General features: G+C 37.0%; 1 long non-coding RNA gene, 2 other non-coding genes and 1 pseudogene across 3 annotated transcripts; 2 read left to right on the top strand and 2 right to left on the bottom strand.

Annotated features, from left to right (window-relative positions):
• Positions 1–69,909: 69,909 nt before the first annotated feature.
• LOC115857336 (oxysterol-binding protein-related protein 9 pseudogene) lies at positions 69,910–71,627 on the bottom strand (annotated as a pseudogene).
• Positions 71,628–132,274: 60,647 nt separating this feature from the next.
• LOC115857364 (U6 spliceosomal RNA) lies at positions 132,275–132,381 on the top strand. The gene has a single exon (XR_004041232.1). It is a non-coding gene; the product is annotated as a U6 spliceosomal RNA (small nuclear RNA).
• Positions 132,382–194,083: 61,702 nt separating this feature from the next.
• Positions 194,084–564,164, top strand: LOC132597309 (uncharacterized). The gene is made up of 6 exons (XR_009563853.1): positions 194,084–194,119; positions 327,827–327,928; positions 554,011–554,076; positions 560,923–560,957; positions 563,308–563,431; positions 564,070–564,164. It is a non-coding gene; the product is annotated as an uncharacterized lncRNA (long non-coding RNA).
• LOC115857370 (U6 spliceosomal RNA) lies at positions 513,782–513,885 on the bottom strand. The gene has a single exon (XR_004041238.1). It is a non-coding gene; the product is annotated as a U6 spliceosomal RNA (small nuclear RNA).
• Positions 564,165–576,716: the final 12,552 nt, after the last annotated feature.

Raw genomic sequence — 576,716 nt, 5'->3', positions numbered from 1 at the left:
ACATTTGACACTGATTTAAAGCATATTGTATATATAGCTGTGCATGTTTTTTAACTTTACAGTATATTATGTGTATTTTTCCATTTAATTAAGTATATTCTGAAAACACATTGTTTAATGTCTGTTTAATAGTCCATCTTATTTAACCATCCCCTATTTGGGGCTATTTGGTTTGTGTCCAATTTTTTTTTTCTTTTTTTTTGGCTTGTTCTGCAATTTTAAATAATGCTTCTGTGAACATCCTGGTACATAATTCTTTGCCTGCATTTCTGATCATTTCCTTATGCTGTACTCCAGCCTCCAAATACTGTCCATTTCTTGTGCCCAGGGACTAACTAGATGGGCTGTTTTTCCAATCTATGTCCAGTGAATATATTTTTCACTCAATGACTTTTAGAACTTTTTTGATGACCAGATGGAGTGTTGCCCATCTGTGCCTCAAGATCTTCCACGGTCTATTCCAACATACACCCTTACAGCATGCTAGGACACTATAAGGACAGGAGAAGGAAGGTAAGGGCCTGTACACCCTGCTGGGTGATGATGATAAAGCAGATAAACTCTAGTCCTCTGTCTTGGAGCTGTGCCCATGTGCATGTCTCTGTGTGTGTATGGTGGGAGGAGAGATGGAGTGTTGCTGCTTGCTATAGACTAAATTGTGTCCCCCCCTACCATCCCAATTCGTATACTGAAGTCCTAACCCCCACAGTGTGATGGTATTTGGAGGTAGGACCTTTGGGAAGTAATTAGATTTAGATGAAGTCATGAGGGTGGGGCCCTCATGACGGGATTTGTGCCCTTATAAGAAGGGTCACCAGAAAGCCTGCTTTCCCCTTCTCTCTGCTATGCAAGGGCAGCAAGAAGGAGGCCATCTGCAAGCCAGGAAGAGAACTCTTACCAGGAATCCATTTGGCCCACACTTTGATCTTGGACTCCCCAGCCTTCAAAACTGTGAGAAAATCAGTTTCTGTTATTTAAGTCACCCAGTCTATGGAATCTTCTTATGGCAAATATACTGTTGAAGGCAACTAAGTTATGATTCCCTGTGAGCTGGAAAAATGGCAATACACAGATGTTTTAGACTGCCACTGAATATTAGCTTTAAAAAACCTGAAACCCCAAACTCAAAAGCGTAGCCAAATATAGCAAAATATTTTGTCTCACTTTTATTACTATTTCTTTAGTCTTGCTTCTTCTTTCTTGTTTCTTTTTTTTTCTTTATGTAGTAATTTACAGATGAGTAAACTATACATGCCATTTCAGCTTCAATCTTTCAGTTCATATAAGGAGAGAATTAACTGATAGTCATGTCAAACAGGGTCCTTTTTAAAGGCATATAACCAGTCATTTATATAGGTACTGCTTTCAGTCCTTGCTAACTAAAAAAAAAAAAAAAAAAAAAAAAATTGAATATGAAAATGTCCCTTTTAGTTCCTCTCTTTTGGTTGACTCTTCTTGTTATGATATTACAACTTTTCATTTTTATGAAATTTCTAGAAATTAATGTTTCAGCTTTTTTTTGCTTTGTGATCAAGGAGTAGTAAATTACTTATACTCATGTAGTCTCAGTGGATTGTATAGAGGAATTACTTATATTGAACCATTTTTCTGCCACTTTGTGACATGGGGTTTTCTTTGTTCATCTTGGCTGTTTTGCCTCATTAGGCATGCTGTTGTAAATGAATTGTTGGATCTAATCATACCAGGAAATATTTGTCTTATGTGGCCACTGTGTTGCCTGGGATGTGTGAGCTGAAAAACCTACTGGGCTGTAAGTTTTCCTTTGGAATGTTTGAAGAATCCTTAAGTGCTGTTGAACGTGAAGGATAGAACTGCTCTCAGGAAAACAAAGTTTTTTTTTTTTTCTTACTAAGTTCTGTCTTTATTTTATTTATTTATTTATTTTAACATCTTTATTGGGGTATAATTGCTTTACAATGGTGTGTTAGTTTCTGCTTTATAACAAAGTGAATCAGTCATACATATACATATGTTCCCATATCTCTTCCCTCTGGCGTCTCCCTCCCTCCCACCCTCCCTATCCCACCCCTCCAGGCAGTCACAAAGCACCAAGCTGATATCCCTGTGCCATGCGGCTGCTTCCCACTAGCTATCTACCTTACGTTTGTTAGTGTGTATATGTCCATGACTCTCTCTCGCCCTGTCACAGCTCACCCTTCCCCCTCCCCATATCCTCAAGTCCGTTCTCCAGTAGGTCTGTGTCTTTCTTCCTGTCTTACCCCTAGGTTCTTCATGACATTTTTTTTCTTAAATTCCATATATATGTGTTAGCATACGGTATTTGTATTTTTCTTTCTGACTTACTTCACTCTGTATGACAGACTCTAGGTCTATCCACCTCATTACAAATAGCTCAATTTTGTTTCTTTTTATGGCTCAGTAATATTCCATTGTATATATGTGCCACATCTTCTTTATCCATTCATCCGATGATGGGCACTTAGGTTGTTTCCATCTCCGGGCTATTGTGAATAGAGCTGCAATGAACATTTTGGTACATGACTCTTTTTGAATTATGGTTTTCTCAGGGTATATGCCCAGTAGTGGGATTGCTGGGTCATATAGTAGTTCTATTTGTAGTTTTTTAAGGAACCTCCATACTGTTCTCCATAGTGGCTGAACCAATTCACATTCCCACCAGCAGTGCAAGAGTGTTCCCTATTCTCCACACCCCCTCCAGCATTAATTGTTTCTAGATTTTTTTGATGATGGCCATTCTGACTGGTGTGAGATGATATCTCATTGTAGTTTTGATTTGCATTTCTCTAATGATTAATGATGTTGAGCATTCTTTCATGTGTTTGTTGGCAGTCTGTATATCTTCTTTGGAGAAATGTCTATTTAGGTTTTCTGCCCATTTTTGGATTGGGTTGTTTGTTTTTTTCTTATTGAGCTGCATGAGCTGCTTGTAAATTTTGGAGATTAATCCTTTGTCAGTTGCTTCATTTGCAAATATTTTCTCCCATTCTGAGGGTTGTCTTTTGGTCTTGTTTATGGTTTCCTTTGCTGTGCAAAAGCTTTGAAGTTTCATTAGGTCCCATTTGTTTATTTTTGTTTTTATTTCCATATCTCTGGGAGGTGGGTCAGAAAGGATCTTGCTGTGATTTATGTCATAGAGTGTTCTGCCTATGTTTTCCTCTAAGAGTTTGATAGTTTCTGGCCTTACATTTAGGTCTTTAATCCATTTTGAGCTTATTTTTGTGTATGGTGTTAGGGAGTGATCTAATCTCATACTTTTACATGTATCTGTCCAGTTCTCCCAGCACCACTTATTGAAGAGGCTGTCCTTTCTCCACTGTACATTCCTGCCACCTTTATCAAAGATAAGCTGTCCATATGTGCTTTGGTTTATCTCTGGGCTTTCTATCCTGTTCCATTGATCTGTACTTCTGTTTTTGTGCCAGTACCATACCGTGTTGATTACTGTAGCTTTGTAGTATAGTCTGAAGTAAGGGAGCCTGATTCCTCCAGCTCCTTTTTTCATTCTCAAGATTGCTTTGGCTATTCGGGGTCTTTTGTGTTTCCATACAAATTGTGAAATTTTTTGTTCTAGTTCTGTGAAAAATGCCAGTGGTAGTTTGATAGGGATTGCATTGAATCTATAGATTGCTTTGGGTAGTAGAGTCATTTTCACAATGTTGATTCTTCCAATCCAAGAACATGGTATATCTCTCCATCTATTTGTATCATCTTTAATTTCTTTCATCAGTGTCTTATAATTTTCTGCATACAGGTCTTTTGTCTCCTTAGGTAGGTTTATTCCTAGATATTTTATTCTTTTTGTTGCAATGGTAAATGGGAGTGTTTTCTTGATTTCACTTTCAGATTTTTCGTCATTAGTATATAGGAATGCCAGAGATTTCTGTGCATTAATTTTGTATCCTGCTACTTTACCAGATTCATTGATTAGCTCTAGTAGTTTTCTGGTAGCATCTTTAGGATTCTCTATGTATAGTATCATGTCATCTGCAAACAGTGACAGCTTTACTTCTTCTTTTCCGATTTGGATTCCTTTTATTTCCTTTTCTTCTCTGATTGCTGTGGCTAAAACTTCCAAAACTGTCTTGAATTAGAGTGGTGAGAGTGGGCAACCTTGTCTTGTTCCTGATCTTAGTGGAAATGCTTTTAGTTTTTCACCATTGAGGATGATGTTGGCTGTGGGCTTGTCATATATGACCTTTATTATGTTGAGGAAAGTTCCCTCTATGCCTACTTTCTGCAGGGTTTTTATCATAAATGGGTGGTGAGTTTTGTCAAAAGCTTTCTCTGCATCTATTGAGATGATCATATGGTTTTTCTCCTTCAATTTGTTAATATGGTTTATCACATTGATAGATTTGCGTATATTGAAGAATCCTTGCATTCCTGGAATAAACCCCACTTGATCATGGTGTAAGATCCTTTTAATGTGCTGTTGGATTCTGTTTGCTAGTATTTTGTTGAGGATTTTTGCATCTATGTTCATCAGTGAGATTGGCCTGTAGTTTTCTTTGTGACATCCTTGTCTGGTTTTGGTATCAAGGTGATGGTGGCCTTGTAGAAGGAATTTGGGAGTGTTCCTCCCTCTGCTATATTTTGGAAGAGTTTGAGAAGGATAGGTGTTAGCTCTTCTCTAAATGTTTGATAGAATTCGCCTGTGAAGCCATCTGGTCCTGGGCTTTTGTTTGTTGGAAGATTTTTAATCATAGTTTCAATTTCAGTGCTTGTGATTGGTCTGTTCATATTTTCTATTTCTTCCTGATTCAGTCTTGGCAGGTTGTGCATTTCTAAGAATTTGTCCATTTCTTCCAGATTGTCCATTTTATTGGCATAGAGTTGCTTGTAGTAATCTCTCATGATCTTTTTTATTTCTGCAGTGTCAGTTGTTACTTCTCCTTTTTCATTTCTAATTCTATTGATTTGAGTCTTCTCCCCTTTTTTCTTGATGAGTCTGGCTAGTGGTTTATCTATTTTGTTTATCTTCTCCAAGAACCAGCTTTTAGTTTTATTGATCTTTGCTATTCTTTCCTTCATTTCTTTTTCATTTATTTCTGATCTGATTTTTATGATTTCTTTCCTTCTGCTAGCTTTGGGGTTTTTTTGTTCTTCTTTCTCTAATTGCTTGAGGTGCAAGGTTATGTTGTTTATTCGAGATGTTTCCTGCTTCTTATGGTGGGCTTGTATTGCTATAAACTTCCCCCTTAGAACTGCTTTTGCTGCATCCCATAGGTTTTGGGTCGTTGTGTCTCCATTGTCATTTGTTTCTAGGTATTTTTTGATTTCCTCTTTGATTTCTTCAGTGATCAGTTCATTATTAAGTAGTGTATTGTTTAGCCTCCATGTGTTTGTATTTTTTACGGATCTTTTCCTGTAATTGATATCTAGTCTCATGGCGTTGTGGTCAGAAAAGATACTTGATACAATTTCAATTTTCTTAAATTTACCAAGGCTTGATTTGTGACCCAAGATATGATCTATCCTGGAGAATGTTCCATGAGCACTTGAGAAAAATGTGTATTCTGTTGTTTTTGGATGGAGTGTCCTATAAATATCAATTAAGTCCATCTTGTTTAATGTACCATTTAAAGCTTGTGTTTCCTTATTTATTTTCATTTTGGATGATCTGTCCATGGGTGAAAGTGGGGTGTTAAAGTCCCCTACTATGAATGTGTTACTGTCAATTTCCCCTTTTATGGCTGTTAGTATTTGCCTTATGTATTGAGGTGCTCCTATGTTGGGTGCATAAATTTTTACAATTGTTATATCTTCTTCTTGGATCGATCCCTTGATCATTATGTAGTGTCCTTCTTTGTCTCTTCTAATAGTCCTTATTTTAAAGTCTATTTTGTCTGATATGAGAATTGCTACTTCAGCTTTCTTTTGGTTTCCATTTGCATGGAATATCTTTTTCCATCCCCTTACTTTCAGTCTGTATGTGTCTCTAGGTCTGTAGTGGGTCTCTTGTAGACAGCATATATATGGGTCTTGTTTTTGTATCCTTTCAGCCAATCTGTGTCTTTTGGTGGGAGCATTTAGTCCATTTACATTTAAGGTAATTATCGATATGTATGTTCCTATTCCCATTTTCTAAATTGTTTTGGGTTCGTTATTATAGGTCTTTTCCTTCTCTTGTGTTTCTTGCCTAGAGAAGTTCCTTTAGCATTTGTTGTAAAGCTGGTTTGGTGGTGCTGAACTCTCTCAGTTTTGCTTGTCTGTAAAGGTTTTAATTTCTCCATCAAATCTGAATGAGATCCTTGCTGGGTAGAGTAGTCTTGGTTGCAGGTTTTTCTCCTTCATCACTTGCAGTATGTCCTGCCATTCCCTTCTGGCTTGTAGGGTTTCTGCTGAGAGATCAGGTGTTAACCTTATGGGGATTCCCTTGCGTGTTATTTGTTGTTTTTCCCTTGCTGCTTTTAATATGCTTTCTTTGTATTTAATTTTTGACAGTTTGATTAATATGTGTCTTGGCGTATTTCTCCTTGGATTTATCCTGTATGGGACCTTCTGTGCTTCCTGGACTTGATTAACTATTTCCTTTCCCATATTAGGGAAGTTTTCAACTATAATCTCTTCAAATATTTTCTCAGTCCCTTTCTTTTTCTCTTCTTCTTCTGGAACCCCTATAATTCGAATGTTGGTGCGTTTAATGTTGTCCCAGATGTCTCTGAGACTGTCCTCAGTTCTTTTCATTCTTTTTTCTTTATTCTGCTCTGCAGTAGTTATTTCCACTACTTTATCTTCCAGGTCACTTATCTGTTCTTCTGCCTCAGTTATTCTGCTACTGATCCCATCTAGAGTACTTTTAATTTCATTTATTGTGTTGTTCATCATTGCTTGTTTCATCTTTATTTCTTCTAGGTCCTTGTTAACTGTTTCTTGCATTTTGTCCATTCTATTTCCAAGATTTTGGATCATCCTTACTATCATTATTCTGAATTCTTTTTCAGGTAGACTGCCTATTTCCTCTTCATTTGTTAGGTCTGGTGCATTTTTATCTTGCTCCTTTATCTGCTGTGTGTTTTTCTGTCTTCTCATTTTGCTTTTCTTACTGTGTTTGGTGTCTCCTTTTTGCAGGCTGCAGGTTCGTAGTTCCCGCTGTTTTTGATGTCTGTCTTCAGTGGCTAAGGTTGGTTCAGTGGGTTGTGTAGGTTTCCTGGTGGAGGGGACTAGTGCCTGTGTTGTGGTGGATGAGGCTGGATCTTGTCTCTCTAGTGGGCAGGTTCACGTCTGGTGGTGTGTTTTGGGGTGTCTGTGGCCTTATTATGATTTTAGGCAGCCTCTCTGCTAATGGGTGGGGTTGTGGTCCTGTTTTGCTAGTTGTTTGGCATAGGTTGTCCAGCACTGTAGGTTGTTGGTTGTTGAGTGAAGCTGGGTGCTGGTGTTAAGATGGAGGTCTCTGGGAGATTTTTGCCGTTTGATATTATGTGGAGCTGGGAGGTCTCTTGTTGACCAGTGTCCTGAAGTTGGCTCTCCCACCTCACAGGCAGAGCCCTGACTCCTGGCTGGAGGACCAAGAGCCTTTCATCCACACGGCTCAAAATAAAAGGGAGAAAAAGTAGAGAGAATTAGTAGAAGTATGAAGAGAGAAAGAAAGAAAGAAAGAAAGAAAGAAAGAAAGAAAGAAAGAAAGAAAGAAAGAAAGGAAGGAAGGAAGGAAGGAAGGAGCAAAGAAGGAAAGAAGGCAAGAAGGAAAGAAAGGAGGGAGGGAGGAAGGAAGGAAGGAGGGAAGGAAGGAGGGAAGGAAGGAAAAAAGGTAGAAAGAAAGAAGATACAGTAAAATAAAATAAAGTATAATAAAGTTATTGAATTAAAAAAATAATTATTTAGAAAAAAAAGGGACGGATAGAACCTTAAGACAAATGTTGGAAGCAAAGGTATACAGACAAAATCTTACACAGAAGCATGCACATACACCCTTACAAAAAGAGGTAAAGGGGAAAAAAATCATAAATCTTGCTCTCAGAGACCACCTCCTCAATTTGGGATGATTCGTTGTCTAAAGGAGGGAAGGAAGGAAGGAAGGAAAGCAAGAAACCAAGAAAGCAAGCAAGCAAGAAAGAAAGAAAGAAAGAAGGAAAGAAAGAAAGTAAAGTAAAATAAAGTTATTAAAATTAAAAATAATTATTAAGAAAAAAATTAAAAAAAAAAACCATGGACGGATAGAACCCTAGGACAAATGGTGGAAGCAAAACTATACAGACAAGATCTCACACAGAAGCATACACATACACATTCACAAAAAGAGGAAAAGGGGAAAAAATCATAGATCTTGCTCTCGAAGCCCACCTCCTCAATTTGGGATGACTCGTTGTCTATTCATGTATTCCACAGATGCAGAGTACATCAAGTTGATTGTGGAGCTTTAATCCGCTGTTTCTGAGGCTGCAGGGAGAGATTTCCCTTTCTCTTCTTTGTTCTCACAGCTCCCAGGGGCTCAACTTTGGATTTGGCCCTGCCTCTGCGTGTAGGTCGCTGGAGGGCGTCTGTTTTTTGCTCAGACAGGACGGGGTTAAAGGAGCCGCTGATTCGGGGGCTCTGGCGCACTCAGGCCAGGAGGAGGGAGGGGCACTGCGTGCGGGGCGGGCCTGCGGCGGCAGAGGCCAGTGTGACTTGCACCAGCCTGAGGCGCGCCGTGCGTTCTCCCGGGGAAGTTGTCCCTGGATCCCGGGAACCTGGCAGTGGCGGGCTGCACAGGCTCCCCGGAAGAGGGGTGTGGATAGTGACCTGTGCTCGCACACAGGCCCCTTGGTGGCGGCAGCAGCAGCCTTAGCGTCTCCCGCCCGTCCCTGGGGTCCGCGCTTTTAGCCGCGGCTCGCGCCCGTCTCTGGGGCCCGCGCTTTTCGCCTTGGCTCGTGCCCGTCTCTGGGGTTCGTGCTGTTAGCCGTGGCTCTCGCCCGTCTCTGGAGCTCCTTTAAGCAGCGCTCTTAAACCCCTCTCCTCGCGCACCAGGAAACAAAGAGGGAAGAAAAAGTCTCTTGCCTCTTCGGCAGGTGCAGACTTTTCCCCTGACTCCCTCCCGGCTAGCCATGGTGCACTAACCCCTTCAGGCTATGTTCAAGCTGCCATTCCCAGTCCTCTCCCTGCGCTACGACCGAAACCCTAGCCTCAGCTCCCAGCCCCGCCCGCCCCGGCGGGTGAGCAGACAAGCCTCTCGGGCTGGTGAGTGCCGGTCGGCACCGATCCTCTGTGCGGGAATCTCCCCGCTTTGCCCTCCGCACCCCTGTTGCTGTGCACTCCTCCGCGTCCCCGAAGCTCCCCCCTCCGCCTCCCATAGTCTCCACCCGCGAAGGGGCTTCCTAGTGTGTGGAAACTTTTCCTCCTTCACAGCTCCCTCCCACTGGTACTGGTGCCGTCCCTATTCTTTTGTCTGTTTTTTCTTTTTTTTCTTTTGCCCTACCCAGGTATGTGGGGAGTTTCTTGCCTTTTGGGAGGTCTGAGGTCTTCTGCCAGCGTTCAGTAGGTGTTCTGTAGGAGTTGTTCCACGTGTAGATGTATTTCTGGTGTATCTGTGGGGAGGAAGGTGATCTCCGCGTCTTACTCTTCCGCCATCTTCTGTCCTGTCCCGAAAACAAAGGTTTTATTACGTTTTCTCAAGTAATTAGGCTGTCTAGATAAAATAAAAAAACAAAGCAGTAGAAGTCACACATGTAGTGCCATATGCCAATAAGAGAAAGGACTGACCAAACAGAAAAGTCCCCGGTGGGACCCTGCTACTTTACATTTATTTTCTCATGCAGTAGTGCATCTTTCAGAGGGAAAACCAAATGCCCTGACTCACACCGAACATATATCTGCTCCTGGACTTTTTGTGTCCCCCTGCTCCCCACCATGAATCCAGACTCTTTTCAAATACAGTAGGCTGTATAGGTAGGAAATGAAACCTTGACTGGCATCAGATGATGTCTCAGATGGTCAATAAAGCTACCTCATAGTCATTATTATCCTCATCTTATTTTACATTTAAAAAGTAGAAGCAACAATGGCCAAGTATCACTGGTGGTTAAGGCAATTATGTGAGATATATATCGATGTATCTATCTATGGAGAGATAGATAGATACAGCGATATATAGTTATTGATTCCAGGATTGATGACCAAAGCAGATGCTTCCAAATTCTTGGGTATTTTTATTGGGTGAAAAAGCCTGGTAGACTTATGATAAAGTACCATGCTACTATGATAGTCTGCTGCATCTATGTTCCTCTGGAATGGCAAACTGATGGAATTGTCAAGGATGGAACTGAAGAGGAGTTTTCGTTTCTATGTTTTCCAGAATATGGAGGCAGCAAGACTTCTTAAGATGCCAAGTTGAACATTTTGGATACATCTTAAATGCCTGAGGAAATAAAGGATAGGTTCAGGATTCTGCTCAATGGGCTCAATTAACTCAGCCCCATAAGTGACCTTTGAGTTTATATTAGTCTCCTTACTTCTAACTTGGATTAAGACTTATTTTTTTTTCCTTTCCATTCTACTAGAGAAATAGGGTACTTTGGAGACTCAACAAGCAGTCTAATCGGTGGTACGTGTACTTGTATTTGTACTAACTGGCTTCATAGCAAACACATTGAAGTAAGTGTGGATGAGATGGAAATTCTAAACTGATTTAACTGGCAACTCACCAAGTCCAACTTCTCAGTGTAAAAATGCAACTTGTGATTGCCATCAGAAAACACAACTTATTCTCCTACATACTTGATTGTTCTTTCTAAAAGAGTCTTCTTAACAAAATGCAATAAGAGGTATATTCTTTCCCTGCACTGTGGCTAAGACAGCAGAGTTTATGATATGTACATTTGTGTATTTAACTGAGTGGAATTCTCAGATTAGACCATAAGCTCACACATTTTCAGTAAAGTCTCAAGTTATGGAACCCCATCAGTTATTATTATGTATAGACTTGTCCCGCTTAGCTTAAGAAAGCACAACCTTGGGCTTCCCTGGTGGCGCAGTGGTTGAGAGTCCGCCTGCCGATGCAGGGAACACGGGTTCGTGCCCCGGTCCGGGAAGATCCCACATGCCGCGGAGCGGCTGGGCCTGTGAGCCATGGCCGCTGAACCTGCGCGTACGGAGCCTGTGCTCCACAAAAGGAGAGACCACAGTGAGAGGCCCGCGTAGCACAAAAAAAAAGCACAACCTTTAAGTTGTGAATTTCATCAACTGTTTCTAGAAGAGTGCTGTTCTTTTCCAGTGTCCTTTGTAAATTTGGTTGTTCTTTTTACGTGTAAATTCTGGAATGGTTCAGGTAGGAGAGCTCTTGGTCTCTCACTTGAGTCTCTCATTATGGCCTGTTATCTCTGAAGGCTGTGGGTCTCTGTCAGGATTAATATGCAGCAGAGCCAGGGTGAGGGGAGAGATATTTAAAGTCCCTTTCAGTGGCAGTCACTTTATATGTGAAGCCTAACCCAAAATGTCTTCAGTGGTCGCCAGCACCATGACACTTTCTGTGTAACAGCAGTAAACTGTCGGAAAGCAGCAATGATGGGCAGTGTTATTTCAGTGCTTGGTAACCATACCATACAAGCTATGTTAGTGTCCCTATTAGCTTTGTGAAGAAGACACTGGAATTTGCACAGCATTTGGGTACCCTTACTTAGGTAGAGGAAAATTGGAAAAATGACTGACAGAATTTTAGAAATAGAGTCTGTGGCCATTTATTGACAGTAAAAGGAGCAAGTGAGGAAGCTCACATTTCAAGATTCAGGAGACAGTTCGATAAGAGCAGCAAGAAGCCCTTACATATAGAAGCAGCATTATAGATTTTTTGTGTCAGGATCATGCTAAATGTGTTACCAGAAAGAGTAGCCTGGTAGCAGACAAGATTAAATACTAAGGAGGTAAGTGAAATCTGTATCAGGGAACAGAGTGGGCATCCATGTGTACTATTGTTAGGGGAACCACTGACCGAAACCACCAGCCCTGGCCAGGTAAGATAGTAACCACTTGTATGAGTTATCTTACTACAGCAGGTCCTGGTTAGGAACGTGGAACCAACAAGCTACCACCAACCGGCAGAATTCAGCAAAGGTCCAAAGGAGAGAGGAGACACCAGTCCACATGTCCTACCAACCTCCCAGAATCCTTCTCACTGGAATCCATCTTGGCTGAGTGATGTGCCTGCCACCAGGAAGGACCCTGAGTCAGAGTGATTGGCCAGAGACAACCCGGAAACTAACCCCATTACCATAAAACCGGGGCTGCGAGCCACGTGGCAGAGCAGTTCTCCTGGGTCCCCTTACTCTGCTGCTCTCTGCCCGGGCACCCCTTCCCAATAAAGTCTCTTGCTTTGTCAGCACCTGTGTCTCCTCAAACAATTCATTTTCGAGTATTAGACAAGAGCCCACTCTTGGGCCCTGGAAGGGGTCGCCCTGCCTGCACTTAGCCTGAGATGCAGGCTAAGTAGTCAACAGTGACTCTGAGAATCTTGTCAAAGGGTATACTACTTTACCAGTTGGGAAATGATGGGCGATGTCTCCACAGTGAGGAAAGCAGGACACTCACGTACAGTAGTCCCCCTTTATCTGCAGGGGTATTGAAGACCCCCAGTGCATGCTGAAACTTTGGATAGTTGGATAAATTGGATGTCCTAGATGACTTGGAGTTAGTAAGCAATATTTTTTTCTCAAGGCGATATACAAATTAATAATTTCATAATGAATAATATCACATTCATGGCTTAGCGATACAGAAAGTTCACTTTATTAATGTTTTTAATTTTATTTTTTTAACTTAATCTTTTTTCTAATTCTTCCATGTATCTTACCTTCTCACTATTTCTCTGAGGTAAAACTCTTAATAGGGAAGAGACCTATGTGCTTTTGAAAATTCACTTTAAAAAGAAATTTTTGATATGTGAGATTACAACTCGTAATTTTTCTTTTCCGTAAAATTTACAAATCTAGCTTGAAGAAAATATATGTCAAAATTGCATTATAAGTGATTGAATTATACATTTAAAATGGGTGAATTTCACTGTATATAATTTATACTTTAATAAAACTGATTAAAAATGCATTATCTGGAAAAATTGGTTGGAAGTTATTAGAGTAGAATAATGTAAGTTCCTGAAGCATAATTCAGAAATAGCCTATAACTGTGTGTTCATGATATTCATATATGAAAACCTTGATAACCAAGTTACTAAATATAAAATTTTCTCTTGCTTTGGGCCTGTACTAATCATTTATGTTTGCTATCCTTTATGTTTAGTTTCCCACTGATTTAACATTGAATCCTGGCACATTATGTTTAGAAACTGAGCAATCACTTTTTAAAATATATTTCCTGTGTTTGCCAGATGGATTTGGAAGTTCTCCCAGTAATGCTTTCATTTGTCATAACCCTGCCCCACAATGCTATCATGAAAGAGGTCATCAGGGTATGACATCATTTTCAGTACCTCCCCCTAGATTGCAAAATTAAAAAAAAAAATGCAGTAACCTTTTTTTTTTTTTTAAATGTTGAGCCTTCTTTTAATTAATTTATTTTTATTTTTGGTTGTGTTGGGTCTTCGTTTCTGTGCGAGGGCTTTCTCTAGTTGTGGCAAATGGGGGGCCACTCTTCATCGCGGTACGCGGGCCTCTCACTGTCGTGGCCTCTCTTGTTGGGGAGCACAGGCTCCAGACGCGCAGGCTCAGTAGTTGTGGCTCACAGGCCTAGTTGCTCCACGGCATGTGGTATCTTCCCAGACCAGGGCTCGAACCCGTGTCCCCTGCATTAGCAGGCAGATTCTCAACCACTGCACCACCAGGGAAGCCCTACAGTAACCTTTTAAAAAAAAATTTGTTTCTCTTACATAATTATATCTGAAGCAAGATATAGTTCCTAAATCACACACACACACACACACACACACACATGCATGCACACTCACACACACACACAAGCGTAATGCAACTTGAAATCATGCAGCTGGAGGAATTTCTAAGACATATTTGGTCGTGGGTGGTCATGAAGTGCTAAAGGTTCAGGAAATACTAAGGAATATTTAAGGTAAGCCAACAGGAACAGGCCACCAAGAGTGGGTAGATGAATTCAGAAGGGAAGTAAGAAAGCACTTAGGAGCTTTTCTTCCATTTTCCTCCTTCAGGAGACTATGTAGAAAGTTGCTGCTCTTTTTAAAATGAGGAATTTTGTAACAAAGTTTCAAAATAAAAATTCACATTTATTTATTCAGTCACACAGCCATATATTCAACAAATATTTATGATTCATATGTGATGTGTAATACATAGGATAACCATTGGATATACAGTTGTGAAGAAGTTAGATGTGGTCTTTGCCCTCGTGGAGATAAAATTTTAGCTGGAGAAACAATCACTCACTAACCAATTACAGAGATAATTTAAAATGTTCAAATATGGTCAGTGTTGGGAACAAGAAGCACATGTTTGTAGAAAAGTCTACATCAGAAGGTAAGAAACTAACCTAGAGGGTCATGAAACCCTTTCCTCGGCTTAGCTTTGTAAGATAATTAGGAATTAACCACACGAGGAAGCGTGGTATGTGGAGGAAAAAGCTCTAGGAAGGAGAACCTGATGTACAATGTCCCTGAGACAGAAAAGAACACCCTGTACTGGTAGCAAGCTGTCGGGACAGAACTCTGAAATTGAGAGGAAACAGCAGCTCTCTCTCGAAAACATTTTCTCTTACCAGAAAAACATTTGGATAAAAATATTTCCTCCTTTGAAATAGAACATCTTTTGAGAGGGTGAAATCAATTCCATCTTAAAGCAAATTCGTTTTGAAAAGTAAACAACATCAGTATATAATTAGGTTCTAAGGCAGTGGTTTGGGAGAGATGGGGATGAGGGCCACGACGGAGCTATGTTGCTTATAGGCTGAGAATCAGCAGATAGGCATTACGGTGGGGACCATTTAAAGATTCTATCCCGGTAATCTTGTTACTGAGCAAGGGCTAGCTGCCTGACCTACATAGAAGCTAGTACCATGGTACCAACTTTTGTGAAAAGGAAGAGCTTTATTGAGAGGTTGATGGGCAAAGAGGCGGAAGGCAAGGGTCTCAAATCTGTCTTTCTGGTCCAGGGTTTGGGGGGAAATTTAAGGGGTATGGGGAATTTCAAATTTGGAAGCTGATTGGCTAGTCTCAAATCAGTCCATATAAACTACTTGTGCTGCTGGAAGCCAAATTTTCCTTACTGAAGGACTCCTTAAAGGGCTCCAATGGCAGTATTTCTATTTTTGAGTTCTGGAGACTGACAATTCTTGGTTCTAGGGTATCCTGGAGACATTGATTCCTGTCTTGCACATGTGCAGTGCTGTCTCTGTAAGAAAACTGAAGGGTTAACTAATCGATCAGCCTATTTAAGGAGGCAAAACCAGTTTAAGCTGGTCAGTGTTTTATGTGCTATTTCAATCTGGTAATGTTAGATAATTTAACAGCATTCAAGAGATAGTAATAGAATGTCTGTTACATCCCAGCCACTGGCTGACCTCGAGGTGTTGGCATGTCTTATTGCAGTGCCCCTGTTGGTGATGAGAGTGATAGTCATAAAGACATGAATGAATAGGACTGACAAAATTATGACCCCGGAACTCCTTTCTGTTTCCTTCTGCGTGGCCCTAGTCTTCCAGGTGTGTGCCAGAGATTATTGCAAGTATGGTAATTACAGTTGTAGCTGCTCTGAGCTGGCTGATTGAGATAGGAGAATGGGAGGTTTTCTTGTGCAGAGAAATAACTTCCTAAACAGTTGCTACCAATGATAGAAATCTAAAACAAGACTCAATGCCATTTTTTAAAACAGAGGTTGTTTTGGAAGCCCCATAAATGATTTACTTTTCTGGGAAAGTGGCATGAGTGTAAAGTGTTGTTTTTACTGGGAATGTTTGCACCGTAGACCATCTGAAGAAATCACTAAACTATGCATTTGGTAGGTTGTATTTCTGCACACAGTTATACAGTGTACCCCTTCCTCATGATCAGTTTATATCTCCCAGCCCATTGCCGTGGGGCTTGCCTGCTTCCTGTTGTGGGGAGTATATATTTTCCCTCCCACCCCATTGATTTTGGATTTAACCATGAAATTTTCCCTGGTCGCTGGAATGTGAACAGATATGACTACACTCTATCCAGTTAGAAGCTTTAAATGAAATTCTAAGGATTGGCTCAGACGCCTGCTTTTCAAAATGTTATTTTGAAAGATGGCATGCTCCACATAAGGGCTTCAACACCAGCCTGAGTCTTCCAATAAGACCCACAGAGCCAAGCCAAGCGGAGCCACCCTAGCTGCCTCCATCCAATAACCGCCTATATGAAACGTTAACAAGAACAAGATGCTTGTTTTTATAAGCACATGAGATTTCACAGCTGTTACTCAGAAAAGTTGAAAAGTATAGAATTTGATAGTTAGAGGTGGAGTGTTACCATATAAAAACTTAAAATATGTGGCACTGATTCCAGGGGCAGGAGACCTAGCAGTGAGGAAACTTATTGGAGGCTGGAAAATTGGTGATACATTTTATTCAGTAGCAAAACTTTTGGTAAAACTGTTACCTGAGATAACTTGAAAGGCAAACGTGTATATAATGTACTTAGGGCTTTCCATAAAGAGGATTTGAAATGTTACTAATGTGAATTGGTTGTTAGAAGCTGTATTTGATAAGATAACACAAGAAGGAAAATGATCTCAAACATAAGTGACTTGTTTAACCTAAAGGATGAATAGGAAATTAAAGAGCGAGAAACTCCAGGATTTACAGGGTTAGAAAATCAAACTCTTTCTCATCTCTAACTGGTTAAAAGATAAACACTTTGAACCACAAAGGCTAATTAAGACTCAGATTAAGACTCACTTTAAGAACAAAGACCAAATTATTGGCATGGGCACAAAACCTTTTGATTGGATTAAGGTGTCCCTCAGTAAATCCTTTCAGTTGGACAAAATGGTTCAGGAAAAAGAAACCAAAGGAGTGATCTCATGAAGTCTGATAAACTCAAATATATGTACTTCAGTTTAGAGATTGGTAAAAGAATAGTGAGTGTATTTTTTAGTACATGGAGCAGAATAGATTAAATAAATATGAGAAAAGATAAAAAAATTTGAAAGAGTTTCAATGCAAAGAGTATTTCCAGCCTGAAATAGCAGATGTGTGGCTTTTTATATCTTAACATGACATGTGGGCCACCAACTTTCTCTGGGCAGGAAGCAGGCCAAAAGGGCTACTCAGCTCTAAGGAGGGCATATTTTCCAATTTTCTATTCTGATGTGGTCAAGGAACGGAAAGGAAAAGGAAGGAAGAGGTTGGAGCCAGTAACGCTGGAGAAAATTCTCTGAGGAGTTAATCCCAGACTCCTAATCAAAGACATTTCATTTTCCCTATCCCCAATGCCCTCCTGTTTGCCCAGTGGGATTTCAGAGCTTCTATGGACCAGTGAGTGCTCTGTGTTCTCCATTTTTTTCCACCTTCAAATGAGAGTGTTTATCTGTTTATCCTGCCTCTTTTGCACCATTTTATGTTGTGTGCATGTAGAGAAGATAATTTGTCTACTTAGCTCAAAATAAAAATTTTTTGTTCAAATCAAGAGGAGCTGTTTGGATTTGATATAGATAGGTTCATGGTCTTCAAGGCTGATGCTTTGGTTGGTTGAAACTTTTAGAATGTCTTCCTTGTAGGTGTGAGTGAATTTTGTGTGAAGAGGTATAGAAAGTGAGTATCTGTGACTGAGGAGGTGAACTGAGAAAGATTGTATTCACAGGTGCTCGCTTCTTCCTTCCAAGCAAGAGGATTATATAAAATGCCACTGCTGTGTCACTTGCTTGCTCCTTTGGGAGGAGTATATATCCCTTCCCCATGTTCTTTGGCCTTGGCCATGTGGCTTAATTTGTCCAGTGGAATATGGTATACGCCGCAGATAAACAGAAGCTTTAAATGCAATGGTGTTGCTTACGCTAGGCCACTTGAGTTTCTCTCCTGCAAGTTTTAGGAGATTGTCTCCTAAAGAGCTGCTTCTTTAGCCCGGGTGCGGAAATGAGGAGACACACGGGACAGAGACAGACAGGACCAAGTAGCCAACCCTCAGCCATCGAACTGTAATATGAGCAAGACACAAATGTTTATTTAGTAAGCCACTGAGAGTTTGGATTCTTTGTTGTGCAGCAAAACTGACTTCATACAGAACTGAAACAATTAAGGGAGTTTTCGATACTGATTTGTTTAGCCTCATGAATTTGATCTTGATTTATAAACCCAAAGCATTTCAAAGAGAATTGATGTAGACTTTCGTTGATGTCTCCTAAAAGCTTGCATAACTCTTATACTTACGGTTTTTTGAACACAAAGTGTAATTTGTACCATGTCAATGATAGTTTAGATTAACTTTCATTTACTTTAAAGTTCCACACTGTGATTTTGACATCACACTGTTCTGTATTTCATGACTGTATGTTAGAAGGTATTTGGGAAGGAAAAATAATTTATACTTTTTTCTGATTGTTACCTAGTGGGAAGCAGACACAAGTCATGTTAAAAATGTAAGGTTTATCACGAGCTTACTATGTCAATTATTGTGCTACATACTGCGTATTTGTTATCTTCCTTAACACTGAAAAATTCTTCATCACAAAATAGTTCTACTGTTATTTCCCTAATAAATATCAGAGAAATAGGTAATTTTTTCAAGGTCACACAGCTAGTGAGGTGGCATACCTGGAATTCGAATCCAGAACCCAGACTCTTAACCCATGCTGCCTCATTATTTTGGTCGGTGTTCAGTGATATATGAATGCCTCTAGGTACCAATTTCTTAGTAGCTGAATATTTCTAAGACTATAAATACTTTGGAAAGCCCAAAGGGTCTGTCTTCATTTATAGTAAGAAGATAGGATGTGTTTTTCAGGTTTCTTGGGTTATACATAAAGAGAACATGTATGAATAAAATAAATCTCTACATGCATATTATCTGTGATGTAAAATAACATATACATTTATATATATTTATATAGATCAATTAACAAAAACATATATTTACCAGTTTCTAAGCTTGATAATTATTTGTGGTTTCTAGATTTAAAAATTGATGTAATACATAATCAATGTGATGTATCAGGCTATTATTTTGCTATAGTATAGCAAAATAATAATTAGTGATATAATTTATTTTATAGGAGGAATAGAGCTGATTACTATGTAATAGAAATAATACAATGATCTTTTCAAAAAAGTGTTCCAAGGGTCACTACTTTTCCTAGATGTTAAATTATGCTATACTATAAAAGTGTTCAGTGGGAAATTTTAGATTCCTCCTCTTTTCTTTATTAAGGTTTCTTTTCCTGTAGGACTCATCAGTATCTTCGATATAGTAATGTGCATTGTAACTGTACAAAAGGCATATAAATATGCTTTATTTCTCAGATTTATTTGACAAGGACTACGTCGTCAGTCAAAATTTGGAAAACATTGATTTAATCGAAGGAAGTATTCAACTCACCCAGGAAAACACAGGGATAAATCAACCCACCATATTAAAAGGAGGGGATTATATGTTTGTGTATATATAAAGAACTTCTTATTAATTTAAAGTGAAGTTTATGATGAGTTAATAATTGGCAAATAACAGAGCTAATAATAGAGCAGATAGCATATTAGGACAGTTAAGGCATGTTGTGAGGGGACTTTAAGAGTTAAAAAAATGTTTTCCTGTGTTTTATGTATACACTTAAACTTATAAATCAGATGTCAATATTGATTTAAGACAGTTCAGTCATGTCTAATTTAAGTCATGATTATGGGATTTTAAAAGGCAGACATACAAAGACTAAGAAAATGCCGTAACTTCACTAGTAATGACACTAGTGATGACACTACTAATGACAGCCTATATACAGAACATTGTTTCTAAGGGTAAAATACAATCTTATGGTCAGATTGGCTGTCCTCAATGCTCTGGTTGATGTTAAATGTCAGAGTGTCTAAGGCTGTTTAACATCTCCAGGAGCCCTCATTGAGTTGTAGTGAGAGGTACAAGAATTCCATTTGACAGAATGTCATTGGTGAAATCCACCTAGAAACTCTGCAGCTTGCTTCTATTGTCTCTTTTTGCTTCCTTCAAAATCTCTGGGCTATATGCTCAGGAGATATACCAGAATAAAAAGATGCGAAGAAATGAATGTGGGATATAGCCATAGAGTGGATAGTCAATGAGCAATAAATAATATATTTATTTGGGGTCAGCAAAGAAAGAGATGACAGCTAATCACCTGTAATTTTAATCTTTTGCTTTGTTTTTCTGAAAACCAAGCTCCTTTTATTTTTATTTTCTTTCATATTTCTAAAGTATATTTTGTAATATCCATCAAGTTGCAACTTTGAGAAAACTTGTCAGATAATCTTGAAAATTCTTATTTGACTTCAGGTTAACTCTTCATTTGTGTTACACAATCAAACATAATATTTACTAAAGCAGATACATAATTCATAATGTGGATCTTTTTTAAAAAGAAAAACTAAACATTTCATTTGGAGAATAAAGCTTGTTTTATTCAGGAAAATGACACTATCATTCTAATATAGTACAGTACTATTATTATTGTACAGTTTTATAATAATAACAGATGTACGGATGACACTGTACATCTAATACATTTTAAATATTCAAGATGACTTGAAGTTGTTAGGAAAAAAATTATGAATTTGGGAAAACAAATACCATGTTTTCAGTGTTTCATAGGAGAAAATATTCCCATGGTCACAAAAATCTGTTTCTAAAAGGAAACTTTTATATATACATATACACACACACACACACACACACACATATATATATGTATATATATTTCCAAACACAATAAAAAGGCATCTATATTCAGAGGCAGTCTTTAGTGAAATTTTTACTATTCTGTCTTGAATGAAGATCTTTGTAATATTTGACCATATTCAAACTGAGAGGTTAAATGCTGAAGATGCTAATGCCAAAAAAGTTACCGCTTATATTTTGTTAGTCTGAGAGAAATATCTAGAGTTTGAAGTACTATTTTCTAGGAATTTGGGGGTCTTCTTAGAAATCTGTCTTTTTAGAATTATAGATGTGAAGCATTAGTGTGTGATTTCAATAGCGCATGACCTCATAAAAAGCCTTTTAGGAATCTTACATAACTTTGGTTCTTCTGGTATGGAGGTTAAACATTTTTGGCAGAGGGGAATCTTAGGAAAGAATTATGCTTACCTTTGATATTTACTTCACTCAAAATAAAGTATGTACATTATACTACATGCTCAATTCAAAAACGAAGAGGTTTAAAGTTTTCCAGAGACTTTTCAATTTCTCCTACAAAATTTTTCCATGAAACCACTTTACTGTTTCTTGTAGGCAAATATATTTTCTGGAATTGGCTTTGCTATGTTGAGCCTTTCTCAAATACAGTTGCTTCTTACCACTGGTACGTCTTCTCATGGTAAACCTAGCCACAAAAATCCAGAGGTCACTGTGGTTTCAATTATGTGCTATTCATGAATGGTGCTCTGTATGAATCTATATTTTGCAGAAAATTTCTAAAGATTTCCTGAAGCCTGTACAGAGATACAGCAGTTCTACAAGCATCCAAAATGGGCTGATACATTTCGGGTGTTTACAGTAGCTTTGGCTAATGAAAGATGGGGTTTGACTACTAGCTCTGTTATTTGCCAGCTCAGTGGCCTCAGGTAACTTTCTTAATTTCTCGAAACCTCAATTTCCTCATCTGAAAAAGAATAATAAAAATGTCTAATTTACAGCTCTGCTGGAAAGATTAAATAAAGTGTTGTACATAAAAGCACCTATGATGCCCAGTACATTGGTTGAAACTCAATAAATAGTAGGAATACTTTGTCTTCTTAGTTATATCCTTATGTCCCATTTGCTTGTTCAATGCTTGTGATTAATTGTTCAAAATCTTCGAAGAATAATTATGAACAGTTTACTTTTGATGACTAATTAGCATGCTGCCTATTAACACATATTCTATAGTATAAAATGTTAATAAACTGTGTGTATATCTTCTTTAGCTACAGGACAGACCTTCTTACGTTTGCTTGGCTGCCAGGGTTTTCTGCTCTTGTAACATGATTGTGTACCTGCTGACAACCTTAAACTATGAGAGAAGTGCTGGGCGGGAGCAGGTGCTGGGAACTTGCATTAGTGAGGGAAGTCAGCCTGGGAAAAGAGTTAGGGCGATAAGGAGCTTGGTGGTAACTCCAAAGGGAAGGAGCAGAGCCCACCCATCAAGGGACAGGGACACAAAGAATAAGGCTTATCCAGAGAAGAAAGGGATTGGGGGCACAAAGTAGTGAATAGGGGAAGAAGGTGGGGTCAGCTGCCAGGGGGAGGTAGACAGCTTGACAAAAGGTGTTCCTGTTGAAACAGATTAAATTCCCCCTGGTCAGATATCTCTGGTCCTGGAGTTAACCATTTTTACTGCTGTGCAAGACAATTTACTTATGAAAATTTTATTTAAAGTATGATACAAAGATCATGGAGTCAAGTATTTTATTTCCATTTTACAGAAGGATAAATACACTGCGTCACAAAGAGTTAGTAGCCTACTATGTTTTTATAACATAATAAAGTAGAATTCAATCTCAAAATTTAATGTTTTTATGATAATCTTTTCTGACTATAGATTTTTATCATTACTTTTTTAAAAATTAATTAATTAATTTAATTTTGGCTGCCTTTAGTCTTCATTGCTGCACAGGGGCTTTTCTCTGGTTGTGGTGAGCGGGGGCTACTCTTCGTTGCGGTGAGCGGGCTTCTCACTGCAGTGGCTTCTCTTGCTGTGGAGCACAGGCTCTAGGCATGCGGGCTTCAGTAGTTGTGGCACACGGGCTCAGTAGTTGTGGCTCTCAGGCTCTAGAGCACAGGCTCAGTAGTTGTGGCTCGTGGGCTCTAGAGCGCAGGCTCAGTAGTCGTGGTGCACGGGCTTAATTGCTCTGCAGCATGTGGGACCTTCCCGGACCAGGGCTTGAACCCATGTCCCCTGCATTGGCAAGTGGATTCTTAACCACTGAGCCACCAGGGAAGTCCCTCTGACTATAGATTTTTAACTAAAGCTCTTACCGTTAACCATGCTGCTTTCTCAACTTAGTAATCTAGAACTACAGTGTATCTCTAGACGTGTGCTTGCCTCCCAAAGGGAGGGCTACACAGTGGTTAACAACTTTATTCAACTATAAGGAGAATTTTTATAAAGAGAAAACCAACCAGCTTTTTTACCCTTTTTTCACTGAAAACAACATAAGAGGAATATGCAGTTCAAGGAACTCATGTAAAACCAAAGTGGTGTGTTTTGTTCCTCTGAGTTTGCAGGGGCCTGGGCCATTGCATGTACCTGATCATAGTAACTGGTCTTCAGAAATCCCATCAGACCTGAGTTTTTGGAAGCTGTGTGTATTAGTTTGTTAGGACTGCCATAATATAGTACCACAGACTGGATACATTTTTTTAAAAATATTTATTTATTTATTTGGTTGTGCCGGGTCTTAGTTATGGTTGGCGGGCTCCTTAGTTGTGGCACACGGCTCCTTAGTTGTGGCATGTGAACTCTTAGTTGTGGCATGCATGTGGGATCTAGTTCCCTGAGCAGGAATCAAACTCAGGCTCCCTGCATTGGGAGCGCAGAATCTTAACCACTGTGCCACCAGGGAAGTCCCCAGACTGGATAAATGAAACAACAGAAATTTATTTCCTCACAGTTCTGTAGGCTAGAAGTCTGAGGTCAAGGTGCCGGCAAGATTGATTTCTTCTGAGATCTCTCTCCTTGGCTGGTAGATGGCCGTCTTTTCCCAGCGTCTTTGCATATTGGATTAGTGTCCATCCGTATGACCTCATTTTACCTTAGTTACCCCCTTTAAGGCCTCTATCTCCAAATACAGTCAATTCTGTGATACTGAGGAGGGAGTAGGGCTTCAGCATATGAATTTGTTGGAGGGGGCACACAATTCAGCCCATAGAATTGTGCAACCGTCACTTGGGCTCAAGTTTTAATTATGCTTCCTAAAAAGTATTAAAATTATTTAGCACATTAAAAAGTTTAAGACATTTAAAAAGTCGTCCATGTCATTTGGCCCATAACTCATAATTGTAACTACATATCGCATGCCTATAATGTGCCAGGCACTCTATCTGCAGTAATTCTTTACATTCAATATCTCTTCATCAGCTCCATCAGTCCAAGATCAGAACTATACTAACAAGAGGAGCTGAAATTCAAAACGATCTGTCTGATTCCAATATTGAGGTTAGTTCCACTGTGCTGCTGAGATTGTAAGAAAATTAGATTCTTGGTTTGAGAAGAGTGTGTTGCAAATTTTACATTTTGGGGTGAGAAGCAGCTTACAAAATGTAAAATTATTTATGTAAACTTTTAAGATTAAACAGCTATCATTTTCTTGAAAAACTGTTAAATGTTAACCAAGATGGAAGTGGTAGGATTGTTAGCTCTGCCTCTGTCAGTTTCCATCAGCCTTTCCCAAATGTTGGGGGTTTAGGGAGTTTAGGAGATTTACTAACATCATTTTTTTTTGTTTGTTTGCGGTACGCGGGCCTCTCACTGTTGTGAGCACAGGCTCCGGACGCGCAGGCTCAGCGGCCATGGCTCACAGGCCTAGCCGCTTCGCGGCATGTGGGATCTTCCCGGACCGGGGCATGAACCCACGTCCCCTGCATCGGCAGGCAGACTCTCAACCACTGCGCCACCAGGGAAGCCCTAACATCTTTTTATTTAGCAAGTTATTTCATTTATTTCACTGAAATTAAAATTGATTGGGCGTGTTTTAATATTACTTTGCAGCAAAATATTAACCTATTATATATCAGCTTTATGACATGGAGTGGTGTCCTATTTTTAATCGTTGGTGCCGTTTCTCGTTATGTGTGATTCTCCCTCTACAGTCAACATGTCACAAGGCTTGGAGAGACATTCTAGTCACTCTGATCCACCAGAGCCTTCGGCATCGTAAAAAATCATAGTTGATCTTAGAAATTCCTTTGTGCTGTAGTACATTGTCTAATTACATTGTCTAATTTAATCCCTGTAACAACCCTAACAAGTGGGCACTGTTATTTCCACCATCCCATTGATAAGGAAACTGAAACTTGCATGGGTCACACAGCAAGAGGAGCCAGGGCTGGGATTATAAGGCATGCCTGTCTGGTAGAAGGCAAGTAGTCTGTGTTAAACCACTCGAGTATACTGACTCGTTTAACTAAAGGCTGGTTTCTCAGATATTTCTACTAACGATTATACAAGGAAGTAATCAAGAAAGGCCTCGATTGCTGTATACATTCACATAAATGGTTTGTTTTTTTTAATTAATTTTTTTTTATTGGAGTATAGTTGCTTTACAATATTGTGTTTGTACTGTACAGCAAAATGAATCAGGTATACATATACATATATCCCCTCTTTTTTGGATTTCCTTCTCATTTAGGTCACCACAGAGCACTGAGTAGAGTTCCCTGTGCTATACAGTAGGTTCTCATTAGTCATCTATTTTATACATAGTACCAGTAGTGTATATATGTCAATACCAATCTCCCAATTCATCCCACACCCCCCTTTACCCCTTGGTATCCATAGTTTGTTCTCTACATCTATGTCTGTATTTATGCTTTGTAAATATGATTGTCTATACCAATTTTTTCAGATTCCACATATATGTATTAATATACGATACTTGTTTTTCTCTTTCTGACTTACTTTACTCTGTATGTTAGTCTCTAGGTCCATCCATGTTTCTACAATTTATATGAAAAGGCCAGCCCCTCATACCCTCACTCATTCTTATATATGTGGTTGTCTGCTTTTCCAAACACACAAAATTACAAATAGCAAATTAGAAGAATACATTTTTAAAAAAATATTTATTTATTTATTTGGTTGTGCCGGGTCTTAGTTATGGTTGGTGGGCTCCTTAGTTGCGGCTGGAAGTGAGCACACAGAGATAGTAATAAACAGGACCAAGTGATACCTGAGGTGAGTGTGAAAGACAGAGATTCTACCAAAAAAAGGAAAGAAAAGGGAATGAAACAGAAGACCGGAGCACGTCCAGGACGGCAGGGATCCCGTCTGTCCTGTACACCACTGACACCCGGTACTCAGCATGGTGCCCGGTGTGCAGTAGGGGTTTAATATATCTTCGCTGACTAAACGAACAAGCAAAGGCACGTTTGCAAATACTCAGAGTGGGGAGGCCTTTTGGCATAAAGAAAATTATTTCTCGAAGCATGCCCCTTGAAACTGTGGTTCCAAAGATACTTGTAGGAAAAAAATAAAGACCACGTGGTTTAGTTTGTTAGGTAGGCATTTCACAGTCCGATCTATTTTTGCCACACAAATAGGTCAGTTAAGAAATCTGTTGAACTTTGTTTCATCCCATGTAGTCCCAAATTCAGTTCAGAAAACTTTTCTCATGTAACACCTGAAAATGTGCTTGTTAGTTGTGCTCTGAGGGACACAGGAGTGCACACTTTGTGGGCACAAGTGTCGGGTCAGCAGTTACACCCCTTTGTTGCTCCTGAGGGTGCTACTGTTTTAGAGCTAGTACAAAGATTTATTTATGGACTATGTCCTTTGTTTTAGAAGGCAAGAAAGTAAGACAGAAATTTTTTCTTTTTTTTTTTTTTTTTTGCGGTACTTGGGCCTCTCACTGTTGTGGCCTCTCCCGCTGTGGAGCACAGGCTCTGGACGCGCAGGCCCAGTGGCCATGGCTCATGGGCCCAGCCGCTCCGCACCATGTGGGATCTTCCCGGACCGGGGCACGAACCCGCGTCCCCTGCATCGGCAGGCAGACTCTCAACCACTGCGCCACCAGGGAAGCCCAGACAGAAATTTTAAGAAGATATTTGATAAGAAAGTTTTGGGACCTTAAATGTTAGTATTTTAGAAATCTGGAAAAATAAGTCAGCTAACCTTCTCCCCTGCTCCTTACCCCAGGAGGCTGACCTGTCCGGGCTTCCTCAGCAGACTCCCTGGACTTCTAGTTGCCAGTGAGGGGCCTGCTAGGGGGTCCCCAGGAGGAGGTGTGAGGCCAGGTGTCCACTCCTTTGCCTCCCTCCCTGCCCGGTCACTTTGGGTTAGCTGTGCCTTTTAACCCAATAATTTTCTCAACGAGGGCCTCCCTACATGACTTGCCCCTTCTGGGTTCCAGTCAAATTCCCTCCCTTTGTACTTTCCGATTTGCATCGTCCCACCATTTCTGACCGGAGACATTGTGCTCTCTCCTACAGTTTCCCTATGGCCAGCTCACTCTTTTGTAAATAGCTCTTTCACTTAAACCTTCCTTGAATTATCCTAATTGTGTACCATTTGTTTGCTGTATATTGTTTATCTCCTTGATCGATTGGATATTTTAAGTATGTCCATATAACTCTCTAATGTATTTTGTAGTCATCTTGAGATAATTTATTAAAATTGGAATAATATGTATATATATTTTAACTGCCTAAAAGGCATCTTTAAAATAAAAGTTTTGCCAGAGAGTTCAGAATCTAACTGTAGAACATAATGGTTAGATGCAGAAGCTCTGGAATGAAATAGTCTGGGTTTTTATTTTAATTCAGTCTCTATTAACTGTGTGACCTTCAGTCACTTAACCTCTCAGGTTCTCAGCGTCCTTATTAGTAAAAGAGGTGTAATAATAATAGGTGACCTAAGAATTGTTATGAAGATTTTAAAAGTTAATATTTACAAAGCATATAAAACAATGGCAGGCCTGTATTAAGTACTAAGTATTTGCATTATAGACATTATGATTTTATTGAGTGCCTGTTGTGTTCTAGGCAGTATGCCAAATCCTTTTTTTGTACTTTATTCCATTTAATCCTCAGGACAATCTTGTGAAGTAGACTTTATAATATAATTCATAATAGAAGAAATTGGAACTCAGAGTAATTAAGTAACTTGCCCCCATCCGCATAGTAAGCAGTGAAGTTGAGATTTGAAGGCAGATTGTAGAGTCTTTATTAAATTAAGTTATACACACACGTAGTATATATACATATACACACAGGTGTATCTTTACCTACTATATGTAGTGCTGAATAGAACAGTTGTACCTGGCACATCATAGATGCTCAGTATATGATTGTTGCTTCATCTCACTCCTGATTCCAGGTCACTTTCCACTTTACCATACTGCCTTCCATCTTACTTGTAAAGGAGTAAAATGAACTTTTTGGAAGTTCTGTGAGCATTAACTTGAGAGGAGAAGAATGTAATTTATCTCTACTGCTGAACCTCACCTTCCTCACCCACCCCAAGACAATAGAAACATTAAATTAACAATATACTTAACAATATACAAAATTTGGATTTTCCCAAATGTACTAAGCTGTTAACTTGGAAAACCGTGGAGGGCTGTGATTTCTGCAGTGGACGCATGTCAGATAAGGAGATCAAAGGTTATTAGGAGACTAGCCAGATGCCATGGTAAAGAGCTTTGCCTCTTTTTAAAATAACTGATGGATGATGTGAGAACTTGCATTGGAATGCTTTTGAATGTTCTATACGGATGTCATAAATATTAGAAATTTTATCAATGGGTCAAATGGCTTTGAGACAGCAAAACTTCGTTAAAGAACCATTACCTTAAAACATTATCTGACTTTACACAAACATAATTAGAAATTCAATCAGACATTATTGTAAGATTTATCCATACCATCATTATGCCAATCTTCCACATTGAATTTGAAAATATCTTTTGGGTTAAGGACTTTTTTTTAAATTCTAAAATAGTACCTTCTTGTGATAATTCCCAAAGGGTTTAACTGACTTGCAAATGCCATATAGTTAGTAAGTAGCAGAGAATCGATTTAGACAAAGATCCTTCTATCTCCCAAACCCATGTGCTTTCTTCTATACTATACTGCCTCCAACTTCAGACATGTGTATATATATGTGTGTGTACATATCATATTTAATTCTATTAGAATGACTAGCTCTCAAATCCATAAGTTTTGTGGTTGAACATCTGGAGTAGGTATTTATTAGACAAAAGTTGTAAATTTCAAATGCTGGAGAAGGTGTGGAGAAAAGGGAACCCTCCTACACTGTTGGTGGGAATGTAAGTTGATGTAGCCACTGTGGAAAACAGTATGGAGGTTTGTCAAAAACCTAAAAATAGATTTGCCATATGATCCAGCAGTCCCACTCCTGGGCGTATATGCAGACAAAACTATAATTTGAAAAGATACAGGCACCCCTGTGTTCATAGCAGCACTATTTACGATAGCCAAAACATGGAAACAGCCTAAATGTCCACTGACAGATGAATGGATAAAGACGATGTGGTACATACATACAATGGAATATAACTCAGCCATAAAAAGAATGAAATAATGCCATTTGCATCAACATGGATGGACCTAGAGATTATCATACTTAAGCAAAGTAAGTCAGAAAAAGACAGATACCATATGGTATCACTCATATGTGGAATCTAAAATATGACACAAATGAACCTATCTATGATACAGAAACAGACTTACAGACATAGAAAACAGACTTGTAGTTGCCAAGGGGAGGGGAATAGCGGAGTGTTGGATGGGCAGTTTTGGATTAGCAGATGCAAACTATTATATATAGAATGGATAAACAACAAGGTCCTACTGTATATCACAGGGAACTATATTCAATATCCTGTAATAAACCATAATGGAAAAGAATATATATATGTGTGTGAGTGTGTGTGTGTATAACTGAATCACTTTGCTGTACACCAGAAACTAACACAACATTGTAAATCAACTATATTTCAATAAAATAAAGTTATAAATTTCATTACTTACTTGCCACTTCCCCTTAGAATAGACTGTCCCTATCTATCTATCTATCTATCTATCTATCTATCTATCTATCTATCTATCAAGATTTGCCTTTAGTCTAAAGGCTTATAGATGATTTGGCAAGGTGATGCCCAGCTTTTTGTGATGTTAGATATTTATCTTAGTAAACAGGAAGAAAAAAGGTAAATTTTGTTTTCTAGCTTCTAAGTTATCTCATTGAAAAATGTCTTTGGAATCTACACTTTATTTTCAGTTTCTCAACGAAATATGTTTATTCTAACTTCTGGAACAGCAGTATTATTATAGTTGTGAAACTCCTATTCTTTGACTTCTGACTTTGTTTTAATTGGCTTTATTTTTCAACAAAAATCAACATGTATAATATTGAATTCTTTTTGTTCCATATGGTTATTATTGACACTATTCTTAATCTTCAGTGCAATCATGTAATCTTGCTATCTTACTGCACCTTTTTTTTTTGGGAACAGGGGCTGATTCAACTATGTTTCCAAAAGAGACCAATGATTGATTTCAGCTTCTGGCCCCGTAAGATACTTGAACAATGGATGAGAAAACTTCTTTTGTTCTCTTCCCAATTCTCTCCAGAAATGGTACATCTGACCTTGAGGCTGGAGCCTGCCTTCCTGGCCACCTTCAAGTCTAATTTCGAGTGCTGACAGAATTACGTAATAGTTGCCAAAACTATGTGAAATTATGGACTTAACAAGTCATTTGTCATAAATAGAGGATAAGTGGGAGCCTCAGTAACAAGTGGGAAGGCAGGAGCCCTTTGTCTTCTGAGCTGTGACCCAGACAGTGGTTGGATTGCTTACAATCATGAATATTGAAGAGTTTTTTACAGTGATCCGGGACCCTCTGCTCAGTTCCAAGTAGGCAGCATTATCCCTTTGAGGGATGAAAGCATTTGATAATTTCTCAGTGATAACCTTAGCATTTTATGGTGAGAAAGTGCAATTTTTTTTAGATTTATTATACATTGTTGTTTTAGAATGTTTTAATATATATTCTTTTTCTTTTAGGATCATTTGTGTCTTTCTCAGAGACCTTGTCTTACCTTGAGATATTTAGTTCATTTTTGGAAAGTCAGAAAGTACTCCTGAGGAACGATTTTATTAGAAAAGCAAACCATTTGATCATATCTCTAAAGATGTGGCAGAAAATGGATGTTTCTTCCAGGGAGAAGGACATTGTATAAATGAACCCATCCACATTAGACAGAACATTTCATATCATTACTTTTCAAATATTAAACTACTAATTGTTGGCAGATCTCTGTGTCAATGTATAAACAATTAGCCAAATATTAGAGTCCCAGACAGTAAAAGAAATTACCTGGATCAGAAAGAATTCAGACTGGGAGCATATAAAACTTTTAGTGACTGTGGCCCTCACGACAGTGGTTGCTTCAGGCACTAAATGGTGCTGCTTCCCATGCAAGCAGCAAGGCATAGTGTTGAAGTAGGTAGACTCAAGATCCCCGGTCACCTGGGTTCGAATCCTAGCCGTGTCACCTGAGACTATGTGTCCTTGGATAAGTTACTTATCCTCCTTGTAACTCAGTTTACCCATATTTAAATAAGGGGTAGTAATATTACTTACCTCAGGAGAATGTTTTTTTTTTTTTTTTTTTTGCGGTACGTGGGCCTCTCACTGTTGGGCCTCTCACTCTTGTGGAGCACAGGCTCCGGACGCGCAGGCTCAGCGGCCATGGCTCACGGGCCCAGCCGCTCCGTGGCATGTGGGATCTTCCCAGACTGGGGCACGAACCCGTGTCCCCTGCATCGGCAGGCGGACTCTCAACCACTGCACCACCGGGGAAGCCCTCAGGAGAATGTTTTAAAGATTAAATTGGTTATCATGAAGTGCTTAGGACTAAATTTTACACAAAATAAATGTTGTGTGAATGTTCAGTAGGTTCATACCATATCATCAATCTACTTACAATGGTTATAGGTCTACTATGTTCACAGATACTGTACTACAGGATGGTCCCTGCCTATAAGGGATGTTTTGTCAGGACAAATTGATGCCATTCAGTATAGAAAAGTTGAAGTTGGATATATGCTCTTGGAGGTAGTGATGTAAAAATTTAAACTTAATTTTAACTAGAAAATTTTAAATGGTCACTTTTTGTTGTAAACTCCCTAAGGGCATAGACTGCCCATTATGTATATACTTCACAGGGCATAACAGAGGGTTAGATATAATGGTAGGGAACAATTAATAGTTACTTTTAAAAATGAATTAAATTTTAGTCATAGAGATATCAAGCTACCTTATTTTGTTTTATAAGTAGAGTAAATATAGCCCCTGGAATGCACACATGACCCTTGAGTCTCACACGTTTCACTGTTGCTATAGAGCAGGTTATAGGGGACTCGTTAAAAACTAAAACCAAAATGCTACATGTACTCTGTCTAGAACTAGAATAAAATGTGAATAGTTTGTGCATGAGTCACATTTAAATAATCTATATTTATAAAATAATATCTTAAGAATTATGATTCTACCAAGTTTCAGTATAAGCAGCTGCATATTCACTTAACTAACAGCAGTAAAACAAAAATAAAATTTCGATTATTTTAAAAGATAGACAAAATAAATTTTAAATGGAAGCAATTTACTCTTAAGACTCAAACTTAAAAATTCTACTTTTGTAAAATGTTATCTGAGTTGTAATTCTCTCAAGCTTCCATTTGAGTAATGGTCTAATCACTTAACAGCAATGATGCTAAAAGATAGAGAAAGCAAACTTTCTTTAGAAAAGAAACAAAAAGAGTTTTGCTGTGGTACAGGATCTTCAGAAGTTGGCTTAATGGAGGATTATTCTACTTTCAGGATGTGGGGATGGGAAATATCTAGTCCTTGGTGTAGACATTTCTCATGGCTAATGGAAAATGTGCTAGGCTAGGGGCATCTCTTAATGATGAGTATTCTTCAGGATGTCCATACTCACCTTGCACAAACTGCCCCCTGGAGCTCTTCAACGTCTGACTAGAGGACGCGGTAGAGAAAGAAAGGCTGACCCTGAATCAGGTGTGCGTAAATGGCCAGGCTCCTCTTTAGTGTCATTTGTACTGGATTCCATTTTTGAGCATGTGTAATCCTATGGCATGTTAGCAAAAGAAGGCATAGTAAATTTTTAAGTTCTGCTGGTCCAGAGTGAGTCTGCCAAGTTAGACACAAGAGGATAAATTGCATATGGCTTTTGTAGAGAAATTATTGGAAAAGTACAACAAATTGATGGAGGGAACATTCTATGATTTTGATCCCATGGAGGTGACATTTGGTCCACAGAGGATACATTTAGATACTTGATCCCTCAGCCATTACAGCTTAATGCTCTTGCTTTCTTGGTGATCTGATAATCTAGTAGATAACTTGGTGGTCCTCTCAGACTTCTGACATATGCCCCACTTTAAACATTGTGGCATAACTGTAAGAAGCCCCTTTTCATCTAACAGATTAATTTTAAGATCTGCCTCATTGAGTGTTTTTCCTCTCTCATATGTATTTTTTTCCTTAATTTTTGAGTTTTCTCTTGGCCAATAGCGTTTTTGACCAATTATTATGAGCTTTGTTCCTCATGGGAAATCATTTGGCTTTAGAAAGAACAAATGCTTCTTTCTACTTTTTCTATAAGAATTTTTGCTTGTTTTCTGTAGGTGTGCAGCTGTTCACAGTTATGACTGATTGTTTCATCTACTTTGGACAGTTTCTCCTCTGTCGTTAGGGGTTGAATTCTCCATTAAATGAACATTCCAGTATATTTTATTTCATTTTCTCAATGGAGGTCAGAAATGACTAAGTTTTTGAAGGTTTCAAGTATCACTTTCAAGCTATGTATTTTCTGTCTTCAATGAAGTCAGTTCTCACTTTGGAGAATTTATTTTGATCTGTTAATTCCTTATATGTAATAGAAACATGTTTGTGGAGGTGAAAACTATAGAAGAAAATAGTTTCAGTAAATTCTGATATTTTCAAAGGGAAACTTTGGAACTTAGAGAGCCTTTCTAAATCAGCTTAATTTTTTTCAAGAAGACATTTTATATAAATATAGCTGAAGATACTTTCTCAAATGTAAACAAGACTTGGATAATTTTCCCAATGTCTGTTGTGTAAGTTTTTCCTTCCTATTTTGCAAAGCAGTTGATTGTTAGGAAATCAGTCTCAAATGATTTAAGTTTATATGCCTTTCTGAAATAGCTCTGTGCCTGAGTATGGCAAAAGGCTTTAATATCTTTGTTATCAATCTTACTGTCAATTGATCTGCTTTATTCAATTAAATAGTGGCAATCTCATTATCTATAGCTACATCTGCTGTGAAAACCCAAGTAGTATTGCTTATCGAAGCTTGGAATTGCCATAAGATTAACTTCTTGCTTCTCTTCAAATATGATGAAATATGGCAACAATAAAACACTCTTGTAAAATGATCGTTTTTTCTACTGTATTTCATTATGGAGAAGAAAAATTTTAAAGACATTTTTAAAAGCCTATAATATATTTCACCTAAATAAATCCCTCTATTCAGTTATGTATATACAGCATATGTATTTATGTATAAGCAGAGTTTTGTTTATGTCTGTGTATACAGTATCCTTACCTCTTTTCATTATAGGCTAGAATGCAAATCTAGGAAATTCTCTAAAGGAGATTATCTTTTAACATATTTGAGTCAATTTTAGGAAAATAAACCACAAAACTTGATTAAATTACCAACTTTATTTGGTTTTGTTTATTTTTAATGAATTCTTTTGTGATTTTTGTCTGGATAAAATTCAGGCTATATACTGTATCTTTTGGAACATACCCATCAACAAATTGCAAACTTCTGTAACTTCCACCATTTTGGAATTATCTTCTTTTGTTAAACTTTTTTAAAAAATTACAAAAAAATCAAGAAAATATCATCTAACATGGACTTCATATAACTTTCGTACTTCTATTTCTTAGTGCAAATAGATCTGGGAACAAATAGATTCCCAGTGTAAACCAAAGTATTTTTTATTAAAAACTTGTGTTTCTGTTAGTTTGAGGTCTTATCTGTTTACTCACTACTATTTTCCCAGACTCTGGAATAATGTATATGAGTAAAAGAATAAATACTAGATCCTTATAAAATTATAGTAATGGGTAGGCTTTTGAGTTGTCATTGCCATTGTCAGCATCCTCATAAGCATCTATTGTTGAATAGTATTTTATATTCACCATATGCCTTTGTGTACAAGATGGCCCTTATAAAAAACATATGAGATGTGGAAAAAAAAAACCACTCAGAATGTGTCTGTTATACTGATGATGATGCTAGTTAACAGATGGCATAATGAGGCCAGTACTTCTGAGCTGTGATTCACTACACTATTCATTATACTGCCTCTCAACAGATATCTGCTCTAGCAGTAATCATATGAAACATAACATCTAATATATTTCCAGGGGAGAGGTGTTGTTGACATTCTCTTTATGGTATATTCCAATATAAAACCATCCTCAGTGATCAACAATTTATAATTTAACCAAATTATTTGACTGAGACTGAAGTCCATTTCTCCATAAAAGAACTCATGCACTATGACAGAAAATGAATTATATTTTCCACATAATGTATTTTTTTAATTAATTTTATTTCTGGCTGCGTTGGGTCTTCGTTGCTGTGCGCAGGCTTTCTCTAGTTGGGGTGAGCAGAGGCTACTCTTCATTGCGGTGCGCTTGCGGTGGCTTTTCTTGTTGCAGAGCATGGGCTCTAGGCGCACAGGCTTCAGTAGTTGTGGCACGCAGGCTCAGTGGTTGTGGCTCGCAGGCTCTGGAGTGCAGGCTCAATAGTTGTGGCACACAGGCTTAGTTGCTCCAAGCATGTGGGATCTTCCCGGACTAGGGCTCGAGCCCATGTCCCCTGCATTGGCAGGTGAATTCTTAACCACTGTGCCAGCAGGGAAGGCCCAATAATCTTTTATATATATTTAAAACATTTAAAAATAATTTCTTAGCTTTTTCCTCTCCTTTGGTATTTAATATTCCTCTTTTCTTTAATACTTTTTATAGGACATCCATTTATTTCTTGCAGTAATTTTTATTCCATTCAATGAGCTACCTTTTGTTTTTCCATTTTATTCTATGTTCAGTATTTGTATCTCCAATTCATTATACACAATTTTTTTCACTGCATTTAGCACTATTTTATATTCAGAATCTTAATTGACTTTGTACAGCATGCAGAGAAACATAACTTATCCTGGTGTTAAAACCTTAAGTGATCTAATTAAACGTGACTAATTTTTTCTAAGGTCCATGGTATCTAGTCATTTGTAATTTTGTTGAAACATATATCTGTATTGCAAGAAATATTAGCTGGTGTGAATGTGAGAACAGCACCCAAAATGGTGCAGTTTTGTATCCACTATACCCAAGTGTACTGTGGAGGTTTTCAAATTTTAGGATCTCAGGACACCTTTACACTTTTAAAAATTATTGAGGCCCTCAAAAAAACTTCTGCTTAAGTGGGTTTTATCTATAGATATTTATTGTTGTAAAAATTAAAAATGAGAAGTTTTAAACTATTCATTTAAATTAACAACAATAAACCCATTCTATGTTAATATGAAATATACTTTCATGAAAAATAACAATTTTCTAAAAGAAAAATTAGTGAGAAGTGTGGCACTGTTTCACATACTTGCAAATCTCTTTAATGTTCTGCTTAATAGAAAATACAGCTGGATCATCATTTCCATTTCTGTATTTAGTTGTATAGCATTCAGCACATAGTCTTTGGAAAATTCTACTGCACACTTGTGAAAGAATGAGAGTGAAAAAGAAAAATATCTTCTGAATGTTATGATGATTATTGTTTTAATTTCGTAGTCCCTCCTGCAAGAGTCTCATACCCCCTGGAAGGTCTTGAGAACACACTTTAAGAAATGCTAGCACAGTAAAAGCTTAGGCTTTGAGGCCCTGTGCCTTTATGTACAGACAAACTTTACTTCTTAGTTTTGTGATCCTGGGTGAGTTATTAAACTTCTTATGTCTCAGTGTGCTCTTCTCTAAAATGGAATTAATAATAATATCTCTCTCGTAGAGTGTCTTGAGGATTAAATGAATTAACACTGTTGCAATTACAACCGTACCTAACACTGGGAATAGTCAACTCTGTGATGAGGGCAGTGCACTTTTCTGTGCTTGGGGGCTCCTTCCTCTATCCCTGGCTTTCAATGTCTTTTCTTATCCAGATTAATATTTCTTTGTTTTAAAGAGAGAAAAATATGGAGTATCTTTTCATTTCATCAAGTCTTTTGTCAGTGTTATCCTTTGATATTCATTTAAGTATATAGAAACTATCCATAGAGATTCCAGTGTGTATGTGAAAAAAATAAGAGCAAGTTCCAAACTTTTTTATTACCATATAAATTTTTATTCATTCTATTCATATGCACCAGTCTTCATTCATCACAAACCTACTGTGCATATGCCAGGCACTCTACTAAACTCTGCTATGTAATCTTGAAATCTAGTGGAAGAGGGCATACATTAAACCAGTAACAACAAACTTAAATGTATGAATAAAAAATGGGAGAAGATTTTGAAATACTTTTTCTCATGGCTTTTTATGCTTTGGATGTTATTATCATTATTTGTAATTGAGATAGAATAGGTATGTAACATTATATTAGCTTCAGATGTACAACTTAATGATTCAATATATCTGTATATTGTGACATGATCACCACACTAAGTCTAGTTAACATCGTCACCACACACAGTTACACACTTTTTCTTGTGATAAGAACTTTAACAATCTACTCTCCTAACAACTTTCAAATATACAATACAGTATTATTAACTATAGTCATCATGCTCTACATTACATCCCCAGGACTTATTTATTTTATAACTAGAAGTTGTCCCTTTTAACCACCTTCACCCATTTGCCCACCTCCCACTCCCTGCCTCTGGCAGTCACCAATCTGTTCTTTGTAGCTATGTCTTCTTCTTCTTCTCCTCCCCCTCCTCCTCCTCCTCCCCCTCCTCCTCCTCCTCTCCCTCCTCCTCCTCCTCCCCCTCTTCCTCTTCCTCCCCTCCCCCGCCCCTCCCCCTTCCCTCCCCCTCCCCCTCCTCCTCTTCCTCCTCCTTCTTCATTCCATGTGTAAGCGGGATCATATGGTATTTATCATTCTTATGTCTGACTCGTTTCACTTAGCATAGTGCCTTCAGGGTCCATTCATGTTGTTGGAGATGGCGGGATTTCTGCCTTTTATGGCTGCACAATATTCCGTTGTGTATCACATTTCCTTTTGGATATTATCTTTATCACATATTATATGCCTTCATTTTTATTAGTATTTTTTCCTTCACTTTGTTATCTGTATAATAATCAGTAAGAAATGATTGTGCATAAAGGAAATCATGAAAAGAGCACTAGTTGATCTGGGTTCTGGTTTCAGGTTTGGCGCTAATTAGCAATATTATTTAAATAAGATATTACAATTTTAGTCTCACGTTTCCCAGTTGCAAAATTAGGTAGTTGTCTAAATCCCAGAACTAATATTGTCTTTGCTGTTTTTGAGTAGGTAATCTTTACATCAATTTTCACATGAAAGATGGAATTATTCTATTACAGCATTTTAATTTTATTGCATTTGTTTATTTCAACCTATCAACCCATGAGAGTAGTTATTTTGAAGGCAGGTCCCTGAGTCCTTTACGTCTTGTGTTCCCAGAATACTCAGTGCATGCTTTGTTGAATGTTGAATATACTTTAAAACAGTATTTGTGATGGCAAATATTCCAAGATAACTTTTCATTGTATTTCCTGGCATGCCAAACTGAGACATAGGGCTGAAAGTATTTTTCAGGTACATTGAAAAGAATTATGAGTGTTTCTACAAAGATTAAATTTTAAAGGACAAGGTCTATACTTGTTTGGACTTTTCACATGTGGAACAGTTATCACGTCTTTAATTTTATTTGTGTCCAGAGGATGGCACCAGTAACTCAAATAAAACCCCTTCTGTGGCTAAATTTATTTACAAAGAGCCCACATTTAAAAATAAGCAGATGTCATAAAAATCCAAGAGAATATTACACAATTTTTCAGATCTATACAGTTAAATGCAAAATAAAATAGTTTAAGAAGTGTTTATCTTTCTAAAAATGTCTTCAAATTTTCAGTTTGTAATTCATTGCAATTAGTCTAGGAAAGTAAAGACTACATAGAAAAAAGAAACAAACACAAACTGGGGGATTATTTCAGCAGAAAAGCCTCCCCCAAGGTCAGGATGTGTTCCAAGATGATTTTTCAGATCTTCCCTGCAAAATTTCTAAAAACAATCACAAAAGGAATAAAGACCATTCAGTTTCTCCCTTTCCTAAGTTGTCCTTTGTCTTCCTTTAACTTTGGTAGCTCACTGATTGTTTACAACTATGAAAGAGATAGGCGTTAAGTATGGCTGAAAATTAGAAAAGGAAAGCAAGGGACAACCAATTCGTCCAAAATTTAACTTGAGGAAATTAATGTTGTTCAGAGTTTTCTTGGCATTGAAAGCTTTGATTCATTATCATAACATCCTCCTTCCTGAATATTGTTATGTTCTTTTTCCCAGTGGAGCGATCAACAGTTTTTCTTTTCTTTTAAATTTAAAAATGAACAAATGTTTACTCACAATTTCTCAAAATGTCATTTGTTTTTCTTTGATTTTTAAAAAAATCCCTTTACTGCCTTTCTTTATGCGAAACTAGACTATCTAAGATGTTAACTATTTATAACTTTAACTATTGTAGGTTTACCATTTCCTTTATTTGAAACTTTATTCTTTATCCAAACTTAATGGATTTTATTAGCTGATTAAAATTAACAACTCATGTAAAAGAAAGTAGGATTTCTTAATATGTTATGAGAGGTATGATAGTGTATTATATTAACATGTTATGGTAACTATTCTCACTTTATCTAATTTGATCAAATTAATGATTTGGGGGAAGCACATAAACATTATTGCCCTTAAATAGATCTTTAATACACACTACTTAACAGATTTAAGAAATACTCTGAGAAGCTATTTGTGTATAGAGATTTTATGGTTCTAGCATGCTTTTGATGAAATAAAGTAATTATTAAGGATTAACATCTAAAAGATACGACAGAATTTTGTTAATTTTTAAATTGTATAATTTAATAATGATGTTCAAAAAAAGGAATAATGTAGGGCTACCCTGGTGGCGCAGCGGTTGACTCCGCCTGCCGATGCAGGGGACACGGGTTCGTCCCCCGGTCCAGGAAGATCCCACATGCCGTGGAGCGGCTGGGCCCGTGAGCCGCGGCCGCTGAGCCTGCGCGTCTGGAGCCTGTGCTCCGCAACGGGAGAGGCCACAACAGTGAGAGGCCCGCATACCGCGAAAAAAAAAAAAAAAAAAAAAGGAATAGTGTAGCCTGTCATGACTTCCCTAAATTTCTGAGGAAAGCACTCTTTCTCCTTACCCACTCTGACTCAGTGACTCATCATTTTCACTTCCACCCCTGGTGTCATCATCCTAAGTAAAGAAAGAACGAAGGAAATGAAAATCAAGGAGAGTCTTAGCATAGAACTAGGAACAACATAATCTGATATTGAAAATTAAATCAAAATAGGCTGTGAGTCGATGCAGTCATCTGTATGACGTTCAGTTACAGACTGTTACGTTAATTATCTTGTCATCTGAAGAAGAATTTACTGACGATAGGTGCTTTAAAGCAGTTTGGTCTCTATTTTGATATCACGTGCTCTGTCATATTCATCCATACAGGCATATAAGCTTTATACTTGCTTTTTGAATCTTGGGTTTTTCTATTAACTTTTTTCAGCTTTGATTTGTTGTAAAAATAGACATAATCAGTGGGTCCAGTGCTTTAAAGGATCAGGATGGAGCTCGGAAAAAGAGGACCTTCCTTTACTCTGTCTTACACTCTCCTATGTGTGTTTAATGGTAAAGTGTGAAATGGGGATTCAGTGTGTCTGCTACATGCAAGCAGTTATCTAGAGGTGGAGCAGTTATAGAAAGAAGAGGGATGGTTGGCAGGAGCTGGAAATAGCATTGGGAAATGTGGGTAGAGCTGATACAAATTTTGCAGGCTAAATAGAATTCTGGTGGTTGAATGTTTTTTCAAACTATTTTAAAAGTTGATCTACATTGTTTCCTGGAGTAAATTCTACCCCCATTCCATCTCCTCCTTAGGTGTCTTAACAATTATTTGTCTTCCTTTCACTATTTGATCTGTTAAGAAGCAATAGTAAGGCTTTTCTGATTTTACTAACAATGTTTAGTCACGTGAACTAAAATTGTTTTACATTTCTCTTTTTTAAAAGCAAGTAAGTTATTTCAATACAGAGGACAGACCTTCAAATAATAATTGAAAAAAAAAAAACCTTACTGTCTGGGGTATGCTACATTTGCACCAAAAACCTTGGGCAGGAAGTAAAAATTGGGCCCATTTAAAAAGAGTCTTTGCTCAGAGGCACATCCCGTCCAATGGAGCTGTTTTACAGTCTACCTTGTATTTCACTGCTTGCGAACTCTGTGAGCAAACAGAATTTGTTCACAGGGTGAAACACATATTTATGGTCCTGAATAAACTGCTCAGATTCAGAAACTATTTGTGTGACAGTGCTAGACACAGGAATGCTGGAGCCAAATGGGATGTTTGTAGCCTATATTTGCATATCAATGCCCAGACTCCCCTTTAGGAATACTGCTGCTTCGTGACAATGCTGTTGTCTGAGGTCTGGGGCAAAGAAAACCCATAAAAGTTTGGACTCACTTTTCAATGCCCTCAATTCTTTTCTTGTGCTTTGGAAAACTGTGAAACAGGGTCACCAAGTTCCATTCTCCATAGCTTTATTATGTTTTCAATGAAGCGATTGAACCTGCACAGAACCCAGACAGACAGACATCACAAGGCCACTTTGTGGAAAGCAGCTTCTTTAGAACGTGGAGTGGACGCTGAAGCTGGTCTTGTGAGTTACATGGGTTTGGGGCCAGTGCACTGTTTAAAGAACCAAAGGGAACCAAACCCTTAAGCAAAATACTTAGAACCCTTTTGCCTGCAGAAAAAGTATAAAATAAAGGGTTCTTTTAGCCACTGAGAAGTCAACCTAAGAATGTAATAGCTATTTGGAAAGAAGGTCATGGACACTGAGGGGATTTTGTAAGGTGACGTCATTTTCTACCTGGCTGGCAACCTGGCTGTCATCAGTCCTTATCTTCGAAATGGAATCACACAGAACCCATTCATAGTTTTGCTGAGGTTTTACTTGGAGAAAGTTATTTATTTTTTTTGTCTGACAACACTTTGGACTTCCTGATGGGAATTTTAGTAAGTTTTACTTTTTATTTTAGAATGTAGTTGATTTGGTTAATTGCAAACTCCACAGAAGCAAGGATAAAAAGAAAGATATGTTTTCATATTACTGCCTTTACCTACTACTACGTATTTGAAAACATTTTGTGAGAGTGCTATGACTGGAAATGTCAGGTTCAGCAGGATTTCTTCTTCATGGTTTGACTTGTGATAAATTTTTCCACACAACTACACTGCATTGTGTTCTCAAACATTCTTTCTTGAGCCCAGTTCACTTTATCATACATATTGTTTTGTTTTTTGATTTTGTCGTTAATTTGCCTTTTCTATGTACTCCAGACCTGTTTCTCCTGAATATTCTTTTATAGCTATCTCAAGAATGACTTAACCCTCTAAAATTGTCTTGAATACAGAAAGTGCTGCTAACAATATTTCATTTGCTTTGTCCAGAGCTCTGAACCGTTTCCTGATTTACTTCCGTTACCTATCTTACTACTACTTCTCAGCTTCAAAGGAAGAAAGCCAAAAACCTCTTTGATAAAAGTAGCTCTTCTGCTTTCTAGTCACATCTTTATCTGGTACCAAAGAAATGTCAGCACCCTTGCAATGGCTTCACTATCCTCAATTTTTACATAAAATTTGCTATTGTAGACCCTTCTCTGTTTTCTTATTTTCCTTTCTGATATCACCCCTCTCTTCCACCTCTTCTCAAAATGTACATACAACCCTATTCCTTTCTTTCTAAATTTCATTTCTCAATGTTTTTAACTACTTTTAGGTCTTCGCCTACATCAACTATATGTAGGTAACTCCAAAAATGATCATTTTTGACCCATATTTTATTTTAATAAGTAAGCTGTTCATTTGGTATTTCCATTGGTTCTTATACTTATCACAAACTTGGTAGGTCGAAAACTAACTACTGTAGTTATTTTCCTGTGGTGGTTTTATTTTCCTATTTCCCCAAATCCGTTGACCCTCTTTTTTTCAAAAGAATGTGTGCTGATTTTAATAATCTCTTCTAATGAATAGAACGTGGCAGAAGTGACATGTGTGAGTTCTGAGGCTAGGTCATAAAAGACTTCTGCCTCGCTTCTCCTTATGTCACTCACTCTGGGAGGAACCAGCCACCTTATTGTAAGGACAGCCTTCACAATCCATGTGGAGAGGAGCAGAGGCCTTCCAGTCAAAGCTGCAGCCATGTGCCGGCCATGTGTGTGTGCGGGCTTGGAAGGGGCTCTTCCAGCTTCACTCAGACCTTTAGATGGCAGCCCCAGCTGACGTCTGTCCCACTGACTGCAACCACATGAGAGACCCCAAGCCAGAACCGCTAAGCTAAGTGGTTCCTGAGTTCCCAGTTCATAGGGACTGCCTGAGATTATAAATATTGCTATTTTATGTCACAGAGTTCGGGGTAATTGGTTATGCAGCTATTTCACCACTCTTCCAACATTCACTTATTTTCCTCTATCTGAAGAAACTTTAAGTCTCATGGATGGATTCTTACTTTGAAGTGATTTTTTTTAAAAATAAATTTATTTATTTATTTTTGGCTGTGTTGCGTCTTCGTTTCTGTGTGAGGGCTTTCTCCAGTTGCGGCGAGCGGGGGCCACTCTTCATCGCGGTGCGCGGGCCTCTCACTGTCGCAGCCTCTCTTGCTGCGGGGCACAGGCTCCAGATGCGCAGGCTCAGTAGTTGTGGCTCACGGGCCTAGCCGCTCCATGGCATGTGGGATCCTCCAGACCAGGGCTCGAACCCGTGTCCCCTGCATTGGCAGGCGGACTCTCAACCACTGCGCCACCAGGGAAGCCTGGCAGGTGGATTCTTAACCACTGCGCCACCAGGGAAGCCCCCCTGAAGTGATTTTGGTATCTGTCCCTTCTTTGAAATATGATTGTCATATCACCCCCAATTTAGCTCAAACTTTCACCTCCCAGATGGCTGAAATGTTTAGCCTTTAACCAGCCTCCCTGACTCCCTTCTTTCAATGTCTATAACACACCTATAGAAGAGTATTTGTCTCTTAAATACACGGATTCCATACATTTCCACTGCTCAAAAAAAACGTCATAGAGTTTTCCCATTTGTCTTCAAAATAAGACCTTGTATTGTTAGTGTAGCGTATTAGATTCTTGTTCAAAACTATTCACTCTTCAGCATCCCCCTTGATTTTTCTTTGATCTTATTTATTTATTTATTTATTTGCGGTACTCGGGCCTCTCACTGTTGTGGCCTCTCCCGTTGCGGAGCACAGGGTCCGGACGCGCAGGCTCAGTGGCCATGGCTCACGGGCCCAGCCGCTCCGCGGCATGTGGGATCTTCCCGGACCGGGGCACGAACCCGTGTCCCCTGCATCGGCAGGTGGACTCTCAACCACTGCACCACCGGGGAAGCCCTCTTTGATCTTATTTTGAGACTTGCTTTGACCTCCTGGCAGGCAGAATATACTTTCCACCCCTTGATTTGGAGCTTGGCCTCTGACCTCAGCTTCTTACCTCAATTCTGCATTACTTTTGTCATTAACTCTCTGAAGATAAGAACAATACCTTAGTATCCCCTGCCATATTTTATTTGTATAGTAGATCCTCCAATATTTCATAGGCTCACAGTGGGTTTAAAAGTGGAAGCAGGGCTTCCCTGGTGGCGCAGTGGTTGAGAGTCCGCCTGCCGATGCAGGGGACACGGGTTCGTGCCCCGGTCCGGGAAGATCCCACGTGCCGTGGAGCGGCTGGGCCCCTGAGCTATGGCTGCTGAGCCTGTGCATCTGGAGCCTGTGCTCCGCAACAGGAGAGGCCACAACAGTGATAGGACCGTATACTGCAAAAAAAAAAAAAAAAAAAAAAAAAAAGGAAGCAGTCTATGCTGTCAACTTATCTTCCCACTTTAAAGTGGAACCGCTCAGATCCAGAGGGGTCCAAAGTCTTAGCAAAGATGGCTCTGCAGTTAGTGAAGAGCAGAGCCTGGAATTCAGGACCTACTGCCAGCTTCTCAGATACAGTATTTCCATCACTTCACTGGGGGACGTGGCAATTGAATGTGTCACCCTCACTGCTATTACCATATCTTATTTTTAATAATGTTGTATGATGGAACTCAAATGCCACAGAAAGTGAATATTTGAAACTAGATTCTAATTAGAGTAAGAAAAATGGATACCACATGATATACCAAAAAAGAAATAGAAATCTAGGATTCCCAAGGAATGTGACAAAGCAAACATATTGAACAAACATGTTGTTTTGCTTCCTATTGATTAATTAAGTGAAAAAAGTTTAAATGTTATATTTTTGTGTGTGAGAGTAAAAAATGTGAACATATTTATGTGATTAATCTAATTGTACATACTGTGCTTGTCATTATTTTCCAGAAAGGAAACCCAAACTCAGGGGGCTCAAGGACATGTCCAAGGCACATACATCTGTTCGTCCATCTATCAAATCAGACTTAGCAGTGGTTTGCTGCTCTGTGGTAGGTACACAGTGTGTAAATGACTGGAGTTGGAATGGAAACCATTGAAACTACCCCTGTAAGAATGACAGGATCTTTTGCTATTATCAAGAGCTATTTTAAATGCTAAAGCAGAAGGATGCCAACTGGTGGCCTTGTTGCTAGTCTCAGTAGAGAAGGAAATGTTTAAATTTACATGAAGCTTCAAATCCATTTCCTCTTGGTAGAGAGATCTGAAATTGATCATCATGGTAACATGTGAAGACCTGCACAGCTGTAGTTGGTGGGGCTTTTGTTTAATGGATAAACAGCACTTACAAGTTGATAGTGCAGTTTCTCATTTTTACTCAGTTATGCATCCAAAATATAGACTAGTCAGCTAGAGAACAACATTTCAGGCTCTTTTTCTCTCTATTTCAAAAGTGAAGGTTGAATCATGTGGATGTGAAACCATCAAAAAACTCCACCTGGGACTTCCCTGGCGGTCCAGTGGTTAAGACTTCACCTTCCAATGCAGGGGTTGTGGGTTCAATCCCTTGTTGGGGAGCTAAGATCCCACGTGCCTCATAGCCAAAAATCCAAAACATAAAACGGAAGCAATATTGTAACAAATGCAATAAAGACTTTAAAAATGGTTTACATCAAAAGCAAAAAACAAACAACAACAAAAAAACCCACCTGCAGAAAGGCAGCATGACACTGAGAACAGGCTCCAGAAGGGGAAGCAGATCTCTGGGGTCCAGCCGAGATTCATCCCTTGTTGCATTCAGAGGCCCGTAAAGGGTCCCTAAGCCTCATGGAACCCATTTTTCTCATCTGTACGAGGTTCACGATGAAGTCCTTGCTTAACTGCAGACAGTGTGGTGAAAATCACATCTAATAATACCATTTACATTTGTAGGATTTTTTATAATTCACAAAATCCTTCTTGTTTTTTTTTTTTTTTTCTCATAAAAATGCAAAGAATTAAGAGAGGCAGTACTTTATTTTTCCCATTTCAGTGATAGAGAGACTCGGAGGTTTGAATGTGCTCAAGGTAAGGAATTGAGAGTAGAGAGGCCTCGTCCCTGTCATTCAATAGGGCTCTCTGGTTAAAAGTGCAAATGAGTACCATGTATGTGAGGGGGAAGCACTAGGCCATGACAGCTCTGATTTTTAAAGTTTGTTGATAATATCAATAATAACTTTGGGCTTCATTTAAAAGTATATAAATGGGCTTCCCTGGTGGCGCAGTGGTTGAGAGTCCGCCTGCCAATGCAGGGGACACGGGTTCGTGCCCCGGTCTGGGAAGATCCCATATGCCGTGGAGCGGCTGGGCCCGTGAGCCATGGCTGCTGAGCCTGCGCGTCCAGAGCCTGTGCTCCGCAACGGGGGAGGCCACAGCAGTGAGAGGCCCGCGCACCGCAAAAAAAAAAAAAAAAAAAAAAAGTATATAATATAATTTATTTTGTCACTTACCCCAGTTTTGCTATGGGTAGATTACAGAATTTATATACTTCCTTTTCCACGTCCATAAAATGGGGATAAAAGATATGCAATAAATGAGATGCCATGATAGTTAAATCATGTAAATGCTTAGAATTTAGCATATGGCAAGGATTCAATAAACATAAGCATTATTATTATTGAAATTGGATAAAGAAAAATTACATTTGTATAGGATGAGTTTTAACCCTGGGAAACCACTTGTAACCTAATTTTCATTTTCCGGTAGTTTCATAAAATTGCCTTTACAATCCTGTGGCTTTTCCTTGTTTGCTGTGAAGACAGCCTGATGTAGGGGATGGTAGTAGCTCACCAGACTAAGTGCCCAGAAGTTAAATTGCATTTTGTCACTGACTTTTTAACCTGTTCACCTTCCATAATATCCTTGAATTCTTTGTACACAAAATAAGAGCACTTGTATTTTTGTTCTTGTCTTATTTAAGATTTAGGCAATGATTCATTCAGTCACTAAACGAAGAGGCAATGTGTTAGGAGTTAAAGAAGTAAAGATTAAAAAGAGATAATTCTTGAACTCACAGGTTTTAAAATCTAGTAAGGAGAGTTCAATCTGTAAAGAAATGTTCATAAGAAAGTATTATATATACACAAGAATTGAGATGTGTATAAACCGTAGCAGTGATATGGAGGTGGGATTAATGACTCCTTTTCAGTAAAATGGTGTGGAGATAACATCAGAGTAGGTTTCTGAGAGAGATGACATTTGAATTGAGTCTTGAAGAACAAGGATAGAAGGAAGGGCTATATAGACAAAGGGACCAGCATGTACAACTTTAAAAAGACTTTAAAAATTCACCATTCAAGATCTACACTTCTGGAATTCTGCAGAGATGTATTTATAATGTTTTCTTAAAAATTCATCAAACCAATTCAGAAATTAAAAATAAATCGTGTCTTCACTGTAGTGTTATTCACAACAACCAAGACAAGGAAACAATCTGCCTGTCCACTGATGGATAAATGGATAAATAAACACACACATGCACAGACACACACATACACACACACACACACACACACACACACACACACACGGGAATATTATTCAGCCACAAAAAAGAAGGAAATCTTGCCATTTGAGACAACATGGATGGACCTTGAGGGCATTATGCTAAGTGAAATAAGTCAGAGAAAGAGAAATACCATATAATCTCATTATATGTGGAATCTTGAAAAAAGAAAACCCATAGAAACAGAGAGTGGACTTGTGGTTGTCAGGGGGAGAGGGGTGATGGAAATTGACAGATGTTGGTCACAGGATACAAATTTTCAGTTATGAGATGAATAAGTTCTAGGGACCTAATGTACAGCATGGTGAATATAGGTAACAATACTGTATTGTTACTTGAAAGTTGCTGTGAGGGTAGAGCTTTACTGTTCTCACTGTAACAACAACAAAACAGCAATTATGTGAGGGGAAGGATGTATGAACTAACCTTACTGTGGTACACACACAATGTATACATACATAAAATCATCACATCATACACCTTAAACTTACACAATGTTATATGTCAGTTATGTCTCAATAAAACAGGAAGAAAAAATAATAAGAAAAATAAATTCAGGCTAGGAGCTGGAGATGCTGCTTTTCTAACAAGCTCCCAGGTGATATCTGTGCTACAGATCCCAGAAACATGATATGAGTAGAAAAGGAAATGAAGACTGCCACTGGAAAGCTGCATCATGAGCTGCTTGGACCTCTAAAGTGTCCAATGGATTTTTAATTACATAAGCCTTGTGGCTGACAGGGTCTTGGTGCTCCGGCGGGGTGTCAGGCCTGAGCCTCTGAGGTGGGAGAGCCAAGTTCAGGATATTTGGCCACCAGAGACCTCCCAGCCCCATGTAATATCAAATGACCAAAGCTCTCCCAGATATCTCCATCTCAATGCTAAGACCCAGCTCCACTCAACAACCAGCAAGCTACAGTGCTGGACACCCTATGCCAAACAACTAGCAAGACAGGAGCACAACCCCACCAATTAGCAGAGAGGCTGCCTAAAATCATAATAAGTTCACAGACACCCCAAAAAACACCACCAGAAGTGGTCCTGCCACCAGAAAGACAAGATCCAGCCTCATCCACCAGAAAACAGGCACCAGTCCATTCCACCAGGAAGCCTACACAAGCCACTGAACCAACCTTACCCAATGGGGGCAGACATCAAAAACGAGAACTACAAACCTGAAGCCTGCGAAAAGGAGACCCCCAAACACAGTAAGTTAAGCAAAATGAAAAGACAGAGAAATACAGAGCAGATAAAGGAGTAAGGCAAAAACCCACCAGACCTAACAAATGAAGAGGAAACAGGCAGTCTACCTGAAAAAGAATTCAGAGTAATGATATTAAGGATTATCCAAAGTCTTGGAAATAGAATGGAGAAAATACAAGAAACATTTAACAAGGACCTAGAAGAACTAAAAAGCAAACAAACAATGATGAACAACACAATAAATGAAATTAAAAATTCTCTAGAAGGAATCAATAGCAGAATAACTGAGGCAGAAGAATGGACAAGTGACCTGGAAGATAAAATAGTGGAAATAACTACTGCAGAGCAAAATAAAGAAAAAAGAATGAAAAGAATTGAGGACAGTCTCAGAGACCTCTGGGACAATATTAAATGTACCAACATTCAAATATAGGGGTCGCAGAGGAAGAGAAAAAGAAGGGTCAGAGAAAATATTTGAAGACATTACAGTTTAAAACTTCCCTAACATGAGAAAGGAAATGGTCAATCAAGTTCAGGAAGCACAGAGAGTCCCATACAGGATAAATCCAAGGAGAAACACACCAAGACACACATTAATCAAACTATCAAAAATTAAATACAAAGAAAAAATATTAAAAGCAGCAAGGGAAAAGCAACAAAAAACATACAAGGGAATCCCCATAAGGTTAGCAGCTTATCTTTCAGCAGAAATTCTGCAGGCCAGAAGGGAGTGGCAGGACATATTTAAAGTGATGAAAGGAAAAACCTACAACCCAGATTACTGTACCCAGCAAGGATTTCATTCAGATTCGAGGGAGTAATTAAAACCTTTACAGACAAGCAAAAGCTAAGAGAACTCAGCACCACCAAACCAGCTTTACAACAAATGCTAAAGGAACTTCTCTAGACAGGAAACACAAGAGAAGGAAAAGACCTACAATAACAACCCCAAAACAATTAAGAAAATGATAATAGGAACATACATATCGATAATTACCTTAAACGTAAATGGATTAAATGCTCCAACCAAAAGACATAGACTGGCTGAATGGATACAAAAACAAGACCCGTATATATGCTGTCTACAAGAGACCCACTTCAGACCTAGGGACACACAGACTGAAAGTGAGGGGATGGAAAAAGATATTCCATGTGAATGGAAATCAAAAGAAAGCTGGAGTAGCAATTCTCATATCAGACAAAATAGACTTTAAAATAAAGACTATTACAAGAGGCAAAGAAGGGCACTACATAATGATCAAGGGATCAATCCAAGCAGAAGAGATAACAATTGTAAATACTTATGCAGCCAACATAGGAGCACCTCAATACATAAGGCAAATACTAACAGCCATAAAAGGGGAAATTGAAAGTAACACAATAATTGTAGGGGACTTTAACATGCCACTTTCACCAATGGGCAGATCATCCAAAATGAAAATAAATAAGGAAACACAAGCTTTAAATGATACATTAAACAAGATAGACTTAATTGATATTTATAGGACATTCCATCCAAAAACAACAGAATACACTTTCTTCTCAAGTGCTTATGGAACATTCTCCAGGATAGATCATATCTTGGGTCACAAATCAAGCCTTGATAAGTTTAAGAAAATTGAAATTGTGTCAAGTATCTTTCTGACCACAGTGCTATGAGACTAGATATCAATTATAGGAAAAATATCTGTAAAAAAATACAAACACATGGGAACTAAACAATACACTACTAAATAACCAAGAGATCACTGAAGAAATCAAAGAGGAAATAAAAAAATACCTAGAAACAAATGGCAATGAAAACACGATAATTCAAAACCTATGGGATGCAGTAAAAGCAGTTCTAAGAGGGAAGTTTATGGCAATACAATCCTAACTCAACAAACAAGAAACATCTCAAAGAAACAATCTAACCTTACAACTAAAGCAATTAGAGAAAGAAGAACAAAAAAAAAGAAAGCCCAAAGTTAGCAGAAGGAAAGAAATCATAAAGATCAGGTCAGAAATAAATGAAAAAGAAATGAAGGAAATGATAGCAAAGATCAATAAAACTAAAAGCTGGTTCTTTGAGAAGATAAACAAAATTGATAAACCATTAGCCAGACTCATCAAGAAAAAGACGGAGAAGACTCAAATCAATAGAATTAGAAATGAAAACGGAGAAGTAACAACTGACACTGCAGAAATACAAAGGATCATGAGAGATTACTACAAGCAACTATATGCTGATAAAATGGACAAGCTGGAAGAAATGGACAAATTCTTAGAAATGCACAACCTTCTGAGACTGAATCAGGAAGAAATAGAAAATATAAACAGACCAATCACAAGTGCTAAAACTGTGATTAAAACTCTTCCAACAGACAAAAGCCCAGGACCAAATGGCTTCACAGGTGAATTCTCTCAAACATTTAGAGAAGAGCTAATGCCTATCCTTCTCAAACTCTTCCAAAATATAGCAGAGGGAGGAACACTCCCAAACTCATTCTACGAGACCACCATCACCCTGATACCAAAACCAGACAAAGATCTCACAAAAAAAGAAAATTACAGGCCAGTATCACTGATGAACATAGATGCAAATATCCTCAACAAAATACTAGCAAACAGAGTCCAGCAGCACATTTACAGGATCACACACCATGATCAAGTGGGGTTTATCCCAGGAATGCAAGCCTTCCTCAATATGCACAAATCAATCAATGTGACACACCATATAAACAAACTGAAGGAGAAAAGCCATATGATCATCTCAATAAATGCAGAAAAAGCTTTTGACAAAATTGAACACTCATTTATGATAAAAACCCTCCAGAAAGTAATCATAGAGGGAACTTACCTCAACATAATAAAGGCCATATATGATAAATCTACAGCCAACATCATTCTCAATGGTGAAAAATTGAAACCATTACTATTAAGATTGGAACAAGACAAGGTTGCCCACTGTCACCACTATTATTCAACATAGCTTGGAAGTTTTAGCCAGAGCAATCAGAGAAGGAAAAGAAATTAAAAGAATCCAAATCAGAAAAGAAGTAAAACTGTCACTGTTTGCAGATGACATGATACTATATACAGAGAATTCTCAAGATGCTACCAGAAAACTACTGGAGCTAATCAATGAATTTTGTAGCAGGGTACAAAATTAATGCACAGAAATCTCTTGAATTCCTATACACTAATGATGAATATCTGAAAGAGAAATTAAGGAAACACTCCCATTTACCACTGCAACAAAAAGAATAAAATATCTAGGAATAAACCTACCTAGGGAGACAAAAGACCTGTATGCAGAAAACTATGACACTGATGAAAGAAATTAAAGATGATACAAACATATTGGGGGATATACCGTGTTCTTGGATTGGAAAAATCAACATTGTGAAAATGACTATACTTCCCAAAGCAGTCTACAGATTCAATGCAATCCCTATTAAAAAACCAATGGCATTTTTCACAGAACCGAAAAATTTCACAGTTTGTATGGAAACACAAAAGATCCCGAATAGCCAAAGCAATCTTGAGAAAGAAAAACGAAGCTGGAGGAATCAGGCCCCCCGGACTTCAGACTATACTACAAAGCTACAGTAATCAAGACAGTATGGTACTGGCACAAAAACAGAAATATAATCAATGGAACAGGATAGAAAGCCCAGAGATAAACCCACACACATATTGTCACCTTATCTTTGATAAAGGAGGCAAGAATATAAAATGGAGAAAAGAAAGCTTCTTCAATAAGTGGTGCTAAGAAAACTGGACAGCTACATATAAAAGAATGAGTTTAGAATTATCCCTAACACCATACACAAAAATAAACTGAAAATGCATTAAAGACCTAAATATGAGACCAGACACTATAAAACTCTTAGAGGAAAACATAGGCAGAACACTCTATGACATAAATCACAGCAAGATCCTTTTTGACTCACCTCCTAGAGAAATGGAAATAAAAACAAAAATAAACAAATGGGACCTAATGAAACTTCAAAGCTTTTGCACAGCAAAGGAAACCATAAATAAGAGGAAAAGACACCCCTCAGAATGGGAGAAAATATTTGCAAACGAAGCAACTGACAAAGGATTAATCTCCAAAATTTACAAGCAGCTCATGCAGCTCAATAACAAAAAAACAAACAAACCAATCCAAAAATGGACAGCGACCTAAACAGACATTTCTCCAAAGAAGATATACAGATTGCCAACAAACACATGAAAGGATGCTCAACATCACTAATAATGAGAGAAATGCAAATCAAAGCTACAATGAGGTATTACCTCACAGTGGTCAGAATGGCCATTATCAAAAAATCTACAAACAATAAATGCTAGAGAGGGTGTGGAGAAACGGGAATCCTCTTGCACTTTTAGACGCAATGTAAATTGATATAGCCACTGTGGAGAACAGTATGGAGGTTCCTTAAAAATCTCAAAATAGAATTACCATATGACCCAGCAATCCCACTACTGGGCATATACCCTGAGAAAACCATAATTCAAAAAGAGTCATGTACCACAATGTTCACTGCAGTTCTATTTACAATAGCCAGGACATAGAACCAACCTAAATGTCTATCGAGAGATGAATGGATGAAGAAGATGTGGCACATATATACCGTGGAATATTACTTAGCCATAAAAAGAAACAAAATTGAGCTATTTGTAGTGAGATGGATGGACCTAGAGACTCATACAGAGTGAAGTAAGTCAGAAAGAGAAAAACAAATACCATATGCTAACACATATATATGGAATCTAAAAAAAAAAAAAAAAATTGTTCTGAAGAACCTAGGGGCAGGACCAGAATAAAGACACAGTTGTAGAGAATAGACTTGAGGACATGGGGAGGGAGAATGGTAAGCTGGGACAACGTGAAAGAGTGGCATGTACATTTATACACTATCTAATGTAAGATAGCTAGTGGGAAGCAGCTGCATAGCCCAGGGAGATCAGCTCAGTCCTCTGTGTCCACCTAGAGGGGTGGGATACGGAGGGTGGGAAGGAGACGCAACAGGGAAGAGATATGGGGATTTATGTATATGTATAGCTGATTCACTTCGTTACAAAGCAGAAACTAACACACTATAGTAAATCAATTATACACCAATAAAGATGTTAAAAAAAAACCTAAAAAACAAAATGTATTTTTCCAGAGAATGTTAGTATACTGCCAGACCAAATACCGGCAACTTCTCCTAAATAAATAAATAAATAAATAAATAAATTCAGGAAATCAAAAGGAAGGAACAGGGAAGCTGAGAAGAGATAAAGTTCATGGTGATTATTTTACTTAATTATTTTTATTTATGTTATTTGAATTCTGTGTTGAAATGTCCATTGGATTCTGATATTTTTTCCTAAGATACATTTAAAACTATGATCATGACAATTAAAACTAAATAAAAAATGACCTATGTTAGGTGATATGTATACTTAAAAATTAGAGCAATATATTTTGTTGTATAGCAGTTTCCAGCCTGACTGCGGAGAGAAGATGTGTGCACTTGAGTACTCAAACCACACACGCACACATGAATTCTCTGAATACCAAATAACCATTAAAAATAACAGGTGCTTACTGAAGTTTGAAGAAGTAAAATGAGTAAAGGCATCTGGAAAGAGATGGGCTCTATGCTGGACATTGGAAGATATGATGCATTTCAGTTTCAGTAAAGGGAAAATAGCGGGGGAGAGCCATGCACAAACATACAGTGGTAGAGAAATGCAATGTGTAAAGTATGTTTGATTTATCAAAAAGTATGTTTTATAGAAGCAGTGGAAGAGTCTAGGCCATATTCTGTAGCAGTGGTCTTTAAGTGCTTCAGTGGTACTTATAAATAGTGAGAAATCTGGTTGCTTTTTGAGTAGATGAGCACATGAACTCACCAATGGTTAAGTTCTTTTTAAACATTAACTCTTGGTTGTACCTACGTGTGCATAAGGAACAGGCTATTATAAGTGAAACTTTTAAGAGCCCATTCACTGTTAATTCCAGAAAAATTGTCATATATTTAACTGTTACTGGTTACTAATTCACATGGACTTAATATTATCATATGGCTTTTATACTTTTTAAGGCCCAAGATTGGTGAAGTCAGCGTCCATTATGTGTTCTGCACTTATTCAGGGTGAAAACTTCGCAGCATAATTTTTTGGTGACATGGTCAAAATGAAATAAGACAGTCTACAAGTGAAATTATCAGAACTGTATAACCTTCCTTTAATCCTTCCTTCCAAGTATTCAGTGATTTACTCCTTAGTACCATCATTCAATATACATTCCTGAACTCCTTTTATAGTAGTTAGCTAACTATTTAATTAATTCATGAAAAACCTAGATTAAGTCAGGGACTCAGCTAGGTGCTGAGGATTCAGAGATGAATCAGGCTTGACCTCAAAAAGACAAGTACCTGGATAAAAGCATAGGACAGATGTACTGTGTTCATGGAAGAATGAATGAGGGAATGGCTGTTCTACCATGTTTTTGTGTCATGACTTCATTATGGGTGAGGTAATTGGTAGAGTCATCTCAGATGCCTTCCTAACCTCTAAAGTTACTTATCTGCAGTCTGAAGGGGCTACTTCATTCTGTCATCTCAGCGTGGCAAAATCATAGCCATTTCTCAGCAAACTATCCATTTGCGCTCACTCCAAGGATCTTTGCCATCAAATCTTTCCACTCCAAGGTGGTATCCTCCATTGGAGAGAGATGATAATAACTGCAGAAAAATTTAGGAGACTCCAAAACATAGAGGGAGAAGTTTTAAGATAATTTTCCCACTTCTTATTAGGAATCTTAGGAGGCAGCTCATTGGGTCTAAGCAGAGAGGGCTGGGTTAGTCCCAAGAGTCCAGAGTCCCCTTCACACATGGAGGGGTTATGAAAGATGCCTAAGGATGGGGATGATGTGGACAGTGAATGCAGCACTGATGAGAGAGAGACCATGGGGGAATTTTTGACATCCCAGCAAATGCCAATGAGTTGTGATGACCAAAAACCATGAAACTAAGCTGGTAACAATTTTTTTTTTTTGGTTATTTTTTTTTAATATGTGACTGAATATGAAGCTTGAAAACATAACTGATATATAGATCAAATGTCTCCTCCCTCAGCATTCTCTATTAAGAAATTATCTCTCTCTTTTTTATATCTACCCCTTGTTTAAATCTTTCTTGTGGCACTTTTTTGTGTGTGGGGGGAGTATACTAGAGTAACTATGCTACTTCTGCCTTTATGAGGTGCAATCTTATTATCCAGTTGTGTCACATTTTTATTGTTATATCCTCCTGTCTTACAGGACCGAACACAATGCCTTGTACTTCTCACATAGTAGGTACTTTGTATATAATATGTTCTGAAATTAACTGAATTGTAGAGAAAATACTGTTTAGTTTGTATTCTAGAAAAGAACCTTTTATACACCACACCATAAGACATGGTGGTATCACATTGTTCTTCTTTCTCATGTGTTTGAGTGGATTCTCACACAAGCATTTAACCAAAGGAACAGGAGTATTAGCAATATTCTGTTGGTTACGTGATGATAGTTGTACAGAGAGTTTACCCTGAGTTTTATAAAGCAGATGAGGCAGTCTTGTGGCTCCATATGGGTACTCATTATGTCTTCAGAATGCCATTTTTCTCATCCATCATTGTAGAAGTCTCTAATGGCAGGGCACTATTTTAAAGAATATGTAGACCTTCCATGAAGATTTAGATTTTCACTCACAAAAAATTATGTATGGAAAAACTCGGGCTATGATTCCTGACTAAACATTAAGAAAATGAACAGCGAAACTTTAGCACGGAGTCTATTATTCTAAGAATTTTCTTCTTTACCTGATCCTGGCTTCATTGCAGTAGTATTTTTCTTTCTTTTATGATTTTTTATTTTTTATTTCATTTTCATAAACTGACATTGTCTAATTTATTCATTCCTGTTATGAGACTTGAAAAATCAGTGAACGACTGATTTAAGCTTTCCTTATTTTGGTCACTAACATCTCCATGAGTCTGTATGATGCCCACACACTGGCTACCTCATACTGAAAAGATAAGATATTGATTCTTTCATACATATCACATAATGTTTAAATAGTTCTGTTTGTAATCAAAGGTAGTTATAACTATGGGGATATGATTACGAAATAGGTGTTGGAGAGTTTGAGAAAATAGAAACTACTCACCCTATTAAAAATAATTTTTATGTGTCTCAAATTGTGAACCATAATGACCATGAAATCCAAGTTGTATTTTTACAATAAATGTATTACTTTAAGAAGAAATATTTTTGTATCTAATTAAGGTATATGACAAACCAAATCTTTATAATCTGGAAATAAAAGTCTTAATATTTGACATTTTATATAAATTTATACATTTTATATTGTATACATTTATTGTATTTATATACATTTATTGTCTATATTTTGTATTTCTCCCTATATATACTTACATAGTTATTTTCAAAAGTATTTGCATTTTAGAACCACCTAATACTTTAGTGATAACGTATTAAAAGGGAAAAACAAACAAGTAGAGCAACAGCACAAAAAACTCTCCAGACTGAAAATGTATTGGCCATAAATTTACATAGTTATTTCAGACTCTTTTAACCTGTATCCCACAGCCTCAGGCTAAAGAAGACAAATACTTTGGATGGAAGCAAATGTCTTTGCAGTGTTCTTAAAAATTTATTAATACAGAAATTAATACAGAAATACTGGAAACAGAGTATATTTTAAATTTCTTTTAGGGTCACAGCTATATTTTCCTTCTCATAGTTAATATTAAGATTTAATCACTATTGGGAATTGAGGTCCACAAAGAAGGAGAAAAAAATAGTTCTTCAGTGACCAAATGTGACTTTCAGAAATCACACTTGGTGATTAATGTGATTAATCCTGCATTTAAATGGAGTCAGAAAAGAAGAAATAAGAACACATTACTTCTCCTTTTGAACTATATTTCACATTATAAATGCTAATATCAAACAAAGAGTAGAGAGTCATGTGAAAAAACTGTAAGGGGTAATTCAATACAGAAACTTACATGGAATTATTTTCCATTAACTAATCAAAATCTTCATTAATGTAAATGAAATCTATTTTAGCTTCAAGGAGTGTCGTTGATTCTTTAAGGGATCTGAAAGAGTAAAGAACGAATGTATAAGAATAGTAATACGATGGTAATGTATAATAATTATACACCGACCTAATTGCACAATATAGTACAAAGTGTAATCATTACTGTGAAGAGCAATTTAGTAATCACTAAAAATTCTTAGGTGTTCTTCATGGTCCAGTGACACAAAGAAAATGTATGTTTTATAGCAATGTCAGTCATCAGTTTTGAATTGATTTTAAGTTTTTCCTTATTGAGTAAAAAAAGTATCTGTTGTTGATTTCAAATAAATATGAAAGTGCTTTGATATTATATTACTTAGGATGTACTTAAATTCCATGCTTTAGCCTTCTACAACTCAACCTAATACTTTTTCCCCCCTTACATACAAACTGAAATGTCGTTTGAGTAAAATCCTTCCTGATATATCTCTTTTTGTTGGTATGTCCTAGGGGTATGCTAATTCCAGAAAAAAATAAGGAGACAAGAATCTTAATCTAAATCACAAAATCTTTTATAAATTGAGTTGAATAACCTCCAGGTACTATCTTCTTTAGCCTAGTAAATAAATGTAAATAAATTTTAGACAATATATTTTTTTCCCTTTGAAGAAGTCATTTTTACCTTTTTGAGGTTTACCGATAGCAAGCTAAATAAAATAATGAGCTTTTCTGTTTTTTTGTACTCTGGTAGGACTACAAATGAACAACAGCCTCTTTGCTAAGCCTGTCTATGTCTCTCCAGCTTTCTAGGCATATTTCATTCAAATGATTCCTTGTCCTCCAAGAACGTGCCCATTCATAGTCTCAGCGTGCGGTTGGGCCAGTGGCCACCTCTAATGTTGTGGTGTAGATTTGTGGGGGGGAGAAAACATTGTTCTGTTTGTCACCACTTCTCACACTTTCATGTGCATCAGCTGGGGATCTTGTTCAGCTGCAGTTTCCAAGTCAATAGGGCTAGGGCGGCACCAGAGAGTCCATATTTCTAGCTAGCCTCAGGTGAACTGAGGCTGCTGGTCCACTGGACCTCATTTTGTCTGCTAAGCAGCCCCTATGTGATGTATTTTCATCTTTTCTCTTAATTAAATGAAAGTTCTTGAGGAAAGAGACCTAACATATCCTTATGTTTTCCCAGCAGGGCCAAGCACAGCACTGGGCATATAGTGGGTGCTCGATAAATGTTCGTTGCTTATCAGAAAATAAGAATAGACCGATTGCCCTCTGGTGACCTAACTTTTGTTTCCTTTCACAATGTATGAACAATAAGTGGCCCTCTTCTCAAACTGTAAGTTGATAGGGTACAACTCTGAATACTGGTATTGCCTGAGAATAGAAAGTTGAATTTTAACGCTATACTGGAAGTCACAGAACCAGATAATGAATCTACAGCTAGTTCTTTTTGCCTATCCTCTGACCTCCCTGTCTGGGTAGAATATATTCTAGGATGGGTGCCCTCTTCAACTCATGGAAATAAAAGCACTGCATGGTACAAAGTACTGGGGTCATATGCCTCTTTAAGGGAAGGAAAGGTAAATAGGCTGAGGATAATGCCTTGAAAGTTCTTTCCAATTTGAAAGTGTCAATGGATATCCATGCAGAACTATGTGTGCGTTGCTTTGACCTATTTCTCCTCTTTCTAAGAAGTGAAATTGTTTGAGGCAATTTATCCATAGCATCACTCAGTTAAAATTGCTCCTAAGCATTTTTGAGTACTGAAAAGGTCAAAAGCGTGTGGCTGTTTTGTTTTGCTCTTAGATCACTAGGAGTCCATTTTCAAACGTGCGAAGTGAAGCCATCCCGTGGGTTGAACAGCTTGACTTCCCTGTGTGAGGGGTGGGTAACTACGCTTAGCATGTAGACAGTCTTTTACATGCTCTGTGCTTAAAAACCATTGTTGCTTTGATTTTTTCTAGTATTCCATGTAAGTAATGGCTTAGCTAAATGAGAAGAATGGTTGAAAGCATATTAACATCAAGTTCCAAATATAGAGAGATTAAATGACCTTCGTAAGGGCAACACACTAGTCATTGACAAATACGCACCAGATCTTATCTCAAATCCCCAAGTTACTTTACCAAGTTAGCTCATTCTTTCTTCCTAGACATCTTATTTCCAGGAAATTGTGAAGGTCTATACAACTTTTGAAAGTAAGAAATATGTCTTATTGTCAGACCTGAGACTAGAAAAGCAATGGTTATACTGTTAAAAACATTATAACTTATAGCAGAGTTTTAACTTGACTTTTGGCTATGTTTAGAACCCTTAGAAGATAGGGCAAGTCATTCCTCTTTAGAAATAATATCATCATTTATGGACAGAAAATAGTTTTCCATTCTAAGGAATAGTTCTCTGTAGGATTTGCTGAGTTTTCTATAGCTAGAGTTACTAAACAAAATAAATGATGTCCCAGAATATTCTGTTGTCTTTGGTTTTAAACAGTGTTATTTTATTATGTTTTTTTCATTCCTGGCTACCTAAGTGGCAGAGCGGAAACCTCTCTTCAGAATCTAGTGCCTAAAAACCAAATATTTATGGATCTTGAGGTCAGTGTAAATTCAGCGAACAAGATATCTTTTTTGCCTTCAAGGTACTTTCCCAATGCTTATCTTTATTAAACATGAATCATTTGAAAACATAAAGTTTCTGAGAAGGTTAATGTTGTGGGCCAAAAAGAATGGAATCACAAAACCTGAAACACATTTCTGTTAATGAAGCTCTTTCTCAGAAACTTGCTTTGTCTTCCCTGTTTCCCTTCTTTAACCATTGTACCCTGGCAAGACTAGTGCCAAGTGTTCTTTTCTTTATTGGTTTAAATGGGGAAAACAAAAGACAGAAAGCTTAATAAACTTGTCCTTTTAAAAAATTTTAGAAGCCATAGTTTAGAAAGCAATATGAACTATGAAGAAGACAAAATCGACTTTGATGTGTTATGCATTAATATGTTAAAAATACAGTATATTTAATGGCAGAATATTAGCAGGGTATATCTATAGATGGTGGATCATTAATGTTTTGATTTTATGTTTCTTTTATACATTTTCTTCAATCAACATTCATTACCTTTGTTATAAAAACAACAAAAATTGTTTGTAAAAGATTAAAATGCATGCATATTTTTAAATTAGCCATAATTATATAAGCAAACAGTGTTACATAAGTTTGGAGAGATACAAAGGAAAAGTCTTGAGAGGCAACCTGAGTAGAAAATTACCACTAACTTGTAGCTTTGACACAACCCCTGTAGTTTGGAGGGTAAATATCTCCTACTCTCCTCTTCACTTCCCTGTCCCAGCTCATCGCTAAATGCATCGGGGCTGTGTTGCTGGTCAGCAGCCTTAAGCCTAAGCAGGGTGGATCCTTTGCATTATTTCTCATTTCTCACAAGTCTCCTCCCTTCCAGTATCACCAGGCTGGCTCATTTCCTCAGCCTCCCCTCACAGTTACTGCCATGTCATACAAACTGACGTCTCTGCCTCCAGGCTCTCATCCCATCATCCCATCTCTGTTACATCACGACTAACCTTCTCCAAATATTTATTTACCATGTCGCACTTCTGTTAAGGAATCCCACAAAGCCTCTATTTCTTGTTTTCTATTGTCCCAAGTTTAAATTTTTTTCATGCTCTCTAGTTTATGCTATAATTAGTTACCAAACTATTTCTCTGAGTTCATATTCTACTATTCACCACGTCTCAATTTCTAGTTAAGTAACTCTCCTCTCACTCTCCCACATGAATCAGGCACAATTCCCTATCTCAACCCTTATTTGTTTGTTCTGCTGTGTAGGAATATCTTCCTCTTTTCAATCTACTCAAATACCAATGACCCTTTGATCTGGCCCAATTCCCATTTCCTCCACGAAGCCTTATGGACAAGTCAGCCTGGGGAGAGCTCTTTCGTACTGATTCTCACTTGCTCATGTAATTATGAAGATAAAAAATTATATGCAAAGCAAGAACTGACTACAACCACTTTTCATATACTAGACAAGTGGAATTTTCATATAAGGGGAGATGATTCTTTTTTTAGGGAAAAATAACCCAATAGACTCTTTAGGAATAGTGAAGCTTCCCTGTAACATGGATTATTGAAGGAGTGCCAGGTTCTTCAGATTAAAGAGCAGAAATATGGATTACCTGAGATTGTGTATGAGAGAGAGGAGGAAGCTTGGAAATAACTGGAGAAGAAGAGGTGACAGGGGAGCCTGAGAAAATATAGCTAAGGTAATATCTCTAGGGAAGCATGGACAATGGACAGTTACCCACGTCTAGGACAGGCTGAAGAATATAAGCATTTTGTTTTTCAATTAATGTCTGTCCTATGCTGAAAGCTGCACCTTCCACTATGCCAAATCTTAAATAAAACTCATCCTGTGTCAGTGGTATTCTGGAGGAGTGAAGGGATCAGAGCAATGGCCAGTGGGGAGCAAAGCTGTGCAGACCAAGGGCAGCAGCTACAGAGTGAGATGCCAAGTGTAAACTACTAAAGAATAGAATCAGAAAACTGAAGCAAGAGGACACTAGGGGAAATGCCTCACCACTAATTCTCAGCTATTGGAGTGGTTCCTGGGTTTTTCATAGCACATGAGAAAAAGCAAAGTTATTATACTTAAATATTAAAAGGGCACCTAGGTAGCTGTCTTTGAGGGGTGTCACTCAATTTCGAGCGAACTATAATTCATCTCTTAAGCCTGTGATAGTTTCAGATCTGTAAACATTATTTCCTCCACAGATTATAATCTGAGGGAGAAAATAAATCTTATAATCTTTTGCATCTCCACAATTGCTACCTTGAGGCAGGTGCTTAATAAATACTTGCTGGATTGCCGTTAAACTAAGTTGAAATAAGAGACTGGTTCTTCATATTTATGAGAAAGCTCATCAAATATTACTGCCAATGTAAAAATGTGTGTCCAGTCAAGCATTTTTATAGCATGTATACTAATTTTTCTAAAGGCTTTCAGAATACTTATATTGAAATTTATGTGGAAAGATAAATGAAACTGTAGTATCAGAATTCATACAAAATAGACTGGTCAGAAAGTATTTTTTCCCTGTACTGAATAGAGAATAATCACAAGGATTTGCATTTCTCGCTGTTAGGATTATGGTTCTTAGTATTTGAATAAATCATGAACTAGAACTCTTGTAATGTTGTCTTTCTCTGTAAGTTATACAACTAGATAAGTTATATAAGGAAGGGGGAAAGGTTATTTTATTCAACTTAGAGTCTATGTTTATTTTGGCTATAATAAATTAAGTCAAGATATATGTAAGTAGTATGGAGTCATTTAAGAGTTTGAAGGCTTATGATCCCTACTGTTAAAAAGTCAGCCTGTCATTTTTAAACTGCAGTTTAGGACAGGAAGCTAATATACATAATCTTATATAAAATATATAAATACTAGTAAAAACTACATAGTATAACTTTTATCTCACCCAAAAAGGCAGTGTCAATGAGTACACATCTGTTGGTGAAATCACTTTCAAACCTTCAGAAAGTGAAGTCAAAACTGAAAATAGGTGGGGGAAGCTTTATTCTTAGAGCCTGATGGAAGAAATGTCATGTTCTTTAAGTTTAAATTATTCTTTTCTTAGGGACTCTAAACTTCGTTTAATTGGCAAAGTGGAGACTTTCTGTAAAAACTAATTTGATGGGTGAATCTTGAGAAGTCAGGTGTGGTAGAGATAATAGACTTTAGACAGTTGTGCTTATAGTTGTTGAAGTGAGGCAGGATTATCATTCTAAGGTAATTCCCAAAGTAATGCTTCTCAGAAAATTCCACTTGAAGGTGATGTCTATGATATTTTGGACACAACCAATTTATTCCCTGGAACTTTATATAAAAACATTATATAATTTATATAAATGCTCAAAAATATTATCCACTTATTTATTTGTTATCTGAAAATAGACAATCATGTTGTGTTAAGGAGGACAAATTGTCAAAATACAAAAATATTAATTAGTAACTAAGCACCAAGAAAATTAATGCCCACTCGAATATCCCCCCTTTTGTAACAGCGGTATGGATGTCAGTCAGCATCTTGTCATATGATCAGTCAGTGCCTTGAAGATTATCACGTGCTTATGTTATCCAACAATACAATACAGTTTGATTGAAGAGTGAAAGTGCAAGAGTCAAGCTTTACAAAGTTACCTGGGAAAACTGCTTGACTCTCATACATACACGGCCAGTTAAATGTGAGTCTCAGATTAGAGAGAAGCAACGTGGTCTGTACATGATGGGCTTTCGATAGGGAATGATTTGAAAATCAAAAGATTAAGGGGCGGGCTTCCCTGTTGGCGCAGTGGTTGAGAGTCCGCCTGCCGATGCAGGGGACACGGGTTTGTGCCCTGGTCCGGGAAGATCCCACATGCCGTGGAGCGGCTGGGCCCGTGAGCCATGGCCGCTGAGCCTGCGCGTCCGGAGCCTGTGCTCCGCAACGGGAGAGGCCACAACAGTGAGAGGCCTGCGTACCACAAAAAAAAAAAAAAAAAAAAAGATTAAGGGGTGAATGTGGAAAACAAAAATAAGCCTCTTTGCATCTGTGATATGAAATTCAAATTTGAAGGGTAGAATGTGCCATAGCACAGTTTTCTTAGAAAAAATATTTCTTACACAAACCAGTGAACACTTGATTCATTGTTGATTTCTTCTAAAAATTAGTGCAAAATTGCAATTATAACGAGAACTGTAAAGATACAAATTAAATCAACTTATTTTCATGATTCATAGTTTCAGTTTTCAAGACTAAAAGATAATTGATCTCTTTTCATAATGTAATATAAAATTATTCATTTTCATTTTAGGTGGGCTCACTTAAAATGATCCTTTTTGGTAGCTCCAGTTATCCCTGAGTTCAATACTGCACTTTTCCTGTTTTAGCTTCTTTCTTAGACATTGTTAAGATAAATATTAAAGAGCATTTTTAAAGAGAAGTAAAAACAATTTCTTGTTTAAAATGATGGCATATTACATATTCTTTATAATTTCTCATTCAAAATAGAAAGCCACAATTATGTTTAATGTTTGAGCTATAAGTCAGAATACAAGAGTTTCAATCAAGTATTTTTATTTAGTTGGTTATTCTCTGGGTAAGTACTTACTGAACACCAGATACTTCTCAATGCTGGCCTTAAACCAGTGAACCAGCACAGTCCTACCTGGCTCTTCCTCTTCGTGTCCTTGGGCAAATTCCCTGGCGTCTCTAACACTATTCATCAGACAAATGAAAGGAATCTTTAGTTTCCTATTCAACTCTAACTTTCTCTTATTCTTAATTCTGAAATGGCACACCTTTAACTCTGATAGGAATCCTATTCTAAAGTATGAAGACTGTGAAAGTACAGTATGGCTTCCCATTCTCCCAGTGCTCTTTTCCTGGTTATTCCTAGCAGGTCATTATTAAGTATATTGCTCTTTATTTACTCCTCATCTAGTCGTAAGCAGTGTGGACCGATTACATGGGGGCATAAATATACTTGTGCCCCAACTGTCAAGTCAAGAAAGCGACTGTTTAAACAAGACAAGCAAAGCAGTTATCTGCTGTGTTTCGTAAAACCTGGTGAAGAGCCTGTCTTTTAATATCTGTAAAGATGTAATTCTTCTCTTTATATTGCAAATGATGCATGTTTAATAAGAAACAGCCTGTGACCTTTATAAATACTGTCTATGTCCCATTACATTTAGAAGGTAAAACAAACATGCTATCGGGATACGATAGGTAGGTTTTCCTTGCTCCCCAGTGAACTAGAGAAAGTCCCATCTGATGTGCCCTGTGTACCTTTAACCATATTAAAACAGCAAAAAACAAGATCAAGAACCAAAACTACAACGGTGCCTAGTTAAAATGCTTGATTTTCAAGGAAGACTTTCAAAATACATATACTTAGTCAGGCAAAAAGTCCTTTCTCTTTCCAAAGCTAGCTTTTCCTTTGATTCTCTTAATTCTATCCCCTTTTGCCTCTTTAGTGCCCATTCCATGAAATACCCCCCTGTTGTCTTTCATGTTCAGTAGCACCCACTTCATCCCATATATTTCATCTGTTATTTAATTAATTTATTCAAAAGACTTAAAAATGACTTTATGTGTTAAGAACTGCACAGGGCATTTATCAATGAAAATAAAATAATGACATATAATCCTAACAATCATTAACATTTCTTGGGCTTTTCACACATTACTTTGTATCATTCTCACACCAGCGGCTATGGTTGGCATTGCTTGTATTCCCCTTTTACAGATAGAGACACCCAGAGAGTAACTTGATAGGAAGGTATGGAGCTAGCATTTGAACCTAGACCTTGAGACTGCAGAGCAGTATCGCCTACGATGTCGAGGAGACACAACTAAGTATAAGGAGGCAGACACAAAAACAGGCAAATATAATGCATGATCGTTTAAATAACGGAAATATAAGAAGCAGTGATAACCCAGAGGAGCTGTGGGCAAGATATTACAGAAGTGACGCTTGAATTGAGTTTTGAAGGAAGACTAGGACTTTATTAGGACAACAGTTTTATTATTCCTCCCTCAAAACTTTGAAATCATTTTGAACTCCTGTAGCAGACTGATTGCATTAATGGCCCCAATTAATCGCCTCCCTTTATCGATATCCTTTGCCCTGTAACTTTGTGGTCCCCTCCCACTCTGAACATGGGCTTCATCCTGTGATTTTCTTTGGCCAGTGAGACCAATATGATGCAAATAGAGTCTTAAAACATACTTCACATTTCTGCTCACACTCTTGCTTCTTTGCCTTCACCTTGAGGACATGCCTGCGCCAGCCTGCTAGAGGATGAGACACTGAAAGAGCAATTCAGCCCTGTTGTCCCAGCTAGGGCCCCAGATGTATGAGAGCCTGGCCAAGGTCAGCAGATGCCTGAATCAGGACTTCTTCCCCTCCACCAGCCCAACTCAGATAGTGGGCCTATCCAGCCAACCCATAAACACATGAGCAAAAATAAAGTTTGTTGTTGTATGTCAGTAAGGTTTTGTTACATAGGATTATTGTGGCAAGAGAGAACAGATATAATTCTTGCCTGTACCTCATCTCCCAAGTCCAAGTTAGTAGTCCAGTGATAGCCATTGTACCTCTGTGATTCATTCATATTTCTTTTCCTTTCAGTTATCATTACAACTATCCTATTGACAGATCAATTCCTCATTGCCTGTATCCTAGGCTACTGTAATAGCCTGGTCTTCTTGCCTCCAAATCTTTCTCCTCTTCAACCTATCCTACAAAAAGTGAGTAGTTTTTTTTTTGTTTTGTTTTGTTTTGTAAACAGAGTCCTAGTGTTATCACTCACCTCCTCAAAGGCCTTCAATGGTTTATTTCCTTAAGAGCAAACTCCACAGTCTGGTATTCAAACCCTTCACACCCATCTAGTCCCAAATGTCCTTCTAGCTTACCTATTCAGGTCTCCTTTTCCTTCATCATCCTGTGCTTCTCCTCTTTGCTATCCAATATCCATGCAATTGAAGGTCTCTTATCTATCCCTTTGCTATCCAATATCTATGCAATTGAAGGCTTTATCTAGAAAGCTCTGCTCCCCCTTTCCAGATGTCCCAACCTTACTATTCCTACATATCTAGATCTTGTGTTTTTGCCCCAGGAGACTTTTCTTGATTTCCAATTCTGAGTCTTCTCACATTTTTATACCGCTTTTAGGATCCTGCACCCTCACTTTTTGCCATAGTCATTTGTGTATAGGACTTGTATATCCACGACATTAGTTTCCTAGGGCTGCCATAACAAAGTGCCACAAACCGGGTGCCTTAAAACTGCAGAAACTTATCCTTTCACAGATCTGGAGCCTAGAAGTCCAAAATCAAGGGCTCAGCAGGGTCATGCTCCCTGCAAAGCTTCTAGGGGAGGCTCCTTCCTTGCCTCTTCCAGCTCTTGGCAGCTCCAGGTGTGCCTTGGTTAGTGGCAGCGGAACTCCAATCTCTGCCTCTGTCTTCACGTGGTGTTCTCCCTGTGTGTGTGTCTAAACTTCCCTCTTCTCATAGGGACACCAGTCATATTGAATTAGTGTTCACCCTAATGACTTCATCTTATATTGATTACATCTGCAAAACCCCTACTTACAAATAGGATCACTTTCCCAGGTACCAGGGCTTAGGATATTAACATATCTTGGGGAGGGCACAATTCAACTCATATACTCAGTGCATTCGAGGGCAAGCACTGAGTCTTTACCTTAGTACCGTTCTGACTAGTAAAGCAGCCCCAGGACAGGGATGATACCTTCGTCATTTCGTGTCTGCTTAGCACATGACTTTGTTGTTAACTTTAGACTGAAATGAATCAAATTGTTTAAACATGTTTGGAAAGATCATTAAAAAGTTCTGAGGCAGCCAAGAAAGATTTATTAAGCAACAATTGTGTGGGGCATTATAAAGCCTCAAACATGGGGGTGGTTATTAATCAACACCTTAAAAAAAATCTCAGTTTGGCAGAGAGAAAAGTCCCTAACACACCACCAGAGACTGGCAAATTCAATTTGAGGCAGTATGTGTGAGGGAAGAAAATAATTATCAGTTGAATATACTCTCAGATGGGCTAATAAATTATCTAATTTAGAAAATTAGGTTGAAAGTATTATGTTATCTTCAGGTTTTAAATAATGAACTTTTGAAGACAATATTGAAGCCTATCATGCCCAGAATATACTTATTGGGGGTCATGAAAATCAAAATGTCCAGCAAAGAATAGGCAGCTTCCCTGTTAAAGTCAAGGGTGTGAGGGCTCACTAATCTTTTCAGTCAAGCTATCCTCTTGGAAAGAACAGCAGTCATGGCACCTTCCTGGTAAGCAAAGGTCAAGAAAATTGTGTCTGGATGTCACAAGACAAATCAGAAAGTGCATCTTTTTTGTTGTTGTTCTTGGAAAAATTACTTTATGAAGGCTTAAGAAGCTCTGAGTATAATTAAACTGTAGTCCAGAGTTAGACACAATTTAATAATAGTTCAATTCCAAAATAAAAGTTATTGTAGGTGAGACCATGAAATTTCCTAACACGTGATTTTAATATGTTGTGCTAAATTTTCTAACACAGCTCAGAGGAATCAATATTTACAGTAGATGGTGTATTTATGAAAAATCTGGCATCACCTATATTATATATATGTATATATAAAACCCAAGATTATGTGAACTAGGAAACAGATGTATATCTCAACAGCAATACTAGAGTGCAGAGTCTGAGACTGGGATTTACAACGTGGGATTTGGAAAAGGAGCAGTCATCTTGTTTTCAAAACCTGAAGTTTTTCTCAAGACCAAAGTCAACATTGGAACTGCAACAGAACAGGAAAAAGGGAAGCTTTTCCTGCTTCAATTGGTCATCTGCATCAGAAAGTCCAGTATTCCTGAGATAGGACACTGCAATAAGAAGGGAGTGAATAGGTTCTCCCAAAGGAAGACTGTTACTTCATTGTGCCTCTGCCCTGGTCACCAGGAGCAAACTTTGCATCTCCCAACCTAATGCTTGGCAGCACTGAGACATTTCAGTCATGGTTCATCATAAACCCTGCGTTCTCCATCTTCATGAAATAACCTCGTCTCCCATTGAATTTCCTTTCCCTTCCTTTCTCGGGCTTCTGCTCTTTGTCTTTCTTCAAGTCTATGCTTGGCTTCAGTTGCTGCATCAATGTCTCTGATTTTTAAGTTGAAAGTGACATCCTTCCAAAGGCAGCGGGATCCCTACTCATTCTCATCTTCCAACTTCCTCACTTTCTTCTTGATTATAGGCAACTTCTTGTTATCTATAAAAACCAGATATTTTCCCTTGTTGAGTATTTTGCATACATTACACCATTCTATTCCCCTTCAACTGAGCAGAAAGACTTCTTGTCATTTGGAGAAAAAATCTCAGCAGAAATTCCATTCTTCTTGCCCCCTTAGGAAGGTTTAGTGTGGGAGATGATATTGGCACTGTAGCCAGTTTTGGAACAATTAATATTGCATTCTCTGCCTAGTTCCACCCAGGGCACTGTGAGGATAGACCTTCCATAACCATTGGGAAATGTGAGAATGTAATGTTCATCATGGTCTAGACACAAGACACAGCCCTGTCCTATGTTGTACACCCCAGTTGACATCCCAAGGAATTTTGATTTGGTCTAGATATGAGCACTGAATTGTATCTTTTTGTTAAAACATTCAGCATAAAAGGTTGAAATGGGTGGATGATGGGAAACCTGCTCAGCCACGAATGTTACGCTATTCTTGGAAACCCAGGGAACTGGTCCTTCTGAAACTAGTTATCTTCAGTATCATTTTGGTAATGTCCAGTGACACTGAAGGTTCTTGCCCAAAATGGGGCTGTATGGCTTTTTGGCAACCGATACTTTCCTTCCTGCGTGAAAGGCTGAGAGGTACCATTTTACAACCTGAACCATTCGATCTCCGGCATCCTTCTGGTCACTAATGCTCACAAACAGGTCCAGATGTGCAAAAAGTCTGCACACATTTCTTAAAGAGATCTTCTTTCAAGAATAAATGTTGGAAGAACTACCTTAGTAAGATCCATTCCAAGCCTAACCTGTGACAACAGATGCACGATAACTCTCTTGTGCTCTTCCACCGACCCTGCCTCCCCTTCATCATCTATATCATCATGTGAATCGAAAGGTCAGCATCCCTTGTTCCATTGGACAAGGAAGAATTAAGTGATTCCGTGGTATCTGGGTGCTTTAGACTATTTCCTGAGCGGCTGTGTGTCAAGACTGAGGCAGATCCAGAGGAATCTATTAAGTGCTTTTGGAATGAGCCACTCTGATGGAATTCATCCACATCATAGAATTCATCTTCACTGCTAGAATAAGAGAACTCTGGGACTGTGTTTGGAGACACGTTGACATGGCTTGGAGAAGTTAGACTTCTACTAGGTAGGGAGTGCCCACTGCCTGTACTATTTGGTGTTGGAATCTGATGATGTCCCAAGGTAGCTAATACAAGGTCCAACTGGTAGAGAAGATGGACGCTGCTCTGACTTACACAACTGAGAAGGTTCTGGAGGTAAGACAGTCTGGGAAAGCATTGTGTTGATCACAGGTTCCAAGCGACTAGGTTGATATATTTCATCTACAGGATTAATAGTACTTATAATTCCATCTGCGTGCTTCTCCGCATTACACTGGTCTTTAGCGATCTGCAGCAACAGCGTTAATTGATTCTACCATGCTATTTGTTGTCTCTTTGAGAGTTTCAGTTTTCTTTCTCCATTCATCATCTTTGCAGTTTCAAAGTTTGTCATCAAAAAGCTTTAACTGTTCTATCAAGATTTGTAGGTAAGCATCAGCATCTGTAAGTTTCTTATCAAAGTCTTGGACACTAGGAACAAATCCTGAATCCATACCTCCGCAAGTAGCCGTCAAGAAAGACCTTCACCAAGACCCCCGCCCTCTGTGCCTCCAGGGGAGGGAGCCGAGGGCCGCTTCTGAGCACCCGCTCTTCTCCCGCCTCTGCTGGATCACCGGGCTGCTGTGCAGTCAGTCCAGTCAGGTTCAGCCAGTAAGTGATCTCTGCTGTATTCCAAACTGCCACTGCAGGAAGTCAATGGACACCCCCCAACTGCTGCTTCCCACAGGAGGCAATTAAGCGGTGCTGAAGAGGGCATGGCTGTGAATTTCCTTACCGCACAGGGTCTTGGCTCACAGAATTAAATTTGCTTCTGGTCACCAATTAGACTTCTAGCTCTCCTTAACTAGCTTGCTAATGGGAGTTTTTCTCGAAAGAAAACTAAGTAGAGGAGTGAATGATACACGAAGCTAGAAATTGTAAAGAAAAAGCCATACGGTTTAGAGGGGAGACCACAGATTTAGACTAGTACTCGGATCTGGGTCTGCCACTTATGAACCACAACGGTGAGCAAGTTCCTTCGTCTTTTTGAGCCCAAGTTTTCCATTTATAGACGGGGGATAGCACTACCTTGTAGGGATGTCATTAGAGTTAAGTGAAAATATGCATTTAAAATGCTTAACATTTGGAAGGCATGAAATAGATGCTAGCTACTGTTACTATTATTATTCTATTGGAAACAGTATTGGAACAGTAGTGACATCTTTTCATAATTTAGGTTCATATTTCAGAGTAAACAAGGCATGATGATTGACTTTTACTGGTTTGACTTGCAACATTTAGATGACTTTTTACTTTAACTGATAGCAAATTGAATAGAAACTTGGTTCTTCGAGTTTAAAAAATAAAATAATAGTATTGAAACCATAGAAGTAAATCCTAGCAGCAGCTAGAGGTACAGTTTCAAATTATGCGAGATCACAAATGAGAAGACTACCTATCACTTAGATGGTGTTTACCACGTGTCAGACTCTGCTCCTAAGACTTTTACATACAATAACTCACTCAAATTAAGCAACAGCTTGATTAATTTAATATCCAACTGCCAGGGAATCCTAGCAAACATATTTGATGAGTTGAGTTCTATTGACTGTTCAACCGGGGAGTTTGCTGCTAGATCTGGGGTTGTCAAACTTATTCTGTAAATGAATAGATGGCAAAGATACTGGGCTGTCAGGGTCATATGGTCTGTTGTAACTACTTAATTTTGCTATAGTAGTGCAAAAGCTACTTTACCCAAACAAATAGGTGTGGCTATTTTCCAATAAAATTTTATTTCCAGACATTGAAATTTGAATTTTATATGATTTTCTTTTGATTTGTTTACAACCATTTGAAAATATTAAAACAATTTTAATTGGCAAGCTTGACAAAATAGGCAGCTGGCAGGCTGGATTTGGTCCAGGAGCCATGGATTGCCAAGTCCTGTATCAGACAAGCAAATATTGATATGTTAAGTAACTATGGAAAAGACTACATTACAAGACTGGAAATAACATCGCTTCCTTCCTCAGGTGTCAGTCTTTCTTTCCCTCTGTAATCTTGAAACTTAGTGACTGCTTCCTGTATCTAGTTAGACAGCAGCTGATCTACTCAAGTTAGACTTTTATATGTGAAGTGAGTATGAGATGTTGGGCCACAAACGTGCAGAAATGACAATTTTAGTACAAATATATTCTCTATAATGGAACTTTCCTGGTCCTCAGAATCCTTTTTGTGGCCATTGGTCATTCAATCTTGAGCAGTTCAGAATTTTCCCCCTCCCCTTTCGCCCAGGTTGCATCTCAGTTCTGGAGGATTACCCAGCACTAAGGCAGAGTACCGTGGGTAGAGCCTGGCCCTCATGTGGCATCTATCCATGCTTGCATCTGTTGAAATGTCATGGTCTGTGGTCCAATGACAGTTCCTGGTCACTGTCAACCCTCCATGATGACATGCTGGACATCCCAGTTTCCTATCTTGTCTGTGGGTAATACCTGTGTTTATTTCTAGAATCCCATCATCTGTCATTTGAGGTCTCTTCAAGTTCACCAGATCTTTCTCATCTAAATTCCACCCTTTTGGGGGCTTATAAAATGTTGCCCTGTTCTACCACAGTACACTAGGACTGTGACCAACTAACTGTTTCTGTCTCCAGCACTGTCATCCACTTAGCCATCTCTCTGCTAAAGCTTGCACATTATGTTGTGGGGTGGGAGTCCTGCAAGGCTGCCATCTCCAGGGCTCATAATGGGAAGTAGGGTACAAGTCCCCCCTACTTTGGGACCCCAAACCTATAGGGGTTCTGTTGCTCCATGTTTACCTCTTCTCAGAGCCCACATCACCCTCTCATACTTGATGATTCTCAAATTCAGCTTCACCCCCATTTCAGAGGGATATTTTAAAATCACTGGAGCAACAGAAATTTGCTCTTATATCTTATGTATTCTTCCAAATATGTTCTTTTTGGCATTAACCTTATGCTTTGATTCCTTCAGCATCTGGCCTTTTGAGATATGAAAACTTTTTCTTTAAAGCTATTGCCTCCTATGTATTTCCAGAGTTAATTTTGAAACTCAGAAGCTGAAAATTGACTCCGTTTTTTCCCCATCTGCACACTGCTTTATTTTATTTTATTTTTTTATACAGCAGGTTCTTATTAGTTATCTATTTTATACATATTAGGGTATATATGCCAATCCCCATCTCCCAATTCACCCCACCACCACCACCACCACCACCCCCCCACCCCTGCTCTCCACCCTCGGTGTCCATACATTTGTTCCCTACATCTGTGTCTCTATTTCTGCCCTGCAAACCGGTTCATCTGTGCCATTTTTCTAGGTTCCACATATATGCATTAATATACGATATTTGTTTTTGTCTTTCTGACTTACTACACTCTGTATGACAGTCTCTAGATCCATCCATGTCTCTACAAATGACACAATTTTGTTTGCTTTTATAGCTGAGTAAAATTCCATTGTATATATGTACCACATCTTCTTTATCCATTCATATGTCAATGGGCATTTAGGTTGCTTCCATGACCTGGCTATTGTAAATAGTGCTGCAATGAACATTGGGGTGCATGTGTCTTTTTGAATTATGGTTTTCTCAGGGTATATGCCCTGTAGTGGGATTGCTGGGTCATATGGTAATTCTATTTTTATTTTTTTAAAAAACCTCCATACTGTTCTCCATAATGGCTGTATCAATTTACATTCCCACCAACAGTGCAAGAGGGTTCCCTTTTCTCCACACCCTCTCCAGCATTTGTTGTTTGTAGATTTTCTGATGATGCCCATTCTAACTGGTGTGAGGTGATACCTCATTGTAGTTTTGATTTACATTTCTCTAATAATTAGTGATGTTGAGCAGCTTTTCATGTGCCTCTTGGCCATCTGTATGTCTTCTTTGGAGAAATGTCTATTTAGGTCTTCTGCCCATTTTTGGATTGGAATTTATTTATTTATGGCTGCATTGGGTGTTTGTTGTTGCGTGCAGCCTTTCTCTTTTAGTTGCAGTGAGAGGGGGCTACTCTTTGTTGTGTTGTGTGGGCTTCTCATTGTGGTGGCTTCTCTTGTGGAGCATGGGCTCTAGGTGCGTGGGCTTCAGTAGTTGTGGCTCGTGGGCTCTAGAGTGCAGGCTCAGTAGTTGTGGCATGGGGGCTTAGTTGCTCCACAGCATGTGGGATCTTCCCGGACCAGGACTTGAACCTGGGTCCCCTGCATTGGCAGGTGGATTCTTACACACTGTGCCACCAGGGAAGCCGCGGGTTGTTTGTTTTTTCAATATTGAGCTGCATGAGTTGTTTATATATTTTGGAGATTAATCCTTTGTCTGTTGATTCGCTTGCAAATATTTTCTCCCATCCTGAGGGGTGTCTTTTTGTCTTGTTTATAGTTTCCTTTGCTGTGCAAAAGCTTTTAAGTTTCATTAGGTCCCATTTATTTATTTATTTATTTTTATTTCCATTACTCTAGGAGGTTGGTCCAAAAAGATCTTGCTGTGATTTATGTCAAACAGTGTTCTTCCTATGTTTTCCTCTAAGAGTTTTATAGTGTCCAGTCTTACATTTAGTTCTTTAATCCATTTTGAGTTTATTTTTGTGTAGGGTGTTAGGGAGTGTTCTAATTTCCTCTAAGAGTTTTATAGTGTGGGTCTTACACTTAGGTCTTTAATCCATTTTGAGTTTATTTCTGTGTAGGGTGTTAGGGAGTGTTCTAATTTCATTCTTTTACATGTAGCTGTCCAGTTTTCCCAGCACCACTTATTGAAGAGACTGTCTTTTCTCCATTGTATATCCTTGCCTCCTGTGTCATAGATTAGTTGACCATAGGTGTATGGGTTTATCTCTGGGCTTTCTATCCTGTTCCATTGATCTATATTTCTATTTCTGTGCCAGCACCATATTTTCTTGATTACTGTAGCTTTGTAGTATACTCTGAAGTCAGGGAGTCTGATTCCTCTGGCTCCATTTTTTTCCCTCAGGATTGCTTTGGATATTCAGGGTCTTTTGTGTTTCCATACAAAGTGTAAAATTTTTGGTTCTAATTCTGTGAAGAATGTCATTGGTAGTTTGATAGGGTTTGCACTGAATCTGTAGATTGCTTTGGGTAGTAGAGTCATTTCACAATATTGATTCTTCCAATCCAAGAACATGGTATATCTCTCCATCTGTTTGTGTCATCTTTGATTTCTTTCATCAGTGTCTTTTAGTTTTCTAAGTACAGGTCTTTTACCTCCTAGGTATTTTATTCTTTTTGTTGCAGTGGTGAACGGGATTGTTTCCTTAATTTCTCTTTCTGATCTTTTGTTGTTAGTGTATAGGAATGCAAGAGATTTCTGTGCATTAATTTTGTATCCTGCAACTTTACCAAATTCATTGGTTAGCTTTAGAAGTTTTCTGGTGGCATCTTTAGGATTATCTATGTATAGTATCATGTCATCTGCAAACAATGACAGTTTTACTTCTTCTTTTCCAGTTTTTATTCCTTTTATTTCTTTTTCTTTGCTGATTGCCATGGCTAGGACTTCCAAAACTTTGTTGAATAGTAGTGGTGAGAGTGGAATCCTTGTCTTATTCCTGATCTTAGAGGAAATGCTTTCAGTTTTTCACCATTGAGAATGATGTTTGATGTGGGTTTGTCATATATGGCCTTTATAATGTTGAGGTAGGTTCCCTCTATGCCCACTTTCTGGAGAGTTTTTTTAATCATAAATGGGTGTTGAATTTTGTCAAAAGCTTTTTCTGCATCTATTGAGATGATCATATGGTTTTTCTTCTTCAATTTGTTAATGTGGTGTATCATATTGATTGATTTGCATATATTGAAGAAGCCCTGCATCCCTGCGATAAATCCCACTTGATCATGGTGTATGATCCTTTTAATGTGTTGTTGGATTCTGTTTGCTAGTATTTTGTTGAGCATTTTTGCATCTATGTTCATCAGTGATATTGGTCTGTAATTTTCTTTTTTTATAGTACCTTTGTCTGGTTTTGGTATCAGGGTGATGGTGGCCTCGTAGAATGAGTTTAGGAGTGTTCCTTTCTGTGAAATTTTTGGAAGAGTTTGAGAAGGATGGGTGTTAGCTCTTCTCTAAATGTTTGATAGAACTCACCTGTGAAGCCATCTGGTCCTGGACTTTTGTTTGTTGGAAGATTTTTGATCACAGTTTCAATTTCATTCCTTGTGATTGGTCTGTTCATATTTTCTATTTCTTCCTAGTTCATTCTTGGAAGGTTATACCTTTCTAAGAATTTGTCCATTTCTTCCAGGTTGTCCATTTTATTGGCATAGAGTTGTTTGTAGTAGTCTCTTATGATGCTTTGTATTTCTGCAGTGTCTGTTGTTACTTCTCCTTTCTCATTTCTAATTTTAGTGATTTGAGTCTACTCCCTCTTTTTCTTGATGAGTCTGGCTAAACGTTTATCATTTTTGTTCACCTTATCAAAGAACCAGCTTTTAGCTTTATTGATCTATGCTATTGTTTTCTTTGTTTCTATTTCATTTATTTCTGCTCTGATCTTTATGATTTCTTTCCTTCTACTAACTTTGGGTTTTGTTTGTTCTTTCTCTGGCTCCTTTAGGTGTAAGGTTAGATTGTTTATTTGAGATTTTTCTTGTTTCTTGAGGTAGGATTGTATTGCAACAAACTTCCTTCTTAGAACTTCTTTTGCTACATCCCATAGGTTTTGGATCCATGTGCCCTTGAGAAGAAAGTGTAAACTGCTGTTTTTGGATAGAGTATCCTATAAATATCAGTTAAATCTATCTGGACTATTGTGTCATTTAAAGCGTTTGTTTCCTTATTGATTTTCTGTCTGGATGATCTGTCCATTGGTGTAAGTGAGGTGTTAAAGTCCCACACTGTTATTGTGTTACTGTCAATTTCCTCTCTTGTAGCTGTTAGCATTTGCCGTATATATTGATGTGCTCCTATGTTGGGTGCATATATATTTATAATTGTTAAATCTTCTTCTTGGATTGATCCCTTGATCATTATGTAGTGTCCTTCCTTGTTCTTTCAACATTCTTTATTTTAAAATCTATTTTATCTAATATGAGTATTGCTACTCCAGCTTTCTTTTGATTTCCATTTGCATGGAATACCTTTTTCCATCCCCTCACTTTCAGTCTGTATGTGTCCCTAGGTCTGAAGTGTTTCTCTTCTTGACAGCATATATATGGGTCTTGTTTTTGTATCCATTCAGCAAGCCTGTGTCTCTTGGTTGGAGCATTTAATCCATTCACATTTAAGATAATTATCGATATGTATTTTCCTGTTACCATTTTCTTAATTGTTTTGGGTTTGTTTTTGTAGGTCCTTTTCTTCTCTGTGTTTCCCACTTAGAGAAGTTCCTTTAGCATTTGTTGTAGAGCTGGTTTGGTGGTGCTGAATTCTCTCAGCTTTTGCTTCTCTGTAAAGCTTTTGATTTCTCCATCGAATCTGAATGAGATCCTTGCTAGGTAGAGTCATCTTGGTTGCAGGTTCTTCCCTTTCATCACTTTAAATATATCGTGCCACTCCCTTCTGGCTTGTACAGTTTCTGCTGCGAAATCAGCTGTTAACCTTATGGGAGTTCCCTTGTATGTTATTTGTCGTTTTCCCCTTGTTGCTTTTAATAATTTTTCTTTGTCTTTAATTTTTGTCAATTTGATTACTATGTGTCTCGGCATGTTTCTCCTTGGGTTTATCCTGCCTGGGACTCTTTGTGCTTCCTGGACTTGGGTGCCTATTTCCTTTCCCATGTTATGGAATTTTCAACTATGACCTCTTCAGATATTTTCTCAGGTCCTTTCTCTCTCTCTTCTCCTTCGGGGACCCGTATAATGTGAACGTTGGTACGTTTAATGTTATCCCAGAGGTCTCTTAGGCTGTCTTCATTTCTTTTCATTCTTTTTTCTTTATTCTGTTCCATGGCAGTGAATTCCAACATTCTTTCTTCCAGGTCACTTATCCATTCTTCTGCCTCAGTTATTCTGCTATTGATTCCTTCTAGTGTAATTTTCATTTCAGTTATTGTATTGCTCATCTCTGTTTGTTTCTTCTTTAATTATTCTAGGTGTTTGTTCTTTAATTCTCCTAGGTCTTTGTTAAACATTTCTTGCATCTTCTCGATCTTTGCCTCCATTCTTTTTCTGATGTCCTGGATCATTTCACTATCATTATTCTGAATTCTTTTTCTGGAAAGTTGCCTATCTCCACTTCAGTTAGTTGTTTTTCTGGGGTTTTATCTTGTTCCTTAATCTGGTACATTGTCCTCTGCCTTTTCATCTTCATCTATATTTCTGTGAATGTGGTTTTCATTCCAGAGGCTGAAAGATTGTAGTTCTTCTTGCTTCTGCTGTCTGCCCTCTGGTGGATTAGGCTATCTAAGAGGCTTGTGCAAGCTTCCTGATGGGAGGGACTGGTGGTGGGTAGAGCTGGGTGTTGCTCTGGTGGGCAGAGCTCGGTAAAACTTTTATCCACTTTCTACTGATGGGTGGAGATGAGTTCCCTCCCTGTTGGTTGTTTGGCCTAAGGCAACCCAGCACTGGAGCCTGCAGACCATTTGGTGGGGCTAATGGCAGTCTCCAGGGGGGCACACATCAAGGAGTACTTCCCAGAACTTCTGTTGCCAGTGTCCTTGTCCTGGCAGTGAGCCACAGCCACCCCCTGCCTTTGCAGGAGACCCTCCAACACTAGCAGGTAGGTCTGGTTCAGTCTCCTATGGAGTCACTGCTCCTTCCCCCTAGGTCCTGATGCGCACACTACTTTGTGTGTGCCCTCCAAGAGTGGAGTCTGTGTTTCCCCCAGTCCTGTCGAAGTCTTGCAATCAAATCCCACTAGCCTTCAAAGTCTGATTCTCTGGGAATTCCTCTTCCCATTATTGGACCTCCAGGTTGGGAAACCTGATGTGGGGCTCAGAACCTTCACTCCAGTGGGTGGACTTCTGTGGTATAATTGTTCTCCAGTTTGTGAGTCACCCACCCAGCGGTTACGGTATTTGATTTTATCGTGATTGCTCCCCTCCTACCATCTCATTGCGGCTTCTCCTTTGTCTTTGGATGTGGGTATCTTTTTTGGTGAGTTCCAGTGTCTTTCTGTTGGTGATTGTTCAGCAGTTAGTTGTGATTCCTGTGCTCTCACAAGAGGGAGTGAGAGCACATCCTTCTACTCTGCCATCTTGAGCCAATCTCCTGCACACTGCTTTAATGACCCTATCCTGAGGGCAGAGTACAGATTGAGCCCTCCCTTCTGTGTGAATGGAGGAAAAAGTACCAGGACCACAAATAATCCTTCAGCTAGAGCATGGCATTGCTAGCATAGTGCTGCTGTATCTGCCACTGAGCCCTGTTGAACTGTTTGTACACCCAACATATGGTGAGATGAAGCCCACACCAGAGTCCACAGAAACATTCCTTTGAAACATTTTACTTGAGAGCCCAGAATTTCAGTTTAAATCTTTGAATGAGAGAATATATTTGGAATGTGTTAGATTCCCTGCCACATCTTCCAAGGAGGGAGATAGCCAAACATTCTATGGCTTTTCTTCAATTTTTGTCTTTGGAAGTTAACATATCCTGTAACTGTGCTTAAGTTATATATTGCCAGCATCAATTTCTATTTTATCTTCTACATTAATTGGTTAGGTCCTTGGTTTTGAGAGCAAAAGCAAAAGAATGTTGTCCCATGTGTAGTATGCCTCTAATAAAATATTGTCAAAATTAAGAACAGAAAAACAGAAAACATTGTCTATTGAGCATGAAATGTCAAAGACATATGGTGTTTTTGTTCAGTTCTTTGAAGGTCGAAAACTTGTTTCATGTTTTAAGCCATGAAGGAAGAGCTGACATATGGTTCAAACAGAATTGTAATGTCAGCCTTCCTTGTAATCTGACCTTAAGGAGCAGTATCAAAAGCACTACACTTATTCTCATGTATTGTGAGTTGACCAAAATTGTGTAACTTCAGGCCACCATGTAGAGATCTCATATCTTTTTTCATGAGCTTCAGAATGTTTGTGGATACAAAAATTTGCTGATCTGCTTTTGGTTGTCAGATCAAAACTGAGCAACACACGTTATTGCCAGTCTCAAATAAGAGTGCTTAGCAATTGAAACAATTTTTTAAAATGTTTTTGAAGGATAATTTTTTAAATTGTTTAAAATGTTTTTGAAGGATAATTTTTATCCTTCAGAAATCCCTTTGGTTCCTGTATTCACTTTTGTCAGTCATTCTAAATGTGGGTGGTAAGTTTTTGTATAAATTTTACTCATAGCCTAAAAAAGTAAATCAAAGACAGCAGGTTCACAAACTTTTCCTATTATCTTAAATTAACAACTCCAGAAAGTCCTGCAGTTCATGGGGTTTGGTGAAAAGAGATTAGAGCTTTTCAAAGGTTTTTGCAAAATCGACTTATTTTTATGAAACTGCTTATAATTTAGAAAAATTATTTATCTCCTACTCAACATCTAAGTGCTCTGTCCAATTAACAAGACTTCGGCCACCCATGACAGAGTTTATCCACTGGTTATCTCACTTACAAAAGTGAATTCGATGGAATGTGTGATAAGCTCTCATTCCTTCAAGTTATATTCAATCTCTAGCCAATTCCAGAATAAAAGCTAAAAAAATACTCTGTGATCCCTAACAACTGATTGATTAGGGGTGACATTTCAAGCTTTGAGCTGGAGATTGCAGTGATCGGGTCTTGCCCTGGAGGTTTAAATTCTCATGTCCTTCGCTGAGCAGCAGTTAAAAATGTAACAAAGCTAGCTGCCTGGGTAGCTGACCTTAGCTCACTACTGTCCACAATTTGGGGCATTATACTTCACTCACCCATCATTTGGCAAGGATAGGCATAGCCAGGCTTGGTGTGTGAAGCCGTTGACAGATGAGCAGTCTTCCATGCTGTAGAAGCCAGAACAAAAAAGCTAATAATCGTCTGTGGCAGTGAGGATGAGGTAACCTGTCTTCCTTCCCAAATAAACAGATGGAAAGAGTTTGCACTTCATTTCTTTCCAAGGCAACAATTTATTTCATTTCTGTGTTACAATAATAGAACCAAAAGTTGTTCTTTTTGGGGAAATTTTATTTTTCTTTAATTATTCTACCCAAACAACAAGAGAGCTGAATCTTCTGGAGATGGATGCAGTGAAGTCAAAGTTAATTAGTTTTCTCACAGTGCACTGCATTTGGCTAAAATATCACTGCAGGGGCACACCAGCATTCAGATTACTTGATTAAGTGTTGTGCTCCTAGAAAGGCAGAATTTTATCAGAAAAATCTACGTAGAAATAATATTTCACCTTCCTTGAGAGTTGACAGCATTTGATACTCACCTTGGAGTTTTCCTTGGAGTAAGTTCTTTCACCTCCACTTTATCTTTCCTTTAAGGTGTCAGTCGGCAAGGGAAAATGATGGAGTGGCCTGCAAGTCCCTAGTGAACTCGAGAACCATGTTCCTATTAAACTACAACATAAAGCTCACAAATCAAACAGTTTATTTTTCTCTTATGATTGTTGAAGCTATAGAGCCTGCAGAATTTCAAGGCTAAACAAAGAAATCTACCTCAGGGATCTTTTGTCATTTCATAGGTGGGTGTTCAGGTCAGACAAAGAGCATTACACAAATACAACTGTGGCACAAAAATGAGCTCTCAAATTAAGTGTCTGTTCTTTTCTTATCTGATTGCAGGCTGATTACATGCAAACATGCCAAGTATATGATTTACATTATTAAAATATAAAGTTTCAGCATCGATAATATTTCAAGTGACCCTATTATTAATTTACTAAGCAAGTGTCCTGTAATGGGAAGGATTCTGCCTCATGAAAGAATAGCATTATCATGTACTGATGAAATCGGCAAAGTATAAACCTCAGACTTATACTTAAGACAAGTTACACATTGATATCTTGAATTCAGGCTCTAAGAAAGATTGCCCTGTAATTCAGGAAAGTTTCTGGAGATAATCGCCACAGGAATGTCTCTGTTAATTTAAAAAAATAAATTAGCAATTAAAAATACCTGGTAGGTAGCTAAAAATAGAGGCTTCCTTCAACAAGTTCACTTCTCTATTCATCTCATTTTTTTCCTTAGAAAATAACAGATATAAAACAGAAAATAAGAGTCCTTGCCACTTTTTCCCTTTCTGGGCTCTGTTTTATACAATCATTTCCAAAGTCTTTGCTGCAAGAAAATTACCTTCTTCAATGAGGAAATTTCAAACCTGAGGACTGCTTTTCTTTCTTGTCTGTATTTCTATCTATGTAAAGGAAAAGAAAAGGCTTTTCCACAAAATTATGGCCTCAAGCATCCAATGACTTTTCCTTAGAGTTCACCAACTTAAGTCATGGGTGGATCCCTAAAGGATGAGATGAGGAGAAAGTGTTTATACAAGGGTGAAGCAAGTGCCTAATGCTCATTTTCCTCACATAGCTGACAGTAGCAAAGACACAAAACCGTGAATTCAGTGCCACAGTTACATGTGCTTTCTTTATATATTTTCCCGAGTAAGGTCAGCTGATCATGATTCACTTTTTAATGCTATCATCAGCTCTTACCTTAATAAGGTTTCTTGTCATCAGTGCTTTTCACAAAATCTGATAGACAAAGTGTGAGATTGTTGACAGCCTGAAATCATGATATGAATTCTTATGATGATACACTGGGCCAAACTTGATTTCTGTTTCCCATTATGGAATAAAATAGTAAACACTGTATTTTTTTTTAACGTGAGAATTAATTCACTATTATGAAATACCTGACATGGCCATCCCAGGCCCTTTTTTTTTTTTTTTTTTGCGGTACGCGGGCCTCTCACTGCTGTGGCCTCTCCCGTTGCGGAGCACAGGCTCCGGACGCGCAGGCTCAGCGGCCATGGCTCATGGGCCCAGCCGCTGCGCCGCATGTGGGATCCTCCCGGACCAGGGCACGAACCCCGGCACGCGGACTCTCAACCACTGCACCACCAGGGAAGCCCTCCCAGACCCATATTTTGAACTCTCAGAAAACATTAGAATAACAAGCCTTTTATTAAGAAACCAATCCTGCAATGGTATATGGTAGTAGAAATGATAGAATTGAGCAATTCAGAAGATTTAGGGCTAGTTTTATTTGGTTGTTGGTTCCCACAAAAAGAACAAATATACTACTGGAGTTTTAAAACTTGTGCCTCCTTTGAATCAAATCTATGAAGAGTGAATGTCAAGAAAAAAAAAAAAAAACAGTCAGCGGTAACACTGTATAAAGCTACCAAATTCTCCTAAAGACCAAGGCTAAAGCAGGATGTGTAATCACTCTAGAAGCCAATAAACAATGTAAGGATTGAAAGGACAAAGATCTCTCTGCTCTGTAGGGACTTGCCTCCTGTCTTTTTCACAGTGCTTTGTGCTTGATTGCATTTATATTCATTTATTCATTCAGAAAATATTTATTGAGAACCTATATCATGCCAAGTACCGTGCTAAACTGTGGGCATACATTAATGACCTCATGGAGGTTAACATTTCTCTCTCTCATTAGTTGTAATGAAATATCTGCCCAGTCAAAAATCAACTACAGCCATGTTAGGTGTTGTCACACTTAAAAATAACAGTTCTGTGGGAGATAGGAGGAGTTTACCTAGTCTGGGAGGTCAGGGAAAGATATCCTGAGGAAGTGACATTGAAGTAGGGCTAAAAGCACATGCAGAAGGTCTTATGGCAAAAGAGAGCTTAGGTCATGTGAGATCCTGAAAAAAAAGGCCCCACTTAGCTGTAACAAACTGTGAGAGCTGAGACCAAAGAGGCAGGCTAGACAATGCAGGGCTGTTCTATTGTACGTGGAGAATTTTTGCCCTTATCCTAAAAGCAATGCAAAACCATTGAAGTATTTTAAGAGAGTAAGGAGTCTGCAACGTAATCATATTTGCAATTTTAAAAGATCATTCTGAATTCAGAGATGTGAATAAATGGGAAAACTCTTCCTTATAGTGAGACAAGGAAAAGAAGAAAAAATAAAAGTTTCCATATTAAAGTAGTCTGATTTTAGGTGAGCATGATGGAGAGACCTCAGTTGTTTAGATCGTCTATGATTCTCCCATTTAAATAACGTGAAGGGATAAAAGAAGTATAAACTCCTCAGGAATAAGAGAAGAACAAGAAGACAGAACCAACAGAAGAGTGAGTGGTAGCTGAGCAGCAGTGTAAAGTGGATAAACATGGAAGCTACCAGCCTGTGCACAGAGAACCAAATAGGCTCAGAATTTGGGGGCATAAACCTCACCAGACAGTGTGTTTGAGATGCTGGGCTGAAAATATGGGCATTGGTTTTAAAAACTGGTTTGGCATGTAGGAGACAGAAGATGCCACTGGTGAGTCATGTGGTTCTGTCCTCCATTCCCAACTCTCCCCCAACTTACGTGTTTTCCTTTGAGAAACTTATAGAGAGGGAGTTCAGATCCCATTGACTCATATAATCATTTGTTCATTTGATAGATACTTGTTAGCTACCTACTATGTACTAGGAAGTGAACAAAACAGATAAGATCTCAGGTTCCATTCTTTTTTTTTTTTTTTTTTTGCTGTACGCGGGCCTCTCACTGTTGTGGCCTCTCCCGTTGCGGAGCACAGGCTCCGGACGCACAGGCTCAGCGGCCATGGCTCACGGGCCTCGCCGCTCCGCGGCAGGTGGGATCTTCCCGGACCGGGGCACGAACCTGTGTCCCCTGCATCAGCAGGCGGACTCTCAACCACTGCGCCACAAGGGAAGCCCTCAGGTTCCATTCTTGAACGGGGTAGAGATAAAACAAAGAGACAAGTAAACAAGAAACATTTCAGGTAGTGACAAGAATTATGCAGAAGATCAAAACTAACATGATGTGAGAGTGACTATTGGCTGGTCAGGAAACGTTAGCCACAGTGTGACATCTTTAAAAATCGTAATTAAGGGGCTTCCCTGGTGGCGCAGTGGTTGAGAGTCCACCTGCCGATGCAGGGGACACGGGTTCGTGCCCCAGTCCAGGAAGATCCCACATGTCGCGGAGCGGCTAGGCCCGTGAGCCATGGCCGCTGAGCCTGCGCGTCCGGAGCCTGTGCTCCGCAACGGGAGAGGCCACAACAGTGAGAGGCCCGCGTACAGCAAAAAAAAAAAAAAAAAAAAAAAAAAAATCGTAATTAAGAGCCAATCTGCAAGGTGAAACACCAGCTCTTTTTCCTACTGTTCAAATTCTAGAATGTGAGCAGGCAGTAAGGTCTATGTCCCCAGTGGTAAAAGAAAGTAGGCTTCTTATCTGAATGGTCACAGAAAAACAACCTTTAGATACTGACATAGAAGGATCCATAAAGTAGAAAAAAAGGGGAAAATGGCCTGCCCCATGAGGACCTTATAGTGAAGCCCCAAATTAACAATCACCACCTCCAGACACAGGACAGCCAGTCAGCTTTTTGATGCTTTACTTTTAAATATGAATAGTCAGCCAAGGTTAACCATATAGTGTAAGGGTGCTTCAGTCAAGCCAGAAAGATCAAAAATAAATAGAAGGCTAGAATTGATGTAAAAAAAGGAAAAAGCAGGCAGTAGAAAAAAAATCTAAAAAAACTCGCTTGAATGAATATCCCAGACACACAAGAGAAGATATTTTATCCACAAATTAAGATCCAAATATATGAAAATGAAGTATTATAAGAAAAAATAAAAACTTTGGAAATTAAAAATATGAGTGCTAGAATTTTTGTATACTCTACTATCAGATATTTTCCCAGAAAGGTAAACAGTAAAGAAAAAGAGGTAGAAAAATAAAAGAGAGAATATAGAAAAATTAAAAGATCAGGCCAGGAAATCTAACAGTTGGGTAGAAATTTTAGTAAAGGGAGATCATAGGAAACAGAGAAGTTATCAAATAGAAAATAGGAGGGAATTCACTGGTGGTCCAGTGGTTAGGACTCAGTGCTTTCACTGCCGTGGCCCTGGGTTCAGTCCCTGGCTGGGGAACTAAGATTCCGAAGGCATGCAGCATGGCCAAAAAAAAAAAAAGGAAAACAATTTGAGACATGAAGGACTTGATGCTTCAGATTAAAGGGCCCTTGTAAAAGCTCATGTTGTGAAATAAATAACAATAACAAACCACACTGAGGAATATAATTGTGAAATTCTAGAACACAGAATAAAGTATGTCCTGAACGCTTGCAAAGTAAAAAAGTCAAGTAGCTTACAAAGAATAGAGAACCATAATGGCATGAGAGGTCTCAACAGCATCACCTAGAAGACAGAGAGAGTGGAGCTGTCACTTCATAATTTGGAGAGAAAGGTGATTTCATTTTGTAATTCTCTTCCTAGCCAAACTCTAAATCAAGTATATGAATAGAACAAACACAAGCAAGGACCCAACCTTTCTCATTGTATTTTAGCTGAGGAGGAAGCTATTGAAGGATGGACTCTAGCAAATGATTAAATCAAGAAGGCAGAAGGAGATATGGGACAAGAAAAGAGGAGACTCCAAACAGAAGATTGTTGGACTACAGACCAGAGTGATGACTGTAGGCAGTTCCAGAATGACAGATGAGCAATAGGCTCAGGAAATGTTTTGTCCAAACTGGAGCCGGAGGATAAGACTTTGGGGAGGATATCTCAGGGAAACAAACAAAAAACCGAACAATGATAGATCATTGATCTATGTGAGTATCCAGATAGCAGTATTGGTATTTGACAGATGTATTGGAGAAATTAATAAATCGGTAATAAATATTAGAATATGTGGAAAACTAAGAAAGTGAAAAATAATAATTTACTCCTGGAAAAATTAAAATATTTAGCAAAACAGGAAACACTGCTTGACTCTATAATAAACAATATTAAGATATTGCTAGTGTTAGCAGTGTTTACTGAGTTAATGAAAAATTTGACATCACTCAGTGGGAGGAAGATAGTAGGGGAAGTAGCTGATGGTGTAAGAGAATTAAACCCTCATCTAATTTAATGGAAGTTCATAAATACTAATGTCTAAAGTTGATAAATGAATACATTTCAGGATAATACTGTAATTATTTTAAACAAATTATCACTTTAATGAATTAAAATTAAATATGTCAGCCTTATAAAACTGGGACTAATTTGCTTTTGTTAAAATTAGTGTCCATTTAAAGGTAATGTAATCTGTGGGTATGTTTGACTTTCACACATCTTAGAAGATATTCAAAATAAGTTAATGTTTTCAAATGATGCCATTTTTTGTAAAAATGTGGGGTCTTGTTAACACATCCCTGTCTTTTAAAAAGAAGTGTGAGCAGAACACTAATTACTGATTGTACTGGTGGTTTTTCCTTCTGAAACCATTACTGTCATTGGGTTTTTAACCACAAACATGTAGAAAGAAGTGAAGTACATTTTCATTAGGGAGAAGATATATTATTTCTAGGTGATACTGTTTTGTTCATCCACTCAACATATATTGAACAGCTACTAGACAGCTCTCTTCTAGGAATAAGGAATACAGAAAGGGACAAAACAGACAAATAGCCTACCCTCATGAAATTTATATTCTAATAAGGCCAGAAACAAATACATAGATGTAAATATATAGTAAAATATATAAAATGTTAGTAGTAATAAGTGCTTTGGGGAAGAATAAAGCAGTGGTAGAGGGAATTTAGGGAAGTGTGTTTGCTATTTTAAATATGGTGGTTAGGGAAAACCTCACTAAGACAATATTTCAGTAAAGATCTGAGGGAACCAAGGGAGCTAGTGATAGGGATATCTGGGGGTAAAACACTCCAGGCTAAGAGAATGTCAAATATATAAGCTCTAAGGTGGGAAGATGGGCAAGCATGGTTATGGAACAGTAAGACGCCACTTTGACTTTTGTGCAGTGCGTGATGGGTAGGTGGTAGAATGAAAACTCTAAGATTGTTGAGCTGCATGATATTGTAAAGCCTCATAGACCATTGTAAGGACTTAAGATTTCATTCTGAACAGAGAAATATTATCTGACTTACAAATCCACTTTGGCTTCCGTGTTGAGAACAGCCTAAAGAAGAGCAAGGGTAACTGAGAGATTAATTGGAAACCTACATAAATAATCCAGTTGAGAGATCATGGTGACTTGGATATGAGTGGTGGTAGTGGGCTTGAAAGGAATTCATTGGACTCTAGATATATTTTGAAGGTAGAGCTAACTCAATTTGCTGATAAACTAGATGTAAAGAGGAAGAAGAGGAATTAAGGACTCTAAGATTTTTGTCCTGAGGAACTTGGAAGAATGTTGTTGCTGATAACTGAGATGGGAGAAGCAGGTCATTTCTGATGTTGTTCTTTGTTGGTGGTAGGGAGAATCTGGGCTCAGTTTTGAACATGCTAAATTTGAGATGTCTGTTATATATATACAAGCCTAGATATATGTATATAAATTTCAGGGCAAAGGTCCAAGCTAGAGACATGATTTTGGAAGAGAAAATGGTATGTTAAACCATGAGATTGGATGTAATTACCAGGTATAAATAAAGAAACCAAAGACTGAGAAGAGTTTCAAGGATATTTTATTATAAAGAGGTCAGGGAGCAGAAGGGGAACAAGTAGACGGAGAAAGAGGAGGACCATGGCTTCCAATGTTCCTGCCACCTTCTACACCATCCAGAATTCTGGGAAGTTGTGGCCCTTGCTGAAGGGCCAGTTGGGAGCTGACACTCCAGGAGGAAGAAGAGCTATTCTCAGGATGCGACCAAGAGTTGGAAGGAGGAGAGGTCCTGCTTGTGATCTCTCCCAGTGACCTACTTATGGGGAGTTTATGCTTCCATCTCTACTACTTCAGGCTCCGTGGGACTAGAAGTTCTTGTTCCCTAAGAGGAGGGCATACTTCTATCAGGAAACGAAATAACAGTCCCAATAAAGTTAAAGCTATGGCTGATGCCCTCTAAGTTTGGGTTCTTTGTGCCAGCAGATCAGCAGGTAAAGAAAGGACTCATTGTAACATCAGGCAGCTGGGAAACCAAGAGAGAGTGGCATTGTGATTCAGTTGAATGTAGTGGTTAAAACAAGCTTTACTCTGTAGTGTGTGTGTGTGTGTGTGTTTGATATTTATGCCCCAGCTAGGAAAACACTACAGGGCACACAGAATGACTCTGCTAATGACATATGGGAAGTTTCTGTACAGGTCTTCTTCCTGAACTTCAAGTAAACTGGATGGCTCTCAGGTATCACTATTTTCCACACTTTATTGTATTCAAGAAAGAAATGATGAGTTTGGTTTTGACCATAAGTAGAGTGAGGAGATGAAAATACTTTCAGTGTATAAATTTTAATACATTTCCTTTCTTTGAGAAAAAAAGAGATACATTTATTTCTCCTCTTCAACTCCTTCTCCGCCTGCCCCCCACAGAGTCATAACCAAAAACTTTACACTTTGCAAATGATTAGAGAATGTAGTGAGAGCAGTTTGCAAATTTTAACTCTTCCAGTTCATATACAGCAGTGGCGTGTGTGTGTGTGTGTGTGTGTATGTGTGTGTGTGTGTGTGTGCGTGTGTGTCTCTGTGTGTGTGAGAGAGATTCCCTTGTAGTCAACTAGAAGTAGAAGCCCAGGTGTAATCTGATGGAGGTAAACATTTGCTAAATACTAGCTTGCCCCTTAAACCCAGCTTTTTCCTTTAAATTAAAGCATTAATTACAGTAATCTACCCTGAAATTGAAAGAATGTTACAGCAGAAACCACCTAAGCAATTAATTCCTCCAACTTTAAGCATAAGATGATGTAACCAACAATATTTAAGTTTTTTTTAAAAAAACCTCTTCAAAACAATCTATTGTAGTTTTAAAAATGAAGGACTAAATTAAAAAATTTTAAATAGAATTACTTTGGGGGCTATTTTGTAGAAGACAGCATGATGTCATTTTTAATCATAGAAAAAAATATTTTCTCCTGCTGTTCATTTGAGTGAAGAAAAAATTAATTTATAATCCCTTTGATGGCCTTTGTTTTCATTAATTTAATTTCCACTACATGTTGAGATCAGAGATGCTGAAAGAGATGTCAGTGACATCATCTTTTAGTTGTAAAGCCAGCCCAGTGGGGGCTTTTTGTTAATTTAAGAAGGGTTGTTATAACAATTTCCCTAAACTAAATAGTACATTGCAGAAAATAAAACTTAGAAATAGCAAACTGGAGAAAAATTAAGCACACATCTTAGGATAAGTTTATTTTAGAAAAATGCGTTGAGCTGTGATATTGCTTTGTTATATGAATAGAAGTTGAAGAGTTCTTAGTGCTCAGCTGTGTGAGAATCACCTGTACTTTGGGGCAAAGTGGAGGTTCGCCAGTGGAGATTAGGATTTAATGGGTATGGAATGTGGCCCATGGAGCTCCAGTTTCACGAAGACTCCAGGTAATTCTCATTCAAATGATTTGTGGTTTGAGAAACACTTCTAAATTATAAACTTTTTGTATTTTTTTCGGTTCAGCCCAGCTAAGTGTGATAATGCTTACCTTCCTAGCCTGAGGCTGACGACAATTTTTTTGAAAGAAAGGTGAAGAGCAGGGACAAACAGTCCTTCATCTCTGTGAGATTAAAAGGCTCAAATGACAAGTGCTTGGCTCCTGAAACATCGTATTGTGAATGAAGTTGACTTCGTAAATGTCACGCCCTCAGGGATAAATTGATACTGGAAGGGCAGGAGAGAGTAAAAGAGCAAGAGGCCTTTAAAGTCCTCGCGGGCTGCAATACTTGGAAGGGAGGAAGGACACAGAAAGAGAAGCCTGGAAGCTAAGGAAACTTTCAAAGGCTTTATAACTTTGCATGAATTGTATATTAATATTCACTTGGGCAGGAGATAAGTAAAAGGTCTGCACTGAAATTTTTCTGGTCTTGTAGCTGCTACAGAAAAAGAGTTTTCAAGTTTTATGATTTGCTTGCTTGTTGTGGTTGTTACTGTATAACTTTACATGACTTCACAGAAAGTCTTTGTGCTTTTCATAAAGGAGTTTTGGTCCCAAGTAATTAATTTAGACCACTTTGGATATACAATATACAAATAAATAAGAATCTGCCTACAGATGTATTTCCTTCTGTTACTGACCCTTTCGAGTTGGGCCCCAACAAGGGTCCTTCTGCCCAGTGTCATTAGGGCCAGGAGAAAGGGACGGAGTTTGTTCAAAAGCAAAGGAAAACCTCACGCTCTGGTCACGGAATGATGAAGTGCGAGCAGCCGCTCTAGCCCACGAGCTCTTCCCAGCAGGCCCTGGGGCTGCTTTATAGGGTGCTCGCCCGAGGGAGGGGGCGGAGTTTTTGCTAGGTGGGCGCAGCTGTGTTGCTCACGCTCCAGCTTATAATGCCGGGCGCAGCGTTCCCTGCACGGTCCACCGCCATCTTGAGTGGAGGTGTGGAGGACTATGAGCTGCAGGGTCGGGGCGGCTGTTTGTCACTAGAAAGTCTGGTCTGAAGTGCTGGGGGCCAGGCCTCTTCGTGTGGCACCTTATGAACAAGTGAAACCAGATGAAGCACGGATGAAAAATTTTAAAAAAGGTTAGATTTTATTTTATTACCCAGATTCTATTTTTATTTCCCGGGGAATTTTTAATGGGCTTTGCGGGTGACCCTTCCTTCCTTCCTTCCTTCGTTCTCCCGCCCTCCCTCCCCTTCTCCTCCTCCTTTTCTCCTGCTTTAGAGGTATGTTTGATTAGGTAGTTTGCTTGTTTCTGGCTTAGTGGTGGAGATTGTCCTGTTCTAATCGTTGAGAGACACTGATTTTAGCATTTCTATATGGGGGAAAGATTTTGGATGTATCAAGGTTTCAGGAAAATATAAAATATATAAGTGGTTTAGAACAGGCAGAAGAGGAGTTTTGTTTTTACACATGTGGAAAAAAATAGAAAACAGAGGTTGGAAATCGAAAGGATATTGAATAGAGTGTTCCAACTTTGTCATAAAGGTGAGTTGGTTAAAAAATAGAGGGTTGTGTTCAATTTTCCCTTTCGCTGGTTTTATTTAGCGTCCCATCCGCCCTCAGCTTTCGGAGATTTAAACATCAACAAGTGGCTTTATGACTTAAGTTTGAGAATTGCTGGCAAGGGCTGATTTGGTGTATAAATCTTGCCAAAGCGTTCTGAGATACTCTCTTTTGACAGAAAGACCAATTGATACAGGAACCTGATCAAGTATAATTGAAATCAGGCTGCATTGTGATAGATGAGGTAGAAGTATTCTACAGATAAAGCACGATCCCTTCAATATGTGAATTTACAAGCAGTGTGGAACTTTTTCTAGCCTCTTAGTCTGGCTGAAGGTTTTTAATGTCCTACAAAGCAGAGTATCCAGTGTGTACTTCCTTACGCATCAAAGATAAACTAGCTTGCCGTGTAGGGAGGATTGTATTGCGTATTTAAAATACATTAAATATTCACTGAATGTAATACTATATCTTCACATCACTTTTCCAGAACTTTCATTTAGAATATCTTTTCTAAATTTTAAAATTTTAAGACATTTTCTAAAGAAAATGTCTTAAAAGTTGTTTATTACCTAATGATTATCGGGTTGGTTTTTTTCATCTTAAGTGAAATACCTGTGGTGCTCTGGTTTGGAGATTTTATCAACTAATGCTAGAAACTTCAATACATACTTATGAAATAAAGAAATGTAGCAAAAATAGTTGAATGATATCCTTACACGATTGCATACATATATCAATATGTTTTGATCAATATATATTTGCAATAGTAATATCAGACACCTGGAAATAACTGGAAAAGTGACCCTTAACCAAGCAAGGTTCATCTGGAATTTGAATCTAAAATTATGTCATATGATGTGTAAGTTACCTATCAATGAAAACTACGTTTTGCCTGGCTTATTTAATATTTTTGATAGTTTTTTCACATCCATCTCTATCCATCATAAAATTGTTCCTGTTCTCTTTGTTGCTTCCTTTTAAAAGATTTGTCAGAGAGCAGGCTTAGGTTAATACACTTACAGAAAAGACACAATTTCCAAATCAAAAAAGCTAAAAAAAATCAAATTTTCCATTTCACATCCGAATACTTTATTTTTATATGAATGCTGTTTATTTCGTGAAATATGATACTGTATAACGATAATTCTTTTCTTTTTTGTTTTTTGGAAATAATAAATATGCCATGCATTGAGTCACATGAAATTGACTTTTATTCAGGTCAAAATAGTCAAATATCAACAATACCAAGATATTCAACCTCTATGTGTACCAGAGATTCATTTTTTGTTCTTTTATCTACCTCCATTGGGTAGTGGTTTGGGGGTGCTGGGAAATCTCTGTTTCTTCGGCTCATGATATTGTTTCTTATGCTCAGTGTTTTATAAATTTAGGTTTATGTGTGGCTAAGACCGTTTATCCATTCTCTGGTTATACTTGTACCTTATAGGTATTTGCATTATATAATCAATTGTTATGGTTTTGTTATAATTTTTTTTTTCTGAGTTTCCTCAAAGGAGGTATTTATTGAAATGTAGGAAAGGAAAAGATAATTTGAAATTTAGGGAAATCTCATAAAACAAGAAAAAAAAAGATTCATTTGATAATGTAGTAAGGTATGAATTTATGGATTTTACTAGTTCCCCAAACAAAAATCTATTTCTGTTGCATGCTAGATTATGTTTCCTTAAAAAGAGCAATTTTTCTGTTTTAAACAACGCTTAGGATCAATCATAGACATTATGAATGGAAGGCAGATGTAGAGGTCACCATTTAAGCAAGTTCTCCTTGACCTGTTCCAAACAATCTGTCTCTATCCTATTTCTAATAATCTCCAGGGATGGATATTTCAGAACCTCTTTCACTAAAATGTTTCAATGCTTATGAACTATGAGTATTGAACAATTTGTTTAGTTATTTTATTTTCATATGATTATAAAAGTAATAAATGTTCATTTGATATTTTGAAAACTACAAAAATTAATAAACAGTGGACACACCCCACTTCCATAATCTTACTGGTAAATTCTATATACCTAAATAATTCTTCTTGATATTATATTCTTTAGTTTGATATGTGGTTGGAAAAAGGAAATATCTAGGCATATTTCTCCATTTTATTATTATCATTTTTAGAGTTTCCTTCTTCATCCCAGGTTTTAATTTCTTGTCTTCTGGTATTATGACTCTGTTTTGTACTCTTTCTAACTTCTTCATATCTCTATTACGTTGTGAAACCCAACTGGATAAAATATTGTATTGGCTCTTTTTGTTAATACTGATTCTATATGTTATTCCTTTGGACCTTCGTTATTCCCTGGTATTTCATTAAAAATTTGAGGGCTACATTCTTTCTTTTAAACCATCAGAATATCAACTAATGCATTTTATTAGGCTTTGAAACATATTGGAAATAATTTGACAGCATAATAAAGGGGGTAGTGAACCTAAATATATCTCTATTTGAAATTCCATAGCTTGCTCAAGTGTAATTACTAAGTGAATGCCTTATAATAATTCTCTTTGGAAGCTGAAATTATGGTTATACTCAGGGGATGGAGGAGGGAGAATAGGTGGTTTATTGTTTTACAACCTTAGGTAGGTGTATTCATTCACACTGAGAATACTTTGAAAAAAAAATCTATGTGTAAAAAGCTCAAGAATACTTTGGAAAATTACCATGAAGCAATCATTCATATATTGATTCACTTAGCAAATACTAATTGAATGTCTACCATAGTTCTGGCACCAGAGATACAAAAATGAATGATATGTTCCCTGCCCTGGGGGAACTCACATTTTGATAGAGAAGACTGAAATATGAACAAATAATTGCAGTACAGTATAAGTAGGTGAATGTATGGAGTGTAACGAAAGAACACATTGGGGTGTTTGGGAAGACTTCATAGATAAAGCATCATTTGCATTCCCTCCTGAACTTGGGACATAAGGTATATGCACGTGGAGAGAATAAGAGGAGATAAGGAACTTTTTGCAAAGAAATCTCATTTAAAAAGAAAAAGCAAATGTCTGAGTAATGTTGTTCATGACACTATTGTATAGAAAATATGGCCAAATTTGATTGATTTTTTTCTGAATTTCCTCAGTCTAAATTACTTTTAAGTTCTTTTGTCTTTCCTTTATAATTATCTTGAAACAAAGAATGTTACATAGCTTTAGATTATTACTCATCAAATGAGTATACTACAATGAAAAACCAAAGAGATTCAGCACTGTCTGTACTAAATATTTCATTGTGCGTTTCTTGGCCTTGGTTTCCTATTCCATAAACTGGATAAGGTGGATTAGTATTTTTTTTTTTTTAATAAATGTATTTATTTATTTATTTTTGGCCGCATTGGGTCTTTGTTGCTGTGCATGGGCTTTCTGTAGTTGCGGTGAGCAGGGGCTATTCTTTGTTGTGGTGCGCAGGCTTCTCTTGTTGCGGAGCGCAGCCTTCTCTTGTTGCGGAGCACGGGCTCTAGACATGCAGGCTTCAGTAGTTGTGGCTCGCAGGCTTAGTGGTTGTGGCATGCAGGCTTAGTTGCTCTGCGGCACGTGGGATCTTCCTGGACCAGAGCTTGAACCCTTGTCCCTTGCATTGGCAGGTGGATTCTTAACCACTGCACCACCAGGGAAGTCCCGATAAGGTAGATTATATAATCTTGTTTTATTTCTCCAAAAAAAATATTCTAAATGTTTGACTGTACATATAGTAAGACATTGCTTCAGATATTAGGATGATAAAAAATATCTGACTATTCTGTTTTCTTGATGTTCTAAATTGAACATTGAGAGGAACAATGATTTTAAGAGCTAAAACAAATGTTTTGGTAAATAGTACTGGGAACAATAAAATGTGATCCTCACATTCCTTAATAAAGAGAATTTTTAGCCTTGCAAAGAAAGAGAGAGCTAGGTATTCTCAAAGAAAAACAACTTCAGTATACCAGAGCTATGTTCAAGTGTAGCCAGGGATAACATAAGAAACATGAAATCAGTCTGCTGTGAGAGCTGTGGAGAGCTATGCTCCATTCCCACTTTCTTCTTAGCAGTTATTCCAGATCCTAATTAAAAGTGGTTTTTATTATTATTTAAATGTTCCACAGGGAAAGGCTTGTCACCTTTTAAAAATACTTTTGCAGAACAAAGTGCCTCAATGTCATGACATAAGGATATAGGCAGGAAAAGACAAATGAGCTTTGGCAGTTTTCCCACATGGATAAATCCAGAAGGAGAAGCTAATAAATCAGGAAGGGTCCCTGCCTTGAAAAGGAACAGTGTCCATTCCTGAATATTTAAACTTTACAGAGATGGGATTCATTCTCAAGGTTCATTCTACCTTTCACCATTTCTGCATCAAAGGTGGTGGGGGGAGATGAAAGCTAAACTAAGGCTAAACACTACAGCAAACATGTTTAAATAATTTCAAATCAGAAAAAAAAATTCTATTTTTCTAGCAACATACAAATACAAAAGGGACTCAGCATTTTGAAACTGGGAAACGGATAAAAATTTAGCTAATGGTCAAAAAAATGTTCTTCTCTTCTGGAGAAGGAATTATCAGTGTAACGTGTGTAAGAAGCAGTAACTTGTTTTAAATTTTGAAATTTTCCATTTCAGAAAATGTCTTCAAGATGCTTAGTCGTAATTTTATTTAATAAAGCCAAAAAGTAAAAATGATTTTAGTATTTAATATAAACAAGCACAATTTCTAGAGATAGCTCATTTAAAATCTTGAGTTATTGAGGCATTTATAATGCTTATTCTCAAATTTAATTACAGAATTATTTTAAAATTTAAATGACAGTTGATACAGATATTTAACGTTATTTATGTTCTTTTGCATGTTATTTTTTACTTTCTTAAAATTTTAACTACTAAAAAAAATGCAAATATGGAATCTAGATTTTGTTTTTCAACAGTTATTCTTCTAAGGAATATCTTGTAGTTACTAATATTCCTATTTCTTTTCCTTTCTCTCTGGATATTTAGAAAATAATCTTAAGTGCTATTATTTGTATTCATCTATGTGTATTTTATAGAGAGAAATAATAAAAATGTACTGTTCTTCCCATATAAAGATAGTGCTTAACATTTTTTCATTTTTCTTTTCTTTCTTTTGCTCAAATGAAAGATAAAACTCAATATTATAGTCTAGCTCCAGATAAAATTTGTCTGCCTTGACTCTATTAATCTATTTCTTTATTTTTCATTATAGAACTAATAGATGTTTTAGTTAATTATTTTAAAAGGCATACCCATTTTCCTTATGTTTTGTTATCCACTTACAATTTCCTTTAGGACTAGCTTGAGTTAGTTACTTCAGTTATTTATTGTAGGTGCTAATAAGGTCATAGGTTCAAGCCACATCTGGGCCTGCAAAGCTGGCCATCTGCTTTGTAAATGCTTCATGTTATTTCCGATGGTAACAATGCCAAGGAGTCGGGATGGTACAGCAAAATGCATCCCACTACTAGGAAAACTCAGTTATATTCCCTACAGTAGAAAACAAATAGATTAGATGAATAGCCCTTCAGAATGGAATGGGAGGCTCTGAAGGGGATCAACTCATTTCTTCTTATTCCATCATATGTTATAGCCCATTAATCAGATGATTAATACTGAACACTTGGATACTTCTATAGAGAAGCAAATGCCAACTTCTAGAAATCCTTATTTTACTATGAAATACAGCATATATAAAGAGTAAAAATATAAATGTGTGGATTAGTACATAATTATAATGTGATCTCCCATTGCAATTCCCTTCCTCTCCACCAAAGGCAAGAAAAGAATGCTGTGAGCACTCCAGAAACCATGGGATTATTGGTTACAATAACCTCCTACTTTTGTAATCTCTATTCCCAGGCTGCCACATTTCAAAAGTTTGTAGGGCACCATTCTTACCTCATACCATATTTTTTGCTTTCAAATATTACTCTTTCTGGAATTTATATTAATGCATAATGAGTATTTGGATCATGTAATTTTTTTCCAAGCGGTTAAACAAGTCCAAATACCAATAATTAAATAATCAATTATCTTCACTATTGATATGATCTCTGTGTCATATACTAACTTTGTTTCTGGACTTTTTATTTTGTCTGTTGTCTTTCCTGAGTCAGGACTATGTATTACCATCTGGTTGGACAAGTTCCTTTAATTTTATTCTGTTTCAACATTTCTTCTCTTTTGTTAGTCATTCTTTAAAATGAATTTTACAGTCATATTGACAAACTCTGAGATATTATCTCATGGGATGCTGATTGGTAATGCATTACATTTTCAAGTACAGATTTTGAGAATTTACAGATTTATAATGTTGAGTTTTCCCAACCAGGAACGTTGTTAGTATTTTTATTTATTCAATTCTCATGTGTCCTGACACTAGGTATTTTACAATAAATATCAGTAAGTTCTGGAAACAGGCTTAAGTATTTGAGTATATTCAGCACAAAAATGACCCTAACCACGTACTCTGTTTTATTTTGACTCAGAGGAAACACGAGAGGAGAAAACTCAAACTAAAGATACTAAATATACTTCATTATTTCCACCTGTGTGTTTTTTAGAAAAATTCTATTAGAAAGCTTTTATAGACAATTCTTAAAATATTATGTGGCAAAACCACAATAGCCTAAAACATTAAGAAGCACATTTACTCTACCAGATAGTTGAGGAATAAATTATCAGTCTAATTGCAAACAGTGTAATAAAGGAAGATAGACAGATGCATGGGACTTGCTCTAATTTCCTAAAAATTAAAGATTAAAAACCACTGAAGAGACAAGAGCAGCCAGCACTGCATTATACCCTGCTGTTATGCCTTGGTGTGTAACTTTGAAATAGTGTAATGAGTGGCATACAAATATGTTCCAGCATACCAGGAAACAGCACAACTCAGCAGAAGCACAGATATGAGAAAGAGACCTGCTGAGATTTCAGATATTGAAATGATAAAGTCATACTGCAGAACGACTATGTTAATATATTTAGAGATAGGAAAGCCAGAGAATAGGAAACATCACCCAGGTTCTTAAAAATATATAAATATTAAAGATAAAATTTAACAACCCAAATTAAAGGGAAGCTAAGGGTAGTATAAAGTTTTAAGGGAAACACCCAGAGCTTAATTTTGGCCATGTTAATGTTGAGATGTCTGTCTGCTATACATCAGAGTGCAGATGTCAGGTAGTCTGTGATTCTATGAATATGGAGAGTTCAGGAGAGAAATCCAGCCTGGAGATGTAAACTTGGGAGTCAGTATGGTGGTGTGTTTCTTTCGATATGCAGTTGAGAGCTCAGTACACAGTGGTAGAAAAGGCAGAGATTTGTTTCATCTTAGAGTCATGCTGTTTTTCAGAGAATTAACTTAGAAAGGTAGAGGTGTTAGGAGTATAAGAACGAAAATGATTATAACATGGTGATTTAGAAGAATTGTTGGGAGTCATAATTTCTCCAACACATTTGTATCTTCAAATATAATGTGAAGACATGATATTTGGGGCTGCAGTTATCTTGAGACAATAAAGAACCACTTTTCTAAACCACTGACATTTTCCCAAATTGTAAAATAGAAGTAGCTTTACCCTCTTAAGGTAAAAACTGCTAAGTTATTCAAATCTCTCAGCTATTATAGGAGCTGTTAAAACAACTGTAAGAGACTATATTAATCATAGAAAAGTCAGAGCAGGATCAAGAGGCTTTCTGAGTCTTGATTAGTAGCATGGTCTTGCTTCTTTTGCTAATATTCTATGTGATCTTGGGCAAGTAGCTTAATCTTTATGAGTCTTAAGGTCCTCATTTCTAAAATAAGGGCATTAAGGTATATAAAATATTGTAATATAAGTATTTCTTATCAAATTACTTCAGTTGGGATGCCATAGTATATAGATCAATAAAAATTGTTCACATTTTCAACAGTGAAAGCCTACTACAAATTCAGAAAACCATACTTTTGCAGAAGTTTTTCAGGAATATTTTAAAATCTAGTGGGCAGTCATTCAAAATATGCCATCATCTCTAGAAGCCAAAATGTATTCAATAAATGAAGCTTTTCCAAAATTAATCCTGTATCCTTTAAAAATAAGCACTAGACTTCTAAATTAGGAGAACAACATGCAAACTACCTATATCTGTTTCAACAAGTTATTTGACAAAGTCTTTTAGGACAAGTCTTGCCTATAAAGGATGAGAAGTAGAAATGTTTCATAGATGGTAATATGATTAGGTAAATTATTTGCTGGTTGAGTAACCAAACCCCAGAAATTCTGACAACACATTTTGCCTCGATATTTCTTCACCATCTCTTGAACAATCCCAATAAGAAAAAAAATGCTTGATGGGCGCCATATATGTTCCTTTACATTGGATGCTGAATACACAGGATGAATATTCCTTAGCTCCTGTTACAAGGAGCACGTGGCTCATAGACTAGCTTTTTGGACTAATACTCCTAGACTACATTATCATTTTGATTCTTGGAGCTAGGATCCACTTATTCCATTGTATCCCTCTTCATTCTTTTTCTGCGGCCACATCTTACATTCCTATATTAAGAAGCCAAATACTCATTTGAGTCAACAGCAAATAGATGAATTATTCTAATTAAAAGGAGTGAAGTGGGAGTTCTGATTTTGGGTAAGATGGAGTAAGTATATTCTACTCTGGATATCTCATCAAATATAGCTCTAAAATCTGGACAGAATTCAAGGAGAAGAATTCATTTGGAGTCTTTGAGAAATAAGTAGTAGTAGCTGGCTGACTGGGGAAGAAGACTAGAATTCAACATATACCAAGTTGGCAGTGAGTTTCCCATTTTTGTCATGTATACCCTGGCCTGGATGTGAAGCAGCCGAAACACCAGAAGAGGGCACCAGGGTGCAGACAGAGTTCCAGGAGAAACTCTCTAGTTCTCTCATGGGGAGTAGGATTGGAGCCTCCAAATATTCAGAGAGAGTGGGGGATATCTCCCATTTAAATTTTTTTCTTCTTTGCTTAGTTCTCTTGTACTCTAGCTTCCAGACAAACCCACAGTGGCTGTGGAAGCAGCAGCATCAATGGTGGTACAGGAGCCCAGAGTTTTTGAAAATTTGAAGGGAGGAGAACCTTCTCCTTTAATTAGAGGAGCTGTGCTCCCAAGAAGGTGAAGTAAACCCCTGTTTCTTTTCTTCTCCCTGTCGTACTGCCTGTTAGCCTGTACATGCACACAGTCACAGAAAGTATGCAGGAGAGTGGAGTAATTAAAACCTCGCTTTCTGGTCAAAGATCAAAAAGGGAAGGAGCTTAGAAAAGGGAGACCATAAAGTCATTTATAAGCTCGTGGGCCCACACCTGAGCTCTAAATTTGTGTATCTGATCCTAAACACATACCAAAAGATACTGAGAACTAACAGATAGACCACCAATGACCACCCAGGTACCAAACTGCCCACTAAGTGTCTCACATATGCAAGAGATGTAACTCTGCAAAGATTTGAAAATCAAACTGACATTGAACATAACATCATGTCAACAGAGTCACAGAAGACAAAGAATATGGTGTTAAAAAAGTATTTGAAGAAACGATGGCTGGAAAAAAAATTTGACGAAAGACATAAATCTGCAGATTTTAGGAGTTCAGCAAACTCTAAACACAATAAACCCAAGGAAATCTAAGCCTGGACACATCATAATCAGACTGCTGAAAACTAAATACAAAGAAAAAATATTGATGGCATCCAGGAAAAACTCATTACTTTTAGGGAACAATGACTCAAGTGATTTTGTGTTTCTCTTTAGAAACTGTGCAGCCCAAAAGGAAGTGGAACAAAAATGTTAAAGTGCCTCAGGAAGAGAACTATTAAGCCAGGATTCTATATTCAGTAAAAATATCCCTCAGGAATGAAAGGGAAATAAAAACATTTTGAGATGAAGGAAAACGAAGAGAAGTTCTTGTTAGCAAAACTGTTATAAAATAATTGGTAAAAAAAAATTCTTCATACAGCAGGAAAATGATACCAGAAGGAAAGTTGAACCATAAAGAAGGAAGGAAGAAGAACAGATATGGTTAAATATCTGTGTAAATATAATAAACTAGTCTTCTCTTGAGTTCTTTAAAAATATTTTACAGGTAAAATAAGAAATTATAGTAACTTGGATGAATCTGAAAGGCATTGTGCTGAGTAATAGCTTGTCAAAAGTTTACCTATTGTATATTACCATTTATGTGACATTATTAAAAAGACACATCACCTCCTTTATGATGTTTCCTCTAATGTCCTAAAGTAGACACAACCTCCATGTCTATCATATCATCTGGTTTTATCTTAATAATAACCATTATCACAATATAAATGGTATTTTCATATATTTGTTTTCTTGTTTATTGTCTCTGTCCCCTATCCCACCTGTTTGTCAGTGAATTTTTTCTATTTATCACTGTATTCTTAGTACTTAGATCAATGCCTGGTACACAACACACACTCATTTGCTACACACATTTATGTTTAATGGCTGAATTAATTGGTATTTTAGTAAGACTGACACTAACACAGTGTTGTCAAATGAATTGGAATGTGGTGTTTTAGTAGCTAATACCTTATGAGTGCTTGCTGCAATTCCAGATGTTCTAATGCTTTCTATGTATTCCTTCCTATAGCATTCATAACAATTCATGAGGGAAGTACTAGTCCTATACTTGGTCTATAGATGAGGAAAAGAGCAATAAGAAGAAAATAATCTGTCCAAAGTCACACACATGTTAAGTGGTGAACCCATGAGGTGAGAGCAGGAAATTTGACTTTAGAGCCCTTACCATGATGATATTTCCCCTGCTTCTGCCTAGAAGCAACTGAGGTGCTGTTTGAGTACTCTAGGCATTTGGTGATAAGGCTAGAACTTAGAAAAGAAAGGAACACGTAAGAGGCATGAAACAAAGTGTTGATGGCAGACTGGACATATGGAGCATAGGAAGTGGAGGTTAAAGGGTATCTCTGACTTGATAGAGATATCAGTATAGCACTGTTTCCTTACTCTTATTTCTGTAAGTAGTAAAGAGAAGAGAGGAAACAGGTTTTGGAGGTAGGATGTATGCCTGAAAATGACTAATAAGCAGTTCGATGGGAGAGAGATGGGAATAAAAGTATAGATTTGAGAATCATTAATACACAGTCAGTATTATGTTTCCTTATTGTGAGTGACCTGTACTTCACAATTTTCGTAATTTTGAATTTGGGGTACATTTTAATATTGGGGTTATATGTATCTTTTTTCTGATGTTGTGTCTTACAGTTGAAGATCTTTGGAATTATGTATTATGAGATGGAAAATATTGAAAAAAAAGTTAAAGGTTAAGGATTGAATCTTAAAATTGAGGGTACAAGAGGAGAAGACAAAAATAACAGGAAGCCCTGAGGAGAATAAGATCCCAAACTTCTCTGGTGCCACTTTACTGAGTTGATTTCCTTCGGGCCAAATACACTTACTCTCAGCCAGTTAAGAGGCTGAGAAAAATCACATGTAAACTTGCTTGTGTCCATTTTTTTCTATCAGTAAAAGTTTAAAGTAAATTATGAAGCAAAAGTTTGTGAAATAGCTACAGTGCTCTTTCTCCTCCTACCTATGATACCCCAAAACATTCCCTGCTCTTAGACCTACAGAACTACAGCCTAGGGTAGGAGGGGCTGTGTATCATTCCTCAAAGGGGACATTGCACCCACATCAACACCCAAGACACACAGTTCTCCTTGAGTAAGATTTCTACATTGATCATTTTGCCTTTCTGTGTCTGATTAACCTCTTGCTGGGTGTGAAGCATTTTTGTTTAACTTCATTTTAAAGCTTACCCGCTTACAGTTACTAGGCTACCATTCTCTCCTAGGTAAAAACCCTAAATTCATTTAGGTCCAGGACTTAACTGTCCTTTTCTGTTACTTTTGGGCCTCTTTGCAAAATAATAATAAAATTTCTCATGCATTTTTCATGGCCCCAGAGTCAAGATCAAAAAAGCCACAGGTTTTAAAATTTTGGGGAGTCTCTGGACCATGTGAAGCAGAGAACCTTGTACAAAAACAAGGGAAAAGAAAGCTTCCAAAATGAAGATCAGATTAAGGGTGAGAGTTAGATGTAATAAGATTTGATTTTCCTTGAGACATTCAAGAAGGAAATTAATAGTTTAGGGGAAAATATTAGATATATTAAGGGAAAAGTAGCTGAATTTGAAGAAAATTCTCCCACATGTAAAGGATTTCAGGAGAAGACTAATTGAATGCTTGTAAGAATGGCTGAAAAAATCGGTTCTAAATTACCAAAGACTATTTTCAAAATTTCGTAATGTCTGTTTTCTGCCTAGTGGAATAATAAAAATGTCAACCAAAAATGGGTACATTTCAATTACAGGCATACCCTATGAAATTAAAAATGCCTTACAGCAAAATAAACTTCTTCTTATTATTATGGGGGGAATTTTTATTAAGTTAAGAAATGCATTATCAGCTTTGATTGAGGTGATGCAGTAATGTCACTTTTATTCTCATAAATCAAATGAGGAGCCTGGAAAGTGAACTTTTAAAAACATTTTAAAATTTTCAGCCTGAAGGAAAATAAAGGCGTATTCTATTGCTTTAGCAATCTTAGAATGGTAATTACCCTCCCAAAGGTGAGTGAGTAGGAACATTTGGCTGACCACAGGAGTTTAATGCCTATAAAATGGTCTTTTCTTCATCTTAATAGCAGGTGTGTAGTGTTGGTTACCTCATTTTCACTCTCATTAAGCAGAAAGTATAGTGATGTTAGATGATTGGAAGCTAGTCTCCAGATTTTTCTGTCCTCTTCACTAGAAGATTTATAGATAATCCATTAAATTTTTAATTAGCACTTAGATATAACACAGGAAGAAAAGAAATAAAAACATAGTATTTTGATTCAAGGTGGAGTTTTATTTCTGATGTGATGGCCAAAGTTTTATCTTTACTTCAACCGTATTTTTAATGCAAATGTGAAGCATATAGCGGAAAAAATTTATGCGGTGAATTCTTTTACAAAACAAATAAGGACAGGTCAATCAATATTACCTCAATTTACTTAGTTGCTTAGGTGAAAACCTAGGAGCCATCCCTGATTTTTCTCTTTCCTTCGTATCCGACATTCAATCCATTATCAAGTCTTGTCCATTGTCTTAAAAATGTAACCCCCAGCCACTTCTCTACAGCAGGTCTGGACCAGCACTTGTCCGGTTCTGATTCCCTCAGCAGCCTCCTACTTCCACTGTCACCCCTACATTCAGTTCTCCACTCAGCGGTCAGAATCAGCTTGTAAAATTAAAGCAGATTAGTTCATTCTCCTGTTCACACATCATACAGAATAAAATCCAGAGCCTTCCCTGTGGCCTGCAGGCCTCTGTGATCAGCCCTTTGGCTTCCTCTCAGAATTCATTCACTTCTGCAGCCACACTGTCTAGTTCTTTCCAGCCTCAGTGTCTTCTACCTGGAACATTCCCCCCAGACCTTCCATGTTGGCCACTTTATTTCATTCTGGGCATTCTTTGCTTCCTGGAACAGACCAGGCAGTCTCCCAAGTTAAGGCCTTTATGTGGCTCTTCCTGTGCTAAGAACTCTCTTCCTCCAGATATTTGGATGCTTCACAGCTCTTCCCCTGAGACCTATCTGGCATCCTATTTAATTTTGCCAGTTTCCCCCCAGTCCCCCGCACTCTGGATCGTCTCTGTCACCTTCTACTTTCCTCTATAGAACATATCACCTTCTGAAATACCACATCATTTACTTATTTATCATCTTTATTATTTGTCTTCCCTTCAAGATGCGAGCTCTTTGAGACAAGGGTTTATTGGTGTCTTTTTTGTTGTTCATTTTTGTGTCCCAAATGCCTAGAACAATGCCTGGCATGCTGTAGCCCTGTAATAAATATTTGTTGAATGAGTGAATGAGATTTCACTGTATAATAGTCTACCAGAGCATTATTTAGGTTTAAAGAGACAATTTCAAAATTAAGACGAATAATAGTTAAGAGAATATTCTTATAATAGTTTATAAATCTTCTGTCTTCAGGAAGTAGTAGAATACATTCTGTTGTTACTGAATCCAGTTGCTCATCTGAACAAATTTTTTAAAGGCAAAATATAAGTTTGAAGAGATTATCTCAGTAATTCAAGCCACGCTAAGGTTATTTCTATCATTCTGTGCTAGTAAACTTTCAACTTTCGAACTAACAGCAGCGTATTTTTTGTAATGTAATCTTTTAGTAATTAATTGTAGCAACTCCTTTATGGTCTTCACTTTTTCTTACTAAATGAGTATATCCAAAAGATATTTTTGTATCCTCTCATTCCTTGATATTCTAGTTTCATGTAGTTTAGATCTGTTTTCCTCAAAAAATAGAAACCTTTTAATTAGTTTATTGGTACCTTTTTCTTATTCCTTAAAAAGTTTTAAGGTGTAGCTGATTAAAAAAGAAAACTTGTTCTTCTACAATATGTACATGGTAATAATAATTATTAAAGTTAATTAATAAACGAAAAATGCCACATAAGCTTGAAATAATTATTAAAAATTTCAAGAACTTTTAAATAATAGTTTTAAGTAACTTTTATTTAATAGTATTACACAAACTTGCGTTTGTACTGGGAATGGTTCTGATTTATTACAAGGAAGTCTGTATAGTGCCTTCTATTTATCTATTGCACAATAGACTTTAATTTGGATTAATTGAGTTGCAATAAATAAAGCATATTAGTCAATAATTGTCTTTGATATCTAAGTGTAGTCACTATTAGTTACATAGTGAAAAAGGAAAACGTCCTAAAATGATGCATAAGGCTAGAAAGTATCGCATGGCTTTTGGTATGTTTACAGACCAGTGAGAGGGACGACTACTTTTCCACCAGGATTAATTTACCCCTTCTTTTTTTGAAATTATATTTCCAAATTTTAGCTGGGTGCATGGTCAGGTCACTCAGCGAGGGCCATCAAGACTCATTTGCATCCATGACTAATTTATACCTAAAAGAATGTGAGACAAAATAATACGTGCCAATTCCGGGTCATGCCCTTAAAAGGAATACATACAGTACACTAAACTTTCTTTTTACCCTTCCCTGCTGAGATATGAATGTGTTGGAAGATCTGGAGAAACCACCAGGGATGTAGAGATGCAAGCTGTATGTAGAAAATGACAGAGTTGTCCTGCTGGTCTGGTATTGCAAGCCTCTGGGCTGTCTTCTGAAACAGTAAACAAAGTCTTCTGTCTTATGTTGAAGCTTTTATTTGGGGATTATTTTGTTATAGCACTATAGACTTACCTAATAAGACCAGAGAATACGAGACAAAAACTTAAAAATAAGCAAACATTCATTCAGGATTTTTGTGCATAAAACATTCCACAGTCAATTTTCACTGAGTTTTGGGATTTGGGGAACTTTGACAGAATTATTCCATTGTTTCCTAGCATCTAATATAGCCAATGAGAAAACCGATAACAGATTGATTCCTGTTCCTTAGTTCCTGGTAAGGCGACAAGTAGTTTTTTTTTAAAATATCTGGAAGCATTTAGCTTGTTCTCTTTTAATCTGAAGATATATAGTGTTTCTCAACTCTGGAAACTTTTCTTTTATTATTTCTTTAATAATCTCCCTGCTTCCAATTTTCATTCTTTGTTTCTGTGTCCTCTGGGTTTTTTTTAAATATCTCTACATTTTTTCTCATATTTCTGTTTATTTTTTCCCAAACTCCTGAACTCTAAGGTAGCCAGCAGTAAACATATGGAAAAATAGCCCTGTATTTAAAATCTTAATTCTCTCACCATGTGAGGACCAAGAAGGGAGTATATGTGTTCTCAGTTTTTTTCAGTGTGTTTTCAAGTGAGGCTCAGCACCTTCCACAGATTTATTGCTGCTGATTTCTTACAGGTTAGAGTTTTTCATGCTCAGTCCCTTCAGTGCCCCAGCTCTATTAGAATAATGCTGGTGATAATAATAAAATTGTTAATAATAGCTGGCATTTAGTGAGCTTCTTTGTGTGACTGACATGGTTTTAAGAATTTTGCATGTATTATTCATTTAACACTTCATGAGGTGAATATTGTAATTAGTCCTGTTTACAGATAAGGCAGCTGGGGCAAGCTGAGGCTAAAGGACTTGCCCCAAGTCACACACCTAAGAGCAGGTTGAGCTGAAATTCGTGGTCATCTGCACTAAAATTTTTAATTCCTAGTAAATAAATAAAATACCCAATGGTTTTCATTTGTATTTTTCCACTGAACCATGTTATATATTTGAGTTTATACCTTCAGGTAAGTGGAATTTTTCAAGAAAAAAAAAATTGCACGTGTTTATCTTTGGAGCCCTGTAGGAATCCTTTGAACATTTTATTGGCATATGTTTTAAATAGTTCTACTGCAAAGGAACTTCCTTTGTTTGTTTCTAACTTGTGACTTAACGTCCATCTCCTTAAGCCTGCTTCTGACCTTTATCTTTTCTTCAAGCTGTAAGAAAACAAGAGATATTCCAAATTAGCCCTGAATTTCTAGTTTGGTTGGGCTATATCAGAGAAAACAGCCTGATAAAGAATAAGTAAAAAGTAGATATCTGGGGATTGTTTAATTAAGAGACCTTTCGGAAACTTTTCAAGAAAATGTTAAGTTGATTGGGGAGTTAGGAGGGAAGAGTGAGGAGGGTACAAAATTAATTTTTACTATTTTTTTCTTATTTGAAGAGACTGTTTATTACTGCATTATTGCTGAAGTGTGTTAACATTAATGTTGATTCAGGATACGTAGTCACCAGACGTACGTAGAATTATGATGCCTCTCATCGTGGAAGCAGAGATACATAAATTGGGGGAAATTTATCATAAAGTTGTTTTAAGTTATATAATTTTAAAAAGTAACTTTCTTTGATTCTTCTATAGATTTAAGGATTAAAGTTTACATTTTATGATAAATATTACTACATTTTTTACTGATATCTACTGTAGTAGTTTTATAAATTCTATAAATTAATATTGTTTTTAAAGACTGTCAAATTCTAATTCTCCCCTGCTTTGTACGGGATTTGTTGACTTCTAAGACCACATATTTCTCTTTACTGAAAACAGAAAACATGTTACTAAGAAATAGTTGGAAAGTAATTCCATGATTCTTAGCTGATTCCTCAAAGAATCTCCTACTTCCCACCCCCATTTGTTTACATTTTGCAGAGGGAACATTAAGCAATTGTAATATTCATCTGACCATTTCATAATGATGGATGAGACAGCCTTTCAGAAAAGCCAGCTGGAAAAAGAAAAGAATTAAAAAATAGTTTAATGGAAATATATTGAAGAAATATTAGCATGTCGGTGAAAGGGAAATGAACACGCACTGTCACAGACTATTAATTTTGTAACACAAAAATTTAGGCACCTTCTGTTTTGCTGTCTATGGGAGAAAATCCATTAAATGGAGATATAAAATTTACAAGACAAATTGGGCCCTTTGAAAATCAGGTCCAAGTGTTTGTGTGAATATGTGTCTGTGTGTTTTGGGAGAAGTTGTGAAGAATAGTTTTAATCACATGACCTCCATTTTAATTTTATCCACATGACCTCGGATCCTACAGGGACCTCTTGAGATGAAAAAAGTAGGTTGGTGCAGGTGTCAGAGCAAGATCAAAGGACAACAGGCCCTCTTTAAAAAAATAAAACAGGAAAATAACAAACTGGAGCCAAGTGTTCAAGTGCTTTGATAGTGACACCTACTTCAATGAAAGTCTTTTGTGAATTTGTGATCCAAATTTTATAAAAACTTAAAAATATACTTGTACATTAAAAATAATCAGTTACCCTTCAGGACACGTTAGACAATACAAAAATCACTGTAATATTTAAGGAGAGTCATGATGAGATCTGTTTTCCAGATACATAGCTTATTTGTGAAAAATTATTACCAGTAGGTGAAATGTATCCCTGTGGAGACAAAAGGATGAACTAAAACATTGTTCCTAGAACTTAAACTTTAGAGGGGAAGCTGATGTGATGCAACTAATCAAATTATTAAAGCATAATTTTAAATGTGGTAGATTCAAAGAAAATAAAATAAGTCAATTCTGGAAAAGTATATGACATAAACCTAACCTAATATGGAGAAGTAAAGGAAATGATCTTTCCCTTGAGATCAGGGTATTGAGTAGGGGTTAACCAGGTTAAAGTGGAGAGCAAGAAGAGAATCCTATATTGAGGGATCAGTACATGTAAAATCCCTGTGGAGGAAGGAAGCCTGGAAAGAAAGCCAGAATGACTGGAGAAGGGGTGGAAGGGGCAGGGGAAAAATCTGGAGAGGTTGATAAGAACCAGGCTGTATAATAGTGCTCTGTAGGTCATGTTAAGGATTTTGGTCATTATTCTAAAACAACAGGAAAAGTAGATTATAAATTGGGCTGGGTAGGGTGAGAAGAAGGATTAGGGATGCAGTAAGATCAGATTTACATTTTTAAAATGTTAATGTTCCATACCATAGAGTACAGATTGGACAGAGACTAGAATAAATCCTTGAAGGCCAGTTATTGTAGCAATCCAGGTGAAAGATGAAGATAAATTTGATTAGAAGAGAGGCAATGTAGATGGAGAGAAGTTAAGGGAATTCAGAAATGATATGTGAGTTGCCTGAACTTGGTAATTTCTTTGATGTGGGAGGTGATGGAGTGGGAGGTGTTGAGCATCCTTGACTCCAGCTTAGGTTTTAAGGAATTGGATGGGTGATGTTGCCATCCACTGAGATATTAGGTACTGTAGGTGTTTGTGGGCATGAGAGCATGTTCAGTCTAGGATGTACTGACATTGCTGAACCTTTGAGAAATTTCCATGGAATGTTCCACCTATCTTCTATAGGTGGCTGGAGATAAAAGTATGGAGCTTAGGAGAAAGTTATTGTGAGATATTAATTTAGTGAAAGGATGGAAATGGATGAAATTATTCTAGAGAAAGCATTGTGTAAGAAGAGAAGGCAACTAAGAATAAGCCAAGGTAGCATTGTTTAATGGCTAGATTAAGGAGGATGAAATCTCAAAGGTGAACTAGAAGGAGGTGCCAAATATGTGGGAAGAAAACAGAGAATATAGTTCAGGGAGGACAAGGAAAAGAGAACTGAAAGAAGTGAATGGTCAGGAGTGTTAATAACTGAGCAATCAAAACGATCAGGACTAAAATTATCTATTAAATTTTGTGGCAGGATCGTTGGTTATCTTGGGAACAGTTTTTTGTTGTTGTTGTTGTTGGCCTGTTTTTCTCTCTCTCAGGTAAATATCTAGGAGTGGGATTTCTGGGTCATATGTCTAATTTTCTAAGAAATTACAAGACTATTTTCCAGTGCAACTATGTCAAACATTCTATACCAAAAATATATATGCGAGTTCCAGGTGCTCCATATCCTCACCAACACCCAGTACTGCCAGACTTTTTATTTTTATTTATTTATTTATTTTTTTTGCGGTACGCGGGCCTCTCACTGTTGTGGCCTCTCCCATTGCGGAGCACAAGCTCCAGACGCGCAGGCTCAGCGGCCATGGCTCACGGGCCCAGCTGCTCCGCGGCATGTGGGATCCTCCCGGACCGGGGCACGAACCTGTGTCCCCTGCATCGGCAGGCGGACTCTCAACCACTGCGCCACCAGGGAAGCCCCAGATTTTTTATTTTTTTTTAACAGCTTTATTGGAGCAAAGTTGACAAACCATAAATACACACATTTTAAATCATATTTTAAAATATGTATATATATATATATATACATATTTAAATCATACAATTTAATACGGTTGACATAGGTATACATTCACCTGTGAAATCTTTACCATAGTCAAGACAGTACACGTCCATTACCCCAGTTCTCTTCTTGTCATCCCTCCCTCTCCATACTACTCCTCCACCATGCCCAGGCAGCCACTGATCTGCTTTCTGTCCACACATTAGTCCTCATTTCCTAGAATTCTGTATAAACTGATCATGTTTACATGATACTCCCCATTCTCCATTTTGTAGTACTATGGATAAGAATGTGTACTGAGATTGTAATATTTTACAAAACTTGTATGAAAATTGTATATGAACTAAACATTGAAGCATTTTCATATTCTTCCTTGATCTACATAATTTTTAAGGTACAGTAGTTTTATATCGCATGGATATATTATATATGTATATATATTTAACCAGACACCTCTTGTTATGCATTTTAGTCTGTTATTATTTTTGGAAATTATAAAGTGCATTGTAACAGATATCCTTGTAATGGAAATTTGTGCACAACCAAAATGTGAGATAAAAAGACTTTTTCAAATTTTAACACCAGTAAATTATATTTAAAGCTCTTAAAATACAGTGCTAAATTCATTCCAGAATGGCTGAACTACAGTTTTAGCTATGGGAGTGCCAAATTACCTACACCCTAATCAACCCTGCAGAGCCATCATAAAAAACAAACAAACAAAAAACCTCACAGAACTCTGTCCACTGGTAAGCAAGAATACTATTGGTAATGAGACATTTTCATAGTATATTTTCAAGTGAAGAAAGCAGATATCAAAATGGCATATATGTTATGTGATTTCATAAGATATTTTAATGGGTATAATATGTATATGAATATACATATATGAGACTATATATAAATACTAAAAATATAGATGTCTTTGTGTGTAATGTACTTTTATATATAGATATAGATCATTTTTATGCTTAAATTTTTACATTTTAGTTCTACTATAATAAACATGTATTGTTTTAGTAATAATTTGAAATCACCTAAGTTTGTTTTAATTAACAACCCAGCTTTAGCCAAACCATATTATTTAAAATCGGAATGTAAAACGTGTTTTATAATGGTCCTCTGTACAGGTCAGTGCAAACATTTTGCTTCTTTAATAGATGAAGTGTAGGTATGGGGTAAGGAATAAGTGTTCATGCAAGAAGAAAATGCTGGAGAAAAGGGACAGGGAGTCTGAATTCAGGAATATTATTTTACAAGTTTGCTGGAGAAATTAGTCACCAGAGACCAGCCTCAGCTTTAATTGCAGCCATCATTTTTGTATTTCATTGTAACCAGAATATTTCATGTGGAGTCACAAAGCATTTAAAGAAAAATTCTTTCTTTTAAAATTTCACAGTTGTTTTTTTATGTTTTTAAAATATGTGTCATGTCAGGTTTAATAGGAATAATTTCCTTTGTTAATCATTTCAAAAAGTAATATATTACTTTACACTTGGAAATTTTACCTTATCCTTTTTATCAATACAAAGTGATGATGGGAAATCTACATCTCATTAGTGTGACACTTTTCAGAGAAAGCACAGCACAAATCACATCTATCAATTCTAAATGCTACAAATTTCAACTAACTTAATTTAAAATGGTTTACAACATTATTAACTTAAGTTTGTGTCCATGATTTGACTTGAAATAACACATATGCAGGGTCTGTATAGATGAAATGTCTCATATTTTTTGAAAATTTGAGATTTTCCTCCTTATTGTAAGTAACATAGTTATTTGAAGAAGCAGCTCATGCTTGTTAAATGTTAATGCTGTTTTTGGATGATTTGCTATTACCTAAAAAGGAATCTATTTAAACATTTTTACTACTTTATATATGATTATTTAAATAAATCAGATAAAGACAAACATAATTACTCTTCCATTATTTATTGTTATGTCAATTACCAAAGTTTTTACATGTAAGAAGATAAAAAAAGGAATTAAATTGTCTAAATTCCTGTCATGAATACAATAAGCATGAAAAGAATTGGAGATTCTATTTTTCAAGCTTCAAATTGCTTAAATAATAGTTAATGACAACCTCAAAATAAAGACAAAAATAACTCTTTAAAATTTTTTCTGTTAGTATGCCTTCATGCCTTTTTTCTTTCCAAATTTTTGCACATGCTCTGGTATCTCAAACAATGACTACATTTGCTGGAGTTAAGTCTTGAGTATCTATGAGTAGACTCTGCAAGCAAAGTTTTCTTATATACCACTGTGCCTAAAATTCTTGGCCCATAACATAGAATGTAATGAATGCTAAATACATGTTTATTTAGTAAGTGAATTATCGTTTTGTAGATGAGTAAGTTGAAAATATGAAGGGTAAAATCATAAAAATGATGCTAACTCTATGTAGTTGAAGATGTCCTCTTTCAATGATCTCATATTGTTCCTGTCATACATCCAACTTTGGAACACACAGAAGTCCATTTATGTGAACCATAATGGGTATTTCTTTGCTCTTCTTTTTATTTTCAACTTGTTACTTCTTTACCATCTTCTATGTTTAAGGCACTAGTACAGCATCAACTCCAGAAATTCTTAAGACAAACTAGAGCTAATGCAGACTTTGTGGTTTCACCTCTAAAGGGTGAATATTTAAAAATCCTGCTTGTCCTCATTGTGGTTTACTGGTATATTATAAAGGACGCAACTCACGAACAGCCTAATGGAAAAGGTATGGGAGGGTGGGGTGGGTGTAGAGCTTCCATGCTTTCTCTAGGGACACCCCCCGCCCCCAGCATCTTGATGTGTTCTCCAACCCTTTTCAAAGGTAAAGTTGGAAATAGGTTCACCCACATTCAGAGGAACCAGACTCCATGTAGACTACCCTTGGCTTCCAGTAGATGGGACCTAGCGATGATAACAGGAGTAGAACATCTTTGCCGGGATAAGGGAGTAAGAGAGCTTGGGACCAGGAAGGCTGCTGGGGACCAGCGTGGAGCCTATGACCAGCTGTGTAGCAGAGGTGGGAAGAGGGCAAGATCAAGAACTACTTTGGACTTGCCTTGTGTTTTCAACCTTATGGCAATTGAGCTTCTGAGGATCACAAATCAAGCAAGAGGAGGGACCATAGCTGGGTTGGAAGCAGTCGAGAGAAGATTCAGGGAACAGTGGATCCAGCAGGGCTAAAGAGAATGAAGACAGATAAAAGGCACCTCATTACTGAGTTAGGTCCAGCCCTGATGATTTCCCAGAAAATCATGATTTGCCAATACATGCCTCTCAAAATGCTCAGTATGAGCTTCTGGATGAGAGGAGAAACCCTATTTCAATTTTTACTTCGAAATTAGATTATATCTATTTACTGCTTAGGAGCTTATCATGCATAGTACAAATAATTTTGGGTGGTATAAAAGATATTGGCAGAATTAGATTAGTATGTAAGAGATTCAGAACGAGATATAACAACTCTAAATACCAATTTGATTTTTACTAACTTGCCTCAGTTTCCCGAATGTTGTCAGTATTTGGAAGTTAAAAAAAAAAAAGTTCCCAAGTGCAATAAGTTGAACTAATCACACAGTGTATTACTGAGCTTTGCTATGAAGAAACCTTTCAGGTATTGCCCCAGAAAAGTGAACAGCAGGGGAAGCAGTATGGAATCATGGTTCACCATAAAGCTCTGGAGTCTTATTTTCCAGATTTGAATCCTGCCTGTGATAGTTAATAGCTGTGTGAATTTCAACAAGTCCCATAACCACTATCGTTCTCCGTTTCCTCATTTGTAAAGTTCAGTTAATAATAGTCTGTATCTCATGGGGTTCATACGTGCATCAAGTGAGATATTGCAAGTAAAGTGCTGAGCAAGGAGCCTAGCCCATGGCAAATAAGATTGGCTAATGTCATTCTTAAGGACTTGTGGGAGGCACTTTTCTATGTATCACGTGTGATGCCTCCACCACATCTTGAAAGCCGTAATGCCATCCCCTGGAATCACTAAAATATCTAATTGAACAGAGCCGCTTGATTTTGTTAATATCTCCAAGTCCTTCTTATGTGCTAAGGTCTCCACCTAAAATTAATATTCTCCTGCTTTATCGAAACCCCCTTGTGGGAGGTAATTCATATTCGTAATGGACGGGTAAAATTGTGTTTTGCTCTTAGACCAATGAGAATGTCCCTACCCCCAACCCCGTCTGTCTACAGACTGCTTATAGTACAAGTGCCAGGGGACAAGGAATAGCAAACATTTGGCTTGCAACAATAATGATACTAATATAATTTACTAGCTAAGCAACTGACTTCTAATAACCCTTTGGTACAAATGTTTTATGTCCCCTAATCCTGTTTGAAATTTTTAGTCTAGATATTCAATATTCATATGTCTCCAGTTCAAAGGATAGTAATTCAGTGAACATACTTCTCTGTAAATAACAAATGATGGATAAAAAAAGAGAACTGATATTTAATAAGCACCAATTCTGTACTATCCACCATACTAGGTGCTTTGCATGTTGTATCTCATTTAATCTGCAAAGAAACCTATTTGATATTTAATGTTAAATCAGTTTTCTAGATGAGAGTATACTGTTATAATTCATTATGATCTCATGGGCTACTTACCATAATGTCCAGGCCTAATTTAAGTTGAGATGTCTGGTGGCCATTAGAAGGTTGGGTTGCTTCTAAACTCTTCTGCATAGATTTCAAATGCATTCTAAAATGTTTTACATGTTAGATGTTTTACATAGGTTAGATTCCCTGAAGGCTTTTCTGCCAGGGTAATTTTGTTTTCTAATATATCTAGGCCTTTTTGGGCCTAGTATAGGTTTCTTACTACAGAAATCATATTACCGGTCTGTTTATAATCCCACATGAGGAATTAAGGAGTATTTATCCAGTCTTGCATATTATGCAGAAAAGTGAGTAAGGCCTAAGTGTAATTGTGCTCTAAGAAGGTAAGAATACTTAATCATGGTTATAACTTGGTTGCCAGAAGTTAAGTACAATATTACTAGATTTTATTTGTGTTTTGCACATTCAAGCTAAATCCATCACTTCTTTTCATATATTCTGGCACTTGGCATAGCATATAGCCTAAGATTGAAATAGCAAATCAGAACAGGCTGATTGTACTTTTTCAGGCTGTCAAGTTTCATTGCTCCAAAGTCAACTTGCCAATAATTGGTCTAAAAAAAAGTATTCATGAATACTTAGATGTCTAGTAAAACATGTATGGTAAACGAAAATAAATTTCTCATTTTATATTATGACAAAAATAACATATGCTCATTGTAAGGAAATCAAATAATGCAGACAAGCGTAAATGGGAAAGTAGAAATCACCACACGTTTCTCTATTCAGAGATGAATACTGTTAATGTATTGGAGAAACTTCCAGTTTCATTTTTTTCTCTATCTCTCTGTCTCTCTTTAGATCTATCTGATTCTGTGTGACTGTGAACTGTTTTGTAACTAAATTTTTCTTCCAGCATCGAAATATGGAATACTCCCTCAATAAATAGGGATAATCATCATGTTTAATGGCCATGTGGTGTTGCTTTACATGAAAATACTACAGTCTCCTGTATGAATGGAATTCTATGTTGTCCTTAATTGTTTACTATTAAAATAAGATTGTGATTTACAAAAAGAAAAATCTCTTTTGTCTGTGGTAGAAAGAATAATGGACCTCCAGATACTTCCGCTTCCTAATACTGGAACAGGACTTTGTAGATGTAACTATGTTAAGGATTGTTATGATGAGAGATTATCCTGGATTATCCAGGTGGCACAGTGAAATCGCAAGTGCTTATAAGAGGGAGATGGGAGCATTAATGTCAGAGGAGAGAGAGAGAGAGATTTGAAGATGCTACATTATTGGCTTTGAATATGGAAGGAAGGAGCCATGAGCAATGGAACACAGGTAGTCTCTAAAATCTGGAAAAGGTAAAGAAATAAAGAAATAGATCTACCCTAGAGACCCCAGAAAGAATGCAGCACTGCTGACACCTTAATTTTAGTTCTGTAAACCCATTTTAGGACTTCTGACCTCTAGAACTGTAAGATAATAAATTTCTGTTTTTAATAAATTTGTCTTTTAAGCCATTAAGTTTGTAGTAATTTGTCACAGCAACGATAGGAAACTAATACAGTATATCTCTTTGGACTCTGTCCAATCAGGGTAAATTCTCAGAAGTGAGATTGCAAAGTCAAACCCATTTAAAATTTGTTACATATTGGGATTGGGATTGACATACATACACTAATATGTATAAAGTGGATAACTAATAAGAACCTGCTGTATAAAAAAATAAATTTTTTTGCATATTGACAAAATTATTCAAAAATCTTCCCAAGGATTTCTAACTACACATGCACTGTGTGGCTTTTCTCTTCCCGCCGCCCACTTCTCCTTGCCCTACTCACGATCTTTTTCATCTACACCAGTGAAAAATAATTTTTAAAGTATTTTTGATTAATTTTTATCAGTTAATGATTATCAAACTGTGATAGCACCAGTGCTTATCAAAGTTGAAAGTGCATAGAATCGATGGGAATCTTGTTAAAAGGCAGATTCTGATTCAGTAGATCTGGGATGGAGGCTTAGATTCTGCATTTCTTTTTAAAATTTATTTATTTTGGCTGCATTGGGTCTTTGTTGCTGCACATGGGCTTTCTCTAGTTGTGGTGAGCGGGGGCTACTCTTCGTTGCAGTTCAGGGGCTTTGCATTGCAGTGGCGTCTTCTTGCAGAGCACCGGCTCTAGGAGCGTGGGCTTCAGTAGTTTTGGCACAAGGGCTCAGTAGTTGTGGCACACGAGTTTAGTTGCTCTGTGGCATGTGGGATCTTCCTGGACCAGGGCTCGAACCCATGTCCCCTGCATTGGCAGGCAGATTCTCAACCTCTGTGCCACCAGGGAAGTCCCAGATTCTGCATTTCTAATAAATTCCCATGTGATGCCAGTGCTGCTGGTCCTTGGAATTCACATGGAGAACCAGGGAATCCAAGTTTAGTAAATATTTCTTTCTTTATGGGAGGAGTTATTGAACAAAAATTAAGAGCACAGATTTAAGAGTCTGGCAAATCAAGTCCCTGCTCTTTTACTCTTTAATTATATGTTTGGATACGGGACTTTCTGAGCTTCAATTCTCTTATCTACAAAACTGGGATAATAGTACATGCTAATTTTATCCATTTTCTGTGGTATTTCAATAATATAATGCATCTAATTTCTTTAGCACAGAGCTTGTAACTCATCAATTATTATTATTAGCTGTATCAATTGAATTGACGATGTTCTTCCTTTAATTTTCTCTTGAAATATTCACTTTTTCTTTTTTTTTTTTTTTTTGCGGGCCTCTCACCGCCGCAGCCTCTCCCATTTCAGAGCACAGGCTCTGGACGTGCAGGCTCAGCGGCCATGGCTCACGGGCCCAGCCGCTCTGCAGCATGTGGGACCCTCCCGGACCGGGGCACGAACCCATGTCCCCTGCATCGGCAGGCAGACCCCCAACCACTGCGCCACCAGGGAAGCCCCGAAATATTCACTTTTTCTTATTGCGAATGCTCTTGTATGCTTCAGATATTAAAACCTCCCTTTTCCCCATTTATTTTGTAATATTTTCTCCTAAATTTTAAAATATGTTTTAACTTTATGGCATTTCACAGTTATGAGGTCACCATGATCAATATTCTTTTCTAGTATTTCTGGTTTTTAGTCTTGCTTAAAAAGGATTTCCCCATGCCAAGATTTTTTTTTTAATAAATTTATTTATCTTATTTATTTTTGGCTGAGTTGGGTCTTCGTTGCTGCGCGCGGGGTTTCTCTAGTTGCGGTGAGTGGGGGCTACTTTTCATTGCAGTGCGTGGGCTTCTCACTGCGGTGGCTTCTCTTGTTGCGGAGCACGGGCTCTAGGCATGTGGGCTTCAGTAGTTGTGGCACATGGGCTCAGTAGTTGTGGCTCGCGGGCTCTAGAGCACAGGCTCAGTAGTTGTGGCACATGGGCTTTGTTGTTCCACGGCATGTGGGATCTTCCGGACCACGGCTCAAACCCGCGTCGCCTTCATTGGCAGGCAAATTCTTAACCACTGCGCCACCAGGGGAGCCCAAGATTATTTTAAAATGCACATTTTCTTCCTGTGTTTCAAGGGTTATTTTCTCTTTTCTTTAGATTTTAAGTTCTTTATCCACCTGGAATTAATTTTGCTGAAGAGAGTGATGTAGGGATTCAATTTATTTTTTCCGCAAAGATTAGCCAGCTATCCCAATATCATTTATTGAATAATGTATTTTTTCTACTGTTTGAAATTTTACCAATTTTTATAAACCAAGTTTTATATATAGTTGATTCTATTTTTGAACTAATTTTTATTTTTACTGTTTAGACCATTTATCTCTAAATCAATACTGAACACTTAATTGCTCTAGCTTTGTTATATTTTAATATTCATTAGTTCAGAATTTACCCTTCATATCTTTATTTTAGAATTCTCCTATATGGTATTTCATATAAATTTCAGGGAAAGAATTTTGTTGAGAGAGTTATAGTCTCTTTCTGTATATTCTAGCAATAATTAAGGTATCTTTATTCTAATCTTCCTGTATTTACTTCTCTTTTTTGTAGTGCTAGTGCTAATTTATCTATATATTATCTTAAACCTGTGGATAGACCTTCTGAAGTTTGTCACAAATTGGAAAAATTAATGAATAAGTAATAGCTTATCAATATTTAAGTTTTGGCTGAGTTACATAGTTAAATTTGAATTGATTGGTAGTCACCATCAAAAATCATGTGCTTTTATCTCAAACTGTGTGCAGTTCAAAATTTATGTAGCTTGGTATCTTCTATCTAAGTATAAGCTGCTTTCTGCAGTTTTGTGAATTCCATATACGTAGTCTCTGTTCCCTTTATGTCCAAGGGGATTATAGCACCAGAAAGTAGCCCCTTCTTTGGTGGTAATATTTGCTATCTTTGGTTGGTAGCAGGATCCTGCTGTACTTTGTGTGATTCACATCACTGCTATTAACTCAGAAAGCAAGTTTTCTACATCTTTGACTAGTGAACAAAGAAGCTGTAGGTCATAGAGGGTTGAGGAAAATTCACTATTAACCGTAAACTACTTAAGATGCTGCAGAGATATCTGCTTCCCCAAATTAAATGTAACATGAACATACTAATTAATTTGGTATAAAATGTGACCTCTTGTGGTGGGACTTTTGGCATTGTTTTATTACATTTATGCTCAGTATTATCTGGCTAAAGATTAGTTTAAAGGGATTTGTCACTATCTAAAGACCAATGTGGCAGAAAACAGTTTTCTTGGCAATTTTGATGCATTGTGAAAACTGAGGTAATGAAAACTGTTTCATTGCTACTCTGCAGGGTTTTGGCTTTTGGCATTTACAAAAAAGCCTCCTTCTGTTTGTTTAAGATACAATATTATTTGTACAGTTCAAATAGAACTTTTTTCTTAATGATGTCTTCGTAATTATTTTTTTTTTACTTCATTTGCAAGATAAAAATCTCTTTTCATGTACCCAAGCAAACCAGAGTTTGTGAAGGGTAACAGCATTCTTGAATTTCTTTTTCTCTGAGTTTTTTTTTTTTTTATAATAGAATGGTCTGTTTTGTGGAACAGCAGGTTTTTGTGCCATTTCAGATAGCGTTGCATGTGGCCGAATAGGCCCCATTCACGTTTTCTGTGGGACAATTTGCAAAGGCACTGTGCTGTGGGAACCTTTTTTAAGAGGAGGGTCTGTAGGGGCGGGCAAAGGGCTACACAACACCTGTAGCAAGACACAATCTGTTCAGTACTCAGATCTGATTTTACACTTGGTTTTATTCCCCATAAGTATTCAGCATATGTTCCTTTCTGTGAAAAATAAAAGGCTCTCTCAGATGGTACATATCAAATGAGCACAAGGAGGTTAATAGATTAACTCCAATCAGTCTAAACACTCCCTTGTGAGACCCCAATGCTGGTTATTCACTGCCCTTGTTATAATGATGTTCTTTTTATTAGAGCATGTAGCTCCATAGCCACAGTTTGCCATCTTTTTACTGTGAAAAATCTTTCTGCATGGCTCCTTTACTCAGGAAGAAAGCACCAGTAAAATGGTAAGCGTTCCCTTTACAAGACTTGCAGTGAGTCTGAAATAACAGAAATAGGTTTTCCATTTTAAATAGCTTGAGTGAATGTCTAATGTTTTCCTGGGCCTGGTAGTACATTCTGTGGACTGAAATTTTTCAATACAGTGTTTCTAAACCCCAAGTCCCTGCCATGTTCCTTTCACTCTCCTTTTTGCCCCTTCTGTTTCTAAATTAGAGCAATTGGGTCTGCCCAGAGACACATACAGTAGTGATGCTCCGTGATTCAAGTCAAAGAATGTTTAGTCTGGATCCCACAAAGGCCCACAATTCCCGGCACAGACACAGATACAGCAAAGCAGGGAGAAAGCAAACGCGGCATCAAAGAAAACTTGTGAATATAGTCACCACTATGAAAACTAACTCTGTGTTAGCCCAGTAAAGAAAGAAGTAACAAGGGTGTTGAATGCTAAAATATAGAGGGTTGTATGAAAGGGAGGGAAACATACACAAAGTAGACAGGCTGAATGAAAGTATTTATCTTTAAACCACACAAGTCACGGTAATTAAATTAGGTCAGGCTGCTTACAACGCTACAAAAAGCAGGCTGTAACTAATTTCAAAAGGAACAGAAGAAGACCTGAAAAGAAAACAGATCGACAGCTCCTTATTTATTTATTTATTTTGGTCCAATCAAGGCAACCCAACATCAGAAAGTGTGAAGGAAAATCCTGATTTAGCAGGACGTTTGTCTCATCACAGAATATAAACTTTACAAATATATTCAGGATCAGCTTAGAAGTACAGGAAATTACTACTTGTTGTACATGAAAAGCAAAAATTACTCACAAATTAAGTTTGCCATTTGAAAGAAACTGATAAAAACTTTGCTCCCTAAATAGTTCAAACCCTGTTACATATGCTACATCTTCTCTATTCATTGTAACTACATAGAGACTTTCTTAGCTTCAGTATCTTCTGCTTTCAGCTGTTTAATATAACTCTGAAAGTATTATATGAAGAGGAACATTATGAGACTTTTCTTTCAAATTATCTTTTCACAAAGACCACTTACTGATGCCTATTAAAATGACATAAAAATAGTTTCAAATATTTACTTTACATGTAAATGTATCAAGTTATAAGGGACATTTGGAACATAAATTGGGGAATGGGAGAAAATAACAAAGGGAGATCTTTGTTTGGAGCCCATGCTGTATTTTTTAAAGAAAATTTAAGATGTATCACTTTCTTTCTTGAAAACAAAAAGCACAAGATTTGAGAGATTTTTGCTAACTTAATTTTTTTAAGTAGGAAAATCATTGACTACCAAGCAATTAATTAACAATGCAAAGAAACAGTAATAAAATTGCCTCTGAAAATCTCAAATTCATCTTTCATCCTTGTCGTCCAATAATTAATTTCATTTCTCTCTGTGTATCACTAGGGAGATTTGAGTTAGGAACATGCGATAGCTATGCAAGAGTAGATACTGGCTGAGAAACAAGTAATTATGCTGTTTCATTACATATTTAAGGTGTTCAGTTTTCTGTATCTTGGACACAAGCCTGTGTTTAGCTGCTACGTTTCCTTATTTATATAATGTCCTGCTCCTCAGGAGTTTAGACTTAGGCAGGCATTGCTGGTGTAGATAGACACATGATATTGTAACTATATTTAAACATAGTTTTTTTTGCCTTTCTGATGTTTTAAAGAGCATGTTTAATTCTTTTCCATCTTTGAGAGGTTATTCCCACAGTGTGATTTGGTGATCTCAGTGGGGTGGACCGATGACAATGGCTGCTCGTGACATTAAGTTGCAGGATGGGGAGCATGAATACACATATACATAAGCAGAAATATTATAGTTTCTATCAGAAAAGACTGTGGTATAAAAGTGAGGTAGGAAAAGCCTCATGGAAACAGGCCATGCTCGATTTTATGATGGATCCTGAGAGCAACATCATCAGAGGAGCTTAACTCTCCATCAATCGTATGCACGCATCAAGAAGAAGCAGCGTGAAGAATTCAGAGAAGGCAGATGCTTCTGTAACTTCGTCATATTGTGCCGATGGTGTGTACCCCACTTATCCATGAGAGTAGTCCTCTCGCGGGATGGTAAGAATCCATACTAGTGTCCCTCTGGAGTAGTCTTTCCAGCACCTAGAGATCTTAATAAGGTCTATTGTGTCGGTTAGGACACTGACAAGAGATGTCTGTGGTCCTCTTAGCAGGAGGCAGTTGCGAATTTCCCATCTGCTTTGCACGGCATCACATGTAGCTCAAACAACCATTAGAATTTTTTACTAAGTGCCTACTTGCTGAGTTTTGTTTTGCAGGGAAAGCAGCACAATAGGGGAAGCGCATCAGGGCAGAAAAGGGTGGATTTGCAGAAGGAAGAGGGAGGGCACGCCAAGGAGAAAGATGGGGGAAATTGAAAGAGACCGAATGTTTTAGAAAGTTCCCAGAACAAAGGAGCTAATGTGACCCATGCCCCCTTGTGAAGGGCTGCATCTGCGGTAATGAGGTTCTGTTGTTGGGTATTCAGCCTTGTAAATGGGGGCACCCGAGAGCCCAGAATGGGGGTGGGTGGACCAACGCTGAAGGGGAACGATCTTCCTTACCGACCGCCTTGACCTCGGGCTGCCGGGAAACCTGAGCACAGTCACAGTTCCACATGCTGACACAGGATGCAGTTTGATTGAACAACAGGGCACGGTGGAAAGCTTTTTCTATTGAAAGGTAACATTTTGAATTAGTCATTTAACTTTTAGACTCGATACATAAATCTAGATGGTATGAATCCAGGTGAAATAGTCCTCTAGGAACTTAATGAGAATATGAAGGATAAACAGCCACATCATAAAACAGGATAGTTCTTTCTAGTCAGAACTACAGTGTAATTCTCATACTGAGATATACCCCTGTGTTATCATCTCTAGCAGCTACTTGGAGGTTGTTTTCTAGCCACCATATTCCATGTCTTAGAGGATCTCACGGTTAATTTAGTAGAACAGTCTAGATAAAGGGGTGTGAACACACACAGCTTAAGCTGGATTTGCTAGCTTGGCGACACTGGATACTTCGCTTAATCTACTGGCATCTCAGTTTCTATGTCTGACACATAGCAAGCACTCAATAAATGGTAGCTGCTATGATAATGTGCCTCTCAAGAAATTATATTTTAGATCATGGTATTCAACACTTTTGGTTTTCAGCTGTAAGTCTTCATATTATGTCAGAGTGCTAATCTTCTTAGGTTGGGAAGTGCTTCATGTCAAGCACCTGTGTTTTGTGTATCCCTTTGTGTCCAACTCTTAATACAGTACCTGGCAGTTAGAATGGGATTGACAGATGGCTGAATGATTGGATGAATGAAGGAAATATAAGTTGTTTTTATACTGAGACATTTATTTTTCAGTTGGGCGATGGTTATGTTTTTGAAAGATTCAGCAGAGTTTCAGAGGAAAGGAAGCTTTTAGACACTTTCAAAAAATAAACTTGGCTCAAAATCTTCTAAAAACCTTAAATGAACCTCTCAACACATCAGTAACTGTGATCTCCTTTAATCCAAAACACTCTTTGAATTCTTAAACACGTTAATTTCCAAAGTTTCTTGGAATGCTGATCTGGTGTGTGACCATTTAGCTTTCAGATTTATCCAGTGTTTTGAGTCAAATCCCTATATTTTTCCATCGTGAGATAGCATAAAATATATTTGTTACTTGGATAACACTTAAAGAATAGGAAACTTATGAAAATGTCATTCTAGGCTACTCCATATTTTTGTGGTTGAAAATATGTATTTTGTTTCCTCCTAGTATTTGCTATTATTACTATCTTGTTGCCCTAAACAGTAATTCTATATTTAACTCTATTAAAAAATTTTGAAGCCAGTGGTTCCCAACTTAGGATCAGATTTTATTCTAAATTCTATTTTATGTTGATTTCTTAGAAAACGGAGCAGATATTTCTAAAGAAATTATGTTTTATAATGGATATTGAGTTTCTACTCATGAAAAAAATCTTTTGGTTATTAATTAGATGGGACAGGATGTCATAGTGTTTGAGAGTATGGGCAGTGGGCTCAGACTACTGATGTTGTCCTGGCTCTGAGAGCACTAGGCGTTTGACCTTAGACAAAGCAATGATCTGTAATTATGCTTAATAAATGGTATTATTTTTTAACATAAACTTTTAAGTACCACATACATACATAAAATTACATAAATCCTAAGTGTATATACCTTGATGAATTTTTAGAAATACATGCATGTAACCAGTAATCAGGTAAAGAAATATAATATTAACAACCCTCCAGAAGCTCACTTGTATCCTTTTTCAGGATTAGCCCCTTCATTTTCTCTTCGTTTGTGAAATTCATATAACTGGAATCACTAAATATGTACTCTGTTTTAGCTGGAGTTTTTAAATCAATGTGATGTTTGTGTGTCCATTTTGTTATGTGTAGTTGTAGTTTGTTTGATTTCATTATTGTATATAATTCCATGTATTCATACACCAGAAATTACTATTTATTGTACTCTGATGAGCTGTTGGGTTGTTTCCAATTTTTTTTTTTCAGATGTCTAAAAAAGTCGAGCACCCTTTCATATGCTTATTGGACATTTGAATATTTTCTTTTTGATGAGTGCATTCATTTCTTTGGCCCATGTTTCCTTTGCAGTGTTGCCTTTTTCTTTTTTTTTTTAAACATCTTTATTGGAGTATAATTGCTTTACAATGGTATGTTAGTTTCAGCTTCACAACAAAATGAATCAGTTATATATATACATATGTTCCCATATCTCTTCCCGCTTGCGTCTCCCTCCCTCCCACCCTCCCTATCCCACCCCTCCAGGCGGTCACAAAGCACCGAGCTGATCTCCCTGTGCTATGCAGCTGCTTCCCACTAGCTATCTACCTTACGTTTGGTAGTGTATATATGTCCATGCCTCTTTATCGCTTTGTCACCGTTTACCCTTCCCCCTCCCCATAGCCTCAAGTCCATTCTCTAGTAGGTCTGTGTCTTTATTCCTGTTTCACCCCTAGGTTTTTCATGACATTTTTTTTTTCTTAAATTCCATATATATGTGTTAGCATACGGTATCTGTCTCTCTCTTTCTGACTTACTTCACTCTGTATGACAGACTCTAGGTCTATCCACCTCATTACAAATAGCTCAATTTCGTCTCTTTTTATGGCTGAGTAATATTCCATTGTATATATGTGCCACATCTTCTTTATCCATGCCTTTTTCTTATTGCTATGTAGGGCTACATTATAAGTTCTGGATATAAGTCCTTTGATATATACATTGCAATTGCAATTACCAATACATTGCAATTACCTTTTCCTACTAAGCTGTTTGCATTTAGACTCTTTACAATGTCTTTTGCAACCAAAGTACTAAATTTTAAAATAGGTCAATTTATCAGTTGTTATATATATACATATATGTGTGTGTGTGTGTATATATATATATATATATATGTATTAATTTAAACCTAAAATCCCTTTGGAATTGATTTGTGATAGTCAAAATTTGTTTCTTCCCCCATAAGGATATCCATATGATTTAGCACAGCTTACTGAAAAAAATTTATTTTTCTCTCACTGCACTATGGTATTGCTGTTGTCATAAATCAAGGAAGCATCAATTAGGATTCAATCAGAGAAGCAGAACCACTAGAAGATATACATATACATAAAGATGTATTATATAGATTTGCCCTTATGCAATTTTGAAGGCTGGTTAAACAGTTATATGAGGCTACTGCTTCTGTTTCTGATCCTGAGCAGGCACTCAGGAAATACGGACATGTAGTGGGGAAGGTCACATGAACTTGGATCCTGTGAGGATGATCTGAAACCCATGCCAGTCTCCCTCTACCTCCACGTCCTCAGCTACAGAGATGGGTGATCTGCAGAAGTGAATGCCTTTCATATGGAGCTAACATGCCCTTGGCCCAGGTGTCAGGAAAGCTGAAGGGGGGGGGGAGCTGCAGGCCCAGCTGCTGCCCCACACCGAGTGTGCTGCCACTTAGGTGATAGTGGGTGAGGTGCAACAGCACCTGTACTTTGTGCTGACCTTATGAAAAAATAATGTGCCTGCTGCTTCACCACCAGGTTGCAGATCTCTTGCAAAATGCCTCTGTGGCCCACTCAACTTGGAAATATGCAGGGAGGGAAATTCTGGTAAACAGCTCCAGTTTAGCTATGTTGACACAATACAAGTTCCCCACTTCTGTGTGTGGGCCTTTCTGAGCTCTGTTATGCTCCAGTGGCTCCTCTATTCTTGCAACAAACCACACTTTATTAACTGATGTAGTTTATAATAGGGCTTTATATTTGATAATGTAACTCCTCCAGATTTTTTTCTTCTTCAGTTTGCCTTAAATAGGTTTAATCTTTTGCATTTACATGTAGATTTTAGCACCAACCTGTCAATTTCCATTAAAAAAAGAAAAAAACTGTTGGGATTTGATTGGGAGTGCATTGAATCTATATTTCAATTGGTGCATAATTGACACATTTACATTGTTGGAACTTTCAGTTCACAGACATGAAATAGCCTTCCATTTATTTAGGTCATCTTTAATATCTTTCATGTTTCTACATTTTCAGTATAAAATTTTGGCACATATTTCATTACATGTATTTTTTTTTTTTTTTTTTTTTTTTTTTTTTTTGCGGTGCGCGAGCCTCTCACCTCTGCGACCCTGCCCGCTGCGGAGCACAGGCTCCGGAAACGCAGGCTCATCGGCCACGGCTCACGGGCCCAGCCGCTCCGCGGCACGTGGGATCTTCCCGAACCGGGGCACGAACCCGTGTCCCCTGCATCGGCAGGCGGACTCTCAACCACTGCACCACCAGGGAAGCCCAGATGTATGTTTTTTGATGCCATTCTAAAATATACCTTTTAAAATAATTCATTTTCTACTTTTTATTTTAGCTGTGTATAAATACAGTTCATTTTAGTTTGTGTCATATTCAGATATATTGCTCAGCTTACTTTTAAATTATCATTTTCTGAAGACTTGAAGTTTCTACTCAGAAAAGCATGTAGAAATAGATAATAATTGTAGATTTATTTCTCCCTTTTCATCCATATAACTTATTATTTCCTTGTCTTGCCTTTTTACACTAGCTAGGACCTCAGCTGAACAGAAATGGTTATAACAGATTTTACATGATTGATCTTAATCTTGAAAGGAAGCTTTCAGTACTTCAGCATTAAGTATTGCTTACTGTAAGATTTTGTAGATACTCTATCAGATGAAGAATCTCCCTTCTATTCTGTGTCGAGAAAAATTGTATTAAAAACTGTAACTTTTTAAAATTGTACTTTATAAAATTTCTATGAGAAAAATTAGTTAGAGATTGCTAAAGGAGATGTCTGGAAAGCCTTTCCCCTCTCATTGTAATAATTTCCAGCAAATAAATAACTTTCCTCTATTTTCAGAACATCACTTCCTCCTCTGCCACACTCGGTTCTTTCCTTAATATAAACCTATAATGGCAACAGTTTTTGTTCTTTTTCACACATCAATTTATTATTAAGAATTGAGTTGAAATAATGGAGTAGGATTTTATTAAAAGAGATAGGTAAAAGTACGGATACTATAGTTGTGATAATTCTTATAGCCACTGTTTGCATTTGATCCAATGAAAATGGAGCCCTCAGGGGAAAAGGCAAGTTTTAAAGATAAAACTGGTTCATTTGAGAGAGAGAGAGAGAGAGAGAGAGAATATGTTATAGTGGTTAAAAGCTTGGGCTCTGGAGCCAAACTTCTTGAGTTTAAATTCCAGCTTTGCCATTTAGAGACTATATTATCTTGAAATTTTGATTTTCAGTTAATTTCAGATTTCTCATTTGAGAAATGGGCTAACATAATTCCTAGTTTATGAGATTGTGGTAAAAGAGTTTGTATATGAAGTACAAATAACAATGTTTGGCACATAAGCACCACCCAGGCAAGTGTTCTCTATCCCCCTCCCCCTCCCCTCCCCCTCCCCTCTCCCTCCCCCCAACAGTAATATCACCACATGCTTTCCAGCAAACAGCTGGCCAATTCTTCACTGATATGAACTGTGAAGAATTGAAACAGTGAGAAGGGTGATATAAACTGAATATTATGCAAGATACAATTTTTAGTGAAAAGCAGCATTCACTGTTATATAACTATAGTTGGGACTACTCAGATGGGTCTTCATATTTTTGTTCTCTAATTATAGGTTAACTTGATCCATGACATCCTTATTTCAAATAATGTTCCTTTTCTGCTGTTTATTTGCTAACTTGTAGCCATATATTGTTTGTTTCAACCCATATGAGCAAAATGAATCTATTTAATCACCACCATTGCAGTGTCTATGCATATACTTATTATGCAGAAGAGATGGCAAACTTTCTACTAAAGATTCATGCTTTTCTTCCATCGTGTAGATTTTTTTGCTGAGAACTGGCTGTCACGTCAGGAACTTGACCCTCAGCCCTCCTTACCTTAATTCTAGCTGGGAACATATGACTAATTGCCCTCTGTGGAATGTGAGTAAAAGGGATGTGTGGGTAAGAAGCAAATGTGTCTTCTCTGCATGTCTTTACTCATCCATTGGCTGAAGAGGAGGATGCAGCCACAAGATGAAAGGAGGTTTGATACCAGAAAGATCATGATGAAGGCATCTTAACTAGGAAAATTCACAGGGGGATGGTGACATGAACAAGAAATATACATGAGCAAGAAATTCATAGGGGGATGGTGACATGAGCAAGAAAAAATTCACAGGGGGATGGTGACATGAGCAAGAAATATACTTGTTTTGCTAAGCCTTTGAGGTTTCAGTGTTTATCACTTGTAGCACCTAGCATTGTTTTAACGAATATATTATTCTCCTCTCTTTCAATTGTTCAGGACATGATTCAGTTCCCTGAGGAACTGAAAATGAGAGGAATATGTTTGAGATAACATATAAGAGGTATAGGGAAGAGACATTTGAGTCCCCTTTGATTTAGATTTCTCCATTTATCTGAGATTTAGTCAAATACCCATTTAAATAGTCTCTGATCATAATCTTTACAGTTATATTTTACAACTGATTTTAAAGATGAGAACTCTGTTTGCAAACTTCTGTAAAATGATGGAAAAAAAATCATTCACCATTTTTTGTTGTTGTTGACTGTTTTTGTTTATATAATTTAATCTAGAAGACGTCTAGAGAGAGATGAGACTATAAGGGGCATGGGAAAATAACCAAAGATTATTTAAATGCCTTCTCAGGTGCTCGCTTCGGCAGCACATATACTAAAATTGGAACGATACAGAGAAGATTAGCATGGCCCCTGTGCAAGGATGACATGCAAATTCGTGAAGCGTTCCATATTTTTTGAAGTAAGTCAGAAAGAGAAAAACAAATGCCGTATGCTAACACATATATATGGAATCTAAGGGGAAAAAAAAAGTACCTAGAGGTCAGATGGGAATAAAGACACAGACCTCTAGAGCATGGACTTGAGGATATGGGGAGGGGGAAGGGTAAGCTGGGACGAAGTGAGAGAGTGGCATGGACATATATACACTACCAAACGTAAAATAGCTAGCTAGTGGGAAGCAGCCACATAGCACAGGGAGATCAGCTAGGTGGTTTGTGACCACCTAGAGGGGTGGGATAGGGAGGGTGGAAGGGAGGGAGATGCAAGAGGGAAGAGATATGGGAACATATGTATATGTATAACTGATTCACTTTGTTATAAAGCAGAAACTAACACACCATTGTAAAGCAATTATACTCCAATAAAGATGTTAAAAAAAAAAAAGCCTTCTCAGGGTTTGGGTTGTTATCTAGAAGGCATCTTGTTTCATTGAGTCCAGTTATGACTTTGAGTGGGTAAGTAGCTGGTGCAGAGGACCTAGACAGTTAGGGATTTGAAGTTCATGGGAGAAACATGGAAGAGGGAGAAACAGCTGCTATATGGGTGTTGTGAGGAGGGTAGTAAAAAAAAGAAAAACTGGTTAGCCTGGCCATGATGGAAATTTGAAACACAGAAATGCCTAATACAGAAGTTTAAGGTTATTTGTAATGAGTTGTGCAATATAGACCCCTCCTTTAGCTTGCCTGAGAAATAATTCAGTTCATTCTACACTGCTGGTTAATGCTTTTATGATTCTTTAAAAAAAATGCATTCTATTTTTGATTTGATTTATTTCTAAAATATAAATAACATGTGAGAATGGTCTAGGGGCTGCAGATATCTGGATTATGGAGATCTATCTTATTTCCTTTTTCCCCTAAAATTTAAATTCAGGAGATATGCCTAGTTAGGCAACAGTGAAAGCTATTTTTAGGGCAATTTGAAAATGAGGAATTCTGAAGTAGAGTTTAAAGTAGTCTTTCCTCCTTTAGATTACTATACATTTAATATTTCACTCTACTTCCTTTTCTTTCATTTATCTGTATTTTATTTCTAGAAGTATTTTAATTTTAAAATATAAATTGTGATTATGTTAATACTTTCATTTTCATGACTTCTTTGGTTACTATTTTGGTTGATTGAAGAAAGAAGGCACTAAATTTTTTTCCACTAGAGTTGAGGCCATTATTTACTTCTTCCATTAATATAATTAGAGGTAAAACAGTGACTAAAATCAACCTTGATCAAAGGACAACTGGACAACTAGTAATGAATCCTTTCCTTTCCTATCCAACAAGAAAGCTGCTTCTTTGTGTCTGTTCCCCAAATTGTATGGGAGAGGCTTCTGATCAAATTGGTCAGCATGGAATTATGTACAATTTGAGTATTGTTTCATCTGGAAATTGAACTGATCAACTACCAGAAAAGCTGATTTTTTTAGTAGATAGTATTTCATTCTATCCTATTCAAAATTATTTAGGGAAACTAAACTGACAAAGCAAATATTTGGAAATCTTGTCTAGAAATTGAAAATACCTAAGAAACTATTTTTATAGAAACTAAAACTAATTTTAGATTTTTAAATTGAAGGTAACACCTACCAAATACTTCAAATGATCTTTCTCTGACACCAGATATATATCTTTCTTTATTGCTAGAATAAAACTTTAGCTGTCCTTTGTGGTTATCTCAGTCATTTTCATCCTTTTGTGTCGTTCAGTATTTGTGTCATGCATTTACATTTTAAAAGTTGTCGTCTATGCAGTGTGACTTTCAAACAATCGACAAACCTATTCCCATGTCAACCTCTGCTTAATCAGCAGTCACTTTTTATTCCTGCTCTTTTCAAAGGCACTTGAACTGCCTGAAAAGCTAAAGGATAATTCAAGTAAGTGCTCTGGGCTGGTTCCCTCCAGTGTTCATCTATTCAAATCCTCACATGTAATCTGGTGAAGAAGGGTGGTTCAACGGCACAATCACAGCCATGCAGAACAGATGTCCTAAAAATAAAGGGAAGAAAGTTTCCTTCTAGAAGGTGGCGTTAATTTTTCTTATTCTGGGTATGTGAGTGTGTGGCAGTTGTGAGGTAGAGGATAAAGACTAAAATTAGGAAGAGAAGATATTTTACAGTAGCAGTGCATGATCCTACCATCCCTTCTTGTTTGGCAAACACATCCTGGATGGTTTCATCAAGTGGTAGGCTGCCCTGTCTATCACTTGCTAGATTCTCATGATCATCTCCACCTTGCCAATTTACATATATACTCGATATCATCCAGAATTCTTAGGGCTTAGGCATAAAACTATTAAATATTATTGATAAAAGGATGAGTTTTTATTTTTTACTGCAGACCGTTGGATGCTGGTAGGCTTAAGTCCCTTGAACCTTTGAAATAATGCTTTATTTTTTACTTTGGGAAGTCAGATTTGGCCAAAAGTAAATATATCAAGAAACTCAAATACAAATCATTTTGGATATGAACAAAACATTTAATTTGAGAAATTTATTTGATTATGTCAGAATTTTTTTTTATTGAAGTATAGTTGATTTACAGTGTTGCAGGTATATAGCAGAGTGATTCAGTTATACATATATATATATATACTCTTTTTCAGAATTTTTTTAAAAATTGGAATTGATGGGAGGTATAACATGGAACTGAAACTTGGGAAATGTATGTGCTTTCGTGGCAAGCAGTTTTTTGACAATTTCAATTCCCTATTTGAGAGTGTTTCATTGTAGACTTAAGTATAAGTTGGCCGTGTTCAAAATGTGAATATTGACATATTAGGAAGAAAATGTTGATGAAAAAATACTAAACAAAAGATGACAGTACTTATCTTGATGTATTCCTAACCACTGACCCTGAGACCAAGATGCAGCTGTCACATCTTCATTGTCCACAGTGGGAAAAGCATAATTTTATTTTATTTATTTATTTATTTAAAAATTTTTATTTATTTATTTACTTACTTTTGGCAGTGTTGGGTCATCGTTGCTGCGGGCGGGCTTTCTCTAGTTGTGGCGAGCAGGGGCTACTCTTCGTTGCAGTGCGCGGACTTCTCATTGCAGTGGCTTCTCTTGTTGAGGAGCATGGGCTCTAGGCACGCGGGCTTCAGTAGTTGTGGCTCGCGGGCTCTAGAGGGCAGGCTCAGTAGTTGTGGCACACGGGCTTCGTTGCTCCGCAGCATGTGGAATATTCCCGGGCTAGGGCTCAAACCCATGTCCCCTGCATTGGCAGGCGGATTCTTAACCACTGCGCCACCAGGGAATCCCAAAAAGCATAATTTTAGAGTCAAACACATTTGAACTTGGTTTTGAACTTGAGTTATTAGCTATGTGATCAGGAGAAATTATTTTAAATCCTTGGAGCTTCAAGGTTCGTTATTAATCAAAGTACCATTTTTTTCCACTGAGAGCTGTTTTGATTTATATATAGTAGCTGTGAATATTTTTCACCAGAAGTCTTTATCTAAATATATTATAGTAAATATTTGAAAATCAGAATAAAGTTATTCATGTTTCAAGGATATTTTATTGTGATTAATTAGGTATATTTTGTTATATTTATTATATGTATCCTTTCCTGAAAATGACAAAGTGAGCACTTCAGTATTTTGCCTGCAATAACAGATTTAGAGTTTCTACACTGTGACTGTTGATTTTAGAAATTATAAAATAATAAAATTTTTAGTTTTGCCTGCAACAGCTGAATTTAGGTTGAATTTTAAAGCTACTTTTTTTTGACTTCGGGGGTTTAGGGTGCATTTGTCCTGTATATTAGACATGGATTATTTGGGGGTAATTTGGCTTCATTTCTACTCCCTTTTTATTATTACATATGGGGCTTTAGAAATGGCTGGAATTACATAGGGGTTAGAATCAGTCAACAGAGGAGACCAGAAAAGACTGAGGGAAAAGGGATACTAGATAGGTCCTTTAGATGAGATTTATCCAGGCAATAGATTTCAGTGAAATGCATGAAATCATTGCGAGTTTTTTTTTTTAATTTAAGAACTAATTGCTCATGTATTAGGTACTGTCTTAGGTTCTCTATGGCTACTTTAGCTTGGAGAAGATGACATTATAAAAAAGGATGTTGCTAACAAGATTAGAAACATATATTAATATACTTGTAAACATTCCTTTTAATAATTTTTAGATACATGCCATTGTGACTCAGTCCTTTTGGCATAACTGTTTTGACCCCAGAGACTCCTTCCCCCCACAAGTTCAACCATATTGTTTTCAGCCTCTTATGTTTATTCCTGCCTAATGTTCACAGTTGACAGCTTCAGTCTGTGCCCAATGTCATAATATCCTGGTCCCCCAGGCAATCTCTGAGCCTTGGAGTTGACAGTCTGGCCTCATCCCTCCTGTTGCTCTGGCTCCGGTGTGAGGTTCCTCTGACCGTGTTGTTCAGCCTTAGTGAGGCCCAGTCTGGGAGAACCTGAGGAATGGGTGGTCATCTATGTTTAGGGGAAGATGAGGGCTGCTCTTTACTTGTGTCACCGATAGTACAAAGCAGTACTGGTGTGGTTATATTTCACACAGATTAAATCTAAATAGTTTCATCAGCATGTTCATAGGGTCAAAAGAGCTGTCTCAAGTTCACCAAAATACTCTACTTCAGATTCTCTCAACACAAAGATCAATATGTACACATTGGTGGATGTTAGAATTTTTGTGTGTGTAAGATTTTTTTTTCCCCTCTTCCTGAATGTATGTCACCCAAAATTCAAATTTTCAAATATTGAAAAGTGATATTCAGGGTGTCCCTTTTCAAAGTGATATAGTTTGCATTTATTAGTATTACTTTTCAGTTGTTCCTAATGTGCTAAAATGCCTTCCAGTTGATTACCTAGTTAACAGCAGACTTTTGTTTTCTCAAACAGTAGTATGGGGATTCCTGATAGAACCCCTTCTACAGGTAGTGAATGCAATTGGATAACATGCTGAAATATGGATTTATTCACAGATACATTAGAGTCTGAGTCATGGTGATACATGTCAGTTCAAGTCATTGTTTCTTTTGTCTAAATCAGTGTTGTTGAGCCACATCCATCTGTATATGTAATGCTAATTTGCTAACAGCCTCTTCATACTAAGCCGGAACTCATTTTACCTGGTGGTTTTATTTTAAATGTATGAGCTATATTAAATAACATTCAAATAAGTAGTAGAAATTTAGCTCAAGGAATATGGAAAGAAAAGCCATACAGTTACTTTCAGAACCAGTTGGAATCTGGCACCTGACAATGATTAACCGGTTGAACAGATTAGACTAGATCTAAATCTCTGTAAATAAAATTGAAAGACAGAAATCTTTTTATTGAAAAGAACGTCAACAATTTAACAGGTCGGTGATATTTGGAAAAAAATTGATTTGTTTACATATTATCAGTCAATACTAGGATAGACTGGAAGATTTTGAACACACCGTACAAAACAGGACACAAAATAGGTCAACTATCCCAATAGTTCATCTGATTGAAACCAGACTTCTGAGTATTTGAAACACCAAATTATTGTTGAAAAATACACATTTTGAATAGGTATTTGACCTCTTATAGATATATTACTAATAAATAAAGCAATAATATTAATAAGTTTGATTTATGAAATAGTTATAAAAATATGTCTATCTGTGTAGTCAAAAAAGCAGTCATTTAAACCTGTCTAAATAATTTTGATTAAAATATTGGATACAGTGTGATCTACTCAGATTGAGCGCCCACAGCGAGTGAACTACTCATTTCTTTACTTCATTTTGCATCATGAACATAAGGCTGAATTCATTACTTTTTAAAGATGACAATCTTTTCCAAGAAACCATTTGCATATAAAATATGTAGAGATATTAATATAACTTTATATAGTTTGCTGAACCCTACAGTAATTTGTAAAATTTGTTTATATATACATATTTTATATTACCTAAAACATAATAGGGATTAAAAAATGTTATATAGAACATACAAAGCCCTAAAGTAAATCCTGATGGGTAGTAACTGTGGCTGCCATTAAAAAAAAAAAACGTTATAGCACAGTACACTGTTCTGTGTATGTGCAGAAGGAAAACCAAACTTTGAAGAGACACCCTTCTTCAGATGTTGGCTTTTTCTTACACAAGCCTGTCTTCTGAAATATAAAGCAATTCTCTAACCTTTCATCATATTGTCTCCTACATACATACAGGAGATCGATGCAGAATTAGTTGGTGAGGTGAATACAAGGAGAGCTTGTTAATATGTGTTTGCTGCCCATTCCCAGAATAAATCATGTTTTTTCAACAAATTTCTTTCATGCAGTTTTATCTTCAAAGTGTTATTTGGACATAATTCCAGAGATGTGACAAGCAAATAAGCAAAAAATAAATAAAATAATATACAATAATGATCTTGGCCCTAAAAAATGCAATTTTTCCTCTAAACACATCTTCCTTATTGGCGATCTGGCTCAAATTATATGTATATGGAAATATTCTGCGTTAAGTAACATGAACAAAGCATAGTATCTGGTTGAGATAAAAGTCCTCTTTGAATATTGTTTGTAACTTGAAGACTTTTCTCACTCGTTGGATAGATTCCATTAAACACAGCCGGGAGCAATATATAGTGTGGATTATATGACTTTGGTGTAATGGACATGCAAATACATATTTTTCACGTACAATATACAAACATCTCAGCAGGACAATTGGATAATGGAGCCAAAAAATCAGAAAACTGGCAAATGTGCAATGGACTTCTATGGCTTGATTCCACACTTCAAATATAATGAACATTTAATTCATCTGATGTCTTTTTTTAATTGGAGACACATTGGTAGAGGGGCATTTGAGTTCACAAACACTCTCAATTACTTCCATGTTAACCACATTTCACAAACTTCCAACTTGTGAACTATTTTCTAAAAAAAAACTTACGTGGTAGAACTTGCAGACTTTGGCCAACTCAAGTTTTCATTCCTTTTTTTTTGGCTTTGCCTCTCAAATTATGTTCCCCTGAAGTCAGATTTCATGTTTCAGCCTCATGTGGCAATTTAAATGCAATTGCAATTATCACATTTTTAGAAACTAAAAATTTTAATTAATTTTGCCGAAGAGTGCCAGGTTAACATCAAACTTTCAGCAGTGTTTACTGACTGTTATAGTTTATTACCTTCTATATGATTCTACAACGTAAACTATAGTAAATAATAATAAAAATGTCTAGATTTGCATAGCTTTACAGTTTACAAAGGCAATGTATTCATTCATTTAGCCAATAAATGTTTGTTGACCACATACAACATACAACATGCCATAAGTTTTCTTACACTCAGGAAATAAAAGGGAGAAGAGAAAATACTGGTCCCTGCCCTCATGAAACTTTCAGTCTAGCCTCATAAAATCCTTGCACACTGACATAGATACCTCTGAGGTCCATTAACTTCCCACCTCCAAGTAACTGCTACCCTAAACTTTGTGTTTTAGTTTACCCAATGTAATTGTATCCCTAAACAAGAGGCTTTTCAGTTGTACCTGTTTTTTGCCCTTATATAAATGGAATCATACTTGCTTTTTTCATTCATGATTTTTTTTGCATTTTCTTGCTTTTTTCATTCATGTTTTTTTTTTGTATTTTCTTCCATGTCTGCATAGCTGTAGATGTCTATTTTCACTGCAGCAAGGGATGAACATACAACTGTTCATGAACTGATAAAGTCTAATGCTGGGGGATATTAATGAGTTTCAATTACCCCACATCTTCACCAACTCTTGGAATTCTTAAGCTTATAATTTTTTTGCCTATATGGTAGGTTAGGAAGATATCTGTGTTTTTTTTTGTTTGTTTTTTTTGCGGTACGCGGGCCTCCCACTGTTGTGGCCTCTCCCGTCGCGGAGCAACAGGCTCCGGATGCGCAGGCTCAGCGACCATGGCTCATGGGCCCAGCTGCCTCGTGGCATGTGGGATCTTCCCGGACCGGGGCATGAACCCGTGTCCCCTGCATCGGCAGGCGGACTCTCAACCACTGCGCCACCAGGGAAGCCCTCTAATTGTGTTCTTAATTAGGATTTCCTTAATTACTAATGAAGTTAGCATTTTTCACAAGTTTATTGGTCATTTTTGTTTTAAGACTTGCCATGTGTCCTATTGTAATGGTTTTTTTGGTTGATTCTTACATATTTTATATTTTTTGGATACTAATCCTTTGTAAGTAATATGTGTTTTGTAAATATTTCCTCCAAGTTTATGGTTTGCCTTCCACCTTTTTTCTCACTGATAAACACTACTGATTTTTATTAAGCCAGGTAATAGCATTTTAAAATATTAAGGGATTTGTATCAAAGCCTTAGGATGCTATAGATACTAGTATAAAAAGGATATTAATTAATAAATCATTAAATGATTTTTGAAAGGTCTTAAGCAGTGAAAGGCCTTAAACTACAGAAGTCTTTAAAATATGATAAAATACCTAGCAATTGGAAGCATCAGTCAAACTGTTTTTTTAATTTAATTTTTATTTTATGTTGGGGTATTATCTGATTTACAATGTTGTGTTAGTTTCAGGTGTGCAGCAAAGTGGTTCAGTTATACATATACATTTATCCACTCTTCTCCAGATTCTTTCCCATATAGGTTATTACAGAATATTCAGTAGAGTTCCCTGTGCTACACGGTAGGTCCTTGTTGATGATTTATTTTATATATAGTAGTGTGTATATGTTAATCCCAACCTCCTAATTTATCCCACCCCCACCTTTCCCCTTTGGTAACCATAAGTTTGTTTTGAAAGTCTGTGAGTCTGTCTCTGTTTTGTAAATAAGTTCATTTGTATCATCTTTTTAGATTCCAAGTATAAGTGATATCGTATGATATTTGTCTTTCTCTGTCTGATTTACTTCACTTAATATGATAATCTCAAGGTCCATCCATGTTGCTGCAAATGGCATTATTTCATTCTTTTTTATGGCTGTGTAATATTTCATTGTCTATATGTACCAGATCGTCTTTATGCATTCATCTGTCAGTGGACACTCAGGCTGCTTCCATGTTTTGGCTATTGTAAATAGTGCTACTATGAACATTGGGGTGCATGTGTCTTTTCAAATTATGGTTTTCTCCAGATACATGCCCGAGAGTGGGATTGCTGGGTTGTATGGTAATTCTATTTTTAGTTTTTTAAGGAACCTCAATACTGTTCTCCACAGTGGCTGTACCAATTTACATTCCCACCAACAGTGTAGAAGGGTTTCCTTTTCTCCACACCCTCTCCAGCAAACCCTCTTTATTGTTTGTACATTTTTTGTTGCTGGCCATATTCTGACTGGTGTGAGGTGTTTTCTCACTGTAGTTTTGATTTGAATTTCTCTAATAATTAACAATGTTGATCATCTTTTCATGTGCTTTTTGGCCATCTGTATGTCTTCTTTGGAGAAATGTCTATTTAGGTCTTCTGCCCATTTTTTTATTGGGTTATTTGTTTTTTTGATATTGAGCTGCATGAGCTGTTTGTAAATTTTGGAGATTAATCCCTTGTCGGTTGCATTGCTTGCAAATATTTTCTCCCATGTTGTGGGTTGTCTTTTCATTTTGTTTATATTTTCCTTTGCTGTGCAAAAGCTTTTAAGTTTAATTAGGTCCCATTTGTTTATTTTTGTTTCTATTTTCATTACTCTAGGAGGTGGATCCAAAAAGATATTACTGTGATTTATGTCAAAGTGTGTTCTGCCTATGTTTTCCTCTAAGAGTTTTATAGTATCCAGTTTTAAATTTAGGTCTTTAATCTATTTTGAGTTTATTTTTGTGTATGGTGTTAGAGAATATTCTAATTTCATTCTTTTACATGTACCTGTCCAGTTTTTCCCAGAATCACTTATTGAAGAGACTGTCTTTTCTCCACTGTATATTCTTGCCTCCTTAGTTGTAGATTAATTGACCATAAGTGAGTGGGTTTATTACTGGGCTTTCTACCTTATTCCATTGTTCTATATTTCTGTTTTTGTGCCAGTGCCATACTGTTTTGATTACCATAGCTCTGTAGTATAGTTTGATGTTAGGGAGCCTGATTCCTCCAGCTCCGTTTTTCTTTCTCTGTATTGCTTTGGCTGTTTGGGGACTTTTGTGTCAGCCACCCCCCACCTCTGCAGGAGACCCTCCAATACTAGCAGGTAGGTCTGGCCCAGTCTCTTATGAGGTCACTGCTTTTTTCCCTGGGTCCTGGTGTGCACAAGACCTTGTGTGTACCCTTCAGACGTAGAGTTTCTGTTTCCCCCAATCCTGTGGAATTCCTGCAATCAAACCCTGCTGAACTTCACAGCCAGATTTGCTGGGGGCTGCTCCTCATGTTCCAGACCTCTAGACTGGGGAGCCTGACCTGGGGCTCAGAATTCTCACTCCTGTGGGAGAACCTCTGCAATATAATTATTTTCTAGTTTGTGGGTCACCCACTTGGCGAGTATGGGATTTGATTACATCATGAAAGCACTCCTCTTATTGTCTTGTTGTGGCTTCTTGTTTTTGGATGCAGAATATCTTTTTTGTTAGGTTCTAGTGTTTTTTATCAATGACTGTTCAGCAGTTAATTGTGATTTTGGTGTTTTCGTGAGAGGAGGTAAGCTCAAGTCCTTCTACTCTGCCATCTTATCTCCTCCCATGATCTCCTTTCCACTTTCTTTATTGAAACATAAGTTTCCATAAGTTGTTGATAATCAAAAGCTCTTAAAACTAATTTAGTCTAATTGAGCAATATTTTTATGCAAAATTTTTATCTTGTGCCATGTTTAAGAAATTTTCTTTACCCTAGCATTACAATAATATCCTCCTGTGTCTTTTTCTAAATGTTTTAAATCCTTGTCTATCTAGAAATTTTTTGTGTGGGTTGCTTTGCAGAGATCCAGTTTACCTATATAGAAGCAGTTGTTGAAGTACCAACTAATTGAATGGTGCATTTTTTTCTCCATTGATATTTAATTCCAGTACCATCGTATAGTTGAGCTCTACTTTTACCCTCTTGGATAGAACCACCAGTGAAATGTTAAAGCAAAGTGTTCATAGCAGCATCATTGTAATGTTCATGATATTGAAAGGAAGGCTTCCAGTAGTTCGTTGTGCACCTTTACTGTAGTTTGTTTCTAGACAACTCATATATTTAGAAAGTTCTCTTTTATTTCTAGTTTGTTAAAAGTCTTTTTTTTTTCTTTAACCACGCTCTTTTTCTGTGCCTATTTTACATGCAGTCATAGAGTTTACATTATTCAACCTATCTTGTTCTGAGATAAAATTAATCATGGTTTTATTCATTTTATAAATAGGGGGGTTCAATTTGCTAGTAATTAGTTTAGAAGTTTTGTATCTTTGTTCATGAATGAGATTGTCCTGCACTTGTTACTTTCTTTTGTCCTTGTCAAGTTTTGGTCTTGACCTTCAGGAAGTCAGTTGTGCAGTGTTTTCATCCATTCAGTATCCTGGAAGAGGTTACATGAGACCAGCATTATGTTTTGTTTTTTGTTTTTTTTCTGCGGTACACAGATCTCTCACTGTTGTGGCCTCTCCCGTTGCGGAGCACAGGCTCCGGACGTGCAGGCTCAGTGGCCATGGCTCACGGGCCCAGCCGCTCCGCGGCATGTGGGATCTTCCTAGACCGGGGCCCGAACCCATGTCCCCTTCATCAGCAGGTGGACTCTCAACCAGTGCGCCACCAGGGAAGCCCCAACATTATGTTTTTAACTTCTTAATTTTGAATGTCTGGGAGACTTACCAGTGAAGTCATCTGACTTACATTTGTTGTATTTGTGGTAATTTCTTCTGATCTATATTTCAGTTCATTAATTCTGTCTTGTGCACATATGTCCAAATGTGGCCAATGAGTTTTTCATTTTAGTTATTATATGATTAATTCTACATTTAAATTAGCTATTTTTTAGTTTTTTTTATAGTTTCTGGTTCTTCACATTTTCATTTGTCATTCCTTTCTTTAAACAGGATAAGTGTATTTGTTTTAATACTAATTTATTTCATAATTCTTATGTATGATATACTTGTAGATCTGTTTCTGTTAATTTTTCTTCTGGTATCTTTCATATTGTCTTACTTCTCTGCGAACGTTGTTATCTTTGGCTGCTTGCCAGTCATTGCCCACAGAAAATTACTTGAAAGTTTCGTCAAGGTCAAAGATAGATGTGACCTTTTCCATAAAGAGTTTGCTTTTGCTTATTCCAGTTTCCTACGGATGACGAGAGTTGGGGCAAACTCAAATCATTTGCACAATTCCAAATTGTGTGTTCCATGGAGAATTAATATACTTATATACTTAGTGAACAGACTCATTTTAGAGCAATGTGTGGTCACAACTTTGTAGGAACTATTTCCCCTTCTTTCTTTCTTTTTTTTTTTTCTTTATTACCTATGGTCAAATCCAAGACAGCCTTGTCTGCTATTTCTTGATGTTGGGAACACAAGGAGAGTTTAGATCATAGGTATCCCTTTAGAGTCTGGGGTTAATTTTGAGAAGGTTTTTTTTTTGTTTTTGTTTGTTTGTTTGTTTTTAAAAATATTTCCCTAGCATGGTGCTAAGCATCTAAGAGTACTTAATAAATATTAGAAAACATCATATGCAGATTATCCTCAATAAACATTTACTAAGCATTCAGTTTTTCGTAGTGCTCTACCATGTTCCACAGAGAGAATACCTTTGTTTTGAACATTTTCCAGTAGATTGATTATTTATTGAGAACACTAAGTTTGTACTGTGCACAAGGCAAGGGGTTAGATATTTGGGTTCAAAGATGTTTTAGGCTAAACCCTTAAGAAAATTTCTATTTAGATGGAGATTTACGTTATTACTGCAAAGCCTGGGTAAGGCTTAGGAAAAACAACCAAAGGGGCATGTAATAATTATCCCAGGAATTGAATTTGCCTTTTTCCAACTGCTGCCTTGCTGGTCTGATAAGGCAGAGCCTGCTCAGTTAATTTACTATTGGTAGGAGAGGACAGGAGAACCCCTTGCCGGCGTGCAGATTCTGAATTTTCCAATCATATATGTCACTGTGCCTCCTCAGAAAGGAGTGAGTGAGGGTATGCAGAGAAGAGAAGCTGTAATTCTCAAACCTTCTTCCTTACTCAGTATGCCCCCAGGACAGAGGACTGGGGAGAGAAAGGATGTTTTCCTTACAAACTATACTGGAAATGATGTCAGAACCTGAACATTGTAGGCTAGAGTTCAAGTTGGACCAGATTACTCAGAGCCATTAAAATGTCAGGCTTTGAAATTAGTGTTTTATTTAGATGAGATTGAGGAATGACTATAGGATTTAGTGGCAGGGTGAAATTTGCACTCTAGAAAGTACTGCAAACAGTGACTTAGATAACCAGGAGGACTTGAAAAATATTAACTACAGAGGGCTCCCAGCTTTGATATTATTATTATGAGGTAATAAAGGCCTGAATGTTCATGTGGCACATTTAGGTTTATTTTATTTTACTTTTATAAGGCTTTCACGAGATCTTTAAACTGGTGGAGTGACCAAAATGTTCTCTAATTTATGTGATTTGGTCCACTAAGGAGACTTAGGTTCTAAGCAAAATGTAAATAGCTGCCTTGTAAAAATACATAATTTTTTAAAGAAGCAACTGTTAAAAGGCACACATAGTCATTTGTAAAGATAAACACCCTTCTCCCTGCTTTCTTTTTTCTTTTTGAGCTGTATACTTTTGGCTAACATCTAGAGACTATTAGAGTTTAGTCATAAGGTTTTAAAAAATTAGCATGCTTTCAAAATTACTCAGTGATGAAAATTTGGAACCAAAGTTATTATGTCCTAAGAGAGACTTATTTCAGAAAGTGAAATGGAGTTGTCAGAAAAAACAATTTACTAAACTCCTAATTAGTGAGTTTTTAAATATGAAATACAATCTTAGCTACTATATGAGAAAAGAAAAATCAACCTTAAATTACATTGAAAATGTTAAGCAGGTTGACAAGGTGTGTATACATATTGGGAAAAGTCTTAGATACCAAAAGCTCTAACGCCATTAGAATATTCTTGATCACTTCTTGTAAAATCTCAGCACTTCTCCAGTGATGAATGGTTTATTTTTTAGTGCTGGCAGTTTAGTAATTACTAATTTCATAATTCATAAGTAGAAGTTGAATCACATGTGGGCGTCTAATTTTTATTATATGAGGTTTTTTATGTTTTCAGAAATAATTATCTAATTTTTTCTCAGGAATAACAATCGGTAATTTTCAACATTGCTGTGCTCGTATCTTCTGAGATTATTAGATGTGTATAACTTCTTATAAACAGAATTCTCTGGAATGGAATTTCTCATCCTTTGCAGTTCATGAAATGTCATATGCCAAGAGAGCAGTGAATTTTGGAATGGCAAGAATTAAGCCCAAACTTGTTCAGGCTGGAAGTGTATGGGTGTTTACCACGGGAGGTGACTTCACCACTCCCTTTGACCTTCCGTTGAAGGGCCAGTCTGAGCCTGGTAATTCATCCCGCAAGAGACTTAACCATTTTAGGACTAGCATTGAAAATGAGAAAAAGGCAATCTTCTTGTATTCTGTGTGTATTAAAGTAAGCAGGTAACAAAACAAAGCAAAATGTGAGTGGGTGATATCGAGAGCGCCTTCTTTATCATTACTAGATAACCTGAGATTTCTGGGTTTCTGTTGAATTCAATCATATTATGATCTTTAATGTGAGCACTTGAATTGTAAAACACAAGTTCTAGCCAGACTACAGAGTTGCACTTAATGAAAACTTTATTGAAATCACTGGTAGTAAAGCCTTCCCCTGTGCTCACTTTTTAAAAGTTAGGCTTGATGGATCAATGGATTAGAGGTACCCTCCCACCCAAAAATGTCCATAGTTAGGAGACAAGTAGTGGAGTAGGCTAAGAGCACAATTACTAAGTAGTGAGGTCACAGCTGGATCATTGTTGATCTGTGTTCTCTCTGCAGATGTTTTCAAAGCTTCAATCTATGTTTCAGTATAATAGAAAGAGTTTATAAATTGAAGAACAACTTGTTTTTTAGTTATTTCTAAGAGTTCTACTTCATTATTAAAGCAGAGTACAGCAATTTGAAGTGCATTTTTACTTAGCCAATTTAATCTGCATTTGGCTAGAACACACTTCAAGTTATTGGGATAGGATCCAATTGTTATGCAAATTTAGATCACTGCCTTATTATAGTTGAGGCAAAAATATGCAAAAAAGGAGATAGCAGCTGTTTAGATGAAATAGAATTTAACTGGATTTGAACCCTGTTGAAGGCCAGACAAGTTTAGGCAAAGACCTGCTAATAAACACTCTTTCTGTGATATTAAAACTTATGAATACATCCATGTCTTCTTGCAGAACCTGAAGTCCTAACAAAGCCCATATTACAGCTCCAAGTTAGGCTGCTTGACCATAATTCAAAATAAGTAAACAAAATTTCTTAATTAAGTTATAAAATGTAGCAGAAATAACCTGAAATGGTTTATAAATTACAGTAAGAACAGAAGCAAAGATAATTATTATAAAGACAATACCATGTATCCTATTAAATAGACTTTCTGTTTCCGTATTTTTTTATTTGAGATTTTCAAAGATGTTTACACCCAAAGAGTCAGAATAGTGTTCATATTCTCTTCCCAAAACTTCTTTGAATAGTTCAACAATAGGTTGTGTGTGACTTTTCAGTTATGTAGCAAAGGTGGGAACAAAAAATAAATTATAGAAAGTGTATATTCAGATGGCTCCACTGAAAATTGGAAAACTTTCCACAAATTTGCCTGAGGTCACACCATACCTGATTAAATCAATAGTATAACTCTGGTTCTTATACCGTTAGGAAACCTTTAAAATTGCATTCAGAAAAATGAGAAATTTTAGATTTGGAGATTTCAATCCAATTTGCCAACAGTTGGTGGAGATCATGTCAGCTCCTAGCTTGAAATAGTACATAGTTTCAACAATAGTTTGAACCACGTTTCTTTAGATGACATCATATCTTTCCAAAGCTAGGTTTTTGTTAGTTGTGATAAAAGCACGTGTTGTGTGAAGATCATTGTGGAACAGGGAATGACAGTGATGAGGCCCAATCTGATGTCAAGATTCGAAAAGTTGTGCAGTGTCTCGGACAAGCACACCCATCTCATTAATAAGTAATTGAGGTTATTTAAGAATGTAATAAAAATATTGTTTTTGCTTCCATTATGTATTACTTTTTGTATGCACTCAGAAATCCATCACCAAAATCAAGATGATGAACCTATCTAGCACTCCCCAAAGTTTCTCATGCCTTTTTGTAATTCCACCCACCTGTACCTCCCAACCTTACCACTTTCCCGGGCAACCACTGATCGCTTTCTGTCACTATAGATTAGTTTGCATTGTCTAGACATTTATATAAATGGAATTATATAGTATGTGCCTCTTTCTGTTTTTTCTGTCATCTTTCATTCAGCGTAATTATTTTGAGATTCATCCATATTGCATGCAACAATCTGTCATTATTTTTTATTACTAAGTAGTACTCCATCATACAGATAGAAACAGATAGATACATTGTACAGATAGATACAGATAGATAAGTGATTGTACATTGTTTATCCATTTGCCTGTTGATGGATTTGGGGGGTTGCTTCTAGCTTGAGACTTATGCAAAGGAGTTTACAGTGAACATACATGTACATATAGTCATCTTTTGTTATCCATGGAGGATTAGTTCCAGAACACCCTTTGGATATCAAAATTCTTAGATGTTCAAGTCCTTTATATAAAATAGCGTGGTATTTGCATAGAACCTATGCACACCTTACCATATACTTTAAATCTTCTCTAGATTACTTATAATACATAATACAAAGCAAATGCTATGTAAATGGTTGCCTGCTTGAAGCAAATTCAAGTTTTGCTTTTTCAAACTATCTGGAGTTTTTGTTTGTTTGTTTGAATAGTTTTGATCTGCAGTTGGTTGAATCTGAGGATGAGGAACCCACAGTTAAGGAGGGCCAGCTGTATACTTTCATTACTTTGACCAAATACCTAGGAGTAGAATGGTTTGTAGGTGTAGGTTTCATTTTTAAGAGACTCTCAGAATGTTTGCCAAAATGGTGTATCATTTCACATTGCCACCAGCAATATATGAGAATTCTGCATCCTTGCTAACATTTTGTATGGGCTATCTTTTGAATTTTAGACATTTTATTATGTGTGCAATAGTAGCTCATTGTGGGTATAATTTGCATTTCCATAATGCCTAATGATGTTTAGCATCTTTTATGTGCTTATGTGCCATCTTTATATCTTTTTTGGTAAAGTGCATGATCAAATCTTTTGCCCTGTTTTTTTAAAAAATTTTGTTTTCTCATTATTAAATTTTAATAGTTTAAAAATATATTCTGGATACAAATCTCTTATTAGATATGTGATTTGCAAATACTTTCTCCCTGTCTGTTTTTCATTTTCATTCTTTTTATACTCCCTTTCGAATAGCAGAAATTCTCAATTTTGATGAAGTCCAATTTATCGATTATTTTTATATATTGTACTTTTGGTATTTTATTTAAGAAATCTTTGATTAACTGAAAATTACAAAGGTTTTTCTCCTATATTTTCTTCTAGAAATTAGCTGTCATATGTGTCTGGGTCCAGTGGCCTAAATAATGCCACCAGGAAATTTTCCCCCTCTTTCTCGTGACACTTTTTCTTATGTTTTGGCCCCATTTTCTCCTTCTTAAAATGACTTTCTCGTCTCTTTGTAGCCAGAAGACAGTGATACAAATAGCCCTCTGTACATTGTCCTCACATGCAGTGGCAGAATAAGCAAGTATTTTTCCTGATGATTCCAGAAGAAAAGTTCCTTGATTACGTGCCTACCTTTAAATCAGTCCTTATGGCCAAAGGGTAGGTGGTCCTTGGCAACAGCTGGGTATCTGCCCACTTCTAGGACTGGGTCTAGGAAAAATAGTTCTCGAAGACAAGAATATTGTCTTGTCTCAATATTATTGAGACAAGAATATTGCTCCTGAACAACACATTACAAATGGCCGCTGCATACATACCTACCGTTTCCTGCAATTTTTATAAGCAGTTGTTAGGGTGGGAAGTGACTAGAATGTCAGCTGTCTTTTATTCTACGTTTTGATGTTGGTACAATGAGTCATATATTTGGCATTTTGCTGAATACTCCCATGATAGTAATTTCTGTGTATTAGCATACCGATTTGGAGTATCATCTGCAGAAATATACCATTTTGGGACCCTGTCCTTAAATGTTCTTAGGAAAGAGAATTTTAGGGTAAAAGAAAAGGCTAGCATAAAAATGAAAGAATAAAGTAAATGGGGCCATGGATATACTGAGGAAAACAGGAAAAATACTCATGAGAAGTACTGAACTACTTTGTTGATATTACATACACCTCCAGGAAATTACAACTACTGATGTAAGACCAAAACATTAAAATAATGTTTTATAATACTTTGAGTCTCTTCTGATTTCTTAAAGTAGAAATGGGATTGGTAAGGAGATGTGACTGGAATAATGAGAATATTAATGAAGTATAATGGACACTGTATGCAATCATCAATTCTCCCTTTGGTCTGAAGAAAACTCTACTTCCTTTTTTTTTTCAAAAGCATTACTTCTTTTTGGTTATATTTGACCCTATGGTTTATTAAATAAATAGTAATAAATCCTATGCTTTACATACAAAAGCATAACTACCTTTTTATGGATACTGGAAAGTTTTATAAAATTTATTTGCCAAATACTCTGAAAGGTTAGAACTTCTTGAGGAATGTTCATTTGTCCCTTAGAGCTGTACTGCAAATATGGTAGCACTAGCCATAAGTGACTATTGAGTACTTGAAATCTGGCTAGACCCAGTTGAGTTTTTAAACGTAAAATACACAACGGATTTTTGAAGATTTATTAGCATAAAATAAAATGTAAGATTGCTCATTAATAATTTTTTACTGATTCCATATTGATATGATATTTTGCATATATTTTAATATACACATATGTGTGTATGTGTATATGTACGTCTTAGTCTGTTCAGGCTGCTAAAAAAATACCATAGACTGGGTGATTTAAACAATAAATATTTATTTCTCACAGTAATGGAGGCTGGGAAGTTCAAGATCAAGGTGTCAGCAGATTCGGTGTCCAGTGAAAACTGAGTTCCTGTACCCTGTGTCCTCACATGGTGGAAGGGCCAAGGGAGTTCTCTGGGGTCTCTTTTATCAGGGCACTAATCTCATTCATGAGAATTCTGCCCTCATGACCTAATCACCTCCCAAAGGCCCCACCTCATAAATACCATCACACTGAGGATGAAATTTAAACATGTGAATTTTGTAGGGACACAAACATTCAACCTATAGCGGTCGATATATAATTAATTTTATCTGCTTTCTTTACATTTTTAAAAATGTGGTTAAAATTATATATGTGGCTTTTATATTTCTTTTTGGAAAGTACAGCTTTAGAGCAAATGACATGCTTGAGTCACAAAGTACAAATTTCTTTATTAGTTCTTTTATAAAATTTTATTTTATTTTTTTATTATAGTTGATTTACAGTGTTGTGCCCATCCCTGCTGTACAGCAAAGTGACTCAGTTATACACTGAGTATATTCTTTTTTTAATATTCTTTTCCATTATGGTTTATCATTCTTTATTAGTTCTTACATAATAAGTCTTAACCAAATTCTAACATCATTGTCTACTATGTTTTACATTATTTTAAGTTTTACAGCTCTGAATATAGACGTTGGTTGAAATTAACAATTGACATATTAGAAGAAATTAGTTTTTAAAAATTAGCTATTTGTATTTAAAAATTTCAATTTTTTTCTATATAAGAAAGAAATATATGGAATATAATTATTTGTAAAGTTCTATATATGAATGCAGCAATGAAGAAACATTCTGTGGTTGCAGTAAGAACACTATATTTTCACTCCCCTTTTTTATTTTTATTTTTTTATTTTTTTGCGGTACGCAGGTCTTTCACTGTTGTGGCCTCTCCCGTTGCAGAGCACAGGCTCCGGATGCGCAGGCTCAGCAGCCATGGCTCACGGGCCCAGCCGCTCCACGGCATGTGGGATGTTCCCAGACCGGGGCACGAACCCGTGTCCCCTGCATTGGCAGGCAGACTCTCAACCACTGCGCCACCAGGGAAGCCCTCCCCTCAATATTTTATTTAATTTACTAAATATATAATAATTAAGCATTTTTAATAATTACGAGATGAAGTGAGAACAGGGTATACACATCATTTGTTGAGGGAAAAGCTCTAAACGTTCAAGAGACTTGTTTTGTACTCTGAGCTCTCCATGAGTGGCTTTGGGCAGATCATTTTACTTCTCTGAACCTGTTTCTTTATCTGAAGAGCATATTTTAGATGATTTTCAAGCTTCTTTTGGTATTAACAGTCTACATTCTACAAAAGAATTGCTTCTCTTTCTTTCTTTTTTTTTTTTTCTTTTTCTTTCCCTTCTCTTCCTTTGACTTTCTTTGGAGACAGTGATATGACCAAGCCCCCTGTTGGTGGCAAGGCCAAGGAAGTAGCAGTGGGGCCAAGGAAATGTAGATCTAAGCAAGTGGCAGATGTGTGTGATTAGATTTGGTTCATACAAGAGGAATGAGCAAGTAAGCAAATATATTAAATATATTGAGAGCCAAATTTCTCACTGCTGGAGAAAGGATTTCACATATGTAGAGGAGGAAAGCTAGAAAAGTACTGCATGGAAACTGGAGTTGTTGACATGAACCTATTTAAAAAGATAAATAGGTTTAGAAGTAGATACAGATGCATGTCCATGTGTACTTACATTTAGTTTCTAAGTATATCCATTAATTAAAAAAAAATTTTATTGGCGGGAATGTAAATTGATACAGCCACTATGGAGAACAGTATGGAGGTTCCTTAAAAAACTAAAAATAGAATTACCATATGACCCAGTAATCCCACTACTGGGCATATACCCAGAGAAAACCATAATTCAAAAGGACACATGTAACCCAATGTTCATTGCAGCACTATTTACAATAGCCAGGACATGGAAGCAACCTAAATGCCCCTCGACAGACAAATGGATAAAGAAGATGTGGTACATATATACAATGGAATATTACTCAACCATAAAAAGGAACAAAATTCGGTCATTTGTACGGACCGAATTTGGATGGACCTAGAGACTGTCATACAGAGTGAAGTAAGTCAGAAAGAAAAAAATATCGTATATTAACACATATATGTGGAATCTAGAAGAACGGTACAGATGAACCAGTTTGCAAGGCAGAAATAGAGACACAGATGTAGAGCACAAACATATGGATACCAAGGGGAAAAAGCTGGGGGTGGGGTGGTGGTGGTGGGATGAATTGGCAGATTGGGATTGACATGTATACACTAGTATGTATAAAATAGGTAACTAATAAGAGCCTGCTGTATAAAAAAATTAAATTTAAAAAAAATTTTATTGGAGTATAGCTGCTCTCCAATGTTGCATTCGTTCCTACTCTACAGCAAAGTTAATTAGATATATGTATACATATATCCCCTCTGTTTTGGATTTCCTTCCCATTTAGGTCACCACAGAGCATTGAATAGAGTTCCCTGAGCTATACAGTAGGTTCTCATTAGTTATCTATTTTATACATAGTATCAGTAGTGTATATATGTCAAACCCAGTCTCCCAATTCATCCCACCCCGCTATTGAGAAGTCCTGAAATCAAAGACACCTCAGTAGCAATGAGAACATGGAGTGCCACCTCTGTTTCTATATATCATATTCCACTAAATACCCAGGACTTCTTGCATAATGGACTGATTCAAAACAGGGACAGAGGGCTTGTTTTCTCTAAAACTCTCAAGGTCATGAAAGACAGGGAAGGATAAAGGAACTGTTTCAAATAGAAGGAAGCTAAAGAGACATAACAACAAATGCAATGAAATCCTGGACCAGAAAGTGAAAAAAAGACCTATTTTGAGAATAACTAGAAAATTTTAATGAGATTATTATATTTATCTCTATATATGGTTGATAGTGCAAGTATGTTGAGATATTAACAGTTGTTGGGGAACCTAGGTGAGAGAAATCAAAAGTTCTTTGTACTCTTTTTGCAACTTTTCTGTAAATTTGAAATTAAGTAAGTTACTAGAAACTTGCCAACCTGAAATGGAACAGTAATATCAATAATAGTGTTATTATTTAGTAGTCTGAATGAAAAATATAGTTTGAGTTCTATGAGGTAAGGTTGTGGGGAGAATGAGTAGAGGCTTCAGGGGCTGAAGAACATTGGGGTGAGCTCTGAAGTGTGGGTAGGATTTTGATAATAAGCAGAGTAGGGAGAAAAGGAAGAAGGACATTCCAGGTCAGAGAAGTAGTAAGAACAAAGAATTTGGGATGAAAATGAGCATGGTGTGCTTGACAGTTGGCTGGAGTGGAGGACTGGTGTTGAGAAATAGTGGGAGATGAATTGAAATTGTGGAAGGAGTCCAGAGTATGGACGGCACATCAGTATAAGGCAGAGCAAATTAGGGTTTGATCTCACCTTCAAAATAATTTACAGACCAAAATTTGAAGCAAAGAAAAATAGAAAATGATGACTTTATTTTTTACTATCTTTTTCTTTTTAAAGCAACTTTACCTAAGAAAATGTGTCAAGAATACAAACTTTATCATTGGCTTAATGTTACTCTAGGGCAACCTCATTGTTTTGGGGGACTGTATTCATTCATTCAACAATGTGCATTACCTTCTTACTATAGTTCCTTGCACACTTCCAAACCCACTGTCATCTAAGATCTTTGCACTGCTCTTCTCTCTATGAGAAGCCTTTTTCCTCTAGATAATCAGTTTATTTTATTTATTATAATTTTCAAGAAATAGTCTTGGGTGAATTTTAGAACCCATATTAAGAATACTTAATTTTTTTTCATAATAGCAAGTTTTTTTCTCAGTGTTAGTTGAGGATGATCCTCAGAAAATGGCAAAGGCCTTGTCTTGTGTTTTATTTTAAAAGTGTTTATTACCTAATCCCTTCCCTCACCCACCACCAACACCCCTAGAAAAGCAGAGCTTCCCATGGGATGATGGGTGAAGTCTGATATGACAGATCTTGACTGATGACTGAGCAACAGTAAAGTGTTTCTTTATAGGAAGTTCATTTATGAAAATTGTATTTACCTGTACAATTTTCCATTTTTATTGGCTTTTAACTTTACATATAATTATTCAGAGAATATTGAGTCTAAGATATGAAGTAACAGCTTGGATTTCGACTTTATTTTTGTTGTAATAAATAGCTAAAATTTGTTTTGGTAGATTGAGCAAATGTTCCTTTTATCATTGATTTGTGAAGCCATTGTCATCTTCTACATTATTATATATACCATTTTTTTCTGGATAATTGTTCTTTTCCACTGGTCTGTCTCTCAAGTCATTATCACAAAATGTACTGATAAAGAGTTACAATGCATTTTCATTTCTGAGCACGTAAGTTTCTCTTATTATTATTCTTTTTCGTAGCTATTCTCAACTAATTTATTTACCCCGAAGAGCTTTGGAATCAATCTCTCAAGTACCAGTAAAAAATAGTAAGGAGGAGGAGATTTTTATGGGAATTGAGTCTTATTATAAATTAATTTAGAAATAAAATAGAATCTGTATTTTTAATGTCATTTTGTCATGCAGGAATTCCAAATGAAGTCTGGAAGGTGAGTCAGGTGGTTGCTGTTCTTTCTGTGATGGTAGTGGATGATGGACAGGTTCTGGCAGACACAGGTTTTTCTGACGCCAGACTGCACATGCCACTCTCTGGTGGAATAGGCAGCTGTGATAGCAACACCAGTTCCCGCTGTTTCCTGACTTCAGAATAGCAGTAACAGTTTTCTGATATTTGGATAGTAGTTGCATGGCATGGCCTTGCAGTCTAGTGGTCTTCCCATGACTTCTACTCTTCCATTAATTTCAGTAACTTCCTTTTTTGTGTGAAATACCTAGACTAGTTTCTAGACTAATACCTAGACTAATTTCTCTTTCCTGAATTGAAACCTATTCCCATAAACAGATTCACAAAGTTTGGAATCTGGATTATTATCTTACAAGTTTGGACTTGAAGGCAACAATAAGCCAGCGGAAAATGAGATACTGGTGGTCAATTAAAAAGTAGAAAAACTATTAAGTGATTACTTGAGGTTGTCTGGAAAGAAGGGGTTATTTAAGGCAAGGCTTTGACACATTATATAGCTGCTGTCATAAACTATTGTGATAGGACTAAGGAATACCTACCTCTGTGGGTCAATATCTAACTCCAGAAGTAATGAAGAGCTTAAAGAAAGAGAATAAAATGTTCTGAAGTTTTAGTTTTGGTCTTATGGCATGGTCTGAGGACATGAGACCTTCTATGACTATTCTAAGAATTTCTTCTCTTGTAGACTCAGAGCTGATGTAGCTAAAAACAAGACAGAGTCTGATCTTGCATGCCTAATTCCAATACAGGTTGAATTCATAGCTTCACCAGATCTCTATGTGAAATTTAGGATAATGATTAGGAAAGAGTGTGACTTTAAGAAAGGGTTAGGGACAATTGGTAGTTTAGATGAATCCAGGTTCTGTGAATCACCAAGTCCCAGTGAGCTTCTTTGCCATCAGTAGTCCTTTCTCGCAGATGAATCTAGTACTGTCTTGCTTGAAGATCCTTCAAGGATTTTACCTGAGGCAGTTAACCTACAAAGGATGCTAATTCTCTTCATGTCCACCTCTCATTGTCATCAGATCCGTATTAGAGTCAGGTTCCATCTTGTCTCAGAAGAACAATTAAAAAGTTGGAAGCAGAAGAAAATAGATACACATCAAAAAGAATTTTAAGATCTTAATAATTTAACTTGGTAGAACCCTTAGTAATATATATGGGAATGAATTCTAAGAGTGCCGATGAGGAAGGAGGAAATTTGTTAGTGTGGGTTGAATTGATCTATGTAGGTATAATGACCAGGCATGTGGACACAGTGTATTAGCTTGAGCATCTGAGACCAGCATTGGAAATCTGCTTGCTTGGAGAACAGAAATCTCAACAGTTCTCTGTATTAAATTAAAATGGGATGCCAGACTTCCCTGGAATAATGGAGAGTGTGGTAGACAGGAATGCCTGTTGACAAATATTTCAGGTCCTCTACTGAGAACATCACAGAATTGTACTTCCAGGCCCCCTTGTTAGTTAGTAGAGGGTATGTAATTCCATTCAATAAACTGTGAGAGAACGTGGCACACATCATTTACAGGCCAGGGCATTTAACTGCTAATGCCACACTTCCAGAGCATTTCTTCCCTCTGCTACATTGACAGACAGTGTTTGAGATGGTGGCTGTTGCATCAGCTTGGTTCACTGAGTGTCTCCAGTGTAGAACCGCTTTGCTGACCTGAAATGAGCAAGTAGTGTGAGTAAAACATAAGCCTTCAATGTATACAACCACTGAGATTCGAGGACAGTTACTGCATCGTAATCTAATTTATCTTGACTTACACCTAGAGGAAGTGAAACGCTGAGAATTTATCATGTGTTATCCATATATCCACGATATCACTATGTACCCCAGGAAATTTCCCAAAATACTGCCATGGCCAAAGTGCTTAAAAACAGTAGCTACCCCTTAATCACGGGGAATATGTTCCAAGACCCCCAGTGGATGCCTGAAACTGCAGATAGTACTGAACCCTATATATGCTATGTTCTTTCCTATACATACATACCTGTGATAAAGTTTAATTTATTAATTAGGTACAGGAAGAGATTAACAACAATAATAAGATATACTGTAATAAATGCTATGTGAATGTGTGTCAAAATTTCTCACTGTACAAATTTAATGCCCTTTCCATCTTAACTAAGCACCTATGATGCACTGTGGCTGTAAACTTTTGCAGTTTGAGATGCAGCAGCAAAACTAGTACCAGTTCCTTTTCCCTTCTTCACAATTTCACTGATAGAAAATTCATTTTTACTGTGAAATTTAACCATCTCAGCATTTGACTTTTTCTTTCCTTATAAAGTCAAGAACTTTCACTTTGTCACTTAAAGGGCACACTTTATGGCTTCTCTTTGGCATATCCGAATAGCCAACATCACTACTCTTGTGCTTTGGGGCTGTTATTAAGTAAAATAAGTGTTCCTTGTGTACAAGCACTGCGATACCTGGACAGTTGATCTGATAACCTAGATGGCTACTAAGTGACTAATGGACGGGATACCCCAGACAAAAGGATGATTCATGTCCAGGGTGGGGTGGAGCAGGATGGTGCAAGATTTCATCACGCTACTCGGAATGGTGCACAATGTAAAATTTATGAATTGTTTATTTCTGGAAATTTCTATGTAATATTTTTGGATTGGGGTTGACCACAGGTATCTGAAACCTCAGAAAGTAAAACCACAGATAAGGGGGGACTACTGTACATTGGCAAAAGAAGCATCAGTTTCCTTGAGGTCTGTTGTAACTTCCCTCTGAAAGCTGGAGATGACAGTGGAAGATGCCGTGATTGAGATGGATGCCTTATTTCAACGGGATGATGGAATCCCAGAAATGCAGAGTTATGTGGTAGCTCTTCAGCACCAGGCATAAAGTACATATAAATACCATAATAGTTAACAAGACCAAAGCATGAATTGGAATGATTTGACCCACAAGAATCACCCTCTCCCTAGGATGTGAATACATCTGCAAGAACAGCATACTGACTCTTACTTGACATGTGTGTCGAGAAATGAAACTCTAAGTTTGGGGAACAGAGACCTGATATAAGTCAAAAAAAAGAGTGTAGAGAGATATGGATTCCCTAAAAGGAAAGACACTGCAATATTGTCACAAGGTTGTGTTATAAATATTCCTCCTCAGATCCCTCTGCCTCCCACTCCAGTCATTCCCAAAGGAATCTGTGGCCATTTATATAGTCTTTATATACTGGGCAAAGAGATAGTCAGAATATTAGGAGAATATTAAACATTGAGACCTGGGTATCTTAGCTAAGGGTATTCTATGAAGGATGAGTGACTAGTTCTGTTTCTAAACCCCACCCATGGTAAGATAAAATCCCTTTCACAACATGGAGGATTTTAGATTGTTAAGTTTGGTTTCTCTTATAGTTAGAACTTTGGAATCTCTGTTTTCATGAATGTTTCCTTGGAAAGGCAGAAAAATTGTACCTAGAGGGGTGGGATAGGGAGGGTGGGAGGGAGATGCAAGAGGGAGAAGATATGGGGATATATGTATATGTATAGCTGATTCACTTTGTTGTAAAGCAGAAACTAACACACCATTGTAAAGCAGTTATACTCCAGTAAAAAAAGGTAAAAAAAATTGTATATTAACTGCAGACACATATATACATGTCGCATATTGGTAAAAAAAAGCAATGGTCAAATTTTAATTCTAGTTTCAGATAATTTAGACCCTAGTTCTTGTTCTTCCTTTAACTGTTTTTAAAATGCTGGGAAGTTTTCTTAACCTCTTTGAATCATCAATAAAATGGGATGAATAGTACATGATGTATTTTTACAAGGTTGTTGTGAGATTTAAATAAGAGGAAGCACTTGAACTTTGTACTTTGTGAAGTGTAAAATGTTGTGGAAATGTTTCTTTTTCATCATTTTGGATTCCCACATCAAAAATTTCTCAAGAGGAGGATTACGGCTAATTCATTTTAAAATTCCCCAAATATCAAACATCATGTATTGTACCTAACAGTTACTTACTTGTTGTTAAGACAAAGTTGCATTGAGAACTAAATATTAGAGCACAATATAGGATTTTGGTGAACTGGGAACAGCCCTCCATTCACTGACTCCTTCTCTGTATATTGTGTTTTACAGTAGCTAAGTAATGAAAGAGGCTTTAGTCACTCCACGGTACACTGAAACCCAAAGGTAGCCTTTTAGTGCTGTTTTACACATCCTCAGTAATTCCCACCTGACAATATGCCTCTCAACATCATCCAGGCATTACCAACATCTCTGCCACCTTCCTAAGAGCATATCTTTGCCCAATCACAAAACTACGCAACAAATACAAGAAACCTCTAGTAGGGTCGATGTTCTCATAAAGGTTCTTTGCAGGATGTGTCCAGATACTGCAAGACACAAAAGGGAAAGTAAAACTTTTGGGGAGTAGGATGTGAACTATTAATAACAGCATTCCACTTGAAAACAGGGAGTCAGACTCACAGGCATATATTTTCTTGTACTGGAAGAGGACATCTTGTTCTCAGATTCTGTTTTGTTCACCTCTTCCCAGGGAAATTGATGCTTCTCTTGCCAATGTACAGTAGTCCCCCCCCCATCTGTGGTTTTGTTCACCTCTTCCAAAAGCACGTTTTTATCTTACTTGATTAGAAACTGTGCAATTCACCTCGCTGAAATGGTTTTAACAGTTAAAAAGCTCTGGAAAGCAAGGCGTTACCAAGTAGTGTGAATTACGCCACCTTGAGTGGTGCATGGACCTAGATGCCAGGAGTTTTTAGAATACGGTTTCAGTAATTCCAGGCAGTTAAACTATTCGTTTATTTGGTTCATTAATTTACTTTTTGCAAGTTTGCATCTCATTTGCAAAATGCATTAAATTCTTCAGTATTTTTACAATAGGGTTGAGTTTCATAATCTTAAAATATGAGCCTATGAAAGGAGTCTATTTCAGATTCTTTCTCACTAGTGGCTTATCAGAAAGCTGTCATTAAGATACCAGGACGGGCTTCCCTGGTGGTGCAGTGGTTAAAAACCCACCTGCCAATGCAGGGGACACGGGTTCGAGTCCTGGTCCGGGAAGATCCCACATGCCACGGAGCAACTAAGCCCATGCGCCACAGCTACTGAAGCCCGCGTGCCTAGAGCCTGTGCTCCGCAACAAGAGAAGTCACTGCAATGAGAAGCCTGTGCACCTCAACAAAGAGTAACCCCTGCTCGCTGCAACTGGAGAAGAGTCCACATGCAACAACAAAGACCCAACACAGCCAAAAATAAAATTAATTAATTAAAAAGATATCAGGGCAATACCTAGGGAACATTTATTCTATATTTAGGTAGAAGGTGACCTGAAATTGCTTTGGTGAGTTCAGATGATTTATACGTTGTCTTGTTTGGTTTATTAAAATATACCCGGGGTGTAGAAAAGCTGTTTGGATTTGGTGAGCACAAGAGTGTGAAGATGTGTATGTGTGTGCATGTTTGTGTAGCGTGGCAGTTGGGGCTGAAAATCAAAGTCCTGATGCATAACTGTTGATGTTACAAAATGTTATGAAAAAGTCGTCTCTTTGTCACCCTCCTATTAGTGAATGTGCACTCTGTGTATGCAAGTCTGTCCTCTGCTTTCTGAGGTTGCTGCAGGCCGTTTAGACTTTTCTGATTTAGCTGTTTCTAAAGTGACCCTCCACTTTAGCTTCCACTTAGTTATTGTTCTATTTCTTGGGACCATCTATGTAGGAAATGCTTATTTCATTTCATAAGAGATTGTAGTTTAAGTATATCAAGAACCTTTTTCCTCCTTAACCTGTTCATGTCTGTGTCTATTATTTGCATAAAGTAGTGACTCAAAACATTTTTCAAAAATTAAAAAGTCTACTGGATTTCTCTTAGAGTTCACTTATTTTAGGGAAAGGGGTAACCCAGTTTCAATAAGGACCAAACTAAACCTACTAAAAATTGGTCAGAACTGTCAAATAATTTCTTAAATAAATTTACCATCAATCTTGAGATAGTTCTCAGTCCCAAGTTTCACTCAAAGAAAACAATTAAAATGTGGAGTTGTTTTGTGTTTTGAAGGAAAGGGGAACGTGATGAGATTTCCTTTTACCTGTTTAGGGACCTGAAGTCTGTAAAATTTATTAAAGAATTTTACATGGAAAGTAAATCTTTGATAGCATTTAGTTATATGCACAATAAATTATACCTGCAACTAGCATCTATTATCAATCTTTTTTTTCTCCTTTTAAAAATATTATTTATTTCTTTTTTAACAATAGTGATCATGGTTTCTGAGTCGTGACCCAAAATGGGACGAAATATTTGAAATCTGGAGGTATAAATTTTTTTACTCCACATATTACTTTATTCTTGTACTGCTACTACATAGTATTGTTGAAAGAAGTATGTAAAATTCACAAGAATATTTACATCTAAAAAATTTTTTAAACTTACCGTATATCCCCTAAAAACACTGTAATGTTTTTGAATCTTTACAAAAAGGACTCAGTGAAAAGCATTTTGTATCTTTATTTCAGTCAGTGATATCAAGACATACAAATATAGATCTAATGTTGATTAAAACAAGTGTTTTATATAATTGAATGATGTAATACACCAGAAAATGAAAAATGAATATTGTCTCCAAGCATTCTCACTGTTACAAATTTATTCCACTACATTCTGCTTTCTTTGAAAGTAAGATGTTTGTTCATAGTAATAAGTGTGCTAAAATGTCAAGGACTCAACAATTCACATTCTATAAAAATATTGTCATAAAAATTTCTAAAAAACCAAAAGGGATCTTTTAATCATTTCATCTATAATGAGCCATTTTTATTGATGATCACATCTTCCTTTAGAAAATGAATATTCAAAATAGCTTAAATATTAAAAAAAATTTGCCTGCCTCTACAGATAAGATTGGCTTTGGAAAATGAATCTTAGATTTGCCAGCAATATGTGTTAAAATAAAAAAAGCTCAGCAATTATAGTTAATGTATTTTCTGTTTTTAAATTCTTTTTCAAATTCTTTTTCCACTTAGGTTATTACAGACTATTGAACATAATTCCCTGTACTGTACAGTAGGTCCTTGTTGGTTATCTATTTCAAATATAGAAGTGTGTACACGTCAGTCCCAAACTCCCAGTCTATGCCTCCTCGTCACCCTTCCCCCCGGTAACCATAAGTTCATTCTCTAAGTCTGTGAGTCTGTTTCTGTTTTGTAGATACGTTCATTTGTATCATTTTTCTTTTTTGTTGTTTTAGATTCTGCAAATAAGTGATATCACATGATTTGCCTTTCTCTGTGTCACTTACTTCACTTAGTATGATAATCTCCAGGTCTCCATCTATGTTACTGTAAATGGCATTATTTCATTCTTTTTTATGGCTGAGTAATATTCCATTGTATACATGTACCACATCTTTACCCATTCATCTGTCGATGGACTGTGTTAGATTGCTTTCATGTCTTGGCTGTTGTAAACGGTGCTGCAATGAACATTGGGGTGTATGTATACTTTTGAACCAAGTTTTTCTATAGATATATGCCCAGGAATGGGCTTGCTGGATCTTATGGTACCTCTATTTTTAGATTTTTAAGGAACCTCTGTACTGTTCTCCATAGTGGCTGTACCAATTTACATTCCCACCAACAGTGCAGAAGAGTTCCCTTTTCTTCACATCCTCTCCAGCATTTAAAGTTTGTAGACTTTTTGATGATGGCCATTCTGACTGGTGTGAGGTGGTATCTCACTGTAGTTTTGATTTGCATTTCTCTAATAATTAGCGATGTTGAACATCTTTTCATGTGCCTCTTGGCCATCTATATGTCTTCTTTGGAGAAATGTCTCTTCAGGTCTTCTGCCCATGTTTTTGATTGGGCTGTTCGTTTTTATGTTATTGAGTTGCATGAGCTGTTTGTGAATTTTGAAGCCTAATCCTCTGTCAGTTGCATCATTTGCAAATATTTTCTCCTATTCTGTGGGTTGTCTTTTTGTTTTGTTTATGGCTTCCTTTGCTTTTGAGTTTAGATTCCATTTGTTTATTTTTGTTATTATTTCCATTACTCTGGGAGATGGATCAAAAAAGATATTGCTGCAATTTATGTCAGAGTGTGTTCTGCCTATATATTCCTAAGAGTTTTATAGTAAATAGTCTTACATTTAGGTCTTTAATCCATTTTCAGTTTATTTTTGTGTATGGTGTTAAAGAATGTTCTAAGTTCATTGTTTTACATGTAGCTGTCCGGTTTTCCCTGTACCATTTACTGAAGAGACTGTCTTTCCTCCATTGTATAGTCTTGCCTCCTTTATCATAGATTAATTGTCCATGGGTGTGTGGTTTCACGTCTCGGTTTTCTGTCCTGTTCAATTGACCTATATTTCTGTTTTTGTGCCAATACCATACTGTTTTGATGACTGTAGCTTTGTAGTATAGTCTGAAGTGAGGGAGCCTGATTCTTCCAGCTCCGTTTTTCTTTCTCAAGATTGCTTTGGCCATTTGGGGTCTTTTGTTTCTCCATACAAATTTTAAGATTTTTTTTGTTCTAGTTCTGTGGAAAATACCATTGGTAATTTGATAGGGATTGCATTGAATCTGTAGATTGCTTTGGGTAGTAGAGTCATTTTCACAGTGTTGATTCTTCCAATCCAAGAACATGGTATATTTTCCCATCTGTTTGTGACTTCTTCTATTTCTTTCATCAGTGTCTCATAGTTTTCTGCATACAGGTCTTTTGTCTCCTTAGGTAGGTTTATTCCTAGGTATTTTATTCTTTTTGATGTGATGCTAAATGGAATTGTTTCTTTAATTTCTCTTTCTGATCGTTTGTTGTTAGTGTATAGAAGTACAGCAGATTTCTGTGTATTAATTTTGTATCCTGCCACTTTACTGAATTCATTGATGAGCTCTAGTAGTTTTCTGGTAGCATCTGTAGGATTTTCTATGTATAGTATCGTGTTGTTTACAAACAGTGACAGTGTTACTTCTTCTTTTCCAGTTTGTATTTCTTTTGCTTCTCTGATTAGCATGGCTAGAACTTCCAAAACTATGTTGAATAAAAGTGGCGAGAGTGGACATCCTTGTCTTGTTCCTCATCTTAGAGGAAATGCTTTTAGCTTTTCACCATTGAGTATGATTTTAGCTGTAAGTTTGTCATATATGGCCTTTTTTATGTTGAGATATGTTCCTCTGTGCCCACTTTCTGGAGAGTTTTCATCACAAGTGGGTGTTGAGTTCTGTCAGAAGCTTTTTCTGCATCTATTGAGGTGATCATGTGGTTTTTATTCTTCAATTTGTTGATGTGGTGTATCACACTGATTTGTAGATACTGAAAAATCCTTGCCTCACTGGAAAAAATCCCACTTGATCATGGTGTATACTCCTTTTAATGTATTGTTGGATTCAGATTGCTAATATTTTGTTGAGAATTTTTGCGTCTATGTTCATCAGTGATATTGGCCTGTAATTTCCTTTTTTGTGGTGTCTTTGGTTTTTGTATCAGGGTGATGGTGTCCTCATAGAATGAATTTGGGAGTATTCCTTTCTCTGCAATTGTTTGGAAGAGTTTCAGTAAGATTGATGTTAACTGTTCTATAAATGTTTGGTAGAATTCACCTGTGAATCCATCTGGTCCTGGACTTTTGTTTGTTGGGAGTTTTTAAATAACAGTTTCAGTCTCATGACTTGTGATTGGTCTGTTCATATTTTCTATTTCTTCCTGGTTCAGTCTTGGGATGTTGTACCTTTCTAGGAATTTGTCCATTTCTTCCAGGTGGTCCACTTTATTGGCATATAGTTGCTTTTAGCAGTCTCTTACCATTCTTTGTATTTCTGTGGTGTCCATTGTAACTTCCTTTTCATTTCTGATTTCATTTGTTTGAGCCCTCTCCTTTTTTTTCTTGGTGAGTCTGGCTAAAGGTTTATCAATTTTGTTTGTCTTTTCAAAGAACCAGATTTTAGTTTCATTGATCTTTTCTATTGTTTTCTTCATCTCTATTTCATTTACTTGTGCTCTCATCTTTATGATTTCTTTCCTGCTGCTAAGTTTGGGTTTTGTTTGTTCTTTCTCCAGTTGCTTTAGGTGTAAGCTTAGATTGTTTTTTGAGATTTTTCTTGTTTCCTGAGGTAAGATTGTATTGCTATAAATGTCCGCTTAGAACTGCTTTCACTGTATCACGTAGGTTTTGGATTGCTGTGCTTTCATTTGTCTCTAGGTATTTTTTTATTTCCTCTTTGATTTCTTCAATGATCCTTTGGTTCTTTAGTGGCATATTGCTTAGCCTCCAAGTGTTTGTGTTTTTTAGAGATCTTTTTGTAGCTGATCTGTAATCTCATAGCGTTGTGTAGGAAAAGATGCTTGGTATGATTTCGGTTTTCTTAAATTTACCGAGGTTCAGTTTGTGGTCCAGCATGTGGTCAATCCTGGGGAATTCTCTATATCAGTTAAGTCTGTCTGGTCTATTGTGTCATTTAAAGCTTGTGTTTTCTCATTAATTTTCTGTCTGGATCATCTGTCCATTGGTGTAAGTGGGATGTTAAAGTCCTCCACTATTATTGTGTTACTGTCAGTTTCCACTTTTATGGCTGTTAGCATTTGCCTTCTGTATTGAGGTGCATATATATTTAAAATTGTTATATCTTTTTCTTGGACTGATCCCTTGATCATCATGTAGTGTCCTTTGTCTCTCGTAACAGTCTTTATTTTAAAGTCTATTTTTTCTGATATGAGTATTGCTACTCCAGCTTTCTTTTGATTTCCATTTGCATGGAATACCTTTTTCCCTCCCCTCACTTTCAGTCTGTATGGATCTCTAGATATGGAGTAGGTCTTTTGTAGACAGCATATATATTGGTCTTGTTTTTGTATCCATTCAGCCAGTCTATGTCTTTTGGTTGGAGCATTTAATCTGTTTATGTTTAAGGTAATTATCAATATGTATGTTCTTACTGCCATTTTGTTAATTATTTTGGATTTGTTTTTGTAGGTCTTTTTTCTTCCTGTCCTCTTTTTTCTCTTCTCTTGTGATTTGATGACTAACTTTAGTGTTGTGTTTTGATTCCTTTTTCTTTTTTGTTTGTGTATCTTTTGTAGACTTTTGATTTGTAGTTACTGTGAGATTTTGATAGAGCAGTCTGTATATAAAGAAGATTGTTTTAAGTTGCTGTTCTTTTAATTTCAGATGCATTTCCTATGTCCTGCATTTGTGTTCTCTCCTTCTCACAGTTGCTGGTTTTGATATCATATTTGTGTGTGGATGATTTCCTACCTTTACTGTGTGTTTGCCTTTACCGGTGAGCTTTTTCATTTGTAATTTTCTTGTTTCTAGACATGCCTTTTCTTTTCCACTTAGAGAAGTTCCTTTATCATTTGTTGCAAAGCTGGTCTCATAGTGAATTGTTAGCTTTCACTTGTCTGTATGTTTTTGTTTTCACCATGGAATCTGAATGAGAGCCTTGCTGGATAGAGTGTTCTTGGTTGTAGGTTCTTCCCTTCCATTACTTTAAATATATCATGCCACTCCCTTCTGGCCTGCAGAGTTTCTGCTGAGAAATCATCTGATAACATTGTGGGAGTTCCCTTGTATGTTATCTGTTGCTTTTCCCTTGTTGCTTTTAATATTTTTTGTCTTTAATCTTTGTCAATTTAATTACTATGTGTCTCAGCATGTTCATCCTTGGGTTTATCCTTCCTGGGACTCTCTGCACTTCGTGGACTTGGGTGACTGTTTCTTTCCCATGTTAGGAAAGGTTTCAGCTATTATCTCTTCAAATATTTTCTTGGGTCCTCTCTCTCTCTTCTCCTTCTGGGACCTCTATCATTCTAATGTTGATGCATTTAATGTTGTCCCAGAGGTCTCTTAGACTGTCTTCATTTCTTTTCATTCTTTATTCTGTTCTGCAGCAGTGATTTCCACCATCCTGTCTTCCAGGTCATTTATCCATTCTTCTGCCTCAGTTATTCTGCTATTGATTGCTTCTAGTATTTTTCATTTTAATTATTATATTGTTCATCTCTGTTTGTTCTTTAGTTCTTCTAGGTCTCTGTTAAACATTTCTTGCATCTTGTCAATTCTTGCCTCCATTTTTTTTCGAGATCCTGGATCATCTTCACTATCATTATTCTGCATCTTTTTCCAGAAGGTTGCCTATCTCCACTTCACTTAGTTGTTTTTCTGGGGTTTTATCTTGTTCCTTCATTTGGGACATATTCTTCTGCCGTTTCATTTTGTCTAACTTTCTGTGATAGTGGTTTCCGTTCCACAACTGCAGGATTGTAGTTCTTCTTGCTTCTGCTGTCTGCCCCCTGGTGGATGAGGCTATCTAAGAGGCTTGTGCAAGCTTCCTGATGGCAGGGACTGGTGGTGGGTGGAGCTGTGTCTTGTCCCTCTGGTGTGCAGGGCCATGCTCAGTAAAACTTTAATCTGCTTGTCTGCTGATGGGTGGGGCTGTATTCCCACCCTGTTGGTTGTTTGGCCTGAGGCTTCCCAGCACTGGAGCCTACAGTCTGTTGGGTGGGGCTAATGGCGGCTTCCAGGAGGGCTCATGCCGATGAGTAGGTCCCAGAATTGCTGCGGCCAGTGTCTTTGTCCCTGCAGTAAGTTCCAGCCGCCCCCCACCTTTACTGGAGACCCTCTAATACCAGCTGGTAGGTCTGGCCCAGTCTCTTATGGAGTAACTGCTTTTTTTCCTGTGGGTCCTGGTGCACATAGGTCCTTGTGCACGCCCTCCAAGAGTAGAGTCTCTGTTTCCCCCAGTCCTGTGTAATTCCTGTGATCCAACTCTGCTTTCTTCAAAGCCAGATTCTCTGGAGGCTCCTCCTCCTGTTGTCGGACCCCCAGGCTGAGGAGCCTGATGTGGGACTCAGAACTTTCACTCCAGCGGGAGAACTTCTGTGGTATAATTGTTTTCCAGTTTGTGGGTCACAGGTATGGGATTTGATTTTATTGTGATTGCGTCCCTCCTACCATCTCATTGTGGTTTCTTCTTTGTCTTTGGATGTGGGGTATCTTTTTTGGTAGGTTGTAGCTTTTTTGTGTGTATGGTGTTCAGCAGTTAGTTGTGATTCTGGTGTTCCAGTAAGAAGGGGTAAGCACGTGTCCTTCTACTCCACCATCTTGAGCTAATCTCTCTGACAATCCCTGACACAGAGTGTTTTGCTGCTCCACGCGCCAGCAGGCAAGGCCTAAATGTATTTTCTGTGGACTTAAACACTTCCACGTTTGAGGGATTATCTTAGGTTACTTGGTACACTGCTTAATTTTATTTGTCAACTTGACTGCACCAGCAGGTACCCAGATTGCACACTATTTCTGAGTGTGTTTGTGAGACTGGATTTGGATAAGATTAGCATTAGAATAAGCGGACTTAGTAAAGTAGATTGTACTCCCTAGTGTGGGTAGGTATTATTCAATCTGTTGAGGGCCTGAATAGAACCAAGGGTGGAGGAAGGAGAAATTCACCCTTTTTTCTTCCTGCCTGCCTGCTTGTTGGGACATAGGTCTTCTCCTACCTTTGGACTGGGATACACCATCAGCTCCCCTGATTCTCAGGCCTTTGGACTTGGACTGGAATTATACCACTGGCTTTCCTGCATCTGTAGCTTGAAGATAAGCGGCCATGGAACTTTTCTGTCTTCATAATTTAATATGGAAATTACTTATAATAAGTCTCCATATATAAAAATTATATAGACAGATATAGATATAAATCTATAGATATCTCCTATGGATTCTGTTTCTCTGAATAACCCTAATACTCTTGATCTTCATATGACTGAAAACTGTGTATTCTTACCTGCACTTAGTGATTTAAAGCCATGAATGTACATGAAAGCATCCTTTGGGACAGGGAAAGAAGCATTATTTTCAATCTGCTTTAGACTGAATCATGGAAGATGAGATTAGTAAAACTCTCTAGGTCCAGAGTACTGGGTGTCCTCCAGTTCACTGGCAATGATGAATTTATAACAGGTGGTCAGTGGTCCACAAAAAGAAGTAACAAGGGACATGGCAAAGATAGTTGGTCAGTGTACAAGAAAGTGAATGAAAAAATATTACTTGAGCAAACTCAGGAAGCATTATAAATTTTAGTGCACTGACACATCAGAGGTGAGCAAACTTGGTGATTATGTAGATAATTTTGGTTATTGTTTATTTACTTATTATGTTGTTTTTGTATACTATTTGTGTGTGTAATGGGTCATTGGGTCTCCACATTTGTGCCCAACTTCATATTTAAAAATAGCAGAAAAATCAGTAATAAAAATCTATGATAAAAGTGGAACATTCCAACCATAAGGAATATTAAGGGAGGAGATGAGACCACCCTTTTTATTCTGCTTCACATGCCTCATAAATGTCCCAGAGGGAACCTGCTTTGTTTACTAATATGTAAGCATAAAGGTTTGAGGTGGCCTGGGGCAAAGGTAATACTGAGAGAATCTCCTGTATTTGTTTCCCACAGTCAGAACAAGTCCTATAAAATAAAGTCAAAAGGAAAAAAGAAAGGGCACCTTAAGCTATTCTAAGCAAACCCAAACCCAACAAAACAAAAAACCCAAGCAATTCCCTTTGGGGTTTTTCATGGGAAGCATTTCAGTACCACTTATCCAGTTTTCTGAGTGGATCACTGGCTTGATGAGTTGAGTTCTGGGTATTAGCTCTACATGTGTACGCGGGATGCTACCACTGCTGTCACTGTGAGGACACAGAGAGCAGCACCAGTCATATGCCATGGGGCCCTCTTCTGACCAACAAAGAAAATTTAAGTTGTTGTTGTTGTTTTTGTAGCTGACAGTAGGCTTCTGATAGAGTGAATCAAATTAATTTATTAATTCAGAAGACTATCAAGATTTGCCAACTCTCCTCTCTTGCATCTATTTACTCTTCCACAAAGTGAAATGAACAAATTAAAAATGTTACAAATAATACAATTAGTTCTGCTCAGTTTTAAACTATCAGAGCTCACATGTCGGGAATAATTGAGCTTTAGAAGCTAAACTTCTTGTTGCCCTAGATCCCTTCACGGTTTATGTGAGTGGGTCTTTGTTTGACAGTCCACTGAGCTGAGCTCATTTGAGGCAACTGCTTCATTCTCTTCACCTTATTCTCAGGTATGCTGCTCTCTTGCGAGTGCTAGACTGATGTTTTATTCAAGGGACCTATGTTGCTGTACCTTAAGATAACCCAGTTTAGAAAGAAAAAAGAAAAAGTAGTTTTGAGCACAAGTTGAAGCACATTGTTACTGATAGTGTGGATAATGGCAATTTACAAAAGCTTTGAGTCGGCTCTACCTCATCACGTACTATCTATGCAACAGAGAACAAGTGAACTTCACTAAGCCTCAGTAGCTTCATCTTTAAAATGGGGATAATTATTTAAAATGGGGATAAAATACAGTAGAGATTAAATATTATTATTATTAAGTAGAAAAGTATTTAAAAAAACCTTATAGCTATTTGTTAATGAATATATCGTAATTTAGTATGTGGTTATATAAGAAGTTGTTGTGGTAAGTTGTATTATTGTTCCCAGATATTTGAAGCTCCTCCCAAGGGAAGGATTATATTTCCCTGACCCATTGACATCAGACTTGGCCATGTGACTTGCTTTGGCCGGTGAAAATGAACAGAAGTCATACATGTTGCTTCTGAGCATAAATTTTAAGAGCCAGTGTGAGGTTCACCATTTCTTTTCCCTCTGCCATGATAATCAGAAAAATGAAGATAGAGCCTGCTTCATCATCCTGGTTTCTGGTATGAAGTCAAAGAGTGAAAATGCAGTGTATCTGTAATAAATTCCACCAACAAGAAGTCAACCCTTTTTGTAAGCAACTGAAATATTGAGATCGTTTGTTGCTGCAGTGTAACCGCCACCTCCAGCCCCCATGAATATTTTACTTAGGGCCCAATGACTAAGCCATTCCCAAGACAAACACAGAGAAGCCTTCTTAATTTGGTATGTGTCTTTTCCAGTGGAAGGAACAGTTCTTTCCAGCGAATGAATTTTAGGTTTGGCACTAGACTGAAAGCATTTTGTGGGCTCCTGGTGCTTTGCTTTCAAGTAAATTGCAGTTGTGGGTACTGATCCTTCACAACTCTGCATAGCAGGCAATTACTACTAGTGTTTCTCAAATGGTGCCTTTCCAAAAACAACTTATGAATATAAAAATCAAAAGCTAAAGTTTCATTGTTCTTTACTTGGAATGAATCCCAAACAACTGCATTGAATTTATTCATAATACATAAAAGAAAAGGCGTAAGAAAATCTCAGTGGGAGTAGGAAGAGAAGGTAGGAAATTGGCAAGATAATGAAAGTGAAACTTTACATAATCATAAGGCAAAGAAGAGGCAAGGTCAGGGCTTTTTTAATTAGAAATTTTATACCTTTGAAAATTAGACTTGTTTACTTATAGTATTATATGTGTTTGACCATTAAATGTTTATTTGAGTTCCAAATGTTAATTTCAAGGATATCACCTACCAACATTTTATGGTGAGTCTTTTAACTTTTCTTAGCTCAGGGTTGAATATACCATAGAGCCTCAAGTGAGGTTCTCTTGGTGCAGCTTATGGGAGTTGTAGACACGATGCTGGCAATTTGTATGAAAAGTGATCATACCTTAAACGTATCAAGAAAGATCTCTGTTGAATATTTTATTTTGGATAGGTCACAATGATGATTTTTAGTATTGAAAAACAATCATTCCCTGTATCAGTCGGCTGAAGCTGCCATTACAAAATACCATAGACTGGGTGGCTTCAACAACAGAACGAAGAGGAAGAGGCACCACAGCTCTCTCTCCACCGTGTGAAGACAGAGCAAAAAGGCAGCCATCTGCAGGCCAGGAAGAGGACCTTCACCAGAACCCAACCATGCTGGCAACCTGATCTCAGACTTCCCGCCTCCAGAACTGGAGAAAATAAATTTCTGTTGTTAAACAGAGATCTTTCTTGATACATTTCAGGTATGATCGCTTTTCATACAAATTGCCAGGATCACGTCTACAACTCTGCATAACCTGTACCAAGAGAACCTCACTTGAGGCTCTATTGTATATTCAACCCCTGAACTAAAAAAAGTTAAAAGGCTCATCGTAAAAAGTTGGTAGCTGAAATCCTTGAAATTAACATTTGGAACTCAAACATTTACATGCTGCTTTCTTACTCTGTGGCTTATGGTAAAAACCCTGTGTTCTTTGGTTGGCAGTCTCTGCTTGTTGCTACTTAAAATACCTTTATTATTATTATTATAACTTAGAAGATTCTTTTCCTTTTCTAAAAAGCTTGGATTCCTACAGTTGTCATCTCTGAAGAGAGTATTAAGTATTAGCTTTAGAAGTCAAAGTCTGAGCTTCATCACCTTTACTTTTGGTTGTCTTCTGCCCTCTTGAATCTGATGAGGATGCCTCACGTGGTAGGTGAAGAACATCAGGGCAGCAAGAATGACCAGGAATAAACAGTCACCAGATAACATTTCAAAACACTGTCCTCCCTCATAAGAGTTTCAAAAGACGTGAGAAAATACAGTCAGTGTTCACCAACACTATGATTAGGGAAAAGAATTCTGTTGTTTTAGAAACAACTGACTACATTTTAAAAAGTTGGTGCTTAAGATACTAATGTCCTGGGATAAAGTTAGCATATTTTTGTGCACATACTATTTCAAATAAATAAAATGCTTTTTGGCCAGTAACCAAAAACATGAATATTCTGCTTCCAAAAAGATAGAAACCAGTTTCAGCCTGGATGGCATCTAAAGGCTTTGCAAGATATAAACATAAATGGTTTTGGAAAAGGTGTAAGTTATGGTCTGGTTACCTCAAAGCGAAAGGTTTTAGTGGTACTGTGTTTAGCCTTATATGCAGATAAATAAACCAACAAATTATGAAGGAAACAGTAAAAAGATCATAATAATTATTTCAAATACATGAAAAATCCACTATTCATAATAGTATCCACATTGATTTTGGCAATTTGGCATTTGATGATGGTGAACCCCCAAGATCCCCTCCACTCTCCCCACCCTCGGTCAATATTTCCATCACTCTGTGTCTTTCAGGGACCTTTTCAGTATTTATAATAACCTATGTGATATTTCTTAACTTTCTAATTCAGTATGTCTCCCAACAAGACTGTGGGTGCTCAGGAGGGCACGGACCATGCTTGTCTTGCTGTCTGCCCTACTCTGTACCCAGAAACAAGAGCAGCAGCTGCACTTAATAGGTGCTCAATAAACATTAGTTAAATATTTTGACACTAAAATGGGCCCATTTACTTCTGTTTCCATAAGGAAAGTCAGTTTGGAGTAGTTTGTGATGATCCAGATACCTGAATTTAGATAAAGACGAAAAGGAATATGATCAAGACTGGGGCTTCTTAGATTCTTCCTCTTCCAAAGGGCTTCTGGAAGTCTTCCAGTTGTAACTACAGAATGTTTTCTGGGAAGTGTCTATTTAGAATACAGATGCAGTAACTCCTGATATTTAACGAATCAGATCATAGTACACTAACATTCATGCAGGGCAACATGAAGTGTTTTTATCTGCAGTCCTCAAAGTATGGGCAGTCTTAGAAATAAGCACATATCTTAAATGATCAGCTTTTATTTTTTTCATGTCTTTCATATTAAAATTTATTTCCGGGCTTCCCTGGTGGCGCAGTGGTTGAGAGTCCGCCTGCCAATGCAGGGGACACGGGTTTGTACCCGGTCTGGGAAGATCCCACATGCCGCGGAGTGGCTGGGCCCATGAGCCATGGCCGCTGAGCCTGCGCGTCCGGAGCCTGTGCTCTGCAACGGGAGAGGCCACAACAGTGAGAGGCCCGCGTACCACAAAAAAAAAAAAAAAAAAAAAAGAAAAAATTATTTCCTATCTTCGCTAGCTTTCTGACAAGCAATCTGTAGTTTAAGTCTGAAATAGGTTTGCTTTTTTGTTGTTGTTGTTTGTTTCTTTTCTTCTCATAGCTAGTGCTTTGAAAACCAATACTCTCATAGATGATATGTTAAAATTTTTATCATCAACTTTAATTTTATACAAACTTGTAAATACAGGGACAGCCTTTAGAAAGTTTTATCAGCAAATGGAAAGACTGTTAAAACATTTGAGATTAAAATCTGTAAACTTGATGCAATCTTATTTAGCCATTTGCTATTATTAAGGACAGAATGAAGATGACAATGAGTAATCCACTTGGTATCTGTGTGCTTCCGTAGCCGTATCTAGTTTCCATGGTATCTTCCTCTAAATTATATTCTTCTCCCTTGCTCTCACTCATGCCACTCCAGTTTAGTCTTTCCCCAGATTTCTGAGACAACAGATCATACAGTAAAAGGGCTGAATATCAGAAATGAGAAAGTGATGGCCTGTTGTAGAATGCCATTCTCACCACAAATGATAGTTTTAGAATCCTACCCTAACTTTGTGGAGCAATGGAACTCAGAGTTTTAGTGGAATATCAGTCAAGCATTACTTTGATGCCAAATGATGGATTTTATTTTGGCTTTTAAGCATATTTATTTAACCCCAAACTCAGCCATTGTGTAAATTAGTAGGTCCAGCAAGTAGTATGTGATTTGGGTATGAGTACTTTTTTCCCCTCCTGTTTTTGGGCATAAAAGAGGAAAGGAGGGCAGAAAAATAATACTTTTTGTTTGCAGATGGAGGACTGGGACTGGGACGGAGGAGGGAAAAAGACAGCAGTTTCCTTTTAGATATACTTCAGTGTTAACTAGAAGCCACACGCTACTGAACTGCAGAATAAAGAGCCAATGGATGACATTAATTTACACTTTATTAAAAACTGAAAGATAGTACAAATATAGTTTTGAAACTGGTTCTTTTTCTTTTGGAGTTTCCTAATAGGAAATTAGGAAAACAATATAGTTGAACCTTGAACAACACAGGTTTGAACCGCACAAGTCCATTATTATGCAGATTTTTTTCAATAGTATATAATTCAGTACTCACCATTGGTGGTTGGGTGAATCTGAGGATGCAGAACTGCGGATGCTATAAGTTATATCTGACTATAAGTTATATGCCGACTGCAAGTTATATCTGGATTTTCGGCTGTTTGGAGGGTCAGTGCCCCTAACTTTTGCATTATTTAAGACATCCAAAAGACATAACATTGAGAAAGAGAGTAATTCTGTATCACACTACAGTTGTTGTCGTTGTTGTTGTTATCTCTCCATGTTCTTTCAAAATCCATATAAGGTTTTTGATGAGTTTCAGTGTATTGTGGGATAACTAGGAATTACTGGAAGACTTCCCTCAAGGGGGATATTTATTTGGAGATTTCAGAGAGAAGCAGTTTGAATTATTTAACACATTTTCAGAGCAGAAAGATATTCATTCATCCACTCCCATATTCAACAAATATATACTGAGTGCCTATTTTGTGCACAACAAAATGATAAATGAGACAGATACTGGCCACTATTTTGCCCAACTCCAGGAGGGTACCAAGTTGCCACAGAATTCTTTCCATCACAGACCAAACAGTTTAGCTGGGGAGAGAGATACTAATCAAATATCACACAGCTAAGAAACGTGGTGAAAACATATCTTGTGAAAGAGAGGACAGGTCTGATATTAATTGCAGCAGTGGAAAGTTCTATAAAAGAAGAGTATGATGTCTATACCGGAGGCTCTAAGAAAGCCTATAAATTAATACATAAAGAAAGGAAAAGAATCAAATGTAACATTTCAGTAGAAGATAAGCAGTTAGAGCATCTGCCTCTTTCTATTTAGTATTGCTCCAAAATTAAGTGGGCCAGGTGCATGTGATGTGTACCTGAGAACATGGTTACTGACAGTTTTTAGGTAGAAGCTCATGGAAACCAACAGAATCAAGGCAAAGAATGTGGAGCTCTGAGGTGGTGTTGGCAAGAACGTGAGAGCGATTCATAAGGAACAGATGCAAGCGAGAAGGGACAGAGGAGAGATCCAGTATGTGCAGATGAGGTCATCTCAGAGGACAGTAATAGAATTGAGTTTATGGGGTATTTAATACGTTCCAGGTCCTGTGCTAGAGGTAGAGACCACTCATAGATTGTACTGACTCCACAGCATATGTTCCTTTTACAATATAGAGAAATTTCTTGAGGGTTTATAAAGCTTTTGGTGGTCAATGATAATAATTTTATCGTAGATGTACTTCACACAAGTATATCTACTTGAGCTTTTGTGCTCAAAGGACAGTTAAAAATTAAAAGATTTTTTGTGCTATTAGATAACATAGTGATTTTATGTTTCATAAAATTCTACATGTTAAAAAAGGTTGCTAGAATTAGTACACAGAAATGTCTTGCATTCCTATACAATAATGAAGAAAAATCTGAAAGAGAAATTAAGGAAACATTCCCATTTACCATTGCAACAAAGGGAATAAAATACCTAGGAATAAACCTACCTAAGGAGACAAAAGACCTGTATGCAGAAAACTATAAGACACTGATGAAAGAAATTAAAGATGATACAAACAAATGGAGAGATATAGCATGTTCTTGGATTGGAAGAATCAACATTGTGAAAATGACTCTACTACCCAAAGCAATCTACAGATTCAATGCAATCCCTATCAAACTACCAATGGCCTTTTTCACAGAACTAGAACAAAAAATTTCACAATTTGTATGGAAACACAAAAGACCCCGAATAGCCAAAGCAACCTTGAGAAAGAAAAACGGAGCTGGAGGAATCAGGCTCCCTGACTTCAGACTATACTACAAAGCTACAGTAATCAAGACAATATGGTACTGGCACAAAAACAGAAATACAGATCAATGGAACAGGATAGAAATCCCAGAGATAAACCCACACACATATGGTCACCTTATCTTTGATAAAGGAGGCAAGAATATACAATGGAGAAAAGACAGTCTCTTCCATAAGTGGTGCTGGGAAAACTGGGCAGCTACATGTAAAAGAATGAAATTAGAACACTCCCTAACACCATACACAAAAATAAACTCAAAATGGATTAGAGACCTAAATATAAGGCCAGACACTAAAAAACTCTTAGAGGAAAACATAGGCAGAGCACTCTATGACATAAATCACAGCAAGATCTTTTTTGACCCACCTCCTAGAGAAATGGAAATAAAAACAAAAATAAACAGGACCTAATGAAACTTAAAAGCTTTTGCACAGCAAAGGAAACCATAAACAGGATGAAAAGACAACCCTCAAAATGGGAGAAAATATTTGCAAACGAAGCAACTGACAAAGGATTGATCTCCAAAATTTACAAGCAGCTCATGCAGCTCAATATCAAGAAAACAAACAACCCAATCCAAAAATTGGCAGAAGACCTACATAGACATTTCTCCAAAGAAGATATACAGATTGCCAACAAACACATGAAAGGATGCTCAACATCATTAATCATTAGAGAAATGCAAATCAAAACTACAATGAGGTATCACCTCACACCAGTCAGAATGGCCATCATCAAAACATCTACAAACACTATATGCTGGAGAGGGGAACCCTCTTGCACTGTTGGTGGAAATGTAAATTGATACAGCTGCTCTGGAGAATAGTATGGAGGTTCCTTAAAAAAACTAAAAATAGAACTACCATATGACCCAGCAATCCCACTACTGGGCATATACCCTGAGAAAACCATAATTCAAAAAGAGTTGTGTACCACAATGTTCATTGCAACTCTATTTACAATAGCCAGGACATGGAAGCAACCTAAGTGTCCATCAACAGATGAATGGTTAAAGAAGATGTGGCACATATATACAATGGATATTACTCAGCCATAAAAGAAATGAAACTGAGTTATTTGTAGTGAGGTTGATGGACCTAGAATCTGTCATACAGAGTGAAGTAAGTCAGAAAGAGAAAAACAAATACCGTATGCTAACACATATATATGTAATCTAAAAAGAAAAAAAAAACGGTTCTGAAGAACCTAGGGGCAAGACAGGAATAAAGACGCAGACGTAGAGAATGGACTTGAGGACACGGGGAGGGGGAAGGGTAAGCTGGGACGAAGTGAGAAAGTGGCATGGACATATATATACTACCAAATGTAAAATCAGTGGCTAGTGGGAAGCAGCCACATAGCACAGGGAGATTAGCTCGGTGCTTTGTGACCACCTAGAGGGGTGGGATAGGGAGGGTGGGAGGGAGACGCAACAGGGAAGAGATATGGGGATATATGTATATGTATAGCTGATTCACTTTGTTATACAGCAGAACTAACACACCATTGTAGAGCAATTATACTCCAATAAAGATGTTAAAAAGAAAAAAAATGTTGCTAGTTTATCCAGCCCACCCAGCGATGCCTGTGTTAATGGTGTCTTAAAGTTCTGCAGAGGCCACAAAGGGGAGAGGGAGTGAGCAGATGGATTGTTTCGTTCCCCTTTCTGACTTCCGTCTGATTACCTCTGATTTTCGTAAATTGACTATCTTTGGTTTCACATGGGGTATTGTTTTACAAAAGTTTTCTAATAAAAGTAATGTTTATAAATCCTGAATTCGGTGTGAGCCCTGAATTCTACCAGTCTTCCAAACAATGATAATTCCCCCAAATATTACAGCATTATTTGAAAATTTGAAAGCCACTGCTTTAAGGATGCAGTTCAAAAATTTGTCATATGACCCGACTTCATTTAAACACCAATCAACAAGCTGTGGTCTACATAACAGAAAATTATAGCAAGAACTTTGATTTTTAACTTCCCATTTCCCTTTAAACCAGTTGTGTAACCAGTTTATGCAGGTTCATTTTCTCCCAAAACTTGCTTGCTTTATCTTGCCCTCCAAATTATGCACGTAAACCATCTCCAGTAATTTTAAAATGGAAATTTTACCTCCTCCTAAGAATAGTGTCTCTTAACACAGCATGCTATGGTTTAGCAGTTTTCACTGACAGCATCTCTCCTAGCTTTCTAATCAAACATTTACTTAGATCTTTCTGACACAGTAATCATACTACTTTACATGAGAAACAGGATTTTGTTGTAGGCTTGACTCCTCTGTGATTAGAAAAACAGGCGATACTGAAAAATTCAGACTGACCTTAGAATACTCATTTTATCAAAAAGGCTCAAAAAAGATTAGAGATATTCACTACCTAAGGAAGAAGGTATTCAACATGAATACCCTTGTAGATCAGAATGAGTAAAATGATTTTAAAAGTTCAAAACAGTCAGTTCCCCGTTACAGTTACCCACATCCTGACCCTGGCTATCTTGGCTAATTTGAATTTTCTGGAATGCTGCCGATCCAGGTTTGACATGCTACATGGAATGAATTTGTTTCCTAATTCTTCTATATTTACACTTTCACCCTCTTACTCCTTCACTTTTTTACTCATTCATTTTATTCATTCTACAAATACAGTATTGATTGAGAAACCTCTCTGTACTAAGTACAGTTTTAGCCACGGGAAGCATATCGGTGGAAAAAATAAAATCCCTGCCCTTTTGGAGGTTGGGTAACTCATTAGTGGGGAGCCAGACTCTGGGGTCAGACTTCCCTGGAGATAGCCTGGCTCTGCCTGTATAACCTTGGGTAGGTTATTTAAGCTCCAGTGCTGTTTTCTGTCTGTTAAAAGTAGAGAACATTAGTTTCTACTTCATAGGGTTAAATGAGGATCAAATGATTTAGTGCTTGTAAAACCCTGAAAAGAGTACTCGGCTCATACTGGACATTCAGCAAGTTAGCTCTTATTATTATGATAAATAAATGAGTAAATATGAACTGCTCTGTGGAGATAATGCTGTGAAGAAAGCTCAGGTAAGATGAGCTGGAGCGTGAGCGATGTCGGGGTGTGTTGTGCAGCTTAGATAGGCAGGTCAGGGAAGGTATCTCTGAGGAAGTGACTTTCGACCTGAGCTCCGCAGAGAAATTGGTGATCACTTCAAACTGAAGACCAGAAGCCAGAAGAGACTTGAACATGTGTGCGACGAGCAGGCTTCTATCCTGTTTTCCCATCTCCCTAGGCCTCTTTCTGGATTGCTGTGACTGATGGATGGGAAAGAATGATGAAACAGAAGAAAACGGGGATAGGCTGAGAACCAAAATTTAAAACTCAAATCAACTCTTTTCTCCTTTTTTTCCACAATGAAAATAACAGCCAATCAAAGTTCTTAAATAATAGTCTGGTATGTGAATACCAAACAAACTCAGGCCATTAAGCTGGGGTCTCTGACCTACATGATGTATATGTAGATTGCCTTAATTGATTGGTTTCCAAGTCTTTGTCTTGATGAAGTCATGTTCCTTACAAAGTCCAAGAGCTACTCAGACCTCTCCTTTCTGAGGATATGGCCACTGGTTTTAAGATTTTGTGGAAATTAATACCTGATCCTTTTAATTTAATTTTATTTATTTTTAAATTGAAGTATAGTTAATTTACAATGTTGTGTTAGCTGCAGGTGCACAGCAAAGTGGTTCAGCTTTATATATATATATATATATATATATATATTCCTTCTCAGATTCCTTTTCATCATAGGTTATTACAAGATACTGAATATAGTTCTAGCTGATCCTTTTTAGATTGCAGTTAAATGATACAGAATAATATTACTAACTATAAAATTATTATTTTTTTAGATCTACAAATCACTCACTTTAATAGAGTTTTCTGTCTTGTATCATGAAGAAAAATGCCCAAATCCCACATTTTGCAGATGGAAACAAATAAAAAAGAAGAGATCCAGGTATAGTGCCAGGGCTCCTTTTAAATGTGAGAAGCAACACAAAATACTGAGAAGAATGAGAGAATATTATAATTTGCAAGTTAAATAAATTGATTTTATTTATCTTGGAGCTTGACTGAAATTAAATTTGCCAAAAAGCCAGATGTGTTTTTACTTCATTTTCATCATTCTTAGCTCTTGGCTATAAAACAAAAAAAAAAAAAAAAGACTTGTTTTATTTGTATTTATCAAGGAGCATAATTTTTGATGCAGTTAAAATTTGTGGTATTTTTAAAGGATATGCAGTTAGACAAACTTCTCATTAGAGTTGGATTTTTTTTAAATACTCTCACATAACTTGGCCCCCAGATTCCCTTATCCTTCCACATCCTATCCTTATCCAGCCCAGGGCTTTAGGCACACTGAAGAATTCATCATGCCCTAAATGTCTGCAGACATTTTATTTCTCCTAGTCCTTCAATCCAAACACTCTTTTCTTTATCAGTAGTTAATAGCCTTCCTTTGAGGGAAGGTACCATACATTTTAATTACAGGAAGCAGTAACACAGAGCTTCAGATAGTACGAAAGAAGAAGAATGGACCCATAAAAATACTTGTAAGAAGAGTAAAAAGTGAAATAAAAGTACAGACTAGTAGGCAGTGTGGTGTAGTTTCTAAAACTGTCTGAAAGTCAAGGAAGGACCAGGTGTGGCAATAAAACTGTGTTTGGGGAGTAGACTAACTGTTGCATGAAAAACTGTCAATGGCTAGCACAGTTATGATTATGAAAATATTTTTAGCTTTTGTTTTTATAAACGTGTAATCCTGTTAACAAACAATGACTAGTAAAAAATAAAGTTGCAGAGCAAAGTTTCCGTCAGTCCTGGAAACACCCCTTAGCTTATAGTTTCTATGACTATATGAGTCTGTAGTTGGTCAGCCTCAGTAATGACAGTCTGGCACACATGTCCACGCCCAGATTCTGTTTTCCGTACTAGTGATGATATTTATATTAGCAGAATTTGGAACAGCTTAAGAAGATTCCTTTTGTTTGTATCAGTATTTGATGTGAGAGAATGTATATTATCATTTTATGGGGTGAGCTCAGTTTTCCCTTCTATTTTATGTTAGGTGGATAAGTCAAGATCCTGGATGCTTTTGGGGTGTTTTTGTTTTTTAAATTGATACTGGTTAAATGTTTCCACTAACTTTTACTTCTCTCTAACCAATCCAAAATAAATGGTATTTTAGTAACTCTTATTTTTTCTATCTCTGTTCTACAAATTTCAAAACACTGTTATGCCAAATAAATTTTAACTAAAAAATACAGTAGAAGCTGAAACAGTCAGCCTCCAGTAGTTTGTAGGAAACTGAAAGGTGTATAAATGAAGAATTATTTTTGAAAGTGATACACACATATTTAAAATTTATACATCTCTAAGTTCATCCAATAATTGACTGATGTAGGACCAGGTGGAACAGGTTGGATTTTCCTTCTTTCACAAAATACACCCTTGAAAGTAGAGCAGGAAAGTTGTGCAGCAATTTAATTCAGAATTCTTTCACTGCTTTATTATTTTTTTCATTTTATAGCAACATTAATCATATTTAATTCAATTGCCTTTTTCTTCTTTTTAGAAACTGGAGTTTATTGAGTCTTTCTGAAGATTTCAACTTAATTTTCATAGAAACAGCTGCATATTTTCATTCAGTCATAACTTTGTATAACGCTTGATTAAATTTAATAATTATAACAAAAAATACACAAACAGAACTGAAAACAATTCTTGGTGAACACACAACTCAACTGGTAGTTGCTAATGGGCACACGTATATTGCAAAGTTGATTATTAATTTCAAGAAGTTAATAGCCTATGGGTAGTAATAATATAATTCACTGGGAAATGGAGTATCTCAGTTATTCTGGCAATCCAGTTAAATAGAGGTTGACTAAAATAGTGCAATGTTTTCTAACTTACAGTAACATTTTGCTTGAAATGAGTGCAGTTTATAGTGTCAAGTCAAAAACTGGAAAGTATATCTTTGACAATGAATTTTTTGTGACTGTTTTCAATAATTTATTGATCTGTTAGAAAAGTAACATTAATGAATCATGAAATCTTTTTTTCTTTTCTTTTTTTTTTTTTTTCTTGGCTCTGGACGTGCAGTCTCAGCGGCCATGGCTCACGGGCTCAGCCGCTCCGCGGCATGGGGGATCCTCCCGGACCGGGGCACGAACCCTTGTCCCCTGCATCGGCAGGTGGACTCTCAACCACTGCGCCACCAGGGAAGCCCATGAAATCTTTTTAGTTAGTTTCATAAAACCAATTAAAATTATTTTCTTTTCGAGAACAGCAGAGTGATTCAGAGTGCAAGCTCTGGATTCAGATGGTTCAGGGTCATATTTCAGCTGTACTGTTTACTGACTGTGACCTTGGGAAAGCTACTTAACCTCTCTGTGCCTTATCCTTTTTTTTTTTCCCACCCATCTAGGTCATCACAGAGCACTGAGCTGAGCTCCCTGTGCTATATAGCAGGTTCCCACTAGCTATCTGTTTTACACATGGTAGTGTATATGTGTCAATCCTAATCTTCCAATTCGTTCCACCCTCTCCTTCCTCCACTGTGTCCACATGTCCGTTTTCTACATCTACGTCTCTATTCCTGCCCTGGAAATAGGTTAATGTGTGCCATTTTTCTAGATTCCACATATATGTGTTAATATACGATATTTGTTTTTTTCTTTTTTCTGACTTACTTCACTCTGTATGACAGACTCTAGATCCATCCACATCTCTACAAATGATCCAATTTTGTTCTTTTTTATGGCTGAGTTAATATTCCATTGTATATATGTACCACATCTTCTTTATCCATTCATCTGTCATTGGATATTTAGGTTGTTTCCATCTACTGGCTATTGTAAATAGTACTGCAATGAACATTGGAGTGCATATGTCCTTTTGAATTATGCTTTTCTCAGGGTATATGCCCAGTAGTGGGATTGCTGGGTCATATGGTAGTTCTATTTTTAGTTTTTTAAGGAACCTCCATACTATTCTCCACAGTGGCTGTATCAATTTACATTCCCACCAACAGTGCAAGAGGGTTCCCTTTTCTCCACACCCTCTCCAGCATTTGTCGTTTGTAGATTTTTTGATGATGGCCATTCTAACCGGTGTGAGTTGATACCTCATTGTAGTTTTGACCTGCATTTCTCTAATTATTAGTGATGTTGAGCATCTTTTCAAGTACCCCTGGCCATCTGTATGTATTCTTTGGAGAGATATCTATTTAGGTGTTCGGCCCACTTTTTGATTTGTGTTGTTTGTTTTTTTGTTACTGAGGTCCATGAGCTGTTTGTATATTTTGGAGATTAATCCTTTGTCAGTTGCTTCATTTGCAAATATTTTCTCCCATTCTGAGGGTTGTCTTTTTGTCTTTATGGTTTTCTTTGCTGTGCAAAAGCTTTTAATTTTCATTAGGTCCCATTTCTTTATTTTTGTTTATATTTTCGTCAGGAATTGGCTCAAAAATTATCTTCCTGTGATTTATGTCAAAGAGTGTTTTTTCTGTGTTTTCCTCTAAGAGTTTTATAGTATCCGGTCTTACATTTAGGCCTTTAGTCCATTTTGAGTTTATTTTTGTGTATGGTATTAGGTAGTGTTCTAATTTCATTCTTTTACATGTAGCTGTCCAGTTTTCCCAGCACCACTTATTGAAGAGGCTGTCTTTTCTCCACTGTATATTCTTGCCTCCTTTGTCATAGATTAGGTGACCATAGGTGTGTGGGTTTATTTCTGGGCTTTCTATCCTGTACCATTGATTTATATTCCTGTTTTTGTGCCAGTACTGTTCTGTCTTGATTACTGTAACTTTGTAGTATAGTTTGATGTCGGGGAGCCTGATTCCTCCAGCTCCATTTTTCTTTCTCAAGATTGCTTTGGCTATTCAGGGTCTTTTGTGTTTCCAAACAAATTGTAAAATTTTTTATTCTAATTCTGTGAAGAATGCCATTGGTTATTTGATAAGGATTGCATTGAATCTGTAGATTGCTTTGGGTAGTATAGTCATTTTCACAATACTGATTCTTCCAGTCCAAGAACATGGTATATTTTTCCATCTGTTTGTGTCATCTTTGATTTGCTTCATCAGTGTTTTATATTTTTCTGAGTACAGGTCTTTTGTCTCCCTAGGTAGGTTTATTCCTAGGTATTTTATTCTTTTTGTTGCAATGGTAGTTGGGATTGTTTCCTTAATTTCTCTTTCTGATCTTTTGTTGTTAGTGTATAGGAAAGCAAGAGATTTCTGTGCATTAATTTTGTATCCTGCAGCTTTACCAAATTCATTGATTATCTCTAGTAGTTTTCTGGTGGCATCTTCAGGATTTTCTATGTATAGTATCATGTCATCTGCAAACAGTGATAGTTTTACTTCTTCTTTTCCAGTTTGTATTCCTTTTATTTCTGTTTCTTCTCTGATTGCCGTGGCTAGGACTTCCAAAACTATGTTGAATAAGCGTGGTGAGAGTGGACATCCTTGTCTTGTTCCTGATCTTAGAGGAAATGCTTTCAGTTGTTCACAATTGATAATGATGTTTTCAACTGCAAAATGGAGATAATAATGGCAATGAATTAATAGAGCCATGAGCATTAGATGAGATAATATATGCACACTGCTTAGCAGCGTGCCTGGACTATAGAAGGAATTCAGTAAAGAATAGCCATTATTCTTATTGTCATTGTTCTTATTATTATTATTTTCATTTGTGTCTAAAATATTTTAAAAGATGGCTGGTTATTTCCAGAATACCTGTGAAACAAATCCTGAGATGGAAACTAGGGAAAGGAAATCAACTAGAAGGATTTGGATGAAGGTGGTCGAAATTTGGCTCTGTCTGCACATTAGAAATTGGAGTTTTTCTTTTTTGTTGTTTCTAAACAAAAAATATCATATTTTTGACAGTTCTGATTCAAAGATTTCACAAAGTGCATTGATTCAAATTCTAACCAATGATTGACTTGTGTGAAAATAAATAAATACCTCTTTAGTAATGAGTTTTGAAAAAATATTTAATAAAACATCCCAAATGAACAGTCAGTATTCAAATAAGTTTTTTATGTTTTTTATAAATGCATAGCATATTGCAAATACTGTAAACTAATTGGTAAGTTTTTAACCAATGGTTTAAATAGAATGGTTTAGAAACCATTCTGTCTGAATTTTCAAGGGAGGTCAGTGTTTCTTTGGTATTGTAACACTTGTAATTAATCACATTTTATTTTCCATAAGAAAAAAGATGCTTCTCTTAAAAATAATAAAAATACAACATCAATAAAATGATACTGATGTATCCCTGAATTTATGCCTGCAATATCTGGGAGGATATGTAGGTAACACCCATTACCAAAAAGAAAAATAATCAGATGATTATTTATATATTGTGAAATTGAGAGGACAATAAAAAACATTTAGAAATATATGTATAATATGTATACATATGTTTATATATATATTATGTATATAAACATTTGAATGCTAATATGAATAGATATATTTCTCTCATACACTCTCTCCCCATCCCACCTTGAATCAAATTTCAGGCCTGTGGCCATCTGGGAATCTCTTTTCTTGCTGTCAGCTCTTTCTCTTTTTACTCCACATGATTTCCTTTGTCTTTCTTACCATTCTTTAGGTGACTATCATCTCTTTTTCCTTAGTAATGTGAGGTCCTTGTGACTCAGCTATTCCTGGTTCTGTCCTCAGGGAGCTGCTCAGATGTATCACTGATGAAGGCTTTAAGTCCTTCAGATTCCCCAAACATCCATTTACAAAACAAACAGATCTTCATATTCTGATATTGGCTGCTCCTCATGGTATTACTTTAACATGTTGTTAGGTTGATAGGTGGTGGGAACAAAACAAGTTTGTTGAGTGAAAAGAAAATCCCTTTCTGTCACAGTGGAATAAATCAAATTCAGTCCTGTTCCAAGCTCTGCAACTGAGATGAGTCTATACAATTTTAGTTGTCATCTAATAAAGCTGAAAATGTTTCGTTCAAATGATTTCTAATGTTTCAGAGCCCAAACTAAGTCATGAAGACTTTTGGAAAATGCTCACCATTTTAGTTGGGCTCTTTCAGATTTTATTCATTATTAGAATATGTAACAATAACAACAGTCATTCAACTTAAAAACAGCACAAGGCCTATAAAAATTCCCAACAAGAAGAGGCTGCACAAAGAGAAATACAGGAAAGCTGAAATGACAGGACTGGTTTCAGATACTTAGTGGTGAAAGGTCTTAAAACCTTTGTTTTCTTCAAGGCAAATTTTGCTCAGAGACCGAGATTGTCTTTGCCAATAATTTATTTAACACAGGTTCACTGTAGGAATTATAGTTTATAATAATATTTTACAAGGCAGTAGAATACAGAAAAACTTCTCTTAATAAGATAATAAAGAAATAACCTACTCCATAGCAGTGATAGGTAATTACGCTATTGTTCCAGGCAAAGGGGAGATGAAAGAAAGTCCAAATTTAGTTGAGGAGTACCTTTCTATGAGTTGGTTCTCTGTAGAATCAGTCCTTCCAACTAAAAGCTGGGTATCAGCTGCTGGCTTAGGTACCTCATTTCTGGGGCATGAAGCTAGTGGGCAACAGTACCAGTGTTGGCAGGCAAGGTGGCAGCTCCAAAGGTTATTACTGTATGGACAGTTACACAACTTGTGCCACTGCCTCTGAAGAGTAGCCTTGCTAAGGCAAGAACTGATGTCCCTTCTCTTCCTGAGACTACCGCACAGTTTAACATCACTGCTGACCAAGAGTAGCCTGGCTGTAAGGGAGCAGGTGTCTCAAGATCTTTAGAGAGCTATTTAGATCAACAAAGAGTAGCCTTGTCCAGACTGAACACTCTTCAGCTGCTGGTCAAACTTATTGATATTTAAAGTTCAAAAGTCTGTCATGTGACTTTTACTGTGGTGTCAATGATGAAATAGTCCTTTCCACTCCAGGTGTGAGAATTTGATAAGTAAGTCTTAATATCTAACTTCAATTTTATCAAAATGATTTATTCTAAAGAAGTTTAAACCATGAACAACTTTGTCCAAAACAAGATTTCAAAACATGGATTTGAAATCATAACAAGTCAGTATACAATGTTAAAGTCATTTATCTTTAACCTGAGAGCAAAGAGGAGTTTCATGGGAAGGCATACCTTGGTGATGCTGCAGACTGGGTGCCAGTCCACCGCAGTAAAATGAATACCACAATGAAGCCAGTCACACAAGGTTTTTGGTGCATATAAAAGTTATGTTTACACTAGACTATAGTCTGTTAAGTGTGCAATAGCATTGTGTCTTTAAAAAGTGCATACTTTAATTAAAAAATACTTTATTGCTAAAAAAATGGTAATCATCATTTGAGCCTTCAGCGAGTCCTAGTGGTAACTTCAGAGATCACCGTAAGAAATATAATAGTAATGAGAAAGTTTGAAATTTTGCAAGAATTACCAAAATGTGACACAGAGACATGAGCTGAGCAAATGCTGTTGGAAAAATGGCACCAGTAGACTTGCTCCTCATGGGGTTTCCACAAACCTTCGGTTTGTAAAAAATGCAATATCTATGAAGCCGAAGAGAACAAGGTATGCCTGCCTGTACTGTCGCAAGTGTCTTCTTAGGATCTTAGAAATAAGGAGCACATGATTACCTGCAAATAGCTCTTAATGGATCTGAGCAGAGATATGCCAAGGCAGATATCTTTGTGATTATATATCTTAGTGATTGTCATCCATGTAAACCATTATTTGAAAAGGCTAACAGTTGAAAATTTTACATTATTTGTTTTTTATTTTTGCACTCATATTGCTATTTTATTTCTTCTTTTAATGCTTGAAAAACCCTTATGATTATTCTATCATATTTCATTGTCTTAAAATATGTTATACTGAAGTTTGAATTTTTAAAAACTTCCCTTTGATCTTAAGGTCCTAAGTGTTAAATTCTTTTTAGATTCAATTATATTTGTTATTAGTACACAGTGAATCAAAACAAAGTAGATTTATTATAAATTTTTATAAATAATTATTAAATATCAAAACTGAAATTTTGAAATACAAGAAATACATCTCTTTGTTCTTTGAATATTTTATTTTGGGAATTTTCAGATCTACAGAGAAGCTGAAAGAAGAGTACCATAGTCATCTTCACAGCTTTCACTTAGATTCACGAGTTGTTAATGTTTTGGCACATTCACTTGAGGAGAGATCAAGTACATATAATATAGAATGACATTTTGTTTCCCAAGTTTATACCAGCCCCAGGTTTAGAATGAAATCCTATTTATAAGTTGTAGTTCCAGCACCCTCCCTGTTTTGGTAGGATTTACAGTCCACCCAAAGGTCTCCCACCTCCTCCCTTATTCCTGAGATGTCCTGGATTTGTCTCAGATGTGCATATGAGTATGTTTGTTGGTTACCACCTGGAACCTACTATTACCTTCTCTATACATAACCCTCCGTGAAGAAATATACTGTATCCATAAAGGTGTGACCTGGAAACTTCCCGCAGTCCCAATATGCCCACAGGTACCTAACCTTCCCACCAGGCATCAAGAACTCGGATCCAGCATCTCCTTAGCAGAGCACCACTGCCCCTAGTAAATAATGCACGTTTCTCTCTCAGGCTATTACTGCTGTTCTGTGTTTTCTAATGTTCTTGATGCCTTGGAACCAAGTCCATTTATAAATGCTTCCCTGTTCCTTCTGTCATGTTATACAAATCACAGAGGTACCAAAACAGCTGTTTTCCCCAATACCTTTTTTTAAAAAAATAAAACAACTATTTATATTTTACCCTACAGCGTTAATACCATCACCAAAAGACTCAAACACGAATTCCTGGGGAACCTGGCTATGGACAGATTCCTCGTCACCATCTTTCAGTGAAGTAAAGTCCATTTTTCTCTCTGATTTCCAAAGCGTTGTTATTGGGCCTGATTTGCCTTCCTTCGTTCTCACACAGGGAAAGTTCTATTCAGCCGGCTCTTCAGTCTCTCATGCAAGTTGACCCCTAATGAACCTACCATATTTCAATACCTGTCATGGACACCACTCCAGCTTAAGGTCTTCCCCAGCATTCAGGCACATTCACGCCCATACATAAACAACGCATCTATGAGAGCCAGAAATTAAATCCCAAGTTAGCATGTCTGCACATATGTGTAACATGGTAATTCAAAATAAGAAGAAAATTAATTTAGGAACAAAGTTAACAGAGAAATAAATTTATTTATGGTCAACCTAATTACACTCTTGAAGTAAGAAAAAAGTATGTGATTTGGTTTGTTGGTGAATTCTAGGAACAAACGCCTTTTGTACCTTTTGCTAGTACAACTAATAGCTAGGAAGGGGGAACAGCAAGCCTTGTAATTTGGATAAATTTTGGAATTTCTATTCATTTTGAAACCAATGAAGGAAACTAAAAACTTAGTTTACTTCAGCGCAATTGTGGTAGTTTGGGGTTTTCTAGAAGTGTCTATGAATTTTTTAAAGCTTGGGAAATTGTTCCCCCCTGAATGTACACATGAATGAACACACTAATTCTGAGAAGTGACCGACCTTTACCTTCCAGTTTTTGTGGTTTCTAATGGTATAATGATGTCTAGTGCATGCATTTAAAACTTTTGCCGGATTTAAAACAGAAACATATTTAAAAATTTTATTGACTGATTTCACATTCTTGTCTAATTGTGTTTTCATTTTAGAAAAACAAAAATAACCAGGGGCTGTTTAAAGACAAACTAATTAAAACAACCTTTCTTTAAAGGTTTTTCAATGTAGCTTATGAAGGTTAAACATTTAAATTAGGGAAATGCCTTTTTTTCCCTGAATTGTCTTTATTTTTGAACTTGGGTGCTGGGAGCTTAGAATATGGAACTCTGCCCAACTTATATGTTGTCATAATTTATTAATTATTTCCACTATTTCTTCATTTATTCAATACATAGTAAGAGAAAAATAGTAACTTTACTTACACCATAAGACAGTTGGTAAGGCATTCTGTGAGTGCATTCCTTGTTGTTAGAGAGGGAACAGTTGTAAAAGAACTGTTTCTAATGTTAAAATTTCTAAATTAAAAAAAACTAAAAACAGTAATTTGTCCAATTTCAGGCAAAATCATTGCTTTCTAACTTGCACTAGCCGATTGAAACTGGTTGGTAGGTGCTGTAAAATGCCCACCTTTCCTTATTTCTCTTTTCATTTTATATTTTTGGAGAAAAGAGGGCAACATTCCACAAAGTCCCACACTTTCATTCCTTTGTTAACACCATGTTCATCTGACTGGCTTCCCATTTCATTACTTCTGTCTTGTCTTCATATATTAATTTTGCTTTACTCTTATCTCCTCTCTAATGAAATATTCATATAACTTTCTTTCCCTCTAAATAGACTGAAATGTAACCTTCAAATGAGAGCCAGGAGAAGAAACAATGGTGCAATGTTTTCTTAATCTTTATAAATAACACTGTACTAAAATTTGAGGTTTCTAATTTGGTTGTTTTTTCTTGCAGTTGAATGAGTTAAATAATTAAAAAGAAAATTTACACTTATTGAAATTTTTGAAAAATTAGATTTTTACTCCAAAACAATACTTACATATTTTATGTTTCAGCATTTTCAAAGATCTTTAGAGCAAGAATTAATTTAGATACGTCTTATCCATCAGCTGTAATGAGATGAATTTTGAGTTTGCAGGATATAAAAGAGTTTCACTTGGGAATTCCCTGGCAGCACAGTGGTTAGGGCTCCGCGCTTTCACTGCCGTGGGCCCGGGTTCAGTCCGTGGTCAGGGAACTAAGATCCTGCAAAATGGGTAGCGTGGCCAAAAAAAGAAAAAAAAAAGTTTCACTTGACAGCTATGGTCATGTATTCTGATAATACATATTATTGTTTTATATTTTTTTATTTGTAATCTCTGAAAAATAAATGCCATGTTGACACTAAGCACTCAATAAATCCTCAGCAGTTAAACATGGCTCCTGGTCCCCAGAAGCCCTGCCAGGACTTGGGATTCAAGAGAGGGTAAAGGGGCGGGGAGAGTGAATGAGTACATAGATAAGCATGGATGGCAGGGTTGTGAGATATTTTTGCTTGAGAGCACTGAGTTTAAATTTGTCTATATTTTGACTTTAGAATCTCGTTAAATTTGGTGTTGTTTTAACCTGTATTTTAAGAAGATCTATTCTGTATTGTCTAGAATTATTTAAATTACTGAGGATCCTATTATCTTCTTGGGGTTATATAATACAGATATGTATGTAAATATTCTGACACTCATTTGCAAACATGTTACAATTTTAATTCCCACTAAGCCTACTCTAAGTTTATGCTTCACGTAACATAAGAGTATGTTCACCAGTTCATTTTTCCATGTGTGCAATAGTTTAGAACTCTTTAATATTAATTCTTTAGAACTGAAGTTTCTTAAATTGATCTCAGTCAAAAAACAAGTTTGTATTCAGAAAGTTTAGGGAAAACAATTCCAATTCAGACGTGAGTGTCTGTGTATGTATCATTTATTTTCCTTTAGTATAATTAAATCAATTAATTTTCGTAGCATATATTTAAAAGTGAAAAGAACATTTGACTTTTAAAGGAAAACTTTCCGTAAGGCATTCTCACGAAAGCAGCTTTACTGACCATTTGGAAACATTTATTTTTTAAACAAAGTGGTAAAGCAGAAATGGGCTTACGAGGCAGAAAATACTGCTCTGGGACAAAATTTCAAGTCTCTTGATAAAAAATACAATTGTGGTTAAATTCATGGGTGGCTTGTTTTGCTTTTGTTGCCAAGTGTTGGGAACCAGTGGTCTATGGTGACTGGCAGCCGTTCTCCAGGGACTTTTAAAGCATGTGACCTTCTAAGCTCTAGGACTGAGTTTTAGAGTTACCTGAAAAGCTGTCTCATTGACCAGACCTATGTTCACTACCATCTTGTGCCTGGCTAAACAAGATGGCCAGATTAGGAAATGTTTCTGAACAGATTTATGATAAATGGATCATTTGATTTATTTTTAGTAACTTGAATGGAAACTTTGAGAATATATTTTCAGAACAATTTTTATATTTGAATTAGATACAAGACTAGGGACAGTTACTTTTATGAGTTGGGGAGGGTGGTGGTCCGCTTTCATTTCTTACTATTACTTTTTAAATCCTGAATGATCCCTGCAAAATATTATCATCCTTGTCTTTGTAGATGGGAAAAAAGAAGACCAGAAAAGAGTGAGCAGCCTGAAGGTCACACACAACTAGTAAGTACTCAAGCTCAGGCTTGCCTTTCACCAAAGTTTGTTTTTCCATTAAATCGCATGGCCCCGTCCTCCAAATATGGTACCTACCAGAATGTCCTTTAGAGATATTTAGAAATAAAAAGATCACCGTTGGAAGCAGTACTAGATGAATAAACTCTAGGCTTTCTTCTGTTTACTCAGTGAGGTGTGAAATTATCCAAGCATTTCCTCACTAGCTTATAAAAAATTAGAACCTTTTCATTGTGTTCAATTTGAAACTTATGCAGAAGTTCTTGTGAATTTAGTTCTGTATGTGATTGAATACAGGAAAAAGTGTTTAAAATTATAGCATCTTTTATAATGCTATAATTAATCCAGGATCATTCTCCAGAAAGCTACCCAATGAAAATATAAATAGCTTTTAAACAGTCTTTTTTTTTTTTTTTTTCTTTTTTTCCGAAATTGTTCACAGTTCTACTGTTAGCCAGTTAATGTTTTTGGAGGAACTGTTTGGAGTAATAATAGAACTGAAAATGAACACAGTGAAGATGTCAAACATTGTTAATCTAGTGTTCCATTATAAATATGCTAATGTAACATATCTGGCAGGAGTTGGAATTTCTAACATGTAGCATACTGATGCATAATGAGTTTATGCTATATAGCTATTCCACAGAGTTTAGCAAATCCTTCAGTTTTTGGCAAACTTTAGTGTGATTAGCAACTTTCTGAATCCCTTTCTATCTTTTAAGGTAACATTCTTGGATTTGAATTGTTCACTGATGTCGGTGGATCAGAGTCCTGGGTGTTAATGTAGAGAGAATGAAGGGTCACAGGTTAGAGACCTGTGGAAAGTGCTAACTGCCCATGTACGTCTGCTCTGTGTAACATCTGATTAGGCTTGTCACATTCAGCAAAGCTACTGAGAGCCTGGTGGAGTTTGCCATAGATTGTAAATTCTGGGAATGCCTATGGAAAAAGACCTTTGTTCATCTCAGTGTGGATTTATTTCTTCCTCTCTTTGATCAGGGAAGAAAAAATTTTTTATTGTTGGTCTCTGTAATTGGTTCTCACATCCTTCTTTCCATATCGGTAAACAAACTGATTAGCTGTTCCTGCTGATAACTAAATAGGGGTGGAGGAATGGAGAGTAGTATCCATGAAATAAACCTAGAGTCAGGATGTGGTCACCTATTTCAAAACCTTGGAGATTATTTGTAACCTCATACAGTTTCCACCTTGTAATGTCTAACACTCAGAAGAAAAATACTTGGTTGGATTTTGAAATATTCTGACCAATTTTTTTTTTAATAGATTCTCCTGAAAATCACTTAAAATAGCTAGGGTGGTGGAAAAAAAAAAAAAAAGAGATAAACCAAATAGGACCTTGGTTTCCTCCTAGATAGATAAAAGAGACCTTATGCTACTGGCATTTTATCTGTTTCTGTGTGAGGCTAAGCAACCACCATGGGCTACTTCTTCTTGACTCACAGATGAACACAAGTAGCTGATGGAGTTTTATTTACACAGTTGAGGACGGAACAACACGACCTTCAGTGGATAGCAGGGGTTCATGTTTCATAGCTTTAAGGCTTTTTCTTAGAGACATCCCAAATAATCCAGGTTTCCTTAAGACCCCGGGCATGTCACCTCAACCTGGAATTTTGGGGGCTCAACCAATGTTTATTTTTTTTAAATCATTTGTTTGCTCAAAAAGGATGTTCATTTAAACTTAAATAATATATTACTTATTTTTATGTCTGTTTCTTAAAACTGTCCCATGGAAAAGTCCCTTTTCAAGCTAGGTTCTAAAGGAAAGGCCTGCAGATTGCCCTTTCTCAGTTCTGTTTTCATTCCAGCTTTGGAGTATTAAGGGATTTGGGAAGTTAAGATAAGATCCCCAATCCTAACAAGCCTCACTTTTATCCAAACAAAATTTAAAACCCAAGTAAGGGTGTCCATTATACTGAAGCAAATCAAAGGCACTACTAAACTTTGTTGCTTAAAAGCCAGATAATGGTTAAGTGGTTAAATGCTGAACACATGTATAAATAAACACCAGGACAAGAATTTTCTTAATAAGAATTTTGGTAAGAAATTTAAGAAATCTTAAAGTGGAAAGTATTTATATTTTCCCGCTTCAATTCTTATTTCCATTTTGTTTCCCTAAATAACTAATTATACATTTGCCACAATCCCCATAGAGATTAAGTTTGGGGGCATATTCTAACATACCTTTCTTTTAATCTCTTCCAATTCAGTTCACTAAATTGCTCTCATGCCCTCTGCTCACACACAGATTTGAATGGTATTTACTTAGAACTCATAAGGAAAAGCCATCGTATGTTATCAAAGTGTATTTGAAAATATATAAATTATACCACATACCAAAGACATAATTCTGTTTTTAATGGATCCACCAAAAACTGAATTGTCCTTTCCAGCCAAAGACAATGTTTGATGTTACAAAAGAGATGGAAAACTTCTCTTAGAAGTCCCTTAAAAAATTGTTTCTTGGCGGCTTTATAAGATAAGCACTACAAAATTGAACTAAATAATTTATCATTTTAATTAAGTGATTTTATACAATGCATTGCTTTGAATTTCTCACTTCTCTCATACTTGCTATTACAGTATCTACTTGGGCATTTTGAACATGATAAAATCACTCTTCTCTGGAACTATAAACTAACAGTGTTCTTAGCATTTACACTCAACATGCAGTGAAATAAATCATTAAAGTATTTCTTAGTAAAACAAAGACAAATCTGGAGAAATCTTTGCTTAGTTGATTTCCTATATTTATATTGCTTTTTGTTTCTGATAGTTGTTTGGCATCACATATGGTAGCACAAAAGCAAATCCAGAATCTTGTTTTAGCTTAAAACATTGGATAAAATGTGATAAGTACCACACTAACATGGAGGATTGAGAGGCTAAAGACAATGCATTTATTGTACTATCCTTTAAAATTATTTTAACAACATTAAACAATGACAATTTATTTAACATTTATCATTGCTCCTGGGAGAAAAGGTGTAATTTTTAAAAATTTCACATGCTTTACATAAAACAAACATATCTAATAGTAAATTTAAAAATTTTAAATCATAGATAATTACTAGTGTTGAAACAACTTTGTTTAGTTTTGTTTGGTAAGAAAGATTTCTCTTATAAAATATGCATTATTTTAAATAAATAATTCCACAAAAATCCTAGGATCAAGAAAGAAATTCCTGTGGCTTGATTGTCTCAGGCAGGTGATGTGAGATGGGGATGCAAGTAATTATGGTCTTTTGAGATTCTGATCTTGTTTCCAGACTGCATTTGTTCCTTTTTATGTAAACAGCAGATAACTTGAACTGATTGTCAGGTCTGTTAAGTAAAAAAAGAATCAAAGCTACTGAGGAAAAAAGGTATATTTCATAGGGTTACTAAATTCACAACAAAGCTTTGAAAGTTATTGTTGAACATGTCATTTATTTTAGAATAAGCCAGCATGGAGTGAGGATGGAATTAATTTTGCTTCAGGTCATCATTATTATAAGCTATTACTAAGATATAAACACAAAAATGTTTGAAATTCTGGTATAGAACAAGGAACTTGCACAATTGTCCTTGTCCAGTAACTAAAATATTACTTGGTAAGATGAACAAAGACTATTTCTTGTAAGAATGACACTGAATATTTTAAAGAAAAGAGATCTGTTGACTTTATGTGTAGATGGTTTCAATTTAGAAAAGACTATTTGGGAATTTGTCCATCGCAGTTTATTTATCCACTTTATTTTCTCAAAGTCCCTCCTACTGGAAAGCATTTAAGGGTTATTCTTCTTGAAAGAGTTATATGGACTATGTGTGTCCTCTCATTGTTTCAATTAAGGGCCCTCAGCTGTTTTTCTCATTGTGAAGTGAAAAACAAAGAATTAATTTGTTCTCTTCTGTTAAAGGTCTATTTTGCAAAGGCCAGACGTTTTGTATATTCACATGGAAAGATGGGAACTTTATGTGAAATGTCTATATTCTTGCCTAAGGAAATGTGCAGAATATATTAACTTATGGTTTTTATAAGAAACTCTTTCTGGCACTTCAGTGGGTTTTTGAAGGGTTTTTGGATTATGGTATACATTATGGATGGATCTGGTACCGTGTAAGTGTTTAAGGCAAGGCACATCATGGTTAATTTATGCGCTGTCCGCTTGTTTTAATCATATGAAAAAGAAAGGTGAATCTTTTTGAAGAAGCTTTGGTGATACTAAATAACAGCCAGATACCACCAATAAGCCAGATACACTTATGTCTGCACTGGACTGAACAGTTTAAGAAAATATAAGGAGTGAATAGACCCATTTTCTTCAACAATTCATATTTTCTAAAAAAAAAAAAATCATAGAAAAATAAATGCAGTTTTCATGGCTTATATGTTTCAAGTCCATAAACACATAGGCTATTAAAAAAAATTCCATAAGGGAATTCTAGCCTATTTCCTCTGATAGGAAAACTTCATCTTTTAAGTATCTTACGTTTGATTAAGTGTAAGAAATGAAAAGTTTACGCAGGCCAGATGAAGGGTATACAACCTGCTTGCATAATTATAAAGTAAATATCGTTTATTGTGCTCTTATTCTGTGTTAGAAAAATGATAGATTTACATCCACTTTAAAAAATCCTGATAATAATCCTATAAAGAATGGATTGTTTTCCTCATTTTATTGATGAGGAAACTTAAGATCCCAGAGATTAAATGACCTCTCCAAGGTTTCACCACTAATGCCTTGCCTTACTAGGATACATGGCAACTACAACTCTTCTTTCTTGTGTATCAGACTGCCTCTTTTATGTAGTCAGGCACTCGTAATACTCATGTCCAAGTCAAGGTTCTTATAAGAAATAGAAAATGTACTCTAAAAGTTTTCAGAAAAGAATCAGTTGAGGAGGATATTATTTTAAATGCCTGTAAGATCTCCATAAGAATTCAGGACAAGTTGAATTTGTAGCCCTTTGGAAGAGCTCCAGAGAATGCTCTCTCTCTCTCGTCTCCATTTCTCTTCGTAGGACATAAATGCTGTGCTTTTCATAGTGTTACCAGCTCCCACTCATCCTCTCCCAGTCTTCTTAGTGTGCAGGACTGCGGCCAGCATCCCCATTGCTGCCTATTAGAAAGTCTCTGCAAGCCTCTGATTGACCCCAGGTTATATTTTGGAGCCAGGGCACTCAGTTCAAGATCTCAGGGCTAGGCTTTCAATCTCATTGCTGGTCCAATCAGATCTAATGGCAGGAATGATCACACATTCTCTCTGCTTACTTGGAGGGGCACAAGTGCACATTCAGATATATCTGGTACAACCCAGAACTTCTGTTTTCCTGGGATTTGGGAATTTTATTTGCACTTTTCTGTTCCACAATTATGAGGAGCATGAAGAATTTAAGTTCACACAGGACACTGCAGAGTTGATGATTCAGTAGATGCTTTACATTTAGTGATTGGTTGGTGAAATGTTTTGAGTTTCTGGATTCTAAATGAATACGTTTAAAGAATTAAAAAAGCTTTTTATAGGCCTTTTCTCCATGGGGAAGAAAATAGAGGTTATGTTCTCTTTTGCTGGTCACTAGAGTTCCCTTAAGAGTAATGTTCTAGAGGAAATGTGAGACGATATTAGTACCATTTTTCTCTTGCCTGGAAAATGGTAAACATGTCCATAGAGAAGAAAACCTCCCCATAGATTACTTTGTTTCCATTAACTTTAGTAATTGTTCTCTTTTTCAATTGGCTGGATTAAAAGAAAAGATAATTCATGACAATACAAGAGAATTTAATTGAAAAGCCTAGGGATATTCTTGCATAGTAAAGAAGCAATTTAAAACGTTAGTCTGTGCTTAGATATATTCCTAATGAAATTTTAAGCATTATGAAGTTTGTTAACCTCTCACCATATTGTAGCAAGATATTTATTTGTCTTTGAGGTTTGTGTTGATAGCTCTTAGTTATAAAGCACTGATGTTAGTAAAACCCAAAGAACTAAAACTAGTCCGATAAGAAACACAGGCTTGTGTCATCAGTAGTGTACATTTTCTGCCAGTCTTTACTTCTAGTACAAAAATATTTCCCAAGAAAAAGACTAGCTACAATTGGAAGACGCTTTAAACTGTGATGCCTTTGCATCATTTATTCATTAATCTTATTGAATAGTTTAAATTAAAATTACATTTGTAATAGCTGTAGCTATTGCTTGATTATGCTGCTACTACAAATGAATTTCTATAGACTTGATTATAAAACAATCCAGAATAAATTTATTTTCCTATTTTACCCTTTTCAGTAATATACTACTTATAAAATAAAGACAAAGGTTGTGCGTTGAAGTTATGACTATATATGAAGGCATTTTATCCTGTTTTTGGCTTTGGAAAATTTCAAGACTTTGTGAAAATATCTCCAAACTACGTCATCGTATGTTGAGGAAGTGATTAGACCATCCCAGATTTTAAGGTGCATAGTTTTATAGTTTAGATAGATTTCTTGTCAATCATCTGTTTCTTCTTCAAATGCCAGTAAGTCACTTTATGGTAGACTGAAATTGAATATTTTATCTTTATGTAGTGTGAATTTCAATTGTATAGGATTTTGGGGAGACGAACACCTGCACATCAACAACAAAAAAGGAAATCATGGAAAATATTATCAGAGTTGTCATATCTTCAGCTACTGATTTTTTTTTTTTTAGAAATTCAAAATATAAAATAAGTAAATACATAAGCAAGCGTACACACACACACACACACACAGACACAGACACACACACACACGCATGTACTCATACTGTTATCTGGGCCTGAAGTCAGATTAGCCCCAAAGCGTAGTCCAAGCGGAATACTAGATAGCTCATATACTTGGCCTCCCAAAAGCAATGAAACTGTATCATTGGGTGCAGTGGCTCTTCGTGTGTATCATGTATTGTAGGGAAAAAATTACTGGACTTAACATACATAGTACAGCTAAATGAATATTAGGCAAAACATCAGTGGATGGAATATAAGCCTGGCTCAGTCTGTAATCTTTCTGAACCTCAGTTTCAATGTTTGTAAAGTGGTAATAATTGCTTGCCTTACTTTACTACATTAATACAAAGGGTAAAATGAGATGATATATGTGAGAGTGCTTTGTTATCTAGCCCACACTCCACATAACTGAGATATTATTTGGGGGAGTCAAGAGACTAAGTTATGTTTATGACTGCATTTTGGACAAAGCTTAAAAAGAATGTCTGTGTATGTTAAAGGTAATATGGTTGGATATTGGAGAAAGGTTTGGGAAGTTATTGGGTTGTGTTTTGGCTAGAAACTAAGTCACACAATTCACACATCTTTTTAAATATGTTTTCCAAGTGACACATGCAAGTAATTTTAAAAAGTCAAATAATTTAACAAGATTTATTTAAAACAAAGAGTTATCTCCTGTCCACTCTGCACCCAAATACATAGAACACATCCCTAGTCCTCAAAGGTAGCTATTTTCAACTTTTAGATACTTAGCTGATTATTTGTTTAGTATTTAACCCTGTATTTCTAAATAACATATCATACTGTTCCTTGATATTTCATCTTAACTTTCCATGGGTGGAAGATAAGACTTCGGCTACCTTTCACACCATCCACCTCCCAGACACACACACACGTATACTCGTATGCATGCACACTCCTGTGCACACCTATCTTTGCGTACACACACATATACATGCACACTCCCGTGCACACCTATCTTTGCAGCCTACTCACTAGTACACACATGTACACTCGTGTGCATGCACACTCCTGTGCACACCTATCTTTGCATACACACACGTATACATGCACACTCGTGCATACACATTCCCATGTGCACCTATCTTTGCACACCTACTCACTAGTACACACACACAGCCTCTGACATCAACCTAATATAGTTACAACATGAGTTTTGGTTGAAAAAATAGTTTTTACATTATTATGAATCTGTAATATTATTCACTACTGATGCTTACCATTATGTTTTTGTACAAAGGTTTTACTTTCCCTGATGTTAATTATTTTATATATTTGTTTGTTTCATTTTCTATATACTAATCACTAATTAATTCCCAGACTTTCCATCATAAGTGTAATCCTCATCTCAATAATTTCAAATGCATCAAGCATCCCACCAAATTTGGCTTCTTGGGGATCTCTCCCTGAGCCCGCTGTCCTCCCACTCTCATTTTCTAGCTGTGATTCTGAGCTCCCCCTTTGTCTTCACCCAAATTATTAATTACCTGTGCTTTTTCCCTCTCTTGATTCTTTAATTCCAGGATCTCATGTTTTATCCTTCCTTAATTTAGTCTCATTCTATTGGCACATACCTCCAGTAACATCCTAAGAAATGGATTTAGCTGGGGATTCATTTTTTTTGAAAATTTGCGTATCAGAATATGTACTTATTCTACTCTCACACTTACTAATAGTATCACGGGACTTAGAATCCAGCGTTGAAAAGTATTTTCTTTCAGAACTTTTGTTATTGCTCTCTCTCGCTGCTATTAGGAAGTTTCTGATGTCTAGTCCCTTGTTTGTGACCTGAACTTTGTCTGTCTAGAGGCTTTTAGGATGCTCTTGTTATTTTAAGTATTGTATCATTTCAAAATGTTGGGCTTTGCTATTATCTTTTTCTCACTGTTTCTTTGAACCCTTTGTCGGCCCTTTAACACTGGAAGCATATATCGTTCGCTTTCTTGATTTTTTTCTTAATAATTTCCTCTGCATTATTTTTTCCATTCTCTCTTTTAGAAATTCTTATCATTCATAAATTTAGTTTGAGATAGTTTCTGTAAATTTCTTAGCTGCTCTCTCTCTTTCTCTCTGGAAGAAGATTTATGATTTAACAGTAACTTCTAAGCTTTCTATTTTTTGTAGTATCACCTTCATAATATTCAAGAACTATTATTTGTTGTTGGAATATTCATTTTAATAAGACCTGGTTTTGTTTTATATATACATATATTCAGTCATTCAAAAAATATTTTTGAGCACCTAAGTCCCAGGTACTGTTTTAGGTACTGGAAAAACAGAAGAGAACAAAGTAAATAAATAACTTTTTGTTCCTGGGATTTACATTCCAGAAGGGAAGACAGTCAAAAAATGAGGTGAATTACTAAAACATATATGTTAGATAATAAGTCCTTACAAGGAAAACAACCTAGGAAGGGGAACATGAACTTGTGGGGAAGGGGAATTGACATTGGAGATAGGGTGGCTATCTGTCTATCAAGGGAAAAGCATACAGAGAAGATGCTGAAGGAAGTGGGATAAGAAGTCATTTTTGAATATTTGTTGAAGGTTTTAGATCCCACGGGAAATGAGTGCTTGGAATGTTCAAATAGAAGCAAGAAACTTGAGTGTAGGGAACAGGCGAGGGGAAGCTGGCAGCGGGTGAGGTCTCAAGAGAGGTAGGCTGACAGACCACTCATGTAGACCTGGAGGAATTTTGGATTTTATTCTACATATAAGCAGAAGCCAGTTGAGTATTTTGAACAAGGAATTGGCAGGATTTAATTTGTTTTTAAGGAATCTTTCTTATAGCTATGTAGAAAATAGCTTAATAAAAATAGATACGATAATAATACTGACTGACATTTATATATTTCTTATTGTTTGTCACACTCTGTTCAAAGTGCTTGATCTATGTTGTTAAGTCCCAACAACAATCCGTGAGTTAGATACTATTATCTTCCTCCTTTTACTGGTGAGGAAACACAGGTACGCGGTCATTAAGTAATTTGCCCAAGGCATACGGCAGGTAACTGGCTCATCTAGGATATAAATCCTTGCAATGCACTTTCAGAATCTGAGCTCTAGCCCGGAGCTCTCTTGGAGAGGTGACAGAGTGTGTGCAGGGCTATTAGTTTGCAATAGTCCGCGTAAGTGAGGTTGGTAATTTGGACAAGGGTTGTAATGGTAGAGTTGTTGAGAAATTGCTGAATGTGAGAAGGGTTTGAAGGTAGAGCTGTCAGGATTTGCTGACAGATATGTGGGGAAAAAAGACTCATGGTCAAGGAAGACTGAGTATTTTAACAGTTAGGTAACTGAGGTTCCATTCACCAGGATACGGAGCATTGTGAAGGTAGGTTTGGCAGGAGTAAATCAAGATTTTGGTTTGAACATATTGCATTTTAGATGTCTGTTAAGCAGTCCAGTGGAAATACCACAGAAGAACTAGATATTGTTGAATTCTGGAATTTAAAATAGGTTAGGAATGGGATACAAATTTTAGACACACAACGTATATTTGGTATGTAAAGCAGCTGAGGTGAATGAATTCAGCGAGGGCAAGTAGCGATAAAGAAGAGGTTTGAGCACTGAACCCTGCATCATTGCAACACATCAAAATCAAGATATTCAGAAAAGGAGGCCAGGAAGAGAGCCACCAGTCAAACGGGGAAAACTATGAGATCATAGAGACTCAGAGGTCAATTAAAGTATGCTTCATGAAGGAAGGATTGATCAACAGAAAAAAAGTGCTTTTGAGGGATTGAAAGAGTTAAGGACTGAGAAGTTCTTATTGTATTTCAAAATATAGTCATGGGTCACATAGAAAAGAGCATTTTTAGTAGAGTGGTAGAATAGATTGAAAGAGAATGGGAGGAGAATAGTGGATAGAGCAGAGTATAGGTAACTCTGTTGAGAGTTTTGCTCTAAAGAAGAGAAAAATACTGAAGGAATGGGAATGGTCCAGTAAGTGGATGACATTGCTGATGTAAAAGAGTGATGCAATAATTGCAAAAGCAAAGGTCATGAGTAGGAGAGAGGGTATGGGATCCAGTGCACAATGGAAGAATTGACCTTAAGAACAGAGATAGTTTGTTCATTATAATCATATTTGGGAGTGGGAGAATATGGATGCTCCCTTTTATTTTCACCTATTTATTCAATAAAATAGAAATGTAAGGCACTCAGCTGAGAGTGATGAGCAGGAAGGATATTTTGCCTGTTTGAGGAGAGGAGAGAAGAGAATGGGTAAACCAGTTTCAGAGAGTGGGAGAAAGAATGGGCCAGTTAAAAATGGTAGGGCTGGGCTTCCCTGATGGCACAGTGGTTGAGAGTCCGCCTGCCGATGCAGGGGACACGGGTTCGTGCCCCGGTCCGGGAAGAACCCACATGCTGCAGAGCGGCTGGGCCCCTGAGTCATGGCCGCTGAGCCTGCGCATCCGGAGCCTGTGCTCCGCAACGGGAGAGGCCACACAGTGATAGGCCTGCGTACCGCAAAAAAAAAAAAAAAAAATGGTAGGGCTGCTGGGCTACAAGGTGGTTTGTGGTCATGAAATTAAAGGGAGATAAGTTACCAAGGCTGTGTATTTTTCTGCAGACATATCCATCTCTTCTAGTGTAAACAGAGAAAAAACTGAAAGTTGGATTCAACCAGATGAGTTTGAGAGAGGATGGAGAGAAGGGCAAGAAGATTGAGGTGGGGAGCGAATATAATAAGGGGCTAAAGAATGTATGTAACAGAAATTTAAGGAAGCTGAGGACAGGAAGGGGAATATGACAGTGAAAAATTGATAATTCAGTAAACTAAGGGGTCCAAAAATTGTTGTAAACAGGGTATAAAAGCATGAGGTGGAAAAAGAAGAGGTGATGGACTTGCAATAATCACATATTAATACTCAAGTCATAGATTTGAGTGAACACATCTGAGTGAACATTAAAGTAACTGTATATTTCCACTGCTTTTAGACTTGTGCTGAGTCTGTTTACTCAGTTGAGTTAGCAAGAGTCAAACAGAGATACTCTTTTCAGGAAATTGCAGATATAGAGGTGGCCAGAAAACAACTCATGGAAGAAGCGAGTATTTCCTTTGTCTCATAAAGGATTGATAACCACTAGTAGAAAGTTTATTGGTAGAGTTTTGGAAATAGATACATCTTCTGTATTCTTTCTTCTGTACAATTGTATTTCCCAAATAAGTGTCTTATTATTGCTATTAAAATATGGAAAACAAATTTAAAATTAACTGTAGGATTATATGGTATGTATTTTATACCTTTAAAAAGCTGTATCAAAGTGAAGTGGAGGACATGACTGCATAAGTATTTAGAATTAACAAAAAAATGTCTTTGCTAGACTATGTCAAGTGTATCTTTTTTCTAATATGGACAGAGCAAATGAATGTTTAGAGTCAAAAAAGGATATGATGTTGTTAAGAAACATTTTATCAAAAAGAGGATGACAACATACCATTGTGTATTTATAGTAATGGACAGTGGCACAATAGCCATCTGGAACTTTTGTAAAATGTATTTCAATTAATCATTAAGATACAACTTTTCAAAGCCAGTTTTCCCTGCTAAAATTTGGTTAATTTAAAACACTTGCATTGTTATATCCATATTTATCAAGTTATGTTCTAGCTACTTATGTAACCTTAACCCACTATTGTCAGCAAATTCAGAGGATCTTCCAGTAACAAGTATGCTCGGTATCCACATTACCAGGGATTCCCACGACAAGTGAAATTAAGTATATGGCCTTAGCTAGCAAAGTCTATTTCACATTTACTCAGCTAAATAAAACTTTTTAAGCCTTGAATCTAAGTATGTCCTCTCCCCAACTTACAGTTTTCCATTGGACTTCAATTATACTTGAAATAAAATCCAGCTACTTTTCCATGACTTATAAATCTCGGTAATCTAGGTCTGACCTCTCAGACCTTATTTCCCTGATATTTGCTTTTCCTTCCACATGATCCAGTCATATGATCTTGTTGTTCCTGAGAGACTTACTTCTGCCATTACAGCCAAGCTCATTTTTAACTTGGGGGCTTTACAATATTTGCAGTCTTTCTTTAGAATGCTCTTCCTACTTGAATGACCCCTTGTGGTAGGCAACTTGTAATATGGCTCCCAATAATCCCTATCTCCTGATATCTGTGTCCTGTGTCATCCCCTCCCCTTGTGCATACAGTGTACCTGCAGACTCATTTCTAGTGAATAGAACGTGGGAAAATTAATGAGAAGTCACTTTTGAGAGTAGGATATAGATAGTGTCTTCTCTTCGGGGCTCTCTGTATTTTTCATTTTCATGCCCTCTAATCCCTCATTCTAAGGGAAGCCAGCTATTACATTGTGAGTACCCTGCTGGAGAAGCCCACATGGCAAGGAACTGATGTCTCCAGCCAATAGCCAGGGAAGACCGAAGGCTTGCCAGCAGCCTGTGAGGGAACCTGAAAGCAGATTCCCTCCAGTTGAACCTGGAGGTGACTGCAGCCCCACCTGACACCTTGATTGCATTCTTGGTAGAAACCCCCAGCCAGTGGACCAAGTTAAGCCACACCTGGATTCCTGACCCACAAAAACTATGAGATGATAAACGTCTGTTGTTTTAAATCACAGGTCTTAAGGCAATTTCTTATGTGGCCATAAACAACTAATATTCTTGTTCTTTTCACTCAGACCTCAGATCTAGTATCTGTTCCTCTAAGATGGGATGAGCAAACTTTTTCTGTAAAGGTCCATGTAGTAAATATTTTAGCCTTTGTGGGACATATGGTTTTTGTCACAAATACCAAAATCTGCCATTAAAGCAGGAAATTAGCCAAAGACAGTATGTAAATGAATGATTGTGGCTGTCATTCCAAGCAAATTCTATTTATAGAATCAGGTGGCAGGCCATGGTTTGCCCACTCCCACTTCAGAGACCATTCTAGGTCCCTTGATCTATATCATTTCTCCCACACTAAAGTCACTATCATTTTAACTTGTTTGATTTATTCTTTTATTATCCTTTCATTGGAATGGCAGCTACCTGAGGGCATATTGAGCTCCCTGTCCCGGAACAAAGACCTGAATGGGGCCAAGGGTTGGCTTAGTGAAATTGGAGGTGGACTTCTCAAATGAGGATGAGTCCAGGAACCATGTCACCAATTAAAGACATATAGAAAAGAGAAGACCAAGGTATATCACGGTACAATCAAATATGTGATGTCTGTCCCATCCTGTCAGAAAGGGTATTGTTTGACCTCTGTTCCGTCAAAGGGAAGAATTGTGAAAACCCACCTCTATGGCAATCTCTGTATAAAACTTTCCCCAACCGCCCCAGAATATTATCCATTTCTATCTCCTTTTTTTCTGCTTTTCTACTTGGTACATACAAAACCATTTAAATATATATTTTTTCTTTTTTGTAAATTTTTATTTTATATTGGAGTATAGTTGATTAGCAATGTTGTGTTAGTTTCAGCTGTAGAGCAAAGTGATTCAGTTATACATATACATGTATCTAGTCTTTTTCAAATTCTCTTTCCATTTAGGTTATTACAGGGTATTGAGCAGAGTTCCCTGTGCTATACAGTAGGTCCTTGTTGTTTATCTATTTTAAATATATCAGTGTGTACTTGTCAATCCCAAACTCCAAATCTATCCCTCCCCCCACCCACCTGCCCGGTAATGATAAGTCCATTCTCTAAGTCTGTAAGTCTGTTTCTGTTTTGTAAACAAGTTCATTTGTATCATTTTTTTTTTAAGATTCCGCATCTAAGTGGTATCGTAGGATATTTGTCTTTCTCTGTCTGACTTACTTCACTTAGTATGATAATCTCCAGGTCCATCCATGTTACTGCAAATGGCATTATTTTGTTCTTTTAAATGGCCGAGTAATATTCCATTGTATATATGTACCACATCTTATTTATTTATTTAATTATATATTTATTTTTATTGGAGTATAATTGATTTACACTGTTATGTTAGTTACTGCTGTACAGTGAAGTGAATCAGCTATATGTATACATACATCCCCGTTCTCTTGGACCTCCCTCCCTGCCCCATCCCACCCATCTAGGTAATCACAGAGCAGCGAACTGAGCTCCTTGTGCTATATTGCAGGTTCCCACTAGCTATCTGTTTTACACATGGTAGTGTATTTATGCCAAACCTAATCTCCCAGTTCATCCCACCCTCGTCTTCTCCCCCTGTGCCCACATGTCCGTTCCCTCTGTCTGCCTTTCTGTTCCTACCCCGCAAATACGTTCATCTGTACCATTTTCCTAGATTCCATATATATGCATTAATATATGATATTTATTTTTCTCTTTCTGGCATACTTACTCTGTATGACAGACTCTAGGTGCATCCACATCTCTGCAAATGACCCAATTTCATTCCTTTTTATGGCTGAGTGATATTCCATTATATATGTATACCACATCTTCTTTATCCATTCTTCTGTAGATGGACATTTAGGTTGTTTCCATGTCCTGGCTATTGTAAATAGTGCTGCAATGAACAGTCTTTTGAATTATGGTTTTCTCAGACTATACGCCAAGTAGTGGGATTGCTGGGTCATAAGGTAGTTCAATTTTTAGTTTTTTAAAGAACATCCATACTGTTCTCCACAGTGCCTGTATCAATTTACATTCCCACCAACAGTACAAAAGGGTTCCCTTTTCTCCACACCCTGTCCAGCATTTATTGTTTGTAGATTATTTAATGATGGCTTACATTATTTATTGTTTGTAGATTATTTAATGATGGCTTACATTAAATACGTAATTATTTAATGACGGTTTTGACCATATGAGGTGATACCTCATTGTAGTTTTGATTTGCATTTCTCAAATAATTAATGCTGTTGAGCATATTTTCATGTGCCTCTTGGCCATCTGTGTGTCCTCTTTGGAGAAATGTCTATTTATGTCTTCTGCCCATTTTTGATTGGGTTGTTTGTTTTTTTGATATTGAGCTGCATGAGTTGTTTGTATATTTTGGAGATTAATCCTTTGTCAGTTGCTTCGTTTGCAAATGTTTTCTCCCATTCTGTGGGTTATCTTTTCATCTTGTTTATGGTTTTCTTTGCTGTGTAAAAGCTTTTAAGTTGCATTAGATCCCATTTGTTTATTTTGGTTTTATTTTCATTATTCTAGGAGGGGGGTCATAAAAGATCTTGCTGTGATTTATGTGAATGAGTGTTTTCCCTGTGTTTTCTTCTAAGAGTTTTATAGTGTCTGGTCTTATATTTAGGTCTTTAGTCCATTTTGACTTTGTTTTTGTGTATGGTATTAGGTAGTGTTCTAATTTCATTCTTTTACATGTAGTTGTCCATTTTTCCCAACACCACTTATTGAAGAGGCTATCTTGTCTCCATTGTATAGTCTTGCCTCCTTTGTCATAGAGTAGGTGACCATAGGTGCATGGGTTTATCTCTGGGCTTTCATCCTCTACCATTAATCTATATTTCTGTTTTTGTGCCAGTACCATACTGTCTTGATTACTGTAGCTTTGTAGTATAGTCTGAAGTTGAGGAGCCTGATTCCACCAGCTCCGTTTTTCTTTCTCAAGATTGCTTTGGCTATCCAGGGTCCTTTGTGTTTCCAAACAAATTGTAAAATTTTTTGTTCTAATTTTGTGAAAAGTGCCATTGGTAATTTGATAGGGATTGCATTGAACCTGTAGATTGCTTTGGGTAGTTAAGTCATTTTCACAATATTGATTCTTCCAATCCAAGATCATGGTATATTTCTCCATCTGTGTCATCTTTGATTTCTTTCATCAGTGTTTTATACTTTTCTGAGTACAGGTCTTTTGCCTCCTTAGGTAGGTTTATTCTTAGGTAGTTATTCTTTTTGTTGTGATGGTAAATGGGATTGTTTCCTTAATTTCTCTTTCTGATCTTTTGTTTTAGTGTATAGGAATGCAAGAGATTTCCGTGCATTAATTTTGTATCCTGCAACCTTACTAAATTCATTGATTAGTTCTAGTAGTTTTCTGGTGACATCTTTAGAGTTTTATATGTATATTATCATGCCATCTGCAACCAGTGACAGTTTTACTTCTTTTCCAATTTATATTCCTTTTATTTTGTTTTCTTCTCTAATTGCCATGGCTAGGACTTCCAATACCATGTTGAATACTAGTGGCGAGAGTGGACATCCTTGTCTTGTTCCTGATCTTAGAGGAAATGCTTTCAGTTTTTCACCAGTGAAAATGATGTTTGCTGTGGGATTGCTTTATAGGGCCTTTATTATGTTGATATAGGTTCCCTCTATGCCCACTTTCTGGAGAGTTTTTTTTTTATCAATTTGGGTGTTGAATTTTGTCGAAAGCTTTTTCTGCATCTACTGAGGTGATCATATGGTTTTTATTGTTTATCTTGTTAATATGGTGTATCACACTGATTGTTCTATGTATACTGAAGAATCCTTGTATCCCTGGGATAAATCCCACTTGGTCATGGTGCATGATCTTTTTAATGTGTTGTTGGATTCTGTTTGCTGATATTTTGTTGAGGATTTTTGCATATGTGTTCATCAGTGATACTGGTCTGTAATTTTCTTTTTTGTGTGATATCTTTGTTTGGTTTTGGTATCAGGGTGATGGTGGCCTTGTAGAATGAGTTTGGGATTGTTCCTTCCTCTTGGTTGTAGGTTTTTCCCTTTCATCATTTTAAATATATCCTCCCACTCCCTTGTGGCCGCAGAGTTTCTGCTGAAAAATCATCTCTTAACCTTATAGGGATTCCCTTGTATGTTATTTGTTGCTTTTCCCTTGCTGCTTTTAACATTTTTTCTTTGAATTTAATTATTGTTAGTTTGATTAATATGTGTCTTGGTGTTTTTCTCCTAGGGTTTATCATGTATGGGACTCTCTTTACTTCCTGACTTGGGTGGCTTTTTCCTTTCCCATATTAGGGAAGTTTTCCACTATAATCTCTTGAAATGTTTTCTCAGACCCTTTCTTTTTCTCTTCTTCTTCTGGGACCCCTATAATTCAAATGTTGGTGTGTTTAAAGTTATCCCAGAGATCCCTGAGGCTGTCCTCAATTCTTTTCATTCTTTTTTCTTTATTCTGCTCCTCAGCAGTTAATTCCACCAGTCTGTCTTCCAGCTCACTTATTTGCTCTTCTGCCTCAGTTACTCTACAATTGATTCCTTCTAGTGTATTTTTCAATTCAATTATTGTGTTCTTCATCACTGTTTGTTTGTTCTTTAGTTCCTCTAGGTCTTTGTTAAACATTTCTTGTATTTTCTCGATCTGTGTCTCCATTCTCTTTCTGAGGTTTTGGATCATCTTTACAATCATTACTCTGATTTCCTTTTCAGGTAGGTTGCGTATTTCCTCTTCATTTACTTGTTCTTGTAGGTTTTTACCTTGCTCCTTCGTCTGTAACATATTTTTTGTTGTCTCATGCTTTTTGATGGGTGGGGCTATATTTCTGTCTTACTGGTTGTTCAGCCTGAGGCATCTACCACTGGAGTTAGCAGACCCTTGGGTAGTGGTGGGTCTTGGTGCCGAGATGAGGACCTCTGGGAGGCCTCACTCTGATAAATATTCCCTGGGGTCTGAGGTTCTGTTAGTCCAGTGGTTTGGATTTGGTGCTCCCAGCACAGTATCTCAGGCCTGACCCTCAGCCTGAGAAACAAGATCCTGCAAGCCACATGGTGTGGCAAAAGAAAAGAAAAAAAAGGGAGAAGTACAATAATAAAAAATAAAAAATTGAATAAAATTCGAAAGATAAAAAATATATTAGGAAAAATAAAAATGTAAGTGAAACAACTACAACAAGGTAAAACAGCACCACAAGAGGAAAAAGAAGTGAACAAGCCAAAAGGAGCTGAATAACAAAGTATAAAGTATAAAATGAAATTAGAAAAAGAAAAAAATTATTAGAAAAAATAAAAATATAAATGAATCAACAACAACAAGGTAAAACAGAACCACAGTGTAAAAAGACAAAAAAAAAAAAAGGGACATGGAAAAAAGAAGGTTGGAAAAGGCCTTGGCTTGACATTCACAGAAAGACAGACAAGATGAAAAGGCAGAGGGCTATGTACCAGTTGAAGGAACAAGATAAAACCCCAGAAACACAACTAAATGAAGTGGAGATAGGCAACCTTCCAGAAAAAGAATTTAGAATAATGAGAGTGAAGATGATCCAGGACCTCGGAAAAGGAATGGAGGCAAAGATCGAAAAGATGCAAGAAATGTTTAACAAAGACCTAGAAGAATTAAAGAACAGACAAACAGAGATAAACAATACAGTAACTGAAATGAAAACTACACTAGAAGGAATCAGTAGCAGAATAACTGAGGCAGAAGAACAGATAAGTGACCTGGAAGACAGAATGGTGGAATTCACTGCTGTGGAACAGAATAGAGAAAAAAGAACGAAAAGAATTGAAGACAGCCTAAGAGACCTCTGGGAGAACATTAAATGCAACAACATTCACATTATAGGGGTGCCAGTAGGAAAAGAGAGAGAGAAAGGACCTGAGAAAATATTTGAAGAGATTATAGTCGAAAACTTCCCTAACATGGGAAAGGAAATAGGCACCCAAGTCCAGGAAGCGCAGAGAGTCCCATACAGGATAAACCCAAGGAGAAACACACCGAGACACATAGTAATCAAATCGGCAAAAATTAAAGACAAAGAAAAATTTTTGAAAACAGCAAGGGAAAAATGACAGATAACACACAAGGGAACTCCCATAAGGTTAACAGCTGATTTCTCAGCAGAAACTCTACAAGCCAGAAGGGAGTAGCATGATATACTTAAAGTGATGAAAGGGAAGAACCTACAACCAAGATTACTCTACCAGGCAAGGATCTCATTCAGATTCAATGGAGAAATCAAAAGCTTTACAGACAAGCAAAAACTAAGGGAATTCAGCACCACCAAACCAGCTCTACAACAAATGCTAAAGGAGCTTCTCTAAGTGGGAAACACAAGAGAAGAAAAGGACCTACAAAAACAAACCCCAAACAAGAAAATGATAATAGGAACATACATATTGATAATTACCTTAAACGTGAGTGTATTAAATGCTCCAACCAAAAGACACAGGCTTGCTGAATGGATACAAAAACAAGACCCATATATATGCTGTCTGCAAGAGACCCATTTCAGACCTAGGGACACATACAGAGTGAAGGTGAGGGGATGGAAAAAGATATTCCCTGCAAATGGAAATCAAAAGAAAGCTGGAGTAGCAATACTCATATTAGATAAAATAGACCTTAAAATAAAGAATGTTACAAGAGACAAGGAGACATTCTTACAAGAGACATTACAAGAGACATTCTACATAATGATCAAGGGATCAATCCAAGAAGAAGATATAACAATTATAAATATATATGCACCCAACTTAGGAGCACTTCAACACATAAGGCAACTGCTAACAGCTGTAAAAGAGGAAATCGACGCTAATACAATAATAGTGGGGGACTTTAACACCTCACTTACACCAATGGACAGATCATCCAAAATGAAAATAAATAAGGAAACAGAAGCTTTAAATGGCACAATAGACCAGATAGATTTAATTCATATTTATAGGACGTTCCATCCAAAAACAGCAGATTACACTTTCTTCTCAAGTGCGCATGGAACATTCTCCAGGATAGATCACATCTTGGGTCACAAATCAAGCCTTAGTAAATTTAAGAAAATTGAAATCATATCAAGCATCTTTCCTGACCACAATGCTATGAGATTAGAAATGAATTACAGGGAAAATAATGTAAAAAACACAAACACATGGAGGCTAAACAATATGTTACTATATAACCAAGAGATCACTGAAGAAATCAAAGAGGAAATCAAAAAATACTTAGTGACATGACATTGAAAACACGACAATCCAAAACCTATGGGATGCAGCAAAAGCAGTTCTAAGAGGGAAGTATATAGCTATACAAGCCTACCTCAAAAAACAAGAAAAATCTCAAATAAACAATCTAACCTTACACCTAAAGGAACTAGAGAATGGAGAACAAACAAAACCCAAAGTTAGGAGAAGGAAAAAAATCATAAAGATCAGAGTAGAAATAAATGAAATAGAAACAAAGAAAACAGTAGCAAAGATCAGTACAACTAAAAGCTGGTTCTTTGAGAAGATAAACAAAATTGATAAACCATTAGCCAGACTCATCAAGAAAAAGAGGGAGAAGACTCAAATCAATAAAATTAGAAATGAAAAAGGAGAAGTTACAACAGACACTGCAGAAATACAAAGCATCCTTATAGACTACTACAGGCAACTCTATGCCAATAAAATGGACAACCTGGAAGGAATGGACAAATTCTTAGAATTTCGAATTTGTCAACTACTTTGACAGCAAGGATCATATCTTTTCACCTTTGTATGCCAGAAACTGTCATCATCAGTGCTCTATAAATGGTGGTCTGTCATAGTACATGCACAATAAATCAACACTGGAGAGAGGGAAATGTCCGGGGTTTGATGAGAGAAAAAGAAATCAATTTAGAGGAATAGTTTTTGTTCACCCCTAGGAATTTCACATAAAACACAATGTTCTAAACATGAAAGATTTTCAAAAATGTGATGGTCTGCATGTACAGTGAGTGTCTTCTATCAGGGACTATAACTCCTTTCATATGGTTTGTCTAGATAATTGCCTTCATTTTGCTGGTAGAAGTAAGCATTGGAAAACTTTCTTGAATGTTTGCTCTTCGTATAGATGCCAAGCCCAATCTTCCTTTTTCATTTTGCCACATAACCACTCTATTTTATTGTGGAACAGGGTACATAAATTTCCATCTTTCTTCTGGAACAGTGTTTGTCATTCTCTGTAACATTTCATAATATTAGAATATATAGCAAAATGAGGGAACAGCTCCACTTGGGTAAAACCCTGTGTTTTGCAAGTGGGTAATAAATGCATCATATATACTTTCCAAGGTTATGGGTGCACAAAATACTTTTAAAATTTATTCATAAGCATGAGTCAGTAGGATAAGAATGAGTTGAGTTTGGCTTTTCAGCTCTGTAGTAATGTATTGGATTATGCCTTATGGGGATGGTACTCATACTTTTATCCAGATAATCATATGTCTGGCTATACAAATAACGTATGTTTGTTCTTTCAGCTTAGCAAATTACAACTTGGAATTTGGGGACAGAGTATGGTTTGGATGTCGATGTAACTGGCAGTCGATCTTAATCTTTACTGTTTTTGATTACATATAATTTATTTTAATTGCAGAGAAGCACAGATTTCAAATTTAACTTTGGTATGGCTTTCAACACAACATAATAGAGAGAAATCACACTACAATTGATCTTTATCACTATAGTTTGGTCTGTGATAGGATATTTGATCAGTAACTTTATGAGTTATAAATAAAACTGAAAAGGAATGAGAAATTGTGATGCTTTATGTTGGACTTTAAAATAAATTCTACATTTCTAAATTTATGTGTTTTTTGCCTTTATTGTAGAATTAGTTTTTGAAAAGCAAGAAAAGCATGCAAACTATGAAATCATTCACAGTTAAAATATTTGGAAATAACCACAGTTTACATTTTGATATTTAAGCTTCCAATCTTTTACATATGTATTTCTATATTAAAAAATCAAGACAGTGTCAAAGTGACTATCATGTTTTAGACATTAAGACATTATTCTCTGAGAAGTTAGATAAATATGAATAGAAATACATTTACTTATTTATTTGTCTTGCTGCATACCCCTACTAAAGGTAAGCTCCATGGGACAGGGATTTGTGTATAGTTTTTAACTCTTCAATCTCCATTGCCTAAAACAGTGCCTGGCACTTATTTGTTCAGTGAGTTAAAGGTAATTGACATTTTTCTGTCATAATATGTTATAGACAGATTCCAGTTTCAGTGTTTCTATAAAAGCATATTTTTAGTGCCAATGAGATTATACTATAATTCACTTTTAACCTATCTTCATTTGAAGAATGCTTAAGTTCTAACTTTTTACCTATTTGAAAACAACATACTTTTTAATATTCTAATAGTTTTATCTCTTTTGTTCCCCTAATTTCATTGAATAGACCAGAATTTCAAGAGTAATGTTGAGCTAAAATGATTGCAATGGGAACACTTATTTTAATCCTGAATTAAATGGAATTTCTCTGAAGTTTTATAATTAAATTCAGTGTTAGCTTTTGGCTTTAGATATTCTCATTATTTTGAAGAAATATACTTCTATTTATACTTTACTATGTTAAAAAATATTTTTATAAATACACATATGGTATGAAATATTATCAAAATTCTGTCATTTGGCCTATTAACATGATAATATAGATTATCAAATTTTCCTAATATTAAATAATTTTTAACTTATTGAAGGTATTTAGTCATGATATGTTATCTTTTATATACTTTTGGATTAATCTAGCTGGTATTTTGATTTGAATTTTGTTTGGTTATAAACAAAATTTGTCTCTTAATTTTCTTTTATAGAACAAACAGGCAGTTTTTGATGAAAGAAAATTGACTAATTTCACTGAGAAGATTTATTTAAAACCTTTCTATGGTCTTGAATGGTTTATTTACAAGAATATTACGGTTTTTGGAATTTTGAAAGAAATCAGTAATAAAAATTTTGAGAACCATGTCTTTTAAAATAGAGGAGTATTTGGAAATATATTTCCTTTATTCCACAGCAGTCATTTTTTGATGATGGTAATCTTATATAGTACAACATTTTGCAAGTTCCTTGACATACAATTCTGCAAAATTCCCCATTTTTTTTTTTTTTTAATTTCAGAACTCTCAGGTAATAAGGAGAATAGAGAGTGTGATATTCCTCAAACTCATTTATTCTGGAAGCTCCTCCCAATTTTTATAGCATTTCACAAAACAGTTTTCCCCAGAATACAGAAAAATTATCAAAGTTGCTTAGAATATATCTCTGTAACCATCCCACCAACATTGATTCCAGGCTCTGGTATTGAGCGGTTGGTTGTGTGACCCTAGACAAGTTACTTATATCACCAAGTCTCAGTGTTGTTAACTATAAAATGGGGATACTTATAAGAATATCTAATCATGGAGTTATGAAAAGAACTAATTGAGATGAAATATGTGACGTGTCTGATACATAAGTATTCCAAAATAGTATTATTAATAATAGGAATTAAATCAATATTGGTAAATTAAACTTTTTAATAAAATCACCCTTTTTTAAGATTTTTAGTTGTATTTTCATAAAGTAGTATGAAGTATCTCATAGTTTTTGACTCTCCTTATAGATTCTTTTATCTCTTTTCTCATTTCAAGTGTTATATTTGTGATTTCTTTAATTACTAAACAAATTTTTCTTTTTTTCTTTCAAAGGCTATTATATTTTAAATTATTTTACATTTTCTAAGTATTCTAATTATTAATCTATTTTGAAAACTTTCTTTTCCTGTGTTCTTGAAAACGGGGCATTCACGTCTGGCAGTATTCACTCCTGTTCCTAAGTCACAAGGTTGACTTCAGCCATTACCTCTTCACAGACCAGACCCCAGACCAAAAGTTTAGTCACTAGCAGAGAATATTTTCTTTCCACTTTTTATTTAGTAATATAGAAATATATATTCTTCTTTTAATTTTACAAGTGATTACTTCAGAATGTTTTAATATCATAAGTGAATTTAAATTCTCTAAATATCAGTATCATCCATTTAATGAAAATATTTTGATTTCCTTAAATATGATGAGAAAATTGTAAATTTTTACTTCTCTTTCATACCGTTCATACCAGTCCTTTTAAAAATGGTTCTCTAACAATTGTGTTGAGATTTATATTCAGTTTTATATGTATCTATAAAATCTTTCCTTTTTATTTCTGTACGAAAATAGTTTGGGCTTTCACCACATATTTTATATAATCTCTCACTGACCCTTGAATACAATTACTATTGAAAACATTCTTAGGTAATCTAAATTAGTCTGCATTTATTATTTTAGGATGGAAAATGCTTTATCCTTTTCCACAGAACTGAATTTTGCTAGTTAATATTTTATGTAAAGTTTTTTATATGTGTGTTTACAAGTGAGACTGGTAGTTTATTTTTTAACCAAATCTACTTTATTTTGTAACATCTTTATTAATTAACAAAGCTGTTCACTTTGTTAAATAAATTGAGGATCATTTTTTTAACAGACTGCACTAATTTAAACATTGCCAACATTATCCCCTTAGAGTTAGACCCAACTAACCCTAGGATTTTTTCCAATGGTAAATCTTTTCACTGTATTTTAAAATACTGTTCGTTTTCCTCTCTACAACAATGCATATCATAGGATAGTGTTTATATATATACAGTTTGTATTTATAGATGCTTATGTATGCTTAAATGGAGGTGAAATAAATGACAGCAATGTTATAAGGAATAGGAGGGATATATTAGGATTACTTTGTAATGTACTCATACTATCTACGATGTGAAGCAGTATGGTGTTATTTGAAAGTGGACTTGGATTAGTTGTAAATGTAAATTGCAAACCTCTGAAAACAGTAGAAAGTGAAGTATAACTAATATGCTAAAAAAGGGGAGAAAATCAAATCATATAAAATGCACAATTAAAACCACAAATGTAAGAAAAGCAATGGAAGACAAAAATAGGGATAAAAACCAAAGGCAACAAATTGAAAACATTAACAAACATGGTAGATATTAATCCAACTATATCAATAATAATTTTAAACATCAATGGTCTAAATATACCCATTGAAAGATGAGATCGTCAGAGCTGATCAAAAAACTACACCTAACTATATATTGTCTACAAGAAACCCACTTTAAATACAATGACACATATAGATTAAAAGTAAAAGGATGGAGAAAAATATACCATGCTAATACTAATCAAAGGAAAGCAGGAGTAACTGCTTATTTCAGACAGAGCAGACTTCAAAACAAGGAAAGTTATCAGGAATAAAGAAGGACATTTCATAATGATAAAGGGGGGGTGTCATTCTCCAGAAAGTCATAATAATCCTTAACACATATGTACCTAACGAAAGAGTATCAAACTACATGAGGCAAAGACTTACAGAATTGTAAGGAGAAATGGATGAATTCACTGTCATAGTTGGAGACTTCAGTATCCCTCTATCGGGTATGGACAGATCCAGCAGGCAGAAAACCATAAAGACATAGTTGAACTCAACAACACTATCAATCAACTGGATAGAATGTACATCTATAGACTGCTTAAACCAGTAATAGTAGATTATACATTCTTCTGAAACTCACATGGAATATTCACCAAGACAGACCACATTTGGGTTATAAAGCATACCTTAACAAATTTGAAAAATAGAAATCATACCGTGTCAGCTCTCAGACCACAGTGGAATTTAATGAGATATCAGTAACAGAAAGACAGCTGGAAAATACCAAAATACATAGAGATTAAGCAATGCACTTCTAAATAACACATAGATCAACAAAGAAATCCTGAGAGAAATTTTAAAATATTTTGAACTATGTGAAAAGATAATATCAAAATCTGTGGGATGCAGCAAAAGCATTTCTTAGAGGGAAATTTATAACATTTAATGCATATATTAGAAAATTAGAAAGGTCTGTAATCAATAGTCTAAGCTTTCACTTTAGGAAACCATAAAATGAAAAATCCAAAATGACCAGAATAAAATAAATAATAAAAATTAAAGCACAAATATATGAAATTGAAATCAATAGATAAACTCAATGAAACCAAAAGCTGGTTCTTTGAAAAGATTGATAAGCCTCTATCCAGGCTAAGAAGATGAAAGAGAACAGAAATTACTAATATCAAAAATGAAAAAGAGGACATCACTGTAGGTCCCATGGATATTAAAAGGATAATAAAGGAATATTAAGAACAACTATAGGTCCACAGATCAGATAACCAAGATAAACTGGACCAATTCCTTGAAAGACGTAATCTGTCAAAACTCACACAAGAAAAAATAGACAATCTGAACAAGTGGACCTATTAAAGATATTGAATCAATAATTAATTATCTTGAAAAACAAAAAGAAGCAGGTCTGATGGGTTCACTGGTAAATTCTTTCAAACATTTAGGGAATAAATTATACCAGTTTTTTATAATCTTTTTCAGGTTATACAGAGGGACTATGTCCTTGTTCTTTCTGTGAGGCCAGCATTACCTCAATACCAAAACCAAAGACATTACAGGAAAAGAAAACTGCAGGCCACTATCTCTCATGAATATAGATGTAAAAATCCTAAACAAAATGAAATTCAACAATGTATAAAAATAATTATACACCATGACCAAGTGATCCCAGGTATGCAAGACTGATTCAACACTCAAAAATCAATTAGTAAGATCCATCACATCAACAAGCTAAGAAGGAAAATTCACATGGTTATATCAGTAGATGCAGAAAACATATTCGACAAAATGTAACACCCATTCACGATAAAAGCCTTCAGTAATAAGGAATGGGGGGAACTTCCTCAACTTGCAAAGCATATCTACAAAAAGCCTACACCTAACATCTAGAAAGAAATACAAGTAAAAAGAAGCTATCTATCTAGCCATGAAAAGACAAAGAGGTACTTTAATTGCATGTTGCTAGGTGAGAGAAGCCAGTCTTAAAAGGCTTTATACTGTATGATTCCAACCAACTATATGACATTTTAGAAAAGGCAGAACTATGGAGACAGTAAAAGGATCAGTGTTTGCCAGGGGTTGGGGGAGGAGGGATTAGTAGGTGAAATGCAGAAGATTTTTAGGGCAGTGAAAGGAAGTTGACCCTTGAACAACATGTGTTTGAACTGAATGAGTCCCCTTGTACACGGATTTATTTCAATAAATATAGTACCTGTATTTACATTTTACAGAAAATGGAAAAGATTGTGTTTGATTAGAGAGCACAATTTGTAGAATCAAAAGAACTAGGATTTGAGTCCTGATTCTATCTACACTGTTTCACTTTCCTGCCCTTGAGTGAGCCATTTATCAATTCCTTTGTTTTTGAGGCAGAGATAGCAGTATGTGGATTTTTGACCATGTTCTGCCTTGTTCAAGGGTCTACTCTACCGTGTATGTCATTATAATGACAGTTAAATGTATAAACCCATAGAATGTGCAACCAAAAATGAACCCTAATTTAAACTATGGGCTTTGAATGATTGTATGGGTCAATGTAGGTTAATCAATTATAACAAAATACACCACTCTAATGAGGATGTTGATAATAGGGGAGGGTATGAATGAGTAGGGTCAGGGATTATTTTGGAAATTTCTGTACCTCCTGCTCAGTTTTGCTGTGAGCCTAAAACTGCTCTAAAATATAAAGGATATATATATATATATTTGCACTTGATGTCTAAGTCTACTAATTCAGCTTTTACACAGATAATTTTTCTTTACCTACTGAATTATTTATTTAGGAAATTATTATTTTTACCCTAGGATATCTCTTTAGTGCCTCATTAGAATATTGGTAAGTGTTTATTATTATTTTTGTAATCAAAATGCCTCCTTTAAGCAGTCTCTTGATTTTGGATAGATCATTGAGGTACAGGTCCATCGGTCTCTGGCAGGTCAGGGTGAAGAGGAACACTTATGCAGGACTGAAAGCTACCTTCTCCAGGTATCCAGACATTTCAGGATTTGGCACTCTGTGTCCTTAACTGGGGGCCCCTGGTGCTAGCTTTAAGCTGCTCCACTCCATGAAGACAAAAAAAAAAAAAAATCTTTCTACAGCTATCTGGAGTTCCACACAGTCCAGCATCACACTTGCACCCCACTGCATAGAGGCCCCCAAACTCTATGACTCAGGTTAGACTGGTTGAAAATAAAAGAAAGGGGTATAATTTTTCATGAACTATATTGCTGAAATCCTTTTGTCTATAAGCAACAGTAGATCAGATAAGCATAAGTCACAGACTGCACACCTCCCTTATTCTTTCAGGCTATTTTATGTACCATCTCACCTCTTTCAGCTGTAATAAACCCAATGAACAGGGTGCACTTAGAGGGAGAGGAGCCCAAGGTTAATAAGCAGCTCAACCTTTTTTCTTCGTTTTCTTCTGCCTAGCATCCTTAGCAGGTTACTTGCAGTCTTACAAATGAGTTTTTAAAAGATAAGGTGAAAGGAGTGGTGGGAGATAATGGTTCTTCTCTTCTCAGGTAAAAAAACCTTCCATGGAAGACATCTTGTATCTCATTGATCAGAACAGGGTCACATGATCACCCTTAGCTGCAAGGGAGCCTAGGAAGTGGGTGGTTCACATTTTTAACATTTATCATTGGAGGCAGGTTCTGCACTAAAGAAGAAGGGGGAAGGGAAGGGAAGGGAATTGCTGTTGGAGTAGGCTTGCTGTATTTCCAGAAGTCTATTGGAAGTTAGGTCTTCAGTGGGAAAAAATATGTCTCTAGCTGTGGAAGAAGTTTGCTTTCTTTCATGGTTGCCTCCCTCAGCTTGGTGCAGTGTCTACGTGTGTGGGTCAGTGTTCAGGACACACTCATTTTTCCAAAATCCCTTGTCCTGCTGATCTGACTCAGGGCTTCATCTGTACTTTGTGCCTGAAGAGTCCTCCTAAGATCTGGTATATCTTTTATCGATAGTCCTAGTTTCTACCATTGTTGCGGATTTATATCTTTTTGAGATTGCATAAGAATTTCATGGGGAAATTGATAAAGGATGTGAGAAGTGGTTGCTGAATCACTTCATCTTAATCTCAATTTTCTATATTATCTTGAGGAGATATTTTTCAATATACAAAAACAAAGTCTAATTGACAGTCAAAATTCTAGCTGCTCTGAAATTGTTAATGAGCAGGATAATAATAGGTGGTACTTTTTGTAGTGATTTTTTTTTCTCTGAAAATTTCTGCTGATTTTTTTCCTTTAATGTTAGGTTATTAATTTATGCTATGCTAGATCATGTGGCATAAGGTGGCTGAATATGGTCTGATTCTTGAAGGAAGTTTCCAGAGGGAGCAGGAAAGGCAAGTCAGGATAGTAAAGCCCAGACAGAGGGGCTCACACAAAAGTACTGAACTATATTTAAAAATACTGAGTGTAGAGCAAATTGGCACAGTTTTACATGGTTAGAATGAAGTTAGGAGTCTTGTGATTGTTTGGCTAAGCCACAAAGAACCTTGTATTTCAAGTGAGGTTTTTATTTTGTCATGATGAGATATTTTGGGGAAGGGTGGGGGTAAAATAGAGAAAGTGACATATATTCAATATTATATAATAATAAAGATAATATTTAAATCTTTCATGTGACATAATTTTTTCCTAATACTTAAGAGGTAAAGCATTCTTTACAGCCTGATACATTTATTTAGATAAGCCTTATTCTCTAAACATAAAACATTCTGATGCCTCACAGCATCACTCAAAATACAGTCCATGGGCTAGCAGCCACTGTATGACCTGAGAATTAGTTAGAAATGCAGAGCCTTAGACTGTACCCCAGCCCTGCTGAATCAGAATCTCATTGTACCAAGATCCCAGGAACATTGATGTTTGAAAAGCACTGACAGTGTCTGAAAGTAGGGAAGGGAAGGGAAAAATTGATCATCTTATTTCAGGACACTATGGTGATTATGAGTTTTTACTTTCTATAGTACTTCAGGTTCAGCCTTATTTACTGATAGAATTACATACATCAAAAGCCTTTCATGCTGCCAGTTAAAGGCCAGAAACTCACTGGTGGACGATGCTGGTGATGGATGGTGATGATGGTGATGATGGTGATGATGGGGATGAAGGTGATGATGATGATGATGGGGATGATGATGAGGAGGAGGAGGATGGATGATGGTGCTGATGGTGGTGATGATGGTGATGATGACAATGATGGTGATGATGATCATGATGGATGATGATGAGGAGGAGGAGGAGGAGGAGGATGGATGATGGTGATGATGGTGATGATGATGCTGATGGTAAGATAGCACCTCCATTGAGAGCACCTGTTATGTACTATGTTGGATGCTTTGTATGTATCACCTCCAATCTCTGTAACAACTCTTTGCAGTTGGTCTTATTATTTACATTTTGCAGATGAGGAAACTGAGACTCTGAGAGACGACACGTCCGAGGTCACAAGCTAGAAAAAGTTATAGCTGTTATTCATAGCTGGTCTAATGCAGTTTAATTTGATTCCAAAACCGTCCACCCTACCTCATACGTAAATTCTCCAGCAATTTAAAGTAAGCTATCTGGGCTACCCAAGAGTACAATCTGGAAGAGCTCTATCGACCCCATTTCATAATTATCCAGTGAAAATCTCTGAGTCTAGGAGACTTCAAGCATTCATCATTGTGTAAAGTTTGGGCAATTTCAAGAAGTGTAGCTTTAAGAACTCATTTAGAATGAACGTGGTGAATGAAGGAGCTAGTGAGTGGTGGTGGGCCATCTCCCTCCTTCCAGAGATCATCCGAGTAATGCGTGAACCCCTCTCCTGGATGTTCCTTTAATTAGGTAAACCACGGAGAACATGTTCTGAAAATTGCTAAATGGTTGGGTGGCTGCTCTGTATTAAGAAATGCTACCCTTTTATTCAGAGGCGCTTAATTAGCACGAGTCAAGCAGTAGTTAATGATCATAATAAAATGGAATGATCATTGGGGAAAAAAAAAGCCTTTCATGTCCACCAGTGACTTCATCCAGGGCCTCAGTTCTAATTTTTAGAAGCACGTTTTTGTATTAAGTGTGAGTAGAGGTTAAAATATTAATGTTACTGAAAAAAGTAATGCATTATCTTATTTACACAAGAGGAAAGACTTATGCTAGTTCGTGTGTGTGTGTCTGTGTGTTTTTGTATGTCTGCGTGTGTTTAAATAATCATGAAGCAGGGCCCAAGGAAATTGGAATCAAAAGTTTGCATCTGGGGAATTAAATCTAATATAAACTGGGAAACGACCGCAGGGACCATGCCCATGGGAGCCACAGAAGAGCCCTGGGATATTGAGATGCAGGAGGTTCCAAACAAGAAAGTTAGAAAAGACAGCTTGGAAGCGAAGTTTACTTAGTGTCAGTCCCAACAAACCTACCTACTTAATGTATACGAATTGTTCAAATAACACATTTGATTCCCTTGGCAACTCTTTCCTGAAACAAATATCACTTGCAGTCTTCCAGCTTGAATTCCTGAAGAGTTAAAGCATCAACTTTCAGAAAATTATTTCATCAAAATGAAGTATCTGAAATGTTTTTTATTTAACTTTGGTTCTGTTCCAGAGTGAAGATTTAAAATTACTCTGTAAATAGACAAACTGAAAACTAGATGTCTCAATGACAGCTTTCACTAAACCTTATTTTTTAAAAAAAATTTGTAGTGAACTATTTTAAAATGTTAGGAAAAAATGTTTTATTTTAACATTTCAACAGTGAGGGATATTGAAGCGTCTGCATTATGATTTTGCACTACATAAATGATTTTTTTGTCTATCCTTTTTTTTCACTAAAAGAAATGACAATTTTAAATAATCTTCTGAGATGGGAAATGAACACTGCCATTTCCAAGGGATTGTAATGTGCCAGCTCTGGCACTAAGATGCTTAAGATAATAAATACTTTAGGAGGAATAGGAGTTCAGAGCATTTTCACATGAAAATTATTCTAATGAAAATGTGCTCAGAAATTTTGGAATGAACCCCCAGCCCAGCTCTCCCTCCTCCCCACGCCTCACATGTACAGGCAGAGTCAGGGGAGGTGAGCTCAAACTTAAATTCATTCCTGCCTTTCGATGAGGGCTTAAGCAGGTAACTTAACAGACTCTTTGTTCCCCTGTCACTTGAATATTGGATCCCCAAATAACTGTCTGCTACAAAAATTTATTAGGCATCTTGAAAAGTATAGAACTCTATTATTAAATGTAGATATCTGACTAGTGCTGCAAACAGTAGAGAGATTATTTTTTTTGTACCAAAAAATGATGATTTGCTAAGCTCATCCAAAATTATGTTCAAATGCTTTGTCATGCCAAGAGGTAAATACTCAGAACAGTTGGATATGAGAATGAGTCTTCATCTAATTTCTATTGTTCTTAATATGTATAATATGTATAAAAACTCACATGTAAACTTGGTATGCTCACATTTCTTGTATACATATATGGGGGGTATAGTCACATACGTATATACCATATACAGGAATATATATCATATATAGTATATTATCATATATTTGTGTATATATATAAAATGTATAGGAATGTGTATATACAAATACATATATATGTGAGTATATTTAAAATTCTCTTCTATTTCTAATGAAGTTGAAACATTTTCCATGCATTTTTGACCTTTTTATTATTATTTTTCCAGTGTCTGCTCGTTTCCATTCTCCACATACCTATCAGTAAAGGAATGGCACATCGTATTTGTTGGCATGTTCTCTTTATGAGTGTCACATTTTTAATTTTACTTTCTTCAACTATATCACCAGGTTGTTCAGCTTACCTTTGGGTTTTGATTATTCTTCTTTGTTTCAGTTTTAAATTTTAAGAGTTTTAAAGTTTTATGTATCTCAAAGTTTTTAATTGACCTAAATTAAGAATTGTTTCTTAAGCAATTTACTTTGAAGTGGTCATTCACAGTCCAGTGAGTTGAAATATGATAGCAGATATAGATCAAGAGACTCTTCGGAGGTCCACAACTCTCCCACTGAGGACTCAGGAGATAGAAACATTTAAAATAAATAAATAAACAAACAAAGTGCTTTGTTTTCAGAGCACAGTCACTGTTCATTTTGATATCTCAAAATAAACATCTTACCATTCCTATGCATTATTCAAACATGGAAATATAAGTGTCTGCATACATAATTAAATGGTCTGCACTGGATAAAATCTGGACTCATTTGATAAACTAGAGTAGAGCAGTCTTAAAGCTTTTCCTTCATTTTCTCTAATTAGAGAGAAATTTACATATAATCACAGCTGCTGCATGAGATGGGAGAAATCTATTTTAATCATTTAATATTTCATTTTAAAAGCCATGTATTAACAACTTTAAAATATCTATAGCCCTTTAAATTGCCATTACTGTACATGAATATTCGAAGTACTACTGAAATTTATTGTGGTATGCTGTTCAAATTGTCTCTTGCATTATATTACATATATTCCATATTATTGTCTTCTTGTCTTTACATTTTCATGCTGAACTAAAATTCTTTGTTTTCTCACTATGTACTTGTGACTGTTATTACATATTGAGGTTGATATTAACACATTTATGATTATTTGTTTAGTAAAAAAAGATTTTGAAAACCAAATAATGCACATTTTAAATAATTTTCCTTTTTAATTTAAAAGTTGAGCTTTGTTGGATCAGACTCAACAGTCATAGATATTACTTGTATAGTGTAGTTACTATAGAACACTTACCTGAAATGGGGAATTTAGACTTTCTAAATTTGTCAAAGGAATTACTTGTTTTCTGAACTTTTCTTTAATTGTGGGATTCCTCAATGGCATAAAGGTTCACACAACAGTGTCAGAATTCTCCTCCTGTATCACAGTGTTGGGCTTATTTTGTACATGGCTATCTCCTGATGTGAGACTATAAAATTTTCAAGGGTAGGCAGTGTGCTTTCTGTTCCCAGTTCCTGAAGGGGCTGCTCATGGCTGTGGTGAGTGCTCAACCAAGGTGTGATGAATGCATGAATATCTCTGTATATGGGTGTGGATTTTCTAATGGATATTGATTTACAGCATTGTGTTAGTTTCAGGTGTACAGCATAGTGATTCAGTATTTTTGCACAGTATATTCCATTATAGGTTATTACAAGATAATGGCTGTAATTCCCTGTCCTATACAGTAAATTCTTGTTGCTTATCTGTTTTATATATAGTAACTCATATCTGTTAATCCCATACCCCTAATTTGTCCCTTCCCCCTTCCCTCTTCCCTTTGGTAACTACAAGTTTGTTTTCAATGCCTCTGAGTCTGTTTCTGTTTTGTAAATAAGTTCATCTCTATTGTTTTTTAGATTCCACATATGAGTGATATCACATAATATTTGTCTTTTTCTGTCTGACATCACTTAGTATGATAATCTCCAGGTCCACCTATGTTGCTGCAAATGGCAGAATTTCCTTCTTTTTATGGCTGCATAATATTCCTGTGTGTGTGTGTGTGTGTGTGTGTGTGTGTACCACATCTTTTTTTTTTTAACATCTTTATTGGAGTATAATTGCTTTACAATGTTGTGTTAGTTTCTGCTGTATAACAAAGTGAATCAGCTATATGTATACATATATCCCCGTAGCCCCTCCCTCTTGTGTTTCCCTTCCACCCTCCCTATCCCACCCCTCTAGGTGGTCACAAAGCACTGAGCTGATCTCGCTGTGCTATGCAGCTGTTTCCTACTAGCTATCTGTTTTACATTTGGTAGTGTATATATGTCAATGCTACTCTTTCACTTCATCCCAGCTTACACTTTCCCCTCCCCGTGTCCTCAAGTCCATTCTCTACATCTGCATCTTTATTCCTGTCCTGCCGCTAGGTTCTTCAGAACCATTTTTTTTTTAGATTCCATATATATGTGTTAGCATATGGTATTTGTTTTTCTCTTTCTGACTTACTTCACTCTGTATGACAGACTCTAGGTCCATCCACCTCACTACAAATAACTCAATTTCGTTTCTTTTTATGGCTGAATAATATTCCATTGTATATGCATCTTCTTTATCCATTCATCTGTCGATGGACACTTAGGTTGCTTCTATGTCCTGGCTATTGTAAATAGTGCTGCAATGAACATTGTGGTACATGACTCTTTGAATTATGGTTTTGTACCCAATCTTGTTAATCCAGTTGTCCATTGATGGGCACTTGGGTTGCTTCCATGTCTTGGCTATTGTAAAAAGTGCTGCTATGAACACTGGGTTGCATGTATCTTTTAGAATTAGTGTTTCCATTTTTTTTCCCAGATATATACCTAGGAGAGAAACTGCTAGATCATGTGGTAGTTCTACTTTTAGTTTTTTAAGGAACCTCCATACTGTTTTCTGCACCAATTTACATTCCTACTAACAGTGTACAAGGGCTTCCTTTTTTGGATGTGGATAGTTTTGAAATGCCTAAGCATAAATGTTAATTGGATGTCTCACCTTTTGTCAGATGTGATGAAGTTATTAAAATCTGTGTAACAGAGTTTATTCTCGAGTACTCAAAGATGGAGAAGCAGCAGCCTTAGAAAGCAGTGTACACTTTGCACAGTTAACTCTTTTCCATCATGCCAACTATTAGGATATTAGAAAGAAGCATTGTGTTCCAGTGAAAGGACATTTCTCCATATAATCTTCCTAGTCAACTGAAGATCTATGTGGGGAACCCCAAAATTATAGTTAAAATGAGAGCTTCTAAGTGCAGTCTGCAAGTTGAGAATGAGAGCTAAAGTGCCATGCCAGATGTATTCCAGCTTTCTTTCTTTTATGAAAGGATTCAAAAATTCCTCCTCTGAAGTTTATAACTCCAAGCTGACACGAGACACTCTTCTGCCATCCCAAAAGATCATTATTATTTTATTCCAAAATGTCATAATTATTTCAGGCTTACTACAAATATTAGATCTTAAAGTACATAGATTGTTTAACACTGTTCTGTGTGTAGTTATAGGTCGACTTTGAAAAAGTTCTATAGTAATCAGGGAAACTACAAATTTAAATATGTGCATGTGTAAGGAATACAATGAATATTCCTACTTATAAATGCTAAAAAAAGTTTCTACAAATGACATCTATAACGATACCACTTTTCAGCAAGTAAGGGGAGAAAAGTGGTATATGAAATAAAGAGCGTATATTAAGTAACTTTTTGGCAGGAAAATTTTGTCTATTTTTCCAAAGCCTTTTAATTGTTTTACATCTTTGGAGCAAATTTTTGAAGTGATTTGTAATGTATATATTATACCATGTCTTTCTTTCCCCACAGATTTAATGTTTCCTCTTCATTTCCCCCTAGTTTCATAGTTCTTCATGAGCCACATGTACTCCTTCAAAGAAAGAAAAACAATTTTGCCCTCTTGGTGGAAATCTGCCTAAGGCTTTGGTATTCACAGCACAGCTTGTCTTACCTTTTACTGAGCTGGGAAAAAGTCAGGAATGTTTCATCATTTTACCATTAAAACACTCCTGGTTCAAAAGTCCTGGAATCAAGTAGAGCTATATATTTTCTTGCTCTTCAAACAAGCAAAGGAAGTAGGAAGATATTACATCAAAAATTTGTGTTTGTAAACAGAGTCAAACTGTTTTGTCATCCCTCATTGATGACAAATTGGCTAAACTGCTTTATAAATGACTTTGGGTATTATAAATGGCAAATTGTAAAAAGCATTGCAAAAAATCGACTTCTGTTTTCAGGTTAATTTTTCTTTATGATCTGTGACTTCGGTTCAGACTTAGAAGCAGCAGGTTTAGCATAAAGATACTCTTCATATAGAAGGGGACACATGAGTGTCTCGTTAGAATACTACTGTTAAAGGATCCTCATAGCATTGGCAAAGTTAACGGCTGCCCTCAAAACAGCCTGCTGGGATAATGCTCACTGACAAAGGACTCCACGTTGACAAAACTGATAAAATCAACAATATCAAATATTCAAAAAGAGTACACAAATCCAGCAAGCAATATGGTTTCATTTCATTGCTCAGGGATTGTGCATATTTTGGGAGATTAGGCTCTAAGGAAATTTACCTCGGTTTGCTTGTAAGACATATTTTGCTTTCTAACACATACTCCATTTAAGCCCATCGTGTAAGTTGATGCACACCTTGTACTTAGGGTTAAAGGAAATAGTTTCCCGAAATACCTTCTAACACTTGCATTTTATTGTGATCCTTAATTTTATAAACATGTGACTTAGCAATAAAAAAGGAAACTAACTTGGTTTCCTGAAGTCATGCTTCTCAGTATGAGTTGCTGACCCATCCAAAGCCTGACACGCGTGTGTCAGTCAAGGTAACAACAGTTCCATTCCTGAAGTATTTCTTGGCATTGTCAAGGTCTGGGGCACTTTGTCTCTAGCACTGGCTAGTATCCCTTTAAAAGCTGTATATAAATCTAAGAAGGAAAGTAATTGTTTGACAACTGAATTTGTAAACTGAGGCAACTCAGTCTAATTCCAATAATCTGTAGTTTTTTCTAATTAATATTCATAAAATATCTATAAATTTAACTATCTTGAATATGAGGGCAAGTGATCATGTTTGCTAGTGGACAGGACCAATATTAGGACAGTGGAAAGTAACTAGTTTCCTTTCATACCACATTCCTCAAGTTAGCAGCTGTTAATGACAGTTGAGTTTTGGGAAAGACAGGCTACAGAGAAGAGCTTGGTATCTTATCTTCTCTTTACCACATACAAAACTAGGGCATGTTTTGGGAAAAGATTGGGGGGCATGTCGGTAGACATAAGGAGGACACAAAAGTGTGATATGTGGTTGGAATAAGGTTATGATATCATCTACTGAAATCTACTTAACTTACTACACCTACTGTATGGCCATTTCTCCATGTTGGGGTGGTGGGAATTAGCATTTCAGATGCAGATATTTAAGCTACTTTTCCTGCTGTCAAGAAACTTGTGCTCAAGTTGGAATGAAGACAAGTAAACCTATCATGATGTTCAGAATTGTAAGGGAAAAAGTAAATGCAAACACTGAGAACTATGTGCACATGTAGGGAGAAGGTTCAGGGAAGGTTATCTAGAGGTGAAGTCATCTAAGCCAAGTTTTATTATTAGTTAGGAATTAGCTAGATAAAGAAATGGAGGCAGGTGGCATTCCAGGCAGTGGAAGCAGCTTGGGAAAATTCAAAGAAGTGTAAGGGAATCCTGGAATACTTGCTGAGCTTCAGATATCAGTTATTCATAGCTTAGTGTATGGTGTGGGAAGAAGCAAGAGCTGCAGATATAAGAGAACCCAAATAATGACAGGTTTTGTATGTCATGCTAAGGACTTCAGATTTTATCCTGAAGGTGATGGGGAACCTTTGATGATTGTTTTGAATTTTCAAACGAATACTTTAGAACAATGGATGGAGGCAAGAATAGAGGCAGGGAGATGTGCTAGGAGGGTCTTGCAGTCTAGGTACAGTGGGTGATCAGGACCTGGGCCGAAGACCAAGTGCCAGAGACCAGGGGAAGGGACATGGTTGATAAAGATTAAATTGATAGGAATTGAGGTCTGATGGCTTGTGGGGATCAAGAGAGAGAAGAGAAGGGTGATGATAGTTCAGTGACTGTTAATGAATCCAAGAGGAAAAACAGATTTTCAGAAAAACATTTTGAAAATCTGTTGAGTTTGGGGTTGCAATGAGACATCCAAGAGGAAATGTCCAATGGGTAGTTTTTTATAGATTGTAAACCTAATGAGCAAGGTCTGCGTTGGAGATAAAGTCTTTTGCACAAGAATTGTAGTGATGGGTAAAGGTATGCAAGTACGTCATTTCATCTGATAGAAGTCTGTGGAATGGAGAACAAACAAATTGTAGGACAGAATGACATCTCTAAAGCAAGATGTTTTTTTGCTCCTTCATTTTCCCACTTTTTTTGAACATTTAACCAAGTAAACATACACACAAAACTAAATAACTATATGAACTGTAGTTATTGAGAGCAATGCAAATTTATAATCATGATAATTATAATATTTATTGAATAGTCACAGGCACTGTGCTAATAAGCATTTTTACATGTGTTATATAATACTTATTAAAGACTGGTAAATAAGAAATATTATGATCTAATTTTTCATATGATGACACTGGCTTAAAGAAATTTTAAAACTTGCTCAAGTTTATATGGTTAGTAGAAATTGAAGCTGAGATACAGAGCCTTAGGATGCCTTATTCAATGTCATTACTCACCCAGTTGGATGTGACTGTGATATGTGAAGTAATAGCTAAAGTTCTGCACTGTTGATCCCAGTGTCAGCAACCAACCCAACCTTTCTAAAACCTAGACTACTTGCCCTGAAAAATATCTTCACTTTAAAGTTAGTTTCACTCACTGAACTCTCTCAGCTCTCATTTTGGTTTAGTTAATACTCTCTCTGCTATTATCTTAAGTAACTTATCTAAATTACCTTACAGAGGTAAAGTTAGTGTGTGTGTGTGTGTGTGTGTGTGTGTGTGTGTGTGTTTGCACACTAGTACATAAGAAGATAAGCTCCTTGACCTCATAGATTATACCTAAGCATAGAGGAAAATTACAAAAGAGATGGTAGACTATTTCAGAGTCCTTTAAAGAAAATGAAAGTATAATGGAATCAAGAATAAGGTGTTAACTGGGGAGTACTGTTTAAATATAAAATCCACATTCTTAAGTAATATTTCTGTTGCTCATCTGAACCAGAAATATAATTTTTAAAGGTATGCTGGGCAAAAAAGTGTGTGTGTAGAGGGAGTGGAGTGAAGGTGCAATGAGAGGTATTCTCTCCCCGCAAACGTTCTCTGCCTCAGAGGGATCCCTCGCTGAAATTGAAGGGGACAGGAATCTTAGTTCATGGAAGTCTTCTCAGCATAACACATTGACTAGGCCAGAGGATGTTTGTTCAAGGCCAGATTTTCAGAGAAGTCAAATCATAAAGAAGAGCTAAGCACCGTGAATCACTCGTAGATAGTTATTTTCTGATTTTACTTTTAGAGTGGACCATTCTTAAATTATGATACAATTTGTCTAATTTACATGAGAATTCTCCTTGACCCTGGAGGATTACTTGGAAAATAAGTTTGGGACGTTAATCACGATCAGCATTTCATACCAGTCTGAAGGTTTCCAAAAGCCAAAGTTTCATTTACTTATGTTGACATATATTACTAAATATATTTTATTTATTTTTTTAAAAAATTAATTTATTTATTTTTGGCTGCATTGGGTCTTTGTTGCTGTGCGCAGGCTTTTCTCTAGTTGTGGTGAGCGGGGGCTACACTTTGGTGCGGTGCGTGGGCTTCTCATTGCGGTGGCTTCTCTTGTTGCGGAGCACGGGTTCTAGGTGCGTGGGCTTCAGTAGTTGTGGCACACGGGCTCAGTAGTTGTGGCTCGTGGGCTCTAGAGCGGAGGCTCAAGTAGTTGTGGTGCACGGGCTTAGTTGCTCCGCGGCATGTGGGATTTTCCCGGATCAGGGCTCAAACCCATGTCCCCTGCATTGGCAGGCAGATTCTTAAGCACTGTACCACCAGGGAAGTCCCACTAAATTTATTTTATGTTGTCCTCAAAACATTAGAAGTATTTGAAACTTATATAACTTTGTACTTTCTTCCTATCTTCAAAGGAACATAGAAAACTAACATTAGTGAAATGATTCTGTTTTATTTAAGCATTGTATATACTAGTAAGTCATAGGTTAAAAAGGAGGACTAAGGTAGAGTAATTTAATTAGGCTTTTCAATATTTTGAAAGTTGAAGACTGTAGTTCTTCCTCTATAGCATTTTCATCATAGTCACCTGAATTTTAATGTTGAAAGCATTATAGAGAAATCATTGAAGGTTGTGAAACTGAAAGAATTCCATTGTCTTCTACTTAGTTTTTTTCCTCAATAATGGGACACATTTTCAATGAAATTATTTTTCCTGTATAGCATCAAATAATATTGTACCATTATTTTCAGTGTTATAGTGAAACAGAAATTATATATTCCTCCTGTTATATTCTTTTCCTAAAATAAAATACAGATAGTGCACTTCATAAAGGCAGACACTGTTCATTATTTTCCCACTTGAATTCCTAGTGTCTATCAAATTCCTGACCCATTTTCGGCCCTTGACAACTGTTTGTTGAATTAATGGATTATATAGACAGCAAGCTTCTATGTGGTAGAGCACATTTTTTTTAAAATTAATTTACTTATTTGTATTTTTTTTTTTTGGCTGCATTGGGTCTTCACTGCTGCATGTGGGCTTTCTCTAGTTGCGGCGAACGGGGGCTACTCTTGGTTGTGGTGCACGGGCTTCTCATTGCCATGGCTTATCTTGTTGCGAAGCACGGACTCTAGGTGCACGGGCTTCAGTAGTTGTGGCACACGGGCTCTAGAGCGCAGGCTCAGTAGTTGTGGCGCACAGGCTTAGTTGTTCCGCGGCGTGTGGGATCTTCCCGGACCAGGGCTTGAACCCGTGTCCCCTGCATTGGCAGGTGGATTCTTAACCACTGTGCCACCAGGGAAGTCCCAGAGCACATTTCTTAAGATGAATGCAGTGCTTTGTGAGGAATGCTGTGGTCACTACACTTACCTAGTTTCTTCAGTCAAATCAAAATATAACTGCAGAGTATCCTAGCAATTTTGGTCTCATTTGTCAATGTGTACTATCATTTTTGCTATAGTATCCTGTTGACTCTTTTGCAACTCTTCAGCCAATGTGTTCTAGTACCATTTTATGTCTAAGAGGTTGGGAGTTTTCTAGGTCTTTGGAATTCATGTTCTCAGCAATTTCACCTACATACAGCATGGTATAAACACATTCCATTTTGAAATTTCAAGAAAATTATGATGGTGGTTGGGGATATAACTGGAAACCTATCTTTAAATGACTTTGAAAAAGAACTCAAACTGGTACAGAGGCATAGAGAAGATAGTAAATTTTTTTATTTAAGAGTCAACTTTTGAAATAAAGAAACCAAACTTTTTTTTTAGGACTAGAATACAGTTTCACATAGCTGTTGATTCTCATTTTAAAAGGTTATAAGCAATTTTTAAACGAGTCATATATCTTGGTTTTTACAAGGAACAATAATAGAATTTCGCCACAGTATTTTCAGTGGAATTAATTTGTTTTATTCAGAAGTCATTTTGTCCATCTGAAGCCATGCTGGATTACATCTCAGCTTCTGACCCAAATAATGATTATCAAACTGCTGGATGAATAACTGTAGAAATGAAAGATTTTTAGAAGGGTAGATAAATTATTATACAAAAATTGTACTTTTGTGTTATAACATAATGACTTACTGCTTTGCTAGTTTAACTCTGGCTAATTTTTTAAACATGCAAATGATACATAAAATTAAAATAAAAAAATTAAAATTCACCCCAAATTCTACAACTGAAAATAGCCATTATTAACAGTCTATGAATATAAATTCACATATCTCTCTAAACGTAATAGATTGAGATTAGAACTTAAATTTCTCTTACGACACTTCGCATGCTACCTCCAATATACCACAATGCTGTAAAGCATAATGTTGAAAGAGAAGTATGTACACTGTATATATAGTGATGTTTGGGGAGTGCAAAAATCACTATGACCTGGGATATAGTGATTAAGATCTTGGACAATATTCTTTGTAACTATTGGGAAACAATTCTATATGAGTTTTTTGTGTTTCTGCACATATTTAGAGGAGAGGCACTAACAGCCTTTTGTTCTGGACTATGTTAAAGTGTGAACAGCCTGGAAAGATACAGTATTTCCTTCAGTAGCAAAGAGGTGGTTTTTTTGGTTGAACAGTATAATAAAGTTTTGGCAGGTTTGCTTGTGGCAATTATAAAATTATAATTATAAAAAATTATAATTATATATTATAAAAAATTGGAGCCTCCTAAACTTGGAGTGCCTCAGCTGTGTCTCAAACCTTTCACAGTTCTTGACAGGGATGTGATTTTGTAGAAGAGCTGAAATAACATAAACGATCGTTAATGGTGGACTGATACTAAAAATGTTGGTACATATATTCAGTGAAATAATATGCAGCCATTAAAAAGTGTTGTAAATTATTATTTAGTAACATAGAAAGAAGATTAAAATATAGTGCTTAAATAAAATATGAAATTTAAAGCTTATTTTATACTGTTTCTTTGGGGAAAATGACATAGTATATATGTATCAAATATTTTATATAAGCATTGAAAAAATCTGGCTGGAAACACACCATACTCTTCACATTGGTTACTTCTGGAGAACAGGATATGAGAATGGGGTATGAATGGCAGATATCTGCAGAGGAGGAAAAGTTTCACTTAATATAATTCTGCAGTGTCTAATTTTTAAATGTCATATAAGATGTTTTAATTTTTAAAAGCACTTCAGAACCTAACAATAATGAATAAGAGAGATCTCACTTGCAAATCAGATCCATGTGGTTATAGTTCTTGCTGCCTGTGTGACTTAAAGCAAGATATCTGACCTTAGTGAGTTTCAGTTTCCTCATCTATAGAATGGACATGTAATAATGCCTTCCTCATCTGTTTGTGGTAAGAATTTAACAAGTTTGCTCAGGTGAAAGACAGCATGGCTCCTGGTACAGAGTGCATTTAGTAAATATATGCTGTTATTAATGTAGTTATTTTTAAATTAATTAAAATTAATTTTTCTGGCATTTCAAAATGTTGTGGATATTCCAAGATAAATTTTTTTAAAAGCAGAATGATAAATTGGTCTCCTATTATAAATTTTGATATAATTTCTAGATGGTCCTATGAGAGATGAATGTTTTCCACTGGAACAAATCCTAGGGTTCATAAAAAAGCAATTGAAGGAAAATGTCTGACAGCAGGTCCTGAGATGTGAACTCTGTTTCTAAGTTCTGTTTTTGTCTTGGTGTGTGCACATCCTGGTCACTATTCTTTCTCACTCAAGAGACAGAACTTTCTCTACTAAAATTTGATAGAAACCTTAGTCTTTCTGTGCATTTGTGTGTGTGTGTGTGTGTGTGTGTGTGTAAGAGGTGCCCTTTCCCTAAGAAGTTGTGAGGGCCATATGGCCTTCCAGTTTTTGGATGACATTGCGAAGTGCAATGCAATTTGCAAACAAAATGGCATACATCCTGAAGCAATTAAACTAATCCTTTTTTAATGACTAAGAATGCTATGTCCAAATTCCATACCATTTCTCCAAAATTGATCAATAACAAATACACAGAGTTAAACAAGGTATAATAAAGGAAGAAGGTAAGAAGTGCATTTTTTATATTGTAGTCTAAGAACATAGATTTAAATCAGGTCCTAATTAAAAATAATCAAATGTTCCCCCCCTCCCTTGTAAAGGCAATGAATGGGAATGTTTAAATCAACTATGGCAAACTCTATTATAGGTATTTTTAAAAATGAGATCGCAAAGCCTGCAATGACATGGAGAATGTGCTCCTTCATTCTGTGTATGCAGGTCTTTTTCAGCTTAGGAATGTTTTCTTCGGTCTGTCTTCAACTTTTCACTTATTTAACAGAGCATGGTGGGCAGTGAGAAAGTAGGAAATGAACAGCACACATTTGGCTTAGAGTTTTACTGCAATCATTGCTAACATTTGTTGAAGGCTCTCTACATGCCAGGTTGTTGTAAGTACAACTTGTTATGTCAGCACATGGAACATTTGAAGCAGGTATTGTAAGTATCCGCATTTTATAGATAGGAAAGTTGAGGCACAGGGAGGTTCAGCAGCTTGCTCCAGGTGCGCCAGCTTAGAAGAGGCAGAGCCAGGATTTTATCCTAGGTGATAAGACTTGAGTGCACCCTACAATTAAGTGTTCACCTGAGAACTTCCTGTAGTTGCCGCACGTGATCTTGTATCTTTCTCAGGAATTCTGCATGTGAGGCCTCTATTTTTCTATCCGCCACATTTTTTATCTCTTCTCTTACTTTTTTTTTTTTAGAGGAAAATGGAGGGTACCCTTTTCTCTTCACGTTCAGAGGGGATAGATTAATTTATCATTCATACTGTTGATTTGGCTCTTCAGACTATCAATTCTGCTTGTTGCTGTCTCTAGAGTAAATTTAAAACCTATTTTTGTTCTTACTGAAGATTTGCCTTATCTCACCTCTCTCACATTTAATTTCATTTTATTGCCTTTAATCTTACAATTAGGCTCCATTATAATGTAGCAAGCATTACTTAGTTATACATGATATATCTGGGGGAATTGAGTATATACCTGCCAGAAAAACTAGGAATCTCTCTTTGAATGTCAGAAAGCAACATGGCCTTAAAAAAAGTGCGTGCATGTAGGGGGGTGGGTATAGTAGAAGACCAACTGTGTGTGTGTGTGTGTGTGTGTGTGTGTGTGTGTATGTGTGTGTGTGTAGGGGGTGGGCATACTAGAAGATCAACAAAGCACATACAACACAAAATTTGCTTGAGAATTCTACCACCCATAACCACGTCCAAATACTGTACCCTCTCTTTTTATTAGACATTTCCTTGTCTTTCAGTTTTCCGGAAGCAAACACATAAGATCAATATAACTGAAGATATATTTTAAGTTATTCCTTAAATATCTGTCAGCATTTTTGAATGTAGTCAAATTAATGTATGATGGGCAAATTGGCTCTGTTGCATTCTATAATTATTGCTGTCAGGATACTTCCAACTAGAGATGGAATTGTTTCTGCATTTACCATTCTGTGTTCCTGCTTATGTATTTGTCAGTGCAGCTGTGATTCATTTATTTTATAATACTGCAGCTAATTGTGTATGGGGTATTTGATCAAAAACAACATTTTAACAAGAACCAAAATAGCCAAGGCAAGGAAAAAATGTAATTATATAACAATGTTAGAACTTTTTTGGGAAGCAGCATTGAAAAAGATTACGCATTTGTATAGCTCTGAAAGCCAAATAATAATTACAGTGTCTTTGTTCTGTTGTCCATATTGTCCAAATCTGGATTGGTAAGCCAGAAAGAGAAAAGTGAATTATCCCTCATTATCTTGTTTGATTTGGCCCTTTAAATGGTCAATATTGCTAAATTGCCCTTTGGGTGGGAAGAAATTAGATTCCATCATATACCACTAAAGGTCTCTTTTCATGGCTGAATGTTTTTGAATTCATGAGGCACAGAATGCCATGATAAAGTAAAGATAATTATGAATGCAATTATTAGTCATTTATGCCATCAACATACAACATACAGATGGATCATTTGCTCAGAAATTTGCAAGGCACTTAGAAACACTGAAAAAAACTCCAGGAGCTAAAGTAAACTTGATTTGAAACAGTGAGAGTGAAGGTATATGCTCCTGACATTAATTTTTGTGCAAAATACATTTCAAATAAGGTAATTGCCCTTTTTTATGCCTTTGTGGAGGATCATCACACGTGGGTATAAGAACACTTTGAATAGTAATCCTGTAGATTAAGCCCACTGTTATACGAATGAAAGATAGTATGAAGTCAGCATTGCTGGGCACTTGAATAAATTTTGCAGGAATGAAGAAATCTTCCTGTAACAACTTCTATTATCTTCTAACAAAAGTGGTTTGGTTTGATAAAATAAACACCCTTGAGGAGTAGTAGTTGTTGTGATCCCACCAAGCAGGTTTTCCCATTCACATACTCTGTGGTAGCACACCCTAACATTTACTTTGGGGACATGTTTCTTCCTTGTTATTGTGATCCTGGGAGAACTCCCAATCACTGTTCCCTTCCTGCTGGTCAACAGATTGATCATGTATCCCCCCCGAGCTGGTCCAATCATGCTCTTGAATCACTGTGGACACAGTGATTAAAACCAGACAAAGTGTATGGCTCACACCATGAATGAGGGCAGTTCGACTCCTCCCCAGGACGTTTCTAAGTTAGAGTTGGTGAAATAGTGTTCTTGCTAGCTGAAATAATGATGAGCAAAAGTGGCCTAAAGTTGGTGGGGTCATAGTCCCTGTAACGTGGATAAAAACAAGTAATGGTGGGAGGGTGTGGGGAGGAGCGTGGAGAGGAGAGCAAGGTAGTTCTTAACTGACTAAATCATTGAGTCCCTGAAGCTAACCACATCCTTAGACGTCCTAACTGCAAAAACTAATACATTCCTTTTATTATTTAAGCTCTTTTGAATTGTATTAATACTACAATTAACTGAAAAATGTCACCAATTAAAGCCGTCTGTTCTGACTGGTAAAAAAAAAAAAAGATTTGCTGGAAATAGAATATTTAACTGGAAATAAAGTATTTATTTTGGTAGCCGATAAGATTTCCTGTGTTGCTAAAGTAATTTGTAGGATTTAGTGTCCAATTTCCTTGGCAATATGGAAATCTCCTATAAATAAACAGCTAGTAGTAAGAGTAATGGTGAGTAATGATGGCAAGGCATTCTAAATTTTAAAGCTATATATGAATATATGGACAATAGTATTAGTATGTTGTTACAGTAGTACACAATTTTCAAAATACTTCAGAGAGTGAGCTGCATTATGTTGAAGATAAAGGTAAACTAAGTGATAAATTCACCAAAGAAAGGAAAGCAATATTGATATTCAACAAAAATACATCTGTACAAATGAACGTCATTAACATATATTCAGTGCCCCTGAGGTGTTTTCACATATGTAATATTGTTTTATCCTCACATCCACCCTGTGAGGTAGACATTAATATCCTCATTTTGCAGCAAATAAGCTTCTGTAAGGACACATAATTTTTCCTAAGGTCATATAGTTTAGTAGTTCTTACACCATACCACACAACCTCTGATAACAAATGACCAGCAAATTGCTGTATTTGCTGGTGTTTAATTTGTAGAAATGATAGACATTGTGCAGCATATACAATTAATTGGAAAAATACAGGGAATTTTGTTTGAAAAATCAGTGTGCAACATATATAAAGATTAATCTGACTTTTGGGGAAGAAGAGAATCTGAATATTTTTTAAAGGAAAAATATTAATTTTTGAGTAAACAGAAATAAAAATTTCAGGTGCTCAAAAGTATCAGGTACCAAAACTTGGTAGATTTTTAAAAACTTAGAACAAATGGTTAATATAATTAATATACAAAGAGCTCATGTAAATCAGTGAGAAGGTAAATAATTTGATAGCAAAATGAGCAGAAGACATGAATAGGCAATTCAAGAAGAAGTACATTAGGGACCTTCCCTGGTGGCACAGTGGTTAAGAATCCGCCTGCCAATGCAGGGGACACAGGTTTGATCCCTGGTCTGGGAAGATCCCACGAGCCACAGATACTGAGCCCATGCGCCTAGAGCCCGTGGTCTGCAACAAGAGAAGCCGCTGCAATAAGACGACAGAGCACCACAGTGAAGACTAGCCCCTGCTTGCTGCAACTAGAGAAAGCCCACATGCTGCAACAAAGACCCAACACAGCCATAAATACATACATACATGCATACATACATACATACATACTGAGAGGGGTAATCAGCTGTGTCAAGTGAATGAGTAAAAGGGATGGACAGTGTTTCAAAGCAACACTGCAATAAACCACTCACATTAAAAAAAAAAGTACATTAAACATGTAAAAAGTTACCTAGAGAGCGTCAAGATGGCGGAAGAGTAAGACATGGAGATCACCTTCCTCTCCACAAATACATCAGAAATACATCTACATGTGGAACAACTCCTACAGAACACCTACTGAACATTGGCAGAAGACCTCAGACCCCAAAAGGCAAGAAAATCCCCACATTCCTGGGTAGGGTAAAAGAAAAAAGGTAAAACAGAGACAAAAGAATAGGGACGGGACCTGCACCAGTGGGAGGGAGCTGTGAAGGAGGAAAGGTTTCCACACACTAGGAAGCCCCTTCGCGGGCGGAGACTGTGGGTGGCGGCGGGGGGGAAGCTTCAGAGCCATGGAGGAGGACGCAGCCACAGGGGTGTGGAGGGCAAAGCGGAGAGATTCCCGCAGAGAGGATTGGTGCTGACCAGCGCTCACCAGCCTGAGAGGCTTGTCTGCTCACCCGCTGGGGCAGGCGGGCCTGGGAGCTGAGGCTCGGGCTTTGGAGGTTGGATCCCAGGGAGAGGACTGGGGTTGGCTGCATGAACACAGCCTGAATGGGGCTAGTGTGCCACAGCTAGCCGGGAGGGAGTCCGGAAAAAAGTCTGGAGCTGCTGAAGAGGCCAGAGACTTTTTCTTGCCTCTTTGTTTCCTGGTGCATGAGAGGGGATTAAGAGCGCTGCTTAAAGGAGCTCCAGAGACAGGCGCGAGCCGTGGCTATCAGCGCGGACCCCAGAGACGGTCCTGAGATGCTAAGGCTGCTGCTACCGCCACCAAGAAGCCTGTGTGCGAGCACAGGTCACTATCCACACCTTCCCTACTGGGAGCCTGTGCAGCCCGCCACTGCCAGGGTCCTGTGACCCAGGGACAACTTCCCCCAGAGAACACATGGAGCGCCTCAGGCTTGTGCAACATCACGCTGCCCTCTGCCGCTGCAGGCTCGCCCTGCATCCGTACTCCTCCCTCCCCACCAGGCTGAGTGAGCCAGAGCCCCTGAATCAGCTGCTCCTTTAATCCCATCCTGTCTGAGTGAAGAACAGACGCCCTCAGGCGACCTACACACAGAGGCGGGGCCAAATCCAAAGCTGAATCCCAGGAGCTATGCGAATAGAAAAGAGAAAGGGAAATCTCTCCCAGCAGCCACAGGAGCAGCGAATTAAATCTCCGCAGACAACTTGATATACCCTGCATCTGTGGGATACCTGAATAGAAAACGAATCATCCCAAATTGAGGAGGTGGATGTCGGGAGCAATGATATATATTTTTTTTTCCCTTTTTCTCTTTTTGTGAGTGTGTATGCATATGTTTCTGTGTGTGATTTTGTCTGTATAGCTTTGCTTTTACCATTTGTCCTAGGGTTCTGTTCATTTTTTGTTTTTTATAATAGTTTTCAGTGCTTATTATCATTGGTGGATTGTTTTTGGCTTTGTTGTTCTCTTTCTTTTTTTTAATTACTTAAAAAATTATTTTTAATATTTTCTGTTTTTTCATAACTTTTTAATTTAATTTAACTTTATTTTATTTTATCTCTTTCCTTCCTTCCTTCCTTCCTTCCTTCCTTCCTTCCTTCCTTCCTTCCTTCCTTCCTCCCTCCCTCCCTCCCTCCCTCCCTTTTATTCTGAGCTGTGTGGATGACAGGCTCTTGGTGCTCCATCCAGACGTCAGGGCTGTGCCTCTCAGGTGGCAGAGCCAAGATCAGGACATTGGTCCACCACAGACACTCAGCTCCATGTAATATCAAATGGCAAAAATCTCCCAGAGATCTCCATCTCAATGCCAAGACCCAGCTCCACTCAATGACCAGCAAGCTACAGTGCTGGACACCCTATGACAAACAACTAGCAGGCCAGGAACACACACCACCCATTAGCAGAGAGGCTGCCTAAAATCATAATAAGGTCAATGACACCCCAAAACACACCACCAGATGTGGACCTGCCCACCAGAAAGACAAGATCTAGCCTCATCCACCAGAACACAGGCACTAGTCCCCTCCACCAGGAAGCCTACACAACCCACTGAACCAACCTTAGCCACTGGGGGCAGACACCAAAAACAACAGGAACTACGAACCTGCCACCTACGGAAAGGAGACCCCAAACACAGTAAGTTAAGAAAAATGAGAAGGCAGAGAACACATAGCAGATGAAGGAGCAAGGCAAAAACCCACCAGACCTAACAAATGAATAGGAAATAGGCAGTCTAACTGAAAAAGAATTCAGAATAATGATAGTAAAGATGATCCAAAATCTTGGAAATAGAATGGAGAAAATACAAGAAACATTTAACAAGGATCTAGAAGAAGTAAAGAGCAAACAAACAGTGATGAACAACCAAGAAATGAAATTAAAAATTCTTTAGAAGGGATCAATAGCAGAATAACTGAGGCAAAAGAATGGATAAGTGACCTGCAAGATAAAATAGTGGAAATAACTACGGCAGAGCAGAATAAAGAAAAAAGAATGAAAAGAATTGAGGACAGTCTTAGAGACCTCTGGGACAATACTGAACACACCAACATTCGAATTATAGGGGTCCCAGAAGAAGAAGAGAAAAAGAAAGGGACTGAGAAAATATTTGAAGAGATTATAGTTGAAAACTTCCCTAATATGGGGAAGGAAATGCTCAATCAAGTCCAGGAAGCACAGAGAGTCCCATACAGGATAAATCCAAGGAGAAACACGCCAACACACATATTAATCAAACTATCAAATTTAAATACAAAGAAAAAATATTAAAAGCAGCAAGGGAAAAACAACAAATAACATACAAGGGAATCCCTGGAAGGGATATCTGCTGATATTTCCTGGAAGGGATATCTGCTGATATTTCAGCAGAAACTCTGCAAGCCAGAAGGGAGTGGCAGAACATACATAAAGTGATGAAAGGGAAAAACCTACAACCAAGATTATGGAGGAAGGATCTCCCTCAGATACGATGGAGAAATTAAAACCTTTACAGACAAGCAAAAGCTGAGAGAGTTCAGCACCACCAAACCAGCTTTACAAGAAATGCTAAAGGAACTTCTTTAGTCGGGAAACACAAGAGAAGGAAAAGACCTACAATAACAAACCCAAAACAATTAAGAAAATGGGAATAGGAACATGCATGTTGATAATTACCTTAAATGTAAATGGATTAAATGCTCCAACCAAAAGACACAGACTGGCTGAATGGATAAAAAACAAAACCTGTTTACATGCTGTCTACAAGAGACTCACTTCAGACCTAGGGACACATACAGACTGAAAGTGAGAGGATGGAAAAAGATATTCCATGCAAATGGAAATCAAACGAAACCTGGAGTAGCAATTCTCATATCAGACAAAATAGACTTTAAAACAAAGACTTTAAAACAAGAGACAAAGAAGGACACTACATAATGATCAAGGGATCAATCCAAGAAGAAGATACAACAATTGTAAATACCTATGCACCCAACATTGGAGCACCTCAATACATAAGGCGAATACTAACAGCCATAAAAGGCGAAATCGACAGTAACACAATCACAGTAGGAGACTTTAACACCCCACTTTCACCAATGGACAGATCATCCAAAATGAAAATAAATAAGGAAACACAAGCTTTAAATGATACATTAAATAAGATGGACTTAATTGATATTTATAGGACATTCCATCCAAAAACAACAGAGTACACTTTCTTCTCAAGTGCTTCTGGAACATTCTACAGGATAGATCATATCTTGGGTCACAAATCAAACCTTGGTAAATTTAATAATATTGAAATCATATCAAGTATCTTTTCTGACCACAATGCTATGAGACTAGACATCAATTACAGGAAAAAATCTAAAAAATACAAACATATGGAGGCTTAACAATGCAGTATTAAATAACCAAGAGATCTCTGAAGATATCAAAGAGGAAATCAAAAAATACCTAGAAACAAATGACAATGAAAACACGATGACCCAAAACCTATGGGATGCAGCAAAAGCAGTTCTAAGAGGCAAGTTTATAGCAATACAATCCTAGCTTAAGAAACAAGAAACATCTCAAATAAACAACCTAACCTTACACCTAAAGCAATTAGAGAAAGAAGAACAAAAAACCCCCAAAGTTAGCAGAAGGAAGGAAATCATAAAGATCAGACCAGAAATAAATGAAAAAGAAATGAAGGAAACGATAGCAAAGATGAATAAAACTAAAAGCTGGTTCTTTGAGAAGATAAACAAAATTGATAAACAAAATTGATAAACCATTAGCCAGACTCATCAAGAAAAAAAGAGAGGGGCTTCCCTGGTGGTGCAGTGGTTGAGAATCCACCTGCCAATGCAGGGGACACGGGTTTGTTCCCTGGTCTGGGAAGATCCCATATGCCGCGGAGCAACTAAGCCCTTGTGCCACAACTACCGAGCCTGTGCTCCAGAACTCGTGAGCCATAACTACTGAGCCCGCTTGCCACAACTACTGAAGCCCATGTGCCTAGAGCCTGTGGTCTACAACAAGAGAAACCACCTCAGTGAGAAGCCCGCACACTGCAACGAAGACCCAACGTAGCCAAAAATAAATAAATAAAATACATAAATTTATTTAAAAAAAAAGGGAGAAGACTCAAGTCAATGGAATTAGAAATGAAAAAGGAGAAGTAACAACTGACACAGCAGAAATAAAAAGGATCATGACAGATTACTACAAGCAACTATATGCCAATAAAATGGACAACCTGGAAGAAATGGACAAATTCTTAGAAATGTACAACCTTCTGAGACTGACCCAGGAAGAAATAGAAAATATGAACAGGCCAATCACAAGCACTGAAATTGAAACTGTGATTAAAAATCTTCCAACAAACAAAAGCCCAGGACTAGATGGCTTCACAGGCGAAGCCTGGGACCATATATGTGAACATACATATATATGAGCGTATATACACTACCATATATATGAACATACATATAGTTGAACATATATACAGTACCAGATGTAAAATAGATAGCTAGTGGGAAGCAGTTGCATAGCACAGGGAGATCAGCTCAGTGCTTTGTGACCCTCTAGAAGGGTGGGATAAGGAGGGTGGGAGGGAGGGAGACGCAAGAGGTAAGAGATATGGGGATATATGTATATGTATACTGATTCACTTTGTTATAAAGCAGAAACTAACACACCATTGTAAAGCAATTTTACTCCAATAAAAATGTTTAAACAAAAACAAAAAACAAGTTACCTAATTAGTTACTAAAAATGGGTATTAAAATAATGAGATGCTGGTCTTTTTACATACCAAAATGGAAAATATTTTTTAAAATAACATATTTCATCAAATTACTCATAAATGGTAACTCTGGAGAAATGGCTTTCCAACACTGTTAGTGGGAGTGTAAATTAGTACCACTCTTATATAGGGCAGTTTTTACAGCGAGTATCAAAAGCCTTAAAAATATGCCACACCCTTTGATATAGTCCATTTTGAGGGGTAAGTTTTACTAATAAATTAATCAGTAATTAAAAATTACATAAAACATCTTAAAAGAATACTCTTCACAATGTTATTTATCATGAAAAAAAGTTGATTAAATTCAACATCTAACTATAAATAAATAATGGAATATTATTCAGTCGTTATTCTATATTAAGTGTTAAAATTGCAAACAATGTGGATGTTCAACAAATGCACACTTGCTAAAGTGACAGTAACTCTTCTATGATAATAGGATAGTTAAGTATTCGTACTTTAATGTCATGGGAGATATTTATTATTTATTTCCACGTATGAAGAAGTAAGATCCCAGATTCCAGCTAGTGGTCTTTATAAATCCTCTTCTTTGGGCCACACTGTGGTAGCTCTCAATAACCAGCAACAAAAAAAGAGAAATCTATTGCTGTTGGAGAGTCAGTTTGTAAAATCAGCCTAGGAGACAAGGTGACTATATGGCAATAAGACTTCATAATATTTGTACATTTTTATATAAATTAACAAATGTAGAGGAAAGCATATTAATCAAAAGGTGAGATTGACCAGTTTAGCTAAGCATATTTCTGAATCAGAAGTAACCAGATGGGATATTGTGTTATAGTTAAGAAATACATTATTTGGTCTCCATCCTGTTCTTAGCACAGAGCTCGTAAAACCTGTGGGGTTTCCTACATGATAAGAGTGATAAAGGTGGCGTTTGCTATTCATAACAACTAGCTTTATTAGCCCACACCTCAGTTTATGTTAATGAGGAGACTTTCAGAAAGCCCAGAGGATGGGCATTGGTTGCCACGGGACGAACCACTGGACTAGACGGTTGGAATTCACCACCACTCCACCCTGCCTCACCTCTGGGGAGGGGAAAGGGGCTGGAAATTTGAGTTCAGTTGCCAATGGTGAATGATTTAATCGATTGTGCCTATGTAATGGAACTTCCATAAAAACTCAGAAGGACAGATTTGGAGAGCTTCCTAGATGGTGAGCATGGCCACATGCTGGGAGGGTGGCACACCCCAGTACCATGGGAACAGAAGCTCCTGCACTTGGGGCCCTTCTTGACCTCACCCTATGTACCTCTTCATCTGGTTGTTTGTCTGTATCCTTTACAATATCCTTTATAATAAACTGGCAACATAAGTAAATGTTTCTCTGAGTTCTGTGAGCCACTCTAGCAAACTAATTGAACCTGAGGAGAGGGTTGTGGGAACCTTCAATATGTAGTCGTAGATCAGAAGCACAGGTAACAACCTAGACTTTAGAGTGGCATCTGAAGTGAGTGCAGTCTTAGGAGACTGAGCCCTTACCTGTGAGATCTGATGCAATCGCTGGGTAGATAGTGTCAGAAATGAGTTAATTGCTTGGTGGTGTTGGCAAACACACAATAGACCAGGCAAGCTTCTACATCCCAGGTAGCTGGAGCACAGGGACCACAGCTATAATTCTAATAATAGAATTTCTGGTCTGAATGACGTTCCTAGTTGTCATCATTAATAAACATTCTGGTGTCATCCTCAGATTTGATTTTTGTTTAATCTCTGGGGCTTAAAAGTAGACAATGTTCTGGGCTGAATTATGTCCCCCCAAAATTCCTGTGTCAAAGTCCTAGCCCCCAGTACCTCAGAAGGTGACTGTATTTAGAGACAGGGCCTTTAAAGAGGTAATTTAGTTAAATGAGGCCATTAGAGTGAGCCCTGATCCAATCTGGTGGCCTTATAAGAAGAGGGAATTTGGCCACACACAGAGACACCACGATGTGCTTACTCAGAGGAAAGACCTTGTGAGGACACAGGGAGAAGATGGCCAACTGTAAGGCAAGGAGAGAGGCCCAGGAGGAACTAAACCTGCTGTCACCTTGACCATGGACGTCTAGCTTCTAGAATTATGAAAATTTTCTGTCACTTAAGCCACCCAGTTTGTGGTTAGTATGTGTGTATTTATTTAATTATTGGCAGCCCTGGCAAACTAATACAGTCAGCTAGCCACTTAATTGCCCCCTCACACACTTCCATCAGCTTTCACAAGCTTGGCCACGTCCTGAGAATATATGCATGAGAATATACCTAAGTTTAGGGATGACTTGCATTTTCTTCTATTTTCTTCATTATGGACAAAATTTTCTATAATTCAAATGTATTTCTGTTATATTCTTCAAAAAGCTATCTTTAAAACAAACAAAAGCTAACCGATAAGTTTGGAAAGTTTAAGTTCAGCTGTTTCCTTATGTTACACATAAGCACCTTTGTTTAACAAATCATAAAGTACAATTCAACAATATATATATATAAAATATGTCAGAATAAAAAATAGGAAATTAAGTGAAGCATTACATGTTTTATGTGACTGACGGTATTCCATATATTTGGGAATATCTGTATGTTTGACTTTTTAAAACATAATTTAAAACAGCTGTGATTTGGACATAAGCTCTGTTGCTTCATCACATACATTTTTGATGGTTCATTCTAATAATAATAACTTGTAACCTTTCAAAAACATAGCCACCATTAGCTTTTAATAAAATTTCTTCTCTGTGTACATATATTGGGGGATCAAATGTTGAAAGACTACTGAGGGGTTCAGAAGATGTTTGAAAGTGGGAATGATTCCAGCGGAAATACAGCTGCAGAGGAGTGTAGAGCATTAGAAGAACCAGCAATGACAGAGGTGATACAGAAATGCAGTATGGGAGAGAAGGATCAAATTCAGGATACAAAAGAAATAAACTTGGTTTGGAGGAAACAAACCAAGATTTATGTGGCTTTTGATCAAATGTCAAAGTACAGGATATAGACAATGAGTAAGTGAATGCACAAGCAACTGAAATAGTTTATTCCCAGCTGACATTCCCAGTGACATTTCCTCACTTATTGGGGGGGGGAAAAAAAAAACAGTGGAAAATGAAAGTGACTTTATAAATCACTTTGTCCTTCACCCGTCAGCATCTAACCTTGCTATGCTCGTGTGGTAAAAAATAATGCTTTAAGGCACAAAGCTCTTGAAACTGTGGAATGACTGGAAAAAGGATTTTTTTTAGAAAACCTTTCATCCTAAATGGCTTTGAAATATTGTACTACCCAGCTACATACTGAAATGGTTACTTCACATAGAAATGTACTTGGATTATACAAGTATGCCTTTAGGTGTAAATGCGCTGGATTACCTTAGGAAAGGTAATTAATAATAATAATAATAATGGATGCTGCCACTTATTGGGAAGCTTTATGTACTCTATTTGAAAGAAAATTTTAATAATAGCTCAGTGATACATGTTTACAGATGAGGAAATCGAGGGTCAAATACTTAAAATACTTTGCTCTTAGTCTCAGACCTGGCAAGTGGTGAGGATGGGATTTGAAATCAAGTTTGACTTGGAGCATCAGCGCTTAACTTCTCCCTCCAGCCTCTGTGACCTCAGTACTACCACCCTCTCTTGATCATTAAATGCCTGCTATCCTGGCCCTTTTCTGTTCCTTGACAATACTGATCTTATTTCCACCTCAAGATCTTTGCGTTTACTGTTCTTTCTGCCCAGAAGGTTTCTACCCAGAAAATTCTTCTTATGAGTTGCTCCTTTGGCTTCTTGATCTCAATTCAGATATCACCTCCTCAGGGAGCCTCCCTATCCAGCCCATTAAAGTAGTCCAGTTACTAATTACATTGAGCAGTTTCATTTTCTTCATGACATTTATCACTAACTGATATTTTCTTATTTTTATTTGTGAATATGGTTGTCTCTTCCCATCCCCTCACCAAGGATATGAGCCTTATTCCCTGGAAAAGGGCTTAACACATAATTAGATACTCAACAGGTGTTTGAATAGTGAGTCTCATTTAACATATATGACAGATACTTTTAAAAGGCATGATTATCCTTAATTTTATAAACATTTAAAATCTAACCAAAATTCACAAAGGTAAAATATCTTTCCAATGACCACTGAGTTAATATGTAGCAAAACTGGAATTCAAAACCAGGTCAGTATTATTCCAAAACCCATGCTCTTATTCAGAAAGCCATACTGCCTTGAGAGAAGTGACAGTTCTAGGAGCCACTAGTCTGTGTAGCTAAGGTGCCTGCTTCAGAAATGCCCTTAGTACGGAAGAAATGCCCTTGAAAAAAACAGTGGATCTCTGATTACTTGGAAGTTGTATTGGCTCAGAAGCACAATAAAAAGGATGTAGTAGAAAATCATTAGTTATCAGATTAAAAGTTTTCACATCACAAAGGCAAACATCACTGAAATTCAAGGGGAAACTTATGATGCTTTATTTTATAAATGTTGAAAGAAGAACTGTACACTAAATTTCAGAAGTTATCTTCTGGACTAAACTGTTAATTGGTACTTTTCCACCTGGATATCTGTATGGCCATTTCCATTTTGAAACTATGAAGGGGGTAGTTACAAGAATTTTATTTAAGCTAAAATGAAATTAAAGGATAATGCTAGCAAAAATAAAAAGAAATCAATTGGTTTATCTGCCTATGTTGACAGCTGTATCTATCTATATATAAAACAGGTGTGAATTTTCAGGAAAGAGAACCAGCAGGAAAAAAAAAACTTCCAATAACCAGTTCTATAGGAAAGCAATCCTTGTCTGAGTCAGAAAACTAGTCATTTAAATTCCCCAAACTGAAAAAGAATGTAAGATTATTTGCAGATTGGTGTATTACTTCCAGAAGGAAAGATGTATGATGTTAAAAATGACTGTTGGGTTCATTTTCTGAAAGCCTGGCAGTCCCTCCAGATGGGAGTGTAGTCATTCATACGTACCTGCATTAGTTGTGCTTTCCATCTGTCTCCACTTCAGTCCCCAATTGGATTATTCTATCCTGGTATAGTACAGCTCAAATTTATGTTGTAACATTTTGTACCTATGTCCAGAAGCTCACACGGTAACATGGTAAACGTGCAAAACTTTTTAAGTGTCTATGTTCATTTGGTTCTCCTGCAGGACCAATTCAGATCTGATAGAGAAGTTTGAGAGATTTCTCTAAAATCACTGTATGTGGTATTTAGGATACTCTAGTCTTTTGTTTTTTTCTTCAATAGTTATAATACTGAGGATTATTTTTTCTTAGGGTTAAGTAAATGTAGTTATACTAACACATAAGGGGAAATAATCTACAAAACAAACCACAGTAAAGGGAATTGATTTCTGGATATGTTCATTAAATTCTTTCAGGGTGATTCTACTCTTTACATTTCCTGATAACCTTATGAAAACTATAATTAATAAAACCATATAGTATGTTTAATAATAGCAAAGGTATATCTAATATGTTGACCTGCTGTGTCCAGGGCACTATTTTAAGTACTTCACATGAATCTCCATAAAATATAAATATATTTATTTTTCTTGTTTTAGGATGAGGAAACTGAGGCAGAGAGATGTTAGGAAACTTGTACAAAGTCATACATCAGTGAGACCTGAGATTCTAACCCAGCAGTCTGGCTCCAGAGGCTGAGCTCTGAGGCACTAATCTGTGCTGATACATTATCAAACATTTATTTTTCATTACTGTCACCTAAAGAAGAATTCTTATTGCCTGAAGTGCTGGGGAAATTAAGAATTACTTTTGCATCAAACTGTCCCACATAAATAAATTTTCCCATTACTTTAACGTTTTCCTTTAAGTAGCCAACACTTTTGATGAATATTTATTCTAAAAGGAATTACATACTTCCTGACTTCTTTGCCAGAGTTCATCAGACTTTTTCAAATGCAGATTCTGAAACAACACTAGAAATATCTTTGATTTTTAAATTTTGTTTTCTAGATAATGGGTTCAGAACTATGGAGTATTTAAGCTGTTTATGTACAAGTATTAAACACTGCTTTTTTATTTTAGGTTTTTATCTCCTCTTTGGATAGTTTTCTGCATTCTTCACTGTAGACATGATTTCATATGTTACTTATTCCTGTATTTTATTTTAATTCTAGAACATTTCCTATCTTCCTGATTTACTACTTCAAATCATCTGTGGATTATTAGGTAGTCCAATAACCACGCTTGCAGGAATTGACTATCTAGTAAGAGTAAAGAAACTCCTAGTGAGAACATGATTTGTTTTTTTTTGTAGGTTAATTGTTCAAAATGTAATGCTCGTCTTTCTGACATTAGGCCTCAAGAATAGTTGTAATTCACTCTTAATTAGCTTTGTAAGTGAAAGCAGGAGACATAGTCTTCTTGAAACTTTCTTAACTGTAGAATCTTCTTCATATTCTTTCCCCTCTTTTCCTGGTTTGGCCCTTCTGCCATAGCTGCCTCCCTGTGGACTTTCCTACAAGTCCACAGTCCTCACCATCACCAGTATTCTCCTTTACCACTTTCTCCTGCTCTCATGGCCAAAACTGTGACTCCTCTCTCCAGACCTTCATCTCTGCTATCCAGTCTTTAATTTCCAGCTGATAAATTTCTGGATGAGATTGCAAACAAATCAGTTTTTAAATTCAGTGCATCATTTCCTCCCTAAGGCAACTGTGAAGATGTGAAGCGTCACATCTGAATTCAGAAGACTTGGGTTCGAGTTCCAGTTGGGCCGTTTATGAGCTATGTGAACTTCCCAGGACGTATCTCAGTAGTACTCGGTTCTCTCTCCTGCAAGTAGGCAAAATATTACTCAATCCCAAGGGTGTGGGAGGGGAAAGGACATTCCCTGTTGGACGCCATCTGTGGTCATCCAGCCACATACCCCAGCTGAGCTCTTACCCACCTGCCCTCCGTTTTGATGCAAGCAGGTGCTTCCTTCTCAGCCTCATTTCCGGCTGTCTCTGACTCAGCTGCATCTCCATCCATCACTCTGGGCTCCAGAAAACGTGGTGAGACTGCCTCAGGGACTTCACCCTAAACACATCTGCAACCATTTCACTCAACTGTCCCTGTAACCTCCAAGACTGGGGAGACTTTGGGACACTTACAGGTTTTCTGAGTCCATTACAGGAAAGGGAAGGCACCCAGAACCTTTCTGCTGTTGTATACCCCAAACTGTAAGATGTTCTTATGAGCTTGGAAGCTAGAGGGGAGTGGAATACTGGGGCCTTGAAGGACTCTCCAGCTTTTAAACCTCTCACTTTCTCTCTGATTCGCTAAACAGTCTAGTGTCAGAAAGGAACACTGTCTCAGGATTGGTCAGAATCCTTTCAAATATTTTCTTGAAACTAGAAGATCAAGTCTTTTCATCTTTTTTGCTCCTAATTCTGGTGTAACAATCCTCAGCTGAGATGATGGCCATTCTTTGCTCCAACTTGAATGAGAAAGGCCCACAGAGTCAAAAAAGGACACGGCAGGCACCAAAAGTGTGAACAGTTAGTACATCAAAATGGTATCCTGCTACAAATCGAAACAGGAGGGATATGGACAACAGTGACAAGAGTATTCTCAGCTTAGAAAAGAGGTATTTACCTCACACTATAAAGTTAATAATTCTAATAAAGAATTGGGCCACATTTCGTAGGGCTCTAATTTTAGCCCTTTGTGAATAAACTTCACTTTCTTTTTTCTCTTCCAGCCTGTCTTCCTTTCAAGAAGTTTTTTCCCCTCCTTCTCTTTTTTAACCAGGCCTTTGCTTCACCCAGACTGACCCTTCCCTGGCCTGAGTGAGGTGTGATGCTAGCTTTGGTCAGTGTCCTGAGAGACAATTGGCTCAGGAAACATCTTCTATGGGAGATAAGCATGAGGTATATAATATCACATATTATATACCTTTCTTTCTATCTCCATGCACATTAGCTTAATGAAGTTTCTAAAAAACAATTTGCAAGGAACCTGTTAAATTTGACCAGTTGCTTTACAAACATCCAGTGACTGTATGCATTTTAAGCAACATGTGGGAAATACTTCTTTTTTAAACATCTTTATTGGAGTATAATTGCTTTACAATGGTGTGTTAGTTTCTGCTGTATAACAAAGTGAATCAGCTATATGTATACATATATCCCCATACCGCCTCCCTCTTGTGCCTCCCTTCCACCTTCCCTATCCCACCCCTCTAGGTAGACAGAAAACCTTGAGCTGATCTTCCTGTGCTATGCGGGAAATTCTCCTTTGGAGAAAGTTGCTGGAGTGGAGAGAGAGGTTAGACATTCTTCTAATGTCTGAGAATGATACATAGTTGAAAGCAATTTTAGGCGCGTCTGTCAACTCCCAGTGCTTCCAGTCCCACCCTGTGGCCAGAAGTTCGTAAAACACAAGATCTTATAGAGGTGCCTTATCTATATCATTGAGACTTAGAAACCAATACTTTCAAAAGTCATGTATGCATTTTTTCTTATCTCTTTGGGAAAATATATGGATATTTTGAATAACATATAGAGGGAGGCGAGTTTGTGCAAAAAACCTCCAAACTTAAATAATGAATAAACTTCAAAACCTATTTGGGTTTTATTCAATTCTTTTGTCTCAGGAGGTTTACGGTTTAGCTAATGTTTCTCTCTCTTCTAGGTCATATCACATCAATCTGCCCTTTGACAAGAGACTTGACACTCTATCTTTCCACAGTTAACACATGATATTTTTCTTGAAGAACTACAGAGACTCCCATATTGGGAAAAAAACAAAACAAAACAAAACACAGTTAGGCTGTTCCTTTCTTCATTGAAAGGTTGACCTCTTCCTTACTAGAGTTTAAAGTATCTGCAGATCTGGAACATTAGAAGACAAACTGAAATCAAAATTAAAAAAAAAAAAAAAGATTATCCTTTGTGCTGGGAAATTCAGTGGGGTGCGTTTGTGTGTGCTTCTGTGTGTGCCTCTGTGTGTGTATATGTGTTTAAACTACAACTTACCTTATGTCCAACCTTGTACCCTTGTTAAATTCAGACCGAAGTTTGGGTATTCTCTATTCCATCATGATTCTCCATACTCAGATTAAAATATAAGTATATAGGAGTGCAAAGGTTAGTGCTCTCTAAAGTAAAAAACAAACAAAAAACACTCTAAAATTTAAAACCACTTTAAATGTTGAAGTTGAAATTGGATGTGAAGCTTCTCTTAAATGTGTTTCCAAGGTTTTAGAAATAGTGGACTCCAACCTATGGTGTATCAGATGCTCTAAATCTGGCAAGATGATTTGAAAATAGACATAGAAAAAAAACAGGGAAGATCAAACCAGAAAAATAATGAGACTCAGCAGCAAACAGTATTGTGTTTGACATGACATGAGTGGTACCTTTATAAAGGGATTGCTGGTTGTTAGCGGGTAAAGGGTGTGGCATTGCCTTGGTGGGGAATAAACACCGCATGGCAGGTGTTGGATTTAGGCCTTGCACTGCACTATTTAAACACAAAGGGAGAGTGTGAGGCAAAAAACAAGAAGCCAAGGGTTTTGCTCTCCTGGCAGACATCTGGCCAGAGATCCTGGGGTACTGGGAAGCCTACTGAACTGGAGGTCTATGGGTTTTTTCTTTCCCAGCCATTATTGAGATAAAGTTGACATATAATATTTTATAAATTTAATGTATACAACATGATGATTTGATACACATATATCTTTACAAAAAAACTAACCACCGTAAGGTTAGTTAACATAGCTATCACCACATATTTGCAATTGTTTTGTGTGTGTGACGAGAATATTTATGGTTTATTCTCTTAACCACTTTCAAGAATATAATACAGTATTAACTAAAGTCACCATGTGTACATTACACCCTCAGAACTTGTTCATCTTATAAATGGAAGTTTCTATCCTTTGACCAACATCTCAGTTTCCTCAAATGATCCTGTTTGTCTTAGTAAAAATTGAAGTCCTGAATTAAAATTTTTCTTTTGATCTTTTTAATTGTTAAATTATCATTTACTTGTATTTTTAATATATACACATGTATATATATTACAGTTTCTCACTGTATCCTTTAAACTTTTTTTTCCAAACATCGTTTTGTTTTATATTATTATTTTTAATATGTTACCTTTCATTACTATCTTTTTAATTTAAAATTCCACTTAATGATCCTTGATCTCTGTGTTAAAAACTTCACATACTTATCACATAACTTAATCCTTGAAACATTACAGTAAAACTAGTATTATCACTATTTTAAGATAAAGAAATGAAGGCACAGAGAACTTAAGTAATTTGCCAAAGTTCACATGATTAGTAATTGCTCTTCATTTATGGATCTGACTGAATTCAGAACCTGTGCTTTTTATGTCTATGTGTGATAGTGTATATACCTCCTCTTAGCTGGTTTTTTATTTGTTTATTACCTTATTCCTTTATTTTTAGCTTATATTTGTTAGTTTTCACCAATTTTTAAAACTTGCCTTTTAGCTTGAATATATCAAATGTTTTTTTTTTCTTTTCTATCATATTATCATATCCATTTCTGTATTTTGAAAACTTTTTTTTCTGTTTGTCATAATATGGTAAACATTAAGCAGAAGAATGTAGAGCGAGGGGAACTTGCAAAAGACCACACCCTTTTGAAGAGTTTTCCTAGATGCCCCACTAACAACTTCTAGTTCAATTTCATTGGCCAGAACTTAGTTACATGACCATGCCCAACCATTAGTGAGTGTGAAGCATGCAGAATTTCCCGGGACACATCACCTAGGGTTTGGTTACTACGGGTTAAGGGGAAAGTGGCCATTGGGTAGGCCAGCAGCTTATGCTGCCTGTTGAAAACAGAGAGAGAGGGTCTTCTAACATGGTTATTCAGGTATAATTTTAGTAAACAACCAAGGGATTCTTAAACATCCTAAACCACATGTGGGAAGTAGGTATGAGAGTATGAATCAAGCAAAAACTTTTCATTGATCATTCATCAAACATTCACTGGAATATGAACTCCATAGGGGTGGTACTTTTATCTATCCGTGCTTTACCTCAACACTTAGGTCAATGTTTGGCACATAGTAGGTACTTGAAAATATCTGTTCAATGAGTGAAATCTTTTTTGTACATCCATTACACTGTTACATAGTTCTCAGTATTGTGTTGAGCCTTGAGAAGACCAGCCGTGAGCTATACTGTGGTTCTTGAGAGAATGTGTCCATATGAAACTTAAAAACTGCTGGGCAAGATTGTGACTTCAAAATATAACTGTGTTAATGAGTGGTGATTAAGATAAAAAAATAAGGTGTTATGGAAATTTCTGAATCCTAAGTTACTATTAAATCAGTTTATCTGCCATTCGGAAAGTGTTGCTAGAATGAGGGAGTTATTTCTGTTTTAAATCATAAAATGCATGAGCCTTTAGGTCTCCATTCCTGTGTGGGATTCCAGAGCCTGATATAAAATAGGGAGTGCAGAGCCCAGTGGTTGGCACAGAACAGCTGTCAGACTGGTTTATAGACTCTGACTTGCTCCACTCAGAGGACCCACTTCCAGGCGCCACAGTGGCCTGTGGGGATTACCAACTGCTGGTCCAACTAGCTGACCATAGTTTCCTTTGCCTGCCTGACTGTCCTCACTATGTTCCTCCTCTGCTGAGAACTTGGGTATCTGAGGTTCCTCTCTACCAGTGCCTATTTCCCTTCCCCAGGTTAAAGAATAGACTCAATATTCTTTATTAACCAACACCACAAATGTCCTGGTATTTGTGTGTTTGATCTTCAAGTAATACATGGCGCAAATTATTAAATAACACATTTAAATAAATGTCTTTAATTGATTACAATTGATTTCCAGATATTTTCAAATAGGGAAAGTTTGTACAATAATTATGCATTTGTTCACACTATAGATAATACATGGTACATATATGGATTAATGGTTCCCTTCCAAAAAGCTATATGTGACCTCAGGGATCTGCAGTCTACCACTGCTCTGAACATGAAAAATATCTGTCAGCTCTCTATGTGGTCTATGGGTCAAATAGTAATTGTTTTTGAAGGTCTAGATGCAAGGATCAGTGACTAAACTGCTACATTTACTCATTCATTTTCTAGTTTGGGAGGAGCCCATGGGTCACATATGCTTATGTGACCCATTCGGCAACATTTATCTTTGGCAGTGACATAACATTTGTGAACTTAAAATTACGTGTGTGGTTATTTCTAAAAACTGTTACTGAACCTGTACATTCAGGGGAGTGCTAGAGGACTTTCAAAGAACTCATCTGCAGCAGCTCCTCAAAACCTATCTGAGATCCATCTTTGATCATTACCTCTCAGAGCCAGAATAGTTTTTAAAACCTCCAGTCTAGGAGGATTTATTTGGACACAGGTTTCTGCATGTAAAGTCGTTTTTGCCTCCTGTGCTGCAAGCCTCATAAATAAGATCTACTCATTTCAACTTTTCAATAGGACTTCAATCCAGTTACTCCTTGCCACCTCCACCGCTTCCATCCTGCCCAACGCATCATCTCTTCTCCTCTGGACTATCTTGAAAGAGTGCTAAATAGTTTCCCAGTCCTCCTTGTTGCTCCCCTTGTTGCAGTGCATTATTATAAGATCAGCCAGAATGAGCTTTTAAAATTGTATATCAGGTTACAGATCCCACAAATGTTGTCATCACAGTTAGAATAAAATACAAACTAATTTACCACTCTTACAATGCTGTGTACAATCTGTCTCTATCCATATCTTGTGTTCTTTTCTTCTCTCCTTTGCTCACACTGGCCCACTGGCTAGTTACGTAACACACAGAGCTTCTTCTCAATTCAAAGTTTTTGCTTTTGTCATGTCTCTGCCTGGGATACTCTTCCTACCAGACCGTATCCTGTCCTATCCACCCACCTCAACCAGGTTTCTGCAGAGATGTCACCTCCTCCAACACCTAGAGTCTAGGCATAGAGTGATCAGCCTGTCTGAAATAACCACTTTCTCCACACCTTTGTTCTTTGTCTTTTGTTCATTGTGGCTCTCGTGACCACTTAAAATTATTTATTTATTTGCTGATTCTTCCACAGTCAACTACCCTGCTTGAATGTAATGTTCATCACAGCTGGGATTTGCCTAGCACATAGTTCTCAATGAACATTTACTTAATAAGTGATATACTGTGAGCCAAAGCACTATCAATGAGATGCAGGGAATCACTAGTCTACTACTTTTACATCATACCAAGTCTTTGAAATTCTCACAACTTCTCCTTATTACATATGTGTAATTCCTCGCTACTGTAGGCCAAATTCTGCAGGAGCCATGCCTTTAATGTTAAAGTAGAAAATCAGTATTGCCCTCCGTTCTGACATTTATTTGTGCTGTATTTTTCTCAGTGTGTTTGAGTCTTTCCAAAGTGCTTTGCTATTTTGTTTTCAGGTTATAGAGAAAAACACCATGTTTTTTCCCAGTTATGTTTGTCTTTAAATTATGTTGCCTTGACCAGTTTAAGTTCTTGCTGTTATTATTTATCATTCATGATTTTTGGCATAATCCTCATAAAAAATGTCTTCAAGTTTAAATATGCTTTCAGAGTGAGGTTTTTAGAGTCTACATATTACACATAAGTTATCATTGTCACACTCCATTGTTCTGTGTCCATTGGGTTATTAGATAACTGTTTCATAATAAACATACATCTTCCTTAATTTTTTATGCTTTCTAAAAAGTTTCTGCTCATTGCATTACTTCATAACTATGTCACATTTAATGTGGCAATTCTCTCAATTTTATAATATCATAAGAAAGTGATACTAATTATTCAGGATAAATTATGATTATTTATTTTTATACCAATACAAGACTTCAGTTATTTCAGTTGCTGGATAAGAAAAGAGAATGACTAATTTTGAAAGCTTTACTGTTGCCAATGGAAGCATGTTGTAGCATGTCCGTAAAACAATCAACTTTCAAAAAAATGACTCCACAATTATACTGTCCCACCTTTATATAATTTGTGTATGTATGTATATACATATATAAAGCTAAATAAATATATATATGTGTGTCTGTGTGTATATACACACATACACGTACATATGCACATATATATACACTTATATCTAGAGGTACTCCACAGGTGAACCACCATAATAAAATTAAATACACACAGCTTTATATATGTCGGTAGTATGTACTAAACATGTTTTATTATTCTTTTTTCCTCTCTACACATTGCCGCTCTAAGTAATGAAAAGAAACACATGCTGAATAAAATAGCTAAGCAACCTTTTGTGAGCAATGGGCATCATGGTATTTAGACCTACCATTTGTCATTTTTGTGGTTAGGAAAATAAGGCAGCAGATCTGCAGCTAATTCCTTCAACAGTTATTGAGTACTTGTGGGAAAGCTCAGTGCTGGGATTTCCAGTGAACTAAAAGGTAAATAAAATGAATGACCAATGTGATCCTATAGTGAATTCTTAAATTAATGCTAAGTTTTCCTTACATTTGGGTGTGGGCAGTTGGAAATCTTTTAGCTTTTACTTAAAATCTAGGAATTAATCACAAATAGAAGCAATTGGCTGGCTTTTGATGTCAGCCAAATGCAATTTCTGTAAATTAGTTTATGGATAAACTGAGCTTGATGTTGAGTATAAGTTCCTTTACTTTAAAATCTTCAAAAATCAAGATATTTACCCAAATTCTTTCTGGATTTTTGTGATATGATATTTTGATACCAAGCTCTAAGTCCAGAATTTCTCATTTCAGATCAGCAAGAGAAAATTTCCAGCCCAGATCTCCCCCCAGTTTTTTAAACATATATTCATGAAATAAAATAGAAGGGAGTTAAGGGCTTCCCTGGTGGTGCAGTGGTTGAGAGTGTGCCTGCCGATGCAGGGGACATGGGTTCGTGTCCCGGTCCAGGAAGATCCCACATGCCGCGGAGCGGCTGGGCCCGTGAGCCATGGCCGCTGAGCCTGCGCGTCCAGAGCCTGTGCTCTGCAACGGGAGAGGCCACAACAGTGAGAGGCCCGCGTACCACAAAAAAAAAAAAAAAATAGAAGGGAGTTAAATTTGAATAAAATTTCAAGGTAAAGAAAATTCAGGTTAAATCAAATTAAAATTTTTATCTCCTTACAGTGATGTCATCTTTAAAAGAAAATAATTTATCATGGCAACTATAACATTTGTGTTCGTTCCTTTAACAAAAAGTTTGATGAGCATTTTCTCTGAATATTGCAAGGTTCTAGGCCCTATGAAAAGAATGATGAATTCATTGATTTCAGAGAACACACAATCTATTTAAGGTGATAAAGGATACTCATAAAATACAGGATGCTCAAGATCTCTCTAGGGTTTCACCAGAGAGGCTGAATATGAGCTGCCTTGAAAAAACAAGTCACATTTGACAAGGCAAGAATGAGAAAGGAGGGCACGACAAGTAAAGTACCCAAAATGAATACTTGGGGATTCAAACTCTACTCAGAGACAGCTTGACACACCTATGGCTTGTTCGGCACACTCCCCCATCTTATTGTTTTGATTGCCACTTGACCTAATCACCCTCCACATGCCCTCTCACACTTGCTCTCAACACTGCACTCCACGCACACACTACCAACCATTTCACATAGCGAATACCAGGAAGCCTCCTTCTGTCCCAGACATGCTACAGGAGTTCAGAGTGAAAGAAAAAATAGGGGTCAAGGCCATGAGAGTTATAGAGAATTCATGGAAAGGTGGGATTTAAACAGGGCCCAGGATTTAGGTAATCATGTGAGGAAGGGTGAAGAGGAAATTCTTGCTATGATATGAGAAAAAGATTGGAATTTGGAATGAATCTGGTGTCTCAAGGGAACCACAAATGCATCAGTTTTTTCTTGATTAGAACATTTCTTTTTGGGAACACAAGATGGTAAATTTAGAGAGGTTTATAGTGGTCCATTGAAAAGAATTTTATTTGGGTGTTTAAAGTTATGCTATTTATTACTAGTCAGTAGAATTTTTTTAAAAAATTATGGTCAGGGTATATATCAAGCAATACTTTGGTAAAATTAGTCTGACTTTATAATTTATTTAAAGGAGAAATCCTACAAGCAGGACAATAAACAAGAAGGCTATGGTAACAATCTCTACCTGACACAAAGATGGTCTAATAGACTGTAGACAAGTGATGACCAGAGAAACTTTCCACAATGATAGAAACATTCTTTACCCTTCAATAGGTAGCTACTAGCCACTTGTGTCTTTTGAATTTCAAAAGTAGCTAATGTGATTGAGGTACAGTATTTATAACTTTATTTAACTTTAATTATTTTTTTATTTTTTGAAATCAATTATTTTGCTTTATTATTCAATAGGAATAATACAGGAAATTTGGGTAATGGTACATTTGGGCTTTTGCATATACCAGGTATATGCATCAATATAATAAATAGCCAAACTACAAATATTTTTATAATTGAATATGCCTGTAAATACAATTAAAAAACATAAAGAAAAATACCATTTTCCTCCTGTAACTACTGCTGGTTAACATGGGCCCATTTTCTCCTTCAAAAAGGTAAAGAAAATGTAGGTGGAGTTGAGCCAAACAACAGCAAAAAATTATAAATTCAATTTTATGAGATAATTTAAGGCGTAAGCAACTTTACTTTTTTAAAAAAAAAATTATTAGAGTATAGTTGATTTACAATGTTGTGTTAGTTCCTGCTGTAGAGCAAAGTGAATCAGTTATACATATACATATATCCACTGTTTTTAAGATTCTTTTCCCATATAGGTCATTACAGAGTACTGAGTAGAGTTCCCTGTGCTATATAGTAGGTCCTTATTAGTTATCTATTTTATATATAGTAGTGTGTATGTGTCAATCCCAGTCTCCTAATTTATTGCTCCCTCACCTTATCCCTTGGCAACTGGAAGTTTGTTTTTTACATCTGTGACTATTTCTGTTTTGTAGATGATTTCATTTGTACCCTTTTTTTAGATTCCACACATAAGTGATATCATATGATATTTGTCTTTCCCTGTCTGACTACTTCACTCAGTATGACAATCTCTAGGTCCATCCATGTCACTGCAAATGGAATTATTTCATTCTTTTTTATGGCTGAGTAATATTCCATTGTGTATATGTACCACATCTTCTATATCCACTCCTCTGTCTATGGACATCTAGGTTGCTTCCATGTCCTGGCTATTGTAAACAGTGCTGCAATGAACAATGGGACACATGTATCTTTTTGAATTATGGTTTTCTGCAGATATATACCCAGGAGTGGGGTTGCTGGATCATATGGTAGCTCTCTTTTTAGTTTATTAAGGAACCTGCCTACTGTTCTCCATAGTGGCTGTACCAATTTACATTCCCATCAACAGTGTAGGAGGGTTCTCTTTTCTCCACACCCTCTCCAGCATTTATTGTTTGTGGATTTTATAATGATGGCCATTCTGACTGGTGGGAGGTGATACCTAATTGTAGTTTTGATTTGCATTTCTCTAATAATTGATGATGTTGAGCATCTTTTCATGTGCTTTTTGGCCAGCTGTATGTCTTCTTTGGAGAAATATCTATTTAGATCTTCCACCCATTTTTTGATTGAGTTTTTTTTTTTTTTTTGATATTGAGCTGCATGAGCTGTTTGTTTATTTTGGAGAGTAATCCCTTGTCGCTTGCATCATTTGCAAATATTTTCTCCCATTTTGAGGGTTGCCTTTTTATTTTGTTTATGGTTTCCTTTGCCATAGCAAAGGAAAAGCAAAAGCTTTTAAGTTTCATTAGGTCCCATTTGTTTGTTTTTGTTGCTATTTTCATTACTCTAGGAGGTGGTTCAAGAAAGATCTTGCTGTGACTTATGTCAGAGAGTGTTCTGCCTATGTTTTCCTCTAAGAGTTTTATAGTGTCTGGTCTTACATTTAGGTCTTTAATCCATTTTGAGTTTATTTTTGTTGTATGGTATTAGGTAGTGTTCTAATTTCATTCTTTTTCATGTAGCTGTCCAGTTTTCCCAGGACCACTTATTGAAGAGACTGTCTTTTCTCCATTGTATATTCTTGCCTCCTTTGTTGTAGAATAGGTGACCACAGGTGCATGGATTTATCTCTGGAATTTCTATCCTGTTCCAGAGGTCTATATTTCTGTTTTTGTGCCAGTACCATACTGTTTTGATGACTGTAGCTTTTAATATACTCTGAAGTCAGGGAGCCTGATGGTTCCAGCTCCGTTTTTCTTTCTCAAGGTTTATTTGGGTATTCGGGACCTTTTGTGTCTCCATACAAATTATAAAATTTTTTGTTCTAATTCTGTGAAAAATGCTACTGGTAATTTGATAGGAATCGCATTGAATCTGTAGATTACTTTGGGTAGTATAGTCATTTTCACAATATTGATTCTTCCAATCCAAGAACATGGTATATCTCTCCATCTGTTTGTGTCATTTTTGATTTCTTTCATCAGTGTTTTATAGTTTCCTGAGTACAGTTCTTTTGCCTCCTTACGTAGGTTTATTCCTAGGTGTTTTATTCTTTTTGATGCGATGGTAAATGGATTGTTTCCTTAATTTCTCTTTCTCATCTTTTGTTGTTAGCGAATAGGAATGCAAGATATTTCTGTGTATTAATTTTCAGGATAATTTCTGTATCCTGCAACATTACCCAATTTATTGAGTGGCTCTAGTAGTTTCCTGGTAGAATCTTTAGGATTTTCTATGTCTAGTATCATGTCATCTGCCAGTGGTGCCAGTTACACTTCTGCTTTTCCAGTTTGGATTCCTTTTATTTCTTTTTCTTCTCTGATTGCCATGGGCTAGAACTTCCAAAGCTATGTTGAATAAAAGTGGAGAGAGTGGACATCCTTGTCTTTTTCCTGATCTCAGAGGAAATGCTTTCAGTTTTTTACTGTTGAGAATGATGTTTGCTATGGGTTTGTCATGTGTGGCCTTTATTATGTTGAAGTAGGTTCCCTCTGTGCCCACTTTCTGGAGAGTTTTTATCATAAGTGGGTGTTGAATTTTGTCAAATGCTTTTTCTGCCTCTATTAAGATAGTCATATGGTTTTTATTCTTCAGTTTGTTAATATGATTTATCACATTGATTGATTTATGTATATTGAAGAAACCTTGCATCCCTGGGATAAATCCCACTTGATGATGGTATATGATCCTTTTAATGCGTTGTCGAACTCAGTTTGCTAGTATTTTGTTGAGGATTTTTATTCCTTAGTGATATTGGCCTATAATTTTCTTTTTTTATGATGTCTTTGTCTGGTTTTGATATCAGCATGATGGTGGCCTCATAGAATGAGCTCAGGAGTGTTCCTTCCTCTGCAATTTTTGGTAAGAGTTTCAGAAGGTACATGTTAACTCTTCTCTAAATGTTTGATAGAATTCAGCTGTGAAGTCATCTGGTCTTGGACTTTTGTTTGTTGGAAGATTTTTAGTCACAGTTTTAATTTCAGTACTTTTGATTGGTCTGTTCATATTTTCTATTTTGTCATGGTTCAGTCTTGGAAGGTTGTATCTTTCTAAGAATTTGTCCAGTTCTTCTAGGTTGTCCATTTTATTGGTGTATAGTTGCTTATAGTAATCTCATATGATCCTTTGTATTTCTGTGGTGTCCATTGTAACTTCCCCTTTTTCATTTCTAATTCTATTGGTTTGAGCCCTCTCCCTTTTTTCTTGCTGACTCTGGCTAAAGGTTTATCAGTTTTGTTTATCTTCTCAAAGAACCAGCTTTTAGTTTCATTGATCTTTGCTATTGTTTTCTTCATCTCTATTTCATTTATTTCTGCTCTGATTTTTAAGATTTCTTTCCTTCTACTAACTTTAGGTTTTGTTTATTCTTCTTTCTTTAGTTGCTTTAGGTGTAAGATTAGGTTGTTTATTTGAGATTTTTCTTGTTTCCTGAGGTAAGATTGAATTGCGATAAACTTCTCTCTTGGAACTGCTTTTGCTGCATCCCATAGGTTTTGGATTGACGAGTTTTTGTCATTTGTCTCTAGGTGTTTTTTGGTTTCCTCTTTGATTTTTTCAGTGATCCATTGGTTGTTTATAACATATTGATTAGCCTCCATGTGTTTGTGTTTTTTACAATTTTTTCCCTGTAGTTGATTTGTAATCTCATAGCTTGTGGTCGGAAAAGATACTTGATATAATTTCAATCTTTTAAAATTTACTGACGCTTGATTTATGGCCCAAGATGTGATCTCTCCTGGAGAATGTTCCTTGTACACTTGAGAAGAAAGTGTATTCTGCTGCTTTTGGATGGAATGTCCTGTAGATATCAATTAAGTCTCTCTGATCTAGTGCGTCATTTAAGGCTTCTGTTTCCTTATTAATTTTCTGTTTGGATGATCTGTCCATTGGTGTGAGTGGGATGTTAAAGTCCCCCACTATTATTGCATCACTGTAGATTACCCTTTTAATGGCTGTTAGCATTTGCCTTATATATTGAGGTGCTCCTATGTTGGGTGCATAGATATTTACAATTGTTATATTTTCTTCTTGGATTGATCCCTTGATTGTTATGTAGTGTCTGTCCTTCCTTGTCTCCTGTAACAGTCTATATTTTAAAGTCTGTTTTGTCTGATATGAGTATTGCTACTCCAGCTTTCTTTTGATTTCCATTTGCATGGAATATCTTTTTCCATTCCCTCACTTTCAGTCTGTATGTGTCCCTATGTCTGAAGTGTAGACAGTATGTATATGGGTCTTGTTTTTGTATCTGTTCAGCCAGCCTATGTCTTTTGGTTGGAACATTTAATCCATTTACATTTAAGGTAATTCTCGATATGTATGTTCCTATTGCCATTTTCTTAATTGTTTTGGGTTGGCTTCCGTAGGTCTTTTTTCTTCCCTTTCTGTTTTGTTCTCTTGTGGTTTGATGACCATCTTTAGCGTTATGTTCGGGTTCCTTTTCGTGTGTGTGTGTGTGTGTGTCGCAGTGTTTTGGTTTATTCTTCCTGTGGTGTTCTGATATAACAGTCTATATATGTACAAGGTTGTTTCAAGTTGCCGGTCTCTTTCCCACCTAGACAAGTTCCTTTAGCATTTGTTGTAAAACTGGTTTGATGATGCTGAATTCTCTTAGTTTTTGTTTGTTTGTGAAGCTTTTTTCTCTGTTGAGTCTGAATGACAGCCTTGCTGGCTAGAGTATTCCTGGTTGTAAGTTTTTCCCTTTCATTACTTTAAATGTATTGTGCCACTACTTTCTGCCCTACAGAGCTTCTGCTGAAAATCAGCTGGTAACCTCGTGTGGATGCCCTTGTATGTTATTTGTTGCTTTTTCCTTGTTGCTTTTAATATTTTTTTCCTTTGTCTTTACTTTTTGTCAGTTTGATTAATCTGTGTCTCAGTATGTTCCTCCTTGGGTTCATCCTGTATGGGGCTCTCTGCACTTCCTGGAGTTGAGTGAGTCTTTCCTTTCTCATGTTAGCGAAGTTCTCGGCTGTAATATCTTCAAATATTTTCTCAGGCCCTTTCTCTTTTCTTCTTCTTCTGAGACCCCTATAATGTGAATATTGGTGCTTTAATGTTGTCCCAGTGGTCTCTGAGACTGTCCTCATTTCTTTTTTTTTTTCTTTTTTCGGTACGCGGGCCTCTCACTGTTGTGGCCTCTCCCGTTGCGGGGCACAGGCTCCGGACGCGCAGGCTCAGCGGCCATGGCTCACGGGCCCAGCCGCTCCGCGTCATGTGGGATCTTCCCAGACCAGGGCACGAACCCGTGTCCCCTGCATCGGCAGGCGGACTCTCAACCACTGCGCCACCAGGGAAGCCCTGTCCTCATTTCTTTTCATTCTTTTTTTTTATTCTGTTCTGTGGCAGAGTGATTTCTACCACTCTGTTTTCTAGGTCACTTATTCGTGCTTCTGCCTCAGTTATTGTGCTTTTTATTCCTTCGAGTGTTTTTTTTTTTTATTTCAGTTATTGTATTGTTTATCTCTGTTTGTTTTTTGAATCTTCTAGCTCCTTCTTAAACATTTCCTGTATCTTCTCAATCTGTGCCTCCATTCTTTTTTGGACCATCTTTACTATCATTACTCTGAACTCTTTTTCAGGTAGATTGCCTATATCCTCTTCATTTGATTGTTTATGGGTTTTTATCTACTTCCTTCATTTGCAACATATTTCTCTGTCATCTCATTTTGTCTAACTTTCTGTGTTTGTGGTCTCCTTTCTATAGGCTACAGGATTGTAGTTCCTCTTACTTCTGGTGTGTGCCCCCTTGTCAGTGAGATTGGTCAAGGGGCTTGTGCAGGATTCCTGGTAGGAGTCACTGATGCCTGCCCTCTGGTGGGTGGATCTGGGTCTTGTCCCTCTGGTGGACAGGGCTGTGTCAAGGGGTGTGTTTTGAAATGTCTGTAAGCTCAGTAGGACTTTAAGCAGCCTGTCTTCTGGTGGGTGGGGCTATGTTCCTATCTTGTTGGTTGTTTGGCCTGAGGCTTTCCAGCACTGGATCCTCCAGGTTGTTGAGTGAGACCAGGTCTTGGTACTGAAATGTGAACCTCCGGGAGAGCTCACTCTGATCAATATTCCCTGGGGCTTCTGCTACCAGTGTCCTTGCCCCCACAATGAGCTATAGTCCACCTCTACCTCCCCAGGCTACTCCAAAATCTACCAAGATCTACCTCTAGGTAGATCTAGTCCAGGTTCCTATGGAGATACTGCTCTGTGCTGGGTCCCAGTGGATGTAAGATCTTGTGTGAGCCCTCCAGTGGTGGAGTCTCTCTTTCCCCCAGCCCTGTGAAGCTCCTGCACTCAAGCCCCACTGGCCTTCAAGGCTAAATGCTCTGGGGGTTCTTCCTCCCAATGCCCGACCCTCAGACTGTTTTGTAGGGCTCTTTTTATATGGCAATGTCCCGTGTAGGCTGTGTGGATTTAATATTTTTTGGTGCAAGAGTTTTTTTTTTAGTATAGATGTCTGCCACCTCTTTCCTCAGTGTATGCTGGCCGTTATCCCCTTGAAAGGAGGTGTGGCTGATGTTATGGTGACCAGAGCCTCCACTGGTTGAGCAGGGCCTCCCATTTGCTCTGTGCTGTTACTAGCCTGTCAGAGGTGGGGTCTGCTCCCTAGTGGTTGGAGTAGAGCCTCCCAGATTTGTTTCTTAGCTGTGTTTCTGATCTGCAGTACGAGGTAGGCAGGATTGGAGCCCTCCCACTGGGTGAGAAGCCACTGAGTATTCCTCCTCTGGAGCTGTTCACCTGTGGTTGTGCTCTGTTGTGTCACCTTTCACCCACTGTGTGAGCTCTCAGATGACACTGCTGTTGGCACTGCTCTCAACTGCACCTTAACCATGGGTATGCCAGCAATTGGCCCTGTGTCTCTCAGATGTTGTTTTCACCAGGCCACCAGTATAGATCTACTGAAGTCAGGTCCCAGGATTGCAGTCATCATGGATCTGGACCCTCTGTGTGTGCTATGGGTGGGGGGCAGGTCAGACTCTGGCCTGGCCCAACCCCTGCATGTATGTGCCCACAAGGTCTACAGCTGCTAAAGTTAGACCTGTCTTATCTGCAGGAGCATTCATTGTCTGTTCAGATGTTCTGCAGGTGCTGAGTTTACAAAGCCGGTCATGGGGGTGTCATTCTGTGGTTTGTGCAGCTGTGAGGAGAGATTTCAGGTTTTCTTCCTTAGTTGCACAGCCCCTGGGGCTCAGCTGTGGCTTCAGCCCCACCTCTTCATGTGGGCCACCTACAGGGCTCTGCTCCCAAGGCTGCCCCAGAACACGAGTCTGCCCTGGCAAGGAGGGGCATGGAGGCCGCAGTGACCAGGGTCGAGAGAGCACCTGCTGTGGCAGGGATGGGGCACAGAGGGAGGAGGTGTCGGCAGCCGGGGTCACGGGATCTCCTGCCCCAGTGGGAGGCCTTCCTAGTGCCTGAGGAGGCAGGGACCATAATGTGGAGAAGGAGGCTGCAGTGGTAGCCCCACCCCTTGTGTGTCACTCAGCAATGGTGCTTCGCTTCCGTGGTGGTGTGGGTTTCCTCCACAAGCATTCCCAGTTGCGGATTTCCTCACTCCAGTCCCCTCAGGCTGTCTCCTTGCAGCCACCAGCAATCCTCTCCCCGGGTCTGCTCTCCAAACCCCCACAGTACAGCACCCATTCCCCCATCTGCACTAGTGGACACACTTCTCAGACTGGGGCTCGCAGGGCTGTGGCACAGATGATCTGTGTAGGTTTCACTCTGTTCTGCCTGCCATAGAATGATTGCAGTGCTCTCCCACGATAGCCCCCAAAGCTCCCCTTCTGTCCCAGCTGATCTCCGCACTGGTGAGCGGGCTTCCCCAGATGAGGGACCCTCTCCTCTCCTTCAGCTCCCCTCCAGGGGCACAGGTTCCATCCTACTTCCTCTCCTCTTCCTTTTCCCTTCTTCTTTCCATACCCAGTTACACGGGGATCTTTCTTGTCCTTTTAGGTGTCCGAGGTCCTCTGCTAGCCTTCAGCAGGGGCTCTGTGAGAATTGTTCCATTTGTAGATGTGTTCTTGACGCATTTGTGGGGAGAGACGAACTGCACATCCTCCTACTTCTCCACCATCTTGACTCCTGCCCAACTTTAATTAATTTAAATTTAAATAGCCACATGTGGTTAGTGACTGCTGTGTTGGACAGTACATGTCTATTCATTTAAGACTGAGAGTTGTTAACTTTCTTCCCAAACATATTCCAGGACAAAGACTCCACAATTTTCAAGTTTTTATCATCCCATCTTTTATAAAACAATCTCCCTTATTTTAATAATCTTATTTTTTAAACATAGGATTTTATTCTCTAAAACTGTACTGGCCAATACAATAGCTGCTCACTACAATGGCTATTTAAACTAAATTAATTAATTATTAACTATTTAAAAATAATTATAGTTTTCTAATAACAATTGTTAATTATTTTATTGCTTACCTGTCCTTATTTCAAGAGACCAATAGTCACACATGGTTAATGGTTACCTTACTGACAGTACAGCTCTAGATACAAGTCACAGAGGAAGTAGGAATCAAATCTGAATGCTGAAGGCCTGAAACCAAATAATCGTTGACCAGAACTGACTATTTGGATAGGTGGAGATACAGGCTGACAGAGAACCAAGGAAAATGCCGAGAGGTTGAGCCTTAGATACTAGAGAAATGATGAGAGCACTGACCAACATTTAGAAAAAGGGGATGTTTCCTCATAGTAGGAGAGAGATGTTCAATTTTAGATACATTAAAATAGAGGGGCTCTACTAGGTAGGATAATTCCAGTCTCTTTGCTTCAGGGTTGTCACACATACTTTTAAGTTTAGTGGTATGGAGAATGACAGGGAGGGTGATATGGTTTAGAGAAATTAAAGACGTTTGCAAATGTAGAAAAAGGCAAGGCCAATTTGGGAGCAGACTAAACATATCTTTGTTTTCCACTACAAGGATGAAAAGTCATCATAGTCTTTGGGAAGAAGTGAGAGAACCGAAACAATACTGGAGGGAAAGGAAGAGCTAACAGTGATGGGGTGGGGGAAGGAGAATTACATTGTTAACAAGTCATTCACTGGCATTAATAAAGAGTGTTTCTAATAAACCATTTTTCAGAGCACAAAAGCTCCATGTTCCACATGAAACCACACGGCCCTGGGGCCAAGATGTCTGGTATGAGAATCTCTGAGAAAATTCCTCTGTGGGAACTAGAAGATGAAAGAATTCTGGATTTAAGTTAAACATTTCTTTAATAAATCATATCCTTTTAGTTAAGCACTATGTTATTTAATCTAGCAACCAGAGCAGTGTTTTGCATGTAGTGCAGGGGTCCCCAACCCCTGGGCCATGGACGGATACCGGTCCGCAGCCCATTAGGATCTGGACGGCACAGCAGGAGGTGAGCGGCGGATGAGAGTGGGAAGCTTTATCTGCCGCTCCCCATTGCTCACGTGACTGCCTGAACCTTCCCCACCCCCAACCCCCATCGCCCCGCCCGTGGAAAAATTGTCTTCCAGGAAACTGGTCCCTGGTGCCCAAAAGGTTCGGGCTGCTGATGTAGTAGATATTCAGGAATTATAAATCAGGAGGAAGGAAGGAAGGGAGGGAGAGAGGGAGGAAAGGAGAAAGAGAGGGAGATATGGAGGTTGTACAATAAATTAATAGTACTTTAGTATACACATACAGCAAAAATATAAAATTTTCTCCAGTATTTGTCTATATTAGTGATACAGATGCATACAGTTATGAGTTGTATCTTTTCACATTTTAAAGCATGAAGAACTAAACTGAAGAAAAAATAAAACATTTCCCTCTTCACAAACTGTTTTATCTGTTATTTGGGGAAGTGTGAGTCTATACACTATTCTACCTATTTCCCATGAGTTACATCAAAGCATAATGTGCAGAATCCGTTACATTTAAGATACCAGTAAAAGTCCTTAAAATGGCCTGCAAAGGATGATGCATGGAGGTAAAGAACAAATTCATCCAGACTTTGTAACATTAAAAAGGTATGAAATAACCTTTGCCATCACTGATGTGAAGCAGGTGCTGCCTAACCAAAACACATTTACAACTCCCCTCTGAAAATAGTTAAGCATAATTAGGTGTGGATTTTTTATTGTAGATGAAATTGGGAGGTTTGAGTGTGAGTTTTGGAAGGGAGGGATAAGTATAAATGTTGGCTTCATACAGTTCAAATTGTGAGAACACAATAGGCAGAAAAACCCTGAATTATGAGGATTCAGGAAAATAAAGTGATTGTTCCATTCCACCAGGGTTGTTGCATCTGTGTCTTTAATTTGCTTTGAGCTTGTCTTTTGAGCCTGGGTATCTAATCAAAGTGTTTCTCTTTACTCTGAAATAGGCTTGGAATATCTTAATCCATGTCCAGATAAGGCCCAGTTTGGTTGATCTCCAAGCACAACACACTTTTTAAAAAAATAGTGTTTATTTTCCTCCCTTTCTTTGATTCTGGTGTATTTCTCTATGTGGATTTTAATTCACAATTAGGTCTATTGTCCCTAGTTTTCTGAATTCTCAATTCAAAGAACTAGGGACAGTAGACTTAACTGAAAGAATATTGTATCACTGTGGCTCACCGACTAAACCAGTTGGCTCTGGATATATTCTTTTGAAGCTTTGGTGAAATCATCCAACTTGTTTAGTCCATGCAGTGAAATATATGTTAGTCCTGATCAATAAAATTTCAGTAAGTTGCAGTGATCAAAATGCTAAGGATTATTATGAATAGTCAAGTCCAACCAACCTCAGAAATCTAAATGGAGCACTTTTAAATTCAAATTTAAATATATTTGGGGGTTTTGTCTACAGATTAAAGTGAAATATAAAACATGCTTGATTTTTTAAAAATAAGTTATGACCTTGTTGAGCAAAGACAGGGCTACAAGATAGAGGAGTACCCATTCAAATACTTACCATGCTGGGCATTGCAGAATTGCATCCAGAATCATCTCAATATGCTGGCTCATGTCTTACCCTCCTCACCAGAAACCAGAAGGAAGAATGTGATTTGTTATGTATTAACAATTCAACCAAAACCCAGGGTTATAAACATTTAAACTCTTAAGCTCCTTTTAAAGCATAGCAATGATCAATTTTTTTCTTGTTTAAAGGAAGTCCATCTGAAAAGCAAAGATTGTTCATATGAGTGATGGGATTACAAAACTAAAAAATGTTCAGACATTCATTGTGTACTCTCCACATCATTTTACACTAATGCTGTATTCTTCATCTACATTAATAGTTATTATCCTTTAGAGAATGAGAGACAAAGCTCTAGGCAGTGGAGTATATTTGGAAAGTAACCAGAAAATTTAACCAGAATCTCCTAACAGTGGAAAGAAACCTAACACACAATTGTGAATCTAGTCTTTGTCAAAGGGATTGCATGAAAGAGATCAGTAAAGCAGAAAAGTGTTCAGGAATGTTTAATCCCAAAGGAATAACATGTATCAAAGCAATTTGCAAGGATAATTCCGTCACTTCTGCTTCTGTGAACAAAGGATAACAAATGAGGTTGCAACATTTACTACTGAATTTGAAGGAGGTTTTCAGCATCAGGGAAGCGATATCACTACTGCTGTAGTTTTTTTGGTAGGCAAAGGGGCAAACCTGGCATTAATTTAAAATGTATTCCCAATAGGCATTGATCCTGAAAGGCATGTAGTTTTATAAAAAATGAAATGCATGCCAATTCTTTTAATAAAGAACAAAGAAAACCTGTCTTTTATTTTCTCTTTTACATTTAGCTATATTACTTGGATTTCAGAATTGGGAATAAAAAATATATTTCATTAGCTTAAAGTTTGATTAAGTAAAAAAAAAAACCACAAAACCTATCATTAGAAATACATTGAAATGTTTTAATAATCATCCTTTTAGTTTTCAAATTGAAAGCTCAGTGGGACCAGAAGAATTATGAGGCTAAGACCTGAATGTTTGATTGTTGGTTTTTGTTGCTTTCCCTGGGCTCTAACATATGCTTATGAATGCTTGTTCTTATATGCCAACAAGATTAAATAATCTGCCAGCTATTTGGAGGGCTAGAGTTTGTCAGTCTTTTTCAGAAAAAATGATCAGTTTTCAATCAGTGTTTCATGGGGGTCATTGTGGCATGTGAAGAAAGAACTGCCACTTAAGGAAAGGAATGTACAGGTTTTAGCAGTCAGGATAGAGATACAAGTGAAATAGCGGCTTCAACAAGGTACAAATCCATTTCTCTCTCTTCCAAAAGGTCTGGATATATAGTCCAGGTATCATGTCTGATACCTCCCATAATTTCCCAGGACCTTCTACCATGTTGGTCTTCCTGCCATCCTCAACACCCTCTTTGTTTCATGTACAGCATGGCTTCTATAGATCCTTCCATCAGTTCTGCATTCCACCAGTACATTAAGTGGAAGGAGCAGTAAAGAGCATGTCTCCTTTCTTTAAAGATAGGATCCGGAAATTGGACGTTTCACCTCTGCTTGAACCCAATTTTAGAACTTAGGGCTTCACTTAGCTTCAAGGAAATTTTAAAAATATAGACTTTTTTCAGGATAGGCATGCAGCCACTTAACAACTGAGTTGTATCCTAAAGGAGGGAAGGGAAATGTGTACGGAGGGACACTTTTTGCTATCTGCTCTTTGGTCATTTTCCTAATCTTCATAAACTACAGCAATGACATTTCCATCAGCTTTCCGCAAACTTTCTATAATTTAAAATTAACTAAGACTGAAAGATAGCTGTAAAAACCTTTCATAAGGAGTTTATATTAGTCTGCTTAGGGTGCCATAACAAAATACCGTAGACTGGGTGGCTTAAACAACAGAAATTTATTTTCTAACGGTTCTGGAGACTGGAAGTCAAAGATCCAGGGGCCAGCAGGTTGTCTGGTGTCTGGTGAGCCATCTTCCTTTGGGTTGCAGGATCAGCCGCTTTCTCTCTATAACCTCATGTGGTCTTCCCTTGGTGCATGCACCCAGAGACAGAGAGAGAGAAAGCTCTCTGGTGTCTTTTCTTAAAAGGACACCATTCCTATCGAATCAGGGCCCCACCCTTATGACTTCATTTAATCTTAATGATTTCCATAAAGGCCCTATCTCCAAATACAATCACATTGGGGGTTAGGGCTTCAACATAGGTTTGGGGAAGGCATAGGCATTCAGTCCATAACAGTTTTTAAAAAGTTATAATTGTTTTTCTAAAACTGGTTAAAGTTGGCTGGTCAGTTTTTCTCCTCCTTAATGAAATGAAGGAGTTGAACTAAACAATGTCTAAGATTGCTTTACAATGAGTGCATATGGGATCTGTGATTCCATGAAGAATCTGTAATTTATAAGATTGCTTTTGTTCTTATATTTTAATAATCTCTGTGTATTTTTAATACTAGAAATTTTATCATATATTAAATGATTAATATTAGTATTGCATATTACAAAAATATTTGAAAAAGTCTATTGAGATGAGGATGTATTTTCATACAATGATTTCTCAGCAATACTTTTGAGTACCTACAATTGCTTGTAGGGTGGGAGGAAAGAAAATGTGTAAGTAAAGCTTTTTATGACTTCTACTTGTTTGAAAACCTTAATTTCTGGGAGAGGGAAGAAGAGTAAACAAATAAAAATAACTTTTGCCAGGATCAGAGAGTACTGTCAGGTTTTCATGTAGTTCATCCACTTGTGATCTTATCCACATGACTAACTGAAGACAACTTACAGAAGGGATTGCTTTTTTAATTATGATGGAATACATTCCTTGGTAAACCTATAGTCTTGGCATGTGTTATAGCATAAAAAATAGCTGTAAGCTGTTTTGGAATTGAACTTCCCTTTGGTAGGATTACGGGGAGAAAAGAATTCAGTATCACTAAATTAGTCTTTTGGGGTAACCAAGGAAAACTTGATTGCTCTTTGGCAGGTAGCAGTAGGCAGTGGAAAGCCCCGTGGTCTCGGATGACATACCTTGATTTTGAAGCCTTCCTCTAATGCTTACTCAGGTCTCTGGTCTTGAGCAAGTTTCTTAATTCTTCTGAACTTTGGTGAGTTCTTAGCAAAAACTGGGATATTCATGACCTCCGGATTTCTGTGAGGGTTAACGTGGTAAAAAGTAAAATCCTTAACATAGTGATTCTGAGCCATCGGCGCTGACTGCTGCTTTCCTCTCCTTTTGGTTTGCTTTTTTCCCCTCACTGGCAAATAAACTATTGGTGAACTATCACACACTCACTGAACTTTACCTACTCCAAAAATTGATAGACTTTTTTACAACATTGTGGAATGAAGGAAGAATTAATAAGTGAATGACTGAAGAATAAGACTGTGTCAACATACTAGGGTGTGGTTTATGTTTGAAAACATTTCCATAATGCAGAAGTTTTAAGCAAAAACAAAGGAGTTCAAGGGCAGCAGATGAAATGTGAGGTGGCATTAGTAGCGTTCCAAAAGGACACCTGGGGTGTGATTGTTTCTGCTTCCTCTGGTCTGGGTGATTTACCAACACTGCTCAGCATCTTTATGTTTGCTTTTGGAGCTCAAAGCTCTTCAGCAGCTCTAATCCCCACACACTTAGAACAAATAGCACCTCTTTAAAAGCCCAGCAGTTCACTTGGTGTATACAAAAGACTAATGTGAAAGTGACTCTGATAACATTTTAGGATAGAAATACCAATTATTTTATATAGATTATTTAGCAAATATTTGTGTTTGAATATCCTAATGCAGAAGCAATATTTTTAAAAAATTTACTCTTTGGCAAATAAGATTACATTGCACCTGTGTCTTACTTGTTATGTCATAAAGAAATTGAGGCTTTTAAAGAAGTAGTTACATTATAAAAGTCTTTATCTTAAACCTGAGATTTTTGTCCCAAACATTTTGAAATAAATTGCAATATTAATATCTATAACAGTGGAACATGGAAAAACAGAAGAACAGCATAAAGAATTCCCTGAGTTTTAGATAAAGTATTTTTTGACAGTTTGTAAAAATCAATCATGAATATTTTTACATTATTTAAATAAATAATCTAAACATCACAAGGCTGACAAATGCATTTTATTGCTCCAACTGTAATTAACCATTGTTTCATTTGTTGAGTAAAATCTGGAAGTAGAATTAGATGAGAGAAGATTGCGGGCTGCAGTTGGTAATTTAGCACCTAAGCTAGAGAGTTCTCTTACCTTCTCCAAAGAATCCCAAAGGCAGAAGACTGTGACATGTAAAGAGAAGAATAGCTAAGAAAGATGTGATCTATGAGGAGAATGGGATAGAAGGTTATATATGAAGATAAAGTTTTTTTCTCAAAATAAATCAGCAGTGATTAAGTTTCTACCCTCGAGCAGCTCATAATGTAGTAGAGGGGAGGATAAACCTGTAACTAAAAAATTACAAAAAGAATCACATGCAAAGAATACCTAATGTCATTACACATTAAGGAGGTACAAATTATAAGCTCAATAAGATACTACTCCACACCTACTAGAAAGGCTAAAAATTTTTTTTTTTTTTGAAACTTACAACATCAATTACTAACAAGAATGTAGAACAATTAGGACTCTTGTGTATAATTGGTGGGAGTGTAAAATGGCGTTACCTGTGTATTCCAGACATACGTTTTAGGTGGCATTGGGAGCTAAGAGAATATGTTTTATTCATTTACTTCTTACTTAAACTAGGACATGATACTACATGTTTGTTCCTCCCTGTTCCAAAGTACTGGTTTTCTATTTCCCCTAATTTTATTGATGGAATAAAATCCTTAGTTAAGACTTGATCTCATTCAAATACATGTTATGGAATTTGGATGATGATATTTTAGTGTCTCTGATATACCTGGAAACTATTGAAATTTTCCATGAATCCAAATTGGGTACAGTAAGTGAGCAGTTTTTTACTAAAGTCTTTTTGAAGTAGAGTAAGTTCCATAAAATTTATGGTTAAGATAAAGAAATCGGTTAACCATGTTCCCAGTAATCTCAGAGACCTGAATATTCTCAGTTCCCAGTATTCACCCTGAGGACACCAAGGTCTGGGTATCTGCACAAGAAAGCAGAAGAAGGTGCTGGGTGGAAGTGCATCAAATGCACAGAAATGTTTTCTGCATGCACCTATTAGGGTCTGATTCTAATTGGACTGTGATTTGCATGGTTAGAGTCTCATACTTTTTTTTTTTTTTGCAGCCAATAGCATCTGTTACCGGTTAGTTTCATACAATGATTTGCTTGACTGAAAAGTCAATATTTTTGTTAATTTACTCTAAATTGAGAGGCTGGATTTGTAACCTCCATTCCATTCCTCTTTGAGCCAATCAGAGAAGTGCAATGCATATATGTAGTATGCATTTTCCTGCCTAATTATTAAAATTATTCTTATATTGCCTTGGAAACCATAGGCAGTTACCTAAAGAAGGATACATTCATATTCTTTAGCTAGGAGTTCAGATTTCAAAAGGTCAAAAACTTGATGATTGGCCGCAGCCAAAATCTTATCTTTGCTTCTTATTGGTAATTTCCTGGCCATCTCATAAAAGCATTGCAATTACGCCAAAGCCATTGGAAAGATGGTTTTGATTAATCTCATCCCATTTTAAATGTTTTCTCTTGCTGTTGTTCTTATAATATTAATCTAAAAAAAGCTGTCAATATAACTGTTCATATATTCAAGAAATGACCGTGTTAAGGTATTCAAAGTTCAATATTGTACTGCAGCATAGTAGAATTCTCTAAAATTAGCAGGAGGTGAGATCATTATTAAGTTCATTATTTATTCAGGGTTCTTCAATTTTGGAAACAAAGCTTGGGCATGATCTTTCACAATCAGTCCCTTTCTAGGACAACTTCGCTGGCCTGCATGATATTCCTGCCACAGGATTCTGTGCGATTGGAGAAACGAAATGATTAAAGACAATCATTTCTTTTCTAAGAGGTTTTTAAATTGTGGTATTTAAAAGTATCATCACTGGAGTCAGACTTGCTTGTGTTTTAATACTGGCTCAGCTACTAGTTGTAAGCAAGTCACTATTCCTCTCCATGGCTGTTTCTTCATCTGTAAAATGGGGATAATAATAATAATACCTGTGTTAATGAGTTACTAATATGCTGAATTATCTTAATAGATCTCCTAACAGAAATATCCTTCTATTACAGACATGAGTTTTCCACCCAATAAATGAATTTTGAAACTTTCCTTCATGTCATGATTTCAGGAAGCTCTTTTCTTTAATTCAGATGACTTAAGTGATATGGCTAAATAAACTTATAATATCGGAAATAACTTGAACCCAACACTAGGAACAAAATAACTTGACTTTTAGTGTACAGAATAATATAATTCTTTAAAAGACAAACTGTGAGATAACTGGGTGGAGTAAAATTTTCTCTGAATAAATGATGTTATTCACTTTTTAGAGAAAAAAATTCTTTGGAATATATTTTTAAACTACATTCAAATTCATCAAATGAACAGCAATAACTCTTTGCAAAGAACAATTTATTAAATAAGTAGATCAGGAATCGTTTTTCCTACTTCTCTATTTTGAAACTTACAAACACCCGGCGTTTAAGTGCTTATCTATCTAGTGCCATTGGAATGCTAACGAGCAGTGTGCAATGTGGAATCTTTCCATAATATTTATATCCATGCCCTATGTGAATATATAGGAATTTGCCAAGGGTGATATTGAAAAATATTCAATAGCCTATGGCCCACGGCCTGAGCAAGTAGAATAGACATGGGTTACAAACCACTGGTGTGGCCACCCTGTCATGCAGAGGCTCAGCCTTGATCCTGATCTAACAAAATCAACAGCTAATAAAAACTAATATTTCCTATTTTGTGCCAGACACTCTTCTGATACTTTTATCTGTATTAATTACTTTAATTTCCACCAAAATCCTAGGACTTAGGCACTATTGTTGTCCTCATCACACAGCTGAAGAAGCAAGCAGAGAGGTCAAGAAACTGGCCTGAGGACACACACATCATAAAGTGACAGAATCAGGCTCCAGTCTCTTAACTATTATGCTAAACACCTTCTCCTTTAATACTTATCCCTATTCCTGCTCTACATCTTGACTTTGAATTTTCTAATTTAGTAGAAATAAAGAGGTAGAAAAAAACATTTGTTCTAACTTACATTACATGTAGAACTAGATTCTTGGTCCAAAGTACTTTATACTGAACCTGAACAAATATCTTGCTGGAAGATTCCTAATGATGTCATTCTCACGATTTTAAAAAACTATTGTTAATTTTACTTCTGAAATATATTTATTTTTACATTAAAAGGCATGATAAACCTGTTGCAGTTGTTTTTTTTAATTAAAAATTTTTATGTCTGATACATTTTTATGTGTATCATCCATTGAGTGCCCTGCAGATTTTTAAAGTTTCAAAAACACTGATAGAAGTTAAGAATATATTTTCCTACTGGATGATTAAGGGGTATTAATTTTTCCCAGTTTCTAGAATGAAATGATCTGGAATTATGAGACAGATACTTCCAATGTGGTTGTAAGCGATATTCAGTTACCAGATGTGAGGTTTCTTGGGAATTCATTTTAATAAGGGATTTCCAATGCTTCACTTCTATTAGAAAAAAAGTTAACATTAGAATTTTTATTACTATAAACCTATGAATTTTATTCAAATCTAAGCATAGATCTCATCTTAAAAGAAAAATCTGTATGCTTAGGATCATAGAAACCCTGTTAGCTATTACACTTAGAACATAAACAACTAATTTTCAGTAAACCAATTTATTAACACCATCATCAGATGGTGCTGGTTGGTATTTGTGTTTTCACATCATTTTAAGTTATAATGATCCAGGAACTCTAAATAAGAGCATCTGTCGGTCAATGCTTTTTTTTATTTGCTCAGTTTTAAAATACTTAGCCCCAGTCATTATTTCTGATCACTAGATTTCAGATGCTGTGGATGGAAAAACTGGAAAAGCTGTGGTTGACTCTGCTTCATGCCCTGCTTTCCCTTCCCACACTGGGGTAGCAGCACAAGGAGGGTGAGCAGTGCTACATCCTGATTACAAACACATTGGCACACTGCTAGGGAGAATACGTGTGCGGAAGATCCACTTGAAAGTTATGCCATTTTTCTTTGGAAGTACCGACTTCTGTGTGACAAATAACAAAGTCAAATAAAGATTTAATATTGCAGTAGAAGCAGTGAAATACTCTAAAAGTATCCTCTGACACGTTATTCTTGTTCACTGAAGTGGTTGTCTTGTAATAAGAGCCTTTGCGGCAGTGTGGTCATAAACAACCCATACTCTTTCTGTCTCATCATTCTTGGGCTATGGTCATAACACTTTGATGCTTTTTCTAGAAAAATATTTTCCTTTCCTAAGTCTGTCCCTTAGGCATGATTTCCACAGACTCACATTTGCAGAAACGATTTCTTCTAAAAAAGAAATCTAATTAAAACATTTATCACCTTTTCTTTTTCCAAAAGGGTAGAGTAACAAATTAGCCCTATAGTCTGCCATGCAGTTAATAGATGAGAAATAAAGATATAGAATCATTTATTTTTAATTGCATACTTGGGAATAAAACACTTGTTGGGCTACAAGCCAAGGGCCTTTCAGAGATGATAGCTTATTGGTTGTGGTGAGACCTGGCATAGAAAGTCCACTCTTACGTCCTAAGGGGACAGAATGCTCTGTCTTCCACCCCTAATTCCAAACATTAACCCAGAACTGGAGAAATCTAACACTTTGCATTATACCACAAAGCATATTTTTGCTAGGTTTTGAAAGATAAAGTTAATGTTTCATATAATATCAAATTTCATCATAATCTTATGAGAGAATGAAACTACTTGCCTGAAAGTATAATGACAGTAAGCCTAAGAAAAATATACATAACACAAAACAATGTAAATTATTTACTACTAATTTCAGTCAGTGTTTACAAAATCAAAACCTGAGTGCAACAGCTGGTAACATATCTAATGGGTTCTATGCTTATTTCAAAAATAAAGGATTTAGCTCAGGATGGCTGAAGATGGCTGATTAAAGAACATGGAAATATAGTTGGTTCCATAGTTTATTGTTCTCCTAGAGTATAATCCTTATTATTCAAAGCAGAAACACAGACAGGCTTACTTCCTTTGCCAAACATACAACTTTTATATAATTGTTCAATCAACATTAAAATTCAAAAATTCCCCCATTTTCTTCTTTATTTTGGAGTTTAGATTAGAATTTGCTTTTTTTTAAGTGGAGAAAGAGATACTTCATTTTTTCAAAAAATGAAAAATATATTAAATGCAAGCCTGATTGTCTATCCCAGAGAGAAAGATAAACCAAAAATACATGAAAAGACAATTAAAATTATAATACATGTCAAAAATTATAATACATGTCAAAAACATCATTTGCCAAATGACTGATCAAAAATCACGCTAAGATTTCAGAAGAGGAGATCATCATTGATGGTTACTATGATTAAAAGAATTCATACAAGGAAAGAAATTGAACTGAGCTTTGAAGGAGGAACAGGATTTGTATAAATAGGGTGGAAAGGAGAGATTAGATCTGGTGAGCAATATGATACAAAGAATCATTGTATTTTTTTGTGGTCATTTTGGTGGCTTAGAACAAGAGACATTTATTTCTTGCTCATGTAACAGTGCAAAGCTGATGTCTTTCCACTCTGGTTATTCAGAGACCAAGGGACCTTTCCTTGTATGGTTGTGTCCTTTAGGATCCTGTCATTATTTGAAATAAGGTAGAGGAAGAAAAATTATGCTAAGTGAAATAAGTCAGGCAGAGAAAGGCAAATACGGTATGATATCACTTATATGTGGAATCTAAAAAATACAACAAGCTAGTGAATATAACAAAAAAGAAATGGACTCACAGGTATAGAGAACAAACTAGTAGGTGCCAGTGGGGAGAGGGAAGGGGGGGCAACATAGGGGTAGGGGATTAAAGGGTACAAATTATTATGTATAAAATAAGCTACAAGGATATATTGTACAACATAGGGAATATAGCCAATCTTTTATAATAACTATAAATGGAGTATAACCTGTAAAAATTGTGAACAACTATATTGTACAACTGAAACATGTAATACCGTACATCAACTTTACTTCAAAATAATACAAAAAAGAATACACTCTTCTTGAACTCCTTGATTGGACATGACACACACAATTTCTGCTCATATTCCATGGATGAGAACCAGTTACTCAGCTGCTCCTAAGTGCATGGGGAAGTAATCTCTGGCTAGACACCCACTTTCCAGTGACAAAGAAGGAGAAGCACACATCTGTGGGTATAAGGAACTAAATGTTAGTGACTTGGTCTCTGACTTTGCTTCTCTTTCCATTTCAATCTAAATGTTTTTCCCTGAGGAATTTCCTCCACAAACAGAGATTCCTTACCCTACTAAATGACTCCTGTGTTTTATCTTAAGCTCAGAATTTTCTGGAGATCAAGATCAGTAAAATCTACTGCTTGCTAAACCTATCTTTCCAGTTGGTTATCCTTCAGGCATTTAAATACAACTTGTATAAACGGAAGTCATTAGCTTCTTTCCAAAGTTTGTTCTCATGCTGTATTGTCCATACTTAAGTGTGGCTATACTATTGTATTAATTGCTCGAGCATTAGACCTTGAAGATATATTTGACTCCTCTCAATGTTTTGCCCCTTTTAAACTATTTGTCTCATCCTTCCCTTCATCCCTGTTCTTTTGTTTTCTCCCTGGGTTATTGCAGGAACATCCTGACTGGCCTTCCTGATGTCACTGTAGATGCCCTTCAATTCATCCCATCCATAATTTTCTCAGGATGATATTTCCAAAATGTGTATCTGATCTTATTAACCTCCTGTTAAATCTCTTAGGATAAGATCCACCCACTTAGGTTGGCACACCAAGTTCAGACTGCTTATGTTGTTAGCCTCTTATCCCATTATTTTCCAATGTGTTTACCTAGCTAGGCAATTCCAAACTTTGCATGTTTCTATATATCCTTTCCACTTTATATAAAAACTCTTTTTCCTTTTCCTCCTTTTCCCTTGCCTCTTTCAGCTGTTAGTGTGTCCTTCCCTCCTGTCCCTCTCAAAAATCATATTATTTCTCCTGGAAAGAGTTATCCTCACTCCTTACTACTGAGATTGGGGTAGAAATGTTCACCCTGGCACCTACTGAGTCTTTCTATTCTAGTTGTCCTATAACCATGTCACAATTATTTTCTTTTGAAACCATTATGATCTCCTGGGAATTTTTAAGAAATGCCTTTGAGCAACCCTCATTCCATATCAATGAAATCAAAATCTTCAGAGCTGAAATGTTTTAAAAGCTCTGTTAGTGGTTCTAATGTAAATCCCCAGTTGAAAACTGCTGATGAAGGGAATAAAGTATAGGGCATTGCTGTAAGGCATTAGCTATTGAAGGAATTTTTTTTTTTTTAAAAGAGAGAGGTTAAAAAAAGAAGTTAAAAAAGAGAGAGGAATGAAGGAAGGGAAGGGGCACTATATTGTGGAAAAAAAAGAGGAAGAGTGGGAATAAATATTTACTAAATATCTACTTAGTGCCAGGTATTACACTGTATGATTTAAATATACAGGGATTTTCAATTGAGCTAAATAATTTGAAGTTTAATCCAGCCAGAGGGCAAACCCTTAAGTATTTCTCAGGAGCCCTTAAATATTACATGGAAGTAACAGTTGTGGTTACAATGTCTGTAATCTGTGATGGTGTGCTAGGTGAACTCAAATAAGGTATGAATGGGGTAAGATCAATAAAAAGTTAATAGCTTAATATTAGTTTAATTGAAACAGAAGTATATACTAGTTTCTTATTAATTTATTTTTATTAATAAATGAGTTTATTCTTCCCAAGTGTATATTTCCCCAAAGTCTTTTTTAACACTAACTTCTGAGTGTGACTTTACATCATTTCAGTGCATGTGTGCTGGTGAAGGCATTTATGTTTGTCTCTACGTTTGTCAGCAGTATTGCAGATTAAGCAGATGGGGTGAAAAATCATTTTTGCCACATGTGAGCACATGAGCCCTGCATGTGGAATAGGTTGGAGTGGTACATATTGAGAAAGAAAATACTTGAAAGGGAACAATAAAGTAAAACTAAAAGAAGGAAAAAATGTTACAAGTGCTTCTAATTTAAAGTCTGATATTTAAATGTTTTAAAATTCCAGAAAGTTGATTGGCATTTAATATTTGTTAAGTTGCTATTTCAAATCTTTTCTACTGTTTTGGGTTGATTAACTCAAAGGTCAAAAGAGAAATCAATATTGCTATGTTCAAATACAAAACCAGAGGCCTAAGTAGGCTAAAAAAAAAAAAAAAGATTGATACTATGGGGAAATGGCTATTGAACCTTAACTATAGCTTACTGTTCATTTCAAATTCTCTAAGTGATATTAATGAAAAACACTGCATTTTATTGTTGAGCCACTGGATTAGCCAAAGCTGAAAGCCACCCTACTCCAGGACTTTTCAGATATTGATGCCAAAAATCCAGGGCAGTCCAGGCCAGGAGGAAGAGAGGAATGTCCTCAAGGCAAAGATGGCCTTGGCAAATGCTAGGGTGGTCCCTCTTCTGCTGTCTACTCCTATCTCTGAGTTCCAATTGCTGGGATGGTGGATGGGGTAAGACCAGGGCTCAGCCTTTCTAGGCAAGGGTCCAGGCTATCTGGCCTCTAAAGGAATTCTCCAACCCTCCACTCACTGGAAAGAGGCTGGCATGGAGAAAACCTCAGGGTGTCCAATCAAGCCAGGGGAACCGCCCTTGACTGTCCCCAAGTCAGCCCCGCATTGGGCACCAAATTTGATGCCGAAAACTTGGCCTCTGTGCACCAGTGCTGAATTGAATCTCGGAGACAGAGTTTTGGGTGAAGAAAGAATAGCCTTATTGCTTTGCCAGGCAAAGGGGGACACACAGGACTCATGCCCCTGAAAAACTGTGTGTCCCAACCTGGGTGGATTTGGTGAGGAGTTTTATAGCAATGGTTCATGGGTGGGGTTGTTGATAAGATTAGGTTATGTGCAGGGCCTGCACTCCTTTAATCTGGTCTCAGGTTATCTCTTGATGAGCTTCTCTGATTCCTTTAATCTGACCTCAGATGGTCTTCTCTGGAATGAAGAATGCTAATTCCATTTGTTGGGGGTTTTAGTTCTATAAAGAGCTCAAAGATATTGTTATGTGTATCCCTTGAGGCAAACCAGGGCCCTGCCCCAAGGCTGCACTATTGTTTCTTGGCAGCTCCTCCTCCTTTGTCTCTGCATCCCCTCCCTTCCCTGATTAGCAATTGTTTGAATATGCCCTTTGGGACTCAGGGAAGGTCATGGAGGCTGGAGTGTGTTCCCTACAAACAAGGAACGAAAGACATAGAAAGACTTCCGTGCCCAGGAACCCCACAGGGTTCTGCTCAGATTCAGTATGTGAAAAGAGTCTATGAAAGCTGTCTTGTGTTATGTATTTTCCTGTTCCAGTTTTCATAGTGAAGGTAGAGACACACTTGCTTTTCCCATAGTTGATTCAATAACTGAAATATATAAAATCTCAAACAAAAGAGAGATGCAATGTCAGGTTGTACTGGAAATATAGAATTATGCTAAATAATTAATAAATGTGATTTTTTTAATATCCAACTTATTTGTTTACCAAGAAAAGATGAATATATATTTGTGTGTATATTACATTTCTCAACTCACAAACATATCATTTGCCTCAGTGTATGATCACCAGGTCTTTAAACAATATCCCAAGAATACTGTAGAAGTTGGGCAATAAATACCTTTATATGTTGGATGGATTTTGGAAAATCAGAGTTTCTGTTGACTACTGGCTAAGCAAATTTCTTTCTAATATTATTTTCAATGATTGTGTCACTCAGAGCCATATTCCTCCTTTGCTATAGTTTCCTGAACTCACACATTATATAATTCATTCCCCTGAATATGTATACAACATACCTAGATATAGGAATATCTTTGAATTTATTACCTTTTTTTCTGAAATGATATGACATTCATGGGGAAATGTGTCTAATTATTATTTGTCATCAACATTCTCAGTAAGCCTCAGCAAAAAAATGTTATAAATAAAAATAAAATTACAGTTTTGTAGATATTTTTAGGCTACATCTATCAGATGGCCTCCAAAACAGGAGAATATGATGTTAGTACTTTTTATTGTTACCCAAGATATTTTTCATGTGAGATAGAATGGTCAGTTATGTTTAAAACAAAAACAAATACAAAAAAAGAGGCAAAGTGATTTGACTGCTTGTGCTCTCCATCGTCTATCTAATTCCTCCACTGTCTACTACTGTACTTGCCTGATTGTCTGCTGGCTAAAACTCCTTATCTACTTATCTTTTTGTCATGTATATGCAATGTAATTGTATCACAACATATGAGATTTTACCCAGAATACTCCAGAATATTCCTTAGGTTTAATACTGTATCTAGGTATCCATGAAAATAGCTATAAGAGATCTGATTTTAGGGGAAAGTCAGAGAATGAAGGGGAAGTTTGAGGTGCTAGTGTTAGGTCCCTTCAAAGCACAGCCATCTGAGGTTACCTTTCTTCTTCTATTTATCTTGATGAATTTGTGACTCATCACTGTGCCCCAGTAAATAGAATAGTGAACTTTTATTCTGTAATTTGAGTAGTTCATACTGTAGGATTTTCCTCTGCATGGAATGCTGCTGCTTTACATTTTTGCTTTGTTCACTGCTTTTCAATATCTACAGCTTAGAAACTATATGGGAACATCTCAAATAGCACCCCAGCACCAGTCAGTTCTATTCTGTTACTCTACTTTCTTCATGGTAGTAAGTACATGTCTCACATAATTGGAATGTGAGCTCCATGGAAGCAAGTACATTGTCCATCTCTTATACAGATGAGCCTCTTGCATTTGTGATTTCAGGGGAGCTCATGTTTCTTTAAGGTTCTGGTGGTTCAGGCCGCCCAGGGCTGCCTCCAGCACAGTGACACCTTCACGTGAATAGAGAAAGCCATCTTCTTTGGGTAAACTTGTTCGCGAAGTCACATCCTTCTGGAGAGATGACACCATAGGTGCAAAGCTTGGCAGGTAGAATGAGCTAGTGGATCAGAAAAACATGTGATTCTTGTGGGTACCCCCATGCTAGGATGCTCCACTGGTTGGATAATCTGCACAATCCCATAAGCAGTGACACTGGTCCTGATTCTGCTGTAGTTCCCACCATCACTAAGACATTGGGGCATTGGGGATAGTGGGGGAATCACATCCACACTTAGAGAAGAGAGTCAGTTGTGGTGGCAGGACATAGGTCCCTCTCACCTCTCCTGTGTCCCCCACTCATGCTCTGATACTGACAAAAACATGTGTCTTAGAGTATGGCAAAGGGCTGTGTCTTATTCATTTCTGATTCTTCATCACCTAGCATAGGATTCAAAATTGTTCAAGAAGTTTAAACTCATGTTAAAGGAAGAGAGGAGACTAGAGAAGGAGGGTTAATGCAAAGAAGAAAGAAGGAGAGAAGGGGAGGAAGAGGAGGAGTGAGGGAAGAAGAATAAGAGTAAAGTCCCATAGACTTTAAATGGACGTGATTTGCTCACAGGGATTTATATTAGAAATAACCAGCTATAGTCACACAGCCACAGATGTCCTGTCCTTGAGGATCATCAACACCTGTTTGTTGACTCCTCTATTACAGCCTTATCCTAGCACCTAGCGATTCAACTTTGATCCTGTTCACGCAGTCTCTCCACCCCATTTGCCTCTGCATATTTTAGCTTCTTTTATCCAAAGTCCAAAGATCATTTTGGACACATTTCTGCCAAATCTTAACATTCTCCTTTGCACAGTTTTACAGCTTCCTTTTCTGGCCCCTAACACCCCAGAGAATAGTGAGGAGAGCTTGCAATCCACATTGCCCTTATCAGTGTGTCAGTGGAAGCCAGCTGCCCTGCACCCCAAAACTGAGTGGGGCTGCAGCTTTCATTTGTCTGTTCATTCATTCAGCAGATGTTTCTTTCATGCCTACTCTATGCGAAGCAGTGTTCTTCTCTGAAATAAACTCACCTTACCTCTAACCAGTCTTCTGACCTATGAAGGTGTTGTTACCATTCGCCGATCACCTCTGTGAGGCACAGCTCTCAACAACACGGCGTGGACTTCCGACTGTCTTCCTGAACTCGATGGCCCATGTTGCATATGCTTCTTTTTCTGCCTTATTTAACTCTAGTCTTTTCTCATTACTCAATAATTTCATACAAGGAGCTGTTCTTTAGAGAAGATGGACTCCCATCCAGTCTCTTAAGGGTCTGTATCTCACCCAAGCAAAATATCTTCTTTTCCTTAAACTCTTACTAAACATTCCTGTTTCTGTCTCTGACTCAAATGTTACTTTATTTTCTCTTTATAGTTACAGACTTGGAAAAAATATTATTTTACTTTGGAAAATGAAAATAATGTTGAAATAATTAGAAGATTTTAAAGCATTTGCTATTGATCTGAACATAATAGATTGGATTAACATTGCCTTTAGAAAATTGGTGTTTAAAAATATTAAAAATGTGTGAAGAAAAAGATGTTAACATGTCTAATGCATAATTAGAAGAGTCTCAGAGCTCAGAGAAATTGGTACACAGTGGTGCATCCTGGGATTAGGTTTTGAAATTCCTTTAGGCCAGTAGTTCATAGGAGAAATCTAGAACCATTTAAAAATGATAATATAATGATTACATTGATGCTGAAGAAATGTCAACTCCTTTTACTAAGAGTAATTATTATGCCTAATTTTGTCCAGACACCAAAATATTCAAAAGACTCCAGTGGGCAGGATCACACCATTCACTCTTGCGTCCTCTGCATGTGCCCACCCGTACATTGCATCATGGGTTTTCACACTCCTCTGTCCAAAGACCAACCTAATGAGATTATTATAAAGCAGATGCTGGCCTCAGTCCAGAGATGCTCAGTTAGTACACCTGGTGTCAAGCCCCCAATCTGAATTTTTGATAATTATCCCTCGTGTTTCTGAAGCAGGTCACATATAAGAAGTATACAGAAACTCTGCTACACAAAATTCCTTATTGATAAATGGGATCAATAATCACTAGTGGAATTTTTAAACATTTTTAATAACCCTCCTCTGGCTAAAAGAATTAAAGCAGCTATGAAATCTTTGTGTTATAATAAAAGAACCTTCAAATCTCCATTAAAATCTGCAGGTGTTTAAGTGTAATTACTAACCTATCAATGATTAATGAATTTAATCTATTTGTCATCATTTCTTATGGTAACATTTAGAAATGTCTAAATACAGTACCAATTCACTCTGTTGGAATACTATATAGAATATATGTGGTATTCACATTGTATCAGTGTAGAATCCATTCACTCACATTTTAGCACTTTAAGGTGGAAAAGGCTTGAGAAGTAGAGTAGTAGTGAGAGTGGTGATCAACATCTAGCCATAATCCTCAGAGCACACAATTAGCCTTAGATTTGATCTCTTTCATGTTAGGCTTTCAGTGTTCTTGTTTTTTTAATTAATTTTTTATCATCTTTATTGGAGTATAACTGCTTTACAATGTTGTGTTAGTTTCTGCTGTATAACAAAGTGAATCAGCTATATGTATACATATATCTCCATATCCCCTCCCTCTTGCATCTCCCTCCCACCCTCCATATCCCACCCCTCTAGATGGTCACAAAGCACAGCTGATTTCCGTGTGCTACATGGCTGCTTCCCACTAGCTATCTATTTTATATTTGGTAGTGTATATATGTCCATGCCACTCTCTCACTTCGTCTCACTCACCCTTTCGCCTCCCCGTGTCCTTAAGTCCAAGTCCATTCTCTACGTCTGTGTCTTTATTCCTGTCCTGCCCCTACGTTCTTCAGAACCTTTTTTTTTTTCTTTATTCCATAGATATGTGTCAGCATATGGTATTTGTTTTTCTCCTGATGTACCTCACTCTACATGACAGACTCTAGGTCCATCCACCTCACTACAAATAACTCAATTTCGTTTCTTTTTATGGCTGAGTAATATTCCATTGTATATATGTGCCACATCTTCTTTACCCATTCATCTATTGATGGACCCTTAGGTTGCTTCCATGTCCTGGCTATTGTAAAGAGTGCTGCAATGAACATTGTGATACATGACTCTTTTTGAATTATGGTTTTCTCAGGGTATATGCCCAGTAGTGGGATTGCTGGGTTGTATGGTAGATCTATTTTTAGTTTTCTAAGGAACCTCCATACTGATCTCCATAGTGGCTGTATCAATTTACATTCCCACCACCAGTGCAAGAGGGTTCCTTTTCCTCCACACCATCTCCAGCATTTATTGTTTGTAGATTTTTTGATGATGGCCATTGTGACTGGTGTGAGGTGACACCTCATTGTAGCTTTGATTTGCATTTCTCTAATGAATAGTGATGTTGAGCATCATTTCATGTGTTTGTTGGCAATCTTTATATCTTCTTCGGAGAAATGTCTATTCAGGTCTTCTGCCCATATTTGGATTGGGTTGTTTGTTTTTTTGATATTGAGCTGAATGAGCTGCTTGTATATTTTGGACATTAATCCTTTGTCAGTTGTTTCATTTGCAAATACTTTCTCACATTCTGAAGGTTGTCTTTTCGTCTTGTTTATGGTTGTCTTTGCTGTGCAAAAGCTTTTAAGTTTCATTAGGTCTCATTTGTTTATTTTTGTTTTTATTTCCATTTCGCTAGGAGGTGGGTCAAAAAGGATCTTGCTGTGATTTATGTCACAGAGTGTTCTGCCTGTGTTTTCCTCTAAGTTTTATAGTGTCTGGCCTTAAATTTAGGTCTTTAATCCATTTTGAGTTTATATTTGTTTATGGTGTTAGGGACTGTTCTAATTTCATTCTTTTACATGCAGCTGTCCAGTTTTCCCAGCACCATTATTGAAGAGGCTGTCTTTTCTACATTATATATTCTTACCTCCTTTATCAAGGATAAGGTGACCATATGTGCGTGGGTTTATCTCTGGGCTTTCTATCCTGTTCCATTGATGTATATTTCCATTGATCTATAATTCTTTTTTTGTGCCAGTACCATACTGTCTTGATTACTGTAGCTTTGTAGTATAGTCTGAAGTCAGGGAGCCTGATTCCTCCAGCTCCATTTTTCGTTCTCAAGGTTGCTTTGGCTATTCGGGGTCTTTTGTCTTTCCATAAAAATGGTGAAATTTTTTGTTCTAGTTCTGTGAAAAATGCCATAGGTAGTTTGATAGGGGTTGCATTGAATCTGTAGATTGCTTTGGGTAGTACAGTCATTTTCACAATGTTGATTCTTCCAGTCCAAGAACATGGTATATATCTCTCCATCTGTTTGTATCATCTATAATTTCTTTCATCAGTGTCTTATGGTTTTCTGCATACAGGTCTTTTGTGTTTTTAGGTAAATTTATTCTGAGGTATTTTATTGTTTTTGTTGCAGTGGTAAATGGGAGTGTTTCCTTAATTTCTCTTTCAGATTTTTCATCATTAGTGTATAGGAATGCAAGAGATTTCTGTACATTACTTTTGTATCCTGCTACTTTACCAGATTCATTGAATAGCTCTAGTAGTTTTCTGGTAGCATCTTTAGGATTCTCTATATATAGTATCATGTCATCTGCAAACAGTGACAGTTTTACTTCTTCTTTTCCAGTTTGGATTCCTTTTATATCTTTTTTTTCTCTGTTTGCTGTGGCTAAAACTTCCAAAACTATGTTGAATAATAGTGGTGAGAGTGGGCAACCTTGTCTTGTTCCTGATCTTGCTGGAAATGGTTTCACTTTCTCACCATTGAGAACAATGTGGGCTGTGGGTTTGTCATATATGGCCTTTATTATGTTGTGGTAAGTTCCCTCTATACCTACTTTCGGGAGGGTTTTTATCATAAATGGGTGTTGAATTTTGTCAAAAGCTTTTTCTGCATCTATTGAGATGATCAATGATTTTTCTCCTTCAATTTGTTAATATGGTGTATCACATTGATTGATTTGCATATATTGAAGAATCCTTGCATTCCTGGGAAAAACCCACTTGATCATGGTGTATGATCCTTTTAATGTGCTGTTGGATTCTGTTTGCTAGTACTTTGTTGAGGATTTTTGCATCTATGTTCATCAGTGATATTGGCCTGTAGTTTTCTTTCTTTGTGACATCTTTGTCTGGTTTTGGTATCAGGGTCATGGTGGCTTCATATAATAAGTTTGGAAGTGTTCCTCCCTCTGCTATATTTTGGAAGAGTTTGAGAAGGATAGGTGTTAGCTCTTCTCTAAAGGTTTGATAGAATTTGCCTCTGAAGCCATCTCGTCCTGGCCTTCTGTTTGTTGGAAGTTTTTTTTTTTTTTTTTTTTTGCGGTACGCAGGCCTGTCACTGTTGTGGCCTCTCCCATTGCGGATCACAGGCCCCGGACACTAGGCTCAGCAGCCATGGCTCATGGGCCCAGCCGCTGCACAGTATGCGGGATCTTCCCGGACCGTGGCACGAACCCATGTCCCCTGCATCGGCAGGTGGACTCTCAACCACTGCGCCACCAGGCAAGCCCCTGTTGGAAGAGTTTTAATCACAGTTTCAAGTTCATTGCTTGTGATTGGTCTGTTCATATTTTCTCTTTCTTCCTTGTTCAGTCTTGGAAGGTTATACCTTTCTAAGAATTTGTCCATTTCTTCTAGGTTGTCCATTTTATTGGCATGGAGTTGCTTGTAATAGCCTCTTAGGATGCTTTGTATTTCTGCTGTGTCTGTTTTAACTTCTTCTTTTTCATTTCTAATATTACTGATTTGTGTCCTCTCCCTCTTTTTCTTGGTGAGTCTGGCTAATAGTTTATCAATTTTGTTTATCTTCTCAAAGAAAAGAACCAGCTTTTAGTTTTATTGATCTTTGCTATTGTATTGTTTGTTTCTATTTCATTTATTTCTTCTCTGATCTTCATGATTTCTTTCCTTCTACTAACTTTGAGTTTTGTTTGTTCTTCTTTCTCTGGTTCCTTGAGGTGTGAGGTTAGATTGTTTATTTGATATTTTTCTTGTTTCTTGAGATAGGCTTGTCTAGCTGTAAACTTCCCTGTTACAACTGCTTTTGCTGCATCCCATAGGTTTTGGATCATCATGTTTTCATTGTCATTTGTCTCTAGGTATTTTTTGATTTCCTCTTTGATTTCTTCAATGATCTCTTGGATTTTTAGTAACGTATTGTTTAGCCTCCTATGTGTGTATTTTTAATGTTTTTTTTTCCCTATAATTCATTTTTAATCTCATAGCGTTGTGGTCAGAAAAGATGCTTTATATGATTTTAATTTTCTTAAATTTACTGAGGCTTGATTTGTGACCCAAGATGTGATCTATCCTGGAGAATGTTCCGTGCACACTTGAGAAGAAAGTGTAATCTGCTGTTTTTGGATAGAACGTCCTATAAATATTAATTAAATCTATCTGGTCTATTGTGTCATTTAAAGCTTCTGTTTCCTTATTTATTTTCATTTTGAATGATCTGTCCATTGGTGTAAGTGAGGTGTTAAAGCTCTAGGTTTCTTTGTGGAATCAAACCATGGTGTGGAGATACAACAATACTGAAATCATAGAGATGCAGGGATGGAATGAGATCCTAATTGTTAAGACTGTCACTTCCAGGCAAGACCACAAAAAAATGACAGAGAAATGAGGCTCTGTTTATAAACTTCCAGCAAAAGTGATTCTTTCCCTCATTAACTTACTGTAATGTTTTATTCAGAAAAATAAAAGATAAACACTTTCCATAGTATGTTTATAAGCACCATTTAAATTTAATAGTGCTAATATTCCTGAGATTAACATTTGAAAGATTAGGAATTTTTGAAAGATGATCATAGATATAATAAAAGAGTTTTAAAAACACATAAAGATTGTAATTTCTGGCCTTGGAAAAATACATTCTCAAACCTTACAGCTTTTACTTTGCTGTAGATTGTTCTCCACAGATGTCATTGTAAATAACCTAGTTCTCTCCTCTTTTCATCAGTCATAGCAGTTTTGACATTTTTATTTCTCAAATTCTGGTGTTGGACAAGCTGTGTCAACATTAACTTGGGTGTCTGTTAAAATTGCCTGTTCCTGGGCTCTACTTCACAACCGTTGACTGAGGAATGTTAGTGCCTTTCAGCACGCATTTTTATGATATCTAGTTCTTCATTACGTTCTCATTTGCATTGAATTATTCTTCAGTACTTGATTATGTGTGTAGTACACAGATCGTTCATTAAGTGGAATTATTTCTCAATAAAATTGTAAGCTCCTTTTGAAGGCCAGGATACTGCTATATTCTTTGTATGCTGGGAGTATCATAATGCATTAGAGATTGAGGATGTTGAATTTGAATTTCTTTACATCTTTATTACTTATTTATATCCCCTGTTCCTTAACTTGATCTCAATTCTTTTTTAACCCACTCCTAATTTAGTAGAATATGTTATATTTCATACCTTACATACCCATGCCTTTAAAATTCCAACTAGATTTCACTTCCTTTCTTTCCTTCCTGCTTTTCCTAATGATTCCTATGGTGCTTCTCTCACTTGGATCATCTCTTCCTTAGCTCTTCCCACTGCTTTTCTATTTCTATGTCTTTATACGCAGTGGTGGCTAACCAGGTAAATATTAAGAGAAATGTCAAGTACTAAATAAGGTGGACACTTCAATATTAAATTATCATCTATTGTCTGTGCATTTTGTAATAGTGAAATTTTGTCTCAGTTACTATCACTTTTATTAATATGCTTCTATGTAAAATAGTAATCTAAATTATAATAATGTCATTTTTACTCACTTTAGTGTGTGGTGCTTAAAAGGAGTCATTCATTCACATATACTAACATCTTTTGCAGAAAAGAATTAAAGAAAGATGTGTATATGTGTGTAGGTAGAGATATTTGTTATTTGTTCTATCACACTTTGAATTTTGTGTCTTCTTTTGCTTTTTAAATCTAGCTGATGCTAAATGCTTCATTTTATTCCGTCACAGATAAGAGGGAATTTTTTCAACAAAGATAGGCAGAAATCTCAAAAGAGGCAACTAGGAGCCTTTTAAAAAAGGAATTGTTGGGCTTCCCTGGTGGCGCAGTGGTTGAGAGTCTGCCTGCCGATGCAGGGGACACGAGTTCGTGCCCTGGTCCGGGAAGATCCCACATGCCGTGGAGCGGCTGGGCCCGTGAGCCATGGCCGCTGAGCCTGCGCGTCTGGAGCCTGTGCCCCGCAACGGGAGAGGCCACAACAGTGAGAGGCCCACGTACTGCAAAAAATAGATAAATAAATAAATAAATAAATAGGGAATTGTTGAGGAAAAGAAGAATGAAGGGGTCACAGAGGTGAGGAAGAAGTTATGCTCTTGACTATGCTGTACCAGTACAGGCACTGAATAACCTGAGCAGGCTTAGACAATGAGAAAGAAATATCTACTAGTGATTCCCAGTTCCCTGCCCCAGCCACAGGCCTATGGAAACCATAAGAATTTCTCTACCACATAAAACAGTTTATACTTAGTCTCAAAATATTTTCCTGTCAGCACTTTAGATATTTAAGAAAAAAAGTTATTCCTAATGCCAAATTCTAAGGAATAGCATTACTTTTGAAGACCAAGTTAATTTAATTGATATACAGTAGCTAGTACTCTCACTTGTTAATTAATAAAAAAGATTGTTAATAAATGATTAAAGAGTGTTGAATATAATGAAAAAATTAAATCAAGAAGATGGGGTGTCTTAAGAAAATTGATAACCAGAGTTTTACATTGGACCTTTACCAGAGGGAGACACTGTGACCACTAGGTCACTGTGAAGCACAGAAAAAAGGGTGTCAAAGAACGAGAGAATTTTACAAAGTTTAAGTTAACACTGTCTCAACACTGAATATGGTGGATAGGAACGTGGTTTCCAGAGTAGTGTATTCTGTTATGTGCCAACACCCTTTGCTTAAATGTGATACTCACTAAGCAATGGTTTGTTGTGGATATACAGTAAATGCTTTTTGAATGAATGGTGATTGAATGAAGAAGAAAATGAGTCAATAAATAATTGCGATATGTCCATATTTAGGTATTATGGTGGCTACTTTAAAAATATGAACAGTATTGGGCTTCCCTGGTGGCGCAGTGGTTGGGAGTCCGCCTGCCGATGCAGGGGACGCGGGTTCATGCCCCGGTCCGGGAGGATCCCACATGCCGCGGAGCAGCTGGGCCCGTGAGCCATGGCCGCTGGGCCTGCGCGTCCGGAGCCTGTGCTCCGCAACGGGAGAGGCCACGGCAGTGGGAGGCCTGCGTACCACAAAAAAAAAAAAAAAATGAACAGTATTAATCACACAATAATGTCTTCACATTATATTTAAAAGAGGTTTTAAAAGAAGTTATTTAAATTGCCACATTTTCTTTAATAATAATGTATCTTAAATTTAAGTTATATATAAAATTTAAAAAAGAAAATACATTGAAAAATATATTTCCCTTAAGTTTTCAATGTTTTAAACAATTCAATGAAATCTGAATTGATATCCTAGGATATACATCCCTAGTTATGTGCTAGGATAAAGTACTGTAAAAAATCAAAGGGTTTCTTTTTCTAAAGGTGTTTCATACATATTTGTTAAGTTTGCTTCATGAAAGGTTAAACCGATTTACATTCTGAGTGTTTTGCAGCTCAGTTTTGCCAACACAGAACTGTATGAAGTCTTCCAGGTACAGAAAAAAGCTGTTTCATGTATGAGCAGGATGGTTTTTGTTTTGTTGTGAACATCAGCCTTTTTGCTTTCTGTCATTTGGATGTTTTTAAGTCTATATATTGCACTGATGTTCTCAGTAAAGGTTTGAAGTCTTTGTTTGCTCTTAGATGAATGTTCTAGCCCATCATCCTTTACGCATGGTGTGAAACTTTTCCACATATACAATCTAATTGAAAATCACCAGACCACTCCTGACTCATTTATACCACTTCAGGTATATTTCTTTCAGTTTGGCATTTAGTAGCTGTAAATTTGGAGCATATGTTCTCTTAGTCTCAACAGCATCATTTTAATATATATTTTAAAATTTAAGACCAGTCTCAGTATTCATCTCAGAGGACCTCACTATTAATACTTCCTTCCATTTATCACCTCACTAAACTTATTCCCTACCCTGGACATATCTGCCCCCTCAAGTAACTAATAGATTATTCCAGCATTTTTTCCTCATACAGAAACAGTGTTGCCTTTCAGCTTCTCAAAATTGAAAAGGAACTAACATTTATTGAGCATTTTTTATGTGAAGCCCTCAAGTCTGTACACATTATTTCATTTAGCATTTTCAACTGTCTTGTTATATAGGTGTCGCTTACTTAATATTTTACAGATGATAAATTTGAAGCTATAACTGTCTTAAGGAAGGCTCTTCTCAAGTCCAAAGCTCATGTTCTTCTTTGTTTACATCTTTCCTTGTTAATACTGTTTTCTTTTTGTATTCATTTTTAGTTACAAAAGTGACCATCACAGTAAAAAAATAATATAGTATATAAAGTAGAAAGTGAAATCCATAGTAAACCAGTATTTGTGAGTTACTACCTAGGCTGTGAACAAACAATAGTGAGAAGAAACAGATACCGTTCCTGATCTCAAAAGAAGTTTCTTAATTTCTTGTTCACAAAGAGAGGTATTAAATAATCCCGCTAACAAATACGTAACTATAAAAAAAAAAGTGCTCTAAAGGAAAGTAGCAGTTCTGCAAGAGCAAATGGCTGATGGGTGAGTTGGAAGTGAGATAGATGTTATTCTAACATGTATAAGGCCTTACAGCTGAAAAAAACAAGGCTTTTTGAAAAGTTGAGAGAAAGGCATAGAGAGTGTTATGATATAAGCCTGAAGTGATGGGTGGAAACCAAACCATGTATTTAGTAACTTCTGGATTATGTTAAGGATTTTGTTCTTTATTCTCAGAACAACAGGAAGTCTGTTACAAGTTTTTAGCTGAAGGTTTGGGGCCTGCAAAAAGGTTACTGTGACTACAATGCAGACTGCTTGGAGAGAGTTTAGAATGGGATATGTGGATGCTAATTGATAGTGAATATGTTTGATGCACATTTAGAAAGAAAATAGGTCAAAAAAATGATGAAAGATTGAGTACGGGAGGTGAGGAAAATGGAGTTATCAAGGATGATGACTAGGATTCTGGTTTATGGAATTAAATGTCTGCCAAACCAATGACTCAGTTATGGAATATAGGGCAACGTCTATCTTTAAGTAAGCAATCTTAGGGAAGAGTCTGAAGGCCAGGGGAGAGACTTGGACTGGAAATATATTTGTGTGGGAGTGTTACGTTGTGTGGGAGTGTCACGTGCACAGAAGGTGATTGGAGCTATGGGAGTTGATGAGATTGCCCGAGGAGCAAATATAAAGAGCCACAGGAAGAGAATCTTGGACTGAGTTTTGAGGACTTCCAACATTTAATGATTGAATAGGAAAGCCAGCATGGAAGGTGGAGAAAGAGAGGAGGAAAAGCTAGATGAAAAAAGGTTTCCAAGTTGGAGTAATAAAGACTAGAGAGGTGAAAAAACAGTGACTGAAAAAGTATATTAAATTTATTGCCATGACTATCACTGATGACTTTGTTGAATAGCACTTCAGGAGTGATAAGGGTGAAAGCCCAATTGGCATTGTCAAGAAGTGAATGAGAGTTGAGAAAATAGAGAGTGAATATTGTAAATAGTGCTGCAGTGAACATCGGGGTGCACGTGTCTTTTTGAATTATGGACATGGAAACCACCTAAATGTCCATCAACAGAGGAATGGATAAAGAAGATGCGGTACATATATACAATGGAATATTACTCAGCCATAAAAAGGAACGAAATTGGGTCATTTGTAGAGACATGGATGGACCTAGAGACTGTCATACAGAGTGAAGTAAGTGAGAAAAAGAAAAACAAATATCATATATTAACGCATATATGTGAATATAAAAAAATTGGTATAGACGATCTTATTTACAAAGCAGAAATAGAGACATCGACATAGAGAACAAACATGGATAGCAAGGGGGAATACGGGGGGCAGGATGAATTGGGAGATTGGAATTGACATATATACACTATTGATACTGTGTATAAAATAACTAATGAGAACCTACTGTGTAGCACAGGAAACTCTACTCAGTTCTCTGGGGTGACCTAAATGTAAATGAAATCCAAAAATGAGGGGATATATGTGTATGTACAGCTGAGTCATTTTTCTATACAGTAGAAACTAACAGCATTATAAAGCAACTATACTCCAATAAAAATTTTTAAAAATAGAGAGTGCATAGAGACAACTAGTAGATGAATTTTGATTGGGGAACAGAGGCGAGACAAGGCAATATCTGGAGAGTTACATAGTTTCTTAGTTATGTATGATTATTATGTAGAGCCTAGGAAGACTCTAAGGTCCAGGAGAGGGATTGGTCATAGAAAGAAGGAGGGACAATTTGATGTTTTGCTTTGGAGACTTTTTTTCACACATTTGTATATTATAGCTGACTTTATGGTCTTAACTCCTAAACTGTGACTATACTACTTTTTAATCTTCAATGATATTAAGATTAGACACTTAATAATAAAATCAACAGAAAAATTTTAGAAGTTTTTCATCCATCTTCTTTTCACCCAGGGATGTAGTCATTATCTTAATGGCAGAATAAGTTAATGCCCAGAAACCTTTTGTTTTGTTTTTTCCCTTTGGTCAGCCCCAGTGGATCTCAAACGTAGATGTGCAGAGAAGTTACTAAAGAGGATTGTGTATGTCCTATCATACCCTCCACAGCTCTGGATATTATCATAGTTGTTTTTTAATTTTTGTCAACTCAATGGACACTTTCTCATTTTCATATTAATTAATCCATGCTCTCCCTACTTTAACATAGAGAATTTAGAGTGGGGGAAGCATTATCTATTCCTCCTTTTATTTCTAAATAATAATTAACATGTCCAGATTTTGCTTATATTGGATTAACAATTTTTTGTTTTAAAGTTCCATCCTTGGCCAAGGTAACCCTATATTTCATCCCCTTTGCATGCACGTACACTAGAGAAACAAAATGTAAAAAAAGAAAAAAGGAACCCTTTCATGTGAAAAAAACCTTTCACAAATTTACTTATAAAAGTCTACGTGCTGGTGAGCTGTGACAGGGCGAGAGAGAGGCATGGACGTATATACACGAACAATCATAAGGTAGATAGCTAGTGGGAAGCAGCCGCATGGCACAGGGATATCGGCTCGGTGCTTTGTGACCACCTAGAGGGGTGGGATAGGGAGGGTGGGAGGGAGGGAGACGCAAGAGGGAAGAGATATGGGAACATATGTATATGTATAACTGATTCACTTTGTTATAAAGCAGAAACTAACACACCATTGTAAAGCAATTATACCCCAATAAAGATGTTAAAAAAAAAAAAAAGTCTACGTGCTTAAAATAGCTAGTAGGAAGCAGCCGCATAGCACAGGGAGATCAGCTCCGTGCTTTGTGACCACCTAGAGGGTTGGGAGGGAGAAGCAAGAGGGAGGAGATATGGGGATATATGTATATGTATAGCTGATTCACTTTGTTATACAGCAGAAACTAACACACCATTGTAAAGCAGTTATACTCCAATAAAGATGTTTAAAAAAAAAGTCTACATGCTTTATCAAGAAGTTTGATGTCAAGGTCCATGTTTTATTCATATTATTAGTACCCACAAGCCTAGTGATATTCAACAATGTAACTCATATAACATGAGTTAATGGTTTGTGATTTGTTATATCTAAATTGACATGTGTTCTTCCAAAATGAACATGTTAGTGTTGTTTTAGATGATTATTTTTATTGACCACTACCATAATTACTTAAAATACAATATCACTAATCTTTGCAACATTCTATAAAGTAAGTATTATTAATCCCATTTTACAAATAATAAAATTGAGGCCCAGAGATTTTAAGTAAATTATGCTAGTTCACACAGATAGTAACAGGTAAACCTGGGAGTCAGTTCCATGTTTTGACCCGAGAGTGCATGTTCTGTCTGCCCTGTCATGAATGGTGATATATTTGTTTGGGTTATAAAAACTTGCAATAATCAGTATATTTATTTCCTATCATAAACTTCTACCCAGACAGATGTGCTGGGCAGAGGCCCTGTAATTTTAGGCATTTCACTTTGATCTGTCCTCTACACAGAACCATGCAGTTTTCTCTATACAGAGTATTCTATAGAAGTATAAAAAAATAGATATTCAAGTAAGCTTTTTTCTTGAAAAGAACAGAACTATTTGTTCAGACATTTAAATATCATTGTTAGCTAATTTTGCCAAAATTTTAATAAGTGAATTGGAAAACATATCCTATTTAAACATTATAATATTAGAAAATTTAGTTAGAAGCAGATACTTGTCTGATCTCAAAATACTTAACTTTCTAAAAATACTTAACTCTGGTTTTATTCCATGGTGCTCTGGGAGTAACTCACCCTGAGTTCTGCTATTAATGGCGTCAAAGTTTTCCAGGGTTCTCTACCGAATACCATCCTGACTTGGGATTTTGGGGTAACTTGGCAGTGGAAGCATCCGCAGGCAACTTTCTGATCATCCGATGACCTTCCTGTGACCTAGCCACAAACACTCTATTAATCTCCTTTATCATGAGGATTAGTAAAGAGAGGGCCACGTCCTTTCACCAGGCACATCTGTTCCTAAGTTTTGTTATCTCTCCATGTCCAATTCATACAGTACACTTATTCCTCATCAGTCATGAATGTCTATGCTTTTGAGAAGAAATCATTTTCTATTTGCTGCCTTTAACTTCCATTACAAAAATAAAAAGTTCCTATTCTGTCCTTTCCTGTTTTATATCTACTTTCAAATACCTCAAATTTTGAGTTTGCTTATAGAACACAGTGCAAAGTACCCACTGTTCCCATCAGGTTTTACAGTTTTGCTACTTTTAACAAGAATGATCCTTGTTTAAAGCTGTGAGTGATACCCACCAGAGCACCACTTTGATATTTACTTCGTACAAATGCATGAGTGGTTCCTCCTAGCAAGATCAAGGAGGTGTTGCACAAGATGAATCATGCTAATGGCAGTCTCCCTGTATCTCTGACGCAGCCACATCTGAAAGAAGAAGGAGATGCATTGGGCCTGGTTGTTGGGGTGTCTGTCCAGGTCCCCTATTCTGGGACCTGTGGTGTGGGAAGCAAAGCAAGCTCATCAGCAAGCACCTTCCTCCCAGGTTCAAACTGGGGATTACACAGGCGGAAGAAGCTCCCTGTTCCTCCTCCCACTCTGTCCCTGAATGAGAGGTGCTCTTGATTTGGTAGAAATCTTGTTACTTTAATTATAGCATTATGTAAACAGATAATCCACCCAAAACAACCCCTAACCACTTCTGAATGATATATTTATCTTTAAGTTTCAATTTTTTAAATTAAATACCCATTTTCATTAGCTCTTATAATTATTAAGAGACATATAATAGAACATCATTTACTTGTATCTTAAATTTTGTTTTAAAGATTTAGGAATATGTTTTTCTTTCTGTATTTAGTAATAGTATAAAAAAAGGAGGAAGTCATCATGGAACACATCTATGCTCCCATGGTTCTGATTTTCATACCCTTATGAATAGCTAAAAATAAGGTGTACAATGGAAATGCTGGTGAACTCTTGGCCAAGTGGTTCATGTGATATATGAGATTACATATGTGTATGTGTGTATAATGAATTCATATATACTATAAAATGTAAACTACAAAGTGGATTTTGATTATTTGTTTAATGGACATTAATTAATAAAATATTTCCTATGGCCAGAACAATCTTTTATACATGCATGCGTTTATCACACAGTCATCAACATACTCTATGGTAAGTTTCCACTATTGCAAGGCAGGCTCACAGCTGAAAATGGTTTGGGGTTGTTGGGCTGGAGCATTTTGATAAATGGAGATAAATGATTAAAATCGTTCAGTCTTTCTAAACCCTAGCAGAATATGGCAGCATGTAAGTCTCCAAAGAGATTTATGTTTGCTCTTACAGCTGGCTGTCCATAGCTGCACCATTCCCTGGGGAGCTCTGCAGATCTAGTGGATGATGGGAGTGATTCACAGCTGTAAGAGATTTAGGTCCCTTTAAAGTACTGCTTGAGCTACAACAAACTGGTGTTTCAAAAGAAAGTGAGCAAGGCCAGAGGGTGTTCATGAGATTCCCAGCCTCAACCTGGGGAAGCTCACCTGTCAAAGCCAGCTCACTACAACCGTCAGTGAATCGTTAGCTGACATGACAAAATATCTGAGATGTCATTATGTGTTGCAAACAAATCCGTGCATATCCACATGTTGTTCCTGGGGCCAGAGGATAGCCAAACAAAACACTGTGAATAAAAGCATGTTTGTGGAAATGTTCAGTTGTCTGTGAGGAAGATGCGATGTGGGAGAAAGTGGCGATGTCATGTATCATAGGAGGGGAAGGCTGGGGAAGAAGAAGGAGAGGGAGGAAACTTTGTGGGCTGCCTTTTATGTACTAATGATATTGACTCCCTGTTCTACACTCTACTCTGGTGGGCCCAGCCCTGTGTGGTGACAGCAAGGGAAGGAGAGATAGCCAAAACAGGTTGCCTAGATCCATTGTACCCCTACACAATCGTCAGAAGAATAAGCATCCACATTTTCCCAACCCTGATTCCGCATTTCTGGGATTTCCTTTCAAACAAAGAGGCAAAGGTGTGGATCAAGCAACTTGAATATAGGACTGTAAGGTTTGCAGTTTGACATTGACACTGACTGGTGAAGCAATGTCAAACAAAACTGGAAGGATTTTTATCTTTGGTAGAAGACTCAATTTCACCAGTTTATACCAAAGTCATATTTTTGCCTCATGATCTCATTCTTAATCTGTCACAGATACTTCCCAAACTGGTATGAGAATGTCTTCTCCGCCATTTATTATTTGCAGACTTTTTAATGATGGCCATTCCGACCAGCATGAGGTGTCACCTCATTGTTGTTTTGATTTACATTTCTCTAATAATTAGCGATATTGAACATCTTTTCATGTGCCAGTTGGCCATCTGTATATCTTTTTTGGAGAAATGTTCATTTAGGTCTTCTGCCCATTTTTTGGTTGTTTTTTTGTTTTTCTTTTTGATATTCAGCTGTATGAGCTGTTTGTGTATTTTGGAAATTAATCCCTTGTCAGTAGCATCATTTGCAAATATTTTCTCATATTCTGTGGGTTGTCTTTTCATTTTGTTTATGGTTTCCTTTGCTGTGCAAGAGCTTTTGAGTTTAATTAGGTCCCATTTGTTTATTTTTGCTTTTATTTTCATTACTCTAGGAGACAGATCCAAAAAAATATTACTGTGTGATTTATGTCAGAGTATTATGCCTATGTTTTCCTCTAGGAGTTTTATAGTATCTTGCCTTACATTTAGGTTTTAATCCATTTTGAGTTTATCTTTGTATATGGTGTTAGAGAATGTTCTAATTCCATTCTTTTACATGTAGCTATCCAGTTTTCCCAGCACCACTTACTGAAGAAACTGTCTCTTTTCCATTGTATATTCTTGCCTCCACTGTTGTAGACTAATTGACCATAAGCGCATGGGTTTGTTTCTGGGCTTTCTATCCTATTCCATTGATCTATATTTCTGTTTTTGTGCTAATACCATATTGTTTTGATTACTGTAGCTTTGGAGTATAGTCTGAAGTTAGCATGATTCCTCCAGCTCCATTTATCTTTCTCAAGATTGTTTTGGCTATTCAGAGTCTTTTGTGTTTCCATACAAATTAAAAGTTTTTTTGTTCTAGTTCTGTGAAAACTGTCATTGGTAATTTGATAGAGATTGGATTCAATCTGTAGATTGCCATAGGTAGTATGATCATTTTAACAATATTGATTCTTCCAATCCAAGAAGATGGTATATCTTTCCATCTGTTTGTGTCATCTTCAGTTTCTTTCATCAGTGTCTTATTGTTTTCAGAGTACAGGTCTTTTGCCTCCTTAGGTAGGTTTATTCCTAGGTATTTTATCCTTTTTGATGCAGTGTAAATGGGATTGTTTCCTTAATTTTGAACTCTTCTACACTGTTGATAGGAATGTAAATTGGTATAGCTGCTGTGGGGAACAGTATGAAGGTTCCTTAAAAAACCAAAAATAGAGTTACTATATGATCCTGCAATCCTACTCCTGGGCATATATCCAGAGGAAACTCTAATTTGAAAAGATATATGCACCCCAGTGTTCACAGCAGCACTGTTTACAATAGCCAGGACATGGAAGCAACCTAAATGTCCATTGACAGATAAATGGATAAAGAAGATGTGGTATATATATACAAATGGAATGTTACTCAGCCATTAAAAAGAATGAAATAATAATACCATTTGCAGCAACATGGATGGACCTGGAGATTATCATACTAAGTGAAGTAAATCAGAGAAAGACAAACATCACATGATATCACTTATATGTAGAATCTAAAAAAAAGGAAACAAATGAACTTATTTACAAAACAGAAATAGACTCACAGACATAAAAAACAAACTTACGGTTGGTTACCAAAGGGGATGGGGGGGAGAGATAAATTAGGAGTTTGGGATTAACATATCTATACTACTATATATGAAATAGGTAAACAACAAGGACCTACTGTATAGCACAGGGAACTATACTCAGTATCTTAATGTATAATGGAAAAGAATCTGAAAAAGAATATATATATATGTATAACTGAATCACTTTTTGCTGTACAGTTGAAACTAACACAACATTGCAAATTAACTATACTTCAATTAAAAAGAATGTCTTTTATTTTACAGTATTTTATTGAGATATATAAACTTAGCTGTATAAAACAACACAAATTTCTTAGCTCACGATTCTGCAGGTCAGAGGTCTCTGCACTGCATGGCTGGGTTTTCTGCTAAGGCTCTCACAAGGTGAAAAGAAAGATGTCACTGGCTGTGTTCTCATCTGAATGTAGGGATGTTGTTACAGATTCATTCAGACAATTGCAAGAGTTCCATTCCTTGAGGTTGCAGAGTTGTAATCTCTGTTTCTTTGCTGGCTGTCTCTCATCTTCTAAGCAGCTGCCCACGTTTCTTACCATGTTGCACCCTCCAGCTTCAAAGCGGGCAATGGAGAATCTCTCTCCTTTTGAATTCCTCTCATGCTTCAAATCTCTTTATCTAGGGAGATCTCTCCCTTTTGATGAGCTCACTTAATTAGGTCAGGTCCACCCAGGATGACCTCCCTTTCTTAGAGTCAACTATGTTATATAACATAACGAATAAGAGACTGAAGTCCATCATATCCCCAGTCCCAGGGATTATACAGGACAGGTACATTAGGGAATGCGGATGTTGGGATTTTCTTAGAATTCTGTCTACCATATCTGGAGACAAGATCTGTGTAGTGAATCATGCAGCAGCTTCTGGGCTGTGTTATTGATTTTTAGGAGTTCTTTATATATTCTGGATATGAGTCCTTTGTCAGATATATGTATTTAACTTGATTCTCCCAATCTGTGGGTCGCCTTTCATTACTTAATGGAATATTTGATGTGCAAACCTTTTAAATTTAGATAAAGTTGAATCTTCTTTTTTTTTTAATAATTAGAACTTATGCATTGTGTTGAAGTGTTAATAAAAAAAAATTTGCCTGCACCAAGGTATGTGGTTAGGCCATTCAAGATGGCTGTTCTATTGCTCTCTGTACATTCCCCTGCTCAACTAGTCCCTGCTTCACTCACATGACTATGGATTCCTCTTAATTATAGGGCTTAATTAGTCCCTGGTGACTGATGAGCCCACCTGAGGTTAATTCTCCCTATAAATGGTAGCCTCCTTCTCCTCTGAGTAGCAAAGACTGCTGCCTTGTCCTGTCTGCTGTCTGCCGCAGGCGGTGGGGTGTCACTCCACGATCCTTCATGTGAGATCTCCTATCGAGTAAGCCATTGATGTCTCTGTTGCTGTCTCAGGGCTCTTTCTTTGGTCTTTGAGACTGGGCAACTACAAGGCTTGTAGGCCTGGAGGGTACAGCCCAACAAAGGTCATGAACATTTTTGTTTTTTTCTATGGACATTATAGTTTTTAGTTTCCACGTTTATGTTTCTGAGCCATTCTGATTATTTTAGGGGGAGGGGGATATGGTGCAAGGCAGGGGTCAGAGTTAGATTTTTTTCCTATATGGATATTTAGTTGCTTCAGCACCATTTAGTATGTACTTATTTATTTTTGATTAGGTATTGTATGTGTTTTTCTCAATATCATGTCATCACCCTTGGTGATCCTATTGCGAGGAAACTGTGCAAGTTTGGAGGTAATCCACCACGTGCTGCTTGCATTCCTGTGCACCTTGCAGGGCATAACAAGAATGCACGGTCCTGACCACTCTTTCCCTGGGCGATTTCTCAGGGTTGTGTTAGCAACTAGTGACCTTGAAAGGTAAAGTAATGTTCCTCTCTAGGACAAAGAGCAGGCTTTCTTATTGCATCTTATGAAATCAGTGGATTCCCCCAGTTCCGTGTTCCTCAGCTGTGATGCCAACCACTGTGTACGTCCGCCGTATGCATCCTTCTGGGCCATATCACACCACTCCCATTGGACTTCTGGGCCAGGAGATGTCTTGTAAACATGCTGACACTCGTGCTGCTTACTGTGCCACGAGTGATGAAGTCCTTTGTTTGTGACCCTAGAATCTTAGGTCTGCTGCCGGCATCCTTGAAATAGTAACTTACTGCCTTGTAAAGGATAAACTGTCTTGTAAAAGGCTAACTTAGTATCTTGTAGAAAGGACAAAATCAAATCCAAGACCTAACTATGTCATCTGACTCACTCATCAGAACATCCTATTAAACGGCTATTTTTAATCACCATTTCATAGATTAAAAGGCCAAGACTATAAGAGGCTAAGGAAATTGCCTAATTTTGTTGAACTACATAGCCAAAACTCATTTTTTAACATTTTAAAATTGTGAGATGTAGCATAAACATAGAAATGTGTATAAAATATGCATAGTATTTAGGGAAGAGTTACATAAGGAACATCCATGTAACCACTGCTTAGGTTAAGAACTGGAACATTGTCCCTACACCAGAATCTCTGCAGGAGTCTCTTCCAGTTTACATCTCCCCTTTTCTTTCCTATAGACAGTCTTTATCTTAATTTTCATGATAGTCACTGTGTTGTTTTCCTTATAGTTAATCATGTATGCTTCCGTAAACAATATGGCATGAGTTTGCTGGTTTTCAACTTCATAAAAATGAGTATATAGTCTGTGGATTATTTTGAATAGGGCTTCTTAAGGTCAGCATGTTTCTAAGATTTATCATTGTTGCTTGTTCACTTTGCAACATAGTGCATTGTAGTAATATGCATAAATTTCTTTATCAGTCTTGTTTTTGAGCAAGTGAATTGTTTCTAGCTTTGAGCTATTACAAAAAGATGTTTCTGTGAGTATTCTTATAGAAGTCTTTTGTGAGCATGTGCATTCATTTCCCTTCCATGTACTGTGTACCTAGGAGTGACTTTCTAAGGCATTGGGCAGAATAGTTTCCTTTGTTAGAAAATGCCAGAAAGTTTTCCAAAGTGATTCCACTGTTTTACATTCGCAACAGCAGTATATGAAAGTTCCAGATGCTCCATTCTCATCAGTGCTTGGTATTGAGGATCCTTTTAATTTTAACCTTTCCGTTTGTTGTGTAGTGGTATCTCATTGTGGTTTTCATTTTCATTTCTCCAATGACTAATGAAACTGACAGTGTGGCCATATGCTTAATGGTCACTTGGATATCTTCTTTTGTGAAGTGCCTGTACAAGTCTTTTACCCAATTTTTAATTGGTTTGTAGTCCTCTTTTTCCTATTGATTTGTATATATAACAAAGATTTTTATCTGTTTTCAGTTAAAGGACCTGACCTGTAAATTTATCCTGTAATTTCTTGCTCCCTCCCTATTGGCCGGAAGCATCATATGGACACAGATAGCTTGAAGGAAGTGTGGGAAAAGTATTCTTACCTGGATGGCAGTGTACCTAGCCAAATCTTTACCACAGAAAAAGGAAAACACTGATATTATGGAGGACAGGTAGCTGCTTCTATTCAACTAGGGCTTTTCCTAAAAATTTAAGTGTTCATTATTGCTGTGTGATGTACATGGAACTTTGCGGAACTAACTATAGAAGCATTAAAAGCATCAAAAATTTTTACTAAAACTCTGTTTGGTTCAAGGTGAATCTTGACTAGACATAAATGGGTTTTTTACAGAAATTTATTCCATGCATCAGCTCCGACTACAATACCAGGCCAAGCTGTACCTCTATAATGAATGTGCAAGTATGATATTGGAGCACTAAGCTCTAGCATGGCATGATGGTGTTTTTGTGGTATTTGGCATGACCCATACAAGTGTGCTAACTCCTAAAATTATCTACCAAGGCCACATCAGTTAAAATCTGACTACACACAATAAAAACCATTCACATGGACAAATAGGCCATCACAAACTTACAGCATTAAAAAGCCACATGGTCTGCTTCCATCTGCAAGTATTACGCTGCTAACTGGACCCACTCCTTGTCGGTCCCTTGACTAATGTTCCAAATATTGGTGAACTGACCCAAGTAGGATGCCATAGTTCGACAACTGGAGTTCAGAAAGTCAGCTTTTACTGATTGTTGGAGAATGTGACCTAGGTATGCAGCAAAAATAGCTTCCAAACACTGAGTCTTGAATTACGAAGATTCGACCAGCAGGCAGCGCTGGATGATCACAGGCCTCCTGTTGCAGTGGCAGTGCCTTTACCACCCAACTTACAACAGGGCTAAGAGCAGAACAGAGTGCATAGTCTGTGCGGGCGAGCAGAGTCAAAGAGGAAAGAGGATGTGGCTGACTCACGTATCACCATGCATTAACCATTCCTGTACCATATTCCTCTTTTCATGAGAAACAGTGAGTAAAGGAAACGTCAGAAATGACTTCACTCCACCCACCCCCAAATACACTGTTGACCGTAGATTTGGTTAAAATAAAATGATACGGGAAGACTGAGTATAAACTGTTGAACACTAATGTATCAAAGAAATACAAACAAAAAATAAATCAAGGTGATACTATTAATATTATATAAAGCAGAACTAAGGGAAAAGAGTTTTTACCTTAGACAAAGAGGAATTTTATCCTGCTAGAGTATTCTGTTCAAAATAAGAGTTAAAAGTGCTACCTACCCAATAGCATAAATTGCAATATATAAATTAAAAACAGATTGAAATATGAGGACAATTGTCATGAGCATGAAAACAGTATATCAGCCTGCCTCAATCATTCACCAACTAACTAAATACGTAAGATAAAGAAATATAGAGGACTTTGAATGTATAAAAGGATGATTTAATGGATCCTCAACAAAGTATATACCTCTTTTCAACTACCCACAGAATCATTATAATTAAAATTTTTTTCATTTATTCATCATAAAAGTCAACAAATTTCCATACTAGCAATAGCATAGGCCATATTACCTAATAAATTAATGCCATTAATTAATAATTAACATGAATATTTTCACAATAACAGTAATAATAACACCTCAGTTAATTTGGAAACTTTACAAAAGAAACTTTCTGCAAAAGAACATTTGGGTCAAAAAGCATAGCAAGGTGCAAGTTGAAACCTAGTTAGGAAACTATAGTGAGAATAGCAAAGGGAGAACCTGGAGGGAAAAAGTAAACAGAGAAAAAAAATCATGGTCTTAAATGTTTATATTTTGGCTCAAGAAATAACTGAAATAAATGAAGTATAATTCAACTCAAGAAATCAGGGGGGAAGCATACAACAAATGTAGGGACCACAGGAAAAAGGATATAATGGAAGTAAAGATAAATGATTGAGATCCTGGGAATGTAATGTGATGGGCTATAGGGAAGGATGGGGAGTCTTGGGAAGGATGGGGAGTCTTTTTTTTTAATCATTATTTTCTAAAAAACAAAACCAAATATTAAAAATTTTAAGAATATTCTTGTTCCCAGCATGCCTGATTATTCTGTTAGTAAAATTTCTTCTTGAATAAAATTAATTGATGTTCTGTTAACGTGTGTGTCTGTGTGATATGTGCATGTGTATATGTACGTGTGTGCATTCCAAAATGTAAATGAATATAAGGACACAAGTGCTTTTATTCCTATCATGCATTATTAGGATTATCTAGACCAATAAGAACTAGTAATGCTTTAGCGTTTCATATATGTTTGAGGTACATGTTGGGTTGAGAGTGGGAATAAGAGTAATATTTCATTTAAAGTCAAATTAAGGTCATTAGGAAATAATTTAGTTAAGAAAACAATGATTATTTGTGTTTTTATTTATTACTTGTGTTGTTAGAAGAATATGGAAAAGATTTTATTGTCCATATAAAATCAGTAAAATTTGTTTTGTGCTTTTCCTCCTGATTTCTTGAGTTGAATTATCACTTCATTTATTTAAGTTATTTCTTGAACTAAAATGTAAACATTTAAGGCTATGAATTTTTTGGTAATTATGATTCATGCAGCAACTGTTTATTGAGGAACTACTGTGTGCAAACTACTAGAGAGGCAGTGACGAACAAAAGCTGATGTAGTTCCTGATCTCATGGAACTTAGTCTAGAGGATAAAAGAGATATTAATCAAATATTATATAAAGAAATATAAATATAACAAATGTAAATATAATAAATGAAAGGTATTACTTGAGTATGTACTGTTTGAAGATATAAGATCATATAAGAAGAAGGAGATTTGATATAGCCAAGCGTATCAGGGCAGTCTTTCTTAAGGAAGCGACAGTTTAGCAAAGATTTTGGAGTTAATGATATCAAGTCAATCAGTCAATTGGCAGATAAAGAGTATTCCACACAGAGTGGCTAGCATATTCATAGGTACCCTGGCAAGGACAGATAAGATCTTTCAGGAACCAGAAAAATGGTAAGTGTGGCCGACATCCAGGGAGGGAGTCAGTCAGCCAGTGAGTAGCTTGTGTATAGTGGAAGAGATGAGACCGTGCAGGTTCTGCTAGGAATTTAGATTTTTACAGAAGAGCTGTGGGGATTCATTGAGGTATTATAAACAAAATGTGTGTGTGTGTGTGTGTGTGTGTGTGTGTGTGTGTGTATGACACGTGCATGGTTTGATCAGGCTTGTATTTTGAAAATATTCTGGCTACAGTTTGTGAAGAGAGTTTGGTGGAAAGCAACAATGGGACTAGGGAAACCAGTTAGGAAGCTATTATAAGTGTCCAGGTGGCAGCTAATGATAATATGGGTTGAGCTCTGGTGGCTTAGTTATGGAAGCATCTATTAGCATGGTCTAGCCAATGTTCTAATCTTATCTGGACCTCTTTATTTATGGTTTTACAGAAATAAATAAGGAATTAATCACTCTAAACAATTCATGATAAAAACAAGATAAAAAGAGTCAAAGAGAGTAGTCAAATTTGAATTATAAGTAACCATCTCCAGAGATACATTTCAATAATGTTGTTCTAGGACAAGAATTCTGAAAAGAGTTTGGCAGTAGTATACATAGCAATCATTAAACATCACTATATTATACTCCATTATGCAAACTAATGAAAATTTGGTTATATTTTATGTAGCAGTCTTCCACATCTTGAAAATAATACTGTATAAATATTTTAATAACACTTCCAGCTTATTAGGCAATAATTATTGACTCATTTGTTAGTTTATTTGTAGTGTGATAACACTGATTTATGACACATTTATTTTAAAAAATTAACAAAATCCTACCCATTCACTTATTTTTTTCAAGTGTTCATACAAAAATGAGTGATTTTGCAATCATATAGTCAATGCATTTAGTCTACCCCCAGGGACTTGCAGATTCTGTCAGATTATAATTTGAGACCCACTATTTTTAGGAACATCACCTAAAGGATTACATTATATACAGTGTTAGCAACACTTAGTCAGATATAATTGGGAATCACTGTTTAGTCATATGCTCCTTGCCTTCAAATAGGGTAAGCACTGATCTTATTGGTTTCAGGGTAAGGACAAAAAGAGCTGTGTTAAGCTGATCTTTTTTCCACAGTGGAATATAAAAGTTCTCCATCACTTATGTTGAATTTGAGGTTAATCTATGTGCAACATCTACCATTCTATGAATTGCCTGTCGGTTCTGTTGATTTGACTGTGACATGTTTAATTGAAAAGGATCATTTTCTCAAAGTAAGGGAAATCTTTTAAAGATAATGATTTAAAGATATATTGTCTATGAAGAGCATCTCCCTAATAGAGGTACTTACCTCAGCTATTTTTCAAAAAAAATTATTCTTACTTACTTACAAATGATTTCAATTATTGTGTTGTTCATGTATGTAAGTACAGATGCATTGATTTCAGTGAATCAGAAACCATCTGATGATAGATATATGCATATGCATAGATGCTCAAATTTGGTTTGACCTAGGTTACAAATTACCATATATCAGTTTTTTAAATGGTGTGTAGCAAACCATTAAATGACAATATTCATAAAATAATTAACTTTGCCAGATTTTATTATCTCTTACCTTTTACCATTTATTATTTTTATTAATTTTGGTTTTTAAGAGTCTCATGTTCTACCAGCTGAGTTAGCCAGGAGGATATAATTTTGGTTTTAATCTGCCTAATTCTTTTAATCTTACTCGTATCTATGAAGATACTATTATTTGCATATTTTGTAAGAATCTCATAAATAATTTTAATGGCTTTTATGAAGCATTTTGAGAATTTGAAATGACAAGTGTTTAGTGATCTGAGAACCTACTCTTGCATTTGTTCCTCATCCCCAGATTCTCCCCTAATCAGCACTTTCTCCACTTAAGAAGAAACCATAATCACTCTTAATGCAGGAAGTGGGCAGGGTAAGCACTGAGGGGCAGAAGAGAGAACTCACAGGATGTCAGATCTGGCAAAAGTAAGAGCTAAAACAACCATACCCCTTAATTTATATTTTAGAAAGCATGCTGTCCTACAGAAGGTTATATAAAGATTTTTCTAAGTTCTTTAAAAACTTTGGGACCCTAAACAGAACCTACAAATTTGAGTATATTCAATACTTCACTTTTCAAATGTTTACTAAATTCTACCAACTACAGTTTCGTTTCTTTGTTTTTCAGCCCACATTTACAGTGTTGGTATTTATTGTTTCCCATTAGGGTTGGCTTTACTTACACACACACACACACACACACACACACACACACACACACACACACACACACACACACACACACACACACACACACACACACACACACACACACACACACACACACCCCTAAATAAATAAACAAAAGTAAAAGAGTATTACCTTTTGCATTATTTAGGAATTATATCTGGCTACCAAAGGTAAGACCTTAAAACAGTGACTTATGGGAATTAGATTTTTCTTTTTTTTCCCTCAGGTGAGAAGCAGTCCAGAGAGGCAGGCCAGGGAAGTATAATTGGTGCGTGCTGTCGTTATTGCCCCCAGATTCCCTCTATTTTTCTGCTCTGCCATCTGTAGAACTTGTTTCAATTCACAAATTGCCTTGTGAGTTACAGAATAGATACAGCAGCTCCAGCAATCATGTCTGCATTGGTGGCAGAAAAGAGGAGGAAGAGAGGCAGGGAGGGAGGCATTTTACAGTTAAGTTCTTTGTTGCTGCTTCTAACAATAAATACATTGTTAAATATAAAATAAGGGTAAATGGATTTTGAGCAGGCAACTCACAGTCTCTGCCACATCTTTCTTTTATATATCTCTTTATATCTTTTGTAGTTCTCAACTACTTTTAGCCATAAAACTTTCTTAGGATTTCTCACAAGCCTGAGTCACCGTGGGGGTCAGTAAAGTAACAAACTCCAGTGCGTATGCTGATTCAACTAGTTGAAGTCATGGCTATGTGCACACTTTTGAATATGGATAAAAATAGTATCCAAAAGAATTATGCAGTGTTTGGAGAGGGTTGGTGTCAACAAATACATATCCCAGTGTTAGGATGACTACCGACGGGTAATATCCAGGTGCAAGGTTCGCTTAGTTTACAATTTTTTCTTTTCTCTCTACATCTGGTTAAGCAGAAACACATTTATTTTTACTGTGTTTGGGGAAAGAACCAAAACCACTGCAATATTTCTGCTTTTTTTCCCCCCAAAACTTTCTGAAACTTGATTGTTGGATTGGTAACATCGATTAAATGAAATTCCTTTGAAGCGTCACTCCGGTGGTGGCTATCAAATAGGTTAATTCTGTTTTTCACTGTTTACATAATTTTCATGAAAATATGATCATCTATTTTCACTTTATTAGATTGTAGTTGAAGGCATCACCACATAATGTATAAGAACGTGGGTTTTGGAGATAGATATAGGTGGGTTTAAAACATCTGAATCTTCTCCTACCAGCTGCGTGTGACCTGGGAAATCTCTGTAAGCTCTGTCAGTCTAATTTGTGACATGGAGATAAATACAGCCTCAAAGTTCTGATAGAATTAAATGAGTAAGTGAATGTAAAGTGTGCAGCTGAGTGCATGTCACATTGTGGACATTCAATAAAGAAAGCTACTATTGTTACTGCTATTACTCCTACTTTTCTAAATTGACCCGCCATTAAGCATTATGCCGCTGTTAATACAGACTTTTTAGATTAGAGATTAAAATGTCAACTCAACTCTCATTACTCTCAAGAAACCCCTTTATTTTATGTAAGGACTTTAATTTGAATCTTATCATCCTTTATGGGAGTTTAGAGTCCCTGATATTTTGCTTTTTCTCTTCCAAGAATGTGGCTGTTATTTAGCCAGGGGCAGACCTGTACTGTGTGGTTACCTCTGGCATCTGCTCTAATTACCCTGGTAGCTGTTCTGATCGGTAATGCCTGCCTGATAGTGGTTGGTCTCACTCTTATTCAGAATTATTACTTCAGAATTCCTGATTAAGATTCAAAACAGAAATGAATAAAATTCTACTGTGGTGGAATCTTTACAAAAATGAGCTGTTGTGAAAAGATAATAAATGCATAGTAGTTTTGGAAAATGTGGTATCGGATTAGGCAGGGCCTGAAATCATAGTTATCATTTATTTGACCACCTGCTATATTTTAGGTATTAACTATACTGTATGTTTTAAATACATTCCAATTAATTTTCACAACCACCGTATGATGTAAGCATCATTTGCTCTATTTTCCAGCAAGAAATGTGAGTTGCAGATAAGTGATTTGTCCAAATTCACATGGCTAATAAATGTTGAAGACAGAATTTAAATTTCTACCCTGCTAGACTAAAAACTACCACGAAGAATTGATATTCTTCTCCTAAAAAATGATACAGGGAGACATTTGGAGTAAAGCTGAGAATTGTTTTCTCATTCATAAAGGAGCAGGTTAGATTATTATTTTGTGAAAATCTAAGCCATTACTTTGCTTCCTCACACTTTGGCACTCTGCTCTGTCTCTGTAGAAAATTTTCAAGTGAGTTTGACAATCCCACTAAACACTAAGACAATAAGGTTTTTCCCACTTGGGTACACATGGACTCCTGAGAGAGAGAGGGAGATAGTTCAATACCTTAAAATTTTGCCTTTACACTTAGAACGTGCATATTCATATCTGTGATAAGATTTCAGAAATGTAGATAATCTTGCATTTTTCTGCTCTTGAAATACCCTCTCTAAATGTATTATATATATTTATTGGGTCATATATAGTGTCACTTTTCCTGAAATCTGCCCATGAAGGTTTGCTAAATTTAGCAAATAAAAATATGGGATGGCCAGTTAAATTTTAATATCAGATAAACAACACATAATTCTTTAAAATAAGAATGTCCTATATAACAGCTGGGACAAACTAATACTAAAAAACTCTATTGTTTTTCCAAAATTCATGATTGGCCATCCTGTACTTTATTTGGCAATCATAAGTGGAAGAAGTATTGTGAAATAGAAACAACAAACATCTACAACAATAAAAATAAAAAGATATTGCCTTCAAATTTGAACAAACTAGACTTCAAATTACATGTTTACCACCTAAGTATGTGACAAATCAGTGCCTCTTGGAGTGGGCAGGGTATGTAGAAAGAGTACAACATCTCCATTCACCCTTGGGGGGAATTAGAGTGTGGTCTTACAAACTCTGGCATTTTAAATGCTTAGGGGTCTCTGGAGTGCCCATTGGGATGCTCTGTAGGATAAGCAGATCCATATGGATATTCTGTAACCTGATAGAAATATTAAAAGATATTTCCACACTTTAAAAATAATTTGAGGGCTTCCCTGGTGGCGTAGTGGTTGAGAGTCCGCCTGCCGATGCAGGGGACACGGGTTCGTGCCCCGGTCCGGGAAGATCCCACATGCCGCAGAGAGGCTGGGCCCGCGAGCCATGGCCGCTGAGCCTGTGCGTCCGGAGCCTGTGCTCTGCAAAGGGAGAGGCCACAACAGTGAGAGGCCCGCGTACCACACACACACAAAAATAATAATAATAAATTTGAAAACCATTACTCCTGTGCATTTCCTATCTGAACCAATTATTTTATATTGATTTGTACTACATATGGATTAACATTTCTGTGAATGTTTTTCGTTTCCTTGACTCAATACTAAACTCTGTATAGGCAGATGAGTAATCCTAATGGAGCATAGAATCTAGGGAAAAGTACACTGTGTGTCAAAATTTTCCCTCTTCTTTTTTATATATGACAAATAGAACAAAATTATAACAGTCTTAAAACCTAATTAAGAGCAAGGAAAGTATATGTGGAGGAAGCAATCCCATACTTTTTACATTTTCTTGATGATAATGAGCTATAGTAAACATTCTGTAAATAATAACTTAGCCCTTAACACCATCAACCAGCAACATCTTCATTCATTAAATTCTCAAAAATTAAGAGTTATGTGATCAACTGAATTCTTTATACAATTGACAAGATATGGCATAGGCCATTTCACACATATTTCTGTTAATGGCTTAGAAATATAACAGAAACTCAGTGTGATAGATGAACTTGATAGAATCATGTGACTAATTTTGCAGAAACTTAGAGGCATCAGTTATTTCTCTTTAACAGTCAAGTTGAGGTTGGATGGGACTCATGACATTAATCAAATAATATCTCTCAGCAAAGATGTCTTTGATTGTGTTTGTATAACATCCTTAGTAATAAATTAAAGAGATAAGCAGTAATCACCATTCCTTCCTTTATGGCACTTTGATAAGAGAACCAACCAACACACATTTTCGTAGGACGGTGAAAAGAATTAGTCTTAAATTCAAATGAAAACGGTAACATCAGCATGATTTTGCCCATCAATAATAGGCAACAGGGTCCACAGGAAAAAAATGTTGATATGACTGATCATTTGTGGAGCATCATCGTCTCTGGTAATCATTTGTATAATTTGATATGGAATGAGTAATTTGTATATTCAAAGCAAGTATCCAAGATAGTCATAAAATTCCCAATTCCACAAATCACCTTTTTCTTAGAAAGAAAATACATATCATCACAAGGCACTTCAGTGATTCTTTAGTCTGTGTTTTTCATAATTCAACACCATAAGAATTGGAATTCACCGATATCCTGAGGTCTTTACATCTTGAAATAATTGTTGGCCAATTAATAGCAGCTAACAATATTAGCTAATATCTGGGATTTTTTATATACCAGGTAATGTTGTAAGCACTTTGCATATATTATTTAATCCCCAAAATAACATTATAAGGTAGGTACTGCAAGAACTATGAAAGGTCTGAAATTTTACCCGAATTGCAAGCTAACAAATTAGCCTACTACAGTTTCGTGGATGTTAGCAGAAGATATGAGACTACTGGTTCAAAAGCAAAGGACAGTTTTATTACTCATAGTAATTGTAATTGCCAAAGTATCCACATTTTCTTGTGTAAGTTCCCTTAGCCCAGATTCCCACAGAGCAACATGAAAAGAGCCAGGTTACAATGCCCGTGCGATGGGTTAAATTACAGAACAGGAGCCCTGAACTTGGGGAACCCAAAATTTCTGTAATTGGCAGTAAGCATTATTGCTTGGGAAGGAGACATTATTTATCTTTCCCAAGGCTGTTGCATCCTTAAAAATATAATCCATAACAAATGTAGTCAGTGACTCTGCTCAAAAGGCATGCAGAAAAATTAGTTATGGTTAATTGCCTTCCAATATGTACCAGTATTATTTCCATTTTACAGATAAGGAAACCGAGACACAGTGGAGCCAAACAAGGTCACATAACTAGTCATCAGTAGAGTTAGGTTTAGAACTGAAGTAGTTTGACTCCAAAACTCATGCCCCGAACAAAAATATACCTGATTAAAAAATGATTGTGGATGACTATCTTTGAAAAGAATTCAAGAAACTTTGAGCAATCCATTACCTTTCTACAGAATCACACTAGAAGTTAAAATTCAGTTAGTGTTATTGTTTGCCTAGATTTTTCAAATTATAGTTGGGACACACTTATACCCTTTTAAAGATTAGGGTACAAATCGCATGATAATAATGCTATGTAAAATCATGTATCTATAAAAGGTAACATTTCAAGGGATCTGATGCATATAAAATATCCTCTGTGATGTTCTCAAAATAAGTTCTTCATTGAGGAGATAATGAGAACTTCTAAACTGTTTGGAAACTACAGCCTCCTCATGGCTATTTTATTTCCATTTAATCAGTGAATATTAAAAAGCATTAGTCCACAAGAGACTTATCAAGGCAAAAAGTTTTAACAAAGCCCAACTGCCATCAGCAGTAAGTGTTTTCCTCATAATAACTGTCTTGGTGACTTGATCTCTTCCTCTGTTGAGAAACTATCTGATCCTAATCAGTGTCTCCCATTAATATTGCAACAAAGGCCAGCGTCTTTCCCAAACACTTTACTCCATCTTTATCTCAGAAAACACTGATTAACTTTTTATTTTAATAAAGAATAGTAATGAATAAATGATCCATGAAGTTGAATCCCAAAATATTTTCTAGATGATGCTTTATCAAGGTAGTTTTTATAAGAAGAGTCTGTTCTCTTGAAAGATCCCCTCTGTTTTGCCCGTCATCCCAAGTACAATTTTCACAGATAGCTCTCAACTTTCTGCATGCTGATTACTGCACTGTATCTTGCTTAGGTACTCTGATATAAGAGATCAGCCCCAGAGACCCAGACCTCGCGTCACATTCCCACACCAAAATCCCCAGTTAGTCTTTGCTTAGTGTATTCCTATGAGGGCTTACTGAAAGGAGAAAATTGAGACAATAGGAAGGCAAAGAGGCATCTAAATAAACTCATATGTGTTCGACTAGACATTGACAGAATCTGTGCTGGTTTTGAGCATTTATCTTTAAAAAATAAAATCCGGGCTTCCCTGGTGGCGCAGTGGTTGAGAGTCCGCTGCTGATGCAGGGGACACGGGTTCGTGCTCCGGTCCGGGAGGATCCCACATGCCGCGGAGCAGCTGGGTCCGTGAGCCATGGCCGCTGAGCCTACACGTCCGGAGCCTGTGCTCCGCAACGGGAGAGGGCACAACAGTGAGAGGCCCGCGTACCGCAAAAAAAAAAAAAAAAAAAATCCATACAGAGTATTGAAGGGAGTTTAGTTTGAGAACTTCCATAAAGAACCACTTAGAATTAGAAAAATTAGTTATTAGAAACTAATTAGAAAATTAGTTATTTTAACTGTTAAAATCTTGTGTATGTCTAAAATCTATATCTGTTCAAGAACTAGCACATTATATCAGTTATCTTTTATTGACTGCCTTTTGATGGGCTATTCTAAACAATTGCATAATTCTCTATAGTTAATGAGAAATGTGGCTGAAATTTCTGGATTATTTCTAACTTCAAGAGAATGATAAGATGCACAGAATTCTTGGCTTGCTATGATCCCTTACAAACTGATCGAGCTCTCCAGCATATGCACCTTGTGGGTAGTGGTGGGAATAAAACACTTCTCCTTATTCGGAGTAATACATTTAGTTTCCGAGGATACCTAGCTCATCCTAGAATCAGAATTGGCCCAGCTATAGGGTTACAAATATTATGTAGTATATAATGACAAAATACTTTTCAGTGCTTTGGTCGTTTGACCTCTTTCAAAGCCTTCTGTCATTACGTAGTGCACACTGGTCAGGGACGTACGCCCATGCATTCTGTCGTGGCTCGTGGGTGCTTGAGAGTTCATCAGTCACATAGACAACTGAGGAATATAGTTTTTTATTCTCTAATTTGTGATTTACTTAGATTTCTGAGGATAAGAGCTTATAGAAGGAAATCATCTAACAGTAACGCAAACAAGCAACTGAGAATAAAAGAACAACAGGCACAAAGGTTCCTTTCTTTTCTTAATTCTTTAGTAGAATTCGGAAATAATTGAGGTCAGAGGAACTGTGGAGGAGCTGAGATCAGAGAAATGGTCTGTGTGGAATAAGAGCCCTTATTTAGCCTGTTTTCTTCTCCAGAACCTCTGTTCTTTCTCACAGTCACGTACTAGACCTCTCCAAGTTCTGGACAGAAAATTTTAACTTCAGGTATTTATTTTTAATGCCTGGGATTTTAAGCATCCATTTCTTCCCATGCCACCCCAGAAGTTCTGGCTTCTTGGGTGGTCCTAGAGTCCAAGTGAGTCTGAATGAGTCATGGACCCCACACACCTGGACCCTACCTGGGACTGTGTAAACTTTGGGCGTATGAAGGCAGTGATGGGTTATATGTTGTAGGCAGACAGATGGTGTGGAAAGACAGAGGGGACAGGAAGAGAGAAGAGGTACACACTGCTTATTCCCAAGTAAATACCACAACACTAGCTGATTAAAATTTCCATTGCTCTTATATTTTAGAACATTTAAGACTACTAAAAGATGCTAACTCCCACTGAATTTTCACTGTAATAGAAAGATGACAATGAAATAGTGGCTGGACATATGTTAACATGTTAGTTGCCATCATGTAGATTTCAAACTAAAAAATAGGTTTGATTCCAAATCACCGGTAAGAGTGTCTCAGCTTTTACCCTTAGAAGGAAGTAAACGTGTCAGAGGCAAACAGTCTTTATTTATGTGTTTGACATTTGTGGGGCCTCCCGCGTGCCAGGGATTATGCTAGGCACTGTTACCCAGCAGCAAGTTAACAGACGTTGTCCCTGCCCTTGGGAGGCTTCCCATCTTGTGAACTAAATGCAGAGAATAAAACTGATTGAGCTAAAATACATGTAATATCCAGAGTCCCAGCTGCCAAACCACGTTTAAGTTAAGGAAAGAAAAGAGAAGGAATGATCCACATGTGTGTCTCATATGAGGATTTATAACCTCACTCAAAAAGTGTTTTGAATCAAATGTATGCATGAGCTCATATCCCATAGTCATAACAAATAATGTTTGTATTGCTAATAATATCACTTTCTGTATGAGGAAACTGAGGCTCAGAGACATTTCAGTGACTAGTTCAGGTCACACTAGACCCATTAAGGAAAGAGCTGGAATCAAACAGTCCTCTCAACACATCCTCTCCTCTCTCTTTTATGAAATGAGTCTTGTTAGAAGTGGCAGGAGGCAAGAGGCCCGACATAGTTAAGTCCCTTCTGACACAAGTAAAAGAAAAATCTGCAAGTCTTAACTATACATGTCTGTCAGAGCAAAGAATTTCAGAGATTGTTATGGAAACTGGTATTTCAGTTTCTTGGATCTAGCAACCACATAGGGGGGAAAAGGGAGGGAGGACAAACATAGAGCATGTTGATTAATTTCATGGAGTACAGTCTTTTGTAATAAATCCCAAGATTAATGGTGAGCTGTGTGTTGAAATAAAGTAATTATTGCATTCCTGTTTTGCTAACTGTGTGGAGTAGGACTAGAACAACATTTACGAAACTACAAATCACAGACGTGCATTGAAGTGCTTGTTTTTCCCTATAGAAGCTGGAATGCTTGACTGTTGGACCAAGCAGCAAATCTCAGCTTGCCTCTGATATTTACTAATTATTGAAGTGTGGTTAGGACAACAAAGAAAACTGAAAATGCTTAGGAGTATCATTAAGCAAACAGAGACTGTGTCAAAGCCAGGTGCTGAGTTTTCTCTGCTTTTTAAGTTTCTCATTCATACTCTATCTTATTTCCTAAAAGTTTTGTTTTATGTAGTGAAGCTTTCTTTTTCAAAAGGAGTGAGATAAATTCTGATTTATCCTTCTTTTCTTTTCTTTCCTTTTTTTTTTTTTACGGCCTTGACACTAAAGAGCAGTAAACAGACTGCGATGTTGGCATCACCTGGTAGTTGGTTACAAATGCAGAAACTCTGGTCCGACCCAGACCTACAGAATCAGAGTCTGCATTTTAGTAAGATCCCCATATGTTTGAAAGCACAATAAAGTTCCACAAAAAATCTCTCAGGACATTAGAACAATTACATGAAATTAGCTGTATAAGGGAGCTAATGCTGATTTACAGATCTAATAGTGTAAATGACTTGGTCTCTTACAGAGATTGTCAAGTGATCATGGATTGAACATCTGTTTGTAGAGCCTCCACCATGTACCAGGTGCAGAGTGAGGAGGATAGATTCTACACTGTATTGCATTGGCCAGCTTTCATATATGTTTTGTGACTTATTTTTCCCTCTTAAGTTTCAAACATCTCATGTCCCAGTGGGGAGATGACTGTTTACTTTTAAATTGGACACATCACAGGTCCTGTGAACACATACATATGTGCAAACGTTGCATTAACTGAAACTAATTTTGAGTGGGTTCTTTGTTTACGGATGGGACCTGTCAACAAATTCTTATTCAACTGAAAACATAGATAAAAGACTTCAGTATCGATGCTGTAAAGTTGAAGTGATTGTAACAGAAGCCCTGTGGAGAGAAGCGTTTTGGCTATGTCCACTCACCATATTCCGCCTGGCCCAGGTGGCATTTGTGTCCACTCCCAGGGCACATAAACAGAGGCTTCTCTAGATTTCAGGTGATGCCTTGTTGCGTGTATCATTCTTCCCCATTCATCCCTGATGTTGGTTTCCTGGCTTCAACGTTCACATTTCTTCCTCTATGTAGGTTTTCTTTTCATTGTCTTTTCATGACCCCACCATTAATCTAACAATTTTCATTCATAGAACTCGGTAACACTGAAAGCTATGAAGAGACTGGGTGAAAGAGGGAAGACCCTCCATCATTTTGTTAGCACCATCAAGCCCACCACAGTGAGAAACAAGAAGGTAAGTCTCTATCCACCACAGTGAGAAACCGGAAGGGTAAGTCTCTATCCACCACAGTGAGACACCGGAAGGGTAAGTGATGCCTGTTTTCATTTTCTAAGAGGCAGTGGAAAAGTTGAGTGAATTAGTTGCATCAGATGCATCAGATAAGGTGTTTAATATTGCCATTGGTATTGTTCTTCTCATCTGAATGGAGACATAAGGGCCAATGTAATTTAAGTGCATTTAGAATACCAGCTACACAGAAGACTTTCAGATATATTGAGTAGATGTGGAGCAAAGGTTCTCAGTCCTGGCTGCACATTAAAATCACCTGTGTAGCTTTTAATATGCACTAGTGCTGCAGCCGTACCTCTGTGTATTCTGACTTAATTGTTCTGGGATGGGGTCTCATGCAGACCTGTGTGTACCTCAGTGTATATTCAAATATACATACATATATATGGATATATGTATTCATATTTATATATCATTATTTCATTTAATATATATAATTATTTCATTATTTTATATAGAGTTGTAGCTCTCTTTTTCTGTCATATATATATATATTTATTTATATACACACACACATTTATACAGAAACAGTGATAGTTATTTCTTTGGATCAGAACTCTGAACCATTTGTGCTTAGGTTTATCATAAAAATTGCCACGTTTAATACTGCACATAATTTTGGTATGTGATAAGAACTTCTAGATTTCTGAGGTTATGAGATACAGTTTACAAAGCGTTTCTTAGTCTTGGTGTCCATAATGTTAGATAGCAATTTAAGAACTCTTAACAAGAGTATAGGTTTTTGTATATAAAATAATGAGATGTGTGTATATTATGCAGTCCAGATTACTGACTCAATATTTTAGTTTCCAACTGGATTGTTGGCATCAAGACAGACACAAAAAATCTGTTAAGAAGTTAAAATCAATGCCACAGCAGCAACTTAATTGGTTTACTGGCTCTAGGTAGATAAAATCGGCAAAAAAGATTTACAACCGTGTAACAGGAGAATCGTAACCTCTTATAAGATGATTTTTAGCCTATATATAGTTTAAGTTTACTGTTGCACTTATTCCTAATTAAATCATCTGAGGTCTGCCTTATTTTGAGTTTACTATTGTAGCAGCTCAGGTTGTGAGACGCTATCTTGTGGGGTAACAAGCTGGCTGACTTGGGATCCTCTGCCCCTAGTTCAGAGCTCCTCACATTACTCACGGCCCCTGCCAGCCTAAGACTTTCAGCTGAGTGTCTGTAACCAGGGTCTCAAAGAGCAAAGCCATGTTTCACATTTGGCATGATTCCTGAAGTATTGTTTCTTTCAGTTCCCTATACACCATGAGCCATGTTGTCCTTAACATAAAAACCAAACACAAAGTCCCGTTCTTTGTCCTCTTCGAGGGAATATTACATCTGATATTGTTTAACTGGCAAGTGACAAGGCTTAGTCAACTTGCAGAAAAACAACGTCAGGGATTTTGCTACAGGAAACAAAATACATATTGGCAGAAATTTAGCCCTGGGTACAGAGCAGCTTTAGTTCCTTCCACCTGCCATGCTGATTTTCTTCACACTTAACCAAAATCGTAAAGTGAATCCAGCTCAGAGCAGATGAAATATGGAAACAAGTGTGAAGAGAACAGGTCAAAGGGGCCCAGTGACTCAGAGATTAACCACTGGCGTCTTACTTCTGGGATTCAGGACATCATGAAAAGTTCCTTGTTGCAGTTCATAAACCCACCAAAGATTTAAGGCCCCCTGTCAGCATTCAGAGCATCACCTGAAGGAGGTTGAGCCATGACTGAGCCTAAAAATGAAATACATTTTTATGTCACTCTGGTTTACATGCTGGGGAACTAGGAACAGATCTTTATTCAAAGCCCTGTTGCACAGGCTTGTTTCCTTAAGATAATACAGTATTTTTTCATACCATAAATTCTAGTCTTTTCAGTAAAAAAAAAAAAAAGATTCTTAGAAAAATGCTCTATCTTCAAAGAAAATCACAGAAGACATGGGAATTTGGAATTTTGGACTTCCAGTGTTATCAGAATCTAGACAGATGTACCCTTTGACCAAATTATGCAGTGGTAATTTATATTTAATTATGTTAGGAATGCTGCTCTTTGAACAACTATATATCATTTTGTGTTCATGTTGAGAATTTTTTTTTTAATTCAGAGAAACAACTTGGCTTAAAGTATTGTGAGTTTTCAATTACTTGCTTATTCTTCTGTAAATCTTGTTATGCAAAATAGATCACTATTTGGAAATGAATAAACTTATAGAAAGTAGTTTGGGGCAGCGTTAATTGTAGATGAGTTGGATAAGAAGGTATGCTGAAAACACTTTAAAAAAGATAAGGTCGGTTGGAATTCCTTGGGCTTTTTGGAAACTCCTTATCCCTGCTCAGTTACCATTCTGTCTGGTGGCCTCCAACATTGTAATACTTCTAGCAGGTAATAATGTTCAGGATATCTGCTTGGCTTCAAGCTCTGTATAGTCCTCAAGATTGCATACCTCTCTGTAAGTCATAAATTGCTTCATATGCTGAGTGGACAGTACTGATGAGAAGATAGATCATTTATATTGAATGAGTATAAGTTATCACAGTTTGTGAGTAGAAATAGAATATAAGAATTCAGTGAATTCAGAAAAAAACATGTACAGGCCAATAAAATCTTGAGGCTAAACAGGCAAAATAAGAAAGGGGAAACTGTGGAATGTTTATATTTTTGCAATCACAAAAATAAAATGAGCCAAAAAGTAGTGAGAATTTAACTAGAGTTAGTCTCATTAACAGTGACAATACACATGTATAATCCCTGGTTATACTGCAAATAAGATGCCCACTTTTATGCTTATGAAATGGCCATGTAAATAAAACATACAAATTAAAGGAAGAATAATTGGAGTAATTGGAAAAAGTAATTGGTTAATTCCATTTGGGGGAAGACCTAGGAAGAAGGTGCGAGGGGTTTGTGCCATAGAAGAAGTTATCAGGACATATTGTCTTGGGCTCATGTGCTAGTAAGAGCTACTAGGTATGATACTTACCAACTGTTCTTCCTGTCGCCTTGGTCAAAGTTAATGTAATTAGTAAACCGTGTGCTTTCATTTCCTCATGGTTTCACCTGTTTCAAAAATTCATATCACTGAAGAAACTGGGGAAAAGGTTGAAACACATTCTCCTGGCTCAGCCATTGGAGTAATAGGGTTGCTTGTTAATTAAAATTTGCTCTTCTGATACTATGGACCTTATGATGACTGAGTTAGTGGGGACATCGTTAATAGAAGAGGAGGGCAGCACAATGAATTATTTTGAGAACATATCAAATAGACACAGGGGCCACCTTAATTGGGCTCCCACTAGGCAATCTGGGACAATTTGTTCTCAAAAAAGATAATGAGAGTATGGGACTATAACTCATTGAATAAAAAAGAAAAACTTTGAAACCCTACAGATATAAAGAAATGTTGGAGAGAATGGAAAGCTTTTTTTTCACAGTGAGATGCCAACTATTAACTGTAGAAGGAATGATTGAAACAGATAATGACCGTTGGATATTATCAGAGTGGTAGTTGATATCACTAGGAGTCATCAATAGATGCTAAATGATGGTTAGAAGTTTGCCGAGGATATTGGTGTAAGAATATTTCTCCACAAAATACTAATCAAATAAAAAGGGGGAAATAGTGACTTATAGTGGAGAAACCTGATAGGCACAAACTTAACTAAATGATGAGGGGCAAACTCAGCAATTGTGGGACAAAATCACAGCAGTGTGCTTCCTGATAAGACACGCCAAGAAGCAGATTGAGGTCATCCTATAGAATGGTGTCTGTCCTCTTTAACAGCATCTAGCCCATGAAAGACAGGGAAATATTTAGGCACTCTTCCAGATTGAGGGAGCCTGGTGTGACATGGCAGTTGAATGCAATCCATGTTCTTAAACAGATCCTGGACCAGACAGAAAAAGAGGCATTATTGGGACAGTTGATGAAATTTGAACTATGTCTGTGGATTGGATGGTAGACTAGAATCAACGATTCTTTCCTGATTGGGAGGATGGCATGGTGGTAATATGAGAAAGTTCTCCTTGTTTAAGGAACATAATAAAGATTTCTTGGATTTGAATTCTGGCTGGAATCTTTCATGCCAGTATAATATTGGACACATTAAAGAACCTCTCTTAAACCTCATCTTCCTTATCTGAAGAATTCTGATAGCGGAGTTATCGTGGAGATTAAATCAGACAGTGCGCGTGATGCTCTTTGCGTGTTGTACGTCATACAACCAAATATACTTGGCTTTCCTCCTCATCTCATTCTCTGACCCCTAATTCTCAGGACATTTGTCTCTCTCTCTCCCTTTAGACTCTGTGCTCTTCTCAGGCCAAGTGGCACTTCAGTTGTCTTTTTATATGCTGCGTGTCACACAGGTCTGGCACACATCGAAACCTCATCCATCTTATCAGAGTGCATTGTCTGATCACCAACTGATATGTTCCCTCAGGGAGAGCTGACGGGACATGATATGTTTGCAGAGTATGAATGCAAAATTACGCTGGACACTGTTTGAACTTTTGTCTTAAGTCTTGGTCCATTTAGAATCATAAGGGAAATATAGAAGAATAAGATTTTCTATATGCCGTCTACTGCCTGCCTTTCAGATCCCTGCCAAAAAATGTCACAAGGGCAGCCTTTCCTGACAAAGTTTGGCACTTTTGCCTCTGGTGTGGCTGGAAACTATCAGTGGAAAATGATCTTTTTAAAACTCTCTTATGCACTTTGTTTAAAGACATACGTTTTAGTTTAGAGAAAAGGATAAGAAGAAAAAAAAATAATGTGTGGCATCGGAGGATTTCTAGATCGCCTGAATCCTATTCTAATAACAAATTACTTCAGTGTGAAAGAAGCAGCCAGAAAATAAATCTCAGTTTAGTTGGATTTACTTAAAAGTTTAAAATGGAAATAAAGTAAACTAATGGAATGGTAACCTCCTCCATTCTGCTTTTGCACTCTGTTCCCAAGGAACGGACTAAAGGAACAGATAGAAAACTAGCCAAGCTACCCCATTATGATTTAGACCACAGGGCTTTTTCAAACCCCTCTTTTCAGTAGACCCCGCTATTATTGCTTGTGATTCAAATGATCTTAATTTAAATAAAACTATAATAAGCAATTTGATGTTATCTGAATTTTTGAATATATAAGAATCAAGTGAAACATTAAGAACATTTAAATCCTAATGTCAGAACTACTCTACATAAAAATAAACAAAATTGTGGGGTAGCAGTGGATTGCTTGGTGCTTCGATTGCTTTGCATTATTGTGGGAAAGCTATCCTGCATAAAATAAGCGCAAAGGGGTTTCATGTAAGTCCTCAACTTGAAATAAACCACTTCACCACCCACTGGCCAAAAGCAGATTACAAAATGCTGACACACTGAGCACTTGATAGCCTCTCTTTCTGCTATCGTGCAGATATGTTACTTCTGTTTTTAAGTGAGGAAAAGAAGTCTCAAAAGCAGTTGAGGTTTAGATTTAATTGGAAAAAAAATTTCTCTGGCAGAGTTTGCAGTTTTGAGGAGTCTCTCTAGATTAATTCTGCATGTATTTAGCACGCTCACATATTCTCTATTTTGTAGGGTTTGGGGAGGGGGAGGGGGGAAGACAGAGAGAAGGCTGCATCTTAATTTTTGCATAACATTCTTCAAGTCGAGAATTTACGTTTTTTGATTAATGTATGTAGAATGTATGTAGACTGTCATGATATCCAAGATGCTTTTTTAGTACTCTCTTAGGAGCCCATGTGGGTCATTTAGTAAAGAGAAATGAACACTTGGCTAGGAATTAAGGAACTTGTGTACCAGACCCAGCTTGGCCACTAAGGCACTTTGTGGGACTTACCTAGTCCTTAGACCTCCTTACGTAATCTCAATTTCCTTCTATAAGGAAAGGGAGTCCCTTAAGACCCATTGCCATACAAAGATTTAATATTCAATCTTTAACGACTTTTGTGTACCATTTCTTATTTTAATTCCCAGAGATACAGGGTATATTTTGGTGTATTTTCTTATTCTTTCATAATGAATTTACCATAATCTTTTGTAGTAGTTTGGTGTGGGTCTGCTCAGACAAAGTGAGAGCAACTTGAAAACAAAGGCCATGCCCTTTCGACTCTTGGATCCTTACAGGCTAACACAATAAAGAATCATGGTAGAGTAGACACAGCTCAGATTTTAAAGTCAGAGAGACCTGGGTTTAAATCCTAACATTAGTACTCTGGCATGGTTACAGAGGACACACTTAAAAAGTTTAATGACTAGACAACTTATAGAAGTGTGGGTAGAATGAAGGGAACCAGAGGATTCTGAGGAAACCGTTACTATTCATCAGGAAACCATTACTATCCTTAGACCAGGAGAAGTAAGAAAGGGAGTGGTTTTCCCAGAACCCTGGGAGAAATCAGGGCCCAGGGAGAAGGGATCCCCAGCAAGAGCTGGAATTGTAAAGAACTGCAGCAGTGGTCAGAACCCATTGTGAGTCAGGGGAGAGCAGAGGGAATAAATATGCACATTTCCTCTTCCCACCCATTGATCAGCTGGTGCCTTCCATTGGCTGAACCCAACCAGAAGCCAGAGGGCAAAGGAATGTGGGTGACGGAATCTGTAGAGTTTAGATTCTTAGGGTACGGGACAAAGCAAGGAAAGGTAGAGAATAGGTCTGTGTGGGAAAAAATGGAGTATAATAGCCTCCTAGCTTTTAAGTCATGGGGACATTTATAAATCACTGAGCCTGAGTTTACAGTAAAACATTGATGCTAATATCTCTCAAGACAGTATGATAATTAAAAAGAAAGCATATATGAAAGGGGCTACTTTGCAGAGATGCCTAATAAATACTATTTCCATCCACTTTTTGAATCAGTGGACAAACAAATGAGTAACATGGGGCAGACTAACTTTTGTGCCTGTGAGTCTGGCAAAATGGATCTGTTAGTATACACATACACCATGGTGTGCTAGATAATCGTATTTCCACAGCATTCTCTGAACAGAGAATGCACTGGTCTTCTATAGGAATAACTTGAAACTCATGGCACAGAGGTATTCTCAGCATGACTTGTGATAACACAGACTGCTCTGTTGCATTTTGCTGTCTGGTTGGACTGTTTATACGCTGTGACTTGCCTAAGGACTACTTGCTGTGTGAGGGGTCTACCTTTTTTTTTCAAGCCTTCTTATTAATTGCTAAACACTTGAACACTCACTAACAAAAGAAAGAAAAAGTGTCATGATCAGGATGGGAATTGCCACCTAATTAAAAGGGATAGCTGTATAGAGCAGGGAGAAGATATTGAACAACATCTCAAAGAAATCTGCTGGTCCTACTGATGGAGGAAAGTACCTGGAAATAAGATTTATAGGAGCATCAACTTCATCTAAGGAGAATCGTTCAATAAGCATTTCTCAGCTATCTGGCTGGTTAGTAATTCCAGTAATGCCTCATGAAATCCTTCGTTTTTAAGTTTTTATTAATTGAAAAATAAAAGTGTTACAACAATAAACATTTTAAATGAGCAACTGTAAAAAAAAAATTCTCTACAGAATCAATTCCAGCCATTTCATAGGGAGGCTTAGCGTTAGGGAATCTTTTATTCTATTTATACACTGCATGAAAAAGCACACTTCCAATGTATACGTTTATTTTGATTTACTTTCCATATCTTGAAACAATTACCACCTTTTAAAAATAATTCAGTTATCTAAACTAGGGTTTCTCAACCTTGAGATACTGACAGTTTAGACAAGATAATTATTCTTGTGGGGGCTGTCCTACACGTTGTAGGATAATTTAGCAGTACCTCCAGTCTCTTCTCACTAAATGCTAACAGTACCCCTCCCCCAGGTGTAACAACCAAAAATCTCTCCTGACATTGCCAAATATTCCCTGGAAGCAAAAAATTCCCCCTTGAGAACCACTGATCTAGGCTGCCCTATTACTAAATGAGTTCAATGTCCATTTATTCAGGGTGCTTTCCATGCCCATCAACAGATGATTGGATTAAGAAGATGTGGTGTGTATGTGTGTGTGTTGTGTGTGTGTGTATTCTCTATATATATATATAGAGAGAGAGAGAGAATACACACACACACAATGGAATATTACTTTGCCATAAAAAAGAATAAAATTCTATTTGCAGCAACATGAATGGGCCTAGAGAATATTATGCTTAGTGAAATAAGTCTGACAGAGAAAGACAAATAGTGTATGATATCACGTTTATGTGGAATCTAAAAAATAATAATGAACATATGTGCAAAGCAGAAACACTCACAGGTACAGAAAACAAACTTGTAGTTACCAAAGAGAGACGGAAGCGGGGAGGGACAAATTAGGGTATGAGATTAACAGATACAAACTACAATATATAAAATAGATAAGCAACCAGGGTATACTTTACAGCACAGGGAATTATACCCATTATCTTGTAATAACCTATAATGGAGTATAATGTGCAAAAATACTTAAGCACTATGCTGTACACCTGAAACTAACACAATATTGTAAATCAACTATATACTTCAATAAAAAAATGCTTTCCATTAATTATAGGAAAGAAACAGTGTATTTTATAAAGTTTTTATGTTAATGTCTCTATGACCATTAGTTTGGGAACTAACAAGAAAGGAAGCATGATTTAAGTCCTAGTGCCAGGGGTGTTAATATCAGTATAATTTTGTGTTCAGGGCCCAGCAGGGAGGGTGAAGGTGTAATCTGTGCTTCTAAGTATAATTTTGACTATGACGATGATTACCTAACTTTAGATTTCTTTCCAAAATGGAGTAGAAAGATTTCTCCACATCATTATGATATGGATTAAGTTGATTTTTGTTATTTTGATTATTCCACCTACAATTAGAATTAAAGATATTATGTTGGAAGTTGACTGCTGCTCGGGCAAGATCTTACAGGATGACATCAGCTATGGAGTGACATGATATATAAGTGTCTTGAGCATTTCAAACCCAGGTATTCAGGGTGTGTTGATCACTCAGAGTTAAGTAGATTCAGAAGATTGCCTTATACTAACCAAGTCCTGATGAGACTGGTAGATAAACCAAAGAGCCCATTTTAAAATTTATAACACATACATTTATAAGATTATCTATAAACATTGAACAGTACTACCACAGTGCTCAGCTTTATAGCTTCCACTTGGTTACCTTCTTGAGTGTCAGTAAGAAATGAACATGGACAGGCAGATGACTTCTGATGGTCCTTTGCTGGCCAAGGAATCAGAGCAAGAACAGTGAGATGAGCAATTGATGGCATCAGTTTACAACTATTTTGTGGGTTTTACCTTCAGATAGTGCCTGATTCTCTCCAGTTTTCTGGATTCATCACCTGTTCCCCTTGCAAGTGCTGGATTACAACAGACACACTTGGGGTCCATGACTTTCTCTTTTTTCTGCATACCGTGCACAACAATAAACACATTCCATCTTCACATATAACATCTTTGTTTCAGATACACACACCATGATTCGAATCTCTAGTCCCGCTCTTCCAGCTTCGGGCCTGGACGATACTCTTTTGAGATGCCTTCCATGGATATCTGACTTCATTCCTTGTGTGGCTAGTTTATTAAAGTCATAGGGTTATGGGGGAGACCGCTCTTATTCCAGAGTTCAACTTCCAGTATTACATAGTAAAGATAAAGAAATAATAGATAATATTAGAGTAAAATATTAGCCTTTTTGTTACCAATACCATTTTTGAAGAAAATGAAGTCTAAGAAATATATGCATGTCACTTAATAATAATTAAATACATCAACTCACTTTAAGTTAATAAATTGAATAACATTGTAATACAAAGGAATATATTAAATGCAGACTTTGTGACTTATGGGTGGTTTTTTTTTTTTTTTGCAGTATGTGGGCCTCGCTGTGGCCCCTCCCGCTGCGGAGCACAGGCTCCGGACACGCAGGTTCAGCGGCCATGGCTCACGGGCCCAGCCGCTCTGCGGCATGTGGGACCCTCCCGGACTGGGGCGCGAACCCGTGTCCCCTGCATCGGCAGGTGGACTCTCAACCACTGTGCCACCAGGGAAGCCCAAGGGTGGTTTTTTTAATAGAACATTTTAGGGATTGCTATTTTGACTTTTTAAAAGTGAGCATTATAAACAAGTTGGTTCTACAGTGCAATTTCATACTAATACATATTTATTTATATTATATTTATAACATACGTTTGATATATACTTAGGAAAATTTCCTGTTTTCCCCCTTAAAAAGATACAAAATTCTATTTCTTTTACAGATTTGAAAATGTTTCATAGCGATCAGAATCATTTTCAGAGTGCTGTTAAATTCTATTTCTGATTACTTGCTTTTGTCTCTAATACCATTAATAGCTTCATGATGCAACACAGCTCTAGACCGTCACCTGCAGCTTATTACAAACCCGTTAAAGAGGACCCGTTCCATGGTTAACCTTCTCTTTCAGTGAAGATTGACTCTGTTAGGTAAATTCTCTATCACTCTGTTTTTTGGGATTTTTTTTGGTCAAGTGTCAGAGGACTCATTTTGCAAAAGAATATATTCACTAGTTTTTCTTCAATGTAATAATTCATTAACATGCAGATATTCAGCACATAAGCTACTGGTCCAGTACAAATTGTTTATTAATGTGAGCCCATGGATTTGTAATCCTTATTGAAGAGCATTGCCAAAGAAAAAGAGACGTAGGCCCCTAATCTCCTTTTTCATCTGTCTATGACTTAATGTTCTTTGCTACTATGATACTAAATTCCTCAACAAATACACTGTAGATTTGAAACAGAAACGTTAGAGCTAAATGTCTCATTCCTCATCAAATGGACTAGCCAGGTAGAAACAGGTGGGATGACCTACTTTACATTTTGCATGGGTGGAAAGACTTTTTCTTGTCTCAGGGATTTGTATTCCCAAAATTGGATACAGTTTAAAATAGGAAAAGTGTGAGCTTATTAGCACAGTAATACCCTCTAAATTCTCACTCCCTAGTGAAGGTAGAAAAGTGCTAATTAATCAATTGCTCAATTAGGAGAGGCTCTTAAGAGCACGTTTGTCCTGGAAAAATATAAGCAGCTGATGATCTACCTTAAAAAATAAGCATCTTAAAGGAATTATGTTCAAGTGGCATATTTGGGGTACAATTCTCCAGATAAAATTGTATTTATGACTGAGAGATTTACTCACTTGAAGTCTTCAGTTTTGAAGATGAACCTTTTCCAATTAGGCAATATTATACATCAAAAAAAAGAACATAGAGTTTATGCTTATTTATTCATGAATTTTAGTAATTATTTATTGAGTGTCTATGTACCTTCATAAAATTTTGTGAGGATTTGATAATACATGTAAAGTGCTTAGATACTGTGATATAAGAGAAAGTCACACATATCTAAACAAGTATTGTTATCTAAGAAATACATAACTTCCATTCCACAAGTGTAATAATCACTACATCCACATATTTTTTGTGACCTTATTAACATGCAGGGTGTGTGCTAGGGATGGAGGATAGAGTGACCTTGATCACAGAGTGCAAGATGGGAAGTGCATAGGAAGTGAGGCTGCACAGATAGCAAATGACAAATCATCAAAGACCTGGGGGGTCATGTGTAGAAATTTAAACTTCATCAGGGGAAACAGTAAACTTTTAAAATTATGGATTAATATGATCAGCCCTGGTTTTTAGAATAAGTTATGAGATCAGTGTGAAGGAACAAGAAGAACAAGACCAAACACAGAGACAATAGATATCAGCAAATCCTCAGTAAAGAACCTGAAGCCTTAAATTAGAACACTAGAACTCCCATTCACTAGTTGTGTTATCTCATGAATAGTGCACCTCCCCTAATTGCGGTTTTCTAATCTATGAAAGGCTATAACAAGAAATATCTATTCCACGGAAATGAATTCAAGCTTACTGGGCCCCTTTGGGTGCAGTGGTCAATCTCGTGGCTGAACAGGCAGCCCCCGGTACAGCTAGATGGAGGGGCCCAGGGCACCTGCCCATGCCCTGTGTCCTTTCCTTTGTTCTAATACCCTTCCTCTGGCTCATTACCATGCTTTCTTCAACCTGAATCCTGCCCCTCTTTCTAGCCATTTTGCAAAGAGCCTGGTTAGACTGTACGTTGGCTTTTAATCTTCGTGGTTTTTTCTTTTGAATCACTTTCCATCTCCTGATTGGTGACCACCCCTTTAGCCTGCTGTGTCCTGAGAGCCAGCCCAGTTCTTCAGAGTCCCTGTCTTGATCTGTTTTTCTGAGAGTCTGGAAACAATAAAAACTAAATTAATAATTTAATGTTATTTTTAATTAAAGTTATATTACAATGTCCAGAAGAACAAAGTAAACAGAAGTTAGAGATTTTCCCCTGACTTCATTAAAGTGATGCTAATAAATGTCATGCAACCAACATCAGCCAGTTGCCCAAATGAATTACTTAAAATAACAGGATCAAATGACGATTTTTTCACAGTCATAACTTTTTGTAATACTCCTTAGAGTTTTATTAGAACTAATTAAGTATCTTGACTTGAATATCTTACTTGCCATCTCCTTTTTTCCCTTTGATATTAAGTCAGTTGGTTACCAACCAGGTTAGCTACAATATAACTCATAATCAATAAAATAATTGAGTACTTGCCATATGTCTGGTGTCACAAGTAAATGTTTTATCCCCACTCCTGTTGTTTCCTTTCAATAGGAGGAGCTGAATCAGTGTAATATACCTGGGTTTTCTCCACCTCTTTACTTATGTCACCCTCAGCACTAAAGCACATTAGTGGTAACCCTATATTGAAATTGGTAGGAATCTCCAATACTAAATGGTTTTTAAGATTAATGACCTAGCATCAAGTACATGTGAAATATGAAGAAAATGTGTCAAATCGAGATCAAACCCAAATACAAAAGCAAAGAGAAGTAAATAGACATTAGCTCAGCAGGAAAATAACCCTTTGGCAAATATCAATTCCCACTCTGGAATAACTGTGAACGTCTCCAGTGATGCCATGTGTGCTCCTGACATGAAGCAAGAGGTTCCTCTGCCTGGGACAAATGACAGGAAAGGATCATGAGCTACTGTGACAGGTTCAGCTACATCTCCTGAGATCCTGATGTAGGCACAGCACTGTGCTCTTGCTAAGGATACAAAAAAAATAGTTACTACTTATGTTTGAGTAGTTACTACTACTCATGTTTGCTAAGGATAGTAGTATAGTTACTACTCATGTTTGCTAAGGATACAAAAAAAAATAGTTACTACTCATGTTTTTAAATACTTACAAGAAGAAAAAAATTTGAAGTCCCGATAAGTTTTTTCCCATTTTTCTACTCTTCTTTTGTATATGGTATTATAAATAATAGAAAATAACATCTACACATGAGTAGAGATGGAGAAACTTACCTAGCAAGGAGCAAGCCTTTAGACCTGTAAACAAAAGAAATATATTTTTTTTAGTTAATAATACATTTCTTCCTAATCATTTCCCAACATTTTCACTAGTTTTTTGTCACGTATGTAAAAGACCAATCTTCACTCCCATCTACAATGAACTCAAATCTTTGATTTTCAAGATAATACACCAAAACCAATACATACACTAAAGGTAAATTATATCTTTTTGTGAGTTATACAGTATTTGTATGTTTGTTCATAGAGTCCAGGAAATAAAAATGGCATAAAGATGGTGTAGAAAATAATTTTATGAATATTAAAGTTAGATTTAAAAATGAAATATTAAGCAACAACTTTGGTCATTTGGTCCATTTGAACTACACATGAGGCTAAATAATCACTAACTATGATTACAGACCACTAGGGCAGAGAGTGAAAGGTGGTTGGCTATGGATAAGGCATGCCACGTGGCTGACAGTACAGGTTTCTGCTCCTTTAAGCTTCTAAGAGCAAGGTTGGTCTCCTAACCCGGATGGAGCTGAGCTTGTATGTGGAGACGAAGTGATGCCATCTGTGAGGATTAGAGGGAAATAGGGACATGAACTAGCGAAGATATTACAAATACCTTGAACGACTTTTTGGCATAGCCTCCTGCTATCAGATTGCTCATACAGCATGAGTGCCTTAAAAACTGCAGACGTTCCATCACAAGAGCCAACACTTTTTATTGGGAAGATATAGGATAGTGCAGTGATTCTCATACTTAGAATGACCTGGGGAGCCTTAAAAAAAATGCCAAATTTCAGATCCCAAGAGATTGTGATTTCATTGGTCAGGGATCAGGCCCAGGAATTGGTAGTTTTAAGCTTCCCTAGAGATTCAAATGTGCAGTCAAAGTTGGCAAGCCTCAGGCTGCTGGTTACAAGATGTAGAGTCATACTCACTAGGTTCAATATATCCCTGCGTAGCCTCTTTCTAGCTGTATAACCTTGGGAAGGTCACTTAAGTGGTATTCGTCTGTACTACTCTCTTCCTGTCTGCAGTGTAGATAAAATAGTACCTATCCAAGGACGGATCTAAAGTTTGTAAAGTCTGAATCTTATTCAATTTTGAGAACTCTCTTTAATTGAAAAATGACATAAAATTATTAATGTAAACTTAGGTACAGAAGTAAATTTTTGTTTAGAATGTAAAAGACCTCCCTACAAACTGCTCATTCTTCAAAGCTGACAAATTCAGAACACTAACATAAAATTTGTATTAATTGCCTAGCAGTCCTATATATTTTCTCTTTTTCTTTTGTCTTCATATGTCTTTGATCATCTCTTCACATGACAATGATCTTGCAATGTCATTTTCTATAGAGAGATTATTAAAAATCTCATTTATTCTATAGCATGATTCATGAATTTTTTTATTATTGATAGCTTGGAAAAGTTTCTTATACCATCATAACTTTTTTGTTAATGATAGGTAAATATTTAGGATTGTTGTCCTAACTGGGAATAACTTCCTTCAAAGTTCTTTCATATAAGAGATGTAAGAGTTCAGGATATTTGAAGTTTTCATATGTAGTAACTATTTTTTTTAAAAAAACCTCTTTGAATAGATTATTATTTTTAACTGGTTTTCTGATTTTTATATTATCTTTGTCGATATCAGTATTTTATGCAGCAATTACCAGCACCAGTATAGATGTGATTAGGGAAGGTCGTTTAAAGCTAAGGAAGAAAGAGCAAAGATGTTGTCTGGCAAATGTAGGGAGTTGGATTTGCACAGTGTAGTGTTCAGCTAGTGCAACAGTGAGCAACAGGCTGAATAAAGTGTGTGGAGCCAGGATGGAGGTGAGAAGAGTGTCTATTGTTGACAAGTGCCTTAGGAGAGAAAACCTGCCTTTGGGTTAAGGAGTCAAAGGCCTGTGAATGGATCACCAAATGTATGAAAGGTAATAAAGTACAGAAATAAGATTATTAGCATCCTGAGTCAGACAGGCTTGAATCTTAGCTTGTGAATCCTTGCTAAAAATAACTCCACATAGAAGTGACTGTGAACCGCAGAAGTATATTCAACAGAGCCCAAATATACCATCCAAACTTGTCCTTAGCCAGATCCCCAAAATGTACAATGGAGCAAAAGTTTGGGGGGGGAAGCAATTTTATTAAATTAATATGTTCATTTACTAAATTAATTTAGTAAAATAATATGTATTTTATAGTTTTATATAATGCATATACATAGTTAATTAAGTAAATTAATTATTATACATATTTTATTATATAAATACAACCCCCAAAGTTCTACTTTATCTTAAGTATATTTACTACTTAATACATTCCCCTAAAGTTTTATGTATTTAAATTGTGAAAGAAAAAAATTCCTTTTTGTCTTCTCATTGGAAAAAGGAAATCAGCTTTTTTCAGGTTCATGCTATGTTTGAGCTTATGGAATAGATCTATACCTATCACAAGGATGCCATATAGAGAACAATCCTGTGATTCTGTAATTTTTGCATACATTTGCAATGATGTTTTTGCCTTCCAATATACATCATTTGGGCATTTGATCTATCTGTACATGATTAAATTGGACATGATAGAGGAAATCTTATAGCTTAAATAGGAGAAAAGTTCTATATAATGGCTGATAAGACTTCTATCCTCTTGGATCAAAAGGAAAAATGTACCTTTCTCTAAATGTTTCCTAAAATAGAATATTAGTTGAGTATTTGTCAGCTTGATAGATAGACATCACTCTCAGTGTAAAACCTTTGCTTTGTTATTATGTTTACGCTCCCATTTTAAATATATTGACTATTATCAATTGAGGCAGTATTTTTGGGCAACATTAACAAAGCAAATAAATAAGACGAGGTACCTCCACTCATTACCGTAGAAACAAGAACATAAATAAATGTTAAATATTTTCTTTCACAAATTTACACACATGTATTAGAGTAATTCATCCATAGTCTTTCAAACTCCCTTGATCCTAGGAAGAAAAAGTGGGTTTTTTTCCTCTTTGTTTTTGTAACTTATTCAGTGCCAAGTTTAGCAGCTCATCCAAACTGTGAAACCATACTTGAAGTCCAAAAGTGTCATAAGAAATGGGATCAAATTAAGAACATGATGGGAAGCAGGATCCTTAGATGAAATCAGAAAGGTTAAGAGTCCATTTCATTGTTTAAACTTGAAAGATGTGCTATCTAATTCTCATTTGAGACTTCCTGAATTGTTGGTAGGGAGATTATTTTCATTATCACGATGCTTTAAGGATATAATTAATATAATTATTTCCTTATATAAGTATTGAAACAGGAAAGTTTCTATGTCTTTCAAAACCTTTCAAAATACAGAAGCATTTTCATTCCACTTGATCAATGATCAGTCAGGTACAGAGAAGAATAAAGGATTGCTAAATAGCAGTTTACTTTTTAAAAAGCTGTGTAATTAACTCTCAAAAATAAGGCATCAAGCTCTCTGTGGTACTTTCTCATTTTTCTTTTTCCATGTCTGTCCAGAGAGCACTCTGTGAATAAAATTTTCTAAAAGGAGGAAGACCTTTTCATCATATGTTTTAGAGGCAATGTGGAAAGAATAAGAAAAAAGTTTAAGGAGGCAGCTTTCCATGTGTCAGTGAAACTGCTTCATGAGACTTTCCAAAAATTAAGATGAAGCTATATAAATGCACTAAGAACATATTAGTCACTTTTCCTTCTCTTCACCCCCTTTTAAAGAACTGAGATTGCAAAGAAAATTTCATCATGTAATTTAGTCTTTCTTGAACCCTAGATTTACCATTTTTCCCTATCTCTGAGGCTCTTATTGTTCTTTAATGCATATTAACTCTAAATCTCCCTCCACACACACACAGCGTGTAATGCAAAGGAAGGGCAAATAGAGCTAAAACAATAACAATTAAATGGTGTTGAAAAAAACCTTTTCTTTTTGCAAGAATAAGCGATTTCGAGTTCAGGGCAGAGTGACAGTACAAAGTGCAGCAGACAATCTATGAGACAGTGATGCGAATGCCAATTATAATGTGATTTAGAATCCAGAAAGTGGATTGTATCAAAAGTTTGAAGAGAACTTTGGACTGATGATGTGATGCCTGCTAAAAACACCTGTGTGAATTCTACTTCATTTCAAATCTGTTCTAGATTGAAGGCGTTGTACAGTATGCGTCCATGTCAGCCTTTTCTTGTCTTTGCTCTGGGCTTCTCCTCCACGTCTTTCCTCACTTACTCCCACCTCTAACGTTCTTTCCATCTCTTGGCCCCATTAAAATTCCACCAGTCTTTCACAGAGGCTTTCTTGATTTTCCCTGTTTGTTTATAATCATGATTTCTTTTGAAACTTCATGGTATTTTGCCCTTTGCCTACATAGATCTAATGCATGGTATAGCTCTACTAACCACAGAGCTGTAAATCTGATGACTCTCCAACCAGATGCAGACCTTGAGGGCAAGGTTGGATCATCACCATATTTTTGCTGCTAGCATCTTGCCTTGTATGTGCTCAGCAACAGGGTGTTTAAGTGAATGGATTTCCCAAAGCTAAGATAATTCAGCTGTGCTCATAAGCACCTATTCTGTCATTATGTAGGAGAAACATATTTGTCAGAGTACTTGCTAGTGTTAGAATACTTATAGTTCATATTTACTCTAGTTCAAAGAAGCAGTTGTACATGGAAGTAATTGGAATGGATAAAGGTGGGAATGGTGGGGAAGAAGAAATTGACAAACGGGAGAGAGGGATCTAACTGATGGATGTGTAGGTAAGTCATGCTAGGAAAACAAGTTATAAGAGAAAAGGTGACCACTTCATTTCCCATATCTTTCCTTTTTATGTTGGCTAAACTTTCCCTGTGATTCAGGAAAGTGTTTCCTGAGTATCTGGATCTCAGAAATCATAATTCTTTGGAGAGCTTCAGACATATGGCTCTCAGCAGATTCAGTATCCTGGAATCAGTAGGTTAATTAGTGATCACCTGTTATTAAGGCTTATCAAATATGGCAGCTGATATATCTGAGATTTTACTAATTCTAAACATTCTTAAAAATTTTGCATTTACTCTGCACGTAGAACTATGTTGCTAAGATAGAAGTATATCTATGATCTCTGTCTCTAATGAACTTGCAGTTTGGGGGGCATCAAAGAGTTAAATAGCAACAAGAACCAGTGAATAGTCAAGTGCAAATGAATTATGTAGTAAAACATGTTGTAAATTTGTCTAATTTTAAGTGATCAAAAATATGAGATTATATAACCCAACTCTCTCTTTTTGCAGAAGCAAATGTAAGATATGCAGGATGACATGTCCACATAACTAATGACAGAGTCAAACTAGACCCAGATATCCCGAGAGGGTAAAGTTATCATGGGCTATGTTGGTCAGGAAGATTTCATGGTGGAAGTGGAATTCCAGCACAGCCTGGAAGTGGGTAGGAATGGGGCAGTTATAGACGAAGCAATACAAAATGGGAAATGGAAGGATATGATCAGGGAAGAGTATGAATAACTTGTGGATCAGAACAAGAGTTTGTGTTTAATAGCAGAATGTGATATATTTGGAAATTTAAAAAATTTTACTATAGGGTTAGAATTTTTTCCAAGAATATTTTTTTTGAAAATTGACCAAAATAACATGATTAAAGTCATATACTTCTTGAAAAAAAAATCTATCTAAAAGTTTGGGGGATAGTTAAGAGAGGGAAGAGAAGAGGAAAAGGTAGAATAGTTAAAAAAGATCATAACCTGGCATGGAAGGTGAGGATATGTACAAATGGAAATGAAGGGAATAATTAAGAAAATAAATACTCAGGAAAAATTAGCAAAAGATTTAGAATGCTTATAAAGCAGATTGCCAGCCCTAGAATACATGGAAGGCAAATCAGGATGCAGCTTTTTTTTTCCTTTGAGTAAATGGAGGAGGAGCAGATAGGTGGTGGGTAAGAATAGTTTCTGGTGAGTTTTCAGGGATCCACTGACTCCCAAGTTGAAATGCCTTGTAGGCAATTAGAAATGTGATACTGGAGTTCATGATAGCGGTCAAGATTAAAGAAATATACTGGGAATTATACAAATAGAGGTGATAATTGAAACCATGAGACCTGATAAGGTTCATGTAAAAGAGGAAGAAGGGAATTATAGATCCTGTCATTATAGTCTCTTATTAAAAATTCAAGAATTAACTTTAGTTACACTCAAAGAAAAACAGGAAATGAAAAAAATATCAATTTTGTATAGCCTATGCATAAATGGTTTTTATTAAATTTGATCTAATTTCATACATATAAATTCATAATACATATATACGTATAATTTTGATACAATATTCCTCTAACAACTAATACTTTTGATACTTAACACTATTATGAGTAATATTGATTCTTAGTGCATATTGGGTGCCATAGACTATGTACTATTTACATCAACATTTAAGTTGCTGAAATCCATTAAAGGTTGTTAGGTGTTAGGACATACTGTAGTGGAGACAAATTTAATATGAGGTTAAATTCTAGTCAGCACATAAGAAGCACAATGCAAAAGGCAAAATTGGCATCTCAAATGGCCCAGAGTTGTTACATTACGTATGTTTGTGATTGTACGTGCGTGTGTACAGAACATGATCTGAGAATATGTGTACTCTGTGTAATAGTATAAAAATATGAAAATGTATGAAAAATAGCTTTTTTACTAGCTTAATTATTTTATTGGGTGAGTATGGATGTACTAATTAATTGAATAAATATTTATTGCATACTTACATAAATTGCATTCTAGTTCAGAGAGAAAAACAATAAATGACATAATTGATATATGCATATAGCAAGTTAAATTGTGACAAGGGTTAGGGAGAAATTACAACAAGAAAGAAAATGAGGGACCATTTCATTGGCAGGGGTGCATTTCAAAATAGGATGGTCAGGGTAGATTTTACTGAGAAGGCAGCATTTAAGGAAAGGCCTGAAAGAAGTGAGGGAGTGAGTCATAGGAATTTCTAGGGAAGAACATTCCTTTAAGGCATTTCAGAAACCATGGCCTTCCTCAGAGTGAGAAGAAGCCACTAAGGGTTTTGGGCAGAGGAGTGATGGGATCTGACTTACATCCTATAGGATCTCTCCAGCAGCTGTGTCGAGAATTCTTAAATATGCATTGGTGTGTTGCCACTGTACCAAACACAGGTGGAAATATTTCTTAAAAGCTATGGAAGAAGAAGAAGGAGAAGGAAGGAGAGGAAGAGGGTAAAGAGGAAAAGGGGATGGGGGGAGGAGGAGGGGAGAAGGGAGAGAAGAGGAATTGGATGAGGAGAGAAAGAACTTTTCCACGGGAAAAAAAAAATGCTGCCCAGGACATTTAAAGCTCCATTCTCTTTGGACATAAGAAGATAGTTTGGAGTGCTCCCTCTATCCCTAGAAGTGTGTGATGTGCAGAAACACAAAAGGCTTCTTAACACTGCAATTCCTAATGAGACCAAGACCAAAGCTGTTTATTTCTCATTTAAATAACAGACAAAGCTGCTATTTCTAAGAAGAGAAGTTTACATTAAAGTTTGATTATTATATTCTTGATAATAAATATACCTTAAGTTTTAAAAAGTCATAGGTTTATAAAAATGTAAACTCCCCCTCCAGTCTAGAGTTTAGATAACTTTTTTAAACATGAGAAATAGAGGCGGAGTCAAGATGGTGGTGTGGGAAGACGCGGAGTTAGCATCTCCCCATAACTAGGGCACCTGCTGGCCACTGGTGAGGGACTCTGATGCTCAAGGAGATGGGAGGAACCCCCAAGTGAACCAGTAGGACATAGGGGGACTGAGGGGGGAGGAGAAGTGGAGGACAGACAGGATCAGCACCCCTGAGACCAGGGAGATCAGGAGAGGCAGGCAGGAGGGACCCTCCAGGAGGAGTGGGAAAGGAGTGGAGGGCAATTGCCTGCCCACTGGGGGGCCCAGGGAGCCTGCTGAGCTCCCGGGCCAATCCCCTGTCCTCCAAACCCCCTTCCAGGCCTCGTGGGTCCTTGGGGGCATAGGAGGGAGGCCAGGGAGGTCAGGAGAGGCAGGTGGGAGGGGCCCTCCAGGAGGAGCAGGAGAGGAGACGAGAGCGTTTGCCCTGCCCACTCGAGCACAGGAAGCCTGATGGGCTCCCAGGTGAGGTCCCCTGCCCTCTGAGACCAGGGGTGGGGGGCACGCCTGGGCCCCTTCTGTTCCTTGAACCTAAGCCTCACCCCCAAGAGCCCCCAGGGCCTTTTCCAGCCCTGTGGGTCCTGAGCATTGGCCCCGCCCACTTCCCAAACCTTGCCCTTGCTTAGGCCCCACCCTCCACAGCCAAGGACTTCCCCCCCTTTTTTTGTTTTTTTCTTTTTGCTCCTCCTCTTTTTTACTATTATCATACTGATGTTCCTTCCAGTTGTTGATTCATTTATATTTTTATTTTTATATTCTTCCAAACCTATCTCTTAGTTTCCTAGTCTAATTTTATTTTTTAATTTGTTACTGTTGTGGGGTTTTTTTATTTGTTTGTTTGTTTTTGCCACCCCAGGTGGCTTGCGGGATCTTGGTTCACGAGCCCATGGTCAGGCCAAAGCTCCTGTGGTGGGAGCTATAAGTCCGAACCACTGGACTGACAGAACCTCAGACCCCAGGGAATATTCTTCGGAGTGAGGTCTCACGGAGTTTCTCATCTCAGCATCAATACCAAGCTCTACCCAATAGCCTACAAACCCCAGTGTTGGAAGCCTCAGGCCAAAAAACCAGTAAGACAGGAACACAAACCCACTCATTAAAAAAAAAAAAAAAAAAAAATGAGATGGCAAAAAAATATGTCACAGATGAAGGAGCAAGGTAAAAATCTACCAAATAAATGAAGAGGAAATAGGCAATCTACCTGAAAAAGAATTCAGAGTAAAGATGATCCAGAATCTCAGAAATAGAATGGAGGCATGGATTGAGAAAATATAAGAAATATAAGAAATGTTTAACAAAGATCTAGAAGAAATAAAGAACAAACAAACAGAGATGAACAACACAATAACTAAAATGAAAAATACACTAGAAGGAATCAATAACAGAATAACTGAGAGAGAAGAACGAATAAGTGAGCTGGAAGACAAAATGCTGTAAATAACTGCTGAGGGGCAGAATAAAGAAAAAAGAATGAAAAGAATTGAAGACAATCTCAGAGACCTCTGGGACAACACTAAGCATACCAACATTTGAATTATAGGGGTCCCAGAAGAAGAAGAGAAAAAGAAAGGGTCTGAGAAAATACTTGAAGAGATTATAGTTGAAAACTTCCCTAACATGGGAAAGGAAAGAGTCATCCAAGTCCAGGAAGCACAGATAATCCCATACAAGATAAATGCTGGGAAAAACACACAAGGACACATATTAATCAAACTAACAAAAATTAAATTCAAAGAAAGATATTAAAAGCAGCAAGGGAAAAACAAAAAGTAACATACAAAGGAATCCCCATAAGGTTATCAGCTGATTTTTCAGCGGAAGCTCTGCAGGCCAGAAGGGAGTGGCAGGATATACTTAAAGTGATGAAAGAGAGAAACCTATAACCAAGATTACCCAGCAAGGATCTCATTCAGATTCGATGGAGAAGTCAAAAGCTTTTCAGACAAGCAAAAGCTATGAGAATTCAGCACTACCAAACCAGCTTTATAACAAATGCTAAAGAAACTTCTCTAAGAAAATGACCCACAAAAAAAAATATCCCAAAACAATTAATAAAATGGTAATAGGAACATACATATCGATAATAACCTTGAGTAAATGGATTAAATGCCCCAACCAAAAGACACAGACTGGCTGAATGGATACAAAAACAAGACCCATATATATGCTTTCTACAAGAGACCCACTTCAGACCTAGGGACATATACAGACTGAAAGTGAAGGGATAGAAAAAGATATTCCATGCATATGGATATCAAAAGAAAGCTGGAATAGCAATACTTGTATCAGATAAAATAGAATTTAAAATAAAGACTGTTACAAGAGAAAGGAGGGACACTACGTAATGGTCAAAGGATCAATCCAAGGAGAAGATATAACAATTATAAATGTTTATGCACCCAACATAGGAGCACTTCAATACATACGGCAACTGCTAACAACCATGAAAGGAGAAATCAACAGTAACACAATAATAGTAGGGGACTTTAACATCCCACTTACACCAGTGTACAGATTATCCAAACAGAAAATAAATTAGGAAACACAAGCTTTAAATGACACTAGAGACCAGATAAATCTAATTGATATTTATAGAACATTCCACCCAAAAGTGGTAGAATACACTTTCTTCTCAAGTGCACATGGAATATTCTCCAGAATAGATCACATCTTGGGTCACAAATCAAGCCTCAGAAAATTTAAGAAAATTGAAATCGTATCAAGCATCTTTTCTGACCACAATGCTATGATATTGGAAATCAGTTACAGGAAAAATACTGTAAAAAACACAGACACATGGAGGCTAAAGAGTGCACTACTAAATAACCAAGAAATCACTGAAGAAATCAAAGATGAAATTAAAAAATACATAGAAACAAATGACAATGAAAGCACGACAACCCAAGACATATGGGACGCAGCAAAAGGAGTTCAAAGAGGGAAGTTTATAGCAATACAATTCCACCTCAAGAAACAGGACAAATCTCCAATAAACAATCTAACCCTACATTTAAAACAACTAGAGAAAGAAGAACAAAGAAAACCAGAAGTCAGTAGAAAGAAAGAAATCATAAAGATCAGAGCAGAGATAAATGCAATAGAAACCAAGAAAACAATAGCAAAGATCAATAAAACTAAAAGCTGGTTGTTTGAGAACATAAACAAAATTGATAAACCCTGGGGCTTCCCTGGCGGTGCAGTGATTGAGAGTCCGCCTGCCGATGCAGGGGATGCGGGTTTGTGTGCCGGTCCAGGAGAATCCCACATGCCACGGAGTGGCTGGGCCCATGAGCCATGGCCGCTGGGCCTGCGCGTCCGGAGCCTGTGCTCTGCAACGGGAGAGGCCACAACAATGAGAGGCCCGTGTACCGCAAAAAAAAAAAAATTGATAAACCCTTAGCCAGACTCATCAAGAAAAAAAGGGAGAGGATGCAAATCAATAAAATTAGAAATGAAAAAGGAGAAATCACAACTGACACCGCAGAAATACAAAGGATTATAAGAGACTACTACAAACAACTATATGCCAATAAAATGGACAACCATGAAGAAATGGACAAATTCTTGGAAAGGTACAATTTTCTAAGACCAAACCAGGAAGAATTAGAAAATATAAAAGGACCTATCACAAGTAATGAAATTGAAACTGTAATTACAAATCTTCCAACAAACAAAAGTCCAGGACCAGATGGCTTCACAGGAGAATTCTATCAAACATTTACAGAAGAGATAACACCAACCCTTCTCAAACACTTCCAAAAAATTGCAGAGGGAGAAACTCTCCCAAATTCATTCTACAAAGCCACCATCACCAAAACCAGAAAAAGAGATCACAAAAAAAGAAAATTATAGACCAATATCACTGATGAGCGTAGATGCAAAAACCCTGAACAAAATACTAGCAAACAGAATCCAACAACACAATAAAAGGATCATACACCATGATCACGGGGGATTTATCCCAGGGATGCAAGGATTTTTCAATATATGCAAATCAATCAATGTGATACACCATATTAACAAATTAAACAATAAAAACCATATGCTCATCTCCATAGGTGCAGAAAAAGCTTTTGACAAAATTCAGTACCCATTTATGATTAAAAAAAAAAACCTTTCCAGAAAATGAGCATAGAGAGAACCTACCTCAACATAATAAAGACCATATATGAGAAACCCACAGCAAGCATCATACTGAATGGTGAAAAACTGAAAGCATTTCCACTAAGATCAGGAACAAGACAAGGATGTCCACTCTCACCACTCTTATTCAACATAGTTGTAGAAGTCCTACACGACACGACAATCAGAGAAAAAAAAGAAATAAAAGGAATACAAATTGGAAAAGAAGAAGTAAAACTGTCACTCTTTGCTGATGACATGATATTATACATAGAAAATCCTAAAGATGCCACCAGTAAACTACTAGAACTAATCAGTGAATTTCGTAAGGTTGCAGGATACAAAATTAATGCACAGAAATATCCGGCATTCCTATACAACAACAACGAAAAATCAGAAAGAGAAATTAAGGAAACACTCCCATTTACCATTGCAACAAAAAGAATAAAATACCTAGGAATAAACCTGCCTAAGGAGGCAAAAGACTTGTACTCAGTAAACTATAAAACACTGATGAAAGAAATCAAAGATGACATAAACAGATGGAGAAATATATCATGTTCTTGGAATGGAAGAACCAATATTGTGAAAATGACTATAGTACCCACAGCAACCTACAGATGCAGTGCAATCCTATCAAACTACCAATGGCATTCTTCAGAGAATTAGAACAAAAAATTTTACAATTTGTATGGAAAAACAAAAGACCCCAAATAGCCAAAGCACTCTTGAGAAAGAAAAACGGAGCTGGAGGAATCAGGCTCCCCAGCTTCAAACTCTACCACAAAGCTACAGTAATCAAGCCAGTATGGTACTGGCACAAAAACAGAAATATTGATCAATGGTACAAGATAGAATGCCCAGAGGTAAACCCATGCATTTATGGGCACCTAATTTACAACAAAGGAGACAAGAACATACAATGGAGAAAAGACAGCCTCTTCAATAAGTGGTGCTGGGAAAACTGGACAGCTACATGTAAAAGAATGAAATTAGAATACTACCTAATACCATACACAAAAATAAACTCCAAATGGATTAAAGACTTTAATGTAAGACCAGACACTATAAGGCTCTTAGTGGAAAACATAGTAAAAACACTCTTTGACCTAAACCACAGCAAGATCTTTTTTGACCCACCTCCAAGAGTAACGGAAATAAAAGCAAAAATAAACAAATGGGGCTTAATGAAACTTAAAAGCTTTTGCACAGCAAAAGCAACCATAAACAACACAAAAAGACAGCCCTCAGAATGATAGATAATATTTACAAATGAACAACAGACAAAGGATTAATCTTCAAGATATACAAACAGCTCATGGAGCTTACTATCAAAAACGCAAACTATCCAGTTAATAAATGGGCAGAAAACCTAAATAGACATTTCACCAAGGAGGACAAACAGATGACCAAGAGGCACATGAAAAGATGCTTAACATCACTAATTATTAGAGAAATGCAAATCAAAACTACACAGCCACTATGGAGAAGAGTAGGGAGCTTCCTTAAAAAACTAAAAATAGAACTACCATACGACCCAGCAATCCCAGTACTGGGCATATACCCTGAGAAAACCATAATTGAAAAAGAGTCATGTACCACAATGTTCATTGCAGCTCTATTTACAATAGCCAGGACGTGGAAGCAACCTAAGTGTCCATCGACAGATGAATGGATAAAGAAGATGTGGCACATATATACAATGGAATATTACTCAGCCATAAAAAGAAACGAAATTGAGTTATTTGTAGTGAGGTGGATGGACCTAGAGTCTGTCATACAGAGTGAAGTAAGTCAGAAAAAAAAGAATAAATACCATATGCTAACGCATATGTATGGAATCTAAAAAAAAAATGGTATTGATGAACCTAGTTGCAGGGCAGGAATAAAGAAGTAGACATAGAAAATGGGCTTGAGGATGTGGGATGGGAGGGTGAAGCTGGGCCAAAGTGAGAGTAGCATCGACATATATACACTATTAAATGTAAAATAGTTGGCTGGAGGGAAGCAGCAGCATAGCATAGGGAGATCGGCTCAGTGCTTTGTGATGACCTATAGAGGTGGGATAGGGAGGATGGGAGGTAGGCTCAAGAGGGAGGGGATATGGGGACATGTGTATACATATGGCTGATTCGCTTTGTTGTGCAACAGAAAGTAACACAGTATTTTGAAGCAATTATACTCCAGTAAAGATCTATAAAAAAAAAAGGGAAATAAATATTGGGGGGGGGAGTGCAGTGTATTTGTTAAAATCATTTACTGAACTAACTTGCCCACTTTCTGCCTCATCTTGGTATCCAGAGAACCATGTAACTTCCCAGACTTCCCTTTCTCATCTTTCTAATTGCATACTACAAAGTACTACTAGGTGAATTTTCTGCAAATATCATTCTCTCATGTTACTCCCAGGTTCAAAATTCTCCCGTGTTTACTTACTGCTGACAAACTAAACTCTCAAATTTGCGTCCAACAGAAATTATAACCTCGCCCCACTCCCTTCACAAACCTACTTACTGCTACAACCGAGCAGATTTTCCACTTGTTCTCTAGACATGAAACATTCATTCTTGATTCTGTCTCTACTCAGGATGAAATCAGAGATATAGTGTGCTAATATGTGGTCATGCATGGAGGAAGGAAATGCTTAAATGACCAGTATTTGCTTTTAATTTGTTGCTATGGAAATGAGAGGCATTGCCCCTTGATATTTATTTACGTTCCAAGTCAGTGTTACATGAACATAATGATTCAGTTAATAACGACAAAGTTTTATGAACAGGAACAAAGTCATAGCAATGAAGAAAATAACCTCCACAGTTAAAATAGAAATTTATCTTTAACACTGACAGTCACTGAACACAAGATTGTGGAATATAAACAAAGGGAGACTTGATTCATTCCTGCTAGCTGGGAGACAGAAGTTATGATTCAGACATAGCATGGAGTTTCTTTCCCCACTATGTGAAACTCAACTTTTCTCCTACCTGAAAATGCTCACCCCAGGCTTTTCTGGCCATTTAGAGACTACCTTTTCCACTCCATGGCCATTTTCCACTGTGATCTCTACCTTACTCTGAACTTTGAGAGTACCTTGTTCCTAGACAAGTATGTCAGAGTGTCTCTCGTGGCCAATCTTCACCTCTACCATAAATTGCCCTCCCACAGCTCTCTGCTCTGGGAATCAATGAGTGTGCTGTGAATCCATTATATATATAGTATTAAGGTGACCATAATCCTGTTTTGACTTGGATAGACATAGTTTACGTATTTCATCACAATGTTCTATTAGTTTAGCAGAATTTTAAAAAATTTAAACCAGTATTATTATTTTTTTATGTTCCATAATTTATTTTTTTAGTTTCTGCTTTATAACAAGGTGAATCAGTTATACATATACATATGTTCCCATATCTCTTCCCTCTTGCATCTCCCTCCCTCCCACCCTCCCTATCACACCCCTCTAGGTGGTCACGAGGCACCGAGCTGATCTCCCTGTGCTATGCAGATGCTTCCCACTAGCTATCTGTTTTACATTTGGTAGTGTATAATGTCCATGCCACTCTCTCACTTTGGCACAGCTTACCCTTCCCCCTCCCCATATCCTCAAGTCCATTCTCTAGTAGGTCTGTGTCTTTATGCCTGTCTTGCCCCTAGGTTCTTCATGACATTTTTTTCTCCTTAGATTCCATATATATGTGTTAGCATACGGTATTTGTCTTTCTCTTTCTGACTTACTTCACTCTGTATGACAGACTCTAGGTCCATCCACCTCACTACAAATAACTCAATTTCATTTCTTTTTATGGCTGAGTAATATTCCATTGTATATATGTGCCACATCTGCTTTATCCATTCATCCGATGATGGGCACTTAGGTTGTTTCCATCTCCTGGCTATTGTAAATAGAGCTGCAATGAACATTTTGGAAGATAACTCTTTTTGAATTATGGTTTTCTCAGGGTATATGCCCAGTAGTGGGATTGCTGCGTCATATGGTAGTTCTATTGGTAGTTTTTTAAGGAACCTCCATACTGTTCTCCATAGTGGCTGTACCAATTCACATTCCCAAAAGCAGTGCAAGAGTGTTCCCTTTTCTCCACACCCTCTCCAGCATTTATTGTTCCTAGATTTTTTGATGATGGCCATTCCGACTGGTGTGAGGTGATATCTCATTGTAGTTTTGATTTACATTTCTCTAATGATTAATGATGTTGAGCATTGTTTCATGTGTTTGTTGGCAGTCTGTATATCTTCCTTGGAGAAATGTCTATTTAGGTGTTCTGCCCATTTTTGGATTGGGTTGTTTTTTTTTTTTTTTTTTTGTTATTGAGGTGCATGAGCTGCTTGTAAATTTTGGAGATTAATCCTTTGTCAGTTGCTTCATTTGCAAATATTTTCTCCCATTCTGAGGGTTGTCTTTTGGTCTTGTTTATGGTTTCCTTTGCTGTGCAAAAGCTTTGAAGTTTCATTAGGTCCCATTTGTTTATTTTTGTTTTTATTTCCATTTCTTTAGGAGGTGGGTCAAAAAGGATCTTGCTGTGATTTATGTCATAGAGTGTTTTGCCTATGTTTTCCTCTAAGAGTTTGATAGTTTCTGGCCTTAAATTTAGGTCTTTAATCCATTTTGAGCTTTTTTTTGTGTATGGTGTTAGGGAGTGTTCTAATATCATAGTTTTACATGTACCTGTCCAGTTTTCCCAGCACCACTTATTGAAGAGGGTGTCCTTTCTCCACTGTACATTCCTGCCTTCTTTATCAAAGATAAGGTGACCATATGTGCGTGGGTTTATCTCTGGGCTTTCTATACTGTTCCATTGATCTATCTTTCTGTTTCTGTGCCAGTACCATACTGTCTTGATTACTGTAGCTTTGTAGTATAGTCTGAAGTCAGGGAGCCTGATTCCTCCAGCTCCGGATTTTGTTCTCAAGATTGCTTTGGCTATTTGGGGTCTTTTGTGTTTCCATACAAATTGTGAAATTTTTTGTTCTAGTTCTGTGAAAAATGCCAGTGGTAGTTTGATAGGGATTGCATTGAATCTGTAGATTGCTTTGGGTAGTAGAGTCATTTTCACAATGTTGATTCTTCCAATCGAAGAACATGGTATATCTCTCCATCTATTGGTATCATCTTTAATTTCTATCATCAGTGTCTTATAATTTTCTGCATACAGGTCTTTTGTCTCCTTAGGTAGGTTTATTCCTCGATATTTTATTCTTTTTGTTGCAATGGTAAATGGGAGTGTTTTCTTGATTTCACTTTCAGATTTTTCATCATTAGTGTATAGGAATGCCAGAGATTTCTGTGCATTAATTTTGTATTCTGCTACCATACCAAATTCGTTGATTAGCTCTAGTAGTTTTCTGGTAGCATCTTTAGGATTCTCTATGTATAGTATCATGTCATCTGCAAACAGGGACAGCTTTACTTCTTTTCCGATTTGGATTCCTTTTATTTCCTTTTCTTCTCTGATTGCTGTGGCTAAAACTTCCAAAACTATGTTGAATAAGAGTGGTGAGAGTGGGCAACCTTGTCTTGTTCCTGATCTTAGTGGAAATGCTATCAGTTTTTCACCATTGAGGACAATGTTGCATGTGGGTTTGTCATATATGCCCTTTATTAGGTTAAAGAAAGTTTCCTCTATGCCTACTTTCTGCAGGGTTTTTATCATAAATGGGTGTTGAATTTTGTCAAAAGCTTTCTCTGCATCTATTGAGATGATCATATGGTCTTTCTCCTTCTATTTGTTAATATGGTTTATCATGTTGATTGATTTGCGTACACTGAAGAATCCTTGCATTCCTGGGATAAACCCCACTTGATCATGGTGTATGATCCTTTTAATGTGCTGTTGGATTCTGTTTGCTAGTATTTTGTTGAGGATTTTTGTATCTATGTTCATCAGTGATATTGGCCTGTAGTTTTCTTTCTTAGTGACATCCTTGTCTGATTTTGGTATCAAGGTGATGGTGGCCTCGTAGAATGAGTTTGGGAGTGTTCCTCCCTCTTCTATATTTTGGAAGAGTTTGAGAAGGATAGGTGTTAGCTCTTCTCTAAATGTTTGATAGAATTCGCCTGTGAAGCCATCTGGTCCTGGGCTTTAGTTTGTTGGAAGATTTTTAATCACAGTTTCAGTTTCAGTGCTTGTGATTGGTCTGTTCATATTTTCTAATTCTTCCTGGTTCGGTTTTGGCAGGTTGTGGATTTCTAAGAATTTGTCCATTTCTTTCAGGTTGTCCACTTTATTGGCATAGAGTTACTTGTAGTAATCTCTCATGATCTTTTGTATTTCTGCAGTGTCAGTTGTTACTTCTCCTTTTTCATTTCTATTTCTATTGTTTGAGTCTTCTCCCTTTTTTTCTTGATGAGTCTGGCTAATGGTTTATCAATTTTGTTTATTTTCTCAAAGAACCAGCTTTTAGTTTTATTGATATTTGCTATCGTTTCCTTCATTTCTTTTTCATTTATTTCTGATCTGACCTTTATGATTTCTTTCCTTCTGCTAACTTTGGGGTTTTTTTGTTCTTGTTTCTCTAATTGCTTTAGGTGCAAGGTTAGCTTGTTTATTTGAGATGTTTCCCGTTTCTTAAGGTAGGATTGTATTGCTATAAACTTCCCTCTTAGAACTGCTTTTGCTGCATCCCGTAGGTTTGGGGCCATCGTGTCTCCATTGTCATTTGTTTCTAGGTATTTTTTGATTTCCTCTTTTATTTCTTCAGTGATCAATTCGTTATTAAGTAGTGTATTGTTTAGCCTCCATGTGTTTGTATTTTTTACAGATCTTTTCCTGTAATTGATATCTAGTCTCATAGCGTTGTGGTCGGAAAAGATACTTGATACAATTTCAATTTTCTTAAATTTACCAAGGCTTGATTTGTGATCCAAGATATGATCTATCCTGGAGAATGTTCCATGAGCACTTGAGAAAAATGTGTATTCTGTTGTTTTTGGATGGATAGTCCTATAAATATCAATTAAGTCCCTCTTGTTTATTGTATCATTTAAAGCTTGTGCTTCCTTATTTATTTTCATTTTGAATGATCTGTCTATTGGTGAAAGTGGGGTGTTAAAATCCCCTACTATGAATGTGTTACTGTCGATTTCCCCTTTTATGGCTGTTAGCATTGCCTTATGTATTGAGTCGCTCCTATGTTGGGTGCATAAATATTTACAATTGTTATATCTTCTTCTTGGATCAATCCCTTTATCATTATGTAGTGTCCTTCTTTGTCTCTTCTAATAGTCTTTATTTTAAAGTCTATTTTGTCTGATACGAGAATTGCTACTCCAGCTTTCTTTTGGTTTCCATTTGCATGGAATATCTTTTTCCATCCCCTTACTTTCAGTCTATATGTGTCTCTAGGTCTGAAGTGGGTCTCTTGTAAACAGTATATGTATGGGTCTTGTTTTTCTATCTATTCAGCCAGTCCGTGTCTTTTGGTGGTAGCATTTAATGTGTTTACATTTAAGGTATTTATCAATATGTATGTTCCTATTCCCATTTTCTTAATTGTTTTGGGGTTGTTATTGTAGGTCTTTTCCTTCTCTTGTGTTTCTTGCCTAGAGAGGATCCTTTAGCATTTGTTGTAAAGCTGGTTTGGTGGTGCTGAACTCTCTCAGCTTTTGCTTGTCTGTAAAGGTTTTAATTTCTCCATCAAATCTGAATGAGATCCTTGCTGGGTAGAGTAATCTTGGTTGCAGGTTTTTCTCCTTCATCACTTTAAATATGTCCTGCCATTCCCTTCTGGCTTGTAGGGTTTCTGCTGAAAGATCAGCTGTTAATCTTATGGGGATTCCCTTGTGTGTTATTTGTTGTTTTTCCCTTGCTGCTTTTAATATATTTTGTTTGCATTTTATTTTTGACAATTTGATTAATATGTGTCTTGGCATATTTCTCCTTGGATTTATCCTGTATGGGACTCTCTGTGCTTCCTGGACTTGCTTAACTATTTCCTTTCCCATATTAGGGAAGTTTTCAACTATAATCTCTTCAAATATTTTCTCAGTCCCTTTCTTTTTCTCTTCTTCTTCTGGAACCCCTATAATTCGAATGTTGGTGTGTTTAATGTTGTCCCAGAGGTCTCTGAGACTGTCTTCAGTTTGTTTCATTCTTTTTTCTTTATTCTGCTCTGCAGTAGTTATTTCCACTATTTTATCTTCCAGGTCAGTTATCCGTTGTTCTGCCTCAGTTACTCTGCTATTGATACCTTCTAGAGTATTTTTAATTTCATTTATTGTGTTGTTCATCATTGCTTGTTTCATCTTTATTTCTTCTAGGTCCTTGTTAGCTGTTTCTTGCATTTTCTCTATTCTATTTCCAAGATTTTGGATCATCTTTACTATCATTATTCTGAATTCTTTTTCAGGTAGACTGCCTATTTCCTCTTCATTTGTTAGGTCTTGTGGGTTTTTATCTAGCTCCTTCATCTGCTGTGTGTTTCTCTGTCTTCTCATTTTGCTTATCCTACTGTGTTTGGGGTCTCCTTTTTGCAGGCTGCAGTTTCATAGTTCCCGTTGTTTTTGGTGTCTGTCCCCAGTGGCTAAAGTTGGTTCAGTGGGTTGTGTAGGCTTCCTGGTGGAGGAGACTAGTGCCTGTGTTGTGGTGGATGAGGCTGGATCTTGTCTTTCTGGTGGGCAGGTCCACGTCTGGTGGTGTGTTTTGGGGTGTCTGTGGACTTATTATGATTTTAGGCAGCCTCTCTGCGAATGGATGGGGCTGTGTTCCTGTCTTGCTTGTTGTTTGGCATAGGGTGTCAAACACTGTAGCCTGCTGGTCGTTGAATGATGCTGGGTGTTGGTGTTGAGATGGAGATCTCTGGGAGATTTTCGCTGTTTGATATTACGTGGAGTTGGGAGGTCTCTTGTGGGCCAGTGTCCTGAAGTTGGCTTTCCCACCTCAGTGGCACAGCACTGACTCATGGCTGCAGCACAAAGAGCCTTTCATCCTCACGGCTCAGAATAAAAGGGAGAAAATGTAGAAAGAAAGAGGTTAAAAGAAAATAAATAAAGTAAGATAAAATAAAATAAAGTTATTAAAATAAAAAGTAATTAATTAAAAAAAATTTTTTAAGTAAAAACAAAAAAACCCAGAAAAAACAAAAACGGATGTATAGAACCTTAGGAGAAATGGTGAAAGCAAAGCTGTACAGACAAAATCTCACAGAGAAGCATACACATACACACTCGTAAACAGTGGAAAAGGGGAAAAAATAGTAAATCTTGCTCTCAAAGTCCACCTCCTCAGTTTGGGATGATTCGTTGTCTATTCAGGTATTCCACAGATGCAGGGTACATCAGGTTGATTGTGGAGATTTAATCCGCTGCTCCTGAGGCTGCTGGGAGAGATTTCCCTTTCTCTGCTTTGTTTGCACAGCTCCAGGGGCTCTGCTTTGGAGTTGGCCCCGCCTCTGTGTGTAGGTCGCTGGAGGGCATCTGTTCTTTGCTCAGACAGGACGGGGTTAAAGGAGCCGCTGATTCAGAGGCTCTGGCTCACTCAGGCTGGGGGGAGGGAGGGGCACGATGCGGGGCAAGCCTGCAGTGGCAGAGGCTGGCATGACGTTGCACCAGCATGAGGCGCGCTGTGCATTCTCCTGGGGAAGTTTTCCCTGGATCCCGGGACCCTGGCAGTGGCGGGCTGCACAGGCTCCCCCGGCTCCCCGGAAGGGAGGTGTGGATAGTTACCTGTGCTCATACACAGCCTTCTTGGTGGCGGCAGCAGCAGCCTTAGCGTCTCATGCCCATCTCTGGGGTCCGTGTTGTTAGCCGTGGCTTGCGCCCGTCTCTGGAGCTCCTTTAAGCAGCGCTCTTAATCCCCTCTCCTTGCGCACCAGGAAACAGAGGGAAGAACAAGTCTCTCTAACCAGTATTATTATTAAAACTGCCTTAAATAGTCCAGGATGGGTTTATTGGTCTTCCACTTTACCTACCCAGCTTCTGCAAGGAGTTGTTTAGCAAAGAACAGTTAAATCTTTAACATACTATTGGAAGTTTATCATAATTACATCTCTCATTTTCCAACCTTTATCAAATGCAACATAAGTGTAATTAACACCTCTCTTTTAAGAAGAGCATGTAGGGTACTTGCTGATAAAATGAACAGTGCTCAGATTCAGATTAATTCCTGGGAGAAGTGTTCAGTGGTGTACCATGTAACTGTGCCATTATAGAGAACTTGTCGGTCTATAAGATGAGAAACATGGGAAAGTAATGGGTTTGTGAACTAAGTGAGGGATGGAGGCTGAATGTACTTCCATATAGCGAATAGAGAGTTCACTCACTGTATTTGGGTATGTCATTTAGTTCTGGTGTAATCTATATGTATCTAGTTTTCTATTGTTTGCTGTTTTTTTTGTCCATGAAATGTCTCAGAAGCAATGCTCCCAAAAAAGAGAATATGTTTAATAAATAAATTGAGTACTGAATTTCTGTTTTTCACACAGCTTAATTATGAACACATAACTCACACAGATAATTTACCAACACTTCACATCTATCAGGGGACTATCCTAATATCACTGGCCATAGGAAAACCAGAAGATCTAAATCTGCTGAAAAAGTATCAGTAAATGATTCAAAAGTTAGTAGTTATTTCTAAAACACTATGCCCAAAGATGATTATTCAACATGGTCAGGCAAAGAAGGTGGGTTTATATATCATTTGGTGGAGCATTTTAATTTTTTCCCATGTAGAGCAAGTGACAGTTCTTCTGTGTAAATTTTACTTATTTTTTTGTTCCAAGTTTTTTTGTGTATGTATGAAATAAGCAGCAATAGTTAATATGTTGTCTCTAGTAATGGAGGAACTTTCTAAACATAAATGATATCAGTTTTCTATTAGTATCTTCAGATACTTCAAGAAAAAAATGATTAAGTCCAATTATGGCTTAATTACTTTTAATCCAATTCTTGGAATCAAAGTAAAATTTGGAAGATTATTCTGTTTAGTTAAACAATCTGACATAACTATAAATTCAACTAACATGCTCAATTTTGAAGAAACTAAAATGTGTTTTGCTGTGAGAATACACATTCACATTTGGGTGGAGTATATTGTCATGGAAAAAACAATGCTCTGCTACATTAAGAAACAAGCAGGCAAGCATACTCTTGGGATTGGTTATTATGTACTTATAATTCATAGTTGCATCCACTACAGTTAAGATATTCTTCTAATAAAAATAGAAATTGAAGCATGAACTGCAAAAGACCTCAAATAGCCAAAGCAATCCTGAGAAAGAAGACCAAAGCTGGAGTCATCACACTATCTGATTTCAAACTATGTACTACAAAGCTGTAGTAATTAAAGCAGTATGGTACTGGTATAAAAATAGAAACATAGGCCATTGAAAGAATCAAGAGCCCAGAAAAAAACCCATTTATATGGTCAACTAATATTTTGTAAGGGGTCCAAGAACAGTCAATGGGGAAAGGATAGTTTCTTTAATAAATGGTGTTGGGAAAACTGGATAACGATATGCAGAAAAATGTAGTTGACATCTTACATGGCTTACAAAAATTAAGTCAAAGTGGATTAAAGATGTAAACATAAGACCTGAAACCGTAAAATTCCTAGAAGAAAACATAGGCAAAAGGTCCCTGACATTTTTTTTGGCAATGATTTTTTAATATGAAACCAAAAGCATGAACAACATAAGCAAAAATTAACAAGTGGGACTACATCAAACTAAAGAGCTTCTGTATAGCAAAAGAAACAATCAACAAAATGAAAAGATAACCTACAAAATGGGGAAAAATACTTGCAAACTATATATCTGATGTATAAAGAACTCATACAACTCAGTAACAACAACAAAAATCCAATTTAAAAATGGGCAGAGGACATATATACAATGGAATATTACTCAGCCATAAAAAGAAACAAAATTGAGTTATTTGTAGTGAGGTGGATGGACCTAGGGTTTGTCATACAGAGTGAAGTAAGTCAGAAAGAGAAAAACAAATACCGCATGCTAACACGTATATATGGAATCTAAAAAAAAAGGTTCTGATGAACCTAGGGGCAGGACAGGAACAAAGATGCAGATGTGGAGAATGGACTTGAGGACACAGGGAGGGGGAAGGGTAAGCTGGGACGAAGTGAGAGAGTAACGTTGACATATATACACTACCAAATGTAAAATAGATAGCTAGTGGGAAGCAGCCGCATAGCACAGGGAGATCAGCTTTGTGACCACCTAGAGGGGTGGGATAGGGAGGGTGGGAGGGAGACGCAAGAGGGTGGAGATATGGGGATATATGTATACATATAGCTGATTGACTTTGTTATAAAGCAGAAGCTAACACACCATTGTAGAGCAATTATACTCCAATAAAGATGTTAAAAAAAAATGGACAGAGGAACTTAATAGACATTTTTCCAAAGAAGATATCCACATGGCCAACAGGTACATCAGTAATCATTAGAGAGTAATCAACATCAGTAATCATTAGAGAAATGCACATCAAACCCACAATGAGATATCACCTCACACTTGTTAGGGTGGCTGTCATCAAAAAGAGGAGAGATAACAAATGTTGGCAAGAATGTGGAGAAAGGGGAACTGTTGGGGGGAATGTATATTGGTGCAGCCATTATAAAAAAAACAGTATGGAGGTTCCTCAAAATTTTTAAAAAATAGAACTACCATATAACCCAGCTGTCACTCTTCTGGGTATATATGAAGAAAATGAAATCACCATTTTGTACAGATATTTGTACTTCCATGTTCATTGCAGCATTATTCACAATAGGCAAGATATGGAAACAGCCTAAGTGACCATCAACAGATGAATGGATAAAGAAGGTGTTGTGTGTGTGTGTATATATATATATATATATATATATATATATATACAATGAATTATTATTTAGTCATGAGAAAGAAGGAAATCTTGCCATGGATAGCAGAACTCGTAACAACAGAGAGTAGAATGTTGGTTACCAGGCCTGGGGGGTGGGGGAATTGGGGAGATATTGGTCAAAGGGCACAAACTTCCAGTTAGAAGTTCTGGGGATCTAATACAACATTGTAAATATAGTTAACAATCCTGTATTATATACTTCACATTGCCAAGAGAGTAGATTGTAAATATTCTCACTGTGAAAAAGAAATGATAATTATGTGACATGATGGAAGTGTTAGGTAATGCTGTGATGGTAATCATATTACAATATATGTGTATGAAACAACACTGTTATGCACCTTAAACTTACACAGTGTTATACATCAGTAAATAATACAATATTATTACACAGTTACAACAAACTACATAATTGTATATCAATAGAGTTAGAAAAAATAGAAGTTGTAATTGAGAAAATTTACAAAATGGTGGGTGTAAACAGAATTAGAATAACTGAATAACAATTTTTTTAAGGTAAAGCTGAGGTTAGTTATCATACACCAGCATGACAGTGTACACTTTCTTTGCTGCCCATCATCATTTGAATTTTAAAAATGTGGGCACTCAGAAGAACTATTTTGCAAAACCACCTGTGTTCTATAATGGTATTCATCTTTTTTTGTCTTAGCAAATCCTCTAAAGCTTGTTTCCATTTTTAAAAAATTTATTTATTTTATTTATTTATTTTTGGCCGCATCATGTCTTTGTTGCTGCCTGTGGGCTTTCTCTAGCTGCGGCCAGCGGGGGCTATTCTTCAGTGCGGTGCGTGGGCTTCTCATTGCAGTGGCTTCTCTCGTTGGCGGAGCACGGGCTGTAGAGCATAGGCTTAGTAGTTGTGGCATGCGGACTCTAGAGCACAGGCTCAGTAGTTGTGGCACACGGGCTTAGTTGCTCCGCGGCATGTGGGATCTTCCCAGACCAGGGCTCGAACCTGTGTCCCCTGCATTGGCAGGCGGATTCTTAACCACTGCACCACCAGGGAAGCCCTCCATTTTTTTTTAAATGAGAAGATTTTAACAAAAGCCTTCAGCAAATGGAGAGCTAAGAGTTCACCTTCTGAAGCTTTTGTTAAATTGCAATTGCTAAAAAACATACTTGAAAACAGGATCATTTTAAAAAGTTTTATTACAAAAGAAAGAGATCAACTGAGCAAATTATGAGCTTACCTGGTGTGTTACATTTAATTTTGAAATTGTATAATTGTGCTTTGGAATATTTCAACTTAGAAATGAATATTTTGATGGGGCTTTAATTTCTAATTTGATAGATTTCTATTCTGTACAGAAGGAAATAAAATTAAGAAGGTCTAGAATATTACAGCAATTACTGTTTCAAATGAATCATGCATAAAGGGAACCAATTTAATGAATTTCGTCATGTAAAATCTCTCTCAAAGAAAAATATTCCATTCTCTCTCTCTCACACACAAGCACACACAAATTAATATTAGCCTCCATTTAGTAGAATTTTCTCTGATCATAGCTAGTATCTTTAGTGAGATTATTCTTTTCAATGAGAAATATCATGATTTGTAGGAAAAAAGGCAATGAAATTTGTTACCAATTTAAAATTTATTGACCATAATATACTACTTTTAAAAATATTAAAAGCATTTTCATGAAAAAAATTATAACTGATGAAAAACTACTGATGAGATAGTATTATAATACTTCAACAAAATACTGATGAGATAGTTTTATAATAAGAGTTTTTAAGTAACATTAAATATAAGAAAATGTACCTATATAAGTATAGGATTTGTATATTGTACATGGATACACACTATTTTTTTTTTTCATCTCCTTGCCCAGCCAACCTCTGCCCAAAATGATAGAAGGAGATTGGAGGGCAGGAGTAGAGATGCCAAGGAATTTCTGTTCTGTTCTGGCTATTTTTAATTTATAGAAATAATTTTATTTTAAAAAATTGTTCCTGAATAGAACCATTTTATAAGTTTACCAACACAGTAAAATAAATTTTTGGTAAAAAAAATTTCAAAACTTATTAATTTAACACCTCCTTTCACTCAGAAATGTATCCTAATGTGGAAGAGAAATTATATAGTTATTCTACTCATATGATTCAACTTAAGGAGTTTCATCCCAGAGGGATCATGGTAAATTTTAGTTCAATCAGATAAGCTCCCGCTACAATCTGAGGCAGGCAGACTGGAATAAGACCTCATGGGTTCCATCCCGTCTGTACTATGTGTACAGTCTGGTGGCTTATTTAAATTCTGTGCCTCAGTTTCCTCCTGTATATAGTAGGCTAATAATAGTGCCTGCCTTGTGTTGTAAAGATTGCATTAATTAAAATACGTAAAGACTTTAGTGCCTGGTACGTAGTAAGCATTCAATACAATAAATCAGTGATGTTTAAATTAATTGCATGGACACATGCAAATAAAACCATAACTAGTTAAAGCCATCTGGCAGCTGCATAGCATTTCAACACCACTTATTTCTGATGTTTTAATTGTCATCTAAAACCCCTCAAATAGCTATGAATCCTCGCCAATGAGGAAAAATAAGAGAATAAAAGAATACATGTTTGTTTTTATAGCCAAAGTTATATAAATAACAGAAAAGGCTTTTTCAAATACACTAATAGTGACCCTATGCCCAAAGCCCAAACTAAACACACAATCCCCATGCACCCATTCTTCACCCCTAAAATCCTACACATGCTTGTAATTCAAGAAAATCTTCCATCAAGTCACCCACAAAATTAAACTAATAGAAAACATGAGGAGATTTTATTTGAGGTCTGAATATACAAACTTCAGAGCATCATGATATCCATAAGTGATTCTTAGTAAGGAAACATTCATTAATCTTGGCTGCCAGGTAAACCACTGCATATTGTCCTTTTTCTCTTTTTGGCAGGCTTGTTTTCAAACATGTTTTCTTATGAGCAGTATGAAGGCTAAATATATATTTAAAGCACTTTGTTTAATGAATATATTGGCAATTATCAATTTTCAAAACATTGCCAATCAAATAGGAAGTTAGTGTCTGCTACGTCAAAGAACTGACGTTAGAATGTTGAGCTTAAAAAGCTGGATAATTTTTAAATGACATTTTCAATAGGCAGCATTAAGAGCAGTGGAATAATATAAGGAGTTGGTGCCTGTGTACTTGAAGTATAAAATGTTACTATTTTATATGTAGTATCATTTTCAGGTGGTTCAGTTGTATCAAATGCAGAGTCTTTTTTGATGTATTTATTTCTCTAAAAATATGAAATATATAAATGCACTCAGTGAAGAAAGGAGAGCATACGTTTCTACCTAAAACGTCTATGAGTTCATTACTGTGTAATGAAACTATGAGAAATCACTGCTAATTCCTCAAATTTTAGGATTTAGTAATTTTACTTTATTTAGGAAAAAAGTAGCTGTTTCTTCCTGAGTAGTAAACAGCTGGAGAACGGGATAACTTCAAAGTTTGGAAGAGCCCTGAGGCAACCAAGAACAAACCAGAAGTTGGCCCATTATGGAGACTGCCAAGTTCTAGACTTAGAAAATTTTCTACTTGTTATTGATGTTTGTCCTCAGGGTTATTTTTTTTCCCTCCACCGATCTTGCTTGGTTTTCATTTATGATTACAAAACAAAACGTGACTATGTGGTAAAGCATTAGACAAGGGCAATTTTAATTATTTTTAGAGGGGTACAATTAAATTTGGGTACCAGACAAGGTATGTATAATAAAAGACAGCACACAAAAAAATTTTTAGAACCTTAACAAAGAAACAAATGCAAATGGTTATGTAGATATATCATTCAAACATATTTATACTCAGAAAGTTGTGTTCTTCAAGGAAGTGAACTAACAGCACCAAATGCTGGTGAGAATGTGGAGCAATAGGGACTCATTCATTGCTGGCGGTAATGCAAAATGGCACAGCCATGTTGGAAGGCAGTTTGTCAATTTCTTACAACACTAAAAATACTATTACCATATGATCCAGCAACTGTGAGCTCTTGATATTTACCCAAAGCAATTGGAAAACTTATGTCTGTACAAAAATCTGCACACCGATGTTCACAGAAGGTTTATCCATAATTGCCAAAACTTGGAAGCAACCAATATGTCCTTCAGTAGGTGAATGGATAAATAAACGCTGGTACATCCAGACAATGGAATATTATTAAACGCTAAAAAGAAATGTGCCTCAAGCCATGAAAAGACATAGAGGAACCTTAAATGCATATTACCAAGTGAAAGAAGCCAATCTAAAAAGCTTAAATACTATATGATTCCAACTATATGACATTCTGAAAAAGGCAAAACTATGGACACAGTAAAAATATCAGTGGTTTTGAAGGGTTGGGGTGGGAGGGGAGAAATGAATGGGCAGAGCACAGAGGATTTTTTTTTAGGGCAGTGAAAATACTCTGTATGATATCATAATGATGGTTACATGTCATTACACATTTCTCCAAACCAACAGAATGTGCAACACTAACAGTGAACCATGATATAAACTATGGACTTTGGGTGGTTATGAGGTGTCAGCATAGGTTTATCAGTTGTAACAAAGGTACCACTCTGGGGGGCAATGTTGATAATTGGGGAGACTATGCATGTGTGGGGGAAATTTCTGTACTTTCCCTTCAATTTTGCTGTGAACCTAAAGCTGCTTTAGAAACATAAAGTCTTAATTTAAAAAATCATATCAGTTCAACCTAAGTGAAATGGATAAGAATATCAATATACAATAACTAAAGAATATAGTAATTAAGGTAGATTTTATGTCAATATTGTGAATTTTATGTCTGGATATCAGATTATCAGGTATTGTGTCTTCCTATCAAGCACCCATGGATTATTAAAAACAACAAAACAACAGCAAAAGCCATATATTGTCCACAATGAAAGTATCAATAAGTTCCATAGAATAGAAATGATAAAAATCTTTTTCTAATCACAATGAAATAAAACTAGAAATTAATAACAGAAACTTTGTAACTGACTATGTAAATGGAAATATGAATGATCACTTTGGTTAAAAAGGAAACTCATAAAAATTCTGTTTTTTAAAAAAAGTTGATATTAAATGAAAACACCATACTTAGAGGACAAACCCCCATCTTCATTCTGTGTGAAATCTCCACCTCCTTGTGAGTAGGTGGGATCTATGACTTGCTTTTAACCGATAGAATATGGCAAAGGTGATGAAATGCCCCTCTCTTAGTTAGGCTAGACCCTATAACAAATGTGATGGGTTACTACTCTAATTAAGTTTTATGTTACATTACTATACAATGCTCTATCTTAGCCTACTGGAAAGAGACTTTCGTCTCTTGTTGGCTTGAAAACAGAAGTTGCTGTGCTATTGGAGACTGCCACATGGCAAGAAACAAACAAACTACAAGCAGCCCCTTAGAGCAGAGAGTGACTCTCAGCTCACAGCCAGTAAGAGAACAGGACCTCAATCCTATAATCTCAAGGCAATGAATTCTGCTAACTACCTGAGGGAAGAAGGGATGAAATGGAAGGAGGAAGGGAAAGAGGGAGGAAGGAAAAAGAAGAAAGAAGAAAAACTGGTGGGGGACCTCTTTATCTTAGAAGTTAACATATATGCTGAGGCAAAAGGAGAATTAGAAAACTGCCATTATGCAGCAGACTTTGAGGAGATGCTGAAACCAATGATTGAAAAGTTTTGGGGGAACTGGCTATCCCACTCTCAAAGTATCACTCCACAAATTACTTATTACAAATGGAAAAGGGCACGTTTGTAATGGGGAAATCTGACCACGTCCCCTTAATCAAGTGATCAAAATTACCATCACTAATACTGAAACAAAGTGACATCATGTATCTCCAGATTTATATTCTGAGAAGGAGAGATTCCTGCCATTTAACCAGAATCTAATCATAAGGAAACACTCAGGACATTCTACAACACAACAGACCTGGACTCTTCAAAACCTCTCAGTGTCATGAAAGACCAGATAAAAATAGAGGGGGGGAAAAAAACTTATCTGGATTAAAGGAGACAAAAGGGACATACAGACATGGCAGTTAAAAGCAATTGTGTGAACGTAGATTGAATGATGGATTAATTGAAAAATAAAAACTATTAGAGACATTTTGGGCATCTTCAGGAAATTTAAATTTTAAGCCTATAGGCAATATTATTGCATCAGTATTAATTGTTTGAGTGTGATAATTACATTAGAATGTCCTTGTTCCTAGGAGATTCATGCTGAAGTAGTTAGAAATAAAGTACTGAAGCATGTGCACCTTCTTCTCAAGTGTTTTGGCCCAAAGAAGTGTGTGTGTGTGTGTGTGTGTGTGTGTGAGTGAGTGTGTGTGTACATAATATAAAGAGAAAAGTACTTGTAACAACATTTAGGTGGAAGGTAAGGTTCATTTGAATATGAACAGAGGAACTATAGTGCCCACTTCAAATTCTTAAACCCCAGTTGTTTTGTTTAATCACGGTTATGAAAGTAATTCATTTTGTTTGATATTTTGGAGGAAATATGGAAAATATAGAAAAAATTAAATTGTCTATAATACTACCATCCAGAGATAAACATTAGTAATATTTTGTGTAATCCCTTTCACTTTTTCCTATTTAAATATGCATCATATATATTGACTTTTCAGAACAAGGATCATAGTTTATGTTTTCTACTTTAACAGATAAGGAACATTTTCCCACGTCCTTTAGTAATATCCAGAGCATATGGTTTTTTAAATTGAAGCATAGTTGATTTATAATATTAGTTTCAGGTATATAAAACGTGTGATTTAAAAAAAACAACCATGTGATTTTAATGGCTGTATAAAGGTACACGTTTGTTATTGGACGGTACTGTTACAAAATTCCTCCTCCTTGAAGAAATTTGTTCTCTTGATTTCGAGATTCTCAAGCTCTTCTGGCTTTCCTCATAACTCACTCTTTAGTTCTTCTGAATCTTCTCTGTTAGATGCTCCTCACATCGCCAAGTTTTTAACATTGGGGTGGCTTAAGATTCAGCTTCGACTTCTAGCTTTGCTTCTCCGTTTACCCTCACTCTCTGAGAGATCTCACTTAGGCTCATGATTTTAAATAGCATCTCCGTGCTGTTGTCTAAATGTGTATCTTAGGCCGGGCCTTTCCTCCGAATGCCGAGCCCTGCATCCAACTGTCTATTTCACGTGGATACATCAAATGTATGCCAAATTCAAATTTCCTACCTCCCCCCACCTTCTTCTCCGATAGTCTTGTGCATCTCATTTAATGGCAGTTATATTCTTCTAATGTTCAGGACAAAAGCATTAGAGTCATTTAGACTCCTCTCTGTCTCTATCCTATATCCATATCCAAGCTGCACATTCTGTTAACTGCTCCTTCTAAGTATATCCAGGATCTGTGTCCCTTTCTTACCAACCTCTCTGCTTATTACCTTGGTCTGGAAAACCAACAGTTCTGGCCTGGATCATTGAATTTCCATATGACTAGTATTTCTTATGTCCCTACCTTCTATTCAAAATATAAAAGCCACAGTAAATTTGTGAAATCATATGTGAGATCATGTCACTCCTCTATTCAGATCTCTCCAATAGATTCTGTCTTATTATAAAGCCAAAGTCATTACAATGTCTTAAAAAAGTCCTCCTGATCTAGCTCCCGCTATTTCTCTGACCTCACTTAATTCCTCTTTCCCCTCCCTCACTGGCCATCTCACTGTTCGTCACATACACACTCTCAGAACCTTTGGACCTCCACGCCTGGTATGCTTTCTTCCCAAAGGCACTTGGCAAGCTCTTTGCCTCCCTCCTGTCTTTAATCAAACATCCCCTTCTTTGTGAGGCCATCCTAATTATCCTGTTAAAGTTTTAACCCTTAACACAGCAATCCCTATCCCTCTTTTCTACATTTTTCCCCTTATTTGCCATTTTCATTTTCTATTTTTATTTTTTAATGTTTATTTATTTTATTTTATTTTTGGCTGTGTCGGGTCTTAGTTGCAGCATGCGGGATCCTCTACTGTGGCACTCGGCCTCCAGAGTGCATGGGCTCTGTAGTTTGCGGCTCAAGGGCTTTGTTGCCTTGTGGCATGTGGGATCTTAGTTCCCTGACCAGGGATTGAACCCTCATCCCCTGCATTGGAAGGCGGATTCTTAACCACTGGACCACCAGGGAAGTGCCCATCATTTTCTATTTTTAAAATAGATTATAGAAATAGAATTAATCAAAGATTATGAATATTTTAAAGTGTTTGATCATGCCAAAATGATTTCTCAAAAAATAGCTCCAATGCCAAGACTTTAAAAGACTTTCAGTTCTAAGATTATCCTAATTATCAATATTAAATAATAACACTTTGAAAAAGTCTTTGTCAATCAGGCAAAAATAAATAATGTTATTTCACTTTGCATGTTTTGATTACTAGTCAGTGTCATTTAATATTTTGATCATAGAGTGAAACTTCCTTCAAGAACCAGGAAATTAGAAAGATAAGCATTTCTGTCCATTTAGGGGGAACAGAAAAAAAGTCTGACCTCTACCTCACATCCTCCACAAAAATCAGTTCCAGGTAGTTTGAAGGTCTAAATGAAATGGTAAAACAATAAAGCTTCTTGAAGATACTATTAGAGAAAATCTTCTTGAACTTGGTGTAGGGAAATCTTTCCCAAGTGAGACATATAGAGAATTAATGTTCTGTATAATAAAGCATTGCAGATGCTGCAGCAATCATAATACTTTCCTGTTCAAGGACTTTCATGTACCTGTTGTACTCAGTAGAGTCTAGACCCTCACTCCTGGTGTCCAAGACTCTGGGATCTGTCTGCAAATTATGTTTCTAAATACATTTCATACCACTTACTTTTATATATCTGCACCTACCAAAAAGCACATCTGTTTACTTTTTTCTATTTGACCCACATTTTCCTGGATTTTGTTCAATTTGTTTCATTTACTGTAAATGCTTTTCTTTTCCATATAGTATAATATGATGTATTTCAAGTTGCAACATCGCCTCTCTCATTAGGTCTCTTCAAATTCCCAGATGAAAGTGGTCCTTCTCTTCTATGAACACTGAGAGCATGACATCAGAACTTTTCTTATATTTACTTTCTTCTGCCTTATATGTGTGCCTTATGTCATCCCCAACTAGAGGGAAAAAACTTGGAGTGTAGCTACAGCCTCTTTTCCATTTATAACGTCTTCCCAAGTGCCTACCATGGTAATATGGTGTCTTACACATAGTAACTACTCAATAAATAGTATTAATTAATTAATTATGTGCGTGTATGTACATGTGTGTGTATATTTATTCATACATATATATATATATGGGGAGAGAGAAAGAGAAAAAATTTAAGCCTAGAGATCTTTTTTTTTTTTTTCTTTTTGCGGTACGCGGGCCTCTCACTGTTGTGGGCTCTCCCGTTGCGGAGCACAGGCTCCGGACGCACAGGCTCAGCCATGACTCACGGGCCCAGCCACTGCGCAGCATGTGGGATCTTCCCGGGCCGGGGCACAAACCCGTGTCCCCTGCATCGGCTGGCGGACTCTCAACCACTGCGCCACCAGGGAAGCCCTAGCCTAGAGATCTTTTAAGCCTAGAGGATTATGACATGCCTGTGGCAAATATTAAACTTTAAAATGCCTGTGTCAGATAACAGAGCATAACGTATGGCCTTAAATTATTTTCTAATTAACAGAAATAGCAAACTTTTAGAATTTTTCTTTAGAACTAGACTATCATTTTAATATTAACTTTCATTTTTTATTCTTGAAGAATGATTACATCAAAACTAACTGCAGGTAGTTACGGTTGTTATAAAAATTCTAGATTTAACCCCATGCAGGTGCTATATATATATTCTCTGTTAGAACTTGCTCAAGGATTAAGAAAATTGTTTTCTGTTGCCTTTGTCCACATTGTTGTCTTGTACTTAACTGTGAATATAGCTTTGTCAGTGGCAATTCCCAGTCCAATGTTTATCTGTGTTTTATATTTTTACATATGGAGCCTGTCCTAAGATATGTGTGTTTCATTCCAAATACACTATATATTTTAATCTACAAAACAAAAATTTTAAAAATTTAGCAATGACTGTGCTAAACACTTGTATAACTTTTATAACTTTGGGGAAAAAAACACAAATGGCTTCCCATTTATAATCTGCGTTTCAGTTTTCTTTGCTCCATTTGCAATGAAGTCATTGCCAAATTTTTTAAAATTAATTTTATTCATTTTAAAGCACGAAAAGCTTATAAAATAAAATGTCCGTGCTCATCTCCTTTAAAAAATAAAAACACAGTTCAACTTAATCGCTTCAAACTCTGCACTTCCCTCACTTTGTCCTCTCCTGATACTCTTTTACACACATTCAGTACATGAAAGATTTTACAGAAGGGAGAAAAGAAAATATTTTAAAAGACTTGAATAAATGAATTTCTGGAGTTTTAAGGGTAACTACTTCTCAGCCATTACTGTGAATATTTTTTCATTGAAATCTACTGTAGCAAGTTTAATGAGTTAAAAGAAACATAATGATTATCTTCACTTTAGCTTATTTAACCCTATAAGGTGATTGGTTATTTCTTTGACATTATACTTTCCAGAGTAGAAGAAAATTACACAAATATTAAGCTATTAAATATGCAAAAACTTTATATAGCTAAACTTCAAATCCAAAATATGTATTAACAGATATAAAAATATATAAAAAAATTCATTATGTGGGTGAAATCATGTAGTTAAATTCTCTTTTCAAAGCTACATAATGTGACTTGGAATCCCTTACTGAATAAAGAGAACCTTATAGTTAATAAAATGCATCTTCACAGTATAAGTAAGAAAATTAAAAAGAAAAACAGCATACCTTGGTCTTTTTAAAATATTTGAATCTGAAAAGTCTTAAAGTAAAGCACATCAAATGTGCTAGAAATGATTAAGTAAGAGCAAGATGTTTGTGACCAAAATGAATTGATTCCAACGATTACTCTGAAGGGCATAAGAAAAGACAATGTATGTGTTGAAATGTGTAGGTTTCCATTTTCATCATTCAGTACCACCTGATTGAAGTGAATAAGCGCAGGAAAAAATAATTTACTGTCACTTCAAAGAAATATGACTTTAGTGCAAGAGAAGAAATATGGCTGACATATTAAGAGTAGTTATTATGAAAAACAATATTGGTCAAATTGCAGTTGGCACATAATTCAGCCAACTTCCTTCTTTCATCATAAGATTTACATTCTTTAAAATTGCAGCTTTACAGAATGATGAAGTTTTTCCATTATTCATCTTTGCCACTGTCTCAGAATTAAAAGGCTGTTGGTGGCAAAAAGCCAGTTAATCATATTTATGGTGACAACCATGACTGTTATAAAACAGATAGTCTTAGAAAGCATGCCCTTTTCTTTACATCAAAACCTGTTGAACGTGCTCTTCCATCCCTTGAGGATTTGAAGATAGATTATTGTCCTTTCAGGAGAGGAATAAAGAGTTAGTACAAATCTAACAGTAGCCATTGTTGATGGTAGAAATGGACCAAAGTTGGAATTTTGTGTTCTGTTTGTTTTTTCAGTTATTTTTTATTTTATTTTATTTTTTTTTTGGCGGTATGCGGGCCTCTCACTGTTGTGGTCTCTCCCGTTGCGGAGCACAGGCTCCGGACGCACAGGCTCAGCGATGACTCATGAGCCCAGCCGCTCTGCAGCATGTGGGATCTTCCCGGACCGGGGCATGAACCCGTGTCCCCTGCATCGGCAGGCGGACTCTCAACCACTTCGCCACCAGGGAAGCCCCCAGTTATTCTTTTTGTTGCCTATTTCATCATTTGAAAAATGTGGATATAATCCATTCTCTAGTAATTCATCATTCAATCATATTCTAAAGTTCTGGATTGTTCCCTATGTGCTTAGTAGAACAAGAAATTTGAATGAAGACAAAATCTGGACAAATGCTGAGTTTTTTCATTAACTAATGTTTGAAACTAATTATAGTCAAGAGATAAGAACTTAAATTATATCATCCAACTCACATTCATTAAAACCTTCAGAAATCCACATGGCATGGTGTAATTGTCAGTGTTTTTAAGGAACATTTAGTTGTTCAAGCTTTAAAGAGACTTGTCTTTTTATTTTAAACAGATTTAGAAATAGGGGAGAGAAATTAAGTGGTACCAACTTTCAGTTGCAAAATAAATGACATGGGTATGAAGTGTACACTGTGGGAAATATAGCCAATAATTATGTCATATCTTTGTATGGTGACACATGGTAACTAGACTTAGTATGGTGATCATTTTGAAATGTATAGAAATATGGAATACTGTGTTATATATCAGGAACTAACACAGTGTTGTAGGTCAATTATACTTCAAAAACAAGCAAACGAACAAACTCATAGAATAAGAGATCAGATTTGTTGGTACCAGAAGCAGAGGGTTGGTGGGGGGGATTGGATGAAGGTAGTCAAAAGGTACAAACTTCCAATAATAAGATAAATAAGTACTAGAGAATGTACAATACGATAAACATAGTTAACACTGCTAAACGTTATACGTGAAAGTTGTCAAGAGAGTAAATCCTACCAGTTCTTATCACAAGGAAATTTTTTTTATTTCATTAATTTTTTAATCTATATGAGATGATGGATATTCACTAAACTTATTGTGACAATCGTTTCATGATGTATGTAGTTAAATCTTTGTGCTGTATACCTTAAAACATACATAGCACTGTATCTCAGTAAAACTGGAAGAACTAAAGAAATAGGTTTTATCAGCTGTACAATTCTTATTTTTCAGTCAAATGTAATTTCTACTTAGTGAATTTAGAGTAAATCTTTTAGAACTCAGCCATTGCCTTTTAATTTAGAAATTAAAAACGTTTAGAGTTTATTCAGTGCAGGGACTCTTTGCTTCTTTCACGCCCATATCCTTCGGTAGTGTGAAGAAGCCTATGGCTCAATCCCCACAAAATAAAATTCAGAGGCTTATAAAGAAAACTGATTATACTAAAATAGTTATTAAAAAAATTTTTTAAACAATGTTGCACTATAGTAATATACTGGCTTATTTATTAATACATTAAATAATAAGATCTAATGGTTGTGGTGAATTCAAAGTGACCATGAAGAAAATTATATTTCAATTCATCTGTAACAACTATATTATGATATGAAAATGTCTGTGATTCCCATAATTAGCAAAGTTATACATAGTGCTACAACTAATATATATTTTTTGCCTACATCCATAATTGAGGAAAACATTAAATTTAATTTAGGTAGTAGTCCACAGACTACTACCAAGCCCACAGACTCTCTAAAATCTATTCATGGACCTCTTCGGGGTCCTTGGCCCTCAGGTCAAGGATTGTTGTCCTATATAATCTTCCCATTATCCTTATGAGGAAACTGAAGCCCTTCAGGGATTTGCCACAATTTGTACAGCCAGGTAGTAAGAGAAGAGCTAGAACCCTCCATCTCCAGATGGCTTTTCCTGTTCTCCTTTCAGAACATCAGAAGGTGTTCACATAAACCTCTGCATGAAGTGTTATAGAGTTATTTAATTCTGTTATAAACCATATGTAATATGTAAAAAATAATAATTTATATGTAAAAAATAGTATGTAAAGTATGTATAAAAGAGTAATTTATGAAAGCAAACCATTTTACAAATGGTTTCAGGGGACTTTGGGGAAAGAAACGTTAGCACAGTCACTTTCTTCCTTAGCACTCATGGTGGGAAATCTAATGAGCTGCTTAGGTTCACAGTGAAGATTAGCAACCAAATCCTTTCTAGCACTAAGCATTCCTATTGCTGTTTCTTGTGGTTGGTGATTCTTTCTGCATAGGGCACTGCATCCATTTTTGCCATAATGAGGAATGTAAAACGACCAGGACATCCATCCCTGTGTTCTTGTTGACATCAAGAACTGTTATTCAATATACCTTGGCTAGATGAAATTCCCAACCACAAATGGATGAACATACATTCCTTGCAGAAGCCACAGGGACTAAGAAAGTGAAATCCAGAGAGTAGATGGACTTTATCAGATGCCACATTTGCCAGTGCATTCAGAATCCAGGTTGATCAGTGAAGGAAAACAGACATTGTTAGTTTTAAAATTTCTGGAATAGATTTGCAATTTACAGCCATTGCTAAAAGAAAAATGTCTTCAGAAATTAAAAGAAAGTTGAGAGGATAATTTTTAAAAGTTAAGGAATGCAATAAAGGGAACTAGTGAGACTAAGAGATGCTGCCATGACGTGATCTGTCAAAAAAGATTGGATTAAATTTTCAGAAAGCTGCACAAATAAAGATATAAAGCAAGTAGAACATGTTATATTTCTGACTGGTTTGCCCAAATTATGCTTCTATAGAGAAAAGGACTGTATAATTTCTATATATTTGTGTTATCCATCATATCTGTTTGCAGCAAATTGCTTGGTGAAATGGAAAACCTCAGAATTCTGAGCTAAAAGAGACCTCAGAAATCATCTAATCCAACCTACTCCTTTATAGAAGGTGAAAAAAAAATCTCTAAGTGTTTGAAGTACCCTTTGCTCAGAGTATTATAAAAATATTTTATTAATGTTAAATTATTAGACCAACTGAGGAAGATTTCTCACCATATACTAGAAAATACATCTGATTAATTTTAGAGATGTTATTTAATATTACATTCTGGTGCTATCCACTTGGTGTATGTTAACTTTCAGAACAACTCTTTGAATTAGGTAATATTAATGTCATTTTCAGACAAGAAAACAAATGTGTGGGAAGGCTACTCAACTAACCAAAGGTTAAAAAAAAAGGTGGCAATTGACAGAGCCAGGATTCAGACCAACTCTGTGCACCTTGAAAGCCCGTTGTCTTGAAGGAAAAAGAGGAGGTGGGGGGAAAACCATAAAGACAGGATGTAAAAACAATAAACACAGTAAAAACAGAAAACAGGATGAAGGAATGAATATGAACAAGGGTTCAATGCTGTCGTTACGCAACTCTAACAAGTTGCATTAGATTCCAGTATGCTACATGAAAAGGATTTAATGTAGGTATGTAGATATTTGACTAACCCATCTCTGCAGTCCACAGGAGGAGCAAACTAGTGCCTTGAGTTGTGGGAGGAAATGGGGAGAGAAGAGTGAAGGTCTTGATGCAGATCTCACCAAATTTTCTTTAGTGATTCAGAGGTCAATCTTACCTTTCTTGTTTTTGTTCCATATATGGGTTCCTTTACCTATATAATGAAATATTTACACTTTATTTAAAGAACTATTATTTGGTAAGATGCTGAACTAGAAGAACTTTTGCAGGAAGTTACACAATTGAAATTCTTATGACCTGTTTTATCAGATGTGTAAAAATAAGTTTAAAGTTATTTTTAATTTACCCATAGGTTTTTGTGTTACATGAAATTCTATGGTTACTGATAGGGTTAAAATTACCTTTGACTATGTAGCTAATTAAAAAATAATTCACCAGGTAAAATCTTCATTTCCAAACTGTGTGTAGTTTACCTAACATCTTTTGAAACTACTCATAATCAACTCTGCCTGAGTCACTCTTAGTTGATAAACACTTTTGGAGTTGGAAATATTTATGACTAATAGTATTTTTTATATTAAGACCAATTCACTTTTTCTCTTGAGAGGCTGGATTAGAGAAAAGGGAATAATGTCTGTTCTCTACTTGGCAAGACATATTTTCAGTTCCTCTAAGTGTCCTGTATTAGAACTTCATTAATCAACATGAACCACATGAGAAATTCTTGCTCAAGTATGGCAAGTGTCAAGATTTTAAAATACATTCTGTGTGTCATAGCCAAAAATGTAATTATGGTCAAGATTTAGATATCAACACACTAGATGATAGGTCAGTTGCCAAATCATAAAGTATAGCATACATAAAAGAGAATATTTTGGCCATTTCTGTGATGATTCAAATATGATTAACAGAGACACTTAGTCTAAATGAATGGCTGATTAACTGTTATACCCCCTTAATAAAACTATGAGACCTTTGAAGTTTAGCATCACTATAATGTTTTGTCAGGCTCAGTGAGACAAAAGTTCTATGTTTGCATTTCTCCCTTAGTCACTGTTGGTTACCTATACTACAGAGGTTCCAAGCTATCTTCTTTGCTTATGGAGCATAGATTTTGGTCATGAATTTAGGGGTCATATATTTCAGGAGAAATTGGATACCTGCATAACTCCAGGCTGGAAATCAAGATTAGTTTTAGTGAATCATAGTACTAATCCCTTTCCTCTTGCCAGTGATTGGTTCAGTTATCAGCATGTGACTCAATTCTTGCCAATAAACTTTGAAGGGGATTCTATTGAATCTCTTTTGGGAAAGGAAACAGTCTAAATATTATATGAAGAAAACCACTTCTTCCTGACTCTGGAATCCACTCTGTGAGGTGCTTGACATTGGTCTAGATATCTTGGCACCATGAAGGACAAGCTTGAGGTCAATATTCAAGACACTGAGGGTATTAGAGCTAAATATGACCCTTGGTCATTTTATATGCTAAATGTAGTACTTTGAAGTAACCCTGTACTCTAATTCTGATATGTGAGTTAAGTGTATATTATTAATGTCAACCTTCAGAGTTAATGTAGTTAATATTATTGCAAGTGGAGACATTCTAACTGAAACATTCATCTCTCACTACTCTTGGGCTCCCAAGAGTACAGCATAAGAAGTTCTCTAGTCATTGTCACATTTTTTATTCCTGACTTGGGTTTCTGTCTCAGAATTCATGTTGCCTTTCCTACCTGTGCTGGACCTCCTAGACTAAAACATACAAGTCCATTTCATTGCTCTTCATGGATCATTTCTTATTCGACCCTGGTTCTTCAAGCATTGATAATCTGATTAATTCATTCATGGAATTATTTATTGAGTACCCACTCAGTGACAAGCCTTGAAGTAGGTAAGGTGATGGAGATAGAAAGTGAATATGATGCAACCTCCATCCTGAAGGACTCATACTCTAGTGCAGAGACAAATGGATGGTCCATATGAACAATATGTCATAGAGAGATACACCGGGTTGTGTATAAGTGCTGTGTATACAGCGGATAGGAACTTCAGAGTTGATGGGTGTGGGGAATTCAGGAAAGGCCTTCTAGCTAATACCAACCAGGTCAAAAGCCCATAAAGGTACTGGGTTGGCCGAAAAGTTCATTAGGGTTTTCCCAATGTTATGGAAAAACCTGAACAAACTTTTTGGCCAACACAATACATCAGTAAGGCAAGCCAAGCACTGAACCCCTCTTTGTTCTTTGCCTCATCTCTAAATTGCTCTAGAATCAAATGTGCTTACAAACTGAAAGTACCCATTAACAACAACACAAATCATTCTTGCTCAAACAAGAAAATCAGAGACATTTAGAAGAAGAAAACTGGAAGAGGATTAAAATCATTTTACCTAAAAAGGCTCTCCAGAATTCTTCCACTGTGAACACCTTGCTTCGTATATTTGTCTTATTCCTTACTCTTTTCTCCTTAGCTTTTTTCAATGTGTGGTCTTTATGCACACTAGGAATTTCACTGAAGGGTGTGGAGTGGAATGTCAGATCCACAGCATGGCTTGCTTTTCCAAGAGTTGTCATGGAGTTCCTTCTGCCTTTAGAACTGTTATCTTTGAGATCAATTACACTATCCCTTTTATTTTGCAGATCATGGAAATAAAGCCAAAAACATTAAGTAACTTCCCCATACTCACATAATTGGTAAGAGGCAACTGCCATCAAGCCCACTGGTTTTTCCATTATGTCATTCTGTTACTTAACTATTGTTTTCTGAGAATAGGACATCTGTGACTCCACTTGAAATATTGAGCAATAATCATTGAATAATTGTTTATTATTTAACCAATTTTAAGACAACAGTTATATAAAACCCACTCATGTAGACTGTAACATCTCAGTAATTGAACAGCACTTCTCTTGAACAGGCTGAAAAAAATCATCCAATTAGTGTTCTGCATTCAAAGAAAAGCTATTCCTTTCAGTCGCTTCCCACAGTATCTTCTCCATGTTTTCCTTTTTTTCATTCTACTACATCAATTTTGACAGAGAGATAAAAACTATAGAAACTGACTCTGTAAACTGGTGCTAAAGTTCACCAATCATGCGCTATTGGAAAAGTAATTTAAGCCTTAGTTTCCTCATCCATGAAATGAAAATTATGATTTTCCCTTAAAAGTAATCCTTTGAAAGGCTTTTATGAGGATTAAATGAGATAACACATGTAGTGCTTAATACAGCATGCTCTCAAAGAATAAACTAAAAGAAGGTAGATGTTGTCTTAATAATGATTACTTCCAATTTAAATCAACAGAGATGGGAGGTGGGAGCCATAAAAATTGTTTTTCAAGTTACTTTTGCCAGAGCTCTCCTAGTGATGCTCTCTGAAACTCTTCATTAAAAGTATTCAGTTTTGTCTGTATTTGTTGATCATGATTTAGCAAAATAAATAGTAAATATCAAACATCTCTCACTATTTTCCGATTTCTTGTGGCACTTACTACTCTCTGCCTTGGGTTTTGGGGTTTTTTTTTTTTTTTTTTCACATTATAGACCATGAGTACCTTCTGAGCATAGACTTTGAGTTATTTATCATACTTCTCACACTTATAATAGGTCCTCAGTATATTCCTAACGATAATGAATCTAATTGTTTACATGAGCTTACTGACTCTTTCTACCCTAGAACATGCTCAGGTTTTAGAACTTCCTAATAAGGAAAATACATACTTAAATGTAACAGGAAATATTAACTTGATAAAGATTTGATTAACTTCCAAATTATATGTGAAGGCAAGCTGTATACTCTTCAAAATTCCCATATTTCAAGGAGTTTGCTCCTGATATGCCTTCACTTCAGACTACAAAGTTTGAATGGTGAGAAGTACTATAAGGGGTTATATTAGCGAATTGTTTCTTTATAAAGAACAGAAAGCCATCAAATCCAAGAAAAATAGTTTAAAGATACAGGAGAACCCAGATTCTGGGGCTTGGAAAGTCATTAGATCCTAATCTCTTCATCTCTTTGTCTCTGAAGCTGAAGATTTTTCATCTCTACCTCTTTCTGTATTTTTACTCTATTTTCATTCTTGCTTCCTGTTTGTTTTTTTTTTAAAAGATTCTTACTGTTCATCCTCCACAGTTTTGGTTTCCAAGTTGATTTGGCTTAGTAAATCACTTAATCTTTACTTCTTAGTTCAAATATTTGAGAGAGAAAATCTTAGTGTCTCAAATTAGCCTACAAATAGTTCCTCTTCGTTATTCATTCCTTAATCAATTTAGCTGGAAAGAAAGAGTATCACATAGTACCAACTAGACAACCAGGGCTGTAGACAAAAGAGTGGATACTTAGAAAGGAAAAGCGTGGGCAAAGAGGTAGTATTTTTTAAAAAAATTTTATTGAAATATAGTTGATTTACAATGTTATGTTAGTTTCAGGTACACAACAAAGTGATTTTACACATATATACATAAATATATATATATTCTTTTTTTTACATTCTCTTCCATTACAGGTTATTACAAGATAGTGAGTAGAGTTCCCTGTACTATAGAGTAGGTCCTTGTTGGTTACCTATTTCATATATACTAGTGTGTATATATTTTAATCCCAAACTCCTAATTTACCCCTCTCCCACTCCCCTTCGGTAACCATAAGTTTGTTTTCTATGTCTGTGAGTCAGTTTCTGTTTTGTAAATAAGTTCGTTTGTACCATTTTTTAAGATTCCATATATAAGCAGTATCATATGATATTTGTCCTTCTCTGTCCAGCTCACTTCACTTAGTATGATAATCTCTAGGTCTATCCATGTTGCAGCAAATGGCATTATTTCATTCTTTTTATGGCTGCATAATATTCCATTGTATATATGTACCACATCTTCTTTATCCGTTCATCTGTCAAAGGACACTTAGGTTGCTTCCATGTCTTGGCTATTAATATGATAATCTCTAGGTCCATCCATGTTGCAGCAAGTGGCATTATTTCATTCTTTTTTATGGCTGTGTAATATTCCATTTTATATATGTACCACATCTTCTTTATCCACTCATCTGTCAAAGGACACTTAGGTTGCTTCCATGTCTTCGCTATTGTAAATACTGTTGCTGTGAACATTGGGGTGCATATATCTTTTGAATTATATTTTTCTCTTGATATATGCCCAGGAGTAGGATTGCAGGATTATATGGTAGCTCTATTTTTCGTTTTTTAAGGAACCTCCATACTGTTCTCCATAGTGGCTGTACCAATTTACATTGCTACCAAAAGTGTAGCAGGGTCTTTGTCTCCACACCCTCTCCAGCACTTACTGTTTGTACATTTTTTGCTGATGGCCATTCTGACCAGAGCGAGGTGATACCTCATTGTAGTTTTGATTTGCATTTCAAAGAGGTAGTATGTAAGAGTGATAAAAGCACTGGAATTCCCTATGATTGTGGGTTTGATAACTAAAAAAGCATCGAGATCCACAATAGAATCATGTGTGAGATACATTTGATTATATTTTATATGGTCAGAGAGCTTAGTTCTGCCATGGTTGGAGTTCACAACAAAGGACAACATTCTTCATCTTTCACAGGACCCCACCGATAGTAGAGGATCTGCAAATGCAGTGACACTAATGTTGTTCTAGTCTGGCTGTTTCACTTAGGGATATTATACTTGTCCAGTTGCTCAGTATGAGTGTGAGTGGAGTTTCTTTCTTCCAGATAGGCTTGAGTAGAACATTAGACATGTTTGTGGATCCTGGTTCGAATCAAGAGAATTAGATGAGAGGGTATGTATAAGGAAGTGAAGAAATCTATAACTACTCTAGCAAGATGAAATGATAATATGATAAAATGATTGATAATCTACCCCAGTTTTTAAGTACTGACAGCACTTCTCATTCTAGAAATGTTCCTTGCTTTCTGAGTTGTGTCATATAAGCATTGTACATGACACTGTTCAGGATTACCATCAGTCCAGTCCAGGGTCTATTTCTCCCAGTCTAGCAAAAGAGAGATGAAATGTATATATCTATTTTGAAACATCTTTGTCACTTCTACAAATATTTGCTGATGTTCAAAGGTATCACTTTCTATAAAACTTACCATAGAAATATTTCTGAAAATAGAATTATCACATTGAGATGAGACTCCTTTCACTGAACTATAGGTACAAACTTCCATGACCAACAAATGATATCAAGTTTCCAATACCAGGTCATCAAAAAAAAAAAAAAAAAAAAACAACTCAGATAAAAGAGTGGTATAAAATTTACTTTTTATTTTAAACAATGAGAAAATAGAAATACAAACTAACAAATAAGAGAAAATTCTTTAAGAAAATCAATTACTTTAACATATGTTATTTGAAGGAAACAAAGCAATATGTTTATCAATAGGCACTATCAGGAACTCCCACTCAAGGTTCATGTGTAAGATTGAAAGTTGGTCAGTTTAGATTAATTGCTAATCATATCAGTGAATTTGGGAATGTTTTGATAAATATTCCTCAGATCTTTTAGATTTTAGACATTTCAGTGTCAATGCAGTGGTAACAATGGAAACTATTCCATTATTTTTTTTTCTTTACATTGTAAGTTTGACAGAATACACAGGAATAGGTTAAGGACTATATTTTGTGAAGTTAATTCTTCATAAATGTCATTTTAAAAAGCATGGTCAAACCACAGACATTCATGCATTCATTTAAAGTGTGAGGTTTCATCAGCCGCAGCACTGTATGTCCAGTTGGCAGTTAAGTAACATGGGTTGGCCAAGGAAACATTTTTTTTCCCTCTATAATCATTATTCATTTTATAAAAACTTTTAAAAATTTAGTTTTAATGCCATAAAACCATTGCAGTTTAGAGGTTCCAGAAATTCTGTATTTTCAGTGACTGTGTAGACATTTATATAACAATGAAATTTTCCAGGACGATTCCATCCTTTAATGCTTTCCGGTTATTTCTGGTGAAGCCATTAATTGGGAGTCTTCCTTGAGAATCATTGCATAAGATGAAGAAAAGTAAATTTAAAACATTCCTTACCTCAAATTCTGACTAAGAGAAACTCAATAAATGTAGGCTATTAAAGGCAAGAGGGAGTGTTTCATAAGGATGAAGCCATTACTCACTGCAGCTTGGGAACATTGGTGTGTTTGACCTGAAAGGTCTTCTTCTCCATTGTGACCTAACCTTACTGTTGGTCTTTGTTAGGCCCCTGGCATTTCGCACATTGCTTTATGTTCCTTATGAAAGGAGAAGATTCTTGAGAAATCCGTGATAGTTGAAGGATGCATGCTTGTTAAGTAGAAGACAAAGAAGAAAGGTAAATTATCAAGGAAAATAGCAGTGAAAGACAAGTAACAGTGAAAAACTTAGAACAGAGAAACTGGGAAAAATTAACTAGAAAGCCTTAGTGATAAATACCCCAATATAAGAATAGAAACAGAAAAAGAACTTACGTACACAGCTCAAATCCAGTAACTCAGGTAGGAAACAAGGAGTAACAGGAAAAATGGGTTCACATAAATCTTAAGAGGTTAATATAGGTCTAAGGGAGACCATGCAGAGCAGGCAGGTATAAAAACATGATTGGTTCTTCTCATCAGAGGAGCATTCTCAGCTGCCGTCACAATATGATGCCGTATTTTGAAAAAAATGCATCACTGTTTCCATGCTCCCCATTCTAAGAGATCCTTGTATGACATCAACTGTGCCTTCAGTCAAACTAGTATATGCTGAGTGTTAACTACTGTTAGGCACATTTTTAGGCCCTAACCTAAAAGAAAAGAAAACCAAACAGGAATCTTGCCTTCCTGGGCTTCACAGGCTTAATGCAGGAGCCAAGAAATAAAATGATCACTGAAGCATATCATTTAGAATCATGGTATGTTCAATAAAGGAAGAGTACAAGGAACAAAGAAAGGGTAGAGGCGGGGCTTCTGATCCAGTTTCCAGGGTCAGGGCTTTACTGAGAATGTGTGAGTTTGAATTTGGCAGCTTCTGATTGTGGCTATTTTATCCTGAGATTAGTCTACAGTGAGGGTTTTCCCCCATCCCCTAATTTAATATACTGCCAATAGAGGAAAAGACTGGACTAAATGAGTGACAACCCATCTCCGAAATTAACAGAAATAGATGAAACAGTGAGGTTTGAGGAGGAAAAAAGGTGCTGAAAGGGACCAAACAAAAATAAAAACAAAAACTATGGGAAGCATTAGAGGGGAGACAAGACCCAAGGCAGGAGACTTCCCCTCAGATCATAGAAGGGGTTTTTCCAATACTCTAAACCAGTGATTCTCAAGGTATGGTCCCAAACCAGCAGCACCTGCATCACCTGGGAACTTGCTGGAAATATTAATTCCCAGATCCCACTCCAGTCCTACTAAATCAGAAACCCTGGGGGTTAATCCCAGCAATCTGATGTGCCTCTTTTGCACTATTAGTTCTGAATTTCAAAGTATATCTCCTTATGTAGCACACATTTTATTTTAGATTTACAAGTATCACATGAAAGACACTTACATAAAGTCTGTCTGCCTATATTGTTCCAACATGTAATGAATTATTAGCACACATGTGCAGGTTTCTCTAGTTAAATCACATTTCTTTAGAATGAAGTGACTTGGGGACCTTCCCTAAATAGTTTAGTGGCTCTAACCCATGATAGTGGGAGGATCAGAATTTAAATCTAACAGGATATTATTGCTATTATATTAGAGTGAAGAAAAAAATAGAACAAAACATACAAAGAGCCTGGAGGCAATCTATTTTTCTACTTGGGTCAAATATAACTTCGATGAAATTTGTATATAATAATCATCAAGAAGCAAAACTTGCTACCTACTAATAAGACAAATTTCATGCAAAGCTCACTGAACTACAATGGCAGTCCAAATCCTTCAAGTGTGCTTACAGATTTCCAGAGTCAAAGAGCCTAGGTTTTCATGTCACAGTTTCCTGGCTGGACTATCTTAGGGAACGACTCAAACTTTCAGTCATTTTTTTTTGTATCTTCAAAATAGGTATAATATTAGTACCTCCCATGTAAAACTGTTGTGAATGTCAAGTGACATAATGCATGTTAAGTACTTAAACTAGTGCCCAACACTGTGTTCAACAAAAGGGTTTTTATTATTATCTATTAATAATAAATTTAATATTTATATTGAAAATGAAACCCATGGAATTACATAGTGCTAAAATTAGTCCTTAGTAATCTATAAGAGACTTATCTAGCAATATTACCTAAATACCTTTGATATGTGATTCACAGCTCATTTTAAAACTTAGCACATTGATTTGTTACAAGGACTACCATGAATTCACATGGTAATATTATTTGAGATGGATTTAAGCAAGCCATTTGGGATAATCCAAGCAAATTACCAACAGCTGATAGAGGATTTCTGCATATGTAGCTGTGTTTGCTCTGGTCTTCCTGCCTTTTGGTAGCAGCAAAATATATTAACTTTATCCTTCTGCTATCCACCTGGCCCTCCACTCCTAGACCTTGAGTTCCAATGATGTCACCCTTTGATCTTTCCTTTTTAATGTCCATCTGCTGCGTGACTTTTCCTTCCAGGCTGAAACACAGACCTGTGAGAAAGAGCAACCCCTCATTTAACATGAAAAGGTGATTATTTCTATTAAATAATGTTTAAAAATAGATATGGTCTAATACTTAGAATAGATTTGGAGTAGATTCACTAGGACTTCAAAAATCTATCTGTTCTCTTTTTTTTTTTTTTAGGCAAATGAGCTAGTTTTTTTTTATTGAAGTACAGTTGATTTACAATGTTGTGTTAGTTTCTGCTGTACAGCAAAGCAAATCAGTTATTTGTATATATATTCCTTTTCATATTCTTTTCTGTTATGTTTATTGTGTTTTTTTTTACATCTTTATTGGAGTATAATTGCTTTACAATGGTGTGTTAGTTACTGCTTTATAACAAAGTGAATCAATTATACATACACATATGTTCCCATATCTCTTGCCTCTTGAGTCTCCCTCCCTCCCACACTCCCTATCCCACCACTCCAGGTGGTCACAAAGCACCAAGCTGATCTCCCTGTGCTATGCGGCTGTTTCCCATTTTACGTTTGGTAGTGTATATATGTCCATGCCACTCTCTCGCTTTGTCACATCTTACCTTTCCCCCTCCCCATATCCTCAAGTCCATTCTCTAGTAGGTCAGTGGCTTTATGCCTGTCTTACACCTAGGTTCTTCATGACATTTTTTTTCTTAAATTCCATATATATGTGTTAGCACATGGTATTTTTTTCTCTTTCTGACTAACTTCACTCTGTATGACAGAATCTAGGTCCATCCACCTCATTACAAATAGCTCAATTTCGTTTCTTTTTATGACTGAGTAATATTCCATTGTATATATGTGCCACATCTTCTTTATCCATTCATCCCATGATGGGCACTGAGGTTGTTTCCATCTCCAGGCTATTGTATATAGAGCTGCAATGAACATTTTGGTACATGACTCTTTTTGAATTACGGTTTTCTCAGGGTATATGCCCAGTAGTGGGATTGCTGGGTCATATGGTAGTTCTATTGGTAGTTTTTTAAGGAACCTCCATACTGTTCTCCATACTTGGCTGTAGCAATTCACATTCCCACCAGCAGTGCAAGAGTGTTCCCTTTTCTCCACACCCTCTCCAGCATTTATTGTTTCTAGATTTTTTGATGATGACCATTCTGACCGATGTGAGATGATATCTCATTGTAGTTTTGATTTGCATTTCTCTGATGATTAATGATGTTGAGCATTCTTTCATGTGTTTGTTGGCAGTCTGTATATCTTCTTTGGAGAAATGTCTATTTAGGTCTTCTGCCCATTTTTGGATTGGGTTGTTTGTTTTTTTGTTATTGAGCTGCATGAGCTGCTTATACATTTTGGAGATTAATCCTTTGTCAGTTGCTTCATTTGCAAATATTTTCTCCCATTCTGAGGGTTGTCTTTTGGTCTTGTTTATGCTTTCCTTTGCTGTGCAAAAGCTTTGAAGTTTCATTAGGTCCCATTTGTTTATTTTTGTTTTTATTTCTATTTCTCTAGGAGGTGCGTCAAAAAGAATCTTGCTGTGATTTGTGTCATAGAGTGTTCTGCCTATGTTTTCCTCTAAGAGTTTGATAGTTTCTCGCCTTACATTTAGGTCTTTAATCCATTGTGAGCTTATTTTTGTGTATGGTGTTAGGGAGTGATCTAATCTCATATATTTACATGTACCTATCCAGTTTTCCCAGCACCACTTATTGAAGAGGCTGTCCTTTCTCCACTGTACATTCCTGCCTCTTTTATCAAAGATAAGGTGACCATATGTGCGTGGGTTTATCTCTGGGCTTTCTATCCTGTTCCATTGATCTATCTTTCTGTTTTTGTGCCAGTGCCATACTGTCTTGATTACTGTAGCTTTGTAGTATAGTCTGAAGTCAGGGAGCCTGATTCCTTCAGCTCCGTTTTTCTTTCTCAAGACTGCTTTGGCTATTCGGGGTCTTTTGTGTTTCCATGCAAATTGTGAAATTTTTTGTTCTAGTTCTGTGAAAAATGCCAGTGGTAGTTTGATAGGGATTGCATTGAATCTGTACATTGCTTTGGGTAGTAGAGTCATTTTCACAATGTTGATTCTTCCAATCGAAGAACATGGTATATCTCTCCATCTATTTGTATCATCTTTAATTTCTTTCATCAGTGTCTTATAATTTTCTGCATACAGGTAGGTCTTTTGTCTCCTTAGGTAGGTTTATTCCTCGATATTTTATTCTTTTTGTTGCAATGGTAAATGGGAGTGTTTTCTTGATTTCACTTTCAGATTTTTCATCATTAGTGTATATGAATGCCAGAGATTTCTGTGCATTAATTTTGTATCCTGCTACTTTACAAAATTCATTGATTAGCTCTAGTAGTTTTCTGGTAGCATCTTTAGGATTCTCTATGTACAGTATCATGTCATCTGCAAACAGTGACAGCTTTACTTCTTCTTTTCCAGTTTGGATTCCTTTTATTTCCTTTTCTTCTCTGATTGCTGTGGCTAAAACTTCCAAAACTATGTTGAATAATAGTGGTGAGAGTGGGCAACCTTGTCTTCTTCCTGATCTTAGTGGAAATGGTTTCAGTTTTTCACCATTGAGGATGATGTTGGCTGTGGGTTTGTCATATATGGCCTTTATTATGTTGAGGAAAGTTCCCTCTATGCCTACTTTCTGCAGGGTTTTTATCATAAGTGGGTGTTGAATTTTGTCAAAAGCTTTCTCTGCATCTATTGAGATGGTCAATGGTTTTTCTCCTTCAATTTTTAATATGGTTTATCACATTGATAGATTTGCGTATATTGAAGAATCCTTGCATTCCTGTAATAAACCCCACTTAATTATGGTGTATGATCCTTTTAATGTGCTGTTGGATTCTGTTTGCTAGTATTTTGTTGAGGATTTTTGCATCTATGTTCATCAGTGTTATTGGCCTGTACTTTTCTTTCTTAGTGACATCCTTGTCTGGTTTTGGTATCAAGGTGATGGTGGCCTGGAAGAAATGGACAAATTCTTAGAAATGCACAACCTGCCAAGACTGAATCAGGAAGAAATAGAAAATATGAACAGACCAATCACAAGCACTGAAATTGATACTGTGATTAAAAGTCTTCCAACAAATGAAAGCCCTGCACCAGATGGCTTCACAGGCGAATTCTATCAAACATTTAGAGAAGAGCTATCACCTATCCTTCTCATACTCTTCCAAAATATAGCAGAGGGAGGAACACTCCCAAACTCATTCTACGAGGTCACCATCACCTTGATATCTGTTCTCATGCCTGTGGTTGACCCAACGGAAAAATGAAGCGTGGTACCCCTCCATTAGTCACTGCGTACATCTTAAAAATAAAAATAAATTTTAAATTCCACAATTAATTCCCAGTTTTCAATTTTTTTAATGAGGAAAATAGAAATGACTTCTGGATTTGGTTAAGTGCTGTTATGTAAAATTAGAGTTAGAAGGAAAACTGAAAACATGTGAATGACAAGACGAAAGAGTAATGAGAAAAAAAATTTTTAAGTTGTGGTGCTTTTTGATGGCTCTACTTCTCAATTCAGAAAAAGGGTAAAAGTAGTTTGTGGTAAATATTGCAGGCAGGGTGCATGTGTAACTACACACATCTGGCACACAGGTGTCCAAGTGGAATTTGCTGCCACTCCAAGAAACAGTCAGATGTTGTCTTTTTAAATGGAGAATGGTGTGAGGACTAGTGGAATTCAGTGTTAGATGTCAAGCGTACAACATATTCATTCATTTAAGTCAGGGTTGTGGTCAGAATTGCTGTTTGACATCCTTTTGAGTTAATTTTACTCAACAGAAAATGTTTCAGGAACATGAGACAAAAACCAATTTCTTGTTCTCGCTTCAGAATCACATCTTCAGAGCAAACAAATGAAAAGGAGGCTGTTTGTAGATTCCATTGCTAAAAACCTTACTTAACTTTAGTTACAGAGCGATCAGTTGCTCTTTTTGGTTTGAAAGAAATAAAAAGATTATCAGAATTATTATTGATCACTGAGTTATTTTTAAAGCAGACTTCCAAGGACCAGTTCATTTTTGACACAGAAATGGACCATTCTGGACAATGGTTTAAGTGTCTCTGGCTCTTTTAATCCCACTGCTGGCCAACTCCTCACCTCCCTCCTCTCAGGTCTTGTGGTGCCTACTTTCGATTCCTTTCTTGGAGACATCTGCCATTAAACATAGTAAGCCTTATATTCTTAGATCTCTCCAGGGGGAAATACAGTAACAAAAACAATTACAATAACGAACATTTGTAGTCATAAGACTACAACAAATAACTTTGGTAACTTTGCACCTTGAAAATAATCCTTTGATTTTCTTTTCTCCTCATATATATATGTCAGTGTTATGCTTAAATGGTTATGCTTTTGGGGTGTAGGATAGAGTCACTTGCTCTTGGTTTTCAAGAAAATCAGTAATGAACATAAAGGTACCCTCTGATAACAGAATTCTGTTTTACAGAATTTACTCTGTGTTACTGACTATTGACAGCTTTCAGCACACCATGGATAGGAGCTTGTGCAGTTGGGTTTGAACTAGCTGAAGCTGTTTGCCAAATATGCTTTCTGAACTCCTTTGTCTTTCTCAGGCTCAACCAGGCTGAGGAGACATCTCCATGTGTCTCCCATGTACAGTCTTGCTCTGTGACAGTGACACAGAGACTGTGCTTCCCCTCTGAGAACTGACTCTCAGCCCTCTAAAAATAAACCTCCTCTCTGTGGTTCTGCTAAAGATTACGTCAATCGCCTTCCCTTCCTACAGATAGAAACTGGTTTAGATTCCTAAACCAGAGTGGTGCATGTGTGTACATGTGCATGTGTGTGTGTTGAAGGGATATTTAGAAATATGCAAACTATGACAAAAAGTTAAGGGGAAACACCCAAAAGTGACTTAAAAAGTGTCCATTATTAAAAATCTGGAAACTACAAAAAAAATGTTTATTACTCAAAATAACCACAATTAAATGTTAATGTATATTACTCTGGTGTTTTATTAAAGCAGATATGTGTAGGCATTCATGTATTTTTATATGCCATTAATTCTGTCCTTCAAAAGTATTTAATGAATGTGTAAATTCCATCATAATACTGATATATTACTGCAAAATTTTATCAAAATTACACATGTACATAGTTTTAAAAAGCAGCTTCCAATTCCTGCAGAAGAAAAGGGGAGGGAACCAACTCAACATGAATATACTGCTATCTTTTTGATTTCCTGATAAAAATATAATCTACTGACTTACTACAATGGAAAGATAAACACAGTCACACACAGACAAACACAAACATGTATCTACTCTATTCATCCTTTCAATGTAATCACCTCACAATTTTTGGTGTACTTTAATGACTGTGTAAATATTTTCACCATTACACCATGTGGGATGTTACATTGACATTTCCTATCTTGTTCAAACTTTTGTCATTTCTGCTGATAATCACTGTTTTTTACACTTGATTAATTTCTATGTCCCCATCACTAATTTATCACCAAAATATCTAGCATAATTATAATCTCCGTTTCTTGCTGACGGAAGTGGATATTAATCACAATAAAACTGAGGTTCCACCCCAACTTTTGTAGGAGCTGTGGCTGAGTTCCTTGGCTTTACAGTGCATCAAGATATTGGAGGTATCATCTGCTATTTGGAATATCCATCCATCCTTAGCCTTTTGTTCATGGATATTTGCCACATTATCGCTACTCATTCCTCCCATACAGGACCTCCTCAGGTTCAGTGTCTCATTCATCTTGCTACTTTGGTTCCACATCTGAGGGACTGAGAACCATCCTTCTGCTTTGATCCACACTTGGGCCTCCAGAATTCTGAGAGGCTGTCTATGTTTTTATTTGTCTGGACACATTTTGCAGCTATACCCCAGTCACAGTTATTTCTGGAAATAATCACATGGTTGTTCGTTCTTCTGTTAAGCTGGTGAATTTTAATGATTAATTTTTAAATGTTAAACCAACCTTGAATTCCTAGAATAAAACCTACTTGGGAATTATGTATCATCTTTTTATGTATTGCTGAATTTGATTTGCTAATATTTTGTTACGGATTTTTGCATCTATATTCATGAGGCATACTGGTTTGTAATTCTTTAAATATCTTTATGTGATTTGGTATGTTAAGCCTTACATATAAAATGAGTTGAAAAATGTACTCTCCTCTATTTCCTGAAAGCGTTTGTTCAAGATTGGTGGTGTTTCTTTCTTAAAAGTTTGATAGATAGAATTCACCACTGAGACCATTTAGACCTGGAGTTTTCTTTGAGGAAACTCTTTAATAACAAACTTAACTTCTTTACAACATAAAGAGATATCCAAGCTTTCTATTTCTTTTCATATTGGTTTCAGTAATTTCTTTCATATGATTTTTCCACTTTAAATATTGCAAAATTCATCAGTATAAAGATGTTTATAATATTCCCTTACTATTCTTTTAATGTCTATAATGATTTCCTTTATTTATTCTTTTTTTTTTTTTTTGGATACATGGGCCTCTCACTGTTGTGGCCTCTCCCGTTGCGGAGCACTTTTAAAGAAAAATAAAACCAGGAAATTTGTTTTTCTTTATCTATATTCAACCTTGTTATAATTTTCCATGGGAAAGATCAACATATATTAATGCTTCTAAAGTATTATTCTGGCCCAAGGATTAGGGATATGGAAAGTGCTCTCTTCTAATTAGTAAAGTCTTCTTAGAGAATATAAACATTAGAGTTGTTTGCATGGGGAAGAAAATTTCTGGACTTGTAAAGAGGTAAAATATAGATTTTTGAGAGTGTTATACTGATCTAAAGCATGAAAATGTGGCATTGTGGATCATAGAACTTTTTAAATTAAGTCTTAAACCATGTTTAAGAAAAACATGTATGCTTTTTATCAAAAGTTTTAATGAAGTACTGTATGTGAAATCAGATACCAATATAATAATTAAGTTGACTGAGTTGAAAAATATTTATTTTAATGTTTGACTGTTAATACTTCACTAAATAGAGAGAAAATAAATCATGTCCCTAACTATGAATGATAATTCCTCTCATTTCAGAAAAAGGTATTCATTTCCTTTTGAGCTATGTTCACTTAAGTTGAATGACTTGATTTTTTAAATACTTTTAGCTATGTTATTTCCCATGTGATAACTTAGCTTGTGTTTCTTGGTTACATTTAGGATAATAAGCCATAAAGATTGCTGCAATTAAAAATATTATCTACATAATTCAGCAAAAAATTATTGAGTTATTTTATAATTATCAAAGACCACTGGTGAATTAATGCATAAACTAAAATCTGAAAACTGCCTAGCCTCCCATAAGCTCATTTTGCTTGGTTTTTAACTCTTTTATTATTGTGGTCTTTCAGAATAAAATCAGAATCTAATCTCTATACTTAGACAAAAAATATATATACATGAAATGAAGCTAAATATAAAGTTTGGGGCATCAATTCTTTTTTATATTATTTTTGGCATTTATATTTCAGTTTTTTCAGTTTTGGAGAAAATTTAAAGAACATCTAATTAATTTTTCATGTGCTAGGGTTAAATATATACTTACCACTCCATTTCTAATGTCTTCACATTGAAAAATTATTCTAATATTAGTAAATTAATCAAATATGGTGTCTTACAAAGGATGTTTGTATTTTTTCTAATTCAAGAAGAAAACATTAAAAAAAATTTTAGAACAAATCACTATTTTCTTCTTAAATCTGAAGTCTCTTTCACACTGAGAAGTAGCTCTCAAAAATGCCTTGAGGAAAGTGTATCCAGTATTGCTGTCCTAATAGCATTTCAAAACATGAAATTCATGTTCCTAAGTAACTTCAGTTGGTTTATGTAAAAATTTATTTAGTAAATCTGGCTTTCCCTTTTCTGAGAATGTTCCTTCTTTTTTCAGTTTGTCATTTTCCTAAGCCTAAGGTTAAAAAAAAACCACTAAAATTATAATGTTATTTTCCCTTTTTTTTTTTTTTTTTTTTTGCGGTACGCGGGCCTCTCACCATTGTGGCCTCTCCCGCTGCAGAGCAGAGGCTCCGGACGCGCAGGCTCAGCGGCCATGGCTCATGGGGCTAGCCGCTCCGCGGCATGTGGGATCTTCCCGGATCGGGACACGAACCCGTGTCCCCTGCATCGGCAGGCAGACTCTCAACCACTGCGCCACCAGGGAAGCCCTGTTATTTTCACTTTTAAAAAATCTCATATATAAATTCTTTCAGTTATGGTTAGACTGAAACTTGCTCATCCCCTAAGAATAGTGCTTCTTGTATAGTCCTCTCAAGCAGTATCTTCTTTTTCCTTGTCCACTCTGAAGATTATGGGCTTGAAAGACAGATACATGCCTCCTTGCCTTCCTTCACTGATACATGCCCTCGTTCAAAACTTAGCGCCTCTGATGTACTTACTATCAGACAGTTCTACCTGCTATACCTCTAAAGGATTCATCTGAAATGTTTGCCAAGCCTTACAGTTTTTCTCTTCACTGATAGTCTCATCTTCATTTTTAGGAACAGCAACAATAGGTAGTAATCTCCTTTTCCTTAATAATTCCTTTCGCTTTAATGACTACATTGTCTGATTTTAATGCATCCACCATAACTTCTTTTAGTTAATATTTGCATGATATATGTATCTTTGTTCAATTTTTTTACTTTCAAAATATCTGTGTCTTTATTTTAGGAGGATGTCTTAAAAATGATATGACATATTTTTTTAGTATGTATCTTAATCATACCTAACGAGTTTGATTGATTTACATTTATTGTTAATACTAGCATATTTGGAATTATCCCCTTCTGTGCTTTCTCTTTGTTCCTTTTATATGCATCTCATTTCTCTTTTGCCTTCTTTCACATTAAGCTTTTAATGTCGTTTTGTCTCTACCCTTTTAAAAGCTTTATACTGCAGTTGATCTTTGAAATTTTAACAACACATTTAATTTACTGAGGTCTAAATTTAATCAGAGTCTCTACCCTTTTTCCAAAAAATAAAAACAAGTCACCTTCCAACAGTGTTCCTGTTGGTCTTTAATCCATTTTGAGTTTATTTTTGTGTATGGTGTTAGGGAGTGTTCTAATTTCATTCTTTTACCTATAGCTGTCCAGTTTTCCCAGCACCACTTATTGAAGAGACTGTCTTTTCTCCACTGTATATTCTTGCCTCCTTTGTGAAAGATAAGGTGACCATATGTGCATGGGTTTTTCTCTGGGATTTCTATCCTATTCTATTGATCTATATTTATTTATTTATTTATTTATTTTTGGCTGTGTTGGGTCTTCGTTTCTGTGCGAGGGCTTTCTCTAGTTGCAGTCAGCGGGGTCCACTGTTCATTGTGGTGCACAGGTCTCTCACTATCGCAGCCTCTCTTGTTGCGGAGCACAGACTCCAGGTGTGCAGGCTCAGTAGTTGTGGCTCACGGGCCCAGTTGCTCTGCGGCATGTGGTATCTTCCCAGACCAGGGCTCGAACCTGTGTCCCCAGCATTGGCAGGCAGATTCTCAACCACTGTGCCACCAGGGAAGCCCTATCATACTGTCTTGATTACTGTAGCTTTGTAGTATAGTCTGAAGTCAGGGAGCCTGATTCCTCCAGCTCCGTTTTTCTTTCTCAAAATTGTTTTGGCTCTTCAGGGTCTTTTGTGTTTCCATACAAATTGTGAGATTTCTTTTTCTAGTTCTGTGAAGAATGACATTGGTAGTTTGATAGGGAAAGCGTTGAATCTGTAGATTACTTTGGGTAGTAGAGTCATTTTCACAATGTTGATTCTTCCAATCCAAGAACATGGTATATCTCTCCATCTATTTCTTTCATCTTTAATTTGTTTCATCGGTGTCTTATAATTTTCTGCATATAGGTCTTTTGTCTCCTTAGGTAGGTTTATTTCTAGATATTTTATTCCTTTTGTTGCAGTGGTAAATGGGAGTGTTTTCTTAATTTCACTTTCATATTTATCATAGTTAGTGTATAGGAATGGAAGAGATTTCTGTGCATTAATTTTGTATCCTGCTACTTTACAAAATTCATTGATTAGCTCTAGTAGTTTTCTGGTAGCAGCTTTAGGATTCTCTATGTATAGCATGATGTCATCTGCAAACAGTGACAACTTTACTTCTTCTTTTCCGGTTTGGATTTCTTTTATTTCTTTTTCTTCTCTGATTGCTGTGGCTAAAACTTGCAAAATTATGTTGAATAATAGTGGTGAGAGTGGGCAACCTTGTCTTCTTCCTGATCTTAGTGGAAATGGTTTCAGTTTTTCACCATTGAGGATGATGTTGGCTGTGGGGTTGTCATATATGACCTTTATTATGTTGAGATAAGTTCCTTCTATGCCTACTTTCTGGAGGGTTTTTATCATAAATGGGTGTTGAATTTTGTCAAAAACTTTCTCTGCATCTATTGAGATGATATGGTTTTTCTCTTTCAGTTTGTTAATATGGTGTATCACATTGATTGCTTTATGTATATTGAACCACCCTTGCATTCCTGGTATAAACCCCACTTTATCATGGTGTGTGATCCTTTCAATGTACTGTTGGATTCTGTTTGCCAGTATTTTGTTGAGGATTTTTGCATCTATGTTCATCAGTGATATTGGCCTGTAGTTTTCTTTCTTTGTGACATCTTTGTCTGGTTTTGGTATCAGGGTGATGGTGGCCTCATAGAAGCAGTCTGGGGGTGTTCCTCCCTCTGCTGCATTTTGGAAGAGTTTGAGAAGGATAGGTGTTAGCTCTTGTCTGAATGTTTGATAGAACTCACCTGTGAAGTCATCTGGTCCTGGGCTTTTGTTTGTTGGAAGATTTTTAATCACAGTTTCAATTTCAGTGCTTCTGATTGGTCTGTTCATATTTTCCGTTTCTTTCTGATTCAGTCTCAGAAGGTTGTGCATTTCTAAGACTTTTTCCATTTCTTCCAGGTTGTCCATTTTATTTGCATATAGTTGCTTTTAGTAATCTCTCATGATCCTTTGTATTTCTGCAGTGTCAGTTGTTACTTCTCCTTTTTCATTTCTAATTCTATTGAATTCAGTCTTCTCCCTTTTTTTCCTTGATGAGTCTGGCTAATGGTTTATCAATTTTGTTTATCTTCTCAAAGAACCAGCTTTTAGTTTTATTGATCTTTGCTATCGTTTCCTTGATTTCTTTTTCATTTATTTCTGATCTGACCTTTATGATTTCTTTCCTTCTGCTAACTTTGGGGTTCTTTTGTTCTTCTTTCTCTAATTGCTTTAGGTGTAAGGTTAGGTTGTTTCTTTGAGGTGTTTCTTGTTTCTTAAGGTAGGATTTTATTGCTATAAACTTCCCTCTTAAAACTGCTTTTGCTGCATCCCATAGGTTTTGGGTCATCGTGTTTTCATTGTCATTTGTTTCTAGGTATTGTTTTATTTCCTCTTTGATTTCTTCAGTGACCTCTTCGTTGTTAAGTAGTTTATTGTTTAGCCTCCATGTATTTGTATTTTTTACAGATATTTTCTTGTAATTGATATCTAGTCTCATAGCATTGTGGTCAGAAAAGATACTTGATATGATTTCAATTTTTTAAAATTTACCAAGGCTTGATTTGTGACCCAAGATATGATCTATCCTGGAGAGTGTTCCAAGAGCACTTGAGAAGAAAGTGTATTCTGCTGTTTTTTGATGGAATGTCCTATAAATATCAGTTAAGTCCATCTTATTTAATGTATCATTTAAAGCTTATGTTTCGTTATTTATTTTCATTTTGGAAGATCTGTCCATTGGTGAAAATGGGGTGCTAAAGTCCCCTACTATGGTTGTGTTGCTGTCAATTTCCCCTTTTATGGCTGTTAGTATTTGCCTTACGTACTGAGGTGCTCCTATGTTGGGTGCGTAAATAATTACAGTTTTTATATCTTCTTCTTGGATTGATCATTATGTAGTGTTCTTCTTTGTTTCTTGTAATAGTTTTTGTTTTAAAGTCTATTTTGTCTGATATGAGAATTGCTACTCCAGCTTTCTTTTGATTTCCATTTGCATGGAATATCTTTTTCCATCCCCTCGCTTTCAGTCTGTATGTGTCCCTAGGTCTGAAGTGAATCTCTTGTAGACAGCATATATACAGGTCTTGTTTCTCTATCCATTTAGCCAGTCTATGTCTTTTTGTTGGAGCATTTAATCCATTTACGTTTAAGGTAGTTATTGATATGTGTGTTACTATTATAATTTTCTTAATTGTTTTGGGTTTGTTATTGTAGGACTTTTCCTTCTCTTGTGTTTCCTGCCTAGAGAGGTTCCTTTCGCATTTGTTGTAAAGCTGGTTTGGTGGTGCTTAATTCTCTTAGCTTTTGCTTGTCTGTAAAGGTTTTAATTTCTCCATAGAATCGGAATGAGATCCTTGCTGAATGGAGTAATCTTGGTTGTAGGTTTTTTCCCTTTATCACTTTCAATATGTCCTGCCACTCCATTCTGGCTTGGAGAGTTTCTGCTGCTTTCATCTGTCAACCTTATGGGGATTCCCTTGTATGTTATTTGTTGTTTTTCCCTTTCTGCTTTTAATATTTTTTCTTTGTATTCAGTTTTTTATAGTTTGATTAATATGTGTGTTGGCGTGTTTCTCCTCGGATTTATCCTGTATTGGACTCTCTGTGCTTCCTGGACTTGCTTAACTATTTCCTCTCCCATATTAGGGACGTTTTCAACTATAATCTCTTCAAATATTTTCTCAGTCTCTTTCTTTTTCTCTTCTTCTGGGACCCCTATAATTCGAATGTTGGTGCATTTAATGTTGTCCCAGAGGTCTCTGAGACTGCCCTCAATTCTTTTCATTTTTTTTTCCTTTATTCTGCTCTGCAGTAGTTATTTCCACTATTTTATCTTCCAGGTCACTTATCCGTTCTTCTGCTTTAGTTATTCTGCAATTGATCCCTTCTAGAGAATTTTTTATTTCATTTATTGTGTTGTTCATCACTGTTTGCTCTTTAGTTCTTCTAGGTCCTTGTTAAATGTTTCTTGTATTTTCTCCATTCTATTTCCAATATTTTGGATCATCTTTACTATCAGGATTCTGAATTCTTTTTCATGTAGACTGCCTATTTCCTCTTCATTTGTTAGGTCTGATGGGTTTTTGCCTTGCTCCTTCATCTGCTGTGTGTTTCTCTGTCCTCTCATTTTGCTTAACCTACTTCTTTGCAGGTCTACTTTTCGCAGGCCTCAGGTTCGTAGTTCCCGTTGTTTTTGGTGTCTGCCTCCTGTGGCTAAGGTTGATTCAGTGGGTTGTGTAGGCTTCCTGGTGGAGGGGACTAGTGCCTGTGTTCTGGTGGATGAGGCTAGATCTGGTGCATCTGGTGGGCATGTCCACATCTGGTAGTGTGTTTTGGGGTGTCTGTGGCCTTATTATGATTTTAGGCAGCCTCTCTGCTAATGGGTGGGGTTGTGTTCTTGTCTTCCTCGTTGTTTGGCACAGGGTGTCCAGCACTAGAGCTTGCTGGTCATTGAGTGGAGCTGGGTCTTTGCATTGAGATGGAGATCTCTGGGAGATTTTTGCTGTTTGATATTACGTGGAGCTGGGAGGTCTCTTTTGGATCAGTGTCCTGTACTTGGCTCTCCCACCTCAGAGGCACAGCCCTCACCCCTGGCTGGAGCACCAGGAGCCTGTCATCCACATGGCTCAGAATAAAAGGGAGGAAAAAAAAAGAAAGAAAGAAGAAGATAAAATCAAATAAAATAATGTTATTAAAATAAAAGGAAAAAATAATTAGTAAAAAGAAAATTTGCAAAACTAAATTTAAAAAAAAGAAAGAAGAGAACAACCAAACCAAAAAAGAAATCCACCAATGATAACACATGCTAGATCTATACTTAAAAAAAAAAAAAACGGAGAGATAGTACCCTAGGACAATGGTACAAGCAAAGCTATACAGACAAAGTCACACACAGAAGCATACACACACATTCATAAAAAAAGAAAAAGGGAAAAAAATATATATATCATTGCTCTCAAAGTCCACCTCCTCAGTTTGGGATGATTCATTGTCTATTCAGGTATTCCACAGATGCAGGTTACATCAAGTTGATTGTGGAGATTTAATCCCCTGCTCCTGAGGCTGCTTGGAGAAATTTCCCTTTCTCTTCTTTGTTCGCACCCCTCCTGGGGTTCAGGTTTTGATTTGGACCCGCCTCTGCGTGTATGTCGCCTGAGGGTGTCTGTTCTTCGCTCAGACAGGACGAGTTAAAGGAACAGCTGTTTCGGGGTCTCTGGCTCACTCAGGCCGAGGGGAGGGAGGGGTACGTATGCGGGGCAAGCCTGCGGCGGCAGAGCCCAGTGTGACATTGCACCAGCCTGAGGTGCGCCGTGTATTCTCCCGGGGGAGTTGTCCCTGGATCACGGGACCCTGGCAGTGGCAGGCTGCACAGGCTCCCAGTAGGGGAGGTGTGGACAGTGACCTGTGCTTGCACACAGGCTTCTTGGTGACAGCAGCAGCAGCCTTAGCGTCTCATGCCTGTCTCTGTGGTCCACGCTGATAGCGGCAGCTCGCGCCCGTCTCTGGAGCTCCTTTAAGTGGCACTCTTAATCCCCTCTCCTCGCGCACCAGGAAACAAAGGGGCAATAAAAAGTCTCTTGCCTCTTCGGCAGCTCCAGACCTTTTCCTGGACTCCCTCCCGGCTAGCTGTGGCGCACTAGCCCCCTTCAGGCTGTGTTCACGCAGCCACCCCAGTCCTCTCCCTGCGATCTGACCTCCGAAGCCTGAGCCTCAGCTCCCAGCCCCCGCCTTCCCCAGCGGGTGAGCAGACAAGCCTCTCGGTCTGGTGAGTGCCTGTCAGTACCGATCCTCTGTGCAGGAATCTCGCCTCTTTGCCCCCCGCACCCCTGTTCCTGTGCTGTCCTCCGCGGCTCCGAAGCTTCCCCCCTCCGCCACCTGCAGTCTCCGCCCGCGAAGGGGCTTCCTAGTGTGTGGAAACCTTTCCTCCTTCACAGCTCCCTCCCACTGGTGCAGGTCCCATCCCTATCCTTTTGTCTCTGTTTATTTTTTCTTTTACCCTACCCAGATACGTGGGGAGTTCTTGCCTTTTGGGAGGTCTGTGGTCTTCTGCCAGCGTTCAGTAGGTGTTCTGTAGGAGTTGTTCCACATGGAGATGTATTTCTGATGTATTTGTGGGGAGGAAGGTGATCTCCATGTCTTACTCTTCCATCATTTGAAGCTCCTACCCGCCAGTTGACCTTTTAATGAGAATGTAGTCAATGAAGACTCTAACTTCATGTGGTGGTCTAAGTTTCAATCCCAACAATGACTTGTCTCCCATTCCCCAATATGGTCATTGAAACTTAAGGCATTAGGTTTGAAATATCCACAGTATATCCTGGTTTCATGCTGTCTTACCATTCTGTTTTCAGCTCACTTTTCATTTTTGGCATCTGTTGATTGTTTATACATGTTGTGATCACAGTTTTGCATTTTAAAAATGTTTTGTCTCCTCCACAATTTCTAGGTCATTGTAGTAGGATGAGTTTTCAAGCTATGAATGTTAAATTGTGTGATTCAACAATTTTTTCAATGTCTACCTGTTTTTCATTTCCTCTGTTACTGAGCTTGGGTTCCATAACCCATCATAATGACCACTCCTTACGTACATCCTCAATTCCTTTGCTCCCTTTCCTCTCCATCACACTGGAGTAGCAAAACCACAGAGCTGCCTGCGCAAATCCCGTCTGCTTCATGAGCATTATATTGTGCTGACTGCTTTAAATTTATGACAGCAAACTTTAAGTAATTCACCAGGTCTGAGCAATTTTTCTACACTTCCATAGTCAGTTGACTGTTTCATTCTCCCGGAGGACAAATCATCAACACACTTAGAACTTGCCTTTTCTTTCACTGAGTAAAAAGATAGCAAAAAAGAGTCACTTCATCCCTCCCAGCACCATATCTTCTGATGTTCCTGCATCCCCTTCCTTCCATTACAGTGGCACAGTGAACTGTGTGTGCTCCTATCTAGTAACAATCCTTTCACTTCTTCATTGGGTCCCACCCCCCTCACATACTCAAAACCTGCTCCTGCAATCATCTCCTCTCTCCCACAGCATCCATATCCCTTTCTCCCTTTCCCAACAGCATATAAACAAGCTGTAAAAGCTCTCTGCTTAATGTCACTGTAGCAACTCTCTAGCAAAGCATTGTAAAATGAAAGTATGGGGGCAGAGGGTATATTCAGATGTGGAGTATGTTCAGAAACAGGTCTGAAAATCTTAAGTAATGTTTGGTTTATCTTTTCTTTTGATTTTGAAGTAATTTTAGTTACAGAAAGGAATAATCTTTTCAACAGATGGAGCTGGGCCAATTGGATATCAATTAAAAAAATCAATTTTTATTTTTATTAAAACATTGAAATTTTTTAATTGAAGTATAGTTGATTTATAATGTTGAATATAGTTCCCTGTATATTCTTTTCATATTCTTTTCCATCATGGTTTATAGTTCCCTGTGCTATACAATAGGACCTTGTTGTTTATCCCTTCTATATATAATAGTTTGCACCTGCTAGTCCCAAACTCTCAATCCATCCCTCCCCTGCCCCTCTCCCCCTTGGCAACCACAAGTCTGTTCTCTATGTCTGTAATTTCGTTTCCCTTTTGTAGATAAGTTCATTTGTGTCATATTTTAGATTCCACGTGTAAATGATATCATATGGCATTTGTCTTTCTGAATTACTTTGCTTCGTATGATAATCTGTAGGTCCATCCATGTAGCTGCAAATGGCGTTATTTCGTTCTTTTTTATGGCTGAGTAATATTGTGTGTGTGTGTGTGTACATGTGTATACACATATATACACATCTTTTTTATCCATTCATTTATCAGTGGACATTTAGGTTGTTTTCATGTCTTGGCTATTGTAAATAGTGCTGCAATGAACATTGGGGTGCATGTATCTTTTTGAATTATAATTTTGTGCAGATATATGCCCGGGAGTGGGATTGCTGAATCATACGGCAGCTTTAGTTTTCTGAGGATTCTCCATACTATTCTCCATAGTAGCTGTGCCAATTTACATTCCCACTGACAGTATAGGAGGGTTCCCTTTTCTTTACGCCCTCTCCAGTATTTGTTATTTGTAGACGTTTTAATGGTAGCCATTCTGACCCATGTGGGGTGGTACCTCATTGTAGTTTTGATTTGCATTTCTCTAATAATTAGCAGTGTTGATCATCTCTTTACTTGTCTATTGGCTATCTATATGTCTTCTTTGGAGAAATGTCTATTTAGGTCTTCTGCCCATTTTCTAATTGGGTCATTTGGTTTTTTTTGATATTGAGTTGTATGAGTTGTTTGTATGTTTTGGAAATTAAGCCCTTGTTGGTCACATCATTTGCAAATATTTTCTCCTTGTCTGTAGGTTGTCTTTTCATTTTGTTTATGGTTTCCTTTGCAAAAGCTTATAAGTTTGATTAGGTCCCATTTGTTTACTTTTGGTTTTTTTCTATTACTTTGGTGGACTGACCTAAGAAAACATTGGTACGACTTATGTCAGAGAATGTTTTGCCTATGTTCACTTCTAGGAGCGGAAACAAGTTTTGAAAAGGAACTTTGTCCCTTACCCATTGAGTTTTCTTGTTACCTTCGTTGAAATCAACTGATAATAAATATAGGAATTTATTTTGGACCATCATTTATGTTTCATTGATCTATCTGTCAGTACTATACAGTAAGTCCCCTACATATGAATGAGTTCCATTCCAAGAACACGTTCATAAGTCCAATTTGTTTGTCAGTCCAACAGAGTTAGCCTAGGTACCCAACTAACACAGTTGGCTGTATAGTACTGTACTTTAATAGGTTTGTAATACTTTTCACATAAATAATACATAAAAAACTAACAAAAAATAAAGAAAACTTTTCTTAAATAAATTTATTTTTATATTATTTTTGGCTGCATTGGGTATTCGTTGCTGTGCACAGGCTTTCTTTAGTTGCAGCAAGTGGAGGCTATTCTTTGTTGCGGTGCATGGGCTACTCATTGCGGTGGCTTCTCATTGTGGAGCACAGGCTCTAGGCGTGCGGGCTTCAGTAGTTGTTGTACCCGGGCTCAGTAGTTGTGGCATGTGGGCTTAGTTGCTCCGTGGCATGTGGGATGTTCACGGACCAGGGCTCAAACCCGTGTGCCCTGCATTGGCAGGTGGATTCTTAACCTCTATGCCACCAAGGAAGTCCCAAAGAAAACATTTTTAATCTTACAGTACAGTATCTTGAAAAGTACAGTAATACAATACAACAGCTGGCATACAGGGGCATGTTTGCATCTTTGAAAGTTCGCAACTTGAAGGTTCGTATTTAGGGGACTTACTGTATTGTCATAATTACTATGACTTTATGGTGAGTTTTGAAATCAGGTAGTGTAAGTCTTCCAGCTTTGTTCTTTTTCAAAATTATTTTGGCTCTTCAGGGTCCTTCATATTTCCAGGCATATTAGGATCAGTCTGTCCATTTTGCCAACAACAAAACACACTGGTAGCTTTTTGATAGGAATTGTGTTAAATGTGTATATTAATTTTCATAGAATTCACACCTTGGTAATATTGAGTATTCTAATCATGAATACATATTATTTCTCCATCTATTTAGATCTTGTTTAATTTGTGTCAGCAATGTTTTGTGGTTTTCGGTGTGAAAGTGTTGCACTTCTTTTGTTAAATTTATCCCCAAATTCTTTTTGATGCTATTATAAATGGAATTATTTTCTTAATTTTATTTTTGGATTTTTCATTACTAGAATATAGAAAAATAATAATTTTTTGCATTGATCATGTATCCTGCCACTTGCTAGTAGTTTTTAATGAATTTCTTGGGAGTTTCACTAATAGTATCATGTCATGTGTAAAAGTTTTTCTTCTCTCTTTCCAAACCCACATGTCTTTAATTTCATTTTCTTCCCTTTTCTTTTTTCCTTCCTTCCTCCCTCCCTCTCTACCTCCCTCCCTCTCTTCCTCCCTCCCTCCCTCCCTCTGTTCCTTCCTTTTCTTTCTTTTAACTGCACTGCTTTTGTATGAATCCTGGCTTTACCGCATACTCAGAGAGCCTGGGAAACTTACCTTATCTCTTGGAATCTCCATTTTTGCCATCTATAAATGGGATTAATTAATTTTAGTGCCTACCTTAGAGTGTTGTTATGCAGATCAAATGGTTAAACACGATGAAGTGTTAGTGTGTGGCATGCTGTACATTCTTAATAAATATTACTTTTTATTATCTATAGTCAGTAAGAATCACCTTTCTGATTTATTTTATATGTCCTTGGCCTCAACTCTAAAATCTTCATGATAGCCGTGCTCACCACTCCTCTGATATTACGCTTCAGGCTTCAGCCAGTGCCAAAGTTAGTTTATTTGAAACTAATCTTTTTCATTTATACCTCTTATATCCATAATCCACTATCAGAGGAAGGCAATATAAACTAGCAGTCAAATACAATTTTAAAATATTTCTAGTTCATAATATGAAAAATCCTAATATCTTATGAATAAAGTCTATGAAGAAACACTGAGAGGAAAAAAATGGAGTTTGCTTAGAACATTCAATAAACTTTGCCTCTTAGTCATAGCAATAAAAATAACACATCAGAAACACAAGTGTGTTGAACTGAATATAGAAAACAAGAGACATTACATCATGGTATGATGTTAATAAATGGTTGCATATGCTTACTTGGGACAACTTAATTTTAATTAAGAAAAGAATTCTGAAGCTATACCAAAATTTTGGCTTGACCCTTTTCCTGTTTTTGTTTAATTTCATGTATATGCATATCATCTAATTCCAATATATCATGTTGTTTTATAAATAATACAAGAACATAGCACTCTTTGAAACGTTGGAAAACTATTCAACCTGTTAATTTTATGCCCCAACAATGTCACAGTGGGTTTTAATTAATTGTGTGTGTACAGTGTGTTTTGTGAAAATTAAATGTTAATGTCCACAAGGTGAAAGAATGATTTTCAAGTTTATAAAACAGATTTGGCTCATAGTTTTAATTTGAAGAAAAGTGATTTGTTATCTGAGAAATAATACCAATTTTGTAACTTTTCGCTCACTTGAGACACTGCTGAAATATATTGGTAAACACTGTACACTAAACCCTGCTGTGGAGCTTTACAAAGTTCATTAGCATATGAAAAGAAATTTCCTAAGCAAGATGATAGTGTTATTAAAAGAGAAAAAGAATAGGTTTTCTTGGTGGAATTTCTGGAAACAACCAAATGGTGAATGAGATTGTACTGAATGGCCATCTACACCTCTGCATCACGTGGCTAGTCTATGGCTTGATTATAAATAACACTTTACAAAGTGAGTAACTGAATCTAGGTTCCTGCTATGACTCTCAGAATACACATTCAAACATAATTAGTGAAGTTGACTAATGGGAACTAATGATCATATAGCAAAATAACCTCAGCGTAAGTAAACAAGTATACATAGTTACCAAACAAATATGGTTGCTAGAGCAATGTAGCTTATGTGTTTCCCACTCCTCCTGTTTGCATAGAAAGAGAGAAATTTCCAGTCTCTCTCTGGGAAGGAAATGTGAAAGGAATCCATCCAGCTTCTCCCTGCCTCCTTGTTCATTTTGCTCCAAGAGAGAAAGAATGATTTATCTGTTTGATAAATTTAAGAGAAAGAGCTGAGCATGCTCAGCTAAACCCCATCCACAGTCCTCTCTCATGTGTCTCAGATCTGCCTGTTTGCAGACATGACTAACTCCCCTTAGGTTTGTTGGATACACAAACTGCAGAGCTGCACAACCTGCCAGCAGTATCTGGAGGCCCTTTGTGGACGATATCTAGGCTTCCTAAACAACTGTGCGGCCCCCTGTGGCTGATATTGGCCTGACCTGGTAGGTGCAACATGGACATGAGGAGGTATAGTTACTGAATTAAAATTATTAATAATGTTGATGACAGTCATAACAGAAGCCATACCTTCTGATTCTGCTCATTTCCACTTCATTGTATGTATGATCTTTTGTCTTGAATATATTCAAACTGTGTCTAACTTCTGATGCTTCTTGAAGAAAAACAAGTGGAACCAGGCAAACCCCTAGTGTTCTGGCAAAAATCCATAATGTACAACTGCTCTGGTAGCACATAGAAATGTATCCATAAATACACTTGAAAGATGCCAGGTGCTACATAAATGTAAGGTATTATTGTTGTTGTTATTCATCTTCTGCTTATACAGTTATTAGGGCCATTTTTCATTCAAAATATCTGCTTAAAATTTGCTATTTTGAGCTTGCATTGCAAGAGGATTTTATGCACTGGCAAAAATGACCCACCTGGCCCGTATGAGGTTGCTCCAGCTGTGCCACTTGGACTCCCAGCCAGGTTGTATTGAATCAGTTCCTTCACTTGGACTCTGCTTCCAGGGCCCTAATTTTCTGGCTCAGTTCAGGTTCAAAGATGTGTCAGACAACAATATCTGGCAATTCCAGAATAGGAAAGGCCCCAAACTAAACTGAATTGGGAAATGTCACAGGATTTCAATGCCAGGACTTGCTGGAAAGGGAACAAGACCAAAAAAAAAAAAAAAAAAAAAAGGCAGAAATACATCCTTGACTCCTGAAGACAGATTAGGACCTCCTCCCCAGCCCCTACTACTTTCAACGTGAGCACATTGCTTAAATAATTTATTCTCTCTCTGGATCATGATCAACCTAACAAGAATAATGCAAGAATGAAAAGGGACTGAACACTGATGCATATAAAAGTATTCTAGTGATATGTTAAGGAAAATCATGTTTTGTAAATAAATGGATTGCATAAAATAGTTAAGAGAGCCTGAGCTAAGACATATTGAAACTCCCAATGTACTTTATATCAAGACTAAAGTCTTCTACATTTCGTTTACATAATTCCTAGACTGTGTGTTTCCTCATATACATCTCTGGATGCCTTTGGATTGAAACACTATCTGGCTACATGATGCTAAGTAGTGCCATGTGGAAAATAACCTACTGTACCTTCCTCTAGCACAGAAGACAGAGACAGAGCATGCAGGCTACAACTATGCATCAGTTAGTGGCTGCACTGTCAGATATTGAGGAAGATGGCAGGGAAGTAAGCTCCAGGCTTCACCCAGCTTGGTGGGAGGGTTGAAGTATGGTAGCAGATATCCCTTCCTTCACTTCCAGGTCTATTATTTTTGTTTACTAGATGCAGAGCCTGTCCGTCCACATTTCTGTGTAGGACACAAATTGCAGCAAAGCATGACGCACAGTGGGCCTCAGGAACCCACCATGTATTGATGGATTTTCTTATAAAATTGCTCCAGTACAAAGTATGTACCATGTTAAGATATCCCATCCTATGTCTAGTAGCAAATGAGGGAGTACGAGGCCTGGTCCCAAATGTTATTTGGCCCATCCTGCTTCTGAAATATAGGCAGTGCCTTAAGGAGGCTGTGGGTTAGCAGGGTGGGAGAGAAAGTGGATCACTACCTGGAACCCTAGTCATCAGACCCCACACGGCAGACTTTTCTATTTTCCATAAATCACACACCACCTATTCTTCTTATAACTGTTATGAATGTTTCCGTGCTCTGCAAGGTTCTACACATGCACACAACATAGGCACATGTCATTTCACGTGACCTTGTATCTAAAGTCTTGTCCCTCAACAAAACAGTTGCTATTTCTGTTACAGCTGTCTCTCCTGCTGTAATGAATTCAAGAACCAATTCCTCATTGTTGGTACCTGTTACTTCTTCACCTTCCTCATGAGTCACTCATGTGACTCATCTGAGGTCTTCCAAAAGGTGAAAACATCGTCCCACTTGCTTGTAGCTCCATGAGAGCAGGGATCTTTGTTTTGTTCACTGATGTAACCCAAGTGCATGACTTATTGTAGGTGTTCAATAAATACTTGTTGACTTGTATTGAATCATTCACTGCATGTATTTTTTATTCTCATGACTATCTTTTTTCCAATACTAGAAAATTCTCTGCAGCCAAGTTTTAATCTATCCATCTCCACCTAGTTCATTCTCAGCTTTCCCCTCTGGCAATACCTAATGCTTTGCCACATGGTTAAGTCCCACCCAAACTCAGGTAGACTCAATACACCTTTGTTTTGTTAAAGACGCTAGCCTAGATGGCTCTAACAGTAACTATATTTAAAGACACCCACTGTTACACTTTTTTACAAATACTTTTCAATAACAAAAGTTTTTTTTTAATAACTGAGAGAATCTTAGCAATTATCTAGTTCAAAACCTTTTTGAAAATGAAGAATTCAGGTATAGAGAACTTTAAAAAATTATTGAAGGTCTTATCACTACTAGTAATTATCCAATAAATAATTGTTGCTTGTTGATTCTAGAAATAGAGAAGCGCCTCATCTTTTTATATATCTATAAATTCCAAAACATTTATGAAAACTTATCCTAAATTGATGTAGGCTCTCTTTATAATTTAGTCTAGGAATGCCAAGAAATGAAAAATTTATATTATCTGCCTGTTATGTGTTAGAAGAATGTAATAGTTGAGTACAGGAAAATTCAGCAAAGAAAATCTCTCAGCTCTTGACATTCTAGCTCTGCCTTCCAATGGCTTCAGGCTATTTTTCTTCCACAGGGAGACAAATGGTTATTAAATCTCTGCAATTAAGTGTAACATGAGGATTCAAATGGACTCAAATTTTCAAAATTGTGGCTTAATTTTTTAGCTTAGTAAGAATTTTCCTCAATTAAATAGCACCACATTTAGCTAGCAGCAGGAACAGGCCAGCAAAGTTGAGGGCAATTACATATATATTTAAAAATACTATCTGTGAACTAACTTTTATGTATGGTTCCAAAAGAATATAAAGATGAACAAGTAAAACTCTATTTCAGGAAGCTTAGAATTTATTAGCACAGATAAAGAACACCCACAATGACAATATAAAACAGAAAATTAAGAGGTATACCTGGAGTGGCTCTAATTTTATGGTGAGCTAAGAATAAGTCTGGGAATATGGTACATCTGGGTAGAACAGAAGCTAGCAGAGGGGAGGGAGGAGTGAAAACCTCATTCATTACAAGGGCAAGACCCAGAGGTTACTCACATCACCTCTGCTCACATTCTGTTGGTAAGAACTTAGTCATATGGTCACTGCTATCTACAAGGGATACTGGAAAATGCAGTCTCTAGCTGGCAGTCCATGTGCCTAGATAAAACTCAAGGAGTTGAATTTTAACTAATTTTTCCTGTCTGTTGAAATGATCATATAAATTTTTCTTTTAATGTGTCCTTGCAATGAATTTTATTAATAGGAATACTAACTGGAGCAATTTTGCATACCTGAAATAAACCCAATGTGCTAATAATATTACCTCATATACAGTTTTGGATTTGGTTTGCTAAATATTTTAGAATTTTACATCTATGCTGATGTTTTTGGTCAGTTACAGATATATTTTTTACTTATTGACTGCAGTGGACTTATTTTTTAACCTTTGGACTACTTCTCTTTTGCTTTAATATTCACCAGATTGTCCAAATTCCCCTATGGTTTTTCACTTAGAAAATCTGTACATGTTAGAGGGACACGGTGCTTCTCTGAATATGATTTAGATTGATGAGTGTGGGGATCTAACGTGGAAGGAGATCTCGCCAGAGCCCAGGGAACTCCATGGGACACACCATAGTATCTAAGAAAAGAAATGTAAAGATCTCATTCCACAAAGGAATAGAGGAAAAATGAATGAAATTGCCCATTTGGGACACTTAAGTTCTCAGGGTTGGCAAATCCCCCAGACCAACTGCCTGTTTTAGCTTCATATAATTTCTGGCTGTTGAGAAATCGCCTTGCTTCCCATCACTCAGCCATGCATTAAACAGGTGTTGGTTTTTATTCAAAATCTCATTCAAATATGTTACACATAGTTTTCATATGTGCTGTATCAGGAAGGGATTTTCTTTGTATTTATTCCACTCTAATGCCAGAAAAAGTTCTCTGTTCACTCTTCAACTGCAGTCAGGTTTTTTTCATGGTGGACCTGATTTTGCTGCCAAATCTGTAAGCATGAGCCTATCCTCATCTCACTCAGCCTCCCCTGTCACTGTGGACCACACACTCCCACCTCGAATCTCTCTCCTCTCTTAACTTCCATGGTACCGCATGCTGGCATTTCTTCCGCCTCATTTACTTCTCCTTCTCTAACTCTTTGCTATCTCCTCTCTTTCAATCTCGTTGCTAAAATTTGAGATGCCCCATGGTTGGTTCCTGAGATTTCTTCACGCTCTACATTTTTTCCATAGGAGATCTCATCCATTTTGCCATTAATTGCCATCTAAATGTAAATCTTTTGAGCTCCATGACCATTTTAATTTGCCCATGAAGTCCTGACTGTTGGATCCCAGTTAAATGTAGCCTCAAAATGTCTTCTCTCCCCAGCCTCTCCCTTCTCAATAAATTGCTCTATTTACCCACCTGCTGAAGCGAAAAGTATATGAATAATTCTTTCCTTTCTTTTTCTCGTCTCTCATCTCTAATCCATCAGCAATTCCTGTACTTCTCCTGCTACAACATATCTTAAAATGGCCACTTGCCTCTACATGTTTGCCCACACCTATCCAAAGTATCTTAGTTTTCTTGTACTGTTTTTCTTCATGCTTTTCCTTTTTTTATTGAACTATATAGTTGATTTACAATGTCATATTAGTTTCAGGTGTACAGCAAAGTGATTCAGTCATACATACATATGTATCTATTTTTTTCGGATTTTTTCCCTTATAGGTTATTACAAAATATTGAGTATAGTTCCCTGTGCTATATAGTAGGTACTTGTTGGTTATCTATGTTACATATAGTAGTGTATATATATTTTAATCCCAAACTCCTAATTTATCCCTCCCCACATCTTTCCCCTTTGATAACCATAAGTCTGTTTACTCTGTCTGTGAGTCTGTTTCTGTTTTGTAAATAAGTTCCTTTGTACCATTTTTTTAGATTCCATATATAAATGATATCATATGGTATTTGTCTTTCTCTACCTGACTTACTTCACTTAGTATGAAAATCTCTGGGTCCACCCATGTTGCTGCAAATGGCATTATTTCGTTCTTTTTTATGACTGAGTACTGTTCCGGTGTGTGTGTGTGTGTGTATCACATCTTCTTTATCCATTCATCTGTCAATGGACATTTAGGTTGCTTCCGTGTCTTGGCTATTGTAAATAGTGCTGCTATGAACATTGGGGTGCATGTATCTTTTCAAATTATGTCTTTTTCTGGATGTGTACTGTTAAAATGTCCTTCTGTATATACTCTCTCACCTTCTTTTCTTCTCCCCATGATCTATTTCCCACAGAGTGGGCAGATGACCCTTTGAAAAGTTAATTCACATTAAATCAACTGCCCTGATTAAAATCCTTCCAAGACTTTTGTTAGCACTTATAATAAAATCCAACACTGTAGCTTAGTCAAGAAGTCCTTACCAATCAGGAAGGCCATGTGGTCCAACTTCGTGTCATGCCATACCTTCTTGCTACACCTCAGCTGTGTTCAAATCTGCCTTGTTTCGTATTCCATGACAGACTTTTTACTACACAGGGCTTTTGTACTTGCTGTTTTCTCCTTCCCTCTCTTCTCATTCTTTGAATGTCTGGTTGCTTTTCATTATTCAAGTATCAACTAAATACCAGCTCCTCAAAGAGCTTGATCCTGGCCATCTTAGCTTAGTAGACCTCTGCAATTAAAATCTATGATGTCACCCTGTTCATTTCATTCAAAGCACTTGTCAAATCTCTAGCTCTTATTTATGTACGTATTTATTGATTGTCTCTACCTTCTAGAATGTAAGCCTCTTCAGACCGAGACTATCACTGTCTTATTTATTCATGAATCCCCAGTGCCTAGTGCTGGGCCTGGTAATTCTTCTATTCAATTAATACTTATTGAGTGGAGGAATAGGTGAAAAACTTACAAAGTGGTATTTAATAACAGTGAATCTTTGGGACTAACGGCCTCATGTAATTAACATTTGTGGTTGCCAGCATGGTCATAATTTTCACTGATTTATTCTGAGTTTTAGATCAATCTGTTTATTAATATTCAGCCAAGCAGTTTACAATATGATAATGGCTACTAACTAATAATAGTAAATATTAAGAAACAACCTAACAGTCTATCAGTTAGTGATTATTTAAATAATTTATACATCTGTACTGCATAATATTTTGCAACCTTTAAAAATGTTAATGTAACTCTGTGGTCATTGAATGAAAATATAATCACCATATATTATTACATGAAAATATAAGACTGCGAAGTAACATTTATAATGTCATCTTATTTTTGGTAAACATACAGACACATAGAAGGAAATCTGGAAAATATACGCAAAAATGCTAGCAATAGTTACATTTTGATAGAGGGAGTATAAGTAATTTTCACTGCTTTTTTTCTTCCTTTCTGTTGTCACAAATGTTCACAATCTAAATATATTCTGGCCAGGTATTGTTTTGTAATTAGAAAAATAGCCTGAAAGACTAGTTTTATTTTGAAAGAAAAGAAAGATAATGTAGTTCTGAAAATTCATTTTGATTATTTTCAAAAATATTTTTCTCTGTTTGAATCTTTAGCAGACAGAAAACCCCTATAAGTAATTTAGAAGGAAAACAAAATGAAAGAATTTCATAAAGAATAAAAATACCTGAGATTTTCCAGTTTTATTTTATTTTGTTTACATTATATACTAATTCCACATTCCATCACTCCCTTTTTCTTTCACATTTTCCACAAATCCTACTGTTTCTGTAACCTTCAAGTTAATATATTTTGGGTAAGAAAATAAAGCTTTTATTTAATTATTTTTCATTAAATTTGAATGAACTACAGAATGGGGTTTATGTTTTCAGTGGTTATGAAATTTATATTCTTGGCAGCCAAAAAACCAAGGATCCAAAAGGAAAAAATGGGTGTGAGGGTTAGGTGTGGAAGCAGAAACACTTGTGAAGCAGAATTACCTCTTCCATCCTTCCTTTTATGCTGCCAAAGTCGTAACTGAGGAGGAAAAACACGACATCAAAGAAGGCTGGTCTTCTCCATCCATTTCATAAGGACCAATGAGAATTTTGCTTGGACATAATGACCCGGGTAATGCAACTTTCATTCTTCATATCCCTTCATATCCTTCATATTCACACATTTGCCCATATATTTGGATAACTAGGAAGTATTTCAGCAAAAATAGTCTTACAGCAATTCCAAATGAAGGGAAAAAAACAGCAAAGGTTGATTCTGTTTTATCTTTATTTTTACAATATCACAAATCAAAACTTTTCTTAGTATGAGGAACATTGCATTCTAAGGGAAATTCAGGATTAAAATTAATGCCTCGGCAACATAATTGAGGCTCTGTAGGTGAATTTAAATTTGATGTGGGAAATATTGCCATTGCTGTGCAGTAAAGTTATGGAGAATGTTAAACAGGACTCAGTCCAAGTTTATGTAGTCCAAAGGTTATTGCTTTTTAAACAAATGAAACTCACACCTCCTGAATGTTATGGCTAGTTATTTGTCTTCTAATCAAAGTTGTATGTTCCTGGTGTGGCAGACTTTACCGTGACAACATTGTCATTCCTACTTTCAATGTAAAGTTGAAAAGGAAACTGTTCTTTTCTTTTCTCCTGCCTTTCACCATGTCCTTATAGTTCCCAGACTCAAAGCTGATTGGTTTCATGCCCATTTTGGTTGTTGGTTGCATCCTCTAGATATAGTGTTCTGCTTTTTAAGAAGACTTTTCTCCAAATATCAAGCGGTTGGATGTTTCTTGTGGCAGGGGGTGGGCAGGTGCATAGTAACAGATTCTAGGGCTTGGGCTCTACCTTGTCAGTTAAAAGACATAAGACCTATCAAGTGACATGAGTTCCATCTCAGAAGATTGGCAAGAAGTCAACCGTTTTTTGGAAACATGTCTTTAGTAATCCTGGGCTAACCATTAGGAGGATGCTAAGAGCAGGAACAGCTTAAAAAAGAAGACATCCAAACCCCTGGCCAGTGGTTTGGACTTCCTCTTACCACAACCTTCATGCATAGGTCTGCCTATTGGTAGTTCTAAAAACAACTCGTAAAACAAGGAATATAAAAGAGTATGGAAGGGGAAATTGTAGAGTCATATAAAGTTTATATTTTAAGCAGTTAAATAAAAATAAGTAATAAAAGAATACAGTTCAATTTAACAAGATAGTTAAAATAACTAAGTATCAAGGATAAAAGGTTGAGTGTTTTAAATACTAAGATAAAAAATAAATAAAATTTACAATAAAGAAAATAAAAAGCTAGACCCAATGGAATGCAGATTTAAAGACACTGTAATCAGAATGGCTATCATCAAGAAGACAAGAAACAATAAAGGCTGACAAGGATGTGATGAAAAGGGAACACTTGTGTACTGTTGATGGGAAGTAAATTGATGTAGCCACTGTGGAGAACAACGTGGAGGATTCTCAAAAAATTAAAAATAGATCTACCATTCATTCCAAAAATTCCGCTTCTGGGTATACACCCAAAGGAACTGAAAACTGGATTTCAAAGAGATATATGCACTCCCATGTTTACTGCAGCATTATTCACAATAGCCAAAGTATGGAGACAACTTAAATGCCCATCAGTGAAGGAATGGATAAAGAAGAAGCTGTAGACACACACAGAGTGGACATCCTGCCACTTGCAACAACATAGATGGATCTTGAGCACATTACTGTAAGTGAGATAAATCAGACATAGAAAGACAAGTACTGTATGATATCACTTACGTGTGGAATCTAAAAAAGCCAAACTCATAAAGACAGAGAATAAATGGTAGTTACTAGGGAGTGGGAAAAGAGGACATAAGATAGATGTTATTTAAGGGTACAAACTTGCAATGAGTAGTAGATAAACCAGAGATCTAATGCACAGTATAATGAAATAGTACAGTATTATACTAGAATCATCAAGCTTGCTAAGAGACTAGAACTTAATTATACCAACCACTAAAAAGAAAGGGTAATTATGTAATGTGAGAGAGGTGTTAAATGTCACTATAATGGCAATCATATTATAGTATATTAATGTATCAAATTAACATAATATGCCTTAAATCTATACACTGTTATATGGAAGATATATTCAATAAAAATATCAAATTATACATATTGAATATACTTTTCTGCATCTCCTTTTAATACATTAAATTATTAAAATAAAGATTCTGGAGAGCCAATAAATAAAGACATTAAAGTGAGAGGGACAAAAAAACCCCTAAAACTGGGAAATAACAATCTGTTACATTATGGAAAGAAAGTGGCCACGTTGGAATTAATAAGCAGTGGTACACAAATCTTTTTTACAACAGGGGTAATTCTGAATATTCCAGAATTCTTAATTGTTGACACTAGAAACTAACCCTCGCATAAAATTTGACTTCAATTTATACCATAAATTATTTAGCTTTGTCTTAACTATTTTGATCGCTCACAGGTTTAATCATTATGAAAACTACTACAATTAACAATTAGAAAGATGCATCTTTGATTATTTCCTTGGAATTATTGGGTCAAATTGTACAAATATGTAAACATCTTGAATGTATATGACCAAACGTATTTGCAGAAAGATTGTGTCAATTCATGTTTTTACCAAAAGTATATAGAATACTCATCACAGTGTATTCTTGTTTGCATTGGTATTATTAAAAATTTGATTATTTCATTGTTTGATAATTTACTAATTTGGTAGGTAAATGATATCACATTGTACATACCATGCATTAGGAACACGTCATACCAATTTTCTGTGATTCTTCAAAACTTGGATAGTGCAGCGTTACAAACTTAACACTATCTTCCAAGGCATTAAGTAATCATTATATATCTAATAAATCAAATTACAAGTGAGATAACTCAGAATCTCTTCAGTATTTCAAACACCTTACAAGAGACACATCTTATACATAGCAACACAATGATAATAGGAAAACTGTATAGGCATGACATATAAAAGTATCACACTATGGTAAATACAACTGTAAACATTTACATACACAGAAGTTCCCTTAAACATCAAAATCCCAATTTAATAAAAGGTCAATCCAAGATTCAAGAATCCTTTTTTTTTGAATTTTATTTTTTTTTCAGCAGGTTCTTATTAGTTATCTATTTTATACATATTGGTGTATGTATGTGAATCCCAATCTCCCAATTCATCCCACCAAGACCACCACCACCCCACCCGCTCCTCACCTTGGTGTCCATACGTTTGTTCTCTACATCTGTGTCTCTATTTCTGCCTTTCAAACTGGTTCATCTGTACCATTTTTCTAGATTCCACATATATGTGTTAATGTACAATGTTTATTTTTCTTTCTGACTTAGTTCATCTTGTGTGACAGTCTCTAGGTCCAACCACATCTCTACAAATGACCCAATTTCATTCTTTTTTATGGTTGAATAATATTCCATTGTATATATGTACCACATCTTCTTTATCCACTCATCTGTCTATGAGCATTTAGGTTGCTTCCATGACCTGACTATTGTAAACAGTGCTGCAATGAACATTGGGGTGCATGTATCCTTTTGAATTATGGTTTTCTCAGGGTATATGCCTAAAAGTGGGATTGCTGGGTCACATGGTAGTTCTATCTTTAGTTTTTTAAAGAACCTCCATACTGTTCTCCACAATGGCTGTATCAAATTACATTCCCACCAACAGTGCAAGAGGGTTCCCTTTTCTCCACACCCTCTCCAGCATTTGTTGTTTGTAGATTTTCTGATGATGCCCATTCTAACTGGTGTGAGGTGATACCTCATTGTAGTTTTGATTTGCATTTCTCTAATAATTAGTAATGTTCAGCAACTTTTCATGTACCTCTTGGACATCTGTATGTCTTCCTTGGAGAAATGTCTATTTAAGTCTTCTGTCCATTTTTTGATTGGATTGTTTGTTTTTTTAATATTGAGCTCCATGAGCTGTTTGTATATTTTGGAGATTAATCCTTTGTTGGTTACTTCATTTGCAAATATTTTCTCCCATTCTGAGGGTTATCTTTTCATCTTGTTTATAGTTTCCTTTGCTGTGCAAAAGCTTTTAATTTTCATTAGGTCCCATTTGTTTATTTTTATTTCCATTACTCTAGGAGGTGGTTCAAAAAAGATCTTGCTGTGATTTATGTCAGAGTGTTCTTCCTATATTTTCCTCTAAGAGTTTTATAGTGTCTGGCCTTACATTTAGGTCTTTCATCCACTTTGAGTTTACTTTTGTGTATGGTGTTAGGGAGTGTTCTAATTTCATTCTTTCACATGTAGCTGTCCAGTATTCCCAGCAGCACTTATTGAAGAGGCTGTATTTTCTCCATTGTATACTCTTGCCTCCTTTATCAAAGGTAAGGTGACCATATGTGTGTGGGTTTATCTTTGGGCTTTCTATACTGTTCCATTGATCTGTATTTCTGTTTTTGTGCCAGTACTATACTGTCTTGATTACTGTAGCTTTGTAGTGTAGTCTGAAGTCAGGGAGCCTGATTCCTCCAGCTCCGTTTTTCTTTCTCAAGACTGCTTTGGCTATTCGAGGTCTTTTGTGTTTCCATACAAACTGTGAAATTTTTTGTTCTAGTTCTGTGAAAAATGCCATTGGTAGTTTGATAGGGATTGCACTGAATCTGTAGATTGCTTTGGGTAGTATAGTCATTTTCACAATGTTGATTCTTCCAATCCAAGAACATGGTATATCTCTCCATCTGCTTGTATCATCTTTAATTTATTTCATCCATGTCTTATAGTTTTCTGCGTACAGGTCTTTTACCTCCTTAGGTAGGTTTATTCCCAGGTATTGTATTCTTTTGCTTGCAGTGGTAAATGGGAGTGTTTCCTTAATTTCTCTTTCAGATTTTTCATCATTAGTGTATACGAATGCAAGAGATTTCTGTGCATTAATTTTGTATCCTGCAACCTTACCAAATTCATTGATTAGCTCTAGTAGTTTTCTGGTAACATCTTTAGGATTCTCTCTCTATAGTATTATGTCATCTTCAAACAGTGACAACTTTACTTTTTCTTTTCCGATTTGGATTCCTTTTATTTCTTTTACTTCTCTGATTGCTGTGGCTAAAACTTCCAAAACTATGTTGAATAATAGTGGTGAGAGTGGGCATCTTTATCTTGTTCTTGATTTTAGAGGAAATGGTTTCAGTTTTTCACCATTGAGAATGATGTTGGCTGTGGGTTTGTCATATATGGCCTTTATTATGTTGAGGTAAGTTCCCTCTCTGCCTGCTTTCTGCAGGGTGCTTATCATAAATGGGTGTTGAATTTTGTCAAAAGCTTTGTTTTATCTATTAAGATCATCATGTGGTTTCATCCTTCAGTGTGTTAATATGGAGTATCACATTGATTGATTTGCATATATTGAAGAATCCTTGCATTCCTGGGTAACATGCCACTTGATCATGGTGTATGGTCCTTTTAATGTTCTGTTGGATTCTCTTTGCTAATATTTTGCTGAGCATTTTTGCATCTATGTTCATCAGTGATATCAGACTGTAGTTTCCCTTTTTTGTGACATCTTTGTCTGCTTTTGATATCAGGGTGATAGTGGCCTCATAGAATGAGTTTGGGAGCATTCCTCCCTCTGCTATATTTTGGAAGAGCTTGAGAAGGATAGGTGTCAGCTCTTCTGTAACTGTTCGATAGAATTCACCTGTGAAGCCATCTGGTCCTGGGCTTTTGTTTGTTGGAAGATTTTTAATCACAGTTTCAATTTCAGTGCTTGTGATTGGTCTGTTTATATTTTCTATTTCTTCCTGGTTCAGTCTCGGGAGGTTGTGCTTTTCTAAGAATTTGTCCATTTCTTCCAGATTGTCCATTTTATTGACATATAGTTGCTTGTAGTAATCTCTTATAATTCTTCGTATTTCTGCAGTGTCAGTTGTTACTTTTCCTCTTTCATTTCTAATTGTGTTGATTTGAGTCTCCTCCCTTTTTTTCTTGATGAGTCTGGCTAGTGATTTATCAAATTTGTTTATCTTCTCAAAGAACCAGCCTTTAGTTTTATTGATATTTGCTGTTGTTTCCTTCATTTATTCTTCATTTATTTCTGATCTGATCATTATGATTTGTTTCCTTCTGCTAACTTCGGTGGTTTTTTTGTTCTTCTTTCTCTAATTGCTTTACGTGTAAGGTTAGGTTGTTTGAGATTTTTCTTGTTTCTTGAGGTAGGATTGTATTCCTAAAAACTTCCCTCTTAAAACTGCTTTTGTTGCATCCCATAGGTTTTGGGTCATCGTGTCTTCATTGTCATTTGTTTATAGGCATTTTTTTACTTCCTCTTTGATTTCTTCAGTGACCTCTTGGTTATTTAGTAATGTATTGTTTAGCATCCATGTGTTTGTATTTTACAGTTATTTCCCTGTAATTGATGTCTAGTCTCATAGTGTTGTGGTAGGAGAAGATACTTGATGTGATTTCAATTCTCTTAAATTTACCAAGGCTTGATTTGTGACCCAAGATATCTATCCTGGAGAAGGTTCCATGAGCACTTGAGAAGAAAGAGTATTCTGTTGTTTTGGCATGGAATGTCCTATAAATATCAATTAAGTCCATATTGCTTAATGTGTCATTTAAAGCTTGTGTTTCCTTATTTATTTTCATTTTGGATGATCTGTCAATTGGTGAAAGTGGGATGTTAAAGTCCTCTACTATGATTGTGTTACTGTTGATTTCCCCTTTTATGGCTGTTAGCATATGTCTTATGTATTGAGGTGCTATGTTGGGTGCATAAATATTTACAATTATTATGTCTTCTTCTAGGACTGATCCCTTGATCATTATATACTGTCTTCTTTGTCTCTTTTAGTAGTCTTTATTTTAAAGTCTATTTTGTCTGATATGAGAATTGCTACTCCAGCTTTCTTTTGATTTCCATTTGCATGGAATATCACTTTCAATCTGTATATGTCCCTAGGTCTGAAATGGCTCTCTTGTAGACAGCATATATACATGTCTCAGTTTTGTATCCATTCAACCTGTCTATGTGTTTTGGCTGGAACATTTAATCCATTTACATTTAAGGTAATTATCGATATGTATGTTCCTAGTACCATTTTCTTAATTGTTTTCTGTTTGTTTTTGTAGGTCTTTTTCTTGTCATGAGCTTCCTGCCTAGAGAAGTTCCTTTAGCATTTGTTGTAAAGCTGGTTTGGTGGTGCTGAATTCTCTTACCTTTTGCTTGTCTGTAAAAGTTTTAATTTCTCCGTCGAATCTGGAAGAGATCCTTGCTGGGTAGAGTAATGTTGGTTGTAGGTTTTTCCCTTTCATCACTTTAAATATGTCCTGCCACTCCCTTGTGGCTTGCAGAGTTTCTGATGAAAGATCAGCTGTTAACGTTATGGGATTTCCCTTGTATGTTTTTGTTGCTTTTCCCTTGCTGCTTTTAATATTTTTTTCTTTGTATTTAATTTTTGATAGTTTGATTAATAAGTGTCTTGGAATGTTTCTCCTTTGATTTATCCTGTATGGGACTCTCTGCGCTTCCTGGACTTGGTTGACTCTTTCCTTTCCCATGTTAAGGAAGTTTTCAACCGTAATGTCTTCATATATTTTCTGTGACCCTTTTTTTCTTTTCTCTTTCTGGGACCCCTGTAATGCAAATGTTGTTGCGTTTAATGTTGTCCCAGAGGTCTCTGAGACTGTCCTCAATTCTTTTCATTCTTTTTTCTTTATTCTGCTCTGCGGTAGTTATTTCCACTCTTTTATCTTGCAGGTCACTTATCCATTCTTCTGCCTCAGTTACTCTGCTATTGATTCCTTGTAGAGAATTTTTAATTTCATTTATTGCATTGTTCATCATTTTTTGTTTGCTCTTTAGTTCTTCTAGGTCCTTGTTAAACATTTCTTGTATTTTCTCCATTCTATCTCCAAGATTTTGGATCATCTTTACCCTCATTACTCTGAATTCTTTTTCAGGTAGACTGCGTATTTCCTCTTCATTTGTTTGGTCTCGTGCGTTTTTACTTTACTCATTCATCTGCTGCTTATTTCTCTGTCTTCTCATTTTGCTTAACTTACCGTGTTTGGGGTCTCCTTTTTGTAGGCTGCATGTTCATAGTTCCCATTGTTTTTGGTTTCTGCCCCCTGTAGGTAAGGTTGATCCAGTTGCTTGTGTAGGCTTCCTGGTGGAGGGGATTGGTGCCTGTGTTCTGGTGGATGAGGCTGGATCTTGTCTTTCTGGTGGGCAGGACAGTGTCCAGTGGTGTGTTTTGGGGTGTCTGTGAACTTAGTATGATTTTAGGCAGCCTCTCTGCTAAGGGGTGGTGTTGTGTTCCTGACTTGCTAGTTGTTTGGTGTGGGGCATACAGCACTGGAGCTTGCTGGCCATTGGGTGGAGCTGGGTCTTAACGTTGAGACAGAGATCTCTGGGAGAGCTCTCGCCGATTGATATTATGTGGGGCCGGGAAGTCTCTAGTGGTCCAGTGTCCTGAACTCAGTTCTCCCACCTCAGAGGCTCAGACCTGACACCAAGCCAGAGTAACAAGACCCTGTTAGCCATGCAGCTCAGAAGAAAAGGGAGAAAAAAAAGAAAGAAAAAAATTATTTAAAATATTTAAAAATTAAAAAATAAAATAATCAAAATAAAAAAATATTAAATTAAAAAATAAAAAAGTATTGAAAAAAGAAGAGACCAACCAAATCAATAAATAAATCCACTGATGATAACAAGTGCTAAAAACTATACTAAGATAAACATAAACGTCAGAAAAAAGGCAGTCACGGACAGCAAACCCCAAGTCTGCAGTTGCTCCCAAAGTCCACCGCCTCAATTTTGGGTTGATTTGTTGTCTATTCACATATTCCACAGATGCAGCGCACCTCAAGTTGATTGTGGGGATTTGATCCACTGCTCCCTGAGGCTGCACAGAGAAATTTTCCTTTCTCTTCTTTGTTTGCACAGCTCCTGGGGTGCAGCTTTGGGTTTGGGCCTGCCTCTGCATGTCGTTTGCCCTCAACCTTCTCTTCTTGCCCAGACAGGACAGGGTTAAAGCGGGGGCTGATTATAGGGCTCTGGCTCACTCATGCAGGGGGAGGGAGGGGTATGGTAGTTATAATTGGAATGTGGGAGAGCCTGCAGCAGTAGAGATCAGCGTTACGTTGCAACAGCCTGCGATGCACCGTGTGTTCTCCCTGGGGGAAATTGTCCCTGGATCACGGGGTCCTGGAAGTGATGTGTTGCACAGCTTCCCAGGGCAGGTGTGGATAGTGACCTGTGCTTGCACACGGGATTCTTGGTGGCTGCAGCAGCAGCATTAGTGTTTCATGCCCGTCTCTGGTGTCTGAGCTGATAGCCGTGGCTCGCATCCGTCTCTGGAGCTCGTTTAGTCGGTGCTCTGAATCTCCTCTCCTTGCGCACCCTGAAACAATGGTCTCTTGCCTCTTAGGCAGTTCCAGACTTTTTCTCGGACTCCCTCCCGGCTAGCTGTGGTGCACTAGCCCCTTCAGGCTGTGTTCACGCAGCCAACCCCAGTCCTTTCACTGGGATCTGACCTCTGAAGCTCAAGCCTCCGCTCCCAACCCCACCCATCCTGGGGGATGAGCAGACAAGCCTCTCAGGCTGGTGAGCGCTGGTCAGCACCGATCCTCTGTGGGAATCTCTCTGCTTTGCCCTCCGCACCCCTGTTGCTACGCTCTCCTCTGTGGCTCCAAAGCTTCTCCCCTGCCCTCCCCCCATCTCCTACTGTGTGGAAACTTTTCCTGCTTCACAGCTACCTCCCAGAGGTGCAGGTCCCGTCCCTATTCTTTGTCTCTGTTTTTTCTTTTGCCCTACCCAGGTACGTGGGGAGTTTCTTGCCTTTTGGGAGGTCTGAGGTCTTCTGCCAGTGTTCAGTAGGTGTTCTGTAGGAGTTGTTCCACGTGTAGATGTATTTCTGATGTATTTGTTGGGAGGAAGGTGACCTCCACGTCTTACTCCTCTGCCATCTTGAAGGTCCCCCACTATCATATGGTTTTTATTCTTCAATTTGTTAATATGGTATATCACATTGATCGATTTGCGTATATTGATGAATCCTTGAATCCCTGGGATAAATCCCACTTGATCATGGTGTATGATCTTTTTAATGTGTTGTTGGATTCTGTTTACTAGTATTTTGGTGAGGATTTTTGCATCTATATTCATCAGTGATATTGGTCTGTAATTTTCCTTTTTAGTAGTATCTTTGGTTTTGGTATCAAGGTGATGGTGGCGTCGTAGAATGAGTATGGGAGTGTTCCTTTCACTGCAATTTTTTTGGAAGAGTTTGTGAAGGATGGGTGTTAGCTCTTCTCTAAATGTTTGACAGAATTCACCTGTGAAGCCATCTGGTCCTGGACTTCTGTTTGTTGGAAGATTTTTAATCACAGTTTCAATTTCATTACTTGCATTTGGTCTGTTCATATTTTCTATTTCTCTCTGGTTCAGTCTTGGAAGGTTATACCGTTCTAAGAATTTGTCCATTTCTTCCAGGTTGTCCATTTTATTGGCGTAGAGCTGCTTATAGTAGTCACTTATGGTGCTTTGTATTTGCAGGGTCTGTTGTAATTTCTTTTTCATTTCTAATTTTATTGATTTGAGTCCTCTCTTTTTCTTGATGAGTCTGGCTAATGGTTTATCAATTTTGTTTATCTTCTCAAAGAACCAGCTTTTAGTTTCTTTGATCTTTGCTATTGTTTTCTTTGTTTCTATTTCTGCTCTGTTCTTTATGATTTCTTTCCTTCTACTAACTTTGGGTTTTGTTTGTTTTTCATTCTCTAGTTCCTTTAGGTGTAAGGTTAGATTGTTTATTTGAGAGTTTTCTTGTTTCTTGGGGTAGAATTGTATTCCTATAAACTTCACTCTTAGAACTGCTTTTGCTGCATCCCTTAGGTTTTGGATCGTCGTTTTCTCACTGTCATTTGTCTCTAGGTATTTTTTTTATTTCCTCTTTGATTTCTTCAATGATCTCTTGGATTTTTAGTAATGTATTGTTTAGCCTCCTGTGTGTGTGTTTTTTATGTTTTTTTTTCCCTGTAATTGATTTCTAATCTCATAGCATTGTGGTTGGAAAAGATGCTTGGTAAAATTTCAATTTTCTTAAATTTACTGAGGCTTGATTTGTGACCCAAGATGTGATCTGTCCTGGAGAATGTTCCATGTGCACTTGAGAAGAAAGTGTAATCTGCTGTTTTCGGATGGAATGTCCTATAAATATCAGTTAAATCTATCTGGTCTGTTGTGTCATTTAAATCTTGTGTTTCCTTATTAATTTTCTGTTTGGATGATCTGTCCATTGGTGTAAGTGAGGTGTTAAAGTCCCCCACTATTATTGTGTTACTGCTGATTTCCTCTTTTATAGCTGTTAGCATTTGCCTAATGTATTGAGGTGCTCCTATATTGGGTGCACATATATTTTTAATTGTTATGTCTTCTTCTTTGATTGAGCCCTTGATCATTATGTAGTGTCCTTCCTTGTCTCTTGTAACATTCTTTATTTTATTTTTCTTAATTTATTTATTTTATTTATATATTATTTTTGGCTCTGTTGGGTCTTCTTTGCTGTGCGTGGGCTTTCTCTTGCTGCAACGAGCGGGTGCTACTCTTCTTTGTGGTGCACGGGCTTCTCACTGCAGTGGCTTCTCTTGTTGTGGAGCATGGGCTCTAGGTGCACAGGCTCAGTAGTTGTGGCTTGCGGGCTCAGTAGTTATGGCTCGTAGGCTCTACATCGCAGGCTCAGTAGTTTTGGCACACAGACTGAGTTGCTACATGGCATGTGGGATCTTCCCGGATCAGGGCTTGAACCCATGTCCCCTGCACTGGCAGGCAGATTCTTAACCACTGCGCCACCAGGGAAGCCCAACATTCTTTATTTTGAAGTCTATTTTATCTCATATGAGTATTGCTACTCCAGCTTTCTTTTGATTTACATTTGCAGGGACTATCTTTTTCCATCCCCTTACTTTCAATCTGTATGTGTCCCTAGGTCTGAAGTGGGTCTCGTGTACACAGCATATATATGGGTCTTGTTTTTGTATCCATTCAGCGAGCTTCTGTCTTTTGGTTGGAGTATTTAATCCATTCACATTTAAGGTACTTATCGATATGTATGTTCCTGTTAACATTTTCTTAATTGTTGTGGGTTTGTTTTTATATGTCCTTTTGTTCTCTTATGTTTCCCACTTATAGAAGTTCCTTTAGCATTTGTTATAAAGCTGGTTTGGTGGTGCGGCATTCTCTTAGCTTTTGCTTGTCTGTAAAGCTTTTGATTTCTCTGTCAAATCTGAATGAGATCTTTGCCAGGTAGAGTAATCTTGATGATAGGTTCTTTCCTTTCATCACTTTAAATATATCATGCCACTCCCTTCTGGCTTGTAGAGTTTCTGCTGAGAAATCAGCTGTTAACCTTATGGGAGTTCCCTTGTATGTTATTTGTCATTTTTCCCTTGTAGCTTTTAATAATTTTTCTTTGTCTTTAATTTTTGTCAGTGTGACTACTATGTGTCTCAACATGTTTCTCCTTGGGTTTATGCTGCCTGGGACTCTGTGCTTCCTGGACTTGGGTGGCTATTTCCTTTCCCATGTTACAGAAATTTTCGACTATCATCTCTTCAAATATTTTCTCATGTCCTTTCTCTCTCTCTTCTCCTTCTGGGACCCGTATAATGCAAATGTTGGTCCGTTTAATGTTGTCCCAGACGTCTCTTAGGCTGTCTTCATTTCTTTTCATTCTTTTTTCTTTATTCTGTTCCGTGGCAGTGAATTCCACCATTCTGTCTTCCAGGTCACTTATCCGTTCTTCTGTCTCAGTTATTCTGCTATTGTTTCCTTCTAGTGTACTTTTCATTTCAGTTATTGTATTGTTCATCTCTATTTGTTTGTTCTTTAATTCTTCTAGGTCTTTGTTAAACATTTCTTGCATCTTCTCGATCTTTGCCTCCATTCTTTTTCTGAGGTCATGGATCATCTTCACTCTCATTATTCTGAATTCTTTTTCTGGAAGGTTACCTATCTCCACTTCATTTAATTGTTTTTCTTGGGTTTTATTTTGTTCCTTCATCTGAAACATAGACCTTTGCCTTTTCATCTTGTCTATCTTTCTGTGAATGTGGTTTTTGTTCCACAGGCTGCAGGATTGTAGCTCTTCTTCTGCTTTATGCCCTCTGGTGGATGAGGCTATCTTAGAGGCTTGTGCATGCTTCCTGATAAGAATGACTGGTGGTGGGTAGAGCTGTGTGTTGCTCTGGTGGGCAGAGCTCAGTAAAACTTTAATCAGCTTGTCTGCTGATGGATGGCACTGAGTTCCCTCCCTTTTGGTTGTTTGGCCTGAGGCGACCCAGCACTGCAGGCTACAGGCTCTTTGGTGGGGGCTAATGGCAGACTCAGGGAGGGCTCATGCCAAGGAATACTTCCCAGAACTTCTGCTGCCAGTTTCCTTGTGCCTATGGTGAGCCACAGCCACCCCCCACCTCTGCAGGAGACTCTCCAACACTAACAGGTAGGTCTGGTTCAGTCTCCTATAGGAACACTGTTCCTTCTCCCTGGGTCCTGATGCGTACACTGCTTTGTGTGTGCCCTCCAAGAGTCTCTGTTTCCCCCAGTCCTGTTGAAGTCCTGCAATCAAATCCCTCTAGCCTTCAAAGTCTGATTCTCTGGGAGTTCCTACTCCTGTTGTTGGACCCCAGGTGGAAACCTGACCTGCGGCTCAGAATCTTCACTCCAGTGGGTGGATTTCTGTGGTATAATTGTTCTCCAGTTTGTGAGTCACCCACCCAGTGGTTATGGGATTTGATTTTATTGTGATTGTGCCCCTCCTACCGTCTCACTGAGGCTTCTCCTTTGTCTTTGGATGTGGGGTATCTTCTTTGGTGAGTTCCAGTGTCTTCCTCTTGATGATTGTTCAGCCATTAGTTGTGATTCGGTGCTCTTGCAAGAGGGAGTGAGCACACGTCCTTCTACTCCACCATCTTGAACAAATCCCAAGAGTCAAGAATCTTAATGCTAAAGTATTGTACTTTTTTTTTGGACAGTCAGTTAATTTGCTGGATAATCAGCTTGATCCTTTCAAGAGCTGATTTTAACATTTTATCAGACCAGGTTTAGATTAGCTTTTAATCTAGGGGTAGCGTGGTCCTCCTCCTGAGGCATTGCCTTTCCAGGGTCTCAGTTGAATACTCAGGGTGTTCAGCAGCCTCTCGACTCTACCTATTTGGAACTCCTCAGTCAGCACTGTGCAGCCTCCAGAAGCAGCTTCCTCGTAGCTATTCTCTGCAAGGCCTCCTGGGGTCTTGCATTGTCTGTGTATGAAAACTTAGTCAAACTAAGCAAAGGTCAAAACTTAGGCATAAAGTAAAGATGACCCCTATGCTGATTTTTGGAATCCCTTCTCTGGGCATCTTCCTATTCTCTGGTACCCAGCAAATTCCAGGCACCTTTGCAGGTGCACAGTCCCTCCCATGACTCCTCAGCCCAGGGAGAAAGCTGTGCTCTCCTGAGGCTCACCTCCCTGAGCAACAGACCAGAAGTTGACTCCAGACTGAAAGCTGGGTGATTATAAGGTCATCATGCATGATTCCCTTCTCCCAGGGATCTAGACCCATGCAGCTTGTTTTCCAGTGTCTGAAAAGTTACCTCTTTTATTTCATCTAGTTCTGTATACTTATGAACAGCGTGAGGGTAAGTCTGCTACCATTTACTCCATTATTCCCCCCTACACAGGACTCTAAATTTTCCCTTTCCTGTCCTCTGAAGTTTGTGTTAGATGTATACTAGACTTTCTCACTTTATGCATTGAGTCTTTAATCTCTTTTCACATATCTCATATCTTTTTGTGCTGGCCTCTAGAAAAATATCTTTTGACTTATATTACATTTCATTAATTTTCTCTTCAACTGAATCTAACATGCTGATAAACACATTAAGTTTTTATAGTTTATTGTATTTTTAATCTGAAGATATTAATTTCATATCTGTTTAGTTACTTTTATAGTTTCAAGATATGACTCATCTCATATTTTTTTAATTAAACATAGCAAACAAATGTTATTTCTGTGATAATTTCACACTAAACTCTTTGTAGATCTCTCTGCATCCTTTGTTTCTGTTGGCTCTCACTCATGGTATTTCTGTGGCTTTTATGCTTGGGTATTTTTCTTCCTCTGAGCTATTAATTATCCTAGGAATATTATTTATTTTGATTATTTCATGCAGTGAACAAATATTTATTTAACACTTACTATGTGACAGGTGATTTATTCTCATTGCTCAGGGAGCTTATATTCCAGTGAAAGAAGAGCCAATAAAGAAGTCAGTTCTACACCACATAAGGTGCATGCTCACAGTTATTTTATTAGTTAGATTGTGATGTGTGTTGATGGAAATAATAATTAATTTAGGTAAGAAAAGGAAATGAAATGATTGAAAGGATCACAGGTAGGATGGCCAGGGAAGGCCTCATTGAAGGATGTGCAGTAAATGGCCCTGGGTATTTGAGGGCCTAACCTTGAGGCTAGGGCAGGCCTGGAATACTGAAGAAACAGAAAGGAACAGTGCTGCTGATTGACTAGGTATTTTATTTGGAATTGAGATAAGCATTCAGGTCCACTGGTAGGGAGACAGAAAGTGAGGGAAGAAGGGGTGTGTTTTCATGCTGCTAATTCTGTGGGTAGGGGAGCTTAATCCCAAAGAGTTGCCTCTGGGAGACCGAGTAAAACTGAAGCCAGAGAGCTGGGATATTTATCTAATAATTCCTGTCAGTCTCTGGTTGGGGGCTGCTCCCAGAGGATATTAATTCCTGGCATTTCCCACCAGCCTCATTGTGGACAGCTGGTTTCCACCGGCAAGAAAGAACCCTCAGGCAGAGAAATACAGGCACTGGCATGTGAAGTTGGGCCTGTGTGTCCTGACAGGGTAAACTAGAGAGTTGTGAGTAGGGTACTGACAGCATCTGCTACGTGGAGCACAGAGAAGAGTAGCAGGAAATGAGGGCAGAAAAGTGAAGGGAGCAGAAGTTTGAGGCCCTGGAGGTCATTTCAAAGATGTGTGTTTTTCCTCTGGGTGAGGTGAGAATCATCTAAAGTGTTCTGAGCATAGGAATTACATGACTTACATTTTAACAGGCTGACTCGACTGCTATACTGAAAATAGTTCCTAGGGAGACAAAGACAGAAGCAAGGACACCACTGAGAGGATGACTGCAATATTCCAACAGAGAGATGTTGTAGAGTATTGGAAAGGTAAATAGGATTTGCCAACAGGCTGGATGGGAGGCGTGAGAGACAGAATTGTCAAGGTTGATACTGAGATTTTTGGCCTAGGTAACTGGAAGAATCAAAGCACTGTTATCTAAGAGGCAGGGGATTGCAGGAGAAGCTAAGATGAGGGTATATTTCTCCAAGGAGAATTTGTAAACGTATCTGGCAGGCCCCTAGTTCAAGGCCATTTAAACCAAGTTCCTGACTGGAAGGTTTGCACCACTCAGGGGATGTGGGTTTGTGTTGCGAGTCTGTGCTGGACCCAGCTTGAGCTCCGGGTTGCACTTTCTCAGTGGAGCTTTGTTTTCTACTTCCTGTTCTTCCCAATGCCAAGAAAACTTACCTTGTAGTCCCCAGAGGGTCAGGAACCCAGCTTTATGTGGAACCCCAATTTGGAAAGATCTGAGACTTTGAATTCTGTCTCCAGAACCTCTTAAGTCCTACAAAGTCATCCAAGCCAAAGCTGAGATTTTCCACGTTTGTGGAAAACCCTCAGACCAAAGCAGGTTCAGTGCCCCCAATTCAAGTCTCTGCCTTCGTTTAGATTTTTTTTCCATTTTGCACTTGGCCCTTTATTTTTTTTAATCAAGTTTTATTGGCGTATAGTTGATTTATAATGTTGTGTTAGTTTCTGCTGTATAGCAAAGTATCAGTTATACATGTACATGTATCCACTCTTTTTTAGTTTCTATTCCCATATAGGTCATTACAGAGTATTGAGTAGAGTTCCTTGTGCTGTACAGTAGGTCCTTATTAGTTATCAATTTTATATATAGTAGTGTGTATATGTCAATCCCAATTTACCCCTCCCTCCCGCTTTCCCCCCTTGGTAACCATAAGTTTGTTTTCTACATCTGTGACTCTATTTCTGTTTTGTAAATAGGTTCATTTGTACCATTTTTTTAGATTCCACATATATGCAATATCATGTAATACTTGTCTTTCTCTGTCTGACTTGCTTCACTCAGTATGACAATCTCTAGGTCCATCCATGTCACTGCAGCTGGCATTATTTCATTCTTTTTTATGGCTGAGTAATATTCCATTGTATATATGTGCCATGTCTTCTTTATCCATTAATCTGTTGATGGACCTTTAGGCTGCTTCCATGTCCTGGCTATTCTAAAGAATGCTGCAATGAACCTTCGGGTGCATGTATCCTTTCCGAACTATGATTTTCTCTGTACATATGCCCAGGAGTGGGATTACTGATATGGTAGCTCTGTTTTTAGTTTTTAAAGGAACCTCCATACTTTTCTCCATAGTGGCTGTACCAGTTTACATTACCACCAACAGTGTAGGAGGGTTCCCTTTTCTCCACACCCTTTCCAGGTATATTGCTTGTAGATTTTTTACATCAATGGCTAAGAGGCACATGAAAAGATGCTCAACAGTCACTAATTATTAGAGAAATGCAAATCAAAACTACAATGAGGTTTCACCTCACACCACTCAGAATGGCCATCATCAAAAAATCTGCCTTCGTTTAGATTTTGATCAGGTGGTTCTTTATTATCTTTCATACTTTTAAGAAGAGTTTTCAAAGAAAATTTCCAGCATTTCTAATAGTTTCAATTGGTTTTCTGCAGAAAATTTTCAGATCCATCCTCTCTTTAAATGCATCATTGATTTTTAAGTAATTGATACAGTATTCCATTACTCTTTCCCTTAATGAAAAATAAATATTTTTGGAGAAGCTTGCAGATCTTATGCTCTAAGATCTGAGAGCATTCTCCCTAATGCAATAGTCTCACTCCCCTCCCTGCAATAATCCTTTTGAATAAAGTCTCTCCTTAGCTCAGAATTAATTAATTAATTAAAAATATACTCTGAATGATGCTAAGCCTGGGCCAAAACAACATTGCACTGTTATTTCCGTGAATTATTACCAGAGAAAATTCAAGGGACCTTAACCATCTAGGTAACACTCTTTACACATAGAACTCCCGTGCAAGGTGTTGAGAGGCTGGACAGGAGAGTAGCTAAGAGTTCAGACTGTGAAACAGAGATTATGAACTGGAATTCCCACTCTACCACTCCTTTCTGTGTAATCTTACGGAAGTTCCTTAACCTCTCTAATTCTGTTTCCTCATATGTAGTGAGAAATAAATAAGCCATGTAAATGCCTAAATATCGTGGCTGGTACCAGGAAGTGCTCCAGCAGTGTTAGCCACTGTATTAGGTTCTATCAGTTTTAAACAAATTACCACAAATTTAGTAGCTTAGGACATGGAAGCAACCTAAGTGTCCATCAACTGATGAATGGATAAAGAAGATGTGGCACATATATACGATGGAATATTACTCAGCCATAAAAAGAAACAAAATTGAGTTATTTGTAGTGAGGTGGATGGATCTAGAGTCTGTCATATAGAGTGAAGTAAGTCAGAAAGAGAAAAACAAATACCATATGCTAACACATATATATGGAATCTAAAAAAATTTTTTAAAAATGGTTATGAAGAACCTAGGAGCAGGACAAGAATAAAGACGCAGACCTACTAGAGGTGGACTTGAGGACACCGGGAGGGGGAAGGGTGAGCTGGGACAAAGTGAGAGAGTGGCATAGACATATATACACTACCAAACGTAAAATAGATAGCTAGTGGGAAGCAGCCGCATGGCACAGGGAGATCAGCTCGGTGCTTTGTGACCACCTAGAGGGGTGGGACAGGGAGAGTGGGAGGGAGATGCAAGAGGGAGGGGGTATGGGGATATATGTATATGTATAGCTGATTCACTTTCTTATACAGCAGAAACTAACACACAATTGTAAAGCAATTATACTCCAATAAAGATGTTAAAAAAAATTTAGTGGCTGAAAAAACACACAACTTATTTAATTCTGTAGTTAGAAGTGTGACATAGACCTCACTGGGCTACAGCCAAGATAGAGCCAAGGATGCATTCCTTTCTGGAGGCTTTAGGGAAAGTCTAGGCACTGGCTGTATTCCTTCCGGGTGGCCCTCTTCCACCATCCTCAAAGCCACCAGTGGGGAGTGAGTTCCTCTCATGCCACACTGCCACCTCTTTGGGTCTCTGCTGCTGGGAAATATTCTCCACATTTAAGGACTCATGTGATTAGACTGGTCTCTAATCCAAATCCAGGGTAATCTTTCTATCTCAAGTTCCTTCACCTTAGTGTCCCCATCTCAAAGTACTTTTCTCCACATAAGGTAACATATTCACAGGTTCCTGGGATTAATATTTTGACATTTTTGTGGGGCCATTGTTCTGCCTACCACAGCCAGTATTATTATTAAGTTTATTCAGCACAATGGCTGCAAACTTTAACCAAGAATAACCCTTCATTATGCTTCATGCCAGCATTGATCTAACATCTACAGTACCGGCACCACAAAAAAAAAAAAAAAAAAAAAAAAATTCCAAAATGGGACTGTAGTCTTTAGCAAGAAAGGAAAAATGAGAAATCAACTTGTGGGGAGTGCAGTCTCAATTAAATTTTCTTAATCACCATCCCCCATTTATTCTGGGGTAGCCAAAGTCCTCAAGTTTCCTTTAGTAATTCTTTATATTTTCTATTATTGAGGTATAATTGACATAAAGCATTGTATTAGTTTCAGGTGTACAATATAATGATTCAGTATTTGTATACATTGTGAAATGATCACCGATAACAACACCGATAACAACTCTATATTGAGATAATATTTTACAATAATTATTTCAATTTGATTTCAGTTATTAAATATAATGCAACAGGGTAGTCACAAGTTAAATTTAGTTCTGAGTCAAATCATAAAAAGTTCATTTGTTTGATCTTCAGTAGATTGACTTTATCTATTTCTTTAAGTTCTGATTCTATTAACATTTATACTTTGGTTTCATACTTTGATCATTTTATGTTTCAAATGAAGTTTGAGTGACATATGAAGAATTAACAAGTAATATATAATTTTAGTGAGAGACTGTGCTGAACAGGAGTTGATACCTTGGAACTGGACAGAGTTTGAGTAATAACACCACTAAAGGGGCCCAGCAGGACTAACACATTCTTCTTGGATTTTTTTTTTTTTTTCCAAATCATCTATAGTCTTCAACCAAATCCATTTGGAAGTAAAATAAGCTACAGCACATGGTGAGTCACAGGGCTCTTGTCACCATGTCACCTTGCAGGAGAAGTCACTCAGAGACAGCAGAGGAAGCAAACTCCTTTTTGTACTGATCATGCCAGCGGGGTATATACAGGTCAAGGCTCGGGGTTGCGGAGCAGGAGATTGCACTGCCTCCTCTTAGGGGTGAGAAACTGCTAAAGCTGTTTCTTGAAGCTTCACACTTTAAAATATACTATTTTCCGAGCTAGCGCCTTCTCTTCTCAGGTACCTTCTCTTTGGAAGGAAACACACATATGTGCATGCACACACATACACAGTCCTAAGGCATAAATAAGTCCTAAGGCATAAATAATGAAGCCTCATGCTCTTTGCTTAGGTTTTCTTTTGGTAATGATGTTGACCTTTAAGCACCCCATTTGTATAATTATAAATAGATATATTGATACGTTTAAAAAATATGTATGTTCTCCCTTCTAGTGCCCTTCTCCCTCTGAGACTGACACTGAAACAAGTTTAAAATATTCTGAAAATAAAAGAAAGCTTACATTTATGAGCCCCATGTTTGCTGAGCAGCCTTGTTTGTGCTCCTACCTGGTTTGACTGACCAAATGTATTTTCTGATACCTGATTCAGGTCCAGGGATCTCAGCCAATGATATGGTATCATTTAAAAAAATTTGGACAGACAGGTAAGAGAACAGCAGTAGAGGAGCATAGATTTTTCAATCTCCCAGAGTAACCAATAAACAGAGAAATTAAGTTAACAAAAAGAGCAAACAAAAATCATTTTAAATATATTCAACCAAAGCAAGTGACAAGGTATCCCACATACTGAGAAATATTTGGCTGAGCCAGAACACCAAGAGCAGTAATATATCTATATGGTATAAAAATAGAAATGGGAAATAGGAAAGAAGACAGAATGAGATCAAAAAGCTCTGAGAGGCAAGGACCCCAGAAATTGCTAATTACAATCCTGAAAATAATGAGCCAGAAAACATTCCTACAAATGGAAAAGGCATGTCAGAAAAAATGTGCCTACAACATAGATAAAAGTGTAATACAGTATTTCAAATATAGCTAAAGGAATTAACAAGCTTTAGGAAACCGATATAAGCTATGAAAAATTGTATATTGCTGAATTCGAAAAACACGGGAATGATGGGACAACAGAAAATATGAAAGAGTGCTAACAGATCTCAGGAAAAAAATAAGTGAAAGGAAAAAATCATTTCAGGAATGAAAACAAAATTAGAAGGAACAAAAGAGCCAGTAGACAGGGTAGCATCATAAAGAAAATAGAAGATGAAAAGGAAGCAAATGGGAGAAAATCAGACATAAGGAGATAACAAGGATTCACTGTAAAGTGGTAGATATAAAAGGCAGTCAGAGAAGATCCCATCTGTGTATAATAATACCCAGAACACTTCTGTCACCCCCAAAAGAAACCCCATACCCTTCACCTCTTTGAGGGCAGAGTATCTAAATTATTTATAATTCTACATTGGTGATTTGTCTGTTCTCTTTTCATTTATTTATTATTTATATATAATCATTTATTTACATCAGTGTGGACTCAATGTATATTTATTTTTTACGAGTTACATGCAATACTCCTTTCTTCAATTTTTTGCTCAACTGGTTCTAAGTTTGTCCACTGGGGAGCTTTTTCATTTGGTTCCTATGTCCTTCTGACATATTCCCATCACTGTTGAGTTTTTTGTTTGTTTCTTTCTTTCTTTTTAGAGCACTTCCATATTATCTGATACCGTTAAGATGTTCCAGGCTCATTTTGTATATATCCAGTCCCAGTCCTAGAATCAATCATTTCTCCAAAAAGCTCTGGTACTTTTTCTTGGAAAATGGTATTAGAAACAAGGATCTGGGCACTAGAAACAAGGATCTGGGCACTAGATCTGGGCTCATTGCTAGTGGGGCATCATTGTTTCTAGGCCTTCTCGTCTGACAGAGCAAGAAAGTATATGTTTATACTGAACCATGTACATACACTTATCTATAAATTTTTCTATCTGTTTCTAATTATCTGTATCTATATTAAGCTAATCATGAGTTTATACTGATGTCTCTAAATCTCATCCATTACCAAGTGGATTATTCCAGTCTCCTTCCCTTTCTTATCTGTAAACTCCCACTCCAACTGTGAGAAACCAGCTCCCATCACCTGCTACTTATTTGTTTATTCAATTATACATGCAAAGAAGTATCAGTATTTTTAACTTGTACCCCCATGAGACACATTTTATCAATTAGAATACAGAGCTCCTGTGCAATTTCTTATGCCTTTAGTCTTACTGACTCCTCTCATTTCCAAAGATCCTTAGGTCAACAACTTTTCCTCACCTCTTACAGTGAGGTTGTTTCATACATTCAATCAACCTCCTAAATAATGTCTTAAAAAATTTGTAGTATACCATTACGTTTCGCTCATTGTGCTGTAAAGTTTAATGGGTTTTGACAAACATAGTGTCATGTATCCACCATTACAGTATCACACGAAATAGTTTCACCGACCTAAACAATCTGTTGTGCTTTACCCATTGAATTCTTCTCTCCCATGCCCCGCCCCAACGAATCCCTGACAACCACTGATCTTTTTACAGTATCTATCGTTTTGCCTTTTCCAAGAGGTCATAACACTGAAATCACACAGTATTTAGCCTTTTCAAACTGACTTCTCCCACTTAACAAGAGCATTTAATATTCATTCATGTCTTTCTATGGGTTATTAGCTTATTTTGTTTCATTGATAAATAAAAGACTATTGTATGAATGTACTACAGATTGTTTATCCATTCACCTACTTAAAGGCATCTTGTTTGTTTTCAGTTTGGGGCTATTATGAACAAAGATGCTACAGATATCCATGTGCAGGTTTCTACATGGATATATGATTTCAGGTCAGTTGAGTCATTATCTAGGGGCACACTTGCTGGATAATAATGGTAAGATTAGTGTAGCTTTTTAAGAAACTAACAAGCTGTCTTCCAAAGTGGCTGTACCATTTTGCATTCCCTCCAGCAATAAATGAGTTCCTGTTGCTCCATACAATTAACATTGTCAGTTTTTTTTAAATTTTGGCCATTCTAATAGATATGTAGTGGTATCTCATTGTTGTCTTAATTTGTAACTTTTTAATGACAAATAGTCTTAAACATCTTTGCATATCCTTATTTGCAGCATCTTCTTTGCTGAGGTGTCTGTTCATATCTTTTATCCAATTAAAAAAATAGGTTGTTTGTTTCCTTATTCTTCAGTTTTAAGAGGATTTTTTTTTTATTTTGGCTACAAATCCTTTATCATGTATGTATTTAGCAAATCTTTTCTCCAAGCATGTGATTTGTCTTTTCATTCTCCTAACCATATCATTCACAGAACAGAAGTTTTTAATTTTAGTGGAGTCCAACTTATAAATTTTTTCTTGAAAGTATAGTGCTTTTGGTGTTGTACCTAAAATCTTATCAGTAAACCCAAGGTCACTTAGATTTTCTCCTATGTTTCTTCTAGAAGGTTTATAGATTTGAGTTTTACACTTAGGTCTGTGAACCATTTTGAGTTATTTTTTGTGAAAGGCACAAGGTCTCTGTCCAGTCTCATTTTTTGCAGGTGAACATTTAATTGTTCCAGGACCATTTGTTGGAAAGAGTATCTTTTTTCCATTAGTTCCCTTTGCTGCTTTGTCAAAGATCAGTTGACGATATTTATGTGGGTATATTTCTAGGTTCTCTATTCTTGGTGTACATCTCTATTCTTTTACCAATCCACTGTAGTAATTGTTCTAACTTTATAGTAAGCCTTGAAATCTAGTAGTGTGAATCCTCCAGCTTTGTTATTCTTCCCCAGTGTTATATTAGCAATTATATGGTTTTTTGGCCTTTTTATAAGCTTTAAAATCAGCCTGTTGATATCTACAGTTTTCTGGGATTTGGAGTGAGATTTTCTTGAATTTGTATATCAAGTTGGGAAGAACTGACATCTTAACGATATCTAGTTTTCAATCCATGAACAAAAAATAGTTGTTTATTTATTTGAATACTCTTTGATTTCTTTCAGCGGAGTTTTGTAGTTTTCTGCATATGGATATAGTATGTATTTTGTTAGATTTATACCTATTTCATGTTTTTGGTGCTATCATAAATGGTATTTTATTTAAAATTTTAAGGTTATTGCTGATATATAGAGGAACAATTGATTTTTATAAATCAACCTTATATTCTAAAACATTGCTGTAATTGCTTATTAGTTCCAGGTTGTCATGGTTGCCAGGGACTAGCGTGTGGGGGGAATGGGGGGTGATTGCTGATGGGTATGGGGTTTCTTTTTAGGGTGATGGAAATGTACTGGAATTAGAGAGTGATGATAATTGTAGTACCTTGTGAATATGTAAAAACACTGAGTTATCTATTTTTAGAGGATGAATTTTATAGTATGTGAATTATATCTCAATTTTTTTAAGTTATTGATGGATATTAAAAAAATACATACACATACACACACACACACACCTTCACCCAAAACCACTATCTTTCTTTTGGTAAAAAAAAAAAAGTTTTCATCCTAAAGGCAGGAAAGGATTAGGATACTTTCCAGCTCCTCAATATTTAACACTGTGTTGGAGGTTTTAGCCAGGGCAATTAGACTACATAAAGTGATTAGTTATAAGAATCAGAAAGCACAGGAAGAAAAAAATCTATGTTTATTTGAAGATGAGAGATTGTATATGTAAAATAATAAAGAAAGTGTGGAAAAACTACCAGAAAACTAAGATAATTTAGACACGTAACAGGTTTTAAATTCTACTTACAAAAATCAATAACCTTCACAAATAGAAATACTAACCTGTTAGAAGATGTGATGAAAGAGAAAGACTTTACTAATGAAAACAATTAACTTCATACCTAGTTTTAATCTTAATAGATTTACAGCTTTCTGTGAGGAAAAGCATAAAACCACTCCTGAAAGAAAAATCAATAGACTTAATGAATGGAAAGGTACACCATGTAGGCTATGAATGGAAACATATACCATGTTTTTAGTTAAGAAGACTCAACATTAAAAAATTATAATTTAGGGCTTCCCTGGTGGCGCAGTGGTTGAGAGTCCGCCTGCCGATGCAGGGGACACGGGTTCGTGCCCCGGTCCGGGAAGATCCCACATGCCACGGAGCGGCTGGGCCCGTGAGCCATGGCCGCTGAGCCTGCGCGTCCAGAGACTGTGCTGCTCAACAGGAGAGGCCACAACAGCGAGAGGCCCATGTACCACACACACACACACACACACACACACACACACACACACACAAAATATATATATATATATAATTTAACAATATTCCAGTAAAGACACCGTCATTTTTGGAACCAGCCAAGCAAATTATGAATTTATTTAGAAGAATAAAAATACAGGAAGGAAGAGCAGTTGCTAGAAAGGAGGAGGACTTCTAGACATACGATATTATATGTATATTAAAGCCTGTATAATCCAAACCGTGTAGTGCAATAATAATGCATGCATACTAATGGAAAATAATTTTTTAAATCCAAAAATAAGCCAAATTGTATATGCTAAGTTAGAAAATATTAAAGGGGTATCTTCTATCAGTGGGAGGAAAATGGTGTTGGGATGACTGGAAAGCCATATGGCAAAGGACCAATTTGGATCTGTTTCTGGCTCATACAAATGAATAAAAGGAACATATACAAATTATAAAGAGACACATGGATGAATTTCTTTCTAAACTGTAAGTAAGTGGAAAAATATTCTAAGACCCCAAAGCTAGGGGCATTAAAGAAAGAAAGAGATCTACAGCTCGGTGCTTTGTGACCACCTAGAGGGGTGGGATAGGGAGGGTGGGAGGGAGGGAGATGCAAGAGGGAAGAGATATGGGGACATATGTATATGTATAACTGATTCACTTTGTTATAAAGCAGAAACTAACACACCATTGTAAAGCAATTATACTCTAATAAAGATTTTTTTTTAAAAAATCTATAAATTTGACTAGGTAAAAACAAAAACTTTAAAACACAGAAATGTGACTAGTGGGATATAACCTAACAGCATAAACATCTGAAAAGCAATCTTCAATGTATTTAGTCATAATATTGTTAGTGATAATATTGTTATTGTTAGTCTACTATTATATGTAGTAGAATAAAGCAATATCACTGAAAGATTAAGAACAAGTAGAATTGATACTTTTACAGGTCTTGATAAGTTTTAATGTTTTATTTCATATAAATATTTCATACATTCCATTTTGGGGTAATTTCTGGGCACTGCATTTTTATTACTATTGTGAGTGGGATGTTTCCTATTTTAATTTCCTAACAGATTATTAGTAATGCATAAATATGTATGCACATGGATACATATATTATTAATATTTGAACTATCTTATTAGATCATCTTATTAAACACTCATTATTTTTACTGTTTTTTTGGTTTTGTTAGGATTTTAGAGGGACAATAAACATTATACCTCTCCTCAATTTAGAGCTAGCTGAAACGTAGGCACAAGAGCAAAACAGGAAGAAAGGGATCAGCTAAGGAGACAGACTTAGTAATACTGCACGCCTGAATTAGACGGACATTCCTCAGTCATGGCATTGCTAAGCAGGTACAGGTCTCCCAGACAGACTTGCCCAGGTAAGCTAACTGCACAATTTAGGGCAAGCTGGAATACAAGTCTGTGTAGGTAACACATCCTAAAGGAGAACAGAATAGGAGCTTATTTCACTCTCTCAGGCTAACCAGTCTCTTGTAAAGATACAAGTGAATGGGTAGAGTGAAGTGAAGAATGTTACTGTTCTAGGTGAAACCTTATCACATAAACCCTCAGGCCAAGAGAATGGAGATTCTTCCTAATTTTTTTTTTTCTTGGATAATGAATGGATCTGATCACTACTCTGTAAAAGTGATGGCTGTCTTTGTCTTTCCACTGCGAAAGTCTAGCCATTTCAGTTATTTACATTATTTTCTTGTCCCTTTTAAGTATTTGAGTTCATGGCTCCAAAATATAGGAGGAGATGTTCTAGACTCTGGCTCTGGGGGCTTAGATGGGAGATCCTTTGCGGTTAGTCAGTAATTGTTTCTTTTTCTGGGTAGTGCAGTCTGTATTTCCTTGACCAGGTGCAGTAATACAGGCAAACCCGCACATCACTGGACCTTTTTTCATCCTTGTTTTCTTTTTCTTCTTTTCTTTTCCTTCCTTTTCTTTTCTTTTCCCTCCTCCCTTCCTTCTTGCCTTCTTTCCTTCCTTTCCATGTTGCCTGTTCACCTTATAAAGTGTAGTCCTGGAATATGTTTCTCATTTTTCACTGCCAGCAATGCAATGCAAATGGTGGTAATTGATTATTTTCATTAGTCTAAATTTGTTTTTCAGTTTTGTGTATAATCCTGAAGTGGAGAGAAATGTGAAGTCATCACATTTTATTTTTCAAAATGTGAGATTGTACAAATTCTGGAGTGAGATTTAACATCCAAAATAGTCATAATAGCCATAATCATGGCTTGGCCTGGCCTTTTCCTCCTAAGTGACGTGTGGCTTAAGACTGAGTCTTAAAATTTTACTGTCTTACTTAGAATAGATATTGGCTAAATATAAATCTAAGAGACAGAAGTTCTATAGCAGCCAGCATTCAGTGTGATTTCTATGTCCACTTTACTTTTTTTTTTGTATATATGATTATTTTATTTCTCACTTCGTTGGCTGACTTTGGTAATTCAGGATTTTTTTCCTTCATTATCTCAAGAGATTTTTCTCATGTCAAAAGACAAAATCATAACTTTTCACATATAAATAAAATAATACAAGATCTGGGATACAGAGAGAAGTGAAATGCTTTGCAGGGTATAGACATAACCTTTCTACCAGGAAAAATTCCTTTCAGATGTGAGCAAAATCGGAAGCAAATTTCCCTTTTTCAGATGACACTGGCTTACTGGATGAATGAGAAGTCATGTTCAGGATAAGTCAAGAAACACAGGGAAAGGCGAGCCCAGGGACCTGCATGCACTCTGACGAGGGTTACTCCTTCCTGGGTGTACTTCAGAAACTCATGGACAATTAGAGTTAGAAGTGCCCATGGAGGTGAGCCCCCATGTTTTCCAGATGGGAGAACAGAGACCCAGAAAGGGTCTTCAGGGCCAGAAGAGAGGTATCTGGGATCTTATTCCAGTGTGTTCCTTGCACTGAACCATTCATTCTACTTCTCACATTCCCAGTTTCTGCCTTTTTATAAGTCTTATATAAGGAAGTAACATTAGAATCAAGTCAGGAGGCTAGTGATCGAATATTTACATTTACTTCCCCATTTGATATGACATTTCAGGGCATTAGCTATGCTTAAGTAAAAGCCAAAAAAAACCCTTGGGATCAAAAATGATCCAACTATTTACATTTTGTTGTGAGGTAACTAGGGTCTTCTGGTTATAGTTGACATCCTTGTCTTGTTCCTGATCTTAGAGGAAATGCTTTCAGCTTTTCACTGTTGAGTTTGATGTTGGCTGTGGGTGTGTCATATATGGTCTTTATTATGTGTGAGATATGTTCCCTCTATACCCATTTTGTTGAGAGTTTTTTAATCATAAATGGGTGTTGAATTTTGTCAAAAGCTTTTTCTGCATCTGTTGAGGTAATCATATGATTTTTATTCTTCAGTTTATTAATGTGGTATATTGCATATTGATTTGTGGATATTGAACTACCCTGGATATTGCATCCCTGGGATAAATCCCACTTGATCATGGTATATGATCCTTTTAATGTATTGTTGAATTCAGTTTGCTAATATTCGATTGAGGATTTTTGTGTCTATATTCATCAGGGATATTGGCTTGTAGTTTCCCTTTTTGAGGTACCTTTGTCTGGTTTTGGTATCAGGGTGATGCTGGCCTCATGGGATGAGTTCGGAAGCATTCCTTCCTTTTCAGTTTTTTGACATTTGTGATTATAGGATTAGCCATAACATAAAACACTTTCTAGGGGTTTGGTCTAGCTTACCTAGGCTGAGATGCAGTAATACAAGTGCAATTGCTTAAATATGGCCCACAGTAGCTATTATTGCTCTTGTCACAATTGTGTCATTTAAATAGGTATATATTCACTTATGAATGTTCTATAATCTCTAAATTTATGAAAAGGGCCCTTATTCTATGTCACACCAAAGAGCACTCAGGTCAGAACTCTGCAAAGAATTAATAAACTCTCATTACAAAGCAGTATACCAGTAAAACCCAACGCACAAAAAGGTTCTCATTGAAATTCGTAAAGAAATAGATTAATAGCTGTCTGAAAAATTTATAAAAATGATAGTTTCTTGTGTGCTAAAAATATTCTTCTGTCTCATTCAAAAATTTTCCCTGGTTCAATGAAAATAATTTTCTATTCAGACCCTCATGATTATTTCTGAGTTTCAGTACTAGTTATTGTATCAGTTATTTTTTTCGTTTGTGAAAGATGTTGAAATTGGAATAGCATATTCTGTTTCCAGAGAATTTGATAACACAATAACAGATTTTGACTCTAAGAACATATTACTCCCAAAACCTTGAAAGTCAATGTCTGTTCTTTGTACATTAGGCATTTCTCCCACTGGAAATTCTTGCAAACTATTATTTATATGTAATTAAGCATGTGGTTTATACTGAAAATATTTATTGCTAAAATAGGTGGTAGAAATGATGAGTTACATAAATAGATATGTTTACAAAAACATTCTTTACAGTAAATGGAAAAACCCAGGCATGGAATAATTTGTGTTTATTTAGTCTATATTTTTCAGTGTCTATTCAACAGTATAATCTTATGTTTCTAGGTTCTACATTCCTTTTAACATATCCATATGCATAAAATAGAATTCATAAAGATCATTAAAATTGTTTTAATGTATTTTATGTTTATTTTGCCTATGAAAACAGGCATTTTTGATAAAGATGTATTTGCAGTCATTCAGAATAATTTTGCAGCCAATAAATAACTGATCTAGAGATAAAAGTGTTAGATTTCATTTTAGAAATTCACATTATTTTAAATAAACTTTGACATCTTGTTTTCAAATACTACTTGAAAGACTTGATAAATAGAAAAGCAGAACAAAGTGAAAATGGTGTTAACAAGAGAGCTTGGCAGCAAATATCAATTCTCACTTGTTAAAAGCTTTGAGCATCACAGCCAATAATACAGCCTATCTAAAATCTAACTTTGAATGAACACCAACAAATTATGAAGAAATTCAAATATTCTGAGTAAATATTTTAATTTCTGAGTGAATAAATGAGTAATGTTCATTGCCTGCAAACACGATCTGGACCATTACAAGATTGAAGTTATGGGCTTCCATGAGGACATCTCACATTTTTTATCCTCACAAAACCAAATCTACATCTAGTTCACAACGCCCTCCAGAATTAATAGCGGTGGTTGGTCATCCATGATGCATCAGAAGATCTTAGAATAGGAAAAACTTTAATCCCCACGAGTAGAAGAGATTATTAAGAAACTCAAGACATGTAGTAGGTGTGAGCATGACAACCATTCCTTATCTACTACACAGGAAACTTGTGTTACTAGTATCTCCTTTTCAAATAAAATTATTAGAAAGTATTCAGCCTGATGCACTATTTATTATTGACCACTAACAAGTTGTTGCTTGAGATAAAATAACTTCCGAGGGAAAAAAACTGCCTTAATATACATTCTAGAAACTTGGAATGATCAGAAGAAAAGATATTGGGGAATATTACTTTGCTCTTTAATATTGTATAGGCAGTCCAAATCCAGTCATTTTCTCTCAGTTTTTAATGCTATGCTTTAGCAGAAAAAAATGTACTTTCACTGTAGTGCCTCGGGAAGGAGTAAGAGTCTTATGAAATTTTTTTCAGACCTAAAATGACTGTCTATTTCATCCATTGTATTTCGTCTGCCCTACTTTCTTGAACATCCAATGAAATTTCTGGGAAGTTTTTCATGATATAAGTACACATTGGGGTATCTCCAGATACACAGTCAAATTGCACACAAAAGTAACTTTTGTATTTGAAGATAAGACTATTGATGGCATAAATAGTGCTAAAGAAACCAAAGATTTGTTATGTTTCTTTACGTTAAAAATCAGTTGTTACTCTAATTATTATTGGCCTTCAATCCTTTCATAGTCATAATGTTTTAGCTCTTACTTCTGTACGTATTTTATATTGGATTGGCCAAAAAGTTCGTTTGGATTCCAAACGAACTTTTTGGCCAACCGAATATATCTATCACGGCACTTATGGCACTAAAATATTTCTCAGATAAACTAATAAAACTCCCCACCAAACGACCCTCTGGTTGAGAGCAGAATATGCATTTTATTACACTTTGCCCATCCCAAGCAAAGAACTTGGTACCTAGTAGGCATTAGAGTAATAATTGTTGGATTAACTAAGTGTACTTATTTGAGATAACTTAATAGACATCTATAAGTATACATCAAAGAGCCCATCTGCGTTAATATATCTGGGTACCGTAGAATCCAAGAGGACAATGGAGGTGATCATATCATCCGTGAGAAAGTGTGGGGCTTGGGGGCAAATTACTATGTGCTGTGACCCTCTATTTTTTCATACAAATGAAATCTGAAAATGTACCTCAATAGTAACACTGAACAAAAAACGAAAGAAAGTTCTCACATTACAATCATGTAAATGTTTTAGGGATATCAGTAAAAGCAGGGCCAGCTGCAGACCAGTGCAGGTTGTTTGAGGGCTTTGTCTACCTTAGGTAATTTTTTGGTGCTGACTGGTGACAATAGACTTTCTGCCTCTCTTTCTCCTTTATCCAATTCAGTAATTCTATTCTAACCTCAGATGCCTGGTCCTTTTAAGGGGTTGAAGAATGGGAGGCAAAGAGCAAGACCTAGGGCAATCACTCCAATTTGTCATCCCCTAGGCTCATTTGAGGGGGGATTCCCATGGAAGGAGGGAGGATGAATGAAAATGTAGTGAAAAGTTTTGTGTATGTGTGTGTTTCATTTGATTCAAATAGAGAGTTCTAAACTGCCTTAATCTCATACCAGCACATTCTATCACTTAAACAGAATTAAGTTCATCCCAACCTATCTTCCTTGACTAGGATAGATAGCAGTTTCCTTACATTTCAATGCCTATCTATCTATTTTATGAAGTCTAGATTGTGGCCCTAAGGGAGAACCCTCTTTTTTTTTTTTTCAAACATCTCCTAGAGATCCCCAGAACGCTTTTAATTTCTGCAACTTTTCTCAGTTCAGTAAGGGAAGAATATCTCAGGAAAGAATTAGTCCTGACCTTCCTGAAAACTATCAGGAGAATAAACAAAATATTTAGAGTCCAAAGCTCCTTGTGGTTCAGTATCTCTCCTCATTAGTTGCTAAACGATCCCCCATACATATGAGGGGTGTCCCTGTGATTTCTTTCTAGTTGCGAAAGATGAGGATAATGTGAGAGGCATGGTCCTAGTAGCACCATCAAATTGTGCCAGTCAGAGACCTCATGAATATTCACACGAATAATAAAGAAAGAAGCATCTCCTTTCAGTCCCGGAAGATTGATCTCTAACTTGGTGCCTGCCACATGCAGTGTTTTCTTTCATTCCTCAGCTGTTCACCAAATAGCTTGTTGTGGAATTTCTAAGTAAACTAATTCCATTTGAAATTCTGTTTATTTTAATGATTTTTGAAATATAGTGGAGACATTTTCAAGTAAGCGTGAGAAAACCTTACTTCACTAAAAACTAAACTTAAAATTATAGCTTATAAAATTATATCTCTACCATGGATCTTAACCTTCCAACCTTGTATTTTGGGGGTAGTTTAAGCCAGCAGGTTATTGAGTTTTGAGCAACTCATTGTTGCACAGCTTTAGGGCCATCATTTTAAAGGTTTTATTTTCTCAGAATAGAGACAGCACACACGTATTCCACTTTGTTTTACCTTATCAACTACGAATCATCTCTTCACTGATGTGCATATAACACTTATTTCCTAAGAAGACGTTATGTCCCTTCCGCAGATGAAACTCAGTGGATACTAATCATAAAGTCTTATGTTATTGATTTTCAAAAAACTGCTTGAGCAGAAAATGCCCTCCTTTACAATTATCAGTCAGGACAGTGCATCTAGCCTTGATTCCTCCCACACATTTAATCTCAAAGGACATTAGTGGACGGAAAATGCTAACAGATGGAGAAGCTTTTGTTGATAGTGTTTTTCTTTCTTTTTAAGTAGGAGTACATTGTGATCTGTTGCAGGGGGAAAAAAAGAAAGAAAGAAAGAAAAAAAAGCAACTAAGCACCTTTTTCTTCCGCAGATGGGCTGCGAGTATCTTTCTTGCATGTGCTTTAGTTGCTAGGTCAGCTTTTCTTACAGAGGTCAGCAGTAGGTCATTTACAGAGTGTTGCAATTTGTGCTAGGTGCTTTGCAAACAGAGTCCCTCCCTGTCCACTGGACTTCAAACACAAATACAAATTGAAATAATGAGGCCAAAAGTAATGTGCAAAATGAAACAGCCAAAATGTTATTTAAGCATCTGGTATTAAAACATTCATCGTGCGAGTCAGGTTTTACAATTCACTCCCTGCTTTTATTTCCCTTTCTGTCTGTACACAAATTCATCATTTAGTTTATAAAGCATATTTTGAAGTGAGCCATCTTGTTTTGATCATGGTACATGGAAAAGGTATACCAAGGTTTATAACCTCAGCAAAGATATTGGTCTCCTGGTACAAAACCAGACTTTATTTTATTAACTGTTCACAGAAATCTGAACAGCAATGCTAAGAATACCTATAGATATACAGTTAAGACATATCTTGAATGCTACTTGTTCCTGATAAAAAATAAATACAACTTTATATGAAAAATGATCCAGGTGAATATTTTCCCAGAAATAAAAAAAGGTCTTTTGCATAGATGAAGTAAATGAATACATGATTCTACTAGTAAATTTTTCCCACAAATAATTAAATTTTTCACACAACTAGATGCCTTGGGAGAGAATACTATGCAACTCACATGACTTATTAGTTTTAATACTGGCAAGAAGTAAAAGGACAAACTACTAAACCCTGGATTCCAACTTGTTACCTACTGATTTTAGCTACAATTTTAGATTGAAAGATTGTAACATGGAATGATGAAAGTATAGTGGAAGTCCCAGAGTTACTATACCAGCATAGTTTACATATTTATATTCATCAGTTGTCTTCTTGGAGTTTTCAGTAGTTTCAGAGATTTTTATTTTAACCTTCTAGTGTTTTTTATTCCTGATATATCCAGGGAAGCAAGTAAATTATTATTTTAATGTGGAAGTTGTCTACCCATTTCATGTAAAATAATAAAAATTATAACATTATTAACCAATATTTATTGATTACTCACCATGTGCCAGGCACTGTGCTCAGTACCTCATTTTTATTATCTTATTCAAAGAACTATGGGTACTTTATGGTCTTATTTTATTATCCTTATTTTATAGCTGAGGAGATTAAGAAACTCGTCCCAAGTATAAAGCTAAACTCTTAGAGGAGCTGGGATTTCCTTCGGTTCTGCTACGAAAGTTTGCTTGAGAAAAGACACTGAAAATTTCTTACTCTTTCCGTAATACCCAAATAGAATAATGCTGTGTGGGATCCCCAGAAAGACAAGGGCTTAAAGAGAAAAATGAGAGTTGGTAAGAAGTAACCCAGAGCTACACTCAGAGCTAGCGGCTGTGTACTCACACCGTCACTTCTCTGACCAGTGGCTTCCAAGTTCCGTTGTCACAATCCCAAGCATAAAATACAATCTACATTGTGACCCAGTATACACACACACTTGCATGTACACATAAACTTCTATATAACTGAAACCAGTTTTATGAGGGAATACTTAGCCTTACTCACATTATGCTTTCTGACATTTAATTCTATTGTATCTCATTAAAAAATGTCAAGCCTACCTTAAATCCACTTCATGCTTTTAATACCATAACTTGAAAAAGTGCTGAGGTGAACTTCATAGGGCTTTGTATTCATGTCTATTTTGATATTTGATAATATTCTTTTCCTAGTAATCATGCTTTTCCTTCTTGTCAGAAGTAAAACATTAAGGAGTGAAGTGTATGGAGTCTTGGACAGGGGAGAACCCAGGTCTCTAATCAATGCAGGAGTGCTTTCATTTATAATTCATGGTTAAAGAAGGTAAGCAAACTCCACTTGGGAGAACCCCTAGGTCTGTAATCACTGTGAACAAACATTCAGCCAGGCACCAGGCTTTATGCGCATAAGAAAACTCAGTGAAGGAATAACCAGTAAAACAGGATGTAAGAGGATGAAGGCTCTAGAGGAATACCAGATAATTCATCCTGGAGAAGTGATTCAGTGGAGAATCATGAGAAATCCTTTCTTCATAGAGCAGTACTTGTGGTACTGCTGTACATGTGTGATACATGTGTGGATTCAGACTGTACAAAACACTCTCAGTGTCATGAAGGACGGAAAGTCTTCAGGGACCTCTCATTTCATAGTCGACCTTAAGGTTCTCACACTGAGGAGACAGCAATCCTACAATCAAGGTGGAGAAAACTTCACCTAGATTCCACATTCAGAAAACTAAGTTTTGCAGTGGGGGGAGGGAGGGAGGAAACCTTTAAAAGCACCTTTTAACACACAATTTAGCAAATAATTCAGAACTTTCAGAAAACTATTGATGGGGGAAATCTGACATGTAAATGCAAGACAGTAAAGAGATCTGGGAATACTGAATGCAGGGTTTTGTAAGAAATTAGACTTTTTTCAATAGATTATTACTTGTAAGTATTTAAACAATAATCCCTGTTGCTGAAAAATCTTTTAAAAATATGTAATCTTTTTAGAAAGTAAGATAAGAGAATTGATTGTAGTGATTATACCTGGTACCCAAGATGTTGTACTAGAGAGCATACAAACAAGGCAAACACATCCCAACCTAGCACATGAATATGACTGTATGACTCTGTGGTTTAAAATTCTTCAGTGCCTTCCTGTGGCCTTAGAATAACATTTAAACTCTGTTATGGAGCACAGGGCCCTTATGCTCTAGTTCCTAACTACATGCCTACCTTCATCCCCTCTCAAATTTTACTCACCATTCAAACTAAATAACTTCCAGCTAACACAGGAGAGCCCTGTACTGTGCCATGTCTTTACACATGCTTTTCCGTCTCCCTAGAGTGTAATCCTTCAAATCTCAGCTCAAATGTTTTTCACCCTGTTAAAAAAATTTTTTTGAGGTGGCTACATTTTTTTATTAAAGTATAGTTGATTTACAGTGTTGTGTTAATTACTGCTGTGTAGCAAACTGCTTCCATTATACACACATATATATATTCTTTTCCATTTCATATTCTTTTCCATTATGGTTTATTAGAAGATATTGAATATAGTTCCCTGTGCTATACAGTAGGACCTTGTCGCTTATCCATTCTATATATACCAGTTTGCATCTGCTAGTCCTGAACTCCCGACCCATCCCTCTCCCAACCCCCTTTCCCTTGGCAACCACCAGTCTATTCTCTATATCCATAATTCTGTTTCTGTTTCACAGCTAGGTTCATTTGTGTCATATTTTAGATTCCACATATAAGTGATATCATATGGTATTTGTCTTTTCTCTTTCTGACTTACTTCACTTAGTATGATAATCTCTAGTTGCATCCGTTGTTGCTGCAAATGGCATTATTTCATTCTTTTTTATGGCTGAGCAGTATTCCATTGTATATATGTACCACATCTTCTTTGTCCGTTCATCTGTTGATGGACATTTAGGTTGTTTCCATGTCTTGGCTATTGTGAATAGTGCTGCTGTGATCACAGGGGTGCATGTATCTTTTTGAATTATAGTTTTGTCTGGATATATGCCCAGGAGTGGGGTTGCTAGATCATACGGTAATTCTGTTTTTAGTTGTCTGAGGAAACTCCATACTTTTTTCCACAGTGGCTGCACCAACTTACATTCCCACCAACAGTGTAGGAGGGTTCCCTTTCTGTGAAAAATTTTTTGAATTCTCCTAATCTCTCTCTCCATACACATCTCATATAATATAATAATTTGTCTGAATATATCACCTGTTCAACTATAAATTTCAAGGGAGGAGAAAGGATAGTAGACTATCTTTGACCTAGAATATTTTGGACCTGATCTTTTTGGATTAAATGTAATTCCAAAATTTAAATGTCAACTAAATCTATATATTCATAATAATAAAGCATCATGACTTCATCCATACATTTCCTTAGGTTTTTGTAATTCATTACTACATTAATCAAGGGGTATGATAATATTACAATTCAATTTATATATTTTAAGTGATTAGGCACCAGCAATAAACAAATAAATAAATAAATAAGTGAGAGCCACATAAATGAGTGAGAGCCACCACTATTCACAATTTGCCCCCCAAGATTTCTGTGTGTGGATTCATTCGTTATAAACTCCACCTTGACATACTGATGAATTGTTTGAAAACAAAGAGATCATACTATCACCAAGGACCAAGATCTATAGCAAATTTTTCCTCAGTAATTACAAAGATGTGACTTCAGAAATAGGAGATTGTAAAAATAATCCTTTTATAATAATTCTTCTGTTTCCATGCTGTCAGTGGGCTCTGCTGGTGGCGTGGCCGCATCCCATTACCAGCTGGTTACAAACAGCCCCCATCATTGTGAGTGTCGGCTGTTAACTGCTCAAAGCTGCCCCTTCTTGGTAGAATTTCCCTTGGCTACACAGAAGCAACCTCACCAGGAACGTTATATTGGTTTGGCCAAAAAGTTCGTTCTGGTTTTTCCATAACATCTTATGGAAAAACCTGAACGAATTGTTTGACCAACCCAATATTTCCCCACATGCTGAAGTAGCCTGACTTGACTGCTTTACAAAAGTTGGTTCCCTCTTTCCTTAAGGTGGAATCAACTCTGCGGTATAATATCCCCCAGAGCTACCTGAGACCATATCTTCGCTCAGCTTCTTCCCCTGGCCAGTCTGGCTTCCCCGCTTTTCCGTTTCCTGAAAGCATTCCTTCAATAAGTGATATGCACCCAAGTTCTTTTTTCTAATAGAATTATAGTTGATTTACAATGTTGTGTTAATTTCTGCCGTGCAGCAAAATAATTGAGTTATACCTATATATATTCTTTTTCATATTGTTTTCCATTATGGTTTATCACAGGATATTGAATATAGTTCCCTGTGCTATACAGTAGGACCTTGTTGTTTATCCATTCTATATATAGCAGTTTGCAACTGCTAATCCCAAATTCCCAATCCATCCCTCCCTCAGCCTCCTTCCCCTTTGGTAACCACAAGTCTGTTTTCTATGTCTGTGAGTCTGTTTCTGTTTTGTAGATAAGTTCATTTGTGTGATATTTTAGAGTCCACTTATAAGTGATATCATATGGTATTTGTCTTTTTCTGTCTGGCTTACTTAGTATGATAATCTCTAGGTCCATCCATGTTGCTGCAAATGGCATTATTTCATTCTGTTTTATGGCTGAGTAGTATTACATTGTGTGTGTGCGCACACGTGTGTGTGTGTGTATAAATATATACACGCCACATCTTCTCTATCCGTTCATCTGTCGGTGGACATTTTGGTTGTTTCCATGTCTTGGCTATTGTAAATAGTTCTGCTGTGAACATACGGGACATGCACTCAAATTCTTATCTTAGGCTCTGCTTTAGAGGAATCCAAATGAAGAAACATGCTTCCTGTGCTTTGATTCCCAGTAGTTATTGGATAAATAATAAGCTGGTATGTTTTCCAACATTCTTGAAAACACAATAGATCTTCACTTTACTATGGTATGTGTACTGAAAGTTTTGTGATTGTGGTTTTCTTTAATAAGATTTCACTTTATGTGTACAATTTAATTCTTTTCCTATGAGATGGTCTTTGCTCTACTATAAGGCTTTCCTATGGCATCGGTTAATGGCCAGGATAAAGAGAAACAAATTGCCCCTTCTAAAGGCCATATAACATCTCATAATCATCAAATAAATTATGTAGAGAAAGGAATATGCTTTCACTCCTTTCTTTCTTTCTCCTCATGTTCATAATGGCACACACTTTCTAATACGTAATTACCTACTGACTGCACAGCACCATAAAGGGATAGAAGGTGTTCCTATTTGTTAAAAACAGAAATCTCTCTCTGCTCTCAAAAGAATTTGTACAATTTATCTCATATTTTGTTTTCAAAGTCCTTGTTTGGAAAGTGTATTAATAATAATAAATATCTACCTGTTACTTTTCTAAACTTTTTTTTGGTGATACTATCTGTCCTTTTGCTAAAACACAACATCACAGCATACTTTTTCTCTTTTCACCCCTGCTGCAACCCCCTTACAACATACAAAATTTGCAGACCATTCCCAGGAGTTTAGTGTCAACAGAACACTAGTCCAGACTGCTTAAATTCTAGTGTCCTAGTCAGCTCTTCAGTTTAAATGACAATCATAGCTAGGCATATTCATTACATTAGCAAATTACTGTGTGTTAATGATCTCTGTTTACTCTCTAAGTGCCTTCCACACTGAAAACGGCACACTTGTTGCTCAGAAGACAACTATAACGTGTAAGCCTATTTTAAGTTAATACAGGTATTCAGACAATCCATGGAAATATTTAGCAACAAACTAATTTTAGGTTTGCCTTCTGGATATTTATTTTATGAACTTGGATTAGAGAATTCCCACAGGCACTATACAATTCAAAAAACAAGAAATTATTTTCTGAAATACTGGTGCTTTTGCATGTGAACACTCATCCATATCCTGGTAAAGGTTGAAGTTGCACAGGTGTTTCCATTTGTCAAAACGCAGAAAATGATACACATTAGATTTGTGAATTACATTATATACAAGTTTTACTTTTTAAAAAGAGCTATAAGCAAATACTGAACAATAGTTAATGATACATATTTTGAAGAATTTAGGGGAAGAGTATACTTTGAAATAAATTTTAAAAGATGAATTGATTAGGGAACAGAAGTTTGGATAGAGCAATAGATATGTAATAAAGCAAACATAACAATGTAATTGTAGCATCTATGTGGTCGGTATATGGATGTCCATATGCAATTCCTTCAACTTTTCTGCATGCTTAAACATTTTTATAATAACGTATTAGGGAAACTTTTCATCTCAAGCAAATGGAAACTGTTCTATGTGCCAGTGCAGTGAATTAAAATCCTTTTGTAAAATAATAGATTTTTACCTCTGACAATTAAAGTTAATCATGTCAGAACATTGTCTTGAAATGTTTGGAAAATGAGTTTAATATTTTCTAATTAATACATTCATGTCAGCTTTGAACTGAAATTATACCAAGTGACTTTTTTTTTTTTTTTTGCGGTACGCGGGCCTCCCACTGTTGTGGTCTCTCCCGTTGCGGAGCACAGGCTCTGGACGCGCAGACTCAGCAGCCATGGCTCACGGGCCCAGCCGCTCCGCGCCGTGTGGGATCTTCCCAGACCGGGGCACGAACCCGTGTCCCCTGCATCGGCAGGCAGACTCTCAACCACTGCGCCACCAGGGAAGCCCCCAAGTGACTTTTAAAAGCAATCATTTGACTATATGTTCCTGGTGGGATATAACTTAAGAACAAAATGAAATATACAAATAATTTTACACTGCTTTTAGTGAGTATGTTTTTCATAAGAGGGTTGATATTTCTGTTCTAAGACTATTGTTTGTCTTTTAACATATGATAAAGAAAATGAGTAATTATGTTTGTGACATTGAAAACTCAGTCTTTTCCAATGTGTATGCAAGAAGAAGATAGATATTTAAGATCTATGGAGTTAATTAAAATCTTATAACCCTGAATTTGAACTGGAAGGTATTAAACTTATGATGCATTTTATCAATTTAAAAAGCCCACTTATCTTTTAGTTGTATCCACTGATAACATCCTAGAAACATGCAACAAAACAGTAGCAGGAAACCCCTGGGGATATATTATAGGTTTGGTTTCCGAATACCATCACTCCCTAGAAAGAATCAGAGCTTCTTGGAGAAATGTGTGCTTTCTGGTTGTGGGCAAGTAATGTACAATATCAATCTGGATAATCTTGTCACAGGATCCAGGAAGCAGCTTGAAGAAGCCTATTCTCTGAACTTTGAGTAATTTAAGCATCAATAATGATGATGACTACAATGAACAGAAGCACACCTAATATATTTAAATACATGGGTTTATAATGATACTAAAGCATGTAGTCAATAGAATAGACCACAACATGATCCAAATGTTAGAATTAGCATAAAAATACTTTAATGCAACTATCATAAATACAGTTTAAGGACTTAAAGAGAAATATTGCCACAGTATGTGAACAGATGTGGGATCTCAGCAGAGATTAAAATATTTTTAAAAATCTAGGACTTCAAAATATATCTGAAATAAAAAATTCAATACACTGGGAAGAAACAGAAATTATTTCCCAAAGTGAATTTTTAAAAAGTCAATTTTGGTGTATGCTAAAAAACCAATTCATTTAGCAAACTGGTATATAAAATAGCAACTGATAAAATGAAAATGGAAAGTAAAAAGAATCAAGTGTTTATCCTGCCTTTTCTCTAAAAATAGTACTTCAGGGTAACCAAAAAAGAAAATGAGTGGAAGTTTCTCTTTACAGAAGTTTTCTAATTTAGTACATGAAAAAAGAATTAGTATATCTCCATTTATCAACCTTTAATTAATAAATCTAGGAAGTTATCATGATTAGTTGCTATTATCAGTCTGAATTCAGCCAGGAAAACAGAACTAGTTAAATATTACAGAAATAAAAGTTTTAATATAGGAATTAGTGTTTACATTAATGTAAACTTAAACAAGGAAATTGAAGATCTGGAAGGTTGCATCCATAAAGTCAGAAAAACAATAATAAATTACATCATGCTAAAGCAGCGATTGAAAGTAGGAGAGAAACATAGAGCTCTTGAAAAAGTCCAAGAAATTGCTGCCTCTGTCATGATCATGAAGTACAAGTTCACGAGAGATCTGTGATGGTGCTATGTGTGGATACTGTGATTGCTAGATCATGGTGGATTCATGCCTGGCTGCCAAAATCACCAAAATGACTTTTGTTTTACTTTCATCTTTCAAATCATGCATGAGTTTTTCTCATTTGCAAATCCAATGGGGAATCATTCAGGGAAGAGTGCTCTGGAAAGTAGAGTTCCCAGCTTTAGAAAAGTGTAGTGATGCTGCCAAGTTGACGAGAGGCAATTCAACACAGCTGCTAATATCACAGAAAGAAAGACAACTGGAAATCATGTTTGTTTGGCTGGAAAAAAAACACCTTCTTTTCTATGAAATACTCTTGCAAAAAAAAAAAAAAACCCAGCAATTTCTTAAACTTTTATTTTATTTAATAACCCTTAGGAATAAATGTAACAAACGACATCCTAAAACATTTTGCTTATATTTATGAAACATTTCTGGGAGAAACTAAAGGAGACACAAATAAATGATGATATATACCATGTTCATAGATTGGAAGGATTAATATTGTTTGGATCCCAACTCCAGTAAAATTTCCAATTTTTAAAAATAAAATGGCAAGCTGATACTAAAATTTATATAGAAATGTGAAGGACCTAGTATAGCCAAAGCATTCTTTTTTTGGAGGAGGAGGGACACAAATAGTATTTATGTTATTTTATTTTTTGCCAAAGCATTTTTAAAACAGAAAACAAAGTTGGAGGGTTTATGCTACCTTATTTCAAGATTTACCATAAAGCTACAATAATTAAGACAACGTAGTATTCACCTAAGGGTAGCCATATAGAATAATGGAACAGAATAGAGACCTTAGATATATATCTACCCATCAACAATCAGTTCAACAAAATGAACAAGGCAATTCAAAGGGAAAAAAAAGTCTCACAGGAAATGGTGCAGAAACAACTGGAAAACATGTTTAAAAATTGAGTGGGCCTCTACTTTATACCATAATAAAAATTAATTTGAGGCAATCATAGATCTAAACATAAAAGCTAATATTATAAAGTTTCTAGAAGAAAATAAAGGAGAGGGCTTCCCTGGTGGCGCAGTGGTTGAGAGTCCACCTGCCGATGCAGGGGACGCAGGTTCGTGCCCGTTCCGTGAAGATCCCACATGCCGCGGAGAGGCTAGTCCCGTGAGCCATGGCCGCTGAGCCTGCGCATCCGGAGCCTGTGCTCCGCAGCGGGAGAGGCCACAGCAGGGAGAGGCCCACGTACCGCAAAAAATAATAATAATAAATAATAATAATAAAATATATATATATATATAGGAGAATATTTTCATGAACTTGGAGGAGGCAAAGATTTTTTAAGGCAACTTTCAGAAAACAATAGCCATAAAACTAAAAATCGGTAAATTAATATTTACCAATGTGATGATCTTCTCGCGAAAATTACTGATAAGAAAATGAAAAGTAGTCATAAACTGGGAGATAATTCTTGCAACACACACATATGACAAAATATGTATAAAGAGAGTTATATAGAAATATGCAGTTCTTATACTTGGAACTTATACAATGCATCTATAAATCTATAATGTAAAGACAGTAACCCATTAAAATATGGGCAAATAGTTGAACAGACAATCGGAGAAGATATACAAATGTTCAATAAATATTTGAAAAGTTGCTTATCCTCATTAGCTATCAAGGATATACAGTTAAAACCATAATAATTTGCCACTTCACCTTCACAAAAATGGGTACAATTACAAAGATTGGCAAAATTATATATGGTTATATATGGTGAGCATGTAGAGCGACTGGAGCGCCAATATATTTCTGGTCAAAAAGTAAAATGACAAGCCACCTTAGAAAAACATTTGACAATTTTTATAAAGTTAATAATATACCTTCCCTATAAGAAATAGAATCCTAGGTCTAGAAGGTTATATCCCAAGAAAAATGAAAATATATATCCATGAAAATAATTTTAACAAAATAGACATAAAGGATATTTTCATAACAATTCCAATCCGAAAACCACCCCAGTGTCACTAAAAGAGTGGATAAATTGTGTTATATGCATACAGTAGAATACTGTTCAGCAAAAACAAAACAAACAAATTCTTTTCCAAAGTGGTTTTTTAATGTTTTTGTTTTTGATCCAGCTGTGTCCAGCTTTGCATCATATGTGACACTTTGGTAAGCATTCTTGTTTACTCTGATTTTATTCCTTTCCACATTTTCTAAAAGCTGCCTTTTTCACCATATTTGGCCTATTTTGCTTTCCCAGTTGAGTATGTTTGGTTGTTTTTCAGGTCCTGTTTTGAAATTTTTCTTAGACCTCCTCTGAAGCATTCTGAATAGTTTTTAAGCTTTCCCTTTGTCATTTTATTTTTCAATTTCACTTTTCTCCCCCAACCATCGTCCACATTTTCTGTTCTCATTTCTAAAATTGCATAATCACAACAGAATTCCTTTGGATTCCTCCCTGCATTAGTAGAATATTGACATTTGTCATACACTCATCAGTATTTCTTAGTAATTCACCCACAGTTGCTTCCTGCGTCACTTCCTGGTCCCAATATAGGATAAAACATAGTTCCCTTTCCTTCACGTTCAAAAATTGGGTTATTAAATTCCATCATGATCATTATATAACATACTCTTCATTTTCCCAACACTGTTTTCAGTTTAAACTCATTCCCTTTATCACATGCTTCTGAGTACATAACTGTTGCAGCATTTGTATAATTTAAGCTATGAATATCTCTACATGGAGTTTATAGTAATTCTTGTGCTTGGCATATTGTGTTCTTATGGCATTTTTTATATTTTTTCTCACAGGCAATTACTTTTTTCCATTTAGTCACATTAATTATAGCGTACTTTACTGAGAAATATCACCAGTCATAGCACAGAATTATGGGATGTTGAAAGTAGAAATATATTTACAACTTATTATTTGTAATCCTCTGGGTTTTGTTTTAAATGAAAGAACTAAACTCAGAGATCTGCTACAACCACTTTTCACTGTAATATAAGACCTTTTCCCATTGAGATGTGTATTCATTGTGATTTTCAAGTTTACAATTCAGTGATATTTAATGAATTCACAGAGTTTTGCAGCTATCATCACTGTCTTCAGAAGATGTTCATCATCCCCCAAAAGAAGCCCAATATTTATAAGCAGTCATTTCCTATTCCCTGCCTCTCCAGCCCCGGACAGCTGCTAATGCAACTTCTGTCTGGTCTGGACATCTCCTATTGGTGGAATCATACAATATGCGGCCTTTTGTAACTGGCTTCTTTCATCTGGCATGTTTTCAAGGTTCATTCATATTGTAGCATGAATCAGTACTTACTCCCTTTTTATGGCTGAATAAATACTCTGTTGTGTAGATATATCACATTTTGTTTATCTGTTCTTCCGTTGATGGACATTTGTGTTGTTTCCACATTTTAGCTATTATGAATAATGCTGCTACAGATATCCATGTACAAGTCTTTGTGTGGATGTATCTTCATTTCTCTTGGGAGAATATGCCTAGGATGGCATCACTGTATTATGTAGTAAAACTATGCTTCACCTTTTGAGGAACTGCCAGGCTGTTTTCCAAAGTGGCTGTACCATTTTGTAATTCCACCAAATGGTTCCATTTTTAAGGGTCTCTGGGTCTCTGAATCACTTGTCAATACAGCCTTTGGTGTGAGTGAATTGTGCAGCTGGAGGATCCTTTACTCCTCCATTCCCGTTGACTATAAGCACAGCCGCTTTAGCACAGCCTTTGTAAATACGAACCTAGTGTTCTTTCATTTTCTCTAACTTCTCCCACAGTTTTCAATTCTAAACTTTTCCTGCCACTATTTTAATTTTTATCATTATAACCTTGGTGTAACATTGATCTGCTTGGAGCCCTGCCTGTAGAGGCTCTGCTTGTCCCTAAATTCCTAAGTTACACCAAAGACGAACATTCCTTCATGAATCATTATGAGAGGTCAACATTGAGCCTCTGGCCCCCTGCCCTGTCCCACATGGTCTGCGTATTGCCAGCCATAAATATAGACATTAAAATGATTTATGGACTTTGCTTCAAATTCAAAGTGAAAATAACAAAAGGGAAATGATTAAATAGATGGTGGAAATTATCAGTCTCTTTTCCTTAAATTTAGTTTCTACTCTTTAGGTAATTACTTACAGTAACAATAAGAAGAGAATTACCTAACATTCAAAAGATATCTCTACTCCAATATTTTAGAAGACTAATAATTTGAACACTTTTCACAGTCTCTCTGTTCTATTCTTTTTTTAAAACTGAAGTGCATGCCATTATGTGATACACAGAAGACAAAAATATTATACTTTTGGCCAGCTTTCTCACCCACACAACTTTCTAGAATTTTCTGGTTGTCACTTACTTAAGTAATAGGATTCTACCATTTCCAGTTGGTAATAATTTTAGAGTTTGGTGCTCCTACGGGGCATAGTTTTTTTGTGTCTGATATTCAGTTGAACTGGATATTAATATCAATTTCATTTTGTTTTTTCAAACTTTTTTATACTAAAAATTACATATTTGCACACTGTTTTATTCCTCCCTTTTAACTAATCTATAGTCATGATTTTATTTATTTTTTCTTTCTTGACATATCTCAAGATTTCCTCAGACGTTAGTTTTAAGATCTGAGAAGCAAAGAACAAACTGGGAAGAAAATAAATACTGCTGCATTCCAGCTACATGGAAAGATCACTGAGTGGTTCCGTGGGGGAAAGCATTAACGTGGGGAAAGCATAAACATGGTTCCATGGGGAAAAACGGTCATAGACCATGGCATGCACACCCGGCCAGAGCTACCGTAACACTTAGAAGTGAGTTTCAAATTCAAAAAGCTGTTTTTCTGTAGGTACTTTGGGGGTTTAGATAAGAGGGGAAATTTTCAACCATGTCTTTGTAACATACCCAAGGTGATCAAGAAAGAAAATTATCCATAATTATCCAAGTTGTACACGAGTATCCGAGTTGTATGGTTTGCTCTTTTAGTTTTACTTTATTGTCCCCATGCATAGACTATGGTGCTGCCCAGGCGTTTATAGATTTTGAGGGGAAACTGGTATTTTAAAAATTGAACTCCATTCAAATATTAACCTTTAGGGGCCTGTCACCTCTTTGCTGCATTTAGGATTTACACATTAAAATCCCCTGCAGTGAGACTACAGGCCTAGATTCCACAAATCTCACAGGCCTAATTTCTGTGTTCCCCAGGTTTTCAATGAGTTGTTTCATTGCCAAAATTGAGGTAATAGAAAACAAAAATAAAAGCAAAACAAAACACAAGTCAAACTTACCTAGTTAGGAAATATTTGGAAAGAATAAAGAACATTAAATTATTTTATCAGTCTCTAAAGACGATGATGGGTTATATGAGACTAGAGAAGAATTTTAGGAAACTGTAGTTTATAGACCCAGTGAACATAGTTTAAGAACTGTGCTTTGTCTATTACTTCTTATAACGTAGTTTGAGCTTAAATGTTTATATTTTATTCCTGATACATTATGATGTATGAGTATATTCAACAGTTGAAAAAAAATTAAATTAAATTATTTGGTTTATAACGGTAGGGATATAAAAACCCAAGTATATATTCTGGGAACTTAATATGATTAATTTAGCAAAAAATCAGAATAAAAGGTGTCATTTATCACCATCTAGTTTCTGAAAAAGTACATATATTTCAGATATAAATGATGATCTTTATCCATTATAATGTTCTTTGTAGTCCCCTTCATAGTCATTTACATATTTCAATTCATTTTTGAATTTTGTTATAAAGTGAAAAACAGGAATTGTGCATAGAATAGCATGCATATGTTTATGTCCAGAGATGTTCTGAAGCTAACACTGTTGGGTATTTAGTCAATTTCCATATCTATTCATTATAAAATGAATAAGCCCATTCAATCTGCAATTAGTGATTAACTTTAAATCATGTTACTCTACCATCAAATATGATTCACTTTATCATCTTTTTTTTTTTTAATGAGAATGAGGTATAAATATAGTCAGCCCTCAGTATCCGGGGGTGCTGAGCCCACGGATACAGAGGGCCAACTGCAAGGGGCTTGAGCATTCACAGATTTTGGTATCCGTGGGGGTCCTGGATCCAACCTCCCTCCCCCTCCACCCCCCACAGATACTGAGGGCTGACTGATGACAATACAGGTGCTCCTGGGAACGAGTCTGTCCAAAGGTGATGAGAGCCTTCCAGCCAAGTTTGTCAAGAGAAACACTATTTCAATGTTCAGTATTAGTCAGTTAATGTTCCTAATTTTTTTAATTAAAAAAAAATACAAACACCTACACCTGCCAGATTCTAGGAAGGCATCAATCCCACTTATGTCCAATGCCATACTGGAAAGCAGATTCTAAACATTTCTAAATAAGTGTTACTACATTCAAAAGGATGTGTAAAGCATATCTTTCAGAACAACCACATTGCTAAAAGAAAAAAAACCCCATAGTTTTGCATTCTGTCTATATATCATAAGTGAGTGTTACTCATAAAGGATTTGAACTCCCTAAACATATGTGTCCGCTTCCACCATTAAAGTGAATTCAGGTGCTTGGCATGACTGTCTCCAGACAGGCTTTCTTTAAATATTGATAGCTGTGGTCTTACTGCGGCGTCGAACTATATCTGGATACGCTCATGTTCCTTTTACAAGACTTTCATACAACTCCATGGTCTGCAGAACACGTGGGAAGTATCTCATCATTTCTTTCATTAATATAAACTATTTTCACTTTCTCCAATGACAAATTGCCCAAAATTAGTTTTTTTACACCTATTATGACTGAACATGATGAGAAATTCATCTGTAGACCACAGCTGTGTATTGCAGGCATTATAAACCCTTGCGGCAGGGGAGGTGATTGTTACATTGCAAGGACCAAGCAGAAAGAGAGAGTCATTTATTTTGGTGGGAGACAGAAATGCTGGTTTTCAGTTTTTTCAAAAAAATTTAAAGGTTATTTGTTGAGATTCAAAATAGCCATTTTAAACACTGTCCAAAAAAGCGTGGTTTGAATATACGTATTGTGAGAGGCTGTTTGAAAACTTCTGCTGAGCCACTACATTCAAACAGAAAAAAGTTCTACTCTTTTATTACTATTTCAGTGTCCACTGAATGCCAGAAACATGGTAAGCATTGCATGTGACAGAAGCAATCCTAGTGAATGCACCGTTTACATGAAACAGAGAAAATGGATCTTTGTGAAAGGACAGGAACGTGATCCATGCTTGCACTGATTCTACATTTCCTACATGTTTCTGACACACACGTTTGTAATTATTCTCACCTGGCATAGTTAATGTTGTCTGGTGATTTGCCATGGATGACAACTGCCCTCTTTCAAAATCTACCAAAGGAACATAATGAGCTGACTTTTGAGAAACTGCTGACAAGGAACAAAAACATTAAAAAATCAAATTCAAGGGTGGGAGGGAGGCACAATAGGGAGGCGATATGGGGATATATGTGTATGTATAGCTGATTCACTTTGTCATAAAGCACAAACTAACACACCGTTATAGAGCAATTATACTCCAATAAAGACGTTAAAAAAAAATCAAATTCAATACCAACCTCAAATAAGAGCTTTATAGTAACAATTAGAAAACATTGAGAAATCACAAATAAATTCCATAAAATTGAAAGAGACATATGCCTCTACTTTTCTTGGGCCATTAATGCATGCATTAGAAAGGATTAGATTTAAATACTCTTCACTAGAAGAAAGAACACGACTAGTATCTGTTAATAAGTTTTATCATAAAATATAGGGTAAAGTCAGTGTCTAAATTTCATGAATTGTGGGTATCATCTTTTCACATATCAAGAATACCATGAGTATCCTCACTGTCTAAAGTATACTAAAATAAAAATAGACTAACACTCCATGAAATAATCATAACAATGCAGCAATGTTGTATCCACTGAGTAAACATTTATTACAGCAAGATTTTACTCTTTAATTTTAGGTATGGGAGTGTGCCACTGTCAGTTGAGATTGCATTCCTATAAGAAAAACAAGATTTGGAATCAAAATTTTTTCTAGAAATTTTAGTATATTTTACCTTAGTCATAGTCTTGATAGCTGTAATCAAGATAGAACATGTGACAGTAAATAATTATTTAGCTTTGTCAACGTAAATACATAAAGGATACTAACTCCTAATTTTCATGCTTGTCCTGTTTTATTTGAGCATTAGACAGTGTTTGATATTAAACATGTAATACTTATTTTCTTTAATTTTATTTAAAACCTTAAAAATTCTAATTATTAAATTGGTTCACAGAATTTCTTAATGCAGCTTATTAAATCTATCTCATGACTTGAAAGTCTTCTTTTAGAAATTAGCAGTTCATAACACTTAAAATCCAACTCAATACTATGTATTACAAAACATGAAAATAATTATTGAATGGTTGACCCTCTAATGGACTTAATAATGAATTAGTAAAATGTAAGGGCTTTTTTTCCCACTAATTTGTCGTTTGAAAAGAAGCATTTTCAATGAAAATTGTAAGTTTGAAAGTTAGTTTAGTAGTTTATGCCAAAATGTAACCGCAACAGGAACTTGATACCTCTAAGTTAAAAGAATAATTGGGCTTCCCTGGTGGCGCAGTGGTTGAGAGTCCACCTGCCGGCCCCGGGAGGATCCCACATGCCGCGGAGCGGCTCGGCCCGTGGGCCATGGCTGCTGAGCCTGCGCGTCCGGAGCCTGTGCTCCGCAGCAGGAGAGGCCACGACGGTGCGAGGCCCGCGTACCGCAAAAATAAATAAAACATTCTAGGCTAGAAAAATTTCAAATAAGGCAGAATTTTTCCCTATTAAAGAGCTGCCTATCAAATTCTTAGACTATTTAAAAATCATACTAATAAAAGATCCATAAGACAAGTCATTAAAATGTTGTATCATAATCATGTTCTTCTGTCAATTGAATATTAACATTTATTTATATAGCATTTATGAAAATACATTAAAATGTATACACCAATGAAAATCATTTGGGATCAATAGCTCTTTAGAGTATACAAAGAAAATTTATGAAGATAGACTTTAGATGACATAATTTTCAATTCAAAAGGATTCATAAAATTCAAAGATGTAACATTGTAAACAAAGACTGTGACGTTGCAGTCTGGACCGACTGGGGGATTTTCTCCTGACTGTTGCTGAGCCTGGGAGTGGACTTGCTCATGAATAACACAGCTGTCTGCAAGCCCTACGGTTTTGTCTCAAAACTTGTAGCGACAGGTGCGTCTTGTCACTCTCTGGTGTACATTACAGGCCTGCCTTGTTTATCATTCCAAGATGAGCTCTTGACGGGAGTGACCCTGACAGTACAGAATATAATCAAATGCCCTTTGAACCAAGGAAGTGGAATTTATTGCTGTTAACACATTTTACAGTTTATAGGGTCATCAGCCCTTTAGCTCCTGAGATCTTTTTCAAGCGTGGCTTTGAATCTACAAATACAACTGATTTATATCACAGAATTGACATGAAATGTGATACTTAGTGTTTCCTTTTATAAATTCCTTACCTCATATGTGAACTATAATAATAATTTTAAAAGAGTGAATAAGATAATTTTTTCCTTCCCTTATCTATCTCAGCAAGGAATAATAGCATACTTCTTCAACAGTGAATTTTCTGTATTGGAGAAGAAGATGTTTCAACATTAATATAGTCAATTTTTAAATAACCACATTACAATTTCAAATGCATTCTGTAAGCTCCAATCAATACATCTTCAGGTTATCTCTGAAAAATAATACTGTAAATAAGTTAAATAAATAGAAAATATTATCTTGAAATACTATAGAAATCTCACCTGTCCACTATTTTTATCAACTACAATCAATAACATTTTTTCAGAATATGAAAAAAATTTAAATTTAAAATAATTGCTATTTGCTAAGGGTGTGTGTATTTTAACTTAAGATCTGGTATTTAAATTAATAATTGATTAGAAGATAAATGTTTTTAAGCAAAAAGAATTGAAAGTATTGTTAAATTCTAACAAGAAGAAAAGAATGAAAGTAAGTCATATTGATTCAATAACTTTACATGAAGTTGAAAACAATTGGTATTAAATTAAATGAGTTATTTCCTGATCATAACCAAGGACTCATTTACTCAGACACGTTAGTTTACCTGAAATGCAATTAAAAGCAAAACCATTTTAGTTCAAGTACAATGAGAATTAGTTCATTAAAATGGCTGTTTAACCTTAAAAAGCCATTTAAAGAATTTTGTGAACTTACACCATTGAATGACTGTCTCATTTTGTAATATATGATGAACCTCAAAGATGTGCAATATGATGACGTATGTGTCCTTGACAAGTTTCTTGGTTGTATACAACAGAAATCAACTCTGACTAACTGGAATTAGATAGATTTATTGGAAAAATTCCAGGTAACCAACAAATTTTGAGACATTGGCAAATAAGGTTAAGGGACCAGGAAGGATCAAAGGGAGACTTGGTCACCAAGAACACAAGCACAGTCAAATGCTGCCCCTGGTGCAGCCGCCACTATATCCTCCCCACAGAGGCCCTCTACTCTCAACCTCACTACCTCTGCTTCTCTAGAATACCAGCATAGCAGTGTCTGCCATAGCAGTATCTAGTTCTGCTTCCTGGCATTACTTGGCTCAGGCTCAAAGTCCCAGAGAGAAGGTACCGCATATGGGTTTGAGGAGACCAACTTCATATTTGCCAGGCAAAGCTCTAATGGGTTATGTGTTGAACCACATCCTCTCCCCACCTCCCCAAATTCATACGTTGCTTAGTACCTCAGAATGTGGCCTTATTTGGAAATAGGGTCATTGCAGATGTAATCAGTTAAAATGAGATCATACTGATGTAAAATGGACCCCTAATCCAATATGAGTGGTGTCCTTATAAAAAGAAGAAATTTGGAGATAGGCACACAGGGAGAATGCCAGGTGAACATCAAGACAGAGATCGGGGTGATGCACTACAAAGCAAGGAATGCCAGAGATTCCCAGCAAACCACTATAGTAAGAGGAGAAGCATGTAACAGATTCCTCCTCATGGCCCTCAGAAGGAGCATCTCTGCTAATACCTTGGTCTCGGATTTCTAGCCTCCAGGGCTGTAAGGTGATTTTTTTCTGTTGTTTAAACCACCCAGTTTGTGGTACTCTGTAAGCCCCGTCACAGGCAAACTAATACAGTCCATCTCTTACCAAGACTCCAGCAGTTGCATATTCTCCAAACCCAAGCAAAGGGTTTACACACGGCAGTTTTTTTCTTAAGTAAAGAAAATAGGAAAAAACAAAGTCTATATTTATCTGATATGTTTCTTTAATATAAATAATAAGCCTGATAATTAAAATCTATAAGTAGATTTTACTTAACTGAATTTTTAATTAGGACATGCACACTGATGTTATTTAATTATTACTCTAGAATTAAAAATTGCTATGTGCTAGCAATTTTCTTTTTATTTTTTTGGAAGAACTTGGTCATATTTCAGATTTAACCCCAAGGTATTTATTATGAAAAACATAAACTAATACAAATTGTGATCCTTGATAAATAGCTTAAAAGAATACATTAAATTCACTCTTTTCTACCTTATTTCTCAGCCTTTTCTCAAACAAAAGCAACCTAGCTTCCAGCTGAAAACTCCCCTACTAAAATTGCTCTGTTGAAATCCAACAATATAGCCTTCCTAGTCGCTGAATTTGTGTTCGCCATTTACAGTCCTAATTCTCCTCGGATTCTGCTGAATTTAATTGGGTTGAGCAAGTCTTCTCCTCAGCCACTGAATGATTTTAACTTTTCTTCTGCCCTTTGAGTGCTTTTGTAGTCACTATATTTTCTTCTGTTCTGTGGTCTCTGACGCATATTTTCTGCTTAGGTGATTTTTGTCTCCTTTCACAGCTTAAACTTTCTCTCACCTCCAGATCTCTAACTCTGCCAGCTTCTCCGAATTCCAGATCCTTATGGATACTTCCTTTCTGTCCACTTTGGCATTTGTATTCAACATGTTTCAAGGTCAATTAATCATGATGCTTAATCTTTTTTCTTCTTTCTTTTCCCCCCTCCCGTGTCCTCTGGTATAGGTACCTCTAGCCTCTTTGTCACCTAGGACCTACCTAAACATGAGTCCTGGGATTTCTTCATCTCTGTCACCTTGTAAGTTCAGACGGTAGCTACAACAGTAATTATTATTATCTCATCCTTCTTTATTCCAGTAATAGTTGCCCCTTTTTGAGGAAAACAGCCCATATCCCAGGGGTTCCCAACCTCCGGGCCATGGACTGGTCCTGGTCCGCGGCCTGTTAGGAAGCGGGCCACACAGCAGGAGGTGAGTGGCGGGCGAGCGAGCGAAGCTTCATCTGCTTCTCCCCGCCGCTCCCCACTGCTTGTGTTACCACCTGAACCATCACTCTCATTACCGCATAAGCCATCCCCCCGCCAACCCCTCACCCCCGTCCCCCAGTCCATGGAAAAAATTGTCTTCCACGAAACCAGTCCCTGATGCCAGAAAGGTTGGAGACCGCTGCCATGTACCATTCATCTGTCACTCTACAGTTTTAGTGAGTAGATCAGGCTGACTTTCTGACCAGAGGGACACCTTGAGGAGTGACAACTTCACACCGTTGGGCAATTGGAGTCCTTCCCCACACGTGTTCAAAAGGTAACTACAGGAAGAAGGCTTCTTTCCTTTCTAATTATGAAATTGTGAAAACGCAAGGCCAGAATATTCGGCCAACATGTTCCACTGCCCTATATCGCCCACCTGTCCATCTACTGTAAGAGAAAATAAAGCTGTTTTGTTAGGTGAGGAAGACATGAGAGATGGAGCATGAATAACAAAGCTGGTGTCCTTGGTTCTAGACACCCTTGAGGCCAGGTTGCAGTCCTTCTCCATCCAAAGTTTTTAGTTAGCTGAGATAGTCTTTGCCCACTTTTTTACTTACCCAGAATGCCACATTTGATGGATTTTCCCATTCATAATTTAATTACGTCACTCCCTGCTTAAAGGCGTTTCATCATCCTTCATTACCTATGGAATAAAGAACTTAAAGACACCCCAAGCCCCACACAATCTTCATGTAAAATTTCCCTTTTCATCTACTACAAGTTTTCCTCTTAATGAATTTTATTCACATGTAATTTTATTTATATTATGTGATTTTATTTAACTTGCTGTCGATTTTACTTAACCTGTTGTATAGCAAGAAAATTATATGGTGTATAGCACCCTTTTATATTTTTCTAAGATTCACAGAAGTCAAATAAGACCAATGTGAATATTCAAGTTTTGTGGGGGTTCTGAGTCGTATTGAATTGTGCCCCTTCAGCAGTCATCTAGGGGTTTGTCTGAGAAACTGAAGCTAAACCTGTGTTTTCTGCTCAAAGAAAAGTGGAAGCAGAGCCAGCTGATATCCAGGAACCTGCCTTCAATTTGGTTCCACTAGTGATGTCCTAAAGAACAAAAGCTACCTGGAAGCATTGTCCGTCCACCCAGAATTTCCTGGCTTTGCAGCATAGATGTAGGCCTGGTTGCACAATCGTATGCATGTTACTGTGCACACCTGTTCCAAAGCTGACTCTGTGGAAAATACTCGCCCTTCCCCAGCTCACTCTTTTGAGGCTGTCTTCAAATTTATAATAACCAGCTCTCCCCCACCCCAGAGAAGAAAGTTTGCCCGTTGAAAATTTCAGGTTTTACTTTAAAGATTTTCATTGTAAATTTCATTGCTTTCATACCTTAAATACACTTCAGTGAAACAACTTGATCTGCTGGCAGTGAATTGAAACAAATCTTTCATTTGAACACTTTTTGCCTTTTGTGGAATGCTTAAATATTCTTGGGAAGAGTTGCCAAGTGCACTTACAAAGTTCTACCACCTGTTGTCTGAAGAAAATGTCTTGCCTGTTAAAAAGAACTGTGTCCATTTTCAGCAGCCTTCTGAAGGTGGGTTAATTTTTAAGATCAGTCTGTTGAAAAACAAAAGGAGTTTTGTGGGGGCCTGATCAACAGAAAAAAATATTAAGAGGTCACAAGTCAGGCTGAAGATCTCTGAGTCCTCTAGGCTTTTCTTCCATGCGATTGCAACTGTATTTTAATAATGAAACTGATGGGGTGTTTATAGCATAAGAGCAGGAATCAGGAGTCACAGGATCTACCTTGGCTTGGAATCATTTATATAACCTCAGGCAAGTCACTTGCCAGTGAACGCCTCAACTCAGTTATCATCAAAATTGTGATTTGAGAATCATCAGAACGAATTCTGAGGTGTCATGTCGTTTGATACTGTTTGTCTTTCTTATGCCTTTGCATCTCAGGTTCCAGAAATTTAGCCTTAGGCTCTCAAAAGCACAGGTACTGCCAGGAGTCAACACTTTGGAAAAAGGTTTCGTAGTTTCAGAAGTCAGCTCTGGCAGTCTTTTATGTGGAATGCTCAAACCCTGTCTGTTAGCAAGACTGTGTGGTATTTGAAATGATTTGTTGGGTAATTTAAAATCACCCCTAGACATAGAAAAGTTCTGGCCAAAGATCAACTCTCTAATGGTGCAACAAGGTCAATAGGTCAAAAGATCTCTGTTATTAATATTATTATCTACATAGTTTAACATTTTTAATGTGGCAAGATATTTACAGGGCCATTTTCTCTGTTCTGTTAAGATTGTCTAGAAGGAAATTAATTTAGACTCCTCATCTAGAGTCTTTTTAAAGGCAATGGCACCTCCAGTTTTCTCTTCTTCTGCACCCTGGTCATACATAGCATGAAACCTTCAAAAGCTGCTTAGGGCTATTTGCTCCATGCAACGCAAGCTGTTTACAGCTCAGAGTCTTTCCATCGGGACTGAACAGGGCTCTGGATTTCTGTTCCTTGCATTTCCTTCTTGTTGAAAACGAGTCACCTGTTTTGGATTCCTCAGCCGGACACTTTCATGGCTTTCTGTTCCTCAGTACCCTTCGATGGCTCCACTTCTACTGCCCGATCTTGGAGTCCTTGGCTTTCTTCTCCCTTTATTATCTTGGCCTTCATGACCATGTGTATTCTGATGACACACACATTTGGAACTCCAGCCCAGAACCGCTTCTCTTAGACTGATTTTGAAACCTAAATGCCTAGTTGTATCCATACACGTCTCAGACTTGATGGAGACAGAACTCTCATGTTCTGCCCACTCCCTCCAACATGGCTGCTCTCCTTGTGTGCTCGGCCTCCGTAAATAACCTCACCATCCGTCTTGTTGCTCCAGCTAATCTCCCTTTCCTGTATGCTCCTCAACAACAGTCCCTGTCTGTTACCTCCGAGAGCATCTCAAATCCATTGTCTCTTCTGCCTCTCCTTGCCAGTCATCTCCATCCAATCCTTCATCGCAGTGAGAGCAGTGCCTGCCTTTCTCTGGTCTCTGGCTTCTAATCTCGCTGTCACCACACAGACGCCAGAGTGATCTCTTTAAAATGAATAAATTACTCCTTTGTTCAAAAGATTTCCCTGTTTTGTCTTCACACCTAAAATAAAACTCTTTCTTCTTACCGTAGCCTATAAGGTACTGCATAACTGGCCTCTACATGCCTCTCTAAACCCATCTGGTGCTACCCTGCCTTTGTTCATTATGCTCCAGACATGCTGGCCCTCTGGCCACTGAGAGAACATTATTCCAAGCCTTAAGTCCTTTCTGTGTCCAAGATATGGAAAACACCCCCTGTCACTCCCACTGTTGTCGTGACTAGTTTATTCAGTTATCAGCTTTTCAAAGTCAACTTCTCAGAGACGCCCTCTGTGAATAGATTCTTCCAACTTCATACCGATCATAGCACTTTTTGAATAAACACCTTTGAGTTTTTGTGTTTTGTTTGGCAGTGCCACGCGGCCTGTGGGATCTTAGTTCCCTGACCAGGGATTGAACCCGGTGCCCCTGGCAGTGAAAGCGCAGAGTCCTAACCACTGGACCGCCAGGGAAGTCCCTCATAGCACTTTTAATCTTATGAAAGTCTTTCTACAACCTGCAATTACTGTCTTCATTTATTTGTTTGCCAGCACATTGTCTCCACCATTAGAACACAAGCTATGTGAGAACAATGCCTATGCCTTCTTCAAACATTTTATCTTCAACTCTAGCATTATGGTGAATATAGTAGGTACTTAATAAATACTGATTATTTTTTTTTAATTAATGAGTGAATGAACACCAACCCTGATTCTTGATTTCTGTTCTGGTACTCCTCAGTAAAAGTATTTTATATAGTCTGTGTCTTCTATTTTAGCAATAATCAGTATAACATAACCTTCTAACCAATATTTATTTTAAATGTACAGCTTTTATGTGTGGTTTTGCAATTATGCTCTCAAATTTGATGAGCGTGTGTAGTTTCACTGGTCACAAACTTTTCCTATCAAGAATACATTCCTGGGCTTCCCTGGTGGCGCAGTGGTTGGGAGTCCGCCTGCCGATGCAGGGGACATGGGTTTGTGCCCCGGTCCGGGAAGATCCCACATGCCGCAGAGCGGCTGGGCCCATGAGCCATGGCCGCTGAGCCTGAGCGTCCGGAGCCTGTGCCCCGCAATGGGAGAGGCCCCAACAGTGAGAGGCCCGCGTACCGCAAAAAAAAAAAAAAAAAAAGAATACATTCCTATCAATAACACATTAGACCCCCTTAGCAATGAGCTATACTTTGTTCTCTGTATTTTCTCTCACAGAAAATGAGGCTGTGGGACAGCCTCATTCTTGTCAGCTGCCTGATGCGACTGGCTTTCATCTGAGTACAATTTGGAGATCAGAGTAAATGATTTGTAAAGCACATCTTCAATTTCAAAATTGAGCACCATGGCTTCCCATCATCCTTAAGGCCTCTAATTGCTCCCCTAACACACAGAAGGTAATTATTGATAAAACATTGAACTTTTCTCCTCATTTATTCACAGGCATGTAGCCTTGTAATAGTTAATGTCCTCATGCTTGCATGTGAGCAGTAGATTATGATTGTTTATTTAGACCACAAGTTCTGAGGGCCTCCTATGTGCAGAGGTTGTGTGAGGCGGTGGGTTTATAGAGATGAACACTACATAGTCCTTGCCTTCAAGGATGCTGCATTTCAGGAATGTACAATCATGATTCAATGGGATAGATATCACAATATAGGTATAGATGAGTTACTATGGAAGAGCGGAGGTAAAGCAGGGGTGGGTTGAATTCCTGTTGCATTCCAGGCATTGTGCAATCATTTTACACGCAAAAATCTCATTGAATTTTTACAGCCATTCGGGCTGATAGAAATTGAGCTCATGGAAATTTTGGAACTTGACCAATATCACATAGGTAGAAAGTGGTAGGGTGAGAATTCCAAGCTGGGTCTATCAAGCTTCAGACCCCATACTCTTTCCACTATTACAAGTTGCCTGATTCTTCACAGGACATGAGATGGTGGGAACTAAGAAGAATCAGGAATAGACTGAGAGATGATATGACATTTAGAATAAGGAAATATGCATGAGACTCACAGGTCATTTAATTGGGATTGTCTTTTTGGAAGGAGAGAAAACTACCAGCAGGTAGAAAGCATCAGGAACAAAGTGAACACATTCAAGAAATGGCAAGCATTTCAGAGCAGCTAAAGTTTAAGGAGAAAACAATTCAAACTTAGATAGGACCATTATTTGTCCTCATGGCTGAGGACACAGCCATGAGCCACAGTGGCATCAGTAATATTCACTTGATGGGCACTACTGGATTAATTCCATAGACACAGCATTTTGCTCCCATTACAAAAGTATTTTGATTCAAGTTCCACACTTCATCCACCTATAGTGATACCATTAATCAAAGGAAATGCAGTCTTCTAAATTATCTTCTACAATTACATATCACACAGTGTTCTGACTGCATGGTACAGAACCATCTTTTGCAATTCACTAATGCCAAGAGCGGTCACTGATGTTTTCTAACATTGTAGGTCTACCTCCGAGCCACTATGGAAACACAGTTGAACTCTCTGTGGCAAAATCTAGTCAAAGTATCTTTTACTTCTTTTCTTCAGTTTTCCCTATTTAAAAGAGGATGCATCTACTTAAAAATGAATGCTATGACAGCTCATGAGTAAAATAACGGGCAATGATGTAACATAATTTTTTTCTTCATTTATTCTGATATATATCTTCTAAAAGACAGGATTTAAGTAAGTCTAATTTTTTTTTTATCATTTTGCACCTTTATAGTATCAGTGAACACACCTGTCATTTTCCCCTCTAGCTAAATGACATCATCTAATCTTTGAACACATATGTGAGCTTACACTGAAAAGTGAACTCAAAGAAATATTGGAGTATTAAACATAGATTGTACTTCTCATGCTTATAAAAATCATATCCACTTCTAGAGACCACTTGGTTTTATTTTTCTTACCATTTGATATTATCTCACATCTGTGGAAATATGAGTGAAAGATCAACTCACTTGGCAAAAGAAAATTATGGAAACCCTTGTGGAATTAAGTGTTCGATATGAAAACTGAACACCTGGTCTTAGGGGTAATTCCAAGTAGAATAGGGGGTCCCCAGCAGGATGTGAGCTGAAGTAACCATTTTAAAGACAAGGCACACATCTCTCCTTGTGAAACTTGCTTGGCACCTCATAGTGAAAATACCATCTGTATTTCTCCGTAAGAATGTTCGAAATTCTATTTTAAAAATAAATACTGTATCCTTACCTTTAGTGTCTCTTTAAGCTCTAGAGTATAGCCATGCTTCCTTGTGAATCACTGAGGGAAAAGAATATCTGTATAACCCCTTCAGGTTCTTAATGCAGATACATACAAAATTAGGAGGGGAAAATGGCCTTCCATGTACAGCCACACTCGGTCATTCCAACATGCTTAAAATGTGCAGGGGAGTGTACCTAAATACTAGATGAACAAGGTCCGGACACAAGATGGTTTTCTGGGAAGGTGGAATGTATCCTTCAGATTTCACCAGTATCTTCCCCTGACCTACAATCTGTACTTGTCTTCATGATCAGAGCTCTTCTAAGACTTAAATGTGTTCTATAGATTTTTTTTTTTTTTTTTTGCGGTACGCGGACCTCTCACCATGTGGCCTCTCCCGTTGCAGAGCACAGGCTCCGGACACGCAGGCTCAGCGGCCATGACTCACGGGCCCAGCCGCTCCGCGGCATGTGGGATCCTCCCGGACCGGGGCACGAACCCGTGTCCCCTGCATCGGCAGGCGGACTCTCAACCACTGCGCCACCAGGGAAGCCCTGTTCTATAGATTTTGATCAGTCAGAAATAAGTTATATTTACTCTAAGCTTCTATAAGACATGAATTCTAGAACTACATGAACATTTCCTTCTGTGCTTATTACCTTTGTCAGCAGCACCAATTTCTGGCAAAGAAAAAAAATATATATATATGACAAACAATTATAAGGGAACTTGCAGGAAACAACTTCTATGTTAGAATGTCCACCATGTTTATATGATTTTTGAATTATTTCTTTTTGCACCAACATCCCAGAAGATGTTTGCAAGTAGAATCACATTTGAATTGGCTTGAATGTAATTAAATTTTGTTGTATCCAAACCTCAGCAAATGCAAAGCCATTGCTACACAAAAGTAGTTGGCCAGGAAGGTAAAGATGGACGGTTGCATCTGAAAATATTCTCAGTACTTGTGCTGAATTAACAGAATGCTCCAGTGCTATGTGAAATGATGGCTGTTAAGACTATGAGGAAAAGCTTTGGAAGAAGCCTTAAGAAATTGTCACACTATGGGACACAGGGAGAAGAAAGGCAAAAAGTAACACACCTTTTTCCCACCAACCAACACTAATGCCTTTCCTCCCATCTTGTTCCTCTGCTGTTAGAATGTGACTACTTAAATTTTTTAATAAAATTTAGGCAGATACTCAATTTACACTGGGGTAGCAAGCAAAATGTCCTGCTTAAAAACATGTTTTGCAATGACAAATACTGCCCGGGTTTATCCCCCCTTTTTATTTTTTTTGCGGTACGTGGGCCTCTCACTGCTGTGGCCTCTCCCATTGTGGAGCACAGGCTCTGGACGCGCAGGCTCAGCGGCCATGGCTCACGGGCCCAGCCACTCCGCGGCATGTGGGATCCTCCCGGACCAGGGCACGAACCCGTGTCCCCTGCATCGGCAGGCGGACTCCCAACCACTGCGCCATCAGGGAAGCCCTGGGTTTATCCCTTTTTAACTTACTATGCCTGAAAGCAATAATCTTGAAAGCAGCAGCATTCTAATCTGCACATGTGCATGGGTTTTGCAGCCATGCTCTATGAAGTAGAAGTTAAACCCATTCATTTGCTCACCGAAGTTGACTGAAAATACCTTGCAAAGAAGAATCTTGGAGTAGTCTTCAGGCATTCACTTAGCCTTTTTACGCATTTCCAAAAATCTACACAAATATCTGAGAAGGCCTGTGGGTGTGTTTTTAGCTGGCGATAAGAAAATAGTCCCACTCCAGGCACTTGATACTGAATACAACTTAGTACCAAGTGCTACTCAATGTTTGTCTAAAGCACTGGAATAGAATAAATACCCAGAAGAATTATTTCAAGGACTCACTTCCAGGTACTGGAAACTCTAAGCCTGGTTAAACCAGCTGGGCCGAATGGTGAGCTGCACTGCGCTTCTGCGGGATCACGTTTTCTCAATGGCACCCTAAGGTGAGCCTGAAGACACGTGTTGTGGCATGTATTGCTTCAGTTCTTAGAGTTTTGCCTCAGCACAGCTCGTGGTCAGGAACAAGGCGTCCGGAGCTGGACTCCTTGGCTGTGTCCTGGGTCAGCCCCTCAGTACTTCAGTGACCGTGAGCAGGTCTCTCAATTTCTGTGCCTCTTTGCCGATCTGGACCTTTCCAGACTACATATGAACCTCAGGCCAAGAAAACCTAATTTACTCCACAATCCAAATGGAAGAAATTGCCCTTTTAGTTTTAAGTTAGTTGATCTGGTTTAGACCAGTTTAAGCAAAACGGTAATTCATGGGATTATCTCAGAGAATCCAGGGGAATATTGTATAATCTGGCCTCAGGAAGAAAAGGAACCAGGCCTTCTTCAGTCTTAGAATCAGGAGACCATACCTCCTGAGCATGGCTGTTAACAACATGCTGAACGCAGTGATCCTCAGTGCGGGCTATTCTGTTCAAAATTCCAACTGCCAAGCAGGAAAGAACTCACTGAGCACTCATTACATGAGAGGTATTATGCTAAGGACTTGAGATGCATCTGTGAAATTGACAGATAGAGATCCACATCTATAGTTTAATTCTACACAGTGTATGGAGCAATGTCTAATCCAAAATACATTTGTGGAAGGAAAGGAGGGCGGGAGGGAGGGGGGAAGGGAGGGAGGAGGGAGGGAGGGAGGCAGGCAGGCAGGCATTTACACAGAGCATGTTGTGGCTCAGGACGGATTTATGGTATTCTATGCAGGCACTTAGGAGAAACCCTTAGCAAAAAACAGTTTTCTCCGCCCCTCTTCACAGCCAAACTTTAAAAAATATTGTGTTTATCTCTTGTTCCTTCTTCAACCAACTTGTATCCAGTTTCCACCCCATCAATTCATAAGAAAGGGCACTTGTCAAGACAACTGATGACCCCCACGTTACCAAATTTACCAGGTAAATTTCTGTCTGCATCTTACACAAATTCTCAATTGTATATGACATAGCAGAACCCTCATTCCCTATTGAAAAATCCTCTTGTCTATGACATCATGGTCTCTTGATTTTCTCCTTCCCCTGAGAACACTTTACCTCAGATTTCTTTGCTAGTTCTTTCTCTTCTTCCCAACCTCTGAATGTGAGTTTTCCTCAAGGTTTATTCTTTGACACTCTTCACTTATCCCCTCTTCCTCTCTTCCCCCTCTGTCTTCTCTGTCTCTCTTCATATATATATATATATATATATATATATATATATTTCTTTCACTGCTGATCGCATCCAATCCTGGGGTTTTAAATACCACTTTTATTCTAATAAATCCTAAATTTATTTAGATTAATAATTAAATAATTTGTAATATATAAATTTATAATAATCTAATTAATCCTTAATTTATTAATTTAGAGTAGTCTCCCTCCAACATTTCTAATTGCTGGCATCTTCCCGTACTACTAAACTTTCAAATCTCAGCTTATATTGCAACATCCTCATTGGCTGTTAACAGGCCACACTGATCACAGTCACTGAATACAGTTGACCTTTGGACAACATGGGTTTGAACCACAGGGTCCACTCATACTCAGATGTTTTTCAGTAGTAGATACTGCAATACTATCCGATCCACAATTGGTTGAATCCGTGCATTCAGAACCGTGAATACGGAGGAACCACACATGTGGAGTGCTGACTGCAAGTTACATGTGGATTTCGGACTGTGCCGGGTAGGCGCCCCCAAACCCTCCACGTTGTTCAAGGGTCAACTGGATTCCCTTTATTTGGTTTACTTACTCTGTTTTCCCGACTCCACCACTAGTCTCTAAGCTTTCCAAAGCAGCACCATGTCTATTTTCATCACCCTATCCCAAGCCCCTGTCACAGGCCTGACACTGAAGTAGATCTTCGGGGGATATTTGATTAAGAAATGACTGATATCTAGCCAGGACACAGGAGTGTCCAACCAAGACACCTGGAGAAGGGAGGAAAACTAAGAATAGGTGGTATGGGGGTGACATGGTAGAGAGAAGACTGTTCCATTATAGGCAGAAGATGCAGCATGTGCAAACATTTGTAGATGGGGTGTTCAGAGGGATGAGGGTAAGTGGGTGGCATGGTGGTTGGCAGTCTGTCATCTTAACTAGACTGTACAAGAGGTTAGTGCTTTAGCTTTATGTTTGGTTTAAAACCTTTTAAAGCACATGCATCTGATTGTTTATTACTTCTTATAATTACATGTTTGCGTAACTTTAATTTCCAGTTGACCCTTAATCAGCAGTGTCTTAGCGCACTTCAGTTTTTAGGTTTTTCACCTGTAAACTACACCATGACCTGTAAACAACCCTTGAGAACCTGCTGCTTTAAGGAATCTTGTGATCACATTGTAAAAGGAGAGAATTTTTATGAATGTGAATTTTTTGTCCTTCAGATTATTATTTGAGATACGATGTTCAGATATTCATTTAGTTTGACAGTTTGTTTGATGAAATGGAAAGCTGCTCAGTGGAAAAAGGGTACACATCTATCGAAATATTTTTTTCACCCTCTATCCCTGTGGTGGTTTCTGGTCCTGCTGTTAGAGACCCTGGGTGCAGGGAGGTAGGAGAAACACAAGAGGAAGGGGGAGAGAAGTAGAAATGAGATGCTGGGTGCTGAAAATCACATTAAGGACAAAAAGTCTTTGTATTTTTGTAACAACAGTTAGTAGCTATTAAATAATTTAAACTTAAACAACAGAAATTTATTTTCTCACAGTTCTGGAGGCTAGAAGTGAAAACCAAGGTGTTGACTGAGTTGGTACCTTCTGAGGGTTGTGAGGGAAGGATCTGTTCCAGGTCTCTCTCTTTGCCTTGTAGATGGCCATCTACTCCCTATGTCTCTTCATATCGTCTTCCCTCTGTGATGGTTCTGTGTCCAGTTCCCTTTTTATAAAGACGCTGGCCCTATTGGATTGGGGCCCACCCTAATGACCTCATTTTAACTTACTTCTATAAAGACCCTATCTCCAAATAAGGTCACACTCTGAGGCACTGGAGATTAAGAGTTGACATATGAATTTGAGGGAACAAAATTTAGCCCATAGCAGTTACCATGTAGAGAATGGATTAAGGTGGAGATTTGGGTTGGAGTCAAGAACAGTTACAAAGGCAGTGAGCAAAACAGGTGACAAATGCTGTGAGTGGATCTTGGTTCTTGGACATATTTGTATAAAAATATAAGTGGATTTGAGAGTTGTTTAGGAATGCAAATTTGCAAATAGTGTTCGTTGTTTGTATGGATGGGTCGGGGAGAGGGTCGAGTCAAGAATGTTTCTATAAGCTTCCAGCATAAATCACTGTGAATACTGGTTCTAGTCACAATAGAAGGAATACAAGAATAGTTTGAAGGTGATGATTTCTCTTTTGGATGTGATGATTTTAGGTGTCTGGAGAATGTCCAAGCAAAGATAACCAGGAAAATTGGGTCTGAATCTGAGCTGGAAGCCACAGCGTTACACACTCAGCTTGTTTATTTCCTATGTTTCTTCCGTAAAATAAGCATGTAGGCTGTCATTGGTTTGTTGAGTGTTTTAGCTGTATCTCACAGGTGGTGATATTCAGCAAATCCATACAGAACATCTGCTACGTGCCAGGCACTGTCTGGGCCATTAGTGCATAAACCAGAAACGATCCCTCCCTTTATTCCAGTGGAGGGAGACACATAATAAAAAATAAATATATGATAAATATGTCAAATATATAATATGTTAGCAGGTGGTAAATGCAATTTTAAAAGATAATTAACTCAGGTTCATGGGATCAGGAATACCACAGGGCCCCGGGATGAGGGGAAACATGCAATATTATTATTTTTTAGATTTTTTTGATGTGGACCATTTTTACAGTCTTTATTGAATTTGTTACAGTATTGCCTCTGTTTCATGTTTTGGCTTTTTTGGCTGGGAGGCATGTGGGATCCTAGCTCCCTGACCAGGGATCGAACCCACACCCCCCGCACTGGAAGGTGAAGTCTTAACGACTGGACCGCCAGGGAAGTCCCAAGCATGCGATATTAAATAGGTTTGTAATGGAGTCTCAGTAAGAAGGAGAAATTTTAGGAAAGACTTGAAGATGGTGAGATAGTTCACCAAAGGTGTTTCTGGAAGGAGAGAGTTCTAGGTAGAGGGAAGAACTAGAGCATAAGGCCTAAGGGGGTGCATGCTTGATGCATTCGAGGAACCAGCAAAGGGGCTGGACCGTGGAGTGAGCACTGTAGGAGTAGTAGGATAAGAGATTGGAGAGGTAATGGAGGGGAAGACTGTGAGAGCCTTATAGACCATTGTAAAGCTTTTCTTTTAAATGAAGTAGGAAGGCACTGCAGGGTTTTGACAAGTGGTGACAGGATCCAACTTGCCATATAAAGGATCGTGTTGGCTACAGTGTTAAAAATAGACCACAGTGGGACAAGGGTAGACCATTTAGAAGGTAATGTGATAGAAGATGGTGGCTTACACTAGGGCCGTTGCAGTGTAGATAATGAGAACTAGTCTTATCTGGGATGTATTTTTTAAAAGTAGAGTCCTCAGGGGCTTCCCTGGTGGCGCAGTGGTTGAGAGTCCGCCTGCCGATGCAGGGGACACGGGTTCGTGCCCCGGTCCGGGAGGATCCCACATGCCGCGGAGCGGCTGGGCCCGTGAGCCATGGCCGCTGAGCCTGCGCGTCCGGAGCCTGTGCTCCGCAGCGGGAGAGGCCACAACAGTGAGAGGCCCGCGTACGGCAAAAAAAAAAAAAAAAAAAGTAGAGTCCTCAGGATTTCTTCACACACTGGATGTGGGTGAGAGAACGAGGAGACAAGAATGATTCTAAATCTTTTAGCCTAAGAACCTGAAGACAGGGAAACCTATGAGTGGAGTGGGTCTGGTGGGGAAGTTAGGTGTTTGCTTTTAGCTGGCCTCTGAATGAGATGTCTATCATTCGAGTGATTATGCTGAGTGGGCAGTTGATTGAACAAGTATATGGTATTCTGAATAGAGACCTGTTCTGGTGATTTAAAATTGGGATTTGTGAAATTCATTTGTATTGTGGTCAGGGAATGTGATCGTTCTTTTACTGAATATTTGAGATCAATTGACATACTTGTTTTATGGTCTAATATGTGATCATTTTGTAAATTCATGTTTGCGAAGAATGCATAGTCTCTACTGGCTGTTCCCCTTGATTTCTTTGCCAATTTTTAATCTACTTGACTTATCAGTAAATTACATGTGAGTGTGTATGTTATTGTGTGTGTATATCTGTGTGGGGGTATGTAGGCTAACATAAATTTAGAATATCTAATCCTGGATAAGCCAGACTAATTGCTAGAAAAATAAATGTACTAGTTTTCTTTTGATCAGTAGTTTGTTCATCTCTTTTCACCCTCTTATTTCCAGTTCTCAGTTTTAGGTTGCTTTGAGCATCTCTCTTATAAGCAGGATATATTAGATTTTTTTGTTTGGCTTCTATCTGTTTATAATCTCTGAATTTGATTGTATGAGTTTAATTGCTTTATAATAGCTTTGTTTTGTACTGACTTTTTGTTTAATTATAACAAACATTCAGAAAACTGCACAAATCATACATATGCACTCAGTGAATTTTCACAAATTGAACACCCCTATGAAACTAACATCAAGAACCAAAACACTAGGGCTTCCCTGGTGGTGCATGGTTAAGAATCCTCCTGCCAATGCAGGGGACATGGGTTCGAGCCCTGGTCTGGGAAGATCCCACACGCCATGGAGCAACTAAGCCCGTGCACCACAACTACTGAGCCTGAGCTCGAGAGCCCGTGAGCCACAACTACTGAAGCCCGTGTGCCACAACTACTGAAACCCTCATACCTAGAGCCTGTGCTCTGCAACAAGAGAAGCCACCATAGTGAGAAGCTTGCACACTGCAACAAAGAGTAGCCCGCACTCGGCACAACTAGAGAAAGCCCGTGTGCAGCAACAAAGACCCAGCGCAGCCAAAAAAATAAAATAAAAACATAAGTAAAAAAGAAGCAAAACACTGTCATACCCCAAAAGTTTTCTTACGGCCCCTTCCAGTGCCTCTTCTCCACCTAGCATATACAGTATCCTGACTTCTAACACTGTAGATTAGCTCAGCCTGCACTTTAAAAATTTATATAATTAGTGTCATACAGTATATATTCTTTTTTGTCTGAATAGTTATAAGGATGGGTATGTGGATAGAGCCGTGATAAAACAAAGTATAGCAAAATATTAGTGGTATAATCTCAGTGGTGAGTATTTTGCTGTTTACTGTAAAATTCTTTTAATTTTGCTGTAGTTTTGAAAATTATCATAAAATGTTAGAAAAATGCGTTGTTATAGTATTCTGACTTTCTAGTAAAAGAGAGGTTAAAACTAGGAAGTTGCGATTTGTATAGGGACTTGCTAGCTCTAGTGTCTTCAGCAGCTCGCAGTGCCATTGGCAAATATTTCTCTGTAACTGAGAAGAATGGCTTACTGGGATATTCACAGCTTGCCAAATTATTCTTAACAATCATCCTACATTCTTTATTCTAATTCTATATTAATTGAATCATCTAATTTTTGTATAATTTCTCAAAGAAAAGGAAGCAAATATAGTAATTTAAACCCATGTTTGATAATTATCTTTCTCATTGTAAATTAACATTATTTTTCGATAGAAAACAGAGTTGTCTGAATTTGATTTCCTGAACAGCTCACGACAAATTAGCCATTAAGATCAGGCTTCATGGCACTCAGGGAGAAGCTCTATGCCTAGAATAATCTCTTCAATGCCTAATAGCAAACTACAAAGTCCCAATTATGTAATCTGATGGTCTCTTTATATTTATTAATATCACGTACAATAAAGGATGCTTGAAGGTCTCCATTTCCGTGAAATTGCTTAAAAACTAATTGGGGTAAAAAATATATATATTTAGGGACTTACCTGGCAGTCCAGTGGTTGAGACTTTGCCTTCCAATGTGGGGGGTGCGAGTTCGATCCCTGGTCGGGGAGCTAAGATCCCACATGCCTGGCGGCCAAAAAACCAAAACATAAAACAGAAGCAATATTGTAAGAAATTCAATAAAGACTTTAAAAATGGTCCACATCAAAGAAAAACTTTAAAAAATGTACCTGTTTATATTTTATTTCTCTTTCAAACAGAAAGTGTAATTCCCGTATCAGCAATATTGTGCTATTACAGGCATTTTGGATACAGAAATAGCCTTGTTATAAAATGGCTATTATGGGATTATTCATTAAAGTGATATTCTATTATCTCTCATCCCCTCCAGTACTGTAATAGGTTACTTTTCTTAAAAAATAACGTTACCATTATAAAATTTTTCCCAATTTAGCTTTGTACCTCAATTGGGGGAAAAAAAGCGCAGTTTTACACATTCAGGGATATTGGATGTATGTTTCTTCACACTTAGTAATTCCTTGTCAACTAAAATATATTTTGCAAAACTATGGAGACATGTTTTAGGGTACACTGAACCTTCCCCCAAAAGAAAACTTGAAAGTAAATTGCTAATTTAAATTTTTTCCCTAAAATTCTAGAGGAAGCTTTGAGATTATGCAGAGGCGATAAGCATCCTTATGACTTTCTTTATTGTAACTATTAAGATGCTCAGCTGCAGCTAAACTGAATTAAATTGCCTTTCAATAGTCTTTTAATGGAAAAGCCACAGGGTGGCCGTACAATTGCTTTGAAAAATTATAGTTTTTTCCCTTTAGCAGAATTTAAGGACATAATGTACACCATATTCTCTTCCGAGCACTAAAAATGAAAAGGCACCTGCATAACGGGCAAAGAGTATAATTTTAGTCTAAAAAACACTAAATTCCTATCCTTAAGAGCCATGTTTGTACTTTCTTAGTTCTTTCAGTTCTGTATTCATGTAAAAGAACATACAAATTAAATATACAAATAAATAAGGGTTATAGAAACATTGTAGGAAGTGAATCTGCAAGAGATGAACAGGTGAAATCTGAAAAGTAAGTGGGTGACTGGGATCTCACAGTAGAGAAAAGGAGCTCTGATCTCAAAATCAGAACACTATTGTGCTTCTTCAGTTTTGATAATGTACCGGTGCTTGGACACATGTTTTAGTATCTCTGAGCCTCAGAACTAATCATAAGACAAAATGGGGAGAGTTCGTTATGAGGATTCAATGGGCTAATATAAACAGAAACTCTGTACACATTGAATGATGTTGTGCAAATGGTGATTCCTTTTTATATTTGAGGACGTTTTCTCTCCCTCAGCATGCCTAAGGATGTTTATCCTCCATGTGAAAGAGATTCTGACTGTGACAGTGTCCCATCCTGGGTTGTGGTGTGCGATGACGTGCAGCCTCATACCCTACACAGCAAAGGGACTAGTGACTTAGCAAGTGTGATTTGAGCAATGTTTTGAGGCCCCTCCTGCCCCAGAAGTATCTCAGAAAAAATAGCCTTCCATTGCCTGGAACTGTTACAATTCATATTCATATTTAATATTTATATTATTATAATATTTAATTGGGTTATGATATTTTCTTCTTCCTCTTCTCTTCCTTTCCTGAACAATTCAGTCTTAACACCATTAGGTGAGGCAGAGCATGTAAGTGTTAGTTTTCTATCGCTGCCATGACAAATGACCACAAACACACTGGTTACAAACAACACGAATTTATCATCTTACAGTTATGGAGCTCAGAAGTCCAAGATGGGTCTCACTGGGCTAAAATCAAGGTATCAGCAGGACTGCATTCCTTTCCAGAGGCTCTAATGGAAAATCCATTTCTTTATCATTTCCAGCTGCTAGCGAGTGCCTGCACTCCTTGTGAATGAGCGTCCTCCATCTTCAACCCAGCCATGCTGGGCTGAATGATTCCTATGCTGCCATCTCTTAAGTTCTCTCTCTTCTGCCTTCCTCTGGTTATGATGACCTTTTTGATTAGATTGAGCCCACTTGGATAATCCAGGATAATCTTCCCATATCAAGGTCACCTGTTTAGCAACCTTAATTCCCCTTTGCCGTGTTCCCTAACATATTAACACATTAGGATGTGGACATATGTGGGGAGCCATTATTCTTCCTACCACCATAGGTCACTGTGCCAGCAGTGCATGGGTGTTGCAGTAGCTCAGAATAGGGTGTTATAGCCTCAGTAGGGTCAACATGGTAGTCCCACAGACGAGAGGAATACAGAGTGTTAGAACCCAAGCAGGGTGAAGGGTCCACTCCCCTAGTAGGACTGTCATGCAGGGTGTCAGGTCCCAAGTAGGGTGAAGAGGGCATTCAGGTGTGGGTGCAGGCTGGCACACAGTGTTAGAACTAAGCAGTGTAAGGAGGGCATCCACACCTGAAGGCAGCCTGCCATGTGATATAGGAGCCTATATGGGGGAAGAAGGCTTTCCACACATGGCGGGTGTTCCAGCATCAGGTCACAGAACCCAAGCAAGGTGTCCATGCCTACAGGAAGTTGAAGATTGGCATGGCGATTCAGAGCTTGAGCTGGTTAAAGAGGGCATCTCCACAAGAGGTGGCCCAGTGCAGGATGTCAGAGCCATAGAGGGAAGCCTTCTGCAGGAGGGGTGGCCTGGACTGGAATGTCAGGACTATGCAGGTGAGAAGGGCTTGTGGGAGGGCATTTGACACGGAGACTAGAGTGTGCAAGGTACCCGTATATGTGGGCAGAGCAGACTGGGTGTCAGAGCGCAAGCAGAGTAAAGAGTAAGTACACATAGAAAGGGGGTTCTGAGCTTTATGAGGGGATTCTTTCCGCCAGGGCAGGGGCACACATGGGAGACAGAGCCTGAGCTACTCAAGAAGGGAATACATACATAAGGCAATCCAATACAGGGTGTCAAACCGCAACAAAGGTGAGGAGAGTGTCCTGTGGACCAGCATGGAGTGATGGAGCCCAAGAGGGCATTCATGCAGAGGAGCATCCTGGCATGGGGAGACAGCAGGGTGAGAAGGGCATCCACATGGGAAAGTTGGGGGTAACGGATTTGAGAGATTGGTGACAAATAAGGGAATTGGTTAATGGGAGCCAAGTTTCTCACTGTCTGAAAAGTCAGATATAGAAAAGGAGAAAACTAGCATAAACCATGTAGTATTAAACGTGGTATAATCACATAGCTTTCAGTAGGTAAATAAATAGCAAAATCAGTGTAGAGGTAACTGTGTGTATGTGTGAGCATGGATATATACCTTTCCACCACTGACAGGGCTGGGTACAGCGACACCCCAATAATAATGAACACATCTAGTTCTTAAATCCCACTCTCCAGTAAAAACAGCTCAAGCTTCTAGGGAAAAAATGGCTAATTTCAGGGCTGTAGTGGCATGCCTCAGTAAGATAAGTCTAGAAGATCTTGTTTCCAGAAAGGAAATGTTCAAAGAATGATGGGGACGTGTCCAGAAGAAACTGGAGCCAGCATGAATGGGCTCCCACTGGCCAAATCAGGAAAATTTAAGCATCAGAGTAAATGATGACAGAGTATAATTCATTGAATAAAATAGGAAATCTCAAGTCCTTACAAATATAAAAAAATAAATGAATAAATTGAAAGTTTTTTTAACGTAAAGGGATATTTACATAGCTCAAAGTACCTCTCTCCACAAAACACACTTTGCAAAGCAATGCAGAATAACTTTACAGTAGAGAAACTTGGTGACACAGCACAGCCTTTCTCAATCAGGATACCACATTTGAGTCAAAGAACACACATTTGGGTGATTATTTTCTCAATTCCTCCAAGAATGGTACATTCTAAATGCATAAGAAATAAATGAATTCACTACATACAAGGAATGTCTTAGAGCAGGGCTTGGCCAAATACAGCCTGCAGGACAAATCCAGCCAGCTCTCTCTTTTTGGTATTTATCATGAGCCAAGAATGACTTCTTACAGTTTTAAATGGTCAAAAAAAAGTTAAAAGAGAAAAAAACAGAAGACGATTTTGTGATATGTGAATATTATATGAAATTCAAATCTCATCATCCATTAATAGAATTTTACTGAAAGGTAGTCAGAGTTATTTGTTTACACGTTATCTATGGCTCTTTCACGTTACAGTGACCTAAATTATTACTATCTGGCCATTTACAGAAAAAATTTGCCAAGCCCAGCCTTAGAATATTAGGGGTTAATTCTCTCAGAGAATCTTTGTTTGAAAAAAACTGGACCAAGGAGAACATTATCAGTAACGAAGCAAAGTGAAATTGTGTGTCGCTGATTAGGATGCATGAGTTAATGGATGTTCAATTATGTCAAATACTTTTTCTTCACCTAAAGTGATAAATTTTTTTAGTTTGTTAATTATATTGACTGATTTTAAAATGAAACAACCTTGCTTTCCTGAGAAAAACCCACTGGAGTATGGTGTGTTATCTTGCTTTAATATTGCTGTATTTTCTAATATTTGATTAAGATTATTATATGTCCATTTAATGAGGAATATTAGTCTTTAATTTTCTTGTAATGTTTTATCTGCTTTGAGTGTGCGGCTAATTTGGGACTCAGAATGTTTGGCTGTGTCTGCTCCTCTTCTGCCTTTTGGAAGTTTATATAGAATTGGTATCTTTTCCTTCAATATTTGGTAGAATTTACTAATGAGTTTGCTGAATCTGAAACCATCTGAACTCTGGGGCATATTCCACCTCTTCTTTTTTTTTTTCTTTAATTTATTTAATTAATTTATTTTATTTTTGGCTGTGTTGAGTCTTCGTGGCCGTGCACAGGCTTTCTCTAGTTGCAACAAGCAGGGGCTACTCTTCATTGTGGTGGCTTCTCTTGTTGTGGAGCACAGGATCTAGGCGCACAGGCTTCAGTAGTTGTGGCACACAGGCTCAGTAGTTGTGGCTCGCAGGCTCTAGAGCACAGGCTCGGTAGTTGTGGCACACGGGCTTAGCTGCTTTGCGGCATGTGGGATCTTCCTGGACCAGGGCTCGAACCCATGTCCCCTACATTGGCAGGCAGATTCTTAACCACTGCACCACCAGGGAACTCCCTCCACCTTTTCTTTAATGTGATTCTTTTCCTGTCTCAGGTAGTTTCTTCCTGCAATGTGTGTGTGTCAGTCCTGGGCCAAAGACTTGAGAGACCACTCTGCAAATTTTTAGAGTTCTTTCTATGGAACTCCTTTCTTCCTGGTATTTGGCCCTGCTAGTCTGACTTAGCATCCAAAATCCAACTCCATTTCCTCAAAGCATTGAGATCACTGGGCTCTGTTTTGGTTTGCCCCTTCCCACCTCTCCACTGTGGCCTAAAAGCTCTCTCCAGGCAGTAAGCTGAGGCAATTATAGAGCTTGTATCATTTTTTTCTCTTCTGTTGGGGATGACTGTCTGAGCTGCCTGTTCTCCAAAGTCTGAGAAATGTTTGTTCTTCTTTTTTCTTTTTTTAACAACTTTATTGGAGTATATTGCTTTACAACGTGTTAGTTTCTGCTGTATAACAAAGTGAATCAGCTCTATGTATACATATATCCCCATATCCCTTCCCTCTTGCGTTTCCCTCCCACCCTCTGTATCCCACCCCTCTATGTGGTCACAGACACTGAGCTGATCTCCCTGTGCTATGCGGCTGCTTCCCACTAGCTATCTATTTTACATTTGTTAGTGCATATATTTCAATGCCGCTCTCTCACTTAGTGCCAACTTACCCCTCCCCCTCCCCATGTCCTCAGGTATATTCTCTACATCTCCGTCTTTATTCCTGTCCTGCCCCTAGGTTCTTCAGAACCATTTTTTTTTTAGATTCCATACATATGTATTATGTATGGAATGTATTACATATGTATTACATATGTTTTTCTTGTTCTGACTTACTTTACTCTGTATGACAGACTCTAGGTCAATCCACCTCACTACAGATAACTCAGTTTCATTCCTTTTTATGGCTGAGTAATATTCCATTGTATATATGTGCCACATCTTCTTTATCCATTCATCTGTCGATGGACACTTAGGTTGCTTCCATGTCCTGGCTACTGTAAATAGTGCTGCAGTGAACATTGTAGTACATGTCTCTTTTTGAATTATGGTTTTCTTAGGGTATATGCCCAGTAGTGGGATTGCTGGGTCATATGGTAGTTCTATTTTTAGTTTTTTAAGGAACCCCCATACTGTTGTCCATAGTGGCTGTATCAATTTGTATTCCCACCAACAGTGCAAGAGGGTTCCCTTTTGCCCACTCCCTCCCCAGTATTTATTGTTTGTAGATTTTTTGATGATGACAATTCTTACCAGTGTGAGGTGATACCTTATTGTAGTTTAGATTTGCATTTCTCTAATGATTAGTGATGTTGAGCGCCCTTCCACATTTTTGTTGGCAATCTGTATATCTTCTTTGGAGACATGCCTGTTTAGGTCTTCTGCCCATTTTTGGATTGGGTTGTTTGTTTTTTTTTTATATTGAGCTGCATGAGCTCCTTGTAAATTTTAGATATTAATCCTTTCTCAGTTGCTTCATTTGCAAATATTTTCTCCCATTCTGAGGGTTGTCTTTTCGCCTTGTTTATGGTTTCTCTTGCTGTGCAAAAGCTTTTAACTTTCATTAGGTCCCTTTTGTTTATTTTTGTTTTTATTTCCATTTCTCTAGGAGGTGGGTAAAAAAGTATCTTGCTGTGATTTATGTCATAGACTGTTCTGCCTATGTTTTCCTCTAAGGTTTCATAGTGTCTGGCCTTACATTTAGGTCTTTAATCCATTTTGAGTTTATTTTTGTGTATGGTGTTACGGAGTGTTCTAATTTCATTCTTTTACATGTATCTGTCCAGTTTTCCAAGCACCACTTATTGAAAAGGCTGTTTTTTCTCCGTTTTATACTCTTTCCTCCTTTATCAAAGATAAGGTGACCATATGTGCGTGGGTATATCTCTCTGCTTTCTCTCTGTTCCATTGATCTATATTTCTGTTTTTGTGCCAGTCCCATACTGTCTTGATTACTGTAGCTTTGTAGTATAGTCTGAAGTCAGGGAGCCTGATTCTTCCAGTTCCATTTTTCTTTCTCAAGATTGCTTTGGCTCTTCGAGGTCTTTTGTGTTTCCGTACAAACTGTGCAATTTTTTGTTCTATTTCTGTGAAAAGTGCCACAGGTAGTTTGATAGGAATTCCATTGAATCTGTAGAATGCTTTGGGTAGTATAGTCATTTTAACAATGTTGATTCTTCCAATAATAGGGTATAGCTCTCCATCTGTTTGTATCATCTTTAGTTTCTTTCATCAGTATCTTACAGTTCTCTGCATACAACTCTTTTGTCTCCTTAAGTAGGTTTATTCCCACATATTTTATTCTTTTTGTTGCAGTAGTAAATGGAAGTGTTTCGTTAATTTCTCTTTCAGATTTTTCATCATTAGTGTATAGGAATGCAAGAGATTTCTGTGCATTAATTTTGTATCCTGCTACTTTACCAAATTCATTAATTAGCTCTAGTAGTTTTCTGGTAGCATCTTTAGGATTCTCTATGTGTAGTATCACGTCATCTGCAAACAGTGACAGTTTTACTTCTGCTTTTCCAGTTTGGATTCATTTTATTTCTTTTTGTTCTCTGATTGCTGTCGCTAAAACTTCCAAAAGTATGTTGAATAATAGTGGTGAGAGTGGGCAACCTTGTCTTGTTCCTGATCTTAGTGGAAATGCTTTCAGTTTTTCACCATTGAGGACGATGTTGGCTGTGGGTTTGTCATATATGGCCTTTATTATGTTGAGGGAAGTTCCCTCTATGCCTACTTTCTGGAGGGTTTTTTGATAAATGGGTGTTGCATTTTGTCAACAACTTTTCCTGCATCTATTGAGATGATCATATGGTTTTTCTCCTTCAATTTGTTAATATGGTGTATCACATTGATTGATTTGCATATATTGAAGAATTCTTGCATTCCTGGGATAAAACTCACTGGATCATGGTGTATGATCCTTTTATTGTGCTGTCAGATTCTATTTGCTAGTATTTTGTTGAGGATTTTTGCATCTATATTTTCTTAGTGATATAGGCCTGTAGTTTTCTTTTTCTGAGACATCTTTGTCTGGTTTTGGTGTCAGGGTGATAGTGGCCTCGTAGAATGAGTTTGGGAGTGTTCCTCCCTCTGCTATATTTTGGAAGAGTTTGAGAAGAATAGGTGTTAGCTCTTCTATAAATGTTTGATAGAATTTGCCTGTGAAGCCATCTGGTCTTGGACTTTTGTCTGTTGGAAGATTTTTAATCACAGTTTCAGTTTCAGTGCATGTGATTGGTCTGTTTATATTTTCTGTTTCTTCCTGGTTCAGTCTCGGAAGGTTGTGCTTTTCTAAGCATGTGTCCATTTCGTCCAGGTTGTCCATTTTATTGGCATATTGTTGCTTGTAGTAATCTCTCATGATCCTTTGTATTTCTGAAGTGTCAGTTGTTACTTCTACTTTTTCATTTGTAATTCTGTTCATCTGTGTCTTCTCCCTTTTTTTCTGATGCGTCTGGCTAATGGTTTATCAATTTTATTTATCTTCTCAAAGACCCGGCTTTTAGTTTTATTGATCTTTGCTATCATTTCCTTCATCTCTTTTTCTTTTACTTCTGATGTGATTTTTATGATTTCTTTCCTTCTGCTAACTTTGGGGGGTTTTTTGCTCTTCTTTATCTAATTGCTTTAGGTGTAAGGTTAGGTTGGTTATTTTAGTTTTTTCTTGTTTCTTGAAGTAGGATTGTATTGCTATAAACTTCCCTCTTAGAACTGCTTTTGCTGCATTCCATAGGTTTTGGGTCGTCGTGTTTTCACTGTCATTTCTTTCTAAGTAGTTTTTTATTTCCTCAGTGATCTCTTGGTTATTTAGTAGTGTATTGTTTAGCCTCCATGTGTTTGTATTTCTTACAGTTTTTTTTTACCTGTAATTGATATCTAGTCTCATAGCATTGTGGTTGGAAAAGATACTTGATACAATATCAATTTTCTTAAATTTACCAAGGTGGGATTTGTGACCCAAGGTATGATCTATCCTGGAGAATGTTCCATGAGCACTTGAAAAGAATGTGTATTCTGTTGTTTTTGGATGGAATGTCCTATAAATATCAATTAAGTCCATCTTGTTTAATGTATCATTTAAAGCTTGTGTTTCCTTCTTTATTTTTATTTTGGATGATCTGTCCATTGGTGAAAGTGGGATGTTAAAGTCCCCTATTATGATTATGTTACCATCGATGTCCCCTTTTATGGTGTTAGCATTTGCCTTATGTATTGAGGTGCTCCTTTGTTCGGTGCGTAAATATTTACAATTGTTATATCTTCTTCTTGGATTGAGCCCTTGATCATTATATAGTATCCTTCTATGCCTCTTGTAATAGTCTTTATTTTAAAGTCTGTTTTATCTGATATGAGAATTGCTACTCTAGCTTTCTTTTGATTTCCATTTGCATGGAATATCTTTTTCCATCCCCTCACTTTTAGTCTGTAAATGTCCCTAGGTCTGAAATGGCTCACTTGTAGACAACATATATTCAGGTCTTGTTTTTGTATCCATTCAGCTTGTCTATGTCTTTTGGTTGGAGCATTTAATCCATTTACATTTAAGGTAATTATTGATATGTATGTTCCTAGTACCATTTTCTTAATTGTTTTGGGTTTTTGTAGGTCTTTTCGTTCTCTTTTGTTTCCCTCCTAGAGAAGTTCCTTTAGCATTTTTTGTAAAGCTGGTTTGGTGGTGCTGAATTCTCTTAGCTTTTGCTTGTCTGTAAAGGTTTTAATTTCTCCATCGAATCTGAATGAGATCCTTGCTGGGTAGAGTAATCTTGGTTGTAGGTTTTTCCCTTTCATCACTTTAAATATGTTCTGCCACTCCCTTGTGGCTTGCAGAGTTTCTGATGAAAGATCAGCTGTTAACCTTATGGGATTTCCCCTGTATGTTTTTTGTTGCTTTTTCCTTGCTGCTTTTAATATTTTTTCTTTGTGTTTAATTTTTGATAGTTTTATTAATATGTGTCTTGGCATGTTTCTCCTTGGATTTATCCTGTATGGGACTGTCTTCACTTCCTGGACTTTATTGACTATTTCCTTTCCCATATTAGGGAAGTTTTCAACTTATAATCTCTTCAAATATTTTCTCAGTCCCTTTCTTTTTCTCTTCTACTTCTGGAAGCCCTTTAGTGCAAATGTTGCTGTGTTTAATGTTGTCCCAGATGTCTCTGAGACTGTCCTCAATTCTTTTCTTTCTTTTTTCTTTATTCTACTCTATGCTAGTTATTGCCACTATTTTATCTTCCAGGTCACTTATCCATTCTTCTGCCTCAGTTATTCTGCTATTGTTTCCTTCTAGAGAATTTTTAACTTCATTTATTGTGTTGTTCATTATTGTTTGTTTGCTCTTTAATTCTTCTTGTCCTTGTTAAACGTTTCTTGCATTTTGTCCATTCTATTTCCAAGATTTTGGATCATCTTTACTATCATTACTCTGAATTCTTTTTCATGTAGACTGCGTATTTCCTCTTCATTTGTTAGGTCTGGTTGGTTTTTACGTTGCTACTTCATCTGTTGTGTGTTTCTCTGTCTTGTCATTTTGCTTAACTTACTGTGTTTGGGGTCTCCTTTTCACAGGCTGCAGGTTCGTAGTTCCCATTGTTTTTGGTATCTGCCCCCACTAGGTAAGGTTTTTTCAGTGAGTTGTATAGGCTTCCTGGTAGAGGGGACTGGTGCCTGCATTCTGGTGGATGAGGCTGGATCTTGTCTTTCTGTTGGGCTGGATCACGTCTGGTGGTGTGTTTTGGGGTGTCTGTGAATTTAGTATGATTTTAGGCAGCCTCTCTGCTAATGGGTGGGGTTGTGTCCTTGTCTTGCTAGTTGTTTGGCATGGGGTATCCAGCCCTGTGGCTTGCTTTTCGTTGAGTGGAGCTGGGTCTTAGCACTGATACTGAGATCTCTGGGAGATCTCTCGCTGATTGATTTTTCTTGGGGCTGAGAGGTCTCTGATGATCCAGTGTCCTGAACTCGGCTCTCCCACCTCAGAGGCTCAGGCCTGACACCAGGCCAGAGCACCAAGACCCGGTCAGCCACATGGCTGGAGGATGGACAAGTCAGGAAGGAATCAGGTTTCCGGCCCTTGAACGGTGGCCGACTTGGGATTGCGGCTTCGCAGCTCCACCTCAGCGGCTGGTGTAGCTGCCCTGGGAGCTTCGGGACATTGGTTCTGTAGGGGCCAGTGTGTGCAGAGGCCTTGCACCTGACACATAGGATTGGCTTTCCCAGCACAGAACCACTGCAGGGACACACCTTGGCACTTGTGTGGAGAAGCACTGCACACACCACCACTCAAATGTTTGTTCTTATAGTAGACTTTTCTAGTTGATTTCAGTTGGGAAAGTAAGTTGGCTTTTATTACATCCTCATAACCAAGAACAGAAGTCATGCAATATTGTTTTACATTTATGTAGCATCTTCCAGATTACAACCAAGGGATTTCTTTTATTGGTCAACAAACATTTTAAAAATACCCATTGAATAAACATTAGGAGAAACACAAAAATGCCCCACCTTTGACTGTTAGTTCAGCATTGGCACTCCAAAAAACTTCTTCCTTATTCTTTAATCATGGAAGAGCAATTTTAAGTTTAAAAAGTTTGTGATTCCATGTAAAAAGCAAGATTTTGAAATTATTTAAAACGGAAGGAACGCATTGAATTGTTTCATGGTTTTGTATGCATATATTTGTATGAACAAAAACTAAAGTACATCTTCAATGATATTCTATGACAAAAAATTAAAATTTAATTTACCACAAATTTTGAAGCATATATTAAGAGATTCCATGTCATAAGAAAGTAAACAGGGAAAAATAATTAGTAGGCTCATTTCGTTCATGTATACATATAATTTCTAGATACTGATATAATCTCTCTATTCCCTCTAAAAGAAGCAACATCCTCTTCTAAAGAAATAGACATTATACGGTAATTCTACTTTACGATGAAATTCTTCATTGATAAGAAGTTTTTCTTTTCTTTTCTTTTCTGAATATTTTCCCTCCTAACAGAAATATCTACAGTGGAACACTAAATTTACTTATATTGAAATCATTACCATCATCACATGAATTCTTTGTTATCAAATTTATTGGATTAACAATTGTGTTCTCTTTGTATAATACTTAAGGCACATCCCCAGTCTATTGAGAGCTGTTCTATTATAATTATATTGTAGAAATAGTGCCAGGAACAACCAATTCAGAGCACCTCCTGAATTGTAGTTTCCAATTATGTAATTTTCCAACCGAATTTAATATTATAATTAGAATTCAGCAATTGATAACATCATGGAAGCTTTTTCATTTAAAAACTAGAACAATCTCACTCATAAAAGTGAGATTTAGTAATCATACTAAGAGTCATATTCAGTAATCATACTAAGAATGAAAAAATCTGAACTGCCTTAAAAAGGAGCCACCTTTCTGGGAGTGTAACTGAACAATATTCAATATTAGGAAGCAGGAGCAATGTTTGATATTAGGAAGCATCTTTCTAAGAACGCCATATTAGGAAATACATAGCTACAGTGTGAATGATGAAAGAGAAAAATATAGGAAGACAAAAATATTTTGTCTTATTTTGATAAATATTAATAAGCAGGAACATTCACTAAGAAAAATATCAACTTGAAAATAAATGAGAAAATGCAATGGGTACTTAGGCAAGGGAAGAAAACAGCTAACTTTGTTTGCTGTTAAATACAAAACATAAATATGATGGTGCTGAAGGATAATTTTACAGTACACACATAGCAAATATATGTTATTTCATACAGTAAATCACATTTCTCTTATATTATAGCATTGAGTGACGTCGTGTATCTCTCCTCTTCAAAATGCTGAATTTTTCAAAAACCCTTAGTGTTGCCCCTCAGTCCTGCCCCTAGACACAGGCAAAGAGGGTTCTGCTTTGGGCTCTATACTTTAGAGAATCCACATATTATAAACAAAATAAAAGAACAAATACAGTTACTAAAGAACATGTGGGCACTTCCACACATGGGATCCAGCTCCCAGTGCCAGCAAGATGTGACCTGGAAGTCCAAATATCACTTCTTATTTCTGAAACTGTTCAGACCCTAGTAAATATTTCTCATATCTTAGTCCATATGTCCATCTGAACGCCAAGATTTGTACATTGTGCATTTGCTGATATCAGAAATAAGGTAATGTTTTCGTTGCGTTGGAGAGTATGTAGGTGATGGCAGTGCTTAGGTAAAAGACAGGCTAATTAATTTTAAAATTCTTTCTCCCAGATAGTATGAACACAGTCGATCCTTTTATTGTTAATTTTTATTTTATATTGGAGTAGAGTTGATTAACAATGTTGTGTTAGTTTCAGTGTATAGCAAAGTGATTCAATTATACATATACATGTATCTATTCTTTTTCAAATTCTCTTTCCATTTAGGTTATTACAGAGTATTGAGCAGCATTCCCTGTGCTATACAGTAGGTCCTTGTTGGTTATCTATTTTAAATATAGCAGTGTGTACATGTCAATCTCAAACTCCCAATCTGTCCCTCCCCCCACCCACCCTTCACCCCTGGTAACTATAAATTCATACTCTAAGTCAGTGAATCTGTTTCTGTTTTGTAAATAAGCTCATTTGTATAGTTTTTTTTTTAGATTCTGCATATAAATGATATCATATGATATTTGTCTTTCTCTGTCTGACTTCTTCACTTAGTATGATAATCTCCAGGTCCATCCATGTTGCTTCAAATGGGATTATTTCATTCTTTTTAATGGCTAAGTAATATTCCATTGTATATATGTACCATATCTTCTTTACTTATTCATCTGTCAATGGACATTTAAGTTGCTTCCATGCACTGCAATGAGCATTGGGGTGCATATATCCTTTCAAACCATGGTCTTCTCTGGAGTGACCATGAGTGCCCAGGAGTGGGATTGCTGGATCATGTGGTAGCTCTATTTTTAGTTTCATAAGGAACCTCCATACTTTTCTCCATAGTGACTGTACCAATTTATATTCCCACCAACAGTGTAGGAGGTTTCCCTTCACTCCACACCCTCTCCAGCATTTATTGTTTGTAAAGTTTTTGATGGTGGCCATTCTGACTGGTGTGAGGTGATATCTCATTGTAGTTTTGATTTGTATTTCTCTAATAATTAGTGATGTTGAGCATCTTTTCTTGTGCCTCTTGGTCATCTGTATGTCTTCTTTGGAGGAATGTTTATTTAGGTGTTCTGCCCATTTTTGGATTGGGTTGTCTGTTTGTTTGTTTGATATTGAGCTGCATAAGCTGTTTGTATATTTTAGGGATCAATCCCTTGTTGGTCACATCATTTGCAAGTATTTTCTCCCATTCTGTGGGTTGTCTTTTCGTTTTGTTTATGATTTTCTTTGCTGTACAAAAGCTTTGAAGTTCCATTAGGTCCCATTTGCTTATTTCTGTTTTTATTTCCATTACTCTAGGAGACGGATCAAAAAAGATATTGCTGCAATTTATGTCAAAGAGTGTTCTGCCTATGTTTTCCTCTGAGAGTTTTATATTATCTAGTCTTACATTTAGTTTGTTTTGAGTTTTTGAGTTTGTTTTTCTGTAAGGTTTAAGAGAATGTTCTCATTGCATTCTTTTACATGTAGCTGTCCAGTTTTCTCAGCACAACTTATTGAAGAGACTGTCTTTTCTCTATTGTATATTCTTGCCTTCTTTGTCATAGATTAATTGACCATAGGTGTGTGGGTTTATTTCTGGGCCTTCTATCCTATTCCACTTATCTATATTTCTGTTTTTGTGCCACTACCATACTATTTTGATGACTGTAGCTTTGTGATATAATCTGAAATCAGGGAGCCTGATTTCTCCAGCTTGGTTTTTCTTTCTCAGGATTGCTTTGGCTATTCAGGGTCTTTTGTGTCTCCATAAAAATTTTTAAATTTTAAGATTTTTTTTTGTTCCAGTTCAGTGAAAGATGCCATTGGTAATTTAATAGGGATTGCATTGAATCTGTAGATTGACTTGGATAGTATAGTCATTTTGACAATATTGATTCTTCCAATCCAAGAACATGGTATATCTTTCAATTTGTTTCTGTCATTTTCGATTTCTTTCATCAGCCTCTCATAGTTTTCAGGGTACAGGTCTTTGTCTCCTTAGGTAGGTTTATTCCTAGGTATTTTATTCTTTTTTATTCTTTGTTGTTAGTGTATAGAAATGCAAGAGATTTCTGTGTATTTATCTTGTATCCTGCAGCTTTACTGAATTCATTGATGAACTGTAGTAGTTTTCTGGTAGCATCTTTAGGATTTTCTATGTATAGTATCATGTCATCTGGAAACATTGACATTTTTACTTCTTCTTTTCCAGCTTGGATTGCCTTTATTGCTTTTTCTCCTCTGATTGCCGTGGCTAGGACTTCCAAAACTATGTTGAATAAAAGTGGCACGAGTGGACATCCTTGTCTTATTCCTGATCTTAGAGGAAATATTTTCAGCTTTTCACCTTTTAACATGATGTGAGCTGTAGGTTTGTCATATATGGCCTTTATTATGTTGTGGTATGTTCCCTCTGTGCCCACTTTCTGGAGAGATTTTATCATAAATTGGTGTTGAATTTTGTCAAAAGCTTTTTCTGCATCTGTTGAGATGATCGTATTATTTATTTATTTATTTATTTATTATTATTTGGCTGAATTGTGTCTTCATTGCTGTATGCAGGCTTTCTCTAGTTGCGGTGAGTTGGGGCTACTCTTCATTGCAGTGTGCAGGCTTCTCATTTTGGTGGCCTCTCTTGTTTCAGAGCATGGGCTCTAGGTGTGTGGGCTTCAGTAGTTGCAGCATGCGGACTCCATAGTTGTGGTTCTTGGGCTCTAGAGCGCAGGCTCAGTAGTTGTGGTGCACAGGCTTAGTTCCTCCATGGCATGTGGGATCTTACCAGACCGGGGCTCAAACCCATGTCCCCTGCATTGGCAGGCAGATTATTAACCACTGCACCACCAGGGAAGTCCCAATCATATGATTTTTATTCTTCAATTTGTTGATATGGTGTATCACCCTGATTGATTTGTGGATGTTAAAAAATCCTTGAATCCCTGAGATAAATCCCATTTGATTATGGTGTACGATGTTTTAATGTATTGTTGGATTCAGTTTGTTAGTATTTTGTTGAGGATTTTTGTGTCTATGTTCATCAGATATTGGCCTGTAATTTTCTTTTGTGTGCTATCTTTGTCTGTTTTGGGTATTAAGGTGATGGTGGCCTCATAGAATGAGTTTGGGAGTGTTCCTTCCTCTACAATTTTTTGGGATAGTTTCAGAAGGATAGGTGTTAACTCTTCTCTAAATATTTGGTAGAATTCTCCCATGAAGCTATCGGGTCGTAGACTTTTGTTTGTTGGGAGTTTTAAATCACAGTTTCAACATTTCATTACTTGTGATTGGTCTGTTCATATTTTCTATTTCCTCCTGGTTCAGTCTTGGGAGATTGTACCTTTCTAGGAATTTGTCCATTTCTCCTACATTGTCCATTTTAGTGGCATATAGTTGCTTGTAGTAGTCTCTTATGATCCTTTTGCATTTCTGTGGTGTCCATTGTAACTTTGCCTTTTTCATTTCTAATTCTATTGATCTGAGCCCTCTCCCTCTTTTTCTTGATGAGTCTCACTAAAGGTTTATCAGTTTTGTTTATCTTTTTGAAGAAGCAGCTTTTAGTATCGTTGATCTTTTCTATTGCTTTCTTCATCTCTATTTCACTTATTTCTGCTCTGATCTTTACGATTTCTTTCCTTCTACTAACTTCGGATGTGGTTTGTTATTCCTTCTCTAGTTGCTTTAGGTGTAAGTTTAAGTTGTTTATTTAAATTTTTTCTTGTTTCCTGAGGTAAGATTATATTGCTATAAACTTCCCTCTTAGAACAGCTTTTGCTGCATCCCATAGGTTTTGAATCATTGTTCTTTCATGTTCATTTGTCTCTAGGAATTTTTAAATTTCCTCTTTGATTTCTTCACTGATCCATTGGGTTTTTAGTAGCATATTGTTTAGCCTCCATGTGTATCTGTTTCTTACAGTTTTTTTTTTCTTGTAGTTGATTTCTAATCTTACAGTGTTGTGGTCAGAAAAGATGCTTGATATGATTTCAGTTTTCTTAAATGTACTGAGACTTGATTTGTGACCCAAGATGTGATCTATCCTGGAGAATGTTCCATGTGCACTTGAGAAGAATGTGTATTCTGCTCCTTTTGGATGGAATGCTTTATAAATATCAATTAAGCCCATCTGGTCTAATGTATCATTTAAGGCCTGTGTTTCCTTATTGATTTCTGTCTGGATGATCTGTCCATTGATGAAAGTTGGTTGTTAAAGTCCCCCACTATTACTGTGTTACTGTAGATTTCTCCTTTTATGGCTGTTAGTATTTGCCTTATATATTGAGGTGCACCTATGATGGGTGTGTTTATAGTTATAAGTGTTATATCTTCTTCTTGGCTTTATCCTTTGATCATTATGTAGTGTCTCTTGTAACAGTCTTTATTTTAAAGTCTTTTAGTCAATTCTTGAATAATGAAGTATCATTTTCTAGTAGTGTCAAGCATCTGTCCTAACTTTTTGTGTGTTTCAATTTGTGGTTTTGCAACTAGTCATGAATTAGCAGAGAACTCATATCAGCTGCAGATGGTGGCTGAAGAACAGTTTGTAGTACTCTACAAATCATTTTACTGTTAAATTTAAATATATGTGGAACTAGATATAAAATACATGAAGCATAAAATCCTTTAAATGGCAACTAGGTGAACATCGAACTCTAAAATTGTGAGTAGTGTTACTTTAATCAAAATATTTAATAAAATTTAAGTAAATTTTCAAAACAAATTTTCAAAATAAATGTCAGCTTTATTTAAATAATTTTGTATAAGTTTTTATTTAAATAATTTTAATTTTTAATAGTCTAAAAGAAAAAAGTTTTTAAAAATACATATAAATGCTTTAATGTTTCACTGAAACACAATAAACATTCAAAAAGTACACATAGTGTAGTTCTGTGAATTTTAATAAACTGCACAGCCAAATAGCCAGTATCTAGATGAAGAAAGAGAACACTGTCTGCAACTACGAGTTGCATAATGCTTTCTTCCAATCACTATCCCCTTCCCAAGATTACCATTATTACATCATTACAATCCCTTCATCTTTTACATAGAACATATAATATCAATAATTATGAGAGTAATATTCCCTCATATTCATAGGTGCCACCAGGACTCAAGAGGAGGGGATTATATGGGGCATATGTGCCAGGGAGTGGAAGTCATGGAGAGCATCTTAGAATTTTGCCCACTCTAGTAGGCTATCCCTTTTCAGATGCTATCTATTTTATAGAAATACATAATAAATATTTATATTTTAAAGTAAGTTCCTCAAGATCAGACACATAATGGGTCATAAAGCTGAGGCCGGAATGCAAGTATTCTAACACAAGATCCAGTGATCTTTCTAGTATATTAAGCTAGGCTCACCCTGTTAATGTCTTTCTGTTTGTCTATTTATTAACACATTTTAAATATGGCAACTGGCACTAACGGTTTTAGGAGTATGGGGATTTCCTTTAAAAAACAATTGTGTAGACCTTCCACATTAGAGAGCTAATACTTTTATTTAATCAGACTGAAGTTAATAATCACAGTTCATACTGAATAACAGATATTGTTAAATAACTCTGCACTTTCAACTACTCAGAGACCCAGAAAATCCAGGTTGGGCACTGCTCTAAATGGCATCTGTCCTGTAGAGTGTAAAATGGATTCACATCTCTTGTTTTCGTCTGAATTCATGTGGCTTTTAGTGTTTGTCCCCCTTGAATTAAAGGATCTCAGATGCTCTGCCTCCTCAAAAATAGTTTTTTAGCAATCATGACAAATAATCCTTTCCTATTTAAAATATTATAGGACAATTATCTATAACATTTTATACAAGACACATGGACTGACAGGCTTTCAGAGTGTGGCCTGAGCAGTGTCCTACCTAATGAGGCTCCAGTTGATGAATATAAGAATGGGTGTTTGCTTACTGCAGAGGTTAGAATCAGATGCTCTAAGTGGCGCTTCCAGCCTCATTCTGCAAGAACCTACCCAACGGGAGACTTGAGGCACTGCCGAGACCACTGGAACCAACTCTTTCATCCCACACAAGTTCCCAGCCTTTCTCGTCTGCCAAAATAAGAAGGTAATAATTGGGGTAGGAGACTGGCAGCCAAGCCCAGAGAATTCATAACAGGTTCACTCTGCCAAGATGCAAAATATGCTGAGATATCTCAGACGCTCCCTGAAGCAGCCTCGGAAAACGCTATTCACTTACTCTCATCTAGAAACCACAACTTCTTCTTGTAGAAAGTCCTGTGGCTGAAGCTGGCAGTGGTTAAGTTTCCACATAGCAACTAGAGTAAATAAATGCAATATTTGCTTTTTTAAAAGTTAACTAAAACTGCTGATTTCCAGCTGCTGGTAGAAAAATATAATTGTCAAGATTTACCTAGGAAAATTGAGATTCTTGTATTTCATGAAATCAATGGTGTTAATCTACTTGAAATTATTAATCAACACACGGAAAGCATCAGAGTAGGCATTAAAGAGAGGTCTTTTTGAAAATAAGTAAAGCATTGTTGAAGCAGTATGGCTCTTCTTCCCATTGATTTCCATTCTCTGCAATAACCAGAGACTTCTAGAGTTGGAAGGAATCTTAGGGATCATTTAGGCCTCCTGTGGACCTTTTTCTGAGCAAGAAAACAAGTTCCAGAGATGTAAGATAACTTACTCAAATTCACAGCGCTAGGTCGCGGTAAATTCAGAGCTAGGGCTTAATCCTGGTATCACCAAATCAGCATCAGGGCATAGGTACACTCTTTTCAAATAATGTCCTGCCCTCAGTCCAGCTGAGGACCCCACCCTCTGCCCACCATGTGTCCCTTTACACTGAACAGCTAACACTTGAACACTTGAAACTACTTGTTTTCCTCCGTGGCTCAAACACAACTTCCCTTGTCATCTAAACTCCAGTCCCCCTCTTTCACTCTCTCAGTAGATGCCAAAGTCAAGGTGACATAAAGTTTCTCTTTCCTTAGCAAACTGTGTTTTATCAAGAGCAGTCACAGCCCTGCTGATTCTGATGTCAGCAGCTCCAGCACCCTGGGGAACCTTCTGAGCTTCTGCCAAGAACCCTCAAGATCTGTCAAAATTGTATCTCCCTTAGAGCGAGTTCTGAAAACATCCCAGGTCTTCTGAACAAATTTCCCAACAGTTTAATTCCCCACAAGATAACAAGTCTTCCAGATAATTTCTCTGTAGCTCTAGTTCACATTAAATCTTGCCATTACTTCTTGCTTCAATCCCATTGTTTTTCATTTTACATGAACCCTTTTAGTTCTTCCCCTCACTACTATCTAATTATCTTTCTTTCTTTGAGATTCCCACCAGTTTAATGTAATGAGGTCCAACTTTTTTCTGCTCTGAAACACCATTGGTCCCAGTGGGAATTCTTAACCTGCGATTTCAGGAGACCTAGCAACTGTTAGAAATTTTATGCAAAACAATTTGTATATGTGCATATTTGCTTTTAATCACAGCTTTAATTAGAATCTCAAGAGACTGATGCATAGAAAAAGGTTGAGATTGATTATTCTGTGAAATCAGACCCACACAAGGCACTCACTTCTTGCCTCTGTGACTCTTTTTGTCCCTCTTTCCATTGGTTAAAGACCCTCCCATTCCCCGCTGCCCACACACCTCAAGTACTCATCAGCCTATAGCATGGAATACACATGGCCCTCATTTCTCTGTGGCATATGTAAGCATCAAAAAGGATCACCGCTAGTTTAGCCCGAAACTGTGTGTTAATGATTCACTATAGGATGATTATGACTGAAAGGGACACTCTCTACAGGCCAATACTCTTTGGTTGATAAGTAAAGTCAGGTGATGGATCACAGACTGAACACATTCTCGGAGGAGGCACTATAAAACTGCTAAAATCAGAGACCAGAAATAGCTCTCAAATATACATTCATTAGTGTAGAACTACAACGCTCAATGCACAAACTTAAGATGGGATGCGAGGGAGGGGTGGGAGGGAAGGAAGGGAGCCTGGGTTACTCAAAAAAGACTTGAGTTGCAGCCGTAGGAGTACAGTGCCAAATCTAGCCAGTGAAATAAACGTTCTGCTTTTCTGGTGAAGTATTTCCCAGTTGTGTGCTGTTCTTAGGGAATGATATGCTGGCTATAATTTATACAGTTCTAATTAACTTTCAAAGCAATTTTCAGAAAGCAGCAAACTGAGGAAAGATTGTATATAAGCTGGAACTTTGCTTATTTATTACTTTGATGAATGTAAAGACAGATACTATATTTCCCCAGTAGAAATTATTATCAACACTGTATCATTATAATATTGAATGACATCCCAGCCAAAGGGCCTCTCTTTATTTACTTCAGAGTGAAAATAAGAAAAGCATGAATAGCCTGTTAATATATCCATGACTGATTAGTTGCCCGGTATTCAAGAAACCAGTTATGAATATCAGCTTCTGCTGTAACAAAGTGTTCCAAATTTATTTCTCCAGTATAAAACCAATGTAGTGAATCACATGCCTTACACAGACAAATGTCAGAAAATAAAAGTGGTTTCAATACATTGTTATTACTAGAAGAAGAATTTGAACAAACACTCCAAGTTTTGAATGTTTCTGGTAGATGAGAAACTTTGAATCTGTGCAACTCTTTACATGAGGTTCAAGGTCACCTTACAACAATGGGCTGTAATCGATGTAGTTCTCCACGATGCTACACCGAAATAGCCATTACAGTGACGTTTCACTATGTGTTGCCAAATGCCAGACACTGAACACTGCTATTAGAAGCGAAGTTGGGATCTCAGTAAGTTTTTAAGGAGACCTTGGCATCCATTTTATGATATTTTGGGCAGAAATTTAATTTTGGGTGTTGTATCTGACTCTGTCTAGTCAGCAAAATAAATATGCAGTTGACTTATGAAAGATTAAAAAAAACCCTTAATTGGCATTGCACGATTTCTTCTAACAATAAATGGATTTGAATGTAGGCTAAATTCAGAGGCCATATTTTGTGCCATTTCGATGGCTACAATTCCATGGTAGGCATGGGAAAAAAAGATCTATTTTGCCACTACAGATAGTGTCTACCCTGAGGTATTGAGTTACCATGGAATGATGAATATTTCTAAGGCCTTGAGCTTTACTGAACATCTGCTTTTCACAACCACATTTTAAGGGGAAAAAAATCTGAGAGGCTGAAAAAACATACAAAATCCCCAGGACAGGAGAATTTTCCTTCTCATCTCTTCCGTAAACCAGGACCAGATTCCAAATTGAAACCACTGATCACATGAGGACATTTTCAAAGGTGTTGCTTTGCATCGGTCTTTTCTGAAGCACAATTTGGGGGCGAAGGTGAGTATGGTTTGGAGAACACCCTGTAACAATCAGAGTTCCCAAAACAGAACAGAGGGAGGCCAAAGGGACCAGACAAATAAACTGCTCTCCCTCTCTTCAGGGGTCAAGCAGATCCTGTTTCATGTCTAAGATGTACACACTGAGTTCTTAGTCTCTTGCTGTATAAGGTGGTAAAAGAGTTGGAATCACCTACACAGAAAATTCTGCAGACACAACACTGGCTTTCAGTCAAGTAAAAGATGTGACAGCCAGCCTGCCCTTCCATGGACGAAAAAAGTGCACGCCATCTTACCATAAAGTCGAGGGACTTGCCCCCTTTCACAGATTATGTAACACTTTCCTGAAAAGTGGGGTACACTGCCGATTTCATGTAGTGATGAGATGAAAGCCCGTCCAGTGATTCCTGTAGACATGAGCTGGTCACATAGCTCTCCTTCACTATGCAGTGAAAAAGAACCCTGCTTGAGTTACCGCTGAAAATATTCTCCCCTTATATATAAATTTCTTGAGTCACCTATTCTGAAAGGTCTGTCATGTTTTATATGTCCAAGAGATTTCATTGAGCAAAAATTTAATGATTTGAGACAGATACAGCTACCAATATAAAATCAGAGTAACATTCTATTACCTGTTTACTTCATGTTCAGTTAGGAACACAATTATATCTGAATTCTAATATTATAATAGTGATATAGTCATATCAGTTGTGGGATAGTGACTCCCCAAAGAAGCCAAAAGAATGAAGACTCATAGAACTGCTAAAATGGTTTGGTGGCCTTCAGTTTTAGAGAAGAGGGAAAAGATGTTTGCCAGAAGCCTCAGGGCTTTCTCCTCCATCGTCGATAGAAAACTGGAACTTTCCCATGAATATGCAGCCATGTTCTGGGGACTTCCTATTATTTAAAAAATGATAACAGCTCCCTTGCAACCCTTTTATTTCCCATTAAGCGCCACCACATTCCTCTGCTACCTTCACAGCAAAACGTCTAGAAAGAGTTGTCTATAGAGGTTGTCCTGACTGTCTCATCTCAGCATCTCTCCTCCACTCTGCACTCACACGTCACTTCCAGCCACGCTGCAGAGGCTGTTCTTGTCACGTCCTCAGGGGTCTTCATGTCGCTGCCACCTGGTTTTTATCCTTCTCTATGATTTATGTAAGAGCAGAATGGATATGTATTAAGAATCATTTTGTAGCTATCTTTTCATTGCCTGCTGTTTATATGGCAAAAAGAATTGAAAAAAATTTTCAGGGGTTGACTGTATGTTGGACACTGTTATAGACATCAAAAGAATACTAAAAATAATTTTCCCAGTAAGTTTTCTTCTATTTAAAAAGACAGAATAGGGGCACCTACTAAAATATAAGAGCAATTATCAATTATATCCACAAAAGTAAAATGATAAAAACAGTACAGTTAATGTGTGTTCAAGTCAAATAGAATAGAGGATTAAATGGAAGTACAAAGGAAGCCAGTAAGCTCAGGCAGTCTTTCTGAAACAATTAACTTTTGACCAGGACTAGAAGGAGGTAGTAAAAGGGAAGAAAATAAACTCCTTTGCTAAACACCTGATATTAAGTTCCAAATAGTATACTATTCTATTTCCATTCAACTGCTTCCCATATTTTCCTCAGGATTCAGCCTAAACAGCTAAAGCCTGTCTATGAATCCTTCCCTGCCGCTGAGCCTCATACCTTCTCTGTTGCTTCCCTGTATATACATTATATTCACCTCGTAATGTGTCTGTCTCCCCCATTGGTCTGTAAGCTCTTTTTCCTCTTTTACCCATAGTGACAACCAAGCAGCGACTGGCATTTTTTTTTTTTTTTGGCCGTGCCACACACTATGTGGGATCTTAATTCCCCAACCAGGGATCAAACCCATGCCCCCTGCAGTGGAAGAGAAGCGCCTTAACCACTGGACCACCAGCGAAGTCCCCCTTTTTTAAAAAAAATTTTTTTTTGCAACTGGCATTTAGCAGCTGACCAACAACTGCTTGTTGTATGACTCTTAATGCCCACAACAGCCCTGAGATGAAATCGTTATTAATGATCAATATCCTTATTAATGTTACAGAGAAGAAAACAGAGAACCCGAGAGGTTAAAGAGATCCTAACTATTACGAAGCTGAATTTATGACTTTATGTCTTTATGTCCAACCCCAAGACTTTGGACCTAAAGCCCAAGCCTAGTTTACTATCCCATGTTGTCATCTCAGCAAGTGTTGCTCGAAAATAGCAGGCAACTAATTCCAGGGATATAGGCGGAAAGTATAAATGGAACGTGAGAGTCAGACATCAGATTGATTGTTTAAAGCACAGGGGCCCTATCGAAAAATCATGGAAACTGTTGCTTCTTATGTTTTGCCATAAACATTATGTTCTCTCACTCTCTGCCTTCTTTCTGGGTTATCTCAGTAACCTTCATAAATTCAGTTGTCATCTGTGTACTGATGATTCCAAACCACATACCTGTAGTTCAGATTGCTTTCATGAGGCTCTGAACCATATCCGTCGGCCCCTAGACATCTCCCTGGATGCCACTGTATATAGGCCACTTAACCTGATGGGGAAGTGTAAGAGTCTCCATATAAATAATTAAATAAATATATATATATATAAACACTCAACAAATGCCGTTTCTTTATTATTAATATCAAAAATATGGAACGCTTCACAAATTTGCATCTCCTCCTTGCGCAGGGGCCATGCTCATCTCTGTATCGTTCCAGTTTTAGTATGTGTGCTGCCGAAGCCAGCACTCCGTATATTTTTAAAGCCCATCACATTTAAAAACTTAGACTAGATCAGTGTGTTCCTGAGGAAGTTATTGGGATGTGTGATGCATGTTATAGAAGTCAGTTTTGTTTGTATATAGACACTTAATATGTTACTAAAATCCCACCCTAATTTTTCCCAGTGTAATTTTCAGGACATCTCATGTTCAGCTATGTGGTCTAATCACATCTAACTACTTATCTTCCCTGACCGTGCCCACACTTCTGTGTTCCAGTGCTCCTGCCATGTTGTCTACATAGATGGTACACCGCTCACCCTCATTCTATCAATCAGTTTCCAGCAGAAAAATGGAAACTGCACTAAGGTGTTGCAGTAGAGGGATTTAGTATAGAGATCAGCTTACACATGCTCTGAAGGCCTAAAAAAGCCCCAAGAGGATACTGAGGTCATCCAGAAATGATAACTGCAGAGACAGCTCCAACTAGGTCTAAGGGAACAAAAAGGCAGAGATTGGGAATATTAGAGCCAAGGAGCTTCAGGGAGAGATTATCATAGAGTTGGTGCTCAGACCTCTGGGGAGGGGGGCCACCTGGCTGCTGCCGGAACTGCAGGAACTGAGACGTGGAGCCTGTGGAGCCAGAGCTCGGAACCCTGGGGAGAAGATACCAAGCAGCTTCTGGTGGTGCCTCTACGGGATAGGATGTGGTTGGTGCTCAAGTCCTGTTAGAAACAGGAGGTTGGAACTTATGCTTACTCAGCTTGCTTTCCAAACGTCAGTCTGTCAGAAACCAGTGCCTGATGTGGAAGCCCTACACAGTCGATACAACATTTCCTATCCCTGTCTCCCTCCTGTGCGCTCTGTTCTACCCACCGCTGCCAAAGTGCTCTCCCTGACACCAGCACAGTAAACATAATCTCTACGTTCTCAAATCCCTATCATCATTCCTTGCTGACTAGTGTTTTAAATATATCCTCTCTCTGGTGTTGAAGGCCTTCTACAGTTTTCTAGCCCTTTTTCACTGCTTCCCTAAGTGCCTTTTATGCTCCCACGGGACCTAGCTCTTGCTTAGAAATGCACCAAATTTTCTATCTTCAGCATCTAATAGGCCACAAATCTCAGCCTCATCTTGCCTCTGAATTTACTTTTAAATGGTAATATGCATATATGCAAAAGTCACCTTGACTTTCATTTACAAAGCGTCACAACCAGAGTGAATGGAGTAGCTGCTGCAGAATAAAAACTTTGCATAGTTTCAATGAAACTAAGGGGCCTAATTTCAGCCAATTAAAACTTAAGTGACAACTAAATGTGTAGTAACTAAGACTGGAAGAACTGAACGCTGTCCATGCACAAGTTTTACACCTTTTCTGATTTTCACCTATACGGTAGACTGGTTAGAAGGGATCATTTCTAAATTCTCAGCAATTCAGCAGCTAAGATTCTGACTTGGACCACGTGCAGACACCGTGAGTAGAACAGGAGTTTACTGCCTGTGTGAGTTGTAGCATTTCAGAAAATTCTAGAGCAACATTTTTTCCTTATTTGCCCTTTGAGTTGCAAAACTAGCTTTCAACAGGAAAAGCAAGTTTGCTACTTACCCTTGACAGGTGTCTCTTTTATGTGTGAAAACACTAAGGTGAAAATGTCAAATGTTTCACATTTCCTTGAGCTTGTGAAATCTAAAGGGATGTGAAATTTTCTTTTATTCAGATGATTCAGATTGAAGGTATAGGAATATCTCCTGCCAATGTGTATTTCCTGGTGCTACCATATCATTTTACTTTTTAACAGACAAATATTAAAGATTTTGTTATTTCCTTTAAGGTGTAAAATTACCATTATTTCCCTTTATGTAAAAAAAGACAAAAATTATCCTGGAATTCTGAATTTGTGATTTAAAAAAGGCAAATCTTATCTGACAGTTAATTGCTTACCGCACTTTAAATCCAATTTCTTTGTATAAGCTTCAGATCAATTTCTAAATAATGAGAACGTAAATACAAGTAATCTTTTAAATTTACTATGTATCCAAATTATGCCAGTCTGTAACTTATTCAACTTCCTAAGTCACACATTCATTTAACCTACCTTGGGTGCCCACCTGCCACCTGCTCTATGCAGAATTCCTTATGTCATTTCTGGAACTCTTCCAACAGTTATGGGTCACAATGACAACACACAACTCCATTGGCTGAGCACTTGTTTGCAATGATAAGCTACACATGTTGGCTAGTACTGCCACAATTTAATGCTTCGGTTCCTCCTGTACTCTTGAGTAGATGTCATCTGGTCTGAATTTTGGGTCCCTTTGATGATGCATGTTAGATAACTGTCATCTGGAGAACAGAGACATTGACCAGGCAATTAAATATTCTGAAAACCAGGAAGTTTATGTAGGTGAGGATAATTAGTCTTAAAAATAAACACAGAATAAAAAAAAAACCTCAGGAGGTGGAAACTAGCCAGGATCCCATCTAATAAAAATAGAGTTGAATTTTAAATTTGGGGGGGTTAAAAAATCATTTACATAAAAGTTTTCTTGAGTTTGAGATTATGTTTTAATAATGTCCGTAAAAGCAGTGTTGACCTACTATTATTATATTGAAACCTCTTCACTTTGAAGAAACCAAATATTGGAAACAGTAAGTAAGTAGCTCTTGATGTTCCAAGCCCTCTCCTCAACCCGCACCAGCAGACAGTTCACAGTAGATTCTTTCTCTAAGTGCAAGTGGAGCTTCTGCTCTGGAAACATTCACCTCTCCTACTTTCCTGCAATCACCCCATTGTATCATATGATGTGCTAAAACAAATGTTTTCTTGGTTCTTCATGGTAACAGCACTATCACTTCATTATTTAAAAAGAGAGAAAAGCATATTTTAAATTCTGCTTTTCCAAATTTATTCTTATTCCACATGTGATTTTTTTTTGCGGTACGCGGGCCTCTCACTGTTGTGGCCTCTCCCGTTGCAGAGCACAGGCTCCGGACGCGCAGGCTCCGGACACGCAGGCTCAGCGGCCATGACTCATGGGCCCAGCCGCTCCGCAGGATGTGGGATCTTCCCGGACCGGGGCACGAACCCGTGTCCCCTGCATCGGCAGGCGGAAGCTCAACCACTGCGCCACCAGGGAAGCCCTCCACATGTGATATTTTTAAACCTATCTTCAGACTATTCAAATAGAGCTAAATTACAAAAATGGGAGGGGAAATATATTTTCTTGATTTTCTCAGCAAGATTTTTTGCATGAATTATAAGCCTGAATAAACATTTCAGCTGTATATTTTTATGTGTCCTTCCATTGAGAAATTGTATAACATAAAAAAAAATACTCCTAATGAGAACTGTCAGTGCTTTTCTTGAGTTGGAACTAGACAGTTTGGTCATAGTATAGATGCTTTTTTAATGTTACACATTTGCTCTAAAAGAGCTTTTACTTTTAATAGCAGGACTAATTTGGAAATACAGGACTTGACTGAAAAAATGCCTACAAAGGCATCAATAGTGCTACTTTGTAAGTGACAATTCTGGATTTTTGATGGAAAAATTGTTAGAAAAGAAGTTTCATTGTGTTAATCTTATATAGTTAAAATCAGATAATGTCAAACACTTCAGGTGAATTAAATAAAAGGATTCCAAAATTATACACCGTAGTGTAAAATATTTACCATATAGAGGAAACAATAAAACGTGGGAAGATTAACAGACTAAAACTGGGACTGTGAGAAGAAAACAGCCACTAGTCTGATTTGTAATAGATGCAAAAGTTTTACACCTGAAAATTACAACTCTCATCAAGTTAAGAATTCAGCTCTACTATCCAACTGAACAGTTTCGGGAAAAAATGGAAAAAGCAGTAAGTTAAATGTGAGAAATAGAAACATGAAAGCACTATTTTAAATAACTATCAGACAATAATAAATTAATCAAGGACCTGTCTCTTCTCTTGTTTCAAAAGAAATAAATATTAGGATTGAAAGTCAGACTCTGAAAAATATTTTCCTCCTGTTATTAGTATATTTAAGGATTTTATAGCCCGGCCTCATCAAAGGGCAAAAGAAGTGCCCCTGATTGCCTTGGTGTTATACTAGATTACAACAGGAAACAGTTAAAGTCGACTCTTAGATCCAACAGCCATAGTCTCACAATTATTCACAAATGTTCAGCAGCCCTGTAAGGAAATAAGTTGAGAGACCATTTGAAAATGGTTGATGATAGTAACAATAGCTAATAGAATATTAAGTTAGGCATAAGGTCGTCACTTTGAGTGCATTATCATATTTAATTCTATCAGATCAACATCAAACATAGAAGTAGATATTATTGTGACTGTTTTTCAGGTAAGGAAACAAATATCAACAGCTCTTCAATTTTGGATAGACATGTTATACGATTAAGATGGCTTTCAAACTAACTTTGGACTTTGAAGAGCTTATTCTGTTCTGACTGTAGAAATTTAAATTTAGACCTAATCACAGTAAGGTAATATAGACCTTTTTGATAATGAGGATGACACACTTCTGTCATAATCACATACAGCAAAATGTTTATCTCTTCTTTATATAAGATGCATTTGCGAAACCACCATCAAAAGCATATCCTAGCTTTTCAATAATTACATTAGCTAACATTTAAGTGCTTGCCTGTTCCAGGCACTTTTCCAAGTATATTAACTCTTTTAATATATGACCACCTTATGAGGTAAGTATTTATTATCCTCATTATACTGATGGGGCAACAGAGAGATAAAGCGACATGGTCATATGGCTCATCAGTGGCAGAGCCAAGATTCAGATCTAGGCATTCTGCCTCCAGAACTATCATTTAAAGCCTCTTTTTCCATTGACATTAATTTAACCTAAATAATAATATTTCCAGAGATCTCACTACTAAAAGGGATCTGTGGTTGACGATGTAGAACACACACACACACACACACACACACACACACACATAATTATGGGAATAACACTTTTTCAGTCCCTTCTCTGTGTGCCAGGCTCAGTGCTATACTACATAGGCTTAAATCAAAATTTCTAAGTCACAAAGTAATTTCCAAAACTCAAATGATTTTAAGAGCATCATAATCGCAGGCTGTTACACAGCATGCTTTACATAAGCACAGTGCCTTGATCAAAGTCAGCATCTGCTACACGTGGATTGGATGCCAGATCTCTCCAACACCAAAGATGGTTTCTTCATTATACTTTGCAAGAAGTGTAAGAAGTTTTCCTATTTAAATTATTTGATGAAATAAAATGTAAAAAAATAGAATAGCAAAATATTTGAAAATCAACTGTACTTCACTAAAAAATATATTTGAATACATATTCAAGGCAACAGTGAAAGTTATATCACGTTACACTCTCTGAAAGCAAAATGGCTAACTCCCTGCACATCTGCAAAAAATTAAATATGTACATATATACATATATAAATATTTATATTGAAAAGAGAAGGAACATTGCTATTTCTCTAATAGACTATTTTCCTGCATTTTTCTTACATCTATACTCAAACTACTTACTATTTCCTAAATATCCTATATCCTTGAAATTTATTTGGAATGCGTTTACATTCTTTGGAATATCCTCCCATCATGAAATCCTGTTTATACTTCAAGGACAGTTTACCTGTTGTCTCTTCAGACAGTACTACACCAATTTCTCTACCATATTAAGCTGACACTATCATATGGCAATTATCATATTGTATCATGCTTTCTATATTTGTCTCTTACTAGACAGATTGTTCCTTAACACACAAATCATGTTCCCTTGCTTATATAAAAAATTATTTTATGTCAAACATATTATCTTTGGTTTATCTTCTCCTAGACTTAAAAGTTCTGTATCATATTTTAATTATTGTAGGTTAAATTTTAAGTGTTCTAAGAACACTTTAATATAAATTTTAGAGAATTTTGTTCATTTGCCGATTTTTAGGTCTTTGATTTGTGCTTTGGTTCTTTTTTTTTTTAACTTACATATGTATTTATTTAAACCTCACAAAGTATACATTTATTCATATGCATTAAAGTTGATCATTAAGAAAGTATAGATTTAACCTTGGTTCTTTTTCTTTTTAACATCTTTATTGGAGTATAACTGCTTTACAATGGTGTGTTAGTTTCTGCTGTATAATAAAGTGAATCAACTATATGTATACATATATTCCCATATCTCCCGCCTCTTGCATCTCCCTCCCACCCTCCTTATCCCACCCCTCTGGGTGATCACAAAGCACCAAGATGATCTCACTGTGCGATACAGCTACTTCCCACTAGCTATCTATTTTATATTTGGTAGTGCATATATGTCAATGCCACTCTCTCACTTAGTCCCAGCTTACCATCCGCACCCCCCTCAAGTATCAAGTCTGCTCTCTACATCTGCATCTTTATTCCTGTCCTGCCCCTAGGTTTTTCAGAAGCATTTTTTTTTTTTTAGATACCATATATATGTGTTGGCATACGGTGTTTGTTTTTCTCTTTCTGACTTACTTCACTCTGTATGACAGACTCTAGGTCCATCCTCCTCATTACAAATAACTCAGTTTCATTCCTTTTCATGGCTGAGTAATATTCCATTGTATATATATATGCCATGTCTTCTTTATCCATTCATCTGTCGATGGACACTTAGGTTGCTTCCATGTCCTGGCTATTGTATATAGTGCCGCAATGAACATTCTGGTACATGACTCCTTTGAATTATGGTTTTCTCAGGGTATATGCCCAGTAGCGGGATTCCTGGGTCATATGGTAGCTCTATTTGTAGTTTTTCAACCTCCATACTGTTGTCCATAGCAGCTGTATCAATTTACATTCCCACCAACAATGCAAGAGGGTTCCCTTTTCCCACACCCTCTCCAGCATATACTGTTTGTAGATTTTTGGATGATGGCCATTCTGACCAGTGTGAGGTGATACCTCATTGTAGTTTTTTGTTCGTTTGTTTGTTTGTTTGCAGTACACAGGCCTCTCACTGTTGTGGCCTCTCCCATTGCGGAGCACAGGCTCCGGATGCGCAGGCTCAGTGGCCATGGCTCACGGGTCCAGCCACTATGCGGCATGTGGGATCCTCCCGGACCGGGGCATGAACCTGTGTCCGCTGCAATGGCAGGTGGACTCTCAACCACTGTGCCACCAGGGAAGCCCCTCATTGTAGTTTTGATTTAAATTTCTCTAATGATTAGTGATGTTGAGCATCCTTTCATGTGTTTGTTGGCAATCTGTATAACTTCTTTGGAGAAATGTCTGTTTAGGTCTTCTGCCCATTTTCGGATTGGGTTGTTTCTTTTTTTGATATTGAGCTACATGAACTGCTTATATATTTTGGAGATTAATCCTTTGTCAGTTGCTTCATTTGCAAATACTTTCTCACATTCTGAGGGTTGTCTTTTCATCTTGTTTATGGTTTCCTTTGCTGTGCAAAAGCTTTTAAGTTTCATTGGGTCCCATTTGTTTATTTTTGTTTTTATTTCCATATCTCTACAAGGTGGATCAAAAGGATCTTGCTGTGATTTATGTCATAGAGTGTTCTGCCTATGTTTTCCTGTAAGAGTTTGATAGTGTCTGGCCTTACATTTAGGTCTTTAATCCATTTTGAGTTTATTTTTGTGTATGGTGTTAAGGAGTGTTTTAATTTCATTCTTTTACATGTAGCTGTCCAGATTTCCCAGCACCACTTTTTTTTTGTTTTTAAACATCTTTATTGGGGTATAATTGCTTTACAATGGTGTGTAGTTTCTGCTTTATAACAAAGTGAATCAGTTATACATATACATATGTTCCCATATCTCTTCCCTCTTGCGTCTCCCTCCCTCCCACCCTCCCTATCCCACCCCTCCAGGCTGTCACAAAGCACCGAGCCAATATCCCTGTGCCATGCGACTGCTTCCCACTAGCTATCTACCTTACTACGTTTGTTAGTGTGTATATGTCCGTGACTCTCTCTCGCCCTGTCACAGCTCACCCTTCCCCCTCCCCATAACCTCAAGTCCGTTCTCTAGGAGGTCTCCCGGCACCACTTTTTGAAGAGACTGTCATTTCTCCACTGTATACTCTTGACTCCTTTGTGAAAGATAAGGTGACCATATGTGCATGGGTTTATCTCTGGGCTTTCTATCCTGTTCCATTGATCTTTATTTCTATTTTTATGGCAGTACCATGCTCTCTTGATTATTGTAGCTTTGTAGTATAGTCTGAAGTCAGGAGCCTGATTCCTCCAGCTCCGTTTTTCTTTCTCAAGATTGCTTTGGCTATTTGGGGTATTTTGTGTTTCCATACAAATTGTGAAATGTTTTTCTTCTAGTTCTGTGAAAAATGCCATTGGTAGTTTGATAGGGATTGCACTGAATCTCTAGATTGCTTTGGAAAGTATAGTCATTTTCAAAATGTGGACTCTTTCAATCCAACAACATGGTATATCTCTCCATCTATTTGTATCATCTTTAATTTCTTTCATCAGTGTCATAATTTTCTGCATACGGGTCTTTTGTCTCCTTAGGTAGGTTTATTCCTAGGTATTTTCTTCTTTTTGTTGCAGTGGTAAATGGGAGTGTTTCCTTAATTTCTCTTTCTGATTTTTCATCATTAGTGTATAGGAATGCAAGAGATTTCTGTGCATTAATTTTGTATCCTGCTACTCTACCGAATTCATTGATTAGCTCTAGTAGTTTTCTGGTAGCATCTTTAGGATTCTCTATGTATAGCATCATGTCATCTGCAGTGACAGTTTTACTTCTTCTTTTCTGATTTGGATTCCTTTTATTTCTTTTCTTCTCTGATTGCTGTGGCAAAAACTTCCAAAAGTATGTTGAATAAGAGTGGTGAGAGTGGGCAACCTTGTCTCATTCCTGATCGTAGAAGAAATGGTTTCAATTTTTCAATATTGAGAATGATGTTGGCTGTGGGTTTGTCATATATACCTTTATTATGTTGAGGTAAGGTCCCTCTATGCCTACTTTCAGGAGAGTTTTTATCATAAATGGGTGTTGAATTTTGTCAAAAGCTTTTTCTACATCTATTGAGATTATCATATGGTTTTTATCCTTCAATTTGTTAATGTGGTGTATCACATTGATTGATTTGTGTATATTGAAGCATCCTTGCATTCCTGGGATAAACCCCACTTGATCATGGTGTATGATCCTTTTATTGTGCTGTTGGATTCTGTTTGCTAGTATTTTGTTGAGGATTTTTGCATCTATGTTCATCAGTGATATTGGCCTGTAGTTTTCTTTTTTTGTGACATCTTTGTCTGGTTTTGGTATCAGGGTGATGGTGGCCTCGTAGAATGAGTTTGGGAGTTGTTCTTCCCACTGCTATATTTTGGAAGAGTTTGAGAAGGATAGGTGTTAGCTCTTCTCTAAATATTTGTTAGAAGTCACCTGGGAAGCCATCTGGTCCTGGGCTCTTGTTTTTTGGAAGATTTTTAATCACACTTTCAATTTCAGTGCTTGTGATTGGTCTGTTTATATTTTCTATTTCTTCCTGGTTCAGTCTCGGAAGGTTGTGCTTTTCTAAGAATGTGTCCATTTCTTCCAGGTTGTCCATTTTATTGGCATATAGTTGCTTGTAGTAATGTCTCATGATCCTCTGTTTTTCTGCAGTGTCAGTTGTTACTTCTCCTTTTTCATTTCTAATTCTGTTGATTTGAGTCTTCTCCCTTTTTTTCTTGATGCGTCTGGCTAATGGTTTATCAATTTTGTTTATCTTCTCAAAGAACCAGCTTTTAGTTTTATTGATCTTTGCTATTATTTCCTTCATTTCTTTTTCCTTTATTTCTGATCTGATCTTTATGATCTCTTTCCTTCTGCTAACTTTGGGGTTTTTTCTTATTCTTCTTTCTCTAACTGCTTTAGCTGTAAGGTTATGTTGTTTATTTGAGGTGTTTCTTGTTTCTTGAAGTAGGATTGTGTTGACATAAGCTTCCCTCTTAGAACTGCTTTCACAGCATCCCACAGGTTTTGGGTCTTCGTGTTTTCACTGTCATCTGTTTCTAGGTATTTTTTGATTTCCTCTTTGATTTCTTCAGTGATCTCTTGGTTACTTAGTAGCGTATTGTTTAGCTTCCATGTGTTTTTATTTTTTACAGTTGTTTTCCTGTGATTGATATCTAGTCTCATAGCGTTGTGGTCAGAAAAGATAATTGATACTATATCAGTTTTCTTAAATTTACCAAGGCTTGATTTGTGACCCATGATATGGTCTGTCCTGGAGAATGTTCCATGAGCACTTGAGAAGAAAGTGTATTCTGTTGTTTTTGGATGGAATGTCCTATAAATATCAATCAAGTCCATGTTATTTAATGTGTCATTTAAAGCTTGTGTTTCCTTTTTTATTTTTATTTTGGATGATCTGTCCATTGGTGAAAGATCATCATGTATTGAAGTGCTCCTATGTTGGGTGCGTAACTGTTTACAATTATTATGTCTTCTTCTTGGATTGATCCCTTGATCATTATGTAATGGCCTTCTTTGTCTCTTGCAATAGTCTTTATTTTAAAGTCTATTTTGTCTGATATGAGAATTGCTAGTCCAGTGTGCTTTTGTTCTTACCTTCAATAACTATTCCAGTTTTTGGTCTTTTCTTACTGCCAGTTTTGATCTCTACATTTATTTACCTAGAAATATTTCTTTCTCTCATCCATCTGCCTTCTTATCTTATTCATCATTCAGCAATACTTATTAAGTAAAATTATGAAAACAGTAGTAATGAGTCAGTGATCCTTGCCTTTATACAGCCTATATTTTTACTCTGTGATTTCTTGCATGGCTTTCTGCTCCAATCTTCTGTTATATTAAGAGTACTAAATAATTTTATAACATTTTCTCCTGGTTCTTATATTGAAATGTTTTCAAAGAAATGAATTTGTTCTGATTGATCAGAGAAACACTCTGTTCCCTTTATGCAAGTGCATATGTGTAGCTCCTAGTTAGATCACTGGTATCTACCTTCTTTTCAACTGCCATGGCTCTTCTGCCCTAAACAAAATCTGCTCCTTCCCCTGCTGCCTGTCAACACAGTAAAGAGACCAGTATCTGATAACATCAAATCCCCAGTCGAAACTCCTACAAGGCCTCTTCCTAGATCTGTTCTATGTTTTAAACACATAAATCATTACCATCAGCCTTCCCTCTGCCTCAGTTCTCATCCCTACCTTTGACCTCCACACAGACTTCCTGTCCAGAAGTCTTATTGCATGTAGGTAGAAAAACAGAATTGTGGAACAGTGGTGTAGAATAAAAGAAGCAGCACTCTTGACACTCTCCAGAAAGCAGAACCCACACATTAAAGGGATTCTTTTCATTCTCCTGGTTGGTATAACCTTTGTATTTCTGAGCCAGTAGATAAAGATCGAAAGAATGACAGGATTTCTAAAATCTTTAAGTCAGTTTCTCATTGTTCTGGAAATATGGGCTCCTTGTGGGATACACATTACCCTGTGCAATCTGCTTCCAGTAAGTTTGTTGTTGAACACTTTTAGATTCTGGCAATGGGTTGATTACTGCTTCTCGTGTTTATTATGAACATTTTCATCATTGTCTTTGTCTTCATAATCATTTTAATGAGAAGTTAGGAGAGACAGCAACAGAGCCTGCATGAGATATACCATTTAAGAACTAAAGTCTAACCTTTTTAAAATTTATTTTCTTGAAATATAGTTGATTTACTATGTTGTGTTAATTTCTGCTGTACAGCAAAGTGGTTCAGTTATATATATGTTACATATATATATATATATAATGTATATATATATACACACACACACATTCTTTTTCATATTCTTTTCCATTATGGTTTATCACAGGATATTGAATATAGGTCCCTCTGCTATACAGTAAGACCTGTTGTTTATCCATCCTATATATAATAGTTTGCATCTGCTAATCCCAAACTCCTACTCCATTCCTTCCTTGCCACACGCTCCTTGGCAACCACAAGTCTGTTCTCTACATCTGTGAGTCTGTTTCTGTTTTGTAGATAAATTCATTTGTGTCATATTTTAGATTCCACATATAAGTGATATCATATGGTATTCGTCTTTCTGATATGCTTAATATGATAATCTCTAGTTCCATCCATGTTGCTGCAAATAGCATTATTTCATTCTTTTTTATGGCTGGGTTGTATTCTGTTGTGTGTGTGTATGTATGTGTGTGTGTATATATAACATATATATATATATATTTCACATCTTCTTTATCCATTCATCTGTCAATGGACATTTAGGTTGTTTCCATGTCTTGGCTATAGTAAACAATGCTGCAGTGAACATTGGGGAGCACGTATCCTTTCAAACCATGATTTTCTCCAGATATATACCCAGGAGTGCGATTGCTGCATCATATGGTGGCTCTATTTTTAGTTTTTTAAGGAACTTCCATACTGTTCTCTATAGTGGCTGCAGCAATTTACATTCCCACCAACAGTGTAAGAGGGTTCCCTTTTCTCCAAACCCTCTCCAGCATTTGTTATTTGTAGATTTTTAATGATGGCCATTCTGACCAGTGTGAAGTGGCACCTCATTGTAGTTTTGATTTGCATTTCTCTAATAATTAGCGATGTTGAGCATCTTGTTATGTGCCTATTGGCCATCTGTATGTCTTCTTTGGAGAAATGTCTATTTAGGTCTTCTGCCCGTTTTCCAATTGGGTTGTTTTTTGTTGTAGTTGTTGAGTTGTGTGAGCTGTTTGTACATTTTGGAAATTAAGCTCCTGTCAGTCGCATCATTTGCAAATATTTTCTCCCAGTCTTTAGGTTGTCTGTTCATTTTTTTATGGTTTCCTTTGCTGTACAAAAGCTTCTAAGTTTGATTAGGTCATTTGTTTATTTTTGTGAAGTCTAACTTTTATATTTAAAGCTGAAACATTTAAATTCTCTGGTTTCCATTATAACAATTAAGCTTGAAAGCCAAATAAGGAAGTAGCTTAAATTATGCAACTAGAATGTTGCTATGTATGACAGAGAACCTCTAGAGTAGAGAAGTTTAGGCATCAATAACTGTGAATGGTCTGAGAAGAGATTACCTTACTTGGAAGCTAACCAATTAGCCTGCCACCGTTACATGAACGTGGCAGAAAACATGAGAATCCCATGTCAGAAACAAAGGAAAGTTTATTATTCACAACAGTAGCGGTAGCTAGAGTATCATCACTTTTACACCAGTTTTCTGAGCCTCAATTCCCACAAAACAATGCAACAAGAGCCATATGCATGCATCAAGGGTACATGCAGTAGGTCATGGTACAGAAGAGGAACTCCAAGTTTAGGAAACCCTAATATTTTACAACAGGCTAAAAGCAAGCCTGCCCAGCTTTTTCTCCTGAAGGAGATATTATGTTTATTTTACTAGATAGTAAGTATGTTCTCTCTTTGCTCTGGAAGGAAACACTGTAACTTTCAAGACTGCATTATACCAACATCCTTGAAAAAATAATCCAGAATAAAAGGCTGTCATTAGTCGTGCTTAATAGATGTGCAGAAATACCAGAGGCCCACGGAGAACTGTCTCAACAGTAGAGAAGAGGAAAAAACTAACATTTTAAGAGCAATTAGTATAGTCCAGGTGCAGCAAGAGGTGCTTTATACACACATTATTTTATTAAATCTTAACATCCTATGAAGTATGCAGAATCTCAGCTGCATTAAATCATCTGCCAAAGTCACCTGTATACACCATGATATAGCCAGAATTTGAACCTATTTTTATCTCACTCTGAATGTCTTCTACTTTAAGTTGAAATTTAATTTCAGAAAGCAGAATTTTTTAGAGAATAATACATTATCACATTTTCAGTGACCAAAGTGTAAAGAAAAAAAAAAGATTACTCATTAAGAGTTTTCTTAAGTATTAGAAAATAAAGTTTGCAAAAAGTTTGGTGATGTTTCTAGAGGCTTCCACTCCAGAGAGAGGATGAAGCTGAGTAACTTAGGCAATCTCACAGTCTGACTGCAAGGAGAAGCTGGAGGCTGCCTCTTCTGGAAATTGCCACGAGCTCAGTACCTTGGACACCTCCTCAGCGTATTGTTTGTAGCTTATGCTACTGTGTGCATTAACATTGTTCTAGGGAATGAATAATTCTATTCCTTTCCATCCTTTAACCAAAAAGCAGTATATTATCACCATCATTTAAAATTATCATTTCTGTATCCTAAATAATGCCTTTGAAATGTTTCTTAAATAACTCTAAAATTTAGGTACAGGTGACTGTCCAGAAATACAATTCACCTTATTTAAAATAAGTACATATTTTAAATAAGGGAAGCACTCCCTTCGCTTCAACACTTCTTAACTCATATCACTTATTTTTCTCCACTGCACTTATAACCAACATATTACATATTTTACTTGATAGCTTGTCTGCCTCCTACAATTAAAACATAAAGCTACATGAAGGCAGATATGTCACCGTTTTTCTTCATGCCTACAATATCTTCCATACCAAGAACAGGCATATCACTGGACACTCAGTGAATGCACTTTAAATTAGTGGATATGAATTAATAGTTCTAGTGCAGTTATTTAGATGCTATATAAATATTTCTTATTTAAGCTACAGTCACATTCCAAACGTTACCCTTAATGTCTATGTCCCCAAGCGGGCTTTTGCTGGTTTAACAACTCATGTTTCATATTTACAACATGTTTATATTTCTGCTTTGTGAATTTACCCTAATTATAAGTGTACTGAAACAATAAGTATATCATTTTAAAAATCAGATACGATTAAAGTGGAAACACAATAAATGAGGAGGTTAAGTCTTTCAAAAATAATGGCATTGGTTTTCTTTGTTGTTCTTTAATCTGTTTCAGATTCCTAAAAACAAAAATGTGGGAAAAAACTTCATATTCCCCCTATTGTAAAATATATATATATATATATATATATACACATAGAGTAGAAGTAGAAGCCCTCAGGCTGTTTTAATATGGATTATCTACGCCCAGCTGCAATTCTTGCAACTCCTCTTGAGACTGCCCTAGTTCTTTCAAGGTGTTGCTCTGCTGGTGAAAGAGGACAAATCTCTTACACCAGGCAGTTACATAGTGGAAATAATCACCAACAGATGGTGATAATCTGTTACCAGTCTAATGGCGATCCCTGAAGATATGCTGGGAAATGAAGTTTTCACTAAAGGACACTTGCTACTAAAGTACAAAGTGAGTAAACAGAATATCCAGTATAGCTGGAAGGGAAGCTGCTTCTGATTAGAGAAGAGGGATACACAGCCAGTTTAAGTTCCGGTGGCAGAAATCACTCTACATCAATTTCTGTATCTACTCTTGACTTTTAGCCTTGTTGACTATTCAGCCACTTACCCCGCTATTTCCTGAGCATTGGATGTACTTAGTGACAGCTGTTAGGTCAAAGGCACCTAACACATGTGGACACATATACCTTGGCCTGTCTGGGAGAATTCATATTCTTCACTTTTGGCTTTTAGACAGGGAGCAAAGGTCAAGACTGCTGAGGATTTATTTCTTTGCTCATCCTTATGGTGGGATGTGTAACCTGGATATTATTAAGATACAGGAGATTTTTAAAGAGGTTTTTTATTTATGTGGTTTCTTCAGACTTACTCAGCTACTGCCTGTTACAGACAATAGTAAATGTCACTTAATTAGAAACATGATGAGCTAAGAATGCTGGATATAAACATGCTACTCAAAGAGTGGTCCATGGACCAGCATCATCTGGGAACTCACTAAAAATGCAGAATTTCAACCCCACTCCAGACTAATTGAATAGGAACCTGCATTTTTTTCAAGATCTCCAGGTCACGCATAGGCACATTAAAATTTGAGAGATATTCCCTTGACTCTGTAAGATCTTTACATGGCCATTCCAAATTACAAAGAGGACCCTAAAAAATAAGATTTGTATAGTAGAATAAATTGAAATATGCCACCCTGATGGGATAATGTTGCTGTTCTCAAGAACTGATCCTTGGTAAATTTCTCCACTCTCATTACGAGAGTGATATCAATTCCAATGGCCCAAATCCATACATTCAATCAGCAGACCGTCTCATAAACTTCTTTATACCCACACATCTCCTGCCAAGCTCAACCTCAGTGTATTAAAAAAATGAACTTATTCTTTTCCCCTCAGATTTTTCTCGACCTATGTCCTTCCTCTATCTTGGTGAATAGCTTTAGTACTAACAGCACCTGAACAAGAAAACTTAATGTGTATCATGGGTTCTTTCTTCTCCCTGTGTCCCATATCTGACAATTCACTATTTCTCATTCATTGGCACCTTCAGGATATCTCTTGAATCTCTCTCTACTCTCATTTCTACTGTTCTTTTAGTTCAGGCTTTCATTATTTCTCACCTGACCTATTGCTACAAAATTCAAGTAGTCAATTTGTCTACCATTTTGTGTCTCTCTAGAAAAATTTCTAAAACATAACTCTGATCATGTCATTTGATTAAGCCATTAAAAATAAAACCTTATGACTACTCATTTCTTTTTTTTTTCATATTTGAGGAATATCAGTTTATTTCCCCCAAATAAAAAAAGTCAAAGAAATCGCCAGTAAAACTGGGGGTGGTGGTGCGGATTATTCCTTAGAAAACAACAATGACATATTTTAATATAGTGAAAACACATTAAGCATTTCTGTCTAACCCTGGTTTTCTTACTCTCTAGAAAGGATGTTTAGAAAGTGATTCCCAAATTGGACCACATTTGTGGCAATTGCATGATATTTTATAGACATTTTCTTCTCAGAGCTTTTAAATCTTGACAATTTAATATATAAAAGCATATTCAAGAGTTACTGTTATGGCAAAGCAAAGATAACACAAAACCTGCACAATTTCTAAAGCCGAAGGCTTCAAAGGTAAACTCTGAAGTTTGCTCTTCCTCTCTTGTCATGGATTTAGTCCAGGTGGTTTGATGTACGAAGATAAAACTCTTCCTTCTACTGTTAGGATTGGCATCTTCACAGTATTTTGTTTCATATTGATTTTTTTTTTAACATCTTCACTGGAGTATAATTGCTTTACAATGGTGTGTTAGTTTCTGCTTTATAACAAAGTGAATCAGTTATACATATACATATATCCCCATATCTCTTCCCTCTTGCGTCTCCCTCCCACCCTCCCTATTCCACCCCTCTAGGTGGTCACAAAGCACCGAGCTGATCTCCCTGTGCTATGTGGCTGCTTCCCACTAGCTATCTGTTTTATGTTTGGTAGTGTATATATGTCCATGCCACTCTCTCCCTTTGTCCCAGCTTACCCTTCCCCCTCCCCATGTCCTCAAGTCCATTCTCTAGTAGGTCTGTGTCTTTATTCCCATCTTGCCCCTAGGTTCTTCATGACCATTTTTTTTCCTTAGATTCCATATGTATGTGTTAGCATACGGTATTTGTCTTTCTCTTTCTGACTTACTTCACTCTATATGACAGACTCTAGGTCCATCCACCTCACTACAAATAACTCAATTTTGTTTCTTTTTATGGCTGAGTAATATTCCATTGTAGATATGTGCCACATCTTCTTTATCCATTCTCATTTCTTAAAAGATTAAACCATTTAAAAATCAGCCCCAGGGGCTTCCCTGGTGGCACAGTGGTTGAGAGTCCGCCTGCCGATGCAGGGGACATGGGTTCGTGCCCTGGTCTGGGAAGATCCCACATGCCGCGGAGTGGCTGGGCCTGTGAGCCATGGCCGCTGCGCCTGCACGTCCGGAGCCTGTGCTCCGCAACGGGAGAGGCCACAACAGTGAGAGGCCCGCGTACCACAAAAAAAAAAAAAAAAAATCAGCCCCAAACTACCTTTCGAAATTCACTTCTGGCCCCTGTGGTCCTTGAACTCTTCACTCAGTCTGTAGAACTGCTTCTCACTCCTTGCAGATGAGAACTGTTGCAGTTGGGTGCCTTGGAAATGCTCTTTCCACCTACTCAAATGATTTTCCTCCTCTTTTCTGTGTGACAAACTCTTATTCATACTTCAAGACTCAACTCAAATGCCTTAATGGATATAATTAACAAAATAGAATTCTCTGTGCTGAATTACAGTCTTCTATAAATTGGTAGATAAATTACAATCTACTATATATATCATCACCTTTTACAATATGAATTGCAGGTTCTCTCATCAAGGGGCTGAGTCTATGTCCTCACCACTTGACTTTGGCCTGGATTCATGGCTCACTTTGTTCAGTAGAACACAGTGAAAGTGACAGTGTGCCAGCCTGAGCCCAGGCCTCAGGAGATTTTAAAGAGATTTAAAAAAAAAAAAAAAGTAAAGCTTCAAGTTATTAAGATGTGCTATAAAGTGAATAAAAAGATTAATCCCAGAGGGGGAGAAGATATTTGTAATATGTGTAACTAACAAAGACTACTGTTAAGAATAAAGAATTCCTACAAAGCAGTAAGAAGAGACAGACACCATGGTGGAAAACTGAGGAAAAGATTGAGCAGGCACTTGACAAGACAAATCCAAGTGGCCAATAAGTATATTAAAATGCACTCAACCTCATTAATAGGAAAAAGAAAATTAAAGTCACAATAAGATACTATTAGGAACCCATCATATTAGCAAACACAAGAAGATGAACAAATCAGTCTTAGATGAGTTCAGTGGGATTGCACATTCTCTTCTGATGGAATAGAAAGTGGTCTAGGCACTTTGGAAAAATATTTAGGATAATTTTTTTTAAATTTTCATTAGATTATAGGTGATTTACAGTGTTGTGTTAGTTTCTGCTGTATAGAAAAGTGAATCAGTTATACATATACAAGTATCCACTCTTTTTTAGATTCTTTTCCCATTACAGAGTATTGAGTAGAGTTCCCAGTGCTATGCAGTAGGTCCTTGTTAGTTATCTATTTTATGTGTAGTAGTGTATATATGTCAATCCTAGTCTCCCAATTTACCCCTCCCTCCCCCTTTCCCCTTTGGTAACCATAAGTTTGTTTTCTATGTGAGTCTCTTTCTGTTTTGTAAATAAGTTCATTTGTATCTTTTTTTTTTTTTTTTTTTAGATTCCACATATAAGGGATATCATTTGATGTTTGCCTTTCTCTGTCTGGCTTACTTTACTTAGTATGATAATCTCTAGGTCCATCCATGTTGCTACAAATGGCATTATTTCATTATTTTTTATGGCTGATACTCCACTGCATATATGTACCACATCTTCTTTATCCATTCCTCTGCTGATGGACATTTATGTTGCTTCCATGTCCTGACTATTGCAGACAGTGCTGCAATGAACATTGGGTTGCATGCAATCCTTTTGGATTATGGTTTTCTCCAGATATATGCCCAGGAGTGGGATCACTGGATCATATGGTAGTTCTATTTTTAGTTTTTTAAGGAACCTCCATATTTTTTCCACAGTGGTTGTAACAATTTACATTCCCAACAGCAGTGTAGGAGGGTTCCCTTTTCTCCACACCCTCTCCAGCATTTATTTGTTTGTAGATTTTTTGATGTTGGCCATTCTGACCGGTGTGAGGTGATACCACATTGTAGTTTTGATTTGCATGTCTCTAATAATTAGTGATGTTGAGTATCTTTTCATGTGCTTTTTGGCCATCTGTATGTCTTTTTTAGAGAGATGTCTGTTTAGATCTTCTGCCTGTTTTTTGATTGCGTTGTTTGTTTTTTTGACATAGAGCTGCATGAGCTGTTTGTATATTTTGGAGATTAATCCCTTGTCAGTTGCTTTGTTTGCAAATATTTTCTCCCATTTTGTGGGTTGTCTTTTTGTTTTGTTTATGGTTTCCTTTGCTGTGCAGAAGTTTTTAAGTTTAATTAGGTCCCATTTGTTTATTTTTGTTTTAATATTTTTACTGTAGGAGGTAGATCAAAAACGATACTGCTGCGATTAATGTCAGAGAGTATTCTGCCTATGTTTTCCTCTAGCAGTTTTATAGTGTCTGGCCTTACATTTACAACTTTGATCCAGTTTGAGTTAATTTTTGTGTATGGTGTTAGAGAGTGTTCTAATTTCATTTGTTTACATGTGGCTGTCCAGTTTTCCCAGCAACACATATTGAAGAGACTGTCTTTTCTCAAATGTATATTCTTGCCTCCTTTGTCATAGATTAGTTGACCACAGGTGTGTGAATTTATTTCTGGGCTTTCTATCCTGTTTCATTGATCTATATTTCTGTTTTTGTGCCAGTACCATATTGTTTTGATTACTGTAGGCTTGTAGTATAGTCTGAAGTTATGGAGTCTGATTCCTCCAATTTCATTTTTCTTTTCTCAGGATTGCTTTTGCTATCCAGGGTCTTTTGTGTTTCCGTGTAAATTTTAGAATTTTTTATTCTAGTTCTGTGAAAAATGCCATTGGTAATTTGATAGCGATTGCATTGAATCTGTAGATTGCTTTGTGTAATATAGTCATTTTGACAATATTGATTCTTCCAGTCCAAGAACATGGTATATCCTTCCTGTTTGGGATAATTTTATAATATTGAAGATACTTTTATCCTCTGATTGAGCAATTCAAGTCCTTATCATACACCCTAGATGAGGATCTAGTGTGACCTCCAGGACCACAGCATCAACATGACCTGGGAACTTGTTAGAAATGCAAATTGTCAGGCCCTACCCCAGATCAACTGAATCAGAACTCTTGGGGGAGGGACCCATCAATTTGTATTCAATTAGCTAAGTGGTTCTGATGCTAAAATATGAAAATGACTGCTCTAGACAAACACCTTTGTTTCCCCAGGTACATGCTCAAAGATGTTCACAGTTCATACATTAGTTTTCAGTAGTCCAGGCTAGGAACAACCCAAATTTCATCAGTAGTCAGATGGGTAATAAATTGTGTCATAATCACATAATGGAACTTACTTACTATAAGTAAACTTCAGCTTCTTGCAATAATATGGCTCTATCTCACAAACATAATGTTGAAAACAGAGAAGATGCAAAAGAAAACTCGCAGTATGATTTTACTAATATAATGCTCAAAAGTGGACAATAAGCATGATGGGGAGATGTATGTATAGGATGGTTTTTAAAAAGTAATAGCCAAGACATCAAGCAACCTAAATGTCCATCAGTAGAGGAATGGATAAAGAAGATGTGGTACATATATGCAATGGAATATTACTCAGCCATAGAAAGAATGACATAATGCCATTTGCAGCAACATGGATGGACCTAGAGATTATCATACTAAGTGAAGTAAGCCAGAGAAAGGCAGACATCAAATGATATCACTTAAATGTGGAATCTAAAAAGAAAAGAATACAAAATACACAAATGAACTTATTTACAAAACAGAAAGAGACTCACATAGAAAACAAACTTATGGTTACCAAAGGGGAAAGGGGGAGGGAGAAATAAATTAGGAAGTTGGGATTAACATATGCACACTGCTATATATAAAATAGATAAACAACAAGGACATACTGTGTAGCAGAGGGAACTATACTCAATATTGTATAATAACCTATAAGAGAAAATAATCTGAAAAAAGAAAATGTGTGTGTGTATGTGTATATCACAATCACTGTGCTGTATACCTGAAACTAACACATTGTAAATCATCTATACGTCAATTAAATTATAAAAAGCAAAGGAATTATCATCACTAAAGTCTAGGTGTGTTTATCTGTAGGGGATATATCAATTAGATAATGGCAGTGGCAACGTTCTCTTTCTTGTCCTTATTAGTAATTATATGAGTGTTTACTTCACAGTTATTTCCAAAATGTAAACATATTTTTCATGTACCCTTAAAGATACATGATATATCACACTGTTAGGAGAAATACACACATACATGAAAGATCTATTTATAAACAGGAATCTGAGTATGCTACAAATTTCATTCAAGAGATAATGCATGTAAAGTTCTCAATAACATGGCTATCTATACGAAGTGCTCTTTAAATATTACCTGTTATTGTCAGTAAAATATTATATTATAAGCAGTAATGGAATAATGTGAAATTTTATTCAATTGATGTAAATTCTGAAGTATTTTCCCTCTGCCCAGAAACATTTAAAAATTATCCTTTATATTAAAAAGAAATCACCAAAGAACTCATAGTGAAATAGGAGTGAAGGTGTCTACTTTTAAAAGTTGAGTTTTTGCCTAATATCTTGTTAGTTGTTCCTTTTTTTAAAAAACTGATTCTGAAAGCTGTTAAGGACACACCACAGTACAGTTGCACGTCTCTAAGAGAGAAATGAGTCCAGTTTTTCAGCTCAGCTCTGATACTCATCAGTAGTTGATAATGAATTCACAGATGGGGTCCCATTGTAATGACTAGAGGGTAAAAGAGAGTGAAGTTTTGACACTGGATTGTAAACTTTGCCAAGGAAGGCCTGGTAATAAAAGAATAATGCCAGCCTCTGAAAGCCTTCGTCATCTCACTCTACCAGTAAGTGGTCAATCCCCTTAATGGAGCAGGTTCACTAGAAACTTTCAGTGAAGTCATGCAAACTTTGATAGCTTTTTCTAACCACTCTGCCATTTCCTTCAGCAACAAAATGACTCTAAAGACTGGTGAGTCATATGCTGACCCAAAACTAACAAACAGAGGTTGTGTGTGAGTGGAGCGGGGAGGGTCTGGAGACAGGGCCAGATATCAGAGAGGCCAGATCCCAGGCTACCAGGTTTCTACCTTCAGCCAACTTGAGTATTACCTACAGGCAGCATGTGAATAATTAGGTAATTATGTTCCCCTCTGCAGTCTCTGAAAACAGTAGAAGTACAGTGCTAATAACCTCCACTACAGAAAAGATTACATAACCTTTGGTATTTAAAAATAACCTAAAACCAAAAACCAAAAAATGACATAACATGCTCCCTTCCATTCTTAATCATGACTTTAATACTGTAAAGAAAAAAAAAAAAAATGTGCTCTGCATTCTCTGTTTTCTATAGCAGAAGCACTAGAGTTCTGGGTTGATGCCTAGCCCAAAATAGATACTAGATATGTAAATTAAAATAGATGGCAAGATGGAAGGAGCAATTGTTAATTCATTTTTTAAAAGGTAGTACATAGTTGTTAGGGGTTGAATGTTTGCATTCTCCCAAAATTCATATGTGGAAGCCTTAGACCTCAATGTGGTTGCATTTGGAGGTGCGGCCTTTGAGAGGTAATTAGGTTTAGATGAGGTCATGAGGGTGGGGGCTCCATGATGGCATTAGTGTCCTTAGAATAAGAAGAGACCAGGGCTCTCACTCTCTGTCCACCATGTGAGGACACAGCATAAAGGCAGCCATTCACAGGAGGGCTCTCACCAGAACCTGACTCTGTTGGCCTCCTGATCACAGACTTCCAGCATCCAGAACTGTGAGATGTAAATGTTGATTTTTTAATCTACCGAGTCTATGGTATTGTATTACGGCAGCCCAAGCTGACTAAAACAATAGTGTAAATGCACAATATATGCATTTGTGTGTATGTAATTCATCTGTTGCTTATTCTCTAAATAAATACATTTCCATAAATGGAAAGCCAGCTTGCTATTATTGGGTAGCCACTAAAAATCTTCAGTATATTATTTCTTGAAAATACATTTTCCTCTCGTTCTCTAACAAGAAGCGTTATACTTAGCCAAGAGAAAGACTGTGCCCGAAATAGTCAGCTATTTTCTATCCACATATTTGCCACTCATATTGGTGATCTCTCCGTACCTACATTTCTGGTAGTGAAGACACCTTTGGTTGGTGTTCCTTCAGTGAGGATTCTAAAACTCTGAATCCCCCCCTCCTCTCTCTTCATCACTGGTAAGAGTGAATTTGTTTAAAATTTATTTGAAATACTGAAAAAGTATAATATGTTATTGTGGCTTAGGGAGTGATGGCAAAGTTAAATATTTTTGTACTTAAAAAACGTTCAGACAACACTTGATTCCTTGCTGACAAATAATGTATTTTTTCCTTATTTTCTGACTTGGATTTTCTATATTACTCTTGTACCTATACCCAGTGTGGATTTTAAACACACACTAAGACATGGTGAACAACATTACATAAGACAAATGAGAGTTGATTATCCTTATTAACACTAGGGGGCACATAATATTGCATTTTGAAAGATTAAATCACAAGAGTAATAATGACAGCCTTAGCATATACTTTACAAGTACCTCCCAGTACATCGTATGATGTAATCCTAACACCATTCGTGTCAGTGTGTATTAGTGTTAGCACCGTGTTCTTTTCCCCTAAGGCTGGGAGAAGCTAATCTCTGCAACAAATGCTATTATCTATTATATAATATTTTTATATTAATGCTGTTGATATCAATAAGATTAATATTTGCTAACAAGAGAATGTCTTTGCAAAGCTATTTGGAGATTTTTGGAAGTGGCCTGAGGGATCTAAAAGAAGAAACCACCAAGAGCAGATTATGGGGTTTTTTGTTTTGCTTCCCAAAGTTCAAAAGGAAACCTGATAAAGTATCTTTTAAAGCTAATATTAAGAGAAACAAGTTTTAGAGTGTATGTGCTTCAAAAGGGGAGAGAAAATTTTGACATTAACACTGCTCTACCCCTGACCGTTCTTAATTTTTAAAAATCCCAGCAGTGCAGTGTTGTTAATAAGCAACGTAACTCCTGAGATAAATGTGGCTTCTGTCCGTGTGAAACATAATAGAGAAAGGGATGCAAATAAGTTATGTGTTCCTGTGATAGTCAGACTGAGGCCATAAATCTAGTTGATATAATTGTTCTTGCATACAAGTGGTGGCCATAAAATATTCATTGCAAAGTCTTTAGGTACACTTATAATTTTTACAATATTCAGTATTTAAGGCTGTAAGTATTCAATATTATAACATTCAATGGCAAAATAAATGGGTATTATATTTACACAGATATTAGTTAATGTAGTATTTTATTTCCCTATTGTTTTTAATTATTCTCTTATTGGGTTGAGAAAGAGTTGATTGAAAAAAAAATGCTTTGATTTAATGTCCTGAGTCTATTTTCCACGTAATAACAACTATTGCTATGTGAAAAAAAGCAAACAGACAAAACCCCTCCAAACTTAGTGGCTTATGGATTGTGTGGGGCAGCAATTTAGGTAGGACACATTGAGCCTGGTTTGTCTCTGCTCCATGGTATCTGGGGTTCAGCTGGGGAGACGTGACGGTTGGGTGTGACTTGGCTGCATTCATTTGGAAGTGTCTTCACTCCTACGTCCCGTGGTTAATGCTGACTGCCAGCTGGGACTCCTTTCCATGCATCGCTGGCAGCCCCAAGTTCAAACACCCACACGTGACCTCTCCATGTGGTCTCTCCTTGTGGGATGATTTGGGCTTCTTTACAGCGTGGCAGTAGAGTTCCAAGAGTGAGAGTCCACAGAGAACCAAGCAGAAGCTGTGTCATCTTTTATGAACTAGGCTTAAGTCACGTAATGTTCAAAGCACATCGCTGGTACTAACTCACTGAATCCTAAGAACACACAGTGGCAGTCCGATGTTGCCTGGGGATGCAGTTATCCGAAAGTTTAAATGGACAGAACATGCAAGATGGCTTCCTCACCTGGCTGGCCAGCTGGTACGGCAGTCAGCTCCAAGCTCAGCTAGGCTGTTGTCTGCCGTACCCACGGTCGACTTTTCAAGCTTAATGGTCTTACCTCTTACATAAGAGTGTCAAGAAAACCTTGTGGAATCTGCATGACCTTTTGCAATTGAATAATGGCCCCAGAAAGATGCACACGTCCTGATCCCCATAACCTGTGACTACATTACTTTAACATGGAAAAGGAAAATTTACAGATGTGGTTAGTTAAGAATTTTGATATGGGGAGATTACCCTGGATCATCTAGGTAGGTGCTAAATGTAATCATGAAGGTTTTTATCAGGGAGGCAGGAGATCAGAGGTGGATAAAGGGGATGAGATGATGGAGGCAGAGGTTGGAGTGATGTGCTTTGAACACAGAAGAAGGGACCATGGACCAAGGAGTACAGATGACTCTAGAAGCTAGAAAAGGCAAGGAAACAGATTCTACCATAGAAAACAGATTCTACCCTAGAACTTGTGGAGAAAATACTGACCTCAGCCCAGTGAATTTGATTTTAGATTTCTGACCTTGTGAACTATAAGATAATAAAATTATGTTATGTCTTAAGCCCTCAAGTTTATTGCAATTTGTTCCAGCAGCAATAGAAATCGAATACATCAGTACAGCTTCAGAAGTCACACAGTGTCATTTTTGCTACATGCTGCATTCTATTGGTTGTAAGTGAATCAGAAGCCTCCAGATTCAAGGGGAACAAACACAGATCCCACCTATAGATGGAAGCAATGCCTAAGAATTGGCAACTATGTTTTATACTGGCATTATTAAAAATAATAATAACTGACTACGAATAACATGGACCTTAGACTGTCAAACTGATTACCACCATACCAGTATGATTAGATATGAGTAATTAGAAATATTAAGAACAGAATATTAATAACACCATGAGCAACATGGACTTTAGTCTATCAACTGATTATTCTTGGATTTAGTCTAAACACCATTTTTCTTACTGCAGCTATATTTTCTGGATTAGTGGTTTTCAAATGTTTTGGAAACAGAACACCTGTAAGTCTGGATGATCTTTACAGAAAATAAAACAGCAAGCTACTTAACATTCTCTAAACCTCAGTTTTCTCAACTATAAAACATGTGTAATTAATAATATTAATAATTAATAACTAATATTAATAACTCAAAGTGTTGCTGTGCAAAATAAAGACAACATTCCTAGAAGAGGGTTAGTACACAGGTGATCGACTTAAATTTCCAGAGTAGAAATTGGGGCTGCCAGAGATGCGCAGAAAGGAAAGGCAAGGTCTTCCTCTTACCTGAGGAAGATGTGGTTGGGAGACGTCATGAAAATTATACCGTTAGGAGGGAGGGGCATAGGCAGTCAAATAAAGGAGTCCAGGTCTGAGGTTCCCATAGAGTTGGCGGTACTGTAGCTTCTAGAACACTATTCCTTCCGTCAGCATTAGGTAGCGTAAAAGCGAGCCTAAATGAAACACTCTAGAACCTGGTCCTTTGCTTCACCTTTGCTGTGTCCTCTCAGTTACAGGTCCTTCTAAGATCCACTGGCCTTTTCCTCCTATCTTTCATCTCAGGCTTCCACTCTCATGGTCACACCCTGGACCATGAGTCCAAACCACTTCCATTAAAAATCTTTCAGTCCAGCTTCTTATTTTCTCATCACAACCTGCATCGTGTTTGCTTGCTCAGATTTTCCTATTGTGACCATTCTTTAAGTCAGTTTTTTTCACTGTGCATCAACTGCCTGGTATCTTCACTTCTGTTCTTGTCCAGAGCAGAGTCTATGGCCATTTGCTGTAATCAATCTGTTGCAAACACCTGCAGCTCGCTTGCCCATCTCTCCCTCTACAGTGCTAGCTTACCAACATCCCAACCCTGAAAACCGTCAACCACCAACCTTCTTAATAGTTAAATATAGCTGGAGGAAAGGGCACAGTAGGGTACACTAGTTTCATTCTAAATTCATTCACTTCAAATTCATTCTTTTTTTAAAATAATTTTATTTATTTATTTATTTAGGCCGTGTTGGGTCTTCGTTTCTGTGCGAGGGCTTTCTCTAGTTGTGGCAAGCGGGGGCCACTCTTCATCGCGGTGCACGGGCCTCTCGCTGTCGCGGACTCTCTTGTTGCGGAGCACAAGCTCCAGACGCGCAGGCTCAGTAGTTGTGGCTCACGGGCCTAGCTGTTCCATTGAATGTGGGATCTTCCCAGGCCAGGGCTCAAACCCATGTCCCCTGCATTGGCAGGCAGATTCTCAACCACTGCGCCACCAGGGAAGCCCCCAAATTCATTCTTAATACTACTTGGAAAGCCTGCAATATTTCCTGTCCTATGAGATGGCCAATTAAAACCTTTCCTTGTATCCTCTCATTTTCATGAAAACTCCATCTATCCTCCTCTGACCTTCAGTCTCAGTTCATGATCTGAGAAAATAAAAATCCTCAGACCCTTATCTTCCCGTCACCAAAACTACAACCTGCTTAAGTATATGCACCTATATTTGTTCCTCTTATTAAAACTGAGAACAGGTCCTTAGTCTATTGTAACAGTCTCGTCTCCTACGTTCCTACATACATCACCTTTCTGATCATCTATATATTTCTTCATCATTAATCTCTCCCTCTCTACTAGGTCATCCCCATCAATATATATTGTCTGATATTTGAGAATAACATGGAGGTTAGAGCATGGGCTCAGGAGTCAGGCTGCTCAGCTTCAGACCTCGATTCACCGTCAGCTATCTGGCTAAACTCCCTCACTTACAGGTAGGGTTAATAATAACAGTGTACCTTAAAGTGTTGTTCTGAGGATTAAATGTTGTCACATGTCAAGCACATAGTAGGAAAGCTATGGCTATTAGTTACTATTAAAGTACTATTTCCATTCCTAAAAAATTGCCTCACTTGACCGCACCAATCATCCCAGCTATAGTCCTTTGCCTCTGCCACCCTTCACAACCAGACTTCCCCGAAGAGCCTTCAACCAACATGCTTCCCCCAGGCTCGCCACTTACACAATCCAACTCACTCCAATCTCACTTCTATCTCGTATCACTTCGATGAAATTTCTCTTTCAAGAAATTTCAAAAACCTCTTTACTACAGAAGCCAGGTTGCATTATTCTGTACTCATCACTCATCACATTAATTTAACATGTCAGCATCATGACAGGGTTGCAAGTGTCCCTTGTTTCACATGGCATTCCTCACTGGGCTTGCACGACAACCTGCCCTTCCCGTTTTCTTTCTCCCTCTCTGGCTGCTTCGTCTTAGACTTTTTAAAACCTTCTACTTCTCCTAACTTCTAACTTTCATATGATGAAATTCCCCTTCCCTCCATATAAATTTCGCAAGGAGGTTGTCTCTGAAAACCATGCCATTGACTTCCAGTTTTACTTCTGTAGCCCCAATATTTCTTCTAAACTCTAGATCCACATAGCAGACTCCTTGACGATCCAAATGTAACTACTCGACAGTCCAAAAAGTAACATGTGACAAATCTAAACTTTGATTTCTCCTTCATTCCATCTCTGTTCCTCTCCCAGTCTTGGTCATTTTAATACTGTCATTTAATACAATCTCACAGCTGCCCAAACCAGAGTTCTTGGTATCGTGCTCGATTCTCTCTCTCGCTCGCTAAGAGTCAGAGCCACAGGTGAGTATCTGTGCGTGTGTGATTTACTGAAGGAGCGCTCTCAAGAGAAGTGGAATGAGAGAAGCAGGACAAGGCAGAGCGACAGTCTAAACAAGGATACGTTCTCAGCTGGAATCTACCAGCGCTCTGATCCCATGGGGAGCTCTGGAGTGTAACTCGCACTCCATTATTGCTTCCTCCTTTAGTCAAGGGAGTTGACTTACAATTCCATGTAAATTAGTCATTGGTTTTAAGGCTTCCCCACAGAGAACAGGGGGAGTGTAAACCTCCCAGGTAAAGCAGCAACCTTTTTTTTTTTTTTAACATCTTTATTGGAGTATAATTGCTTTACAGTGATGTGTTAGTTTCTGCTTTATAATAAAGTGAATCAGCATACGTATACATATATCCCCATATCTCTTCCCTCTTGCATCTCCCTCCCACCCTCCCTATCCCACCCCTCTAGGTGGTCACAAAGCACCGAGCTGATCTCCCTGTGCTATGGGGCTGCTTCCCACTAGCTATCTATTTTACGTTTGCTAGTGTATATATGTCCATGCCACTCTCTCACTTTGTCCTAGCTTACCCTTCCCCCTCCCCGTGTCCTCAAGTCCATTCTCTACCTCTGCATCTTTATTGCTGTCCTGCCCCTAGGTTCTTCAGAACCTTTTTTTTTTTTTTAGATTCCATATATATGTGTTAGCATATCGTATCTGTTTTTCTCTTTCTGACTTACTTCACCCTGTATGACAGACTCTAGGTCCATCCACCACCTCACTACAAATAACTCAGTTTCGTTTCTTTTTATGGCTGAGTAATAGTCCATTGTATATATGTGCCACATCTTCTTTATCCATGCATCTGTCGATGGACACCTAGGTTAAAGCAGCGACCTTTTGGCAGAGGTCAATTCTCTGGCAAAGGAGGGAACTGTGAGCTTTTACCTGCCAACACTAAAAGCAGGTGGAAGTGCCTTCCTTGGCCCAATAAAGAAAGACTGGTCTGGATCACATCCACATGGCTCTCCCCCAGCCTTCCGTATCTGCAATATTCCAATCTTGGTGTGTCCAGACCATTGACCACCCAAATAAGCCACTTGAAACTACCTCTGAGTTGGTGTATATGTCTATATCTGACCATTTCTCTCAGCTGAGCAGCTGCACTGTCCGAAGCACTGCCTTTGGGAAACTTCCCCTCACCCCAGTCTTTCCTTGAGTAAGTCTGTATAGCAACAGCATTCTAGTTTTCATTTACCTCCGTATATTATATATTACAGTCACTGGTCAACCAAACTCAGGCTTTTCCCTCCCCCTTTAGCTGATCATAGGGACACCACCTTAGCTGTGCAAATGAGCTGAGGCAGAGTGGCTGGAGCAGCAGCGGTGGGTGAAATGGTTACAGCACTCTCTGTGCTACTTATCTGCACCTTCTGCACCTGATCCAGCACAGTTCAGGGTTTTCCACTTCTGTTTTAAAACAGATTGCTGCTGGGCTCACCTGACTTTAAGAAATGTCCTCATTCCTTAAATTACATGAATATTAATAATACACACTATTACTTCTACATATGCCCAGTGAAGAGTAATCTCTTGTTGTGCTAAAAAATATCCCAACTGGAAATTTTGATGCTATTTTATATCTTGAAAATTCAGCTGTTGATCTTCACAAAGATAAAAAAGAGATTACATAAGCTTACGGTTTCTGGTCCAGCATGGAAAGCGTTTAGGAGTTGCCATTTCATCCTAACAACAAATAAAAAGCTGAACAAACTGAAAAAACAACTCTTCTTAGATCCATCAGAGAAGTGAGGTCATGGGGAAAAACCACTGCTCCCCAAATTGGACAGACACACAGTAGATAGAAAGAATCACTATTTACCAGAGCAGAAACCCACCAGCAGACACCTCCTTGGGAACCAGTGCCAGGGTAGGGAAGCCTGAACTGTAATTAATGAATTGCAACAGGCTCAATGTGGCCAGTCTGAGAGTTTGCACCTCCAGGAGGGCCCCGCATTTTTGTGGGTTTCCCTCCTGGGGCTCTACCGGGTCTTCACGGTGAATATCAGAGAAAAGTCCCTTTGTGCTTCCAGCACATGTGATAGGGCAGATTTAGCCCACATTCCTTAGCCAGGCAGGTTGAAAGAAAACAGCAAATATTATCTGGATGGTTTTTCTTCCATGCGTTGTTAATTCCTGATGTTACTTCTGGATCACATGGTATCAGCTCCGCTTAGTTCAGCTTCCTTGTATTTACCAGAGTCAGTTTTTGTTGTCGCGGCTGTTGTTTTACTTATAAAACCATATGAGCTCCCTAAACGTGATCATTTAGGCTTCACTTTATCTTGGATTTTGCTCTTGGATTTTTAGAAGATCAAATTGGAGTAAACGTCTCTCTACAGAAAGCCAAGCCATCATTTTCCAGAAACCAGACAATGTGCCTGGAATTTAGTTTGAGAAGAAAAATGATGTTTTGTGACTTTTAACAGTAGAACAGAAGAGTATATCTGTTTCTCATTCATTGATTGTCCATTCACAGTTAAACATATTAACACATTACACTTGGCATTCGAGATTGCTATAATAGCAAGATGTTACTCATTTTCTCACATAACTCATTAAACCATTTAGGCATCATTAATTGCACTACTCCATCACCTTAAATCACATCAAGGAGTTGTCCGCTGGAACTTTATGTCCCAGAGTTTACATCAGTTTCTAAACTAGCCCCAGTATGGGTGTCAGAAAAATAAACTACAAGTGAGAAGAAAGAGAACAGAGAATAGCTTGTTCCCAATTTTAAAACACTTAATTAAAAAGAAAATCTAACTTGTTAAATTAAAATGCTTTCCTTTGCAGGACTTCTGCATGTTAACCGTTTTTGTTTGTAGTTAGTCTGGTAACTGAAGTCACTAATACATGTTAAGTGCTCACTGTATGCCAGCCGCTAGCACTTTGCATGTAGTAGTATTTACTCCTCAAAGAAATTCCTTAGAAATTTTGCACTTCCTAAGTGACCTTCCTTAAGGTCACATAGCTGAGTGGCAAAGCCTGGATTACATCCTGGACTAATTCACTCCATAGTCTGAGCTGTAAGGCACTAGGCTGTGTTGCCATTGCCTCGGATATAATTTCAAAAACATTTAAAACAACCTTTTGCTATTACATGAGAACTTACTTGAGTAGAAGAAGAGTCTTAGTTATATTCATTTTGGCTTGAGATCCTTAAGAAGAAAATAGGTAAAAACTGGCAGGTCATGGGCTGTATCCAACCTATGGATGTATTTTGCTTGGCCCAAGCAGTGCTGTAAAATCTTTAAATTGGTAATGTTTTAAAATAAGAGGAATATATATGAAATCTGGACTTCTGTCTTCCCTTGAAAAATCAGAAGATTAAGCCTTAAGTCTGGTAAATTATTTTTTAGAAGAACATATTGGTGTTTATAACTACATCCTGGGAAGAGAAGGGAAATGATGTAGAATACTTAATAATCTGTTTACTCTTTCGAGGTTAAAGGATGCTTGTGATTCTGCCACTCTGAGTTCTTTTTTTCCCCAAACATACAGAGCCAACATCCATTGATCAGAGGACTGGATGTAAGTTTTAGAAGTGACCCTGTGAACTAGGATATCCAGACTCCAGATGATTCGTAACATTTGCTTTGAATCTTTTAAAAACTATATTCATCTAATAGTTGGGCTGTTAAAAAGTACCTCTGCAAAATAAAGTACTTTGGCTTCACTTTCTGTAAATAAAAACAGTTCCATCAGGTGGCCATCTGTTACATCAGAAATCAGTACCTTCTGTCTAATTTGTCTTTGTTATTTCCAGGGTCAGGTTCCTTCACCTTCAATTATTTAGTCTTCGTGTGATATATAACAGAGTCAAGTGTTAGAGCCATTACCCAGAAAGTCCATTTCTTAAGGAGTAATATAGGCACATAATATTCTCAGAAATGCCCCAGCCTTCTCCAGCTAAGCTAAACTGTTTAAAGTTTCTGTAATATTTGAGATTCAGGATACTAAATTTCAACCTTTTCAAAAAACAGTGTATTAAATCTTAGAGTCCATGTGCCATAACATCATTTTATGACAAATAGTAAAATATTTAATATACTTGGTAGGAGAACTGAGAATAAAATGGTAAATTGAAACAGTTCAGTGGACACTCACTGTACACACATATGTATAAACACATGCAACAGCTCACTGTACTTTACACACACACACACACGCATGCACGCACAACCTGGTTGTCTAAAAGATTTGCAAAGTTCAGAAGAGTACCAAGGAATAAGAAGGATAGTGGGGCGGAAGACAGCTCTGGGTCAACAGAAAGGCAGATAAATCAGTGCTAAAATTGTATACTGAATGACTATAACCTAAATGATATATATTTTAGGGTATATCATAACATAATTCTACTTATATTCCAGCCTCCCTACAAGAGCCTTCAGGCCCTCATTCAAAACACATTGATTCCTTGTTTATACTTAATTCAAACAATATTGGAAATTTTGTTCTCAAATCATAGCAACTTAGAAGCAGTGGGTCACAAGTGTGCAGCTGTCATAAGAGTCAAACTGTCAGCAGAAGACTGATCCTGGGAATAGGCAGAATTATTTTATATTAGAATTTAGCATAATTCTGACCATGGTTTTAGTATGTAATGTTTAAGAATCCGAAAAAATAAAAACAGTTACCATTTTTCAATTGATTCCTTAAAATGTAATCATACTAATCCTAGAAAATTCACTTATATAATTTCTCCCAAAATGCTGAACATGTGAGACATTGCTGCATTTAATTTCCTTTGTTTCTCAATATAGTATATTTAGTATTTTAGCTATTAACTGATAGCCATTTATGTGGTCCAAATTATAAAGAGCTATTTGTAACCCATACTCCAAAATATTCTGTTAAAGATTAGACATCCACCAATAAACTTTTAGAAAATAATGATTCACTAAGCAGTTGGTATTTTAACATTCATGTTGCTCTGTGATGAATAAGATATATTTCTGAGTATCTCATTGTCATTAAACACAAATAATTAAAATGTTTAGATGAATTACTCCACCTCCCCAAAAAGTAAAGGATAAATTAGGGGCATTATTTCATTTTAAGAGATCTACTGTTAATATTAACAATATTGTCATTTAGAGAAGGTAGTTAATTCATGGTTAAAATGGATATGTGTACTTTTAACAATTAAAATCATTTGTTTTTTGCAAGGTCTTACACATAGAAAATTAAGAACAGTATTTGTTAGGGAGGATGACAGTAATGATAGTACATGTGACATGTTATTTGTGGTGGTCAGCAGCGATCAAAACTAGAAGAAACTTAGAAGCCAAAGACGAAAGGGAAGGGGCTCTACCCCTCCTTCAGTTGAAAGTAGGAGCCTATTTGTTGAAGACTTACCTGAAACCCATCATCCTAAGGCTTTTGTTTTTATAAATATACTAAATTGGTTCTGAATACCTGTTTGACCATAACTACATTAAATAATTAACATAATCTTTAAGGAACATTGGTGAGAATTAGTGAAAATTAATATGTGGAGGAAATTTAAAGAGAAATACAAAACTTTATATGCCACATATTTTTATAGGATATTATAAAATATTAACTTTTGCTAATATTGGTTTACTTCCATACCGCTTTTATTTTGGCATATTTTGTTAAATCAGTTTGTGAGTCACAAAATACATAAAATCTCACTTCTCTTTGTGTTTTTATGTTTTACATTATGTATGCTGATTATATGGAAAACTGTAATAAAGACTGTCTAAGAGGTCTTTTGAAGGCTGTTAACTGCTGAGATTAATCAACAGCATGATTTTGAACAGTAACTTCCATTTTCCTATCAGCAGTCCACTGTAAGATTTTTTGGGAAAACTCTTGAATCTGCTGCCCAGTCCTAGCATGAAATTAAGATACAAATGTTTATTGATCACTGCGACGTTAACGCTCACCATGAGGATATATTGAGCAGAGAAGAGATCAAATAAAACATGATACACCGATAGTAACAGATTCAGCTTCTGCTCCCAGTATGTTCCCTGCCAAGCTTGCCAGACCCTATTTTCCTAATATATGAGGTCCTTCCTCCATATCACTACTGCTGCTACTTCTTTTATTTAGAACGGTGCCTTTCACCTCCTGCCATGGCTACTAATTGTTCATTACTCACCCTGTGCTTGGTGTTGTAGGCCTTATCTCTTACTTTCACAACAATTCTACTAGGTAGGGGTTATGATCTCCATTTTACAGATGGAAGGTTTTTTGCTTAATTAACTGACATCACATAGCTAACAATTCCTAGACCTAGAACAAAGTAATCATTTATTAATTTAATAAGTCATTTACTCAATACTATATACACCTGAAGCATTTTACAACCCCAAATCCCTACCTGTTCATCAGAACCTACCCATCTTACAAGGTTCTCCACAGATAAGTCATTCATGAACTTTCTGCTGATTTCCACTAACAGATGTATTTTCTAGAATTGAAGCTTCTTAGCAATTTGTTTATAGCACTCATATGCCGTTTATACTCTTCAGCCTCATATCGTAATGCTTGGTGTTTCTCATTTTCCCTGATCTTAAAGGACAATGGCAATGCGTGCCCTTTGCCCTGACCAGTCAGGGACTGGTCAGCAAAACTGGGCCATTCTAGATGGATTCAACAGGAAGTGCTTAAATAAAAGGATACAGAGGCTTGCACAACTCAGAGGTTGAGAGACTTGGTGAGTGAAGGTCAGGGGTGCCACTTTTAGTCAACTCAAAACAGCAGAGATCACAGGAAAACCACCACCAGTGACCTCAACTGCAGATAGTATCAAAGTGGACAATTCTCAGGAAGACACCAGATGCCATGCACCCACCAAGGCCCCATGCGGAAGCCCATATACCTGACTACAGCAGCCACTAGGGGAATTATGCCTCATCTACTCATCTGCTCTGCAGACCTCTGGGAGTGCTTCTCATTGTCAGAACTTATGGAACCTACTTTCAAGGGCATCTGGGCAATGTAGTTTCCAGGCTATCAGCATCTTCAGTATGAGGAGGGTTTAAAAAGATAATATTAGTATCAAGACATAATATTTGGTGTCATTTTTTTTTAATTAAACAACATAAACATATTGCCTCACAGTTCCGGAGGCTAGATATCTGAAATCAAGGCATTGGCAGAGTTGCTTCCTTCTGAGCACGGTGAGAGGGAGTCTGTTCCGTGCATCTCACCTAGCTTCTCATGGTTTGCTGCCAATCTTTGGTGTTCCTTGGCTTATAGAAGCATCACCCTAATCTCTGTCTTCAACTCCACATAGTATTCTCCCTGTGTACATGTTTGTGTCCAAATTTTCCCTTTTTACAAGGAGATCAGTCTTATTGGGCCCACCCTAATGACCTCATTTTAACCTGATTACCTATGTAAAGATCTGTCTCCAAATAAAGTCACATTTTGAGGTAGAGAGTTAGGATTTCAAGATATGAATTGGGGGAGGGGGAGGAAATACAGTTATCTATTGTTGTCTAGCAGTTATCTATTGTTGTATAACGAATTACTCTAAAATTTAGTGTCTTACATAATGCATTGTCTCTCATGGTTTCTGTGAGTCAGGAGTTTGAGAGCAACGTGGCTAGACAGTTTTGGCTTTAGGTCTCTCATGAGTTTGCCATCAGATATTATTTGAGGCTGCAGTCATCTGAAGGCTTGACTGGGGTTGGAAATCCACTTTCAGGGTGACTCACTCACCGTTGACTCACTCAGTGGCTATTGGCAGGAGGTCTCAGTTCCTCTCCACCTAGACCTGTCCACAGGGTTGCTTGACTGTGTTGACAACATGGGGGCTGGCTTCCCCCAGAGCTGAGGATCCAAAAGACCAAGGTGGAAGTTACGATGCCCCTTTCACTAGAATCCCTTCTTGGTGAAACATTGGCCTGGGTCCTGTAGTTTCTCAGTTGGTCTCTAGAGTTCTCACAAGCATATTTTGGTCCTTATATTGTTGTTATCTCATTGTCTTGGTCAGGGAACAAGGGCCTGAAACTTCCTAGTTCGTCATCATCTTTCCAGTGTCACTTTTTTTTTTTTCTTTTTGCCCCTATTTTATTTTTATTCATTTATTTTTTATTGAAGTATAATTGCTTTACAATGTTGTGTTAGTTTCTGCTGTACAATGAAGTGAATCAGCTCTATGTATACACATCCCCTCCCTCCTGGACATCCCTCCCCCACCCCATCCCATCCATCTAGGTCATCACAGAGCACTGAGCTGAGCTCCCTGTTCTATATAGCAGGTTACCACAAGCTATCTATTTTACACATGGTAGTGTATTTATGTCAGACCTAATCTCCCAATTCATCCCACGGTCCCCTTCCCCCCACCCCATGTCCACATGTCCATTCTCTACACCTGCGTCTCTATTCTGCCCTGAAAATAGGTTCATCTGTACCAATTTTCTAGATTCCACATATGTGAGTTAATATACAATATTTGTTTTCCTCTTTCAGACTTACTTCACTCTCTGTGACAGACTCTAGGTCCATCCACATCTCTACAAATGACCCAATTTCGTTCCTTTTTATGGCTGAGTAATATTCCATTATATATGTACCACATCGTCTTGATCCATTCATGCATCGATGGATGCTTAGGTTGCTTCCATGTCCTGGCTATTGTAAACAGTACCACAGTGAACATTGGGATACATGTGTCTTTTTGAATTATGGTTTCCTCAGGGTATATGCCCAGGAGTGGGATTGCTGAGTCGTATGGTAGTTCTATTTTTAGTTTTTTAAGGAACCTCCATACTGTTCTCCACAGTGGCTGTACCAATTTACATTCCTACCAGCAGTGCAAGAGGGTTCCCTTTTCTCCGCACCCTCTCCAGCATTTATTGTTTGTAGATTTTTTGATGATGGCCATTCTGACCAGTGTGAGGTGATACCTCATTGTAGTTTTGATTTGCATTTGTCTAATAATTAGTAATGTTGAGCATCTTTTCATGTGCCTCTTGGCCATCGATATGTCTTCTTTGGAGAAATGTCTATTTAGGTCTCTGCCCATTTTTTGATTGGGTTGTTTGATTTTTTGATATTGAGCTGCATGAGCTGCTTGTATATTTTGGAGATTAATCCTTTCTCTGTTGCTTCATTTGCAAATATTATCTCCCATTCCGTGGGTTGTCTTTTCATCTTGCTTATGGTTTCCTTTGTTGTGCAAAAGCATTTAAGTTTCATTAGGTCCCATTTGCTTATTTTTGTTTTTATTTCCACTACTCTAGGAGGTGGGTCACAAAAGATCTTGCTGTGATTTATGTCAAAGTGTGTTTTTCCTATGTTTTCCTCTAAGAGTTTTATAGTGTCCAGTCTTACATTTAGGTCTTTAATCCCTTTTGAGTTTATTTTTGTGTATGGTGTTAGGCAGTGTTCTAATTTCTGCAGTGTCAGTTGTAATTTCTCCTTTTTCATTTCTCATTTTATTGATTTGAGTCCTCTCCCTTTTTTTCTTGATGAGTTTGGCTAAAGGTTTATCAATTTTGTTTATCCTCTCAAAGAACCAACTTTTCATTTTATTGATCTTTGCTATTATCTTCTTCATTTCTATTTCATTTATTTCTTCGCTAATCTTTATGGTTTCTTTCCTTCTACTAACTGAGTTTTCTTTGTTCTTATTTTTCTAGTTGCTTTAGATATAAAGTTAGATTGTTTATTTGAGAATTTTCTTCTTTCTTGAGGTGAGATTGAATTGCTATAAACTTCTGTCTTAGAACTGCTTTTGCTGCATCCCATAGGGTTTGGATCATCATGTTTTCATTGTCGTTTGTTTCTAGGTATTTTCTGATTTCCTCTTTGATTTCTTCAGTGATCTCATGGTTATTTAGTAGCATATTGCTTAGCCTCCATGTGTTTGTTTGGTTTTTTTTCCTGCAATTGATTTCTCATCTCATAGCATCGTGGTCAGAAAAGATGCTTGACACGATTTCAATTTTCTTAAATTTTCTGAGGCTTGATTTGTGGCCCAAGGTGTGATCTGTCCTGGAGAATGCTCTGTGTGCACTTGAGAAGAAAGTGTATCCTTCCGCTTTCAGGTGGAATGTCCTATAAATACCAATTAAGTCTATCTGGTCTGTTGTGTCATTTAAAGCTTGTGTTTCCTTATTTATTTTCTGTCTGGATGATCTGTCCATTGGTGTAGTTGGGGTGTTAAAGTCCCCACTATTGTTGTGTTACTGTCGATTTCCCCTTTTATGGCTGTTAGCATTTGCCTTATGTATTGAGGTGTTCCTATGTTGGGTGCATAAGTATAATTTTTAAGTTTTCTTCTTCAATTGATCCCTTGATCATTATGTAGTGTCCTTCCTTATCTCTTTTAACAGTCTTTATTTGTCTCATATGAGTATCCAGCTTTCATTTGATTTCCATTTGCATGGAATATCTTTTTCCACCCCCCCACTTTCAGTCTGTATGCGTCCCTAGGTCTGAAGTGGGTCTCTTGTAGACAGCATATATACGGGTCTTGTTTTTGTATCCATTCAGCCAGTCTGTGTCTTTTGGTTGGAGCATTTAATCCATTTACATTCAAGGTAATTATCGATATGTATGTTCCTATTACCATTTTCTTAATTGTTTTGGGGGTCTTTTTCTTCTCTTGTGTTTCACGCCTAGAGAAGTTCCTTTAGCATTTCTTGTAAAGCTGGTTTGTTGGTGCTGAATTCTCTTAGCTTTTGCTTGTGTGTAAAGCTTTTGATTTCTCTGTCGAATCTGAATGAGACCCTTGCTGGGTAGAGTAATCTTGGTTGTAGGTTTTTCCCTTTCATCACTTTAAATATATCCTGCCACTCCCTTCTGGCGTGCAGAGTTTCTGCTGAAAGATCAGCTGATCACCTTATGGGGATTCCCTTGCATGTTATTTGTTGCTTTTCCCTTGCTGCTTTTAATATTTTTTCTTTGAATTTAATTTTTGTTAGTTTGATTAATATATGTCTTGGTCTGTTTCTCCTAGGGTTTATCCTATATGGGACTCTCTGCACTTCCTGGACTTGGGTGGCTATTTCCTTTCCCACGTTTGGTAAGTTTTTGACTATAATGTCTTCAAATATTTTCTCAGACCCTTTCTCTTTCTCTTCTTCTTCTGGGACCCCTATAATTTGAATATTGATGTGTTCAGTGTTGTCCAGAGGTCTCTGAGACTGTCCTCAATTCTTTTCATTCTTTTTTCTTTATTCCGCTCCTCGGCAGTTATTTCCACCATTTTATCTTCCAGCTCACTTACTCTTTCTACCTCAGTTATTCTACTACTGATTCCTTTTAGTGTATTTTTCATTTCAATTATTGTGTTGTTTATCACTGTTTGCTCTTTAGTTCTTCTACGTCTTTGTAAAACATTTCTTGTATTTTCTCGATCCATGCCTCTGTTCTATTTCTGAGTTTTTTTTATCATCTTTAATATCAGTACTCTGAATTCTTTTTCAGGTAGGTTGCCTATTTCCTCTTCATTTATTTGGTGTTGTAGGTTTTTACCTTGCTCCTTCGTCTGTAACATATTTTTTTGTCATCTCATTTTTTTTTGATGTATGGGGCTCTATTCCTGTTACTGGTTGTTTAGCCTGAGGGGTCCAACACAGGAGTTTTCAGGCAGTTGGGTAGAGCCAGATCTTGGTGCTGAGATGAGGACCTCTGGGAGGCCTCACTCCAGTGACTATTCCCTGGGGTCTGAGGTTCTGTTAGTCCAGCGGTTTTGACTCGGAGCTCCCACCACAGGATCTTAGGCCCAATCCCTGGCCTGGGAACTAAGAATCCTGCAAGCCACACGGCACAGCAAAAGAAAAGAAAAAAAAAAGAGAAAGGAGCAGTACAATAATGAAGAATAAAAACTAAAATTAGAAAGATAAAAAATATATTAGGAAAAATAAAAATATAAGTGAAACAGCTACTAGAAGGCAAAACAGAACCACAACAGAAAAAAGAAAAAAAGGTGGGGGGAACAAGCCAAAAGTAGCAGAACAATAACAAAGTATAAAGAATAAAATAAAATTAGAAAAATAAGAAATTTATTAGAAAAAATAAAAAGATAAATGAATCAACAACAATAAGGTAAAACAGAACCACAACCTAAAAAAAAAAAAGACTGGAAAAGCCCTCGGCTCTGGGGAGGCAGAGCTTAGGCAGGAGCTGAGCTTAGGCAGGGATAGGGTTTAGGGCGGGGATGGGGTCTAGGCTCAGGACCCATGCAGCAGCCGGGAAAGTCAGTACCGCAGGAGGGGGGCCTCAAAAGTGCGGAGTTAGGAGGTAAGGTCCTGGGTGGGGGTGTCTGGGTGGGGCTTAGGTCCAGCACCGTCAGAGGAGTCTTGCAGTGTTGTGTGTAGAGGTAAGGCCCTGGGGAGGGGTACCTGGGCAGGGCTTAGGCTCAGCGCTGCCTGAGGGACCTCAGCAGGCTCCCTGGGGCCCAAGTGGGCAGGGGAACTGCTGGCCGCATTCCTTTCTGATCCTCCACTTTTCCGAGGGTCTCCCCCGTCCTTGTGGATCCCCTAACCATGGGTGGGCCCCTCTAGGTGTGGGAATCCTTGCCCTCCCCCAGCTGCCCCTCAGGGGCCCCGTCCAGTCAGTCTGGCCTTTACTTTTCCTCCCGCCTCCCTCCTCCCCACTCCCTCAGGACCCACGTGGCTGGAGGGGGCCTAGGTGGGTAGAGGATCAGGCCCCAGACCTCAGCAGGCTCCCCGGGGCCCAGTGGGCAGGGGAAACACTGGCAGCCATCCCTTCCAATCCTCTGCTCTCCCGAGGGTCTCCCCCTGTGTCCATTGATCCCCTAACCGTGGGTGGGCCCCTCTGGGCGTGGGAATCTCTCCCCTCTCCCAGCCGCCCCTCAGGTCTGCCAATCCTGTCCCACCTCCACTTCTCCCCCTCCCTCGCCCCCATGTCCTACCTTGTGGATGGGGGATTCCTCCAGTCCCCTTAGGTGTCCGTGGTCCCCCACCAGTGCCGGGTTGGTGCCCTAGTTGTGCGGAGCTGCGAGTTCCACATCCTCCTAGTCTGCCATCTTGACTCCACCCCCCCAGTGTCACTTTTATAACCTGACTACAAATATGTTCTTGGTAAGTACTTCCTAAATTGAATTTAATTTCCTTGGAGGCCCTTTCCTTAAAAACATTTGTAAAGAACTATGTAGGAAAAATTCATACTGGAATTAGGATATTGCAGCCAAATAAACTTTATAAAATTCAATATAAAAGAAAATATGAGTTCTGGTGGTCGTGTTGGGGGTAACCTGCAGTTCTTTATAGACGATTTCAACTTGGTGTTATTACTACTGAACACTTTCTGATGGATCTCACGAATAAGGGTAAGAAACTAGAGATAATGTATGTTTTTACTCAATAAAAATAAAATTACATCAGTACTATCACCTAATTAAGTCTGATTCCACGTTCAAACATCATGTGTCACCAAAGCAAGCTGTCCCTGCAATGTCGTAAATGTAGACAGTGTTCGGCATTCATCTTAAACAGTAAAACTGAAGCCCAAGGGTATTCCTTTATGACTTTGGGCTTTGGAAAGATTCATATTTCAGCCCGAAGGGGGTACTGTTGATTGATTTATTACTGCAAAGAGATTTTCTTATTTCTCAAATCCACTAATAGAATATTAGAATTAAATGCCTGACTTTTCAAATTATTTCCATAAGTTGTCCTAGGCAAGATTCAAGTCCATAGCCAGGTGCGTCAACTTGGTATTACTTAGAATAATGGAATGAATAGACACATGGATAATATAAAACCACAGGCAGTCATCACTTGTAGTGTCTGTAAGTAAAATATAAATAGGCAGTCTTGGATACTTATCAACTGTGATCCTCACCCTGAAAGAATTTATAAATAAGAGGAGAAGTGAGAGAGGGAAGAAATCAGGAATGAAGACAGAGAAGGAGGGAGAAAGAGAGTAAAAGAGGGTGTGAAGCTAGGGAGGGATGGAAGAGTGAATGAAAAAGCAAATAAGGAAATAAAGGGGAAGAAAGGAAGAAGATGAGGCAAAGTGATGTAGGAATATAAATATTTAAACCACCAAGAAGAGAAATTGGAGGAAGTTCCAGAGAAATGTTTCATATTACGATGTGTTATATGTAGCACAGTAGTAGGATATTAACCATTATTCTGGATCCTCATTCATTGATTCATCATTTGAACACTGACTTAGTGCAAGGCATTGAAACATGTATGGCTGTAGAATTTTTAAAAGTACATAGAAAAAATATTTCCCATTTTGATTCAGCTGTACCAGTTTTAGGTGAAGAATGTGTTAATAAATTTGACAACAGACCTTTTGACTATATCTTCAGAGGTGATTATTGAAGAAATATTAATATTGTAAAACATGATATCATTCATGTCTTATTTTACTTCATATTTACCTTCATTATTTGACAAAATGAATCAAATATCGTAACATTCAGAATAAAATGATGGAATACATTTTCATGCCACATAACATATGTAGGATATTGTACTCAGTTAATCGGAACCATCTTCCAAATAAGCCTGCATTGACACACTTGAATCACATTTCTCTTATTAATGCATCTTTCGAAAACATGTCCAGTAAGCTGTATCTAAGCATATTTTTCCACATGGGAATTTAAAATAAAATACAAACAACAGTAATTGTTCAAACAAAGGCATATTTTAAAGAGGAAGGCTGCGTGGGACTATAAAAGAGGAGTTTACAAACTCCACTCACCCAGTGAAGAGCTGGAAGTGGATCTGTGTTCAGAGAGAAGGGCCTGTGTTGATGAAATAAACCACAGTACTTAACGCTGTTTAGTTTATACTGTAAATGTGGGCAGATAATGTGGGCTACAGACATTATTTCATCCGTGGGGCATATGGTAATTATATCCACATTAAAGCGTTTTTGCTAATCACACACATACATGCACACATCTTTGCTGCTGATGGGGTACAGCTGACACCAAGGGACACCTCATGGATTTCGGTTCCTCAGCACATTTCTCTCTGTGTATATCTCGTACCTCAGGGGCTACCACAGCTCCTCTCAAATGACTTCTCCTCCCCGCACTCACTACACAGACGATTACAACATAAACACAGCACTATAAGAGAAGTTTATAGTTTCAGGAGAGGAAGTGACTCTGGCAGTTTTTGTCAACTATTGTTTTCCCCAAGCTTAGTCTAAGTTGGGCAATCTGAGTATTTAGTTGGCATGGCCACTGACATAAAAGCCTATAGCTCCACAGAATTAGTGGCCCAAATTCAAACAAAAGGCAGGCTTTGGGTATCGGGCCACCCCGTGAGGCTATCTTAAGTGTTGATTATGTGTTATACTCGATACTGTTTTTTTAATCTACATGAATATTTGTAATAATTTCTCCATATTAAAAAAACCCAGTGTCAAATATTCTTAATTATCTCATAAATTTGTTTTTACAGTATTTTTTTGAATCAAGATTCAAGCAGCATCCACACATTACATTTTATGTTTCTCAGATCTTTTTTAAACTATAGCTTCTCCTCCCTTTTTGTTTTCCTTACAATTTATTTGTAAAGAAACAGAGTCACTAGTGATGTTCTGTAGTATTTCTCACATTCTGGATTTTGTTGATTGCCAACTCTATGGTAATATTTAACATGTTCTTCTAACACTGTATTTCCCATAAACTGAGTTATATGCAGAATATTGATTTGACTTAGGGCGATGCTTTGGCAAAAAATACTTCATAGAATGTATTTCATAATTCCAACAGGAGGCACATAGTGTCCACTTTTCTCTCTTTGTGTGATGTTAATAGCCATTGATTATTTACCTACCTAGATCCATTATTTTACTGGAGGTTTGCAAATGGTGATCTTCTAATTCTTTCTCTGTTCTTTGTTAGCTGGGATAATTTTATAAAAATAAACCTCAGGATATTTGGTTATCCTGAGGTTGTATAGGAAAAGCAGGTGGAATACTTGATTCTTTCTCTATTTACCGTTTTCAGAAAAAAATTAGAACTCGTTCTTTAGCATACTTCAAGTTTGTCACTGACTTTTTTCCCTTGTTTATTGAAGTATAGTTGGTTTAAAACATTATTAATATATTAGTTTTAGGTGTGCAACATACCAATTCAATATTCTTATAGATTATACTCCATTTAAAGTTATTACAAAATAATGGGTATATTTCCCTGTGCTGTACAATATATCTTTGATGATTATCTTTTTTTTTTAATTTCTTTTTATTACTTTTTTTTTTTTTTCTGCCGTACGCGGGCCTCTCACTGTTGTGGCCTCTCCCGTTGCGGAGCACAGGCTCCAGACACGCAGGCTCAGTGGCCATGGCTCACGGGCCTAGCCACTCTGTGGCATGTGGGATCTTCCCGGACCGGGGCACGAACTCGCGTCCCCTGCATCGGCAGGCGGACTCTCAACCACTGCGCCACCAGGGAAGCCCGATGACTATCTATTTTATACATAGTAGTTTGTACCTCTTAATTCCATAGTCCCTCATGCCTCTTCCTACTGGCAACCACTAGTTTGTTCTATATCTGTGAGTCTGTTTCTGTTTTGTTATATACATTTGTTTTTATTATACTGAGTGTTTTAAATGTGCTTTTTCTTTAAATCTTCACAACAGTCCTATATGAATAAATAATTATTCGTACTTATCAGTGAGGAAACTGAAGGATAAGTAACTTGCCTAGAATCAGGATGCAAATCCTAGACAGTTCAGAACTTATGCTCCCTCCACAGGACTCTGGGCCATGTTCAGAGGCCATAAGAATTGAAAAAAAAAACAAAAAAATTATGCCCTGCAGCACCTAACCACCACCATAATATGTAACTCGAGTAAAAGAGTATTTTAAAAAATGTCACAAGAGTACAATGTAAGCCAAAATTGAAAATACTTAATTCTAGATCTCTGTAAATTCGTGGATAAATTCACTGAATGTGGGCTTTTCAGACTGTTTCCATTTAGTTCCCGTTTGCTGGTGCCCCGAGGGAGCGCATGGCAGCCTGCTGGGGAGTCTGGCACTGACTTTTCCATGTTGCTGCCTTAGAGGAAGATGTCTTAATATGCCATTTATAAGACAAACACTCCTGAGCCTCGGATGCTCTCACTGCTGTTTTAGCCTAAAGAGTCAGTGGAAGTCACACTTGGTGTGCTTATTTTGATGCTCACCCAGATCCCTGTGGAGCTTAAAAAGATTAAGCCCTTCTGATATCCAGATTGTTGGTATTTAATGCTCCACTACTCACCATTCTGCGGGGGCTCAGAAGGCAGGCTGACAGCAAGTTATGCAGACACAAGTCCAGTTGTGATGCTCTCCAGTGTCAAGTGTGTCAGAGTGACTCCTGAATAGGAAACGCGCTTTCCAGCAAATGTGATGTGGAAAAGTCCATACATTCGCTTTGTCTTAATGTTATGTTTGGCCATTACTGGATCAAAGACCAGATGATTTTCAGAAGCACTGTGCCATGTACCCTTTTCTCAAACCAAATGCTGGCAGTAAGTATTTCTGGTGGTGTTGGCAGACAATTCTCCATGCATCTCCTGCATTTCCACACGTCTTATGAACAGAGGCACTGACTCCCTTTGTTCTGGAATATCTCTTCAAGGATATTAGTGTAGCAAACAGCCTTGGAAGAGAGAAATTGTGCTCCCTCCTGAGGAAAGGGCAGGGTTTTGATTACTGTCCAGTACAATAAAAACAATGTTACTGCCTGTTGTGAAAGATTTGGTTCCCCTAAACTCAGGGATCCTCTTTCCTAATACAGCTTAGTGCACATGCAGAAGAAGGTGTCATCTGGCCTTCTTCGCATTGTCCCATATGACCTGGGGGTCAGGAATTGGTGCAAAAATTGTGATACTTTGGCTATCGCTATTACTATGAGTAATAAACTATCTTTTGTTTCTGACCCAGGAGTCTTGGATCTTCTGCCAGCATCCATGAAACTGGTAGGTTAATTTGTTACCTTGCAAGTAGAGTAAAATTTTAGACCCCTCAAAGTTCCTGACAGATAGTTTTTAGTCCTTATGATTTTGTAAAGGCATATGTGTTATATGTTTGAATGTGTGTATATATTAGGTATTAACCTACCTGTATGTATGTGTAATAAAACTATACTGTTATGTATAAATGTGTATAGAAAAACCTGTTGTATAATTTTTAATATGACAACTGCATCCTCATAACTTGACAAAAAGTGCCTACTTTTTTAGAGCTATTTATAAAGGCAGAACACAGAGTCACATTCAGTCCTTTAACAAATGTCTTTACCTGCTCTAGGTGCCTTTATTCTTAATTATCATGGCAATAACTAGTTCCTGAGCTTCAAAGAGAAGGAAACAATGAACTTCTTTGTCAAAGCTACATAGCAAATGAATACCCTTTTAAATTGTGAATTAGCCAATCCATTATCATTTTGTCTTAGGCTATTTTTGTATATTGGTGTGAGTGGTTATAATAATAAATATAATAATAAACATAATCCCCCTTAGCTCCAGAAAACTTTGAAGCTTCAGAAAGGTTTTGTGGGATAAAATTATAGTATCATAGAGTGAGGACAGTGAAAACCAACATCTATTCCTAAGCCCCATCCAACATCTGAATCCCCCTCTAGAAAAATCACTAAATAGAAATTATCCATCACATCCATCCCTAGAAAGAAAAAAGTCATTCTCTGGGAGCACCCCCATTCGAATATTAGACAAAGTTCTTTTGAACTCTGTCATACTGAAGGAATATTTGTTTCCCTGAATTTCACATCTGCTTCTGCTTCTGATGGAACGAAATTTCTAATGATGGATTCCAATATTTTGCTGACATTTATTGGCTTGTGAAATCTATCACTTTAAACATCAGTTTCTTCATCTGTATAATGCACCCAGTAGTGGCCACTTCCTTGTCTAATGTGAGGGTAAACTGAGCTTTAACATTAGAAAGTGCCCAGGAGGTAGAGGTTACAGCTACCACTCACCTTCATTTTATGGCATGCTTGCAGGTGACAGCATTGTTATTTCCCAGTGATGAAGTTAGGGTGATAGTTTGGTCCAGTGGATACCATGTTACAATGTATCTCACTCCATTCCTAGATCACATCCACCCAAGTTCACATTAAAAGGCTTGGTTTTAATATTCTGTTGATTATAGATTTTGGTTTGAAGATAGTATGAAGTTTCTGTGTGGAAAATGGGGTCCTTCCTCTACTCTTAGATAAGTTATTAAGTTAATGTTAAGACCCTCCACTAGTGATTACCTGTGTTCAATCTGACTATCCTTATAAAGTATCCTAGGTTTCCAAGCTTGAAAAAAAGAAAAACCACTTAATTGTAATTCGGTTTAAATTTTTACTAAAAAAAAAATATAACTTTAGAACTATACACCTTGAGTAATTAGAATCTCACCAATTTTTCCTACTTGACTACACTTTATTTTGAATATGAAAAAAATCTATATTGAATGTGCCCTCAATCTCTTAAACTTTTTTTTTTTGCGGTTCACGGGCCTCTCACTGTTGTGGCCTTTCCCGTTGTCGAGCACAGGCTCCGGACGCGCAGGCTCAGCGGCCATGGCTCACGGGCCCCGCCGCTCTGCGGCATGTGGGATCTTCCCGAACCGGGGCACGAACCCGCGTCCCCCGCATCGGCAGGCGGACTCTCAACCACTGTGCCACCAGGGAAGCCCCCTCTCTTAAACATTTTTAATATGTATACTCAATACATTTTCATTCATTCACAAAACACATACATATCCTACCATATTAATATATACATTATAAAACATGAAAATATGAATCTTAAAGAGTTAAGTTTGAAATATAGTATTTAAACTTTAATTTATTAACTATAGTTAATGACAGTAGATGTAAATCCTGATTTCAAATAGTCTTCTTGAATATTTCAAATTGCTGTGGCCACTACCTCAGATCTGATTAGATAATCATTGTTCTTATCTTGTTATGTGGTTGACAAAGATAATAGTAGAAATAGGCATTAGCATTCCTGTTTCCTTGTTGGTTGTTTCTACTTGCATTATTGATATTATTGTTAATCCGTGATTTATTGATAGAACGTGTTTATTTTGTGAAGTACAGTAATCAAAACTAGGTAATCCACCGATCTGTTTAACTACAATGCCTGGCAATATGCTAAAAGCAAATGTGTGAGAATCCAAGGATAACCTCTCCAGGATGTGCAACTCTCACCTCACCTACTTTATGTGATGGGACTTGCCGATATATGAAGAGTAAGGAGAGTAGTGTCAGCCTCTGTACTGAAAATGAATTAGGCTTTTTCTTTTTTACAGTTAAGATCAGCTATCAATAGAAATCGTAATATTTTCTTGCAACCCCAGTGAATCATGTTTCTTACATTTGTGCTTGCTCTGGAGATCTTGTACTGCATTACACAGGGATCTCTGCCTTACTGAGGTAAGGAACGTGGAGGTGTACTGTCTGTGTATAAGCTCCCACCTTTTATGGGAAGGAAAATGCCTGACCAATAGTTACATCATCATTCGAGGGGAGGCCACACGTCAAAGAGCAGAGGCTTCCAGTCCTATGGCTGCAGAGCCAGTGAAAGGAATACATACGCCATCAAATTTTTCCAAGACAGGCAACTAGTTTAGACATTTCAACCTAACAAATAAACGTCCTAGAGATCCAGTTGATTTATGAAGGCTGTCTACATTGGCAAAATGCACTGCATTGGCACGATCATCTTTTATGTGGGGACCGTGCTTATTACAGTAGGTGATACAACCCTGCATGTGGTGAGAAGCCAGAATAATGGATTTGGGGGATGTCTTATGGTACGGGATTTGTGCTGGAAACTCTGACTGTGAAGTGCCCTTCTGAGTAGCAATTTATAACATACATTAATTCAGTAGTAGCTGGGCAAAAATGAAAAAGATTTCCCAGGGCGCTGAAGTTCCAGATTGTTTCTCTAAGGGTCACATAAATTATTGTCATTTTTTGTCAGCTGTGAACCATGATTAATTAGAGCAATCCAAATTTCTGCATGTCTTATGTTACACACTTCTTTGCTTTTCCGTCTGTTTTGTCCAAAGTGTTGACCGACCAACAAGCCTCACTGGCTGTACCTCATCAAAGCTAGAGTAAACGTCTCACCATGGGCTGGAAAGAAACACCGAAGATGGCAGACGTATGACATATAAGCAAGTGGCAAAAACAGTGATTTAGTAAAGAGACAAGCTGTGAAGCATGCGAAAGGGAGACCTAATTAAGTTCTGTTCTCTTCAGTAGTATATAAAATGCAAAGCTCTACTAGCTCGAACCTATTTACATGTCAATGCTGAATCCTGTACCCACCAGAATCAGAAGAATGTAGATTGCTTTACCTTTAAAAGAAACTGACAACTAATAGACAAAATAAGATAAAAACATCAGTGGAAATTAAAAATTGATGTATGGAGGAGAATAATGGGAGTTTATTCACTGACGGGAAGCCTCTTAGAATGGAACCTTTTTATTTGCATCTTTTTGAAACAAGAAAAGCCCACATTATCCAGCAGATGTTGCATGCAGAATTATTGTCCATCCCAGGCTTTTTGAGGTTTCAAGTCACTTAATACTCTTAACTAACTTCCGCCAAACATTTCCACAGATAAAATCCTTTCTAAGCCACCTAAATTCTTGTTGGAAAATGGAAGGTTTATAAAAAATAGATAAAGATCTTATACTTTGCAGCCCGGTGTAGATGTTTACTGTTGCCAACGTGTGTATCCAGAGCCCTCCAACACCACCCCATGCCCTAGGCATGGGTGACTTCACGCTATAGGGAACCTTTGTGTTTTGCTAGGTGTTTGTGCTATTTTCAGAATTGGTGGTGCCCCCTTAAGATGCAACAAATATCCTTCTCAGCAATAAAACTTATTTCTCAGGATTTTTGTGGATTTGGTTTGATTGAATCTGGTTATTGTACTGAAATGACAAAGAAATAGTGAAAATGGTTCTCAAAGATTTTTCAGGATGGAAAATAATATGAAAATAAATAATATAATTATAATAGAATAATTATAGTTGATATTCAAGCTGATACAGTTGCTATTCTAGGGGAAATTTTATTTGAAACCACTGAAGTTTGTTAATGATTCTGACTTCCTGCAGCAGGCAGCTGGACAAATTGCAACTGACCATGGGCTTGTAGCAGGAAGAGGCTGAGGACAAACTCTCCACAACATGTGAGTAGATGAATTACAATGAAAGCTAGTAAATCAAATTTAATAAGGCTCTACATCTTAGTCGTACGAAGCCTTCCCGTTATTTTGAAATGTGCCGTCTTTAGTGGAAGAGAGAAATACTGTCTCCCTGCAGTTTTCCTGCAGGGAGATTAACCCAGAGCTATGGCTCAAGATCAGCAATAATGTCTCCTACAGCTTATGTTTTAGAGGAGAGGTAAGTTTGGGGAGTCTTGGATATTTAGTTGAATCTCCCAGAGCAAAATATACCCCTGAATAAATGGATGAGATTTGAAGCATTTCACCCTTTCCTTTGAGAAAGTTTAAAATTAAAAATGGAAAGGGTGTGACAAGAGGTTAAAATTCAAAAGCAGCCCTTATTTAGTTCATTCAGTAACTCTTTATTGAATGTACATTATGGACCAGACAGTATTCTAACTGAGCCTAATTTCATCTCATATATAAATATAAATCGTTTTGCATAGTTTTAATACATACCAAATTTTCCAGGAACATAGCTGCTACCATTTGAGATATGATTGTTTCATTTTGTTCGTTGTTCTGAAGTTTTCCAGGAGTTGCTCACCATTTCTCAAAATCAGATTGAAGATGGCAGTGCTGTTCATGGCCTTTCAGTCACCAGCACAGCACATCTCTGGCCCGGGCTGCATTTGTGCTCCCACTCAACATGAGTCTATGTGGGTATCCAGTTGTTCTAGTGCTATTTGATGAAAAGACAACCCTTTCTTCGCTGAATTTCCTTTTCACCTTTATTGGAAAGCAATTGTCCATATATTTGTGCCCTTTCTTTTTTCTGTTCATCTAACACTTATGTCAAAACTGTATTGTCTTAACTACTATAGCTTGAAATTAGGGTAAGTCTTCCACTTTTTAACTTTTTTCAAGAATATTCCAACTATTCTTGATCATTTGCATTTCTATATGAATTTTAGAATCACCTTATTGACTTCTAAAAAAAACCCTACTGAAACTTTTGTCTGGATTGTGTTGAATCTATAGATCAGTTTAGGAAGAACTGCCATTTTAGCAATGTTGAGCCTTCCAACTCATGAACAAAGCACATTTCTTCATTTATTGGGGTATTTAAGATTTCTCTAGTAGTGTTTCAGTTTTCAGATCTTGCACATCTTTTATTAGGTTTATCCCAGGGTACTTTGTATTTTTGATACAGTTTTAAATGATTTTGTTTAGTTTTATTTCAGTTTCTGGTTATTCGTTCTTAGTGTGTGGAAATAGAATTGATTTTTGTGTAATGATCTTGTATCCTACAACCTTGCTAAGCGCACTTATTAGTGAGTTGTTTTTTTGTAGATTCTATCAGATTTTCTATATAGATGACCATACTGTCCGCGAATAACACTGACTAGAACCTCCAATACAGTGTTGACTAGAAGCGTTTAGACATTCTATCTTCTTGCTAATCTCAGGGGAAAGCATTCTGTCTTTCACCATGAAGTATGATGCTAGCTGTTGATTTTTGCTTATGATCTGTAACAGGTTGAGGAACTCTCCTTCTCTTTCTAGTTTGCCAAGAATTTTATCAGATATTGATGTTGAATTTTGTCAGATGCTTTGCTGTGTCTACTGAAATGATCATATCATTTTTTTTTACTTGTTAATATTGTGAATTTCATTGATTTTCGAATGTTAAGCCAAACTTGCATCCTTGGCACCAGTCCCACCACTGACTCTGAGGTCTGAGAGACAGAAGAGAAAAAGCATCCATCATTTGAGACATGTTTCAGCAAAATTGGAAGGTGAAGTAAACACTCAGAGAAAACTGGATGCTACAGGAGAGCATGCTGAAAACAAAGAGGCAGTGTCAGAAGACATAGGAGAAAGGTTAGGGCAGTACACGGCAGAGCCTAGGGGTGGTTGTTGGTGAGTGACATGGACTGTATTAGGAAAAAGAAAGTTGAGAGCACCTTAGGGATGAAAATATCGTAGAGTATTTAGTTGTTTGGAAAACTTGCACCAGGGGCATTGTCTAAAAATGCATGACACGGATGCTCTGAGGGTCCATGAACCAAAAGAATCATCCCTTGGAAGGTGTCAGTTGCAGCAACTGCAGTATCTACAACATTTGACAGCTGAATGTTCTGAACAACAGTTCAGACACTGGTCTCCACGTGTGCAAGTTCTTAGGATGTAGCAGGTCCCAGAGACTGTGATATCTGGCATGTCCTAGGCTAGAGATTAGCACAGAGTCTCAAGCCTGATATGATATCTGTTGAATCTAAAGTAGTGAACTCCTGTTCTTGTCTCATTTTAGCAGGACATTGTCTACACGACCTTACAGTCCTTGCTACCTTAGCTGCTGATATCCCATCCCTGAACCTTAACTCAGCATCTGGGGATCTGCTCCTTCCATTCCCACTGAAGTTAATTTTGCTGTATCCAATTGCATCCAAAGATAGAAATTTACATTGCAAAATGTAAAGGTCTTTTCTTGGTTAAATTTGTTTTTTAACATCTTTATTGGGGTATAATTGCTTTACAATGGTGTGTTTGTTAGTTTCTGCTTTATAACAAAGTGAATCACTTATACATATACATATGTTCCCATTATCTCTTCCCTCTTGCGTCTCCCTCCCTCCCACCCTCCCTATCCCACCCCTCCAGGCGGTCACAAAGCACCTAGCTGATCTCCCTGTGCTATGCGGCTGCTTCCCACTACCTATCTACCTTACGTTTGGTAGTGTATATATGTCCATGCCTCTCTCTCGCTTTGTCACAGCTCACCCTTCCCCCTCCCCATATCCTCAAGTCCGTTCTCCACTAGGTCTGTGTCTTTATTCCTGTCTTACCCCTAGGTTCTTCATGACATTTTTTTTCCCTTAAATTCCATATATATGTGTTAGCATACGGTATTTGTCTTTCTCTTTCTGACTTACTTCACTCTGTATGACAGAATCTAGGTCTATCCACCTCATTACAAATAGCTCAATTTCGTTTCTTTTTATGGCTGAGTAATATTCCATTGTATATATGTGCCACACCTTCTTTATTCATTCATCCTGATGATGGGCACTTAGGTTGTTTCCATCTCCGGGCTATTGTAAATAGAGCTGCAATGAACATTTTGGTACATGACTCTTTTTGAATTATGGTTTCCTCAGGGTATATGCCCAGTAGTGGGATTGCTGGGTCATATGGTAGTTCTATTTGTAGTTTTTTAAGGAACTTCCGTACTGTTCTCCATAGTGGCTGTACCAATTCACATTCCCACCAGCAGTGCAGGAGTGTTCCCTTTTCTCCACACCCTCTCCAGCATTTATTGTTTCTAGATTTTTTGATGATGGCCATTCTGACTGGTGTGAGATGATATCTCATTGTAGTTTTGATTTGCATTTCTCTAATGATTAATGATGTTGAGCATTCTTTCATGTGTTTGTTGGCAATCTGTATATCTTCTTTGGAGAAATGTCTATTTAGGTCTTCTGCCCATTTTTGGATTGGGTTGTTTGTTTTTTTGTTATTGAGCTGCATGAACTGCTTGTAAATTAATCCTTTGTCAGTTGCTTCATTTGCAAATATTTTCTCCCAGTCATCTGAGGGTTGTCTTTGGGTCTTGTTTATGGTTTCCTTTGCTGTGCAAAAGCTTTGAAGTTTCATTAGGTCCCATTTGTTTATTTTTGTTTTTATTTCCGTTTCTCTAGGAGGTGGGTCAAAAAGGATCTTGCTGTGATTTATGTCATAGAGTGTTCTGCCTATGTTTTCCTCTTAAGAGTTTGATAGTTTCTGGCCTTACATCTTGGTTAAATTTTTATTGGAGTATAGTTGCTTTACAATGTTGTGTTAGTTTCTACTGTACAGCAAAGTGAATCAGCCATACATATACATATATCCCTCTTTTTTGGATTTTCTTCCCATTTGGGTCACCACAGAGCACTGAGTAAAGTTCCCTGTGCTATACGGTAGGTTCTCATTAGTTATCTGTTTTATACATAGTATCAATAGTGTATATATGTCTATCCCAATCTCCCAATTCATCCCACCCTGCCTTTCCCCCTTGGGATCCATACGTTTGTTCTCTACATCTGCATCTCTATTTCTGCTTTGTAAATAAGATCATCTATAACAATTTTTTTCAGATTCCATATATATGTGTTAGCGTACGGTATTTGTTCTTTCTCTTTCTTACTTCACTCTGTATGACTCTCTCTAGGTCCACCCACATCTCTACAAATGACCCAATTTTGTTCCTTTTTATGGCTGAGTAATATTCCATTGTATATATGTACCACATCTTCTTTATCCATTCCTCTGTTCATGGACATTTAGATTGTTTCCATGTCCTTGCTATTGTAAATAGTGCTGCAGTGAACATTAGGGTCCATTTATCTATTTTGAATTATGGTTTTCTCTGGGTATATGCCCAGGAGTGGGATTGCTGAGTCGTATGGTAGTTCTATTTTTAGTTTTTTAAGGAACCTCCATGCTGTTCTCCATAGTGGCTGTATCAATCAACATTCCCACCAACAGTGCAAGAGGGTTCCCATTTCTCCACACCCTCTCCAGCATTTATTGTTTGTAGATTTTTTGATGATGGCCATTCTGACCATTGTGAGGTGATATCTCATTATAGTTTTGATTTGCATTTCTCTAATAATTAGTGATGTTGAGCATTTTTTTCATGTGGCAAAATGTAAAGGTCTTTTTGAATTTATTATTTTGGAAATCTCTGCCACTGCTCTCTCCCATTGTTAACACTGCATACCTACCTATATGATAATAACATTATACTCATTCACACGTATATCTAAATAGATATATTTAAGTCACACTTGAGGAATTAAGGTTAGTCCAGAGTAAAATGGAACTAGTTTAACTTCCATTTTGGTCACAACCAGGTCTTTGGCACATAAAGGAAAGTAGAGAAAGAGAAATATAAGCACTAATGAGTATGATCCATTTCAGCATCAAATGCCAAGTCCAGATGGGACACAACTGGAGCACTACACACTATAGCTCTGCACTAGGCAAAACCTCCGCGGCTAACAGACCATTTGGGATTTCTTGACTTCTTCAAACTGCAGGTCATCCCCCAAACTGCCAATCATACTTGCAAGGATCTCTTAGTCACTAATTAAATAGTTATTGTTTAAAAACTATAAAACTTACAAATGGAATATCACAGAAGTTTGTAATTTGTGTATATTCAGGTTGATAGGTCAGCAGGAAGTCTTGGACAAGTCTGTGCTGAAGATTATCCTGTGGACATGGGGATAAAGCAATTGCTCAACTCACAGGCAAGGTGAGCTGCATGGCGCTAGTTGCTCTAGAACTTAGTATGTTTTCTATGGAACCTCCGTATTAGAAGTCAATGATTCCCTGAAGATCTCTTTCTCTTTACTAATTAATTGGTAAATTAAGTAAAACATTTTGACTTTAGCATTTGGAATTTTCTTAGTGAGAAACAGTTAAGGGCTTCCTCTGTTAAACATCGCAAGATAAATTTTCCTTACCCAAATTCTCACAAGCTGTAAAATCTACTGTCATATAGCACATGGAAAGGATATTAAAAATAGTTTGAGCCAGCCTCTTTAGGCTGGGTCTCATCAGTTGTTTTAAAAGATACTTTTAAACCTTCAGTTCTCTGAAATAACAGTAAGTGAAAGTCATTTTGAGAATATTATAAGTTTTCCAGGGATAAGAACCTAAGAAAATGGTTATACTTATTTAAAACTCTCTTAGGACATGTCTGTATAAAACTTTCCAAGTGCACACACACATACACACACAGTCACACACATGCACAGCTAGAGGACATACCTCCAGACTGAAGTCCAGCTGTGGAGTCACCTTTGTAAATTTTAAATAAAATAATAAAGACTTAAACACTCACTGGAGGATAAAAATTTTGGAAAACCCGTAATACGTTTTGTTCTTACTTTATATTTGTGGTTCTTCTCAATGTTGTCAAGGGGACAGTGTTGGTCATCTGTTGCTGCATAACACACCACCCAAAACAGAATATCTTAAAAAAAAGAAACTACTGTTTATTATTTCTGACAATTTTGTGGTTAGTCTGAGGTGTTTCTGCCGCTGGACTTGTGTGGGCTCAACCATGTGACCACCAGTAGCTGACAGGTTGGCTAGGGGTTGGATTCATCTGAGTCAGTTGGGTCTCTCTACATGTTTTCATTTTTTAATTTTATATTAGAGTTGATTTACAATTTTGTGTTAATTTCAGTTGTACAGCAAAGTGATGTAGTTATACATATACACATATCCATTCTTTTCCCATAGATTATAACAGAATATTGAGTAGAGTTCCCTGTGCTACACAGTAGTCCCTTGTTGATTATCTATTTTATATAAAGTAGTGTGTACATGTTAATACCAAACTCCTAATTTATCCCTCCCTATCCCATTTCCCTTTGGTAACCATAAGTTTGTTTTCAACGTCCGTGAGTCTGTTTCTGTTTTGTAAATAAGTTCATTTGTATCATTTTTTTTTCTTGGCCATGCCATGTGGCCTGTGGGATCTTAGTTCCCCAACCAGAGACTGAACCCAGGCCCTCAGCACTGGAAGCACAGAGTCCTAACCACTAGACAGCCAGGGAATTCCCATTTGTGTCATTTTTCTAGATTCCACGTATAAGAGGTATCATATGAAATTTCCTTTCTCTGTCTGACTTACTTCCACTTAGTATGGTAATCTCTAGGTCCATCCATGTTGCTGCAAATGGCATTATTTCATTCTTTTTTATGGCTGAGTAATATTCCATTGTATATATGTACCATATCTTCTTTATCCATTCATCTGTTGATGGCCATTTAGGTTGTATCCATGTCTTTGCTATTGTAAATAGTGCTGCAATGAACATTGGGGTGCATGTATTTTTCCGAATTATGGTTTTCTCCACAGATATGCCCAGGAATGGGATTGCTGAATCATATGGTAGTTCTGTTTTTAGTTTCTTGAGAAACCTCCATACTGTTTTCCAAAATGGTCGTACCAATTTACATTCCCACCAACAATGTAGTAGGGTTCCCTATTCTACACACCCTCTCCAGAATTTATTGTTTGTAGACTTTTTCATGATGACCATTCTGACCAGTGTGAGGTGATACCTCATTGTGGTTTTGGTTTGCATTTCTCTAATAATTAGCGATCTTGAGCGTCTTTTCATGGGCTTTTTGGCCATCTGTATGTCTTCTTTGTAGAAATGTGTATTTAGAACTTCTGCCCATTTTTTGATTGAGTTGTTTTGTTGATATTAAGCTGCATGAACTGTTAGTATATTTTGGAGATTAATCCCTTGGTTGCTTCATTTGCAAGTGTTTTCTCTCATTCGGTGGGCTGTCTTTTCATTTATTTTATGGTTTCCTTTGCTGTGCAAAAGCTTTTAAATATAATTAGGTCCCATTTGTTTATTTTTGTTTTTATTTCCATTACTCTAGGAGACTGATCAAAAAAGATAATGCTGTGATTTATGTCAGGGAGTGTTCTGCCTATGTTTTCCTCTAAGAGTTTTATAGTACCTCGTCTTAGATTTAGGTCTTTAATCTATTTTGAGTTTATGTTTGTGTATGGTGTTAGGAGTGTTCTAATGTCATTCTTTTACATGTGGCTGTCTAGTTTTCCTAGCACCACTTATTGAAGAGACTGTCTTCTCCATTGTGTATTCTTGCCTCCTTTGTCATAGATTAATTGACCATAGGTGCTTGGGTTATTTTTGGGCTTTCTATCCTGTTCTATTAATTTATATTTGTTTTTGTGCCACTACCATACTGTTTTGATGACTGTAGTTTGTGGTACAGTCTGAAGTCAGGGAGCCTAATTCCTCCAGCTCCATTTTTCATCCTCAGGATTGCTTTGGCTATTCAGGGTCTTTTGTGCTTCCATACAAATATAACAATTTTTTGTTCTACTCCTGTGAAAAATGCCCTTGGTAATTTAATAGGGATTGCACTGAATCTGTAGATTGCCTTGGGTAGTGTAGTCATTTTGACAATACTGATTCTTCCAATACAAAAACATGGTATATCTTTCCATCTATTTGTGTCATCTTTGATTTTTTTTCATCAGCATCTTAAAGTTTTCAGAGTACAGGTCTTTTGCCTCCTTAGGTAGGTTTATACCTAGGTATTTTATTCTTTTTGATGTGATGGTAAATGAGATTGTTTCCTAAATTTCTCTTTCTGATCTTTCATTGTTAGTGTATAGAAATGCAAGAGATTTCTGTGTATTTATTTTCTATCCTGCAGCATTACTGAGTTTATTGATGAGCTCTAGTAGTTTTCTGGTGGCATCTTTAGGATTTTCTATGTATAGGATCATGTCATCTGCAAACAGTGACAGTGACAGTTTTACTTCTTTTTCAATTTGAATTCTTTTTCTTTTTCTTCTCTGATTGCTGTGGCTAGGACTTCCAAAACTATGTTGAATAATAGTGGCAAGGGTGCACATCCTTGTCTTGTTCCTGTTCTTGGAGGAAATGCTTTCAGGCTTTCACCATTGAGTATGATGTTAGCTGTGGGTTTGTCATATATGGCCTTTATTATGTTGATGTATGCTCCCTCTATGCCAACTTTCTGGAGAGTTTTTATCATAAATAAATGGTGTTGAATTTTGTCAAAAGCTTTTTCTGTATCTATTGAGATGATCATATGGTTTTAATTCTTCAGTTTGTTAATGTGGTATATCACACTGATGGATTTGCAGTTATTGAAAAATCCTTGCATTTCTAGGATAAATCCCTCTTGATCATGTTGTATGAGCATTTTAATATATTGTTGGATTCCGTTTGCTAGTATTTTGTTCAGGATTTTTGCAGCTATGTTCATCAGTGATACTGGCCTGTAATTTTCTTTTTTTGTGTGGTATTTTGTCTAGTTTGGTATCAGGGTGATGGTGGCCTCACAGAATGAGTTTGGGAGTTTTATTTCCTCTGCAATTTTTTGGAACTGTTTCAGAAGGATAGGCGTTAGCTATTCTCTAAATATTTGATAAAAATTCACCTGTGAAGCCATCTGGTCCTGGACTTTTGTTTATTGGGAGTTTTTAAATCACAGTTTCAGTCTCATACTTGTGATTGGTTTGTTCATATTTTCTGTTTCTTTCTGATTCAGTCTTAGGAGATTGTACCTTTCTAAGAATTTGTCCGTTTCTTCCAGGTTGTCCATTTTATTGGCATATAGTTGCTTGTAGTAATCTCTTATGATCCTTTGTGTTGTCAACTGTAAGTTCTTTTTTCATTTCTAATTTTATTGATTTGAGTCCTCTCCCTTTTTTTCTCGATTGAGTCTGCCTGAAGGTTTATCAATTTTGCTTATCTTCTCAAAGAACCAGTTTTTAGTTTCATTGATCTTTTCTATTATTTGTTTCATTTATTTCTGCTCTGATCTTTATGATTTCTTTCCTTCTGCTAAATTTGGGTTTTGCTTGTACTTCTTTCTCTAGGTGCTTTAGGTGTAGTAAGGTTGAGATTTTTCTTTCCTGAGGGAAGAAAGACTGTATTGCTGTAAACTTCCCTCTTAGGACTGCTTTTGCTGCATCCCGTAGGTTTAGGATCCATCGTGTTTTCGTTTTCATTTGTCTCTAGGTATTTTTTGATTTCCTCTTTGATTTCTTTGGTGATCCATTGGTTGTTTAGTAACATATTGTTTATCCTCCACGTGTTTGTGTTTTTTTACATACAGTTATTTTTTCCTTGTAGTTGATTTCCAACCTCATAGGGTTGTGGTCAGAAAAGATGTTTGATACGTTTTGTTTTCTTAAATTTACTGAGGCTTGATTTGTGGCCCAGTGTGTGAGCAATCCTGGAGAATGTTCCATGTGCACTTGAGAAGAATGTGTACTCTGCTGCTTTTGGTCTATAAATATCAAAGTCCATCTGGTCTAAGGTGTCATTTAAGGCCTGTGTTTCCTTATTGATTTTTCTGTTTGGATGATCTGTCCTTTGATGATAGTGGGGTGTTAAATTCCCCAACCATTATTGTGTTACTGTCGACTTTTCCTTTTAATTTCCACCTGAATGGAATAGCTTTTTCCATCCCCTCACTTTGCGTCTGTATCTGTCCCTAGATCTGAAGTGGGTCTCTTGTAGACAGCATATATGCATGGAAATCAAAAGATAGCTGGAGTAACAATACTCATATCAGACAAAATAGAGTTTAAAATAAAGACTGTCACAACAAAGAAGGACACTACATAATGATCAAGGGATTAATCCAAAAAGAAGGTACAACTGTAAATACATATGGACCCAACATAGAAGCACTTCAATATATGAGGCAAATACTATAACAGGCTAACAAGGAGAAAGAGTCAGACAGTAACGCAATAATAGTTGGGGAATTTAACACCCCACTATCATCAATGGACAGATCGTCCAGACAGAAAAATCGATAAGGAAACACAGGCCTTAAACGACACATTAGATGGACTTCACTGATATTTATAGAGCATTCCATCCCAAAGCAGCAGAGTACACATTCTTCTCAAGTGCACATGGAATATTCTACAGAATTGCTCACATGCTGGGCCACAAATCAAGCCTCGGTAATTTAAGAAAACTGAAATCATATGAAGCTTTTTTTTTTTTTTTTTTTGGCAGTATGTGGGCCTCTCACTGTTGTGGCCTCTCCCATTGCGGAGCACAGGCTCTGAACGCGCAGGCTCAGCGGCCATGGCTCACAGGCCCAGCTGCTCCGCGGCACGTGGGATCCTCCCGAACCGGGGCACGAACCCATGTCCCCTGCATCGGCAGGTGGATTCTCAACCACTGCGCCACCAGGGAAGCCCTGAAGCATCTTTTTTGACCACAACCCTATGAGGTTAGGAATCAACTGCAAGAAAAAAAAAACTGTAAAAAACACAAACACATGGAGGGTAAACAATATGTTACTAAACTAAACAACCAATGGATCATCAAAGAAATCAAAGAGGAAATCAAAAAAATACCTAGAGACAAATGAAAACGAAAACACGAAGATCCTAAACCTACAGGATGCAGCAAAAGCAGTTCTAAGAGGGAAGTATATAACAATACATTTTAACCTCAGGAAACAAACAAGAATAATCTCAAATAGTCAACCTAACCTTACAGCTAAAGCAAATAGAGAAAGAAGAACAAACAAAACCCAAAGTTAATAGAAGGAAAGAAATCATAAGATCAGAGCAGAAATAAATGAAATAGAAATAAAACAATAGAAAAGATCAATGAAACTAAAAGCTGGTTCATTGAAAAGATAAACAAAATTGATAACCCTTTAGCCAGACTCAAAACCTTCTGCACAGCAAAGCAAACCATAAATAAAATGAAAAGACAACCCACAGAATGGGAGAAAATATTTGCAAACAATGTAACCAACAAGGGATTAATCTCCAAAATTAAAAAGAAAAAAACAGCTCATGTGGCTCAATATTAGAAAAAAGAAAAAACCCAATCAAAAAATGTGCAGAAGACCTGTATAGCCATTTTATCCAAAGAAGACATACAGATGGCCAACAGGCACATGAAAAGATGCTCAACATCACTAAC

The sequence above is a fragment of the Globicephala melas genome, chromosome 5, assembly GCF_963455315.2.
Source record: "Globicephala melas chromosome 5, mGloMel1.2, whole genome shotgun sequence".
Classification (NCBI taxonomy): Eukaryota; Metazoa; Chordata; class Mammalia; order Artiodactyla; family Delphinidae; genus Globicephala; species Globicephala melas.
This window is presented reverse-complemented; position numbering and strand designations above follow the sequence as displayed.